At 45.6% G+C, this 507,153-nt stretch overlaps 23 protein-coding genes and 1 pseudogene across 62 annotated transcripts; 9 read left to right on the plus strand and 15 right to left on the minus strand.

Annotated features, from left to right (window-relative positions):
- Positions 1-399: 399 nt before the first annotated feature.
- Positions 400-25,903, minus strand: TATDN2 (TatD DNase domain containing 2). Of its 2 annotated transcripts, XR_013968315.1 has the most exons (9): positions 25,766-25,903; positions 25,244-25,651; positions 17,236-17,730; positions 6,968-7,852; positions 4,725-4,852; positions 3,056-3,239; positions 2,764-2,861; positions 2,472-2,640; positions 406-2,294 (listed from the first exon to the last, which is right to left on the minus strand). XR_013968315.1 is itself a non-coding variant. In XM_080828618.1 (8 exons), the coding sequence occupies exons 2-7, from the start codon at positions 25,643-25,645 to the stop codon at positions 2,500-2,502; spliced, it is 2,235 nt and encodes a 744-aa protein (XP_080684744.1). In that variant the 5' UTR covers positions 25,646-25,651; positions 25,766-25,894; the 3' UTR covers positions 400-2,294; positions 2,472-2,499. The 2 variants fall into 2 exon arrangements, 1 of the variants encoding a protein (XP_080684744.1); XM_080828618.1 differs by lacking the exon at positions 2,764-2,861 and having other exon boundaries at positions 400-2,294; positions 25,766-25,894.
- Positions 25,904-29,310: 3,407 nt separating this feature from the next.
- IRAK2 (interleukin 1 receptor associated kinase 2) lies at positions 29,311-88,204 on the minus strand. Its single transcript, XM_080818787.1, has 13 exons — positions 88,039-88,204; positions 79,711-79,893; positions 60,988-61,098; positions 56,259-56,383; positions 53,936-54,130; positions 53,790-53,854; positions 50,935-51,049; positions 49,061-49,170; positions 46,957-47,152; positions 43,580-43,642; positions 35,758-35,958; positions 31,589-31,880; positions 29,311-30,455 (listed from the first exon to the last, which is right to left on the minus strand). The coding sequence occupies exons 1-13, from the start codon at positions 88,130-88,132 to the stop codon at positions 30,343-30,345; spliced, it is 1,863 nt and encodes a 620-aa protein (XP_080674913.1). The 5' UTR covers positions 88,133-88,204; the 3' UTR covers positions 29,311-30,342.
- Positions 88,205-94,720: 6,516 nt separating this feature from the next.
- On the minus strand, positions 94,721-102,032 carry VHL (von Hippel-Lindau tumor suppressor). Of its 2 annotated transcripts, XM_080826472.1 has the most exons (4): positions 101,684-102,032; positions 99,374-99,496; positions 96,816-96,931; positions 94,721-95,725 (listed from the first exon to the last, which is right to left on the minus strand). In XM_080826472.1, exons 1-4 carry the CDS (start codon positions 102,021-102,023, stop codon positions 95,624-95,626), a joined length of 681 nt encoding a protein of 226 aa, XP_080682598.1. In that variant the 5' UTR covers positions 102,024-102,032; the 3' UTR covers positions 94,721-95,623. The 2 variants fall into 2 exon arrangements, with proteins under 2 accessions (XP_080682598.1, XP_080682599.1); XM_080826473.1 differs by having other exon boundaries at positions 94,721-96,931.
- A 12,260-nt stretch (positions 102,033-114,292) lies between these two features.
- On the minus strand, positions 114,293-125,113 carry BRK1 (BRICK1 subunit of SCAR/WAVE actin nucleating complex). Its single transcript, XM_080804525.1, has 3 exons — positions 124,883-125,113; positions 115,391-115,473; positions 114,293-114,952 (listed from the first exon to the last, which is right to left on the minus strand). Exons 1-3 carry the CDS (start codon positions 124,998-125,000, stop codon positions 114,926-114,928), a joined length of 228 nt encoding a protein of 75 aa, XP_080660651.1. The 5' UTR covers positions 125,001-125,113; the 3' UTR covers positions 114,293-114,925.
- Positions 125,114-130,079: 4,966 nt separating this feature from the next.
- On the plus strand, positions 130,080-132,876 carry FANCD2OS (FANCD2 opposite strand; the record flags this gene model as incomplete). 2 transcript variants are annotated; one of them, XM_080804531.1, is made up of 2 exons in its annotated part: positions 130,080-130,137; positions 132,332-132,876. In XM_080804531.1, 2 exons carry the CDS (start codon positions 130,080-130,082, stop codon positions 132,874-132,876), a joined length of 603 nt encoding a protein of 200 aa, XP_080660657.1. The 2 variants fall into 2 exon arrangements, with proteins under 2 accessions (XP_080660657.1, XP_080660658.1); XM_080804532.1 differs by lacking the exon at positions 130,080-130,137 and adding an exon at positions 130,419-130,452.
- A 714-nt stretch (positions 132,877-133,590) lies between these two features.
- FANCD2 (FA complementation group D2) lies at positions 133,591-194,205 on the minus strand. Of its 2 annotated transcripts, XM_080804549.1 has the most exons (44): positions 194,027-194,205; positions 192,192-192,289; positions 190,264-190,404; positions 189,176-189,243; positions 188,910-189,013; positions 187,611-187,671; positions 186,625-186,677; positions 183,819-183,897; positions 182,272-182,396; positions 180,646-180,733; positions 179,443-179,547; positions 178,511-178,611; positions 178,014-178,122; positions 177,544-177,579; positions 173,359-173,502; positions 171,129-171,263; positions 169,070-169,201; positions 167,795-167,905; positions 163,672-163,781; positions 162,547-162,607; positions 161,323-161,442; positions 160,403-160,476; positions 159,975-160,121; positions 159,145-159,245; positions 158,603-158,718; positions 157,249-157,357; positions 156,368-156,478; positions 155,942-156,051; positions 154,373-154,516; positions 153,077-153,193; positions 152,194-152,322; positions 151,711-151,829; positions 147,363-147,473; positions 145,915-146,045; positions 144,759-144,852; positions 143,410-143,532; positions 142,522-142,615; positions 141,796-141,867; positions 140,838-140,876; positions 139,332-139,406; positions 138,071-138,145; positions 136,741-136,887; positions 135,491-135,571; positions 133,591-134,299 (listed from the first exon to the last, which is right to left on the minus strand). In XM_080804549.1, the coding sequence occupies exons 2-44, from the start codon at positions 192,253-192,255 to the stop codon at positions 134,225-134,227; spliced, it is 4,341 nt and encodes a 1,446-aa protein (XP_080660675.1). In that variant the 5' UTR covers positions 192,256-192,289; positions 194,027-194,205; the 3' UTR covers positions 133,591-134,224. The 2 variants fall into 2 exon arrangements, with proteins under 2 accessions (XP_080660675.1, XP_080660676.1); XM_080804550.1 differs by lacking the exon at positions 171,129-171,263.
- A 77-nt stretch (positions 194,206-194,282) lies between these two features.
- Positions 194,283-213,115, plus strand: EMC3 (ER membrane protein complex subunit 3). Its single transcript, XM_080804569.1, has 8 exons — positions 194,283-194,624; positions 202,544-202,601; positions 202,940-203,033; positions 204,929-205,033; positions 206,183-206,264; positions 206,533-206,612; positions 207,532-207,614; positions 211,164-213,115. The coding sequence occupies exons 1-8, from the start codon at positions 194,470-194,472 to the stop codon at positions 211,290-211,292; spliced, it is 786 nt and encodes a 261-aa protein (XP_080660695.1). The 5' UTR covers positions 194,283-194,469; the 3' UTR covers positions 211,293-213,115.
- A 10,162-nt stretch (positions 213,116-223,277) lies between these two features.
- On the plus strand, positions 223,278-230,133 carry PRRT3 (proline rich transmembrane protein 3; the record flags this gene model as incomplete). The annotated part of the gene is made up of 4 exons (XM_080810464.1): positions 223,278-223,346; positions 226,340-227,420; positions 227,633-227,788; positions 228,374-230,133. The coding sequence occupies exons 2-4, from the start codon at positions 226,397-226,399 to the stop codon at positions 230,131-230,133; spliced, it is 2,940 nt and encodes a 979-aa protein (XP_080666590.1). The 5' UTR covers positions 223,278-223,346; positions 226,340-226,396.
- Positions 230,134-230,265: 132 nt separating this feature from the next.
- On the minus strand, positions 230,266-239,331 carry CRELD1 (cysteine rich with EGF like domains 1). 4 transcript variants are annotated; one of them, XM_080828686.1, is made up of 11 exons: positions 239,237-239,331; positions 238,507-238,699; positions 238,192-238,274; positions 235,558-235,668; positions 235,140-235,231; positions 234,255-234,431; positions 234,075-234,170; positions 233,093-233,176; positions 232,842-232,937; positions 232,487-232,621; positions 230,266-231,678 (listed from the first exon to the last, which is right to left on the minus strand). In XM_080828686.1, the coding sequence occupies exons 2-11, from the start codon at positions 238,678-238,680 to the stop codon at positions 231,464-231,466; spliced, it is 1,263 nt and encodes a 420-aa protein (XP_080684812.1). In that variant the 5' UTR covers positions 238,681-238,699; positions 239,237-239,331; the 3' UTR covers positions 230,266-231,463. The 4 variants fall into 4 exon arrangements, with proteins under 4 accessions (XP_080684812.1, XP_080684815.1, XP_080684813.1 ...); XM_080828689.1 differs by having other exon boundaries at positions 230,311-231,678; positions 235,558-236,551; positions 239,237-239,328; XM_080828687.1 differs by lacking the exon at positions 239,237-239,331 and adding an exon at positions 238,902-238,942 and having other exon boundaries at positions 230,311-231,678.
- A 160-nt stretch (positions 239,332-239,491) lies between these two features.
- Positions 239,492-252,300, minus strand: IL17RC (interleukin 17 receptor C). 7 transcript variants are annotated; one of them, XM_080817928.1, is made up of 19 exons: positions 251,977-252,300; positions 251,671-251,692; positions 251,323-251,475; positions 250,965-251,039; positions 250,764-250,873; positions 249,711-249,822; positions 249,332-249,376; positions 247,277-247,416; positions 246,994-247,053; positions 244,601-244,655; positions 244,333-244,514; positions 244,188-244,238; positions 243,292-243,337; positions 243,006-243,127; positions 242,677-242,736; positions 242,101-242,149; positions 240,400-240,495; positions 240,256-240,294; positions 239,492-240,160 (listed from the first exon to the last, which is right to left on the minus strand). In XM_080817928.1, the coding sequence occupies exons 1-19, from the start codon at positions 252,079-252,081 to the stop codon at positions 239,541-239,543; spliced, it is 2,142 nt and encodes a 713-aa protein (XP_080674054.1). In that variant the 5' UTR covers positions 252,082-252,300; the 3' UTR covers positions 239,492-239,540. The 7 variants fall into 7 exon arrangements, with proteins under 7 accessions (XP_080674054.1, XP_080674053.1, XP_080674058.1 ...); XM_080817927.1 differs by having other exon boundaries at positions 243,292-243,340; positions 251,977-252,223; XM_080817932.1 differs by lacking the exon at positions 249,332-249,376 and having other exon boundaries at positions 251,977-252,284.
- A 1,527-nt stretch (positions 252,301-253,827) lies between these two features.
- Positions 253,828-265,362, minus strand: IL17RE (interleukin 17 receptor E; the record flags this gene model as incomplete). Its single annotated transcript, XM_080826775.1, is given in 18 exon segments — positions 253,828-254,423; positions 254,934-255,032; positions 255,117-255,168; positions 255,634-255,702; positions 258,324-258,521; position 258,631; positions 258,633-258,688; positions 258,771-258,818; positions 258,908-259,083; positions 260,065-260,131; positions 261,010-261,078; positions 261,961-262,100; positions 262,190-262,349; positions 262,603-262,700; positions 263,303-263,422; positions 264,022-264,037; positions 264,388-264,591; positions 265,300-265,362. Coding segments are annotated over 18 exon segments (2,232 nt in total).
- Positions 265,363-270,271: 4,909 nt separating this feature from the next.
- Positions 270,272-273,167, minus strand: JAGN1 (jagunal homolog 1). Its single transcript, XM_080810294.1, has 2 exons — positions 272,959-273,167; positions 270,272-271,209 (listed from the first exon to the last, which is right to left on the minus strand). Exons 1-2 carry the CDS (start codon positions 273,045-273,047, stop codon positions 270,747-270,749), a joined length of 552 nt encoding a protein of 183 aa, XP_080666420.1. The 5' UTR covers positions 273,048-273,167; the 3' UTR covers positions 270,272-270,746.
- Positions 273,168-276,821: 3,654 nt separating this feature from the next.
- Positions 276,822-277,219, plus strand: LOC308352317 (intraflagellar transport protein 20 homolog; annotated as a pseudogene). Its single transcript has one exon. The product of its transcript is annotated as an intraflagellar transport protein 20 homolog (transcript).
- Positions 277,220-284,864: 7,645 nt separating this feature from the next.
- Positions 284,865-300,118, plus strand: CIDEC (cell death inducing DFFA like effector c). Its single transcript, XM_080804639.1, has 6 exons — positions 284,865-284,920; positions 285,173-285,250; positions 286,403-286,556; positions 295,457-295,615; positions 295,706-295,893; positions 299,574-300,118. The coding sequence occupies exons 1-6, from the start codon at positions 284,916-284,918 to the stop codon at positions 299,734-299,736; spliced, it is 747 nt and encodes a 248-aa protein (XP_080660765.1). The 5' UTR covers positions 284,865-284,915; the 3' UTR covers positions 299,737-300,118.
- Positions 288,316-290,049, plus strand: LOC308339627 (elongation factor 1-alpha 1). Its single transcript, XM_080798473.1, has one exon. It carries the CDS (start codon positions 288,371-288,373, stop codon positions 289,757-289,759), a length of 1,389 nt encoding a protein of 462 aa, XP_080654599.1. The 5' UTR covers positions 288,316-288,370; the 3' UTR covers positions 289,760-290,049.
- A 3,980-nt stretch (positions 300,119-304,098) lies between the features above and the next one.
- Positions 304,099-316,163, plus strand: RPUSD3 (RNA pseudouridine synthase D3). 3 transcript variants are annotated; one of them, XR_013966885.1, is made up of 9 exons: positions 304,099-304,241; positions 304,547-304,686; positions 305,540-305,584; positions 305,727-305,826; positions 306,490-306,597; positions 306,680-306,764; positions 306,985-307,108; positions 308,924-309,422; positions 310,238-310,728. XR_013966885.1 is itself a non-coding variant. In XM_080804691.1 (9 exons), the coding sequence occupies exons 1-9, from the start codon at positions 304,117-304,119 to the stop codon at positions 310,427-310,429; spliced, it is 1,059 nt and encodes a 352-aa protein (XP_080660817.1). In that variant the 5' UTR covers positions 304,099-304,116; the 3' UTR covers positions 310,430-311,322. The 3 variants fall into 3 exon arrangements, 2 of the variants coding, with proteins under 2 accessions (XP_080660817.1, XP_080660818.1); XM_080804691.1 differs by having other exon boundaries at positions 309,283-309,422; positions 310,238-311,322; XM_080804692.1 differs by lacking the exons at positions 308,924-309,422; positions 310,238-310,728 and adding an exon at positions 315,857-316,163.
- Positions 313,408-339,139, minus strand: TTLL3 (tubulin tyrosine ligase like 3; the record flags this gene model as incomplete). Of its 4 annotated transcripts, none has more annotated exons than XM_080804658.1 (12): positions 313,408-313,652; positions 314,365-314,800; positions 321,496-321,931; positions 323,301-323,376; positions 327,923-328,071; positions 331,299-331,494; positions 332,763-332,861; positions 333,612-333,726; positions 334,460-334,588; positions 336,061-336,158; positions 336,300-336,468; positions 339,092-339,139. In XM_080804658.1, the coding sequence occupies 12 exons, from the start codon at positions 339,137-339,139 to the stop codon at positions 313,408-313,410; spliced, it is 2,196 nt and encodes a 731-aa protein (XP_080660784.1). The 4 variants fall into 4 exon arrangements, with proteins under 4 accessions (XP_080660784.1, XP_080660783.1, XP_080660785.1 ...); XM_080804657.1 differs by having other exon boundaries at positions 314,518-314,800; positions 323,133-323,376; XM_080804659.1 differs by lacking the exon at positions 334,460-334,588 and adding an exon at positions 313,843-313,919 and having other exon boundaries at positions 313,512-313,652; positions 314,518-314,800; positions 323,133-323,376.
- A 3,324-nt stretch (positions 339,140-342,463) lies between these two features.
- ARPC4 (actin related protein 2/3 complex subunit 4) lies at positions 342,464-353,336 on the minus strand. The gene is made up of 6 exons (XM_080804716.1): positions 353,249-353,336; positions 349,557-349,675; positions 348,241-348,352; positions 346,987-347,082; positions 345,874-346,044; positions 342,464-343,410 (listed from the first exon to the last, which is right to left on the minus strand). The coding sequence occupies exons 1-6, from the start codon at positions 353,249-353,251 to the stop codon at positions 343,405-343,407; spliced, it is 507 nt and encodes a 168-aa protein (XP_080660842.1). The 5' UTR covers positions 353,252-353,336; the 3' UTR covers positions 342,464-343,404.
- A 286-nt stretch (positions 353,337-353,622) lies between these two features.
- On the plus strand, positions 353,623-364,958 carry TADA3 (transcriptional adaptor 3). 4 transcript variants are annotated; one of them, XM_080797110.1, is made up of 9 exons: positions 353,623-354,165; positions 354,888-355,120; positions 356,477-356,727; positions 356,845-356,950; positions 358,424-358,565; positions 358,660-358,763; positions 359,978-360,087; positions 362,378-362,563; positions 364,422-364,958. In XM_080797110.1, the coding sequence occupies exons 2-9, from the start codon at positions 354,914-354,916 to the stop codon at positions 364,612-364,614; spliced, it is 1,299 nt and encodes a 432-aa protein (XP_080653236.1). In that variant the 5' UTR covers positions 353,623-354,165; positions 354,888-354,913; the 3' UTR covers positions 364,615-364,958. The 4 variants fall into 4 exon arrangements, with proteins under 4 accessions (XP_080653236.1, XP_080653237.1, XP_080653239.1 ...); XM_080797111.1 differs by having other exon boundaries at positions 353,643-353,757; XM_080797113.1 differs by having other exon boundaries at positions 353,899-353,991.
- A 15,304-nt stretch (positions 364,959-380,262) lies between these two features.
- On the plus strand, positions 380,263-391,079 carry CAMK1 (calcium/calmodulin dependent protein kinase I). 2 transcript variants are annotated; one of them, XM_080801085.1, is made up of 12 exons: positions 380,263-380,643; positions 382,710-382,824; positions 384,800-384,931; positions 386,130-386,204; positions 386,287-386,425; positions 387,250-387,376; positions 387,471-387,546; positions 388,228-388,340; positions 388,936-389,014; positions 389,110-389,197; positions 390,545-390,662; positions 390,767-391,079. In XM_080801085.1, the coding sequence occupies exons 2-12, from the start codon at positions 382,742-382,744 to the stop codon at positions 390,847-390,849; spliced, it is 1,113 nt and encodes a 370-aa protein (XP_080657211.1). In that variant the 5' UTR covers positions 380,263-380,643; positions 382,710-382,741; the 3' UTR covers positions 390,850-391,079. The 2 variants fall into 2 exon arrangements, with proteins under 2 accessions (XP_080657211.1, XP_080657212.1); XM_080801086.1 differs by having other exon boundaries at positions 386,287-386,368; positions 390,767-391,045.
- OGG1 (8-oxoguanine DNA glycosylase) lies at positions 390,986-396,055 on the minus strand. 2 transcript variants are annotated; one of them, XM_080801104.1, is made up of 8 exons: positions 395,970-396,055; positions 395,561-395,668; positions 394,874-395,121; positions 394,177-394,356; positions 392,765-392,946; positions 391,778-391,928; positions 391,592-391,641; positions 390,986-391,306 (listed from the first exon to the last, which is right to left on the minus strand). In XM_080801104.1, exons 2-8 carry the CDS (start codon positions 395,665-395,667, stop codon positions 391,220-391,222), a joined length of 1,005 nt encoding a protein of 334 aa, XP_080657230.1. In that variant the 5' UTR covers position 395,668; positions 395,970-396,055; the 3' UTR covers positions 390,986-391,219. The 2 variants fall into 2 exon arrangements, with proteins under 2 accessions (XP_080657230.1, XP_080657229.1); XM_080801103.1 differs by having other exon boundaries at positions 395,936-396,055.
- A 1,690-nt stretch (positions 396,056-397,745) lies between these two features.
- On the minus strand, positions 397,746-413,397 carry BRPF1 (bromodomain and PHD finger containing 1). Of its 8 annotated transcripts, none has more exons than XM_080798256.1 (14): positions 413,280-413,397; positions 410,754-411,362; positions 406,217-407,176; positions 405,222-405,384; positions 404,676-404,807; positions 404,154-404,282; positions 403,042-403,351; positions 402,392-402,712; positions 401,788-402,072; positions 401,137-401,284; positions 400,425-400,561; positions 400,204-400,322; positions 399,725-399,879; positions 397,746-398,612 (listed from the first exon to the last, which is right to left on the minus strand). In XM_080798256.1, exons 2-14 carry the CDS (start codon positions 411,350-411,352, stop codon positions 398,429-398,431), a joined length of 3,642 nt encoding a protein of 1,213 aa, XP_080654382.1. In that variant the 5' UTR covers positions 411,353-411,362; positions 413,280-413,397; the 3' UTR covers positions 397,746-398,428. The 8 variants fall into 8 exon arrangements, with proteins under 8 accessions (XP_080654382.1, XP_080654381.1, XP_080654380.1 ...); XM_080798255.1 differs by having other exon boundaries at positions 397,747-398,612; positions 402,392-402,715; XM_080798254.1 differs by having other exon boundaries at positions 397,747-398,612; positions 402,392-402,715; positions 404,136-404,282.
- Positions 413,398-415,822: 2,425 nt separating this feature from the next.
- CPNE9 (copine family member 9) lies at positions 415,823-434,025 on the minus strand. The gene is made up of 20 exons (XM_080812828.1): positions 433,943-434,025; positions 433,368-433,408; positions 433,207-433,253; positions 433,004-433,107; positions 432,467-432,503; positions 431,882-431,958; positions 427,949-428,012; positions 427,730-427,833; positions 427,377-427,481; positions 425,964-426,005; positions 425,569-425,644; positions 425,407-425,460; positions 424,933-424,994; positions 424,172-424,218; positions 423,146-423,327; positions 422,774-422,901; positions 418,910-419,012; positions 418,281-418,338; positions 417,865-417,938; positions 415,823-416,222 (listed from the first exon to the last, which is right to left on the minus strand). Exons 1-20 carry the CDS (start codon positions 434,008-434,010, stop codon positions 416,037-416,039), a joined length of 1,659 nt encoding a protein of 552 aa, XP_080668954.1. The 5' UTR covers positions 434,011-434,025; the 3' UTR covers positions 415,823-416,036.
- A 1,357-nt stretch (positions 434,026-435,382) lies between these two features.
- On the minus strand, positions 435,383-481,339 carry MTMR14 (myotubularin related protein 14). Of its 9 annotated transcripts, none has more exons than XM_080804738.1 (19): positions 481,042-481,339; positions 479,139-479,287; positions 474,071-474,179; positions 467,367-467,442; positions 467,004-467,064; positions 465,393-465,515; positions 464,034-464,107; positions 459,485-459,555; positions 458,792-458,866; positions 453,226-453,292; positions 451,636-451,721; positions 451,292-451,368; positions 450,992-451,028; positions 448,632-448,702; positions 447,802-447,860; positions 447,490-447,628; positions 446,592-446,768; positions 439,076-439,231; positions 435,383-435,995 (listed from the first exon to the last, which is right to left on the minus strand). In XM_080804738.1, the coding sequence occupies exons 1-19, from the start codon at positions 481,195-481,197 to the stop codon at positions 435,812-435,814; spliced, it is 1,947 nt and encodes a 648-aa protein (XP_080660864.1). In that variant the 5' UTR covers positions 481,198-481,339; the 3' UTR covers positions 435,383-435,811. The 9 variants fall into 9 exon arrangements, with proteins under 9 accessions (XP_080660864.1, XP_080660866.1, XP_080660867.1 ...); XM_080804743.1 differs by having other exon boundaries at positions 435,397-435,995; positions 439,076-439,190; positions 481,042-481,333; XM_080804739.1 differs by having other exon boundaries at positions 435,397-435,995; positions 465,393-465,512; positions 481,042-481,323.
- Positions 481,340-507,153: the final 25,814 nt, after the last annotated feature.

Raw genomic sequence — 507,153 nt, forward strand, 5'->3', positions numbered from 1 at the left:
AACTCGTAAGAAGGTACCAATGTATTCTTACTACCACTTTATTTATTTTTTTAGTATTTTATTTATTCACTTGACAGAGAGAGGGAGAGAGCATAGGCAGGGGGAGGGGCAGGCAGAGGGAGAGGGAGAGAGAGAAGTAGGCTCCCCGCCAAGCAGAGAGCCCGATGTGGGGCTCAATCCCAGGACCCTGGGATCATGACCTGTGCTGAAGGCAGACGCTCAACCCAGTCACCAGGTGCCCCAATTCTTACTACCACTTTAATTTTGCAGAGACACACATGTACACTCGAAAATTTCTCCAGACCTTTGGATTTTCGGGTTACAAGGATTCTCAGGTTACAACAACTTAACTGTTGTCGTCACTCTGAGAAATCTGACCAAACAAGGAGAGCACAGGATCTGGCTGAAGACCAATCACTTTATTTACAGAAAGAGATGGCCAAAAGGGGCAGGGGGTGGGGGGAGATACAGATGCATTCCGGCAGCACAGCAAACACAATCACGTCAGCCAGCCAAAAATCGAATCAAAAACAGTGCCCACTGGCTTTTGCACCCACACCAGTCGTGTTTCACTGGTGACACTCAGAAATGACCATCTTAAATCCTAGAGGTGAAAGTATATAGCACCTTGCGCTTTACCTTGGCAGGGAGGCCACACAGGCTTGGGGACATCCACTCCGTCCTCCCCTGGAACCCTCCAGAGCAGGGCCCGTCCACTGCCAGCATGGGCAGTACTGAGATGTACGGGGCTTGTGGTGAAGGGGCTGGACAGGCTGCAGTTCATTGGGGCGACAGTAAAGCACTCTGAAATACTCAGTCCTCTGATTCCTCCAAGCAGGAGGACAAGTCCCCACTGGCAAACAAGAGGCCCAGACAACCCATGGCTGACCTGTGGAAGGTTAGCCGTGAATCAAGGCCTACCTCCCAGGCCAGTGACAGGCGTACCAGGCCAGAAAGAAACACCAGATAGGAAATGTTGAGTCCGTTCCCTTTTTGCTTGCGAGGCTCAGATGCACCTTCTGAAAACACCTAGAGAAATCCAGCATTAAGGGATGGGTTTTATGATTTAAGTCTCTCGCCTCCAAGAAACAGAGAAGGAACTCAGGGTGTCCTGTCTCATGGTGGGAGATCAGAGTAAAGGATCCTTTTAGACAAAGTGCAGAGCGTCCTCACACGTAACCCCTGACCAATACAACCTTCCAGGGCCTGTAACAGATATACCAGCAGGGAACAGAACAGAGCTGAAAACTTGATGACCAGACTGCTCCAAAGTCAAAGGAGAGGCTCTCACTTCCAACACGGAGAAAGGACTCAGACGAGGCAAAGGCAAGGGAGAACCCCGGGAGGGGAGTGGAAGGCAGACACAGGCCTGCTTGTTCTGCACAGGCTGAAGACCAGGGCTGAGCAGCCCCCGCAGAGTTTTGAATTAAATTGGTTTACCTCTCAACCTGGGTGGGGCACACAGGGGGCTGTCCCATGGGTGAAACAGAAGTATTCTTGGTCCAGTGTTCCAGGAGAATGGGGCAAAAATTGAGCAACGGGCAGCAGGGGCCCCTGACAGCAGAACGGGAGGTCGCATCCACCGCAAACTGGACCCCTCTCAGTAAACACAAGCGAGCTGCGGCCCCGGGGGCTCCAGCAAACAGAAACCCCTTCTCTGGGGTGCTCTCCCATAAGAAGACCTCTTCCTTGAGTCCCCCAGCCCCTCCCAATCCCTGTCGGCCAGGACGTCCCCAGATACTGAGCGTCCCCCAACCCCTCTACTCTGCCGGCAGCGGAGCTGGTGAGGCCAACAGCCGAGGTCTTCTGCCCACGCCGACACGGAGCAGACCGGCGATGGGACAGCCAAACTGAAGACTCGTCCTGGGAAGGGATGGGGAGGACTTCGTGGTGGCGGGACTGTAAACCTCTGAGACGTTGCTCCAGCCAACATGCTCCAGAGGAGGTTTCCTACTTGGGAGTTCATATTCAGAACCGAGAACCACCAGGAGCCGAGTCACACACCCACACATGCTCAGACCAGGAGGAGGGCATCTGCGAAGATCACTCAGAACCACAGGTCACAGAGCACAGGGATCAGGATTGGCAGATACGCCACGCCCTCCTTTCGGCCTCTTCCTTCTCCACTGACCACCCTGGGGGTCACCCCTCACTGGCATCCCGCTCCGCTGCACGCCCGCCCCAGCCCCAAGTGGAGCCTTATGAACATCCTGTCCTGCTTTTCTCCGTTCCAGTAGGCTCTCCAGACACCTCCTTGACCTGGGACCCATCTTCTGCCAGGCCACTGGGTCATCCTGGAGGGGTGGGAAGAGAAAAGGAAGAAGGTCCCAAACCAGGTTCACTGGAGACAGATCAGGCTTAATGTTCGCTATGTTCACATTCTCTACATTAAGAAAATGCAGAGAAACCTATTTTTGTCCTGATTTTTTAAAAACCTATAATGTGATCTTTATGACCTTTTCTAGTCTGACCTTTCTCTCCTGACCGCACTCTCTCTGCTTAAAGATTGTAGAGGCGGCTGGTGTTCTCACGCAGGGTGGCCAAGGTGTGGGAGAGCGGCTGATCCTTGACCCTCGCAATCTCTCGAACTGTATGCAAGGCCAGGCCGGGGTGGGCATACTGGCAGAGGCTCTTGGGAACCTGGAAGACATCAAGCATTCAGAACATCACTGTGCCTTCTTCGCACAGCCATGACACAGATCCCCCTCCCTGCCCTTCCCCAGCAAGGACCTCTTTGGGGCTGCCCTGTAGAGACCCCTTTACCTGCAGGTGCAGGGAGAGTCCTAGTCATGGGGGGCTCTGGGTGAGCAGGGTCCCACGCTTCCTTGGACTACCCTCTACAGGGTAGGGCTTTGCACTGCCTGGAAGAGAGTGGTTACCCTTCAGCTTCTCAGCCCCCTAGACTTTTGGTTCTGCAGAGCCACAACAAGGAGACATCTACACAGCCAAGGGTGAGACCTGGAAGTCACTGGGGCTCTGGCCCTGCCAACCTTGCAAAGGTGACCGGCCCCCTCCCACCCACCCTCACCTCAGCTCAGCCTGATCACACCCCTACCTGTCGGGGCAGGAAGTAGGGAGCGTCCGTTTCCACAATGATTCTCTCCAGCGGGATCTGCTTCAGAGCGTCCCGGGCCTCCCAGGCCGAGGAGTAAGTCAGGACGGCAGTGAAGCCCACAGACATGTTAGGGAAGTGCTTCAGCAAGGGCTCGATGACCGGGTAGCTGCCGGTGAAGCAGTGCCTGGTGAGGGGAGGGGAGGGTTTCCAAGTCAGGGTCCCTCTCACAGCGCCCTCCGCAACAGCCCCCAACTCCCCTCTCAGTCTCTTCTGGGGACAGAGTCCCAGAAAAGCAAAGACTGCATCCAAGGGAAGGACTCCACAGTAGCCAGACAAGAGCTGGTTCCAACAAGTAAGACCCAAGGAGACTCTTGGTGACCGAAGCTCTCAGCAATCACACCATCAGAGCGCCCACTCCTCTACAGCCACTTCAAGTGACCCCCACAGGGAAGAGGGAACGATACAGGGACAGGGTATGCTTACAGCACAAGGAGAGAAGCAGAATTAAAGCCTATGGCCCTGCCAAGATCACAATGACAATAAAATTATGTTTCTGCAGTCAAATGGACTGGAAGGAAACAAAAAAGGGAAGATATTAGGGAATGGCACTACAGGGCAATCTTCTCTGAATTTGTTAACTATTCATGTTCTTAGTACACAAAATACTGTTAACCAATATGAAAATTCACGGTTTCCTCCAGCCACAACACTTCCATTGAGCCATCTTAGCCCTGGTTTACCTGCCCTGCCGTGAGACTTCCTTCAAAGCCATCCCAAAACAAAGCCATGAGAAACCAACCCACCCACCCAGGAGAGCAAGGGATTGTACCTCATCTCTGGCCTGTGCTACCACAGTCAAGAGAGGTTGTGCTCTCTGCTTGGACACCTGAAAGGCAGCAGTCTGGCCTGATAGCCCACCACCTTCCGCTGCCTGTCAACACCTGGTTTGGGTTCTAGACTCTGCTTTTTCACCCATCTTAAAAGAGCCAGCCCAGGCATCACCTCCTAGCCGCTCCCCAGCAAAGCTAAGCTAATGGCCCTTCTTCTGCCTCCCACAGCACCTTATGCCCCCCTCAGCTCTGGGATCCGCAAAAGTCACCAGATGACTTGTTTGCCTCCCACGGCTGCTCCCAGGAGCCGTGAGCCAACACCTGCAAGAGGCACACGGTAGATCAAGTTTACCACACCAAACTTAAGAGCCCCTACATACAATTAAGATTAAATACATACTGACTTTAATGCGGGGAAAATGAACTTTCAAATTCAAAAAAGCAAAGAATTTCTTTTGGGGCACCCTGGAATGTTCTCTGTGTGCTAAGTCACTGGACAACACAGTGGCCTCTCCCCAGATCAAGAGACCTCCTTTCTGAGTGCACAGACTCCATTTGTGCCTGCCACCAGGGATATGAGAGTCATGAAAGTTCCCTTCTTGCTCACCAGTGATTGTGGCTATTAGCTCAAACCCTATGAAATTGCCATTTTGTAAGTAAAAAATGGTCAAAATCAGAAATTTCATATGGTTCAATCTAATACTTAAACTTTAGAGAAGATACTACATCACAAAGACTTAATACTATCATCTTCTCCTGAGTTTTCCTTTTTCCAACTCATGTCCTACAGAGAAAGAAGTGTTCATTCCATCTGCGCACTGAAGCTCCAGCCTTCTAACCTATGGATCTTGTAGTCTGAGGGCACAAATTTTTTCATGATGTTCAGCAGATCTTCATCAGCTTCTCGGCAGTGGATCACCAAGGGCTTCTTCAGAGATACGGCCAGCTGCAGCTGCCTCTCAAACACCTGGGAGAAGGCAAAGGGACACCCGTCAGAGCCATGTCAGGAGTCTGTTACATCCCCACAACACCCAGGCCAATGGGCAACCTCCCCCCTAGTTTCCAACTCTGTATACTACGGAATTATAAGAACAGCCCATACTTATGGGGTGCTTACTATAGGAGGTGCTCAGAGCATTTCAGGTGTATTATTAACGTAACCCTCACAAGCACCCCAAGGTAAATGACTGCTGTTAGCCCACCATGCAGTCAAGAAAAGGAGGCTCCAAGAGAGGTCAAGTCATCTGTCACAGGTAAGCTGGAGCCCCACAATTCAAACATGAACCCAGGCGCTCCACATGGCAACCACTATGCCAAGCTTACGTGGGGCTGCAGGGCAGGGCTCAGGAACAGCAAGTTCAAATTATGTGTTCTTCCTCTCACTGTCCCCACCTCTACCCCCACTCTCAAGAAGTAATCACCTTCCACACATTTTCTAAAGAGTTGTACACACACACACACACACACACATCTGCACAATACCTCATTTCAGAAGGTGCTCAAATACTTGAAAGAATGGAAATTACATATTTTCTCCAACTTACTTTCTTTACTCAACCAAAATCAGATATCCTAGGTGAATATGTACTAATTACTACCTTCATTTTTTTAACTTTCTTTTCCTATTTCTTTCTTTATTTCTTCTTAATTTTACTTTTGGGACCCCTGAGAGGCTCAGTCCGTTAAACATGTGCCTTCACCTCAGGTCATGATCTCAGGGTCCTGGAATTGAGCCCTGCATCAGATTCCCTGCTCAGCGGGCAGCTTGCTTCTCCCTTTCTCTCTAACCCACCCTGCTCGTGCTCTCTCTCTTTCTCAAATAAAAATAAAATCATTTTAAAAATAAATAAATGAGATCCTTCTGACGTATTTGAACACCTGAAATTGTTTCATATGTAAATTAACTGTAAAGTCTTGCATGCCTATTGCCAATCTATTCAAATTGGAATCTCTGTCTCCCAAAGGTGTATAAAGATCTGGAGTCTTCTGCTTTGTCAGAAGAGTACCACACCTTCTCTGAATTTTCTCTTTGGTCAAGGGAAAATCAAGAAACCTTTGCCTCAGGGCGCCTGGGTGGCTCAGTGGGTTAAAGCCTCTGCCTTCGGCTCAGGTCATGATCTCAGGGTCCTGGGATCGAGCCCCACATCGGGCTCTCTGCTCAGTGGGGAGCCCGCTTCCTCCTCCCTCTCTCTGCCTCTCTGCCTGCTTGTGATCTCTGTCTGTCAAATAAATAAATAAAGTCTTTAAAAAAAAAAAAAAGAAACCTTTGCCTCTAGAAGTTCCCCTCTCTTCATTCACAATTAACCACAGATGCCAGTAGCAGTGGGCAGGCACAGCATTAGTGTACAGCAGAGGCTGGCCCAGCCAGGCTGGAGACAGTGCCAAAGGGAAAGCCAGCTTGCTAGATTGTGCCCAGGCTGGCATTCACGCACCCGCTCACCAGGGCCTGGAGCACAATGGGCATGCAGACCCAGCCTATCATGCAGCAGCAGGAAAACTGCACACAATAAATTCTACAACAAAGGCAACCTGGCAGTCTGAGAAGTGACAAGGTGGGAGGGTCTTTCTCCTTCTCCTGCTCTTTCCCAACTCAGAAATGTATACTGAAGTGCTGGAACCACCCTTCCCCTGCCAAATGCCCGTGCTCAAAAAATACATAGTAAGATGGCAGTAGCTGCCATCTCTGGTGGGATGGGAAATTCTCTTCCTTTCACAGTTTTGTATTTTCCAAATATCTTCTAGGGACACACTTAACTTTAAAACCAGAATAAAAATACAGTTTAATTAAACAAACGTAAAACTGATTGTTTCCCAAGAAGAAAGGCAAACAAACGTCTTGCCATATATATCATTAGCCATTAAGATGTCACAGAGTAACTATCCCCCTCTCCTACCTAATGAAGAGTAAAGCAAGAGTTGGTGAAGCATTTGGCAAGTGACATCTTGATGGTCTGGACAAGAGCAATTTTATTTCTAAGGGTTCTAAATTCTCTCGATCCCAAAGCACAGAAACTTTTATTGTTAGGCTCAGCAACTGAGCGAGGAATTGAAACCATGTGCAAACCAAGGAGGGCCTCATTACCTTGTGCTGTTCTGGGACAGGCGTGGTGCACTTATACGAGTAATCCAAGCCCATTTCCCCAAATGCCACAGCCTTGGGGTGCCTCAGCGCTTGCAAAAGATTTCTCTCTTGACTCTCACTGTAGTAACGTGCAAAATGAGGATGACAGCCAAAGGCTCCCCAAACCAGATCCTCTTTCAACAGCTCCTCCCACAGGCAATCTGTCAGTGTCCGAGGATCACAGAAGTCAGAGATGCAGCCCTGAAATTCCTTAGGGAAGGAGCTGCTATAAATTTTTCTGAACTTGGTAAAGGACCCTTTGAAAGACAACTTGGAATACAGCATGTCCAGGTGACAGTGGGTATCAATGAAACCCCCCTCTAGGCCTGACTCCCGATGGTTCCTTGGCAGGGAGCTAGACGCATGTCCTCCACAGGGACGAGGGGGTGCCTCCTCCTGGAGTGCTCTTTTCTCCTTCACCTCTTCTTCTGAGCTTCTGGAGAAACGAAATGAACGAGAGTTCTGGGATCTGCCCTCCTCGGTCAGCTCCTGGTCTCTGGAGGTGTTCTGGGAGCTCACTGTGGAGCGAGGGGAATAATCACTCAGGAGGCCCCGGCTGCTCCTCCCGACCTGCAGTGGGTCGCCGCCGCCGCTGCTGCCCACGGACAGGTAACCAGAAGGCTTGGGGCTGCTGGTCCAATAGCTGGCATAGTCACACCACGGACTACTGTACAGATGAGGCGGGTACATGACATAGTCCGTGGGGAAGGCAGAAGGCTCCGGAACTGTGGAGAGTTTCAGCGAGCTGGGCTCCTCCTGAGAGAATCTGACTGTGGAGACCTCATCCACATCAGACCAGTCACTTCCTGAAGAGGTGTGCTCTATCACCACCTCCCTTTCTTTAGGCTGCAGAAAACAAAACCAATGGGTGAGCCTTCCTGTGTGAAGATGGCCTTTCATACACGGTCATCAGCAGAACATAAACTCTGCCTTGTTTTTCTGGCCATGGTGAAGGCTTTGCATTAGCTCCTTATCTTACTCTGTTGCCTGATTTCCTTGTAATTTCTACAATGTGAGCCAGATTATAGCTAAACTTGCAACCAAAGTCTTAGAATACCATCCTTAGGGGTACTTGGGTGGCTCAGTCAGTCGAGCACCCAACTCTTGGTTTCGGCTCAGGTCATGATCTCAGGGTCATGGGATCAAGCCCTGTGTGGGGCTCTGCGCTCAGCAGGGAGTCTGCTGGAGAGTCTCTCTCCCTCTGCCTCTGCCCCTCCCCACCGCACACATGCCCTCTTCTCACTCTAAGATAAATTAATAAATCTTAAAAAAAAAAAAAAAAAGTATCATCCTCAAAGGGGATGCTAAACCTGTACTCCCTTTCTGAATGATCCCTTTGGAGAAAAACTGTTCTCTAGAACACAATATGTACTGGGGATTTTAGAGAACAGCAATGTCCAACACATCTCATCTCTAACATGTCTCTACTCTAACACTTCAAATGCAAAACCACACAGTCATGGTGGGTTTAAGATATGTCTGCAAATTCTCTTTACATTACTCCACACTGAGAGGTAGGGTTTGTGAGCCCTCCCCTCCCCTTGAACCTGGGCCAATCCAGTGACTCGCCTGTAGCCAGCAGAACACAGCAGCAGTCAGACCGGCCAAGGGGCTTCCTCCTGGTTCTGTCAGCTTGCTCCTCACAGGAAGCCAACCACCAGGAAGACACCAGACCCCCTGACACCCACCATATTCTAGAGAGGTCACCTGTAGGTTCCAGCTTCAACTGCCGGCCACGTAAGTGAGCATCTTGCCTGTGCAGCCCTGCCAGGCTTTTGGAGTGTCAGAAGCACCTGGGAGAATACCACCTTGACCCTCGAGCAAGACCTGCCCTTTCTAGACCTTTCTGAATTCCTCACTCCCAAAATTGAGAGCAAAATAAAACATTTAGTTTAAGCCACTGCTGGCAATGATAAATGGATCAACCAGCTATACATTACATTAAATCAATTTAGCCCTGCTAGAACAGAAGTTTTCAAGGTCAGGAATTTTCATTTTCTTCACTCATGTCTCCCAGACACCTACAACAGTGCCCAGCATACTGTGGTCACAAATATTTGATGACTTAATTTGTAGAATAAATGGGGCAACGGCTCCTGAATTTAGTTTCACATCAGAACCAACTGGGGGCTTTTGAAGGCTACCCCACCCTCTTCTGTGATACTGTGATTCAACAGGTCCCCAAGGACTCTGTATTTAAGTTTCCATGTTGCTTAGATACAAATCAAGTCTGAGAAATACAGTAACAACATGGATCTCAACTCATGCAAGGAAGACCGTTTAAGGGCCCTCGTTTCTTTTGGTTAACAAAACGATCTATGCCCACAAGGACCAGATGGCTAGAGCAACAACTTACAAAGCTCTTTTCCTAAAAATATTTGTATATGCAAATACAATTCACATAACAAAAAATTCACTACAAAGAAGCATGATGGATAAACTGATTACCTCTTTAAAATGGGAACGAAATTTTTTGTTTCTACTGTCTGTATTAACCTTCCACACCACTACCTACACTCCAAAAGGAAACAAATACTGGTAACAAAAATGTTAATGAATTATAAACCTCCCATATGATACTTTCCTATTTTAGATTTTCTTCCTGCTACCCCTTTCCTAAACAACAAAAATATCCAAACAAGAATCTTTCCCACGATGCAACGTAACTTAAACTGCAGCACATTTAAAACTTAATCTGAACTCCTGAAGCTGGGTGACGGGCACCTGGGGGATTTTTTAACACTAGTCTGTTTACTTTGAGTATGTTTGAAATTTCCCATAAAAAGTTTTTAGGGGTGCTTGGTTGCAACTCTTGATTTCCAGGTTGCAAGTTTAAACCTCATGTTGGACAGAGAGCTTACTTTAAACAAAAAAAAGTTTTGGGGAGCCTGGATCGCTCAGTCAGTTAAGCAACCAATTCAATGTCAACTCAGGTTATGATCTCAGGGTTCTGGGATGGAGCCCTGCATCAGGCTCAACACTCAGTGGGGTGTCTACTTCTCTCCCTCTTCTACCACCCCCTCCCACCCCACACGTGCATGCACTCTCTAAAATAAATAAATCTTTTGAAAAGAGTTTTTTTAAAGTTAATCTCTAAGGGAGAATAATCCTTCAAAAACTATCTTAATTATGGTGGAAATTTATACCAAAACAGACAATAAAAAAATGCAGTACTGCCAGGACTTAACAAGTTTTTTTCCCTTTTTCCAGTAAGACATACTAGAATCATTACTTTTGTATATGTACACCTCAAAGCTGAAACGATTATCACATACAGTAACATGCAACTACCATTTTTGCAATCCAGCTCTTGAAAATTCTACCATTTTTTAAAATAACAAGTTGATCTGATTAAAATTACAAAAGGTACCCAAACGGAAAGTAAGGTTTTGTCCCCAAAAATAATCCCTCAGAAAGGAGGCATTTTTTTTTTTTTTAAGATTTATTAATTCTAGACAGAGAGAAAGTTGGAGCAGGGGAAAGAGGCAAAGGGAGAGGGGGAGAGAATATCAAGCAGACTCCCTGCTGAGCACAGAAACTGTGGCTTGATCCCAGGACCTGGAGATCAAGACCTGAGCCAAAAACTGAGAGTCCGATGCTCAACCAACTGAGCCAACCAGGTGCCCAGGAGGCATCATTTTATATTCCAATTCTTACAATGTCTCCTGTATTAGATGATATAGGTTCTTTTATATGAGGACAAATGACCCCAAACAGAATTCAACCAAGCTAATGCTGGATGCTTACAGGAAGATTTCCTACTTCCCTTTTCCCCTTTTTCATTTTTTAAAAAAGAAGGGACAGGGTTAGGCAAAGAGATGTACCGGATATACATCTGGGGGTAAGACCTCAGAGTTCCACTGGACAAACCTTTTAAGATTTTAATGATTTGTGAGAGACACAGCTAGAGAGGGAACACAAACAGGGCGAGTGGAAGAGGGAGAAGGAGGCTTCCCGCTGAGGAGGAAGCCCGATGTGGGGCTCGATCCCAGGACCCCGGGATCATGACCTGAGCTGAAGGCAGATGCTTAACCGAATGAGCCACCCAGGCACCCCATTTTTAACAAATCTTTTAAAGATCACTTTTTGTTTTTTAAATTTCACTTTTAAAAAGCAACACGGGGTGCTCAGGCAGTAAGGTGTCTGCCCTCAGCTTGGGTCCTCATCTCAGGATCCTGGGATCGAGCCCCCAGTCCTGCTCCCTACTCAGTGGGATCTGCTTCTGCCTCTCCCCCTTGACTCCTGCTCGGTGCTTGTGCTCTCTCTTAAATAAATAAAACTTTAAAATATAAATAAAAATTTAAAAATAAAAATAAAAAGCAATACAGTGGGGGCACCTGGGTGGCTCAGTCAGTTTATGTGTCTACCTTTAGCTCAGGTCATTATTTTGGGGTTCTGGGATCACTGAGCCCTGCATCGGACTCCCAGCTCAGGGGAGTCTGCTTCTCCTTCTCCCTCTGCCCTTCCCCACTCCATTTGTGATTTCTCTCTCAAATAAAATCTTAAAAATAAAAAAAAGTTAAAATGAAGCAATATGGCTAAGTGGTTATGCATAAGGAGACAGTGAGAAAATACTTGAGAAACTGAAAACTGGTATCTAAGTGGAGGAAAAAGGCACCAGGCTGGAAAGCTACTTTTCACTAAATAACTTTTATTTTTTATTTTTGAACGACAAAAGTATTATTTATTCAGAAAGTAACCTGAAAAATAGTTGGAAGTTGCTCCATGGTAGCAATCCCAAAATACACTTCCAGAAAAAATGAACCACAAACTGCCTGAGTGTAACAGGAACAGCTATTGGCAACTGGGGATAAACTTCCAGGGACAGAATTAAACACGGATTTAAAAAGTGCTATATCTCATCAGCACAATCTTGGCTACAGAAAACTACAAGACAAATGTCCTATTTTTTATGATAAAAAATTATATCACAATGGGAGGAGACAGAATCTACAGGGACTAAGGGACTTAGGATATTCAGAAATTGCCACATATGGCTCTTATTTGGATACTGTTTTAAACAAATTAAAAATATCATGAAACCAACAGGATTATTTAATCAATGACTGGACCGCTGATGTTATTACGGATTCTGTGTGTGTGTGTATGATCTAATAAAATTGTAACTGTGTTTGTTTTTTTCTTTTCTTAAGATTTTTTTTATTTATTTGACAGAGAGAGAGATCACAAGTAGGCAGAGAGGCAGGCAGAGAGAGAGGAGGAAGCAGGCTCCCCACAGAGCAGAGAGCCCGATGCAGGGTTCGACCCCAGGACCCTAGGAACACGACCCGAGCCGAAGGCAGAGGCTTCAACCCACTGAGCCATCCAGGCGCCCCTGTTTGTTTTTTTCTAAAGATCACTATATCTTAGAGATTCACAATGAAATATTTATGGATAAAATGATAGAGTAATTGGGACTTGCTTCAAAATAATCTGTGGAGAGGGGAACCTGGCTGGCTCAGTCATAGAACATGTGACTCATCATCTCAGGGTGGTGAGTTCAAGCCCCAGGTTGGGTATGGAGCCTATTACAAAAAAAAAAAAAAAAAAAAAAAAAAGTCGTAGAGAAAAAAAGATTAGCAGTGAATTCATTGCTGAAGATGAGTGACGGGTATATAGATAATTTTCTTTTTTTTTTTTTTTTTAAGACTTTATTTATTTGACAGAGAGACACAGCAAGAGAGGGAACACAGCAGGGGAAGTGGGAGAGGGAGAAGCAGGCTTCCCACTGAGCAGGGAGCCCGATGTAGGGCTCAATCCCAGGACCCTGGGATCATGAACTGAGCCAAAGGCAGACACTTAACGACTAAGCCACCCAGGCACCCCTAGATAATTTTCGTAAGTGTTTTAAATTTTCCATAATAAAAAGTTAAAATAAAAATAAGTTAAAATTCCAAATCAGAAGCAAGGGTAAATGACATCTTCTAGTTGCTTCCCAAACTTCTCTATCTTCCAGGGGTATTTGTTTAAAAACACCAATTCCCCCATCTCACTCAGACCTGGGTCAGATTCTCTCATTCTTATGATCAGGGAAGTTCAATAAATCACACTACATGACTCGAAAAGGAACTCCAGGGACAACAAAGACCACGTCAAAGACATGTGAAGTTTCCACAAAATTATTTAATGATATGTGAGAGTGGGAAAAATGGCAGAGTGGCGAAAAAATATGAAATTAAAAAATGCACATGTAACTAGAAATACATACCATAAACAGACTTATAATTATGTCATCTAAGTCCTTGAAAGGCTTATATGGTCAAGTTGGCCAAGAAAAGGTTTTTGGATTTTCTTTTTTCTTATCTTTTTTTTTTTTAAGATTTTATTTATTTATTTGCCAGAGAGAGAGAGAGTGTGTGCACAAGTGCACAAGTGGGGGTAAATGGCAGGCAGAGGGAGAAGCAGACTTCCTGCTGAGCAAAGAGCCCAATGTGGGACTCAATCCCAGGACCCTGGGATTACAACCTGAGCCAAAGCCAGATGCTTAACCGACTGAGACACTCATGGGTCCCTTGGATTTTCTTTTTGAGAAAATAGGACATTACCTATGTTCATGACTGCCTTACACTCTCAGCAACATGGTAAAATTTAAAGTTACATTTACTGAGGTCTTACTATACACTTAGGAACTGAGCAAAGCATTTCCATGTATCAGTTCAGGGTTCAGCAAACTGGCCCACAGGCCAAATCCAATGAACTGTCTACTGGTGTAAACCAAGTCTCACCGGAACACAGTCAGGGCCGTTCACTGAAATGCTGTCCCTGGCTGTTTCACACTACTACAGCAGAGCTGAATAGTTACAACAGAGGCCATACAGCCCACAAAGCCAAAAATATTATCTGACCCTTTACAGAATAAGTTTGCAGACCTCTCTGTTTAACCATAGTAAGATTTCAAGAACTGTGACTTTTTACACAGAAGAAACTAGGGCTCAAAGAGGTTAAGTGGCTTTCTCATGATCACAGTGCAGGTGGCCAGGATTTCAACCCAAACTATCTGATCCCAACACCGAGTGCTTACCTACCATATCGTGCTACCTCCCAACATATACTTAACAAAGACATTCTAAATGTCCAGCCTGACAAACGAGTTCAGGTGTGTAAATTTGGAAGGTTCATCCATACAAGGGGAATTCTAGGCAGCCCAACAAGATCATGATCAACATCAGACAGGAAACGCACCCGTCACAGAGTTAGCAGAAAAAGGAGGTTACAAAACCTATTGTTCTTGGGATTTCCAGTTAAATATAACCCATGTAGTTTCTGTCCTTCCTGTCAAAAACAAAAAACAAAAACAAAAAAAAACAACCCTTTGAAAATTATAGGAAATGGGGCAGCTCAGTTAAGCACTCAACTCTTAATTTCAGCTCAGGTCACAATCTCAGGGTCATGACACTGAGCCCCACACCAGGCACGACTTAAGATTCTCTCTCTCCCTCTGCCCTGTCCCTTCACCTGCTGTGTGCATGGTCTCAAAAAAATGTGTGTGTGTGTGTGTGTGTGTGTGTGCGTGTGTGTGTGTGTATGAACCAACTTGAAAAGGCAAAAGGCATAAACCTACAAAGAGAAAGCATAAAGAAAAAAACAGAAAAGCGAATTAAATAAAAATCAGCTGCTAGAGTTAGAGAGTAGACAGATGAACGGTTATTGGATAAGCAGATCACAGATGGCCAAAAGCTAAGCCTGCAGTGAGAAAAACCCAGAAACATGTTGAGTCACAGTACAAGATCCCCCCAAAAGGCTCAGGAATTGGAGGTAGCAGACCTCTGAAAAGAAGGTGAAACTGGAGATGAAAACAGGAGAATGAGCTGGAAACCTGTAAAGTTAGGTCCCAAGATCCCTGCTCCCATCCTCTGCAGATGGGTCTGCCTTTTCCCCATCCAACAAAAGACTACGGTTCACACTTGATAAAGCTGAGCCAAGGAACTTATGGAATAATCAGGAACAATGGACATATAATCAAGGTTGAGGGACCATCGCATGTTGGACAGTGAGAACCCAGGTACTTCTCTCAACCTGACTCTCAGAACAGCACAAGCCAGATGTGTGCCTTCTAGGTGGGGGAGTTGAGCATTCTGCCCAGGGACACTGAGCAGCCTCTGACAATGAAGCCACAGATCCAGTCGGGGCCCCCACAAAACTACCCAGTGTCATCACCCTCTGTTGAAGCCAGCAGTTGATAAGCCCATCCACACACTTAGAACTTCCAATCATCTTTTGAAAGTTCCATCTTTAAATATGAATGGACAGCCAACACATCCCAGGAAAGCCCTACCATAAGACAGAAACCAAAATACTTAGTAAAAAAAAAAAAGGACAAAAATCAGAAGGAAACTCAGAGAAAAAGTAGTGCAGAAAGTAGAAGAAAACTTCAAAACAAACCAGTAATATTCTCGAAGAGACCAGAGAAGGCACAATAACCTCAAAACAAGAACAGGATACTCTAAAAAAGGAATACTCAAAACAACAGTGTTCTTAGAAATTAAGTATGTCAAAAATGATTAAAAAAAAAAGGGGGGGGGCGCCTGGGTGTCTCAGTCATTAAGCATCTGCCTTTGGCTGGGGTCATGATCCCAGTGTCATGATCCCAGTGTGGGATCAAGCCCCACAGCTGGCTCCCTGCTCGGTGGGAGGCCTGCTTCTCCCTCTCCCACTCCCCCAGCTTGTGTTCCCTGTCTCGCTGTGTTTCTCTCTGTCAAAAAAAAAATAAAATATTTTTAAAAAGAAAAAAATAGTATGTATTATTATATACACTCACCTTAATTACTCACAAACCAAAAATGAAAGGAAACAGGAAACATGGGAATACTAAGGAAACAATTAAGAGAAGTACACCTCCAAGAAGAAAAATGGGACTACTTATTTTGACAACGTTGAGGAGAATTTTATGGCACCAGCAGTTTGGGGATGAATCAGTGATAGGTACAGAGAAAACTAAAGGAAAAAACATGGCAATGATGATCTCCAAGGAAGATAAACTTTGTACGAGAGGAAATGTGCTCAGAGTATACTAGGTGATTCTGCTATGAACGTGGGGATAATAAACCTTTAACAGATTTAGCCGGAAACTACAGGACAACAACATGGAGAGCTGCTAGAAACAGAGGTGACAGTTTCATGGGTATGGTGCTGCCAAAGTTAGTGTGGAGAACTAAATTCTCCTCTTCTAAATAGGCAGTCCACAGAGGTCTACAACTAGAAAATCAATACACAGTGCAAGATTATTTAGAAATATGGAGGAAAGTGCTGGAAGAAAGAGCTAATGAGATTCAAGGAGCTGCCACAAAGGAGCTGTAAATAAAGATAAACAGAGATGGGTACAACAGCCTTTTTGCCCAGGCATAAACTATGTTTAAAATTGTTAGTTTCCCTCCAATACCATTCTTTCCTTCAAGAGCAATAAAAGTGACTTGGGGATAAGTCTCCCACATGAAAGTTAATGTTCCAGACTCCCCTGCAGCTAGGTGTTGGCCAGGTTTCTAGATTCCCATCAGTAGCTAAAAGCGTTAAATGATGTGGACTTCTGAGTCAAGCTCTTAAATGGGAGGGAGCATACTTTCCTCTTCTCTTTTCCCCTTTCTACTGCTTGGAATGTCAAGGTTATGTCCTCAGGGTCCTATCAGAGCAGCCACTCAGACCACAGACAGAGACGGGTTGACGTGGCAGAGCAGCAAGACAAATGGCACCAGGGTCCCTCCTCCTTAAGCCAAACTTCTATTGTCCTTAAGTCACTGTTATTTTGGCCTTTGTTAGGGCAGGCAAATGCATATCCTAACAACATATAAATTCTAAGTTTAAAAAAAGGAAAAAAAAAAAAGAGAGAGCACTGACTTGAGATTTTTTAGTAAGTCTGAAAGGTATTTTAGAAAAGAAGCATCAGGGCATCTGGGTGGCTCAGTTGGTTAAGTGACAGCCTTTGGCTCAGATCATGATCCTGGAGTCCCAGGACTGAGTCCCACATCAGGCTCCCTGCTCAGTGGGGCGTGTGCTTCTCCCTCTGACCCTTCCCCCTCTCGTGCTCGCTCTCCCTCTCATTCTCTCTCTCAAATAAATAAAATCTTTACGGAAAAAAAGAGAAAGAAGAATAGAACCATCAGTTTGTCCTGGAGTCCTTGGTAAGTAAAGTGCTGCTTTTAATGAGTAACACTCAGGATCAAACGAGAAAGACAACAAATACATATCATCAACAGAACTAAAAACCCCCCATGCTTGGTATAAGCTCAGCTTACCTTCTGGTTTTCTAAATGAGAGTCGGAGTCATCCAAAAACTCTAGGGCTGGAGAGTGCTTGTCAAGGACTGTCCTTCGGGCACCAGCTGTCTCCTCGCTGGGTTTCTCCTGAGGGTCTATCACCACTCTCCTGTTGCAGAAGCTGCTCCTCTCCAGCTCAGCCTTTTCGTCCTCTGCTCTCACCTCCAGGGCTGACTCTTTCCCTTTCGGAGGAGGAGACACAGTGACACTCCTGACTGGCTCTTCTCCAAGGCTGGGACGCTCTCCTTTGCTCGGCACCGGCCTCGTGGCAGCCTCTCCCTTCCTTTTTGGCATTGACTTTCCCAGGATGCCCTGGATAGCCTTCAGGTAGATCACTGTAGAGCCCTGGTCTCGAAATCGATCCCTCTTCCTTTTCTGCACCTTGTTTGGTTCCTCATTTGTATCATTCTGACCCTCCGCTTCAGCTGCAAATTCAGAGTTCGTGGAGTTACGAGAACTATCTTTTGAATCAACCTGGAAGGGGGAAAAAAAAAATCACAGTTCGTGAAATGGTTACCCACAGGGTGATTATGTATAGGAATCAATCAGTGGTGGCTGTACCAATCACAGGGAAGGTGACAGTGGCTAAAATTAAGATTCTCTCCCAGAGGTTTCCATCCCACCCCACTGAGAAGTGTCACTGTAAAAGGGCCTGAACTGCTGCCATTTCCTGTTATTCACTTTCTCATGCTCACCAGGTACTACCCTCGCACTGCAGCAGGCAGGAATGAGCGCAGATGAGCAGTCTCATAACACCAGACTCTAAGCTCCCTGAGGCCAAGGACTACCACATACTTGAGAACACACACAGGCAAAAGAGCAGCTCAAAATTTGAGCACCAGAAGAGTCTCTAGAAACCAGCTAACCCAACGCCACATCTAAGAGTCGAGGAGACCCAAGGGCCAAGGAAGGAGTGGACTCCAGTCTCCCAAGTCCTGAGGGCAGAGTGCAGGCCTTACTGAAGTTCCCTTCGAACTCCTTCCCCCAAATAAAAACCTCGGTGACGGAAGGTGTCTGGTCTCCCAGAGAATGCACCAGGGTCAGTCCAGAGACTGAAACTATGCCCCAACTCTTACTCATTTCCTCAGAAACACAGGTGAAGTCTCAGCCCCTACCTCCCTTCCCCTGAGCACTTACTCATTCCAGGAGCTAGACTATTTATTTTCAATGTTAATTTACTATGAAACTCAGGTCCAATCCAATGCCAACCTGGGGTAAGAACACTCCACAGATCTATCCCTAGAACCATTTCAAAAGCAGTGAAGTCCAAACCTCCCCAGCTATGACCTAGATTGACCATTATCCCAAGGCCTTCTACAGTCCCTGCAACTCGCACTGCTAATTCATTTGTATTAAATCCCTCCCAAATATACAGAGAAATAACTCCACACTAAGCTTGCTGATCTTTTTTCTCTACTGAGTTAGTCTACGCCAAGAGATGTCCAGCAATAAGGGAGTGGTTACACAAAGAAGCTTATGCTCTTATTTTATAGACTTCTCGTATTATTTAATTTTTTCCAAGAAATACATATTATCTTTGTTTTTTTACAAAAGCCTTTTGACATATGTAAATCTAGACAGTAGTGTGACACAGTATTTTTTTTACTAGAAGTACTCAAATTGTTGGCAGCTACTCACTTTGATGAGATGGACAGGAAAGGTGCCTTTGACCTTCATTTTGAAACACTGAGTCTCAATTTTTTTTTTTAAGATTTTATTTTTGTTTATTTATTTGAGAGAGAGAGAGAGAGCACAAGCAGGGGGAGCAAAGGGGAAGTGAGAAGCAGACTCCCTGCTAAGCAGGGAGTCCGATGCGGGACCGGATCCCAGGACCCTGGGATCATGACCTGAGCCAAAGGCAGATGCTTAACCATCTCAGCCACCGAGGTGCCCGAGTCTCAATTTTCTAACGTGGTGGACATTTTTTAAAAACGTCTATAGGGATTATCTGGGAAAGATGATAAGCCTTTTTTTATACCTTTCCATATGACGAAAATCTAATAAACATTAAAAACAAGCTTGAAGGCTCCATGGGCATGCCCTACAGGATACAGTCACAACTTCCCAGCCTGCTTCTCTCACTACTGCCAACCACCTGCCATCCTCGGGCATGGCCATTGTACTGTCACAGGCAAACCTAACTCCCTTTGCTTGTGACACCCTCGCCTCAGTCTCATTTTACACTTGATAAAACTCCTATTCATCCTTGAAGGCCCCAAATCCCTTCTTTGACATCTCCACCTCTGCCTGTGCAACCAGTTACCCCTGTCCTTGCCCTCCCACCCCCACCCCAGGCCGGGCAGAGGACCACATGGGAAGACAAAGTCGACAACAAACGGAGGAGCCCTTGCGCCTTCTGCAGGGTCACAGTTCCTCACTTCAAACCAACTGCTGCCGTTTGCAAGTACAGACCCAGAGTCATGGATTCCAGTTTTCCATATAAAACACGAGATCTCAAATTGAATTGTTTTCCATCTTGACAGTTTTTGTGGCGCACTTGCTAAGCATCCATGTGAGCTTAGCATCCAATGAAACATACAAAAATACCTGCTTACTGGACCTTCTACTCTAGGTGACGAGGGAAAGGAAAACCAGAAGAAAGGCAATATATGTATGTTAGAGAGTGAGAAGTGCCAGAGAGGGAAAGAACACAGAAAAAGGAGTAAAAGTGCAGAAGCGGAAGTGGGTCACTCGAGTCTCCGGTTCAAGGTAGAGGTGTGGGCTGGAGGCATATATTTTTAATGTGAAATCTCCAAAATACTGGATACTTTTGAAGACCTAGTAGGCCACATTCAGCCTATGGACCATCAGTTTGCCAACCCTGGTAGTGAAGGCCAGGACTGTAACTGTGGGAGAGAAAAGGGTTAGAATTAGAATAACATCCCTTGTGTTTTCCTTTTTTTTTTTTTTTAGGATTTTATTTATTTGACAGAGAGAAAGAGAGAGAGAGAGAGAGAGGAAGGGAGGGAAAAGCAGACTCCCCACTGAGCAGGAACCCTGATGCAGCACTCCATCCCAGGATCCTGGGATCATGACCTTAGCCAAAGGCAGGCACTTAACCAACTGAGTCACCCTGGCGTCCCCATACCTTATGTTTTCATGTGGCCTTACAATTCCCAGAGATGCCATGGCTGTCATCCCTCCCATACAGAGAGGGAAGCTGCCACATGGCGCGTTAAGTGGCAGAAACAGGGCCAGCTCAAGCTCCCCCTAATATACTGGAAACCAAGGGAGATTAGCAAAAATACGAAAATTGAGCAACAGTAGCAAAGGCTGTGATGTCAAAGACCACAAGGACCTGAAATGGATCCAGGTCACTCAAGATTTTCAGAAGTGGAGAGGAGGCTATAAAGGCAAAGATGAGGACTTCAGTTCAAGAGCAGAGACGAACCACCTGGCTTCAAACAGGAGATATTTCATTCCTGGCACTATTGCTTAGTGAATTATGCATCTCTGAAGGCAGGAGGGAAAGATTCAGTGGAGATGCTGTTCCTGCCCTCACCACCAACAGCCTACATGATTTCAACAGTTCGTACCCAGCAACCTGCCTACTCCTTCCATCCTTTCTCCACAGTGTGCGAGAGGAGTTCTAAGATCTGCCAACATCACACCTCTGCTTAAAACCCTTCAGTGCTGGGGCACCTGGGTAGATCAGTGGATTAAGCCTCCGCCTCCAGCTTGGGCCATGATCCCAGGGTCCTGGGATTGAGCCTGCATCGGGCTCTCTGCTCACCGAGGAGCCTGCTTCCCTCTCTCTCTCTCTCTGCCTGCCTCTCTGCCTACTTGTGATTTCTCTGTCAAATAAATAAATAAGTAAATCTCACAAATTTAAAAAATAAATAAATAAATAAAAACCCTTCAGTGCTTCTCCATTTGCCCACAGGAAACATCCCCAACTCCTGAGCCTGACATCAGAAGCCGTTCACAGGCTGGACCCCAAGCTTCTTCTCCAGCATCATCTCCCACCTTTATCCATATACCCAGGTGCCCGGGAATGAAAAAGGATGCTGGAGAAAAGGGAAGTGAGGACCTTTAGGAACCAGTCGTATCCCAACGCTTCAGACCAGCATTTCCTGACATATTTTGGACACACATTATTCTGTTGCCTGAAATGTCCTCTCCTCCTCCTCGTCTGTCAGGAGAATTGTAATGGCACCTCTTCTGTGAGGACTTTCTCAACATTAGTCACTCATTCCTCCGACCCTTGGTCCTTCAAATGCCCCTGTTACAACAGTGCACACAGTGCTCCATGATGAAGGACTATTCAGTGCCTCAACCACTGCCTTCCTCTTCACAACTCCAACCCCTAGCACGGACTTCCACCCAAGCACCGGACATCTGCTGGGTGAAGACGCAGGAACTAGGATCACAGAGGAAAGCTGTCATTCGAGAGCCAAGATACACAATGGCTTCTTGTGTCTGGGCCGTGCCACCCTGCAGAGAGCTCCTCAAGGGAAGGATCTTGCCCTCTTCGTCTCTCCATTGCTTAGCTAACACTGGGCTAGGACAGAGAAGGGGCTCAGAGAGCCGCAGAGGTAAGAATGCAGGCTTTGAAGTCCCATCGACCTAGGATAGCACAGCTTGGCCACATACCAGCTGGATGGCCTTGGTTAAGTTACTTAACATTTCTGAGTGTCCTTTCCCTGCGCCTACATATACTAGGTGCTCGAGTATTTGTTAACCTATATGTAAATATTTGTTAACTGACATGTAAAGATAATACTGCCTATTTCACAAGACTCTCGGGATTACGGGAGAGCTTATGGGTCAAACATTAAGAATCCTATCTGATCAAAGTCTATCACATCATAAATGCTCCAGTTTTCCCTTCCAGTCTTTGTTCCCTGAAGTGAAGCAGAAATGAAGGTCATACTAAAGACTGATAATGTAAGGTAGGTGAAGGTGCTCACAACAGACAAATTTAATCTTTCTCTACAGAAGAAACGAAGATCATCAGCTACCATGAGAACCTAAGAAAACCTTTCAAACAATTGTCTTAGAGGAAATAAGGAACAAACAATAAGGCTGGTCAGCAGCCATCTCTAGGGAATCCAAATTGCTCAGTCTAGCTATGGTCTGAATGGGTTCCCTCAAAGTTCGTATGTTGAAATCTAACCCCAAGAGGATGGTACTAGGCCCTTTGAGAAGTGATTAGGTCATGATCGTGAAGCACTCATGAACATGATTAGTGCTCTTATCTAAAAGTCCCCAAGAGAGCTCCCCTGCCCCCCTCTGCCATGTGAGGACAGAAAGAGAAATCTACAAACCAGAAAAGAGCCCTCACTTGACCATGCTGGCCCACTGATCCCAGACTTCCACCCTTCAAAACTATAAGAAATACATTTCAACTATTTATAAGCTACCCAGACTGTGGTGTTGTTACCAAAGCCAGAACATTCCCCTCTGAATATTCTGCGACCTAGCCGAGACCTCTGCACTAAAGCTGGGGAGCAGAAAGATGATGGGGGACCCACAAACAAAGCCAAGTGTTTACCCTTCGAAATTTACAGAGCAAATGCTGAAGAACAGGTAGATAGGCGGGTAAAAAGTAGGAATGAGGGGACCTTAAAAGGACCGAGGGGGAGAACATGCTGTTTTTGTGAGTGCCACTGGGCTGTGCTTGCTGACAAGACTTAGGACTTACTAGAAAAACAAGTTGGACATAACTCAGAGTATGAGGGAAAGATGTACAGATTGAGAGAAAGATAAGAAAGGCATTTTGTAATTCATCAAGATGAGCCAAGTACTGTACCTTGTTTTCTAACTAACAAACATCATAGGCAGAGCCCTTCGCAGTGCTAGAGAGGGACAGTTACGATTAATAATATCAACATCCCCATATTCTACTCAACATGTATGATCTTTCAAAAATGCACACCTGCCTTCCCTGTGTATAGAACTCTACATAACTCTCTAATGGTTTAGAATAAAATCCAAATTCCCTTGGCTACTGAAGCCTTGTTGCAATCAGCCCCCTACCTAGCTCTCTGGTCGCCATTCTGGGCTCTCATGCTCTACACAGCACATCATGAGGCCGTCTTGGGACTTCTCAAGCCCTCCCACCAGGATGTGTGCTCCTTAAAAGCCATCTCACAGCTCCACAACCCAACAGAATCCTTGGCACCCAGCAATCCTCTAGAGCTTGCTAACTACAAGGTACTAACCCCACAACTTCTGAGGCAGGACCGGACTACTCAACTGCTCCATGCTTAACCATTAAATTGATTTTGTCAAAAAACACCCCTCGGGCCTAATAAATAAGATAAAGATGGGTCCATGACAGAATTAGACCCACCTGGATTAAAGGCTATACCTTCAAATCTTGGTTCCTGGTCTGCAGGTCAGCCTGAGCCTGGGATGCAGCACACCTGAAAGGCTAGGCAGATTCCTGCCCTTCCCAAAAGGCTTCATTCTATTTGTCACTGAAGTCAACTGTAATCAATTGAGATTATTTCATGCTTTGCCCTAAATCAAGTGAAAAACTGTATCAAGGATTAACTATAAGATTAAATTATATGGCAAAGTCCCCTATTTACTTGATTTATCTTTGAGTCATATTCGAGACGTATTTTTATGCTAAAGACAAGGATTTTGAAATCACTGTATAAAAAAAATCCAGAGGTGCCTGGGTGGCTCAGTGGGTTAAGCTCATGCCTTAGCTCAGGTCATGAACCCGGGGTCCAGGGATCCCACGCTGAGCTCCCTGCTCAGCAGGGAGTCTGCTTCTCCCTCTGCCCCTCCCCATGCTCGTACACACTCTCTCTCTCAAGTATATAAAATCTTAAAAAAAAAAAAAAAATCCATGTGCCATACCAAGAGTTCTGTGAGGTCCACAGTGAAAACACCTGGAGCACTTCATCTACGAGTTCCCCAGGATAAACAGCCAACAACAGCCTAGTTTCTCAGCTGCACATAATCTAACCACTCAGTAGAAGTTTCGAGACACTTTCCTTAGGGCCTTTTTTCACTGCTTTTGTAAGATCACTTTATCTGAAGGCAGCCCATCTCACCCAACTAAGGCTTTTCCTCCACTCTTCCACATACAGAACTCCTCACCTCTTAAGGCCCAGAGCTCCAAATCCAGAATACAAGCTAATTAGGCCATGATCTCTGTTTTGTTACCGGAGAATCCCACGCAACTAGGACACTCGGGGGATGATGTAGGCCCTCAATGAATATTTGCTCAAAACCTGACTGAAAGAGTGGATGAAGCTCACACGTGCGCCAGCAACGTTAGCTAGTACTCACACTCTCACCAGAGAAACAGCCGACTGAGAGATGAATTGCATTTGCTTCTATTTCTCACAGACTCATGTTCAAGCTTCCCTCACTGGAAAAATGTCATCCTTTAAGTTCATATAAAATGAAACAGTGGACGTAATGCACCTGCTCTGAGAAACCCTCCTGCATGTTCCCAATGGGGAACTAAATGTTTGAGCTCCAAAACACACTCTACCCTACCCACCAAGCAAAACTCCAAGGTGCCAGAAACCGTTAACTTTGGGAAAAATCTGCACCAAGAACCAAATTCTCATTCTCAATTTTGTGACTCAGAGAAGTTCAAAGTACAAGGGCACAATGCCTTAAATTTACAACTGAAACAAACAGGTCTGTGTCTCCTGAGAAGGACCTGCATCTTCTACTGCAGTGAACCTCCAACCGGGCTGCACCTTATTCTACGGGAGGATTTACAAATCCGGAGACCCAGACCATTCCCCAACCCCATTAAATTGACATGAGAAGCAGGCACAAGCATTTTAAAGCCTTCCAAATAGTTTTCAAGTGCTGCCAACTATGAAAATTACCTGTTCATGGCACTGTAGGCCACCCCCCTGACCAAGCCCTTGGTTTCCGGGGTTTGCATAAGCAGACCTGTGGGAAGACCCCAAAGATCTTGAAGGACATGACCCTTTTTAGTCTCCTTCCCCCAACAGCTCAAGCCACGTGGAAGGAGCTTCACTGATTCTAAAGCGTTGCAGCCACCTACCTTAAGGCTGCAGGCCTCCTCCTCTAGAGAAGCCATTTCTTCTGGAGAGGGGTTGACAGGGCGAAGAGGGGATCCCCCTGACGAAAGGAATCCCCGTGTGCTCGGAATCAGGCAGCCTTTGGCGGCAGCCCCGCCCACACCTGGGTCAGAGGAATGAGTGGAGGAGGTATCTCTGCGGCAGGATGAGCCCCAGGGCAACCTCGGCGTGCAGGCCACATCGTCCCCCTTCTGGACTTTCAGGCGCTTGGGGCTGCTGGTCCCTCCTGAACGCGACGCAGAGGTAGGAGCAGGCCGGCTGGAGGGGGCCACATCACTGGGCTCCCGGAGGCAGCTGCGCTTGCGGGGACACCCTTCCGAAGTGCTGCTCCAGTGGTACTTGACCTTGCGCCGCTCCGACGCCATGGGCACCTGCAAGGCAAAGAGGGGGCCTGGATTCCAATACCAGCCCTCTTCAGACTCCCGCCACCCTGGGTCCCCTGGGGGAGGGCAAGCCAGAAGGTCAGAGTCAGGGGCCTCACTGACCTTTCCCCCTTCTTTCCACTGCCCATCACAGTTCTCAGGGTTTCGGAGATGCCAACGCGCTTCGCCTTAGTCAAAACGATCCGAGATTTACTAAGGGCGTCGGTTTGGTTTCCAAACCCAAAACGTGCTTCCGCGATCACCAAGCGCTACAGTTTGCACAGCGCTACTAGAGAGATGTCAAAGCGCTTCCGGGATTACAAAGCGCTTCGATTTAGTTTGCAGTACGGAGCCCTTTGGGGATGTCAAAGCGCTTCAAAAGATTACAAGGCGCTTTAGAGTCCACACAGGGCGACCGAACCCGCAGCCTTTGGCGGGCGCTTGGCCCAGAGGCCCGGAATGCCGAGGGCGGGCCGCAGGGCAGGGCCGGACCCGGCGCGCAGCCCGCCCTGCTCCCGCGGCCCGCGGACCAGCCCGGGGCCCGAGGGGCCGAGGCGCCCCTCAGGAGCCGGCGGTGCCGCGCTCGGCCGCCACGGGACACCCTCCGGCTCGCCCGGCCGCCCCTTCCGTCCCCGCCGCCGCAGCCCAGACGTCGACCCCGCCGCCCCCACGGCCCGAACGTCCAGCCTCGGCAGCCTCCTAGCCTCCCGCCCCACTCCTGCAGCCCCAGCTCGGCCACCGCCCGAGCTCCAGCCACACCGGCCTCGGCTGCGCCCACCTCCCGGAACGAGCCCTGCGGCCCGCAGCCGGGCGTGCGGCGGGGGCGGGCCTTGCGCAGAACGGAGGGCGCCCATTGCTCGAATAGGCAGGAGGCGGGACCCCGAGCAAGACGGAGCTCGCCTGTTGGCCAGGAGGCTTGGAGGCATTGGTCGGAAGCAAGGCGGGGCGGAGCCACTCACGTGGGCCCGAAGAGCGCGAAGCTAGGCAGGGCCGCGGTCCCCCCCCCCGCCAGCCTTCCGTGGGGTTCGGGGCTTCCCGGACCCCTGTCCCTCAGTGCCGTTCCCCGCTGTTCAGCGCTTTGCCGCTTAGCCGGACGGTTCAGGTCCCGATCCCCTCCTCGAACCCGCACCAACATCGTGACCCCATTTGCAGAGCAGGAAACTGTGGCTCAGAGAGACCAAGTGACACACCCAGAAAGTGGCCGAGTCGGAAGTTAGGAGCCATAGGCAAAAAAAGGCTACACAAAAATGTAAAATTTTTGCCGGGCAAAAAATATCAAAGTTAAAAGACAAGGTACAAACTTAATAAAATATTCGCAACACATGACAAAGGGCTGATATCCTTACTTTGTAAAAACTTTTTAAAATATTAATTTAACAGAGAGAGCGAGGGCACGCGCGCGCGCGCGCGCACACACACACACACACACACACACAAGCGGGTTGGTGGCGGGGGGCGCAAAAAAGGGAAAGGGCGAAGGAGAGTCCCCGTTGAGGAGGAAGCCTTATGCGGGACTTGATCCCAGCATCCGGGATCATGACCTAAGCCAAAAGCACACTCAACCTGCTGAGCTACCGAGGCACCTGATGGAAGTTTCTTTTCTTTTTTTTTTTTAAAGATTTTATTCATTTACAGAGATCACAAGTAGACAGAGAGGCAGGCAGAGAGAGAGGAAGGGAAGCAGGCTCCCCGCTGAGCAGAGAGCCCAATGCGGTGCTCGATCCCAGCACCCTGGGATCATGACCTGAGCCGAAGGCAGAGGCTTTAACCCACTGAGCCACCCAGGCGCCCCCTGATGGAAGTTTCTTAATGAGATGCTTAAGTATTAAAACGTAAACATGTTTACTGGAATTAAAATAAAAACTTGAAAAAATAAAATGGAAACAGGAATGAACCAAGGAACAGACAAAAATTATGAAAGCTCTTTAGTATGTGGAAAAAAATGTCTCCACCTCTGTCACTTAAAAATACAAGTAAAATTATAAATTTGCACCTATTTGTCAGTGATCAAAAAGCATTTAATATTCTTTGTAGCTGAGGATGTGGGGAAATGCATTCTCATACCTGATTCAATGTAAATTGGTAGAACCTCTTTGAAAGGCAGCACATTTTGAAGTTACAAGAATGAAAAACCACCTCAAAATCCAGCATTGGGAGCTAGTCCTACAAATTATGAAATATCCTTAGAAAGGAATACCAGGCAAAAAGACTGAAGTAATCCAAAAGTATTATTGAGGAAGAATGGCCAAAACAAGATGTGAACAAACATACCCACACTGAGGCCAGAAATTCCAGCTGTCTTCAGCTCAATCTAACTCACAGTTTTGATTTTCCAACGAAAATCTAATGATTGATTAGTTAAGCAAAAAGATAAATTTTCATCACCTTTGGAAGAATAGCCCAAACTAGGAGCAATGGTTGCCTGTGGGCAGAAGAAAGACACTAAAATCCCAGTGGGGAAAAGGCTTTCTTTCCACCATGTAATTGTTCGTACTACTGGATTTTTTTGGTCATATGCATTTTTTACTTTTTTATTTTTTTGGTCATATGCTTTTTTTTTTTTTAAGATTTTATTTATTTATTTGTCAGAGAGAGAGAGAGAGTGAGCACTGGCAGATGGAGGCAGAGGAAGAAGCAGGCTCCTTTCCGAGCAAGGAGCCCAATGTGGGACTCGATCCCACGATGCTGGGATCATGACCTGAGCCGAAGGCAGTGGCTTAACCCACTGAGCCACCCAGGCGTCCCGGTCATATGCATTTTTTAAAAACAAAAAAGGATGGGGAGAGGGGGAACGCCTGGGTCCCTGGCCCTGGGATCCCAGGGTCCTGGGATCGAGTCCCACATTGGGCTCCTTGCTCGGCAGGGAGCCCGCTTCTTTCTCTGCCTCTGTCTGCCACTCTGCCCGCTTGTGAGCTTGCTCTCTCTCTGACAAATAAGTAAATAAATAAAAACTTTAAAAAAACAGTCAGGCCTTCCCTCTAAGGATTCATAGAAAGGCATCACAGTGCCCATGGGCCCCTGGAATTGATATACAGAAATGTATGTATATGTACGTATTCACAGCTTGCTGAGGGGAAAAGGTCTTTAGATTGTCATAAGTGGCTCATTGACCTTTCTGCAAATGTATGAAGCTGTGATCTGGAAATGCAGGTATGTCTAGATGACCAGTACCATATTGGCACTAGCCCTCTATTGCTCAAACAAACGAAACCACCCTACTCATAACTGTAAGGCCCTTACCACATGCCAGGTCCTGTTGGGGCATGTAACACATTCTAGTTGAATCCTCACAGCCACCAGAGCTTAAAATAGGGGTGTCAGTACAGATCACGGTCTGCCGGGACTGGAGCCCACCCAACTTTGTTACATATCAGTACAAAGCTGACCCGGTTCCAGGACTATGGAATGTTTTCATGAAGCAAGATCTTCCCCTTGCCCTGACAAACCCATGAGACAGGTCCTTTTTTTTTTTTTTTTAATCCCCATAGTATAGATGAAGAACCAGAGGCTCAGAGTAACTCTCTAACTTGACCCAAGATCACACAGCTACTAACACCAACATTTATACCCAGCACCCAGCTCTTGGCGCTCCCTAATACTCCCTTATCATGGGTCCAGAGCCCCTTCTCCAAAAAATTCATCTGGACACAAAACTAATTGCAAGAGATCTGTTGACTTTACGGATGTATTTTTATTTTACAAAAAAAAGTCACTATAGTAGGATTATTTAAAATAGGACGCACTGAATTTAAAATAACATTTGTTTCACAAAAAGATTTACAACATGACTTTTCAGACGCATACCCAGTACATAAACCTTAGGTACGTGGCAGAAATATATGTTTAATGTCTTTTTATTTATTTTATAAAAAAGGACAAGTGCATTTTCAAAGTACTTCTGTAACTGTGTCTCACCTGTTCCTCCCAACAAGCCACGGAAGGAAAATGTACCTGTGTTACTTACAAGGAAACCAAGGTTCCAGAAATTAAATAATTGATTTAAATAGCAACAGAACTGGACATGAAACTAGCTCTCTTGATTCTTCATTCACCCATAAATAATACATACACTCAAAACAAAAGCTCCACTAAAAATAGCATTAGTGGGATGGGAGGATAAAGGTGCTGAGTGGGCATTAAATAAACTGTGGTTACAAGATTTCTGAGGGAGAACATGGAAAACCTACGGAGAGCCCTTTGCCAGGTGTCTGACATTTGTAAACTCCAGACCTTGGGCTGTGAATTAAGAACTGCATTGAGACACAAGCTGAGAATCTTTCAGGCCATGGAAGTTTGCAGGTGGTTGTCGGCAAATATGACACAGAGATGTAACTTTGGAAAGTACAACTGACAGTCCTCCCTCAGTTCTCGAGGGCCGTGAGCCGGGTAATAGTATTGCCACACACACCCCAAAACCACATAATCGCCCACATCCTGGGACCGTGGACCAGGGTTTCCACTTCGGTCCCCTGATCCCCAGCTCTGATTGACAAATCCCAGAAAGAACAATGACTTCATGGATTTTTGTGTATTGAAAAGCTGAGGTCCTTTCTTTCCTAACTCTGGCAAGATGGAAGCTTCTCTCCCTGGTCCAGGAAAGCTGATGTTTGGTGTTTCCTGGGAGATTATGATTCTGCCTCAGATCTTTTTCTTGATTTGGTGTTCGTCTTTCCAATTGAGGACAAGCCATGCTCTAGGCATCAGGGGCCAAAAAGCTCAATGCTGTCCAGTTTCCCTTCTTTGTAGAACACGATATTCTCCATCAGTTTCTTTTTGGCCTCATTGATCTCGATTTTCCATGAAGTCTCTGTAGCTGATGTTCAACAAAAAGTTTATTTTTTTAAAAGATTTTATTTATTTATTTAACAAAGCAAGAGAGAGAGAGAGATCACAAGTAGGTAGAGAGGCAGGCAGAGAGAGGGGGGGAAGCAGGATCCCCACTGAGCAGAGAGCCTGACATGGGGCTCAATCCCAGGACCCTGAGATCATGAACTGAGCCAAAGGCAGAGGTTTAACCCACTGAGCTACCCACGCGCCCCTCAACAAGAAATTTAAAGAAGGAATTTCAACAAAAGGCATTTGGAAGTAGTTACTATTATTATAATTCTTAGAAAGCCAGACTTGTTCAGTTTCTCACTTAAGTCAGATTTCTGAATCAGGCCCTGAGTATAATGAGCATTTTCATTGTTTCTGCCTTTGCAGTGAAGTCCTACCACCTGCCCCCACTTTTCTGAAAGGAGGGGGCTTCCATGTTCCTTCCATGGATGGGAGAGGTTGGGATGAATATTTATACCCCCTCTCTGTTTTCCCTCCTCTCTCCTCCCACTGGGAGGAGGAACGATAGGAGTGGTAGAACCTGGGACATTCATTAAGCCATGTTTACTAGGGGAGGGGGACACTGCATTGAAAAGGCCTCCCAAATTTTTATTGCAGAAGGAAGACTGGGATATTTGGAAAGGAGAGACAGAGAAAGTAAGAGTTTTGACTTGGTCCCTAAGTACGATGGGGACCCACACAAGGTCTTTAAACAAGAGGTGGCATGAGTTGTTTTGAAAAACGACTCTGAAAATAAAAAATTAAAATAAAATAACAAAATAAAATAAAATATTAAAACAAGGAAGAGAGGACACAGGAAGTATGTGTGGTCATCCAGCAAGAGGACAGTAGCTTAGCCAAAGGGGGAATGGGAAGCAGTGCAGAGAATCAGATGGAACTGAGAGATATTTAGGCCAATGAACAGACTAGGTGATGGACCGGACATAAGGGGCCAGAGACAGAGGGAGGTATCAAGGATGACCCCTATCCAAGGTTTCTTTTTGAGCAGTCTGCTCGTAGCTGAATGGCTGAATAATCAAGGAAGGCATGAATGAAAGCGACAGAAGGAATGGGCCGAGTTAGAGACACATGAATGCGCTTGCATATGCACTCAGATCTCCACACACTTACCATCCTGGGGAGGCTCCGGACTGGCACAGGCCGCTGAGGAGGAGTCTGCCTGTGCTCCCCCACAGACCTGCAGCCTGCCTTCTCCATCCTCTGTTGAAGGGAGTGAGGCGGCAGCCCCAGCCCCGGGTGCTACCCTCATGGAGTAGGAGGCATCAAGGCTGGAATTGTCCACGTCATCTGTTTCTTCTGGGGTGTTGGAGGAAGAGCCTGTGTCCTCAGAAAGCCCACTCCAAGGGAGCAGCGTCTCTTGACCTCTGAGCCACTCATCCACAGTGGCCACATAGCCACACACCTTGGGCAGAGGACAGAAAAGAATTCTTTCTGAAACTGGGGTACCTGGATGGCTCAGTCAGTTAAGCATTGGACATCTGATCTCAGCTCAGGTCTTGATCTCAGGGTTGTGAGTTCAAGCCCCATGTCGGGCTCCATGCTGGGCATGGAGGCCTACTTCAAAAAACAAAAACAAAAACAAAAACAAAAACAAAAAAAGGGGGAAAAATAAAACAAGATGGGATCGGGAGGTAGACAAACCGTAAGAGACTCTTAATCTCAGGAAACAAACTGAGGGTTGCTGGTGGGGGGAGAGATAGGGTGGCTGGGTTATGAACCCTGGGGAGCATATGTGCTCTGGTGAGTGCTGTGAAATGTGTAAGGCTGATGATTCACAGACCTGTACCCCTGGGGCAAATAATACATTATATGTTAATTAAAAAAAAAAAAGAATAAAACAAAACAAAAACTCTTTCTGAAATCAAAAATCTTACAGGTATCACAGGCCTCAGGAGAGACAATGAAGAATCAAATGCTGATTCTTGTTGCTTTGTCTGGAATAACAGTGAAAACCCTTTGAACAGAGCTGAACTTGCCCCCATCCACCCTAGCCATAGATGAGAGCACATGACCAAGATGGACCAATCACTGTATCCTATTCCTCTGACCCGGTAATGATCCAGGTTTGGGCAAGTGACCCAAGCTGGCCAACTGGAACCCTTCTTTGGGATTTTTCTACCTAAAGCTTACTGAGGAAGGATTCTCAATTCCTTTCTAGTGGTTGACCCAGACTCTCCACCCACAAAGAAAACCAATTCACAGCAGGGAAAAATGAAGACCCCTGCAAAGAAAAAAGCAGAAGCAAGAGATGGAGAAGTGGGGCAGAGGCACAGAGACACAGATAAATGCACCTTTGCTGGTGGAGACCCTGGGTCTAGCTGGCCTAGCAATGCCTGCCCTGTCTGCTGTTTGGCTACATGACCCAATAAATTCATTCATTCATTTATTCTTTCACTCATTTATATACTCCCTCCCAAACTCCCTTGCTGTGTATGTATGTGAGACTAAGAGTTTGACCTGAGTTCTATCACTTTGAACTGGAAATGCCCTAAGTAATATAGATATTACTTGCCTTTGAAGGTGTTTGTAATTAGGGAGGTTAGGAAATCAGAAGGAGGCAGGAAGAAATATTTCTTCTTTACATACACGTACACACACACAAAGGGCATATAAGCATACCCTTAATAAGAATGATACATCTCACTTGCTCAACACCTTTGCAATTTACAAAGCACATTTGAAATATGATAACAATAAGTTTTTATATGTAAAAAATTAAAAGATCAGAGAAGTTAAGCTCCTTGCCCAAGGCTACTTAGCCAGTAGGTAGCAGAGCTGACCACTGACCAAGGCTTACTTGTCTTCAAGTCCATGACCCAGATGACCTCTCATCTTCCTAGTCTGTTCACAACTTCCTAGTGAAATACTGAAGGCAAGGACCATTTCTCATTACTCTTTGTATATCTCAAATGCCCTATCCCCTTTATTCCACACAGAAAATACCTCCTCATCCTTCAAGGTCCACTTCAAATATCACCTCTTGAGACAAATCTTCACAGTATATGCCCAATAAATATTTGTCAAGCTAAGAGGTACATTCCCTTGTAGCTATGTGTGGCCATGTCACTAGATTATGGCCTGTGGAGTGTGAGAAAAAGTGATGTGTACATTTCTAGGTCACACATTTAAAAGGCAGGGAATGGGGACATCTAGGTGGCTCAGTTGATTAACTGTCTGTCTTCAGCTCAGGTCATGATCCCAGGGTCCTTGCTCAACGGGAGACTGCTTCTCCCTCTGTCTACCACTTCCCCTGCTTGTGCTCTCTGACAAATAAATAAACGAAATCTTAAAAAAAAAAAAAAAAAAAAAGGTAGGGAGTGTGTTCTCCTCTTAACCCCCTTTCAGTAGCTGGAATGCAGATATGATGGCCTGAGCTAGAGCAGCCATCCAGGACTCTGAATTGGAATCCACATAGTAAGGGTAGCAGAGCAACAATACAAAGGGAGCCTGGCGTCCCCAATAAAGTGGCACTGTCACATCAACTCTAAACTGCCTACAGTCAAGTGTTTAAGCTAAAGAGGATAAACTATCTCATTTAAAATACTGGATTCTGGTCTCCTCAATTATAGCAGCTTCTTCTAGTGATACAATGAAGAGAAGAATAAAATAAATGAAGAGATGAAAGCCTGAAAAAAGAAATAAGTGGTTCAGGGAGAGAGATCTTTTCAAACCTGGTTCAAACCCCTAGTGTTTTCGTCAAAATCCGACCTAAGCCTGCAAAGCCCTGAACTACTGGTCTCCTCCTTCCTCAGCAGCTCCACCATAACCCACTCTTCCCCAAGTACTATTTGTTCTAGCCACTCTGACCCTTCAGACCCTTGACCAAACCAGGCATTCTCTCTCCTTAAGTCATTTGCATGAGTTGTTCCATCTGCTTGGATTGCCCTTTGTCTGCTCACACATCACTTCCTCGGGGAAAGTCCCCCTGGGTGGGGCCCCATCACACACTATCCCAATGCTCCCCACCATGATGATTCCTGTGCATTGTCTGAGAGCTCCAGGAAAGTAGAACTGGGCCTGCCTTCTTCACCGATTTATCCCCCAGGGCCCCGCACACAAGTGCTGACTGACTGAAGACTGTTACCACTCAGGCACTTGGGGAAGAGCCCAGGTGAAGAACAATGACTAGGGTCTTGAGTCGTGGGTCTCTAGCTCCTGCCACATCATGGTGCAAGACGGTGAACAAGGGAATGAATCAGGAGTCCAGAGAGCTCTGACAGAAGTTCACTCTGTAGCCTCATCTTCTCCTCTCCAGATCTTTACTTCCTATAAAATGGCAGGCTTGGGCTACAGCAGTGGTGTTTGAAGACTTTTTTTTTTTTTCAGCTGCTAAAACCTTCCCTCAGATAAAATACTTAGAATTCAATATGATTCTGTGAAGTGAAAGGGGGTGTCTGGTGGTAGTCATGGGTGGGGCCTGCAGCTCTCCATGCCCTCTCGCTGCCGAAAGCAATTCCTGAGGTAACTTCAAGGAGCTCCTCTCTGCCAAACACCACTTGAAAATCACTCAGCTAGATGGTCTCAAAGAGTACTCTCAGGCAGCTATTTGGTCCTTAGAAATATCTAGCAGTGGTCCCCAAATTTATACCTGTTACCATGGAAACCACCACTATATATCACATCCATAGGAAAATATTTTGCTCCTAATGTGGTTGATTTCTGGGATATCTGCCTAAGCCCAGCGGCTAAAGATGCTCCTTTCTTCTGGGACTCAGCCTTTTTCACCTTTCTGGGGTGGGCCCCCTGACCACCAGGTTTATAAACCGGACCCCATTCCCCTCACCTTACTGGATTGGCCAACAGGTACACTTCTGACTGTAGGGAAGCCAAACAGGCTCTCACTGAGAGACTGGAATTGGGACCTGGAGACTTGATCTCTCAGTGGCGTAGAACTATAACATATAAACAAGACAGAGAGCCATATCCCCTGGCCAAGAGGATAGAGGCAAGGAAAAGGGAGTCTATAGACAAGAGAGGAGGAATCAAGGAGATTCAGAGAAAGCAGTGTTCTGTTAACATCTGAGCTTGGGATCCTGCACCACCCCCCCAGCACATCACTCTCAGGCTCCTGAGCTACCTTTATCCATTCGATTCTCTCCTTTGCTTCTATGAGCTCCAATATGATCTTTGCAACCAAATACAGCACTGGTTTATGAAATGACATCTAAGTAAAGGCCTCAATCCTGAGCCATGCCCCAGTTCCTGGCAAAGCAGAACCGTGAGGCCCCCCAGGTCAGGGGCCCATGGCCACAGGGGAAAAGGCTGAGAGTGAGGCTCACCTCAGCCAAGCTGGCATTCCGCCTCCTCAGGCAGAGGCAGGTGGCCATGGCCAAGGCCTCAGCGCAGTCCTCTGGCAGCCTCCCAGCTCTCTTCTCCAGGTACTTCTGGCAGATCTCCATAGCCATCACCTTTTCCACGTCCGTCTTTCTGCAGCACATTGAGGTGGTGCTGCTTGGGATTTCACTGAGGAGTAAATCCTTCTGTGGGAAGAACAAGATAAACACCCCCGTGTGAGCTGCAGGGATGTGGGATTCCACCGCATGGGCCCCAGCCGCCCCTGCAACTGCACCAGACCTGCAAAACTTCAAAGAAAACAGGATTTTAAAAAACAAATGCAAGGATCCAACAAACAAGTAAAAAAGCCAGAACTGGAGAATTGCTAAATTCCCTACACATACCGGGCATTCCATAGTACACTCCATAAAGGCAGGGGCTTATCCTAGGCCTCAGTTGCTTCATCAGGAAAATGGGGATAATAAGACTAACACAAAGATTAAAAGATATAATGCACCTAGAGGCACCCAGGTGGCTCAGTCAGTTAAGTGTCTGCCTTTGGGCTCAGGTCATGATCTCAGGGTCTTGGGATCCAGCCCCAGGTAGGGCTCTGTGTTCAGCAGGGAGTCTGCTTCTCCCTCTCCCTCTGCCCCTCCTCCCCCGAGAACCCCACAGCTGGTGTTCACCGGCTCTCTCTCTGAAATAAAGTTTTTTTTAAAAAGATACTATACATCTGAAGCATAAAGTATGATACTCAACACAGAATAAAGATTCAATAGTGTCTTAATGATAAAAATTAATAATAATAATTAATAGCCACCATTTCTACACTACTACATGTTGGGTACTTTACCTATATTAATAACTTAATCTTAGTAGCAATTATAGGTGAGCTCTTTTATGATATGAAATACACATTTTAGGATGCAGGTTCTGACCCATACATATTTATTTATTAAAGTTTGAGAAGCATCATTTTCTTAAAAGTTTTATTTATTTAAGTAATTTCTATACAAGGTGGGTCTGGAACTCACGACACTGAAATCAAGAGTTGCATGCTCTTCCAAATGAGGCAGCCGGACACCCCTAGCCCCTGTTTATTTAATAGGAGGTCTACTATATAAACATTATATACATCTATATATTTTATAAATTTTGTATTTACATATAAGTTTTGTAACATTTTATACTATATAAAAAGCAAGAATTTGAACTATGCATATAACAGAAGATATGCTATATATTTTTGCAAAAATATATAGCACATTTATATAGTATAAATTGATTATAATATTTCATAAGTATATATTTAAATATTTGCAAATATATAAATGTTACAAATATATTAAATACATTGATTAAATATAAGAAAATACGTAATTATATATAATATTGATTGGTATAATATATAGTGCATTAATCTATTATATTTACATTAACATGAAACATTTACATTTATGTATATTTGTGATATATTTATTGTATAAATAATAAAATATCTCTATATAAATTTTCCATGTATATTCTATGTGTTATATATAAGTTTTGTTTTTTGTCTTGGTTTTTTTTTTTTTTTTTGAGAGTGAGAGAGCATAAGTGAAAGCACTAGTGAGAGTGCACAAGCAAGGGGAGAGGCAGAAGGAGAGGGAGAATCAGACCCCCCACTGAGCTTGGAGCCTGATGTGGGGCTCGATCCCAGGACTCCAGGATTGTGACCTGAGCTGAAAACAGACACCCAACCAAGTCACCCAGGTGCCCAAGGTCCTGTACTTACTAAATGTTCTAACAAGCCTCTCTTGCATTTATAATTAGAAATATTAAAATTAAGAGTTTTTGTTTGTGTCATTTTTAATGTCAAGAGTTTCCACTTTCCCATCAGAAACCCCAGATTTTGTGACAGTCTGGCACCTGCTGTCCTTTCCCATCTTGTCTTCTCCCCCTGTGACTCACTGCACTCAGTCACTCTGGCTTCTAGCTATTTTGGGAAGCACCTAAACTCATCCTGCCCCAGGGCCTTTGCATTGCTGCTCCCTCTGCCTAGAATGCTCCTCCTCTAAGTCTCACCATGTCCTAGTACCTCACGTCCTAGTACATTTCTGCTCAGATGCCACCTTCTCCAAGCCTTCCCTGACCTAAAATATCCCTTTCCCTGCCCCTTCACTCTATCCCCTAACCTTATTTCACATTTCTTTTTTATTTCTTTTTAGGATTTTATTTATTTATTTTTGAGAGAGAGAGAGCACAATGCAGGAGCCCGACGTGGGACTTGATCCCAGGACTCCAGGACCATGACGAGAGCTAAAGGCAGACACCCAACCGACTGAGCCACCCAGGCACCTTTTATTTCACATTTCCTAATAGCACATATCACTGGCCTGGAATTACATATATTTTCATTTACTTGAATATGGTGTGCTCTCCCCCACTAGAATGAAAGTTCCAGGAGGGAACTCCTGCTCACCTTTGTATCCTCAACCCCAAGAACAGTGTCTGGCACATAGTAAGTACCTCACAAATGTTTTCACAAGTTGTACATACTAACTTATTTTTTGGCTAAGTTTCTTCTCTTCTTCTTTATGTAATTTTATTATTTTTAACAGAAGTCACTCATTAAATGTAAAACTAAATTTATTTTTATTACTTTATGCAGATTTTCATAAAAATACATTTACAACTCTGGGGAAGAAAAGATTAACAGAGATTATCAGGCATGGGCTGTGATATTTGTTTCAAAAACAAAAGAAGACAGTCCCCACTATGCCTCAGTTTCCCCAGCCAGAAAATGGGTCATCTGAGGATTCAGCAATACCTACTTGGCTGACACCGTGAGGACTTCACTACCTGGAAACTAAAAACCTTCAGCTGACAAGGGCTGCCTTTATGAATGCCCTTTTGCACAATTCTCTTATGTGAGCTCTGCCTTTTAAATATGCTTTTCTAAAAGGCATCATGGTGTTTAAAGTCCCAAACAGAGTCTGCACTGAATATGGACCCCAACATGGGGCAAAATCCCGACCTGAGCTGAAACCAAGAGTCATATGCTTAACTTACTCTGCCACCAGGCACCCCTCTTTCATTTTTAAAAAATATTTATTATAAATATAATTAATGGTAACATGTGGACTTTGTGTTAGTTTCAAACAAACCAAATTTAAAAAGCAATTTTTGAGACAACTTGGGAAATTTAAACATGGAATAGGCCTTAAATGATATTAAGGAATTAAGAAAATTATTTTATGGGTAGAATAACATAATATCTGGCACATGCTTTAAAATACACACACACACACACACACAGGTTTTTTGGTTCCAAAAGAAATAAGAATAATGTTGATAACTATTGGGATGCATGTATGGAGATTCCTTATAATCTTCTCTTTACTTTTGTGCATATTTGAAATTGTCCATAACAAAAACGGTTTTCAAAAACTGGCTATGCCTGAGGCCAGGGAAGGGGAGGAGAGAGCATGGTATCTCTACCCTGTGTGGGTGGGTTTTCTGAACCAAGTACACTGATTATCTCCTTATTTTCACTCACCAAAGGTAATACCTGCTAATGGTTCGGATTATGTTACCCAAGACCTTCTGCAAAGAAGTCTATAGCTGTAATCACTTTGGTTACATATTTACTTATATATATAATAATTATTACAGTAGCAAGCAACTGCTTAAGGGATATTAAAATAACAGTAATAGGGGCACCTGGGTGACTCAGTTGGTTAAGCATCTGCCTTTGGCTCAGGTCATGATCCCAGGGTCCTGGAATCAAGTCCATCAGGCTCCTTGCTCAGCAGGGAGCCTGCTTCTTCCTCTGCCGGCCGCTCCCCCTGCTTGTGCTCTCTCTCTGACAAATAAATAAATAAAACCTTAAAAAAAAACAACAGTGCTCGCTTTGGCAGCACTAAAACTGGAAGGATACAGAGAAGATTAGCATGGCCCCTGCACAAGGATGGCACGCAAATTTGTGAAGAGTTCCATATTTTTATCTCACAAAACAAACTGAGGGTTGCTGGGGGGTGGGGAGGTAGGGATAGGGTGGCTGGGTTATGGACATTGGGGAGGGTATGTGCTATGGTGAGTGCTGTGAATTGTGTAAGATTGATGATTCACAGACCTGTACCCCTAAGGCAAATAATACACTATATGTTAATAAACTACAGAAATTTATATCCCAAAAAACAAACAAATAACAGTAATAATAGTAATAGCTAACACATATAGTTCTTACTATGTTCTGGTCACTGTTTTTGGTCCTGTTTTGTTTTGTTTTGTTTTTAGTTTGTTTGTTTTTTTGTTTTTTTGTTTTTTTTTTTTGACAGACAGAGATCACAAGTAGGCAGAGAGGCAGAGAGAGGAGGAAGCAGGCTCCCTGCTGAGCAGAGAGCCTTATGCGGGGCTCTATCCCGGGACCCTGAGATCATGACCTGAGCCGAAGGCTGAGGCTTTAATCCATTGAGCCACCCAGGCGCCCCTGGTCCTGTTTTAGGTACATACTCCTTAACGTTCACTAAACCCTCTTAGGTACTCTTAGGCTATCATCTCCAATTTATAAACAAGAAAATATAGGACACAACTTTTTTAATTTGTCCATCTATTTATTACCAAAGATGGGATTAAACTATATACTGTTCTGAACTTGCTTTTTTCACTTAGAAATAGTTCCCTGTGAGAACATACATGTTTTTCTCCTTTTTTAAATAAGAACATTAATGTTAGCTTTATTCAGAAAGACCAAAACCTGGAAGCATCCCAAATGTCCAACAACTGATGGATAAACAAATGGTCATACATCCACACAATGAAATACTCAACAATAAAAGGAATGATGACTAGAATGCACAGTAACAAGGATGAATCTCAAAACACAACACAAAGTGAAGGAAGCCTGAAACAAACAGGTATATACTCTATGATTCCATCTACCTGATACTCCAAAAAAGAACTATATGGACAGAAATTAGATCAGGAGGAGAGCCTGGGTGGCTCAGTCAATTAAGCATCTGCCTTCAGCTCCAGTCATGATCCCGGGGCCCTAGGATGGACCCCCACATCAGGCTTCCCTGCTCAGCGGGGAACCTACTTCTCCCTCTCCCTCTGCCTGCCACTCTCTCTGCTTGTATGCACTCACTCTCTGTCAGATAAATAAATAAATAAATAAATTTAAAAAATTAAAAAAGAAATTAGATCAGGAAGCAGGGAGAAGGGAGTGACTATAAATTTGTCCAAGGGAATTTTCTGGAATGATGAAAAATACTCTGTATCTTGATTATAATGGTCTTGGTTACATAACTGTCCACACTTTCCAAACTCTGTACCATTCTGTACACCTCACAAGTGTGACTTACACCTCTACAGAAATGAATGCACATGTCCATAGTGAGACCCACACAGAAAAGTACCTAGCAGCTATAGGGGTATACTGGAGACACACCAAATGTCCATCAACAGGTGAGTGGACACACAGTGGCACAACCCTGCCTTGGAAAATTACTCAGCAAAAAGAAATGAACTATGGACTCACGCAAAGAGCATGGGCTGTATCTCAGAATAACCATGCTGAGTGGAAAAATCTGGACACCAAAAGAGCCAACTCTCTCTGATTTCATTTATTATGAAAGTCCAGAGAGTGGAACTTTGTGCAGTGACAGAAAGCAGATCAGTGGTGGCGGGGGACGGTGGGGTATGGGAGGGGTTGGAGGGGAGGATTACCAAGGAGAAGAGGTAACTTCCAGGGTAGGAGGCAGGTCATGAACATGACCTGGTGACGATTTCACAGATACATACATGTGTCAAAATTAATCACATTATACACTTCATTCTTATTACTTATAAACATCATAAACTTACTTAGAAATAACTTCATGGAATTACCATGGTATGTAATTATACTGTAATTTCCTTCACCACCTCCCAACTGACAGATATTTTACTTGTTTGCAGTTATTTACTAACATAAATAACACTATAATAAGAAGGCCGTGTCCATCTGTCTTTTCTCCCTTGTATGTATGTGTCCCATTGTACAAGTGAAATTACTGCATCAGAAGGTGCACCCATGTCGAATTTTGATGGAAACCCCCCAATGACCTTTGGAAAACACTGTGGCCACAAACACTCCCCCGAGGGTGGAAGAGAGACCTACTTCCTCCTACCATGGACCACACTAGGTGCTAGCAGGTTTCACCTCTGATTTGAATCTTAAAAGCATGCTCAATCTTAATTTTTTTTAATTAAGATTTTTTAAAATTTTTTTTTTTTTAATTTATTTATTTGTTAGAGAGAGAGCGAGGGAGCACAGGCAGACAGAGCGGCAGGCAGAGGCAGAGGGAGAAGCAGGCTCCCCGCCGAGCAAGGAGTCCGATGCGGGACTCGATCCCAGGACGCTGGGATCATGACCCGAGCCGAAGGCAGCCGCCCAACCAACTGAGCCACCCAGGCGTCCCTAATTAAGATTTTTTAAAAAAATTATATTCTCCACATTTTTTTAAAGTAAACTCTACGCCCAACATGGGGCTTGAACTCACGACCCCAGAATCAAGAGTCGCATGCTCCACTGACTGAGCCAGCCAGGTGTCCCTTCCTCCACATTTTTAGAAAACATTAACAAAAACGTCTTCTGGAAAATTTCACATAAGTATCTCAAAAGACTTCTTCTCCTGCGACATTCATCCAGGGAGACCCAGAGAACTGTTAGGAAATTCACCTCAAGAAAACTGTCAGAATATGAGAAACCACCTCAAACCACATCTGAGGTGCTGAAACCCACCTCTTGGTAATATCTGGGGCCTCAGTCTCCAAAAGTGGAATGGCTTTCTGTGGGTAGGAAGGCCTTCATCTCCCCACCCCACCCAAGGGATGTTTTGGGGGCCCAGTCACCAAAAAAAGCCAGCTGTTCTAATGGCCTCAACATCAAGTCAGGAAAGGTGCTTCTTCTCAAACCGAGGAAGAGGAGTTGAGCTTTCACAGGATTTGGAACTCTGCAGAAGACATGGGTTCAAAACCCAGTTCACCACTTATCTCACTGTGGAACATAAGTGTCTTTATCTAGGCCTTAGTTTTCTCATCTGCAAAATGGGGGTGATGATAATCCTGAATTCATATGGTTGGACTGTCATGAGAATTAAACAGTCAGCAGAGTGTCAGGGTTAAGAACTCAGGATCTGCAGTCCAGAAGACCTGATGTAGAAGTCCGTCTCTGACACTGAGTAAAGCCGAAATCTCGGGGGAACCTCAGAGACTACTTTTCTCAAGGGCAGGTGAACGTCATGACCCTATCAATCTCAGTGGGATTTTGTGATGACTGAGAAAGATAATATATGTAAAGTGCCAAACAGAGTCTGTCTCCACTGTTACATTTTTGAAACGACCCTGTATGTGTACATATGTGAATGATAAACCTTTGAACCTACAAAATGAAAACTATTGCTTTTATTACAGGAACCTGCTTAAGAGGACTGACTTTTACCAACTTGAAGACAAATCCTACATCACTGCCAGATGCATAGAGAGAAGAAAACTATTGCTTTTATTACAGGAACCTGTTTAAGAGGACTGACTTTTACCAAATTCAAGACAAATCCTATGTCATTGCCAGATGCGTAGAGAGAAGAAACGGGTTTCCCCTAAACATTCTAAGTTCTCTTATCATGAAAAAGTAACCATGGGCTGGTTGGTAAGGGAGAGGAGAGGTTAAGGTTACTTTGCAAATCAAGCTGCAGACTGAGACCTCATAACCGTCTATAAAATGGTTACTGTGGAGGTCCTTGCCCTCCTGAGCCCCCCCACAACCCCCAGCAGCTGTGAGCCAGAAGTGACTCGTTCCCTTACCAGGTAAACGGGGCTTCGGTTGTTATCCATTGCAGGGATGCCGGTGAGGACCTCAGCTAGCACCTGGAGAGAATATGCAGTTAGCATGGTTCAGACACTCAAGCAAAAGTTTAGGCTAGAGATAGAGGCCAAGAGCAATGAGTCTTCTTAGTAACAAAGGCGGGGAGCTCCAGGCCCGACTCTGCCATTTGCCAGTACAAACACTTGCCCAAAATCAGGAACATGGGAATATTACTAAATACCTCCTCCAACTAAACATACCACCCAGCTGCTAATAGAAGCTTTGAATGAACAGCAAGTCAGGGAGGATGGAAACCAAACATATGCATATTACTATCAGTTTTATATGTATATGTGTAGCCATATAAATACATAATATATATGTTTATATATGCATACTATATATTTATATTAAAATATGTATGTATATATAAATAATGCATGTGTAAATATGCATATTTACATACATATACTATATACTTATATATAAATGTGTATTATACACACACATTTTTGTATATATACATGTATCTACATGCACACTATATTTTAAAGACCATTTCATTTAAAAACCCATCAGAAACGGTAAACAAGCATTGCTACATCAGTTGCAGGAAAGGAGGAATCCATGTACATAAGTCTATTCTACACAGAAAGTCTCAGTGACATCTAAAGCATGTTTCATCCTAGGCCTTTATTAACATGATCTGTTCATTAATTCACCCACTCACGCAAGGAGCAGAGCTCTACACCAGTGTGAGACACCACAACACTGACAAACCATAATATGCGTCTTCATAAAGGGGAAACCTGCTTTGAACAGAAATTCTCAGCGGACCACAGTGGTTAAGGGCTCTCTACAGTCAGGCCTTCCTGGGCTCAAATTCTGACTCTCCTCCCTAATCGCTAAAGGCCTAAAATCTGAACCTGCATCCCTACCTGGTAAATGGTGATCTGCTGGTTGTGAATATAAGGAAGTGAGTACCCGACCTTGAGTTTCAAATCTCTCTCCCACAACCTCCCTCCAAGCAAGTCGGAATAGTCACATTTACTGCCAAGAAATCCTCCATCCGCAGAGGAAGGACCTGATGGGTTAGTCAGACCGGCAGTGGCCAGCAGGGGGCAGCAGAGGGCACCCTGCGGCGCGTGGACGGGAGCAAACTGAAAAGGGATTCCCCAACCAGCTCCTGCCGGGAAGGGAGGGAAGGAGGAGGAGTAATGAATACACAGACATTCACTTCTGCCTCTTCCACAGGCAGGCTCTGTGCTGAACCTTTTAGAGAGGCCATTTAGTGCTCACAAAACAACAACAACAACAACACTGAGAAATGCAGTGTTCCCAACAGGAAGGATCAGAGTTCAGAATCATACTGTCAGTTAGTGGCAGAGCTGAGAAAAAAAGAGGTGAAGGGAGCCAGTGGGCACAGAATGCATAAACTAATTTTAAAAATTGTTGCATCAACAGCTGAATTAAAAAGTCGAGGGTTGGGGCGCCTGGATGGCTCAGTTGGTTGAGCGTCCGACTCTTGATTTCAGCTCGGGTCATGATTTCAGGGGCGTGTAATGGAGCCCACATTGGGCTCAGGGCTCAGCACTCAGCACAGAATCTGCTTGGGGTTCTCTCTCTCCTCTCCCTCTGCCCATTCACACTCTCTCTCTTAAAAAAAAAAAAAAGGTGAGGGGTAAACAAAAATCAGAAGTGAGGGTGTGAAGGTAGGAATACCAACTACCACCACAATAATCCTCTTGATAAGTGTAGGGTACCTGCTAACTATTTGCATTATCGTATTAGTCTCCATATTAGTCACTAACCCCTTTCACAAAACAGGACAAAACAGGCCCAGAGTTACAGGTCAGGTACCCAGGGTCACACAGCTGAAAGTAACTAAGTAACTAAGCTGGGACTCAAACCCACACTCTCACACTCTACCTTGGATTGCCTGGCAGCTTCAGGGTTCAGTCCTGCTGGTTTTTAGAGGAGCAAGAGCCTTGGCTGGCCCCACTGAGCTTCACTGAGCCACTCACAGTGGAGTTGATGGGGGCAAGGAAACTAGAAGAGCCCACGGGAGATAGAAGGAAGAAGAATCTGGCATCTAGAGGTCAGGATCAGAGCAGAAGGTGGCTCAGGGTGGGCACGAGTGGGAGAGGTGGACGGACAAGAGATGGGGCAGAGAGAGAGGATGCACAGAGTTCGAGGCTAGAGAGGAGAGAGAAGTCACAGTTTGAGAGGCAGCTGTTTGCTCCTGACAAAGGCCAACAACCAGAGACTATCACTTTCCTCAGCCAGCATTTCCCAGACTTGGTTCCACGGGACACTGGTATGGAGAGAGACTGAGGAAACAAGGTTCCACAGTCAAATGATTTTGGGAAATGCTGCATACCATTTGCCCAGCTATGGTGAATTCACAACTAAATTAGATTAAAGGCTCATTACCATATTAAAGTCTCTGATTAATTTTATGGTAAAGAAATCTGCTTGACTCTGCTTAACCCAGCATTGGTCATACCTCTTTTGCCACAAAACCCTTTAAATACATCAAACCTACAGAGACCTCAAGGGTGTTCCACAGAAATATACTTTGGAGACTGCTATACTCAGACCACCGGCTCCTGAGGGAAGGACTGTGTTTGAGTTACGTTTTTATTCCCAGTGCCTGGCACACAGTGATGACAGGACGGCGGTGTGAGGAGGGAGGAAGGATGCAAAGGTGGATACTAAATGGATGGGTGGCTGTTGAATGGATGGATATTGGAGGAACTGTTGAATGGATGACTGGACAGATGGATGGACAATGTGAGTCAACGGGATAGACCGTTAGATGGCTGGCTGGCTGGGAAAGAGAGAAGGAAAGAGCCTCACAGAAGCTGGACACTCATGAGTAACTATACTTCAAGGGCTGGCAAATTTTTTCTCTAACAGGGCTAGACAGTAAGTATTTTAGGCTTTGTGGGCCACAAACCAAATTTCTGTCATATACTCTTTTTTTTTTTAAGATTTCATTTATTTATTTGAGAGAGAGCACAAGCAGGGGGCAGGGGCAGAAGGAGAGGGAGAAGCAGACTCCCCAATGAGCAGGGAGCCCCACATGGGGCTCAATCCCAGGACCCCAAGATCATGACCTGAGCTGATGTCAGACACTTAACCGACTGAGCCACCCAGTTGCCCCACATATTCTTCTTTTATTAGCATCTTTTATAAATGTACTATTCTTAGCTACAGGCTGCACAAAATACGCCCCAGGCCATAGTTTGCCAACCCTTACTTTACTTCAATGGAATATATCTAGGGGGCTCTATTACATCTTCTGCTTACAAAGGAGCTGTGGGAAGGACAAATGAGGACAGGCCCAAGGCCAGGCCAAGAAGGGAGCTCTTACGATTCCACAGCTGAAGATGTCTACTCGTTTTGTCAGCTGCCCCACCCTGATGAAATCTTCCGGCAGATATGCAGCTGAGGCCTGGAAAAGATGAGTCTTCATCATGGTGTATCTTGACCTTTTGTTGTCAGGACACAGGTGAGCCATTGGATGAGCCAGCTTGGGGGTGAAGGTTTGGTCTAGCAAAACATTGGAGCTGTGGAAAAGAAAGCAGAGAGAACTTTCTCACTTGGAGCTGGACAGGAAGAGGCTGCCATGGAGATCCTTTCAGAGAACAACTTCACAATAAGCAGCAGTGGCCCTGGCAAGTTAAGGGTCACTTTAAACCCTCTGCCTGGATTTTCTGAGCCGGTTCTGGTGAGGGAAGGGGGTGGAAACGCACTCCCACCAGCAAAGGAGGACGGAGCTGAGATTAGTTGTGCTGTCCCAGGAATGGCCTCTGGAATGGTCAGCAAGGTGCGGCCCCCCTGACCCCCACAGATGTCAAATCTTCATCAACCTCAGCTTGCCTAGACCGTGGGCTATGCAGGCTTGAGCCCCTCTGACACTGTTCTGAGCCCTGGCTCTGGCCTGACTGACTCGAGTCTAAATGCCACGATCCCTTGTGACTGGTCCTACCCAGATCGTGGGACTATGAAGAACAATAAAAACATTCTTGGACCTGGGCATCTGACCTGTAGGAGTCAACACTCTCAGAAGCTACTTCAAAGGGAAAAACAAACAAACAAGAAAACAAATTACATGGATAAAAATAATCAAACTAACCCTAAATAGTTGTTTAAGAAAAAGACATAAGGGGCACCTGGGTGGCACAGTCGGTTAAGCGTCCGACTCTTGGTTTCAGCTCAGGTTATGATCTCAGGGTCGTGGGATCGAGCCCCCCACTGGGCTCCACGCTCTTGGGATTCTCTCTCCCTCTCCCTCTCCCCCACCCACAAAATAAATAAATCTTAAAAAAAAAAAAAAACCCAGGGGGCGCCTGGGTGGCTCAGTGGGTTAAGCCGCTGCCTTCGGCTCAGGTCATGATCTCAGGGTCCTGGGATCGAGTCCCATATCGGGCTCTCTGCTCAGCAGGAAGCCTGCTTCCCTCCCTCTCTCTCTTTGCCTGCCTCTCTGCTTACTTGTGATCTCTCTCTGTCAAATAAATAAAATAAATCTTTAAAAAAAAAAAAAAAAAAAAAAAAACCCAGACATCAATTCCAATATCCATTATTAAGGGTAGTTAAGTAAATTATGGGCCATTCCCTTCAACAGAAAACTAAGAAATCACTAAAAATGATGGCATGGCACATGAGGAAAGATTTTCCTTGTTTAAATAAAGGGGTAAGAAAGAAAATATGAATTGGTAAGCAGACACAGTGCCCCCTTAGGGTTAGGACTTCTGTGTGGGCAGCGGTTGAAGAAGTCAGGGCACAGGGCCAGAATGACCTCTCACCCTCTCATCCTTTCATTTCCTTTCTTGCTATTATAATTGTCTGTGTAATCAAGCAAGAATCAGGGAGGGAAAAAGAGGACAAGGCTTCCACTTGCCAAATGGAAAACTTTGAGGAAGTATGAGTTCTACGGTTTCAAGGTCAGTTATGTCAGATTTTCTGGTATTTTCTGGAGTCTCTCCATGCTGCCAGTCCCCAGACAGGACTCTTGTTCTTGGAAGCATGGTGCTAAGATACTGGGTTGCACACCTACCCTGCAGGAAGCTTCCCTGATATGAGTTGCTTTTACCAAAAGATACATAAGCAGGGTGTGGGTGTCCAGGAAGATGCTGAGTGAGGAGCTCAAAATCCTAGGGGCCTTGGCCCAAAGCTCCAGGATCAGGTCCAGACCAGCTGCTGGGTTGGAAGTAAAAGGCATCTGGGGTGTGGGGTATGCGCTGGGAAAACACCAGCTCAAAAAAAGACAAGCACGGTGATAGGGAGGCAGTGTGTAGGGACACCAGAAACTCTGAGTTTTGAGGGAATAACAAAGAAAGAGAGAAGAGACCCAGGTGAGGTGGGGTGGGAGGAGTGATCCAAGGGCAAGAGAGACTGAGGGGCGCAGGAATGTGTGGGGCTGGGACCCCGCAGTGCAGGCCCTCAGCAGGGTCCTGAGAGACACCCTCCCCCACCTCTTGACATTGCCATGGATGATCTCCAAGCTGTGCAGGTGCCCCACAGCACAAAGCAGCCCAGAGCAGATGCTGGCGCGCTGGGGCCAGAGGAGGGCGTCCGTGCCTCCCTAAGTTAAAGAAAAAGAGGGAGAGAATCAGTCACACCTCTGCCTTTTCCAAGTTCCAACGAGCTCCCAGCTCCCATCTCTCCTCCAGACCATCACATCCTCTCTGAGAGGGGGTTCAACCAGCATGGTGTACTGGCAGGGTACCATTCTGACATCAGGAGACCTAGATGTAAATCCCAGCTCAGACACGCACTGGCTGTGTGACTCTGGGAAAGACACTCGATGTCCCTGAGCCTTGATTTCTGCTTTAGCTATAAAATGAAAGTGTTAACCCCATGCCTCTCTAGGGTTGCTCTAAGGACGCAGAGGACAATATGGTAGGGGGTATATGGTATATGAGTATACAGTACACCCCTAGCATGGTGCCCGCCACACAGTGGGTGCTCAGTAACCTGCAGCTGTTTTTATCACGACTATACAGTGGCAGGTCTGGAATTTTCCTCTAGGAGGGGGCGCCTGGGAGAGGGGATGAGGAGCTTGTGTTAGCACACGAAGCACATGGGCCTAATGGCAATTATATGTGTATTTGGGGAGACTTCATGGGGGCTGATGGGGATTGCAGGGTGAGCTAAAACCCCCGCCATCCCCCAGGCACTGTTGTTCTAGTACTGAAACTCCAGGCTCAATCACTACTTATTTTTCAAGCCCCATCATAGGTCCCACATCCTCTAAGAGCTGGCCTTGCTCACAGATTCCTCCTCAAAAACTCTGAAATTTAGAGCCACATGAACCCTGTTTAAATTCCAGCCCTGACACCTGTCAGCTGTGTTCCTTTGGGCAGGTTGCTTTGCCTCTCTGCGCCAGAAACTCCTTTTTTGGAAAACGGGGGATACCTCTTGAGTTGTAGCTAGGCCTGAAGGGGACAAGTATAAAAACTTTATCGTGTTTGCACACAGCAAGAGCGTAGCAAACCTAAAAATCATTATTATACCATGAATAACCGTTTTGTCTGGTCTCTGTTAAGGGAAGCAGTAATTCTCTTGTGGAATAAATCTTCCTCCTATTTGAGGATTTTATGGGAGGGAGATTTGTTTTTAAAATTGTAGTTTTAGGGGCACCTGGGTGGCTCAGTGGGTTAAAGCCTCTGCCTTCGGCTCAGGTCATGATCTCAGGGTCCTGGGATCGAGTCCCGCATTGGGCTCTCTGCTCGTCAGGGAGCCTGCTTCCCCCCCGCCACACCCCACACCCTGCCTCCTTGTGATCTCTCTGTCAAATAAATAAATAAAATCTTTTTAAAATTTGTAGTTTTAGTTGGTATTATGCTCACATGCTGTAACATGCGAAAGGTACTAAAGGGCATATAGTAAAAATTCCTCTCCTTTCCCACATCCTAGCTACCTAGCTCACTTCCTCAGAGGCAGCCAAGGTACCAGTTTTTTGTATCTTTCCAGAGATAGCCCATAAGGACACAAGCAAATAGCTATATAATAGAATAGCATTTTTAGCAAATAAAAATTTGCTTCTACTTCTCCATACTCTGTCTCTTAATTATTTTTCTTGTCTTGTTGCCTTGACTAGCACCCCCAGAACAATGTTAAATAAAATTACTACTATGGGATACCTTTGTCTTGCTCTTGTTAAATAATTTTTTCATAGGTTTTTACCTGAAGATGTTTAGCCAGATCTTATCTATCCCAGCCTAACTTCTCTCTAGATGTCCCCTCTCCCCTCCGCAAGTCCTTAAACCTTGACAAGTCCTTAAACCTTGAGTCCCTAACTGGATGCTATCTGGTCCTGTTCTCTGACCATGACCCAGCCCCTTACCTGACCCTGGAGTCTGTCCTGTAAAGAACCATTTGCCATGTATGGGTAGATCAGGCTGCAAAGCTGATTTCCAGTGCAGAAGCCCAGCAAAGGTAAGACGTTGGGGTGGCAGCATCTGAAATCACATATTAGTGTAGAGGTGAGAAGTCAGACAGAAAGAATAAACAAAGACTGCTCTATTTCCTCACCTCCCACCCCTCTTCAGCCCCCTCTACCCATGAGGTCACCAGTGACTTCCCAGATACCAAATGCTCTGATCCCTGAAGACCCAGTACCAGGGTAGAGAGATGAAAACTGCCTGCCTTCAACAAGTGTGAAGTCAAGGAGCTCAGACTTACCCTACCTCACTGCTCTGCTGCACAGAACACCCTAACTAGCCCATCTTCTAGAAACAGAGGCTTAGAGGTTAAGGAACTTGCTCACGGTCATGACCAGCATTCAGGGAAGGCAGGATCAGATCGCAGGGCTGTTGGGACTCACTGGGTTCTTCCCTGAAATCCTCTTCTCCTAGGTTCTGAGTCACTGTTCCCTCCTGACTCTCTTCCTCCCTCTCTGACTGCTTTCCCCTGGCTTTTTTCACCAAGACTCTCCTCCTTTGCCTTCCTCTGAAATCTCAGTACCCCTGGCTCAGCTCATCATCTTGTTTGATCATCTATGTCTCCAGGTATTTCCCACCTCTATGGGGAATGCCCCACCAAATCTCTCATGGCAGCCCCTTCCTAAGCTCTAGAACTGAATGTCTGTTTGCATTCTGATACTCAGGTGAAAAGCTTCGACTCAACAGGTCCCAAACCCACTCTGTGCCCAGTTATTATCCCAAAAAGGCACCTATGAAGTTTCCATGCAGTTTCCTGGAAACCTCCTTACCTCCCCATCTAACTGGTCAGCATTCATGGTCATAAACAGTTTTCCAACTGCCCCCTTCATTCACCCCTCCTCTACCCTGAGTCAGACCCTGATGGATGCTCCACAGGACTATTGTAATGGACTCCTGGCCAATCCCTCCTGTCCTCCTCCACTCCCTGCAGGCCATAATACTGCACTTTTCATACTCAAGAGGGTCATTTACACTCAATCCCTTCTGGACCATAAATATCCCAAGGCAGGGGCTGTGTATCTTCCCTAGGACCAAAAAAGGCCTTGGCAACCCACAGCTGCCCAGTCAATGAATGGGATGTCTGTCAACTCGGGGAAGTACTTTGCAAAAATGGAAAGGGGAATTATACTTTCATTTTTTGATTAAATGTGTGTGTGCTTATTCATACACATGTACAAATAGAGAAAAGATTAAAGAAAATATATCAAAATACTAACACAGAAGTAGTCATTTATAGGTGCTACGGAAAACAGGTGACTCTTATTTTATTTATTATTTTCTTTATCTCTTAAGACACTCCACACTAATCACACATTCCTCGCCCAAGGCTGCATGTTGGCAGAGGAAACCCAGAGAGCAACTTGCCAAGGTTGAATGACAGCGGGCGTCCAGTGCCTGACAGGTGCCCGACAGGCCTTTGTTAAATTCATCAGTGTCAGTGACGGCAGAGCCAGAACAAGTCTCCCCACGTCCTTCCCGTTCTTTTTGCCAGTCCCCTGCCAGCTCTGGGACAGGCAGGCTCACTTCCCTTCTCAGCCTCAGTTTCCCCATCTGTAAAATGAGCAGGTTTGAGGAGGGCTTTTGAAGATCTTTATTGCTCAAGACTTTATGGCTCAAAATTTCTCTGTCGGGGCGCCTGGGTGGCACAGTCAGTTGAACATCAGACTCTAATTTCCCCTTCAGTAGTGATCTCGCTCCACGCAGAGTCTGCTGGAGACTCTCTCTCCCTCTCTCTCTTCCCCTCCCTGCTCTCTCTCAAAATAAAGAAATAAATCTTTAAAAAAAAAAGTCTCTGCCAAAGGCTAGACAGTAAATATCTTAGACTTTGTCGGCCAATATGGTCTCTGCGGCAACTACTCGACAGTGCACTATCCCACACAAACAGCCAGAGAGAAGAGAGAGATAAGTAAGTGTGGCTGTGTTCCAATAAAACTTTATCACGGACACGGAAATCTGAATTCCATATACTTTTCACGTATCATGAAATCTTCTTCTTATAATTATAATGGAGAACCCATTCTTAGCAATCAGACTACACACACACAGGCATGGCCTGATCTGGCCCCCCAGGCATCATTTGCTAAGTCCTACTCTGGGGCAATACTGTTTTGAGATGGATTTGCCATTGGAGTTGGAAACAGTAAATCTCTGACCATCTCAGAAAAATGGGCTAGAAACAGATTTCTTCCACCATGGAAGGAAAGAGCTGCGCCAAACGAGCCAAGAGAATTTGATAATTCTAATCTATGCATATAGGTGCTTCATAGAAAAAGCATGGACTGGGGCACCTGGGTGGCTCAGTGGATTAAGCTGCTGCCTTTGGCTCAGGTCATGATCTCAGGGTCCTGGGATCGAGTCCCACATCGGGCTCTCTGCTCAGCAGGGAGCCTGCTTCCCTCTCTCGCTCTGCCCGCCTCTCTGTCTACCTGTGATCTCTCTCTGTCAAATAAATAAATAAAATCTTAAAAAAAAAAAAAAAAGAAAAAGCATGGACTATGAAGCTAGACCAACCTAGGTTCAAATTCTAGCTCTGCTACTTACTAGCTGTGCGATCTTGGACAAGACACTTAACCTCTCTGGGCCTCAATTTGCACATGTACAAAACAATGCTGATAGGAGCAGCAATGTTACAAGGTTCTTATGAGGATTCAGTGAATTTTTACATATGGAATTTTAAGGCATGCCTGGCACACAGGAAGCACTATATCAAGGTTAGCCGTCATCAATAAGTAAAGTATTTTCCAAAGGGGAGGCTTACCTGCGACAAATTTGTACCTCTGCCTGGAAGAATTTTTCGACTGATCCTGGACCTGAGTAGGCCACCTGTGGGAAAAGAATGAAACATGAAAATCCAGGCTTGCCAGTAGAGCTTCCACCCCTTACTTGAAACCAAGAAGTACTCACCTCTCTGAGCTTCTTGAAGACAAATGGCATGCCATGCCTTTGCCCTTTGTAGATGTCAGCAAAGGTCCCCTCACTGATTTTGTGGTTTTGGTTGAAGTTATCAGTTGCCTGGACCACATCTGCCTCGCTCCAGAAAAGGCTGTCTTCAGCTCGGCTCACAAGTGTTTCCTGCTTAGGAATGGAGGTACTAAAGCCCTGGGAATGCAGACAGAAGAGATGGAGATTAGTATGGGATTAATATGGAAACTATTTGTTCCCTACTACCTCAGGGAGTCTTAGCTCATCAAAGCTGAAGAGGTGGGGGAGTTCATCTTGTCCAGTGAGGAGAAACGGTCCTTTATAGGACATGGATAGGGCCCGCTCAAATCCCAGCTCTGCTTCTAACTGGCTCTCTGACCTTGGGGAAGCAGCTTAACCTCTCTGAACCTTAGTTTCCAGAGCAGCAAAAATGAAGATAACCACAGGACTCTGGAGGGTAATCCTGCAGATCAATTAAAATGTGAATATTCCTGGCACGTGGCTGGGGTTTTTGCTTTGTCTTTTTCCCCTGTTTACAAAAGTGAGAACCAAGGAGGTCAGAGAGCTAAGGTGAGGCCACAGCTGGTCAGCAGCTGAACTGGTGCTCCGGGTCCTACACATGGTATACATGCTGGGAAGCAGGATCTAGGTTCACACAACCAAATGCAATTCTGTGTGAGTCTCTGAAAAGCAGCTCTCCTTTAGTCACGTACCTTCTTAAAAATAGGTGAACAGAGGTTTAACTTTTTTTAAAGTTATCTATGCTCTTACAGATAGTTTTTGAAAATTAGAGGGGGAAAACCATCCACGATCCCATTATCCACTTAACTGCTATGAGAGTTTAAAGTATTTCTTATAAATTAGATACACAGGATTTTTTTTTAAGATTTTATTTATTTATTTGACAGAGAGAGAGAGAGATCACAAGCAGGCAGAGAGGCAGACAGAGACAGAAAGGGAAGCAGGCTCCCTGCTAAGCAGAGAGCCCAATGCGGGGCTCGATCCCAGGACTCCGAGACCATGACCTGAGCCAAAAGGCAGAGGCTTAACCCACTGAGCCACCCAGGTGCCCTAGGATTTCTCTTTAAAATCAGGATCATGCCATACATAGTTTTGAATTCTGGTGATTTCACTTAACACTATACCATGATCATTCTGCCAATTAGTAAATTGTCTTTGAAGATTAGTAATTATATATTAAAAAAGAAAACATGCTTAAGTGCTTGTCTCCTTTATGGAAGAGTCTCATTAACCAGACCCATGTAGCATTGGCTTTTCCGCTAGGCACCCTGCCCAGGATACTTTTAGAGGCCCACAAAAATGTTTTTATTTCTTTTAAAGCCAGAAGAATAAGAATGAACTTTTAGAGTCAAAGAAATTGTTTTAATTTTTTAATACAACTTGGATTAGGTTCATCTTTGTGTCAATGCAATTGTAAAATATAATCCTTTTTTTTTTTCATGAAGGAAAGAAAAGGCCCATGAAGGCAAATGTGTCTAAGACCCTAAAGGTCACATGCGGTCCTGGACCCAGGTACTGCAAATTTGGGATAATTCAGACATGTATTGGGTGGGAAAGGGTTAGAAGAGAGGTGGTTTGTAAGCAAATGACTTAGTATACATGTAACCAATATATATATATATTTTTTTGTAACCAATATATTTTATGGGGAGAAAGATGCCATGTATCAGCTCCCATAAAACACAAAGAATGGAAAAGCACATTTAAAAATATGTATTCGTGGGGCGAAAACACGTATTATGTATTTATGAATACATAAAAACATGTATTCAGTGGGTTGAGGCCTCTGCCTTCAGCTCGGGTCATTGTCTCAGGGTCCTGGGATAGAGTCCCATATCGGGCTCTCTGCTCAGCAGGGAGCCTGCTTCCCCCTCTCTCTCTCTGCCTGTCTCTCTGCCTGCTTGTGATCTCTGTCAAATAAATAAATAAATAAATAAAATAAATCTAAAAAAACCCCACATGTATTCGTGTAAAGTGCACCCACAATCCCAGGGCCCCAGGCCCTAGCTGCATTGACAGCCTGCATTTAGTCTTGGAAGCTTGGAGTAATTCCTTTCTCCCTATCCCCTTAACCCCTAGCCCCCATTTTGGTCTTTTTTTTTTTTTTTCCATTTTATTCATTTATGTCATCTTTATACCCAACATAGGGCTCAAACTCACGACCCCAAGATCAAGAGCTATAAGCTCTCCTGACTGAGCCAGCCAGGAGCCCCAACACATTGCATTTTTGAGTGGGAGCCACAAGCTGGGGGTGGGGGGAGGGAGGCGGTATTCCCAGATTTACCTTTGAATCAGATGAAACAGGAAAGTCAGTTTTTAAGGAATGAGGGGCATCTGCAGAAGGAGGCGGGAGGTTGGCTCTGGCTGGAGCAGGCCCTGAAGAGGAGGGACCATGGGTCTGGCCGTGCCCTAGAAAGGAGGAAAACAGGAGGGGTTGGCAACCAGTTCCCACACCAATTTCTCCTTCATTCCACAAACACTTTTGGTCACTAATGACACCTGCTATTTCCTGACACCCCCAGGGGCCAGCCTACACACTCCTCATGAACTGCCTCAGTGAAGCTCTGTGACAGCCCCATAGGTTGGTTCCATATATGATTCCCACTGGGCCAGGGGAGAAGTAGAGGCACTGGAGGTGGCTACTGGCTACTCAGCCAGTAAGTGGCAGAGCCAGGCTTCAGATGGACATCCATGTGACTTCCAAGCCCTACTCCGGCCCACCTCCCACACAAGGAGCAATGAAGGACACGGAGGTGATTAGCTGTGGAGCCCACCTTCCAGAAAACTGCATTGCAGCAGCAATGGCAATAACCAGCCTCCAAGGGCAGAGGCAGCAGAGAGGCCACCCAAGTAGGTTGGGAAGCCAAGGAGGGTTTCACAGAGGATTTCAAAAAAGTGGATAAAGTGGGCACTGAAGGAGTGGGACTGGCTGTGGGGAGGTATGAGAGCAGGCAAACCCAGGCATGCAGAAATTACTCAGGCATGCTTAGCTAGCAAACACCACTGTCACACAAGGCCCTGCTCTAAATGAGTCAGTGTGTTAAGTCTCTTAACCATGACAACAATCCTAGGAGACAGGTACTATTACCATGCTCTCTTTACAGATGGTGAAACTGAGGCAGAGAGAGGTGAAGAAAGCTTTCTAAGGGCACACAGTCAGTGGCTCTAGAGTCCATGGTTTGTTGTTGTTGTTGTTGTTGTTGTTGTTGTTGTTGTTGTTGTTTTAGGCAGGCTCCATGCAGGGCACCCAATGCAGGGCATGGAGCCCAAGGCAGGGCTTGAACTCACAGCCCCGAGATCAAGACCTGAGCTCAAATCAAGAGTTGGCAGCTCAACTGACTGAGTCAACCCGGCATCCCTGGAATCCGTGCTCTTAATCCCTTAGAGAATGAGGAAGATTCAGGAGAGAGAGGGCTTGAAGAGTAGTTTGAGGTCACGTAAAAGCCAGGTTAAAGAGGTGATATTTCTTTGAGGGGCACCAGAAAAGGATTAACCTGAACACTAACAAGGCAGTCTGGAGTCTGATGAATTAGAGTGGGTACAAGCCAGGGTCAAGATGGCATGAGGGACAAGCTGTGGTGGCTGATCCACACAGGAGCAGGCCTTGGCCAGAGCCAGAAGCTTCAGATGTCATCATCTGGAAACTCCCAGCTGGCCCCATGACTGGGATGGCCTCTGAGTAACTGGGCACCAGCCCTCCAAGGGAACCTGGCCTTGACCCCAGGGTTGCTGGCCCAAGCCACCTGTTTCAGGTATTTCTGGTTTATAACATCAGGAAATGAGGGATTAATCTGGAACTTTGGCTATAAAAAAGAAAATTAATTCAGAAGACTGAAAATAGCACCCTGATGAAGCTAGAATCAGGCTTACTAAACTATCAACCGAGACAACTGATAAAACAAAGCTCACCTAACGCCAGCTAAGCCTCTTTCATCCTCACAGAGCCCAAGAGGAGGGGCGGCCTAAGCCTCTCTCCGAGTCCATGGTTCTAGACCTCCAGACAGCTGAGAGCCCCGCCACACTCTCAAATCCATGCCCACATCCACCCAAGCTTCCCAGGGGCTGCTCCCCTGTGACTAAAGTGTGGAGGGGACAAGAAGGGGAGACCCAGGGCCCTGCTCTCCCTAAAGACACCAGCCTTAGACACTCCCACCCAACCTGCCCACCTTTTCTCCTTCACCCAGACCCCTAGCCTCCTCCAGCTTCACCCAGCTCCTTCCCTATTTTCTCTAAGGCCTTTGTCCTGTGAAAATCCTCCTGCTTCTCAGGTGACCTCGTCCAATACAGGCCTCTGCTAGGGACCTCTGCTGACAGGCCACTGCTGCCTCTAGCCACACCCTGCCTTCTCTCAGCCTCGGCTCAGTACCCTTGGCTTGGGTCCCCAAACTGTGGTCATGTTCATCCCTCTCCTAATTGTTAGCTGTGTCTCTGTGCCACCTCACTGTGAGTGACTTGATGTTTTTCTTTCAATCCGCTTTAATTCACACATGATGTATCTAGCCTTGAAATCCCCAGAGTTTTTTGCGCATGAGATATACATCTTTTCTAACATCAGAGCTCTCTTGAACCACGGGGAGCCAGGCTCCACGCCCTGGGGACCGCTGATCTAGGCTGCTCCATTTCCCTCTCGCTTCCCCACTCAAGTTCTGTCCTATGCTGGCCCCACCCAGCGCTGGCCTCAGGACAGGGTTCTCACTGTGCGGATGGTCCCTCTCCCTTTGCCCACTGACTCGCAGGCCAGCACTGGCTTCACATAAATCATGACTTTCTGGGCTGGCTTGATGCCTGGGATTCTCCTGAGGTTGGGAGTGTGTCACCGAGATCTGCTCTTGTGACATATGAGGGCTACTAGTTGAAGGAGGGGCTCTTTATCTCTGTGGTTTTGGGGAGAAAGTGAATGGGATTGGAGCCAATGCCGCAAAGCTGACAAATCAGATAAGAACTAGACTTGCTTTGCAAATGTTTGGTGGAAGCCCTGGGTCAGGGAAGACACTCAGCCTCACACATGTCCTTTCCAAAGCACTCACCCTCCATGTGCCAAAACTTTTACTAAGAAAAACATTTCCTACAGAAGTCTTTCTGAAATGTCGGCTTTGCCAAGCAGAATACACCGACTCTTGTTCTGCTGGGCTGGGTCACACTACAGGCATGAGTCAAGAGCACTGGGGAGGGAGGTTGCTGCATCCTGCCCTGGAGCTCCCCACCCCCTTTGTCCATATCAGTGCAAAGTCCTCTCCAGATGAGGCTGGTTTCTGCAGTAGCCCTAGATAAGGAACACCAGACTTGGTAACCCCTATCCCTTCCTCCATCTGGGCCAGCATTCCCCTAGAATTTCCCTGCTTTACTGTAATTCTTCCCTTTGGCCATCGACCAGTATCACCTTTGCTTGAGGACCACTTTCCCTTATCTTTAACTGCTGATCATAGTTCTGCCCTGGTTTTTGTTTTTTATCTTTAGCTACAGTTAACAGGTCAGATTCCCTGGCCTAGAATTATTTTCCCAGCTTCAGCCTATCTGGGGTGTCCAGAACACTCCTAATATTAACTAACATTTGATGGGCACCTAATGGTAGCAACACTGACATGTTGCCATAGCAACTATGACATGTTGACATAGGCTTTCGTTACTGTGCCTGCTTTTTTTAAGATTTTACTTATTCATTTAGAGAGAGACAGCACCTGTGAGTGGGGAGAGGGGCACAGGCGGAGGGAGAGAGACAATCTCAAACAGACTCTGCACTGAGCGCAGAGCCCAATGTGGGACTCAATCTCACAACCCCAAGATCATGACCCCCCGAAATCAAGAGTCAGTCGCCCAACCAACTGAGCTACCCAGGCACCCCTTTATCTTTTTAGATAAAGAAACCAAGGTAGAGAGAAGCTAAGTAATTCTCCTGCCAGAAACTGAGAGGTAGGATTCAAATACAGGTTTGGCTAATGCACACATCCAGGTGCGCTCCTCTAGGCAGATGCTGACCCTGGCTTCAGGAACAGCATCAATGAACTGAGATTTCTTGGATTTGGGAGCTTCAGCTCACCACTCGGAGCCTACAGCAGAGCAGAAGGGAGGCCAGGCCCCCGGGGAGAGGTGGTGAGAAGGGACACGTGGGTGCAAATAGTGTGAATAATGGTACCCCTTCCCCGAGCCCCCTGACACTGCCCCAGGGAAGCCATCCTCGGGCTGAGTCCTTCCATCATTTGACAAACTGTCCCCGAACCCTTCCCTGGGCACAAGGCGGTGGAGCCCAATCTGAAGTGGTCTGAAAGGCTCTGGGACGGCAGTGATGTTGGTGTTAAGGACAGAGGCATTTAAACCGCACTACTCAGATGCGACTTCCTACTTCCGTGAGCAAATCACCTCAGGTGCCGTGGAACAAAGCAGCAGATGTGTGAGGGGCAGAGGAGAGGAAGGTGGGGGAGGTGGGCAGGCAGCATCGGTCAGCGCCCCACACACACAGCTGCCATGGGCAGCACAGAGCGGAGAGGTCATCAAGCTCTCAGCTGGAACCAGCAGCAGGACCCACCTGTACTCGGGACTCAGGAAACCACAGGGAAAATACCTGGGTCCCAGAGCATGTGACCTTAGCGGGCTGTGTAACTTCTCTATGCCTCAGTTTCCTCATCTGTAAAATGGGGATAATCACCGTACCTAACTTGTACAGCTAACTGAGGATTACGTAGGCCTCTCTGATGTGCTTAGAACGGTGTCTGGCACAGAGAGAGCCCTCAATTTCAGAGCTTTTTTCTTCCTATAAAAACGGTAATAAGCAGTTTATATTCTGTTGGTATCTGACTTTTTTTTTACTTTTTAAATTCAATATATTGTGAGCATGTCTCCATGTATGTATACACATCCACAACATTTTTAACAGTATTGTATTGTTTTAATTTTACCATCCTCCTTGTTATTTTCAATTTTTTGCTATTATATGCTGAGCTGAATATCCTGATAGATAAAACATTTCCTTAAATACATTTCCTTTAAATTAAAAATTTTAATTTAATTTAAAATACCTGGGCCTGGAAAGGTGACTGGCCCCACAGACGGCCCCTTTTCTTGTTCTTCTTCAGTGTTTCTTACAGAAGCTGCCAACGGCCCTCCTGGCTTCGCAGCGTCTGGGAAGTCTAGGAAAGAAGACTTGATTTCAGGAACTGGTTTCCATGAAACAAGGTTGAAAGACAAAAAGCAACTATTACTCAATGAAGTGGGAAAGCCATCAAGAGTGGGGTCTACAAGTCAGAGACCCGGGCTCTGTTCCTGGCTCCATCTTGAATTCACTGTGGCCGGATAAGTTCTTCCCCTCCTGGCCTCGGCCTCCCCATGTATGTACTGGGGGGACATGACAATTTCCTGTGATGGGTCCGGCTCTGACATGGAGTCACCCAAAACTGGCTTCCAATCCTACCAGCGGTGTGACCTTAGACAAGACCCTCTCCTCTGAGCCTGTTTCCTCAGCTATAAAGTAGAGAGGGTTGGGATGCCTGTGTAGGTCAGTGGGTTAAGCATCTGCCTTCGGCTCAGGTCATGATCCCAGAGTCCTGGGATTGAGCCTCGCATCAGGCTCCCTGTTCAGCGGGGTGTCTGCTTCTCCCTCTACCCCTTCCCCCCACCATGCTCTCTCTCACTCACTCACTTGCTCACTTGCTCTAGCTCTATCTCAAATAAATAAGTAAATAATCTGGAGAGGGTACCTGTCTAAAAGGGCTATTAAGAGGAAGGTAATGGGAACATAGACGTGGAAGGGCTTTTCATAGACTACACTAATTTCCCCGAACATGGGAGGAAGTTACAAATCTTCACCCCACCAAGTCCCTAGGGGAGCCCCTACATATGAAAGCCTGGTGGTCCTACAGCTCCCCCTTCCACAAGCATGGAATCACGTCTTATAGATGGGGATCCTGCAGAGAGCCCCTCTGTCAACAGAGCACTAAACATGCCACACCCAGCTGTGCAGCCTTCAAATCCTCACAAGCTGTTTGCTTTTCATCCCCACCAGAAATGAGGAAACTGAGGCCTGAGCAGGTTAAGTGGCTAGCCAAAGATCACAGGGCCTGGACAGGCAGGACTGGCCAAAGAAGTCTGGCTGGAGGTTCCCTGGTTCTTGAGAAGAATCCCTTCCCCTTTGCACCAAGGTGAGAAACCCCAAAGATGGTGTGAGGGTGTATCTACACCGGCTCCTGACCAGCTCCTCAGAGCCCGCATGTAGTCTGTGACACAACTTCCTCTCACCTCCCTCAGTACTTTCCTGGCATCGTCTCCACCGGCCAGCAACCGCCTCCATCTGGGGCAGCCTCCAGACCACTGCCCAGGCCACATCTTGCTAAAATACAACTCTTGTCTCTTCACTTCCCTGTTTAAAGCCTTTATGAACTCCCACAGTCCAGATGAAGCGCACACTCTTCTCCCAGATCCTTGTATCTCCCCATTAACTTCCAGACCAAACCCAAAGTCCAGAGCCCTGCATTCAAGGCCTTTCACCATTGGGTGGTCCGGGGCGGACCCATATTTGAGAACCACAGAAACAGGGGCACTGGAATTCTAGGGACAGCCTCCATCTTGCTCGCACATGCATCAGGTGGGGCTAGGACGAAACATCTCCAGCCTTTGAGTTTCCCTCCGGTAGCAATTCCTCTAACAGGTAAACCGTGTCTCTCTCAAAACAAAACCCATTGTTACCAAGAGGCCAAGCTTTTCAAACCCAAGATTTAGGACTAGAACTATAATGCCGGGCACTTGGGTGGTTCAGTGGGTTAAGCCTTTGCCTTCGGCTCAGATCATGATCTCGGGGTCCTGGGATCGAGCCCCGCATCGGGCTCTCTGCTCAGTGGGGAACCTGCTTCCCCCTCTTTCTCTGCCTGCCTGTCTGCTGCTTGTGATCTCTCTCTCTCTCTCTGTCAAATAAATAAATAAAATATTTTTTAAAACAAGAACAATAATGCCTAAGAATACATGGCACTACGCTTATAAGGAACCACAGAGACTGATTTTCAAGATAATCTCTGGTGGCTGACAGAATTGTCTGCATTTTATTTTTAAGTACATTGAGGTTCAGATGGGTGAGATGATTTGCCTCCAATCAAACAACTGGTAAGATTCAAAGCTAGGGCTGGTTTCACCACCCCCGCTGGACTGGCTCAGCAGAAGTACTGGGACACCAGTGTTGTGCCCCCTCACAACCCCCCAAGGCCCCTCTGCAGGTGGCACCAACCCGGAGGCTACCTGCACAAGTAGGAGAAGAGGGTGGAAACATGGGAAGAAAGGCTACAGGGAATGCACTAAAGTAGTGAGGAGGCCGAGTGGTGGATGATGGGTGACTTTCTCCTTTCCTGACAATGACTTACGATGATCTCTTAAATGACTGCTGGGTGGCTCAGTGGGTTAAGCCTCTGCCTTCAGCTCAAATCATGATCTCAGGGTAGGGATTGAGCCCCATGTGGGGCTCTCTGCTCAGTAGGGAGCCTGTTTCCCCCTCTCCCTCTGCCTGCCTCTCTACTTGTGCTCTCTCTCTCTCTGTGTGTGTCAAATAAATAAATAAAATCTTTTAAATAAATATAAAAATAAAATTATCTTATGAATGAAGTAGCAGGGCCATCTGACTGGCTCAGCTAGTGGAGCGTGGACCTCTTGATCTTGGGGTGAGTCTGAGACCCAAGGTGGGTATAGAGCTTCCTTAAAAATAAAATCTTTTTTTTTTTTTTAAGATCTTATTCATTTATTTGAGAGAAAGAGTAAGCGAGAAAGAGCGAATGCACAAGTTGGGGTGGGGAGCTTGCAGAGGGAGAAGCAGGCTCCCTACTGAGCCCCAGAAGTGGGGCTCAATCCCGGGTCTCCAGGATTATGACCAGAGCCAAGGGCAGACACCCAACTGACTGAGCTACCCAGGTGCCCTAAAAATAAAATATTAAAAAAAGAAGTAGCGGGGCACCTGGGTGGCTCAGTGGGTTAAGCCTCTGCCTTCAGCTTGAGTCATGGTCTCGGGGTCCTGGGATGGAGCCCTGCATCAGGCTCTCTGCTCAGTGGGGAGCCTGCTTCCCCCTCTCTCTCTGCCTGTCTCACTGCCTACTTGTGATCTCTCTCTGTCAAATAAATAAATAAAATCTTAAAAAAAAAAAGTAGCAGAGCTGAGCTGTTTAGATTTCAGGTTCTGGAATGGAAACCAGCTCTGTCGATCTCATACCCCTTTCCCAAGGATTAAGTGACACAGTGTGTATGACCTGCTCAGCTCCAACATGGGAACTTCATGGTTGTTGCTATTATATTTTTAAAGTATCAGTTATCTCTTCAACAGCCCACATATTGAGTGTAAGGAGGGTAGGACAGGAGTATTTCAGTTTTCATTTAACACAACTTTGAATCATTCACACTGTTTTTAAATAATTTATTTTATATATATGTTTTATTGTGGTAAAATACGCATGACACAAAATTTACCACTTAAATGCCATTTTTTTTAAGATTTTATTTATTTGACAGACAGAGATCACAAGTAGGCAGAGAGGCAGGCAGAGAGGCAGGCAGAGAGAGGGGGAAGCAGGCTCCCTGATAAGCAGAGATCCTGATGTGGGGCTCGATTCCAGCATCCTGAGATCATGACCTGAGCCGAAGGCAGAGGCTTAACCCACTGAGCCACCCAGGTGCCCCCCACCGATGCCATTTTTAAGCCCACAGTTCAGCGACATTACGTCCATTCAGACTATTGTACAACCATCACTGCCACCCACCTCCAGAACCTTTCCGCTTTCCCAAACTGAACTCTGTCCCCATTAAAAACCAACTTCCCGGGATGTCTGGGTGGCTCAGTCAGTTCAGCATCTGCGTTCAGCTCAGGTAATGATCCCAGGGTTCTGGATCGAGTCTCACATCAGGCTCCCTGCTCAGGGGAGAGCCTGCTTCTCCCTCTGCCTCTTTCTGTGTTCCCCCTGCTTGTGCTCACTCACGTGCTCTCTTTCTGACATATAAATAAATAAAATCTTTAAAAAAAAATGAAAAGAAAACTTCCCATCCCTTCCCCCACAACGCCTGGCACCCACCATTCTACTTTCTGTCTCTAGAAATGTGACTGCTCCGTTTAAGTTTTTTAACTTGTGTAGGTGGGGTTTTTTTTGTTTTTCACTTTAACAGCAACTAAAAAAATATCAGTGTCTACCGTACCCATTGACATGGAAAGGTATTACTACACCATTGAGTGACAACAGAACTTAGAGACTACGTAACCAGTGTTCGGTAAAATATGTGTAACAGTATAGAAGACATCTGTGTATGAAGAGAAAAAGAAGCTGAAGAACATATACAAAATGTGAGCAGTGATTATTTCTGGGTAACGTGATTATCAGTGATTTTACACTACAGGGTGGGTTGGTGGGTGGGTTGGCTTTCTGTTTATTCACACGGTAGAATTTTTCAACAATGACCATGCATTGGTTGCAAAGTAAAATAGGTTTCCTAAGGACAAAAAAATCAGGAAGCAAGCTAGCTCGCTACAGTAATGACCAGCACTGGGTCTTCCGAGCTAGAGTGAGTAGCTGTTTGCGCTGGGGAATCCATCTGACCTAGATTAGCAAGCAGGCGATCTCTACGTTCAGATCTGACTCACTTCTGTTTCTTGCCACCCACTGTTTACAATGTGTTCTTGATATTTTCACTACAAGTATTCTCACCACAACCCTGGAAGTAGCAAGGAAGGGACCCGCCCGAGGAAGAAGGTAGAAGAAAGGAGCACTGAGGCAGGAAGGTGGGGGAGGCCAGGGCTGTGGGCAGGACTCCACCCACAGAGGGGACCCCCAGGAGAACACATGCTTTATTCCTTCCCATCTGGGGTCCCCAGGCCCTCAGAAGGTTGTCCATGGGCCAAGCTGCCCCCATCCCACCCCCCAGGCCAAGGCCCTTTTGGCCAAAACTGAGAGCCTATGTGGGAGTCCTCCCCAGCAGCAGCCATGCAGGAGGGACCCATGGAGTCACACACCTTTGCCTTTTGTGGTATCATTCCATTTGTTTCACAGGCCCTTGTGCAAAATGACATGGTAAGTGAGCACCGGCTGTGAAGGCAAATTGGTGAGCAGAGTGGGGACAGAGCCACCTACTCCCAGGTGGTATGACACGAACACTGTGCCCCTGCCCCCAAGAAGAAGGGACCACCCCATGCCACTTGGAGTCTCCTCTCTCTGGCCTGGGGCCTCTCCCAATACCCTCTATCCACAAACCACCCCGGGGTGAGGGGACAATCCTGTTTTCCTCAAAGGGCCACCTCAGTGGTGTCCCAAGATATCTGTGTGTGGAGCAGAAGAGCCAAGGAGGCTCCTCCATGCAAGGCCAGTGACAGCCTGGCCCCAGCTCCCACTGGGTGGGCCAGGCCTGCTGCTGAAGGGGACCTCAGATTACAACTTCCCACAGAGGCCAGGCCCCAACTGAAGGAATGCTCCCAGCTGCACCGTTTCCTGGAGGTCCCACCTGCACCGTGACCTGTGTGTGAGCCCACAAGCACCAGCCCCTTCCCCTGTCTGAGGCCTGGCTGAGCCCTGGTTTCCTCATTGAGGGGACAGAGGGGGATGGAGGGTGAACATCCTGGCCTGACCTCACCACAGCAGAGACCTACTACTGCTGGGGACTTTTTAAACTTCTCTTTCTGCGCAAATCTTCGCCTGTCAGGATGTATGTGGCAGGAACACTGAGGCCACCAGCCCAGCTGTGGCTGACCTCTAGGGCCTCCACCCATGTGGGACATAAAAGACCTCATTATGTTTTCATCCTAAGGAAGAGTTCGGCTTTTCTCTTTGCTTTTCTTGTTCTTTCGCAGTGACACACAGTGGCCTACAGCTGGCACGGTGGGTCATGTGCCAGCACTCGAGGGTGGGGGATCCCACATGGGAAGGGGAGAACTGTCCTGTGGCCTCAGCAGGAGCTACCGCCAGCACATTCCAGGCTGACACCTACCCTCCCACCTAGTCAACCTCTCAGGGTCACATGTGCCACAGAGGTCAGCTGACAGAGCCCCACGTCAGGCCCACGGTGACAATCCAATGACAAATTTCAGTTTCCTGTGAAACCCCTGTCTCAGCATACTGGGACCTTTCAGATGTATTTGAGGTATTGACAATAAATAAGAGGTATAGGGACACCTGGGGGGGCTCAGTCAGTTGAGTGTCTGCCTTCAGCTCAGGTTATGATCCCAGGTTCCTGGGATAAAGCCCCCTATGGTGGGCTCCCTGCTCAGCAGAAAGCCTGCTTCTCCTTCTGTCCCTCCCCCTTCTAGTGCTCTCTGGTTTGCTCACTATCTCAGATAAATAGATAAAAGTCTCTAATAAATAAATAAATAAGAGGCAAAACATCTCCACTTCTCTTCTTGCATTGCTGGTGCCTCATCCGAGTCAGAAGGTGGGCAGTGGGCCTGGGTGGGCCTCCCTTCCCACCATCAAAACCCAGAGAGGGAGACAACGTGGCTTCTCTACCTTTCATGCCTGGCAAACTGATCTCTCATGGCTGGCCGGATACAACACCCACTCTTCAGGCTGCCACACCCGCGTGCTTATTGTAGTAAAAATAGAATATCGATGACAGGATGGGGCAAAACGTTAGTGAGAAAGGGCTGTCACAAACATTAAATCTCCCTGCAGGTTTCCCGTCTGCCAAGGGGAGGCTGGCACCATGCTGGGTGATGTTACTCCTACGACCGAGCTCTAAGTGTAGCTTTGTGCTTTTTTCCCCTGAGATAATATTCTCGAAAAGTGATTCTACACACGTCACGTTGATTCCACAGCATCATGAGATCCAAAAATAAAAATTGTAATCATAGAGTAGAACTGAGCATAAGGGTGGGGAAGCTCCCCTTGGTTTCCAGGTCCAGCCACTACTGCTCCCACCTTGTGCCGAGGGCTAGTTTCTCAACCCTGAGGATTATTTGCATCTATCTGTGGAGTCCTGTCCCAGGACTGCCTCCGGACTCAGTGGGATAAGATAGGTAAAGCCGCCAGCCCGAGGACGGGGACAGGGCACAGACTGTGCAAACGGCCATCCTCTGTCCTCTGTCCCTGCCCAAAACATGCAGAGAAAGAACCTCTGACTCCTAACTTAGGGGCCATGAAGGAAGCATTTGGAGTGAATGGATATGGTCAGCATTTTTTTTTAAAGATTTTATTTATTTATTTGGCAGACAGAGATCACAAGTAGGCAGAGAGGCAGGCAGAGAGAGAGGGGGAAGCAGGCTCCCTGCTGAGCAGAGAGCTCAATGCGGGGCTCGATCCCAGAACCCTGGGATCATGACCTGAGCCGAAGGCAGAGGCTTTAACCCACTGAGCCACCCAGGTGCCCTGGTCAGCATTTTAAACGCTTGAATAGAAACTGTGACTGTCAGCAGGCAGTGGCACGGTCTCGGAAGGCACCGTGGCTGTGGGGCAAAGTAATAGGGGAACCCAGCAGGAAGAGAGGTGTAACCTGCTTCTGCCTGCCTGTGCCATCAGCACCCAACCTTGCCACACACGGGAGGACAGGTAGCTTGGGGTTCCCTCTGCCAAGACTCCCAGGAATGGGGAGGGGATGCCAGGGTCTGAAGGAAGAGTTTCAGTGGCTGTGAGCAGTGAAGGGTGGACATATAGGTTCTCAGAAAAATTAAATCACAGTCTGGATGTTTTCAAAAGTTCCCTGGGGGAACTTTCCAGAGGGATGAGAGTTGGGTTTCAGGCTCAAGTGTTTGGTTTCTGGCTTTGTCACAGCATTTCACATCAGTTGGGGTTGGGCTCCCTGGCCAGGTAACCATTCTGTCTCATGTGACAAGTGAGATGAGGACCCATACCCCAACTCCCACAGAGCAGCCGTGAGGATGAAATGAGCAAGCACAAGACAGTGAAAAGTTATTATTCTTATTTCCTGTGGCTGTCATCACCATCCGCAACCACAGGTCAGGCTCTGTCCTAAGTGCTTTCTCATATGCATGACTTGTTTTTTTCTAAAGATGTTATTTTCAAGTAATCTCTGCACGTAACATAAGGCTCAAATTTATAACCCTGAGATCAAGAGTCACATGTACTAAGGACTGAGCCAGCCAGGCACTCCTATGCAAGGCATATTTAATTCAGGAAACACTTGAGCAAAGGGGACTCTAACTGTCAATGAGCTCTTTCCTCAGTGAGCACAACCTGGAAATCCCTCCCTCCCTTCACAGCCCTCAAGATAAATAGTGATGTAATAATTATATGTGCATTCTTACTCTTCAGCTGACTCACGAGGCTGAAATGGATCCTTCTAGAACAAATAAAAGTGACTCAGCCATAACTAAAGAACCCTGGTGCCAGCTGGCATATCAGTGACAAACATAGCTTTCTGGGCCCTCTTTTTTCCTTCCCCTTTTAATCTCTGGGCTGGACCCTCCTGGATATCCAAAGTCCAACACCGATACACACACACACACACACACACACACACACACAGAGCACTCAAAACTCCCAACTCAAGCTAGATAAAAATTAAGTAACTCTGAGGGAATAACCTCCTAATGGACCTTCCTAATTGCTCTATCTCTGGTTCTCCATTGGACCTGTACTCTACCAGCTGCTAAAATGATTTACCCTTCCTCATTCATTCATTTATTCATTCAGTCATTGTATTAGGCACTGAGGATGCCATCCATTAACAAAACTGACATGATCCCAACATTAAACTAGTTAAATAAGAGATTTCTAATTATCAACTGGGAGAAGTTCTCTGGTGAAAACTAACATGCACACAGGGAGGGATACCCGACAGACTGACTTATACGGCTTAGCCACGGAAGGCTTCTGTGGGCAGATACCATTTCAGCAGAGACTCAAATGATGGGAAGAATTAGCCATGGGAAGATACAAGGGAGTCAGGGAGGAATGAGCCTTCTTTTTTTTTTTTTTTTTTTAAGATTTTATTTATTTATTTGACAGACAGAGATCACAAGTAGGCAGAGAGGCAGGCAGAGAGAGAGGGGGAAGCAGGCTCCCTGCCGAGCAGAGAGCCCGATGCGGGGCTCGATCCCAGGACCCCGGGATCATGACCCGAGCCGAAGGCAGAGGCTTTAACCCACTGAGCCACCCAGGCGCCCCGAGGAATGAGCCTTCTAAGGAGAACATATGCAAAGGTCCTGAGGCAGAAAACAGCTTGGTGTATCTCCTCAGATGAAGAATAACTCTAGTGGCTGAGCTGAATGAATGAAAGGGAAAGTGGCACAGATGAGATGAAAGTGCTGGGCAAGGGCTAGACTATGTGAGACCCCGCAGGCCATGATTAGGTAGAACCTCATCATCAACTCCCATGAACTGAAGTAACCTATAGGCAAGACATTGCTTACCGAACAGTCTTTTTCTCCCTCTCATACCCAGCCTCCCTTGCAAGTAAGCTGGGGCCACATTTCTGGTTCTGGCCAATGGGTTGTTTTTTTTTTTTTAAAGATTTTATTTATTTATTTATTTTTAAAGATTTTATTTCTCAATAAAGCTCAATGCGGGGCTCGATCCCAGGACCCTGGGATCATGACCTGAGCTGAAGGCAGAGGCTTTAACCCACTGAGCCACCCAAGTGCCCCCTGGCCAATGGGTTTTAAGCGGAAATGCTACCATCACTTTCTGGAGGAAACAATGAAGAGCCAGTGAATCTCCTTTCAGGCCTCTCTTCCCCAGTCACACTGACCCTGGAAGCCGTGTGTTCAAGAAACAAAGCCAGCTCCAAGAATGCAGGAGGCAGCACTGGACTTTCAGAAATTAGTCTGTGTTGTGTTGAATAACGGAGATTTCAGGCTTTATCTGTGACTGCAACATAACCTAGCCTATCCTGGTTAATGGATGATCTCAATGTGTGTTCAAAACTTGCAACCCACAGGAGCCTAATTACACTAGCTTAGCACCGAGCAGGGGTTCAGCCAAAGGGCAGCTCCTTTCATTCCAGCTCTCACCTTCCCTCTCTAAAAAATTGGGGACTGATTTAGATGCATTGCACATATGCTCTGTTCATTCTCACACAACCTCCCAAAATCCCCACAGTGATTAAAGCCTCGCTGTGTTCCAGTGGAGTAACTAATGTGTGGAAGGCAAGTCAGGTGACCTGTCCTGAGCCACTCAGCACTAACTTTTTTTTAAAGATTTTATTTATTTATTTGACAGAGAGAGCACAAGTAGGCAGAGTGGCAGGCAAAGGGAGAGGGAGAAGCTCAGCTCCCCACTGAGCAGAGCCCAACATGGGGCTTGATCCCAGAATCCTGGGATCATGACCTGAGCCAAAGGCAGCCACTTAACTGACTGAGCCACCTGGGTGCCCCATCAGCACTAACTTTTTTTTTTTTTCCCAGCACTGACTTTTTAAAACCCTCACAACCTCTTTTGCAGCTTCCCAGTTTATGAGAATAGACAGGGCAATATGTGTACCTATTTTACAGAGGGGAAAAGTGAGACCTGATGCCATCCAGTGACCTACCCCAGTAGGGTTTCAGGTCAAGTAGACCTATGTCCCCACCCCAGCCCATTACTTACTAACAAGGAGGCTTTCAGCATGTTAGTTAATCTCTGAGCCTCAGTTTCCACATCTATAAAAGGGGAATAATAAGATTTATGAGGTAAGATGTCTACCTGGCACATATTTAGCACATATTAGGTGCTAAATACAAGTTATAACTAGAACCAAATAGACAGACTCCTGGGGGGTCTTGGCCAAACATACTGCCACCTCCGGGGCAATTCTCCAGTGGCCCTGAATTCTAGCCATGCATTGTCATTCCCTAGCTTGAAAAGGGACAGATATTGGGAAGCCTTCCAAGAGAGCAAAAGCACCAGCCCCATCTGGCCCTTGCAACAGCATGGGCTCTTTGGGAAAGAGAAAAATTATCTTGTTTCCCTTTAGGCGACAGCCAAAAATTCCCCATTCAGTGACAGCCCAGCTCCAGGAAGGAAATGACTCTGGCTGAGACACCAAACCAAACGTTAGAAAACATCAAGGTTGCACAACCAAATGAGACTGTGTAAAAACTGCAAAAGTCAAAAGAAAACTCCCAGGAAGATGGTAGCAGCAGGAGGAAAGATAAAACCCTGGTCACCTCCCAATCCCTTCAGATTCCAGAAGCTTCTTGTGCTCCTACTCAGAACCTCACAGGCCCCTATTTCACACAGTGGCCAGAACAATGGGCATACTCCAGGCACAAGCCCTCCAAGATCTTCCCTTTCCTCCCTGAGAAAGCAGCCCCTTGACTGCGGCCTGCGAGGCCTCTGGTGGCCTGACTCTGCACCCCGTCTTCTCCCCAGGCTCAGCCTGCCACACCGTCCTCCTGCTGACGCCCCCATGGCCTCCATCTGGGTCCTCAAACATCACCCCTTCCCACCTCTGGGCCTTTGCATGTGCTGTGCCCTCTGCCTAGAAATGATCAGTGGTCCCTCACTCACTAGTATCAGTTGTCCTTCCACCAGAGGCTCAGGTTTTTTTCCTCAGGAAAACTTCCCCCAATAAGATCAAATCCTGCCCTCTTCCAGCTCTCACCACAGCCCTCATCCAGCCCTGTGGGTGGTTACAGTCTCCATGTCACCCTCCTGTCAGGATGTGTCTCCCACACTAGACTGCAGGCTCCCTGAGGTCCAGGAGCGCGTCTGTATTTTCACTGCCGTGTCCCTAGTACCTAGCAAGTAGTTACTTGAAAAATATGTCTTTAGTTCATCATTGACTCTCTGGCCCAGCTCCCATGCATCAAACACGCTGTAGAGAGGAAGGAAGCAGAGTTTTATCTCATAGGTTAGGCACAGCTGGTTCCCAGTCTTCCACAGCTAAAGCCATCTGATCCTCACCATTAGCAGGCTCAGTTCCTAGGCCTGCCTTTGGTGTCATTTCACGAGCTCTACAGCTCAGCAGTGACGATAGCTGACCTGCCTCTGGGTGGGAGCCACAGTTCTGAGACTATGGCCTCTGTCTTGATTCCTGCTCCTGCACATACAAGATCCTAAAACTTAGGCTCTGGAGCCTGGCACATAGTCCCCTCCTAAGCCAGGTAGTCTGGAAAAGTCCCTTTCAGAAGTAGGACCTTCATGTTTTAAGGGTGATGGTTAGTCCTGGTCCCCTACGTTAGACTCATCTGATGCTGAATGCTGGCCTGACCCTAAAAATCTGTCCCTGATCCCCCAATCTCTCCATCACAAAGCTCTCTTGAAATGCCCAGCAATGTCACCATGATCACCATTTCACTAGAGCAGTGATTCCCACAGTGTGTTGGTTGGTTCTGTGGGACTATTTACAAGCATCAAATGAAAAGGGGTTCCACAATCAAATATAAATGGAAAACACTGGCCCAAATAGATCTCTTTGCTGCAGGACTTATCAGAGCCTTAATACAATGGTTTGCATTATGAATCTCCAAGGGTAGGGGGCACTGATAGAGCATACAGGATCTCCCAAGTTTAGTTATTCATGAACTCTTTGTTTGCAGGGCGCATATCTTGCTGGAGCACTCTTCTGAGGCACATGGTTTGGGAAATGCTCCTATAGACTATGATTCGCCCTGCAGATGCCTTAAACACACATTACTTTCCCCATCGCAAGACATTTGTCAACCAGGACACAGAGACAGCATTCCCCTTTCGTCCTGATCCAGAGATTAGGGTTTCATCCAAGACCCAGTTCTTCCCTGTGGGTTTAGCATAGCCTAGAGCTGTGACAACATTCACGGAGGACTACTTTACACCTGGTCTTCGCCCAAAGCTGGAGGATAAAAGTAGAGAGAATGGGGTAAGAAAGGGCCAGAGAAAGGACAATATCATCTTACAAAGGGGAGAATCAACAGGCATTGCCTAGAGCTTAATGGAAAAAGAATCAGAAATGTAAGGATGTTAGTTCAATATTGCAAAAGCAATCTACAGAGGAACTAAAAATTGTGATACAAATGTACTAGAAAGGGAAAGGAACTGTGTATAAGCCGAGTTCTCTTCTTCTAGGAAATTAGTGGATAATATTCAAATTAATAAATATGAAAAGGACAGTATAAGCACCTTATTTAGAGGTAGTACTAGTATGGCAGAAAATATCCATTGCCCCCATCTTCCCACATTCTAGAAGTTTTAGCTAGATATATGGCTGCCTAACTAAAGAACTATATTTTCCAGACCAGCAGGAAGCGGACTGTGAAAACCCAGACGCCCTCTGTAAGGACAGCCTCTCTTCAGTTCCCACTTCAGATGAGGCCACAGAGAATAATGAACAGGGAAGCTCCCCCTGCCTCATAGCCTGCCCCCACCCCTCACCCCACGTGTTAAAACACAGACCTAGGACCCCACCGTCCCTGGAGTTTCTGAATCAGCAGATGAGGCGAGACCCAAGAATTTGCATCTCTAATGAGTTCAGGATGATGCTGATGCTTAGAAGTCTGGGGACCACGCTTTGAGAATCCTTGATCTACTGAGAACAAGGGGGTGCAGATGGATGGAGCAAATAGCTTACTCCCCTGGCCAGGAGGGACCTTGACAACTGCTGCCCAGCCAGATCTGTCAACTGTCAACATGAGTGACTACAGCGTGTTTCTCATTTCAGATGGGAGAGTTCTGATTGCAGCTTCCTGTTCAGATACCAGCACGAGGATCTGGGTGTGCTGGGGGAAGGGTAACAGATAACTTCTCTTTGGTGGAGAGATACTGGACCATAGGGGGCTGATCCCGAAGACAACATGTTACCCCCCAGATCCTGGGCCTTTACCTAAAGGAAGAAACTGATTAGGACCTCTGGCCTGCCTCCCTTGGGGAAAGGGTGAGAATGTTTTAGGTGTGAGAAGACAGGTATATGTGGATATTTGGGTGGCCCAAAGAGAGAATTATAAGGAGACTATTGTCCCTCCAATATTTATTCCCTCCTCCTCTAGTATAATAGAAGCTTTTGTTGTGTACATAAAACCCCAGCTACAGATTACATTTCCCAGCCTCCCCTGCAACTAGATACTATCATGTGACTAGGTCCTGGCCAATGGCTTGGAAGGCAAGTTAGGCATGCAACTTGCCTTCCAAGCCTTCTGTGCCAGCTGGAGATGCACGTGAGGCTCAGAGTAGTCCTGTCAGGTGGGAGGGGCAGCCAGGGGTCCAAGACAGCTGAGCATTACAAAAAAACAAAACAAAACCAAAAAAACCTGATCCTAGATACCATGAACCTGCCCATTCAGCCTTGGGCAGTTTGGACTGTCAGGAGAGGGAAATAAAAGTCTGTCTTATCTAAAATGTCGCTGCCATCTTCCCTTAGTAACAGTAGTGAAACAAAAATGTTAATATAGACAAGTGCCAAGAAATGGCTCAAAGAATAAAAAGGGGTTGACCCTGGCACACAGATGTGCCGGAGGAATGGGTGTTTGGGTAGTAAGCCTTCTGTGCTAATTTATTCTAATTCCTGTAACATTTCATGCTAGGAGTGTGACAAACAGAGTAACAGTGGTCTTGGCAATGAGGGCCAAGAAAATAGGAACAGACAGCCACAGACCCGACTCTTTACACAACCACGCCAGCAGCCAGCCACAGGACTTGATTTCAAGAGACCATATGCAGTGTGGCCCCCAGAGGATCCCACACCCCACCTTTCAGCTCAGGCACTGTCTTCAGATGGCCTCTGCCAAATGCAAATATATTACCTGGAGATGCAAGTCTCCGAGGAAGCCAGTTTATACCTAGGACCTCTGGTGTGTGTGGTTTTCAAGTATGATTCTATCCAGTCTCTTCTTTTTTTTTTTTAATAATTTAAAGCCAATTAATTAACATCTATTGTATTATCAGCTTCAGAGGTAGAGTTCAGTGAGTCATCAATTGTATATAATACCCAGTGCTCATTCCATCCCGTGCCCTCCTTAATGCCCATCACCCTGGTATCCCTTCTGCCCACCCTCCTTCTCTATCAAATATATCCTTAAAGCTCTTTAAGAAGTGGTAGGCAGGAGTGCCTGGGTGGCTCAGTCAGTTGGGCATCTGCCTTCGGCTCACACCAGAATCCCAGGGTCCTGGGATCAAGCTCCAAGTCGGGCCCCCTGCTCAGCGGGAAGCTTGCTTCTCCCTCTCCCACTCCCCCAGCCTGTGTTCCCTCTCTCACTATCTCTCTGTCAAATAAATAGAATCTTTTTAAAAAAAGAAGAAGAAGAAGAGGAAGAAGAAGAAGCAGTAGGCAGAAGTCGGGTTCTCAAACTGCCGGAAGCAGCTGAGCAAGTTCACAAACGATCTTCTACAAGTTAATGAAAAATAAGGTTTAAGTAATGTTACAATGAAGGAAGGGGAAACGGCTTTGAGTGGTTGGACTACAGAGACTGAAAATGCTTCCACAAAGGGGCAGAGATTTATGGTATTTTTTTTTTTAAACTAAGGAAAACAACAAGCTACAGAAAGGGGAAGTGTCCTGCATGGGGACAGAAAGCAATAGTAAGAACACAACCAGGCTCTCAGAAGAACAGCCAGGGGATTTGTGGATGTGGGAATAAGCCTCAGTCTCTCTTCCTCAGGCAAATTTAATCAGTGGGGGGGGGGGGCGGGTAGAGAGGCTTGGGGAACAAAGGTAGACTCGCATAGGCCTGACAGGTTGGAGGCTGCTGGACCAGGACAGCAGAGATCTAAAAAGAGAGGCTGACAGAAAAACTATCACTGTTGTCTGGAAGCCCAAAGAGGTTTCTGTGAGAAAGGCTACGAACGAGGGTGCTGGATCCAGACACGCCTGGAAGCACCCTCCATCTCTACACGTGGCCAGACTTGCACCCTTGGGGGAGTCATGGAGCCATCCTCGGCCTCCATCTCCTCCTTAAAGCGCCCACCTCGAGGCGCTGCTGGGAGAAGACTGGCACATTGAAAGTGCTCAGTCACTGCGAGCTTAAAACCAAGCGTCACGCTACCATGAGTGTGTCTCTTTGAAGTTGGCACTATACTGTTTATTGACCTCAAATCGTTAAGAACATGTTCCGTATTAGTCAACTGCCAGGTTTTGACGTCAACGGCAAGTTGCTATGTCCAACCAGAGGCCTTTCCCAACCCCTGGTACTTGTCTGCTTTTGGGGCTTGGGACATCCCTTCAGCATCCCATCCCAGCCACCCAGGAAGAGACCAAACCAGGGTGTGCTATAGGCCCTGACCCACCTGCCCAGTCCCCCAAACAGATCAGGCTGGAAACCTGGGCCCCTGGATCCTACTGCACTTGTTCCCGTGGCATTACGCCTCCCGCCTCCCCCTCCAGCAGCCCCCTCCCTCCTTGCCTCTTTTCTGGACCATTAGGAGTCTATCATTAATTCTCAAAATGTGAAAAATATTTGGGGTTCGATGCTAATCGTCTCTCCCCATCTTCCAGTGCCAGGCTCTGGGGAGGCAGAGACACCAGGGGTCTGCACACGGCTAAACAGGGCGGCTGCCGGTCATACCAGCTGACAAGGTACAAGGGATGATGGGGGGCCACAGCACCATGAGTGTCCAGAGGGGGCTCTGACGTCACCCCGCCCGCCTCCAGTGGACAAGGAGCGGAGACGGAAGTCCAGGGAAAGGGAGGGACCTTCCAGGTAACAGCAGAGGGCTGAGCCGTGCCACCTCACCACGTTCCGGAAAAACCGCAGACACCCCCAGCTGCCCTGGGCACCCCCCGCTGACCAGGATGAGGACCTGGCCTCAGGGGGAGATGTGACAGAAGGGTTGCTGTCTGACAGGACTGAAGGGAACCCTCTCGGGACAGAAGGGCTGGTGGGGTAGAGAGGGGTTTCAGGAAGTTCCAGCGTGGTGGGGGCGCCGGGGGCTGAGCAGATCATCCCTCCCCTGTCTGAGAATACAGTGAGCTTAGGGAGGCAGCCAGGCAGGAACAGAGGCTGCAGAAGTTCAGGGGTGGTCTTTTCTGGAGATGTGCCCACTCTTGACTTAGAGATTACACTGCTGGGGTTGCAGGGGTCAGCCCAGTCTCACACCAGTGCGTCACTCCCCTCCATGTGAACAGGATCCTCCTTCCCTACAACCTGCCCCCAGACACGGATTCTTGCCACCAGAGGAACTGTCCTTCATCTAATGAGATGGGGGCGGGGGTGGGGAGGGAAGCCTGGCATCCCCGGATACCCTAAATCCCGGACAGTAGCTAAGTGGCTAAGGGCAAGAGGCAGTCCTGCTGCTGCATTGGCCTTCTATGCCCAATGTGATCTACCCTATGATGCCCCTGAAAGCCTGGTTTGGGTTTCATCTCTAGATCCCCCCACCTGCAGAGCCACCCCAATGGCCCCTGTTCTCCTGACATCTCTGAGAGGGGAGCCCTCTAAGCCCCCATCTCTCAGTTCCTTGCTTTAGATCCTACCACCCCTCCTCCTGGAAGCCCTCCATGATTCCAAAAGGCCTGAGGTACAATCAGGAAAGTGCTGAACCTGGGTCTATTGATTCAGCCACGTTATTTCCAGCCCAGGAATCCCAGACAAAACAACACCAGGGCCCACACTGGATCTTCTTCAGGTCTCCGAGGCTCAGAATGTACTGCTCTCTACCTCCCACACTAGCTCTATGCTGATTCCATCAAAGCCCCAAGCTTCCCTGGGCTCTCTTACGTCAACTCTTCACATGGCTGTCTTCTTTCCATTCCTCCAATTTCACCTCCTCAAACTGCCCTTCTGTAACTAACATGTTCTAGGAGGCTCTACTACATGGTTCCTCCAACCCATTATTTTTATTTATTTTCTGGTCTATTGACGATACCTTCATAAGACTATCTCCCCCATGAAGGCAAAGGACGTTTTGCTTTACCCATCACTGTATTCTAGAAACAAGGACAGCACCAGACACTGGGCAAGTGTTCAGAAAGTACCTAAGAAGAGACACACTTGCAGCCCCCCCCCCCACTGAAGGGGTCTCTTTGCGGGAAGGGAGGCCTAGGTGGGAGTAACCCTAAACCACCCTACCTTCTGCTGAGCACTGGCTGAACACCAAGCACTTGATGTAACTCTACTTCTGCAGCTTTACAGCCTCTCCTCATGGTAGGGAGCAATTACTACCTGCTAGATATGTTCCCACCATTGTCGTAAAAGTGGATAGGAACGTAACTTAGTAATACTGATACTGATATTAGTCAAAACTACAAATACACAAACTTTCAACCCAGCCATTCCAATGCTAAAAAAAAAAAAATTACCGTCCAGCTAGACTTACATCGTGCAGAGAAGGTGCATACGTCTAAGGGTACAACACTGTGTACACGAACAAACTAAGAAGCAAGCTAAACACCTACCAGCAGCGCTGAGGTAAATAAATCAGGGCATGTCTGTCAAAGGAACACAATGCGGTTGTTAAAGAATGCTCTAATGAGGCACCAGTTAAGTGTCCAACTCTTGGGTTTCAGCTCAGGTCATGATCTCAGGGTCCTGAGATGGAGCCCCACAACAAGCTACACACTGAGCATGTAGCCTGCTTATGATTCTCTCTCTCTCTCTGTCCCTCTGCCCTTCCCCCTCTCTAAACAATAAATAAATAATAAATCATTTTTATCATAGACTTTTTGGGATTTTTTATGTAGAGCTTTTTTTTCATCATTATTTCTTTATTTTTGGAAGAGAGAAGCAGAATTGAAAAGGTACGAGAGAACTCAGAGTCAAATCTGTTACCAACAGCTTGATCCATGGCCACGCAGCCCCTCTCCCACAGGGAACTACCGTTACAGATTTCTTAGTTAGATGGTAAATTCTTTCATTCAAATTTTTTTCTAAGATGAAGATAACTTTTGAGGAGCCAGAAGAGCTCAGGCTGAAACCGGCTCTTGGGCAGCTGCCCGGGGCCGCCGTGGTTACTCACAGTTCAGAACGATCTGGGCGGCGCGGTAGAGCTGCAGGCGGCACAGGAGGTCCACCAGCTGCTGGACAGTGGCCTGCCGCATGCCCCACCACCACAGCAGCTCCCTCGTGATGCTCACGCCCTGCACCCGCTCCATTGACTTGATCTTCCGCAGCTGCGTCAGGTCTGTGATCACGTAGGAGGCTGGAAGGCAATTCAGAGGCTCTGCTTAACATCAGAAAGGCAGTGTCTCCACCAGAGGGTCCCCAGGCTGGCTGGCTTCCTCGGCAGTACCTTCTCGATCACCCCCTCATCACACCTAAAATTCCACCTTTAACAGCCCAAGGTAGGGTGCTGATTTCACCTGATACCGTGGGACTGGCACATCAGCTACACTTACTTCACGGCCACACGAAACAGGAGAAAGCCCACTGGACCACAGGGTCAGGACCTAGCAGCTTTAGCTGCTTATTTGCTATGGGCAAGGCATTTCACCTGTGGGAGCCTCCAGTTTCCTTGACTAGGTGGGGGGAGAATGGAATTTCTCTTCCCTCCCCTCTGAGACTAGAAGCTCCATGTGGACAGGGAGTTTTATCTGTCTGTCCACTGGTAGGTCCCCAGAACAGAGATCAGCACCTGGAACAGAGTTGGGGCAAGGCCAGGCCCAGGGTGAAGTAAAGGAGGCACTCGGGAGGCAAAATTTAAGGAGATTCTCACTCTCAGGGCTGATCCTGCACTCTCAGAAGCTGGAGAGTAGGTGCCTCCTTAAATTCTGCCCTGGGCATCTCATTCTCCCCACCCCTAGATCCTAGCCCTTGCTGGGGGAAATGAATGAATGAATGAATGAATGAACGAATGAACGAACGTAGGAACCCACAGCCCAGCATCCTCACAGAACTGCTACAGGGATCAAGAGAGCCCATGAGTGGGAGGTTGGGGGAGCCAGGTGGTAGGTATTAGGGAGGGCACGTATTGCATGGAGCACTGGGTGTGGTACAAAAACAATGAATACTGTTATGCTGAAAAGAAATTTAAAAAAGAGAGAGAGAGAGAGAGAGAGAGAGAGAGCCCATGTATCTAAAAGCATTTTGCCAAATCTGAAACACTACGAGATTTGCAGGGGGCTCCCGCTGGCAATACTAAATACAATACATTCGTCCTTTGCATTTTTCATTATAAAATGAATGGTTGTTCACTAAAGAAAACTTGGAAAAATGAAGGGGAGAAAACCTCAGTAAAGCAAGTTACACAGCATCCCACCAGGGTACTTTCCCTTGCCCAAACTCTCCTCTCCCCTCCGCAGAGCTTCGGTTCTGGGTGCAGCTGTTGCCACCCGTGAGCTTCTGCAGCCTGCTCTCATTTATTAACATTACACCAGAAGCATTCCCGAGTTGTTACTGCTCTTCCTAAATGGCATTTTGAATGGTCACGTGTGTTCCACTGAATTTACTGAAGTGAAGGAGACTTTTTTTTTCCTTAACTAGGAATAAAAGAATCACACTTCAGATCCAGAATTTCAGAAATCATGAAACAGGAATCCATGTGAACATCAAGTCATTCATTCATTCAGCAGAATAGTTACTAGCACTTCTGTGCTGGAGCCTGTCACAAGCCCTAGAGGTACTGCGGCAGGTAAGCCAGAAACCCATGGAGATTTCTGTTTGAAAAATACAAATGTGGGGCGCCTGGGTGGCTCAGTGGGTTAAAGCCTCTGCCTTTGGCTCGGGTCATGATCCTAGGGTCCTGGGATCAAGTCCCGCATCGGGCTCTCTGCTCGGCAGGGAGTCTGCTCCCCCCGCCCCCGCCAATCTCTGCCTGCCTCCCTGTCTACTTGAAATCTCTGACTGTCAAATAAATAAATAAAATCTAAAAAAAAAAAAAGAAGAAGAAAAATACAAACGTAAGTTAACAGAGTGGGGAAGAGAAGGCAAGTGATCAAGCCTAGGACCATATCACAAAGGGCCTCAAAGGCCAGCTATAGCCTTTGGACTTGCTCCTAAGGGCCATAGATACTACGGAAGAGCTCAGAGCCAGGGAGTGACAGGATCCCATTGTCCAAGCCCCTCCCTCTGGAGAAATGGGGACGATTGGGACAGCCTCCTGAATAGAGAAAGCCTGTTAGGAATGGAAAGTTCTCAGTTGCAACTTTAGTCACTGGAAACCCCAGGCCAGATTCCTGGTCAGTGGGAAGTGATGTCAGCAGGGTCAGGGGCTGCTTCCAGCAGCTTAGAGAAAAGAGTGGAGGGAAGAGGAAGGAACACCTCCCCCGCACCCTCTCCTTACACCCCTTCTCTGCACGCCAGGCTGTTCACTGGCACACCTCCCACACTTCAGAGGCAGAGTGAGGTAATGGGAAAAACAGAAGCCCCGGTGTGATGTTCCACCCACAGCGCTGTGGGAACGGGCTCTCCTTACAGGCGACAGGACAGGAGAGAAGTAGGAACTATGCCCTGAGGTGCCTCGTGGTTCATGCACTCCCATGACAGTGATGGAGCTTAAGGCAGTAACCTACCAACATTTAACCAGACCCTTAAAACAGGGTCAAGACAAGACAGAGATCTGGAAGGAATGAGTCACTGCCACGGACACTGCGAAGTTCCTAGTTCTTTTCTCAACACACACAAGAAATACCTGATGATTACAGAAGATCTGTCTAACAGGACTAAAATCAAAGTCCCCATGATCATCCCACTTGGAGGAACCCAAGACAAGCACTGGTCATACTTTTTCTTCTATTCTTTCAGGCTTTTCTACAGTTGTAAAAATACATACTTATGGGATGCCTGGGTGGGTCAGTTGGTTAAGCGTCTGCCTTTGGCTCAGGTCACGATCCCAGGGTCCTGGAATCAAGTCCCACATTGAGCTCCTTTCTCAGTGGGGAGCCTGCTTCTCACTCTAACCTGCTTTGCCTGCTGCTCCCCATGCTTGTGCTCTCTCTCTCTGACAAATAAATAAAATCTTAAAAAAAAAATCCTTCTATCAGCAGGACAGCATAATGGTGGTTCGTGACCCAGATTTTAGACTCTGAGGCTGGGTTCAAATCCTATTCTGCTACTTACTTGCTGCGTACTTGGGGAGGGCCCTTCACCATTCCCTATGCCTCATTGTCCTTATCTGCCAATGAGGATAACAACTGAACCTCAGAAGTTGTTGTGAGGATCCGACTGGTTACATATACAAGTGTACTTGGAATAGTGCTTCGTACATAGAAAGTGTCACATAATCGTTAGCTATAATTATTAAGCCAGCTTCACTCTATGAAAACACTGTTTTTGTCCTTTGTGGTTGCCATGACGTGGGACCATCCCTCCAGGTCTGAGTCCCTGAATCCTGCATGAGCTCACCTGAGAGTAGAAAATCTTGCCCATGTTCAAAGCCTTCTGGAACAGACACAGCCTCCTGAAATGACCCACCCTACAGCCAAATGACCCTTGTCAGGACTAATGGGTCCCCTCCCTGGCTAAGAGAAAGAGAAAACACTAAGGAACTTCCACACATCATGTCCCCTAAGCCTCTCGGCAACTCACCCCTGTTTTATAGATGAGGACATGAAAGGCTCAGAGAGAGGCAGTCACTTGCCCAAAATCACACAGCCCGACAGGGACAAAGCAGGGCTGTGCACAAAGGCTAGCACAACAAAGGAACCCCTACCTCTTCGTCCCCTGGAATACACCTGGGTGGCAGAAGCTGTAGGGAGCCCATTTTCCCCCAGGGGCAAAACGGATGCAGCCGTGATCAGACGGAAATGAATGGGAAGCAGCCATAGTATCTGCCAACAGCTGTCAGATCCAAAGAGCACATGTATGTGTAGCCATGTGATTTTCTAAATCACTTGAAGAAGGATCTTCCCACCCCAAAAATAACTCACAGAAGCAGCGATTCTTTAGACGGACAATGGCAATCACCAGTTCTGATGAAGAGGAAGCCAGACAGTGCTGTGGCTTGGCAAGGAGCAGCTGAATGGGGTCATGGCTGACTCCCAGCCCAGCGAGCCCCAACCCAGCATGGAGAGCTGACTGACCATGGGCTCAAAGCCATCTCGATGGGGGAGAAGGGCACATGCCTCAAGCCCTTACCACTCCTATAGCCTTCAGCTTACCATTTATTCAAGCACTTACTGAGGGTCTGCACACTGGCCAGGTGCTGTGCTAGACTCTGGGAACACAGGCACAAACTAGATGGTGGTCCCTGCCCTCATGGTGCTTACATTCTCCAGGGAGAGAGACATAAATAAATAAGGAACAAGGTAATATCAAAATTTGTTAGGTGGAACAGCGGAAATAAAACAGTGGTAGTACAGACAGAAATGGGGGGATAGGGGAGGCCTCTAGAATAGGGGAAGTATGAACCGATACCTAAAGAACTATGGACCTCCAAAGATGTCAGTGTCCCCAAAACCCAAAAACCCATGACTATGGGAACTTACATGACAAAAAGGACCTTGGAGATGGGCTTACATGAAGGGTCCTGAGATATGATTATCCTGAATTACCTGAGTGGGCCTATGTAATTCCAAGGGTCCTTATAAGAGGGAGGCAGCAGTATCAGATTCAAAGTTATTATAACAGGGGGCACCTGGGTGGCTCAGTGGGTTAAAGCCTCTGCCTTCAGCTCAGGTCATGATCCCAGGGTCTTGGGATCGAGCCCCGCATCAGGCTCTCTGCTCAGCGGGGAGCCTGCTTCCTCCTCTCTCTGCCTGCCTCTCTACCTCCTTGTGATCTCTCTCTGTCAAATGAATAAATAAAATCTAAAAAAAAAACCAAAAACAAAAAACAAAGTTATTATAACAGAAGCAGAGGTCAGAGAGATATTTGAAGATCTTATGCGTTTGGCTTTGACGGTGGAGGGAGGGGCCGTGAGCCAAGGGATGCAGGCAGCCTCTAGAAGCTGAAAAATTTAGGCAAGAAAATGGACTCTACCCTAGAGCATACAGAAGGAATGCAACCCTGCTGACACCCTGATTTTAGGACTTCTGACATCCAGAATTGTAACATGATAAGTGTGTGCTGTTTTTAAGCCATTAAATTTGTGGTAATTTGTTATAGCAGCAAGAGGCATCTAATGCAGACTAGAAAGCCAGCTATGGTGAGCACTGGGAGAAGAATGTCCCAGGCAAGTGGGATAGCAAGAAGGCCAGTGTGGCTGGAGCAGGGTGAGCAAGAGTGGGTGTGGAAGAAGAGGTCAGAAGTCAGTGAGGTGAGATTGTGACAGACTGGGAAGGCCTGGTGGAGTGGATTATATCCTAAATAACCTCTGGAAGTCTTTGAAGAGTTTGAGAAATTGTGGTGTCTCCAGGGCTTAAAAAGTCAGAGGTATTCCCCCCAAAGAGGATGTACATGGTGCCAATAAGCACATAAAAAGATACTCAACACCATGAGTCATTAGGAAAATGAAAATCAAAATTACAGAGAGATACCACTTCACACATGCTCAGATGGCTAGAATTGAAAAGGCAGACAATAACGAGGGTCGGGGAGGATGTAGAGAAATTGGAACCCTCATGTACTGCTGGAGGGAATGTAAAGAAGTACAACCAACATGAAGAACAATCTGGCACTTCCTCAAAATGTTAACTATAGCGTGACCATATGACTCAGTAATTCCACTCCTAGGTGTCTACACAAGGGAAATGAAAACTTGCATCTGCATAAAAACTTAGACACAAATGTGCATAGAAGCATTATTCATAATAGCTAAAAATGGAAAGAACTCAAATGTTCATCAACTGTTAAGTGCATACATAAAATGTGGCCCACCCATAGAGTGCAATATTATTTGGTAATAAAGAGAAATTAAGCACTGATACATGGTACCACATGGGTGAAACCTGAAAACTAAGGAAAGAAGGAAAGAAGCCAATCACAAAGGACTCCACATGATAGGATTCCATTTATAGGAAATGTCCAGAATAGGCAATGCCTAAAGATGAGGAAAATGGGAGGCATGCGTTGGAATGTTGGGAGTGACAGTGAAGGGGTACAGGTTTCTTCTGGGGGGGTGAGGAATGTGTTCCAAGTTTGACTGTGGAGATACTCTGCATATACTAAAAGCCATTGAATTGTACACTTTAAATGGATGAATTATATGGTATGGAGATTATCTCTTAATAAAGCTGCTTTTACAAAGTCACAGGTGTGCCTTCTAAATATGTTAGGAACAGAAGTTGCTCTAGTGTTTACAGTCAAGGCCAACTTAAAAAAAAAAAAAAAAAAACCTAGAGGGAGTCTCTTACACAAAATTTGTCCACTGCTCAGGAAACATTCAAAGTAGAGAAGTCACAGGTCATCGGAACAAAGGAACACAGTGCAGTGTGGAAATCCAGGTGGTAACAGACATTTTCAGAGATGCCCTGACATCTTACCAGTGACTGCCTCTGGGGAGAGGACCAGGGAGGCTAAAGACCAGGAAGAGGAAAGACATTTACCTTCCTCTCTAGCCTCTGGGGAGAGGACCAGGGAGGCTAAAGACCAGGAAGAGGAAAGACATTTACCTTCCTCTCTACCCCTGGTATACTATTTACATTTGTAAATGCATGTGTTGCTTTTCTCCATTAAAAATCATTAACAAAAATACACAGTAAAAATAAAAACCTAGATCCATGTTGCTAAAGAACACTGTCTGGCAAGGAGAAAAAATTGTGAAAATTTTAACTGAAAAAAAAGCAAGCTATTAGAATGTACTGATGTGATTTTTGAAAAATGCTTGCACATAAATGTTTATTATTATGTACTAGAAGGTATAAACTACAGAGCTGTCTGCTAGCACGTAGTAAGGAGACAGTAACTGTTAGCTGCTGTTGCTGTTTTTCATTATTATTACTGGCATCCAAATAAGAATGGTTATCCCTGGGGGTGCCTGGGTGGCTCAGTGGGTTAAGCCTCTGCCTTCAGCTCAGGTCATGGTCTCAGGGTCCTGGGATCAAGCCCGGCACTGGGCTCTCTGCTCAGCAGGGAGCCTGCTTCCCCCTCTCTCACTGCCTTCCTCTCCGCCTACTTGTGATCTCTCTCTCTGTCAAATAAATAAATAAAATTTAAAAAAAAGTAATTTTTATCCATGTGTAGTGGAATTTGAGCTAGTCTTTGTTTCCCATAGCGTTTTGCAATAAGCATGTATTATTTTGTTACTGGTCTAAAACAGGATTTCTGAATCTGAGCACTACTGACACTTTGGACCAGATAATTCTATGTGGAGGGGGCTGTCCTGTGCATCTTTGGGCATTTAGGGGCATCTCTAGCTTTTACTTTAGTCTCTGCATGCTCCAAGTTGTGACAACCAAAAATGTCTCCAGACATTTGCTCCCTAGGGGGCAAAATCGCCCCTGGTTGAGAATCACTAGGTTAAAATGTGTATTATTTGCTCAAACTGGATGGATAACCCATACATGTTCATTTTATTTTTTCAACTGTACATATATACCACATACTATACATATATATCATATACTCCTGTGTATACAGGAGTACATATATATGCGTATCATAATCTAAATTCTCAAGAACCTATAGAGGTTATTTTTTAAATAAAGTGGCACCAGCTACACTGACCTCGAACATAAAAATAATAATTGTTACTATTCCCTTATTACTTACTAGAACCTGACAGTCACGTGTTAGGTGCCTCTTATACAACCCTCATTACTCGCAAGAACCTCCAGTTCACAGATTAAGCTGAGGCTCAGAGAGGTTAAGCAACCCGTCCAAAGTCACCAGCTGGGAGGAGATCTGGAATGCACACCTCTGCTTGGGAACCCTAGGACCACAGGCGAAGCGGCCCCCAGATGCCGGGCCTTCACAGCAGATGGTCAGGCACGAACAAACAAAACACACCACGGATTTACGACGTCCCGTTGGAGTCAGACACCAAGTTCAAATCCCACTCTGCCACTTGGCAATGCCATGCCCTCAGGCAAGTTACTCTACGTCTCCCAGTCCGTTTCCCATCTGTACAACGGGGGAAGAGAAACACGCACTTCACAGGCCCTTGTGGGAACGCGGGAGATAATCCGTGTCAAGTGCCTCCATCAGGGCCCGAAGCACAGTAACAGCTCAGCAGCTGCTGAGAGTTTATTATGATGAGCTTTCGTGTAAACAGCAAAGTTGAAAGTCGAACCTCTCACTACCTAGGGACAGACTAACATAACAGAATCTTCAAAGATCACCTAACACCTTCCAGACCATCCCCCTGGAGGGGGCAGGAGGGCTCCAAACGGGGGGTCGGTTGCCGCCCTGAGGACACACGGCGAACCCGCGGTCCGGAATGGCAGCACAAAGAGCACCTCGGTTCGGGACCCACTTAAACAGAAGTGGGCCGGGGGCTTAGCGGCGGGGTCGCCGAGGGGGCACCGCTCACCAAACTGCATCCAGTCCCACTCGCTGAGCGTGTCCATGTTGCGGCACAGGTCGTCCAGCACCCAGGCGGGCAGCTGGTAGATGTAGCAGGACATGGCTGGGCTCCGGGGGCCGGCGGGCAGGGGCGCGGACAACTGGGGCAGCTGCGCGGGGGACAGGCTCCTGTACTCCGTGAGCGGGCGGGTCCCACCCGGCCACCGCCTCCGGGGGAAGTGGGCGGGGCGGGACGCTGGACGACACCGCCCCCCAGCGGCCACGCGTGGCGAGAGCAGTGTCCGAGCCGGGAGGGGAAACTGAGACCTGGCGTACGGAGAGAACGCGTTTAGGGACACTCGAAAGAGTTCAGTGCCAGTCCCAGGTCTTCTGACTCCACACCCAGCGCTTTTGACGCTCCGCCACATAAAATTCATTCAACAAATATTCCATTAACCACCTACTATATGCCAGGCAAAGTGTTCAAGTTGTTGGAGATAAATGAGTGGAAAAAACCTACAAACCTCCTTGCTTTCATGGGATTTACAATCTAGATGGTGGAGGGAGAAAACTCATTATAAGTAATAAAAGTACTCAATAAAAGGGGCGCCTGGGTGGCTCAGTCGTTAAGCGACTGCCTTTGGCTCAGGTCATGATCCCAGAGTCCTAGGCTCAAGCCACACATTGGGCTCCCTGCTCAGTGGGGAGTCTGCTTCTCCCTCTCCTGCTCCCTTTGCTTCTGTTCCCTCTCTCACTGTGTCTCTCTCTGTCAAATAAATAAATATTTTTAAAAGTACTTAATAAATAAGTTAGGTGGTGTGTTAAAAGGTGGTCAATGTTATTGCACAAAAGAAAAAGGAAAGGTGATTAAGGGGAATTAGGAATTCAGAGCAAGCAACGGGGAGGGGGGATCTTAAATAGAGGAATGGAGATACTTTATCATAATAATGGCTAACATTTATTGAGCAGCTACTTCGTGCCAGGCACTATTCTAAATGCTCCAAATATCTCTGAGGAAAAAAAGACAAAATCCATACCCTGCAGGGAGACAGACAATAAGCAGTAAATAACTTAGCACTACAGAAGATGATAGGTAACATTCCAGAATAAAAGTGGAGTGTGAGGGGGGTGCCTGGGTGGCACAGGTGGTGAAGCTTCCAACTCTTGCTTTCGGATACAGTAGTGATTTCACTGTTATGAGATGGAGCCCCAATTCCGGCTCCCACTCAGTGCTGGGTCAGCCTCAGATTTTTTCTCTCCCTCTCCCTCTGTCCCTCCTGCTCATGCGGGAAAATAAAAAATAATATAAAAATAAAAATAAATAAGTCTTTAAAAAAAAAAGCAGACCGTATTAGGTAGGTCTGTCCCAATCTACAGATGAGGAAACCAAAGCACAGAGAGTTTGAGTAATTTGCCTAACATCATACAGGTACAAGTGAGAGAGCTGGGATTTGAACCCAAACAGTCTGACCACTGGCTACAAACTGCCACTTTATTATAATAACTGGGATTTACCTATACCTACAATGTGCTTTGCATAAATTATTTGCTGTAATTCTCATAAGCCTAAGCTATAGATAGTATTATCTCTTTTTTTATATATTAATAGAGGAGTTCCAAGAAATTAGGCATCGTCACTGAGGGTAGATGAACTGCAGTTCCACTTTGTGGCCATAAACAGCTAAGGAGTATGGCTGCAGAAGAAGGAAATGGAAATTAAAGTGGGAAGTCCTGGGGGCAAGTCCTGGTTCTGCCACCAACAGGCTTTGTGACCCTGGACAACCCATTTCACTTCTCAAACCTTGCTTTCCACATCTGTAAAATGACACTAATTATTTCTATTGCCTAGAGTCAAGAGCTAGGGAAGTGGATTAAATCAATTTATACAGCCCATATAAAATGCCTACTACAGGGTCTTTCTTGTACAGAGAAGAGGCTTAAAGAATGGTAGCTGCCGGGGCGCCTGGGTGGTTCAGTGGGTTAAAGCCTCTGCCTTCGGCTCAGGTCATGATCCCAGGGTGCTGGGATCGAGCCCCGCATTGGGCTCTCTGCTCAGCGGGGAGCCTGCTTCCTCCCCTCTCTCTCTCTGCCTGCCTCTCTGCCTACTTGTGATCTATGTCTGTCAAATAAAGAAATAAAATCTTAAAAAAAAAAAAAAAAAAGAATGGTAGCTGCCGTACTGAAAAAAGCTCCAGGCAGAGTGCTCCCCTAATCCTTCAAAGGACAGGGGCGCCTGGGTGGCTCAGTGGTTAAAGCCTCTGCCTTCAGCCCAGGGTCCTGGGATCGAGCCCCGCGTCGGGCTCTCTGCTCAGCAGGCAGCCGTTTCCCTTCCTCTCTCTCTGCCTGCCTCTCTGCCTACTTGTGATCTCTGTCTGTCAAATAAATAAATTTAAAAAAAATTTTTTTTAATCCTTCAAAGGACAAAGGATCAAAGGACATCAAAATCATTTTTTAAAGAAAAGAAAAGAGAGGCGCCCGGGTGGCTCAGTCATTGGGTTGTCTGCCTTTGGCTCAGGTCATGATCCCAGGGTTCTGGAATCAAGTCCTGCATCGGGCTCCTTTCTCAGCAGGGAGCCTGCTTCTCCTTCTGCCTGTTGCTCCCCCAGCTTGTGTGGTTTCTCTCTCTCTCTGACAAGTAAATAAGCAAAATCTTTTTAAAAAATAATAAATTAAAAATTTTAAAATATCTTCATTTTTTTGAGTACATGATCATTGTAAAAAAAAAAAAAGAGTAGTTAACCTTAAAAATAAAACTGTCAGTTATTTTACCACCAAAAATTGGTTTATTCAGGAATATCATAGCATGACGAATCAAGACACGAGATACTACAAAACCATAGGCAAGTCACAGAACAAAAAACAGGAAGGCTCTTTTACAGAGTAAAGAGCGGAGTTGGGAGTGCTGTCAAAAACAAAGTCCATTAGAACAAACTGGGAGTTCAAAGTATGGTAGCTTTTCATTGGCTGAGTTGTCTCATTGGCTAGGCTGTTGCTGGGAGAAGAGGAAAACCTTTTTTCCTCCCACTGGGATAGCAGTGTCCACCTACAATGTCCCTCTCTTCCTGTTGGGGTCTACAACTGATAAGGAGTGGTAGGCCGTGAGAGCTCCCCCTGCTGGCCTCCTGACTCCAGTGAGTTTTCCTTTCGCTAATTTTCACAGAATTAAGAATTCTGTGAAAATTAATTCTAAATTTCTTAATTCTGTGAATTAAGAAAAAACTCAGTCCTAGTCTTTCCTCCTTCTGTGTAGGAAAAAATCCAGTTCTGCCTTCTCCTGTATTTTTCTCCTTGACCCTACACAGAACACTTAACTTTTGACAGTTCTGGTCACCAGATGTTGGGGGGGGAGCAATTCCCCACAACAAGCAATTCTCTGCAACACCAGTTGGTGTCCTACAGCTTCACTTACTTCTAACACTGGCTATCTGGAAAATAGTGTCAGATTTCACAGATCCCATCTCCCAGAGAAAATTCTATCTCCCAGTCCCAATCTATGGTGAGGGGAAGCCCCAGGGAAATGTTTCGTTGGGGCAGGGAGTTCAGGTGTGCCAACAAAAAAGGGAAATACTGAAGGGGTATCAGGCAGCCCAGTGACTGGCATACAGTAGGAGTGAGGTGGTAAGAATGGGATACAGAAACCTCATGTGAAATTATCTGAAAGTTCACACTGGTGCTCACATGTCAAGAGTACAAAACACTGACACCTATTTCATACCCTCAGTGTGTTGATTTCTGGGACAGTGCCTGTCCTTTTATCACCTTCTCAGTATATAAGTGCTGATAAAATGGAAACAACTTACCTTCTTTGGTTCCTTTTTTTTTTTTTTAATAGACTTTAAGATCACAGCATAAGTGAGAGGAAGGTACAGGTATTTCCCATATACCTCCTGCCCCCACACATGCAAATCTTCCCCCATGATCAACATCCCCACTCAAATGGTACATTTGTTACAACTGATGAACCTTCACTGACACACCATTATCACCCCAAGACAATGGTTTACTTTAGGGTTCATTCTTGGTGTTGTATATTTTATGTTTTACAAACTCACATATCTACCATTATAGTATCATACAGAAGAGTTTCATTGCCCTAAAATAATCCCATGCTCTGCCTATTCATCCCACCCTCCCTTCCATATCCTGGCAACCATTATCTTTTTACTCCCTAGTTTGGCCTTTTCCAGAAATATCATACAGCTGAAATCATACACTATGTGACCTTTGTAGATTGGCTTCTTTCACTTAATAATACGCATTAAAGTTTCCTCCATGTCTTTTCATGGTTGACAGCTCATTTCTGCTTAGTGCTGAATAGTATTCTGTGGTCTGGAACTGTTTATTTATCCATTCACCTACTAAAGGACACCTTGATTCCTTCTACGTTTTGCCAATTATAAATGAGGCTGCTACAAATATCCAAGTTTTTAACTCCTTTGGGTAAACACCAAGGAGCATGATTACTGAAATATATGGTAAGAGAATGTTTACTTTGTAAGAAACTGCCAAATTGGGGGCACCTGGGTGGCTCAGTGGGTTAAGCCTTGCCTTCAGCTCAGGTCATGATCTCTGGGTCCTGGGACCGAGCCCTGCATTGGGCTCTCTGCTCAGCCAGGAGCCTGCTTCCCCCTCCCTCTCTGCCTGCCTTCTTACTTGTGATCTCTCTCTCTGTCAAATAAATTTAAAAAAAAATCTTAAAAAAAAAAAAAAAGAAAAGAAACTGCCAAACTGTAAGTGGCTGTACCATTCTGCATTCCCACGAGCAGTGAGAATTCCTATTGCTGGTATCCTTGCCAGCATTTGTTGGCCTCCTCCAGATTTTGGCCACTCTAACAGGCGTGCACTGGTATCTCGTTATTTTTAAGTAGACTCTATGCCCAGTGTGGAGCCTAATACGGGTGGGTGCTTGATATCATGACCCTGAGATCAAGACCTGAGCTGAGATCAAGAGTCAGATGTTTAACTGACTGAGCCACCCAGGTGCCCCTCTCCTTCTTGTTTTAATGTGCATTTCCCTGGTGATACATGATGTGGCACATCTTTTCATATGCTTACTTGCCAACTGTGTATTTTCTTCAGTAAGGTGTCTGTTAAGGTTGGTTCTGTTTATGTGGGAAAAAAACCCAACTCCTCATTGTGAGTACTTTTCTTAATGCTTTTATGTAGTGCTTAATTTTTTTCACAGTGGTATTTCATTTTTACATGAAAAATGAAGCTAAAAGAAACAACGCTCTAAAAAAAAAAACCAAACGAACCATGGGGCGCCTGGGTGGCACAGTGGGTTAAGCCTCTGCCTTCGGCTCATGTCATGATCTCAGGGTCCTGGGATCAAGACCTGCATCAGGCTCTCTGCTCAGCAGGGAGACTGCTTCCCCCTCTCTCTCTGCCTGCCTCTCTGCCTACTTGTGATCTCTCTCTGTGAAATAAACAAAATCTTAAAAAAAAAAAACAAAGGGGCGCCTGGGTGGCTCAGTGGGTTAAAGCCTCTGCCTTCAGCTCAGGTCATGATCCCAGCATCCTGGGATCGAGTCCCGCATCGGGCTCTCTGCTCAGCAGCGAGCCTGCTTCCCTCCCTGTCTCTCTGCCTGCCTCTCTGCCTACCTCTCTGCCTACCTATGATCTCTGTCTGTCAAATTAAATAAAATCTTTTTAAGATTTTATTTATTTATTTGACAGAGAGATCACAAGTAGGCAGAGAGGCAGGCAGAGAGAGAGAGGAGGAAGCAGGCTCCCTGCTGAGCAGAGAGCCCAACTCGGGGCTCGATCCCAGGACCCTGAGATCACGACCTGAGCCGAAGGCAGAGGCCTTAACCCACTGAGCCACCCAGGCGCCCCAAATTAAATAAAATCTTAAAAACAAAACAAAACAAAACAGGATGAGGAGGGGCACTTGAGTGGCTCAGTTGGTTAAATGTCCCACGCTTGGGGTGTCTAGGTGGCTCAGTTGGTTAAGCAACTGCCTTCAGCTCCGGTCATAATCCCGGAGTCTCTGGATCAAGTCTTGCATCGGGCTCTCTGCTCAGCAGGGAGTCTGCTTCTCCCTCTGACCTTCTCCCCTCTCATGCTCTCCCTTACTTGCTTACTCAAATAAATAAATAAAACCTTTAAAAAAAAAGTGTCCCAAGCTTGGTTTTAGCTCAGGTCCTTTCTCAGGGTCATGTGACAGAGCCCTGCACTGGGCTCCAGGGCTCAGCACAGTCTGCTTGAGATTCTCTCTCCCTTTATCCCTCCCCTCACTTGTGTTCTCTCTAAATAAATAAATAAATAAATAAATAAATAAAATCTTAAAAAAAAAAACAAAACACAAGGTGAAAAAGAAAAAAAAAATTTAAATAAATACATACATACATATATACATACAAAAAATCAGGGTGGGGTGCCTGGCTGGCTCAGTAGAGCACACAACTCTTGATCTTGGGGTTGTGAGTTTGCACCCCATGTTAGGTATAGAGATTACTTAAGGAAATAAAAAAATAAAAAACAAAAAATAAAAGAAACCCAGGGTTGGAAAGAAAAGGGCCTGAGCATGAAGACAGTTGCTTGAGTCTGCAATGCCCCTTCCCACTTAAGCCTTTACAGAAACACAGGTGTCTCACAACAGAGTCACACAGAGACATACCAAACCTATTTCCTTAGCTCAGCACCATTTAACGTATTCAAGAACAGCTTTTTGGTTTTTTTTAACTCAAAATAGGAAATATCACAGTCTCTCAGGAGGAATACATTTAATACAGTCATAAGATCTCAAATGAAAAACATATTATTCATGCTACAGGTTTTCAATACTCCTTGAACAACACAAAAAAACACAGTACTCAAACTGCAGTTTTCACAGGATGAACACGAATCTCATTTGGACACAAAGACAGGTTAAAAAAAAATTTAAACCAATGTTGAACAAATCCAGCAACAGCAGACTTCCTGACATCCCCCATCCCATCCCACCCTCGAATACATATTGCTGCCTGCTCCCCAGCATTTCTTCCTTCCCACCTAGCAGCTCAGTAACACATCAGACACAGAGATGTGTGTCACTGATTACTACAGCATGCCTAAAAAACAAAGGCCAATTTATTAACTGAATGTTGAAAGAGGGGATTAAGACAAGGTGAAACAAAATCTAGGGAAAAATGTGGGGCACTGTCTTACTTCACGCTGATTTCAGAGCACAGGAATTGTGCTCAAAGGTTAATATAGGAACTAAAGATACCAAGAAATATCCCATTGTTCATAAAAGGAAGACTGCACTGTCTACAAAGAGCTTATAATACCATGGGAAGATATTTAAATTATAAAATTATAACTAAGAAGGTAGAATACAAAACTGTATATTCAGTACGATCACAACTATGTAAAACCAAACCAACCACAACATGCCCTAAAAAGGCCAAAAGTTCAAAATGTTTTGGGACTCTATTCAAGTAGTGTAGCTACAGTGATCTTTTTTCCTTTTATTTTGTCTTTACCAAAATTTTCTTTACTGGGCGGATTTTTTTTTTTTTAACTATCAGTTACCAAAAAAGAAAGCCTGATAGAAGTATTGAATTTGAGTTAATCAATTTAAGTCCAGCCTATAAGAAAGGATTTGTACATTTATAAAATTATAAAACATTTCAGGCTACTCCCTGAATCCACTGTGTGTTATGAGTAACTTCCAAGAGGTGCAGGGCTTCTGCCTCTTCTCCAGCCAGGTGCAAAGTGTCACCAGATCCTGCCTGATGAGAAATGCTGAAATAGGACCCTTGTAAATCCAGATGAGCCGCAAGTGACTCCCCTTAGTGGTCCCCACTGCCCCAACACCACTAGCCCATGGTTAAAACACCAGCAGCATTTAAAAAAAAAAAAAATGCTAAGCCAAACAGAAATGTAGTGGATTTACCAAAAAGTAACAGAAATACCCACACTTACAGTACAGTAGCAGCTCCTTAATACTAGAACTAAACAAGAGGGTAGCTATTCTCACCTATCTTCTGTGCAGATGTCAAGTTTCAGAAAGCAATCATCATAATAACTGTAGAAAGCTACTCCTGGTTTAGAAACAAATAAAATAGAACTACAACAACAGCGGACAGAGAAAAGCACAAAATTTAGAAAGTTATAAAAAGTTCTTTCTATAAAAGTGATTCCCTTTAAAACATTTGTTTACTGTATATAATGTAAGGTCCCCACCTCCCCACTCCCCCCCCAAAAAAGGGCAAAACCTCCAAACACTTTCTACCAAAGTGTCTACTGGTTTGTTCATTCAACAAACAGTGACTGAAGGCTCATAATGTGTGAGGCACTGGGGTCTCAAAGAGGAGACAGACTTATCCCTGCCTCAAGGACATCTCTGTCTTCTCAAAGTGGGAGGTGGACACATCACCAACCACAACACAACAATTAAAAGCAGATGCCACTGCTTTCTTACAATTAAAGAATATGCTGCAATCCTTATTGAATTACTTACACAAAAGTCCTTATATAGAAACTTTCCTGACTTACTAGGAGGCAAAAATGCAACGACTTGATGAATACTTCTAGAAGGGGCAGGCATTAAATTACATTTTGTGATATTTGCCCCTAAACATCACAGTGCCTACTGAAGTCAGTTAACTTTCCTATAAGCAATGGAGGATTTTTTACTCTGAGAATGAGACACCTTGAATCTGAGAATAAGTGACCAGTCCTAAATGTAGATCAAGACTAGTCAGTACCATCAAAGACTAAAACTCAGGAGTGCAAATTTCATTCAAAATCCTCAGTCTCCCCTTCCAGCCGTTGATTTTCAATATGCTCCTGTGTCAGCCGCTCCAGGTCTTTCCTTACATTCGGGTGGTCCTCCAGATCTTCATAGAGTGATCTCACGATGTCCAGTCTCCTGTAATTCTCGGGCTTGACTAGGCTTCGGACAACCTGGAGGCACCGCTCTTTCAGTGTATACACTGTAAATGCAGAAAACCAAATCTCAGCAGCAGACTCAAGCCTTGGGACAAGGGAGGAGCAAGAGGCTTTGCCAACCACAGCAATTCCACTTACTATATACAGACCTCACTTTGGGCAAAAAAGTGAGGGCCTGTGTGTGGCAGAGTGTAACATGATGGCCCTAATGCACATCTCCATGGTATGCAGGACTTCGTGTAGTAACTTCCCCTTACAAGTGTGTTGTTTATGATGTGCTTTAACTAAATGAATGTGGGTGACATAACAGACACTGTGCCAATTCTGAACCTAACCTTTAAGAAGCCCTGGCAACTTCCACTTTACACTCTCAGGAGCCCTGAGCTACCCTGCACAAGAGACTACACAAGAGGAACAAGCCCTGAGAATGCATAGGAGAGAGGCCCAGCCACCAGCCAACCTGCCAGCAGTCAGCCACACCAACGACCACCAATGAGCAGAATAACCACCTACCTGAGCTCAGCCTAGACTGCAGAATTATGAATAAGAAAGAAGTTGTTAGTTTGGGGGTAGCTGTCACAAAGCAATAGACAACCAAAACAGTTTGTAACTGGATTTTGAGCAACTCCAGTTCTATTTTAAACTCACTGGGGAATTTACTCTTTAAGGGCATCCTATAAGCCAAAATTACACTTATCAATTTAACTTATCAACTCATCAATTTTTGTACACCTACTTCCTTAAAACAGGATCCACATATATGTATCAGTTTGAACCTTATGAAGCTACAGGCATTTGGGTTTGTTTTGTTTTTTTTTTTAAGATTTTATTTTTAAGTAATTTCTATACCCAGCTTGGGGCTCAAACTTACAACCCTGAGATCAATAGGGCATGCTCCCAGGTACCCTTGTATTTGGGGTTTTTTAATCACAAGAACATCAGTTTCTTTAGGTTCAACCTAATAAAATCAACTGAGTTTTAAACAAATGGTAAACTATGATGTTAATGTTCAATTTGGTGATTTTTTTTTAACCTGTTTGGCACTGAGCTTGAGTGGGTTAAATAACATTAAAAGATGCAACACTAGGGGCACCTGGGTGGCTCAGTCGGTTAAGCATCTGCTTTCAGCTCAGGTCATGGTTCCAGGGTCCTGGGATCTCTGCTCAGCAAGGAGACTGCTTCTCCCTCTCCCTCAACCTGCTATTCTGCTTGCTTGTTCTCTCTCTCTCTCTGTCAAATAAATAAGTAAATAAATATTTATTTATTATTTTTTTAAAGATTTTATTTATTTATTTGACAGACAGAGATCACAAGTATGCAGAGAGTCAGGCAGAGAGAGGAGGAAGCAGGCCCCCTGCTGCGCAGAGAGCCCAATGTGGGGCTCGATCCCAGGACCCTGAGACCATGACCTGAGCCGAAGGCAGAGGCCTTAATCCACTGAGCCACCCAGGCACCCCAATAAATAAATCTTAAAAAAAAAAAAAAAGAAAAGAAAGAAAAGAAGATACAACACTAGAAGCTGTGGTATCTCATCCTTTATACCTTATTCTTCTCCTAAGACTCCAGGGCATAATTCTGTTCTAAGGTCTGGTAAACAAAATGTATTCATAATTCTACAATCAAGTATTTTATTTACTTATTTATTTTTTAAAAATTTTAAGTAACCTCTACCCCCAATGTGGGACTCAAACTCACAACCTTGAGATCAAGAGTTGCATATTCTACCAATTGAGCCAGCCAGGGACCCCTACAATCGGATATTTAATTTACCCCTACAATCGGATATTTAATTTACCCCATCTCTGACAGCCCAAGAGCTTCTGAGACACCACAACATCTTTGTTCAATATACAGCATACAAACAGGGTACCTGGGTGGCTCAGTGGGTTAAAGCCTCTGCCTTTAGCTCTGGTCATGATCCCAGAGTCCTGGGATCGAGCCCCACATTGGGCTCTCTGCTCAACAGGGAGCCTGCTTCCTCCTCTCTCTCTCTCTCTCTCTTTCTCTCTGCCTGCCTCTCTGCCTGCTTGTGATCTCTGTCAAATAAATAAATAAAATCTTAATAAAAAAATAAAGCATACAAATAAATTTGTTTCATTTTATTTGTGGTGGAGAACAGGACACAGAAAGGTTGGATAACTCGGCTAGCATCCAGTAAAAACCAGTAAAGGTTTGGCTCCTTCAAATGGCTTATTCTCTACTTACTACAACAGCCTTATCTTTTTATTTATTCTTTTTACTTATTTATTTTAATTTTTAAGTAATCTCTATACCCAACATGGGGCTTGAACCCATGACCCTGAGATCAAGAGTCACATGTTCTACTGACTGCCTTTGGCTTGGGTCATGATCCCAGGGTCCTAGGAGCCTGCTCCTTGCTCAGCAGGGAGCCCGCTTCTCCCTCTGCCACTCCCCCTGCCTGTGCTCTTTCTCTCTGACAAATAAATAAAATCTTTTAAAAAAAAAGTAAGATGGAACATCAGTACCTGGCAGTGTGATGTTGGCAAAAATAGGCTGTCCATCAACATTGAGAGATGGCACAAAGAGCTCAGTCTGGTTAACCAGAAGCCCATCATATGTCCCTGCATCTCTGAAGAGCCAAAGGTGACCTGTTAAAACAAGCAGAGGCTGTTATGTAGCCACACACCCACTTCCTTCATCTTCCTGGATTGACACTGAAGTACTTGACTCTCATTCTGCTTAAATATCAGACAAAGCCCTTCCAATAATATTATCTTACTCAATCCTCACAAAAAAAGGCCAAGCAACTTGCTCAAGGGAACAGCGACAGTAAAGAAAAAAGAGCATGTACTTGAGGCTTCAAATACCATGCCTTTTCTGCTACCGTGGTCAAAAAGCAAAGTTCATGAATTGCAAATCACACCAAACACGGCAAACTAAAAGAAAGAACTTCACCAACTCCTTACAACTGTGCTTCTCAAGAACAAGAAGGTGCAAAAACATCATGTTGACAAAAAGAAACCAGACAGAAAAGGGTACATTCTGTAGGAAAAGACGCAGCTAATCCATGGTGTGAAAAACCAAAAGAATGGTTGCCTCTGGAAGAGAGGGATTGAGTGGAAAGGGGCAGGAGGGAACTTTCTAAAGTGATGGAAATGTTCTAATCTAGAATTCGATCTAGGTGTTGCTATATTTGTCAAAAACACATCAAACTCGGGACGCCTGGGTGGCTCAGTTGGTTGAGCGGCTGCCTTCGGCTCAGGTCATGATCCTGGCCGTCCTGGGATGAGTCCCGCATCGGGCTCCTTGCTCGGCGGGGAGCCTGCTTCTCCCTCTGCCTCTGCCTGCCACTCTGTCTGCCTGTGCTCGCTCGCGCTCTCTCTCTAACAAATAGATAAATTAAAAAAAAAAAATGTAAAACACATCAAACTCTAAGATCTGTGCATTTTACTGCATGTGTATTATACCTGAATTTAAGAAACAAATACATCATATTGGGGGGGGGAAAAAAAGAGGGCGGGGAAGAAGGGAACCCCCCATAACTTTCTATTAAGGCAGGTAGAGACTGTTTGAATAAACACATCATTAAAAATGAATTAATTAGCTAATTAATTAAATAATCATGTGTTCCTGGGGCACAAACTTACTTGATTTGCCGGGAAAACTTAAGAAATGTAAACTGGTAAATAATTTTTTTTACTATGGTAAAACATACAGTTTTACAGTTTACATACAGTTCAGTGACATTAAGTAGATTCACAGAGTAATTTTTTAAAAAATTTTATATTAAACCAGGCACAGATAAATTTTGGAGAATACAAAATTCACAATTTCTTGGATAAAACAGGACACTGCAGAAATGTTAGCCCCCAGAAGAATTGTGTTCTCCCTCTTTTAATATCAAGGGAAGTCTGGTGTAAAAATTTGAGGATTTCTGAGTAGGTTCCTCTCAAGGCAAAAGGATCCACTGGGATCTTGCCAGGATGGCTGTGAAAATTAACCAAGTACAATTTCTCTTTTTTGAAAGCTATGGGAAGATTACTGCCTCCTTAGGTAAAAGGCCCCGGTGTCCCCCATTATTACAACAGCCTCCTAACTGGCTCCTCAGCAGCAGTCTTCCCTCTCCAAACCACTGTGCAACTCGGGGGAGCTTTTCGGTATTAAAATCTGTCACTGTCATTTCCCTGCTTAAAAATTCCATGGCCCCTCTCTCCCCAGGGGGAAAACCGTCTTTCAGGCTTCCCCGCCCGAGACTGCAGGTGTTGTTAGCCCCCGCGGTTCCGTCTGGCTACAACTCTCAACTCCTCTGTCTTGAGTCGGTCAGCCCCTCTGCACCCGGCGGGCCTCCCTTTCTTCTGCTCTGGGGTGCTCGAAGTGAAACGACACACCCCGTCCCTTCACCGGGCAGGAGCCTGCTCCAAGCCCCCACCTTCCGCCGTGCTCCGTCCCTCTAGCAGCAGCTGGGACACTGGATAGTTTGTGTGTGCACTCGCCCGTCCCCGCCCCCGGACTGTGTTCTCCCTGAAGGCAGGGACCCTACGCGGAACTGGCTCACTGGGGACATTAGAGAACCTGAGACTCTCCCATTCACGGACTGAACTAATGGGCATTAGATAGGGAGCATTTTTAGTGGTAAATACGCGTGTAAGGGGGAAAAGTCACCTCAGGAAAATTACTCAGTCCTATAGAGAATGAGGTGCCACTCACTAGCAGCGTCAACCTGGATCTGTCACAGCCTGTCAGGGGCACGAGCAAGCGCTCGCTGCGCCCTGGGACAAAGCGGGAGGCGCGGTCCGGCTGGGCCCGCCCGGCCAGGGCGACCCCAGTCCGCCTACCTCGGTAGCTGTGGATGCGGCGGCCCGTGCCCGGCGGCAGCGTCGGATAGGGCTGAGGCTCGCCGTCGAAGTTGAGCCACACCGGCAGCACGACGCGCGGGCTGCGGTTGCAGAAGATGACCTGCGACGGCTCGCAGGAGTTCACTGAGCGCAGCACCGGACGCGGCTGCACGGCCTCCATCTCCTCCTCGGCTCCCGGCTCCTCCCGATCAGACTCTTCCGGCCCGGACTCCTCCGCGCCCGACTCCTCCCCACCGTCCTCCTCAGGACCCACCTCCTCGGCGCCCACCTCCTCCGCACCAGCCTCGGCCTCTTCCACGTTCCCTGCCTTCCGGGGCATTACCTCCCGGAGCTTAGACTACCCCAGCCTCGCCGACTCGGGATTTGCGGGCCTCACGGGGCGGAGCTGGGCGTGCGTGCGTGCGTGCGTGCGCGTCCCCGGATGCGTGCGTGCGCGTCCCCGCAAGAGCGCGAGCTGTTTTCGCGCGCTCTCGGTCAGGGACGGGATACTGTGGCAGAAATGGGGGGCTTAAGATCTTGCACCAGCGAGGGTGGGCTCTCCAGCCTTTGGAACCAAGCATCCAGGAGGCGGAGGCTGGTGTCAGGCCATTTCATTGGCGCGTTTCCTCTATAAAGAGATTTGTTTCCCCTCCCCCCGCACTAATAAGATTTTTTTTTTAAAGTTTATTTATTTATTTGACAGAGAGATAACAAGTAAGCAGAGAGGCAGGCGGAGAGAGAGGGGGAAGCAGGCTCCCCGCTAAGCAGAGAGCCCCATGTGGGGCTCGATTCCCAGGACCCTGAGACCATGACCCCAACGGAAGGCAGAGGCTCAACCCACTGAGCCAACCAGGCGCCCCACTAGTAAGTTTTTGACGCAGCATTTCCTTAACTTCATTCGGTCTCTTGATACCTTCATTGTTTTTGCCGTATTCTCCCTACCATACGCGCTATTATTTATTTAATAATTTTCTCATTCATTTTTGTCGCCATTTGGGGGTCACAAAACTCGAATTTTGTATAGAAGAGTATAATAAAGTCAGAATTTCCCTCTCGTCCTAGTTTCCCCCAGCCACCCAGGAAAAGTCCACAGAAGCAAGTACTACCACCAATTTTTTGTACTTCCTTTTTTTTTTTTTTTTTCTTTTTTAAAGATTTTATTTGTTAGAGAGAGAGAGCAGGAGAGGAGAGAGGTCAGCAGGAGAAGTAGACTCCCTGCTGAGCAGGGAGCCCGATGTGGGACTTGATCCTGAGACTCCAGGATCATGACCTGAGGCAAAGGCAGTCGCTTAACCAACTGAGCCACGCAGGCGCCCTGTACTTCCTTTTAAAGGTATTCTGTACACACACGAAACAGTTAAACAAGTTTAAGAAATTTTATATTACTATCATCAGTGGAAATGCGCTTTCATTTGTCACAGAAGCATACAGTGGAACTTTCAAAGGAAACAAAACAACAGTTACTAAATTTTATCTATAGTCTATTAAAAGCCCTGAGACTGCACTTCTTTGGTTCCACCGGTTTAGCCAAGTGTTAGATATTAAATGCCAAGTATTAGTTGTCACACCAAGTTTTTCTGGACATAGAAGGATTAAAGGAAATTGAAACGGGACTAACACATGACACTGTAGTGGGGGTGCCCTCTGAAATTCACACCCACCTGGGTTCTCATTCTGCTCGTAGCTTCAGATATGTGATACTGGGAAAAATTCTTTAAATTCTCTGAGACATTGCTCATTTTTAGGAATTAGGTGACAAAACTGTGGACGAGTGTTAAGTGGAAAGTGGTAAGTGATTAGCGCATAGTAAGCACTCAACAAATAGCAGCGGTTAATATTATAAAGATAAACACACTGTCTCTGTCCTGAAAACTCTCACAGGCTACTGGGAAAGCATACAAGACATATTGTTAGAGTATGATATTGGTTGTAAAAGAGAAAGGTGTAAAGTGGTTTGTTGGGCTAGGATTCCCAGAAGAGTTATATCTGGTATGGACTATGAAGAATGGATCTAAGAGTTTTCCTTTCCCATGTCCCATCAGACAAATAAATATCCACGTTGGATGTCAAATAAGGGCTCATAGACAGATTTCCCAATCCAGTTTGTTTTTCATTGACTTTATAACCACTGCCTCCAAGCCCATGACTCCTCCAGGCCTACCACTTCCTGAAAATCCACCTGGAGGCCCAAGCCAAAGAGGGACATAGATTTAAGCTCAGAGCCCAGCACTATGGCCCCAACATTTAAAAGAAATGGCAGAGGGAGAAGGGACAAGTAAACTTTTTTGTTTCGTGTTTGGCTATACTCCTGGGGTAGCTGTTCTCAATCAAATCTGCAAAAACAGAAGAGGTTTAGATTTATGATTTTAGATGTACAGTGACCCATCTGAGCAACCTCATTTCGGTTTCTTTGACTGCCTGACCCAAAAGACTGATGCAAACTGCTTCACAAAACATGTTGGAAAATGCCAACTCCATTAAAGTGAGGAAAAGCTTATTTAGAATACAGAAATGAATAAAAATATAGGGGGGGAACCTATCAAATTGTATGTGTAGTGTGATAACCTTTATGCAAAATACGTATAATTACTTCCCCACCTCCATCTTCTAGATGTAGTTTTATTACCTTTGTAATGAAAACAACTAAATCAGTTCCTCTTTGCCCCCAGGCTTATTGAGATATAATTTACCTAGGTCAATTCTCTTTTTAAAATATTTTTAAGTTTATTTATTTATTTTGAAGATTTTATTTGACAGAGAGAGTGCGACTGAGCTTGTGCACAAGCAGAATTACATTTTAATCTACATTTACTAAATCATTCTATTTTCTTTTTTTAAAACCATAATGTTTAATCCTTATAACAAAACTAAGGTGTTGATAGGTTACTTATTTGGACTCAAACTGTAAGAAGACTGAGTTTCAGAGGGATTAAATATGCCCAGATTTGTTAAATTCAGATTGTTCTCAGTCATCTCGTCATAATAAAAAATTAGATGGAGTTCATTTTCTTCTTCTGAGGTTAGACATAGGGAAGCTATCCACTGGTGCCTCTCTTCCTTTCTGACGACCAAGAAAGAATTCTTTTTTTTTTTTTTAAAGATTTTATTTATTTATTTGACAGACAGAGATCACAAGTAGGCAGAGAGGCAGGCAGAGAGAGAAAGGAGGAAGCAGGCTCCCCGCTGAGCAGAGAGCCCGATGTGGGGCTCGATCCCAGGACCCTGGGACCATGACCTGAGCCGAAGGCAGAGGCTTTAACCCACTGAGCCACCCAGGCACCCCCAAGAAAGAATTCTTGAGAAGTCTTTGGTGCAAAATGGTGGTTTATTAAACATGGGGACAGGACCCATGGGCAGGAAGAGCTACTGCCCCGGGGTCTTGACAAGTGGCTGATTATATACACAGGAGTTAGGGAGGTGAGGACAAAAGGGGTGTCCAGAAGGACTACCATATGCTAACGAAGACTCTCAGGATATTGGAGGCCTGGTTATTGTCAAGCCAAGGCTGTTTATCCCTCTAATGAGAAACTAACATGAAGACAGTTGGGAGTTTCCTGGAGGAATGTTACATTCCTCCTATCCCACATCCTTGTCAATGGACTGCATGTTCAAAAGATACTCAATTTTATTTACATTTCCTTCTGCCTCAGCCTCCCTCAATGCTATGGAGGGGAAGGAGATGTTAGGGCTTCAGGAAACTGAGTTATGAGTGTCTGGAAGTTAGGCTATTGATAAGCAAACTTCCTTGTAAATCATAGCACATTTGTAAACTTAGGAAGACTCAGGTCTTGCAGGATTGTGATCTCTACAAGTTAACTATTTGTTTTTCTTTTAGGGCACCCAGGAGTGCCTGAGAAGTGTCACATATATTCCATGGGGGGGGTGGGGTTGCAAGGTGTCAGCTTCTGCTTTGTCCTCAGTTTGCCTTCTGTTTCCTCATCATTAAGATTTCTGAAGAAGGATAATTCTGAAGGACTTTCGTATTTTCTAATGTGAGTGGGAAATACGACAAATCTTCTCTCAGCCAGTCATAAGAACCTTCAAGAGAATCTCTTTATTATACTTGGAAATATTTTCTACCCTGTAATTTGGTTTAATTTGCATATTTATTTAAAAAAACTAAAAAGTAACAGGTTTGAGCCCGTGAGCTATTCGGCATAAATGGATTACAAACCTCTTGATAATAAAGCAGTTTTCAATCTCTTGAAAAACTAAACTTGACCTAGATTTCAGAAGCAGGAAGAAACGGGGAACTGATATCTTTAGCATTAGAGATGTACCAACTTCTGTTGTTGCTCTTGTTACCCAGTACTTTTAATTTTCTACTTTTATTTCATGAACCTGAAGCCATGTTTGTAAGGAGTATTTGCTACTATAGACCACGCTGAGTGGAACAGAAGGCGTCTTTTCATCTCCTGGCTCCTTTCTAGCATTTGCATTCAGTTTCATACTGTTGCATACAAGAAAACATTTGCCCACTCTCTCAGGTCCCTCTTCCAAGATGACCAAGAAAAGAAGGAATAATGGTGGTGCCAAAAAGAGCCATGGCCATGGGCAGGCTATTTGCTACACCAACCGCGCCCTTTGTGTACCCAAGGACAAGGCCATTAAGAAGTTTGTTATTCGGAACATAGTGGAGACCGCCTCGGTCAGGGACATTTCTAAAGCGAGTGTCTTTGACGCCTATGTGCTTCCCAAGCTGTATGTGAAACTACATTATTGCATGAGTTGTGCCATTCACAGCAAGGTAGTCAGGAATCGCTCTCATGAAGCACCAAAGAATCCAGCCTAAGTCAGGGTGCCACCCCGATTTAGACCCATGGCTGCTGCCCCACAACTTCTACCAAAGCCCATGTAAGGAGCTAAGTCCTTAAGAACTAAAGAAAAGCTGTTCTCCAGGGGGGGGAAATGGCGATTGTACTTCATACAGCAAAAAAAGAAAACATTTGTTGATACTTGGCTTTGGAGAATGCGAGTTGGGACTTAAGTTGGCAGTTTGCAGACAGCTGGTACCATCAGTAACTGTACAAAAATACAGCTGCTTTCTAAAGGCAGGTGTGGGTGTCAACTAGATCATACAACAAGAAAATCAGATTGATTTAGGGCTCTCAGGTTTATTTTCTGAAGAAAAGCTAACCTGTATACCAAGTTGTCCAAAGATTAGGGCTAACTAGAAATAAGACAACTTTAAGATGAGAAAGAATTTTAGGCAATAATCTAGTCTACTGTTGCTGTTTTAGAAATGAATAAACAAGCCTGGATAGGTTGTGTGACATTCCCACCCTCTTAGCTGGTGGCCAAGCCAAAATGAAAACCTGGGTCTCCTTAGTCCCAATCAACGCAGAGCTATTCAAGGACTCCAACATCAGTTTTCTGTTTTCTGTGCAACGCTGGTCCTTTATCAGCCTCTCCTTGGATCTCATTGACAACCTGACAGAGCAAAAGGGCAACTGTCACATTTAGCTAAGTGTTACCCATTGGCATCAATGTTTGCATTGAAAAACTCTGGATCAGGGTTTCCTTTGGTTCTTTTGGCGCCTTTGGGTTTGTTGAGACTATCAAGTATGAGGCTGGTTTTGTGCCATAATCTGCATCCCCATCTGTAACATATTTGAAAAATAATTTCATTGTGAAACAAGTTTTCAGGTTTGTAGAAATATTTTAAGAATAGTACCAAGAGGGGCGCCTGGGTGGCTCAGTGGGTTAAAGCCTCTGCCTTCGGCTCGGGTCATGGTCCCAGGGTCCTGGGATCGAGCCCCGCGTCGGGCTCTCTGCTCGGCGGGGAGCCTGCTTCCTCCCCTCTCTCTCTCTGCCTGCCTCTCTGCCTACTTGTGATCTATGTCTGTCAAATAAAGAAATAAAATCTAAAAAAAAAAAAAAAAAAAAAAAAGAATAGTACCAAGAATGTATATATATTCATATAACATAATTTTGAATTGAGATTATTTTATCCCCCAATTTGAATTCATTTAATATGATCATGACTTTAAGGGTACACATGGACATGGATGCCTGGTTGGCTCAGTCAGTGGAGCATGCGACTCTTAGATCTCAGGGTTATGAGTTTGAGTCCCATGTTGGGTATAGAGATTACTTAGAAATAAAATCTTAAAAAAGTACACACGGACAATAAATGCATTATAAGGGGAAACATTCATATGCCTTTTTAAAAGTAAGATGTCAAATTCAATAAATAATTCATTTTGACATTGACAAACATTTTGCCTCAGAAGGCAAATCATTAGCATTAAGTACATTATATGTCTACTGTACAGGAGGCAGTGGAGATAAAGTGGTGAGAAACAGACACATAACTTCTACTCTGAAGCATATAACATAGTCATTATTCACTGTATCTTCCCATGCAACCCAAAGGACACCAAAATAACATTCGCATGAAAACTTCAGGGAAAAAAGAACATAAAGGAACAATGAAGTATCAACTTATTAAATAGGAAATATATCATATGCCAAAATTTTATTTTATTTAAAGATTTTATTTATTTGACAGGGAGAGAGAGAGCGGCCATGAGCCAGGCAGAAAGGCAGAGGGAGAGGGAGAAGCAGAGAGCCCAACATGGAGCTTGATCCAGGAACCCTGTAATCACAACCTGAGCCAAAGGCAGACACCTAACCAACTGAGCCACCCAAGTGCCCCTCATAGGCCAAAATTTTTATTGTTTGGGGGAATCAAGTTCTTTTGTTTTTTAGTTATTTTAAAAAAATTTTAACCATTGTACAAGTAATATGATACCATATATAGATTACAGGTACACACAAGTATATGAGAAACACTAAAAATTGGCCTAGATAAAAGAACTATCAAAATTCAACAATAAGAAAGCCTAATAAATCAACAAAGGCCTCAAAGAGGATGGCAAACAAGCCCAAGAAAAGGTACTCTACATCGTTGTCACTGGGGAAATACAAATCAAAACCTTAGTGAGTTACCACTGTCTAATCTATTAGAATAGCTAAAACTTTTTTTTTAAAGATTTTATTTATTTATTTGACAGAGAGAGATCACAAGTAGACAGAGAGGCAGGCAGAGAGAGAGAGAGGGGGAAGCAGGCTCCCTGCTGAGCAGAGAGCCTGATGCGGGACTCGATTTCAGGACCCTGAGATCATGACCTGAGCCGAAGGCAGCGGCTTAACCCACTGAGCCACCCAGGTGCCCCAGAATAGCTAAAACTTTTTAAAAGAACAAAAAACCTACTAAGTGCAGGCAGGGATATGGAGGAACTGGAGCTCTCTTGCATTGCTGGTGAGAATGGAAAATGTTAATGGCCACCACGGTAAAGCAGTTCAGCAATGTCTCATGAAGCTGAACATACACTTACCATATGACCCAACAATCTCACTCCTAGATGATTCTCACTTAGGAGAAATGAAAACTTATGTTCACATAAGTTTTCACATTTTCACATAATGAAAACTTATGTTCACACACATATACAACCTACATGCAAATGTTTATAGCAGCTTTAGTGATGATTGCTAAAAACTGGAAATAACTGCAATGTCCTTCAGTTGGTGAGTGGATAGTGGAATACCATTTCGCAATGACAAGGAATAAGCTCTTGATACATACAACAACATGGATGGGTCACAAACTGATTACGCTAAGTGAAAAGCCAGACTCAAAAAGGCTATGCACTGTATGATTCCGTTACATGACATTCCGGAATAGGCAAAACCAGGCACAGAAAACAGATCGGTGGTTGCTGAGGCTTAATTAAGCCTGAAGGTAGGGTCTGGTCACAGTGTCTTTTGGGGTTGATGGGATATTCTGTAACTTAATAGTGGTGATGGTTACATGCCTGTTTTGTCAACACTCAGATCTATACATCAAAATGTGAATTCCATATGTAAATTTAAAATAAATTTAGAGGAAAAAATTGAATGGCTAGAGATACACCTCCAACCCGTGATAGTCATTGCCCCTGGGGATGAAGGAGAGAAATGGGACCAGAGTGGAAGTTAAAGGGGATTTTAGACTCATCCTGTATTTTCTTTAAAAAAAGGGAAAAAAAAGTAGGGGTGCCTGGGTGGCTCAATGGGTTAAAGCCTCTGCCTTTGGCTCAGGTCATGATCCCAGGGTCCTGGGATAGAGCCCCGCATCTCATCGGGTTCTCTGCTCAGCAGGGAGCCTGCTTCCCCCTCTCTCTCTGCCTGCCTCTCTGCCTACTTGTGATCTCTCTCCATCAAATAAATAAATAAAATCTTTTAAAAAAACCTTTAAAAAAAGTAAGCATGACAGCATAATACTATATTCATATGATAAAATTATCAATGTTTGGGGTGCCTGGGTTAAGGCCTATGCCTCCAGCTCAGGTCACGATTCCAGGGTCCTGGGATTGAGCCTCGCATCGGGCTCTCTGCTCAGCAGGGAGCCTGCTTCCCTCTCTCTCTCTGCCTACTTGTGATTTCTGTCAGATAAATAAATAAAATCTTAAAAAAAAATTATCAATGTTTGCTTTATTATACTTCTTTGTATTTTTAATTGATCAAAATATAAACAAGGCAAAATAGATCCACCTAAAGGAAAATTTAGGAAACACATGAAAGTATAAGGGGAAAGAAATCACCAGTTGTATTGAAACATTTGGGTGCATTCTCTTCTCTCCATGTTTGTTTTTGCATAGTGGAAAGTGTAGCGTAAGAACAATACAGCCTGTAGTTTTCCTTTTACTTGGTATATCCTAAATGTTTTCCTTCCTCTTAAATGATCTTGGTGAATACTATCTGCGATGATGTAATACCCACCTTAAGGCCTGCATTTAAACAGCTGCTCTTACTTTACAGATGTAGGCATTTTTCTAACACTAAACTGGTTTCACCTCACTAAACTGGAAGCACATATGTATGTCTGCATGTGTCCTGTAAATTATGGTGTTTCTGAGTCATTATAATTTAACAGGAAGTCCTGTCTTTCCTTGGGGTTTTCCTCAAATGTTTCCATGTTTTTGATGTTCAATACAGCAAGGGGTCCGTATCCCTGCTGGTCCCTATCCTGCTGGAGGCCATCACGATCACCATCTCTTTGTATAATGTACTTTCAAGGAGAACCCATGGCAAAATCACCCAGGTTCTGGTGTTCCTTTGTAGACGTCTGACTCAGATTAACTCATGCCATCATTTTTGCCAAGGCAGGAAATGATGAACCTCTCTAATCCAGCACTCCCCTCTGACTACCCTTTTCACTATGCTTCAGTTTCTTTAATTTCAAAATGAAGATAATGACATAGCTTTAATGCATGCGGAATGCTTAGTGCAGTGCCTGGTACTTAAGAGATTTGATAGATTATTTTTCCTTCTTCCTGAAGTTCATCTTTGACTAAAGAGAAACCCTCCGAACGCTGTTATTTCTGCACTGCTTCCGCCTTTAGAACTTACTCCACAAGACTGAATGGCCTAGTTAGGCAGAATTGCAGACCATCTTCCTTGATCACCAGATCTCCAGCCTTCCACAGCACCATGTGTAATTTTTTTGTGTGCGTGATTATCGTATGACCCTCACGCAAGTGCTGTGAAGGCGAGATCATGACTTCTCTACAATATTCTCAATGCTCAGCACAGTATCTGGCACACAGTAATCCCTTAATAAGTATTTATGGAATGAATGAATGTTTATACTTTATAGTTTTAATCTCCCAGAAATAAACCTCTCATTTCCCATATTTTCACCTTAGTGCTTTTCATACAATAGGTATGATGATTTTTCTATTTTCAACAGGCATCCTTGGCTTTTAAGAATTGACTTCCAGGGGCGCCTGGGTGGCTCAGTGGGTTAAAGCCTCTGCCTTCAGCTCAGGTCATGATCCCAGGGCCCCAGGATGGAGCCCTGCATCAGGCTCTCTGCTCAGCGGGGAGCCTGCCTCTCTGCCTACTTATGATCTGTCTGGCAAATAAATAAATAAAAATCTTTAAAATAAAAAAAATTAAAAAAATAAAGACTAAAGTCTAACATTAAAAAAAAAAAAAAAAAGAATTGACTTCCATCAAGGGCATCTGACTATCTCAGTTGGAAGAGCATGCCCTCTTGATCTTAGGGTCATGAGTTCAAGCCCCACGTTGGATGTAGAGATTGCTTAAAAATAAATGAGTAAGAGTACCTGGGTGGCTCAGTTGGTTAAGTGTCTCCCTTTGGTTCAGGTCGTATCCCGGAACCCTGGGATCAAGTTCCACATTGGGCTTCCTGCTCAGCAGGGAGTCTGTTTCTCCCTCTGCTACTCTCCCTGCTCATGTTCTCTCAAACAAATAAATGAAATCTTTAAAAAAAATTGTATTAAAAAATAAAATATAAAATGTAACTTTATCATCCTCAATAAGGACAAAGTGTATTTCAGAACTATTACTCCATAAGGTGAAGAAATGACACCTGGGACAAAATAAAAGGTTGTTTAGCCTAACACTATGGACCGCAATGACCTGTGAGCAAAGATGTGTATGACTTAAGAGTAAAATTCCAGTTTCTGGAGCCCGGCCAGGTAAGGCCTTTCAGAAAGGGAATGTAGCTGCTTTCTTTGGCTCAACTCAAAGATAGCTAGAGGAAGTACTAGAGTGGATTAAATTCCTTAGGCAAGGCTTCCAGAAAATACAGCATAAAATTAAACCTTCAGACAAAGGAAGCTGTTAGAAGTGAAACTAGACAACATACACATGAACGCAAACAGCATTTGTCAGACACAGCAAGAACAACCTATGAAGCCTTCTTCACAAAAGGAAGGGTGGAAACATGTAAGACTAACAGAGCTGTGTAATTGCTTAAAGTGTCTCAGGTGAGGACAGTGAAAAGGCACTGTACTAGGAATGAAATAAATTTTAGATCTCGCTCTACCACGTTCAGAATAGAACGGTTAGAACCACCTGAGTCGTGTAAGTCTAAGTTCAAATTCCTCACCTTCACTTACATCCTAGGACTTTGGACAAGTTTTAGCCTACACTAGTTCCTCACCTATTATAAGGAGATAAGAATGCCTGCTCCCTAGAGTCTGAGGATTAAATGAAATAAAGCAACTAGGACATCTACCACATGGTAACACTCAATAAAGTACAGACAATACCAGCTACATATCCTTGTGCAAACCAGGGCCTCATTCTGTAAAGGGTGTGATAACACAGAAAAACACTGACACTTTAAAGTGCCAGGTGTAATGAAGGGGTTACTACCAGCAGGCGGCTGGGTCCACTTGTGGCTTACATCCAATGTTACCAGTAGTTTTCTTTACAACCATCAGGTTACTATTAGCAACACAGTATTAGTTAGGAGACTTTTTTTTAGAAATGTTATTTTGGTATCAGTAAATTAACTGACATCTATGCAACCACAAGGAATTTACTGAACATTTCCATGTGACTTCATTAAAGGCAGGCTTTTTCCTGCTTATATTAGTTACCATCACTTTTGCCCCCATCACAATCTCATGGTATAGTCCTTGCATGTAGCAGGAACTCAATAAATGTGCTAAACTGACTGCAGAGGGCCAGAAGATCTAAAACTTGAACTTCAGAAGTACTTACTTTATCCTGGAAAGGACTGAGCTGTTATGAATGATGAACTCAAGTGTTTGAGTATATGAATAATGAACTCAAGAGACTGTTAGAAGCACTCTACCACTGACAAGCTCGATAATATTAAAAAACAACACTTCCCAAAGGAAAGGACGTCAGGTTTGTCTCCACCGTAATATCCATTTTTAAATGGAGGTACTATTTAAAATGGTCTTCCAAAGGTTTAAGCAAAGATTTTAAAAAGATCTGACAATGGGAAGGAGCTTGGGCTCTAAGGTCAGTTGAATTGGTGTTTACTGACCACCTGCCTTCTGTAAGACACCCAGCTGGGCATTGCAGGAAAAGATGCTCATGTATATATACTATATACTGTACTATACCATGTGGTACCAGGTACTACATCAGAGAACGGCTCGTAACAAGATCCAGTCCAGAGCTGAAGTGTAGGGTCGGCATGGCAGGATGGGAGGGACTGAGAAAAGGAAAAGGGTAGTACTGAATGAAAAAGTCGAGTCCAGGGGATGTTTCTGGAAGAGGCCTGACTTGGGCTAGCCTTGAAATAGCAAATACGATTTGAATAGGGGGAAATTTGTTTGCATGGAGTGTGACGACTTCTACATGACTACAACAGAGATTCTATGTAAGAAATAAGCCTTTAACAGTAGGGTGGCATAAGTTTATAGGAAGCTTTCGATGCTAGAATGCAAAGTTTTAGACTTCCATTTAAACTCTTTGCTTTTCAAAAGAAAGACAGTTAGCTTTTACTGGATAAAACTCAGTCTGCCCTGGGTTGCAGTTAAACTGTGTGGATGCTGGATTTCAACAGACTGTAAACATCATGCCTGATTCAATGCTTATCTTTTATTGGAGCATAATGCGCCTACATAGTAAGTACTAGATAAATGTCTGCTGAATGACCAAATGATTCCCAGGATGAATTAGCTCGAAGTCCAAACATGGGGGTAGGAGGTCCCTCCAGCTGGTAAGCCACCTAGGCTTTGATCAAAGAGATACATCTGAAAGTTTTATGTTAGAATAATAATCACACATGTCCAATTTCTAGCTCTTCTCCCCATCACAATCACAGCAGTCAGATAAAGTTGAGGAGTTTATTAGGGAAATATGAGAGGCAAAGATACCCCAAGTGACAGAAAGAAAATTCTGAAAATGTCCCTTCAAGCCAAGTGGGGGCCTGGCCTTTACCTCCCCAAAAGGACAAGAAACTGGTGGGTTAGCAACATTCTCTGGCGGCCACCTTGCCAGGGCATAAGTGTTTCGGCCAGGACTGCCTCCCAACCCCCACCAAAGGTGAAAAGGAGACAAAGACTATTTCTAGAATCAATGCAGAGGCAATGAGAGCTGTAAGGAAAGTCTGAGAGAAAGAGAGGTGGGGAGGACCTTAACAAAGAGTCCCAGGCATCTGGCTCTGAGTGCCTCATACACTGACGGATAGTTCTACAAAATGTTACTTAAAAGATAAAATGCCTAATGTTGGTTCCAAGAGCTTCCCTGGACATCTTCCCACATGCCACATCACACACTGATGTACATGGCAGAACCCAAAGGCCACGCTTTAAAAAAAAAAAAAAAACAAACAAACAAAAACCAAAAACAAGAATAAGCCCTGTTGCTCTTTAAGGAGAGAGGAAGGAGCTAAAGCTGCTGGGGCCTTTCCCACGTTGGCCTGTGTTCCATGAAGCAACTTCCCAGCAGCAGCATGGCGTAGCTCTAGGTGAGGGTCTCACCTTTTGTCACCTGTCAAAGGAAACTGACAATTAGATAAATTCAAAAGTATTTAAAAAAAAATCTTTTTAAAGATTCTAGATAGGGGCACCTGGGTGGCTCAGTGGGTTAAGGCCCAGGGTCCTGGCATGGAGCCCTGCATCAGGCTCTCTGCTCAGCAGAGAGCCTGCTTCCTCCTCTCTCTCTGCCTGCCTCTCTGCCTACTTGTGATCTCTGTCAAATAAATAAATAAAATCTTTAAAAAAAAAAAAAAGATCCTAGATAGTAGGGAGTGGTAGAAAAGACAACAGCTTTGGAGCCCCAGAAACCTGGTTCAAATCCAGGGAAGTTCATTAACTTCTAAGCCTGTTACTGCTTCCAGGTTTGTTCCAGCAACAAGTGGAAATGTGCATTCTCTCTGCACAGCCCTTGCCTAGCCTCACAAGCAAATACCTTCTCTAACATACTCACCCGCGCTTCAATGTACTCTATTCTCCGTTCGAGGGCTGTCAATTTCTCGTTTAGTGTTGCAAGTCTTGAACGACAAGACATATCTGGTAAAAGGAGACTGATGTTCAGGATTAATGTCATTCCAAATACAGACACAGACACATACACACACAGCCCCTAGCTGAAGAAGGAGGATGATACATCAGGGAGAGCACGAACGGAAGCAGGTGAGCAAAGCAAGGGAATGGAAAAGAAGTGAGTATTAGGAGCACAGCTGCTTAGAATGGATTTGCTCAACTTCCTACCAGGGTGGCAAGCAGAGAGTAATGGCGGCCAAAGATGTCCATACCCTAATCCCCGATCCTGTAGGTATTTACCCTACATGACAAAAGGGACTTTGCAGATGTGATTAAGGTTAAGGATCTTGAGATCCTGAGTTATCCAGATCAACATGCTCTAATAACAAATACATAAATACAGGAAGAGAAAGACTGAGGAAAGGTGTAGGAAAAAGAAGAGATTCAAAGTGTGTGAGGGGGACTCAACCTGCTATTGCTGGCTTTGAAGGTGGAGGAAGGAGGCCATGAGCCAAAGGACACCAGAGACATTAAGAAGCTGGAAACGGACCTTAGCTGACAGCCAACAAGGAAACAGAGATTTCAGTCCTACAGCCACAAGAAACTGAATTCTACCACCAATCCAATGAGCAAAAAAATATCCTCTCCTAGAGTCTCCAGAAAGGGAGGCAGCCCTGCCAACACCTTGACTTTAGCCCAGTGATGTTGGACTTCCAAACTATACAACTATAATATAAGAAACTATGTGACAAAAGCGGCTACATTTATAGTAATTTGTTATGGCAGCAATAGAAAACTAACACACTGAAACTCTACGGGCGGATATTTAGTAACAGACAAACCAAGAGTTTAAAAAGAGAGGAAGTGACAAGAGGAAGAAAACAATCTCAAGAAGGAAGAAAAACAGAGGCCACGAAAGCAGCAGACACTATGGAGAGGAGGGAAGGCAATCGCATTTCTGAGCTCATGGAAACCTCATCATTGTTTTTGCTGCAGGAAGGCACTTAATGTGTCATCAGTATCTGCGCAGGAATGTCAGCATGAGAGAAAACTTGGGAGAACATCAAATACCCTGTGGAGCCCACATCCCATCTGTGGAAAACAGCAAAATTTCTTTTTTTCCTTTCCCTTTTCCAATCTTCTTTCACCATCTCACCCAAAATGAAACCTAGATTTCCCCAAAATACCTTTTCCTCTGGAAACTTCTCTAAGAAACTTCTCTCTAAGAGAACCACTTGCCTACGCTTTCCCTAACCATTCTCAACAGGAGAAAAAGGTTTCTGGGCATGCTCATGATTTCCTATTACGTCCTCCAACACCACTGTTTGGTCACTCTCAGTAACCTTCACTTTTTATGTCTAAAATATCCTTTCTCCGAGACACTCTCCCACTCACAATGATTTAACACTTAGCTCACAACTTCCTTTTCATCTCTACCCTGTTATGCAAAAGGATGTCCACATCCATTTTGACAAATCCTCCTACACCAGGCTCTTGCCTCCACTTTCACTTCTCCACATCTGCATCTTGCTTATCTTGCCTGTCTAGCCATTCTCCTTCAAGGCTCCATTCAAATTGGACCTCTGAGAGGTCTCTGCCAGAGGCATATAATTCTCCTTCTGCTGTATGTTTAACGTTGAATTTCTGGTTTATAAATTACTTATGAGCTTGGTCTTAGGTTTTTAGATACAGATTTAACAAACAAGAATGTTCACCACTATTACTTAGGAATGGTTTCATGAAGTATGGTGTATTTATGTAAAACTATTAAAATGGCCATTTAAAATTACAAGTTTGCGGGGCGCCTGGGTGGCTCAGTGGGTTAAGGCCTTGCCTTCGGCTCAGATCATGATCCCAGGGTCCTGGGATCGAGCCCCGAGTCGGGGGTCTCTGCTCAGCAGGGAGCCTGCTTCAGCCTCTCTCTCTCTCTGCCTGCCTCTCTGCCTACTTGTGATCTCTGTCTGTCAAATAAATAAATAAAATCTTAAAAAAAATAAAATAAAATAAAATTACAAGTTTGTATCTTTTTAACAAGTCACTAAAAAACAAACAAAAATAAAGTATCTTTTTAACAACTCATCAAAAAAACCAAATTATGAGTTTGAATATTTAACACAGGAAATGTTCCTGCTATCTAGACAAATTATATTTATGTACTTCTAATTTATCATTTTTTTTACATTTGTTACCTCACTAGAATGAATTAATTAAAGCCCACTTCACTGGGCTAAAGTCAATTAATCAAATACTGCCTCTTATTAATTTTTATAACAAGTATCTCGCCTGGCAAAGAGAGGTTTTTGAGAAAAAAATTATGAACTCTGGTATGTTAATGAAACAAAAGTTTGGCTCTGGTGTGACTCCAATATTTCTACAAGTGGGAAAACCAAGGCTCATCTTGGATAACTGATTGGACAAAACAACAGCACAGCCGAGCCCGGAGCCCAGTTCCCTTACTGCCCAGGACAGTACTCTTCCACCACAACGTTCCACCACACAACCCCGCTACCAACCTCTCGAACACAACCTACGAACCTCTCGGGTTATAATTTATTCCCCATATCTCTTAAAATCTGCTTATAGCTCAACTCTTCCACTTTCTGGTTCCTTTTTTTCCTTTTGTCATACTAGATTCTTTCCTACCCATCTTCACTGCTACTCTTCATTATTTTGTAAAAATCGCTTTATTGATATAACAATTTATATGCCGTGAAGTTCACTTAATTGAAGTATACAATTCTATGGTTTTTAGAATATAGTTGTGCAACCATCACCATAATCTAATTTTAGAACATCCCCAAAACCCCTACATGAAACCTTGTACCAATTAGCAGTCATTTCCCATTCAGCCTTGTCCCAACCCCTGGCAACCATTAACCTCCTCTATGGATCTACCTATTCTGGACATTCTTCGTTTCTTCTTCTTCTTTTTATTTTTTTTTTTTAAGATTTTGTTTATTTATGTGACAAAGAGAGACATAGGGAGAAAGGGAACACAAGCAGGGGGAGTGGGAGAGGGAGAAGCAGGTTTCCCGCGCATCAGGGAGCCAGATGCGGGGCTCCATCCCAGGACCCTGAGATCATGACCTGAGCTGAAGGCAGACACTTAAGGACTGAGCCGCCCAGGCGCCCCCCACCTGCCTTTTTTAAAAAAGATTTTATTTATTTATTTGACAGAGAGAGAGAGAGATCTCAAGTAGGCAGAGAAGCAGGCAGAGAGAGAGGGAAGAAGCAGGCTCCCTGCTGAGCAGACAGCCTGATGCAGGGCTCCATGCCAGGACCCTGGGCCTTAACCCACTGAGCCACCCAGGTGCCCCTATCTAGAATCTTTAAAAAGCCACCCAGGCACCCCTCATTTTTCTTTTAAATCATGTTGTTTATCTGCTAGTGCTGCTGCTTCTAATTCCTAGATCTAGCTTAAGTAGAAGGTACTCAGCCCCCTCCTTTTCCTAGATACACTTCCACCACCAGGACTGCCCAATAAGACCATGTCTCTTTCCATCTGGTTTTTAGAAGCTCAAAGGCACATCACGTATGCTATTCAGTAAGAGCATGAATGTTATCACTAACAACCTGTCATTTCCCATAGAAAGAGACATGCCAAAATTATCTGCAGGGGTGGGGTGGTGAGAGGGAGGGTTCCTTCCCGGATGGCTGTTCTGTTCTATCTCTGTCAATCTGGTAGTGAATCAGAATCCAAGAACAACAGTACACCACTGGCCTAAATGGTAAGTACTGTTGAGAATATAAAATGTTGAACTCCAGAAACTTTGATCATTATTTCAGATCCCAAGAAAAACACTGATTCAAGCAAAACACTGGATAAGCATTCAGCAGCTAAATAAATCTGAAATCAGAGTGCATTTAAGAGTATATTATCACCAGGGCGCCTGGGTGGCTCAGTTGGTTGAGCGGCTGCCTTCGGCTCAGGTCATGATCCCAGGGTCCTGGGATCATGCCCCACATCGGGCTCCCTGCTCAGCAGAGAGCCTGATTCTCCCTCTCCCTCTGCCTCCTGCTCTGCCTACTTGTGGTCTCTCTCCATCTTTCTAATAAATAATAAAATCTTAAAAAAAAAAAAGAAAAAAGAGTATATTATCACCAGACTTCTTTTTAAATATTCTTATTTATTTATTTATTTGAGAGAAAGAGAGAGTGCATGCAAGCATGAGCAGGGGCCGGGGAGAGGGAGAAGCAGGCTTCCCACTGAACAGGGAGCCTAATACAGGGTTCCATCCCAGAATCCTGGGGTCATGACCAGAGCCGAAGACAGATGCTTAACCAACTGAGCCACCCAGACACCCCTATCACCAGACTCTACGATACTAACCATCCTTGTCAGGGTGCTTGATGGTGTGTACCCATTACCACTGCTGACAAATGCCAGTTATCAGCTCCTCTGAACTCTTAATGCACATAACCTTAGCCTAAAAATCAACACTCATTCTCTTGAATCGTTGCCATTAAGGCTTACTTCTCTACAGAACTCTGAATTTCTCAGGAGTGGCTACCATGTCCATTTATTCTTATTTATTCCTTCCTCAGAGGATGTGATAGCTGGGATCACAACAGACATGCTATACTTGTTGACTAAGTATAAAAACTGACATTTAAAAATAACCACCACGAGGAACGCCTGGGTGGCTCAGTTGGTTAAGCAGCTGCCTTCGGCTCAGGTCATGATCCCAGCATCCTGGGATCGAGTCCCACATCGGGCTCCTTGCTCGGCAGGGAGCCTGCTTCTCCCTCTGCCTCTGCCTGCCACTCTGTCTACTTGTGCTCACTCTCGCTCCTCTCTCTCTCTGACAAATAAATAAAAAAATAAAAAATAAAATAAATTAAAAATAACCACCACGGGGCACCTGGGTGGCTCAGTGGGTTAAAGCCTCTGCCTTCAGCTCAGGTCATGATCCCAGGGTCCTGGGATCGAGCCCCACATCGGGCTCTCTGCTCGGCGGGAAGCCTGCTTCCCTTCCTCTCTCTCTGGCTGCCTCTCTGCCTACTTGTGATCTCTGTCTGTCAAATAAATAAATAAATAAAATCTTAAAATAAAAAATAACCACCACATTTATTATTTTTGTTATACTTCTCTGCACATATTAGCTTTAGAATCAGATAAAATGGTATAAAAATTAAAAGCTACCATCTGTGACAATCTATTTTTAGAAACTTCACCAATTCAAGGTACAGAACAGGCCAGTATTAGGATGTTATCACTGCCTTATGGTTTGTGGGGCCTCAGGTTCAGGTGGCCCATGAATATCATCACTCTCACTAGCTGGAAGGAATCAGAGGGTAAAAGCTCTTCAGAAAGTCACTATCTATCTTGGAAAGCCAGTTCCCTCTCCAAAGCACATGGCCTACCCACACTCTGTGGTCAGGGTAAGGACTCTAGGATTGTTGCCGTTTTCAAAGAGCTCCCAGGGGCACCTGGGTGGCTTAGTTGTTAAGCATCCACCTTCGGTCAGGTCATGATCTTGGGGTTCCAGGATCAAGTCCCGCTTCGGGCTCCTTATTCAGCAGGGAGCCTGCCTCTCCCTCTGCCTGTCCCCCTGCTCATGTTTCTCTCTCCCTCTCTTAAATAAATAAATAAATAAATAAATAAATAAATAAATAAAATCTTAAGAAAAAAAAAGGAGAGCAAGCGAGTGATTCAGCCCTGGCTACCTTCTCAAAGTAAATTCTTATTAAATCTCTGTACCACCAAATCATATTATCATACACTCAATATAAGCCGTACACATACATATCAGAATTGAGAAGTCACACTAAGGGCTTAGAGTGGGAAAATGTATCCCCCACATGCTCATCCTGAGTCATCCAATGCCAAGACAATGTCTCAAATGTTTTATGATTGATCTAGTTTCTCAGCCTGTTGGTCTTTGCCTAAACTCACAGCAGCGATATTGTCAATCTTCAAGAACTGCTAAGCTTTTAAGTTTGCTTCATAATTCCATTCTTAATTGTAATTACTGTCCTTCTCTTTAAAAGGACTAAATTAACTTCTTCAGAAACCATCTAGTAATTACTCCAAACATTAGGCCATTAGCATCACATTAAGGGAGAACGGTGGCCTAAGCTAAGGAAAGCCCTTTCTTCTGGCTTCCTAAGATTGGAATTCTGTATGCCTATTTTCTCAGTCTAGGGCATGTTGGAAACCTCCCAAAGAAAAATCTTTATTCTCTATTTGTTCATAAAATGTGACTTACACATTTGATAAAATTTCAGTGCTGGTACTTCCTTGTTTACAGAGCAAGAAAAGAGACACTTCTCCTCTGCAAATCCTAAGCTCAAACTCTTCAATTTTTGGTCAGTTCCAAGACTCAACTGCCATAAATCTAGTGACTATAACATGCCAAGATTTATGTCAAAGATAAATGTATGTGAATTAAAAGTTTACTAATACTGGGGCACCTGGGTTGTGCAAATCCTGATTTAGGCTCAGGTCATGATCTCAGGGTCGTCAGACAGAGCCCCACATCAGGCTCTGGGCTCAGCAGAGTCTGCTTAAGGCTCTCTCTCCCTCTCTCTCTGCCCCACCCCTTCTCAATCTTGCTTGCTCTCGCACACGTGCGCACTCTCTCTCTCAGATAAATCTTTTTTAAAAAAAGTTTATTAATACAATTCAGTGCTCAGAAATGAAGTTATTACATTACCTAGATCCAAATGTGGGGGGTGGAGATGCTAGGTCACTTTTTTTTTTTTTAAGATTTTATTTATTTATTTGAAAGAGAGAGACACAGCAAGAGAGAGAACATACAAGCAGGGGGAGTGGGAGAGGGAGAAGCAGGCTTCTGGACAAGCAAGGAGCCTGATGTGGGGCTCGATTCCAGGACCCTGGGATCATAACCTGAGCTGAAGGCAGACACTTAACGACTGAGCCATCCAGGGCCCCCACTAGATCATTTTTAAATTTTGAAAAACAGCCTCGGCTTAACTTGTTATTTTATTTTTGAAAGATTTATTTGTTTACTTGAGGGAGAGACAGAGCAGGCAGGAATGGGACTGGCAGAGGATACAAGAATCTCAAGTGGATTCCACACTGAGTGGGAGCCCAAATCAGGGCTCCATCTCACAACACTGAGTTCACTACCGGAGATGGAGCCAAAACCAAGACTCAGAAGCTTAATCGAACGACCCACCCAGGTGCCCCCTGACTTGTTATTTTAGATGGCTTACTGATTTAACTGGTGTTCTTAATATTGTACTTGGATAGTCTGTGTATTTCAGATCCTACCAGAAAATGAAGTCTTTCAATTCTGCTTTTTAAGGTTAAAACTCTCCATGTTGGTGATTTTTCCAACTACTTTCCACTACCTCTCCTGACTAAGCCAAATCTCAAAGCTGTGATCTTCTCATCATTACATCCTTCCCCTAGTATGCAATATTTTGGTTTCTCTTCTCTGACCCTTCCTCTGAAGGAATGTTCCAAGCAAAGAATGCTGTGAACAACCTTACAGTAACAGTTCAGCTGTCCAGGAAAGTAGGAGAAACATTATGAGAACTAACATCAAAAGAGTTTGCACAGAAGTTAGGAAAAGAGGGGCACCTGGGTGGCTCAGTGGGTTAAGCCTCTGCCTTCAGCTCAGGTCATGATCTCAGGGTCCTGGGATCGAGCCCCGCATCGGACTCTCTGCTCAGCAGGGAGCCTGCTTTCCTCTCTCTCTCTGCCTGCCTCTCTGCCTACTTGTGATCCCTCTCTGTCAAATAAATAAATAAAATCTTTTTAAAAAAATTTTTAAAAATATTAAAAAAAAAAGGGGGGGGGGCGCCTGGGTGGCTCAGTGGGTTAAAGCCTCTGCCTTTGGCTCGGGTCGTGATCCCAGAGTCCTGGGATCGGGCCCCACATCGGGCCCTCTGCTCAGCGGAGAGCCTGCTTCCTTCTCTCTCTCTCTTTGCCTGCCGCTCTGCCTCCTTGTGATCTCTCTCTGTCAGATAAAAAATAAAATCTTTAAAAAAAAAAAAAAAAAGAAGTTGTTAGGAAAAGAAAAACCCTCTGAGGAAACCCAGACTATCTGAATAGCAGGGTAAATAGGTTCAGTATTTCTTAATGTTTTCAGTTCACTGAAATCAATTAATCTAGTCTCTGAACTTCAGACTCCTGTCTCTAAATCCATCTATCTTTTTCACTAAACCATACTCCTTCACTCATAGTCCTTAAACTATTTCAGGATACTATGAGATCTATGTTGACTACCATTCACTATTACAACCTCTAAAACAAATTATGTGTGTGAATACATATCAATGACATAAATATTTATACTATTCTCTCATTGATACTACCCTCACCCTCATTCCCTGGTGAGAATATCCATCATAGTAAGATTACAGTCTTATGCACTTTATAAGAAAACAGATTAATACAACCTGATATTCTGAAACTGTCATTATTTCAAGGCAGAAATTCTTTGAAAGCAGGAAATGAATCTTATTTTGTGTTCTCCAGAGTGCCTGAGAGAGCCCTGTACTGAGATCTGGTCTCTCTTGCTGATGCTTTTTGAGAAAATTTACGTTCTGTTACCTTACTTCTTGGGATGCATCAGTCCTTCGGCTGGAAAATAATTCATTTTAAATCTTTTTTTAATACATCAGTTTCCCCTACTTAATCTTAATTGCTTGTTGCTGAATTAGTGGAACAGAGCCACACTAGTTGGAAAAAGATCACTAGATGTCATCCTTACACCTTGTGATTACTTAAGTAAGTCTACCTGTGCCCAGTTGTTAAAGAAACACTTGGAGAAGATGGGATGAAAGTCTTTGTTACAGGCTTGCTTTCCAGAGGGATACAGAACAAAGCAGAAAGAACTGAAGACTATCACAAGCAGGCCATGCCTAGGCAAGACTTTGCTAGAAGCGGAAATAACACCTACTGTCGGCTATATACCAGCAACACAGGAGTCTCCAATCTGGACCTTACCTCTGACCTCCTCTCCTACCACTCTCATGGCAGCAAAAACGGGAGACAGAAATGCTCGACTAAAAGGTACGGCGCTAAAAGATTCTGAAAATGAAGAGAACCGTCAAGAAACTTACACAAGGGCAGTGACACAGCTGTGGCTGCATGAAAGGCGCACTCTGAGTGCAAAGTGGAAACTGGAATGGAGGCGGGTCACAAAGGAAGCAGGGAGGCTACCGCAGAGCAGAAAAGACGCGGATGGAGGTGCCCGAAGAGTCTGGAAAAAGGAAGGACCTGTTAATGGATCTGGGGTGATGGCAACGAAGCCGATGAACTCACAACGGCACAAGAGAACCGCACAGGGACTGCCCAGTGGAGCCTGAGGGTCAGGGAAAGAGGGGGAAGGCGGGCTCCGGGGGACGCTAAAACCAGTAGGGGCCAAGGGCTCCCGGAGAAAGACCCTTCAAAGCTTTTCAGCACCCTCGCCAACTGAGTGGCCTCCCACCCACCCACACCGCCCCCTGCTCGCCCGCTGACCGAACGAGTTGAGAAAGTCCGCGATTTTCTTGATGCTGCTGGTGATGACCTCAATGTATTCTCGGTTCGCCCAGTCCTGGTGAATCTCCCGCTGCACCGGATCCTCTTGACCCGCCATGGCTGCTGCCTGAAGACGAACCACTGCGCAGGCGCCCCGACCCTCCAGACGGCCAGTGCGCCTGCGCCGCGAAGCCCACACCCATGCCTTAGCACCCACGAATCCACGGGCATTGTGATGCGCCTGCGCGATGTCAAGTCCTCCCCTTAGTTTTTGCTCTGCTCCCACGCCCCTAAAAAAATCGCAGAAACCCCAACGGGGAAAATGGAGTGCGCACGCGCCGAGGCACCCTACCCACTACATACCCCATTGCCGGCGTTTTTGGTCGTTAGGGGGCGCTTGACCACGAAATGCTCGCTGTGTCAGCTGCTCCAAACTAACGTTGTGGTCTGTGTCAGTAATTAGTTGGGCGTAGCCAATTAAGCCACATTAAATATAATTCATTTTGAAAACGGCTTTCAACAACACAACATGATTCCCCACCTTGCACTAATCAAACAAAACGGTATTATTATTATTATTATTATTTGGTATTATTATTTTTTAACAATAATACCCAGTGATGGAGAGGCTCGGGAAATTGATAGGCCCCTAAATAGCTGGTCACCCTGTAAACTGGCAAGTCCAAATTTCCTTAAGGAAATTTGCAAATTGGGGCGCCTGGCTCAGTCGGTTAAACATCTCCCTTCCAGTCAGGCCATGATCCCGGAGTCCTAGAATGGAGCCCTACATCGGGCTCCCTGCTCAACAGGGAGTTGACTTCTCTCTCTCCCTCTGCCTGCCGTTCTGACTGCTGTGCTCTATCGCTGTCAAATACACAAAATCGTAAAAAAAAAAAAAAGTTTCAAACTGTAGAATCGTAGATATAAATTTTTTTTTAAGATTTATTTATTTATTTATTTGACAGATAGAGATCACAAGTAGGCAGAGAGACAGGCAGAGAGAGAGGGGGGAAGCAGGTTCCCTGCTGAGCAGAGAGCCCAATGCGGGGCTTGATCCCAGGACCCTGAGATCATGACCTGAGCCGAAGGCAGAGGCTTTAACCCACTGAGCCACCCAGGCGCCCCGATATAAATTTTTTTTAATTTGTAAATTGCCTGAAAGAACTGTTAATCAATTCAAACTTTTTTGACCTAATCATTTCATTGAGAAAGTCGCTGAAAAAGGGGAGGGGGTGGAGACACTTTAAACACAAAGGCGCTTTTTGTAACATTATCTATTTAAAAACCAAAACGGGGCGCCTGGGTGGCTCAGTGGGTTAAAGCCTCTGCCTTCGGCTCAGGTCATGATCCCAAGTCCTGGGGTCAAGCCCCGCATCTGGCTCTCTGCTTGGCCGGAGGCCTGCTTCCTCTTCTCTCTCTGCCTGCCTGCCTGCCTGCTTGTGATCTCTGTCTGTCAAATAAATAAATAAAATCTAAAAAAAAACAACAAACCAAAACAACTATATCTCCACAGTTGGGGATGGCTAAACAATGGTATAGCCACCTACTGCAATATCATGCAGTCATTTAAATAGTTATTATGAAAATGTGGCAACATACATAATAAACTGAAGGGGAAAGCAAAATACAAAATTTTCTGTAATTGCAACTATATGAAAATTATGTCTGCTTGAGGACAAGGATATATGAAAGATGCCAATGTCTGGTTTGTTAAGGTAGTGGAATTATGGACATTTTATTTTTGTTTAAGGGAATTTTTTCAATCTGCTTTGTGCAATACATGCCTGTCATTAAAAAAAAATGTTCAGCGGTGCCTGGGTGGCTCAGTGGGTTGAAGCCTCTCCCTTCGGCTCAGGTCATGATCTCAGGGTCCTGGGATCGAGCCCCGCATCGGGCTCTCTGCTCAGCAGGGAGCCTGCTTCCCTTCCTCTCTCTCTGCCTCCCTCTCTGCCTACTTGTGATCTCTGTCTGTCAAATAAATAAATAAAATCTTAAAAAAAATGTTCAACAGATAGGTTCTAGCAGTGGCTGGGAAGAAATATTTACTAACAGTCTTTTACTCAGGTAGGAGATTTTACAAGCAATAAAGAAAGCACTGGACCCTTACAAACCCTGTGGAAAGGAAATCAGGAAGATGCTTTTCATTTTACAGATGAGAAAACTGAAGTTCAAGGTCACACAGTCAATTAAATGATGGACCTTTACCAGTTGACTGCAGACTCCCATATCTTTTCACTGTACCAGTCTGAAAACAGATTAAGGCCTCTGAACTCTCCTACGTATTGATAGAAATGGCCACTAAAATAATAAATATCAACCCTAAATATATCAAGCCCCAGGTATCCAGAGGACTAACTGCCATTCAAGCCCCTGCTTCCTAAGTGGTGCTGTTGTAGTATCTTGCTCACACGTCACAGAGAAGTCGGATAAATCTTCTTTTCCTTTAAAGGCAGGGCATCTGAGTTTCAAATCACAAATCTACCAGAAAGGAGTCACTTCACTCCTCTGAGCTTTTTTTCTTCATGTGTAATACAGGGACAACAACATGGATGGATTAGGATTGTTGGGGGAATTCTGTAAGAAAGAATAGATAAATAAAAGATAGATAAAACACTAAGCACAGTGCCGGACTCTTCACAAAGCAGACACTCATGATCAGTTTACATTTTATTTCTATGCAGAAAGCAGAAAATTAAGTACACATATCTATCCAACATTTTTTTTTCTTTTTTTTTTTTAAGCCAGAGATATCACAGAGAGGGAGAAGCCAACTCGCCGCTGAGCGGAGAGCCTGATGTGGGGCTCGATCCCAGGACCCTGAGATCATGACCTGAGCCGAAGGCAGAGGCTTGACCCACTGAGCTACCCAGGCGCCCCAACATTTTGTTTTTTATGATTAATGGTCTTCCACGAGATAAGTCAGGCTCAGCTCTTCTCCTTTTGCTGGACTTCTCATACCTCTGTTCTAGGATCTCCTCTACCATTCCAAACAACTCAAGGATATGGCGCTGTCCCAGAATGAAGACTATTCCTCTGGACTTCTGGCAGTTTCTCCTACATGCTTCAGGGAGCTTGCTGTCAGACAGACCTTCAGTATGGGTTTGCCAGCATGGTAGTTCTTCACTGCAGAAATTGTTTATGATGGGTACAGAAGCAAGCCCTTTGGGAATGTTGCTTGTGAGACAAAGAGTGCTTCTGGGTGGCAGATTGCTTCAGCATAAGAAAACAAGATCCCTGACTTCAGATCTACCATGTGCGTCACAGAACTGGGAGAATCTTGTCAATGGCTCCCCATGTAATAATCAGTTTGGGATCAAATTCTTGAAGAAATATGTCAATTGCATTAAGAATGGTCACGTGAGGGGTGCCTGGGTGGCTCAGTGGATTAAGCCGCTGCCTTCGGCTCAGGTCATGATCTCAGGGGTCCTGGGATCGAGCCCTGCGTCAGGCTCTCCGCTCGGCGGGGAGCCTGCTTCCTCCTCTCTCTCTGCCTACTTGTGATCTCTCTTTCTCTGTCAAATAAATAAATAAAATCTTAAAAAAAAAAAAAAGAAAAGAAAAGAAAAAAATACTTAAAAAAAAAGAATGGTCATGTGAATCTTTTTTGCAATCATGTGCACATGCACCATCATTTATACAGCTAAGGATATAGCATGTGCACCATGACAATGTTGCTAGCTGCTTTGAAAGAACTGAATCACCTTTTGGCAGAGCAAACATGGCTACTGTCATGGCAATCCCTGAGGAAAGAGCACACAGAATGTTGAGCACTGCATGATACAGACAAAGTTTATGTTGTAGGTCATCAGTAACAGGTAGTATGGGAGATTCTGGTTTTTCATATCTGTGTGGTAGCCATGGAACTGGAGTATCAGAGCCAGAGGTAATAGCAAATGGTATCTCCAAAAATAGATCCCTTAAAGCTGGCAGACGGCACAAAGGACTGTGGTACAGATTGTCATAGCAGCACTAAGCCCTCTCTATCCAACCACTTTTAATTATACAACTTTGCTGTTGGGACTTTCATTAAAAAAACACAACTGTGCAATAAAAACTGTTTGTTTGCTTTTAAAATAACAGTGTCTCTTTTACTTGAGATGAAAATAAAAATAAACTCACTGGAAAACAAAGTTTTGCAATTCAAATCATTTCAGCATCTTCCAAGACTCATCACTTTGCCCCTTTCCATTTTCTGACTTCGCTTCCAAACTCTTCCCTTCTCCTTCCATAAGGTGCAACACACACAAACACACACACACGCACACACGCACACAGCATCTGACAATTCTCCACAAGTGCCTCAAGACCATCTGGTCTTCCAAATCGGAATCTTTAGCCTGACTCCACCCCCGCGGCCCCAATCTCTCCTGTTCAGCTTCTCCCAAGTAGCCAGACAAAAGGTGACAGCTCTTATTTGTGCTGTGCTGGCAAAGTGCAAGGACAATTTCTGGGTGTACAAGGTAAGGGCAGGTGAGGCCATTAGTTAATCCTTGCCACAAATACTTCACACTGCCAGGCTCTGGGATAGCCAAGCACAGGGGACATACAGGTCGGTTGGGTAGAGACTCCTCCCTCAGCCTTCCAAGGAAATTGTTTGCAGTGTCGCTTACGAAGTTCTCAAATCACTCACTATGGTGAAACGGCCAGGTTTTCAGCTTTGTGAGAAGAGGACAGCATTGTCTTTTTTGAGGTTTAATAGGAGGCAGAAAAAGATTTTTGGTCAGTTAGTCAAGGGAAGACATGTGCTTTTCTTCTTGCTCTTGAGAAGCGAGCATTTATAAATTGTCTCCTTGCGCTGGGATCATTCCAATGCAGCAATGAAAGCTTTGAGCCTGAATAACCCCCTGAGCATTGTTTAGAGTCAAAACTAACTAAAAGTCCGGGGACTTTCAAGTAGGTCCCTGACCACACCCTTTGAAGTGGGCGTGCCCCCCAACCCCCCACCCTGCGCAGGGACCGCTCAAAAGCACACAGGTGTAGCGGGGTAGGGAGGAGGCCGCGGAACCAAGAGGAAGGGATTTGAATCCGCACGCCTGAAAGTGTAGGCCTGGACCCGACGTTCCAAGGAGGTGGGGGTGGGGAATCCGGCCCTGAAGCCTGTCAGCGGGGCGCATCGAGCCCCCACCCTCGCGGCGGCCGGGGATCCCCGCGCGGACCTGGGTCACAAAGGCGGTTGCCAGGCGCCGGTGGAGAAAAGATGCGGCCAGGAAACAGCGGGCGCCACTCTGGAGCGTGCGGCCCACGGAGTTCAGCAGGTGAGCCCCTGGCCCGGATGGTGGGACCGGGCCTGGGCTCCCACCGCCACCTCTGCCTCGGCCAGAGCCGTCTGGCCCCCACCCCCGGTTAGGGACACCCGGGGGACAAGCCCCTTCTTCCCACTGGGAGGGGGAGCCTCCCCACTCCAGGCAGCTCTAGCCTCTCTGGATCAGGATTGCAGTTCACAATTCACGAGGACCTCAGCTGCATTTGGACGCTTACGTCCCCTTTCCCAGGTGGGGAAATCGAGGGACTCGGTTTCTTGGAACGGGAGGACCGTATGAAAGGGAAGACTTTTTGGCCAGGAGTACAAGGTGTTCCCTATCTGGGAACTATTAAAGCAGCCTGAAGACTTCCAAGGTTCAAACCCTCTTGGAGTAGAGGACAGTGATTTCCGGGTAGTGGGAGAGGAGGGGTGAATCGTCTTGATTTAAACTTTGGGTGGAAGTGGCTTAAAGGTCTGAGGTCAGAAGCCCTCTCTCATCCCCAGGTTGGTTCTGTCCAGCAGTTAAGGCGGGACCTTTGATAAAAAGCCTTTTACCTCCGGCCCTATTTTCTCTTAGGAGGGGAGTCAGGAAAAGGATCCTGGGATTAAATAATCTTTTTGGTCATATACTGAGGAATGAACACCTTTCACACGCCTGGCTGAGGTGCTGTACCAGAGGAGCCCTGATCTTGGATGTATTCTCAGGGTGATGATATCAAGCATCAGAAGACTTTCATAGTTTGCTTGTAATAGATAACCATCCCCTCAGTGTCAGTTTCTCATCCTACAGCAGTCCAGATATTTGAACACAGTAAGTGAAGGAGTGTAGAGATAAGGAGAGACATAACAGTTGAAAGGAAACAATAAATCTCCTTTATACTAACCACTGTCAGGGACAAGTCTTCTGGTTTGAAATGTCATCAACTCTTTTTTAAAAATGAACTTTACTGTTTTACTGTGGTGGCGGAGTCAACTTTTCACAGCATTTCCTGGGCAATTACTGGATGGGATGGGATCAGATCTGCTGCTGTTACCTTTTGTGGGAGAAGAGAGAAGGGGCAGAGAAATATACTTGGCTGGAAAGAAAAGCGAACTGCTATGCCCCTTAACATAATAGGTAGGTGCTCAAAAAATGTTAGCTTCTTCTGAATTCAGTAAAACCTTTTATCTATTGGCAATTTTAAAGTAGAATGATGGAAAATCCAAATTCTACTTAAATAAATTTTTAGTTAGAAACATCTTCCCAGCCTTTTGCTTTTTCTTCAAAGGGGGTGAGAACCAAGATCTTAACCACTAGGTCTCCCATAACAAACCAAAAACAAGACAAAACACACCTAGGAGAATTAGGAAAATCTTTAAAAAATTTTTAAGACTGTCCTTTGGAAACTTTTCTTCCACTAGTCTGGTGTAATTCCTCTGAGGTAATACATAAGTAGTTCAGGGTCCTGAGAGAGCTGTTCCCCCTGTGTCAGAAAACGGGTTTTTAGGGCCAAGAGGAGACTGTCTCCATAATTAATAACAAAAACCCAAGTTCCTTAAAAGGAATGGCATAAGTTCTCAAACTCTGAGTGCATCAGAATCCCCTGGAGGGTTTGCTTAAATGCAGATTGCAAGCCCTACCCCCAGTTTCTGATTCTGTAGGTCTGAGGTAGGGCCCAAGAACATGCATTTCTACATTTCCAGATGACACTGAAGCTGCTAGTGCCAGGATCACATTTTGAGAACCACTGGTATAAATAAAGTACCGGGAATTAGAGTCACAAATATTTGGCAAGACATGGCTTTTTTGAGCTTCTAGCCACAAATAATGTCTCATCATGAAGTGCCAGCAGCCTCTGCCACCTCAGAGGTGTAGATTCTGTCTTTAGCAGTTATCAACACAGCATATGTCCTATTAGTGAACTGGGATATTCCGATTGGGACAAATTCATTTCCTCACCTATAAAATAGGTTAAAATCTACCTTCAGAGGCTTGTGATTAGATTCAATAAAGTTTCAGTACACATAGCAGTTGCCAGATTCAATACTTGTTACCAACCACTAATGCCCTTTATAGAATTACTAGTACCCTTAACATCTATTGGAATCGGTTAATGAGAACTACAAAGTAAGTTAAAGTCAATAATGAAACAAATGTGAATTTAAATAGCTGTGCCCTCACCAAAACCATGCTAGGGAAATTCCATGTTCTGATTCCTCTTCTTTAGGACTGTCAATGGCAGGATACCAGCTCTGGTCACCATGGACCCCACTGGACGAGAGCTTCCAATGGCTGCGGCACACAACACCTACACCTTCTTCAAAGCATCCCTTTAGGGCTTCCCCCTGCTTCCCACATACCCCTTCTGACCTTGAAGTGCAGTTGTGCTTTCAAGAGGTCACTCTAGTCCTAGACAGCCCATTTCTGGAGCCTGGGGTGAGTCCCAAGTTACCCTGCCACACATCAGAGCTCCGAACCATGAACAACAAGAAAGGGCTGGTCAGGAAGCCCCAGCCTGTCCGTCTCAGTGGAGTGGATTCCGTGTTCGGCAGGGTCATCACAGCTCAGCCACCAAAATGGACTGGGACCTTCAGAGTTTCAGACAAATCAGCCTTTTGCAAAATCATCAGCCGGGAGAACCAGTGGCCCACTGGACTTAAGGAACCTCAGATTCAGATGACAGTGACCATGTGCAAACAGATGCTACGCTCTATCCTCTTACTGTATGCAACATACAAGAAGTGCACCTTTGCCTTGCAACACTCCAAGTAAAGTGTTCCCATCTGATTCCTGTTCCTCATTATCATGTCCTATGCTATGTGCCTGAAGCTTACAGAAACCTGTCCATGTAAAGGAAACTGACATCACCTGAGCCATCTTGCTTTTCTGTCAAGCACTGACAATTCAGGAACTCCTATGCCACCCCCCCCACCCCCCGCCCAAAGGCCAGTGACAGCAAAGGAGAACATTTCCATTGTAAAGCTGAACAACATTTAAAAGAGAGTCAAACTAATGTTGACATGTACATGTGAGAAAGAACCATTAAACCATATAAACCAATGAGCCTAGTGTGAACTCACGTAAACATCGAAGACCACAATGAGATGGGGAAACAAAGGGTGTCAAGGAAGGAGATTATGGCTTTCCATGAACACGAGGATGAAGGGGTCAAAAATACACAGACGGGTCAAGGATTAAAAAAAAAAACAAAAAAACAAAGCATATGATCTCCCCCACCAAATCAACAACAAAACCCCCTAACCAACCACATCCCAATACCATTGGAGTACAAAAGTGGGTAGTAATATTAGTAAATATTAAAGAATATTTATAGCCTGGTAAGAAAGAACTTGGAAACAGCAATGAAACTGGGCTTTCTGGCAGAACACAAGAGAGCTCCCCATTTTAGCACTGTTCTAACAAATCTAGAGGTATAACTCAGAATAATGTGGAAATAAACATATATATAAAGTCAACACAAGTTTGATGGTGACTTTTCCCTTTTTATCTTACATCTACATGACAAAAAAAATTTTTTAAAGCAGAATTATCCTTTTGGACTTTCTTTGGGCATTGACCAGAAATTTGTCATTCCTCCAAGAATATCACAAAGATCTTATCTCAAATTAAGATGATCTTTAGAACAGGAAACATGATTTTAATTGGTAGAACTGATGTGTTGGCACCAGTTCCCATTACTTCTCTGCACAAATCCTAACTGAATTCCATGTAATTCCTGATTGATGAAGAAAATTCAGAAAGAGGAATGAGGTAATTGAAGTAGAACTTAAAACAGAATTTATTTGTAAAACTGTACAATCCTAAATTCTAAGTTTCAAAACTAGCTCCCAAAGCCAAGAATCCTGAGTATTCCACAGCAAAGCACCACCACATTTGCCCAGACTGGTAAGTAATGCTACAGTGGAATCCGGAGTCAGGGTCTCTGATGATGTTAGATGACCTATGAAATTCACAATTAAGGTGATTCAGTAAAGCCCACTCTCGTAATGACAGAACAGGATGCTTCTAGTAAGGAAGATAGACAGCAGATTTCAAACCCTGAACACAAAATGGGAAAAGAGTAGCAGAGATGGAGAAGAGGCATCCAACTCTCTGTGGTCTAATCGGAGTCATCATCACTCTCATCACTATCTTGCTCCTTTTCTCCATCACTTACTTCATCTTCTTCACCATCCTAAGGGGCAAAGGATAATTAGATATTTTAGGTCATCTAGATGTCCCCATAAATTACAATACTGCTCCCACAGGATTGATAACTGTACTGTATCATTGTTAAAACCAATGATAGCTGTTAAGCCAATCATTTTTTCTAAAAAAGGAATTGAAACACGCCTATTTTTCTTGTATCATAACCATGGAGGGAGGTCACTGTGATACTGACCTATGATATTCTGCAACTGAACCAAATTCACATGATTTTTAAATAAGCCATTGTCTTCCACTCAATACAGAATGAAATGTTTGCTAAATTAAGAATTCTGGTATATCTCAATAAGGAATTCAGCATAAAATCCTTTGGTTTGCAACTCTAACCTGGGAGGTTTGCTTACCAAACTAATAATAATAATAATAATCTGCTTCAAAATTTTTTAATGAGAACAAGGTAGAGGCATACTATACAAATAATAAAAGTATTTTTCATGCTAAATGATCTTTCTGCATTAGCCTCAAATTGCATTATAGAGAGGTTCACAGCAGGGGTTCTTAAATCTGAGCTTCTTGGTGTCCAAAACCCATGTGAATTTAAAGAGAATTTTATAAACATAATACATTTTCCTACAGCTTTCTTCAAAGTCTTGAAAGTGGCCCAGAAAAGAATAAGGACCCTTACTCTTAATATAGTCCCCAGTGAATGCAGCTTTTGATTCTGTGCTTTCACCAAATGCATTTATATTTCTATTTTATATATTCAAACCACATATTTAAATGTTTTAACTTATTCTCAGCACTCAGAGAACACAGAACACTCGACCTTTTCTCCCCTCTAAAATTATTTCAGATATGAATTTAATATGAATAATGAAAGGGAATTTTTAATTCTGTAACATATGCCACAACTTGAGATACTCTTCTGGCCCCCAAAGAATTCATATAAAAACAGAAGTTTTTCTGGAGAGAATGGAGATAAGCAGAGAAGTCTTTGATTATAAACATAAGCAGGGAGGGGTGCCTGGCTGGCTCAGTTGGAAGGACAGGTAACTTTTGATCTCAGTTCAAGCCCCAGGTACAGTGTAGAGATAACTAAAATAAATAAGTAAACTTAAATTAAAAATTAGCAGTAAAAGTTCTATACTTTCTACTGACTCAGAATAAGTAACAAAATGCAACAAGCCACTGCACACTCTGGGGCCTTATGCAGAGATACCTCCGTTGCTTTGCTCTTGGAGACCTGGGATGCTGTATCATCCTCACTCTCCTCAGAGTTCTGGGACATAATCTCTTCACCCTAAATGTGAATGGGCCAAGACAAATGGTGGGTTATAATTATCATATTTGGGGTCTCAAGAGAAGAAAGGCTTAGTTTACAGGCAATGGGAAAGAGTAGATTCTAACATGGTCAAACACAGACATCAACCTGTGATCTGCACCTAGAGAAGTGATAATCAACCCAAGGTTTCTGAGATATGTGTGGGACTAATGTAATATATAGTTTTGCAACTAGTCCACTGCTGTATTCTAATATCATACTAGATTTTACAAGGCCGTGTATTGGTGACTCTTTCAGTAAATGTTGAATACTGTTGAGATTTCCCAAAGACCTTAAAGTACATGACCACCAACACACCAACTACAAATGGCCATGTCGAGGCTGAAAGACAGTATAAAAAGTGGTTTAAGAACATTAGCTTTGTATAATTTCTGTTTGGACTCAAACACTGGCACTTCTCACTTATTGCTGAATGACTTTAGGTAAGTTACTTAACACTTCTAAGGTTTATTTTTCTCACGGAAACAACAGTATTGTTTTATTACAGTACTTTGTTTAATAGTATTATGGAAATAATATCTCATAAAGCAAATGTGAAGAAAGGAAACTAAGTCTCCAGGGTGCTATTCTTTTCATATATAAGATTATAAGTCCCTCAGCTATTGTAAACATGAATGAGAAGGGCTTGGATTCTATATGAAAATTGCTAAAACTCCAAAGCAGTACTATAAGCCATATAAGATTTCAGCCAGACAGTTCAAGGGCCTTAGAAATGTTTATTTGTTAAAATTAGGCAGAGAATAATTTCAGAAATAAGACAAGAGTGTTTCAGAGAAAGACCCAAAATAATTTTTTAAAAAGTCTGTCCACATAAACAAATGTTATTATGAATCTACCCTCAGTAGTACTTACAGCAGGAGCCCACTCTGGCCGAGGAGAGAGGTTTTACTGATCTGCCTCTTCTATCTCTGAGGCCTTGTTGTTATAGTGGTATGGCTAGGAGGAGGTGTATAACCCATGACTAAGACCAGAAGCAATGTGTCCTAATTTTAAGAGCTAAATGGCCACAGCCTTAAGAGAAAGGCAGTGTTTTAGAGAGAACAAGGCTTAGCTGACCTCCTTCACATACTTCTGATGCTCTCACAAAGAGTGGGAGTAGATTATCTTGGGCTGGGCCCTAGGCTTACCTGCAAGTCCCGATTTTTGAGGTTGCCCAGCCAGAAAGCCTCCCTGCAATTGTTGAAGATAAGCATGGCTTTCACTCTGCAAACTAAAAGCTCCAGGGTCTTTTTGAGTAAGGGCACATGTTTGGTGAGTTTTGTGTCCTGGTGAATCTAAATGGAAACAAATGCACCAACTCACCTGGATTTATCATCATGCTTTCACATTCCTATATAGAAACTTCCGAGTTCCTGACATCTTGAACACTGAATAAGAGCATAAGTCCTCCCAGTAGAGGCCTGAGACATGTTCCATTAAACAGTAGTTTGGCAGAATACTCTGAAGAGAATGGAAGCTCTCCTTCAAGCTAAAAGAGTCTAGAAGACATACTACCAACACCTTAGGTTCTTCTTCATAACCTCTTAATGACCAATTACCAATGAATTTACCTAAAATATTCTTGAACATGTATTATACTGATATTAAACAACAGAGTATCCCTATTAGCTAGGAGTCCTTAAAACTCCTCTGTTCAGCAACTTCTAAAGTTAGAACCGGGGAGGAAGTGAGCAATAGAAACTGGACTGAGAAAGAATTTGGTTTGCCCATGACTACAGAGCTCTATGGTTCCGTGTTTCTTCAGACAAAAAGTGACAATGGTTCAACTGTAGGCTTTAAGTGGAAAAATCCTCTAATGGTAAAATGTTCTCACAAGAGACAGATGTGTTCCTTGACAAGTAAATAGTATAGCTGAAAAGCTCTGAATATGGCTGGTTTTAGAACCACCTCTTGTCTCTAGCAGAGAATCATCACTTACATAATATTCCTCCCACCCAGAGTACTTTATAGAAGCAACACGTCCACCAACATTCTACATCTCTCACCAAAGAGAAGCTTCTAGAGGAAACAGTGGTATGGAGTTTGAGTCAAACTTTAGACGCAGAGGGGCGCCTGGCTGGCTCAGTGGGTTAAAGCCTCTGCCTTCAGTTCAGGTCATGATCCCAGGGTGCTGGGATCAAGCCCCGCATCGAGCTCTCTGCTCAGCAGGGAGTCTGCTTCTCCCTCTCTCTCTGCCTGCCTCTCTGCCTATTTGTGATCTGTCTTTCAAATAAATAAAATAAAATATTAAAAAAAAAAAACTTTAGATGCAGAAACTGCCCTCTCCATGACTGCCCAATTTCAACTAGCAACTAAGGATCTGACCACTCTGAATTAAACTGCCTTTGGACAGACGGTCTCAAAAATAAAGACTAAAGAAGAGTTAAAAAAGAAGGAACTGGAGCCTGTGGATCTCCTAATCACACTGCAGATTAAGCCAACAGGTGGGCTGGTGCCATGACCTACTTTCCTTCTTACCTTGGAATGCCCACACAGGTGATGAAGCAGCCTCGTATCCAGCTGGAAGGTTTCCAGTAAGCTCAGAACATCCTCCTACAACCAACCAAATCACAAATGCCATATTAAATGCTCTCATTTCATTTTAGATGCAACCAAGGGCTCCAAAGAGGATAAACTCCACAGGTTCCAACTGTGTGTTAGCAATCATCTCAATTTGGTCCTCGAAGCTAGGGATAACTAGTTTCCCCCCCCTTTCTCTTTCTAGATTATGAGGAACCAACACCAACAAATACTGTGAGACTGTTTTGCAAACTTGCTAAATATGTGTAAGAAATCATCACCTTTGTTACTATCCTTATTTTACTACTATAACCCTGGATCTCACTTGGCCAAAAAAAACCTCTCTAGACTACCTATTACAGGAGCGCCTGGGTGGCTCAGTCAGTTAAGCATCTGACTTTGGCTCAGGTCATGATCTCAGAGTCCTGGGATCAAGCCCTGCATCAGGCTCCCTGCTCAGTGGGGAGTCTGCTTCTCCCTCTCCAGCTCTCCCTGCCACTCCCCCTGCCCGTGCTCTCTCTAATGAATAAGTAAAATCTTTAGGGGCACCTGGGTGGCTCGTTGGGTTAAGCCTCTGCCTTCGGCTCAGGTCATGATCTCAGGGTCCTGGGATCAAGCCCTGCATCAGGCTTTCTGCTCAGCAGGGAGCCTGCTTCCCCCTCTCTCTCTGCCTGCCTCTCTGCCTATTTGTGATCTCTCTGTCAAATAAATAAAATCTTTTTTTTTTCAAATAAATAAAATCTTTAAAAAAAAACAAAATCTTAAAAAAAAATCTGCATGTTAAAAAAGACTACCCATTAAAATAGCAAAGAGTTTATGACACAAATGAGATGATTATTATTGTTGTTGTTGTTATTCCTGAGGGTAGACCTAGACAAGTGCAAAGGAATAAGCAAATGACATGCTGATATGTGAGGTCCTGGGAGTGCAACAAGACAACAAAATCCAGCTAAAAGAAGCGACAACCCTCAGATCCCATATAGAAGTAGAAGGGTGGGTTTAATCAGAGTGGATCTGAAGTTCATCCTACTTTGGAATATTCAGTCCACTACGGGCATCTCTGGTGATAGCTGAAGGTGGACCAAAGGAGCCAGAGTAGAACTGTGGCCCAGAAGCTGGGCAAGGGAACTGTACACACTCCCAGCCTACGAGCCACCATGGATAGATCTTCTAAGTAACTGTACAGAGCACATCTTTCTTCTATGCTCTCAGTTCTTACCCGGTGTTTTCTAAAACTGAAGTCGAGGAGCGGCATACACTGCTTCAGAAATGCTTCCACAAAGAGGCGTCCGTACTGAAGAAGAGGAGAGACAACTGGTGATGACCTCTACTGAGGTCTTTCACACGAAGGGCCCCTACCTCAGGAAGCATAGCATCACCCAGCCCAGGAGTTTTATTTTATTTTCTTATTTATAAATATAAGAAATAAACTGGGAAGGGTCCAAAAGGTTAATTTGGAGAACGTAAGCTTAATGCAAAAACTAAATGGGCCTGTTAACTAAGCCTCAGAGTTAGGCAGACTTTTCTACACTAGACACAGCCAATGGGCAGAGGCCTTGCTCAATGTAAGAAAGGGGGCATAGGAAACAGGTGGACCAGCTGTCTGAGAACTACTTACTTCCCAAAGGAAAAACTGTGTAGAGCTGAGGAAGCATATAACCAACTGCCAAATTTACCAATCAGATAAATCACTGCCCCCACTCACTCATCTTCTGTACTGGCTCCAGGGTGGAGTAAAGAGAGGAGCCAGGGGTAACAAGAATGGGGAGCTATCTACTTGAAGGAACCATAAGGAGAGGGAAAGACACATTCTCCTCCTAACATATCCTAGCTCCTAACCCAATATCAAATCTAGGCCTAATCTGGACTCTCTCTTTGGGAGAGAAGTTGGGAGATTATCAGGATACCAGCCTCCACCTTCATGAGGCCAGCCATGGGCTTTAAAAAGAGGAATCGGGGGTGTCCGGGTGGCACAGTCAGTTAAGCGTCCAACTCTTGATTTCAGCTCAGGTCATGATCTCAGGGTCATGAGCTCGAACCCTGCATCAGTCCCCACACTCAGAGTGGGGTCTAGTTAAAACTCTCTCCCTTTGCCTCTGCCCTTCTGCCCTGCGTGTGTGTGTGCTTTCTCACTCTCAAATAAATAAATCTTTAAAAATAAAAAAAATAGGGGCGCCTGGGTGGCTCAGTGGGTTAAGCCTCTGCCTTCAGCTCGGGTCATGATCTCGGGGTCCTGGGATCGAGCCCCGCACTGGGCTCTCTGCTCGGCGGGGAGCCTGCTTCCCACCCCCCCCCCCCCACTGCCTGCCTCTCTTCCTACTTGTGATCTCTGTCCAATAAATAAATCTTAAAAAAAAGAAAAATATATACATTTAAAAAAAATAAAAATAAATAAAATAAAGTACCACTCCTTCCTCCCTCTTGTCTGGGAAGGAATGGCAATGAGTGACTACTGCTCCTGAAGTCAGCTGTCCCAAAGCTACTTCCCATAGTTCTCAGACTCAGACCAAAAGTTTTCAAACTCAAAGGAAAAGTTTTCCCACTAGTCATCCCACTAGTGTGGGAAAACATATCCACTGTCTTTTTTAAACGACCACCTGTTAGCACAGATTCTGAAAACTCTGGCTTGTAGGGCAAAGTATTAAGCAACTCCTTTCAGCTGAGGCCATTTCTAGAAAGATCCACAGAAGAATAAATACTAAAGAGGACCAGGTCAACCTCTCACCTTCAAACATACATGTAGAACAGGACGGCTATCAAATACCTGGAGACACAAAAGATAAGAAACCAAAGCTGAGGTCTGCTCTTTCAGCACCCCCAGCCTCTTCCCCATTGTGCACAGTACAGCTCTGGGTGTCATAGAGAATTCTAAAATGAAGAAGGCATATCAACAATTAAATTAATTATGAAACAGAATAAAGTAATCACCATCACTGAGGTTCAAAAAAAGGAATTAGGGAAGCAAAGAAGAGTAAGAAATTGATTCTAACAAGATATTAAGAAGATGGCATTATAGGGCGCCTGGGTGGCTCAGTTGGTTAAGTGACTGCCTTCGGCTCAGGTCATGATCCCGGGGTCCTGGGATCGGGTCCCACGTAGGGCTCCCAGCTCAGCAAGGAGTCTGCTTCTCTCAGTGACCTTCTCCCCCTCATGCTCTCTCTCACTCTCTCAAATAAATAAATAAATAAAACCTTAAAAAAAAAAAAAAGAAGATGGCATTATAGATAAGTCCAAACCTTGATGGAAGTCCAAACCTTAAGGAAGATGGATGAGAGGTGGAAAGGAAAGAGAATGATATTCTGAGCTGGGAGAATAGCCTAGCAAAATCATGGAGTGGGTTAGAGTACAGTGTGTGTCTGAGGGATAAAGAAGGCATTCAGGGTTGGAAGAAAGAGTGGGAATGTGTTCGGGTCACAGAGGACCCAAGACAAGGTGAGAGCCATTAAATAGTATTGTGGCACAGACACGGATGGAGAATGGAAGAGAAGGAAAAAGACACCACCTAGGGATAGAAGGGGTTATCCAGGATGGGCAGAGGGTCAAGGAAAGAAGACAGGTGAGAACAGGTCCCCCAAGGAAGGGAGGGGAAACGAGCAGGGAGAGTCCATTTTGGAAGACAGGACCCTTCTTGGTTTCTGTATTTAGCTGGCGAGGTAGGTCAAGGAGCCTACACACTCACTCACCTTTATTAGGTTGATGAGGATACTGAAGTCTCGAACAGCCATATTCCAGTAGAGGAGCTTCTCCTCATGAATCTGGGGGCAACCAAATATACAGGTACTTCTGAACCAGCCAAGTACTTCTCTTACTGTATTTCCACTAATATATGGGTCCTAGATTACATAGCTATTCAAAGATTAATTTAAGCCAATTATTCTCTCAATGAGATGTTTACCAGTGTAACCCACAAGATGGTTCTAAGGCCTGCACAGGGTGCCTTATAGAGAGTTTCTAAAGAGGACTCCTCGTCAGTAACTGACAAGTAGGAAAAAGCCTCTGCAACATACCTGCAGGTGATTGGATTCCTGTGGCTTCTCTGATCCCTATGCTCTCAGCAGTCCAGCTCAGTCCTGGTTAGCAGGCATTAGCACAGCATCTTAAACAAGCCTGCTCCCCTCATGCCAGCTCACAAGCAGCAAACTCCTGGGCATGGGAGGCTGCGACCAAAGACATTTCTTCCAGAGCTAAGGCTTATGGAGCAGTCTGAGCCTTCCCCTGGGCAGTAGCCAGGAAATAAAGAGCCCAATCCTCCCTCAAACTGGAACAAAAAGAAATTAAACCAGGAACTTTTTGAAAAAGAATTCTGGATCTCTCTAACTCAAAGGAAGTAGCTTAGAAGAAACTTTGACCCAAGAAATAAAATATGCAGCAGCTTCCTAGTAACCAAGTCTACCTCTTGTGGGACCCACCTGTTGTGAGTCTGCTGCGGTGCCAGCCTGAAGACCCTTTACTGTCTTTTCTAGTTCAGCCATCATCACACGGAAGAAAATGACAAAGGTGTGCCTAGAAGACATACACATTTATACAACGATGACTGGTTAGAAAGAACTTCCAAGAAAGTCAAGGAACTAAAAGTCATTTCCTTCTCCGCCTCTCGGAATTTCCTTTCACTAGGGTCCACTGTTAAAGGGTCGGGGAGTGGAAAGGATTCATAAAGGAGCCCAAGAAGATGACCTGTCAAACAATGGAATTAACTTTATGAAGGGAGACCATGTAGTGGCATGGGAGAGCGGTGAGGTGGTAGTAAGAAGATCCAAGTTCAAATTCCTAATTCCATACTTACTGCCTGTGTAAGTCTGAGTAAGTTCCTCTCTAATGATCATTTTCCTCATCAGTACAACAGAGATAACAACACCTACCTCACAGAATCACTGATAGGGTTCAGTAACATGGGGAATGTTGAAGGTGCTTTATAGACTTTGTACGAGACAAAACCCACTGAGATGTACGTGACCAGATACAACCATCACTTTATCCCAAGATGGTTACGATATTAGATAGTCTCACTTTGAAAGGATGAAAATACTAACATGAAATGTTTGGTGACTAAATCTTCTTTGTCTTTGAAGACTACTGAAAATTCAAGCCTCACTAAGGTCCTGTCACATTGGGCTGGCTGAGAGCCCCTTGAAAAGAATGCACAGAAGACCTTCTATGAGTTGAATGAATGACTGTCTCTACCATCTGTATCAGAATGCGATGAAGGGTGAGGTAGTTATTTGGAAACTACATATATTGGACAATGTGATTCTATTCTAATTAGGGGAAAAACTGGAGGAGAGAACTCCCTTCCTTACCTGTTCAGGGTAGGGAATGTGGAAGAAGATGCATCTTTAGGAGAATTGATCAGTTCTGGGACACCAACTCCAGCAATCTCCTCTATGGCCTTCAGAACACTGTCTGTATGCTCCAGGTAAATGCTGCATTGAGAGCCACAGGAATATAAATACATGTTACAGAATTCCTAAATCAAGAATTCTTTCTTGACATATTACCAAGTACTTTGCTTTATCTATCTATCCATTTATTATTTTAAAGACTTTATTTATTTAGAGAGAGCATGTGTAGGTGTGCCCATGCAAGCAGGGGGAGCAGCAGGAGAGAGAGAAGAGAATCCCAAGCAGACTCTGCACTGAGCATGGAGCCTGACATGGGGCTCAATCTCATTACCCTGAGATGATGACCTGAGCCGAAATCATGAGTTGGTCGCTTAACCACCCGAGCCACCCAGTTGCCTTAGCCAGTCGTTTTAGCTTTAAAAAAACACTAGCGTTTATTTTTTAAAAAGTTTTAAAAGATTTTATATATTTGAGAGAGAAAGAGAGAGAGCATGAACAGGGGAAGGGGCAGAGGGAGAGGAGAAGGAGACTGCCAGCTGAGCAGGGAGCCCCATGAGGGGCTCGACCCCAGGACCCTGGGATCATGATCTGAGCCTAAGGCAGACGCTTGACTGACTGAGCCACCCAGGCGCCCCTACTGTAATTTATTTTTAAAAAAATGAAAATTCCAGGTAATTATTAGGAGGTAAAGGAAACGATGTTTTGATTGGATATATAGTTTGACACTTTGGAAGTGATGGATGAGTCTTGGATATATAGTAGATAACAAATAATTACCTAACTCTAACAAGGCAAAACACAACAGCAGACTCCTCCACTTCCTCCAGTGAGTCAGGAACTAACTGACAGTATAAAATAGAACCAGTGGGGCGCCTGGGTGGCTCAGTTGGTCAAGCGCCTGCCTTCGGCTCCAGTCATAATCCTGGGGTTCTGGGATCGAGCCCCACATCGGGCTGCCTGCTCAGTGGGGAGTCTGCTTATCCCTCTCCCTCTGTTGTTCTCTCTCTGTCAAATAAGTAAAATTTTAAAAAGTAAATAAAATAGAACCAGAGGATCTTATGATCCACATATTCAAAATTCTGTTAATTTATTAATTTATTCCATTTTTCTATTCAAGTATAATGAACATACCACATTATATTAGTTTCAGGTGTATAGCATGATATAACTTTTGTTTATTTCAAACCTACTTCTTCGTTTCTAAGTTCCCCTTAACCATGGCAATTTCTCAGTCTTTGACTATATGAGAGATCCCAACAGTGGCAAAATGGACTATTTGGTTCATGGAAAGAAACTGAGCCTCTCACCTGAGCAAAGTATGGAGCTGTTCAGCAGGGATGCTATTCTTCTCTTTCTCCCCACTTGGCCACACCCGACAGAGGAACTGTTTGGCCAATGAAGCTGTTGAGAAATAAGACAAATACCTCTCATGCATGGAAAATTGACTATACTCTTGTTTTTCAGGTTCTTGTGGGATGATTAATGAGCAAAAGGATTTTTTTTATTATATTTACTCTGAAGTTCCTAGTCTGACAATTTGAAAAAAACCTATCATGGGTTCCTGCTCCACTGGTCCCTCTACCAGAAATAAACCCATTTGTCTAGGACACAATGCATCCTACAATCTCACCCTGCCCTAACAAACACACAAACATGAACTGAACAGACACACACTGCTGGGCATTAGGAAAACCAATCTTGTTCCTCCTGGGCAGATCAATAAGCCATGCTCATCTTAAAGAGTCATACCAAACCTTCCCCTTGAAATCAACAGGAAATAATAAAAAGTTTGTTTTGCATTTTTCTTCTTGCTTTCTGTGTGTGCTGTCAATTAGGATACATAATTAGTCAATTGCATTCAAAGAGCTATGACAAAAGGTAGTTAAAAAGATCAGAAGGGGCGCCTAGGTGGCTCAGTCGGTTAAGCATCTGCCTTCAGCTCAGGCCATGATCCCAGGGTCCCGGGATTGAGTCCTGCATTGGGCTCTCCTTCTCCTCCCAGTTCACACTCTCTCCCCCATCTCTGTCCCTCTCTCAAATAAATAAAATCCTTTAAGAAAAGAAAAAAGAAAAAGATCAGGAACTGGGCCCAGCCTTTCTTTACACTTAATCAAATCTTGATTTCTCCTTTCTCCTATTTTACTAACCTAGCAGTGTGTGTCTCTTTTTGTCAAATGTCTCAGATAATTTACGAAAAAGGACATGAATTAACAGAAGCCAAACAGAAAATTAGCTAGACAACTGAACTAACCAAACTCAGACTAAGCAGTATCAGCAGAGATTAGTCATAGCTCCTTCTGGGAAAATGTCCTTCTTGATATGGCAAAAGGGCACATCCATGGTTATGGGGGGTTTTACATATAAAATATACAAAGTCCTAGGAAGCCATAAGTTTATAAGCTTGAGTTAGTTATTAATCCTACTCATGAAGAAAAAATAAAAAAGAGGATCTGGGCCCATCACCAATTTTTGCTTTGTTCTGAGCAGGAGCTGTAGATTTCTCCAAAATGACCATCAGAAGTCTGATGAGATAAAGAGCACACTGGAAACTCGGAATGCTGTGAGAGAAATTCTGCAAGTAATTGAAGCTCTGTCTATAAAGGAGACAAGAAAGGAGAAAAAAAAAAGATATGACAAGTATTACAGATATGTCTAAATACATGAGTTGTCTAAGTTCACTATTGGTCTAACCAGAATTCTCCTCATTTTCAGGTGTTTTTGTGGCCACCTTCTATCAAGACCATGATAGAACACTGTAGCCTTGTATGATGAAAGCCAGGGCAGAACAGAGCCCAGGGTCTGGAATTCTGGCCTGAAAGGGGTCATGTACACCAAGATACCCAAAGAACAGTTTACACCATGCTTACATGAGCAACCCTGGACAAATTATTTGCTCTTAAAGCCTTAGGCAACACAATGAGAATAAAGTTTAAATTCCAGATTTATAGGGACAAGTGAAACGAAACTATAAGATAGAGAAAGCAAAGCTTTTAATAAGTGTACCATATATGGTCAGCTTTCAATGCACTGAAATAATGGGAGATAGGGAGTCAAAATTAATCCAGAACTGTAGCTAAAATAAAACTAGAGTGTACTCCCCTGATTGACTGTGGGAAGGAGGTCAAAACAAATTTAAAAGCACTTTATTTAAAATGAAGTACGGTCTTGCCCTATAGGCAGGGATGATAAGCATTGACTGCAGACCCAGAAATAGTGTAGAGAAGGAGAGATAAAGATGAAATTACTCGGGGCGCCTGGGTGGCTCGGAGGGTTAGGCCTCTGCCTTCGGCTCAGGTCATGGCCTCAGGGTCCTGGGATGGAGCCCCGCATTGGGCTCTCTGCTCAGCAGGGAGCCTGCTTCCCCTTCTCTACCTACCTGTGATCTCTCTCTCTGTGTCAAATAAATAAATAAGAATCTTTAAAAAAAAAAAAGATGAAATTACTCTGGTTGAAGCTGGGACTGGAGGCTGGAAGCCATGCCTCTTAGATTTCCTTCTCACCTCCCTCTTCCACTGCCTTGCCCTCAGCCTAGGCTCCTCTTCTTTTAAGACCGGGAGGAAATCAGTGGTAACTACTGCTACCTAATTACCTGATTCTGTTGAGAGACAGTAGGTTTCCAGATAATCAGGAGTCAACTACAGGTCCCTAGTGTTTTTGACATCATTACCTGAAAAGGCCAACTTTTCAGGAGGCAGAATGCCAAAGATTTAGTAGGATTTATTCAGCAGTTTCTAATGTCTCAGGATTTATTGGGATACATAGATGAAAAAAGCTCATATGATTGAGGAAAGGAGCTGAAAACATCAGTTTCCCTCGCTACTACTGAGAGACACCCAAGTGATTTCCAAGAAATCTTGCTAATCTTGTTTCAGTTTTTTGGGACAACACTCTGGAATATGTGTCTGACCTACCTGAGCAATTCCTCCAAGGACTGGTCAGGCTCTCCTTGCTTCAATCGGTTTGTAAGGACCTCAAGAGCTGAGTACAGTAAATTAGGATTTTCAGGCTGAAAAAATCCACTCCTAAGGGAAAGTCAAGGTAAAATGGTTGAGCTTAGTTTTAGAAAGATTACTTAGACAGCATGTGAGGATCCCTGCCTCCAGGCTATAACATCAATAAGTCAATGGAGGCAAAAGGAGAACTACAGCACTGGAAGTACCCAGGTAACCAATTCAGTCACACACTGCAAGGTGAAGGACACCTGAAACAGTCTTTCCTTAAGGGCCTAACAGTCCTCCCTAGGTTTATTTTCAGGGAATAAAAACTCTTCTTCATTTGCTATATTTTAGAGACATCTCAGCCTTCCTCCCCAGAAAAAACAGAAATAACCATCAATTGTTAAATCAGTATTGATTCCGTAGAAGGTGCTCAATAAGAATCTTACTCCTTCTTCCCTAAGTCTTGGCAATTCTATCTTCAGATCTCTTTCCCACTGTCCCTTCCTTCCCAAGCTCAGGCAGTCACTCTAACCCAGGCCCTTAGCATCATCACACATATATGGATCACTGAGACACCTTCTGACTGGTCTTTCTGCAACCCTTTCCAATCTGTCCAGCACACTGCTGCCAAAAGGATTTTCCTAAAACACTGATTTCATTAAACCTTGCCTCTGATCATAAAACTCCAGAATTGCTTTTCTGTACAACATTCAAACTCTTTGAGCCCCTAGATTTTCTACTCCTGTAGAAACATCTCCACATCACCAGTGGTAGTCCTTCTGCCTTTCAACAAATGTATTCTGAGGGTCTATGATAGGTCAGGATTTTGGGGGGTGGGGTGGGGGGGGGACAGCTTTATTTGTTTTTTTAAAGATTTTATTTAGGGGCGCCTGGGTGGCTCAGTGGGTTGGGGCCTCTGCCTTCGGCTCAGGTCATGATCCCGGGGTCCTGGGATCAAGCCCCGAGTTGGGCTCTCTGCTCAGTGGGGAGCCTGCTTCCTTCTCTCTCTGCCTGTTTGTGATCTCTGTCTGTCAAATAAATAAATAAAATCTTTAAAAAAAAAAAAGATTTTATTTATTTATTTGACAGAGATTGAGATCACAAGTAGGCAGAGAGGCAGGTAGAGAGAGATGGGGAAGCAGGCTCCCTGCCAAGCAGAGCCCGACCTGGTGCTTGATCCCAGGACCCTGAGATCATCTCCAGAGCTGAAGGCAGAGGCCCTAACCCACTGAGCCACCCAGGTGCCCCAGGGAACAGCTTTATTGAGATAGAATTGACATACAATGAACTGCATGTATTAAAAAGTTGATCAGTTTGGGGCGCCTGGGTGGCTCAGTGGATTAAGCCACTGCCTTCGGCTCAGGTCATGATCTCAGGGTCCTGGGATCGAGCCCCTCATCGGGCTCTCTGCTCAGCGGGGAGCCTGCTTCCCCTTCTCTCTGCCTGCCTCTCTGCCTACTTGTGATCTATCTGTCAAATAAATAAATCTTAAAAAAAAAAAGTTGATCAGTTTGATCAGGTTACATACACAAACCCACGAAATCATCACTGCAAAGAAAATAATGAACATACCCATTACCCCCAGGAATTTCCTTATACTCCTTTGAAATCCATCCTTCATTCCAACCTCCTACTCAATGAGAGGCAATCACTGATCTGTTTTCGTCGTCAGTAATAGATTATATGCTTTTTCCTAGGATTCTATATAAATGGAATCAAATGCTACGTACTCTTAGGGTTTTGCTTTCTATTCAGTATAATTCTTTTCTTCATCTATGTTGTTGTGTGTAGTATTCCCCCATATGAAAATTTGTTTATCCATTTACTAGTTGATGGACATTTGTTTCTAGTTTGGGGCTATTACAAATAAAGCTTTTATTAACATTTGTGCACAAGATTTTGTAGACATATGCTTTCATTTCTCTTGAGTAAATACCTAGGAGTAGAATGGCTGTGTTGTATGTTAGGTGTATGTCTAACTTTTTAAGGAACTGCTAAACTGTTTCTAAAGTAGGTGTACCATTTTACATTTCCATCAGCAGCACGTAACAGTTCCAGGTGTTCCATGTTCTCACCGATATGGTAAGGTAAGTCTTCATAATTTAGCCATGTTGTAATTTTAACTTGGAATTCCTTAATAACTAACACTACTGAACATCTTTGCATGCCATCCATATATCTCCTTGATGAGGCATCTGATCAAATCTTTTGTCAGGCACTGTTTTTAAGTCCTGGGGATAGAATAATGATTGGTTTCAGCTCCCATGGAGCTCGTGGCCTAGCAAGGAAGTTAGATGAACAAATAATTACAATAAAATATGGTAAAGGCTTATAAGAGGATACCAGAGTATTAGGAGAAAACTGGGAATTAGAGAGGTAGGAAGGAGGCTTATTACCCGCCTTAGGGGTCAAAGATGCCCCTGAGGAGCCAAAGTTTAAGCCAGATTTCAGAGATGAGTTAGAAAAGACTGGTGATCAAGGAGGGTGGGGATCCAGGTAGAAGAATGAGTATGTGTGAAATCTTCCAGATGAAAGCAATATAGGGTATTGAAATTAATTCAGTATAGCTGGAGGGCAGAACATAAGATAAGTGAAAGAGCAGGAGCCAGATAATAAAAAGGTGTTAGAAGCTAGGGTAAAGAGTCTGAACTCAAGAAAATCCTAAGGACAACAAGGACCAAAGTTGGTATAGGATTTGCATCGGGAAGACCACTGACTACTATGTGAAGAAAGGACTGAGGGACGGCAACCGGAGGCAGAGAACCAATTGTGAAATCTCTCACCTTGTCCAGGTGAGAGATGATGGGAGTCTCAAAGCAGTGCAGTAGGAGAGCAACAGATGGCTATTTAGATGTTATTTAAAAGATAAAATTAACAGGATTTGGTGATCCGATGTGGGAGAGAGAAAAGATAGTGGGTAGAGAAAGGGACAAAGAACAACTGCTGGTTGCTGGCTCAGACATTGGTGGTACCATTTATGTAGCCCGGCAAAGCTGAAGGAGCTGTGGTAAGGATGATACATTCCATTTTGGATGTGATGTGTCTGAGGTGTCAATGACACATCTACAATGTGTTGAGTAGGCAGCTGGATATAAATGTCTTTAACCAGAAGATAAATTTCAGCACAAATTTAAGCTTGGGTGAGACTGCCCAGAAAGCCTGTACAGAATAGAAGAGCCAGGGCCTACCCTTGAGGAACAAAAGCATTTAAGGGACACAACTCCCTCATTTCTACTTTCACCCATGCCATGCCTTCCCAACCATTCCTTTACCGCCCAAAAGGTCATCTATACTTCAGGACCCCATGAAATTCCATTTCTTCCACAAAGTATTTCTAAACACCCCAGTTCAAAATGTATTCATCTCTTTAACATATAATCTGGAATTTGTCTACAAGTTGTTAACGACATTTTTTTTAAAGATTTTATTTTTTTTTTAAAAAGATTTTATTTATTTATTTGACAGACAGATCACAAGTAGGCAGAGGCAGACAGAGAGAGAAGGGAGGAAGCAGGCTCCCCGCTAAGCAGAGAGCCCGATGCAGGGCTCGATTCCAGGATGCCAGGATCACAACCCGAGCCGAAGGCAGTGGCCTTAACCCACTGAGCCACCCAGGCACCCCAAAAGATTTTATTTTTAAGTAATCTCTACATCCAGTGTGGGGCTCCAACTCTCAACCCTGAGATCAGTAGTCTCATGGTCCACTGACTGAGCCAGGCAGGTGCCCCAGTAACAATTTCTTAAGTAACACTCTCTCCAGTGTTATTATGGAAAGAAAGGCTGCCACAGCAAACCTGGCTAAGAATCAGATGGCCCAGTCTGTTACAGGTTAGCCAGTATCAAGTCACCTAATTTTCAAATGAGTTAATAACCGGGGCGCCTGGGTGGCTCAGTGGGTTAAAGCCTCTGCCTTCAGCTCAGGTCATGATCCTGGGGTCCTGGGATCGAGCCCCGCATCGGGCTCTCTGCTCAGCGGGGGGCCTGCTTCCTCCTCTCTCCTCTCTGCCTGCCTCTCTGCCTACTTGTGATCTGTCAAATAAATAAATAAAATCTTTAAAAAAAAAAATGAGTTAATAACCGTGGCCATATAAGACACAGAGGGTACAAGATCAAATGAAATGATGTAGACAAAGCAGACAAGCACATGTTTACATAAGAATGAATCAAATGAAATCAAATGAAATGATGCAGATAAGCACATGTTTACATAAGAGTTTGTGAGCCTTTTTTCTTTTCTCTACCTCAGTACCTTGAGGCCTGTCAGATAAAAGCAAGTGCATACTTGATTATTTCTACCTACCACATCTTCCAAAATACTCACCAAGCAAAAAGCCCATGAAAAATCTGCAGTAGCCTCTGATAGCATGAAGACATTACATGGTACTCCTGAACTTTCATTCTTGGGCTGTCAACCACACCTTGGTTCTCAGCAGCTAAGCACTAAAAAGGAAAAATGCTTTTAGGACCATTGCTTTGGCAATTGCCCTAATTTTTCCTTCAATATTTCTCAGCCAAAAATGAAATCTCTCATTAACTTAGTAATTTCTAAATTTCTTTCTTTTTTTTTTAAGATTTATTTACCCATTTGAGAGAGAGCACATGTACGTATATGAGTTGGGGGAAGGCAGAGGGAGAGAATCTTCAAGCATATTCCCTACCAAGCACAGAACCCTACGCAGGCCAATCCCAGGACCCATGAGAGTATGACCTGAGCTGAAACCAAGAGTCAGACACTCAACCAACTGAGCCACCTAGGCATCCCAGTAATTTCTAAATTTCTATAATGTTAAGATAGGCTGCTGACCTGAAAATAGTTGTGAATGTTCTCTAGATGGTTACACATTGGAGCCAGCAGTTGAATAGTATTATGAGCAACTTCTTGAGCAGATCTTTGATGGAGATGTGAGAATCCAATATTCCGGTTTCCTTTACTCTATAATAAATTCAGAATTACTGGGGAAGAAAGTGCTGGATAGCTTCTCTGAAAGAGTTTGTTAAGGAGCTTTGTCAGACCTAGGTCACAAGGCAGAAGTGGACAGAAGAAATGGGTTGCTTGCCTAAAACTCTATTATGAGAGAGGGATCTTGCTCATCTTCAAATTACCAAGAGGTTGCCTTTTATAAAGTATTTGACTGAGAAGTACAGACCCATAATTACTAATTAAATAAAGCTCACACAAAAATAGAAATCATTTAGGCTGATAAAAACATCGAGCAAGTAGTGAATACAAAAAAAATCAAATTAACTGGATATATTAATGTTTAAATGTTTACACCTAAAACTTTCGTATTCTGTTGTCAGCATCATCCCACTGCTTCAAAAGATGCTACATGCACATTTGTACGTTTACACACATATGAGATTCTGGCCTTCTCTAGATAGGCAACTACTACTATACTGAGGCTTGGGTACAGGCTCAGTTTGGGAGGGTTTTAAAAGCAAAACCCCAGTAGAGAACAGGATTCAGGAATGCTCAGGAAACTTGGAAATATATATCCTGTTTGAGGTGGTTTTGATTTCTCTGTTTCAGAGTTTCTTTCTAAAGCAAGGTGAATGGGTTCTGGAAACGAGGCTGGCACCATCATTGTGATCAAACATGATGCCAGAGAAAGTGACAAACTTGTTCATTAGACCTCCTTGTTTCCAAATTCATTAAGGCCAGGACTTGTGCTTCTGCCTATACTAACCTTGAGGAAGGGGATTCTCCTGGCAACAGAGGGTGTCAGCATATTCTCCAGTTTTTGGGAGAGATCTTCCAGCAAGAAAAGCAGCTCAGGGGGCTGAAGTTGCACAATTTCTGTAGCCTGTCACAAGGAGGAAAGAAAGGATAATTCCAAGCATATCCTCACCATCTTTTTGAAGGAACACATTTCAGGTTTACTCTTCCCAATGGGTGAAGAATCTAACCACCCCCCCAAAAGGGGGAAATTTCCCCACCTCATATAAATGGCTGTTGTGCTCTGTCAACAAATCAAAAAGTCAAGCACTCCCAAAGTACAAAAAATTTTATTCAAATAGGAATCCAAGTGAGTATAGTTTTAGAAAACATACTTTCTTTTTTTAAGATTTTTTATTTATTTATTTGACAGAGAGAGAGAGAGAGAGAGATCACAAGTAGGCAGAGAGGCAGGCAGAGAGAGAGAGGGAGAAGCAGGCTCCCCCCGAGCAGAGACCCCGATGCGGGGCTTGATCCCCGGACCCTGAAATCATGACCTGAGCCAAAGGCAGACGCTTAACCAACTGAGCCACCCAGGTGCCCCAAATACACTTTTTTTTTTTTTTTTTAAAGATTTTATTTCTCAGAGAGAGAGAGAGCACAAGCAGGAGCGGGGGCAGAGGGAGAAGCAGGCCTCCTGCTAAGCAAAGAGCCCGAAGCTGGACTCAATCACAGGACCCTGGGATCATGACCTGAGCCGAAGGCAGCTGCTTAACTGACTGAGCCACCCAGGTGTCCCAAGTATGTGACTCTTGATCTCAAGGTCACGAGTTCAAGCCAGCCCCATGCTGGGCCTACAGCTTACTTTAAAAATAAATAAATGAATTAAAAAAAAATGTTGTTTACCTTAAAAGAAAAAAAAGATGATGAGGATGATTATTCATCATTACTGTCACTATTTTTGAAAGCTCTGGAAGCCAGAGTCCACCTTCTCTCAATGCTTTGGTGCTCCTTTTACAATAAGAATAGAGCTGAGAAATTTTTTTTTAAAGATTTACTTATTTATTTGAGAACAAGAGCAAGAGTGCGCATGCATGAGAGAGCAAGCAAGCGTGCAAGCATGAGTAGGAGGGGAGCAAGAGGGAGAGCAAATCCCAAGCAGACTCTGTGCTGAGCCAGACTCAGGGCTGGATATTATGACCCTGAGATTGCAACCCAAGCTGAAATCAAGAGTCAGATACTTAACTAACTGCACCACCCAGGCATCCTGGGCTGAGAAATTTTCTGAAACAAGATTAAATTCTAGGATCTCAGCTCTGTGACTTACTGCAGTGTGCATTTCAGTATCTAAGATGAACTTGGTCACAAGCCCACAATGCAGAATAGAGAAGACCTCAATGTCCAGTTCTCGGAAAAAAGCATGGTAACTTTGTAGTGACACTGATGTCTTTTCTTCTTTCCCTTTGAACTCCTGGGAAGAAAGCAGCAGCAACCAACAGAATAAACAAGGATTCTATAATAACCTGATTTTTCAGAAAGACCTTAAAGTACAATTATGCCTTCATTTTATGAAGAAATTCCTTTTTTAGCAAATCACCAACTTCCTTTCACCAAAGTCTCTAAATATTCCTGAAACAAAAGCACCTAATTTAAAATTGAGATATGGGTCACATATCAAACCCTTGGTTGATTTCCTCTTAAGTATGAACTACTAGACAAACCAAGGTGTTATGGCATGGTAGAGAAAACAATGAGTTGTGGCACCAGACCAGTCTGGCTTCAAACCTTGCTCAAGCCTTATTAATTGTGTGACTGTGGGCAAGTCACTTACCATTTCCGGGTCTTAGTTTCCTTACCTGTTAAACATAGATATTACTATCAATCTTGAGTTTTTAGGAGATTACAGGAACTATACAAATACATGATAAAAAGTAGCCAAAAAAACAGAAATAATTGGGATCCACGTGGTTTAGGCAATTTTTTTTTAAGATTTTATTTATTTATTTGACAGACAGAGATCACAAGTAGGCGGAGAGGCAGGCAGAGACAGAGGAGGAAGCAAGCTCCCTGCTGAGCAGAGAGCCCGATGCGGGGCTCGATCCCAAGATCCTGACATCATGACCTGAGCTGAAGGCAGAGGCTTTAACCCACTGAGCCACCCAGGCACCCCGGTTTAGGCAATTTCACAAACATATAACTTACTCTGTGATAGGTAGACCTACAGGAAAAAAGAACTACTGTTTATTGATTATCAGAAACTGTCCTAAGCATTTCATGTTATCCCAATTGAATGAGAAGCTGATAATCTGGCATTAGAGGGGGAAAGAGGCTAAAAGCAGTATATCTAAAACTAGGTCTTAAAACAAAATTTGATAAATGTTACGAGAAAGAATTCAAAGTACTGCTGGGGTATAAAAAAGGAGTGACACATTTAAGAAATGACTAGCAAAATCAGTGTGTTGTAGTGATAAGGACTAAGAATCTAACCCTAACTCTGCTACCGGGAGAATTGCCCCAAAGCTGAGGAGAGTTCGTCTGCCTCTCTTTTCTCTAATTTCTCCCTGTAAAATGCAGAGTATGATGCTGGTCCCTGTTAATCTTTTTTTTTTTTTTTTTAAGATTGTCTTTATTAAAAAAAAATTTTTTTTCTTTATTTATTTGACAGAGAGAGAACAGCAAGAGAGGGAACACAAGCAGGGGGAGTGGGAAAGAGAAGCAGGCTCCCAACTGAGCAGGGAGCTCGACAAGGGGCTTGATCCCAGGACCCTGGGATCACGACCCGAGCAGAAGGCAGACGCTTAATGACTGAGCCATCTAGGTGCCATCTAGCTGCCCCTCCCCTGTTAATCTTACTGTATTGTCACACAACCTTCATGGAAACCCATCATTTCAGTACCTTTTCCAGCTGGCTTCTATTAGATGGCGTAGGGTCACATTCTGAACTGTCCTCCTTTGAAAGTGTGTCAGGAGAGGATGTTTTGCTGCCATCTGCTTTCCGTTTTCCTCCTTTTGTTTCAAAAACAGAAAAGTGACTCCAGTAATCAATTATCATGTTTGTTAACTATCACTGCCTTCAGGAAACAACCTGCTAAAGAGTACCTAGGGTAGAGGAGGTAATTTTATAATGCTGCATTATAGTTCATTTTATAACCGTGCCAAAGAAAGAGTTCAATGACATTATCTCTCCAGTTACTGAAGCCTTGGTGCATATGACCTCTTATGTTTTAACCCACTGAGCCACCCAGGCGCCCCTTTATGACCTCTTATGTTAATTCAGTGACCTGACCCTCCTATGGAGACACAGAAGAAGAAGAGAACATACCTATCTTTCCTTGTTTTCTGATTTTTGCTGAAATAGCAGCAGCAGTAGGAGGTGTTACATCTAAAGTTTCCAAGTCAAAGTTTGCAAGGGGAGGAACATAGTCTGAGGTGACTGGAAAAGAGAGGAGACAGAAGCTCAATGTATATCTACCACATTATCACTGTTAGAATATCACCTGATTGGCTAAAAATTAATTTTCAGAACTACCAAGTATGGCTGAATGCCTGCAAGATACATTCAAGTTACCTGACATTAATTGTTTTGGCATAGCAAAATGATCAGAGATGACTTACAAGAATATCATATTAAATGATTATGACTAATTAAGATAAAATCATTCTAAATAATAATATAAAAAATATCCAAGGAAGTAAGGACTAAAAATAAACTAATCCTTATTACAAATCTAAAGATATTAATATTTGGTCACACAGAAGTTTATTTTACATACAATTACATAGATGAGGGCCTGGGAGGGGGGGTTCCTACGTTTTCCCCAGAAAATCTACCTAGCACTTTAAAACAACAAGTTTATTTAATAGTCAGAGGTATTAAGAGACCTGTCAACTTTACTCCTGGTTCATAACTATGTTGAGGAAAGCAAAGGGCACTGAAAGTTTGACTTCTACAGACAAAAAGTTACTTTACAAAAGCCCAACCAATGCTTTTCATTTTTTATTTTCTTAAGCAGCAAGATTTCTTGAAGGTAACAATGGGACGAAAATGGATGTATTCTTCCTTGTTATAGTTGTTGTTGAGCAAATATTTTCTTGTCCCAGATGACTGGGGGATGGCTATCAGTGAGCTTGGCTTAAAAGTAAAGTTCTCTATCTCCTCACTGCCTTCCTAGCAAAGGTATTATAATAGGACACTTTCCTTACCTGCCAAGTACTTTTCCAGGATTCTCTGAAGCTCCACAATATGTTTTAACCGGGTGAGCACCTTCCCCTTCATCTCAGGTGATGTTTGCTGGCAGAAGGCATTTACAACCTGGAAAAGTACAAATTATATTCTCATACTTTGAATGGTTCCAATTTTGACCTTGTTTACATTATTCATCCAGAGCTTAAAAAAAGCCATTCAGTGGCCAGATCTGTGAGTTTAGTCTGTAACTTAAAGGTGTTCTCAGCAAGGTGCTATAGAGGAAAAAAAACCCTGGGCCAATACAGGAGATCTGACTTTTAATCCTAGTTTAATCCGAGTTCTACTGATTTCTAGTTAAGTAACAAGTAGAATAGCACAGTGACTTGAGAGCACACACTTTGATTAAACAAATCCTATTCTGCTACTTACTAGCTGTGTGACCCTGGCCAAGTCATTATTAGCCTTTCTGAGTTTTTACTTCTTCAACTACAAAATGAGACAGCTGTAAAGCAAGAACACAGTTGTTATATGGATTAAATATTATAAATAAAGAAATAAGCCCAGCATCTGGCACAATGTAAGTGCTTGATTATTTTTTTAAAAATTTTATTTATTTAAGAGAGAGGGAGAAAGAGCAGGAGAGCATGAGCAGGGTGAGGCAGAGAGAAGCAGGCTCCCCGATGAGCAGGGAGACTGATATGGGACTTGATCCCAGGGCTCCGGGATCATGATCCGAGCTGAAGGCAGACGCTCAACCTACTGAGCCACCCAGGTGCCCCTATTCTTAGCTGACTTGGTACTCTATGTATCTGCAACTGCATAGGTGTAAAACAAGGATAATACCTGTCCTATCTACATTAGAATATAATTGTGAAGATAAGATCATTTAAGTGAACAGTCTCAGAAATAATATGCATGATAAAGGAAGTGAGACATAAATGTAAGATGGTACTGTCATTTTCATCATATTTCATTATTGTGCATTTCATTGAGCACAATATATTCCAAAGGAAGGGGAAAACCATCATTGACTTGATCTCACCAAATCAAAACATTAAGTGGATACCTTTGCAAGGGTGAACAGTATTTTCACAGTGGAGAAGGTAGCTTATTCCAGGCAAAAGGAAGAATACAACAAAAAGGCTTAAAGTAGTAAAGCATGAACAACATTAAGTGAATTCTAAGTGTTTTGATTTGGTTACATCAAAGGGTACATAAAACTGGGGAGAAATAGGACATAACAGCTGGAGAAGCTCACAGTGGTTAGTGCTTAGCGGAGACTTTTTAGAGAGTACCATGAGTACCAGGAAAGAGTTTCCTTCCAACAAGAACTATAGACAACAGGTAAAATGTCCTAATAACTCTGCTTACCTCTCGGAACCAGTTAAGAGTAAGAAATATGAGTGAACACATGAATGAATGCTCTTTAACAGACATGGATTCCAACCTGTCTCCAGGATCCAAGTCAGTAAGGAATATAGGACAATCTGAAAGAGAAGAACAAACATTTCTAACTCCCCTTATTTCAGGTCAACAGAACCTGGGTGTTACCCTTAGAGTCACCTATCTCTCCTAACTTACTTTCCCTTTAATTTGTGTTTGAAGGTCAAGCTTTGATTAGTCTCAAAATTACCACCATATCATGTAGCAATAATTACATATAATTAAGAAGTCTTTGCAAAACTAGAGGTGAGGACCAGAAAGCAACTAGAAACTACGATGATGACTGATTTGTCAACATGACAGAAATCTGTATGTATTATTTTGTCTTTGGAATTCTATAATTACTGCTATTCTACTCTGTGAAATTAGAAAATTTCTTCCCACACACATGGGGTACTGGTTTGTTCCTTCCCTAAGTTTATCAAAGAAAGGTTACAAAGAAGAAAGGATCTGGTAACTTCATCCTATACCTAATAAACCATCAATCTCCTCCAAGTTTCCATTATGTTGTTTCTCCACACAAAGTCTCAGTAACCGGAAATAGGGAGCCAGGCACAATGGAGACACCAATCTAGGAAGAAAAAATCCATTTCTAAACAGTACTTTATAGGCATATTAGTCCATGTTTATAAGGAACCCAACCTTATAATTAAAGAGTTTTGCCCAAAACCAATGTCTACTTTTAAGAATACAAGACAAGGAACTTAATGGATGCTCAGCAAATAAACAATGAACTAACCTGGAGGAAGGCAGAGACTGAGTAGAAAGAATATCCATGAGTTAGGAGAAGCAGAGGTAAGATGGAAGGAAGGAGGGAGAGTGGCAGAGGCAGACAAGTATGCTCATGCGAGGGAGAAAGGAACAGAAACGAAAACAGCCTCACAGAGTACTTGTTGGCTGTCCTTAAGCAATGTAAACTCCAACCACAGGGTCCAAGAAAAAAACAAGAAATCTGACCCATTCTAGCTAACCTCTCCAAATACCATGTGTCTTAGGAGAAAACCACCCCCCCTTTAAAAAAGATATTATTTATTTACTTGAGAGAGAAAGAATGAGCTGGGGGAGGGACAAAGGGAGAAGGAGAAGCAGGCACCCCAACAAGTAGTAAGCCCAATGCAGGACTTAATCCCAGGACCCTGGGATCATGACCTGAGTCAAGGCAGATGGTTAACCAAATGAACCACCCAGGCGCCCCAGAAACCTTATCCATCAAGCTCTCAAGAGACTGCAAAAAGTGTGGAATACCCCATGAACACTCAAAACAGCAAAAGAAGTTTTAGAAAAGAGGAAGTACACTGACTTTTGGTCTGATTCTTTTGAAGTCATTCTATCCCCATCTTTTGCAAAGTCTTGAGAGAACAACAGTGGCAGGAGGTTGATGACAATCCCATCATGACTACTGTATTCTTCTAGTCCATAGAGAGCTTTCACAGGAAATGGATAGTCGCTGTGGAGAGAACCCAGAATTTCATGTTCCGAGGGCATATGCATCTACTTGGGAAACCGCTAGAACAAACCAATCTTTCTTCTTATGAGAAGAAATGAGAAAGAGAAAGAATAAGTTGAAGCTTTTATGAATTCTGGAACTGGGGTGTTAGGGTGTTGGGAGGAAAGAAACTGTGGGACTGGGCCAGATTTAGCCAAGGTCACGAGCATTCTGATATCTATACCAACTACTGACATAATTTCTTCACCAATAAAATCAAGTCAGTGGTATCCAGTACTTACCCTACTGGAAAAACACAGAAATCCACCACAAAGGCATCTTGGAAATCATTGAAGATGGTCTGCCCAACCCATTCCTTCAGGAAGCAAGCAAACAAACAAGGCTGCATAGGTAAGGGTGTACTGGCTGTATTGTCCTAAACAAACTATTATGCCCTTTCTAAGTCTTAGTTTCCTCATTTTTTTTTTTTTTTAAGATTTTACTTATTTACTTAAGAGAGAACATGAGCAGGGAGAGGAGCAAAGGGAGATGGAGAAGCAAACGCCCCCCTGAGCAGAATCATGACCTGAGCTGAAGGCAGCCACTTAACTAAGACACCCAGGTGCCCCAGTTTCCTCAATTCTATGTTTGTTTGTTTTTTTTAAAGATTTTATTTATTTGTGTGAGAGAGAGCATGCATACACATGCACACAAGCAGGGGGGCAGCAGGCAGAGGGAGAAGTAGGCTCCACGCTGAGCAAAGAGCCTGATGTGGGACTTGATCCCAGAACCCTGGGACCATGACCTGAGCCAAAGACAGACGCTTAACAGACCGAGTCACCCAGGCAGCCACCCCCAGTTTCCTCATTTCTAAGAAGAGAATAACAATATTATGAATATTATGTGCCCCATTATTATGAAGTGGAAAACACATAATACATGAAAAATGCTTAACACAGTGTCTGGCACAGAATACGTAGTGGCTCTCAACATCAACAATAGTATCATCATGCTCATCATTACTATTATTGTTATTATGTGAAGGAGGCCCCAGAGGTGAGGCCTGGTGTAGGGCAAGTCAGAACAGCCTTCCCAACTAGAAGATGGGAGAGCTCATAGAGTGATCTATTTTTGCACTGCAACAGACAGAAGGGCTTGAAGAATATGGAATAAAAAGCAGTTCTCATGCTTTGCTGCTTTAAGAAAAGATAGTGGGCCTTACCAGGGCTTTTGGAGCCAGCTTTCCTCCTTGGATCAGATTAGCAAATTCATCATAATAAAGTGCAGAAGCCTGGGGAGACTGCTCACTGCAGGAATGAACCAACTGCAGCAAGGAGGTGACCTGGAACAACCGAAGAGAAAGAGTGGTTCAGCCACTGGGCTGCCAATGTTTCCTAAACACCGCTCACTCCATTCAGTAGTAAATTTTTCTTCCAATTTCACTGGCAAAGCTCTTATTATCACTCACCTATTTTCTTGAGCTTCCTGACAAGCCCATCTCTAATATCTCTTCTCCAATCCATCACACACACACAACTGGATTAAAAAAAATTTTTTTTTTTTTTTTACAAACATGCCCTTTCTTTTCACAAATACTTGTATTTTATTTTATTTTGAGAGAAGGAGAGAGAAGGAGCGCACATGAGTAGGGGGAGTAGCAGAGGGAGGAGAAAGAGAAAGCGAGTCTTAAACAGGCTCCATACCAAGCGCGGAGGCCAATGCGGGGCTTGATCTCACAACACTGAGATAATGACCTGAGCCAAAATCAAGAGTCATGTACTTAATCAACTGAGCCAATCAGGCGACCTCTATTAATTTTTCTAAAGCGAAGCTTTGATTTTGTCGTATCTATGCTAAGAAACCCTTGAAGACTACCGCGATGTAAAAAATTAAATTGAAATGTCTTGATTCACATTCAAGGCCCTCCCTTTTCTACCTCTGAACTAGCTTTATCTCCAACTCTCCAATTATATGCTAACTTGTGCCTATTCTCCAGTCAACTTCCTATTCTACAAACATGGCTCACTTTTCTTGCTCTCTAGTAATTCACAATTTAATATTTGTTTTTTTGTTTTTTTTTAAGATTTTATTTATTTATTTGACAGACAGAGATCACAAGTAGGCAGAGAGGCAGGCAGAGCGAAAGGAGGAAGCAGGCTCCCGCTGAGCAGAGAGCCTGATGTGGGGCTCGATCCCAAGACCCTGGGATCATGACCTGAGGCGAAGGCAGAGGCTTTAACCCACCAAGCCACCCAGGCGCCCCTAGTAATTCACAATTTAATTAAAGAGATTAGACAAATACAGAAATAAATGTAACTCAGGCCAGCCAGGAAAACATACATTGAAAAAAAAAAAACCCAAAACACTTTTTCTGGTAAACCGACAGTAACCAGAAGCAATTCCTCAGTTATTCATAAACATATCCAACTACATTACAAGAACTCACCTGTGTGCACTGTTCGTTGCTCAAGTCTGTTCTCCCTTGGGTCAAATTTGAAGATCTACTTCTAAAAACAAAGAATTTTAGCTTCATTTTTATATTTTGTAAGAACTAGCAATAAGTGTATGAATCCTGCCATCCCTGGGATGTGGGTAGAGATAAAAGTACATAAAGGCACAGAGGACTATTTCAAAATGTGGATTAGAGCAAACAATGGCTATCTTTGATTTTTTTTGAAGGGCACACTAAATTAGTAATAATCGTAAGAGCAAGCACTGGGCATTGTTCTAAGCATTTAATGTCCTCAAGTGGAATAGCTCCAAAGAATGAACTCTTAACCAGTGGATTATGTAGCCTGCATGAATTATTAATGCCGATTCTAAGAATGTCTCCTGAGGTTCCAGGAATTCTTTTTTTTTTTTTAAAGATTTTATTTTTATTTATTTTACAGACAGAGATCACAAGTATACAGGGAGGCAGGCAGTGAGAGAGAGGAGGGAAGCAGGCTCCACACCGAGCAGAGAGCCCGACGCGGGGCTCGATCCCAGGACCCTGGGATCGTGACCTGAGCCGAAGGCAGAGGCTTTAACCCACTGAGCCACCCAGGCGCCCCGGTTCCAGGAATTCTTAACAAATTATCTCTTAAGGAGCATAAACTGAACACCAGTGTCATTTTGCAATGGGAACATCTTAACAAGACCCAACTCTGATCCTCCTGTCACCGGGTGGCTTATTTTTATCAAACATCATGTCCCAGACAATACCACAGCAATGGAGAAATCTGTAATGTCTAGTGCCTGGGAGAGGCGCAAATGTAGAAAAATACATCCAGGATGTTCAGGGTTCCTCTTTTGTGGAAACATTTCTGTTACTTTATTTATTAGCAATCCCTAGTTTTTAACCATCAGACTGTAATGATTACGATCACATTCTGTAAAAATCATACGTGCTATATACAGTCAAGATTAGAAGGGAAAATGGAAAAGTCATAACAAACATTTGTTTACTTCTCTTATTATGGGCTTAATGTTTACCATTATAACACAGTCTACACAATGTAACACTTCATTTGTAAGGTGGCAACTTGATTAACTGATCTTGAGCCACAGAAGTCAGAATTTCCATACATACCTGTCAGCTGCCATGATGCCAGCCATGGTAACAGCACCAATAATACCAATGAGTTTGTATTTGAATATGGTGCTAGAGAGCTGCTTTCGTATCACCAGGTGCATGTCATCCTGCAAGGAAGACATGGTAGAAAAAGCTGAAGATGCTGGAATAGTCAACAAAAGAGCGTGTAGATACTGGAGCCAAAACACATACAATACCAAGGGTTCTATCATTTACTATGTGGCTTTTGGCAAATCATTTCATCTCTGAGTCTCAATTTTTTTCATCTATAAAATGGGGAAGGCTTTTGTAAGGATGAGAGACAAATTAAAAAATGTCCTAGAACAGTGTCAAACATAATGTTCAAAATAAAAGATGTTTATTCAAAAATGTTAAAAAATAAAAGCTACTATTGTTATTGTTGTGATACTTGCTTGATAAAGATATGTGAATTATTGTAATGTTGTTGGATACTCAACAAAATAATGAAACAGAAAAAAATACCTAGGTAAATTAACCAAGGAGGCAAAAGACTTGTACATTAAAACTATAAAGCAATGCTGAAAAATATTAAAGAAGACCTAAATAAATGGGAAGATATCCCATGTTCATGAATTGGAAGGCTTAATATTGTTAAGATAATGATAATTCTCAAAGTGACAGGCACATTTTTTGTAATTCTTACTAAAATCACAACAGAATTTTTTATAGATGGAGAAAAACTCATGCTAAAATTCATATGGAATTTCAAGGGACCCCAAATAGCCAAAACAACCTTGCAAAAGAATAAATATGTTCCTCCAAATTTTAATTTTTAAATTATTATACTCTTTCAATTTAAAAATTACTACAAAAGCTACAGTAATTAAAATAGTGTGCCACCTGCATAAGAAGCATATACACACCAAGTCCATAAATAAACCCTCACATACATGGTCAAGTGATCATAGATGCTAAGATAATTCAAAGCGGAAAGTACCGTCTTTTCAATAAAAGTGCTGAAAAAAATTGGATACCCACACATACATGAAATGAAATTGAACCCTTACCTTTAGCAGTATACAAAAATTAACTCAAAGTCAATCAACAACCTAAATTTAAGAGCTAAAACTATGAGACTCTTAGAAGAAAACAAAGGGAAAAATCTTCATGACTTTGAATTGGAGGAAGGTTTTACCTAAGTATGACACCTAAAGAGCAGGTAAAAACAAAACAAAACAAAATAAAACAAAAACAGATAAACTGGGGCTTCATCAAAATTCCAGGAGTAAAAAGACAATGCATAGAATGGGAGAAAATATTTGCCCATCATGTGTCTGATAAGGGATAATACCCAGGAAGTATAAAGGTTCCCTATATATCAACAACAAAAAAAGCAACTGATTTAAAAAAAAAGAAAAAAGGACATGAATAGACATTTTCCCAGATAAGATATTCAAATGACTAATGAGCAAACAGTAAGATGTTCAACATCAGGGGCGCCTGGGTGGCTCAGTGCGTTAAAGCCTCTGCTTTCGGCTCAGGTCATGATCCCAGGGTCCTGGGATCGAGCCCCGCGTCAGGCTCTCTGCTCCGCAGGGAGCCTGCTTCCTCCTCTCTCTGCCTGCCTCTCTGCCTACTTGTGATCTTTGTCTGTCGAATAAATAAATAAAATCTTAAAAAAAAAGATGTTCAACATCATTAGTCTTTAGGGAAATGCAAATCAAAACCACAGTGAGACAGCACTTCACACCCAGTAGGATGGTTACAGCTAAGAAATGGAAAATATGTGTTAGAGAGGTTGTAAAACTGTGGAGCCCTCAATTGTTTGCGGACCCACAAAATGGTGCAGCTGCTGCAGAAAATGGTTTGGTGGTTCCTCAAGATATTAAACAGAGAATCAACATATGACTTAGCAATTCCACTCCTAGACATAGACCCCAAAGAATTGAAAATAGGGACTCAAACAGATACTTGCATACCAGTGGTCATAGTAGCACGATTCACAATAGCCAAAAGGTGAAAAAAGGCCACTGTCCATCAATAAATGAATGTACAAATTAAATGTGGCATATACATGCAATGGAATGCTAGTTAGGTTTTATAAAAAGGAATGAAGTTTGGGGCGCCTGGGTGGCTCAGTGGGTTAAAGGCTCTGCCTTCGGCTCAGGTCATGATCCCAGGGTCCTGGGATCAAGCCCCACATCGGGCTCTCTGCTCAGCAGGGAGCCTGCTTCCTCCTCTCTCTGCCTGCCTCTCTGCCTACTTGTGATCTCTGTCTGTCAAATAAATAAATAAAATCTTTAAAAAAAAAAAAAAAAGGAATGAAGTTTGATATATCTTACACCATGGATGAACCCTGAACAGATAATGCTAAGTGACATAAACCAAACAAAAAAGGATAAATACAGTATGACTATTTTTTTAAGTTTGTTTTTTTTTAAGATTTTATTTATTTATTTGACAGACAGAGATCACAAGTAGGCAGGCAGGCAGAGAGAGAGAGGGGGAAGCAGGCTCCCTACTGAGCAGAGAGTCCGATGCAGGGCTCGATCCCAGGACCCTGAGATCATGATCTGAGCCGAAGGCAGAGGCTTAACCCACTGAGCCACCCAGCCACCCTTTGTATGACTATTTTTGAAATTTAAATTCTATTATTATTATATTTTTTTAGAGAGGGAGAGAGAGAATTTTAAGCAGGTTCCATGCCCAGCAGGGAGCCCAATGCAGTGCTCAATCTTATAACCCTGAGATCATGATCTGAGCTGAAATCACAGGGAGGATGCTTAACTGACTGAACCACCCAGGCGCCCCTCATATGACTATTTAAATGAGGTACCCAGACAGGCAAATTCAGAGACAGGAAATAGATTGGAGGTAACCAGTGGCTGGAGGAAGGAAAATGGGGAGTTATTGCTAAATGGGTAGAGTTTCTGTTTGGGATGACAAAAAGTTCTGGATATAAACAGTGGTAAGAGTTGCACAACATTCTTAATGAACTTAATGCCACATAAAAATGGTTAACGTAGTAAAATCTGTTATGCATATTTTATAATAATTAAAAAATAAAATAATGATGTAGCTCTGTATTACTGATACGAAGCCATCTCCAAAATATACTGCTAAATGAAAGATAGATGCAGAACAAAAGGGAAAGGAGTGGAATATAGGTAAATACAAATTTGCTAAATGCTCAGAACATCTCAGAAAGCTATAAGGTAGAAAGCAGAAAGGTATAAACAAATTCGTAAATGCTCAGGACATCTCAGGAGGATAGAAATGTCTCAGGACAAACTCAGAAAGTGATTGCCTTTAGAGAACCAGATGCCTGGAAGACTGAGAAGGGGAAGACTTATTTTTCACCACGTCTTATACCTTTTGAATTCTGTGCTGTGTATGTATATTACCTAGCCCCCTCCTGTTTTATTTTTTAATTAACAAAAGGTGTTGGTTGTTCAAAGTTACAGTCCAGTATGGATTACTGCCACAGGGTGGCACTAAAGATACAAAAGAACAAGAAGTTCTGACTGCAATGCAATCTCTTGTTTTAGTCCCTTTGCCTGACTTTCTCAGGAAATGGTGACCACCAATGAAAGCAAGCCCAGATAAGTTCACACTAGATGTAGACGTTCCCTAGAAAACAAGGCAACACTCTGTGTCCCCACAGCACTCAGTATAGAACCTGAATAGCTTCTTTTTTTTTTTTTTAAGATTTTTATTTATTTATTCGATACAGAGAGACACAGTGAGAGAGGGAACATAAGCAGGGGGAGTGGGAGAGGAGATGTAGGCTTCCTGCTGAGCAGGGAGCCTGATGTGGGGCTTGATCCCAGGACCCTGGGATCATGACCTGAGCTGAAGGCAGATGCTTAACTATCTGAGCCACCAAGGGGCCCCCTGAACAGCTTTTCTTACTCAGTTCCCTAGTCAGCTGATTACAGACCCATTTCTACCCTAATAGACTAAGCTATTTGAGGGTAGAAGGTCATCTCATCTCAATGTTTGATACACAACAGACACTTAATGTCTGAACATAATTACTCTAGCCTGTGTACTAATAGAAATCAAGTACACAGCCATGGTCTGAGCTGTAATTATGTTCAGTGAATTTCAATTAAAGAAGTTTAAAGTTTTAAAGGTTTCTCAACACACTGCCTGTTACCTGGATGTGACTGCTGGCTTCATGCTGTTTGCTAAATGCCAGTGTGCTGAGAATATAGAAGAGTTTTCGTATCTGCTGAGGGGACATATTATCCAGATAATCTAAAATGCCCTATGGGAAAAAAAAATGCCAACAATAAGGTTAGCCACTGATATTTTTCCTCCATCAAATAAAAAAATTAAAATCTTTGTAAGAGGCATAAGAAGCATCCAGATAGCCACAAAAGCTCAAGTTCTCTCAAGTTGTGCCCAGAGCCCAAAGGGTTAGTCATCCTAACAAACCTCCTAGTTCTCCCTATTCTTCTTCATCCTTCCCTTCTTAGTGAAAACAGTACTCTGTCAAAAGTTACATCTCTGACCTTAACTGCTTATCATAACATCCCTTTCAGTTTCCATGCCATGAATTACTTATTCTTTTTCTACAGATGTGGAAGCAGTCACAAGGGAAAAACTTACTTTTTAACGTTGGGAAAACCTCAGCTTTCTCATTCCTAATATGGGGATAACATGACCTACAATTACCTTTCAAAGCCCAGACCTGATTCTGTCAACCCCCTGTGAAAAGTCTGTGATAGCTCTCTACAGTCTATAAAATCAAGTAGAAACTCTTGAGCATGGTATTTGAGACCCTTCGTAATCTGACATTGTCCTATGTCTTTCCAGCCTCACCTCTCACCACTTCTCACCATATGTCCCATTTGCCAACCATGCTAGTCTACTTGTTATCCTTCAGGTATACCATGGACCCGGATGCCAATTTGCTTCTATTTAAACTGTCCTCTGCCTAGATGCACTTCCTGTATTTTCTCTTATTGAACCATGCCCAAACTTCAAGAATTACTCAAATCTACTCTTTGAAGAAGTAGTAGTACTTGAAGAAGTACCCAGTTTCCTAGGCCAAATTATTCTTGCTCTGGTGCATCTATAGCACTTAATCTTCCTAGGGATTTCTCATGTTGTATCTACAGTGACTTGTTTATGTGTTTTACTATCACCAAAGGCAGGAACTAAGTCTTATATACAGAGCACCCAGAATAGAGCCTGCATATAGGTACAAAGAAGTATTTGCTGAATGCATTAATACATACATAAATGAGTTATCTTTTTTCTATCATTTGCCCACTACCCCACCTCCTTCCCACCCCCTCCTACCAACTGTAGTGCTCAATATCTAGAACACAAATTAAATTGCTGCTAATTAACAGACGCCAGATATCTCTCAAATACATGCAAGAAAGAAAAATGACTCAAAATATGTCACCGGAGGGACACATACCTTCACAAACACAGCATTCAGCCTCATAGCAGAAAGGTTTAGAACTACCAACTCCAGGAGGACATCCAATGCAGTATCAACTTCAGCTTCATTCCCGCTGCAGATATGAGTCACTAGGGCACCAACTACTTCCTACACGGTAAAGAGTCAACAGGATAGTGTGAATGAAAATATGACATGGCCATCTTGAAAGGGTTAATGCTTGAGACCATTCTAATCTCAACCTATCCTATCCTATTGTCTAATTCTATTATCTACTTTTCATTAATGTTGTTTTCAGGAGGTTGAGGATCAATCTAATTATACAACCATCCACTCCTGACTTACTTCCTAATATTTATCAGTGAGCACTATGTAAGCCCTCCTGGTTTTGCTCCCTGGCATAGTCTCTTTCTTTTTTCATATGGGTAAAATACTACCCTTTAAGCTATGGTTGTACTTAATCTGTTAAAATTTACTAAAAAGATGGAACTCAGGGAGCCTGGCTGGCTCAGTTGCAGCATGTGACTCTTGATCTCTCAGTTGTGGGTTTGAGCCCCATGTTGGGTGCAGAGATACTTAAAAATAAAATCCTTTTTTTCCCCCAAAGATTGTATTTATTTATTTGACAGAGAAAGACACAGTGAGAGAGGGAACACAGGCAGGGGGAGCAGGAGAGGGAGAAGAAGCAGGATTCCTGCTGAGCAGGGAGCCTGATGTGGGGCTCGATCCCAGGACCCTGAGATCATGACCTGAGCCGAAGGTAGACGCTTAACAACTGAGCCAGCCAGGTGCCCCTTAAAAATAAAATTAAGGGGCGCATGGGTGGCTCAGTGGGTTAAAGCCTCTGCCTTCGGCTCAGGTCATGATCCCAGGGTCCTGGGATCGAGCCCCGCATCAGACTCTCTGCTCAGCAGGGAGCCTGCTTCCACACCCCTCTCTGCCTTCCTCTCTGCCTGCTTGTCATCTCTGTGTGTCAAATAAATAAATAAAAATCTTTAAAAAAAAATAAAAAATTAAAAAATTAAAAAAAAAAAGATGGAACTCAAGAAGCTCAAGGTTTTAAAGGCTTTTACAGGTTAAACTTGTATGTTTCAAGCAAACATGAGCCATGATACTATCTCTAGGACATTAAGATGGTTCCAGAAAATGTCTTGTATGCCATTCTCCCTTTCCTTTATACTGCTGCTCCATACTGAATCATATTGTTTTCTCAACTGCAGCAGCTAGCTCATGCCAGCTGAATCTACTGCTCTGCTTTAAATTTTTAAAATTTTGTCTTTATTTTTACAAGTTCCATTAAAATGTTTTGAGATTGTTAATACTGTGTTTAGCATGTACAAAAAATACAAAGTAAGACACTCTGTTGATTTCATAATCACTTTCCACAAACAGAGCCTCCCCTCTCTGGATATGTGCTATTAAATTTTATGTCTCATGTTCATGGGAATAGGGTTATGCCCTCAGGCATTTCTCCTTCGTTTGATTTTCTCCACAATTTTTTCTAGAGAACAACTCCAGGATCAACTGGCAGCTGATCATTTGCAGCTAAATTTTAAAATTGCTCTTTCTGTATACTATGAAAGCTGCCCGATAACCCCAGCCCTTTTAATCATGGTTTATTTAAAACAGACTGGATGTGGGGGCGCCTGGGTGGCTCAGTGGGTTAAGCCTCTGCCTTCAGCTCAGGTCATGATCTCAAGGTCCTGGGATCGAGCACTGCATCGGGCTCTCTGCACAGCAGGGAGCCTGCTTCCCCCTCTCTCTGCTGGCTTCTGCTTACTTGTGATCTCTCTGTCAAATAAATAAATAAAATCTTTAAAAAAATAGACTGGATGTGGACCTTCATTTTCAAGTCAGAGAATTTTAGACCTCAAAATGCAAAGTTAGATCCTCAAGTCCAGTCTCCCTTATTTTATTAAGACTAGGACTAGAACTAAGTTTTCCCAACTCCCAGTTCAGAGTTCTTTTTCCTTAATGTCTTCCAGCCAACAAGAAATAAACATCATATTACATGCAAGTCACTTGGAATTGTATTTCTTCCTGTTCCCTCCTTTCCAAAATAAATATTTCGACATACCTGCTGACAGTAAGTGTCAAAAAACTTAAATGTATATTTGTATAGAAGACTGCCAAACAAAATGATACTCTGGTCGAGGGAGTGCAACAAACACTGTGCCAATGACAGAATAGATGGGCAAATATCCTTAAGGACCTTGAGGGGGTGAAGAGGAGACAAAAAAAAGAAGCTGTGGGAAAAATTCAGTTATTATAGAACCAAGACTTTCTGGCCCTTATAGGAATATCTTTGTTTTACTCAAAATTATCTTTCATCATTCTGAGTTTTTGCTTAGGATCAATGGGATTCAATGTATGAATAAGAAGTGACCTGGAAGCTGAAGAAGTTAAATTAGAACCCTAATAGCATTGTTCCTATCTGCCCAATTTGGGACTAGAATCCAGATCTTCTTTTTTTTTTTTTTTTTAATTTTTTGAGAGAGAGAGTGAGGGATAGAGCACAAGTGGGGGAGGAGTATAGAGAGAGGGAGAAGCAGATCCCCTGCTGAGTAGGGAGCCTGAGGCAGGGCTCAATCCCAGAACTCCAGGATCACAACCCAAGCCAAAGGCAGATGCTTAACCAACTGAGCCACCCAGGTACCCCTTAAATCCAGATCTTCTAAATCCCAATATTCTCACTCAATCATACTACCTCCCTGGGGATATACTGGGTCTGCTCTACCTTGGTTATGATTTGAAATCAATCTATAAAGTTCAGGGGCGCCTGGGTGGCTCAGTGGGTTGAGCCGCTGCCTTCGGCTCGGGTCGTGATCTCAGGTTCCTGGGATCGAGTCCCGCATCGGGCTCTCTGCTCAGCGGGGAGCCTGCTTCCCTCTCTCTCTCTCTTTGTCTGCCTATCTGCCTACTTGTGATCTCTCTCTCTGTCTCTGTCAAATAAATAAATAAATAAATCTTTAAAAAAAAAATCTATAAGGTTCAATACCAATTAAATCAATTTCTTCTGAGATCAAAAAGAAAACTGATCATGTCTTAGCAACTGGGCAGAAGACGGACATTAATGGACCCAAAGTAAATAACCAGTTTAAGTCCAGGTTCTTTATTGATACCATCACAATAGATAAAAAATCTTAAATTAAGCCCTGAATTGGGTATTAATGCTTTGCTGAGGAAAATGCAATAAAAAATTATATATGGGGCACCTGGGAGGCACAGTTGGTTAGGTGTCCAACTCTTGGTTTTGGCTCTGGTCATGATCTCAGGGTCGTGAGACTGAGCCCTACATTGGGCCCCACATTTAGAACAGAGTCTGCTTGGGCATCTCCCTCTTCCTCTGCCACCACTCTCTAAGATAAATAAATAAATCTTTAAAAAAATTATATATGATTTCTGCCTTCTGGAAAATTATAGCCCCAAACACATACTATTGCCAGAAATAAGCACAGAAAGGACTGTAAGATAAAATAATAGAAACATTAAATGCATTTCTAAATATAAAATCTTAAGACCCAACCGTATATTCTCATTAGCACCTGAGTCAAGCCCCAAACTACTGGTTATCCAGCTTTTTAAGAAGGTATACGCTATTAATATCCTGAAAATTCACCAGGAAATACTGTTCTTAACTTATAAAATTCTAATCAAAAGGTTTATATTTCAACAGAAAAAAATCACCCAAGAGTCACAGCACTGAATGGCCAAATAGGGATGGTTCAAAAGATGCATAATTATGTCTCTATCAGCATTCTTCTGGTCCTGTTTTGTTCAGGGTTTTTAAAAACTGTTTAGAACAGGATATAGAAGCAAGTTTGTCAAAGCTTTGGACCACAAAGGGCTAGGTAATTAAAATGATTAATGCAAAGTTAAGATTTGAAAGTCTCAATGCGCTTGAACAATGGGTTGAAACTAACATGAAGAAACTTTTATATGGGAGCTACAAAGCCTTCCATTTTAAGTTAAAAATCGAGTTATACAAGAATGTAAAATTAGAAGACCTGAACTAAAACATTTCCTGTAAAAAAAAAACTGGGGGCTTGAGTTTAATCAGTTCAACATAAATCAATTTTGTCATCTTTTTTCTAAAAAGATGAGACACCAGTATTGGATTGGTTTTATTAACAGTATAACGTCTCGATCAAGGTAAGAATCCTACTATATTTTGAAAACATACTGAGCTGTCAAAAATCAACATCCAGCAAAGACGGTATTGTCAAGATTTCCACATTGAATAAGAAAGGTTAAAAATGACTTCTCTGTAACTTTCAGACTAATGTTGCTAATTCTCTGCCACTTACCAAGTCATGAATATAGAATGTACTCTGCAGCAGCTGTTCTTGAAAGCAGCCTGATCGAATCTTATTTCTTAGCACCCTCTCAATGTACTTCTTTGTCTGAGTGTTGGTGCTATAGATGATGAGAAGCATTGCCAAGTCTAAAGTCTATTGTCAACAAAAATGACAACAGAGAAAGAATTTAATAAATCAGTACATTTATTGCCGTGAAATAGCAGCTCACAACTTCTTCCCATGAAAACACAGAAGGGGTGATACTTACTTGCTCAACACACTCCCATGGGAGTATCTACATTTTTTTGTCACAAAACCCACAAATTTTTTCAGAGAAATAAAGTGCTATAACTATTAACCACTACTATCTTTAATGAAAACACTTGAATATAAGCTGAAGTAATATCATTACAGAAAAAACTCTGAAGATCTATATATTTATTAAAGAAAAATCACTTGCCAACCTCAGTATATATTTCATTATTATTAGGAAAACTACTTTCTGAAAAGTTGGAAAGACTGTAAATGCCTGTCAATATGAAAAAAAAAATTCTGACAGTCATTTTTGGAATATTATACAGCCATTAAAATGAATGAGCTAGGGGTGCCTGCGTGGCTCAGTGGGTTAAGCCTCTGCCTTAGGCTTGGGTCATGATCTCAGGGTCCTGAGATAGAGCCCCACATCAGGCTCTCTGCTCAGCAGGGAGCCTGCTTCCCCCTTCTCTCTCTCTGCCTGCCTCTCTGCCTACTTGTGATCTCTCTGTCAAATAAATAAATAAAATCTTTAAAATGAATGAGCTAGACTACATTTTTTAAAAAATATTTTATTTGACAGACAGAAATCACAACTAGGCAGAGAGGCAGGCAGAGAGAGAGGAGGAAGCAGACTCCCTGTAGAGTAGAGAGCCCGATGCGGGGCTCGATCCCAGGTCACTGGGATCACGACCTGAGCTGAAGGCAGAGGCTTTAACCCACTGAGCCACCCAGGCGCCCTAGACTACATTTTTTGACAGACACTCACAACATTGTGAAGTTTAAAAAAAAAAAAGCAACCTACAAGACAATAATAATAGTTAAGATTTATTTTTGTAAAAACAATATACATAAATATGTTTAAATATAAGAGAAAAAAAATGTAAGAGTAAGAATGCCTGCACTCACATACACATATAGCTTGTATACGAACAGGAAAAAAGTCTGGAAGAATTATCCATGAAGAATGGAACAGAGAGTGAAGAGAACCTTTTTAACATTTTTAACATTTTTTTTTTAAGATTTTATTTATTTATTTGACAGATCACAAGTAGGCAGAGAGGCAGGCAGAGAGAGAGAGGGGGAAGCAGGCTCCCCGCTGAGCAGAGAGCCCGATGCGGGGCTCGATCCCAGGACCCTGAGATCATGATCTGGGCCGAAGGCAGCGGTTCAACCCACTGAGCCACCTAGGCGCCCCTACATTTTTAACATTTTAACATTTTTTAGATTCCTTGTGGGGTTTTATCTTCACAATTAGCTTGTATTAAGTATGTTTAAAAAAGAAAAAGGTTATAGAGCAACATCATCTGTCACAATAACTCAGTATTTATTCACTGTAATTAGTTGATTGTATATGTTTGTTTATATTTATAAATTTGTTTCTTCCATGTATTATCAGCATAAAGAATTTCTACCTAGTTTAAAAAAAAAGGTTAAAAAAAAGTCAAGCAGCACAAAAAATAAAAACAACTATTCAGAATTCATACAACTCAACAGCAAAACACTAAAGAATCCAATTTAAAAGATGGATCGAGGATTTTTTTTTTTTTATAGATTTTTATTTATTTGAGAGAGAGAGAGGGTGCATGTACAAGCAGGGGAGCAGCAAGCAGAGGGAGAAGCAGGCTCGCCACAGAGCAGGGAGCCTGACACGGGACTCGATCCCAAGACCCTGGGATCATGACCTGAGCTGAAGGCAGATGCTTAACCGACTGAGCCACCAAGGTGTCCCACCAAGGATTTTTTAATGTTTCTTTTTATTTTTCATTTTTAAAGACTTTAATTTTATTTGTTTGACAAAGAGAGAGGGAACACAAGCAGGGGGAGTGGGAGAGGGAGAAGCGGGCTCCCTGCAGAATCCTGATGGAGGATCTGAGCCCAGGACCCCGGGATCATGACCTGAGCCGAAGGCAGATGCCTAACGACTGAGCCACCCAGGCGCCCCTGCCCACCAAGGATCTTTTTAAAATTTTTTTATTTTAGAGAGAGCAAGCACGAATGGTAGGTTGGCAGAAGGGTGGAGGGAGAGAGAGCCTGACATGGGCCTCCATCTCTGAGATCATGCGTGAGATGAAATCAAGAGTCGGACACTTAAGCACTGAGTTAAGCTCAGACTGAGCCACCCAGGTACCCCTGGGCCTAGATCTGAACAGACATTTTCTCAAAGACATGCAAATGGCCGAGAGACACATGAAAAGATGTTCAACATCACTAATCATCAGGAATGTAAATCACAATGAGATATCACCTCATACATGTCAAAATGGCTATCATTAAAAAAAGACAACAAGTGATGTTGAAGATGTAGAGAAAGGGAACCCTTGTGCATTGCTGGTGGAATGTAAATTGGTGTAGCCCCTATGGAAAACAGTATGGAGGTTCCTCAAAAAATTAAAAATAGAAATATCATGTGATCCAGAAATTCTACTTCTGGGTATTTTTTCAAAATAACTAAAAATTAATTCGACAAAATATCTGCACTCCTATGATCCCTGTACATTATTTACAATAGCAAAGACATGTAAGCAATCTAAACGAAAAGTAAATGTGGTAAGTACACAGAGACACACAAACACACATCTACCTAGACACACACAGACACACACTGGAATATTATTCAGCCATAAAAAGAATGAAATCTTGCCATTTGTAACAATATGGACAGATCTTGAGGGTATTATGCTAAGTGAACTAAGTCAGACAAAGACAAATACCTTATGATCTTGCTTATACATGGAACTTAAAAAATAAAGAAACAACAAAACAAAACACACAAAAAACTGAATTCATTGACACAAGAGATTAGTAGTTGCCAGAGGCAGGGGGCTTTAGTCAGTAAAGCATACAACTCTTGATCTTGGTTGTAATTTCAAGCCCCACATTGGGTATAGGGATTATTTAAAAATAAAATCTTTTTTTTAAAAAAAGGGTTTTCCTGTTATAAAATAAATAATGGGGCACCTGGGTAGCTTAGTCAGTTAAGTGTCTGCTGATTTCGGCTCAGGTCATGATCTCAGGAATGTGAGTTCAAGCCCCTCACTGGGTTCCACTCTAGGCGTAGAGAGTATTTAAAAAATATACATATATACAAAGACATTGTAGAAGCATATAAAATGTTTATGATATAATGTCAAGAGGAAAAAAATCAGAATGCAAAAATTACATAATAATTAGAAATCTGTAAAAACAGGTAAAACAGGTATACAGGTGGCCAATAGTTATGCAAAAATGAAAAAAGAAAGAGTTGTATTAGGGTATTTTGATCCTTCCCAAAAAACTGAGTTTTTCATTGTTTAATTCACTATCATAAAAGCTTTTAAAATAGCCACACAACAATTGGATAATCTGACAGAACCCCACAAAACAAAACAGATTCCAACTAATGAAAAATCCTTAATGGGAACCAAGTAGTACATAAGAAACACAATCATCTGGCTTCTCACAGAAGAAAAAATTTCCATGATTAAGACAGATTCAGTACTACTGCCTTGACAGTGAATGGATGGACTATTTGACTCACTCTGGTCAGGTTGACATGGGCAAAGGTAAGTAAAACATGGAATGCCATTATCTTGACAATTACATTTGCCAGAAGGAAGGGTAATCAGATAGACACAGGGACCCGACCCATGCCCCAAGTGACTCCTGTCTTCACTTCATCTGTGGGGACTTGGTTCTTTGGGACTGTAACTCACTGTGCTTGTTTGGAATGTTAATATTTCCCCTTATGGATAGCCTGGGTTTATTTCATTGCCAAAATGAGTAGAAAACACTATCTAGCAAGTCATCCCCTCAGATTATCTTCTCCAGACAGCTAATGTTTATTATGCAGCTACAGAAGGCACAGAAGGGATGACTGGAGAGAGCGACAGAAAAGGAAAACTAGCCATATAATTAATTTTAAGTCCACAGTACTTAAAATTCATAGTATTATGAGTTTACCTTGTGTTCAGACACTGAGGCAGTGTTTTCAATTGCCTAGAAAAAAAAGGGTCACGAAAGTATTATAACACATAAGTAGAACATGTTTCACCTTTTTTTTTTTTTTTAAAGATTTTGTTTTATTTATTTGACAGAGAGAGAGATCACAAGTAGGCAGAGAGAGAGAGGAGGAAGCAGGCTCCCTTCCGAGCAGAGAGCCTGATGCAGGACTCGATCCCAGCACCCTGAGATCATGACCTGAGCCAAAGGCAGAGGCTTAACCCACTGAGCCACCCAGGCGCCCCACATTTCACCTTATTGAGCATGCCCCATTCTCCTAAGAAGCAATCTGTACATCTGGTAACCATCATCAATCACTTCTACTTGACTGATTTTCAACACTTTTATTTCCACCTACCTTTACTTACATATCTATCACTGATTACCACCTACTCCCTCCTTATGTTCAAAGTCATGAAGATCTCACTCACCTTAATCCAGGCTTCTGAAATGATCTTCTCATATCTAACAGCTGACTTTATTACATCAAAGAGGAGAATAACACAGTCCTGACTGTTGTTTTCTTGATTTCCTGAAGAACTACAAGCAGCAGAGGGGAAAAAAAATAATTCTTCCACTTACCAGAGAGGAACCTATAAAACCTGGGTTCCTGTTACTAGCCAAATGCCTGTTCCAAGGCCAGCTTCATGTGTAAAATGGCTAATAAACTTGTACTGTAGTCTATCTAAGACTGATCTGAACTGCCAGGAGAATACACCCCACCCGCCCACGTACACATGTACACATACATTACATGTACCACATACATATGATTTGAAGCACTGTATAGTGATACATGCAAACAATATTATTACCATTATTTGTAGTTGCAAGTATTAAGATCTACTGTCCTGGCTTCAGAATAAATGTCAGAAAACTTGACTTGCCTATGTGAGAAAAAGGGTAGTAATTGTCAATGACATTATACCTTTGTCGTCCTTTATTTTTCAACTTGCTCTGGGAAGCCTGCAACCGTGATGGCAAAATACAATGCTGCAGATCCAACTTCTCCCGGAGCTCAGTAATTACCTGTGGAAAATAAATATTAAGTTATGTGTTCTGCTCACTCATAGTGGATAGGCACACTTCATTCTTTCAACAGAACCATAACAATCCCCTGAAGACTGAGTAAGAAGAATCACTAAATGTTAAACAAAGCTTTTCATTTTTTAAGATTTTATTTTATTTTTTTTTAAGATTTTTATTTATTTATTTGACAGACAGAGATCACAAGTAGGCAAAGAGGCAGGCAGAGAGGGAGAGGGAAGCAGGCTCCCTGCCGAGCAGAGAGCCCGATGTGGGGCTCGATCCCAGGACCCTGGGATCATGACCTGAGCCGAAGGCAGAGGCTTCAACCCACTGAGCCACCCAGGCGCCCCTTAAGATTTTATTTTAAAGTAATCTCTATATACAACATGGGGCTCAAACTCAAAACTCCAAGATCAAGGGTCACATGCTCTACTGACTGACCTATGGAGTGCCCCTAGACAAGGCATTTTAAAAAGGAGAGTTGATGAAAATAGTTAATGCGAGGATAGTATGTCATGCCCTTCAAAATTCCAGAATTCCTTGAGGTATTACAATGAAATAGCAAATAAAACTGTGTAATGGCTTATATGCAACAATAAATCTGGCTAGTTCCATTCCATTGCCTGAATACTATCTGGATTAAGCAGCATTATCAGTAGGTTTGGGAACAGGGAAGAATTAGAAGCTATAGTTTTAATAATGTATCTTGATGTATCTTCATCTAGGTATGTCTCTTTTCCAATACTGACTTTCACAAGGGCACCACTGCTATACTCTATACTCCCAGAGATGTAGCATGTGATTGGTGTTTGTTGGGAAATAACACGGTACCTCAAGTGCATCTGCAGCTGTTACAGAATGAAGAATGAACTTGATTATCACAGGTAAATCGTCCAGTTTGACAGATAACAGCTTACCCATCACCAACTGGCGGACCTAAACATAAAAAGCACAAAAACCTTAAATATTTTTATGTTAATACCTCAACCTAGTACTGACCTGTTAGGTAAAATCAGAAAATCTACTTTTCTCATTCAGTTTTCTCACTTATCATTTAGGAGGAAAAACACCTCATTTTATTTTCAATTGTATTCCAACTTACAAGATTTTTTTTTTTTAAGATTTTATTTATTTATTTTAGAGAGAGAGAAAGAGAGATCACAAGTAGGCAGAGAGGCAGAAGCAGGCTCCTCGCTGAGCAAAGAGCCCAATGTGGGGTTCGATCCCAGGACCCTGAGATCATGACCTGAGCTGAAGGCAGAGGCTTTAACCCACTGAGCCACCCGGGCGCCCCCAACTTACAAGCTTTTAATTGTTAATGTCACAGTTTCTTCAAAAACAGACAGGTCATGATCCCAAGTTCATGGGATAGAGGCCCATGATGGGCTCCCTGCTCAGTGGAGAGCCTGCTTCTTCTCTCCTTCTGCCTGCCACTCTGCCTACTTGTGTCCTCTCTCTCTCTGTGTCAAATTAATAAGTAACATCTTAAAAAAAACAGTCAGATGATAAATGTAAAAGTGTTATTATCTTATAATTTAGAGCCTGAAATTTCCACTAGCTGAAGGAAGACACATACAATTGTTATTACTATGAGGAGCAGTGTGTAAATATTATCCAAGATAGAGATTTCCGCTAAAACTTACTGCTTTGAAACAGAGTAGCTAATCCATCATACTATGGCATATGAAGTTCATCAAGAAGAAAGAGATGAAATGTCATTCAATATCATTTCAAAAAATTTTTTAAAGATTTATTTATTTGAGAGAGAGAGAACATGAGCAAAGGGGAGGGGCAGAGGGAAAGGGAGAAGCAGACTCCCTGCTCAGCAGGAATCCGACATGCAGCTTGAACCTGGGACTTTGGGATCATGACCTGAGCCAAAGGCAGATGCTTAACCGACTGAGCCACCCAGATGCCCCTACATCGTTTCAAAATTAAACTTTCATATGCAACTGCTTCAAAGCAGTAAGTGACTGACATTGGTTCTGGGAGGTAACAAAGCTGGCTGTTTCTGGAGAGTGGAGTCCTTCCTACCTGAGACAGGAGCTTCAGGTCAAGTCGGAGGCTGGAAAGGACATCCAGGATAGGAACAGTGAGTAGAGTATTCTCCATTAAAAGGTCACTGTGAATGGTGCAAAAAGAGAAAAACTGTGTAACTTTTAACAGAGCTGGGCAGATAATTACTCAGAAAAACCACTCAGAATATGGGAAGAGAGGACACACTCAGTTTTCACTAAACTTGTTAATAATGTATTTCATTAAAAAAATTTTTTTTTAAGATTTTATCTATTTACTTGAAGAGAGAGAGCGAGAACATAGGCAAGTGGGGGGAGGGAGAGGCACAGGGATAAGCAGACCCCACTGAGCAGGGAGCCCAACGCAGGGCTGGATCCCAGGATCCCAGGACTCTGGGATCATAACCTAAGCCAAAGGCAGGACGCTTAACTGACTGAGCTTCCCAGGCATCCCTAAAAATTATTTTGATCTAAAAAAAAAAAATACATGCCTAGGCCATCTGGGTGGCTCAGTTGGTTAAGCATCTGACTTTGGCTCAGGTCATGACCTCAGGGTCCTGACAGCGAGCCCCACATCGGGTTCCCTGCTCAGCAAGGAGCATGCTTTTCCCTCTCTTTGCCCTCCCCTCACTCATGCTTGCTCTCTCAAATAAAATCTTAGAAAAAAATGTTCATTACAGAAAATTCAAACAGAATAGAAATGAGAAGCCCTTTCCTCACCATCTCCACTACCCACAGGCAACCACTATTGAGTTGGGCACATATCCTTCCTGAGAAAAGGAAAAAGAACAACTACAACAATTACAGGGAAGTATGAGAAGTATGACTCACGTACATGCAAGGCATTACAGGAGAACAGAATAGAGAACAGTGATGGATTCTAAGAAAAGGCTATGTAAAAGGACAAGCTGGAATTAAGCAGGCAAAGTGGGTGGTATACTGCTACACCCAGAGGGAGCAACCTACCCAAAAGCACAAAGGGAAGAAATCAATGGACATTTCTGGAGGTAGTTTTGCAGACAACTAAAGAAAAGGAAGTATTACAAACTGAATTTTTAAAAACTATTTTGAGGATAAGCAGGAAATTGCATTAAAACAGAAATCCTACTACAGAGGGATATTGTTCTCCCTTCTTTAATTAACTGCCCTACCAAGTACTATTTTTCATATAAATCATAGTAAGCAATGCTCTTAGCAATGGGTCCGACGTGATGTACACCAGAATGAATCGTTTAGGGACCAAAGAATGCAGATGTTTGGTAAGATCCACAAATGATTTGGATATGGAGTCACAACTGAGGACTCCCTGGGTGGAATACATGCTAACGAAACAGATGGATCATGTCTAGGTCTCCAAAGACCAAATTTATATACCTAATCCTAAGGCAGACTTCATATTCACAACCACTATACTATTTTTAAAAAAGTAGATGGGTTACCCAAATATATATTCATTATTACAAAAAACAAGTCAAATCCCACACCTACTCATGGAAGGCAGATACTATCCTCTTTTATATAAATAGGAACACATTACTACTACTGTTTTTAGACAAGATCAGGCGTGTTCAGGGTGGTATGGTCGTAGACCTACTATTGCTTTCATTCTGCAGAGTTAAGGCTCCTACAGTGGGAACTTACCCACCTGAGTTCTTTCCCCACATCAGCATGCTGGGAATCCCCTAGGATCTCAGGAAGGCTGGTGACAAAGTCATGCTGCAGGTACAGCGGAGCAATACTGATCAGCTGCATGAGCTTGGTGGTGAGATCCTGCAGTGGAGGACACTGTTAGAATTACTGCACACTAACCAGAACAGAAAAAGATGTCCTCCTCATGAAACGTAGAGATAGAATTATTTTTGTACAATATGGCACCTATACATACATTCAAACTCAAAGCCTAAATACAGAGGTCAATGACCCAGAAATTTTCACACATGGTATGGTACATCATCTAGTGGGTCTGTTGTATACTTTACTTCATTTAAGATTTTATTTATTTATTTGAGAGAAAGGGAGTAGAGGAGGGAGAAAGAGAGAGAGGGCATGAGCAGGTGGAGGGAGAAGCAGACTCCCCACTGAGCAGGGAGCAGGACATGGGGCTATATCCCAGGAAACTGGGATCATACCTAAGCAGAAGGCAGATGCTTAATCGACTGAGCCACCTAGTCACTCCTACTTTATTTCATTTAATCTTCACAACTCTATGGAGTCTGTGTGACAATTCCTTTTTTTTTTTTAACTTTTTGGGTTTTTTTGAAGATTTTATTTAACAGAGAGATTGAGAGAGAGCACAAGTAGACAGAGCAGCAGGCAGAGGAAGAGAGAGAGGGAGAAGCACACTCCCTCATGAGCAGGGAGTGCAATGCGGGGACAAATCCCGGGACCCTGGGATCATGACCTGAGCTGAAGGCAGCCGCTTAACCAACTAAGCCATCCAGGCACCCCTATTCTTTTTCTTTTTAAGCAGACTTCACACCCAACGTGGGGCTTAAACTCACAACCCAGAGATCAAGAGTCACATGCTCCACTAATTGAGTCAGTGAAGCGCCCCGACAATTCCCATTTTTAAAAGGTGAGGATATGCATTGCCCAAAAACACACAGTAAGTACAAAACAATACACAATAATACAGAATTTCAGTTCACATGGAATTCCAAAACTCATGTTCTCCCAAATAAAGATTTAGCCTTGGAATGCCTGACAAAAATTAATAGAATGACTTAAAGAACTCTGGAAAGAAACAGGCCTTAACACTAGGCTCAAAACAGATTCAATTTTACCACAGTGCTTAATAACAAATCACGTAATTGTAAAAACTTACTAATACTTTCCTCATATGTAACCAAATTAAACATTTGCAGCACGGTAGGTTGGTCTGGGATCTCACTGATTTTGAGAAATAAAACATAGTCATCTGTGTACTTTGAAAGCTACTTAATTTCTTCCTAAATATTTATTTAATAGATATCTAGTCATCATAATTAGAAAAACTTTTTTTCTGGAGAAATTTAAAGGGTGAAACATCCATGATTCTCAAATTATGAAAGATGAAAAAAGCTAATAAATAGAAAAATGTGAATTTTCAGTTTAGGAAAGAAAAAAAAAACCCTCTGCAAATTCCAAAAGTTTGATTAAGCGTGGAAAACAAACTCTCTAAATCCAAGAGACAGAACAAGCCCCAAAGCCTACCTTGCCATCCACAATTCTGTCAAGCCATTTCAGTTGACTGATGATGAGTCTAGGCATGTTAAGTCCATCACTGTTCACACTGAAATGTTAGGATAGGAAGACAGAAACTTAGCTTTTCTGATTTACACAACAGCAAACATTAATAGTGCACAAACCATTTCAGACATTCAATTAATACTTACTGAATGTTTACATATCGCAACCTGCATTAGACACACAGGTGACACAGGAAAAGCATGACATATACATGTTAAGATAGAAGAAGACACGCTAAACTGGGGAGGGTTTAGTAAGGTTAAAGAAGGCCTGGAGAGTATTTTTTAATAACAATGTAAACAAAAAAATAAAGGCAATAAACGTGAACAAACGAAACAAGAAAAATTTTAAAAGGTAGAAAAGTGTTAAGTACTGAAAAAAGCAAGCATATACTACTTTGGAAACATAGAAGGTCGAATTAGACTATGTCTGTGAAAGTACTGAAAACCATTTATAGATGAAGAAATGCTGGGGGCACCTGGATGTCTCAGTTGTTTGAGCACTCGACTCTTGGTTTTGGCTCCTGTCATGATCTCATGGGTCGTGACATCAAGCCCCATAAGGAGCTCCATGCTCAATGGGGAGTCAGCTTGAAGATTCTCTCGCCCTTTGCCCCTCCCTCCATTCATGTGCATGCTCACATGTGTGCAAGTGTGCCCTCTCTAATAAATAAATAAATCTTAAAAAAAAAAAAAGGAATGTTGGCTTAGTTATTATTTCCCCCCAAATGAGAGCATCTGCCTTCCTCCTCCTATGTCTGAAGTTTTGGACTACCTCCAGTTTTTTTTCTTGACAGCATTCTTAGTCTTTGTTTCGTGCAATCAAATTTAACTACTGAAAAAGACAAAAAACATCTACATGAGCAATTCAGGCAGAGCATCTGTGAAGATCTATCTTCAAGTGTATTATTACTATATACAAAACCTAGAGGGGTGCCTGGGTGGCTCAGTGGGTTAAGCCTCTGCCTTCAGCTCAGGTCATGATCTCAGGGTCCTGGGATCGAGCCCCACACTGTACTCTCTGCTCCGCAGGGAGCCTGCTTCTCCCTCTCTCTGCCTGCTTCTCTGCCTAGTTGTGATATTTGTCTGTCAAATAAATAAAATCTTTAAAAAAAAAACCTAGAAAAAACACGTATTAAAAATGAGAAAGTAAAAATGACCTATAATCCTGTCCTCCAGAGATGTCTGTTATTAATATGCATATGTATATGTATCTATAGTATAGTATATGTTTTTTTTTAAGATTTTATTTATTTATTTGACAGATAGAGATCACAAGTAGGCAGAGAGGCAGGAAGAAAGAGAGGAGGAAGCAGGCTCCCCGCTGAGCGGAGAGCCTAATGTGGGGCTCGATCCCAGGACCCTGGGATCATGACTTGAGGTGAAGGCAGAGGCTTTAACCCACTGAGCCACCCAGCCATCCTTAGTATATGTATTTTTAAAAAGATTTTATTTATTTAAGAGAGAGAAAGAGAAGACACATGCGCAGTGGGGAAGAGTAATTGGGAGGAAGGATCAGAGGAAGAGGGAGAGAGAAAATCCCAAGTGGACTCCAAGTTGAGCATGGAGCCCAATGCAGGGTTAGATCTCACGACCCTGAGATCATGACTCAAGTTGAAACCAAGAGTCTGATGCTTAACTGACTGAGCCACCCAACAGACCCTGTATTTTTTTTTAAATAACATATTGGGCTAAACTATAAATACTGATTTGTAACCTTACCTTTCTTTCCAATTAATGCAAGGCATTAAATAGTCCTCTGTATAATTTTTAATGTCCACATAATATTCTATTATAGGCATGTACCTCACTTACTTAACCAATCCCCTAGAGTTGAACATCTCAATTGTTTACAATTTTTTGTTAAACAGTAATCTTATTCATTACTGTTTTCACTCAGTTACTACCTTAGGATAAATTAGAAGACATGGCTGAGCATTAAAGAGTATACAAAAATCTCAGGTTTTGAAACACACAACCTACTGCCCTTCAGAATGACTTGAACCAACTGATTATGTTTATCAGCAATGTATAAGCATGCCTGTTCATTACACTCAATAAGGGAGATCCTTTGAGAGTAGAAAAAAATGTATGTATTGTTTTAAATTTGTATCTTCTGGGGCACAGTGGGTTAAGCCTCTGCCTTCGGCTCAGGTCATGATCTCAGAGTCCTGGGATCGAGCCCCACTTCAGGCTCTCTGCTCAGCAGGGAGCCTGCTTCCCCCTCTCTCTCTGCCTGGCTCTCTGCCTACTTGTGATATTTGTCTGTCAAATAAATAAATAAAATCTTTAAAAAAAATTCATATCTTCGATTATTCATGAGCATTTAGAAAAAAATGTTTGATGCTCTTGTTATTTCTTTGTGAATTGTCTGTTAGTGACCTTTTTCTACTTTTCTATTAGGTTATTCATTTTTTCCCAATTTAGTTATTTTTTAAAGCAAATTCTAAAAAGTTTTGTATGCATACCCTACAAAATTGAAAGGATAAAGAACAGTATTCATAGAACATCTGATTCCAGTCATTGGCTTCTCTCCTTTGAGACAACCACTATTCATAGTTTATTGTGTATCCTTCTAGGAATATGCAGTCATATAAACAGATGAAATTTCAAAAAAAAAGACCCCACCGGAATTTTAGCAGTCAATTAAGAATCTGGTGTCACGATCAATATGACTTTCAGAGAAACTGATGATGTTTCAGAGTAATCTTTTCAGAGAGAAACTTGAGCACACAAAGGCAATTTAAGCATTCCAGAATAATTCCACTTACTTTTCAAAAAGAAATTCTGGCAACTTTTCAAATAAAGTTTTGATAATGGCAGGCTAAAAAAGAAGACATAAGGAGTTAGGAGATGGTCTTTAAATATACAACAGAAATACATAATTAACCACAATTTGCTCCAACAAGAGCTCTTAGAGGAAAACTGCTATAACTGAAATCTTATTTTAAGAATGGCCACTTGAATGCTGCCTACATTTTGAACATAAGCTGTTGGGACACAGAGACTTGTCAATGATGTGTCACCTAAAAAATTACCAAATGATTATGAAAGTAGCATTAAAATAATCAGATCATCAAAAATATTACTAAACATGACAACAGTTAACCTATGAAATGCAGACTTAAGATTATCAAATAGTTTGCAAGAAAAGAAGATTTCTCTCCAGAGGAGTCAGAGGGGTCTTAAATGTAAGCTAACTAAATTATATTGAAGATTTCCAAAGAAAAGGAAGGGACAGGAGTATAGGAAGATTCACAGTGAAGATTCACAGAAGAAAAGAGAAAAAATGGAGGACAGGGTAAGGCAAGACTTTACATTGTACGTTTTTATAATCTGAAACATTTAAAACATGTTAAAGCATTGTCTATTCAATGTATTAAAAGAGAGAGGAGGAGGAAAAGGGCAAAATCAAGTTAATCAGCAAGTAAAAATTGAAATGGGAGATGACACAGATGTGAATATAGCAGAGATATATAAGGTACTCAGAGCACAAGGGAGGAAAGTTTTACAAATCAGGAAGGAGAGGCTGACGGAATAAGTGAGAGTCCAAAGAAATGTAGTGGGCCAATCAACTCAGTCCAAAGCCACAGTAATTGCCGTACCAGATGCAGGTCAGCAATGAGGCTATGGTAAACTACTGCAAACCCAAATTCCCTGTTAACTCTACTAGACCCTGGGCTCAGGCATTTATACTTGGGCATACACCACAAATCAAGTCCATCAAATGTACAAAGAAAAAGTGACACAGTCTCACCTGTAATATGTCAATTCCCAGAAGCAATTTAATGAGGCTCTTAGAGTAAGATGTGCCTATGCTGTAAAAAAAAAAAAAAGAAAGAAAAAAAGATTTGCTTTTTGTTTTCCTTGTCTTAATGTTTTTATCGTTTCTTCATAAAATTGGTTAAATAAAAAATTTTCAATTTTTTTGAAGATTTAAAAAAATTTTTAATTTATTTGTCAGAGAGAAAAAGCACGCACGAGAGCCCACAAGTAGGGGGAGCAGCAGACAGAAAGAGAAGCAGGCTCTGCACTGAGCAAGGAGCTTGATGTGGGACTCGATCCCAGGACCCTAGGACCATGACCTGAGCCGAAGGCAGAAGCTTAATTGACTGAGCCACCAGGCGTCCCAAATACACAATATTTAAAAAGAAACTATCCTGTTATAGCAGAAATACAGAACATGAAAAAATTGCTTTTTTTTTTAAAAAGATTTTATTTATTCATTTGACAGACAGATCACAAGTAGGCAGAGAGGCAGGCAGAGAGAGAGGAGGAAGCAGGCTCCCTGCCGAGCAGAGAGCCCGATGCGGGGCTCGATTCCAGGACCCTGGGATCATGACCTGAGCCAAAGGCAGAGGCTTTAACCCACTGAGCCACCCAGATGCCCCGCTTTTTTTTTCTTTTTTTTAAAGATTTTATTTATTTGAGAGAGAAAGAGGGAGAGCAAATGTGTGCACAAGCAGGGGGAGTGAGAGAAGGAGAAGCAGGCTGCCCACTGAGCAGGGAGCCTGGTGTGGGGCTTGATCCCAGAACTCTGGGATTATGACCTGAGCCAAAGGCAGACACTTAACTGTGCCATCCAGGCATCCCTGCTCTTTTTTTTTTTTTTTTAAGATTTTATTTATTATGGGGGTGGGGCACAGAAAAAGCGAGCATGAGCTGGGGGAGAAGTAGAGGCGGAGGAAGAGAGAGCTGAGCACAGAACCTGACGCAGGGCTCAATCTCACAACTCTGAGATCATGACCTGAGCCAAAAATAGAAGTCGGACGCTCAACCGACTGAGTCACCCAGGTGCCAAGAGAAGATGATTCTTACACAGGGAGAAGTAGAGAGTTAAAATTCTATCAACACAGATGAGACACACTCCAGAAAACATTCTGGTTCTTAGTCTCATTAACTATAAATTAATAATTTAGAGGTTAAAACTGAAGATAAAACAGTTATAAATAAAAAATGAAATTCAAAAAATTGCATTCTCCCCCCATCGCCATCCCCCAATCCAGTTAGTATAACAGATTAAATGTCAGCAAGATTCCAAGCCTCCAGTCCATACCTGGCTTCCTCATCCTGCAGACGTTCACACGACAAAAGGCAGCTCCTGAAACTGTCTTGGTCCTCAATGTAAGATTCTAGGCCACTAACAAATTCTTCTATTATCTTAATGATATTGAAAAAACAAAGAGTAAGATTTTCAGTTTAACATTTGCTGTAGGTTAGCTAAAAATCATTCTAGTCCATTCAACTTTATGCCAGCGTCTTAATATTCCCAATTCCAGAGTAGTGCTGGCAAAAGCAAAAGTACCAGGAAGAAACACATACTTTGGGATAAGAAGGATGTTTCCTCAGAGTTTGAAAGAGCTTCTTTTGGAAAACAACTTGATCCACAGCTAAGAGGAAAAAACAGTTGATCAGCAGAGTCTTTAATACCTCCCACCATAGTTTTACTTTCCTAAATATAAGTTTCGTATCTTGTGAAACCAATAAGGATATTTTTAACCTAATTTCAGAGCCAAATTTTCTAAACCCATGGGAAAACAGATTTAGCTTTGACAGAGGATAGCTGCTAAGTATTCTAAAAAAGATATGGAATAATGGAGTAACCGATGCCCTAAAAGCAGGGCTTTAAATGGCTTTATAAATTTTCTTCTGAAATTACTCTGACACAGATCTAATTATTCTCTTGAGTATTAATTTATTTTTCCACAAGAAAACACAAAGTATTATTGGTATATGACATTTTTTTCTTAAAAAATTTTTAAAAAATTATAAAAAATAAAAATTAGAATTACTTAACATGCATTAATCAGTACTAGAGACTATAAAAATACTCTCTAAAAAGCAGTATCGGGGGGCGCCTGGGTGGCTCAGTAGGTTAAAGCCTCTGCCTTCGGCTCAGGTCATGATCCCAGGGTCCTGGGATCAAGCCTCACATCGGGCTCTCTGCTCGGCGGGGAGCCTGCTTCCTCCTCTCTCTCTCTCTGCCTGCTTCTCTGCCTACTCGTGATCTGTCTGTGAAATAAATAAATAAAATCTTTAAAAAAAAAAAAAAAAGCAGTATCGGGGCACCTGGGTGGCTCAGTGGGTTAGAGCCTCTCCCTTTGGCTCAGGTCATGATCCCAGGGTCCTGGGATCAAGCCCCGCGTCGGGCTCTCTGCTCAGTGGGGAGCCTGCTTCCTCCTCTCTCTCTGCTTGCCTCTCTGCCTACATGTGATCTCTGTCTGTCAAATAAATAAAATCTTTAAAAAATAAAAAAATAAAAAAATAAAAAGCGGTATCATTGTCATCTTTGTCTCGAGATGGCTGGTGCTCCCATTTTTAATCTTCACTGCCTCTCTATTTCAGAAGTCCATGATTCAATTCTGAGCCCTGCACTAAACCCAGAGAAAAGATTTAAATTAAAATATTACTTAGTTGATTCTGACTCTCTCCTGTTTTAAGAATAACTCCTGATGTTTTAAGAAGCTTTACAAAAACACTGTCATTTTCTTCAACTTCATTGTGAACATGAGATTTCTTTGTCTTCTTGGAAAGTGGCTGCTTCCTGGCTTCTGAAAACAGACAAAATTTTCAAGAATGTGACAAATAGTAAAGATTAAAACTGTAAACCTACAATAACCGTAAGAGGAAAATTGATGAGTTCTTGAAGAACTGTATTGGAATTGATGCTGTAGTAAAATTTTATCTCTAACAATGGTCAGCAACAGTGGCTTACAAACAAACAAATCAACAAACAATTATTTCTGCCTATTGCATTTTTAAAAAAGATTTTATTTATTTATTTGACAGAGATAGACACAGCGAGAGAGGGAACACAAGCAGGGGGAGTGGGAGAGGGAGAAGCAGGCTTCCTGCCGAGCAGAGAGCCTGATGCGGGGCTTGATCCCAGGACCCCGGGATCATGACCTGAGCAGAAGGCAGACGCTTAACAACTGAGCCACCAGGTCCCCTCTATTGCATTTTCATTTGAAGAATTCAAAACATGCCACTTCTAACAAAAATAACCATGGAAATGTTTTCCACCCAAATTCTAAAGCAGTTAGTGTGCCTCAAGCTGTTGTCTACAAACCAATGCAATCAAATCACTGAGAAGCTTATTAAAAGCACATTCTTAGGGGCCCCTAAGTGGCTCAGTCGGTTAAGTGTCTGCCTTTGGCTCAGGTCATGATTTCAGGGTCCTGGAATTGAACCCCACATCAGGCTCATTGTTCAGTGCAGAGCCTGCTTCTCCCTCGGGCTCCCTGCTCAGTGGGGAGTTGCTTCTCTCTCCCTCTGCTCCTCCCCATCCCTGTCTTGTGTTCTCTCTCTCTCTCAAATAAATAAAATCTTTAAAAAATAAATTAAAATAAAAGCACATTCTTAGATCACATCTCATAATTACTCAATTAAAATCTTGAGGATGGGGACCAGGCATTCGAATTTTTAAAAAGCTTTCCAGGTAATAATCTTGATGTACACCAAAGTGTGAGAACCAACGATCTTGATGCAGGAGTAAAAAGAATCAGGCAGGTTCTCTGGCATCAAGTCTTTGAGTACAAAGCCCAGATTGGTTTTATCCCAAGGCTTTCAATGCAAGAGAAGTAATAAAACATAATAAACAAACGAAAACAAACAGTACTTGAAATTAAGTGGGATTATTTCCTCTTCTCCCTTAATGATGTAACAAGTTAGAACTCCCTTAACAAAGCAGATAAATATAATAAATGGGAAAAAAACCTATCAACTGCTTTCCATCAGAAGTAAGTAGGGGCCTCTGTCAACCACATTCTCAAATGGACAGTCCATACTGTTTCTTCACCCCTGGCATGGTTGCTCTGATATAATGCCTTTCTTTTATGCATCCCTATCACAGTTTTATCTGGATTATAATTTTTTTAAAGAATTTCAGTTTTAAGCAATCTCTACACGCAACATGGGCCTCGAATTCACAACCCTGAGATCAAGAGTCACAAGCTCCACTGACTGAACCAGGCACCCCCATACTATAATTCTTTTTAAGGGAGGAAAGAGGACCATAAACCTTTTTTAAAGGACAGACGACTATGTTGCACCTTCTGTCTCAGCACCTAGATGATGTAAGTGGATAAGCTCTATAATACTATTTTCTATAATACTAATTTCTCTTATGGATGTGGAGACTAAGACTGTGGCCAAGCCCAAAGTCATACATGGAATTAGAAGCAGAAACTCAATCCCAAATCTCCTGATACTAGATTCTGTGTGCTCTAACCATTAAGACTTGATGACTCCCAGGACTTAAAAGGAGGAACTTTATCTCTCTTTAAGTGCCTCACACATTTGCTACCGGAAATAAAACAACAAATGACTAGATACTTACTGGAGACATCTTCTATCAGGCTCTCTTTATCCTCTGATTTTGACAGCCTTCTCTTGGAAACCATTTTGACTGGAAGTCTTCTGCAATTAAATTACTTTCTAGAGCAAAATCAGAGAATAGAAGTTACCCTCTAGAAGCTAGATAAGTTTTGAGAAGTTAAAGTTATCGCTCAAAGAAAACTACCCTACCCAAAAAACTAAAGTGGTTCTAGTTTTTACACTAAAGTTGTCTAACTCCAGGCATTGAAAGAATATCAACTCCTATATCTGGTCAATACTCCCTTCCTTTCTAAACTTGCTTACCTAGTTGCCTCTTTAGCAAGGCCACCTTCCTCTTGCTAAAGGATGAGATCCAGTTCTCTTTCTGATATCCCAGATCCTTCATCATCTGGCTCCAATCTACCGCTCCTTTAACTCATTAATCCAATATTGTATGTTAGAAACTGTGCTAGGTGCTGGGGTTATAAGTATGAACCAGATATGATCACTGTCCTCAGGGAGTTTACAGTATAGTAATGAGTAGTCTTTTTTTTTTTTTTTAAAGATTTTATTTATTTATTTGACAGAGCGATAGAGAGAGCACAAGTAAGCAGAGCGGCAGGCAGAAGGAGAGAGAGAGAGAAGCAGGCTCTCTGCGGAGCAGGGAGCCCGATGCAGGGCTTGATCTCTGGACCCTAGAATCATGACCTGAGATGAAGGCAGCCGCTTAACCAACTGAGCCACCCAGGCACCCCTAGTAATGAGTAGTCTTGAGGTAGTTATTTAGGTACAGTTGTATAAGTGCTATAAGAGAGAAGCACAGGGTGCTATGAGAGCTTACAAGGAAATTTAATCTATTTGGGGGTAGAGGAGATTAAGAAAAGCAGGGACAATTTCTCAGGGATAATTTCTGTAAGAAAAAAGTATTAAAGCAGGGACTTGAAGGCTGAAACAGGAGTTAGCCCATAGAAGATGTATGAGAAGAGTAGTCTGGGCAGGAAAATAGTCAACACAGAACCGGTAAGGAGCCTGCAGAATTAGAAATGAACCTGAACACTAAGGCCTCCTACTCTATCTGGTAAACCAAAACATTCTTGGTCTCAGTGCTTTTGCATAAGGTGTTTTCACCTGAAATGCTTTTATCTGCCTGGAAACTACTACTCATCCTTAAAGACACAGTCAAATGTCATATTCCTTGAAAAATATTCCTCCTATCCCCAAAGGAGCTTTCTACTCCAGCCTCCCTGTTCCATAGAGTATATCTAGGATCCCTACCACATCACACCAGACTGTGGGGCTCATTGAGAACAGGAGCTCAGTCTCACTTATCTCTGTATCCCTAGTGCCCAGCACGGTACCTGGCATAAAATTTCTGAGCATATTCCCTACATGAGAACGGCTGGCAGGCAGGTAAATTCTAATAACTAACAAGAACGATTATAAATCCTTCATAATTACTCACAAGCCTTTTTGAGGTAAGTCTCCTTATTATTCTCATTCAGTGGTGGAGTTGGGTTTCTAAGTCAGGTAGTCTGACTCCAGAATCTGCACTACCTACCAACTATACTTTTGATTATAGTGATGGTTTCCAACAATAGTTAACATTTACTATGTACCACGCACCATGCTAAGGATTTTCTTTATCCACTGCCTCGTTAAATACTTATAACCGTTATCAGCCATTTTACGGACAAAAATTAAGTTAGGGTCGTCTGACTTCAGGGCACAAGCCCACAACACGGCTTCTTTCCAAAGAAGCCTTAAAGCCTGGTGGGTGGGGCCGACTGTCTGGACCAGGTCGTTCGGAAAGAAGTTGGGGGTAAAAGCCTTCGTCATTTTAACGACGCAGAAAGGTACCTGGGGGGGAGGGGATTATCCCACGATCCGGCAGAGGAGAAGGCCGAGGTTCGGGGCGCGGAGCCCCAGAAGGAAAAGCCGAACTCGGCCGGGGCCCAGCGAGCAGGCCACAGTGACGCTGGGCCTCGAGAGACCGCGACCGCTGCTCCACTCACCCGCCGAGAAGCCGTCTCCGCCCCTTCTTTTCGACTTTGGCGCCCGGCGAGACGCCACGCTGACGCCACGGAGGCGCGCCTCGCCTTGACGCTAAACTTCCGCGCCGGAAGTGGGCGGCCGGACGGCAGGGCTGTGGGCAGTCCGCGAGGGTCAAAGCTGGAGTAGGGCTCCGGGCCCGGAAGGCTGAGAGGCGTGACAAGGCCCACAGGCGAAATCAAAGAGGGGCCTTTGCGCCCCGCGGGGAGAGAAACCCAGTTACACCGGGTGGGAGCCGGCCCTCTGTGAAGATGGCGGGGCCGGAGCTGCTGCTCGACTCCAACATCCGCCTTTGGGTGGTCCTACCCATCGTTATCATCACCTTCTTTGTGGGCATGATCCGCCACTACGTGTCCATCCTGCTGCAGAGCGACAAGAAGCTCACCCAGGAACAAGTCTCCGACAGGTCAGCGCCTTCCCTCTCCGGCGGCCTCACTCCCCTGTGACCTTGGGCAAGAAAGTACAGGGGTTTTGTCAGTTTGTTCGGGTTGACATCGCGCCCCAAAGGCTGGGTCACCTTGCCTGTATTACCTCTGTGTTTCACTTTAGTCATTTGTAAAATGAGGATAACAGGAGATGCCTCATAGAGCAGGCGTGGGGATTAATTTTAAATGAAGCCTACAAAGCCTTTAGCACAGGGCTTGGGACCCATTAAGTACTCAAAAAAATTGTTGCTGTTAATTGTTAGGCCAATCGCCAACTCTCTTATCTATGAACTGTGTATAAGGTGGGTGTGTTTACACTATTCTTTTTACCAAACTACTGTGGTGGTCAGCTGAGATACTAAGTAACCAAGTGCTGTGCAAATGTAGAATTGCCATAGAGATGTGGGGGATTGTAATTATCATTTCTCCTTCAGGAGTGGAAGCAACTTCTTTCTCATGTGCTTCATTACAGTATTTATCTGTGGAGAGAGGTAATTTGAGATGATTTTAGTTATCTAGATTTGTGCCCCCACCATATTAAAATTTTTTAAAAATTCCAGTGAATCATTGTGATTATTTTCAGAGATCATCTTAGGGAAATGTCGCTATCACTTACTTATCTCCCATTTTAAGAAATAGCAAGCCTCGGGCTCAGAACTGTCAACAAGCAACAGTATCTTACCAAGATTTAATTATATTTTGTTTTTATTGTGTTTATGTTAAGTGTGGCAACTAATACTGGTTTTCCATTGGCTGGCAACTTAAAGATTTATGTTAAAACTTACATAAGTAGAAAAAGTTGATGTGTAAAAAATACTAAGCTTTTGGGACACCTGGATGGCTCAGTCGGTTAAGTGTCTGCCTTTGGCTCAGGTCATGATCCCAGTGCTGGGATCAAGTTACGCATTGTGCTCCTGGCTCAGCAGGGAGCCTGCTTCTTCCTCTGCCTGATACTCCCATTTCTTGTGCTTTCTCTGATAAATAAATAAAATCTTTTAAAAAATACTAAGTTTTTAATAGTACAAGTGCTAGTGAATAAAACAAAAATCATAACCATGGAATGGGAATGACTGAAGTTTAGGAAGCACTGCTTTATCATTTTTGGTTATGCTTCCCAGTTAGGCTGAGAATAATAATAATAATAATAAACCAATATTTATTAAGCACTTACTCTATGCCAGGCACTAAGCTAAGCACTTACATTCATTAACTTATTTAAAATTCAAAGCAAGTCTTATGAGATAGATGTTGCTGTCCCATTTTATAGAAACTGACGCTTAAGAGGTTTCATGGTCACACATGATGACATTCTCGACTTGAGGCCAGATTTTCTGGTTCCTAAGTCGGGAGTTCTTTCCATCACACCATAGCGGCCACTTCAATTATTTTTCAGTGGCATCAGTTCCAGAACTGTTGAGAACCAACCTCCTGAGATAACCTGAAGTCAGTTCTCCACAGAAAGGAAGGCTATAAAAAGATGCAATGTGAAGAGAGCTCACATATTTAGCATTTATTTATTAACACCAATAAATTGTTCTCATTTTATCCTCGCAATCACACCAAGTTAGATAATCCTGAACCCATTTTTACAGTTGAAGAAAAGAAAGCCAGAGAAATTAAGTAGCCTACCCCAAATAGCCAAAATTGTAAAATACTGTGCCTGTACTTAAACTCAGATCAGTTAAATTAAATTCAAGTTAAATTCTCTTGACCACAATTACTGTTGTCATAGATTCTCTGCCACAGTTTTCTGCTCTTGGTTGACTATGTGATTTCAGAGTGATGTTTCTGAATGATATCACACCCATAGCTCCTTTTTTGGGGGGTGGATTTTATTTATTTATTTGTCAGAGAAAGAGAGCAAGAACAGGCAGGGGGAGCGGCAGGCAGAGGGAGAAGCAGACTCCCCACTGAGCAATGAGCCTGATGTGGGACTCTGTCCCAGGGTCCTGGCATCGTGACCTAAGCCAAAGGCAGACGCTTAACTGACGGAGCCACCCAGGCATCCCCACAGCTCCTTTTTCTAACCCAAGATGAAATTCACAGTTCCTGCACTCTATAAATAAAAATAATACTTAACAAACAAACAAACAACATGATGTTTGCAACAACATGGATGGGCCTAGAGGCTACTATATGCTAAATGAAATAATAAGACAGAGAAAGGCAATTACCATATGATTTCACTTATATGTGGAATCTAAACAAACAAACAAACAAACAAACAAAAGCAGAAACAGACCCATAAATACAGAGAACAAATTGATGGTTGCCAGAGGGGAGGGAGATAGGGGGATGGGTAAATGCGTGAAGGGGAGTGGGAGGTACAGGCTTCCAGTTACAGAATGAATCATGTGGATGAAAGGTACAGCATAGTCAATGAGATTGTAGTAGCGTTGTATGGTGGCATATGGTAGCTACATATATGAGCACACCATAATGTATAGAGTTGTCAAATCACTATTTTGTATACCTGAAACTAATGTGACATTGTGTGTCAACTATACTTCAATAAAAACGACAATGTAATGCCCTAGTTGTGACAAAGGAGAAATAAAAGAAAAATAATTTAATTTCTATTTCTTAAGTACTTGTTCACAGTGGTCCTCAAAAGTGTAATGCACAAGTCAAAGCATGTACCTCACTATAAAATCACCTTTGTTGGGACAGGTTCAACTGTAGGCTGATACAGTATTCACTATTTAGATATCACAGAAGGCAGTGCTGTTTTGGATGTGATTTTACTAAATGAGGAACTACTCTTGATAAAGTTCTGAACAAAACAAAGTGCAGTTTTCCTTATACATACTTGGTGGTTGCATACCTGGAAGTTGAATATATATAAAAATCACTTCTTCCTTCCCTGTGGAAAAAAAGATGGAATTAGGTTTGAGGCTCAGATAATTAAAAGCAATTCAGTGAGATATTCAAAAGTAGTATGAAACATGAAATGGTTCTTTGAATTGCACAACTGTCTCCAGCACTGAGGAATACTTAGCATCTCTGACCCCTAACAAATGACAGTTAATTTCTTTACCCCATTATTTTGACAATCAAAAAAGTTCCACAGATTTCCAGAAGTCCTCCTAGAGGGCAGTACCACCTCCATGGAGAACTACTGCCTTAGAGAAAACTCAAACCTCCCTGGTCATTATTGTTCCTTTATGTGAGATGTCTGGATCATGCCAGTTTCTACATGGTGTGATAGTACCCCACCAGGTCATCCTTTCAACTTGGATAGAATGCTGAGCACGTGGTTCTGAACCTGCCAAAACCAAGGCAAAACATGTTTTCTGGTTGTAAAACATTCTTCTAAATATAGTATAAGTTTCCATTAGCCTAAATAAAAATGGAACCTTTGGTTTCATAAGTTATTAAGCTTTTGGTGCCTCTAAACTTACTAAAATTTTTCTAAAATATATAAAACCAAAACTGAAAGATAAATAAATAAAATATAGTAAATCACAGTTGGGGATAGAATGTCTGGAAAAAATGGTACTCAAGCTCAAAGAATATACTGACTTTTAGGAAAGGAAAAAAACAAACCCAGGTCTTTAATACATGATTAAACTCCAATTTGAGAAATACCAGCTTTAAAAACTAAAGCTTTCAGGGTGTATGGGTGACTAGGTTGGTTAAGTGTCTGACTCTTGATCTCAGCTTAGGTCTTGATCTTAGGGTGAACATGGAGCCTACCTAAATTAAAAAAAACAACAACAAAGTTTTAAGAAAACGTCTTTCAATTGCAAATTATCAATGCAGAAGAGCTTTGTCTTTATAAGCAGTATAAGGACTTATTTTTCAAGAGTAACAGAAATGGAAATGCAAAATTAAAAATTTCTTGTAGTATTCGCAGACCTCAGAGAAACTGAGTGTTTAGAATATACAGGACATTGCAGAGGGTATGTGCTATGGTGAGTGCTGTGAATTGTGTAAGACTGATGAATCACAGACCTGTACCCCTGAAACAAATAATATATTATATGTTAATAAAAATTAATTAATTTAAAAAACTATTGATTAACTATGGTAGATGTCAATGGAAAAAATGATATGAAATTTTTATCATATAGAGAAGAGATCAAAGAGCACTCAAGAAACATAGGGAAAAAAGAAGTGTGTCAGTTAATAAGAATATTGTTATTTATCTGAAAAAAATATATAGGATAATTTAAGCTTGCCTTGATTTAGGGTTGAAATGCCTCAAGGTCATGGTTCTCAACCCCAGTTCTACAAAATTCCTCAGCAGTGAAAATACAGGAGATGTAGCTGAATTTCTGTTGATTACAGTGCCTGAAGAAGGCCTGAATTATCTATAGTGACCAGGTTTTTATTGATGATCTGCCATGTGCCCTGGTCTGTACCATATGCTATAGGATACAAGATATGACAAGGCCAAGACCCTACCCTCAGGGAGTTTGAGTCCAAGTGACAAAACATGCAAAAGAAAAATGATATATGCCACATACAGTGGTAATCATTAAATGAAATTATATATATGAAGAGCTCAGCTTAAAATCCTCAGTATTAAAAAATAAAAAAATATCTTAAAAAACCCTCAGTATTTCCCTTTTGCTCCTTTTTTTTTTTTTTTTTAAAGTACTCTCCACACCCAACATGGGGTTCAAACTCACAACCCTGAGGTCAAGAGTCACATGTTCCACCAATGAAGCCAGCCAGGCACCCCACTTTTTCTTAAACTATTTTTAAGTGTACAATTCAGTGGCATTAAGTACATTCTCACTGTTGTGCAAACATCCCCATCATCCACTTCCGCAGTATTTTCATCATCCCAAACAAACTCTGAACATATTAAGTAATAACTCCCCATCTCTTTTCCACTCAGTTCCTGCAACCAGCATTCTACTTTTTGTTTCTATGAATTTGACTACTCTAGGTACCTTAATGTAATTGGAATCCTATAATATTTGTCCCTCTGTGCCTGTCTTATTTTACTTAGCATAATGTTTTCAAGGTTCATCCATGTTGTAGCATGTGTCACATTTCAATACATTTTGTAACTAAATGAAATGTACAATGTGATGATTTGACATACATATACTTTTCTGAATTGATTATCACAATCCAGTTAATTAACATATACATCACCTCATACTTACCTTTTTTTAAAAAAAAATCAGTGTTAAAGAATGCTTAAGGTCTACTCTTTCAGTAAATTTCAAGTGCATTACACAGTTTTATTGACTATAGTCACTATACTATATGTTAAACCCCCAGAATTTATTCATCTTATAACTACCTTTTGGCCGGCATCTCCCCATCTCCTTCATCCCCCAGTAACCACCATTTTAATTTCTGTTTCTATGAGTTTGACATTTTTTTTTAAGATTCCAAATATAAATGAGATCATACAGTGTTTGTCTTTCTCTGGGCTAATTTTACTTAGCATAATGCCCTCAAGTTTCAACCATGTTGTTCCAGACGGCAGGATCTCCTTTCTGGTGGCTAATATTTCATTGTGTTTGTATATGTATATATGCTACTGAATTGTGTGTTTAAATAGGATTACAGTGGTAAATTTTGTTACGTATTTTTTACCACAGTTTAAAAAAATATACTGGGATGCATGTGGCCTTATATAGTATGTCTCTTGCACGTCTCTCAAGTCTCATTTTCACCATGTTTTCTGTAGTTCTCTTTCTTCTAGCCATGTGGCCTTTTCTCAGGTCCTCAGAGACATAGTCTTTATGCCTGCTGCAGGGCTTTTGCCCATGCTGTTCCCTCCAGCACTTTGCCAAGGTAATCTCTAGTTGTCCTAAGATTCCAGTGCAGTCATGCATCATCATCAAAGCTTTTTCCCAGACCTTAACTTCCTAGACTTGGTCAAATCTCCATATTATATACTCCCACCATACCATCCATCTATCCTTCCTAGGACATAACAGGTGAATTTAACATTTATTCCTATTGTTATTTAATCAATGCCTTTATCTCCCACTAGACGTTAACTTTCATAAGATATTTGCCCCCCCCCCACCTTTTTGGTAAAATTTATTTATTTAAAGGGCGCCTGGGTGGCTCAATTGTTAGTTGTCTGCCTTTGGCTCAGATCATGATCCCAGGGTCCTGGGATTGAGCCCCTCATCAGGTTCCCTGCTCAGCAGAAAGCCTGCTTTTCCTCTCCCACTCCCCCTGCTTCTGTTCCCTCTTACACTCTCTCTCTCTCTCTCTCTCTCTCTCTGTCAAATAAATAAGTAAAATCTTAAAAAAGATTATTTGAGAGAGAGAGCAGAGGGAGAAGGAGAGAGAGACTCCTCAAGTAGACTGCCCTCAAATGCGGAGCACGACAAAGGACCTGATCCCAGAATCCTGAGATTGTGACCTAAGCCGAAATCAGGAGTTGGCTGCTTAACCGACTGAGCCACCCAAGCGCCCTGAGATACTTGCCTTTTGATCACTGTTGTTCATGTCACCTAATAGTACATGGCATTCAGAAGTTCAAGAAGTATTTGCCCAATGAGAATAAATCTGTTATTGTGCATAATATGAAAGGAGGCATGGGAAATTTAAATGACTTACCCACAATCACATAGCTAAGTGGCAGAGCCAGGATTTGAACCCATCTGTTCAGCTCTAGAGCTTAAATTTTTATCCGTTACTCTAGACCCAATGCTGCCTAAACCATCAGTGATGAAGGACCATTTTTTTGTTTTCTTGATTTCCAATCTATCATAGACTGATGCTTTTGTAAACTATTTTAGTACATATTTATTTGGATATTGTGGAAATACCAAATTATTATAAATGTTCCTAAACACTTACTTTGAATGTCTGCACTTAACCTTGTCACAGGCCAGCACTGGTACACAGGCCACACCTGGAGTAGCTTTAGACTAGCTCCTGGGGACAGAACATATTACATGTCACCTCTGTAAGTCTGTGTTGAGAGCAGTCAACTGTACAGTACAACAAGGTCAAGAGGAGGAAGACCAGAGAGAATTCCATGAGGGCACCAGGCAGAGTTTCTTGGAGAGGGTGGGGCTTGAAGAAGGTATTATGATATGATGGGGTAGAACTCATGAAGAAGTGGGGTACTAGAGCATCCCCAGCACATGGAGAGTCTAGAATATGCGTAAGGTGACAAGGAGACCCTGATTAGAGCAGGTGGTTTATACTGAGGAGTAGAGACAAAACCAAGCACAATTTACATGTTGTTTATTTCTGTCTGTCTGTCTTTTTTTTTTTTTTCCACTTTCCAAGAAGGATTTCCATTAACTTAAGGGGGTTTTCCCCCCATTAAAACAACTTTTGAAAACCTAGCAAACATTACTATTTCGATCTCTGTCCTGTTTGGCATCTGTGTCTTTGCACCACCCACTTGTATCACACTGTTTAATAATCAGTTATAGTCAGATATCACCAAGTAATTTAATTCAGTAAATGTTTATTGAGAGTTTACTAATGGTCTGAATCCTGCTGGAATTTCTATTTGTTGTCTGTCGGGGATCAATCCTGTCAAATCCTGTACTCATTTCTCTGTGGGATTTTAAAAGTTCTTTCTTTTGTCCTCACCCTCCCTCCCCCCGCCCCCAGATCTCCTGAGGAGTATCCAGTTCTTACTCTTTTCACTCAGAGAAAATTCCTTCTTAGCTTCTTATACAATAAGAAAAAGCTGAGTGTGATGTTCCAGATGTGCCTTCCTCGGAAATCTTTTGTTCATAAACACAGTGACTTCTGAAAAATGCTTTTTTGAAGACCTGATTGTTGGGTTAAATATATTATATTGGTTTTAAGGACACTTGTATTTTGAAAAGTGTCCCCATAGGACTGTTGCCAAATAGGCTCTCTCTTGTGTTTAAATAGGTCTTCTACTCTTATTCTTCATTTTCTTCTAGTGTTTCGCTTTTAAAAATCTCATTGTCTTGGTTGTATTTTTCAGTCAGGTCCTAATTCGGAGCAGAGTCCTCAGGGAAAATGGAAAATACATTCCCAAACAGGTACTCATTTCTCTTTTTTTTTAAAGTTCCACGATTCACTGTTGAGGGCAGAAGATGTCTGAATGTTTAATAAGGGGACTCTTTGGGGAAAGCTGAAGTTTGGCAAATCTGTAATTAAGCTGTGGCCTAGTGGTGTCTGCTGTCATTGTGACCTCGCCCTTCTTAGGAAATTGTTTTTAAATGTGACTCAGCTAAAGTGTCAGGTTGGCTGCCAAGTAGGCAGCCAGATCTGAGTGTAACAGCCTATTCCAAGGGCCTTCTGACTAAACCTCTGGGGAATAATTTGACAATTTGCTATGTCACAGTTTTAAGACTTAAAAAGCTCTCTTTTCTACTAGTCTTTCTTGACACGAAAATATTACTTCAACAACCCAGAGGATGGATTTTTCAAAAAAACTAAAAGGAAGGTAGTGCCTCCTTCTCCTATGACTGGTATGTTTACTCCCTTCTGTCATCTTTAAGGAAGATTTTTAACATGAGTTGGGGGAGGGCAGGAAGAGGATGTGATTTATTTAAATGTTAAATTGTATAAGATAGAAATCTAAGGGGCTTAGAGATCATCTAATACAAGGATCTACACAAGTGGAGCTCTTTTTTTTTTTTCCCCAAATAAATCATCTGGGAATGCCAATGTACAAAGTGGATTTTAAAAAAAAGAGCCACTGGCTGGGGGATGAGAAAACTAGAGCCATTATCCCTGAGTCTCTTCCCTTTGCTGTTCCTCAGAACGCAGGGCTCTGCGGAGCACAGTTGGTAAAGAATCCTAGTCCCATCTCCCAGCCAGTGTCTGGATCCCCTTGCTGACAGATGGCCACCCAGCTTCTGTCTGAAAGAGGAGGAGCTCTTAACCACTTCCCAGCCCAGCCATTTCTTTGTCAGACATGATTGCTTGGCCCACCATACAATTTTTGCTCTAACGGATTTCTTACTTCTGCTAGTAAGAAGTAAGAAGTAAGTCATGTGAAAAAACATAGCACTTTCAAAGTAAAACAAAATAATCTATTATTTTGTGTTGGCCGTCCTCTCATTTTAATACCGATTTCTCTAAGTAAGAAACCCAGACAGAAGGTATTACAATTGATTTTAATAAGTCTTTTAGAAAGCCCACAAGAAACAAAAGACCAATTTATGTATAAAGAGATACTTGACTTCACTAAATCCACAAAATGCAAATTAGAACAAGATGTCCTTTTTAGTTTTTCTAAAGATTTATTTATTTATTTGAGAGAGATGTGTGTGCACCCAGTGGGGGTTGGGGGGTAGAAGCAGAGGGAGCCAGAGAGAGAGAATCTCAAGCTGACTTCCCGCAGAGCACAGAGCCTGTAGGGCTCGAATACACGATGTGATCATGACCTGAGCCAAAATCTAGAGTCAGATGCTTAGACAACTGAGCCACCCAGGCGCCCCCAAGATGTCCTTTTTAGACCATTAAACTGACGAAGATTGAAAGCTTCACAAAGCTACTACTCTCAATGTCATGGGAAGTTAGGCCCTCCTGCTACTGTTGAAGGACAATCTGATGGTATTTGTTCATTTTATTTATTTATTTTTAAAATATTTTATTTATTTATTTGACAGAGAGAGAGAATCACAAGTAGGCAGAGAGGCAAGCAGAGAGAGAGGGGGAAGCAGGCTCCCCGTTGAGTAGAGAACACGATGCGGGGCTCGATCCCAGGACTGTGAGATCATGACCCGAACTGAAGGCTGAGGCTTAAACCACTGAGCCACCCAGGTGCCCCATGTTCATTTTAAATGTTCAAACCCCTTGACCTAGAAATTCTTCTAAGAATTCTTCTAAGAATTTCTCTTACAGAAACACATCACATGCAGATTATATACTAGGTAGTTGTTGGCAACAGTGTTTATTGGCCAAAAAAAAAAAAAAAATAGAAACAATCTGTAGGTCCATCCAGAAGTAGTAAGTGTGACCACATAGTAGACTCTTATGCACACACTGAAAATAGTGAGAGAGAGATATTAAACCCAATGTGAAAATACCATCTACAATATATTTACTTTAAAATTAAGAAGCAGATTAGTAAGTATAATATCTGTTTATTGTATACATATGGAAACTTGTGTGTGTAAATACATGGGCATATCTATACATTTATGTATTAAGATGGAAGGATATGCAACAAAGAATTAAAAGTATTCAGAGAGTAGGCTCAGAGAAGCTCTCTAATCCTATGTTTCCATGTCGTTTGTATTTTTTACAGTGAACTTGTATTAGTTTAATTATCATATAAATTAAAAATTTACAGAAAATCAGGGGGAAGTCCCTGCCAACAGTGGTAAAATGCTGTCGTCTCTTGTTTTTGTCATAGATCCCACTATGCTCACAGACATGATGAAAGGCAATGTAACAAATGTGCTCCCTATGATTCTTATTGGTGGATGGATCAACATGACGTTCTCAGGCTTTGTCACAAGTGAGTTACAGACCCAGAAGACTTCAGGTTCATTTAGCTATGATCCTTTCCCATGTCCCTGTTCAGAGAAATCCAAGTGCTGCTGAGACACTAATATAATGGGTCCCATATTCTCTATTGGAAATTAACCATATTCTTTCTTTTTTTTTTTTAAGTTTTTATTTATTTGAGCGAGGGAGAGCATGAGAAAGCAAGCATGAGCAGGGGGAAGGTCAGAGGGAGAGGGAGAAAGAGAAGCAGACTCACCACTGAGCAGGAAGACCAACATGGGGCTCGATCCCAGGACCCTGAGATCTTGACCTGAGCCAAAGGCAGACGCTTAACTGACTGAGCCACCCAGGTGCTCTGGAAACTAATCACATTCTTTGAAAAAAAATTTCATATGCCGTGACTTTATGGCTCTTATCCCAAAATCATCATTAGTTCATGATGTGGATGTTTTTTTACAAATAGAAACTTAAGTGAATGGCTTGCTCATTCGTATCCGAAATTAATTCTCGTTAAGTAGGATGAAGGGAAGCATGTTTCTGTTTTGACTTCATTTCCTAAGTATTGGAGTGAGTTGTTTGTCTATTTATAATTTGTTTTGAATCAATTTCATTTCTCAGGAATGTAGTTCTCTATGTGTATATATTCCATTTTGGGTTTTACAGATCAGTGTAACTTTCTTTTCTAATTTTAGGTCACAACTCAGAGTCCCTGCTTCTTCTTCTTCTTTTTTTTTTTAAAAGATTTTATTTATTTATTTGTCAGAGAGAGAGAGAAAGAGAGCACAAGCAGGCAGAGTGGCAGGCAGAGGCAGAGAGAGAAGCAGGCTCCCTGCTGAGCAAGGAGCCCGATGTGGGACTCAGTCCCAGGACCCTGGGATCATGACCTGAGCTGAAGGCAGGGGCTTAACTGACTGAGCCACCCAGGCATCCCCAGAGTCCCTGCTTCTTAAGCAATAGAGAAGCTTGTGTTGAAGGAACTATAATAGAGTGACATTTGCCTTATTTTTTTCAGAAATTGACAAAAATTTCTTGGTAGAAATCATTTCAAACTGTGTATGGTACAGAGTTTCCACCTCATGGAAGGATTACGTATATTCATGCTTAAACTGTTCTAAAAACAGCAAGAAAAGATTGTGAACTTTCTCTCTCTTTTCTGTAGCCAAGGTCCCATTTCCACTGACTCTCCGTTTTAAGCCTATGCTGCAACAGGGAATTGAACTACTCACATTAGATGCATCCTGGTAAGAACTTTCTTTCCTTTATAAAAGCACAAATCAAAAGCTAAAACCGATGTCCCTTAAAGAACAGAATTTCAGATTTGCATTCTTCACTGGAATAGATTTTTTAATTTTTCTCATTGAAACTCCACTCAAAATGCCATGGGTGGATTATGACAACTTTTAGTCTTACCCCAAGTGATTCTTTTATATACTCTTTGGGTGATAGGAAATTGTGAACTCTGTTAATTCTAAAATAACTACCTATGTTGTTTCACTTTTGCTTTCCTAGGGTGAGTTCTGCATCCTGGTACTTCCTCAATGTCTTTGGGCTTCGGAGCATTTACTCTCTGATTCTGGGCCAAGATAATGGTAAGAAGCATGTTGGGTTTAATAAGCAAATACTTTGATAGACAGTCATCCATGCCAGGGCCAGAAAACTCATGTAGTCTGTTCTGTTTGTTAGCATAGTCAAATACAATGCTTCACTCCTTAAACTTCGTAAATTTCTGAGGTATTCTGCAAGAGTCTTACAGATTCCAGGGTTAGAGCATATGACTGGTTCCGTCGATGGAGCATGCAACCCTTGATCTCAGGGTTGTAAGTTCAAGCCCCACACTGGGTGTGGAGATTACTTACAATCTTAAAAAAAAAAATTCCAGGATCAACTGAAGATCTGAATTCTCCCTGGAAATCACGGGGACAATATTTAGTTCCCCAAGGTATGAAAGCCTCCTGTGAGGAATCCAGTACCAGTAATGTAAGCCTGTAAACTGAAGCTGAAAGAAGGCCTGGTTTGACCAGTTAGTTCATTGACTAGAGTTCTTGCCAGGACCAATCCTGGCTCTCTCATTTAATGGTTGGGACCTCGGACAAGTGACTTAACCATTTTCATCGTATGCTCATTTGTAAAATAGAGACCTTAATAATTAACTTCAGAGTTTGTTATAAGGAGTGAATGAGGCAGAATACATAAAGCACTTCGTAAAATGCCTGGCATAAAATAGTTGCTCCATAACCGGTGGCTGTAGTGATTGTTTACACTTGAAATCAAGTTTAGCACTTCCTTCAGTTACTTTCTGTTATTATCAGGCCCATTTTTCAGGCGAGGTAAAGCGACTTTCCCTAGGTCACATAGCCAGTGTGTGGGAGGGCCAGTCAGTGAATCTGTCCTACGGGGCTCTCATCCCTTCCTGAGCACCTGTCAGTGTTGTGTGAGGACCGTCCTTCCCAGAGGGCGCTGGGTGCTTGCTGAGCCCTGGCACTCACATCGGTGTGCCTTACACTACAGCCGCCGACCAGTCACGGATGATGCAGGAGCAGATGACGGGAGCAGCCATGGCTATGCCCGCAGACACCAACAAAGCTTTCAAGGTACGCTCACATCTTCCGTAGCTTCGCGAATGCTCTGAAAAACATTAGTGGATAGTTACTTCAACGTTGGGTTCCCTGAAGTGAGTGTCGTATGGATGGTTCCATCATTTAAATTTAGCACAAATGAATTTGTGTTTACATATTTTTTTCTTATTCCTGAGACAGAGTCAGCTGTAAATAAATTGGAGATTCTTGGTACTTTTACTAGCTTTTAAATGCTCACTCAAATTTAAGCCACACTGTAAATGAAGCTATAAATAGAGTCCATTCAGAGACACCAAGTAAACATTTAGAATATTCTGAACTATTTAGGACCCTGTGGACATCAGATAAAAATTTCATTTTTAAAAAATATCAATACTTAAAGCCTTTTCATGAAATGATCCTGCACTATGTAAAATCCAGTATAATTTTTGTACAGCAAAATCTCACTAAATTTTCATGATAAAAATTAGAAACAGAAGGGAATTTGCTCATCTTGGTGGAAGGCATCTATGATAAACCCACAGCTAACATCATACTCAGTGGTGGAACACTAACAGCTTTTCCCCTAAGATTAGGAACAAGACAAGAATGTCCACCCTTGCCACTTCTTTTGAACCTTGTGCTGGATGATTAGCCAGGGCCATTAGGCAAGAAGAAATAAAAGGCATCTACATTAGAAAGGAAGAAGGAAATGATCTCTGCAAATGACATGGTCTTGTATACAGAATATTGTAAGCAACCCACAAGGAAAACTTTTAGAGCTAACAAACAAGTCCAGCAAGGACTTGTTTTTAGAACATCTTTTAGAAGATGAACGGTAAAGATGCAAAAATCAGTTGTGTTTCTACACACTGGCAATAAAGAATCAGAAAATGAAATTAAGAAAAAAATTCCATTTAAAGTAGTATCAGGGGGCGCCTGGGTGGCTCAGTGGGTTAAAGCCTCTGCCTTCGGCTCAGGTCATGATCCCAGGGTTCTGGGATCGAGCCCCACATCGGGCTCTCTGCTCAGTGGGGAGCCTGCTTCCCTTCCCCTCTCTCTGCCTGCCTCTCTGCCTACTTGTGATCTCTGTCTGTCAAATAAATAAATAAATAAAATCTTTAAAAAAAAATGTACAAGCAACAAAAGGAAAAACAGATAAATGGAACTTTGTAAAAATGAAAACTTTTGGGGTGCCTGAGTGGCTCAGTCATTAGGCATCTGCCTTCGGCTCAGGTCATGATCCTGGGGTCTTGGGATTGAGCCCCACGTCAGGCTCCCTACTCAGCAGGAGGCCTACTTCTCCCTCTCCCACTCTCCTTGCTTGTATTCCCTCTCTCTCTCTCTCTCTCTCTCTGTGTGTCAAATAAATAAATAAATAAAATCTTAAAAAAAAAGAAAACTTTTGTACTTCAAAGGACACCATCAAGAAAATGAAAAGACAGTATTAAAGAACATGTTTGCAAACTGTATCTCTAATAAGGGTCTAGTATTCAGAATAAAGAACTCTCAGAACTCAGCCACAGTAAGACATTCCAGTTAAAAGTGGGCAAAAGTTTTGAGTAAACATTTCTCCACAGAAGATATACAAATACCCAGTAAGTTCATGAAAGCATGCTCAGCATTGTTAGCCATGGGAGAAATGCAAATCAAAACCACAGTGACTCACTTGATGACTATAATAAAAAAGATGAACACTAACAGTTGTAAACAAGGTTGTGAAGAAATTGGAATTATCCTATTGCTGGTCATGGTGGAGCCACTTAGGAAAGCAGTTTTTACCCTATCCTGAAAAAGTTAAACGTAATTACCATATGACCACCAATCCGCACTTGGGTAAATAGCCAAGGGAATTGGAAACCTATGTCCACACAAAAACTTACACAAGAATGTTCAGAGGGGCACCTGGGTGGCTCAGTCGGTTAAGCATCTGCCTTTGGCTCAGGTCATGATCCCACCTGGGATCGAGCCCCACATCAGGCTCCCCACTCCACTGGGAGCCTGCTTTATCCTCTCCCTCTGCCTGCCACTCCTCCTGCTTGTGCAGGCTCTCTCTCTCTCTCTCTCTCTGTCAAGTAAATAAATCTTTAAAAAGAAAGAAAGAAAGAATGTTCAGAGCACTATTCATAATAGTCCAAGAGTAGAAACAATCCAAATGTCCATTTTATGAACGGATGAGCAAAATGAAACCTTCTGGAATATACATACAGTGTATGGACAATAAAAGTGTTCATTGGAATATTTAGCAAAAAGGAACAATGTACCAACACATGCTACAACAAGGAGAAACCCTGAAAGCATCCTAAGTGAAAGAAACCAGTAAGAAAAAGCCACATGTTATATCCAGAATAGATGAATCCAAAGATACAGAAAGTAAAGTAGCAGTTGCCAGAGGTTGGGAGAGGGGCTTAATGGGGGGCATCTGCTATTTGAAATAGAGTTTCTTTTTGTAGTGATGAAAGTGTTCTGAAATTAGGTAGTGGTGATGGTTGCATTTCTTTGTGAACCCACACTAAAAACCACTACATTGTACATATTCCAAGGGTGAAGTTTATGGCATGTCAGTTGTATTTTTTTTTAAATGGAGGGGCGCCTGTGTGGCTCAGTTGGTTAAGTGACTGCCTTTGGCTCAGGTCATGATCCCAGGGTCCTGGAACTGAGCCCCATACAGGCTCCTTGCTCAATTGGGAGTCTGATTCTTGCTCTTCCTTTTCCTCTGCCCTCCTCCCCCTGCTCCTGTTCTCTCTCTGTCTCAAATAAATAAATAAAATCTTAAAAAAAAAAAAAAAAAGAAGATGAACGGATAAAGATGTGTGTGTACCACACACTGGAATATTACTCAGCCATCAAATAATGAAATCTTGCCATTTGCAACGATGTGGATGGAGCTAGAATGTATCATGCTAAGTGAAGTCCGTCAGAGAAAGATACCATATGATTGCATATGGTATCATGTAGAATTTAAGAAACAAAAGAGATGAACATATGTGGGGTAAGAGAGAGAGGGACACAAACCATGAGAGACTCTTAATGATAGAGAACAAACAGGGTTGATGGAGGGAGGTGAGTGGGGGAATGGGCTAGATGGGTAATGGTATTAAGGGGGGCATGTGTCGTGGTGAGCACTGGATATTGTATGTAAGTGATAAATCACTGACTTCTACTCCTAAAACCAATATTGTACTGTATGTTAACTAACTAGAATTTAAATAAAAATCTTTTTTAAAAAAAAACTATGAGCTAACATTTGTATTGCGTATTATATTTCCTAAAGCATTTTTTTAAACCTGCAAATTAAAGGCAAAAGTAGTCAGCATTTATAGACTGTTTGAGAAATGTGATTAGTTACTAGCTTTAGTGACCTCAGACAGATTATTTTACCTTTTTTAACCTTAATGTCTTTGCCTACAGATTGAGTATGGGGGTGCACAGGGCAGCTGGCATAGGATGAACCTCATAGGATGAAATGAGTTTATACATGTAAATAGCTTAATCCAGCTGCTGGCTAGAATTAATGCTCCCACAACAGCACTGCTCTTAGTAACAGCCCTCCTCTCCCTTCCCTGGTGTCCTCTTCCTTTGCAGACAGAGTGGGAAGCTTTGGAGCTGACGGATCACCAGTGGGCACTAGATGATGTCGAAGAGGAGCTCATGGCCAAAGACCTCCACTTCGAAGGCATGTTTAAGAAGGAATTACAGACCTCGATTTTTTGAAGACCACACAGGGATTTGCTGTGTCAGGAACTCAGAGCAGTGGTTAACTTTGTAACTTTGATTTGAGCTGGACCCTCTCAGAATAAAAAGAAGGATGCATGAGCTGGCAGGTGTTCAGCAAGAATTGTTCTTATCTGAGCCAGGTTCCCTTGTATGTCTGAAACTAGAGGAGATCTGGGGAGTGTGTGCTAGATGACTTACCCAGAAGCAGCTATTTTTAAAATGTTTTACATTGTCCTTCTGGTGACTCTGATAATGAAAGTCAAAGAAAGGGGGAATACTCAAGCTAGTTATAATATATAAAACTTAGCAAAAATTCAGTCTTTGGAAAAAGCATTGTCAATTATACCTAATTATTAAGTGCAGTCAGCCTGACTTCTAACCACAGTGAACACCTGTTTTCTTGGGATCCAAATACTTTGTGTTTTACCTTTAATTTTTTGTTAGTATTTGTACAACTTTCTTTACACAAATAATACATTTTCCTTACTGAAGATTTAGCAGTTACGGATGAGCAAAGTGAAAGCTCCCTGTGTTGTTCATTTTGAGCCTACAAAGTGACATAAAGAGCAAATGGGTCAAAATCTGATTCAAATAAGCTCTTTTCAGAGTGAATACCCAGGGCTAGGACAGACTTAGCCAGCCTTCTATCTCTTAACACTGTCCGGTGAAAATCGGCAACACTGAGACACTGCCGGATTCTCAAGTGCCTTTGGGATCATCAGAGATAGGTTACATAATCTGAGGTCTTGAGCTGGAGTTCAGGATGTATCAAATCCATTGACATCAATAGTGCTGTACCAAATATGGCTACTTTGTTGAATGAAGGACCTCATTTCCCAATTTTTCTGGATAAGAGAGTTTGCATATTGCTGTAAGAAGGAAGAAAGTGCGATTGCTGGCCGACATGTAGTTAAGGTTGGCCCAGGAATCATTCTGTCTGGATTGACTGTCGCAGGGAAGTGTCAGGGTGCCAGTTCTGTACCAAAAGGTGAATGTAATTTGCATGTTGAACACTGTAATCAAGAACAAACAACTCTTGACTCTACCAATTAAAACATCCTGTTTTCTCTGCCTATAAAATGTTGCCTCTGTGGGTCACTAACAGCCTTGTGCCACAGTTATGAGTGTCTTATGGATCAGTGCTCAAGAGTCAAAGATGAAAAAGATGTGGGGTGCCCAGGAGGCTCAGTTGGTTAAGCGTCTGCCTTGGGCTCAGGTCATGGTCCCAGGGTCCTTGGATGAAGTCCTGCATCAGGCTCCCTGCTCATTGGGAAGTCTGCTTCTCCCTCCCTCTCTGCCCCTCCCCCCGGTTCACGTGTGCACGCTCTTTCTCTCTCATAAATAAAATCTTAAAAAAAAAAAGTCACCCTTGCCTTCAAGGAACTCATTAAAGAGACATAAGAAATTATGACATCACTAGATGTCATTAGAAATTGGTGGTTCTGAACCCTTTTTTCGGTCACGGAACCTCCTTGGGAATCCAGTGGAAGCTCTGACCTTTCCCTCTAGAGTACTGCACATGGAAATAGACACAGAAAGTTCCCACGTGACACAGGGTTGTTGATAGAACTCCAAAGCCTAGTCATAGTGACCTACAGACCCACACTAAGAAAGCCTGACCTTTAAATATTTAGGGGCGCCTGGGTGGCTCAGTTGTTAGGAGTCTGCCTTCAGCTCAGGTCATGATCCCAGGATCCTGGGATCGAGCCCCGCATCAGGCTCCCTGCTCTGCGGGAGGCCTGTTTCTCCCTCTCCCATTCCCTCTGCTTGTGTTCCCTTTCTTGCTGTGACTCTCTCTGTAAAAAAAATAAAATCTTTTTAAAAAATAAAGATATTTAAAATAGCTGCTTAAACAAAATATTAAAGGAGCAAGGGTTCACAGGGGAGCTAACCTTTGACCTGGGTCTCCGAAGAGTAATGCAGTGTAGAAGGGCATTCTAAGCAGACAGACAGAACCAGCAAAGACCTGCAGATTAAAATGTCCACAATTTGCTGGACCCTGACTTAAGTGGGGAGTGGTATGGTATATACCAAAAAATATTGGTTGGATGGGCATACAAGCAGTAATTGATGACTGAGTGACGTCACCCTCCTTCCCATGAGGCATCTCAGAGCATTTCATTTTGCCTCTTCACCCACACAGTTTGTCTTTTTCCCTGTAGCAAAGTTGGGTGGATAAAACATGTGAGCTTTTTCTCAGCCATCATGTTGATGGTAAATGCACATGTCCTTGGCAGCAGCCAATCAAAGGGAAAATCCAAGTTTGTTTTATCAGGATCTTCCCAGAATCAGTGCACAAGTTCAGCATATAGCGCTTACCGTGTGTGTTTCCTGGAGTTCAACTTGGGCTAGGCATCCTTAAGACAACCTGAAATGTCCATTTACTGTTCATGGTATGGAAGGTGCCATGCATGGAAGTCTAAATATTGACAGTCAGATGTACGACACATCTCTGAAAAATAATGAAGACTTAGATTTGAGAATAGTAGGTAAACTTGCACTTGGGGCAAAGTCTATGTGGTTCTTTGATTCTTTTTTTTATTTTTTATTTATTTGACAGAGAGAGATCACAAGTAGGCAGAGAGGGAGAGAGGAGGAAGCAGGCTCCCTGCCAAACACAGAGCCTAATGCGGGACTCGATCCCAGGATCCTGAGATCATGACCTGAGCCAAAGGCAGACTTACCCCACTGAGCCACCCAGGCATCCTATGTCATTCTTTTATTTGGTTGAAAGGACCAAATAAGACAGGCAGATGTATAAGTGACCGACATGGAAGATTACAAACTGTAAGAAATACTGCAGTTGCAAATGACAGAAACTGAACCTGGCTTAAGCAGTATTTTTAAGAGGAATGTAAATGGCTGAATAACCAAAATGGTCAGTTGGCTTCAAGTTTAGCTGGGTCCAGGTCCTCAATGATGTCATCAGGACTCAGTTGCTTTCTCAATTCCTTTTTTTCCCCCTTAAGATCCATTTTAGAGAGAGAGCATGAGTGAGCAGGGGGAGGGACAAAGGAGAGGCAGACAGTAGCCTCCCCTCTTAGCACAGAGCCCAATGCAGGGCTCAATACTGGGACCCCAAAATCACGACCTGAGTCAGAATCAAGAGTCGGCTGCCTGAACTGAACCACCCAGGTGCCCCTCAACTCTCCTATTCTCAGGCAGTCTGTCTTCCCAAGGAGACACTGGCTAGTGAAAAGAAAATACTCCTTTCTGAAACTTTCCAGTAAGTCAGGTAATAGACCTGATTTAGGTCACATGCAAATTCTATGAAGTGGTTAGCCCCGCTTAAACTGTAAGGACCGAAGGTGGGATGGAGGCATTTCCTTTGAGGCAAACCCAGCTTTTGCTGCCAGAACAAAGTGGCAGGGGTACCGGTCAAGAAAACAATAATTTTTACCCATTAATCACCCAAACTGGAATGTTACCAAAGGGAGGTATTGCCCCTGTCCTAGTAGGCAATAAAGTCTGCAAACATTTACTGGATTTCTACAATATGCTTGGTGTCGTTTTAGATATTTTCAGATCTTTCTATTCATTCATTTACTGACCATCTGCCAGATACTGCAATCCCAGGCCTTAAGACCTCAGACTGCTGTGTCACATGCCATGACAGGGTGACCTGGGGGAGGCTGTGGGAATGTCCTGCGGGTCATCTGACCAGCCTGGGTGGTCAGGGAAGGCTTCCCAGCAGGAGTATCATCTCAAGATATGAAGGATCACAAGGACAGATATACAGAACCAAGGAAATATATGAGGAAAGATTAACCCAGGCAGAGAGGACTGTGTGCAAGGGCCCCAAATCAAAGGTGATGGCATTTTCACAAAATCCGAACAAGGCCTACATGGCCCTGAGGGTAGAGAACAAAAAAGATGTGATGAGCAAGGGGCTCCTGGGCGGCTCAGTCATTAAGCATCTGCCTTCGTCTCAGGTGATGATCCCAGGGTCCTGGGATTGAGCCTTGTGTTGGGCTCCCTGCTCAGTGGGAAGCCTGCTTCTCCTACCTGCTCCCTGCTTGTGTTCCCTCTCTCACTGTGTCTCTCTCTGTCAGATCAATAAATAAAATCTTTTTTAAAAAATGTGACGAATGTTGGGTTAGACATTTTGAATGGGAGACTGGTCTGGTATGTGAACTAGATTTCAATAGAGTTGCTTAAAAAAACATGAGATGAGGCAGCATCAGGGCCAGATGGCAACTTGTAAGTCATCCCTCAGAGGTGAACTTGATCCTGACATGGTAGCAGGGAGCTTTTGGGAGGGACTGGCGTGAAGGGATTTGCTGCTGGTGGGCAAGGAAGGGAGAAAGTAAAGTGGGTGGGGGTGCAGCAGGGTGAGAGTGGGGTGGGACTGTGGCCATTTACATGCTTGGCTCCTGCTCTCTTGCACTAACTCAGGGTTGTGTATAGCTTTTCATGGGATACTTGCTTTCTCTGGGTCTTAGTCTCCCCATCTGTCAAAGGACTCATAGTGGTTTAGCCCCTTGGGATAGGCAGTTCCTTAAACGTTTAAACATAAGGATTCCATATGACTCGGGAATTCTACTCCTAAATACACCCAAGAGAAATGGGAACACACATCCACATGAAAATTCATACCTGGGGGTGCCTGGGTGGCTCAGTCGTTAAGTGTCTGCCCTCAGTTCAGGTCATGATCCCAGGGTCCTTGGAGCCTACTTCTCCCTCTCCCTCTGCCTGCTGCTTCCCCTACTTGTGCTCACTCACTCCCTGTCAAATAAATAAATAAAATCTTTAAAAAAAAAAAAAAAGAAAACTCACACATGAATGTTCATAGCCACATTATTCATAATAGCTATAAAGTGGAAATGACCCAAATGTCCAAAATAAATAGATCAATCAATCAATCAATCAATACAATATAGTACGAACACACAGTGGACTGTTTTACAGCAATAAAAAAGAATGAAGTACAGATACAGCCTACAACAGGGGTGACCCCTGAAACACATGAAATGAAGGAAGGCAATCCCCAAAACCACATTTATGTTCCTGTGTTTTATGAAATGTCCAGAATAGGCAAACCCACAGAGACAAAACACAGATTAGTGGTTGCCAGGGCCTGGGGGGAGGGAATGGGGAGTGACTGCTAATTGATACAGGTTTCTTTTTGCCTGATGAAAATGTTCTAAGATTGGAAGTGGTTAGTTGTACAACTTTGTACATATTCTAAAAACCACTAAAATAGTACCCTTTAAATAGGTAAATTTTGTGTATGTGAATTCTATCCCATTAAAGCTGGGGGGATCATAAGCCCTCGGTCATAATCCTATCCTATTAAAGCTGGTTGGTGGGGATCATAAGCCCTTGATCACAATTCTATCCCATTAAAGCTGGGTAGTAGGAGTCATAAGCCCTTGGAAACAGACATCAAGATTTCTCATGATCGTGGCTATGAGAGGCTCCTGGAGGCTATTGTGATTGCAGATGGAGTCTGGCTGCAAAGGGCAGAGGTCAACCAACGTGCTCTTACGTGCTTTCCCCCCCCAGGTCCTGATACCCCTCCTGCTGCCCCTGCTCTCCCCCTGGTCCCACCCGCCCACCTTCCTTCCAGGTCTCTTAGCTCAACCTCCCTGGAAACATCCTGGGAAGACAGGCAGGGTTCAGAAGCCTGGGTTCTGTATCCATGTTCCTCCAAGATGGGCTAGTACCCCGTAAGTAAAATATTTCATTTTTGTAATCAGCTCACAAAATGCACAGCCAGCCCTGTGCGACCTTCTCCTTTCTCCCATTTCTTTGTGAGTTTTTTTCATTTTTTATTATGGAAAATTCTGAACTTATCCAAGAGTGGAAAGAATAATATAATGGTGTACCCACCACACTGCTTTAATAATTATTAATATTTTGCCAATCGTTCTGTGTATCTCTCAAACCCACTTTTTTTTGAATGTTTTAAAAGTAAATCCCAGAAACACTATTATTATTCCACACATAAATATTTTAGTAAATTGGAGCACCTGGGTGGCTTAGTCAGCTAAGCGTCTGACTCTTGATTTTGATTCAGGTCATGATCTCAGGGTCGTTAGATTGAGTCCCGCAACCAGTTCTGTGCTTGGTGGGGAGTCTGCTTCTCTCCCTCTCCTTGTGCCCCTCCTCTACTCGAATCTGTGCCTCCCTCTCAAATAAAACAATATTTAAAAGATACTTTAGGGGCACCTGCGTGGCTCAGTTGGTTGATCATCTACCTTCAGCTCAGGTCATAATCTCGGGGTCCTGGGATCGAGGCCCACATCGGGCTCTCTGCTCACTGGGAAGTCTGCTTGTCCCTCTCCCTCTGCCCTTGCATGTGCTCTCTCTCTCTCTCTGTCTCTCTCAAATACATCAGTAAATTTTTTAAAAATAAATAATTAAATAAATATTAGTACGTGTGTCTGACAAATAAGGAATTTTTATTTTTCTTAAAGATTTTATTTATTTATTTGACAGAGAGAGATCACAAGTAGGTGCAGAGAGAGAGAGAGAGGAGGAAGCAGGCTCCCCGCCGAGCAGAGAGCCCAATGCAGGACTCGATCCCAGGACCCTGAGATCACAACCTGAGCCGAAGGCAGAGGCTTAACCCACTAAGCCACCCAGGCGCCCTTTTTTTTTTTTTTTTAAGATTTTATTTATTTATTTGACAGGGAAAGAGAGATCACAAGTAGGCAGAGAGGCAGGCAGAGAGAGAGGGGGAGGCAGGCTTCCCGCTGAGCAGAGAGCCCGATGCGGGACTCGATCCCAGGACCCTGAAATCATGACCTGAGCCCAAGGCAGAGTCTTAACCCCCTGAGCCACCCAGGCACCCCAAATAAGGAATTTTTAAAACATAACCCATAATGTCATCATCCTACTTAATCAGACATTCTTCAGTATGTTCTAAGGCCCAATCATGTTCAAATTTCCTATTATCTTAAAATGTCTCTGGTTGGCTTGTTTGAATGAGGATCCCCAAAAGACACTGACACGACATTTGATTGCTACATCTCTTAAATCTCTTTTAAACAGGTTCCCTGCACTACCACCCATTTTTCAAGCCACTTATTCTCTGTGGAATTCTGTGAGTCTTTTTGAAAGTATTTTTATCTTGATGGGAAATCAAATCCTTAGATTGTTTTTCATTTCAAGAAAAGATTAAGGAGACTGAATTAGTGACAGATGCACAGAAAATTAAATGAATAAAAACCCAAGGATTACCCCAGGAGAAAACAGAACCTCTAGCAAACAAATTGTAATCACAGTACACATCTTGAGTCAGGCTGACTCACCGTTTCACAGTTCTAGTGTTGTAAATGCAGATTAATGATATACACCAAAGCAGTACAGAAAAATGTGGAAATGCAGAAACTACATCTTCATATTCCTCGGTGGTGATCAATATGTAAAAATCTAAAACTGAAAAAAAAAATAACATGAGCCGTACAAGTCTGGCACTTAGATAATAGATATAAAAACCAGAAGAAATAATCAGAAGTACCAGAAAGAGTTAAAAGGAATTGGAAGTGAGAGGGAAGTTGGTTTTAGAGTATGTACTAGATTATCAGATTTATTAACACAAAAAATATCTTTTTAAAAGGTTCATTTAGGGGCATCTGAGTGGCTCAGTTGGTGAAACGTCTGCCTTTAGCTCAGGTCATGATCCCAGGGTCCTGGGATTGAGCCCTGCATCAAGCCTGCTTCTCCCTCTCCCTCTGCCTGCTGCTCCCCCTGTGCTCTGTCTCTGTCAAATAATAAAACAAAATCTTAAAAAATTAATTAATTAATTAATTAAATAAAAAATAAATAAAAGGTTCATTTAGCCGATATCCATGCAGGTTAACCTCTGAGAAAAAATATGTTAAAATTCCAGGAACCTGGGGCGCCTCGGTGGCTCAGTGGATTAAGCCTCTGCCTTAGGCTCAGGTCATGATCTCAGGGTCCTGGAATCGAGCCCTGCGTTAGGCTCTCTGCTCAGCGGGGACCCTGCTTCCCCTCTCTCTCTGCCTACTGCTCTGCCTGCTTGTGACTTCTCTCTCTGTCAAATAAATAAGTAAAATCTTTAAAAAAAAATTCCAGGAACCCTTGAGGCTTAATATGGCAAGTTTAGTGAAAATGTCTAATGCTCTACCCACCCCATCCCGGTACAGGACAGCAGGCACAGAACAGCGGAGGTTCGCCAGGCTGCACCCTCTCCCACCTGTTCTGTCTTTTGTTTCTTTGCTCTTGCCTGCCAGGGACCAGCCAGAATGAAAATGCCAGCCAGCCGTCCTGGGCATTGTCTAGACAGGAGGCTTCATCATTGCCAGCCACAGCGCCTTTGTCTTTTCCTTCTCTCTCCCCTTCCTTGGGACCTCCCAACGTACTTTTGGGTGGGAGCTCTCAACGACTCCCAAGCCCTGTTGAAGTCCCTTCAAAACAGAATCCAAGTTGGAGGCCTATTTTCATAGACTCAAACTCCTAACGCAGTCTAGCTTTGTTCACCTCCCCGTCTCCCCTCTCTGAGGTACTTCCTCAGGGGGGGATGGTGCCATCAGTATTAAGGGTGCTGGTTCTAAATTCAGACTTAGAGCTTGGCCTCTTATTTGCTGTGTGACCTTGAAGAAATTACTTAAGCTCTCTGAGCTTCAGTTTGCCAGCTGTAAAGTGGACAGCATAATAACACATAGTTGTTGTGAGGATTTAAAAAGAATAATGCATGTACTAAGGTATGTAGCACAGCCCCTAACCAACTAAGTGCTTCGTAGATGGAGCCATTGACCATCGCCCTTGTGCTTAAATCATCCCCCACCCATCACTGGCCTCCCAGAGTCTCCAGGATGATGCTGGCAGTCCTATTGGAGCGCCCCACCTATACCTGGCACTCCATGTTCCCCACTTATATTCACCTCCACCCCCAGCCAGTCTCCTCTTTCCAGAGGATCAGCTTTCATCTTGGCCTCTGGCCAAAGGGATCATAATCTCTCTTGCCTTTGTTTGAAATCTCAAAACCCCTACCAATCCGTGGTTGGGAAACACAATGGGATTGGGGCTCCTGCCTCTAAAGACAGCAAGCCGGGAGCAGCCGGATGATCCTCTGGACTGGGGGGTTGGGCACTGTCGGGTCAGTAAGACTTTGCAGGGATGGATGGGTAGTCCTCCGTGGGGGAAACTGAGGAAGGGAAGCTCTGAGCCTGCTGAGGGAATCTCAGCATCTCCAAAGAAGTCTCACCAGAGAGTTCACAGGAGGCAATGAGAGGAGAGATCTGGACCCCTCAGCTTTGGTAGCGGACCCCTAGAGCTACCCTCCCTACAAGACTACCCATGAGGGAGAAGACATCAGTTCCTCAAAGGAAATTAGGATGCTACCAGGAAGAGAAATGGACCTTGAACAATGCTAAAAAAAAAAAAAATGCCAGTTATCTATTATATATAGAACCAGCATCCAGATGACGTCCCACAAGATCAGAACAACTGACTAGATCTAACAAGAGAAAAAATCAAGAAACAAATGTTGAGCCCTACACTGAGGGTCAAGAAACCAAATGCATACAAAGAGGTGGGGAAGACATAATAGATGGATACTGGGCAACACAGGGATTCAGCTGCCAGAATCATTAATGCAGTGTGAGGCCATATTAATGGAGGAGAATCTAAGAAGGGGAGGTGAAAGTCCAGCTTTGATCCCAACTGGGTTCAGTTCCAAGAGTTACACTTTATCTTTTTAAATATCTACTTATTTATTTTAGAGAAAGAGAACATGAACAGGAGGGACAGAGTGAGAGGTAGAGAGAGAGAGAGAGAGAGAGAGAGTCAGCCTCCATGCTGAGCCCGGGGGCCCAACATAGGGCTGAATCTCACCGCCTTGAGATCACGACCACAGCTGAAACCAAAAGTCAGACACCTAATGGACTGAGCCACCCAGGTCCCCCTTCAAGAGTTATGCTTTAAAGAAGACATTGTTGACCAGGTAAGAGGCCAACAGAGAAGAGATGTCACAATGGTGAGAGCCCAGAATCCTGTCCTTTGAGGAAAGGTTGAAAGAACCAGGAGGGTTTGGCCTGAAGGGAGAAGATTCTAGAGAAATGAGAGGTGCCTTTACAATTCTGAAGGGGTTCCCACAAAGAAAACAGCAGAGCTGGTCAGATGATTAGGTGAACTGGGAAAAACCCTGTCCTTCTAGAGTCAGAAAAGCTGGATTCAGGCTCTGAACACATTTCACACTGCAGCATGTCAGACACAGCTGAGGGCTGAGGGTTGCTCTTCTGTGAGACCCAGAGGTAGAGAGGGAGAGAAATCTCCACTCAACCCTAGGAAGAATTTTCTTTCTTTCTTTTTAAAATGATATTTATCACTCCTGTCTCTGATCCTAAAAGAAATACATAGTTGTGTAGAATATTGGTAAACAGAAACGCAAAATTAGATAAAAATCACATCAACCACTATTTACCTTTTAATAATTAGGAACAGGATGGATAGGTAGGAAGGTATATAGATGACAGGTAGATAGATAGATAGATAGATAGATAGATATTAACAAAAATGTGATCATACGAATAATTATCTGAGAGACTTTAGAGAATCACCATGTAAAGACGTATGTATAGGTATGTAAGGATGTTTATTGCAGTATTGTTTCTAGTAGGAATAAAAATAGCTGTCAGCCAGCTATACCCCCTTCAGTAGGAGAATCTGGGAACATGAGTAAATGACAGTGCATCCACACCACGCGGCACTGTGCGGCTAGCTGGAGGAAAAGGCTGGAGCTTATATGTATGTATTGCCTTCAGAATGTTTCCAACATACATTGCTTAAGGCCAAAAAAAAAAGGGGGGGGTTATAGAACAATATGCACAGTATGGTCCCATTTTTGTGAAAAGAAAGACATGCATATGTACGTTTTTAAATAAAAGAAACAATATGATGCTAATGGTGTGCACACCTGGGGAGGCTGACTTGAAGAGGCCAAGAGTAAGAGAGTGAATGTGTTCTTTGAACATTTCTGTGTTCCTTAACTTCGGACAATCAGCATACATCATTTTTATATCAAATGACTGAAATTTAAATAAATAAGCAACAATCAACCCTGGAAATTTCTCCATGGCATTAAAGATTTTACATCATATTAAGCGACCACATGTATTCCTTCTGAAGATTTCTCTTAATGTTTATTGAACCCAATGCTGGACATGGAGTATATCACAAGCTGTCCAAAGAGGGACCAGGGACATTAGAGTGTCTTTCTGACCTGAAAATGTGCAGACTCATAGGTCTAACCATACCTTAGGTAGGAAATTATCTGATAGGTACACTAGTGCTTGTGCATGAAGAGGTCTATGCAAGAATGGTCCTTGCTTTATTATTCCTGCTAACAAGAGGCTAGAAACAATCTACATGTTCAACCTCAGGACTGGATCAATAAAAAATTATAGGCTGACTATATGCTTCAGTTCTCAACAGCAGATATAAGAAATGAGATGGATCTGTAGAACTTTACATGGAAAATGTGCCAGGATATATTTCACAGTGAAGAGAAAAAAGGCAAGTTTCAGAACAGTATGTGCAGTGTGATCTCATTTCTATTTAAAATGTATATGTGACTGTGCATTGAAAAAGACCTGAAGCTACCTCTGAAGCTAACAAAAAAATAAAAAAAAAAAGAAAAAGAAAAAAGAAAAAGATCCAAAGGATAAATAGCAAACTGTAGGAAGGATTTACCCATAGGTATGTAAGTATGTATGTATCCCTGTAAGAATATAGGTATATAGGTATAAAGGAAGTGAGCTCCACGTCCCATGGGGTGTGCAAACCAGGATTGGCTGTCCCTTATTCAGGGAGGCTGCGGAAGGGATTTCCAAATTGCTCGGAGGTACCTCGGTTCTCCTCTTAGCCCTGAGAATCTCTGAGAGAGGGGAGGTCAGGACTGGGACAAGAATCCACCCCTAAGGGGAAAGGGTTAAGTGGGGATGGCGTTCCTGTGGGCGGGCTCCGCGATCGGCAGCGCCGGGCTCTGTTAGCCAAGTCTGAGCATCTCGGAGGATGCGGCGCGGCGAGCGGCTGCAGGGACGCGCGCAAGGTGAACGCGGGGGCTGCCGGCACGGCGCCCAGGTGAGGAGCTGGCCCAGGGAGGGGGCGATGGCAGGGCCCCGGCAGGGAGCGTGGCCTGCAGCCCCCTTTCTGGGCACGAGCGGCAGAGCCTGCACCATCGCCCACCCCCACCCCGGGACACTGCGGGAAGGCGCGGAGCCAGGGGAGAGGAGCCGGAGGAGGAGAGGTAACCCGAGCTGGACCAGCTCCCGAGGCTGCCCTGCGGCGGCCCTCGCCCTGCCCCCAGGCCGGCCTCTTCCCAGTGCCTAGGGCAGGGAGATACCCCCTATCCCTCACCCAACAAAAATCTCAAAAAATGTCTCCTGTAGCAGGAACCTAGGTCTGGGCAGCCCCCTCCTTGTCCACAGATGCCTAAATCTCGTTTGAATTGCGGCTGGTGAGCAGATAGCATATGCTTATCATTGAAGGCCTAACTCAAGTGCCTCTTCTGAAAAGCTTTTGGACCCCCATGTTCAAAATGAGCAGTTGCGGGTTTCACAACCCCTGGTGTGGTCATTCGCTGGCTGTGTGACCTTGGGCGATTTGCTAAACCCCTCTGAACCTCCCTTTCTTCCCCTCTGAAATGGTTATACCCACACCTGCTTGTGTTGGGAGGGTTGGACGAGATGGAGGACATGCAGCTAATCTTAGCACAGGAGCCTCAGTGGGTGAGTGCTCAACACAGGAGCACTGTTCTTAACCGGGACATGTGTTAGTGGCCCTTCAGGCCTTCCTCCTCCACTGGCCCCAACTCCTGACACCAACTGGGGCTTCTCTGTGGGTCCTCAGCACCTAGTTTGGGCTAGGAGTAGGGCATGGGGTTCAGCCAATGTTTGAGAAATGAAACTAACAAGACTTCAAGGCAGAATCTAAACTCAGTTTGGGGGATGGGTTTAAGGGATCTTTGAACCCCCTGAAATTGTCCACAACCTTGGATGAACCTGGACATTTCCGGGAGAGAGCCCCCAGAGTTTTCATTGGATTCTCAAGGTGTAGGTGAGGCACTAAGGATGAGAAGCCAGGGAACTCTGGGCACACCTGCTTCCCAGAGAGGAAGGGAGCAGGGCCTCTGCCCCTAAACTCACCCAGGCCTCTCCTCTCTCACAGTTGATGTGCTCCTGTCCCCGTCTCCTGGCCATCGGGTCCCTTCCTGCCTCCCCGGCTTAACTAGGGGCTCTCAGGAAGAGGAGCCTTTAGGGGATATCTACGCAGGGCCAGGCATATGCAGGGGGCTGAAGACAAGAAATAAATATGCTGCTGCAGCCCCTGAGATGCCCCAGGCCTGGGGAGGAGAGAGGAGATTACATTCTGTGAACAGGATGATGGGAAAGGGTAGAGGGGGTGTCAGGGAAAGAAATGTCTATGCTGTAAAGAGCCACCATCATATCTTACCTGGATTTTCTCTCCCCCTTTTACCAATTTTATTTATTTATTTTATTTGGAGGTGAGAGCGCGTGTGCGCCAGTGGGGCAGAGGGAGAGGGAAAGAATCTCAAGCAGGTTCTAGTGTCAGGACGGGTCCCTACGTGGGGCTTGATCTCATGCCCCGTGATCATGACCTGAGCCAAAGCCAAGAGTCAGATGTGCTTAACCAGCTAAGTCACCCAGACACCCCTCTCCCCTTTTAAAACACCGGGCTTGTTGCTTGTATTGGCTTCCTGTGATACTTAGGATAAAATCCAGGTGCCTCACTCTGGTTTACAAGGCCCCTTGTGATCTAGCCCTACCTTTCTGAACGTGTCTCCCTCTGCTACATTCTCCTTCCTTTGCTATACTCCAGCCACACTAGCCTTTTCGTTTCTTGAGTTCACTTGTTCATTCTGCATCAGGGCCTTAGCACTTTCTGTTCCCTTTGCCAAATACTTTCCCCCCATATCTTCAAATGGCTGGCACCTTCTTCTCATTCAGCATCTAGCTTAAATGTGACCCCAGAGGCCTCCTGCTACCCACTGTGTAAAGTAGCCCCCCATCCGCCTATCTCTTAACCCTGTTTTATTTTCTTCACAGCTCACCTTATTTAAAACTATTCATTGTCTGTCTCTTACCCCAAAATGCCAGCTCCGTGAGGGCAGGTATCTTGTCAATCTGTTCACTGCTTTTAATCCCCCAGGCCTACCACATACTATGTGTTCAAATTATTTGTTGATGTAGTTAAGGGGGCTGGTGGGGAAAAAAAGCTTTTGGACAAAGGGAAAAGTAAAAGGACATTAATGCTTATTAAACTCCTCTTATGGGCCTGGCCTATAATGTGTTTCGTTAGGTGAGTCTTGTAAGAGCTCCCTTGACTTAGGTTCCCATTTTACTGACAGAAAAACCACGATTTGGAGAGGTGAAGTAAGTCACCCAGGAAATGGCAAAGCTGGGATTCAAACCCAGATCCCTCTGTCCCTCTCCCTTTCCACCTCTCTGATATTTGAGCCAGGCCTTCGAGAATAGGATTTCATAGGGCGTCTGGGTGGTTCAGTCGGTTAAGCGTCTGCCTTCAGCTCAGGTCATGATCCCAGGGTCCTGGGATCAAACCCCACATCATGGTTCCTGCTCAGCGGGGAGTCTGCTTCTCCCTCTCCCTCTGCTCCACCCCCTGCCTAGTTTCTCTTGCACACACTCTCTTTCTGTCAAATAAATAATAAAATAAAATCTTTGAAAGGAATAGGATTTCAGCAAGTGAAGGAGGAGAGGGCATTCCAGGCTTAAATAGCAGGAGCAAAGGACTGGGGCACTGAAGAGTCCAGTGGGATAGGTAAGCAGCCTGCTGTGGCCTTGGAAGGCTAGGAGAGGAACTTATATTCTTTCCTGAGGGTAGTGGGGAGCCACTGAAGGTTTTGAAGTAGGGCAAGTGGCATGACCAAAGATGCAGTTTTAAAAGGTCACTCTGGGCAGCATGAAGAGGTTGAATAGGAAGGGGCTGGGGAAGGGAGAGCTTCTCCTTGTCTCTCTTCTTTCTTTCCCACCATCCTTCTTGGGGCAGCTATGGGCATTCCCAGTGTTCACATGTCATCCCCCCTCTTTTTTTAGGCTCATCCAGGGAGGACTGGAAGTTGAGTGTTCTAGGCCCAGGCATCAGAGTGGACCATGGCTCCCAGCCAACGGGGCCGTGGATGTGGCCCCCTGCTGCTGTTGCTGCTGCTGTCCCTGGGGGCTGGCCCTGCCCTGGGCCGGGGCCTTCCCAAGCCACTTGAGGACTCGGAACCACATCTGATCCCAGGAAACCACCCCCAGGGCCCTACAGGCACAGAGCCCCAGGCCCTCGACTTCCTCTGGGAAAAGTCCAGAGATGAGGGCCCCTGGAACTCCAATGTTCCCCATGCCCCTGCTGAGGAAGTACCTGAGAAGCCAGCAGACTCTCCCCTTGGCCCAGTCTTGCATGGACCTAAAGCATCCCACAGGGCTCAGAGAGAAGGACTGCCAGTAACTGATGACCTCCAGATGGCTCAAGGGTCAAGTTCTCATGGCTGGACAGGACTGCCTGACTCACAGGAGCCTATAGAGCAAGAAGCACCAGCTCCCCATCCAGTAGGCCTCCCCCATCTCACTTTCATCCCCATAACTCCCAGACTCCAACTTGGGATAGCCACAGTTCGTCCCTCCCCAGAACCAGAGGAGCCTGGAGGCCAAGTGGAACAACGACCACCTAGAGATGAGGGTCTGGTGGACAAAGCCAAGATCAGCATCTCAGAAATGTCCCCCTTAGACCACCAGGGCCCTCCGCACACTCTTGCTCCCCACTTGGACACTACCAGGAGGCCAGTGCTAGAAGAACAGGGAGGAGGTGAGGACTTCCAGGAGGCAGCTCGAGGGCCCCTCTTCACCCAACAGGATCCTGAACTCCCTCATGTTGGCTTTGTATCCCCAGCTGAGGTGGTGTCCTCTCAGGAGCCTGGGTCCCAGCCAGACCTGGTCTTGGCCAAAAGCCTTCCTCCTGCTGAGGGGCTGCCAGTGGAGCTCCCCAAGAAGACTGGAGGTGAAGAGACCTGGGAAGTCAGTTTTTCAAGTCCCTCGCCCAAACAGGCTGATCTTCCTGATGTTAGGGGCTCACCAAGACCCCAGCCCTCAGGTCCCCCTACCACAGAGACTCCTGATGGGCAGCCTAAGCCAGGTGGGTATCAAACTGAGGGTGCTGAGCAGTGCTGGGAGGGGGCAGTGTTCCAGGGTAGCTGGATGGCCCAGTTTCTGTGTGACCTCTAGTCCTTCTGGGTACCATTTTCCTCATTCTGCCAAATGAGGGTGATTGTGCCTCCCTTTTGTGGGCTCAGACTTCGGGGACCGCTGGAAGGTCAGACAAAGTGATGACTGCTTTTGTTATTTCAGAAATAGCGGCAATGAATGGAGCAGACCCCATCTCCCCCCAGCGGGTGAGAGGAGCATTGGAGACCCCAGGTACCCCCAAGTCCCTCATTCCTGGCCCCTTGGACCCCGGCCCAGCTACAAATCGAACAGAGAGCCCTGTGGGGGCCCTGCAGCCAGGTGAGGGCATGGCTAGGGCTCTGGGAGGGAGTGGGTACTCTGTCTAATAACTAAAAACCTGTGTGAGGTATCTGGGAGGAGTGAATGGGCACGAACACCGGCTTAAAGGAACTGACCAGGACCTCCTTCAAAAAACTCAGGATAATAAACTAATGCTCATTGGGTACTCTGGGACAAGTCATTTGTCCTTTGGGGGCTAGAATATTCTTAAATGTGACTTGGATATATTTAGTGCAGTTTCTCCAACTCCTGCAAATCAGTGGAAATTTTTAAAAATTCCAATACCCAGGCCCCATCTCAAGGAAATCTGATTCACTTGGTCTCCAGGTGATTCTAATGGGCAGCCAATGCTGAGAACTGCTGGTATTTTATTAGTAAAAGCAATAGGTCACATCATTTAACATTATTGGGTGTTGGGCACTATACTAAGCCCTTAATCCTGCCCACACCCCAATGAGGTAGGTGCTATTACCATCCCCATTTTATAGATGTGCTTAGAAAAGTTAAATAACTTGCCCACCACACTAGAGAATGTAGAAAATCAAAAGCACTTTTCAAAGGGCTATTTTAATATTGTTATTGCAGATGAAGCCGAGGAGTGGCCGGGGCGCCCCCAAAGCCATCCCCCAGCACCCCCAGTCCAGGCCCCCTCAACGTCACGCCGGGGCCTCATTCGGGTCACCACGCAGCGCGCCCTGGGCCAGCCACCCCCTCCGGAGCCCTCAGCCAGCTCCGTACCAACAGCCCCAGCCACCAGCCCCCCTGCCAATGCCACCGCACCTCCTCTGCGCTGGGGTCCGCTCCGGCGGGTGCTGAGCTTTTCCTGGGAGCTGCACGTCTATGGGGTGGGGGTGCTCTTCCTGTTGCCTGCATTGTTGGCACTGGCCTCCCTGGCAGCCGCCCCTGCGGGGCCCCGGCTGGCTCTGGTGGCGGCGGTGCTGGTGCTGGTAGCATCCGGGCTTCGATCCGCCTACATGCTCGCCGACCCTTACGGCTCTCAGGCACGGCTGGGCTTACGCGCCGGCCTGGTACTCTACAACCTGCCCTTCCCCTTGCTGCTCACTGCACTGGCGGCCCTGACCCTTCTCGGTCTAGGCGTGGGGCTGCCCCAGCAGCTGCAGAGCCCGCTCCTGCTGGGAGCGCTGGCGTTGGTGCACGGCGTGGGGTTGCTGACTACTGACTTGCTGTCGGTGCGGCCTGTGCTCAACCTCCTGGCTCAGGGCTTGTCGTGCGCCTGGGGCGCGACCGTGTCTCTGGGCACGCTCTGCCTTTGCCGTCGCCGCCTGCTGGACGGGCCTCGGGGCTGGGATGCCAGCCCGGGCCCGCGGCTGCTGGCCGTGGCCGGCGCGCTGGGACTGCTGGCCAGTGGCTTGCAGCTGGCGGCCGCGCTCTGGCTATACCCGGGCCCAGGCCGGGTGGGTCGCTTTTCGTGGGCCTGGTGGGGTGTCCACTTCTGGCTGCGCCTGCTGGAGCTGACCTGGGCCCTGGCCCTGGCGCTGGCTGCTGTCGCCGCCGCACGGCCCCGGCCGCCCACGGAGCACGCTTGCTGGGCTAAGTTGCTACGCCTGGCGTGCCCCACGCCCTCAGGCAAGAGCGAGGTGCCTGAGCGACCCAACAACTGCTATGCAGGGCCCAGTGGCGTCGGCGCAGGCAGCTTGGACATCAGCAAGAGTCTCATCCGCAACCCGGCGGAGGGCGGGCCGCCAGCCACGCCCAGTTCAGGCGCCTGGGGCTCAGCTGCGTCTTTGGGCCGCGGCCCCCAGGGTGGCCCGGGACTGTCCCGCAACAGCGTGGGGCCGGCGCCGTCGATGAGCGAGCTGGATCTGCGGCCGCCATCACCCATCAACCTTAGCCGCAGCATCGACGCCGCGCTCTTTCGAGAGCACCTGGTGCGAGACAGCGTCTTCCGGCGCTGTGGCCTGCGAGGCCTGGCCTCCTCGCCGCCTGGGGGCGCGCTGCGGCCGCGGCGGGGCAGCCACCCCGACGCCGAGCTCGACGGCGCCGGCTCTACTCTTATGCGGGGCCGCTGCCGGTCTCTCAGCGACGTGCGCGTGCGCGGCCCGGTCCCACCGCACGTCGCGGATGACCCTGACGGGGCGCCCTCTCGCAGCTCCATGGACAGCTTTTCCCGGGGCTCGCTCAAGATCAGCTGGAACCCGTGGCGTCACGGGCTGTCTTCGGTGGACAGTCTGCCCCTGGATGAGCTGCCCAGCACCGTGCAGCTACTGCCTGCCCCAGCCCCAGCCCCACCCCCCGCCCGGCTCGGGGAACCTCAGAGTGAGGTCCAGCCTCGAAGCAAGCCTGGGGACTCCCGCAGCGCCTCCAGTGACACCATTGAGCTCTGAGGGGTCGAGGAATGCAGGACCAGGGCCCCACCCTCGATGGCTGTAGGGCATGGCCCATTGGGACAGCTGAACATTTGAAAAACTGGCATTCCCGGGCTTCCACCTGACAGTCACTTGAAAACAGCCGGGCATGAACCTACCCCCGTTTTTTTGGTTTGTTTTTTAATATTTTTTTTTCCAGCGGGTATTTTGCACAGAGGCTGTGACTTACGCGGAATACAGGGTGGACATGCATGGATTTGGGTGTGGGATATGGGGTCCAGTTACCCCCAGACACCCCTCCAGACTCCCCAGTGTGGAGAGATGAGGCTTGCTTGTCCAGACTGACTGTCCTCTTTGTGCCAAAGAAATAAACCCTTGGCTTATGCCTCCCTCTGGCCATGCCAGAATCCTGTTCAGAGAAGAGGTAGCAGTCCCAAGTCCTGTGTATGTTGGGGAGGGGAGGACTTAAAAAGGAAAGGGCACTTGATTCTTGCGACAGAGGCTTTAGGAGTAATGGCTACCAATAATTTGTAGCACCTCTTGTCTGTTGTGCACTGTCTTCAGTTCTTCATATCCATCATCTTAGTTCTCATATTAAGCCTGAGTGGAAAGCACTATCATGCCCATTTTACAGATGGGAAGAGTGAAGTTCGGAGAAAAAGTCATTTGTCCAGGGTCTTTTGGCAAATGATAGCTGGCACTGAACCCAGGAAATTCCACTCCAAAGCCTGGTTCCTCCACCCCTCCAACTCCTAACACTACTTGGGGCGAAGCCTCTTGATCCTCCCTCTACTGTTCCTCCATCAGGGTAACCCTCAATTTCCTAGGGTTTTAGAATATTTCCCCAAGGGCTGGGGGCTCTCAGTAGCTCAGGCCAACCCATGGGGAGTAGGAGGCAGGTGATGAGACTGAAGCTTCTCTACTTTCCAAGACCTTTATTTCCTGAGATGAATAAATAATCGGTGGCTGAGGGGCAGGGGCATGAGTACGGAACAGGAGCTGGCAGCATGCAGCTGGCAGGAGGGGGCTGTGATGGGCCCACCCCTGCAGAGAACCCCCCCTCATCTGGAGTGGGGGCCGAAGCCCATTAGCAGTCACCACAAGGAGATACTTTTTAAAAATTCACACACGTTGTGAAGCCTGCCCAGCTCCCCCAGGCCAAGATCTCATGGCATCCATATTCAGAGCTACTTTTTCACCCCAAGGGCCTCACCTGCCCAGGCCTGGTGGATAGAGGGTGCTTACCCCACTCAAAAATAAAGCAAGCTGCCTCAAGTGTCCAGGCAGGAGAGAGGCTGACCTCTGGGGACAGCCTGGATGGGAAGAGATCCTACAGGTGTGGCAGAGATTATCTGCCCTTGATGAAGCCTTCTAGCACACGGTCACTGCGCTCTGACAACCAGTAGCCGGTCATGGCTGCCACGGCCCCGATGAAGATGGCGGTGAAGACCAAGTCGCCCTTGGCGGCCAGTGTAGCCAGCGCACAGATGATGACCCCGAAGAACATCTGCTGTAGCACCACCAGCTCGTCCTCTGTCATCTCTGAGAAGAAGCCTGCTGACTCTGAAGAACAAGAGATGCACCTGTTACTCCTCCTCTGTTCCTGGAGCTCCACACACACCTCATCATTGCTGCCGCATGCCTGCCTGCCTGCCTGGCAAACGATGTCATTTGCCACTGAGAACAACTCCGATGGGGCAGTTGTTGTCCCTATCTCACTGAATGGGAAACTAAGGCTCAGAGAGGTAAAGAGGTTTGCCCAAGGCCATGTGGTGGACACATCGGGACACGGCGTGTGTACTAGCCCAGCTCCAGAGCCGGATGGCCTGGCTTTGACTCCTATCTCTGTGACCTGTTTGTCACGTGGCCCTGGGTAAGTTATTTCATCTCTCTGCATCCTAGTTTCCACTGTGTAAGATGGGGATGAGAGTAATACCAACAGCACTGGATTTGTTTTAGAAGCAAAAGAAATAAACACATGCCACATGCTCGGGACAGCATCTGACACATGGCCAGAGCTGGCAAGTGGTCCCTATTGTCATCAGTGTGACTGTCCTTCATCTCATCACACCTACAGCCTGCAACAGCTCTCAGCAGCCCCAGGCAAGAATTGGTCCCATTGGACAGATGAGAATGGAGGCAGAGTGATTTGACACCAAGTGTGATTTTCTTTCTACCCTGGGAGGTGTAGAGTGGCTAGAAGTCAGCCTGGAGATAAGATGTAGGGTTTGAGTCTCAGTGCAGCCTCATGCGGGCAGTGCCCAGGGGCATGGGGCAGGGCCTGTGGGTGCCTGGAGAAGGGTCTTGCCTGTCCTCCCCCTGGATGAGCACCTCCCCTCCTCAGGTTTCTGGGGGCCACTAGGAGGCTCACCTGGGATCTGCTCCTTCACACAAATGCCCTCGATCTGTTTGTAGCCCTCGGCACAGACACAGCGATAGCTTCCCTCAGTGTTCTCGCACTGCTGGTTCTCTCCTGGACACACCTCTGTCTCACATTCGTCCACATCTTAAGGGAGGGTGAGCCGGGGTCAGGCCCCCACTGCCAGAGTTCCACATACAGCAGCCCTGACTCCCATCTCACTCACATCCAGACACTCCCCTCTGCCCTTGCCCAAACAACATTCCACCCTTCCTTCTCCTGCCCTGTCCATATCCCCCCAGCCATTCTCAATCCGTGGTGGACAAAGCACTCCATGGCGTCTATGCCCCAGTAGCAGGAGACTCACCGAGACACTTGGAGCCCACCTGCTGGTAGCCAGGGCTACACTTCTTACAGCGGCCCGGGCCCGCCCCCATGCAGCCCAGGCAGGCCTTGGCACAGTCTGGAGAAATGAGAGGACAGATGAGTGAGAGCTGCCCTTAGGCCCAGGGTGGGTTATGGAGGGGGAAGCCCCACTCCAGAAGAAACTGGGGGGAAAGGCATGGAGCAGCTCCTCCTACCTTCCCCACCACCCTCCGCTCTGGGACTGGCACTTACCTCGGCACTCATAGGAGCCCTCCGTGTTCACACAGAACTGGTTGGCTCCACAGCTGGCTCGCTCTGTGCCACACTCGTCAATGTCTGCAGAGAGGCCGGCAGGGCAGGAATTTCAGTCCCTACTGCACTAGCAGGGAAGCTGAGGCCAGGGTTGTTGGGGAACAGACCTGTCCCCACTCAGACGGTGTGCCAGAGGCACAGGTGCAGCGGGACTCAGGGCGGCCCAGCCAGAGACTGTGTTTTCCAATCTGCCTCGAAGCTAAGTGTGGCCTGAAACTGAGTTCTGGCCAACAGGATGTAAACAGGAGTGATATGCCCCACTTTTAGCTTGGCCTTAAAATGACAGAATTGGACTCCTCCATGCACTTTCTTCCCATTCTCACTTCCTGAGTGTCAGGTCGTGGAACACGGAGGTACCTGTCACCCAACCTCGAACAACAGAACCGTCCCAAGGGGATGACCACACAGTAAGACAGGCAGTACTAGGTCCCAGAATGATTGTGACAAGCAGAACTTCCCTGCCCGGCCTGGACCACTTGTTCTGAGACTGTGATAGAGATAAAAATAAAACTCTATATTCTTTAAGCCACAGTCTTTGGTGATCTTTCTGTTATAGCAGCTTAGCCTTTACCCTCGTCTATATAAATAGCAGGACAGAGACCAAACCAAGTCTTGAACCCAGGCTTCCTGACCCCAAGTTAAGTATTTCATTTCCCTGGCTAATCCTTTCTCAATTGTCAAGACTTGGCCTAAGTGGTACCTCCTCCAAGAAGCCTTTTCTGATTGCCCCCCCACCACAGAGCTGGCTCAGGGACATCTCTAACAGCACAGAGATCCGTCTATACTCTAACTGCCTGGTTACTCTTTTGCCTTTCCAACCAGGATGAGATCTCCATGAAGACGGGGACTGTGTTGGTCTAGTCCAGAGATGTGCGTGTTGATGGGGACCACCTTCCCACACCGAGGGCAGGGCCTCACTCACCTACACACTTAAGGTGATGCAGGGCCCAGCCCTTCTTGCACTGGAGGCAGTTTGATTCCTCAGGGCCTGAGCAGCGGGCACAGGGGCCAAAACAAGCTGGGGGAAACGGAGAAAGTGTGAGGATGGGCAGGCAGGCACCCCATTGGTTCCTGCCCAGCCCCATGCCTCTTGGCTACCTACCCGAACATACCAGATGGCTGGCGTTGCGCTCTGCCTCAAAGTAGCCGAGGCCACACTGGCCACAGGCCTCGCCCCCGTAGCCGGCTTGGCAGTCACAGTGCCCGCTGCCCCCTCGAGTCCCTTCCCCTTCACACTGCCCGTAGCCACCGCAGGGCTTCTCTGTGCCCCCAGGACAGGCTGTGGGCAGACACCAAACCAGGTAACATCACAAATACAATTGTGAACACAGAGAATATTCCCCCATATCATTAAACATTTTTGGGGAAGAAACTTAATTTTCAGGGCCACATAATACCTCATGGGACATGTACTTAACCAATACCCTCCTGTAGAACAGACTACTTACAAATCTTTCCTTTTATAAAGACTGAATTAATCATCTTTGTCACTAACTCCCCTTTTTGTTTGTTTTCAATTTATTTACTTTTTATTCTTCGGGTCACTAAGTCTTTATCTGAAGCTTCCAGAGAGATTTTTCTAAAAGGGGCTGGTAGTAGGTACAGATCCTCCCTCAGGACTGTGTGTAGAAAAAGGTGAAAACAGGGGCTTCAGTGCAGCACCTGCCTGTCCCTAGGTCACCTTAGTTCAGGGGATGGGTCTGATCTGATCCAGGCATAGGAAATGGGGGTGTGAGTGAGGGCACTTCTCATGCACATGAGAAAAACCACAGCCCCATCTGACTGTCTAGCCCTATTACCTTTTTCTCACAGCCATTCCCCACTGATCTGCTCATCTCAATAGCCCTGTGAAGCAGAGGAGAACTAAGGTCCAGAGGAATTATCTGAGCAACCTGAGCTCACACAGAGAGCTATGGGACAGAACCAGGACTGGATCCCTGGCTTTGGCAATGCCCGCTCATCCCCCAAGAAGAGCTTGAAAACTCACGAAGGCAGGAGGGCCCGAAGGTGCCTGATGGGCAGCAGAGCTTCAGGGAATCTGAGCAGAGCCACTGGAAGAGGTCTGGGGCTTCCTGCTGCCTGAAGGGGTTGGGGTGGGGATGACAGTAAGGGGGGCTGAGACAGTGCCAGAGGTGCTGCCCACCCCCCAGCCTCCCCAAAAATCTGTGCTACTACCCACCTTGCATATAAGACCCACAAGGCTACCTGACCAACACCCTCTCCCTATTTGGCAGAGGAATAAACTGAAGCTCAGAGTGAGAACCTAGGTCCCCCCAACCAAGTCCTTAGCAGATCTAGGTTTGGAAGAAAGCCAAACCAGGACACAGACCCAAGCATGCAACCCCCTCCTCTACCACCAGGCCCTGCCTGTGGCCCCCTCCCTGGGAAGGCCCCCAACAACTCACTTGTGAAACCACCAGCTCTCCACCAGTTCCTCACTCAGCTCCAGTAGGCGGTGGCACTCAAAGTCCGACTTGCTGCACACGCTCTCGAGCACCTCTACCAGGCGGGTCTCACTGCCCGGACAGGGTGGGGGTGGCAGGACTACGTTCCACCCCATCAACCACCCTCCTTAAGGTCTCCTCTCCCACCCAGCTTGTGCCCATGACACCAAAGGAAAGGCCAGAGGGTGTAACAGAAAGGGTACTCATTTGGGGAGTCAGATAGACCTGGGTTTGAATCTAGTTGAGTGACCTTGGGCAAGTCACTTAACCTCTCCCAAACCTCTGTTTTCTCATCTATAAAATGGAGACAATAACCCATCCTGCAGATGTGTTGTAAGATGCCTCAGTTCCTGCATTTGCGCAATGAAATGTAATACCCTTGCTGGGTATATGTGATTAAAAATACATCACATAACAAGTGTTGGCAAGGCTGTGGAGAAATTGGAAGCCTCCTACGTTGAAAGTGGAAAAGAAAAATGGTGCAATCACTGTGGAAAACAGTTTGGCAGTTCAGTTAAACATGGAATTACCCCAAGAATCAGTAATTCCACTCCTGGCTACATGCCCCAAAGAATGGAAAATAGGTGTTCAGACAAAAACCTGCACACAAACATCTGTAGCAATTCTATATACAATAGCCAAAAGGTAGAAACAATCCAGATGTTCATCAACTGAAGAATGGGTAAGCAAAATGGGGTAAAGCCATACAATGAAATATTATTAAGCTTTAAAAAGGAATGAACTACTGACATATGCTAATATGTTAATGTTATATTATGAACAAACCTTGAAAACAATACACTAACTGAAAGAAGCCAGACACATACAGATTCCAGTAAAACCAGCAAATCCACACAGATAGCAGAGTAATGGTTGCCAGGGGCAGGGGGAAGGGGAGAATGGGGAGTGACTGCTTCATAGGTATGGAGTTCCATTGTGGGTTGATAAAAATGCTCTGGAACGAGACAGTGGTAAAGGTTGCAAAACACTGTAAATGTACTAAATGTCTCTAGTGGCAAATTTTACATTATATATATATTTATATATGTTATTATATAATATATAATATATAAGAATATATAGTTATATATTATATTATTTACTTATATATATTTTTATATATGTATATAAATATATTTTTTACCACAATAAATTTTTTAAAAAAATATATACACACACACACATATATTCTGTATTTAAAGGGTCTGGCATGTGCCTGGCATATAGGAGGAGAGGACTTAAAAAACAAAAACTAAACAAACAAAAAACAGGAGCCAGTATACAGCTAGAAGTGTCCTTCAGGTTATCTTGGCCAATCCCCTCACTCCTAAATGAGGAAACTGAGGCCCATTAAGGGAAAGGAAAATGACCTATGTTACATAATAACAAAATCTTTTGTTTCTAGTGGGCATCACAGTTTAATCCTTACCATGATCCTATGAAATAGGCAAAGCAAGTATCAATATCCCCATTTTACTGATGAAGAAACTGAGGTTCAGAGGGGTTAAGTGACCTTCCCAAGGGTACACAGGGTCAGAACTGACAACCAGATCTGTCTAACTCCAAGTCTTGCTAATTCCTTCTTAACTTGACTTTGAAGAGTGGGAGGGCCTAGCACTCAGGCCTTTCGTCTCATGGTCTCATGTCATCCCATGGCTTTATAATACTGACTATATGCTGATGACCCCCTAATTCAGGTTTCCAGCTCCTACTTTTCCCCTGAACCTCAGATGCCTCAATCTAACTCTATTTGGCTGTTTAAGGGACATCCCAGCCCAATATGTTCAAGGACACCTAATCCCACCTCTTCCCTCTATCCTCTCTTGCTTCACATTTACCCATACCAGAAAACAGCCCCACTATTCACCCAGTTGCTCAGGCCCCAAACCTATAAGTACTTTTTATTCTTTTTCTCTCCTACCCCATAATGATTCCATCATCAAGCCCTATCAGTCCATCTGCAAAATATACCCAGAACTGGACCACACCAGCTCATGCTGCTGTCATACTTAGACTAGCCTCCCAAATGGTCTCCTTGCTTCCTCCACTCCAGTCCCTACAGTCGTTTTGCTACATCGCAGTGATCTTTTAAAGGTAAAAACAAGACATCACCTCTCAGCCCCAAACTTTCCAATGACTTCCCATTACACGCAGAACAAAATCTAAACACCATTCTGTGACCTTCAGGGCACTCTGGCTTCATGTTTGATCACTCTCATCTGCTCACTCCCATCCAGGCTCTTCTCAAATACACCAAGCTCAGTCCCACTCTGTCCAAATCTCTTCCCTGTCACATAGCTTGCTTCTTCGCTTCAGGTTTCGGTTCAAATGTCACACTTTGAACTCCATGCCTCCCACCCTTCCGTAGTCTATCCTGCTTTCCTGTTCTTCATTTGATATGACATTATTTACTTACTTATTCACTGTCTCTTCAACTGGAATTTAAGCACCTTGCAGATGGGATTTTGCTTGCCTTATTTACTGCTGTACTAGAGATGGTCAGTGATATTTGAGTCTCAAGAGTTTCAAGGCCCCCCACCAGTAGAGCCAAGATTGGGAGGTGGGGTATATAAACCCACCTCTCCAGCCCCTTACCTGTCTTTGTATTTGGACAATTTCTCTTCCTCCCAGGCAGTATTTCCACCTCCAAAGTTGTCCCGGATTGTTCTCTCCAGGCCCTGGAAACAGAGAACATTAGTAATAGCTAAGTACAGTGCCTGGCACATTCTAGCACGTCTGTGTTTCACTGCCCAGGGCACTGAGGCACAGAGAGGCAACCTGCCCAAGGTCATACAACTAGTAAGCAACCAAGCTGGTACTTGACTCATGCAGACTTGCATCCCAGAACTCTTCTTAACCCCTGTGCTATCATGGTTAGGCCATCTCCCACAAGGCTGCTCGGGCACCCACCTTGTTGAAGCTGTCGACCAGTCCCCGGCAGGTATGACATGGATGGAGCTCAGTTGGGGGAGAAGACTGGGGAGGTGGAGAGGGCTGGAGCCAGACGGGACCTGGGAGGCTAAGGAAGAGACTCAGGCCCCAGAGTAGAGGTGGGACCAGGCCCCTCCGGGGCAGTGAGGCCATCTTTTCCCAGGCTGGGAACCTGTAGGTAAGAGGGAATGGGAATGACTCACTGGAGGAGTCAAGTGAGAAAAAAAGGGTTGGTTCGGAGGTGCCGCGGGTCTGGGAGCCCGGATCTGTGTTATTAATAGGAGGCTAGACTAGGGGGACGACCGGGGGAAGGGAAGTGGTGAGAAAGGAGCCTGTTCTGCAGTTCCAAGACGGGAGTAAGTTATCCTCGTCACCGTGGGAGAGGTGGCCTGAATCCTTAGCAAGAGAGAAGTCAACTCATTGTTTCAAGGTCTGAATATGGATTGTTATTAGGGCCAGGATCAGCGGAATTTGGGAGAATGGGTCAGAGTCCAAGTATTAGGGTAGTAGAGGCCGGATGGGCGGTCTCGGGGGGGTGGGGGGGGAGGAGTCCGAAACGGAACCCAGGTCTAAGGGGGTGGAGCCCATATCCGGATATGAAGAGAAGGGGGTCTGGTTTGCAGGCCCGCAGGCTGCAAAAGCGCGGCCTCGAGCAGGCAGGGGAGGATCCAGACCCGCGTAGGCTGCGTGGGAGGAAGAGACGACCCACCCAGCCCGCTGGCGCCGACCGCTCAGTCTCCCCAACGCCGCAGCAGCCGCGGCCGGCGTAAGACGTGCGGCCTCCGCAGGCTCCGCAGCCTGGGGGGCGGAGCAGGGCCCACCCTTAGCCAATGGTGGCAGTCCATGTGCCATTGCGTCACCTCACGTCAGCCCCGCAGGCGGTGCCAGGCTGCACCTGTCCGGGTGTTAAAGGGCCGCGGGCGTCGTGCTAGGCCACCAGGCGGTCACGGACACAGGCGGGAGACACCGGTAGAAAAACAGCGTCTGCCTTTATTCGAGCCGTCGCCCCTGCCTCACGTGCCAACCCGCGTGCCGTCCTCGGGATCCCCGGGATCCCCGGGAGACTGAAGCAGCTGGTCCAGGGCGGGCTGCAGGGCCCGGGACACTCGCTTCGCCTTCTCCCCGAGCCGCCCGGGACGGGGGGTGCCAGGCCCCTGCAGGGTCCCCAGGAAGTCGGGCAACTGGGAGGGCAGGGAGAAGACGGGTACGCTGCGGAAAAGGGCGGGCACGGCCTCCGAGTGGAGCAGTCCGTCGAAGTAGGCCCCTACGTAGCGGCCGGGCGCCCGGCCCTGCAGGAAGTCGGGCAGCACGCAGCTGAGCGAGGCTGCAAAGGCGTCGTGCGGGCCGTGCGGGGCGGACGCTGACGCCCCGTCCTGCAGCCACTCGTGGCATAGCGCCACGGCCCCCGGCGAGAAGAGCAGGACCACCACGCCCCCTTCCTGAAGGGTCTGGCGCCGCTGCGCGTGGAACCAGGCCAGGGGGCCCTGCGCACTCAGTTCACGACGGCTCCAGAGGTCCACGGCCACCCGCAGGGGCAGCTGGCACAGCGCTGAGGCCAGGGCGCCCACCAGGCGCTCGAAACCAGAGTCCTCCGCCGAGTAGAGGAGCAGAGCCGCGCGGCCCCTGGCTACAGCTGCGGGAGAGAATAGAGGGAAAAGGAAGACGTGAGAAGGCCCGAGGCCCGGCCCCCTGGGGGCGGCCCCCCGCCCGGCACTTGCTCACACTCACCCCCCGCGCGGAGGTCCTCCTTCAAGAGCCTCAGCCACCCTGTTAGGGGAGAGGGGCGGGGGCAGCCCATGAGCTCAGCCGCCACCCTCTCGAGGGGAACTCCCAGCCCTGCCCTTGGGGAGTGGGGGGTCGGGAAGTGCTCACCTTTCACTTGGTTCTTTTTGACAAGGAAGACAAGGAAAAGTGCAGAGGCCAAGAGTAGGCAGGCCAGCCACACCAGGGCCCAGCGCTGATGAACGTCTAGGAGACCCAGGGAGAGGACAGGCTAGTTAGATACCTAACACTTTCACCCTACTTCACGAAGGAGAAAAACTCTTTTATTTATTTATTTATTTTTAAAAATATTTTATTTATTTATTTGACAGACAGAGATCACAAGCAGGCAGAGAGGCAGGCAGAGAGAGAGGAGGAAGGAGAACCCCCGCTGAGCAGAGGCGGGGCTCGATCCCAGGACCCTGAGACCATGACCTGAGCCTGAGCCGAAGGCAGAGGCTTTAACCCACTGAGCCACCCAGGTGCCCCAAGAAAAACTCTTTTAAAAGATCTCTGGGGCTGCCATGTGGTGACTGAACTGGCTCAGGGGAATGGAAAGATCTGCCGCAAATCCACCTCATATAGTGTCAGAGTCAACATATGGACATAGATCCATCTACTTGAGTGACCTCAAATAAGTCACTTAATCTTTTCCCTCAGTTTTCACCTCTGTAAAACTGGGTTCATAACAAGTACCTACTTACTAGGGTTGTTTGAAGACTACAAATATTAATACACACAAAGCACTTATGCTGGGCTTAGCAAGTGCTCAAATGTCAGCTAATATTGTCTCCTAAGCATAGGGTTGCTGGGCCCTTGACCTCACTCTCTTGATGACTCCAAAAGCCTTCTAACTGGTGTCCCTAAACCTCTTTTTTGCTTCCAAGTCCTTCACTACATGGCAGCCCCAGAGTTCTTTTTAAAATACAAATTTGATTATAGCTTTTCAGGAAGCTCCCATTGCTCTTAACATAAAATCCAATTTCCTAGGGGGCACCTGGGTGGCTCGGTGGGTTGAGGGTTTTGGTTAACCTGGTTGGTTAAGGGTTTTATTACTCTTGGTTTTGGCTCAGGTCATGATCTCAGGGTTGTGAGATCAAGGTGTGGAGTCTGCTTAAGATTCTCTCTTCACAGGGGCGCCTGGGTGGCTCGGTGGGTTGAGGTCTCTGCCTTCGGCTCAGGTCATGATCCCGGGGTCCTGGGATCGAGCCCCGCATCGGGCTCTCTGCTCAGCAGGGAGCCTGCTTCTCCTCTCCCTCTGCCTGCCTCTGCCTACTTGTGATCTGTTAAATAAATAAATAAAATCTTTACAAAAAAATCTAATTCCTTCCATCAAGGCCCTAGATGATCCTTGCATCCTTGTGATAGAGGTCTGCCTTCCGAGACCCTCCAGCCACACTGGCTACCTTGGAGCTCCTTAAAAAAAGCACCTCTCACCCCTTTAACTAGCTCAGCCTTCAGAACAGCCAGAACCTTTTCCTGCCCTCACCCCACCTAAGTCAGTTTCCCAATATATGTATTTATGGATCTGGACACTTTATAAGTGAATGCTTCAATAGCTCACATTTACTAAATGAAAGCAATTATTTAGCTAAGGTCTTTCTAGCCTTTTATGGCTGTGGTGGGGGCAGGGATTGTGTCTTTTTGGTGATGCTTGAATCCCTGTAAGCCCTCTTCTTGGTTTTTGAATGAAGGAAGGAATGTCCGTCTGATTGATCTGAGCCAGGAAAGGACAGGCCATTGCATGAGCTCCCTAAAAATGTCTAGATTCCAGCCCTTGGTGGAGGGGAGGGCAGATTTTGTAATACTCACACTTGTCCATGGGGCAGGCCCATAGTGCTCTCAGGTCATCTTCCCAGAGCTGCAAGACACAAACAAAACCAAGGCCACAGCCCAGAACACCCACCAAGTTCTGACCAGCCTGATCTCCAAATTCCCAGCCTCAACTATGCATACTTCACACACGCGCGCACACACACACACACAGTAGGTCCCCGCAAGCTGCTCTGCCTTTGTTCATGCTGTGCCTACTCCATGCCGGAACTGGCCCACGTGAAATCACCCTTCCTTGACGTTCTCCCTGGAACCCAATGCTTAGTGCACATAAATTTGGTTATCTGTGTACTGTTTTCTAGCCGGCAGTGAGTAACTTGGGAACAGCAGCTATACTTCTTCAATTCTTGGCTTCCCCTGGGCTGGACACAAAATAAGTAGAAATAGATGGTGAGTGGGTACTAGAGGGACAGTGAGGAGGCCCCTGTCTAGGAGGAGTGAGAATTTCCCTGGTACCCTCTGCTAGGCACAGGAAGAGATGGAAGAAGTTAAATACAGAGTTTTAGACCTATTGGCCCTGGGCACTGGGGCAGGGCCCTCCTGCCACCCACTCACCTGCAGACACTGGCCTGACTGCAGGTCCTGTAGTAACTGCTCTCCGAGGCGAGCTGCCTTCTGCCAAGCCAAAGGGAGGTTGTCACCTAGGGGCATCATACTTAGGAGACCACCAAGCTGCAGCTTGCAGAACAGTTGGGGGAAGGGGAGCGGCTGGAGACTTCTAAGAGGTCACTAAGAACAGGGCCTAGGTCTGAGTCACCCCCACATTTCCAGAGAGCAGTGTAGGGTCTGGCACAGAGGAGGAGAAATTGAATGCAGTGAAAATCTGAGGCCAGGCTTGAGATGGAACTGGAAAGGTACATGGAGGAGGGCACCCTCGTCCTCACCGTGGAGGCCCGGCTGAGTAGTGGGGTGCAGCCACTGGGTTCCAAGGCACAGAGTGATCTGTTGTCCTGGGGGCCTCGTGTCTCTAGCAGCAGCATATCATCCTTGAGGGCCCCGAGGGAATCTGGAAGGGGTGAGAGCCCACTGTGAGCAAGACCCAAGCATGCTGGAGGCTGCCACTTGCCCCCACCCCTTCCCGTACCTGATCTTCACCCCCATGAGGTGGCACTTCCAGAGTTCACCTCTATTGCAATGGCCCTGCCCCAGCCTTTCCCAGGCTCCACTCACCAGCCCACAAGCACTCCTGTAGCTGCAGCTTCTCCCAGCCGCTCACCTGCTTAGAAGGGGCCAAGGTTAGGGCCCCAGGGAAAAGCAAGAGGCAAGTCCGCAAAGAACAGAAGAGAAGGACAGTAAGGGGAGATCTGTTTGGTTGGAGTCGGGGATCTGCATCCTGGACCTAATGTTAAGCAGATCAGGATTCAAGGCTGGGTGATTAAGAGATACTTTATTTTTCTCAGCCATAGCCTTGCGAGGGCATCTGTGCCAAAGAGCCTTATGACCCTAAATTACTTCTTTTCATGTCTGACAAAGCACTTTCTACGTTCCCTTCTCATCTAACCACCTTCACCAAGAGGCCTCATCTGACCACTCCACTTGTATACTGTATTATTCATTCAGTCTATGTCTTCCTCCATTATTTTTTTTTAAGATTTTATTTATTTGTCAGAGAGAGAGAGCAAGCACAAGCAGGGGGAGCAGCAGGCAGAGGGAGAGGCAGGCTCCCCGCTGAGCAAGGCGCCTGATGCAGGACTCATCCCAGAACCCTGGGATCATGACCTGAGCTGAAGGCAGACGCTCAACCAACTAAGCCACCCCTGCATCCCTCTCTTTCTCCGTTAGAAAATAAGTTCTATAGGGTGGGAACATTGACTGGTTTTATTCACTACTGTGAAGTAGTTATTATCATCCCCACTAAACAGATTAGGAGACTGATGTTTAGAGTGGTGAAGTGACTTGCTCAGAGTCCCATAGTACTGCTAAATAAATAGTACAACTCCCGGAGGTAGCCCAAAACAACTTTGCTCCCATGACCCAAGGATAAAGTGGGTCCAGAAGACAGTGAATTATCTGGTGGGGTCCACTTGGGGTCCTCCCCTAGCCCAGAGCTCTCGTGCCCTTCTTACCTGAACACAGAGGTTGGGGTGGGCATTCATCAATGGCAACTCAAGTGTCTTCTGTGGGAAAAGGGTAATGGGTGAGGTCAGGAAATGGGCCCCCTGAGCTCCCCGTCATTTCTTGATCCCAGGAGCCTCCCACGACTTCACTTACATTTACAGTGACATTTTCTCGGGACAGCGGCGGGACCAGCGACAGGCAGGGACCCCCGCCTGGTGCCTGCCAACACAGAGTGGCCTCAGCAACCAGCAAGCAGGGTGCATTTAGCTGCCAGCCCCGGGGGGACAGTAGCCGCAGCCGGGCTGCACGCCAGAGGTTCCGGTGTGCCCGGGGGTCTGCAAGGAGAGGGCTGCGTCACTGGGCACCCAGCATGCGTCCACCTGCACCCTTCCCACCCTGGCCCCAGCCCTGGTCTTCTCACCCTCCCTAAAGGGGCAGAGGCTCGTCCTGACAGAATCGGGCTCTAGAGGCCACACCTGGAAAAGAAACAGGGTTCTATTAGTCCACTCAACCCAGCTGCCTTACAAGAGTATGTGCCAGGCCCTCTGCCAAGCACTGGGATGCATTCATTCAACTAATATTTCATCAACACCTGCCCAGTCTTTTTGCCCTCTGTAAAGCCCTAGAGTTGCATGCATTGATTCTTCCAGCAGACCCTATACCAGTATCTGGCAACACCTTCATTCAACAGATTTTTAATGAATACTTACTCTGTGTCTTAGAACCATGGTTGGCACTAGGGACGTTGATAATGAAATCCAATCACTGTGTGTGAACCTACTCTATGCCAGGTACTGTGCTAAGTGTTAACATATATTAATATATATAAATTTATTTGTCCTGTGTTATATATATTATATATATTATACATAATATATATAGTACATTACACATATATTTTATATTATATAACAATGTATGTTAATATTATATATTGTCTTATATAGTATTGACAGTATATATTTATATATCATTAAATATCATATATGATCATTATAATATATAATTATATATTATATATGATACGAATATATTATATTCTATTATATATTCACATAATATACAATATAAATATACGAATATATAGATATATATCCACGTATTTATATTCTATAATATATAATATATTTCTAAACATTATATAATTATATATTATATAATATATAAAATATATAATATGTACTATATATAACAAATGTATGTATATTTTTAAAGATTTTTTTAAGGATTTTATTTATTTATTTGACAGAGATCACAAGCAGGCAGAGAGGCAGGCAGAGAGAGAGGAAGGGAAACAGGCTCCCCGCTGAGCACAGAGCCCGACGTGGGGCTCGATTCCAGGACCCTGGGATCATGACCCGAGCCGAAGGCAGAGGCTTCAACCCACTGAGCCACCCAGGTGCCCCTATGTATATTGTTTTAAGTAAACTCTACGCAGTGTTGGGCTCAAACTCATGACTCTGAGATCAAGAGTCACATGTTCTCTCAACTGAACCCGCCAGGCACTCCATTTCTTTCAAAAAGCTTTTAAAGCACATCGATTCTGTGCTTAGCCCTATGGTAAGCAGTAGAGATAGTACATTAATTTATTCAGCAAACTTTTAATTAAGACCACCTACTACGTGGCAGGTATTGTGCTTGGCAGTAAAGATGTTTATATCACAGCAAACATTTCATGAACATCTGTTATGTGTCCTATCACGGTGCTAGTTAGTAGAGTTTCATTCATTCATTCATTCATTCCTTTAACAGACTTAATTAGCACCCATTACATGCCAGGCATTACACAAGGCTCTGGGGGAGTTACTAAATTTGAATTAGGTATTATTTCCTTGCCTTCAGGAAATTACAAAGTCACAGTTTTAGTAAAGATAAAACATGTGTATAAATTAACAAACTGATGACTCATTTATTGAGCATCTGTTGTGTGCAAGAAAAAAGGAGACAGGTGCCCAAATAAGAAAGGAAGTGATAAATGAACAAGAAAAGACAGAAGTGTAAGAAGTTTGGAAGGCAGGAGAGGCCAGACAGTTGAGGAAAAGCTTTGGGAAAGAAGTAATACCTGAGCTGGAACGATATGGCTGTATAGAAAAGAAATGAGGACATTTCAGGCAGTGGAAATGACAGGCATTGATGTCAGAGATAAAAATAGATGGGACCTGATCACCATTTAAATGTGCAATCAGAAGAGGAAAGAGGGGTGTCTGGCTGGCTCAGTTGGTAGAACATGAGACTCTTGACCTCAAGGTTGTTAACTTTGAGCCCCACATTGGTTGTAGAGATTACTTAAAAATAAAATATTAAAAAAAAAAAGAAGAGGAAAGAGCCAACATATAGAAGCTTGGATACTACCTTTTATAACAGTTCTATGAGGCTGGTATTGTTACTCCCATTTTACAGATAAGAAACAGGCTCAGAGAGGTGAAGTGACTTGTACAAGGTCACATAGCTAGCAAATGGCAAGAGTCAGTATTCAAACTGTCTGAGTTCACAGCACATACTCTACTTTCCAGAGGAGTACAAAGAGGCAATTGGAGGAGTAGGGAAAGGCTTCAAGGAGGAGGGGACATTTGAATGGGGCCATGAAGAATGAGTAGGAGTCCTGTGGACAGAGGATCAGGAAGAGCATTCAGAGCCTGCAACAGGCAGAAGACAGGACAGCAAACGTCAGGAAAGGGCTAGTCACTTTAGGGAGCAACAGTACCCACCCCAAAGAGGAATACAGAGGATGGCAAGACAAGAAAGGTAAGGGCCACCCCCCTTCTCAATTCCTCAATCCCCTTCCCCTGGCGGCTAGCTAGACTCTTCTCTTACCTGAATACAAAGGCAGGGAAACAGGTCTGTGTGGTTCAAGGTAATGTTCCGTGGCCCAGTCTGTGGACAAGCAGAAGACGAGAAGTTGGAGAAGATGAGGAGGAGGAAGACTGGAAGGCAAAGCTGAGGAAACCAGGCGGGCAGCAGTTACCCCACCAATGTTCCCTGCTTGGGGCATGGGTCGCTATATCCTCCTCAAGGGTCTCCTTTGATAATGCGCTCGCATCCTTAGCCTGGGCATCAGCCCAGAGTGGGAATGGTCTTGGGGAAGGGGCAGCCTCACCAGGTTGCTGTGCCACCATGGTTTTGTAGGGCCCTGGACCTGGTTCCAGTACAGGGAGAGGCCAAAGTGCTGCTCCTCAGAGACGTCCAGCACGAGGTGCACATCATCGCCATCGGCAGACACACTGAGCCAGGGTAGGGCTGCGGGCAGGGTGAAGAGAGAGAGAGACTTCCTTCATCTCTTCTGCATACCCACCCGTGGCCATACCCCTCCAACTGATCCTTTAGTTTCCTTCATATCCCTGAGACTGGAAGGCCCCTGGACGGCAGAGCCCATGTCCTCATCTCTGACCAGACTTTGTCCCTAGCAGCCAGCCCAGTATCCTGACCCAACTCTTCTCCCTCTGTAGCCAGAAGGATCCTATAACCACTGTAAGATAAACCATCTTCCTCTGCTCAGAACCTTCTGATGACCCCTCCCCGGTTACTCTCAGAGTAAAAGGCAGAGTCCTTATGACAGCTTGCAAGACCCTACCCACTCTATCCTCATTTCCTAGCACTCTTGCCCTTAATTGTTACGGACACACTGCCCTCTTTGCTAATACTTAAACACACCAGACACACTCCTGCCTCAGGCCCTTTGCACTGGCTGTTCCCTCTGCATATGGAACACTTTTCCCTCAGATACCCACAGGGCTCCTCCCATACCTCCTTCAGGTGTTTGCTCACCAGAGTGAAGCCATCCCTGACTTCTGCAAACTCCCAAATTCCTTCTCCTCCTTCCCCTTCCCCCAATTTTTTTCATAGCACTAACCATATCTTATTGCATAGTTCACATCTCCATGTGTTTATTGTGTCCTCCATCACCCCTATGCTGACCCTGACTCCCATCTAGAATATCAGCTCTGGAAGGCAAGGGTTTTTGTCAGTTCTGTTTGTTGACTAATCTCAAGTGCCTAGGACTATTTCTTGGGCAGAGTAGTTACTCAATAAATATCTGTTGAAGAAGTGGAACAGTGTCTACTGAATGAATGAAGACATGAAATGCATGATGTGTATCTGTGTCCTCAAAGCTCCCGTGCTGAGTAGTCTCTAATGAATTACCAAAGAGGCAGGCCAAACTTAAGGAACCGAAAAGGAAATCAAATTGAAAAAATTTAAGAGTTCAGGGCACTTGGGTGGCTCAGTTGGCTCGGGCTCTGCCTTGGGCTGAGGTCATGATCCTAGGGTCATGGGATCAAGTCCCAGGTCAGGCTCCCTGCTCAGCCTACTTCTCCCTCTGCCTGCGGCTCTCCCTGCTTGAGTTCTTTCTCTCTCTGACAAATAAATAAAATCTTAAAAAAAAAAAAAAAGAAAAAAGAAAAAATTCAAGGGTTCAAAAATATCACTGCTTATATCTTTTTTTAAAAAGATTTTATTTATTTATTTGATAGAGATTACAAGTAGGCAGAGAGGCAGGCAGAGAGAGAGGAGGAAGCAGGCTTCCTGCTGAGCAGAGAGCCTGATGTGGGGCTCGATCCTAGGACCCTGGGATCATGACCTGAGCCGAAGGCAGAGGCTTAACCCAGGCACCCAGGCACCCCATATCACTGCTTATATCTTGATCTGGGTGGTAGTTATGCAAGTGTATACATATGTAAAAATTAACTGAACTGGACCTTAAAATTAGTGCACTTTACACACTTTTCTATATGTGTGTTATACCACAGTAAAAAAAAAAAACAATATGAAAAAATGAACAAAGTGAAAATAAAATTCAAACATTGCCTGGGAAAATCACCAGAACCTTGACTTTCCTAGCCCTTATTTTATGGATTAATATTATTTGTATTTTGGTATATGGTGGTAGTGGGGTGTACCAATATCTTGACAATGCTTTGGGCCTCTAGATGTCCCTGGTACTAATAAATGAATTTGTTATAAAGAGTGAGAGATTCACCTTCATATTCCCAATGCCTGGCACAGAGTAGGGGCTACTGCAGTTCATGTGTGATGAATGAATGAGCTATGAGCATCTGGATTGTGGCAAACCCAGACCTGAAGCCACCTCCAAGGGTCCCTCATACTCCAGACCCTGCCCCTCCCTCCTTCCAGCCCTGCTGGCCATAGCCCGTACCCCAGCAGCTCTGGATGCTGTCCCGGACTTCAAGCCCCTTGCAGTCTGGGGAGAGATCACAGAAAAGCCTCCAGTGGGGCTGGGGGCCAAAGAAAGAAGGGGGGCAATCCAACCCATGGGGAGCACTGGGAAGGGCTCCTTGTCCCTTAAATACCATCCCATCTATCCAGTGCCCAAAGCACCCTTCTCAGGCACTGGGAAGCAATATCACCTGGGGAGAGGAGACAAGAGGGACAGACTCTGGGGCAGATGGGAGCTCAGACCCCTGCCTGTGAGTGGATGGGACTAGGAAGGGAGTGAAAGCAGAATGGTAGTAGCCGGAGGGGAAAGAGACCAGGGGGACAGGACTTGGGGCCCTTGAGGCTCTGGGGTCACTTACCAGGCAACTGCTGGGTGAGGTTGAGTTCCTTCTGGTACCTGGGCTGAGTGTAGGACCAGAGTCGCACCTCAGCCCCCAGAGCAGCCTCGAAGCAGTCAAACACTACAGAGCCCTGTGAGGAGAGGGGTGGTGGAAGGCTGGTGGTATAGGGCTCAGAATATAGGCCAAGGGCTCTGAGCTCCTCTGGGGACCACTCCACTTGCCTCCTCCCCCAGCCAATGACTCTATACTGTAGGGCCCGAAATTCTCCCATTAGTGTTTCCTTTAAAGGCCCCCAGTTCTAAAGCACACACCCTCAGTAAAGGTGTCAGCAGGGCAGGGATAAGGGCTCTAGCTATTTGAGTCCCTGCTCCCACCCTTGCTGTCCCACATCCCATGGCTAAAGCTAAGGTGATCAGATACGCCAACGCAAATATGAGACACCCCTTCCCACACCCAATGCCTCAATGGTCCTCACAACTACCCATTGAGGTAGGCCAGCAGATTCTCTCCCATTCTACAATTTTCCAGGCAAGAGGATATTGGCTGGGAGCTGCAGGCAGGAGGGGAAGTCAAAGGGTTTGAGTGATTTGGCCCAAGTGGAGCTACATCTTCCAAACACATGTGGACCCCTGAAGTGGAGAAGCCCCAACACCCTGCACCACGGTCTACACACAGGGCAGACATGGTATAGAAAGCCCAGAGAAGTAGATCCAGAGCACAGACTTCCCCTCTCCAACCTCAGTTTCTCTCTCTGGAAAATGAGGGTAATAATAATGCCTAGTTCATGTGTACTTCTGAGGATTACGGAAGAAAGGGAGAATTAATTCTCCTGAGATCCTTCAGTGCTGGGCATTACACGAGGTGTTTTACACATACCAACTCATCTTTTTCTCACAACAGCCGCCTGAGGTAGGACTATTCTTATTCCCATTTTACAGACAGGAAAACAGAGGCATAAAGGGCTGGAAGGTCTTGTGCACAGCCCTGCCAGAGTCAGCGCACAGAGATAACACACACACGAGAGCACTTCAGAGACGCCATATTGAGAAGACGGATTAGGATTTTGCATACCACAGACTGACCAGGCTGCACGAGGGCAGCAGGCACTTGCACTTCCAGCAGGACGCAGCGGGCGGTGGGGTAGGCCTGGAAGGAGAGCACCACCTGGGCCTGGAGAAAGGCTGTGAGCAATGGGATGGGGCACTGGTCAGGCTCCAGAGTCTCCGGCCAGGCCCTGGCTAGGGGCAGTTGGGCCAGCCAGGTTCCCCTCACCGTTCCTAGGCTCCTCAAGCTCCAGGTCAGCGGCTCTTCCAGACCTGTCCTCATCTTTAGGTTCTTCCCAGTGCCCTAGAACCACCCAAGAACAAGGCCCAGGTCAGGCCCAGACTCTGGGCTGGCTTTGGGCTTGGCTTCCCTCCTGAAGGCCCAGTGCTGAGAAGCAGGGGCCAGGCCTGGGGCCAGGGGTGGGGTGGGGGAGACAGGGAGACCAGGCTGACCTGGGGGTCCTTTGGCCGGTGTTCTCCAGGTGAACACTGAGGATGCACAGGACTGCCTGGCAGACTCCCCAAGCCTTGTGCCCATCCCAGACATGCTGACATGTGCACATACAGCTAGGGGATGAAATGCTCACCATGAACAGCCAGGTAGATGGCCACACGCACACAGAGGTCACAGTCAGTCTCCTGGTGGCACCTCAGCACCAGCTCTGTCTGCAGGCGTGTGGGCACCAGCACAGGGCCTGAGGCAGACACGATGCTCCCAGGCAGGCAGAGCACGTCACCATCTGTGCATCAAGGGTGGGGGGAGCTAAAGCTGTTCGTAATTCAGAGGTTAGTTGCACCTGACACCCCCAGAGGGCTAAGGAGCTTTGGGCTCTTCGTGGGCTAGGGGTGGGTGGTCAGGGCAGGGAATTGGAACATCTCCCCTCCCTTCTGCCACCCTGAGCAGTTCTTTTCTTTCTAAAAGTATGGCTACTCACCCCAGAGGTGGCAGGAAAGGCCCTGGGAAGGAGGGAAAGATAAATCAGAGTTTATGCCACCGAACCCAGCCATTTCCCCCTGCCTGATAACCCTGGCCAACCTTCTGGGGCTCCCCATTCAAGCCTCTCCCAGGAGAAGACAAACCCAGCTCTTGCCCCCTCCCCATTCTTCTCTTATCCCATCAGCACCAGACAGACCAGCCAGGGCAGTTCTGGTGACAGCGACAGGAGCCAGGATAGGGCCTCCGATAGGCGGCAGACCCAACCCTGAGTTTTCCCCCAACCCTCCCATTATCCCAGACTTACCGGAGAGCAGCGGGCAGTGTCCTGAGGCCCCATAAGCTTCTCTAAAGAGAGGACCATGGGGCTTCGGCCCAGTGCCAAGGACAACAGGAACCAAGGCACAGGCATCTTCCATGTACCAGGAGGCACCAAGGCCCAAGGCCCTGCCCTGCCCCCCCAAAGGGGGGGCAGACACCGTACCTCCGTTCCTATTCAGCCCCAAGCCTGTGGGCACGAGGGGCCAGAATCCCTCCTCAGCCTGGGGTCCCAGTGCTGGCTTGAGCACTCCCTCTCCTGGGAGCCCTGAATCCTGTCCCAGTCCAGCCGGGAGTGCTTTCCTTTCGGTTTGGCTCCCGGCAGGCAGCTGACTGTTCCCGCCCCGCCCTGTCCCTCCCACCAACACCAGGCCTGGGAGCCAGCAGCCTTGGACTGGGGTGGTGGCCTCCTCTCCTCTCCCTCTAGTCCTCCTCCTTCTCTGCTGACACCTGGCTGGGAGGGGCCCCTGAAGAGGGTGGCGGCATCACAGCTGAGTAAGGGAGCTCTTACTCACCCTGGGAGTCCCTAAGGAAGAGGGCCTGGGCAATGCTGGGGCATCTCCACTTCCCATGTGAAAATGGGATTTTGCTGCCCATTAGGTCCCCTCATACAGGGCACCCCAGGTCCCTTCACACATCTGCCTTGGGACTCAGTGACCCTTTGTGGGGCAGGAGCTCTAAAGGGAGGGACAAAGTGCATCAGAAAGTGGGCTTTTCACCCCTTCCTGGCCTCTGCTCAAGGGTGGGAAGGAACTCAGGACTCAGAGCCAGGCAGACAGGGGCCCCATTTGTGCTGTTGCCATGTTGCATGATAGATGGACCTTTCTGAACCTGTTCACAGTGAGGATTAAAATTTCTAGGTCCTGGGGCACCTGGGTGGCTCAGTCATTAAGCATCTGGCTTCAGCTCAGGTCATGTTCCTAGGGTCCTGGGATCGAGGGCCACATCTGGCTCCCTGCTCAGTAGGAAGCCTGCTCCTCCCTCTCCCACTTCCCCTGCTTTAGTTCCCTCTCTCACTGTGTGTGTGTGTCTCTCTCTGTCAAATAAATAAAATAAATAAAATTAAAACAAACAAACAAAGATTTCCAGGTCCTCTTTTGGCTGTTCAGAGGCTTTGCTTGTGAGAATGTGAAGGATGTGGTTGTGGGTGTGGACATGGAAGACCACATGGATTGTGGACATGGCCCACAAATGATGCATAACAACCCCCAGGCAGGGCTGTGCTGACCCCTCCTCCAACTCAGGATCCTGGGCACCCTAGAGAAGCGCACAGTGACTTAGCTTATCCATTATGTTTGCCTTTATTAATTTTCTTTTGATCTTGGTTTCTACTGTCCCACCTTTGCCCTGGACACCCAAGGCCAAAACCTCTTTCCCTGGGTCAGGCGCCCTCCCTCCCTCCCTCCATCCTCTGGGCAGGGCTCCCTTCTGGGAAAGCAGTATCCCTGCCTCAGAAAGGGTTTTTCTCCACTCCCCCATTCCCGCAATAGAGTTACCCCTCACTCAGAATTGGCACGGCTCCTGCCTCCTCTACCTCTGTCCCACACCTCTCCAGCCTGGACTGGAGCATGTGCAGACTGCTCTTTCTGCAATTTTGAAGAAAAGAAGTGTGAGGAGTTCCCCACCCCCAAAAGAACTGGGGTCACTGGAGCCGTCATTAAACAGCGATTCTCCCTGCTGGTTCCTAAAGGGTAAACACGAGGAAGAGGCCAGACGCTTAAGGAAGGGGCTGGGACAGAGAGGGAGGTGCTCTACTCCCAGGCCAGCAAACAGAGCAGTAGGAATTTTTGGCCAGTAGTCCTGAGGAAGCACCCCAAGGATTCTAGGGTAGAAGGCTCATTCAGGGGTTCCAGCCAGTACTCCTACGCCTGTCTCTGCTCAGCCTCGGTGGGCCAAATTTGGCGGCCTCGCGTTCCAGCCGGTGGCACAGCTCCAGGCGACCCCGCAGGCACCGCCGATACCTGAGGCGGCCTCCGCCGGCGGCTTCGGTGGAAGGCTGCGCGTCTAGCGCCCGCAGCAGGCGTGGCAGGTCTCGCAGGAGGCGGTAGCGTGGCAGGTCGCGCAGGGGCGGGGGAATGTCACCCTTGGCACAGAGGCGACTGAAGTAAGCAAGCAGCAGCAGCGGGCGCGGGGCGGCGCGGAGCAGGGCGCGGAGGGGTGCGGAGTGTGGATCCCGGCCTTGGGCTGGACTGGGGCCCGCACTGCTCCACAGAAGCAGTACGGTGCCCCGGTCCTGCGCAACGCGCGCCTGTGCCGCCCACAGCCACGGCAGCGGGCCCACGCGCGCTACGCGCGTCCCCTCCCACAGGTCCACGATCACGTCGCGCCTGCCGCCCAGCGACGCCCGCAGCAGTTCAGCCAGCGCTCCCACCAGGCGCCGCTGTGCCTCCGAGTCGGCCACGTGCAGAAGCAACACCGGCCGCGCTCGGCCAGGGCCTGCGGGAGGGAGTAGCGGATGAGAGGGTGGGCCTCTAGGGAGAGCCCAGCACTTCCCCTCCCCTACTCCACCCTGACTCTCCTTTTCCCTGCCTTGGGGCTAACTCATCGAGTGCCCCACCTGGTTCCTTATCTGCACTGGGGGTAAGTACCTAAGGCAACTTTAGCCTATAGGGTGTCATTGGGCTAATTAGATAAAAGCACCCGGAAGGGGTCAGGTCTAGGGCGCCAGGTTTGGCAGGTGCAGCGCGGGCTGGATTTCCGCCCCACTGGTCTCTTCCCAGAGACCACTAACAGTGAACCATCTGCACAGAGGGACCTTTGCTCTGCCTTAACCATTCCTGACCACTAGGGGGCCTGAGGCTCACCACTTTGGGTAGCAGAGAACTCCGCGCACCAGCAGGGCCTTGGCTCTTCTGGAAGGGAGCCTAGGCAGGGGAAGGGTGGGGGGGCAACTAGCTTGGGCTCTGTGCAGATCTGAATCCTCAGGTTACCCCAGAGTGAGCTTACCTGACAGTGGACGCCGGCGGGTGAAGACCAGAACAATGCCCAATAGAGTGGTGAGGGCCAGCAGTGCCAGTATCAAGAGCCCCAGGTGTCTATGAGAGACTGAGTCAAGCAGGGTGAGGCCAAGCCAGGCTCCTCAGTGCCCAACCTCCTTCTAACCCCACCCCTTCTCTCCCAAGAACTCACCATCTGGACACAAGAGGTGCTTCCAGGAAAACTGAACATCTGACCTCCACACCTGAGGGCAGAGAGCCCCCACCCCTGTGAGCCAGGGTAGCCCCTTCTCCCAGGGGAAGCTGAGTAGAGCAAGAGAAGGGTATAGGAAATTTCTGCAGCACAGGGTTTGTGTTTGGTCCAACTGTGGTTGGGCACGCAACAGGTCAAGAGTGGCAACCCAAAAAATAAACTTGAAGCTGGCCAGGGCATCCAGGAGGACCAGGAGTGCAGAGGCCCTGAATGAAATAATCAGATGCCAGGGAGCCCAAGCCCATTGTCACCATGCCTGAATGATTCTTCCCAGGAGAAGCCAGAAATCAGCTTTTTAAAATATGACCTCTCTAGTATTTAAATGGTAGCAACTCATTCCAATTTCAAATACCAGGCTGGCCAAACCAAACATTTTTGCAGACTGCATTTGCCCCATGAGCTCCCTGTAGAGTAGATGCTAGGGGAGTATGTATAGAGTGAGGACAGGACTCCTTACCAAGACACAGCTCCCTGGCTTCAGGAAGGGAATGATGAGATCTAGTGTCACTGGGCTTGAGCCCTGAGTCTGTGGGAACAAAGAGCAGAATGTCTCCATAGTGTCAAATCTGGCTCTGTCCAGTCTGAGTCTTTGCCCACACTCTTCTTCCTTTCTACCCTCCCACCCCCACAGAAATCCTACCCAGGATTAAGGCCAAGTGCCACTGCTGACAAGAAAGAAGTCTCCTGGGATGCCTGGGTGGCTCATTTGGTTAAACGTCTGCCTTTGGCTCAGGTCATGATCCCAAAGTCCTGGAATCGAGTCCCGCATCAGGCTCCTTGCTCAGAGGGGAGTCTGTTTCTCTCTCTGCCTGCTGCTCCCCCTGCTTGTGCTCTCTCTCTCTCTCTCTCTGACAAATACATTTTTAAAATCTTAAAAAAAAAAAGAAGTTTTCCTCCTGCTTCATTCTTAAGCATCCCACTGATAATTCCCAGAGCGGAACTGTTGCACAGATACACATTAATCAGGCGATCAGGAGTTCATCAACAAACATGCTCTGGGTGTCTACTTTATGTCAAGCTCTGAGGAAAGAAGACACAAATGTTGTCTCTGTCCTCCAGTAGCTCATAAACTAAAGAACTTAACTACATAACCTGCCTCCCTTCTCTGTCCCACACATCTGAAGGGATGCCTTGTCCACTGGAAAGAACCTAAGTTGTGAAGTGACCACAGCTAAAACCAGGCTTAACTATTGCCTTTGTGGTTCCTAGCTGTGTGATCTTTGCATGGAGATAGGTTACCTCCCTCCCTGACCCTCAGTTTCTTCATTTGTACACGAGGACTAATAATCTTTATTTTATTGGGTTATTGAGAGCATCTCATGGGAATACGCATGTTAACACCCCCTACAATACATGGTGCCGGGTGAATTCCTTCAGTAGTAGTAGTTATTATTACACTGTGGACTCCTTAGGGGCAGACACTGTGTTATATACTTTTCTTGTATCTCCCAGGTCCCAGTACAGGGTAGGCGCGGAGTAGGGATTCAATAAATGCATGCTAAATTGGACAGAACTGATTGTCATCTGTATACAGGCAGGATATGGCTCCACCCTATGTTCTGGGTGTTGGTTAGGGAGTTGACCAGCATCTTCATCCTTCCGGAACTCCCTCTATCTCCAACGCCCATACCACCCCGGTCCCAGATCCCATTCTTCAGCCAGCTGTCAGCAGCTGCTGACACAGTGATGCTCAAATCATGGCTGAACTCAGTGAAGGCGGTCTTCCCCCAGCTCACAGAAACAAATGAGTCCATGGATTTAGCTATTAATTTTAGGTTATCCCATGGGACTTGGTCTTAAATCTTAAGCATGGCTCGGTATTAAATTTTAAACATTTTCTTTTAAAGTGTAATGTTCCTCCAGGAAGCTCCCAGCTATCTTTTTTTTTTCTTTTAAGGTTTTATTTATTATTTATTTATTTTTTTAAAAGATTTTATTTATTTATCTGACAGACAGAGATCACAAGTAGGCAGAGAGGCAGGCAGAGAGAGGAGGAAGCAGGCTCCCTGCTAAGCAGAGAGCCTGATGCGGGGCTCAATCCCAGGACCCTGGGATCACGACCTGAGCCGAAAGCAGAGGCCTTAACCCACTGAGCCACCCAGGTGCCCCATATTATTTATTTTTTTTTAAAGATTTTATTTATTTATTTGTCAGAGAGAGAGAGAGCGAGCGAGCGAGCACGGGCAGACAGAGTGGCAGGCAGAGGCAGAGGGAGAAGCAGGCTCCCTGCCGAGCAAGGAGCCCGATGTGGGACTCGATCCCAGGACGCTGGGACCATGACCTGAGCCGAAGGCAGCCGCTTAACCCACTGAGCCACCCAGGCGTCCCATGGTTTTATTTATTATTTGACAGAGAGAGAGGAAACACAAGCAGGGGGTGGGAGAGGGAGCAGCAGGCTTCCCCCAGAGCAGGGAGCCTGATGTGGGGCTCGATCCCAGGACCCTGGGATCATGACCTGAGCCGAAGGCAGACACCCAACGACTGAGCCACCCAGGCGCCCCAAATTTTAAACATTTGCTACCACCTATTTGCTTGCGAGCCCTCATAGAATGCAAGACAAATAAGCAAGCTACAAGTGAGTGTTTAAGAATTGGAAGGAGCTCGTCATGCTTAGTCAGATTGGTGCTATGGTTTGATGGACATATATGATTGTGGTTTTTATATCAGATACACAGAAGAGAGTCTGCTAGTCAGACTGTTCCTAGTTCACATAATAAAGTTAAATCTGTCAGTAGTTCACAATATTCTGTGAAGAGCTCCTCAACTTCTAGGGGCTCTGCCTCCTAAGATAGGGAACGTCTGCCAAGTGCCTTGTGGAGACAAGTAGGAACACAGGGGTAGAGGACAGCTGGGTCCAAGAGAGGCCTTGGTATAAAAGGTGGCAGCAGACTGAGTGGTCAGAGGACAGCTGGATGTGGGAACTCTGGTCTCTTGCCACTTTATCTGGGGTAAGTTCAGAAACTAAAAGGATTAGAAACTGCTCCATGAACCCTCCACTGACTGAAGAACCAGCTGAACAAAGACTGGTCAAGTAAATAAATAGCCAGATGATATAAGTTAGAGATTTGTTTGCCTCCACTTGCTGTGCTCTGAGCAACAAGATGGTGGGGGTGGGGGGAGAGGGTTGGGGCCCTGGCTGGGCCATACCTGGCTGATGCTGTACACAGGGGGCACCAAGCTGTCCTGCCCCAAGCTTGGGTGGCTCCAGGCAGCACTGAAGGTGGCATGTATCCTTGAGGAGAAGTGAAGGACCAGCTGCTGGGCCTGGGTATCCATGCTCACGTTCCAGGATGGGGCTGCCAGGGTGGGAAAGGGCATCATGGGAGACATTCTGTTTGCAAGAGGCTACAGGAGTTGGGTTGTGGTTGCCAGAGAAGTCAGAACAGGGCTTGAGCTGGTTTGGTCCCAGTTGGGTAAGGGTTCAATGGTGGAAGGGCGTCCCAGCCAGGGTCACTTATCAGCTCACCCGTCTGGTGGGGGCATTCAACATGGCTGCTATTTCCAAATGAGAACTGAGAAATCCAAGAGTGGCAAGTCAGCAAGCTCCAGGCACCATCCATACCCCTCCCCATCCACTGTCACCCACGCTTGTACCTTGAAGCAAAGCTGGGGATGCAGATCTATTCCCTCCAAGACATACCACTGTGGTAGGAGAAGAGAGTTAGTCAGGGAGCAGGGCCCTGGGCCCCAGCCCTGCCCACTCGAGTCCCAGTGGGGGGTGGCTGGCTCACCCCCTCTGACTCTCGAGCCGTGGCATTGGGGACGTCTTCACAGAGGGTGTTCCAGCCCCACTTCTGGCAGAGGGAGGCCTCCAGCTTCAATGGGCAGCGGAGGGTCAGGGCCATGACCATCTGACTGTGCTGGCTGTAGTCGGTAAAGTGCACTGACTTCCAGAAGTCCGAGGCATCTGGGCATGCGGCAGGCAGGGGCAGAGAGTGAGGCCCGCCGAGGCCTGGGCCCTGCTTTGGCCTCAGCTTCGATTTGTATCCCATCCCTGGGGGCACCAGGGGATGACTTTGTGAAGATGCCCAGCACGGTTGCTGGTGTGTCTAGGTTATCCAATAAATAAGGATGCCTTCTCCAGACCTTTTATGACCTTTTCTACTTCGCTGTCTCATCTCCTGCCTGTGCCTCCATTCTGGCCAGTTCTCTGCTGCTCCCCAAACTAAAAATCTGCAGATCTTTGCTTAGGTTCCTCTCAGAACCAGGGATGTTCCCCTCGCTACTCTCCTTTTGAAATACTGCCCCTTTTCTCAGCCCAGCTCAGGTGTCACCTCCTGTAAGAGACCCTATGATCTGACAGACTTTATGGGCTTCTCCCTTTCCTCAGTTCATGGCCTATAGCCTAGTCCACAGTTCTAAAGGTGCCCTGGACTTTGGGGTGCTTTGCACTATTCATTTGCTGTGTTTCAGGGTCCTGTCTCTTTAATTTGGGGATGACAACATGCATACAGCATTTCAGACATCACCAGCCACTTTCACATATAATATTGAGTGCAAGTCTCATCCGCAGTTGGAAAGGAAGGCTGGGCAAGTATCACTACTTTGCTGATGAAGAAATTAAGGTTCAGAGAAGAATAAGTGAGATGTGACCTCAGGACTTCAGGCCTATCCTCTTAGGATACTACCTCCTGGGTCTCCCGCTTCTGAACCTCTCACAGTGCCTAGTACAATGTTCAATACTCTGATTTGTTGGGAGGTGAATGGTAGATACACTAACCCTTTCCCCCTACCAACTCCAGGGAAAGTGCCTGCATGCCTTCTGGGGGCTTTCTCCACAACATAGGTGTGAAATGTGTGTGTGTGTGTGTGGTGTGTGTGTGTGTGTGTGTGTGTGTGTGTGTGTGTAAGACACTGAGGGCTATGAATGCACATATGCGGCACTCACAGGCTTCAGGCCAGTTCTGGAAGGGACATTTTTTGCGCCTCACGGTGTCCTCTTGCAGGTAGGATACCTGGGGGGGGACAATGGAACAGTCAGGGAGGGTCATAGGAACGGCTTCTCCTCTATCACTCAGACATGGAACTCCTGGCTTGACCTTGTTCTGATGCCATCTGCCCGAGCCGGCGGGGCATGGAGGAGGGGAAGCAGTGAAGGGTATGGGCAAGGGTCGGTGGGGCATGACCAGAGTCTAGGAGCAAGATCACAACCTGGGAGGCTGAGTCCTCTTCTCCCTGGAGAGGAGAACCTATGCTCCCCCCAGAAAAAGGGGAAGTTCACATTCCTCCACTTTTAGCTTTCCTGGCTTCCCAAGGAATGACCTGTACGGACCCCTCCCTCTGGACCACCCAAACAGGGATTGTCCACCCCGGCAGCTGCTCCCTGTCCCACGTGTCCTTCTGTACCTCCCCCTTTGCCTCCTCCTGGTTGGCAAGGTCCCCTGCATTTTCTGTCTAGTCCAAAGAAGTCTTAATGCTAGGCACCTCAGCTTTGTATGGAGCAGAGAACTGCCAGGGCAGGCTCATGGTGACAAGACTTTCGAAGCCATATGGAACCTACCAGTGGCCCCATGTGCCCCCATCATGACTCCTCAGAACACACAATAGAAGTAACTGTATATGCCGTCTCTGTGGGTTAAGGACAGTCTGAACCTGGGAAAGCTGGGTTTAGTTGGACTGAGATTGGAATCACCCACCCAAAATACTCGGAAGGACACTTCCGTCTCTGACCCAGCGCGTGGCTCACAGTCAAGCTGGCAGCCATCTTCCCAAGCGTCTTGTCAACACCCAGTCTTTTTACGACCTGACTCACTAAAGATACGCTTGACCAACGGTGCCTCTGGGAGGCCTAGAAGTGGAGCCAGGGACAACCCAGACCTTTTCCTCTGCTCACCTCTATGCACAGACAGGGCAGAAAGAATTCATAAGGCAGGTCTACAGTGTGGCCTCCAGACACAATTTTCTGTTGACAAAGCAGCAAAAGGAGAGAAGAAATGCCTGAGAAAGAGCTTAGGCACCCTGGACAAGGGCAGTAGGAAGCTGAAACCTTGGCCAACACACCCTGTTTCTCCTCTTATCTGAGACTTACTTCTTCCACTGAGAAATTTCCTTTTTGGGGTGGTGGGTTGTCCCTGCTCCATAGTCTATTTGCTCTAGGTATCTCAATATATGAGGTGGGGACAGGGAGGAAATAAGGAGAGGATTAAACATTTTTGGAGCCTCTACTGTATGCCAGGGAGGGTGCTAGGTGCTAGAAGCATTAACTCAATGAATTGAACACTAGCATCACAGTGATCTTCATTTGAGAAATAAAGAGAGCTGAGGGCCTCAGAGGTACAGCTTCAGTCCCACAAATGGTACCAACCGCATACCAGGGAATCTACAGCAACTGGAGTTTGAAGGGGGATATGAGGCCCGGGCTGAGGAAATGGGGAACATCTCATTCTCTGAGGGGCAGCAGCAAAAGAAGGGAGATGGAAGGTCACCAAGAAAGATGTAACCACTTCTTGGAGGGAACTGAAAAGCCTTCTTGATGCAACCTGAATCTCGCTGAGGGTCTTCTTGCTGGGGATACATGCTGTATTCATTTCTCTGCTGGGCATTCATGGTTGCTCCACGTCTCTATTTGCCCTTTGCCTTCCTCTCCTCCCAGCTGACAGAGATCCCTGCACTTTCTGTCTAATCCAAAGAAGGCTTAAATGTTAGGTACTCCAGACTTGTAGGGAGGTCCTAGACAATGACTATCCCTCTCTGGGCCTCAGTCTCCCCATGTATACAATGGGGAGATCTTTTTTGCTCCAGAACTGTGTGATCTGGCTTTTTGAAGGGAGACAATATTCCATACCTGCATGTCGAAGGGACTGCTCAGCTCCTCACATTCTAGTATCCACTGGTGACAAAGACGCACGCTGACCTCAGGTCCCGGAGGAATGGTCACTTGAATAGCCCGTGCCTCGGGCATCAAATCAAAGGAGAACTCAGGCCCTGGGGAGAAGGGGGACCCCTTGTCTCTTGGCTTGGGCACATGCACCAATACTTGGCTGCACCCATCTCTGGTCACACCCCACGTTTACCTTCATGCCTTTGTGAGCTGGGTCTGGGGAGACCTTCCAATGCCTTCGGATCTGAAGGTTGGGTCCTTTTAGTGCGCAACCCCTTGTGAGAGATGTCTGGGGAGGGCTCAGCGATGTGATGACCCTTCCCAAACAGGCAACAGCCACTCAGCAGCTTCCTCTGTAGGCAGAGAACATGGTTGGCCTTGGGCCAGGAATCAGGCTTTTATTGTTGCTTCTGGAACCTGGGGCCCCACAGGCAAGTCATTCAATCTTTAGGCCTTGGTTTCCCTAAGTGTGTATTGGACAGAACAGTCCACTTCATCACCACGCTTTCTATCTTTCCATCACCACGTGAGTAGAGTACAAAGGAGAGGCTAGGAACAAAAGCGCTGTGGGGCATAGGGCAGAGCTGGAACTGGCAGGGGGAGTACCTGAGCAGATGCTGGCATCTTGTGTCTCCTACAGAACCGGAACTTACATGACTTTTTGTATTTCTGCACCAGAAGGTGGAACCAGCCCCCCTGGAGGCCTGTGCAGGAAAGGACATATTTACTATCCAGGCCTTCACTGCCCTTCTGCTGCCTGGAAATGTGGCCTGATTTTAGATAGTAAGTCATTTCAAATCATGGAGGGTAATTGTATCAAGCTTCTTTAGTCCTGTAAGTTATGATATAGTCAAAAAGGATTAATTTCTTAAGTAGATAAAAAGTCATATATATATATGCAAAAATATTCATTGTAGCATTATTTAAAACAGTGAAAAATTAGAAACTGTGAATTCTTAAGCGGTGTTTGGGCATTTAGTAAGTGCCGGGCACTGAACTAGGCAATGAAAATGCAGAGAATAAGAAAGATCTTACTTTGCAAATAGAAGGTAATACTAGTAAACTTGCAGAACTAAAACAATTTAATCTCAAGCATTGGTACCAGTGGAAAGGAGAAACACCTTCACAAAATGATACAACTGACCCACAAATATCAGTTGTGGTATGCTATTTTAGGATGACCCGTCTCTATTGAGGTCGACAATAGGAGAGACATGATAAGTCCCACTTTCCTCAGCCTGGGCACCCCCCAAACATCCTAATTCACATCTCCACTGAGAACAGCCCAAAGGGCTGTTTCTCATACCTGGAGGATCTGACACCAGATGCAGGCACAAACAGCGGCAGAGCCAGAGCTGAGCACACTGAGGCCTTGCGGACACAGCAAGGGCCAGCTGGGTATGGCAAGGAATACGGGCAGACCTTCCTGGGAAAGATGAAAAGTAAATCAAATGGTAGGGTCCCAGGAAGCCCCTCCTGCCTCAGACAAGGTGGACTGGAGGCTGAGATGTGTGGCTTTGGGCAAGTTATGGACTTCTCTAAGCCTCAGCTTCCTCGTTCATAAAGTAGGACTGTTGTCAAGATCAGGTAAGATATCGTGTGGGAAAATGATCCGTAAACCAGATACTATTAGATATCAAAGATCGTTGTTGTAGCACTGACAGGATTGAGGGAATATTTAAGGGGAGTGCCTAGAGGTTATCCTGTGTCTCTCCTTTATTCCTCCCACAGCTCAGGGGCAGCGGCTTTCATCCTACAATCATTTCTACCACCCTGCTCTACCCCTCAGAAACTGCCCCTCAGAAACAGAGAGTCAGAGGGGCTAAGGGCACTGCCTGCAGCCACATGTGGAGTATGTGGTGGAATTGCAATGCAAATCCAGGCTTGCCCTGATTCTAAACCCTGTGTTTTCTCCTTGATATGCTAACTTCCCAAGTTGGGAGACAAAAATTTGAATGGGAAGCTCCCTTGGGATCTGGAACAAAAGGGACACAGAAGAGAAGCAGGGCAGGGAATGAGACTCACCAGTGAGAGTGTCTTCCTGAAGACACAGTGCCCAGCAGGGGCAAGAAAGAAGAAAAGAATTATTAGTAGGGATTCCTATGGTGGGGCAGGGGGGCATTCTCCCTGGGGTCTTTGCCTCAAATCACCCAATTCCAAAGCCCATATCCCAATAGCCCATCCACTCTGGCTCTTGTCTTCCCAGCTCAACCCTGCCCAGGCCCTCAGCACTCCAGAACCTTGGCTACCCCTACAAGACCATACAGAGGACACACTGAGCCTGCAAGCAGGGCCCAGGGACTTGGGAGACATGAGAGCACAGGCAGAAAAGTGGGGAGCTTTAGCAGCCTGTGGCAGGGAGAGGTCCCTACTGGGCAGCCGCAGCATTACCTTACCATGTGGGAGGCCAGCAGACAGTGTGTGCTCCAGCGGGGCAGGTAGGGGCAGCCAATCCTGGCAGAGGCAGAGAGGCCAATGAACAGCAGGAGGAGAAGCAGGAGTGGAGCTGCCAATCTGGGGCTCCCCATGGGCTTCCGTGGGATCAGAGCACCCAGACCATGGCTGCACAGTCTGAAGGTGGGCAGCAGCCCGGTGCTGTGCAGCCCCAGGGAGTGCAGGGAGCCAGAGTCTTCGCCTCTGCCAGCCCCTGCCCCGCCCTGCCCCAAAGCTCCTCCTCGATCCTAGATCCTAACCAGCCAGCCAGGCCACATTCCTTCTCCTAGCGGAGGGACAGAAGGACGGTTGTCGCAACCCCCCTGCCCTCCGCCCCCAGAAAACCCTACTGCTCCCCTGGAGGGCAAGGGGCTCCTGCTCTAGCAGAGAAATAACAGGAAAGAGGCCAGCACAGGGTTAGGGGGATGGAGGGCTGTCCCCACTTCTTAACCCCTCCTACTCCTGCAACACCCTGCAGATTTGACCCGCCCACTAATACTCTTGGACTTGGAGTTTCCTTGGAGATGTGCTTTATCCCCTCACTTAGAGAAATAACAGAACTATTAAGCACTATTCTGCAATGGGGTCTGGAGACAGAGGTGACTGAGGCACCATTTAGAGTTGAACAGAACAACAAAAAGTCACTGCACGTAAACCTCACATGCCCCCATACACATCCTACTCCCCCCCAGCTGACCCTCAACACTATATAGCCCAGTTTTCTCTCCCCACCCAGCTCTTCTGGACAAAGGGCTCCATGCCAAAGGGGTCTCCAGCGTCAAGGCTCCTCTAATCAGTACAGTCTGCTCAGGAAGCCCCAGAGCGCATAGCTGAGCCCTGGAGCCGAGGGAGCAGGCCCCACGCACTGACCTGGTTTCCTGTGGTTTCCGATGCTGACGAGGCTCCAGGCTTTGTGGGGACCCTCCCCATCATCCCACAGCTTCCTCCTGCTCATGGAGCATTTGAGCTGCTTCAGTCCTTACCTTGGTGACACACATAGAAAGCAAGCTTGGGGCACACCGAAGGGATTAAGTCATCTCGATATTGTTATTGTCCCTCTGCACCTTTCAGCAGCCTGACCCTAGCCTCCTTGCAGCCAATTCTAGGTCCACTGTCTGAAGACCCATCTGACCCATAATCCTAAAAATACTCTCTGGCTTTTGAGTTTTGCCTATACTTTACGTTCTCCAATGCCTAGCCATGGATGTTAAGAAATAGGTGGTTTTGTAACTGAATAACTGTAAATATTGATACATTTAATTTAAGCAGCAGTTTACCTGCTTCACATTTTACAAGCACTTCCGTTTTTGATCTACATAATCATCTTATGAGACAGGTAAGTGAGAATTATTTTCATTTCATAAAGAGAGAAATAGGGAAGGAGAAAGAAGAGGGATTCCATCAAAGGTCTCTAGACCAGGGAGCTCCAATTTGCCACTTCTCATAATTCATTCCTCTTTCTACCAGCCTATGGTTTCTCTTCCCACTGCCTCATCTCCTTCTACTCCTGGGAACCCAAAAGGGTTTGCCTGGCACAGTCCTGGGTTTTGGCCTGGGAGCCCATCACTGTGAAAACAGATCAGTAAGATACGAAGGAAGCAAAGGGTGGGCTGGCCATATTAAGGATAGGTTAGGGAGTCTTTCCCCTCAATTTTTACCTAGCTTACAGTGGTTTAGATCTATATAAATAATGCATTTTCCAATGCTGAGGGCATGAAGCAAGAAGCTTGGTTCCATTCTAAAATATTTCTTTCTTTTTTCTTTTTTTTTTTTTTTTAAGATTTCATACATCTATTTGAGAGAGAGAGAGAGAGAGGTGGGTGGAGAGAGCACAAGCAGGGGTGAAGGGGCAGAGGGAGAGGGACCAGGCTCCATACTGAGCAGGGAGCCAGGCATGGGGCTCAATCCCAGGACCCTGGGATCATGACCCAGGCCAAAGGCAGATGCTTAACCAACTGAGCCACCCAGGCATCCCTAGAATACTTCTCTTTCTTGACCTCTTGTATTTTCTGATCTATCACAGTGAAAATATTACCTTAATTACTCCCTGACCCTGAGGCTAAGGTATGGGAGGAGGAGCAGAAAAGAAATAAAAGAATCCACATTGACAAGTACAAAAGAAAAAAAAAATAGAAAGGGAAGAAACTGACAGCATAGAAAAGGAAAAGGAATTAAGGTGGGGAAGAAAGGGGGGAAAGAACAGAGAAAAGAAGGTTTGTGTTTTATTTATTGTCTTGCTGGTTTGCCTATTGATTGTGGAGCCTAAAAAAAGATTTAGGGTAGCGAGCACTGCAGGCAAACTCAGGCACATCTAGTAAAGAGTAGGGAATCAGTTCAAGATTTGCTAAATTCTTACTATCAGACTCGAGGCCATATGCTTTGCCTACATTATCTCATTTTATTAGCACTACAACCCTTGAAATCTTTTTAAACCATTCTATAGACTTGAATGCACTAGGAAGATTAAGTAACTTGTCCAAACACAAAAATGGAGATCTGGGACTCACCATCATGTCTTTCTGCCAGAACATACTGCTTGGGAAGATCTGTGAGAAGTTAAAGGGTTTGTGGGCTCTGGGATCCACAGAATTACTAGATTAAGCAGTGCAATGTAGTTGGTAGGGTTAACAGTATGAAGGAAGAATTTGGAATAGTTGGAAAGAACAAAGGGAAAGTAGGTCTTATGATAGTGAGTTAGTGGTTCAGACTTCCAGACTAGTAGGGATTGTTTGGCAAGAGTCAACAGGGGAGGAATAACTGTGGCTGGAATTCGAGGTAGCCAACTGGAGTAAAAGCCAACTGCAGCACAGAGGCCCTGTCTTCTTAGAAGATGGCTGAAGCCTGTCTTACCTGTGGTTTGTGTCTAAATGAGCTAACCCAGACTTCATGCTCTAATAACCTTTACTTGGGGACCAACCCAGGAGCCAGGAAATTGTGGCAGGCCCCTGCACATACTCAGATAGAGAGCACACTGTGGGGGCCTTGGACAGCTGTTTTTCTTGAGCCTTACCCTTACATGGACTCTGGTCAGACCACGCAACAGCATCTCCAGGCTCTTACTATAATGGCTGATTCCGAAAGTCTCTTGGGGCAACTGGGCCTACTGTCAGGGCACCTTGGGCAGGAAGGACCAACACATTAGACCAGTGTAAACCAAGAATGGATGGGTGTTCCTTCCTTACTTCTGCTCTTCCAGAAGGGATCAACCTCCAGAATTCCAAGGCAAGAGATTATGCTTAAGAGATAGGGACTCCCAGGGGTGCCTGGGTGGCTCAGTGGGTTGAAGCCTCTGCCTTCAGCTCAGGTCATGATCCCGGGGTCCTGGGATCGAGCCCCGAATCTGGCTCTCTTCTCAGTGGGGAGCCTTCTTCCCTTCCTCTCTCTCTCTGTCTGCCTCTGTCTACTTGTAATCTCTGTCAAATAAATAAATAAAATCTTTAAAAAAAAAAAAAAAGAGATAGGGACTCCCAGTCTGAAAGGGGAAAGTTAACAATGCTCATCAATGGAGGAGATTTTGGTATTTACTGAGCACCTGCTATGCACTCGACTATTTATACACATTGTTTTATTTACTCCTCACAATCTCGGGAGCTACTATGATCCCCATGTGTCAGATCAAAAATCAGAGATCTTGCTCAAGGCAAAAGGCAGAATTCCAACGTAAGTCAGTCTAGTATAAGAAGCTGTATTCATTCCACTATGCCATACTGCCTTTCTCATAGACTAGATGCTCTCTTAAGGGTCCCTCCAATGCCTATAGTCTAGATCTGCAAACATGAGGAAATAGCCATTCCTCACATTTATATAGTGTTACGTAATTCAGAAAGCACCTTCGTAATACTTCACCTTATTTGATCTTCAAAACAGTCCTGTGAAATAGGCAGGGTTGATTTTAGCCATATGATTAGGTGTGCTGGTACTTGATCCCATCTTCCACCAACCAAATACAGTGCTCTTCCCACTAAATCAAGACTTCTTTCAAAGGAGATCTTGTTTGCTACAACCATGAGGCAGGAGGAAAATGATTGGAAAAGCAGAACCCCAATAACCCAAGTAGAAAACGAAAATAAACCAAATGGCTTTTTTTTTTTTTTTTTGCATTGACAGTAATTTCCATAATGGGTCTTCAAAAGCATTCTAAGACTGTGAAGTATCATTCCAATTATCAAAGAAAAGTTTAAATTAAAAAATTTTTTTAAATTTGCATCCCAATTCTTTAAAAATTAGCAATCTGTGCCTGGTGCACATAATTCCATTATTCACATATTTCCGTCTCCTTTCCTTTGCTCTCCAAATTCTATGCCTGCCTCAGTCTAATTCTTTCCTCTGTGCAATATATCCTGTCTTCAGTCTACAGTAGCACAAGCTATTTCATTCAGTAGAGCACGCACTATGTTTAGGTATGGAGCGAGGGGTGAGGAAAAGACATGTAAACAAATAATTCTGTCCATAAGAGGTAAAATAAAAATGCCACGCAGATTGAAAGAAAGAACACTTTTTTTAAAAAAAAAAGATTTTATTTATTTGACAGACAGAGATCACAAGTAGGCAGGGAGGCAGGCAGAGAGGAAGGGAAGCGGGCTCCCTGCTTCACAGAGAGCCCTGGGCTCTGTCCCAGGACCCCGGGATCATGACCTGAGCCGAAGCCAGAGGCTTTAACCCACTGAGCCACCCAGGCACCCCCAAAGGAAGAACTCTTATTCTTTAAAGCAACCAGAAGGCTCCTGAATTACCATATAAACTGAATACTGAAGGGTAAGTAATAAAGGCATATAAAGGTCTAAAACGGGAATTTTTCAACAAACTGGGAAAATATGAAAGCGATATGGGGATTCATGAGGTTCTACTGAGTCTGAGAGTATTGGGAGATAATGTAAGACTGGTGCACTGAAGTCACACCTCGAAAACACCTGAGAGAAAGGTATTTTGGCAGTTCAAAAAACAATAGCATATAGTAGTAACTTGTGCTATTTGCATCCCAATTCTATTTGTATCCCACAGATCTAGAACTGTGCTTTTGGTATACTCACTTGCAAACAGGGATACAGGAAGAGGTATGGGTAGGAGGTAGAAGACAAGGAGTTAAGTTTGGGACACATGGAGCTTGAGAGGAGTCAGGACATGTAGAGGAAGCGGTTTGGCAGTGTTAAATACTGCCAGTATCTAAGAATGACTGAGTATATACTTTATGTTTATAGAATAAAAGGACTAAAAAAAAAAAAAAGAAAAAGACTAGAACTCTGGAGAGAGCAGAGGTCTGCAATTAGAGATCTGGACAGCATCCAGAGACAATAAAGTCAAGCGGACAAGACTAAAGGGTCATGCATCTTTCCTGCAGTAAATATTTACTATGTCAGACTTTTAGGTATGAAAACGGCCTTTAGTTCACAGATTTCTTTCCACTTCCATTTTTAACTCATCTGCTCCACACTATTAGATACTGAGTTTATTAGCTGTTTCACATGTATACCATCTTTCACCCAGATTACAGGTAGGGATACCTTAAAATTATTTTGGATACCATATTACTAGACACATAAAGGAAAATCTGTTAACCCTGAATGATAAACATGAATATCCTACCAAAAGAAGAGGCCATAACCCAAGCAGGATGAGTGAGAATGGGCCATTTTACAAGTGGAGAGATTAAATGTTTAGCCCATGGTAGTTTCTGTCAATCAGATGCAGGGCTCCCACTATGACTTTGTTTCCCTATGGCCAGTTCACTTTTCTACTGCTACTTCCAGTTTTTGTGGGACACTTCTAGCCACCTCCTTGTGTCTACAGCCACTCAAGCAACATACCTGTCACAGTTTATCAAATTCCAACACAAGGCACAGCGTGGACAAGACAGTTTTAACTTTATTGAAGTTCTTTTTAATTAAAATGCTTTGCAGTAGAGACCACAGCCTGCAGGGGGAGCCTCCCAAATGTTTCCTGCCCCACCACCTACAGACTGAAGTAGAATTTGATTTATTCCCTCTTTCAGTCTTGATGGCTAAGGGGTAATGGATGCAAGCGGAGAGAATGACAAAGAGGAGGCAAGGATGAGGCTTTGTCTTGAAAAATCCTGAAGGGCCTCAACTTCAACCAGTTGAAGTCGGCTTTATAGTCATTGATCATCCAGTTCCAGCCAACCAGGAATAAATTAAATATAGTTTCGTCACCTCAGCTGATAGCAACAGGAGGGGCTTTCCAGAAGGTGGGCCTAGTTTGCACCAGCTGCCAAAATCACCAACAATTTCAGAACAGCTCCTCTACCTTCTCACTTGGCTCAATGGGAGGCCCAGGCTTCACCCCACAGGGACAGGCAGGCTTCATTTACGCTTCTTCTCCTGTGTGCTGGTGAACCAAGAGTCTAGGAGCTTCTTGCTGTAGTACAACTGCCAGGCATGTACTTGAACCGCCAGCACCAACACCAGATACATGACAGAGACAGCAGAAAAACCAAAGAGAAAGCGGTAAGCCTTTCCATGGCGGTAGAGTTGCTGTGCAGCGGGGAACATCTCCATGCTGCCATAAATGAGAGGAGCTATGGAAAAGAGCCCCATGCTGATCATGGAGAGCACCAGGTAGCTAATGTTGTTGCGAGGGAAGGAGAGGAGGCCCAAAAGAGAGGGCACAATGCTCAACAAATAGGGGTATTCCCACTGATAAGGCATGGCCACCTGATCATGTGACAATAGCCTAAGGTGTCCCACACTCATCTTGGCAACCAGCAGCAGCCATATGACCAGATGCACGTAGATCAGCTTCTTGATTTCATACTTGAGGGTCACACTGTGGGGCAGAGCAGAGGAAGAAGTACCTTTCATTCAAATTTTCTGACCAACTATATGCCAAGCAATTATACTGGACACTGGGATACAAACGTGAGTAAGATATAGTCCCTGCCTGGATTCTTGGGGACAGGGAACAAAAGAAAAAAATAAAAGGTGTCTGAGTGGCTTAGTCAGTTAAACATCTGACTCTTGATCTCAGCTCAGGTCTTGATCTCAGGGTTGTGAGCTTAAGCCCCACGCTGGGCTCCACGCTAGGTGTGGTGTCCACTTAAAAAAATAAAAAGAAAAAATAATTAGAAAATGAACTGGAAGAACTCTAGTAAATATATGTTGCCAGATATATGAGATCACAGGAAGGAGTAATCAGTTCAGCTTAGGATGGGATGTCTGAGGTTATCTAGAGGACAGTGATATTTGAGATAGGCTCTGAAGGGTGGCTGCAGCAGGGATTCCCATCAGAGGTAATAGCATGCAGTCAAAAAGACATAAGCATTGTGTTCCAAGAAAGCAGGTAGTGTGGCAGGAATACTTTGCAGTGGGAAAGGGAAGAGCAGGATATGAAGCTGCAAGACATGAGTTAGATTAAAGGCAAAAGAGTAACTCAGAGTTGTGTTTTAGAGAGATGACTTTGATTGCACCATAAGAATATAGCCTAGAGGAAGGAGATACTGGCAGCAAGAAAATCAACTCAGGCTGCCCATATTTCCCCAGCAGGAATAGATGTTACAGTCAAAGCAAGCACATATATTTCTCTTATTATTCTAATTCTCTCAGGTCCTAAATGTATTCTCCTCACACCTGAAAGCAGTTTCTGCTCTGGACAGTTATCAAAACACTTTCTTGGACTGTCATGTCCTCTTAGTCTGGGGTCTAAGGATAAGAATGAGAAGAAGGTCCAAAGAGCTTGTCATTCTTCAAAACTCTGGAAAGATGTGGAAAATATTCTGGGAGAGTTGATGGCTTTAAGGAAAGAAAATCTTTTTTTCCAAAAATTTTATTTTAAAAATATTCATTATAGAAAACGTAGAAAGGTAAGGGGGGAAAAGTCAAGTCACCTGTAGACTTAATGATCCCTGAAGGCAGGGACCAGCTTTTGTCTTTTTTAAAGAAACTTTTTTTTTTTTTTTAAAGGTGTAACATGCATACAAAGACCAGGTCTGTTTCGCTTACTATTATATCCTCAGTGCCTAGCACAACGCCCGATGGGTAGAAACTCAATAAATATTTGTCGGACGAATAAACGAAGGTGGAAATAACCCTTACATGGGAGTGTTCCTAAAATTCCCTGTAGGCGAGGAAAGGATGGGCTTTATCGTCCACATTCTCCAAAATGACCCGAAATACAACAGCTACCATGTATTGGGCAGGCTCTTTACACGAATTACTGCCTCACTAATTCTTCACCAAAACCTAAATAATGGATTGTTTTTCCCTTCACAGATGAGGAAAGTGGGTTTTAATTAAAAACTGGGTTTCCGAGGTCACAGCGAGGCCAGCATCACTCCGGACTCCGGAGCCTAGGAGGCAGGGACTGGACCCTTCCAAGAACAGGGCGGATCACCGGGTGGTGCTTATGGGAGCGAAGGGGCTTCCCGAAATTGGGGACAGACCCTGGGCCGTCACGGGAGGAGGTGCGCGAGGGCCGGCTGGGGTGGGTAAGGCTCTGAGGACCGGCCGGTGTCGCTTTCCAGGCCCTCCGGGCTCTGGCTGGGGAGAAGGCCTCCGTGCTCCTCGCCTCACTTCATACCTCATCTGGTAGTGCATGGCGACGCGCTCCCGGTGCTGAAAGTCGCTGCCGTCGGTACCGGCCGCTCGCGGGCCTGCCCGAGATGCCATTATCCCTGCCCAGAACCCCAAGTCCCCGCACGCCGACCCACCACCGGGACTACCGGGCTAGTTGCCCGCACACCCAGTTAGCGCCGCCTCAGCTTGCTACCCTAACAGTCGCGCGGTTCTGAGGACGACTTCCGGCCTCTCTGTCTCGGGAGGACCGACTCTGTGGTCACGCCCTCGCGCACGCGCACGTGCACGCTCTCGCGGCCCCGCCACGGCCCTCCTTTGCTGCTTTGGACTGCCCAAGAAATTAGTCATCGTGGATGGCATCTTTTTGCCCTCTGCTTGGACAGTATCACTTAGACTGTTGAGCACTTTAACCTTCTTAAACTCTAATATGAGTTTAAGACACCGCTGTCCCCACTTCACAGATAGGGAAGTAATAAAAAGGGTTCTGTAACTCCCAATAGGACACCTGATTGACACAGTCTCAAAATATCTCCCCATGGATTACTTACTTAATCACTGCAAAGAGAAAATAGTAACTTTACAGTGAAGAAACCTGGGGAACACCCCTTTAACGAAGTAATCAAGGTTAACTTGATCAGTAATGAGACAAACTGACATCTCCCGTCTTCTGTTACACTGAGGACACAGCATCACTTCTGTGAAATTTCTGCCAAAAACACTCAACCTGAATCTAATCATGAAGCCATGATAGATAAATTAAAGGACATTCTATAAGATAACTAGACTGCGTTTTTTAATGTGTCAAGGCTGTGGGGGTGCCTGGGTGGCTCAGTTAGCAGAGTGTCTTGACTCTTCTTAGCCACTCAGATATTGGTCTCAGGGTAGCGAGTTCAAGCCCGGTGGTGGCCTCCAGGCTTGGTGTAGAGCCTATTTAAAAAATAAAAATGTCAAAGCTATGAAAGGAAAAAAAAATTATGGGGCACCTGGGTGGCTCAATCAGTTAAGCGTCAGCCTTTGGCTCTGGTTATGATACCAGAGTACAGGGCTTGAGTCCTAATCATAGGGGAGTCTGCTTGTCCCTCTCCCGCCCCTCCCCCCACTTATAAACAGGCTCTCACTCTCTCTCAAATAAATAAAATCTTTTTTAAAAAGAAAAGAAAGTTGTATTTCTTTTTTTTTTAGATTTATTTATTTATTTGACAGACTGAGAGCACAAGTAGGCAGAGAGGCAGGCAGAGAGAGAGGGGGAAGCAGGCTCCCTGCTGAGCAGAGAACCTGATGTGGGGCTCAATCCCAGGACCCCGAGACCATGACCTGAGAGGAAGGCAGAGGCTTTAACCCACTGAGCCACCCAGGTGCCCCGGAAGTTTTATTTCTTAAATAATAAGACTTGAAAGTCGAAATGACCACTTGATCCAAGAGTTGCAGAATGAATGTTGTGTTAGTAGGAATGAAAACAACCTTAGTGTCATTATACATCTCCAAGAGAGCTCTTGGGTGACCAGGTACATTGTCAATGAGCAGTAACTTTTTTTTTTTTTTTTGAACAGTAACATTTTGAAAGGAATCTTTTTTTCTTTAAGCAGTACTTCTCAACAGTGGGCTTAAAATATTCAGTAAACCACATTATAAACAGACATGCTATCATCCAGGATTTACTGTTCCATGTATAGAGCATAGTCAGAGTAGATTTAGTATAACTTTTAAGGGCCCTGGGACTTTCAGAATGGCAAAAAAGCACTGGCTTCAACTTCAAGTCACCAGCTGCACTCATCTTTAACAAGAGAGTCAGTCTGTCCTTTGGAGCTTTGAAGTCAGGCACTGACTTCTCTCTAGCTCTGAAAGTCCTAGATGGTATCTTCTTCCAGTAGAAGGCTGTTAAATCTACACTGAAAAACTGTTGTTTAGTGTAGCCACCTTCATTAATGATCTTAGCTAGATCTGGGTAACTTGCTGCAGCTTCTACTTGCTGCTTTGTCTTGCACTTTGATGTTATAGATTCCTTAAGCCTCACGAACCACCTCTGCCAGCTTCACACTTTTCTTCTGCAGCTTGCTCACCTCGTTCAGCCTTCACAGAACTGAAAAGAGTTAGGGCCTTGCTCTCAATTAGTCTTTGGCTTAGGGGAATGTTGTGGCTGGTCTGATATTTTATCCAGACTACTAGAACTTTCCCTTTATCAGCAATAAGACTGTTTCACTTTCTTACCATTTGTGTATTCACTGAGGTAGCACTCTTACTTTCCTTTGCACCATTTTCTTTGCACCCAAAATTTGGCTGTTTGGTGCAAGAGGCCTAGCTTTCAGCCTGTCTCAACTTTCAACACACCTTCCTCACTAAGCTGAACCATTTTTAGCTTTTGATTTAAAGTGGAAGACTTGTGGTTCTTCCTTTCACTTGAACACTTAGAGGCCATTGTAGGATTATTAATTGGCCTAATTTCAATATTATTGTGTCTTAGGAAATATGGAGACCTGAGGAGAAGGAGGGAGATGGGGAGAGAAATGGCCAAGTGGTGGGCAGTCACAACACACACATTTGTCAATGAAGTTTTCTGTCTTATATAGGCATAGCTCATGGTGGCGCCAAGTAATTTCAATAGTAATGTCAAAGATCACTGATCACAGATCACCACAATAAGTAAAATAATAATGAAAAAATTTGAAATCACAAGAATTACCAAAACGTGACACAGAGACATGAAGCAAACAAATGCTGTTGGAAAAATGGCACGGATAGACTTGCTCAATGTAGGGTTGCCACAAGCCTTCAATTTATGAAAAATGCACTGTCTGTGGAGCTCAATAAAGTGAAGCACCATAAAGCGAAACACAGTGAAGTAAAATAAGCCTGTGTCTGTCTCCTCCCACTACACTCTCCAGAACGTCTTTTCTTGCCCTCTGCAAACTCTGCTGACTCTTTCGAATCCATCTTTACTACTCCAGCAAAAATCACCTCTCCGACATCAGCTCCTACAGCTCTTGCTCAGTGAGTTGCAGTGTTTGTTTGTCTTTAAGATTTTACTTATTTGGGGCACCTGGGTGGCTCAGTGGGTTAAGCCGCTGCCTTCGGCTCAGGTCATGATCTCCGGTCCTGGGATGGAGCCCCGCATGGGCTCTTTGCTCAGCAGGGAGTCTGTTTCTCTCCCTCTCTCTCTCTCTCTCTCTCCCTCTCTCTGCCTGCCTCTCTGCCTACTTGTGATCTTTCTCTATCAAATAAATAAAATAAAATATTTTTTTAAAAAGATTTTACTTATTTATTTGACAGACAGAGATCACAAGTAGGCAGAGAGGCAGGCAGAGGGAGAGGGGGGAAGCAGGCTCCCCGCTGAGCAGAGAGCCTGATGCGGGGCTCAATCCCAGGAATGTGAGATCATGACCTGAGCTGAAGGCAGAGGCTTAACCCACTGAGCCACCCAGGCACCCCGCAGTGTTTGTTAAGCCTGGTTTAAAACCATCTGTGCTAGAAGCACCTGGGTGGCTCAGTCATTAAACATCTGCTTTTGGCTCAGGTCAGGATCCCAGTGTCCTGGGATTGAGTACCACATCAGGGTCCCTGCTCAGTTGTGGGGGGGTGGTGTCTGCTTCTCCCTCTCCCACTCCCCCTGCTTATGTTCCCTCTCTTGCTGTCTCTCTCTCTCTCTCTCTGTCAAATAAATAAATAAATAAATAAATAAATTTTTAAAAGACCATTTGTGATAGAATCACCCAGGATTTTTTTTTAATCACCCAGAATTCTTATTACAAGCAAGTATTTCAGTGGCAGCAGCTGAGGACAGCGGGCAAGGTAAGATGCAGCTGACCCAGGAAAGAAGCTGCTGCCAGAATCAGCTTCTTCTGAAGCTTCCCCCCTACGGGGCTGGCAGCTATGGCCAAGGAGATCCTAGGTGAAGTAGGCTGCACTTTGATGAGCTGGACAAGCTGCACGTGTGGGACCCTGAGGTTACCCAGCAGACCACAGAGCTCAAGGAAGAGTACAAGGACTCTGTGGACAAAATTGGCCAGTTTCAGAAAATAGTTGGTGATTTACTTGAGCTTGTTGACCAACTTGCAAAAGAAGCATAAAATAAGAAGATGAAGGCCATCGGTGCTCGGAACTTGTTTAAATCTATAGCAAACCCGAGAGAAACCCAACAGCAGCCACTGCAAGCACTGACAGCAGAACAGAAAGTGCAGCTTGGAAGGTATCGGGTTGAATAGGAAGCTTTGTGTAAAAGAGAAGCAGAACAAAATGAATTTATTGACCAATTTATTTTTCAGAAATGAACTGAAAATTTCATTTTATAGCTGGAGGGCCAAAAAACAAAACCAAACCCCCAAACCCTCTGTTCCATCCTGGTGACTTGACTAGTGACCCACGTAGGTCCTGAGAGATGGTGGGTAAGGGACACAGCATCTCTAAGGGCAGAAAACTAATCTGGGGGGGCTTGTTGCAGAAATCTGTGCACATCTGCTGGTAAACACCCAATGGCCATGGTAGTCCAGGCTCTCACCTCTCGGCATTCTTAGCCTGAACTGAGCAGTCTGAAAACTCTTATCCTTTTTTTTTTCTTTATAAATTCACAAAGCTTTGGAAAGAAAGAGCAATAAATTATTGTTTAAAAAATTAGTAAAAATAAAAGCATATATTTCTGGGGCACCTAGGTGATTCAGTCTGTTAAGCGGCCGGCTCTTGATTTTGGCTCAGGTCATGATCTCAGAGTCCTGGGATCAAGCTCCTCTGGGGCCCCACAATCAGTTGGGAGTCTGCTTGAGGATTCTGTTTCCCTCTCCCTCCAGCACTCCCTCATTTGTGCATGCTCTTTCTCTCTCTCAAATAAATAAATCTTAAAAAAAAAAACACATGGGGCACCTGGGTGGCTCAGTCAGTTGAGCATTTTGCTTTTCACTCACGGCTCAGGTTGTGATCCGAGGGTCCTGGGATAGAGCCCTGTGTCAGGTTCCCTGCTCCGCAGAAAGTCTGCTTTTCCCTTTCCCTCTGCTTGTTGCTCCTCCTGCTTGTGATCTCTCTCTGTCAAATAAATAAAGAAAAAATCTTAAAAAAAAATAAAAACCCCATATATTTCTGGGTCTTATCAATAATAAACAAATAAATCATTCTTCCAAACTGGGCCTGAGACCTTTATTTTTAATCTAAAATGCTGGCTAGGCAATGCATTTATGTGGTTTAGAAATCAAACAATATAATAAATTTATGCACAATGAGTACATGAAAAGATGTTCAGCACCATTAGTCATTAGGGAAATGCATTTCAAAATCTCTACAACATACCACTTCACACCCAGTAGGATGGCTAAAATAAAAAAGGCAGACCATAACAAGTGTTGCCATGGTTATAGAGGAAATGGAACCCTCAAATATTGCTGGTAGGAATGTAAAATGGTACAGCTACTTTGGAAAAATAGTTCGGCAGTACCTAAAAAAATGAGAGTTACTAATATGGCCCAGCAATTCCATTCCTAGATATATACCCAACGGAAGTGACAATATATATCCACACAGGGATATATGTCTTGTACACAGGGACGTCTGGGTGGCTCAGTCAGTTAAGTCTCTGCCTTCAGCTCAGGTCATGATCCTAGGGTCCTGGGATCAACCCTTGCATTGGGCTCCCTACTTAGTGGGGGAGCCTGGTTCTCCTTCTGCCTGCCACTCCCCCACTTGTGCTCTCTCCCACTCTGATAAATAAATGAATAAAATCTTTAAAAAAATTGTACACAATCATTCATAGCAACGTTACTTATAATAGTTAAGAAGTAGAAACAACCCTATCTTCATCAGCTGATGAGTGGATAAAAAAAAATGTGGCATCTCCATAAATGGAATATTATTTGGCAATGAAGAAGGATACATACTACTGCATGGGTGATACTATGCCAAGTGAAAAGCTAGTATAAAAGGACCCCATATTGTATAATTCTATTTATATGAAGTATTCAGAATAGACCAAGCCATAAAGACCAAAAGTAGAGTAGTGGTTGACAGGAGGAAATACGGAGTAATTGTAATAGGTATGCAGTTTCTTTTTGAGGGCAATAAAAATATTCTATAGTTACATAGTAATGATTGTTGGACAATTTTGTGAATATACTATAAACCACTGAATTGTACATCTTAAAAGGGTGAATTTAATCATATGGGCATTATATCTCAATAAAGCTGTTATTTTATTTTTAAAAATATTTTACTTATTCATTTGAGAAAGAGAGAGAGAGAAAGCATGAGCTGGATGAGGCGCAGAGGGAGAAGCAGGCTCTCCACTGAGCAGGGAACCTGACTGGGGCCTCAATCCCGTAACTCCGGGATCATGACCTGAACCAAAGGCAGATGCCTAACAACTGAGCCACCCTAGTGGCCCAAAGCTGTTATTTTAAAATGCAAATTGTCATGAGGGAAGGGCAATAATGGAAAAGTGTGATCACTTACAGCAGTGATTTGTTTTTGTTTGTTTTGTTTTGTTTTTTAAGTAGTCTCCGTGCCCAACATGGGGCTTGAACTCACAACCCCAAGATCAAGAGTTGCACACTATACTGACTGAGCCAGCCAGGCCCCCCATAGAGCAGTGATTTGTAACTGCTTTTGTGCTATGGACATCTTTGGCAGCCTGGGGAACCCTTCTCAGAATGAAGTTTTTGGATGTATGAAATAAATTATATAAGATTACAGGGAAAGCAAATTGTATCAAAATAAAGTTCTCCAATTTAAAAAAATATATGCAGTGAAAACTCCACCTCTCAACTCTGCTCCCCATCCTCCCAGGTCTCAATCCAGTCTACCCGACTCCATCCAACCAAGGAAACATTTTGTGGTGGGTTTTTAAAATGTAATTGTATGTATTTCCAGAGTTTCTTTAAGAACATACAAACAAATGTAAAGTTACATTCTGGGGCACCTGGGTGGCTCAGTCAATTAAGTGGCTGCCTTCGGCTCAGGTCATGATCCCAGGGTCCTGGGATCAAGCCCCGCATTAGGCTCCCTGCTCAGCGGGAAGCTTGCTTCTCCCTCTCCCACTCCCCTGCTTGTGTTCCCTCTCTCTCTGTCAGATAAATAAATAAAATCTTTAAAAAATAAAGTTATATTCTTATTTTACCCTTTCTTAAATACAGAGGGTACTGTATTATACACACTAGTAAAGACCTTGCTTTTTGTTTCCACGTAACAATATATCTTGGAGATTTTCCCTAGATCAGTACATAAGGAATATCCTCATTTTTTTTTTTTGCTTCTTAGGGTTATTCCATTGTATGAATATAAGATAATTTACTTAACCTGTCTCTCCTGTAGTACATTTGGATCATTTCCAATATTTTGCTATTACAAGCATAGCTTCATTTCATTCATGGGCAAGTAGATCTATATTCTGGAATCCCAGAAGTGATATTGCTGGGTCAAAGAATATACAGTGTCTGTAATTTTGATAGATCTGGACACATTGCCTTCCACAGAGGTTAGATCAATTACATTCTCACCAACAATGTGTGAGTGTGTCTGACTCTTTGCTATCCCACAGCTTTGCCAACATTTGCTAGTCTGATGGGTGAAGAATCACATCTCTGCATAGTTTTGTGTTTTATTTCTATTTCTTTTATTAATTTATATAAGTGGGATTAAATGTCTTTTCATATACTTAAGGATTATTTGTATTTCATTTACCTGAACTATGTTCATATTCTTTGCCTAATTTTCTACCATTTTGTTGGTCTTAGTTTATACAAAGAGGAGGGAGAAGAGAATGAGAAAGAGGGAGAGAGAGATGCAGAGAGAGAGAGGAGGAAAGAAGGAGAGAGGTGGGGAAAGAGAGAGAGGAAATAAGCATCTTGCCTATTTTAGTTCCAATATAGCTTTCTTTCTGTATGTCATTTGACTCTGTTCAGGTATGACAAGCTGAATATACAGAACACTTTTTTTTTCAAACTAGGCTCCATGCCCAATGTGGAACCCAATGCAGGGCTTGAACTCACAACCCTGAGATCAAGACCTGAGCTTAGATCAAGAATGAGATGCTTAACCAACTGAGCCACCCAGGTGCCCCCCAGGATACTTTTAAAATATAGCTGAATACATAATCTTTTCTTTTATGGTTTCTCAATTTTGAGTCACAGGTAGAGTCCTTCTCCACTCCAAATTATCTCAAATGATTTCTAGGCACATCAGAGTTTGAGAACCATGCTCAGACATCTGCCTCTCCCACTAGAATATAAGGTCCCCAGACTGGGACAAGAACTAAGGCATCTATGTCCCCAGCAGTCCATAGTGCCTGGCATAGCGTAAATGCACAAGAAAATGCTTGTTCTAAGTAAATCTCAGCTGGTTCAACACCATCCTCTCCTAAGGACTGTGAAGAATCCTCAGGCTCATGGAGCCATCCTCCATCCCAAGGCAGATAGATGATCTTTGGCTTTAGCTTGCAGTTACTTTTTTTTTCTTCTTCCTCTTCTTCTTTTTTTAATGTGTCTGCTTCCCATGGTGCCCTGGAAGTTCGTCATCAGGGACAGACTGCTTCTGAGTCATCCACTGATGAACAATCTTGTGTTAGATGTTCAATAAATGTTTGAGGCATGAATGTCCAAGGGAGGGGCCCAACCTGTTCCCCAGAACTTCTTCTCTGAAGTACTTGTTTGTACTTCTCTTCTGGCTCTTGGACTGCCTTCAAGTTTAATGACTTGTGTTCCTGTCTCCTCACCCTGCTCATTCCTATCCCAGATCCTTTGCACTGATATTTCCTTTGCCTTGAATGTTCCCCCAGGACTTCAAAAGATTGGCTTCTCAGCAGTAGGATTTAGCTTGAAGCTCACCGCCTTTGAGGCCTTGCCCGAACCTACAAGCCAGTATAGCTCTTCAGCCATTTGTTATCATACCACTTTGTGTTTTTTTTTCCCCTAGAACGTCATTATCTGAAATCCTTTTGTTTATTTGCATATTTGCACAAGACCTGAGTTCCCCTCTGCCCTAGGAATGTCAGCTCCTTGAAGCGTGGGACAAGGCTGTCTTCTTTCCCGCTGTATTCTCAGCCCCTCTGAGGGCTGGCACATAGTAAGTGCCTAATAAATATTTGTTGAATGAATGAATGAATGAGTGAATAAATGATGGCTGTCTGGGAGCTCTGCCAGGGAGGGATTTAGATATTAATAATAGGGGCACCTGGGTGGCTTGGTTGGGTGTCTGACTCTTGACTCTGCTTCAGGTCGTGATCTCTGGTTCCTGGGATCAGGCTCCGCACTCAGCGGGGAGTCTGCTTCTCTCCCTCTCCCTTTGCCTTTCCCCTCGCTCACTCGCTTGCGCACACGAGTGCTCGCTCTCTCAAATTAATTAATTAATTAATCTTTAAAATAATAATAATAGCAATAGTGATTTATTGAGCCCCAAGGATGCACGAAATTCTGCAGCAGGCATTTCATGATTATCTCATTCAACCTTCATGACAACCCAATGGGGTAGGAGCTATTTTTAATCCCTATTTGTCAGATCCAACTGAGGCTTAGAAGAGTTACGTCACACAGCCAGTGCTAGACCTCTAGCCCTCAGAGTGGGGTTCCTGAGCAGTCACACCTTCAGGATCACCTAGGAAACTCTTAGAAATGGTTTCTTAGAATCCACCCCAGTCAGACTGAGTCAGAAACTCTGGAATGGGGCCCAGCAATCTGAATTTTAACAAGCTTTCCATGTGATGATACACAGTGTGAAACACCTTGAGCTGAAACAAGATGACCTTGAACTCTCTTTTTTTTAAAACAGCTTTATGAATCACTTGTAAAAGTAGAAAAAAACAAGTAACAGTCAATGGCTTTTAGCATATTTTCAGTGTTGTTCAACCATAGCCAAAATGGACTGTGATTAGAATAATTGATTAGAACATTTTTGTCTCTCCTAAAAGAAACCCCACCACTCCCCATTAGAATCATTCCCCATTTCTTCTCCCTCCCCAGCTCTAAGCAACCACTAATTTATTTTTTGTTTTTATAGTTTTGCCTGTTCTGGACATTTCATACAAATATGTATGTGATCTTTTGTGACTGGCTTCTTTCACTTTGCATGTTTTCAAAGTTTATCCATGTAGTAGCATGTAATCCTTTTTAATTGACAAATAATATTCCATTTATGGATATGCCACATTTAAAGAATCCATTCATCAATTGATGAACATTCATTTCTGTCTTTTACCTATGGTGAACAACACTATGAAAACCATGGACATATGTTTTCCTTTCTCTTGGATAATATATACAGGAGTAGGATTGCGGGGTCAAGGGTAAGACCTTACGCTATTAACCACTACACATTTCAGCTAGTCTTAGTCTCTACTATTATTAAATAATTATATTATAACACCCATATTCACTTCCATCTATGAGCTGTCTTTGTTGCAAAGTCCTTTACTTTCATTATCACAAATCCTCACCTCAATCCCCTAACACAGGAATTATTATTGCCATTATACGGGTGAGAGAAACGGGGGCTCACAGAAGTGAGACAGCTTGTCTACTCTCAAGTGAACTTGAGTGGGGCTGGGACCACAACCTACATGTGCCTATTTTCTGTGCCCTCTGTGCCTGATATCACGTCCTGAGCCATACGCTGTCCCAAAGTTTTCGAAACTTGCCTCTTCCCCTCCTTTTGGGCCTTTTCTGAAAGTTAGGCTGGCCTGAAGTCCCAAGGGTGAGAGCTACACACTCACTCCCCATGCTCTTTTCCCCAGCTGGGGCTGAAGGCCAGGGGAGGGGCTTCCCTGAGAGCTGGAGATAAAATGGAGGGAGGGCTGTGCTGTGCTGTGCTGAGCAGTTAGTTATCTTACTGGAGTTATCTTACTAGAGGCTGTAAGGGGGAGGTAAGTGTTTTCTTTTGGGATTTTGCGGGGGGAAGGGCTCCTGGAGAGCAGGTGAGGTGGGCTCAGCATGGGGAGTGAGGAGTAGGGCTGAGACAGGTGGACTTGGGTAGTCCTAAGTGGGGGAGTTCACAGATAGGCTAGCCTAGGAAGTCCCCCTAATTGTTTAAAGGAAAGAGATACCCAACTGGGGAGGGGGTTCCTTGTTCCATGACCACCCCCTGAGCCCCCAGGCTTGTGCCTCTGCACTGGGAATAGAGAGAAAATCTGAGGGCGAGGCACCCAAGGATTGGTGGGGCTAAGGCAGACACAGACACTGAGGCACACTTGGCTTGGAAGTAGGAAGGGCAAGATAAAGGGGGAACTGTGTGAACCATCTAAAAAGGCTTTCCAGAGCCTCTGTTTCCCCCATTTATAATGTTCTTGTCCAGTCTGTGTTGTCCATATAAAACTTTTCTCATCAGTAAATAAATAAATAAAATAAAATAAATAAAAAGGCTTTCCAAAGAGTGAAAAATAGTGAAGTTGGGGCTTTCAAGGCTGCATATGGTTAGCCCTGGGCTGGTGGAGGACACTGCAGGTGATGGGACCTGTCAATGCAAAGGCTTGGAGCATGCAAGACCCAAGGCAGACAGGTTTAAGAAGAGAAAGTGGCAGGTGAGCCCAGGGCTATCAGCTAGATCTTTGGGTTCAGGATGGTTACCAGTAGCCATAAGCCATAGTGGCTATTTCAATTCAAATTAGTTAACATTAAACAAAATTAAAAATCCAACTCCTCTGTTGTACTAGCCACATTTCAAGTGCTTGGTAGCCACACGAAAGGATATAGAACATCTCCAACATCCGTCATCACAGAAAGTCCTTTTGGCCAGTGGGAAGCCTCAGAAGGGGTCTGGATTGTTCAAGGGTGCAGGAGAGAGCCTTTGTGGACTGGGCTGCCCGGCCTGTGTGAGCCTGGCCTGGGAGGTGTCTGGGCTATAGGTGAGGAAAGAGTCTCTAGAAGAGCGGGGTGGTGTGACTCACCTCCTGCCAGCATGAAATGGACTCTGACCCCAGGCACAGGACCCAACCAGGCAGGGCCTCTTCAGCCCCAGCTGGGGATCCCTGATCAGTGTGATCAGAGCCAGAGTCAGAGAAACATGGAGTGAGTAGTCCTGGGGAGGGAGGGGCAGCTGCTGAGTGGGGTTGAGCTTGGGCCCTGAGGGGGTTTCCAGCTTGGTCCCAGTTGGCATGTGTGGGATGGGACAGGAGAAGGGCTGGAAAAGTGTGTGTGGGAATTGCGAGGAGAGACCAGAGTGGAGGTTAGCTGGATGGGGGTGGGGTTGCACTGTGTCAAATGATGAGTGAGAGGGAGCCTTGTATTCCTACCCTAACTAGCTTTCTGCTTCCTTCCCAGGTCCAACACTATTCAGGTGACAAGGATGGAATATGCCATGAAGTCCCTCAGCCTTCTCTACCCCAAGTCCTTGTCCAGGTGAGGAGAGCCAAGGGTGGAAGCAAAGGGGAGCCACTTGGGAGGGGTAAGGCAGACCTTTTCAAACTTCAAAGCACTTAAAAGTTCCCTGGGCATCTTGTTAAATGCAGATGTCGATTTAGTAGGTCTGGAGTGGGACCCAAGATTTTGCACTTCTTTTTTCTTAATTAGAGAGAGAGACTGGAGCTCTTGAGTAGGGGTGGGGGGGCACAAGAGGAAGAGAGAATCTTTTTTTTTTAATTATTTTTTTTAAAAAGATTTTATTTATTTATTTGACAGACAGATCACAAGTAGGCAGAGAGGCAGGCAGAGAGAGAAGGGAGGAAGCAGGCTCCCCACTGAGCAGAGAGCCCTACGTGGGGCTCAATCCCAGGACGCTGGGATCATGACCCGAGCCGAAGGCAGTGGCTTTAACCCACTGAGCCACCCAGGCACCTCAAGAAGAGAGAATCTTAAGCAGGCTCCATACTCAGTGCAGAGCCCAAAGCAGGGCTCAGTCTCAGGACCCTGAGATCATGAGCAGAGCTGAAATCAAGAGTTGGACATTTAACCAACCGAGCCACCAGGCGCCCCCATTCTGGATCTCATTTAAACCTGATCACAACTTTTGGAAGTGGGGATTATGACACAAAATTAATATATGGGGGCACTGAGGCACAGATTGGGTGCTCTCAGTCACCTAGCCAATAGGTAGTGGAGCCAGGATTCAGGCTTGGGTCTGACTCAAAAACCCAGGCCCCTTCACCACTTCATTTCACTTTACAGATGGGAAGAGAGAGGCCAAGAGAGGAAAGTGGAACTGGGGGGATGTGGGATGGGTCCCCTATCACCTTGCTACTCATCATGGTCAGCACCAATGAACAGCATCAATGCCACTTGGAAGTTTATTAGACATTTGGAATCCCAGACTCCACCCAGACCTAATGAATCAGATTGAGATCCCCAGAGGAAATATATGTTCATTAATGTTTGAGATGTACTGATCTAACAAGGCCTTTGAGCAACACTAGTAAGACTTAGAGCAGGGCTGGTGGTGGTGGAGGAGAAAAAGTATGAGATCAACCTACAGGGGAAGGGAAGAGAGTGTCTTGCAGTGGGGTAAGGGCTGGGAGGCAGCAGACAACTCATTCTGATGCCCTAAATTGTCCCCAGGCATGTGGCCATGAGCACCTCGGTGGTGACCCAGCAGCTCTTGTCTGAGTCCAGCCGGGAGGCCCCCAAGGCCCGGCCCTGCAGAGTAAGCACTGCTGACCGGAGCGTACGGAAGGGGATCATGGCGCACAGTCTCAAGGACCTCCTGCACAAGGTGAGGGACAGGACTGCCCTCAGCACAGCCCAACCTCTGGGACTGTGGCTGAGAGCTGACCGTGCCAGCTGCCTCTGTCCTCCAGGTCATGAGCTGGGAGTTCAGCCAGGATGGACTTCATGAGTTAGATGGTGAAATATTTCCTTCCTGATGTCAGCTCTAATGAGTTGGTAGGGCCTGCCTGGAGTACTGTCCACTGGATTAGTGACCGGGGGGGGGGAAGGCAGAATCCATCCTATACTAACACTAGGCCAGTGGTATTTTCAGAGTCTATTTTTCTTGTTAGAAGGACCCTTAGGGGGCGCCTGGGTGGCTCAGTGGGTTAAAGCCTCTGCCTTTGGCTCAGGTCATGATCTCAGGGTCCTGGGATCGAGCCCTGCATCGGGCTCTCTGCTCAGCGGGGAGCCTGCTTCCCTTCCTCTCTCTCTCTCTGCCTGCTTGTGATCTCTGTCAAATAAATAAAATCTTTTAAAAAAAATCTTTAAAGAAGGACCCTTAGATTCCCTTTTCCATTGTACACACACCTGGAAGTAGGGGAAATAGGCAAGATTTTAGAGTCTCTTCCCCATCTCCTCCCTTCAGCCAGGGCAGGTCTTCAATCCATCTCCTACGCTGGCTTTCCAAGGAAGGCTTTGTTAATCGCTGTGGAAGACGTTAAACTATTGATCAGGTAAGCATCCAGAGCAGGAGACCAAAGACACATGGCTCTTGTGGATAGCAGTTAACAGCAGGCAAGAATGACACCCTTCCCCATTTCCATGCTTCTTCTTTCCCACTGCCTCTCCTACAGCCTCATCTAATCTGGCTGCATATTAATCTTGTGCTTCACTGCTCCATTAGCTTATCAGCTGAAGGTGACAGGACCCCTGCTGCTATCCAAGCCCAGTTGCCTGGCACAGATCATACATTTGGATTAGGCTTCTGATTGCTACAGTCTACAGTTTAACATAGAGAAATCATAGCTGACCTAAGCCTCTATTCCAGAGTCCTTCCCCTGTTTCTGTGAATTAGGTCTGTTCTTCTTCATGGGAGCCCATTTCCCCTCTTTTGTGAGGCTTGTGGCTGGGACACACCATTTCTTATCACCTGAATCAAAAGGTCTCTTTTACACTTGAGTCTAGACTTGCTAATGTTTTCCACCTGAGGTCTGGGGACCACCTCCTGTACCAAAATGGATTTGTTGCACATGACTTCCTAGACTGCAGTCCCTGGGTTACGAGGGAGGCTCAGGGGTTGTCCTTTTTAGCAGGTTCTTCAGGACATTCTTATCCACTGAGTTTGGGGACCCCAAGTTAGAGTCCTAACTCCAAAGGATGCAGGGAGGTACAATAGTGAGAGTCCATCTTTTCGGCATGGAACAAAGGTTAAAAGTGAATCTTACTGATCAAGTGGAGGGGGACATTAACCTATGTAGACTGCTTTTCCAAGTTTGGCAATGTGAAGAAAGGAGCAAGAGAGTGAGGGAAAAAGAGCAAGGTGATACAGTTGGCAGTGACTAGATTATTAGTCCCTATTGGCCATGGCAAAGAACAGAGGGGTTTCATTTTAAAAGACCACAGTAAGCCTCTGGAGGACTTTTTAAAAAATTAATTTTGAAAGAATCTCAAACTAACAAAAGTTGCAAGAACAATACTAGACTTCCTAAATCACTTGAGAGGAGGTTGCCAACCTGATGCTTCTTATTCTTGGATACTTCAGTGTATCTTTTCTACAAACAAGAATATTCTCCTATATAATTGAAATATAGCTTTTTCGCAACGGGTTTGCCGCCAGAACACAGGTGTCGTGAAAACCACCGCTTAACCTAAACCAGAATGGGGAAGGAAAAGACTCATATCAACATTGTTGTCATCGGACACGTAGATTCGGGCAAGTCTACCACTACTGGTCATCTGATCTACAAATGTGGTGGCATCGACAAAAGAACTATCGAAAAATTCGAGAAGGAGGCTGCTGAGATGGGAAAAGGCTCCTTCAAGTATGCCTGGGTCTTGGATAAACTGAAAGCTGAACGTGAACGTGGTATCACCATTGATATCTCCCTGTGGAAATTCGAGACCAGCAAGTATTATGTGACCATCATTGATGCTCCAGGACACAGAGACTTTATCAAAAACATGATTACAGGCACATCTCAGGCTGACTGTGCTGTCCTGATTGTTGCTGCTGGTGTTGGTGAATTTGAAGCAGGTATCTCCAAGAACGGGCAGACCCGTGAGCATGCCCTTCTGGCTTACACACTGGGTGTAAAACAACTAATTGTTGGTGTTAACAAAATGGATTCCACTGAGCCACCCTACAGCCAGAAGAGGTACGAGGAAATCGTTAAGGAAGTCAGCACCTACATCAAGAAAATTGGCTACAACCCCGACACAGTAGCATTTGTGCCAATTTCTGGTTGGAATGGTGACAACATGCTGGAGCCAAGTGCTAACATGCCTTGGTTCAAGGGATGGAAAGTCACCCGTAAAGACGGGAATGCCAGTGGAACCACACTGCTTGAAGCTCTGGATTGCATTCTGCCGCCAACTCGTCCAACTGACAAGCCCTTACGTCTGCCTCTCCAGGACGTCTACAAAATTGGTGGTATTGGTACTGTCCCTGTGGGCCGAGTGGAGACTGGTGTTCTTAAACCTGGCATGGTGGTCACCTTTGCTCCTGTCAATGTTACAACTGAAGTCAAATCTGTTGAAATGCACCATGAAGCTTTGAGTGAGGCTCTTCCTGGGGACAATGTGGGCTTCAACGTCAAGAACGTATCTGTCAAAGATGTTCGTCGTGGCAATGTGGCTGGTGACAGCAAAAATGACCCACCAATGGAAGCAGCTGGCTTCACAGCTCAGGTTATTATCCTGAACCATCCAGGCCAAATTAGTGCTGGATATGCACCTGTGCTGGATTGTCACACAGCTCACATTGCTTGCAAGTTTGCTGAGCTGAAGGAGAAGATAGATCGTCGTTCTGGAAAAAAGCTGGAAGATGGTCCCAAGTTCTTGAAATCTGGTGATGCTGCCATTGTTGATATGGTTCCTGGCAAGCCTATGTGTGTTGAGAGCTTCTCTGACTATCCTCCCCTGGGCCGTTTTGCTGTTCGTGACATGAGACAGACGGTTGCTGTGGGTGTCATCAAAGCAGTGGACAAGAAGGCAGCTGGAGCTGGCAAGGTCACCAAGTCTGCCCAGAAAGCTCAGAAGGCTAAATGAATATTATCCCCAATACCTGCCACCCCAGTCTTAATCAGTGGTGGAAGAACGGTCTCAGAACTGTTTGTGTCAATTGGCCATTTAAGTTTAATAGTAAAAGACTGGTTAATGATAACAATGCATCGTAAAACCTTCAGAAGGAAAGGAGAATGTTTTGTGGACCATTTGTTTTTTTTGTGTGTGTGTGGCAGTTTTAAGTTATTAGTTTTTAAAATCAGTACTTTTTAATGGAAACAACTTGACCAAAAATCTGTCACAGAATTTTGAGACCCATTAAAACAAAAGTTTAATGAGAAAAAAAAAAAAAAAAAAAAAAAGAAATATACTGGGATTTAAACCCAGGCTGTCTTGTCATACACTTTTGCATTTAACCATTGTGAGGACTCTAAGACTGTACTTGCCTCAACTATTTGGATGATGAAATGAGTTCAGATAAATGAGATAACTTTCCTATATTCAGAATAATGTAAGGGAGCTAGAATTCAGACACAGGTCTCTTTAACTCTAGAGCTACACTATCCAATGCAGTAGTTACTAGTTACATGTGTTACTGAACTCTTGAAATGAGGCTAGTTGAAACTGAGATGAGCTTAAGTATAAGTAACACACAAGATTTTGAAGACTTAATATGAAAAAAATGTGAAATCCTAAATTTTTATCCCAATTTTATGTTGAAATCATATTTTAGATGGAATTAAATATATTACAAGTATCATGCAACTATTAGAAAATTTAAAATTACATATGTGTGATACAGAGCATCTATGAAAAACTCACAGCTAACAACATGCTTAATGGGAAATTCTGAAAACTTTCCCCTTAAGATCAAGATTGAGATAAGGGTATCTGTTCTTGCCACTTCTACACAACATGGTACTGGAGGTTCTATCCAGGTTAATCAGCAAGAAAATAAAATAAAAGGCACCCTGATTGGAAGGGAAGGGGTAAAACTATGCCTATTTGCAGATATAAAACCCTACAGAACACACACACACACACACACACACACAGAGCTAATAAATGGATTCAGCAAGGTTGCATGATATAGCGTTGCAAGATATAAGATCAATATATAAAAATCAATTGTATTTCTATACACTGTCAACAAATAATCTAAAAATAAAATTAAGAAAATGAGGGGGGGAAAAATGAGGGGGCACCTGAGTGGCTCAGTTGGTTAAGCATCCAACTCTTGATCTCAGCTCAGGTCTTGATCTCAGGGTCGTGAGTTCAGGTCCTGTGTTGAACTCCATGCTGGGTGTGGAGCCTATCTAAAAAAAAAAAAAGAGTTTAATCATAATAGCATCAATAAGAATAGAATGTTTAAGAATAACTTTAACGGGGGCGCCTGGGTGGCTCAGTGGGTTAAAGCCTCTGCCTTCAGCTCGGGTCATGATCTCAGGGCCCTGGGATCGAGCCTCGCATCAGTCTCTCTGCTCAACAGGGAGTCTGCTTCCTTCTCTCACTCTGCCTGCCTCTCTGCCTACTTGCGATCTCTGTCTGACAAATAAATAAATAAAAATCTTTAAAAAAAAAGAATAACTTTAACAAAAGTATACGACTTATAAACTGAAAATTAACACTGGTGAAATAAATTAGGTTGAAGACTTTAAAAAGACGTAAATAACAGACAGACAAATGTGCTCAAGGATTGGAAAACTTAGTGTTATTAAATGGCAATACTCCCCAACTTGATCTGTAGATTCAGTGCAATCCCCATCAAAATTCCAACTACTCTTTTTGTAGATATTGACAAGCTGGTGCTAAAATTTACATGGAAATACAATGGGCCAAAAGTAGCTAAAACAATCTTGGAAAAAGAGGAAGTTGGAAGACATACTTCCTAATTCCAAAACTTAATACAAAGCTACAGTAATCAGCTCTGTGGTACTGACATAAAGAAAGACACATTCTATTAGTTTATTAGGGCTTCCATAACAAAGTAACACAGACTGATACTTAAACAAAAGAAATTTATGTTCTCTCAAATCAGGACAATGGAAGTCTAAAACCAAGGTACTGTCAGGGTTGGTTTCTTCCGAGACTTCTCTCCTTGACTTGTAGATGGCTGTCTTCATGTGTACATGGCCTTCCGTCTAGGCATGTTTCTTGGCCCCTCATCACCCCTTCTTTTTTTTTTTAAGATTTTATTTATTTATTTGACAGAGAGAGAGATACCACAAGTAGGAAGAGAGGCAGGCAGAGAGAGAAGGGGAAGCAGGCTTCCTGCTGAAAAGAGAGCCCGATATGGGGCTTGATCCCAGGACTCTGAGATCATGACCAGAGCTGAAGGCAGAGGCTTAACCCACTGAGCCACCCAGGCGCCCCTAATGTCCCCTTCTTATAAGGACACCAGTAATATTGGATTAGGGCCCATCTTAATGACATCATTTTAATTTAATTACCTCTTTAAAGATCCTAACTCCAAATATAGTCAGATTCTGAGATCCTGGGGCTTAGGACTTTAATATGTCCCAAATTTAATAATTTGGGAGGTATACAATTAAACCCATAATACATACAAATCAATAGAATAGAATTGAAAGTCCAGAAGTAAGTACTATGGTCAACTGATTTTTGACAGGAGAAAGAATAGTCTTTTTGATAATTCGTGCTGGGACAATGGAATATCCATATGCAAAATAACGAAGTTGCATCCCTACCTCACATCGTGAAAAAAAATTAAGTTAAAATGGATCAAAGAGCTAAATGTAAAGCTAAAACTACAAAACTCTTAGAAGTAAACATAGATATCTTCATGACTTTGGTCTTTGATATGGCATCAAGTCATAAGCAATCAGAGGGGAAAAAATCAGACTTCATCAACATTACACACTTCTGTGTATGTTATCAAAAAATTAAATGACATCCTACAGAATGGGAGAAAATATTTGCAAATCTCATATATGATAAGGGTCTAGTATCAAGAAAATATACAGAACTCCTATAACTCAACAATAGAAAGACAACCCAATTAAAAATGGATAAAGAGAGACGCCTGGGTGGCTCAATCAGTTGGGCATCTGCTTTCAGCTCAGGTTGTGATCCCAGGGTCCTGGGATCGAGTCCCACATCAGAAGGGGCCTTGCATGGAGCCTGCTTCTGCCTGTCCCTCTCCCTGCTTGTGCACTCTCTCTCTGATAAAGAAATAAATAAAATCTTCTTAAAAATAGGTGAGAAATTAGGGGCACCTGGGTGGCTCAGTGGGTTAAGCCTCTGCCTTCGGCTCAGGTCATGATCTCAGGGTCCTGGGATCGAGCCCCGCATCAGGCTCTCTGCTCAGCAGGGAGCCTGCTTCCTCCTCTCTACCTGCCTCTCTGCCTACTTGTGATCTCTCTCTCTGTCAAAAAAAAAAAAAAAAATCTAAAAAAAAAAAAGGTGAGAAATTGGAATAGACATTTCTCTAAAGAAAACATATAAATGGCCAATAATATATGAAAAGGTGTTCAACATCATTAGTCATTAGGGAAATTCAAATCAAAGCTACTTCATACCCACTAGAATGGCTAAAATAAAAGGCAGACAATAACAAGTGTTGATGAGGATGTGAAGAAATTGGAATGTTCACCCATTGCTAATGGGAATATAAAATGATGCAGCTGCTTTGGAAAACAGTTTTGTAGTTCCTCAAAAAGTTAAACATACAGTTAATTGTGTGACTCAGTATTTTCACTCCTAGGTATATACCCAGGAAAACTGAAAACATATGTTCATTCACAAACTTGTACATGAATACTCCTAACATCAGTATTCACAATACTAAAAAAATGGGAACAACCCAAATGTCTATGCCAACTGATGAATAGATTTAAAAAGTGATATATTGGGGTGCCTGGGTGGCTCAGTGGGTTAAAGTCTCTGCCTTCGGGGACGCCTGGGTGGCTCAGTTGGTTAGGCAGCTGCCTTGGGCTCAGGTCATGATCCCAGCGTCCTGGGATCGAGTCCCACATCGGGCTCCTTGCTCGCTGGGGAGCCTGCTTCTCCCTCTGCCTCTGCCTACCACTCTGTCTGCCTGTGCTTGCTCTCTCTCTCTCTCTAACAAATAAATAAATTTTAAAAAAAAAAGCCTCTGCCTTCGGCTTGGATCATGATCCCAGGGTTCTGGGATCGAGCCCCGAGTCGGGATATCTGCTTGGCAGGGAGCCTGCTTCCTCCTCTCTCTCTGCCTGCTTCTCTGCCTGCTTGTGATCTCTGTCTGTCAAATAACAAAATCTTTTAAAAAATAAAAATAAAGGGGTGCCTGGGTGGCTCAGTGGGTTAAAGCCTCTGCCTTCGGCTCAGGTCATGATCCCAGTGACTTGGGATCGAGCCCCGCATCAGGCTCTCTGCTCTGTGGAGAGCCTGCTTTCTCCTCTCTCTCTGCCTGCCTCTCTGCCTACTTGTGATCTCTGTCAAATAAATAAATAAAATCTTTTTAAAATAAATAAATAAAAATTAAAAAATAAAAAGTGATATATTGAGGCACCTGGGTGGCTCAGTCAGTTCAGTGTCTTCCTTCTGGGGCGCCTGGGTGACTCAGTGGGTTAAGCCTCCGCCTTTGGCTCAGGTTATGATCTCAGGGTCCTGGGATCGAGCCCCACATCGGGCTCTCTGCTCAGCAGGAAGCCTGCTACCCCCCCCACCCCTCTTTGCCTGCCTCTCTGCCTACTTGTGATCTCTCTTTGTCAAATAAATAAATGAAATCTTTTTTAAAAAAGTGTATTCCTTCTGCTCAGGTCATGATCCCAAAGTCCTGGGATCAAGTCCCACGTTGGGCTCCCAGCTCAGCGGGGAGCCTGCTTCTCCTTCTGCCTGCCACTCCCCCTGCTTGTGCTCTTTCACTCTCTCTCAAATAAATAAATAAAATCTTTTTAAAAATGTGAATATTATTCAGCCATAAAAAGAAATGAGTCATATTACAACATAGACGAACAATGAAAACATACCGAGGGAAAGAAGTCAATCTAAAAAGACCACATAAAGGGGTGCCTGGATGGCTCAGTGCATTAAAGCCTCTGCCTTCGGCTCAGGTCATGGTCTCAGGGTCCTGGGATCAAGCCCCGCATCGGGCTCTCTGCTCAGCAGATAGCCTGCTTCCAACTCTCTCCCTGCCTGCCTCTCTGCCTACTTGTAATCTCTGTCTTTCAAATAAATAAATAAAATCTTTAAAAAAATAAAATAAAATAAAAAATAAAAAGACCACATATGATTCCGTTTATATGAAATGTCCAGAATGGGCAAATCCAAAAGGAGACAAACAGCAAAGGTTGCCATGGGTTGGGGCATGGGAAATGAGGGCTAATGGATAATGGATTTCTTTTGGGATGATGAAAATGTTCTGAAATTGGATAGTTGTGATGGTTGTACAACTTTGTGAATGTACTAAAAAACACTGAATTGTATATTTTAAAAGGATGAATTTTATGGCATGTGAATTATATCTTAATAAAAAGTTACGTATGTGACTCCCACTATATTTTTACTGAACAGCACTGTTCTAGAACATAACCGTGAATCCAGGTACCAAGAAAGACCATAATATAGAATCTTTGGGTGGTGATCCCATAGCAAGAGCCTGGGTTCCAGTCCCATTTCCCATAGATCCTTATCCACTTGTTCTTTCCCTGGCAGCTGAGATGATGCAATATGGGTCTTCCTCATGCTCTGTGGCTGCATGGGGCTGCATGGGGATGGCAGAAGCTTCACTTTATTTTCCAGGTCCGGGACACCCTGATGCTGGCAGACAAGCCCTTCCTTCTGGTGCTGGAGGAAGATGGTACAACTGTAGAGACAGAAGAGTATTTCCAAGCCCTGGCAGATGATACAGTGTTCATGGTTCTCCAGAAGGGGCAGAAATGGCAGCCCCCATCTGGACAGGTGAGTTTCCACGTGTGTAGCGGGGAGAACATGGGGGAGTCTGGAAGAAGTCCTTGGGAGGGTGCCAACCACAGCCTTGTCTTGATACAGGGTACTAGGCACCAACTTTCCCTCTCCCGTAAGCCTGCCAAGAAGATTGATGTGGCGCGCGTAACCTTTGACCTATATAAGATGAACCCACAGGACTTCATTGGTTGCCTGAATGTGAAGGCCACTCTGTATGGCACATACTCCCTTTCCTATAACCTGCACTGCTACCGGGCCAAGCACATCATGAAGTGAGTGAATTGGGATTTGCTGGGGATAGGGTGGGTATTCAGCAATGAGGGAACTCCGCTCTGCTCACATGAGCCTGGGACTAGTGTTGACAAGACATGAGAGTTAGCATTTGTCTAGAATGTTATGGTTGAATTAGTGCTTTACAGTATGCCAAAGGGATACACATACTCCTCCAGGTGGAACTGGGATATATTATTTTCCTAATTACCTTCCACTATAACAACTACTTTTTTTCCACCTAAAATAGTACGTTTTCCTAAGTAGTTTTCTAATCAATTTTTTAAAAGTGAACATGTGTCAAAGATTTTACTGAACTCATTAATTAAGGAGAGAACCAGCAAGAAGTTACAATCAGTTCAGAGGATTAAAAAAAACCACCAATACATACAGGTCCATCAGGAATGCTGAGATAACTGGGTGCCTGGGTGGCTCAGTCAGTTGAGTTGCCAACTCTTGGTTTCAGCTCAGGTCATGATCTCAGGGTGATGGGATCGAGCCCCATGTCGGGCTCTGCCCTATACCTGGAGAGTCTGCTTGGGATTTTCTCTCTCCCTCTGCTTCTGCCCCTCCCCTCTCCTTCATAAATAAATAAATCTTAAAAGAAAAAAGAATGAGGGACGCCTGGGTGGCTCAGTTGGTTAAGCGGCTGCCTTCGGCTCAGGTCATGATCCCAGCGTCCTGGGATCGAGTCCCACATCGGGCTCCTTGCTCAGCAGGGAGCCTGCTTCTCCCTCTGCCTCTGCCTGCCTCTCTGTCTGCCTGTGCTCACTCTCTCTGACAAATAAATAAATAAAATCTTTAAAAAAAAAAAAGAAAAAAGAAAAAAGAATGAGATAATACATTTCGTAGATAAAAAATTGGATTTCTCCCACCCAGAGATAACTTCATAGATACAAAATTGGATTTCTCCCTGTGGGTGGGAGGGATAAAATAAATGTCCTTCCATAGATGGAAATAATTGGCATGTCTATGGACAATAGTCACTTGTATTATCTAATGAACTTCTTTTCAACATTTTACTTTACTTTTCAAAGTTTAATCAAGTAACACAGGAAGCATGAGAATATGTTGAATCGTAAGACAAGTACCATTATGGTGATGTCTCCCAATTTCAGCTGTTCCACTGGCATTCAAGTGAATTCTTACCCTATCATGTGGAGGCAGCCACTGAGGCAGAGACATCCAACTCTTCCAAAGCCACAAAGCTAGGGAGTAGCAGAGCATGGCCTCTCGCCAGTTTCTTCTAACACATGTTCTACTCCTCTCCAGTTGCTTCACTTACTGTCTACTGGGCACCCACTGGGTGCCTGGCCCTATGATGTAAGCTAAAGATCCAGAGATAAACAAGATGTCAGAACAAGTTCCATGATGGCAAGACTTTGTATTGCCTCCAGTACCTTGGTGAATGCTGACACATAGCAGTAATTCAGATCATTGCAGAATGAATGAAGATGCATCTGATCCTTGTTCTTAGAGGCCTTCTGAGAAGTCCTGCTCAGGGTCCCCAGAGTTCTGCCAGAACATAGCTAGAGTAGACCAAACCTTCTTGGCTTTTTTTAAAAAAATCAGTTGTGTGTGTGTGTGTGTGTGTGTGTGTGTGTGTGTGTGTGTGTGTGTGTTTAAGATTTTATTTGTGTATTTGAGAGAGAGAGAGTGAGAGCACAAGCAGGAGGAGCTGCAGGCAGAGCAGGCAGAGGGAGAAGCAGGCTCCCCACTAAGCAAGGAGCCCAATGCGGTACCAACCCCAGGACCCTGGGATCATGACCTGAGCTGAAGGCAGATGCTTAACCCACTGAGCCACCCAGGCACCCCCTTCTTGGCTTTCTGAGCTTCTTCTGTGCATAGCCAGTCTGGAGATGAGGGACCTGAGGTGTATGGTTCTGCTTGCCAGAGATGACACCCAATGTCAGGCTTGCACCTAGTTCTGTGGCTAAAAGTCCCATATTCTTCCTATACTATATCATGCCCCATGTTGATCTGGGCTTGCTGCTGATAGTTTGCAAATTTCAAAATCTAGAGCAAGAAGATTCAGCCTTTAAACTCAGTGCATTTAGGGGAAGTATGACTCTCAGACCTAAAAACAGTAGACATGTTGGTATCAAAAAAACAGCAAGCTGGAGTGGGTGTGGTGACTTAGTGGTGTCAGCTAGTTTTATTATTACTGTTGTAGTAAAACATACATAAAATTTACCACTTTAACCATTTTAAAATGTACAATTCAGTGGCGTTAAGTACATTCACAATGTTGTACAACAGTTACCACTATCAATTTCCAGAACTTTTTCATCATCTTAAACTGAAACTCTGTCCCCATTAAACACTAACTTTCCACTCCCTCTTCTTCCAGCCCCTGGTAACCTGTGTGTTACTTTCTTTCTCTGTTAATTTGCCTACTCTAGATCTCTTACACAGTGCTTGTTCTTTTGTGACTGGTTTATGTCACTGAGCATAATGTTATCAAGGTTCATCCATGTTATAACAAATTGTCAGAACTTCATTCCTATTTATGGCTGGACAGCTGGTTTTAAGCTTCTGTTCTGTAATTTGAGGTACAGCCTTTAAAATTTTAAAGAAGGGGTGCTTGGGTGGCTCAATCGGTTGAGCATCCAACTCTTGGATTCAGCTCAGGTCATTATCTCAGGGTCATGAGATCAAGCCCCTTATTGGTGTGTGTGTGGGGGGGGGTCTGTGCCAGGGCAGGGAGTCTGCTGGAGATTTTCTCCTCCTTCTGTCCTCTCTCCCATTCATTCTCTCTCACTCTCCCCCTGCCTCTTTCTCCTTTAAATAAAGAAATAAATCTTAAAAAAAAAATAAAAATTTAGAGAATTTTCATGTGTAGATGTTTATAGTTCTAATTATCTTTTTGCCTCCCCATACCTCAACCATAAGTTCATTTATCAAATAAAGGTTAATAGTTTGAAAGTTTTAATACCAGCCAGAAAGTCTTTATTTTCCTTTTTTCCCCCTCCCTAACTACCCCCACCCAGGACTAGTAATCTTTTTAAAACAGATCTGGATAAGAACTTGGTTAACGTGGTCAAACATTCTACCAGTTACTCTTGTTTTGCCCTACTCATCTACATGTTAGGCTCCCAATCAAGTTATCTCATATTGTTTCAACCTCATAACCTTGTGAGGCATCAAAATGGTATGATCCTATCTGATGGATGGGAAAGCAGAAGCTCAGAACTCTAGTGGCTGGCCATGCTTCACATAGCTGAGAAGACCGGATTAGAATGCTGGCCTATCTGACTTGAGACCTGTTCTCAGTACATTGCAACACTAGGCATAGGGGATCTTCATGTCCAGTACCCTGAAAATGAGCTAGACCACACATGACTTGGAAATCTAGAACAGAGGTCATGAAGGACAGCGCCACGGTATGGAGATTCATGTGGCTGGCCCAAAGTAGTATTACAAAAAATAAAGGTCTTATTAAATGAGCTTGAACTTTGCATGAGAAAATAGCGAGGTTTTGGACATCTCAAGGAAAGTATGATGCCAGGCAATGCCTGTAGACCATCTCCCATTTTCTGAGGGAGGATAGCATCCACTCCTGTTGACACACCGTTCTATGGTTTATGAAACTGTGGAGGTAGCATGGAGGGGGAGACAATTAGAGGATGCAGAGAGAGGTTTTCTTTGTGGTTTGACTGTAGTGCCTTTTTCTTCCACCCAGGGAAGTTCTTCGTTGGGCCCTCCTCAGCATGCAGACCACAGGCCACGTGCTGCTCGGCACCTCCTGTTATATGCAGCAGCTCCTGGATGCCACAGAGGGAGGGCAACCTTCTGAGAGCAAGGCCCAATCTCTCATCCCAGCCTGTCTGAAGACACTGCAGTGACACCTCCAGTCCCTGGAGGCACTCCCCAAAGACCAGACTGTGGTCCCCATGCTCAGCTAGTAGCCACCACAGGCTGGCAGCTAGACACGTCCTACCTCACCACATCCTCCTCACCCACGCAGGACCATGAAGGAAGCAGCCTTCCCTGGGGGAAAGGCTGGAAACCTGAGGGTTCTTCACCTGGCCCAGCTCCTTCCTGTCCAGGGTAGCTTAGCTGACCGAGAAAGGTCACCAGCAGGCTAGGCACAAAGTCTGCCCCTCACTTACTGTCTTCACACGCTCCCCCAGCTCCTGGCCTCCCAGCCCTAATACTCCTGAGTGAACCACCAAGTCTACTAGTGTATGATATTAGAGAGCTCACATTATATTATTTATGCTGATACATCTTTGCTTGTGTTCTTTGGGGCTGAGGGTGGGGCTCTATCTGGAAGGTTGGAAAGGTCTGAGGGAAGAGAGGGATCTACTGTGAAACCATTTTTCAAAATGTGGGGTTACAGGAAATGGGATTTCTTCTACCAACAAAAAAACATTTGATTCTGGAACTAATGTCTGCTTAATCAGAGATTTGAGCAGACCAGGTAATCAATATGATAAAGGACAATTTCCAAAATAAATCTGTACACCAGAAGGGCTTTGAATGGCAGGGTGGGACGAAGGCACTCTTCTAATTTCTCAGTGTTGCATTTTATTACAACCTTTTAAGCGTTTAGTTGAGAAAGCACTCATCACGGTGTAACACAACCCTCCGTCAATGCAGTGCTCTCCCTGGCTTGCCAGAAGCTTATCTTTCATGTTCAGCACTATCAACTTCAGGATTTCAAAATGAGCTGTTACTTAGCCACAGAGAATATTAGTTTCTCATCAGTGACAGCTGGGATTTTTTGACCTAGAGCAACTCAAACAAGATAAGCACGAAAGGCCAAGTTTGTAGGTGACTGGGCTTTAGTGTGTGGCTCTCAGATTAAAAAATATGTCATTTCTGCTCCTGAATATAAAGCCTTTTTGGGTTTTAGATCCTGCCTTACGAAACCTAGAGTCTGCAAAGTTTTTGCTGGCAGCTGATCCAAACCTGCAGCCATGTGTGGGAGGAGCTGCAGAGCTAGCAAAAACATACCTACTATTCTGGGCTTTCTCCTGCTCCTACATTTAAGGCCAGAGGCCTGGCTCAGTGTTATCCTGGCTGCATGGGGTAGGCCTTTCCCATGGAGGCATGATGTTTACATCAACACAGAAGATATTCCTGGTCAACACTTGCGGAGGCTGCAGCCTACCTGCTGCCCCCCTTTTTTACATTTAAGTTTTTTTTTTTTTTAAAGTAAATGCTACACCCAGTGCTCAGTGTGGGGCTCGCACTCACAACCCCAAGATCAAGAGTCACATGCTCTACCAATTGAGCCAAAAGCCCTTTTATTTAAAAAAAATTCCTTTTTAAAATTTTTTTAAAGATTTTATTTATTTATTTTAGAGAGAGAGAGAATGTATGAGAAGGAGGAGTGGCAGACAGAGACAGAAGCAGTTTCCCTGCTGAGCAGGGAGCCTGATACAGGACTCGATCCCAGGACCGCAGGATCATGACCTGAGCCAAAGGCAGACATTTAACCAACTGAGCCACCCAGGGGTCCCTTCAAAAATTTTTTTAAGTAAGCTATCTGCCCCTCTTGTGAAGTTACTCATAAGCTGAGTTGGGCTGGGGGTCCAGCAGTCTGGAATTTGTCCAAATGTCCCTCCTCCTACGGTTGAGAGTGTCACAACTCAGTCTTGAGTGACTGACCATGATCTCTTGGCAGCGAACCCTCTCAGCGTAGGGAAAATTAGTTTTTTTTTTCTTCCAGGAACTTGGAGACTGACCAGCTGTCAGCAGTGAACGGGAGAGGGCAGGCTTTAGTGAGGCTGGGATATATGAAAGGAAAATTCCAGAGAGCATAGGACCTCAGGAGAGCCAGAGACCAGTCCAAGTGGGGGGATGGCCCCCCTTGTGGCCAAGTGCCATAGTGGAGGAAAGGTCTTTTGCAGTTAGGGCACACTGTGTTCCTGCCCCTGGGCCTTAGTCTTTCCGCTTTTGCTCAAGCTGGTACTTACGAAAGCACAGGAGACCTTTCAGAAGAGGGGTTCTAAAATGCCATGGGGCATTATGACAAAGCACAGTACTGTCTGAGCCCAAAACAGGATAAAAAACACTTGTGTTCTTGCCAAAAGTCTTGCCAGTTCTGTCTCTATTTGTGTACATCTACTTAAAAATTGATTGTTTAAATCTTTGAATTAAAAAAATAAGTTCCTTGAGGTATAACTTACATACAATAAAATTTTCTCTTTTAAGGTATATATAATTAAGTTTGGGCAATGTTTTTTGTTTTTGTTTTTGTTTTTTAGTTTTTGGCAATTTTTAAAAAGGATTTTATTTATTTATTTAGAGAGACAGAGAGCACACACGTGCACATGCACACACACATGCACATGCTTGGGGAGAGGAGTAGAAGGAGAGGGAGAGAGAATCTCAAGCAGACGCTGCACTAAGCACAAGCCCGAATCATGATCCCGAGATCATGATCTGAGCCAAAATCAAGAGTCAGACCCCCAACCAACTGCCACACAGGCGCCCAAGTTTTGGCAAATTTATAAAGTTATTTAACCACCATTCCTAGCATGCGGAGAAGTTCCCTTATGGCCTTTCTAATCCCCATCACCACCCACCCCAAGCCCCAGCAACCTCTGACTCTTTTCTGCCAATATAGTTTGCCTTTTCTAAAATGTCATGTAAGTAGAATCATAATTTTTTAAAAAAATATTTCTACTTATTTTTATATAAAATTTTTATTATTGAAAACATTTGATGAATCATACAGTCTTTCATATTTGCCTTCAACTTTTAAACCAGATTTGCATGTTTGTATGTAGATGAAATATAGCAATGAAATTTTAAAAAAAAGCAAGTTACACAATTCCAAAGGGTGAAAATCACTATTCATCTTCTCACGTCTGATTCTTTCTCCAGAAGCAAACACATCTCATTTTTGTGTGTCCTTTAAGAAATGCAGAGACCCAGTGGGTTAAGCTGCTGCCTTCGGCTCAGGTCATGATCTCAGGGTCCTGGGATCAAGACCCGCACCAGGCCCTCTGCTCTGCTTCCCCCTCTTCCTCTGCCTGCCTCTCTGCCTACTTGTGATCTTTCTCTGTCAAATAAATAAATAAAATCTTTAAAAAAAAAGATTAAAAAAAAGAAATGCAGAGACCTAAAATGCAATAAATACATGTAAATCACACACACACACGCATCTTCAAGTCACACAGTCCTTTTCTTTCCTTTTTTGCTTTAATATCTATTTGGAGACTGATTCATATTAGCACATACAGACAAACACATTCCATAATTAATGGCTGGATGGTATGGATATGTTACAGTTGGCTTAGCCACTCCTTTGTTGATGAATTTAGGTTAATTTGCAGTCTTTTCCTAATGCAAACAGTGAATTGAAAGTTACAGTGCTCTTAGTTAATAAATAAAGTAATATACAGGTTGCACGGTAACTTTTCTATAGTTGTGATTATAGAATAGAACCCATTTTGTTCCTTGCTATTTTTTTCACACAACACCTCATTTCTTCTGTTGGTCCCTGCCTCTGCCTCCCTTCCTCCCAATACCTTTCGCTCCTGGTGAATTTCTATTCGTTTTTCACAACCCTTCCATCACAACGCATGCTAGGATTAGCTCCTCTCCCTTCACCCTCTCAATATCTGCACAGGGTTTAAGCAAGGTGGGCTGTGATAATGTGACCTGTGTGCACTCGGTGATCTTCTTGTGGGCAGGGCCTCAGTCTTGTTGATCTGTATTTCTAGCTCAAAAATGCCGGGGTCTGGCATAGAGTTAACATTTTAAAAATGTTGAATCGGTGATGTATTAGATTTATTTCCCCTATAGTGCTAACCCGGGACGACAGTTCGTTTCCAGTTTTGAGATTTGTTTTGGTTTTGTTTTGATACATAATGCTATAGTGAATGTCATTCTCCCTCGGGCCTTCTCCTTTTGGACTGATTATGCACCTGTATTGGGTGTTTTTGTTATTTCTTCTCAATTTGCCTTACAAAATTGGGCACAGTGGTGGTTTTTTGAAGTCAGAGGCTCCTACGAATTGGAATGGTTATCAGAGTACTTTTCGTTCCTGTTTTGTCTTAGAAGAGGTCCTATGACCCCGAGTAAATTCCTTCTCAGCTCCGTGCCTCAATTTTCCCAAAAGAACGGAAGTGAAGCGAAGCATTTTTCTCCAGGGCGAAGGCAAAGCTCCGCCTTTTCAGGGCTCTGAGTCTGCCTGCTCGCTATTCCGATTGACAGGCAATCTGACCAATCAGCGCACTGTAGCTGAGTCTGTCGGCCTTTCTGGACACATGCGCACTGTCTCCGCTGGGGAGATGGCTAGCTGTCGGGTTTTGGGCCAAGTCTGGTGTGGCTGCCGGCGGGGGACAGGGGTCCGCCCAGGGCCCAAGGCTTCAAGCTTTAGCACCGAAGCCGGGTGATTAGGCCTCCCTCTGCCCCTTTGTGTGGGTGGGACGTTGGGGCCGGGGTAAGGTGTGTGTGGGATCTGGATTTAGGTGGGCATGGGTTCTAATTCCGCTACTACTGTGTGACCCTGAACTACTCATTTGGTTTCTCTGAGCTTCACGTCCCTCCTGCAAAATGGGCGCCGTTGTTTATGAATTTTCGGGAGGCTCATCCAGGCATTTTCAGGCATTTGTAGGAGGTGGCAGGATTTTTAAGGTGTGTGAAGATAAGAATGGACACACCTCAGGAAACAGTTGTTTACCCCACCTTTTCCAGACATCAGCTGCGCCGAGGAGGATCCAGCAAGCGGTCGGGGCCCCTGGGGGACCAGCCATTCGCGGGGCTGCTGCAGCTAGAGAATCTCACCCGGAACGGGCTGGTTGATGTGCTGAGGGCAGCCATAGTGGACCAGAGAGGTGAGGGCTGGGAGGGGCAGCTGCACAGAGATCTGGGAGGGGAGCCTGCGGCTCAGAGCCTTCTGCAGGGTGACTGGGCTCCCTAACAAAATCTTTGGGGGTCATATCCGGGTTCTGCCTCCCACTAGTGGTATGACCTGGAACCAGCCACGTAATCTGCCTGAGCCTCAGCATCATGGGAATAGGGGTGTGAGGGTACAAATAACTAGAGAGCCTTGAACATGGTAGGCGCTTGGTAATAAGAATTGTCATAATAAATTATTTGTGGACAAAACGTAGGATCTGAAGTCAGATCTAAGCTCTGTAATCAGTTACTGTGTGACTTTAGGAAAATAATTTCTGTGGACCCAAGTCTCCAGTGGTTTAATTTTCTCAGCTATTTACTGAGCATAGGTTCTATTCCAGACACTGTTCCAGACACAGTTATACAGTGCTCAACAAGATGAATATGGTTCCTACTCTCAGGGAGCCAATATTTGAGTGGGAGAAATGGGTTAACCAGAAATAAATGGACAAGGTACTTACTACTGATCAGTGCGATGAATAAAACAGGGTGTTATAACTGTGTGGCCGACATTAGATGGAGATTCAGGCCTCTCTGTGGTAGTGACATTTGAGCCAAGATGATGTGAAAGAGCCAGACAGGTAAAAATCAGGGACTGAGGAAACAGCAAGTATAAAAGCCTAAAGTGGCAACAAGCTTAGCATATGCCAAGGACTGAAAGAATTTCTGTTTAGGGTGTGGTTGATAACTCATATCTGAGAGTTGTAGTGGGGGCACAAGAGAAGTTGAATTGAGAAAGTACCTTATAAACTCTAACTGCTGCTTTTGCTCACATACTGTATGTTCTAGGACCTCTTGTGACGCTGAATAAGCCACCAGGTCTACCAGTGACAGGTATAGTCAGGGGTAGGGGAGGTACTGGAATAGGGTTTGATGGCTCTGAGGGATTGGATAATGAAAAGAAGGAGATGGTGGCATGAAGCCAAAGGCCTCTGAGAGCAACTTGTACTTTTCCTTCTTTTTTTTTTTCCCCCAGGAAAACCAGGGGAGCTGACGTTGTTCTCAGTGCTGCCAGAGCTGAGCCAGTCCCTGGGGCTTAGGGATCGGGAGCTCCAGGTTGTCCAGGCATCTGGGAAGTAAGTGGTGGGCGGTGATGGGAGGATAGCAGGACAGGCCTCCATCTTGGGTGAGGGAGCAGTTGCTTGGGAATAGGCTGAGACATGTTCCATAGGCTGGTTTGGGATCACAGAGAAAGGATGCAAGGAAAAGGAGGGAGCAGACAGATCTGGGTTCCAATCCGTGTGCACAAACTGTGATCTTAGGCAAAGCATGAAACCTCACTGAGCCTCAGTTCCCTTAATCATAAAGTAGAGCAGTGCTTTGTGTGCAGTCACTTCCCCAATCCCATAATCATGGCAGGCATTGCTGGTTGATCCACAGTATTCTTTCCTCTAACTGCCATCAATTAGAGCTGGTACTTGAGATGAAATATGCTTTTGGGGAATTAAATTATTTACAAGCCAATATATACACAATTCCTACTACAGTGCCCAGCACATTGTAGGCATTCAGCAATGGATGGTAATCGTTACATTTGGCTGTGAGCTCCTTGGGGACCAGGGGAGAATGAGAAACTCATTAAATTATGTAGTCTTATTATCAAACATGAGGAAGTCAGGGTTATAGCTTTGGTGTGACCTCTTGGCCTTAAGCAGGCCTGTGTTCCTTCCAAGGGGTCTCCTTTTTTTGTGGGTGAAACCAAGGGACTTTAACTTCTGTGATTTATCCTCTTTCTCCAGAGAGACCTCTGGGCTTGTACTCCTCTCCAGCTGTCCTCAGACAGCAAGCCGCCTGCAGAAATTCTTCATCCACTCACGGAGAGCCCAGAGACCCACAGCCACCTACTGGTGAGAGGGGATGGGAGGCTTCCCCGGGCAGTAGGGAGGTCCTGGCAAGCCGTCCTGTGACCTCTTCCTGCCTCTTTCTCAGTGCTGTCACTGATGGGATTCCAGCTACTTCTGAGGGGGATATCCAGGCAGCTCTGAAACTGGAACACATTGATGGCGTTGATCTAGTAAGTCAGGTCTGAGAGGGAACAGGAGGGGACTCTCCAAATATATTATCCCTAAAGAGGAGTCAAGGGTATAGAGTTGGGGTGGCTGGCTCTCTTGTCCCCTAAAACAGGCAAGTGACTACTGCTTATACTCTGGCTCCATCTGTTGGGAGCAGAGAGGGTCTGGGTGAGCTGCCAGTTGTATGTGAAGCTTGTTCATTCTTGGGGGCTGACACCACAGGTAATTCCAGTGAAGTCCCCATCCCGAAAAGACTTCCAAGAAGGTGTCAAGAGGACCTTCAGCCACTTCCATGTGATGGCCATGGGCTCTGGCTGTGCCCTGGTCCAGCTGCAGCCACTGACAGGTGGGTCTGGAACCTTGCCAGCCTTCACAACTGTATTTGGCTGGGGGGCGGGGAGGGGGAGTGGGAAGAAGATGGTGGTGGTGTTAATGGCAGCTTGGGGAGCATTTGATGGTCTCTAAGAGGGGAGTAGTCAGACCCAGCTGGTGGAGACAGCGCTTCTGCTGCCAATCTGATGGTCATTCCTTTGTAGCCCATCTATTTTTTTTTTTTTCTCTTAGTTTTTGGTCTCAGGATCTTCTCTTTGTCTTTGGTGTTCTGTGGTTTCACTGTGCTTAATCTAGGTGTGTGGGCTCAGTTTTATTTATCTTGCTTGGAATTCACTTTGCTTCCTCAATCTGAAAATGAATATATGTCATCAATCCCAGAAAGTTCTTTCTCTTCAAATGTTGCACCTCTTGTGTTTCCTCTGTTCTCTTCCTTCTGAATGCCTGAGAGAGGTGTCTGACCTTCTCATTCTACTTACTAGGTCTCTTTTCTTTCATATTTTTCATTTCTTCATCCCTACTGCATTCTGGGTAATTTCTTTAGATCTATTTTCCAGGTGAATAATTTTCTTTTCAGTTAGATCTGCCAATTCAGCCCATCCATTGACTGTATTTTTCTTTCACTTCTAGGAGTCCTATTTGGTTGTTTTACAAATAAAAATGGCCTTGAAAAATATAGAGCATCTTTTTTTCTCATATTATTTGTTCAAGTTAAACATACTGATATTTCTATATTCCTATTCTATATATATTTCTGTATTTTCATTGTCTGAAGTTCTGGAGGGCCTAATCCTATGGTGTTTCATGCTGACTCTCATACTTGGTAGATTGTTTCATTGCTCTGTGATTCAGACTGTGGATTCACATTCAGCTGGGCCTTTATCTGTGGAAATCTTTTGTTGCCTCACTGTAGGTAGGGCTCTCGGGAGAGGTTCTGCCATTGGTTCTGCCAAATGCCCCAGAGCTATCACTGTTTCAAGTTCTCTTTCAATATTAATGTCTTGGTTGGAAGTTCACAGATCGCGCTGGTATAAAGTCCCAAACCTGTGTGAGAGTGGGCTCATGCTTGTGAATTCTCAGGGGAGAACTTCACTCCCTTCGCCCATACCTAAGGTGATGACCTGTCTTCATCGGTGGCTAGCTTTTTCTCCTGGTTCACCCCTTTACTGAAGATGTAGCTCCTCTAGGATTTCATTTGGGTACCAAGGCCTCAGCCCTGGCCCCTAGGTAGCTACTTAAACCCAAGACCCCTGGATACCAAGATTTGCAGCATCCCTGGAATAGATGAAACGTTGGCACTTGTGTACTGTGGATTTGTTTTCCACTGGCTTTGGTCTTGGGGACTTAATTTCCTCTGCCCAGCTCTGTATTTAAAAGGATGGTTCTTATATTTTTCTGGTATTTCTAGGTGGTTTAGAGCAAGGGAGTTTTTAGATTATCCAGTCCACCATATTGCTAGACATGGAAGCATAGTGGTAGCTCCTGGGTTTGAATCCCAGCTAATGGTAGTGTGCAAGTCACTTCTTTTTGAGCTTCAGTTTTCCTGTGTGAATATGGGAATGATGATAGGACCCCCTTCTCAGGCTGTCATGAGGATTAAATAAATTTACATATGTGAAGCACTTTGTACCATGCCTAGCACATAGCTCCCCATTTCTTTGTCAGGTTTCCCCAAAACCTGTTCAAATTGGGTAAGCTAAAAACAGGGAAGGTATTGGCTCCCATAACTTAAGTTTAGGCATGGCTAGATCTAGAGGCTCAGAGGATGTCCTCGGGACGTTCTTTCTCCATTTCTTTTTGCCTCCTGCATATTGGCTTCTCCCTCCCACAGGCTCTCCTCTGGGCACGGTAGAGATGGCCAGCGGCTCTGGCAGCTCCAGGCCTGCACCAGTCTAGTACCCTAGCAGGAAAAGGCATTCCTTGTTTCCAGTAGCTTCAGCAGTAAATTCAAGGTTGTATCTCTTCATGAGCGAATCCTACAGGCTGGGTAGATTGATGGTTATGACTGTGCTGACCTGCTCTTGCACCCTCCTCTGGAGTCGGGCGGTAGCATTGACCTCACTGAAACCACATGATCTGTAAATGGGAGTAGAGTGGTGGTGTTTCCCCAGAGGAGAGGAGGGATGATGATCCTGGGTGGGACAGAAAGAGCAGCTGCCCACCATCTTTCCTCTGTCTCCTGTCCCCCAGTGTTCCCCAGTCAGCTCCAGGTACACATGGTACTGCAGCTCTGCCCTGTGCTTGGGGATCACACATACTCTGCCCGTGTGGGCACTGTCCTGGGCCAGCGCTTTCTACTGCCAGCTGAGAGCACCAAGCCCCAAAGACAGGTACCCACACCCACCTACCTACTGTTTCGGGGGGTGGGCTGTGGGGTGAGAGTGGGCAGCACCTTCAGACATTAGCTATGAAATCTGGGACTGAGTGGCAGCCCTCTTAGCTTCCAGAGCTATCTATAGCCCTGTCTTACTGTGTGCCTTGAGCAAATAACATTCCCTCTCTTAGGCCTCATTCTGCCCATCTGTTCAATAAGGGACTTGAACCAGCTGATTTCTCAAGGCCCTTTTAAGTCCATTGTTCTTTAGGTCCCTGGTGTAAGGACTAAACATAATTGTGTGTGGGTTAGGGTTACTCTATGTGCTCTTAACAGAGTTACCCCAAAGTCCCAGAGTTTAACACAACAGTTTCCCTCCCATTAAATCTAATGAATGGGGGTGGGGTAGGGGTGGGCTTTACTCCAAGGTCACTCAGGGACCCAGGCATTGCCATGCAGCCAGCAGATGAAGGGAAACAGTACAGTGCAGGTCCGTGTGGGAGGTTTTCATGAGTCAGGTCTGGCAGCGGCTTATACTTGCACTCCTGTTCCATTGGCTAAAACTATCACGTGGCATGCAGTTAATAATCTGCAAGAGGGACTCGGAAATGTTTAGCTGTGTGCCAGGTGGGAACCGATTTGGTGAACCCTAGCCAGTCTCTGCCATAGTGTGATGGTATATGTGAGTGTGTGTTTGTGTAGAGAAGATATGAATAAGAAACTATGGACAGGGAGGGAGCAGGGGAGGGATGACCTGCCTTACTTCCATTTTTGGTTAGAGCTGGTTGGAACTCAACCTGGCTGAATGCTGACATGCCTCTCCCACCCCAGGTCCTGGCCGAAGCCCTCCTCAGACGCCTCTGCCTGACCCCGGCCCAGGCTGCCCAACTGCCCTTGCATCTCCACCTGCGCTGTCTCCATCTTCCAGGCATGAGGCCCATGGAGGCCCCCATGAAGCTTCTGGCACCCCTACCCCCTTATTTCTCCAGGACCCTACAGTGCCTGGGGCTCCGCCAACAATAGTCCTCCTTCTGTTCCTTCTGTTTCCACTGGCAAACAGTGGGGATGGAGGTGAGGGGAGAGGAGGATGAACCTACGATCAGGCCTGAGGAGAATGAGGTCAGTGCTCAACGTGCACTAAGGCCATGCTTTAAGATCCTGGGCTCTACATTTGGACAAACCTAAGATCAGAGCCTGGCTAGGCCACTTGCTGTATGGTATTAGGCAGATGACTTCACCTCTCTGCTGAGTTAATAAAAGTACCTACCTCATAGTATGGTTTTGAGGATTTGCTGAGAAAGTAAACGTTTATCATGAAGCATACTTTCTGCTGAGTTCAGTATGCGATTTTATTTGGCTGTTTCTGTCCCAGTTCTAGCTGAGAGGAAATATCTAACTTTTTTGTCATTTAGTTGTGCTAAAAAAAACATAACAAAATTTACCATCTTAACCATTTTTTTAAACATTTTTTAAAATATTATTTATTTATTTATTTGACAAACAGATCACAAGTAGGCAGAGAGGCAGGCAGAGAGAGAGGGGGAAGCAGGCTTCCTGCTGAGCAGAGAGCCTGATGTGGGGCTCGATCCCAGGACCCTGGGATCATGACCTGAGCCGAAGGCAGAGGCTTAACCCACTGAGCCACCCAGGTGCCCTAACCGTCTTAACCATTTTTAAGTGAGCAGTTCAGTGGCATTAAGTATGTTCACATTGTAGCGCAACCGTCACATCCCATCAGCCTGCAGAACTGAAACTCTGCCCCACTAAACACTGACACCCCATCCCATCCTCCCACCTCCCAGTAGCCCCATTCTCCTCTGTGTCTATGAATCTGATTACTCCAGGGACTTCATATAAGTCAAAATCTTAGACCTTTTACTTGAAAAAATTGTGAAATATATCAAACATATGAAGAGTACATAAATAGCTCTGTGATTTAAAGAATAAGTACAAGGCGATTCCCATATAAGCACCACTTGGCACGAAATAGAAACATACCTCTCCTTCCCTGTTAGGGTAGTAGTTCTCAACCCTGGCCCCACATTAGAACCCCCTCAGTGAAACTTTTAAAAAGCCCCTTCCTTCCCTGGGATTCTGCACACTAAAGATACCAATTTAATCAGTCTGGGCTGGAGATCCTGGCATTAATCTTTTTTGAAGCTCCCGAAGGGGTTCTACTGTTCAGTCTAGGTTGGAAGCCCCTCCCCTGACATGGGAGCTTTCCTTGTTTAAGTTTTTCCACCAAATATACATCCCTAAACAACATATTTTGTTTAGCCCAATTCTAAAGTTTCTGTAAATGGAGTCATGCTATATATGTATATACTCTTCAGCGACTTGTTCTTGTTCCACACTGTGAAATGCATCTGCATTGTGTGCTGTGGGTTTGAATTCCAGTGCATGACTCTCCCAGTTGATTCATTCTATTGTTAACATCATCATTCAACTCTTAGCACAACACTGGTGTGAAGCTGCTCATGTGCATTTCCTGGTTCAGTTACGTCAGAGATGCTGGCAGAGTATATGTATCTTCACTTGACTAGCGTATTAGTTTCCTAGGACTGCTGCAACAAAATTACCACAACCTGAGTGGCTTAAGATAGCAGAAACTGATTTTATCAGAGATCTGTCTGGAGGCCAGAAGTCTGAGATGAAGGTGTCAACAGGGCTGTGCTCTCTGAAGTCTCTAGGGATGAATCCTTGCCTCTTCCAGTTCCTGGCGGCTGCAAGCCTTGACTTATGGCCGCATCACATCAGTCTGCCCTCATCTTCACATGGTCTTCTCATGTCTGCGTCTTCTAAGGACACTTGTCATTGCATTTAGGGCTCACCTGGATAATCCAGAGTACTCTCATCTCAAGATCTTTAACTTAATCACATCTATGAAGACCATTTTTCCAAATTAACTTATTCACAGGTTCCAGGCAGATATATCTTTTGGGGGAAGGGAGACTAACATTCAACTCACTACAACTAAGAAATACCAAAGTTTTTCAGATGGGTGTGGCTGGTCGGATATTTCCTTTCTAGGAGACCATGGGCCCTTGCTGAGGAAGGGACAGACCAACTCGCTCCAGAGAAGGGCTGGTGTTTAGACGAGGTCCATCCTTCCCCCATCTCATGGTGTAAATCTGACACCTGTTAGATGTCATTCTGCTGCTGGGCCAGGTTCTCCCCTGGACTTGGGGCTTGGGGATCTCCCAGTGGTGAGCAGTCTGGCAATACGTCCTAGCCTTCTCACTGCCACATGATCTTGGGCAAGCCATGTCTCCTCGTTCAGACTCCGTTTCTTCATCTACAAAGTGAGGCTTATCCCCCAATCCAAGATCAGAGATGCCACAGAGACACTGCATAGGAAACCCCATGTCTGTCGCTATGGGGTGGAATTCTGGCCCTTTGCTTTGTGGAAGGATGTCTGACAGCCTCTAGCTCTCACTCTGGATGTTGGGGCACAGGGCCCCAGCCTACTCTCTCTTCACCATCCAACAGAAACGGAGCCAAGCCCAGGAAACTTCACTTGCTCCTTTTTATTTGGCGCTGCATCCAGGACAGGGGCACTGAGGACCAAAGCAAGGGCTTCTCTGGCCTCACATCCCCCATGCCCCCTAGCTCCTGGTATGCTTTGATAAAGGGCAGGGGTCCTGGAAGGCTCAGTGTCTTCATGAGGCATGCCTCAGCCTTGGGTTTGTCACACAGTCTGGTCTTGAACTTGCCTTTGGCTTTGATCTTCCTGTGGCTGCTAGGAAGATTTCCAGCTTCGAAAGGTAGAGGCCACAAGGCACTTCCAGGATGGGGACCACGAAGGCGCTGGGAAGCAACAGCCTCGGTGTGAAAGGGGGGAAGAGGTGGAAGAGATGATCAAGAAATCTGTTCAGGAAGGGGGTTCTGAGGAAACAAAGCCCTTCCCTTCTGGCTCCAGCCAGCCTGGGACCTGCCCTTGCCTATGCCCTCCAGCCCTGACCCTAGAGCCCTGTATTCAGCACTGCCCACCAGGGTGCAAGTCACAGCTCAAGGCCCACCTTTCTTGGTTTCAGGACGCTGGATGCCAACTTGAGCTCAGAGTTGGGTGGGAAGGAAATCAAAACCTTGGCAGTAGGTAAAGTCATCAAGGCCTTGCCTGTGGTTGACAGGGCCTTAGAGCCCACCAGCTTGCTGTGTTGCAGTCTGAGGACCCGCCCCTGGGATCGGAGCACATGGGGAGAAGGCAGCCGGGCCTTGGTGTGGACGCTGGGGAAGTGGGAAGGGGCTGTGGGAGCAAAATGGGGCCATGAGGGCCTGGGGAAGGTCCAAGGCCGACAAGCTGCCCCTCAAGGAGAGCATGAAGGGTGGGAAGGTGGGGGAAGAGGAAGGCTTGGGGTTTGAGATGACAGATGGAGCCCTCCCAGTTCCTCCTCCAGAGGCCGTGGGAAGAACACAGTATTTGGAGTCCAACAGACCTGGGTCTGCATCCCAGCTCTGCCCCTTCTGAGATGTGCAACCTCGGGCAACTTCCTTAAACTTCCTGATACCTCGGCTGGAAAATGGGGATAATAGCACCTACCTTGCTAGGTTGTGAGGACTAAAGGAGCTGGTTAGGTAGCAGCACAGTGCAAACTGTTAAATGCTGTACAGTTATTAGCCCCTTTCCCCCAGAGGCAACTCTGCATGGAGGCAAAGGCAGAATACTGCAGCAGGCAAAGCTTGGGCTCTGGAGAGAGATGGACCCGGGATTGAGTCCTGGCATTTGAAATAAGTCCAGCTGCCTTGCAGGGTGGCTACTTTGGGAGAGAACAATACTCATTTGGTCGAGCATTTAAAAAAAAAAAAAAACTTTGGAAGTGGTGGCTTTTCCTTTCTACTAGTGTCTTCTTGGTGGGGCAATGGTGGGGTTGCAAATCCAGGTGGTTAGGAGGAGGGGGCGTGAAGAGCAGGAAGAAATTGCCTTGGGACCCCAGGGTGTTTTGTGGGAATGATCTTACCCAGGGCCTGGGGGTTCTTCGGACTCAATGGCAATCTGTTCAAGGGGTGGGGTTCCCTGTCCCCACTAGCAAAGGTCATGGTGAAAATGCAGCCCATCCTGGTGCTGGGGGGCTCCCACTTCCGGAGGTTGGGATAGACCAGGGCTGTGGCACTTTTCGCCTTGCCTTTCTTCCCCTTTCCGGGGGCCGAGGTGGTGGCAGTGAAGGTTGGCTTCTCAGTGTGCCCCAGGCTCCTGGCCCCAGCAACTTTCCTAGGAGCTGACCTGTGGGTTAGGGTCCCTGAGTCCTTGCTTTCCCCAGAGCCTCTCTGGGTCAGCAGGTGAGGGAGTGCTGGGTGGACCCCCATCCGCCGGTGATACATTGCCAGGGGCTTCTTGATGGTGGAGCCCTCTACTAGGAGCCGGATACCCACATACTGGGGTACCTCCACGGCAGGCTGTGGAAAAGAAGAGGAGATGAGGCCTGTTCAGACAGTGATGCTGGAATCCTAGGCCCAGAAGGAATCAGGACACAGATGGATGGAATTAATCTCTGGGCTAAGAAATAGGAAGCCCACCTCTGTCCTCTAAGGAGTCTGGCTCCAGAGGCCTGAATCAATACCTAGAAAGTCACAGAGTCCCTGGGATTAGTAACCCAGTGGAGTCAGAGAGCCTTAGCCATGCTACCACCAGCACCCCCTACCCTTTACCCTCCCCTAAGTTCTCCCAGCCCCTGCTGAAATGTGTATGGCTCTGCTCCACAAGCCACTGCTGACAGACAGCTTCCTGAGTTAAGCCAGAGTCTCTGCAGACAGAATTTGAGTTATGTCACCCAGACAGATAAGAGGCTTGGAGCCTGTCTGGAGGCCTGCATGAACCCAATACGGGGAAGCAGAAATTAAGAGCTTTAATGAAGGCATTCTACTAAGAGACTGAAGTAGCAAATTTGCAGAAGGAGGCAGAGAAAAAGGTCTAAGAGAGGAGCTCCTGTACAATTTTCAGTTCCTATTAAGCCAGCTGTACATCCTGTAGCTAGGCTCCAGGAAAGCCCCCTGTGTCTTGCTAATGACCCCCCTTTAACCTTGAGCTACTCTCTGAGGTATTTTCTGTGTCAGTAGAGGAACCTGATTAGAATCTAAACATCAGAATCACTTGGATATTGTTAAAAATAACCAAGTCCACAAAGCCCAACTGATCAAAGAGGCAAGAATCAAAATTGGGTATCAAAGCAAGTTGGTGAAAAGGATGACAGGAAAATGTGTCATGTGCACACACAGCCTCAGCATCACTTTACAGAGTAAGTGATCATTGCCAGAGGGAGGAGCCAAGTGACAATGGAGAGATCTGGTAGCTACTGCCCTAACCCCGTGGTCAGACTTAGCATCACTAATCAGGAGACAGTCCAACAGTGTGTGCCTTGTGGTACCATATAAGGCACTCAGCATCACCTCTCAAGTGTTCTTGCCAAAAATGTTTAACCTGAACCTCACCAAGCTGTTTGGCCTAACTTCTAGTTTACAGGACATTGAGATAACAGAAGAACAAGCTAAACAGCACCATGAAGAAACAATCAGATAAATCCAGAATGTGGGACAGTTCTACAAAACACCCAGCCTGGTCCCTTCAAAAGTTCCAAACAAACTATGGGGGAAGAAAAAGCAGTGCCGCTGCTCTAGATTAAAAGAAATTAAAGATCACCCAAAGGAATAAAACCTGTGACAAATGGAATCAAGGAAGTGAAAGACCTGTACATTGGAAACTAAGATACCAATGAAAAAAACTGAAGACACAAATAAATGTAAAGATATTCTGTGCTCATGGATTGGAAGAATTAATGTTACTAAAATGTCCACATGACCCAAAGCAATCTACAGATTCAATGCAATCTCTATCAAAATTCCAATGGCATTTTTCACAAAAATAGAAAAAAATAATCCTAAATCCTATAAGGAACCACAAAAGACCCTGCACAGTCCAAACAATCTTTTTTTAAAAAGATTTTTAAGTCATCTTTACACCCAACATGGGGCTCAAAATCATGACCCTGAGATTAAGAGTCACATACTCCACCAACTGAGCCAGCCAGGAGCCCCCAAAACAATTTTGAGAAAGGAGAACAAAGCTGGAAGCATCACACTTACTGACTTCAAACTGTATTACAAAGCTGTAGCAATCAAACAGTGTGGTACTGGCATAAAAGCAGACACCTAGATCAAATGAACAGAACATAGAACTGCCCAGAAATAAAGTCACACATACCAGGTGAATTAATGTATGACAAAGGAGATACAAGAAGTATCTCCTTCAGTCTCTTCAATAAATGGTACTGGTAAACTAGAAGCCACATGCAAAAGAATGAACCCAGACCACAATTTACCACACACATAAAAACCAACTCAAAATAGATTAAAGTGAATTTAAGACCCAAAACCATAAAACCCTTAGAAGAAAACACTGGCAGTACTAAGCTCCTCGCCATCAATCTTGGCAATGATTTTTTTGGATTTGATACCAAAAGTAAAGGCAACAAAAGCAAAAATAAAAACATGGGACTACATCTAACTAAAAAAGCTTCTGCACAACAAAGGAAACCATCAACAAAGTGAAAAGGCAACTCACCAAATGGGAGAAAGTATGTGCAAATCATATATCTGATAAGGGGCTAATATCTAAAATATATAAAGAACTCCTACAAGTTAATGGCAAAAACACAAGTAATCTGATTTAAAAATGGGCAGAGGATCTGAACAGACATTTTTCCAAAGATGATAGACAGATGGCCAACAGGCACATGAAAAGGTGCTCAACATCACACTAATCTTGGGGGAACTCCATGTCAAAACCATATGGGATATCACCTCACATGTGTAAAATGGCTATTTTCAAAAAGGTAAGAAACAAGTGTTGATAAGGATGTGAAGAAAAGGGAACCCTTGTGAACTGTTAGTAAGAACTGGTGCAGCCACTGTGGAAAATAGGATGGAGCTTCCTCAAAAAATTAAAAATAGAATTATCATATGATCCAGCAATTTCACTTCTGAGTATTTATCTGAAGGAAAAAAAAGTATTCCTGTCTTGAATATCTGTACCCCCATGTGCATGGCAGCATTATTAACAACAGCCAAGACAAGGAAGCAACATAAGCATCCATCAATGGATGAATGAATAAAGAAAATGTGACTATCTGTCTGTTTAGCTAGCTAGCTAACTAGCTATCATGGAATATTATTTAGACATAAAAAAGAAGGGAATCTTGCCATTTGTGATAAAATGGTTGGGCTTTGGGAGCATCACACTAAGTGAAATAAGTCAGAAAGACAAATATTTCATGATGTAAATTATATGTGAAATCTAAAATAAAAATAAAAACAAAAACAAAACCTAAAACTCTTAACTCATAGAGAGCCGATTAGCAGTTGCCAGAGGCAGTGGTGAAATGGATGAAGGGGGTCAAAAGGTACAAACATCCAGTTATAAAATAAGCAAATCATGGGGGCAGCTGGGTAGCTCAGTCAGTTAAGTGGCCAACTCTTGATTTCAGCTCAGGTCATAAACCCAGGGTTGTGAGATCAAGACCCTTCTCAGGCTATGGAACCTGCTTTAGATTCTGTCTCTCCCTCTCCCTCTAGCCCTCCCCACCCTGCTCTCTCCCCCTTTCTTAAAAAAGAAAAAAAGTAAATCATGGATGTCATGTACAGCATGGTAACTACAGTTGATACTGTATTGCATATTTGAAAGTTGCTAAGAAAGTAGATCTTAAAAGCTTTCATCAGAAGAAAATAAAATTATAACTATGTGTGGTAATGGATGTTAACTAGACTTATCATGGTGATCATTTCACAACATATTTAAATATCAAATATAGGGGCGCCTGGGTGGCTCAGTGGGTTAAAGCCTCTGCCTTCAGCTCAGGTCATGATCTCAGGGTCCTGGGATCTGCTTCCTCCTCTCTCTCTGCCTGCCTCTCTGCCTACTTGTGATTTCTGTCTGTCAAATAAATAAATAAAATCTTAAATAAATAATAAAAAATAAATATCAAATATATACATATACAAATATTGTATACTTTAAGTAAATATAATACTTACATGTCACTTATGTCTCACTAAGAGAGATCTAAGACTGATCTAAGTCCTTCAAAGCAGCTACAGATCTTTTAAGCATCCCGAGGTATAACCCATAGGTCTTATGTTTAAATCTTCAAGACATTTTAAGTTAACAGAAAGGGTTATAGGCACTCTCTGTTAACAGCAGGGCTTCGTAACTGTGAGGACTATTGTCCTACAGCAGGGTCACAGAGAGAAGAGTTCTAAGGTTTGTGAATATGGTTATTGTGTAACAGAACAGATTATAAATCAATACATAAGAAACCCACAATGTTTTTTTAAAAATATCCACTTGGGCTAAAAGGGACAGATACAATATGAAATGAAAGAGGCTTCTGTACCCCCAAATTTCTATGAGCATGTAACAGACTAAGAACTATTGTGGATGTTCATGGAAAAGGAAGGATGACTCAGGGCTGAACTGAGATCCCAATGAATGGAACCAAGAGCCACAGAGAACTCCTAGGAAGTAACAATGGCTCCTAATCACTAAACTGGAAATATGTGCGAGGCTAGATCTCAGAGTTGCTATGGCCCAATGCTTTCTGTGTACCTCCTACCCTGCCTCTCCTTTTTGAGCAGGGTTATCTATAAAGGTAAAAAAAAAGTAAGACAAATTAAGACAAAAACAACCAATGCCAAGTGTGTATCTTGATTACATGTTAGTTTAAAAAACAAAAACAGGGGTGCCTGGGGGGTGGTCTGTCTGTTGAGTGTCTGACTCTTGATTTGGGCTTGGGCTGTGGTCTTGGAGTCATGGGATTGAGCTCTGCATCGGCTCCACACTCAGTGCAGGGTCTGCTTGAGAATCTCTCTCTCTTTCTCCTTCTGCTCTTCCCCCTGCTCATGTTCTCTTTAAAATAATTAAATAAAATCTTAAAAGGATAATAAAAAACAAAAAGAAACAAGCAATAAAAGATTTTTGGGACAACTAGGACATCTGAAAAATGCAGATGTGTAGTCCCTAAACCAAACATTTCAGATCAATCTCTGGGGGCGTGGCTTCCTGACACCTGGATCTTTGGAAAGCTAGCCAGGTGATTCTGGCCTGTGAACCAGCATTTGGGAACCACTGTGCTAGAACATTCCCTTCCCCTTGGTTTTGTCTTACTTTCCAGCCCTTATATTTCTTCACTTATTTTTTTTTTATAGATTTACTTGACAGAGAAGAGAGAGAAAGAGCAAGTGCGCACAGAAGCAGACAAAGCAGCAGGCAGGGAGAGAGGGAGAAGCAGGCTCCCTGCTGAGCAGAGAGCCCTGTGTGGGCCTCGATCCCAGGATCCTGAGATCCTGACCTGAGCTGAAGGCAGGTGCTTAATTGAGTGAGCCACCCAGGAGCGCCAAGTTTTTTTGCTTTTTAAGATTTTATTTATTTATTTGTCAGAGAGAGAGTGAGAGCACGCATAAGCAGGGGGAGCAGCAGGTAGAGGGAGAAGCAGGCTCCCCACTGAGGAGGGAGCCCGATGTGGAACTCTACCCGAGGACCCTGGGATCATGACCTGAGCCTAAGGCAGATGCTTAACAACCGAGCCACCCAGGCATCCCTTCACTTATGTTTTTTGAAACCAAAGTGCCAGTATTAATTTATGATCAGCAACAGTGACAAGACTAGGACACTTGGGTCATGTGATCAGCATGTTCTCTACCTGTAGCCAAACTTTGGTAGAAGCTGAATCCCAGTCAGAATGATACCTAGGATTACGATATTTAATTTAACTGGCAAGAGACTACTTGCAGAGTTCAGAAACCCTTGAAATTGGTTTTCTGACTTTTTAAAAATCTTATTCTATTCCAATAAGTAGACTCAATTCTCTTTCTGGAACAAGAGGAGTAAAATTATTACAAAGGAGTAAAATAATAATAATATTAACAGCAGCAGCAGCAGCAGCAGCTCCCACGTCCAGACCTTATATGTGATGCCATTGTGAAACACCCGCCAATCTTATTAGGTAGTAACAGTAGCTAAAATCTGTAGCACTGACTATGTTCCAGCATTGTTCTAAAGAGCTTTACTTATGTCAACTCATTTAATTATCACAACCTTATGAAGTAGGGACTATTTGCAGTCTTACTTTACAGATGAGGAGACTGAGTGCCGCAGGGGTCAGGAAATTGTCCAAAGCCAAACAGCTCATAGTTACTGAGTAGGAATTTGAACCCAGGGAAGTTTTGCTTTTAACACTTTGCTATATGCCGCTCCAGAAATATGATTCACGTGTATATTTTTGTTGTTGTTAGTGTTACAATTAATTTTCTTAAATTCCAGCATAGTTAACATACCATGTTACATCAGTTTCAGGTATTCGATATAGCAATATAGCGATTCAGTGCTTCCATGCATCACCCCAAGCTCATCACAACACATGCCCTCCTTAATCCCCATCACCTGTTTCACCCATCCACCACCTGCCTCCCCTCCGTAACCATCAGTTTGTTCTCCATAGTTAAGCATCTGGTTTTGGGTTTTTTTTTTCTTCCCTTTGTTTTTGTTTTGTTTCTTAAATTCCACATGTGAGTGAAATCATATGGTATTTGCCTTTCTCTTACAGGCTTATTTTACTTAGCATTATACTCTCTAGCTCCATCCATGTTGTTGCAAATGGCAAGAATTCATTTTTATGGCTGAATAATATTTCACTGTATATACCACACTTTCTTTATCAATCGATGGACACTTAGGCTATGTCCATAATTTGGCCATTGTAAATAATGCTGCAGTGAACAGAGGGTGCATATATATCCCTTCAAATTAGTGTTTTCATATTCTTTGGGTAAATACCCAGTAGTGCAATGACTGGATCGTAGGGATGATCTGCACATATTAACTCATCTTCATCCTCCCAAACCCTATGAGAAAGATGGTAATGGCATCTCCATTTTACAGATGAGGAAACGGAGGCTCAAGGGTAGAAGTGGTGGTACTGAGACAGCGTAGCAGGACCAGAACTTGAACCAGTTCCGTCCAACTGCAATGCCCTGTGTTTCACCCTAGGGACGCCTGGAAAGGGGGGCAGACTCCCCAGGGTCTTGTCTGGGCTCTACCTCACCTGCTTGTAGATGAGCTCAAAGGCTCCTGTGTCACAGTTGCGGTCTAGCCGCCGGTCGATGACCACGCGCAGGGTGTCAGCTTGCACACCTGCACACAGCCGGGCGGTGACAGCAGTGGAGGGGGCCATGGTGGGGCTGGCATTGATCTCAATCAGCCAGGGCTGGAAGTCCTCACCAAACACAAAGTCAGCACCGTAGAGCTCGAAGCTGGCCTTTCGACATTGCACGGTGTCCTGGGAGGTCTGCAGGGCATGGATCACAGCAGCCTTCATGCCGGGCACGATGACGGTGGACCAAGCGTCTGGGGCCCCCATCTCCTTCAGGTGGGCCTGGAACTTCTGGCTCGACCACATGTTGTCCGAGGGCAGGAGTGGGTGCCGATGGCATGAATTCTCCAGGTGCTTCTGAATGGAGTTGTTGCACAGGTGCACTGAGCTGGGGCAGAGAGCAGAAAGCTGGGTTCTGGCTCCCTGAGCCTCTCCCACCCAAATGTGGGGAGGGCAGGCAGACCCTGGAACCACCCCTGGGCCACCCCAGACCATATACCTTGAGATGGGACTCTGTGAGGAAGGGCAAGAAGGACAAAGGCCTGGGCCCTGTTATATTCTTGCAAGGCCAGAACCAGTCTCAACCCTCTGAGGGCACTCCCTATGGGGCCACAGAACTATGGGCTTTAGTCTCAGTTAGCCCTCCCAGCGCCTGGAAGGTATGAAGGTGGGTAGGAGTGTGGGCCCTGTAGTCAACAAGACTGCTCGACACAAAAACAAAAACAAAAAAACAAGACTGCTCAAGGCCTACCTTCACCACTGACTAGTTGTGAGATCTTTTCACCCAAGTGCTCCTTCACATCTGTAAGATGGGGGTCGCACTAGAACCCACTTCACCCGTATTTCATGAATGAGTGAGACAAAATGCATGAAGTGCTTAGCACCTGTCACATACGAAGAATTCAGTAACCGATAGCTATGAGTTTCATAATACTGCCTCCATTCTTCAGATGTGAAAAGTGGAGCCTCAATAGGTTTCACGTGACCAAAGTCACCCAGCTTAGCAGCTACAGCAATGGAATTTGAACCCAAGACTCAACAAGGCTTTTTTCTCATCCCCCGAGTTAACACTGCAACTTGCCTCTCTCTTTTTGCATGTCTCCTGAACCCTCTTACCCTGCTCTATGTTCCGTTTTTTTTAATAACATGTACCATCTTTAAACCTATTAGATAATTTTACTTATTACGTTCATTGCTTATCTATGAGAAACAGCATTAAAATGACGCCTTATAAGCACAAGGCATTTAACTTCACTCATTATAAAAGAGATAAAATTAAAATAAGATAACCATTTTTGGCTTAGAATGGCAAAAATAATGAACATTGTTGGGTAGGATGCGGGCAGACCATTTTATATATGCCCAGTTTATGTGCGGGAATTGTGAACTCTTGAGAACTGGGCTCTTATTTTGGTCATTGCTGTATCCCAAGTGCTTAGAACACCCTTGGTAAGTAGCTGTTGGATGGATGGAGGACCTGACTGCCTGCAGTCTGTGTTTGGAGCCCAGCGTGGCATGGGGGATCCACCTGTTCCTTGCCAGCTCCCCAGCTAGACCAGGAGCTCAGAGAAGGTAAGGGAGAGGCTCACTTGTCCAGGTTCTTCAAAGAGAAGGGCTGTGTGGAGAAGCGGATATAGCTGTCACGATAGAACCACACGGTAAGTGGGTTCCAGTCGGTCACCAGGAACCACTGTCTCAGGTCAAATTTGGTGCCAAAGATGAGCAGAGGCCGTTCAATATACTTCTGTACCACCCACTTGCCATCCTTCATCATCATGGGATTGCCATCTACCAGCTTCAGCATCTCCTCCAGGTGGTCCATACACATGATGCCTACAGGGGGGAAACAGAGTGGTCAGAGATCAGGTCAGGCTTGGGTGAGGAGAAGGACCAGGGGACCACGAACAGCTCATCTTAAGCCCTCATTCCCATAGAACTGATAGGGCCAAGTAGGTAAGGGTGCTTCCCTCGGAACCCTGTTCCCTTTGAGAAAGCTGAGAATCTGCTGAAGATTAAAACATTTTTTTAAATTAACCACTTCTGTTTGATTGAAAAGTAATATATGCACAGAAAAAAATTCAAACCATATTGGGCCTTTTATTTTATTTTTTAAAAAAGATTTTAGGGGCACCTGGGTGGCTCAGTGGGTTAAAGCCTCTGCCTTCAGCTCAGGTCATGATCCCAGAGTCCTGGGATCGAGCCCCGCATCGGGCTCTCTGCTCAGCGGGAAGCCTGCTTGCCTTCCTCTCTCTCTCTCTGCCTGCCTCTCTGCCTACTTGTGATCTCTGTCTGTCAAATAGATAAATAAAAATCTTTAAAAAAATAAAATAAAAAAGATTTTATTTATGTATTTGACACAGAGAGAGAGAGATCACAAGTAGGCAGAGCAGCAGGCAGAGAGGGGGGGAAAGCAGGCTCCCGGCTGAGCAGGGAGCCCGATGTGGGGCTTGATCCTGGCACCCTGAGATCATGACCTGAGTCGAAGGCAGAAGCTTAACCCACTGAGCCACCCAGGCGCCCCCATATTGGGCTTTTTAAAAAACCATGTGCATTTATGACTTTGATTAGTTTTTTCCCAATAATTAACAGAATATAAAATAACAAAAACAAAAAGCAGGCAGCCAACTGCTGCTTCTGGGTCCGATGTATGTCCTTCCAAGTTATGGGAGAGTCTATGTGCCTCTGTTTGTTAGGATTCTATATCTAAACATGTTAAAGATTTAAAATAGTTCTTGGCCCATAGTGAGCATTCAGTAAATGTTAATTCCTACCATTATTATTAGTTATCTGTAGAATAAATATCTAGCTATAGATTTCTTGGCTCCAGGGATACGTACATGCTTTCATTCTATACTACCAATGTTCTACCAATTTGCACTCCCAGTAAAAGTGTATGAGATTATATATCTGCCCACATCCTACCCAACACTATTGATTATTTTGGCTATTCTTCTAAGTAGAAAATGGTTATCTTATTTTATCTCTTTTATAACAATTGACATTAAGTATCTTATATTTATAAAGCATCATTTTTTTAAAAAGATTTTATTTATTTATTTGTCAGACAGAGATCACAAATAGGCAGAGAGGCAGGCAGAGAGAGAGGAGGAAGCAGACTCCCCGCTGAGCAGAGAGCCCGATGTGGGACTCGATCCCAGGACCCTGGGATCATGACTCGAGCCGAAAGCAGAGGCCTTAACCCACTGAGCCACCCAGGTTCCCTATGAAGCATCATTTTAATACTGATAATGATCAGAGTCATGTTGCAAACATACATATTCACAAATCAATCTCATTCCTTCATTCTTTGGTCCCCAAAGCAGCCCAATCACCTGCTAATGGCACAGAATAACCCGTGCCTTGTTCCCAAGCCAGATCCTTTCTCAAACGGCCAGAGTGATCACCAAGATTCCCAAGAATATGATGCCCTGCATAACAAAAATTAAGGTTGTTCATATCCTTAGACACAGCAATTTTGTTTTTAGAAATATATCCTAAGGAAATGAAAGGCCACAAAGATATCTGCATAGGATGCTGATGATAGTTTTGCTTGTAACAGCAATTAGTCAGTAAACAAACAAATAGGGGAAAAAACTGGCTGCCATCTAAATATCCATCAGAAATGAATTAGGTAAATCCATGACAGTATATCTAAATAAGAGTAGAGTATGCAGTTGTAGAACAGAATGAGATAAGACAGCACATACTGTTCTTTAATATAATATCCCAAACTAAACAACACTAATCTACTATATTATAAATTAGAATAGGGGTTACCATTGTGGGGGGACATAGAGATGGGAAGGGGCTTGGAAGGGTCCCTCTAGGGTGTAGGTAATATTTTATTTCATGATCATCGGTCCTATTTTCACAAGTGTGTTCACTCTGTGATAATTTGTTGAGTTGTATATTTACACATGTATATACCCTTTTCAATGGAGTATCATATACACATTTCAGCTTTTCTTAAGAACCAGAGATAGAATGTTGAAATTTGGTGCAAGATACACTGTGTTACTCTCTCTAGTTTTGTGTATTTTGAAAATGTCCATAGGACACCTGTGTGGCTCAGTTGGTTGAGCATCTGACTCTTGGTTTCAGCTCAGGTCATGATCTCAAGTGTTGTGCGATAGAGTCCTGTGTTGGCTCCACACTAAGCAGAGAGTCAGCCTGAAGATTCTCTCCCTCTGCCCTACGACTCCACTCGCAAGTGCACGGCTCTCTCTCTCTCTCTCAAATAAATCTTTTTTTTTTTAAAGAGTTATTTATTTATTTGACAGAGAGAGAGACAGGGAGAGAGGGAACACAAGTGGGGGAGTGTGAGAGGGAGAAGCAGGCTTCCCGTTGAGCAGGGAGCCCGATGCGGGGCTCGATCCCAGGACCCTGGGATCATGACCTGAGCTGAAGGCAGACACTTAATGGCTGAGCCACCCAGGTGCCCCTCAAATCAATAATCTTTAAAAAAAAAAAAAAAAGGAAGAGTACCCATAACAATAAGTTAAAAACAGGAAAAAAAAAAAGAAAAAGACAGATCTAGATGTACTGAAATGAACTGATCTGTAAGATCTATCGTTAAGAAAAAGAAAAGTGCAAAAAGAAATGAGTAATACTAACTGATATGGAAAGATATAATAAGTAAGAAAAGGCTACAGAATAATATATGTTGTTTAAAATAAAACACACGGGGGGTGCTTGGGTGGCTCAGTTGGTTAAGCATCTGCCTTTAGCTCGGGTCCTGATCTCGGGGTCCTGGGATCAAGCCCGATGTCGGGTTCCCCACTTGGCAGGGAGTCTGCTTCTCCCACTCCCCCTGCTTGTATTCTCTCTCATGCACCCTCTCTCAAATAAATAAAAATCTTAAAAATAAAATAAAACCCACACACACACATACACACAACCCTTTCCATCTCTCTCCTCAAATGCATAGAAGAAAGTAAAACACACTCAACAGTTAACAGTAGTTATCTCAGTAAAACCAAGAGTGGCTTTTGCTTTTTTCTTTCTACTTTCCTGTATTTTCTGGTCTTTTTTTTCTTTTCTTTTCTTTTCTTTTGGAGAACGAGTGAGTCCTCGCATGTACATGCCAGAGGCCAGGGTAGGATGGGGAGATGGAGGTAGGGTAGAGGGAGAGGGAGATAGAGGATCTCAAGCATGCTCCCTGCTAAGCACAGAGCCCAGTGCCGGGCCTGATCTTATGACTGAGCCACTCAGGTGTCCCCAGTCTTTCTTATTTTTTATTTTTTATTTTTTTAAAGATTTTATTTATTTATTTGACAGAGAGAGATCACAAGTAGGCAGAGAGGCAGGCAGAGAGAGAGGGGGGAAAGCAGGCTCCCCACTGAGCAGAAAGCCCGATGCGGGGCTCGATCCCAGGACCCTGGGATCATGACCTGAGCCGAAGGCAGAGGCTTAACCCATTGAGCCACCCAGGCGCCCCCTTTCTTTTTTTAAAATAATAAATTTTCATAATTGGAAGAAAACCACACAAATATTTTCAAGATAGGAAAAGAAAAGACCAACATGATGATTTTGAAGTGACATCCTCAAATGTCCCAGTGTCTGGACCTTTCACTTGGACATGAACCAATTCATCCAAAAACAGTATTTGGAAGAATCTGGAACTCTGTTTTCCACATCTTGTGAGTCCTTAACCAGATTTTTCAGGCTAGGCTAGTGCAGCACCCCAGCTTGCTGGCTCTCCTGTTATAACTCCTCCCACTGGGCTGAGCAGCCAGAATAATAGCTAAAAATAATAGCACTGACATAGCAATTACTATGGAAAAGCACATATTATACTTACTTAAAACTAGGTAATACTAGTTAAATTTACTAAATGATGAAATAAGGTAGAGAAGAGGTTAACTATCCTGCCCAAAGTCTTACAGATAGTAGGAGGCAAAGTCTGGGCTTGACCTGATGTAGTCTGGCTCTCAGCATCCATATCCTTAATACTATGCTACTTCACAAGGATGCACTGGTCAAATCAGAGAGCCCTTAGATGATGGGCTACAAGTATCATCAGACCCACTTAAAGCATTAACCCAACTCTGACAGCAGGAGAGGAGACGGCAATGTCATCACAGCAGCCAACATTTATGGGGTGATTACTCTGTGTCAGGGACCATGCTGAGCTTTAGACACACCATCTCACTTAATCCTCACCTCACAGGAGGTTTTGATCATCCCTCACAGGTGAAGGAACTGAGATTCAGAGAGGTGATATAACTTGCTCAAGGTCACACAGCATGTTAGTAGCAAAGCTGGGATTCAAACCCATGCAGTTTGGCCTCAATACAGTCTGCACTATTAACTTCCACAGCCTCTAGCTAGATAGGCAGGCTGTAGGGCATTGGTGTAGGAAGCAGGGGCTTACTCCCACCTCGTCCTCGGGACTTGGCTCCCGGCTTCACGATCCAGATGTTGCGATCTCCTTCCATGTCCATCTGGGGCACCACAGCCCGCAGCTGTTGCAGGATGTCCTCACAGCGCTGGACCTGAGCATCAAGGTGCCTGAGTTCTGCCCCCTCGCTGTGGGGAGATGATGGGACATGGGCAGGGCTGAGTCTGGGGGCAGTCTGGTGGACAAGGCAAGAGGAGACAAGAGCCCAACCCCCAGCCATGATCCAAGCCAGGGTCACACCTTTCCCTAACAGATGCAGATAGGTCTCCTCCAAACCTCCATCCCACCCTCAAGCTGTCCTGAAAATTCTAACCAGCCCAGGGAGCCATCTGAGAGTGCCGGAATAGGAGAAAAGGGGAACATTCCACATTTCACATGCTGTCCCACTCTAACACTCCACCATCTGTCACCTCCCTTCTATTACCATAAAACTGCCTTTGGCAGAATTTAATCACACCAGCATCTGATCATGAGGCACCACTACGTGCCAGGCACAGTGCTAGGGGTTTCACATACATCATCACTAACCCTCCCTATGGCCCTGCCAAGGAGGCATTACTGGTCCCGTTTTGGAGAAGTGTCAACTGAAGCTGGGAGAGTTCAGAGATTCGTCCAAGGCCACATACTGAGTTCAGTGGCTGAGCCAGGATGCAAACTCTGTCCTGCCAGATCCTTCCACCCACATGTACTTTTGGGGGTTCATTTCCCCTCCAAACCTGGACCGACAACTGGTTGATAGGTGGATCCCTTCCTGGTCTAATTCTTTCCAAGCACATGTGTGTCACACAGCCCCTTGCCTTGTCTGTCTTCTCATCACTTACCACCCACACCTATGCTTATTTGGCTGCTGTCTGTCTCCCTTCACTGGAGTCTAAGCTCCAGAAGAGCAGGAACATTGGTTAGCGTTTCCCTTCCCCCAGCAGTATACTGTTATGTGCTCCTGATGAAGTCTCTTGGCTGAATGAATGGTTGCCTGCCTCAGCACTGGGCTGTCAGATAAGGGTTCATGGACAAAGAGGGACTCTGTTTCCTACAGGACACAAATGTGCTGGCCTAAACCAAGTCATGGAATACCCTAGATGGCAGCCTCATCCGCACCCTCCCATTCCTCTCTCTCTGAATGAATAGGCAGGAAGCTTCCACTAGATGCTAATCCCCCTTCACATCTTAGCCTTAAGAATGTTCCAGCACAAAGAACTTCCAGTTCTTATACTAAGGAGGCAGCAGCACCCAGTGGGGCAGCAGCAGGAGCAGTGACAGCAGCCAGATGGAGGGGGACTTGTCAAGGCCTCTTAGGAAAACTCGTACCTAAGCCCTGACCCTTCGATTTCCAGAGGGTTTGCTGAAACCTTTCTGTGGGCCATGACATAGAGAATCTACTCAGTAAACCTGTGATTTGGCCCAGGAGAGTGTCATATGAGGATGGCAGAGGTATGTGCAATTTGAAAAAATACATAAGATATGACAATGTGATTTTTGTATTTAACAACAATGAAAAAAAGCAATCAGTATGTTTGTGGGAAGTCAATCTTGATAAAAACCTGACTGGTGAGTCATGGATTTGTTTCAAAAGTGAAAACACAGCAGTAAATATTGACTGAACTAACAAAAACTAATCATCTATAACTTCTGTGAGTGAATCACTTAACACTATACATGTCATATGATGTAATTTAAAAAAAATTTTAAAGATTTTATTTACTTATTTGACAGAGAGAGACAGAGAGAGCACAAGCAGGAAGAGCAGCAGAGGCAGAGGGGAAAGCAGACTCCCAGCTGAGCAAGGAGCCCAATGTGGGACTCGATCCCAGGACCCTAGGATCATGACCCAAGCTGAAGGCAGATGCTTAACCAACTGAGCCACCCAGGTGCCCCTAAAAGCTATGTTTGACAAATGTTCCCAAAGCAAATTTTTTTTTTCAAGTAAACTCTGTGCTCACCGTGGGGCTTGAACTCACAATCCCAAGACCAAGAGTCACGTGCTCTAGCAACTGAGCCAGCCAGGCATCCTTATAAGATGTAGTATTTTATGTATCCCAACTTTTGAGAAGTGCCTATGGCCCTCTAGAACTTGCCCCCCCCCCATCTAGAACTACAAAGGACTCATGTTCTTTACACCTAATGTTCTAACTCAGTCTTGTAATTCTTAGTTTAAGAAGGGTAGCTTTTCTGGTATTTTTCTGATAGTTAAGAGGAAAGTATAGGGTCATCTAGTTTTTAATTTCTAACATTTAAAAAGATACAATTGAATTATTTATCAATGATGCAGGTTTGCTCAGCATGTCATTCATTCAAAGTTCACTTATCAGTTCTTTAGTCTCCCCTATCAAAATCAGCAAGTCTGCCCATTCCTTCCTATTACCACCGTGGCTGAGGCCCTTAGCACTCCCACCTGGCTTGCTGCAAGCCTCCCCACTTGAGCTGTTTGCCCCTTGAGGGCAGGGACTACACTTCATTTCTGGAGCCTGGCACCATGCTGGGCACATAGGAAGTGCTCAATCCTATGCTCAATGGATGTTCTCTTGCCTTCTGAGCACTTCTTCCCTTCTCTCTCCTGCACACCTCTGCTAAATGGAATCCCAGTCTCAACTCCCTTCCTCTGATCAAGAACCTTTTCCCAGAGTGTCTTCCGAAAATATAGTCCCTCAGAATGCCTGTGGGGGGTGGAGGGGGCCACATAATAACAGGATATATACTGTACCTGTATCTCTCTTGGAGGTTAACACCACCCACAGGTTCTGATAAGTCCTGCATCAAGGAATTAATTAACTTTGCTTAACCCAATGTTTTCCAAATGCAATTGACCACAAAAGCCTTTCTTTCATAAAATTGATTTCTGTCCTGCAGAACTAAGTATCCCATGCAACACACTTTGGGAAACACTGGCCTCCAGAATAAAACCTAAACAACTTAATAGATTCTCATTTTGTGAGTAAATACTGAGTCTGTGCAGAGCACATAACACAGATTATCCTGTCTAATCCTACCTTTGAGTCAGACATTATTTTAAAATCTATTTTGCATGTGCAAAGTAAAGCTCAGAAAGATTAGTGATGTTGCCAAGGTCAAAGAGCTTGGAAGCTGCAAAGTCAGGACTGATAGGGCTGGCCATGATCTTAGTCATTATGCTAAACTGAGATTCAGGAAGAATCTCAGAAGACTCTTAGAAGAATCTACCATGAACGCAGTGGGAGTCCCTGAGAGTTCTTGAGCAGAAGCAGCAGGGCAAACAAAAGGGGTAGGTCTGGGGAAGAGAGAGGGGCTACACTACACATGCATCAGCTCAGAACGCAGAAGCCCTGAGAGCAAGGGGAACCTGCCCGCAGCCCACGGTCCTAGCAGCAGAGGTACTCACTGGACCACTTGGTAGTAGCGCTGGAGGAAGATGGACCAACCCTCAGGGCTGAGGTACAGTGGCGCCCCCAGGTCCTTGTCGATGTCCATGTGAGCCAGGTTGCTAAGGTGCTCTTCACAGGCACACAGAGCCTCGTCCACAAACTCTGGGGACACCATCACTGGCTTTTTCTCCTGTTTCTTGGGCTGCTTGTCTCCTGAAGATAGGAAGGGACCTGTCACTAACCGACAGGCAAGGCATAGAACATGACACATGCCGCCCCCACTGCTCCAAGGCCTGTCATTTACACGAGGCCTTACCTTGCATACACCTGAGGCTCAGCACACACCTGTATCTCCTACTGTACTGGGACCTGTCACTTACCTGAGGGTTTGTTCTAAATTCCCCTGTGACCCTAGTACTCACCCTTGACCCTCACTGTCCCAGGGCCTGTCATCCACTTGAGGTTCCACCCTAAATATCCGAGGACTTCTCAGCCCCTGTAGCCCCAGCACACACCTGCAGCCTCTCTGTTCCTGGGACCTCTGACACACCTGAGGCCCTTGTGTCCCTGATCCTGGCACACAGTCTTCTTTGTACCTGACACACCCAGGAGATAGCAATGGAGAGGTCTCCCTCTGGAAGAGGCAGGATTTTCCTCCATCCAGTAGAGCTGTCCCTTATTTCCCCTGACACCATGGCCCTTGGATTATACGGTGGGAACCCTGAGGTAGGAGCTAAGTTCAGAGACAGAAAGGGAGAGCAAGCAATGGGTTGGGACAACATGCAGTAGGGGATGCTCTGTGTCCCCCTCCACAAGGCACAAGGGGTCCTCAGGCCACGTGAAACTACATGGTTCCACTACTTCCTCATCAGAGATGTGAGCTCCCTGCAGGCAGGGATGGACCATGTCTTCTTAGTCTGTCCTCTCCATAGTGCTCGGCCACATGCCAGGCCCATGGAGGGCTGAATGATGCAATGGATTGATTAACAAATGAATCAGAAGACAGGTGGGACAGTGGCTGGGAGAACAGATGAATGGGTGGGCTGGAAGATACATGGGCGGTGGATAGGAGAATCCCTAAAAGCAGGGGGATAGATGGGTAGGTAGATTTGTTGGAGGGTAGGTAGAAAGGTGGAGGAGTGGACAGATTCATGAGGAATGTGGCGTGTGGAGCTGAGAGAAGGTATGTGAATGAGATGATCAATAGTAGGGGGATAGGCGGGGTGATGGGTGACTGGATGGATGGATGGCGGGGGGGTGAATGCAAGCCGAGTGGGTAGGAATAGGTGAGTAGGAAGTTAGATGGATGAGTAGATGGATGGATGGACAAGTGGGAAGGGTAGATGTAGGGATGGGTGGGTGGGAAGGGGTGATGGAGGAGATGAATGTGGCTAATACATAGATAGATGTATACATAAACAGATGGATGGGTGAGAAGATAAAAATAATAGGTGGGGAGTGAGGGTAATCAGAGTACTTGCCTGAGGCCTCTTCCTCTTCTGCCTGGATAGAGTATGACTTCCATTCGGACTTTACCACCAGCTTGAGAACGTTGCGGGCAGCTGTCAGCCAGAAGTCCTCTGCTCCCAGGGCAGGGGATACCCTGCTCAGCCCCTAGGCTCGAAGCCTGTTCTGGTTCCGGAACCTGATCATAACCTGCCCCATTTTGGATCCGGAACCTAACTACCTTCTGACTCTACACTCTGGGGTTAGAACCTGGCTCCTGTTCAGTTGTAGAACCAGGCCTAGAATCTGACATGGCTCATACTCTGCCTTCAGAATCTTGCCTAAACCCGTTGTCTCATTTCCCCCTTCTGTTCCTGATCCACTTTTGATAACTTATTCTAGCCTGAGAACCAGATCTGAGCATAAAAACTATGTCAGGTTTGGAGATGAATTTAGGCCTAACATCTAAACTGTACACAAATTCTGACCTGAATTTTAGAACATGTTCTGAAGTTGGAAACTCTCCCGCCTTTAGGAGCCCAAAGTTTAGACCCTTTTCTAGATTTGGAACCCAGTCTAGCCAGTGGAATTTGACATAGGCCTGGAACATACTGTGGGCTCCAAACTCAATCCATTGACCAACTTTTAGAACCTGCTTTAGGATGCAGTCTAAGTTATCTAAGCTCTTCTGGAGGTCTGGATTGACCAAGCTAGATAGTTCATTAAGGGAGGCACATTAGGGAAGGGTAGGGTAGGGGACAGAGGAGGAAATCTGCTGGGTTGGATGAGGGCATAAAGAGAGGCTCTCTGCTCTCTAACGTGAACATGTTTTAGCCCTCATGCTTCGGCCTGGGAGTACAGGCATGGGGCTAGCTTCTCCTTACCTATGAAGGCCTTTTTGTCATCCTCAGCCCCCAGACGGTAGCAGCGTGGAAAGAAGGAGTCAGCATCAGCCTCATCAAACCATGGCAAATTCCGGAGATTGAGACATAGACCCACCTATGGAGTTAGCTGCTGAGGGGGCATAGTGGGACTTGCCCAGACACCTCCAAGGGACTCCCCACAATCAGTACACACCCAGACAGCTCAGGGAGACCCTGCTTGAGTGTCCTCAGAGCCTCTGCCACACTTGCTAGGCCTGACTCACTCATATCCGTCTCATGTGTATGGCCACACAGTTTGCCCTGCCAAGAATGCCCCACACCCCTCCTATCCACCCTTTCACAATCTTAAAGACCTGTCTCCTCTGGGAAGCCTCCCCAGCCCATACCAATAACATAATAGCATATTCCAATAATAAAGCCCTTCATTCTTGCCACAACCCTATAAGGTAGGTCCTACTGGTGTTCTCATTTAAAGACAAGGAAACTGAGGTCAGAAGTGAAGTCACTTGTTAATAAACCCAGATGGGACAGAATGGATCCAGCAGCCGGATATCCCTTGATTAGCTGGTAAGGGCTCTATTGTTTACGGTCTTTAGACTTGGTGTTTTTCTGGCTCCAGATCCTATTTGGATCCTGGAGTCTATTTCAATCATTATGTCTACATGTGCCAGACATGCTGCAAGGGCTGGATTCGAACTCAGGCTGCCTGACTCCAAATCCCACTGAATCATATACCTCTCTGCCTCCTGAGAACTCTCTTTTCCTGACAAGGAAAGCAGGCAGTGGAGTTGTCAGCCCAAGGTCTAATGGGTTAGAAGCTGCCATGCCCACTCCCCTGGGGAACCCACCTTTGTGGTAAAGGAGCCAGCCCGGGCATAGTGGTTTATCATTTGATCCTTGGAGAGGAAGCGACAGTCCAGCACATCCCGCCGAGTGGTCCAGATGAAATAGGGAACCTCATTCCGAACCATGCGGGACTAGGGAGAGCCGAGGAGACAGGGAAGGCTGGGGTGGGCAGCCCAAGGCCTGAGGAAACTTCTCCCCAGCCTGTTGAGCAGGGTGGGAGTATGGAAGGAGAAGATACTTCCGAGCTGGCCTCTAGCCCACACCCCATCTTTATGTGTGTTAAGAAAAGACATCTCGGGGCACCTGGGTGGCTCAGTGGGTTAAGGCCTCTGCCTTCGGCTCAGGTCATGATCTCAGGGTCCTGGGATCGAGCCCTGCATCGGGCTCTCTGCTCAGCGGGGAGCCTGCTTCCCTTCCTCTCTCTCTGCCTGGCTCTCTGCCTACTTGTGATCTCTGTCAAATAAATAAAATCTTTAAAAAAAAAAAAGAAAGAAAGAAAAGACATCTCTTCTTACAGAGCACACATTTGTGAGCAGAAAAGCAGCTGACTTACAGAACTCCTTTTGGCCAGGTGCCCCTACACAGTGACTAAGCCACACAACTGAATGCCACCCCTTTGTTTTGACCCATGGCTATCAGTGACTTGCTCAGTGGCAGGACAGTGACTCCAGGCTGATGGGCACATGTGACAAAGGTTCTCTCAGGGTTCTTCCACCCCTATCATTCCCACAGCTCTGGGAGGTAGGGTTACTCGCAGGCAATGACATCACATGCCAGGCCCTGTTCTAAGTGCTTTTCATTTTTCTTCCTTTCTTTCTTTTTAAGTGCTTTTAAAAAAAAAAAAAAAGATTTTATTTATTTATTTGACAGACAGAGATCACAAGTAGGCAGAGAGGCAGGCAGAGAGAGAGGGGGAGGCAGGCTCCCTGCTGAGCAGAGAGCCCGATGCAGGGCTCGATCCCAGGACCCTGGGATCATGACCTGAGCCGAAGGCAGAGGCTTTAACCCACTGAGCCACCCAGGCACCCCTCCTTTTAAGTGCTTTTGACATCAATTCACTTAATCCTCAGCACGAAGTAGGTGCTACTATTATCCCCTTTCACTGGGAGGGCAGGTGACTTGTCCAAGAGCCCACACAGTTGAGCCATATGAAATTGCCAATGTTCAGTCTTTTCTGACATACAAAAATGGCAATTTGGTATGTTCAGCTTAGTAAGTGGTGGTGCCAAGATCCAAAGCCAAGTGTCCTCACTTTGATACAGAGGTGTCCTCACCTCCACATCATCACATTAGCCCTTTCAGAGCTTTTTAAGCACTTCCTTCCAGCCGTCACTTGCCAAGGGCAGAGGAAGGATGTGAAATATAAGGTTTTATTTAGAAGGGGGAATTACCAGGTGTGGAGGTTATGCTAGCTTCTGGTATAACCTAGCAGGATTCTGATCCCAGGCCAGCCTTGTCTGAGCCCCACTGTGCCCCTCACCACTCTGCTGGCCCATCCAGGCTTTATAGAAGCAATCCGTTTTTAGTGCGGATAGGGAAAATGAGGCCCAGAGAAGTCCTCACCCTCTCAGCCCCTCCCTACCAGCCCCCCAGGGACCCTCACCATCAGAGCATGTGTCCCATCTAGGTCATCAAATTCCAGGAAATCATCAAAGTCAAACAGCTGCGGTGGCCGAAATGCCTCGTCCTCTTCTTCATCCTCTGTGGATGTAGAGCCCCGGCCTGGTGAGGCTCCTGTCCCTGCCCCATACACCCATACCAAAGTCTCAACCCTGGGAGAGCAAGAACCAAAGGAAAGGGACTCAGGAGAGGCATCCTGTAGAAAGGGAGGGAACTGCTTACCATCCTCAGTGGTGTCACTGTCACCGATTACCGAGCTATCCAGATCCTTCTGGGGTGGTGGCAGGTTGGTGCCCGAGTGATGGACCATCTTCTTCTCCACCCAGCCTCTCCGGCGCAAGAGGCACCGTATCACTGGGTAGCGGCCTTGGATCATAAAGATCTTTTTCTGCTGTAAGGTGAGAGAAGGACACTTGGTCAGTATCATCCAAGCTCCAGACCACGGGATATAATGGTGAACAAGACAGTTCTGGTTTCTGCCTTCAGGAAATATTTATGTTCCAGCAGGGAAGACAGATTATAACCAAACAGGGAAAATAAACATGAATAGTTAATAGTTATAATGGTAAGAGCTAACAATTATTGTGTACCTACTGTACACTGCTTAGTTTATATATACTAACAATGATGTGTATTTTTTATTATTTTTTAAAAGATTTTATTTATTTATTTGACAGCAAGAGAAGGAACACAAGAAGGGGAAGTGGGATAGGGAGAATCAGGCTTCTCACTGAGCAAGGAACCTGATGTGGGGCTCAATCCCACGACCCTGGGATCATGACCTGAGCCGAAGGCAGACGCTTAACGACTAAGCCACCCAGGCACTTCAATAATATGTATTTTTTTTTAAGATTTATTTATTTGAGGGGCTCCTGGGTGGCTCAGTGGGTTAAAGCCTCTGCCTTCAGCTCAGGTCATGATCCCAGAGTCCTGGGATCGAGCCCCACGTTGGGCTTTCTGCTCAGCAGGGAGCCTGCTTCCTTCTGTCTCTCTGCCTGCCTCTCTGCCTACCTGTGATCTCTCTGTCTCTGTCAAATAAATAAATAAAATCTTTTTAAAAAATTTACTTATTTGAGAGAGACAGAGACAGAGACAGAGAAAGCATGAGCAGGGGGTGCAGAGGGAAAGGGAGAAAATCTCAAGCAGACTCTGCAGTGAGTGTAAAGCCCAATGTGGGGCTCAGTCTCACGACACTGAGATCATGACCTGAGCTGAAACCAAGAGTTGGACACTTAACTGAATGCACCACCCAGGTGCCCCAATAATATGTATTTTTTAAAAAGATTTTATTTATTTATTTGACAGACAGATCACAAGTGGGCAGAGAGGCAGGCAGAGAGAGAGGGGGAAGCAGGCTCCCTGCTGAGCAGAGAGCCTGATGCGGGGCTCGATCCCAGGACCCTGAGATCATGACCTGAGCTGAAGGCAGAGGCTTTAACCCACTGAGCCACCCAGGCGCCCCTAATATGTATTTTTAATAGGTGCTATTTCCCCATTTAACTTATTATGAAACAGAGGCATAGAGAGGTTGAGTAGTTTGGCTACACAGTGATTAAGTGAAAGAGCAAGGACTAAAATCCAGATTTGGTTGCTCCCACAACTGGATACTTAATGGGGACTCACAATAAAAGTACATATATGGGAAGGGTAAAAAGTAACCATGAGTATACAGAGTTGGGCAAATGGCAGTTCAGGCAGAGGGAAAAGCATGTGCAAAGGTCTTGCGGCTTTGAGGTCAGAAGAAATTGGAAGGAAGCCAGTGAGAATGGGGTATGAAAAAGAAGGGGACGGCTGAGAAAGCTGGTAGCAGCTAGACTATGGAAGGCCCTGCAGGCCTTGAACAGACTGGGATTTTATATTAAGAACAGCATGAAGCAATGAAGGCAAAGTGAGGGCATGATAGGATTGGAGGGTTTACAAGTTTGGCTTGTTTCTATACAGAGAACAGATGAAGGGGCCGGGGAGGGAAGCAGGGAGTAGGGTTAGAAAGCTGTTACAAAAATAAATAAAATAAAAGGCTGTTGTGATTCGTGCAGGAGAAAAACCACAATAGCTAAAATGAGGGTGAAAATGTGGAGAATGTGAGAGTAGAGACCTGTTTTGGAAATAGAGGTGACTGGTTTTGCTGATGGAATTAGATGTGTAGAAGGTGAACAGAGCGCCTGGCTGGCTCAGTCAATATAGTATGTGACTCTCGATCTCGGGATTGTGAGTTCAAGACCCGTGTTGGGCATAGAGGTTACTTAAAAAAAAAAATCATGACTGTCTAAATGTGTGGGTGAATGAATAGAAAGATCATATTTCTGGCTTGAGCAACTGGTTGATGAGGAAAGTGGGAGATTAGGGAGAACGACAGATTTAGGCAGGAAAATCAAAAGTATGGTTTGAGGCATAGGTTTGGAATGGTTCTAAGTTCTCTCTGGGTGGAGATATCAAGTAGGGGGATAGATCTAAGGAATGTGGAGTTAATGGAGAGGCTGGGCTAGAAGGGGCACCTAGAGGGCACAGCACATTTACTGGACTCACAGTCAAGGAGACAGGTGTGGGGAGGGATCCAGGGAACCAGGAAAGCTCCAAGGAGCCTTCAAAGGCAACTGTAAAGCATCAGCCAGGGAGGGAGAAAGGAAAACCAGGTGTATGCAGACAGCCAAGGGGTAAGGGTATGTAGGGCAATAGTGTAGAATGACACGCGGTACCAGACCGAGATTAGGACAGAAAAGGGGCTGCTGGATTTGCCTCCTTGGCGGTCATGAGTGACCTTGACTGGAGTGCTTCCCCATGGTAATGGGAAAGGCTAGGAACCAGAGTGGTAAGAGCTGAAGGGGTGAATGCCAGGTAAAGAAGTTACACAATTCCACCAGAAAGGGTACTGAAAACTTTGGAATATTTTAAGATGGGTGTGGGATCAAGATTTTTGGTTTTGTCTGTTTTTAAAGGATGTAAGAAGACAGTTCAGGGAGGCAGGCTAAGCCGCTCTGCAGGCCCTTTTAAGACACCCCCCAGCCCCCTCCAACCTTGACAGCTCTCTCCACGTGGATTCTGGCGTTTCTGAGCCGGCCCATGTGGTGAGATAGCTTGGAGAATCCTCGCCAGAGTACAAGGGAACCTGCAGAAAGATGCAGAGTAGGGATGCGGCAGGCTGGAGGCTCAGCCTGACTCTCTCCCGGCCTCCGATGACCGCACTTCTTTCTCCGCTCTTCATCAGGAGCCCACACTCTCCCGACCTCTTATTCCCTCCAACCCAAGTCTTCTTGTTCTTGCAACCACCTCCGGCCACGATGGGCGGGCGGCAACAGGCCTCACCGTCCGGCGACTGGCCATAATCTGCAGCCGGGGTGTGCAGGGACCCGAGGGGGCAGAGATCCGCAGCGCTCTGGGCGTGGGTGCCTTGGGCCTGAGACTCGAAGGCGTGGCCTAGGCAGCGCGTAGAGGCTAGGCTGCGGGCCCGGGCCCGGCGTTTACCTCCTGCCCGAACCCCCTCGGGACAGGCGGAGGCCGGCCCTGGCCAAGGCAGCGGGTCTGCAGGCGGGAACTCGGAGTGGCACGCCCAGGGCCATGGGGCGGGGGAACTGGTGAGGCGGCCCTCTTGGCAGTACCAGGCGGCGGCACCCTGGTGTGCGACCCGCAGCTCCCCCGAGCTCAGGAGCAGCGCCGCGCCGGGGCCCTGCATGCGCCCCTCGCTGCGCGCGCCCTCCCAGCGCGTGAGAGCCCGCCTCCCCCTCTGTGCGCCGCCTCCTCTCAGGGGAGCAGGGCCCTCGGTTCCGAGGCCCCGCCTCCTGTTTGCTGTTGCCCAGGAAACCATTCCCTTGGCACAATCAGGGAGCGGGTTCAGGTATTCCCTCCTGCGGGCTTAAATCCGGACCGCTAAGCAGGGGTACCTAAGGTGGAAGCTGGAGCACGGTGCGGCTAGTTAATTTCAGCATCATGGTTCCTGTGGCTTGAGTCACCGCATTTATGGAGAGCAACCGTGCTAGGCAGTGGAGACTGCCTAGGGGCTGGAGACTAGAAGCTAGAAAGGATCCCTGACCTCATGGAGCTTACAGCCCAGTGGAGGGGAGACAAAAAAGCAAGCAAGGAATAAAAGAACTGTAGGTATGGTAAGGGCAATGAACAAGCAGCAAACAAACCAGGAAGGGGACATACTTAAGAAAAAGATGCCCTTTCTGAAGAGGTGACATTTAGGCAGAAGCCTATGCAAAGGAGCTCAGAAGTAGGCTAGTGAAGAGGGGTAGGAATAGCAATCCAGACAGGAAAGTCTCAGCAACACACCTGAGAAGGTTAAGAACCCTTCCCTGAAACTAAGAGGTAGGCAGTGTGGCTGGAGCCTGGTGAGGATGCGCTAGATCTGCAGGGCCTGGCGGATGGGCCTAGGGTAAGGTTCCTTGGGGCTGATCTGAAAACCAGGGCAGTGTATGGGGGAAACAATGAGAAAGTAGAGTGCAGCACACTTCCCCTAACCTCCATAACTAAAAATAGAAAAACAGATCGCTTGAGTCAACTGCAGAAAAAATATAATGGAACAGTTAGGTGCAGCCCTCAAGACTGCAAAGACTTTAAGTAAACTTTTTGGAGGCAGCAGCAAAGTATGATCTTCCAAAGTCGTAAGTAACATAAAGCTCCAAAATGTTAATTCACCTAAAATCACACAGCAGAGCCAGCACTGGAATTCAGTTCTGACCGCAAAATCCCACTCTTCAACATAAACATTATTTAATGTAACTATATATTACCACTCAGGTAATGGGTCATAAAAGCAACCAAGAAACAATTTGAGGTGCAAAGTCCAGCAGTGCTCATTCAAGCAGAGTGCACGTAAGAGTACTCTGGTCTGAGAACCCAGCTTTGTTATCGGGTAGATCTGCCAGTAGAGTGAGGGTGGGTCCTCAACCTCATTGTCCAGCCAATCTCAACCTGAGATCGCTCTTCTCAACCCCTGACCACACCTTGTTGGAGACTGGGCTTCCCAAAAGACGTGCCCCCAGAAGAGGGTAGGCTGATTGGCAACCATCCAGTCTGTTCTTTTTCATCAGCCTGCAAATCTGGTTGTTATGGGCTCTGGATCCTGGGAGATGGATCTGTGACAAACGGCTGGCTCACCCAGGCAATGCCGTCCTGTGAGGGTTGAGTGAGCAGCTGCCATACTCTTTTGAACCACCAGCTTCACCATGAGCACCTTTAACACTCACTGCAAAGTTAAAACATACCCAATGTCCCCAGAGGACACACCTAATTCTGTTAGGCGGGAGGAGGTCATCACAGGTAATGTCATAAAGGGGTTGATATCTGTCCAAGTTGCCCCCACCCCCAACCCCTCCTCCCTTTAACATTACCTGTCCTCCACCTCGAGAGACTTCTTTGGTGATCTGGAAAAACCTTTTGAAAAGCTCAGCTCAAAGGCTGAAACTTTTCCTGTCACCCACTTCCATAAACATACCACCTCCCCTCCTGGGTAGACTACCACAGAACCAGTTTGCAAATATAAAACACTTCAGTGCACCTATTTACACATTCAGCTTTCACTATCCACCCCGCAACTCTCTCCAAGACAGGGATAAGGTCACTCCACCAACCCCCAAGCCTAGTGTAATGGAAATTCTGTTTGGATACTGGGCTGGTGGAAAAATCAGCTGTTGTTTATTTAGTACCTATAACACAGTACCATGTCAGCCTGTTCACAGTATCTCCACTTCATAGAATAAGAAACAAGCGCACAGAATATTAGGAACTCACGCAAATTCAGCCTCGAGAGTCAGGACTTGAGCACCGTGTTTGTTTTCTTTCTTTTTTTTTTTTTTTAACTTCAAGGAGTCACCAAGGTCTGTCCAAGAGAACTTTCTCCAGTGATAGTAATGTTCTATGTACTCTCTGACATGGTAGGAATTAGTCATTTGTACTTATTGAGCACCTGAAACACCTCTGGTGGGAATGAGGAAGTGAATTTTAAGTTTTTAACTTTAATACTAATTTAAATAGCCACATGTGGCTAGGGATTATAGACAGAGCCAGAAGCCTTAGATTTGAAGCCTACTCTCTTGGTCACTAGCTGGGAGTTTTGGAGCAAGCTGCTACATCTCAAGGAACCACCGTTTCCTTAGCCATGATAAGGAATCATCATTTCTCTTAGGTTACCTTTTAGCCCAAATGAGCTCTTTATGTGAAAAGGACCAAAGCTCCGTACAGGCACAGAGCAGTTTCAGAAATGAATGGTGCTTGGACTGTAATGGGGGTCTCTGGGTCGGGGCCCTTGGCACAGAAAACATCAGAAACCAATCAGGAAGACAACTACTGATGGGGCCCCCCAGGTCCCCCAAGTACCAACTACATTGTCTTGGGAAGAAAAAAACCCCACCGCACCCCCCACCTTTCATATACACAGTGCACAGACCTCATGCAGCCCCAAAGGGGCAAGGAGAGACTTTAATCAGGAGAGGAGGCAGGATCCACCAATATAAGAAAAGGTACAGCGAGCATGGGAGCAGAGGAGCCAGAGCAGGCAAAAGAGACCCAGCTCAGGAAGCTCTGGAAGACTCACCCCTCCAACTCTAGCACAGGCACTGCACTGATAGACAAGGCAAATCAGTGGCCCCTCTCAGCTGGGAGGGCACAAAGAGGCCCCTGTGGCCAGAGGCACCTGGCTTTCAGTGCCCAGCTTCGAGGCATGGCTGGTGGCCACCAATTCAGCCCTTGTTTCCAACGAGTGCCGGGTGGCTTATCTTCAGGCAGAGCTCAGGAAGCTGGCAGAGAGTCCGAACAACTTCCACTGGGCCCAAGGAGGCTCAGGAGTAAGAGGGCAAAGGAAAGGAACTGGAGTCTGAAACCTTCCTCCTTCCCTCCCTCTCCCCCAACCTGGGGCTTCCTGGAGGTGGGGGGGACACACACAATAGTCGCCTTCTGGCTCCAGGCCCGCCCAGACCCACAGCGACCAATATGGTACAATCACTGGGACCAGTCACAGCCACTGGAGGTGGAGGTTGTTTCGTGTAAAAAAAAAAAAAAAAAAAAGACAAAAAGGTTACAGTCTCCTACAAGCACAGAATTTAAGTTTCAAGACGTTAAAAAAAATCTGTCCCAGCCCAGGGGACTGAACATCAGAAGCCAGCCTGACCAGGCACGTGTGGCCTTGGGGCAGGTCCACTGCTGCTTTGTTGCCCAGCTAGCAAGCATACCACCCACCTCCCGCATCTAATGCCCACCCCGACCCAGCTCCCCCGCTCTGCCGCTGCTGTTGCTGCCGCCGCCGCTGCCGCTCTGGGGAGTTACTCCAGGATGCCTTCGCAGAGACACAGGGGAGTCTGAGGGGGAAGGCCTTGAGATCCAGCCAGATGGTTTAAAACTGTCAAAAGAACCAAGAGGCAGTGAATGGCGGTTATTAGTGTATCCTGGCAGGCCTGCTCTGGGGAGGTAGGCTGATCTGAGAGCTGCTACTGTGCTCAGATTTCTGAGGGATAGGTTGGGTCCCAGCACACCTTGTAGGCACCCTCTTTCTAATTCAGCCTGCATTCAGCAGCGACCTTCAGGGCACTAGTGTAAAACCTAGCACTAGACAAAAGACAGAAAAATTAAGGGTGAGGCAGGCTCTTCCAAAGCTCCCCTTAACCATGTCATAGTGACTGCTATGCAGCTGTCAGTGCCTTGCCTGAACTGAGATGGGAGCTTACGTGCAAGGGCATGGGGATTAGGGGGCCAAGAGCAGCAGGACCCACGACCTGGTACTTTCTGTCAAGCTCTGGGTGGTTCTCCAGCCATTAATACACCCTTGGAAATATCTTCTGCCTTCAAGTATCCCCCATGGTGCCCAGAGCAGCCGCACACATCTTATAGATCAGCGACTGTGGCCCAGTGGCCCACAGACAGGACCCAGCCCAATAATAAACACTGTCTGGTCCACGAAGTCTTTAAAAAAATATGAATTCATTGCCAACCTTGAAAATATAAGAGATGTTGCATACAAATCCAGATTTGGGGATTCTTTTGAAAAGCTGAACAATGAAACCGTAATGGGCGGGAGCTCTGTGGTAGTCACCCTCTTCAGACGAGCCATGTGCTTACCATATCCCCAATGGCCCACTTCACTCCCATGCATTACCTGCCTAAGCCCCTCATGCACCTGAGTATGTGACCCCTGCCGGTGCCATCTTGATCTTTGAATCTGAAAACCAAGCTCTAAGTCCCAGTTCCTCCTCTTGCAGGCTGAGGGTCCTTAGGCAGGTGACTTGACTTTCGGAGCCCAGTTTACTCACCCATAAAATAGGGATAACCCATGACTCAAAGATTGTTTCAGGGATTGAATAAGATAGATAAATGTTCTTAGCTGTGTAATTATAGAAATATAGTTAGCATCTGAAACTAATAGTATACTGTATGTTGGCTAACTGAATTTAAATTAAGAAAAAGAAAGAAATGCAGTTACTGTAATTAAGTGGTGAATGAACCAAATATTAAATTAGGACAAGAACTATATTCCTTTGCAGGGGTGCCTGGGTGGCTCAGTGGGTTAAGCCTCTGCCTTCAGCTCAGGTCATGATCTCAGGGTCCTGGGACTGAGCCCTGCATTGGACTCCCTGCTCAGCAGGGAGCCTGCTTCCCCTCTCTCTCTCTCTCTCTGCCTACTTGTGATCTCTCTCTGTCAAATAAATACATACAAATTGTTAAAAAAAAAAAAAAAAAAGAGAACCGTTTTCCTTTGCAGTTGAATGTGAGGCCCTGTATTTTATGGCCCTTGGCCATAAAACTTTGGTGCTACAATACCTGGAAAGCTTACTATGTACCAAATGATCTGCTCTGTATACCTCTCCTCATTTAATGCTCAACCATACTAGAACGTACATATTAATGAATAGTCTCATTTTACGGCTGAGGAAACTGAGGCTTCATCAAGAGATTCAATAACATGCCCAAGTGGGCAGCGAAGCTGGATGCACACAAAGGCAGTATGACCCCACAGCCTGTGTGATCTGAACAAGTATGCTACTCTGCGTGCACAGTACACTGTGCACTGACTTTTGTACACTGACTGTCCTCAGTATAATTAAAGCCCAGGGGAAAAAGGGGTAATTTCTATTTTTAGGAATCTGAGCTCCTCCTGGGCTGGATCTGTATGCACTGGTAGGAGTAAACACTAAATCTACCATCTAGGGATTATAGTTAACTCAAAGCAGAACATGTCAACAAATCAAAAACTGTTTGGAAGAAGAAGAGAAAAAAAAAGGCCATGTCCTGAATATCTAAATAAGAACAACTGTGTCATCAACTCATCAGTGTAAATAATTTTTCCTCTTCAGAAGGTTGCAGTCCCTTCAGTTGGGAACACAAACAACTGAAGAGGGATCTGGAGGGACTGAAGCCATGAAAGTAATGGGAAACAGGTCGAAAACATCATGACTATAAGCCTGAGAAAGAGACGCTGAAAACATTCAAATCTGTTTGAGAAGTAGAATTACACTGATTAACTGTCCTACATTCTTGGAATATTCCCATGTAGATTTAACTTGCCTTACCTGAGGTTTGAGCTAGATATAGGGAAGGACTGAGTACATTTTGAGATGTAGAAAGGAGCATCTAAGTCCCCATGAGAAACTAAGGGAGGTCCTTGAGTTACAGAAAATGCACTGCAGGTCCCAAAGATGACCCCTGGGCCCCCAGCCCCAAGGCACCTAGCTGACATGCCACCCACCAGCAGGTCCTATAGGCCTCAGGAAATATCCACACTGCTGGCACCACTTTACCACCAGATGCTAAGTTCTCAACCCACAGCTCATCCTACCTCTGGAGGGACACCAAGAAGGCCGCCACTTACATTCTTGAGGAACTCCTCAGCCACGATGCGCGCACGAGCGTTAACCGACAGCTTCATCTCACTGATCTCCTTGTCAATCTCCTCCATGAAGTGGATCACAAAGTCCACCAACTTGTGTTTGTACATCTGTTCTGTGTGGAAGTTGGTGATCAGAAAACTGATGTCATATCCCTGGGGAGGGAAGACAGTAGAAAAGAGAAAAAGAAGAAACAGGAGAGAATTAGCATCCCAGGACACTTAGTAGGCCATGTCCTCTATGGTCCCTCAGCTACATGCTTCCTACTGGCCGTGATCTTCTCCCATGTCTCATGACCTTCAGGCAGCAGCTGCCTGCTCTGCTAGGGTGTCTACGCTGGGTCCAAGTAACTGACCCAGGTGAGAATTTTGTGTCTGTCAGGCATCTCTGGAAAACTACCTGTGATACACAGCTGCATTCAGAATGAGTCATGGGGAGAGTAAAGGAAATTGAAATCTTGTCACAGAAGAATCTAATGAAACAGGGAGAAGAGATGCTTCGGGAGAAGGATGGGACTGGGCTGTGCATGTGTGGAAGAGTAATCTTATGTGTTTTGGGTGGCCCCAGAGGCTAGATCTAGGACCAGGAAGAATGATTTTAGCTCAGGATGAGGATGAGCTTGGCCAACACATCTGATGGTGCATGCTGCTCTGCACAGTACTTGCTTAGTCACTGGGATTATTTTAAGTTGATATGGCAGGGAGTCTATGGAGAGGACTCAAGTACAAAATCAGACAACCACCGAGCCAATGTCAACTGTGGCCCTGAGAGACAATGATTTAGTTGGTGACACAGCTTAGAAAGGATTTCTGATTCATTATACCCTTTGTGCCATTAGACTGTAGGCTCTGGGAAGATAAGAAACACATCTCATATTTTCTGCCTTTTCCATAGCTGAGGCAGACCCAACTTTTCCCAAACTTCCGATCCCCCTTATTCTCACTCCAGCTGAAATGAAGGCCAACTCTCAACTCAGGCAGTGGGGGTCCTATGGCTGGAGGAGCAGCAATCCTGTTCTTCAAACAAAACCAGACCAGTGACAGTAGAATTGGTGAAGAATCTTGAATATTATGAACACGTGGATCACATAGTCTCACCTCCACCGGTTTCCTTCGAAGAATAAAAAAGTTCTCTGCTCGCATCATCATGAAGCGCATGAACTTGTGGCATAAAATCTTCTCAATTTCATCAGCCTAGTAAGAGTGAAAGATAAACAGGACTCCCTAAATCTGACATCACAGGCCAACAGAAACCTGTACCCTGGTCTTCTGACCTCAGTTTCCCCCAGACTCACTGTAGGTAGTGGGGTTTCGCATCATGGGCACTGCCTGAATCATGGCGCATCTGGTTGCCAACTGAATGTCTACTACATTAGAGCCTCTTCAACTCAGTAAGACATTATTATGATCTCATTTTCACCCATTCCAGAGAGATAATTCTGGTAAACCAACGTCTTTTATCTGCTCCTTCCAGAATCCATACCTACATTCAAAGCTGTCTCTTTCCTTTCCATTTCACTAGTGCTGTATTTCCCAAAATCTATGATATATATACCACCTGGAATTATCAGAGATAAACCTAGGTGGTCTCTGCTTTAGTAACTATGAACATTAAATAGTCCCCAAACTTTAACCATGCTGAATTCTCATTATTTCTAATGAAAGAATTTTGCAGCCAGGTGCTGGTATATATGCCCTTAACACCTTCTAACACTTGTTAATCTCCCTTTTTAACAGAGCAGGGACCAAGGACAGAGCTTTCTGTAGGCAACAGGGCCTACACTAAATAACAGTTTTGTTTTCTTTCACTGCAGTCACTTCTTTAGCGTTCCCCCTATCTGACAAGTGATATTGTTTTCCACTATCGCATAAAGTTTCTGTTTCAAACAAATTTAAGTAAAAGAAAATAAGCCAAGTTAAGGAAATCCATTTAACAAATAACTGCCTAGGTGGTACATAAATATGGCAAAAATTGTAAGAGTGATGGGAATATGAATGTCACCTAAGAAAACATAAGAAATTACACTTTTTTTACCCTAAATCTTTTTCAAGGTTTATGGTTGTCAGATTGGTATTGGTACTATTTATTTCTATGAACTGGCCTTATTCTCCCTTCCTTATAAATGATTCTTTGACCTGACACCAAAATGGCCATGGCCTTGGCTGCTACTTTTCCCAACTTCTAACCTAGAGCAAGGCTTACAAAACAGGGTTGCTCTCTTTACTCTGCTGACCTGACAAATCATTCCTTGGGTACAGCTGGGTTTCCTTGCACCTTGAATCTGGCACGACGATCTCTTGGATGGGGATCCCTGGCCTCCTGAGGAGGCAGGGGCTCAGTGGTGAGCTCACCTGTTTCACAGCAATGCTGACCCGGACAGAGTTGATGGAGCCCTCAATCAGAACCTTTTCCTTCTCATTCCTGCTGATGGTCACAGGTTGTAACAGGAGCTCTTTGCTACTCCTGAAAACACAATGTCACAGAGGCCTCTGTACTATAGAGGAACAGAATGCTCAGGGAGACCCCACAGCGGCCCTGGAATCTCTGAGACCAGAGTCCAAGGAATAGGAGACTCACAAGTAGGGGCGCTCCAAGATGGGGGCCAGCAAATGTGTTCTCCAACAGAAGGAGCAAGCTCTGGAGTCAGGGTGATAAGGTTTTGAAATCCAGCCTCCTCTGTTACTTTCCTTGGACAAGTTACCCTGTTGGAATCTCAATTTCCTCATCTGTAAAATGACTGATTCCTATTTCACTGGCAAGGATTGAGAGAGATCAAAAAGGGTCAATTGTCTAATAGAGTGCCTGGCACATGGCAGGAGCTTTACAAACGACAGCTCTTATTTTAATAACTACAGGCAAACCCATATACCACTTAGGGAATGAGAAGAGAGAGGCTGCCTTAAGAATAAGGACAAGCTAAAATCAAACAGAGTTTGGCCTCCTTTAATTATCAATCCAGAATGATTCACTTATTCAGCATTAAGACTCCTCTCAGGTCAGCTCCCATTTTGATGCCTCTGAATCTCTAGGTATTTGTAATGGTAATTAAAATGCCCAGCGGAAATCATGTATGTTAAGTACAGCAACACGAAACATGCTAACATTTTGTCAGTATTTTTAAATTCGAATCATTCCAACACGGTGTGGTAACACTGTTTATCTCAGTTATAGGTGTCTCAGATTAAACTTTAGAGGAGAACAGAAAAATTTAACAAAACATAAACTAGATAAGAGAAAATAACCCAAAGCATGGAAAATTTGGAGTAAGGAATGAGAATACAAGTTGGTGGGGAAAAGAACATTCTTTGATCTTTAAATTACAAGAGGGCGGAGATGGCATCTAACAAAATTCTCCACTCTCTCCTTAAACTGGGTTCAACAATGACACAGGAGATACTTACTGAACAGCCCTACTCTGAGATGTCACACCTTGTGTCAAGCAATCTTGGCTCCAGAGTTTAGCTTCTCCCCTGGGTTTTGTCCTGCCAACCCACTGACCCTATTTTTGGAACTGCAAATTGAGAACCATTGCTCATCGAGCAGTAAGACAAAATATGTGAACTACAGTTGTCTTGATAACTCCAGGACAGAAATTCGTGACAGCCTCCAGACAACTGCCATCTCTGGGGCTGAACCCATCACCCACCCTGATCTTTCTCTTCCCTACCTGACTTCTACTTCCGGCTTGTTGTGTCGTTCTACAACCTGGGAGGAGAAATTCTCCAGACAGAGGGCAGCCTGCAGTGTGGCCCGCACGGCACTCAGGTAGGGACGGAGAGTGGCAGTCTGTAGGAAAAAACCCAAGGGAAAATCAGAATCTGTCTTAGCAAACCCACCAGCCCTCTACTCCAGCTACATGGGAGCCAGGCGGTACTGAGAATATCTGGCTCTCACATACCACAGTGAACAAAACAGACTATGCCTTCAAGGTGCCTTTCATTCTAAGTCTAGAGCAGTAGTTCTCAAAAGAAGACCATTCTTCCTGCCAGGAGACATTCAGCAATGTAGGGACATTTTTCATTGACAGGACTTGGAGTGGGGTGGGAGTGCTACTGGCACGGAGTAGAGGTCTGGCATGCTGCTAAACATCCTACAACTCACAAAAATGAATTATTCAGGGGCATGTGGGTGGCTCAGTCAGGTTTCTTGATTTTGGATTGGGTCATCATCTCAGAGTTGTGAGATCTAGCCCTGCAAAGTGCTGCATGCTCAGTGCTGAGTCTGATTCTCTCCCTCTTCCTCTGCCCCTCCCCCTATTTGTGTGTGTTCTCCCTCTAAATAAATAGATAAAAAAGAAAAAAGAAAAAAAAAACCCAAATAGTGCTGATGTTGAAAAATTCTGGTCTAAAGGCATACAGGTGACAATGACTATTCTCAAATCTGTCTTTTGAGCCAAGAATGGGTAACAATATGTGTTAGACAATGATCTAAATGCTAAGATTTTAAAGACAATCTCTACCTTTAAATAGCTCAAATGGTTACAGAAGACAAAAAACAACTATGATATTCTAAAGAAGAATGAAATGGGATAGAATTTGATTCACAAGTTATATTTCCAGAAGAAACTGGTTTGGAGGTAAAGATGAAAATAGATTTTATAATTCAGAAAAAGTAAACTAAGGACATTCCCATTAGAGGGATCAGCTTCTACTTACACTGGCTTATCTTCAGTTGTATTAACTAAGTCTTTCTTACCTCACGGCTTTACACATGCTGATCCATCTATCTACAGGCTTTTCTTCCCTCTCTTGACCCAAGTCATCCCTCAGACCCTGACTTATTCAGGGAAGGCCCCTTCCTTCCTCAGAGAGACCATTCCTGACTTCCCCCTTCATAGCATTTATTTTAAGTCACAATGACACAACCTTCATATTTCTTTAGTACAGTGATTTCTTCTTCACTAGACTGTAAGCTTCACAGTCAATAGACCATGTCTCTTTATTCAAATCTATATACCCTTCTCCTCACTCGGTACTTAACATATGCAACGTCTTACTCCTTTTCTATACAACGTTATGTATAATACCACTACCAAGATTAGAACAACACCAAAAAGGGACGCCTGGGTGGCTCAGTAGGTTAAGCCTCTGCCTTCGGTTCAGGTCATGATCTCAAGGTCCTGGGATGAGCCCCACATCCATTTCTCTGCTCAGGAGGGAGCCTGCTTCTCCCTCTCTCTCTCTTTGCCTGCCTCTCTGCCTACTTGTGATCGCTGTCAAATAAATAAAATCTTAAAAAAAAAAAAACCAAAAACAATGCAAAAAGGCATTTAAGAGTTCCAGAAGTAGTGATGAGTACAGGGTTGCTGTATACAGAAAGCATTCTAGATTCAGTAGATGATGCTGCAATGGTAGTCTAAAGATTCACAGATAATCTCAAATTCCAGGCTGTTAACTTTAGCTTTTCTTTTAAGGTAGTAAGGAACTGCTGGGACTTTCTGAGGAGGAAGTTATATGACTTCATGAGTTGCGTGGTGGCTCTGCAGAGAATGGACTGGAGAGGGAAGTGAGACAAAAGGCAGATAGGGTTATTCAAGGAACACTGATGAGAGCCTGGGGCAGTGGAGAGGACAAGCAGAGGGAGGGTATCACAACAGTCAGACTGTAACATAAGATGTAGAGAATATGGAATCAAAAAACACCTCCCAACAAACTGTGGTTCACCCATACGATGAAATACTACTCAACAATAAAAAGGAGTAACTAGTGATACATGCAACATAGATGAATCTCAAATGCATTATGGTTAAAAAGCCACATTGGGACGACTGGCTAGTCCAGTCTGAAAAGCCCGTGACTCGTGATCTCAGAGTCGTCAGTTCAAGCCCCAAGATGAATGTAGAAAATACAAAAACAAATAAGTAAATAAAGTTGTTTTTTGTGTTTTTTTTTTAAGACTTTACTTATTCATCTGACAAAGATCACAAGTATGCAGAGAGGCAGGCAGAGAGAGAGGAAGGGAAACAGGCTCCCTGCTGAGCAGAGAGTCCGACATGGGGCTCCATACCAGGACTCTGAGATCATGACCTGAGCCAAAGGCAGAGGCTTTAACCCACTGAGCCACCCAGGCGCCCCTAAAGTTAAGTTTTTAAAAAGCCACATCCAAAGGCCTACATCCTGAAGAATTCTGTTTGTATAACAACACTGAAAAGGCAAAACTATAGGAGAAAAAAAAATCTGGTTGCCTGGAATGGGGAGAAGACAGGGCTGATAACAGAGGGATTTGAGGGCACTTTTTGAGGAAACATTCTGTTATCTTGGTTGTAGTAGTGATTACATTATTGTGTTTGTCAAAATCCATAGATGATAAACCTAAAAACGGTGATTTTTAGGTGACAAGCCCCATGACACCCGACTTTTCACAAATAAAGTGCATTCTCATGTAATACCTCAATAAAGTTGACTTTTTAAAAAATACAGGTGATATAGCCTCAATTAGAAGAAAGAAAATCCAGGCTTCTACCTGAGGTAAGAAGACACAGAGCCAGGACAAGTAACATAAAAAAAAAAAAAAAAAAAAGCAAGTTTAGAAGAGAAAATGATTTTTGACCTGGAGGTCTAATTTGAAGGTGTCTTCAAGATTTCCAGGCAAACCTTAAAAGAGAACTAGGAAGACAGATTCAAGAACCACCAGAACACACAAGGTCATCAAAGCCAGGACTTGACAGGTGCCACTAGGAAAAATGCAAAGAGGAAGGTGGTGAGCCCAAGCCTCAACTCCCAGGAACACCCACATCTATCAAATGGGAGTACTGCCAGGAAGGGAGGGATCAGTAGTAGCAGAGCTCACGGTTAACACGGCTGAATTCTGACCAGGAAGAGGTCTGGGTGGTGGCAGCATAAAAGCGATCCTTCTGTGGGGTAGAAGCAAGGCAGGGAGTAAAGAGAAGAGTGGGATAAGGAAGTGTAGACGCTTCCTCTGGGAAACCGGGGTCAAGCGGGCAGGAGAGGAGACAGTGTACTTAGGAAGTTCTCACTCAAGTTCTCCTCCGGGTGAGAAGACCTTACTATGTGCCTCAGCGGCCCTACTACGGGCAATGAGGCCTACTAAGTGTCTTCATGGCGCTTCCACCAGCCGAGGAGGTCCCACTTCTGGCGTCCTCTACCCTCACAATTCCCCACCTGGACCGAAAGCCAAACCTTGAAGCTGCAAGGCCTGCTTCGTAAGAGGGCGTCCCCCGCTCGCCCCTTCCTCACTTCGGCTCCAGCCCCGCCCTCTCTCCTCCAGTCTCCTCGTGTCCCAACACCCCGCAGTATCCCTCAGCCCCGGGCCTCTCCGCTGCAAAGCCGCATCTCCCCCAGACCCAAAGCTTTGAGGCAAAACCGCGGGGGTCCCTGGCCCGGGGCCCGGCTCTCTCACCATCGCGGGCGCTGGCTGGGCCGGAAAGCGGAAGTGCGGAAGTGGCCAGCCCCGCGACGCCTGCCTTTTCGCGAGAAGCGCAGCCTCAATCTCCGCCCGAACTTCCGGACGGTACCATCTATGATCCGAACGGAGAAGGGGGAGCCCAGGAACACTTGGTCCTTTGAAAGTTTCCTCGCTAGGGCTTTCTTGACATTTTTAAGCTCCTTAAGTTTCAAATAGATACTCAAGCTTATCCCGTTATCCATGCAGCTCTCCCTTGTGACTTTGGCCTTCTTGTCTTTGTCATAGTCTTTCCCCATTATCAGGCAATGGTGCAGCCCGGCCTCAGGTTGGGCACCATATTAGGACAAGGCGAGGCGGAGGAGTCCTTCGTTCCTTCCGGTTCTGCGCCCCTACCCTTTCTCTGGGCCCCTCCTACTTGCAGCCCCTGGGGCTCAGCGGGACTAACCGCCGGGCTGAGAACTCGGCTGTCGAGCCCCGCCCCCAGCCTCGGGCTGTTCCCCAGAGTAAGCCTGAGGCATACCCCTCCCCACCGCCCACCTGCAGTGGGCTCGCTCGCGGCCTGTACAACCTTCCCCGCAAGCCATATTGGGCTCTCCCTCGCGTCTCCCACCCCCGCGTCCTCTGCAGGGAGCCCGCCCCTAGCCAGTTCCGGGGCGGTTGCTCCCACCAACCGGAACTCCCCGCCCCCTCCCGTGGCCTGGGGGCCGTAGGAGGCAGCAGGAGGCTGCAGTGAGGAGGTAGAGGGGATGGGGGCCGCGTTAGGGGGTCCCTAGAGGACGGGGACCCTGAAGGCAAGTCACTGGGGCGACCCGCGGGAGGGGCCAGCCATTACACAGGCGCACTTCTGTGCCAGGCACTGAACTGGGCTCTTGACGAGCATCCTCTCTTAATCCTCAGAACATCCCGGGGAGGTAGGTAATATTGTAATCCCCATTTTACAGATTCAGACTTCTTATGGGGAAACAGACTCAAGATTCGTTTTGTCCCCATTTTGTAGATGGAAAAATCGAGACTCAGGAAGGTTAAATAGTATGTTCAGAGCTACATAAATAGAGAATGGTAAAGGCTGGGCTTGAACCCAGGTATGTCTAGCCTACCAGCCCACATTTTTAACCACTGTCAGGGGCAAAGAGGTGGGACAAAGATGGGAGGGGGGTCAGACAAGGAGAAGCAGGGAAGCACGGAGAACATTAACATTGTAAGAATGGAATGTTTGGAGCTCAGGGGATTTGCAGAACTCGGGAGGAGTAGAATAGAAAAGCATCAGGAAGGTAGGGCATAGCATATCACAGAAATTAGTGGCACAGACTCACAACTACCTGGATTCAGATCCCATCTTAGTAATCTTGGGCAGGTACCCACCTTTACAGAGTCTGAGTTTCCTTGTCTGTAAAGTGTAGATCACCATTGTCCCTTCTTATGGGGTTGGGTGAGGAATTCAGTGAGAAGCCAGTAAAATATCTGTACTTAGCTTAATGTACAGTAAGTGCTCTATGAGTAGGGGCAGCGCCATCAACATTGTCAACAAGGTACTGAAGCTGGGCTTTCTCCTTGATTCTGTCCCTGGATGAATGGAGCTCTTGGGCTTTTGTTGTGCCAGTTTATCTCTTATCAGTGGCTCTCTCCTCTCCAGTTCCACAGGGTCCCGTATCCTGGGCCATGAGTGAACTGAAGGACTGCCCCTTGCAGTTCCATGACTTCAAGTCTGTGGACCACCTGAAGGTCTGTCCACGCTACACGGCCGTGCTAGCCCGCTCTGAGGATGATGGCATCGGCATCGAGGAGCTGGACACTCTGCAGCTGGAGCTTGAGACTCTGCTTTCCTCTGCCAGCCGGCGTCTGCGGGTTCTCGAGGCTGAAACCCAGGTGATACCCTACAGAGAGGATATCACCAGGGGTGGACTCTGATGAGTTATGGGATGGGTCATTGAGTTAGCCCCACCTGCTGAGGCGTGGGGTACAGGAGCTTAGCGGGGTAAGGAGAGTCCCAAGCTGGGCTCATGTAACACATAGAATATATAAGAATGTGCATGATCCTCATAAATGGCAAGATTTCCAATTTACTGAACATTTATTGACCCCAACCCCTATTATGTTCTGGGTCCTGTGCTAGGCGTTAGAGAGAGGTAATTAGGATACTTCTGGCCTTCAGGGAGTTTGCCAACTAAAGGGAGGGGGAGGTCAGACAAATACCAGGTGATGTTGTATTATGGTTAGAAGTACAAGGGAACTGAATTGAGAAGGCCTGGATTTGAATCCTGGCCTAAGTACTTGCTTAGTGTTGCTGTTTCCTATCTATGTGACTTTGGGAAAGTTGCCTCCTGTCATTAAGCATCAGTTCCCTATATGCAAACTGGGATGAATAATAGGAGCTACCTTTGAGCTTTTGTGAGATAAAAGAGAGGTTTTTTGTTTTGTTTTGTGTTTTGCAAAGCCTCAGCCCAATATCTAACACTAAGTATTTCAGATATTAATTATTGGTACTACTCTTGATTATTTCTGTTCACTATGTAAACATCCCCTGAGCAGTGTGTGTCAGATGCTATGCCAAATCCTGGGGAACAGATAGTTAAGATGAATTTCCTGATCTCCAATAGCTTATAGTCTAGTTGAAAAGACAAGTATACTATTCATTCTGGGATGATCAAACAACACATTTAGGCCTGCGATGGAGGTACAAAGTGTCAGAGACCCAGAAAGGACCAAGATACCATTTTAAGAGGGTGAATAGTTAACCTGTGGTCCCTGTGCACTGAACCTTTTTGAGCAGGGCTGTGGCATATTCAGTTTTATTTTAGCATGTAAGAAGCTGGGTAACTGATGTGGAAAAGGCTTCCCAGTTGTGGTGACATTTGAAGTGAAGGTTTGCTGGGAAGTTTGTTTGCATTCACCAAAAAGTTACCAGCAGCATATTCCAGTGTTAATACGCACTGGGCATGAGCATTTGTTTGACCTAAATACTGTGTGACTGGGTTGAGTGATACAGAGGTGAATCAGTACAAACAAATGGAACGATGAGAAGCATATGAATAAAATTCTGTGAGGTAGGAACAGAAAAGGAACTGAGTTTTGAAGGATGAGTAAGAGTTTACTAAATAAAAAGGGAATGGATAAATAGACTTTGGAGCCTTCTCAAGTTCTAGATCCTAATTCTTCACTAGGAGAAAAACTTGTCCTATGACTTCCCTTCTCCCCCTCAGTGATAGTCTCTATAAATTTCAGATCCTCACTGACTGGCAGGATAAGAAAGGTGATCGACGATTCCTGAAGCTGGGTCGAGACCATGAGCTTGGAGCTCCCCCAAAACATGGAAAGCCGAAGAAACAGAAACTGGAAGGGAAGGCGGGACATGGGCCAGGCCCTGGGCCTGGCCGGCCCAAATCCAAAAACCTTCAGCCCAAGATCCAGGAATATGAATTCACTGATGACCCAATTGACGTGCCACGGATCCCCAAGAATGATGCCCCCAACAGGTTCTGGGCCAGAGAGTATAGAGGGGCCTTGGGATTCAGGCAGTAGAGGCTGGAGGGGCCTGGAGCTGAGGATGGTGGGATAGGAGGTGCCCATTCAGGATCTGCTTCTCTCTGCAGGTTCTGGGCTTCCGTAGAGCCCTACTGTGCTGATATCACCAGTGAGGAAGTACGCACACTAGAGGAACTACTGAAACCGCCAGAAGACGAGGCTGAACATTATAAGGTAGAAACTCTGGGCCTTGGTAGATAGGGTGGTGAACAAGAGGGCTCAGAGGTGCCTCTGAAACAAAGATCCCAAAGTCATGTATCATCTTCCTTCCCCTACTCTGCCCCTACTCTACCCATCCAGATACACAGGCTTTAATTCTCAGCTCTCTTCTTGCATTGTCTCCTCTCTACCTCATCCAAATGATCACATACATCCTAAGGCGTCTACTTCAGTGACACTGTCCTTTGTCCCAAAATCTCCATCACCTCTGCTTTGATTCAGGCCTTCATTAGATTTCACCCAAATGGTCTATTAATACTTCCTTGCTTCCAGATGGACTTTCTGTTTTCCTTTTTTTTTTTTTTTAAGATTTTATTTATTTATTTGATACACAGAGAAAGATCACAAGTAGGCAGAGAGGCAGGCAGAGAGAGAGGAGGAAGCAGGCTCCCTGCTGAGCAGAGAGCCCGATGCAGGACTGATCCCAGGACCCTGAGATCATGACCTGAGCCGAAGGCAGAGGCCCTAACCCACTGAGCCACCCAGGCGCCCTGTTTTCCTTTTTTTTTTTAAATGTATAGAACTTTACTTATGATGTAAATAAAACTGATTCCATTAAAGAAGATGTAGAAAATACAGAATAGTGTTGGGGAGCACTCTCCTCTAGGTCCGCTGTTGTGATTGGAAGTGACAAAGCTCTGTTCCTAGGCCTCCCCTGACTCCTGCACAAGATGGAGTCCAAGCATCGTGGTCCTTGGTGACACAGCCCTACTGCCCCTCTCCAGTTTCCTCAGCCATGCCCCCTCGTCACTCTGCATTTACCAGCCCTGCCAAGCAGCTTACCCTCACCCCAGGCCCACCTAGACTCTTTGCTGGTCTCTGGGCCTCTGCACATGCTCTTTTTCCCTTAGCAAACTAACTTGTCCTTCAAAGCACTGATGCCTTGTTATCTCCACCAGAATGCCTTTGCACACTCCCCACAGTAAGTTTCTTTTTCATATACCACAGCACCTAGACTTACCTCTAACACTTCAGTTCTTCGAATTTTTAAAAAAATTTATTGGGAAAAAAATTATTTGAAGAGTTAATCCATATAGGCAGTAGTAAATTCAGGTAATACAAATGAGAATTTCCTCTCCTAGATCTCTTTAGGGACCACACCTATGACCTGAGATGGCCCAGGTACATACATCTTTCTGCACCTCTATCTTGGAAATTGTTTCATACTGGCTCCCATGTGTGTCTTAGTTGGTTATACACTTGTCTCCCTTACTAGACTGTGAGCATAGAGATTTTTATCTCCTTTATTTCTTCCTTCTTATGCACAGCACGGGCCTTAGCCCTGGGGTAGGTACTTGGGAGACACATAAGTGGAGGAATGAATGATGAGCCTATTGGCAGTGTCCATGTACACAGAGAGCCCCGACTCACCCCAGGCACGGCTTGCCAGTGTTTACCCCCTTTGGGCCGGGTGGCATCTCCCCACAGATCCCACCCTTGGGGAAGCACTACTCCCAGCGATGGGCACAGGAGGACCTGCTGGAGGAACAGAAGGACGGGGCCCGGGCAGCAGCCGTGGCTGACAAGAAGAAAGGTCTCATGGGGCCACTGACTGAACTGGACACTAAAGGTATGGTAGGCCCTTGCCTCCTTGCCCACCACAGGCCAGAACTTGAGTTCCCAGCTCTCAGCCCACCTGTCTACCATTTCTCTGCCCACTTTAGATGTGGATGCCCTGCTGAAGAAGTCTGAGGCCCAGCATGAACAGCCAGAAGATGGGTGCCCCTTTGGTGCTCTGACGCAGCGCCTCCTACAGGCCCTGGTGGAGGTGAGCACCCTAACTCAACCGGAAATATGCTTACTTTCTGTTTTAATATTTTATTTTGTGTTGAGATATGTCATACATTTAGAAAGTTATACAGATCTTAAATGTATAGATTGATAAATTTTCACATCTGAGCACACTTGTATATTTGACCTTATGATCACAAAACAAAGTGTTGCCAGTGTCTTAAAGCCTCTCATGCCCCTCCCAGATTCTAACCTCCCCCCAAAGTAGCCACTACACCACACTTAATTTTGTTGAGTATTAGCTAAGGGCTGAGCTCTGTGCAAGGGCTTTCCACACATCCTCTTGTTGGAGGCAAGGGCAGTGGTTAGCCCCGTGTTGCATACTAGAAAATTGAAGCTCAGAAAAGAGAACTGTTTGCTTGAGGTTGTATAGCTAATAAATAGAAGCAGGACACAAACCCTAAGTACAGAGTCCCTTTTTTTTAATACCTATTGTCTGGCCTTAGGCACATCCCTTCACTTCCCTGAGTCTTAGTTTTCTCCCTGACCCAAATACAGTAGTGTTTTTCTCTCATGTAATAGTCTGGGGACGCATGTTCCGGGTTGGCTGAGGTGGGAGTGAGGGGAGATCTCAGCCCCACAACCATCAAACAAGTACCCCCAGCTGTGGTGGCTTTGCCACCCTAAACATGTACTCTGCACAGGGTCGTTCTGGGTATGACTGCTACTCCAAGCCCACAGAGAAAGAGCAAGGGAAAATGTGTGAAGGAAGGTTTATGGGCAGTGACTGCCTGTGGCTCTTATCTCTTCTGACCACTTTTCACTGGAGAGAATTTGTCATATGACCACATCTAACTACAAGGGAAGCTGGGAAGTATAGAATAGCTGGGCAGCCATAAAGCCAGCTACAGAAAGGTGAGAATGGCTTTTGGACAGCCAGCTGCCCTTGCCACAACATGCTTAGCACAGTGCCCGTTACAATGCAAACGCTTAGCTCTTCTCTTTACTGTTGTTGAGTATTATCATTGCTCTTCTGTGCTCCCTTCCTTTGGTATCAGTACAAAAAAGGATTTCTAAAATGATCAGAGTTTTCTGGAATCAGTTTGGGAAGACTTCCCAGAGGGATGGGAACAATAAAAGAGTATTTCTGGTCTGCGAAGACTGAAGATTCTGACTGAAGGTTAGAGAGGAGCAAGAAAATGGAAATACTATTGCTCTTACTCCTTCCATCCCATTCCTGTGGTTTTCTAGGAAAATATTATTTCCCCTATGGAGGACTCTCCCATTCCTGACATGTCTGGGAAAGAATCAGGGGCCGATGGGGCAAGCACCTCTCCCCGCAACCAGAACAAGCCCTTCAGGTAAGTGACAACTCTGTCCATATCCTACTATCTGGCCCCTGCCTCTGTTGACTTCTTTCCATCCCAACATGGGGAGGTCTTCATTAAAAGAGAGATTGAGGACATTCTGATGAAGCCCAGTGAAAGTTTCAACCATGCATGCTCGCCCAGCATTTTTACATGCACAGATTCAAGTACAAGGTTGTTCATCATAGCACTGTTCTTACTGTAAATGATCTAAATGTGCAGCCGAAGAGGATTGGTTGGCTAAATGGTTGTAATTCCACATGATGAAATAACTTGTAACTATTAATCATCTTAGGGAAACCTAGTTAATTGACATGAAAAGATGTAAACAGTAGAGTGTTAAATGGAGAAAATGTCAAGTTGAGCACAATACAAACAATCCTGTTTTTACTCAGTATATATTTAAATTTGTGAATGTAGGGGAAAAAAACAAAATAATGTGTAATAAAAGATTGAAAATAACGTAACAAAATCTGTAACATATATAGCATATAAGTAATGTAAAATATTTATGTTTTTGTATGTGTAATGTCACTAACAGCAAAATAACAGTTATATATATATATATATATATTTTTTTTTTTTTAAGATTTTATTTATTTACCTGACAGACAGAGATCACAAGTAGGCAGGGAGGCAGGCAGAGAGAGAGGAAGGGAAGCAAGTTCCCTGCTGAGCAGAGAGCCTGATGTGGGGCTCGATCCCAGGACCCTGGGATCATGACCTGAGCTGAAGGCAGAGGCTTTAACCCACTGAGCCACCCAGGCGCCCCAACAGTTATATTTTTAATAGTAACAGAAAATAATCGTGGTTCTCTCTGAGTTGTTGGCATTACAGGTTTTTCTATATTTTTTGACAGTGGATATGTGTTGGCTTGTGTTTGAAATAAGACCAGATGTGTCTGTCTCTATATTATTTCCCAGCATATTGAGCAATAATTGACATATATTCCCGTATGAGTTTAAGGTGTATGTGTACAAAACATGTATGTGGTCTGACTTATGTATGTTGTGAAATGATTACCACAATAGGTTCAGCTAACATCCATCTTCTCACATAGATACAATTAAAAAAAAGGAAAAATATTTCTCCTTGTGATGAAAACTCCTAGGATTTACACTCTGTATCATACAGTGTTAGCTAAGGTCATTGTGTTGTATAGAACATCCTGGGACTTATCTTGTAAGTGTAAGTCTACCTTTTGATCACCTTCCTCCAGTTCTCCCCCCACCCCCCCATCCTTGACTCTGGTAATGGAAAGTCTGATCTCTTTTTCTAAGAATTTGTGGGTTTTTTAGATTCCACATATAAGTGAGATTATGTGGTATTTGTTTTCCTCTCTCTGACTTATGTCACTTAGCATAATGCATTCAAAGTCCATCCATGTTGTCACAAATGGTAGGATTTCCTTGGTTTTTTAAGGCTGAATAATAATCCGTTGTATATATACCACAATTCCTTTATTCCTTCATCCATCCATGGACACCAAGGTTGCTTCCATATCTTGATCATTGTAAATAATGCTGCTGTGAACATGGGGTTACAGATGTGTTCTCAAGTTAGTATTTACATTTCCTTTGTACATACTCCCAGAATTGGAGTAGCTGGATCATATGGTAGCTCTGTTTTTAATTCCTTGAGGATCCTCTACACTTTGTTCCACAGTGGCTGCACCAACTTATGTTCCCAGCAACAGTGCAAGAGGGTTCCCTTTTCTCCAGATCCTCGCCAACATTTGTTATCTCGTCTTTGTGATGATAGCGATTCTAACAGGCCAGAGGTGATAACTCCTCGTGGCTTTAATTTGCATTTCTGTAATAACTAGGGATGTTGAGCATCTTTTCATGTTCCTGTTGGCCTTTTATATATCTTCTTTGGAGAAATGTCTATTCAGGAACTTTGCCCTTTTTTTTAATTGGGTGGGTTTATTGCTTTTGAGTTATATGAGTTCTTTATATATGATGGATATTAACTTCTCATCAGATAAATCATTTGCAGATATTTTTCCCATTCCATAAGTTATCGTTTCACTTTGTTGACGATTTCTTTTGCTGTGCAGAAGTAATTTTTTGATGTTGTCCTGCTTGTTTAGTTTTTATTTTGTTGCTTGTGCTTTAGGTGTCACAGCCAAAAAGTCTTTGCCAAGACCCATGTCAAGGAACTTAGCATTTAACATTTTCTTTATATTTTTATACCTGGATAGATAGGGGGTGCCCAAAGAGAAAAGAATGTGTTCACTAGCCTCTAAGCTGGCCCTTGAGCTAAGGACTCCCTTCCTCTGTAGTGTGCCACATACCAAGTCCCTGGAGAGCCGCATCAAGGAGGAGCTGATTGCCCAGGGCCTGCTGGAGTCAGAGGACCGCCCTGCAGAGGACTCAGAGGATGAGGTCCTCGCAGAGCTGCGCAAACGGCAGGCCGAGCTGAAGGCGCTCAGTGCCCACAACCGCACCAAGAAGCACGACCTGCTGAGGTGAGTGTGGACAGGTGATATGGGTCAGGCGGTGGCTGAGAAGGTCTAGGCCGCTGCTGGTTGCCTTCCGGGGGCTTTATAACAGTGTTCCCAAACCCAGTAGGGCCTCTAAATCACCTGGAGAGCCTTGGAAAAATTACCATTGCCAGACACCACAGACTCTAGGGCTCAGGCACCTATGATTGATTTATTTACTTATTTGGAATTACGGTGAAAAAAACATATAATATAAAATTGATTCTTTCAGTCATTTTTAAGTATACAGTTCAGTGGTATTAACTATATTCACATTGTTGTGTGATTTATTTTTTAAAATGTTCATACTTATTTTCGTTTTCCAATATGTTTTTACAACAAATTTCATAAACATGGAGTGTCTGAAAGAGTAGTATGATAAACACCAATATACTATCTACCTGGATTTATCAACTGTTAACAGTTTGGACATCTGTGATTATTACTGGCCCTTCTCTGGAAATTGCCCCGCATTTTAGTATCAGTTCTTCAACAAACTGGTCACAAGATCTTTCCTTTTATATTGACTCCCAACCATCTTACCCTGAGTTGGTCATGACAAAAGTATAGGTGACATCTGGAGGGAGATTATGTTATTGGCGTCTTCAGGGGGAAAGTAGGGAAGCAGGAAGGAAAGTAGGAAGCCTCACTGACAGGTGTGTCTTCCCCTCACAGAGCCCCACAGGGCTGGGTGTACTCATTCATTTGGCCAGCTCTGCCTGTCTCTTACACGTTGTACTGGGGGCTAGCAAGAGAGGCAGAGCAAAAGGCTTGTGGTCTATAGGTGGGTGATTGGTGCACCATTAAAAGGAGAAGAAATTGCTGACAAGCTGCTAAGGGGGTGCTTAAGGATAAGGGTACATTGAGTGCCTACAGTGTACCAGGGGCTTTGTATATACTCTGCTGTTTAATCTTGACTACATCCCAGGGCATAGTTGGTATTTTCCCTGTTTCCTAGATGAGGAAGTAAAGGGCCAGTGAAGTGAGTGCTCTCCTGAAGGTCATACAGCCAGTAAACAGTCGAGGTGCAACTTGAGCCCAAGGCTAAATGCAAAGCATCTTTCTAGTTCCATTTCATGCAAGAGCAAAAAGAGGAAAATAAAAGATGAAAGAGGCACTGAGTGAGTAGGGGAGAGGGGAGAGAGTGAGAGGGAAAAGCAAGGATATGCAGATACAGAGGTAGTGGACAGTGAACAAACTAGCTTGGGTTGTCAGGAGACCAGAATCCAGCCTTCAGTCCTGCTGTGGACCAGCTGCCAGGCCTTAAGTAAGGTATCTCCTGCCCTGAGCAGCAGCTTTCCCTTCTGGAAAATTAACAGGTTGGACTAGGTCAGATCTCTGAACCACCTTCCAGCTCCACCAACAGTGGAATTTATAGATCGGATTCCATTTACAGGGGTTGGTTCCACCTCTGTGCGCTTCATGTAGACCTCAGGCTGCCTAGACCCTTAGGTTGCTTTGGAATTTGGATGTGGAAATAAGGAGGTCTGCTGACACTAGAACACCATTTAAAGGAGATTGTTTGGAGCCAACCTGCCTTAATTCAGGTCTCCTACTCAGTAGTTGTGGGATCTTGGGGTGTTTTTTACTCTTCTTGACTTCCATTTCATCACTGGTAACATCGCTGTTATGAGGCTTAATTCTGCTGACATGTTTGAAGAGCTTGAGATTGTAACTAGTGTATAGTATCATACAAATGTGGTTCAATAACTTTGCTTTTTTGGTATGAAACATCCACAGGAGTGCCAGCCTAGGGTGGTGTGTGGGTTCAGTCTGTAAGAGGGAGGGGGGCCCCACTGTGGAGGTGGGCTTCCCAGGGCACCTGGCTGGCTGGTCCCCACAGGCTGGCAAAGGAGGAGGTTAGCCGGCAAGAGCTGAGGCAGCGGGTCCGCATGGCAGACAATGAGGTCATGGATGCCTTCCGGAAGATTATGGCTGCCCGGCAGAAGAAGCGGACCCCCACCAAGAAGGAGAAGGACCAGGCCTGGAAGACTCTGAAGGAGCGTGAAAGCATCCTAAAGCTGCTGGATGGGTAGCCCTCACTCCTGCCTCAAGCTGCCTTCCCCTGGCCTGGGGGAAGGAGGGGTGGGAAGCCCACTTCCTTCTTTGGGCTACCCAAACCATAGGCCTGTGGCTGCCTGTAAAATGTCAAGTCGTGACAGTCTCTAGAGGACTGTGGCCTTTCCCTGAGTTCTTTTGGCCTAGCTCTGTAGAGCCAGGATATGGGAGGTTCTGCTGGGCTGGCCTGGGGCCCAGTCTGTGCTTTCCCCTCTTTACTATCCCTCACTCCCACTCCTCTCTCCCTCAAGGACTTCTCTCTTGTGGTTTTGTAAAGTGCAAACCTAAAAGTAAAGTGACTGCTGTGGTTTTTTAAAAAGTATCCAGAATCTTTGAATGTCTGTTATTGTGGGGTAGAAAAGAACTGGTGTGGGTGGCAAAGGAGGGCATGCTTGGGGGCTCTCAGCCTTTGGCCATTCACCCATGTCATTCATTCAGGAAGAACTCCCTGAGGATACTTGCGGATTCATAACAAGGAAATGTGTTGATTGGGGTCTTGGTGGTCCTGGGGCAGGGTGGCCTCCAGGGTTGGCCAAGCCAGCAACTCAACAGGGCCATCAAGGGTCCAGCTGCCTCTGTACTGCACTCTACCATGTCAGCTTTCCCCTAAAATAGGTTTTCCTCCAGCTGTGCAGCCAGTAGCAGCGGACAGAGGCCAAATTGACGTCTAGCACAGGAGAGAGCAGGAAGGAGCCAGCTGGCATTCCTGGCCCACCCACAAGAGCACAAAGCCTTTCCCAAATACCATTATGTCTCACCTGGCCCAAACTAAGGCCTGCATGTCCATTCCTGAACCAGTCACTGTGACAAGGGATGCCTCTACTGTCATTTAACTAGTGAGAGTAGAGTCTGCTCCACCAAGCACAAGGCAGTGGGGAGAAATGGGGGAACCCAACAAAAATTTGAGTAGGAAGGGGAAGTGGATGCTGGATAGGCCACCAGTAATAGCCCTTCCACAACCCGAGCAAGAAACTAGGCCTAGGCGATACAGATGAGCAAATGTGCTCTCGTCCTTACCTCAAGTTGTTCCCACACTAGTCAGGGGGTCGGAAAATAATCTGCAATTTACTGTGGGAAGGTTGAAGTCCACACGGGAGAAGGGAAGAGAAGGTTCCCTGAGGAAGTGACCTGTGAACTGAGCCATAAAGATGACAAGTACAAAATGTGTAAACCTAGCGATTCACAGACCTGTACCCCTGGGGATAAAAATACATTATATGTTTATTAAAATAAAAAAATTATTAAAAAAAAAAGATGACAAGTACAGCCAACATTCTTAAATGTGCAGCACTTCTGTTAAGAGAACCGCCCCTTCCCCATTCCATGTAGCTCTTAGTGGGGCTGTCAAACTAGGATGGATACATGACCCCAGCTTGTCCAGTCACAGTACCCTATTTTTTAGCCATGATAATTGGTCCAAAAAATGGACATGTGACTTAGGCTGGGTCAGAGGCCTTCCATAAGCTTACTGTAGTGATGCTGAGAGAGGAGGGTTTCTCTTTTGGATCAAAAGCCTGGGAATGTAATCCTAATTAGACTGCCTCCTGACCTACTCTCTTGCCATGTGGAAGAACCTGCCTCAGAACAAAGCCAACTCAGAAAAGCAGAGCCAGAAGATGGAAAAGGAGGCAAAGTCCTTGTGATGTAGCTGGAGCCTCATATCCTCCACTGGACCTTCCAGTTATATCAGCCCACAAGTGTTGCTTTTGGCTTAATCTAATTCCCTTTGGAGTTTCATCATTTGTCAACTAAAAAAAGGCTGACTGATGAACATGGACTTCGGCCAAAAGAAGGCTGGAGTGGAGTTGTGAGAGAGGACAGCAGAGGCCCTGCCTCCCACTGGGTGCAGAACCTAGCCATTGCAGTTCTCCAGTAACTCACCTTCTCAGAAAAGACACCTACACCTAATTTCATTAATGAATTTGATTAATGAATTAATGAAATTAAGTGCTTAGTAAGTGTTAGCTCTTTACCAGGTGCTGTTCTAAACTCCTCAGTTTAACAAATCTCAGCTACCCTGTGTGGTAGATACTAATAACATCCCATTCATAGATGAGGAACTGACTCTTAGGTGATTACACACCTTGCTTGGTCAAACAATTGATAAGTGAGCCAAGATTCCAACTTAGTCTATTTCCCTTGCAGACAGAGCCCCTTCATTATGCAATTCATTGGGGGCCCACTCCCTTACAGTCTATATGAAGGGTACTCCTAGGTTTGGGCACTGTACAACCTGTGCAGCCATACATAGCTGCTCTGTTTGCAGACCCCTTGTTTTTGACTAACCATTCACTTCCATTTTCATTATTAAGCCAGACCACAAGTAAGGTAGGCATCATCGGTAGCAAGTTCCAGGAGCAGAGACAGTTCTGTGGAGGAGGTAGGATGAGAGTTGAGATCCCCAAAGTAGGTAGAATTATGAGAGGGGAAGGCAGGTATTATAAACAGAAGGAAGAACCCTACAGGCACCTGGGTGTCTGTCAGTTAAGTGTCTGACTCTTGATCTCAGCTCAGTTCTTGATCACAGGGTTGTAAGTTCCAGCCCCATGTTGGGCTCCACGCTGGGGGCAGAGCCTACTTTAAAAAAGGTGGGGTGGGGGGGGTTGGGGGGGGAGGAGCAAGATGACAGGGGAGTAGGAGACCTAAATATCATCGGGTCCCAGGAGTTCAGCTTGATAGTCATCAAACCATTCTGAACACCTACAAACTCAACAGGAGATCGAAGAGAAGAAGAGCAGCAATTCTAGGAACAGAAAAGCGACCACCTTCTGGAAGGTAGGATGTGCAGAGAAGCGAATCTGAGAAGATATACAGGAAGACCTGGGGGAGAGGCCAGCTCCCAGCAAGCGGTAGAGCAGCGGAGCGAAGTCTGCTCCACTGAGGGACGTCACTCCAGAGACTAAGCAGGGGGTGGAGACCTCGTGGGGACAGTGTGATCTCAGGACCCACGGGGTCACAGAAAGACCCAGAGTGCGTAAGTGTGGCAGAATCCCCAGGTATCTGAATGGGGAAGCTGGCTGCAGAGATGGAGCTGAGGAGGGGGTTCTCAGGTCGGGGTTACCTTAAACCATGATCCGAGGCACAGTCGGGCCACTGCTCTTGGAGCAGCGACCCCACAAGTGGCAGATCTGGGGAGACTCACCTTCCTCCTCCAGGAGGAGCAGCGCGGGAGTGCACTGCAGGAATCTGCTGAGTCTAGAGACTCAAACGGGGCGGTGCGCCAGAGATAGAAACGTTTGGTCACAGGCTGGGTGAGCTTGGAGCACGGCGGGAGGCCAGGGAGACGGGAGGGATTGACTGCTTTTTTCTGAGGGTGCACTGAGGAGTGGGGCCCCAAGCTCTCGGCTCCTATGGGCCAGAGATTGGGAGGCCGCCATCTTCATTCCCATCCTCCAAAGCTGTACGGAAAGCATCCAGGGAACAAAAGCTCTGAGAGCAAACCTGAGCAGATTACTTAGCCTGCCGCCCTGGCAAGGGCAGTGCAATCCACCTTGTGCAAAGACATTTGAAAATCACGGGCAACAGTCTCCTCCCCCAGAAGATCAGCAAGAACATCCAGCCAAGTCCAAGTTCACTGATCAATGAGAACTGCAAAACTTCAGAGCTACAGGAATACAGCACATAGAATTGATGGCTTTTTTCCCGAGATTCTTTAGTCTTTCAAAGTTAAATTTTTTAAATTTTATTTTTTTCTTATTCTATTTTTAAAATTTTTCCTCTTTCCTATTTTAATGTTTTTGAACATTTTATCAATACCTTTTTAAAAAATCTTTTTAAGATTTTCATTGTTATAGTCATTCTATCCCTTCATTGTATTTAATCTTATTTTTTGTACACATACAGGTTTTTCTTTCTTTAAAATTTTGGGATACAGTTTCTTCTAACAGATCAAAATATACTCTAAATCTAGTGCACAGTTTTTTTCTAGACTCCAGCCTGATCACATTCTTTCCTCTTTTTTTTTTTTTCCTTTTTCAACCAACTTCTTATCAATTCCTTTTTTAGAATTTTTTAATTTTCAACTTTATAGTCATATTCCATCCCTTCATCGTGTTTACCCTTATTTTTGTGTGTGTGTATGTATATATGTATATGTGTATATATATATATATATTTCTCTTTCTTTAAAATTTTTGGAGGCAGTTTCTTCTAGCAGACCAAAATACACCAAAAATCAAGAGTGTGCTTTGTTCTATTCACCAGTCATTCATATATATATATATATATATATATATATATATATATATACCCCCCTCTTTCTTCTCCCCAGTTTTGGGTCTCTTCTGATTTGATTAGTGCATGTTTTTCTGGGGCTGTTGCTACCCTTTCAGTATTTTGTTCTCTCATTCATTTATTCTTATCTGGACAAAATGACAAGGCAGAAAAACTCACCTCACCTCAAAAAAAAAGAACAAGAGGCAGTATCAGCGGCTAGGGACCTAATCAATACAGACATTAGTCATATGTCTGGACTAGAGTTCAGAATAATTATTATCAAGGTGCTAGGTGGGCACAAAAAAAGCATGGAAGATACTAGAGAATCCCTTTCTGGATAAATAAAATCCCTTTCTGGAGAAATAAAACAACTAAAATCTAACCAAGTTGAAATAAAAATGCTATTAATGAGGTGCAATAAAAAATGGAGGCTCTTACTGCTAGAATAAAGGAGGCAGAAGAGAGAATTAGTGATCTAGAAGACCAAATGGTGGAGAATAAAGAAGCTGAGCAAAAGAGAGACAACTACTGGACCACAAGGGGAGAATTTGAGAGATAAGTGATAACATAAGATGGAACAATATTAGAATACTTGGGATCCCAGATGAAGAAAGAGAGAGGGGGGCAGAAAGTATATTGGAGCAAATTATAGCAGAGAATGTCCCTAATTTGGCGAAGGGAACAAGCATCAAAATCCAGGAGGTACAGGGAACCCCCTTCAAAATAAATAAAAATAAGTCCACACCACATCATCTAATAGTAAAACTTAACAGTTCTCAGTGACAAAGAGAAAATCCTAAAAGCAGCTCAGGACAAGAGGTCTGTAACATGCAACAGTAGAAAAATTAGATTGGCAGCAAACCTATCCACAGAAGGGCCAGAAGGGACTGGCATGATATATTCAGAGCACTAAATGAGAAAAATATGCAGCCAAGAATACTATATCCAGCTAGGCTGTCATTGAAAATAGAAGGAGCCATAAAAAGCTTCCAGGAAAAACAAAAACTAAAAGAATTTGCAAACACCAAACCAGCCCTACAGGAAATATTGAAAGGGGTCCTCTGAGCAAAGAGAGAGCTTAAAAGTAGTAGACTAGAAAAGAACAGAGACAATATACAGGAAGAGTCACCTTACAGGAAATACAATGGCACTAAATTAATATCTTTCAGTAGTTACCCTGAATGTAAATGGGCTAAATGCTCCAATCAAAAGATACAGGGTGTCAGAATGGATCAAAAAACAAGACACATTGATATGCTGTCTGCACGAAACTCATTTTAGACCCAAAGACACCTCCAGATTTAAAGTGAGGGGAAGGAAATTAATGTACCACACTAATGGACATCAAAAGAAAGCTGGGGTGGCAATCCTTATATCAGATCAATTAGATTTTAAGCCAAAGACTATAATAAGGGATGAGGAAGGACACTATATCATATTTAAAGAGTCTGTCCAATAAGAAGATCTAACAATTTTAAATATCTATGCCCCTAACATGGGAGCAGCCAATTATATAAACCAATTAATAACAAAATCAAAGAAACACATCAACAATAATATAATAATAGTAGAGGACTTTAACACCCCCCTCACTGAAATGGACAGATCTTCTAAGCAAAAGAGCAACAAGAAAATAAAGGCTTTAAGTGACACACTGGACCAGATGGACATCACAGATATTCCATCCCAAAGCAACAGAATACACATTCTTCTCTACTGCACATGGAACATTCTCCAGAATAGATCACATCCTGGGTCACAAATCAGGTCTCAACTGGTACCAAAAGACTGGGTATGCAGGTTCCTCAAAAGGTTGAAAATAGAGCTACCCTACGACCCAGCATTCGCTATGTAGCATTCGACACTATAGCATTCAGATGTAGTAATCTGAAGGGGCACATGCACCCGAACGTTTATAGCAGCAATGTCCACAATAGCCAAACTATGGAAAGAGCCTAGATGTCTATCAAGGATGAATGGATAAAGAAGATGTGGTATATATATACTATGGAATACTATGCAGCCATCAAGAAAAATGAAATCCTGCCATTTGCAAAGACGTGGATGGAACTAGAGGATATTTTGCTAAGTGAAATAAGTCAATCAGAGAAAGATAATTATCATATGATCTCTCTGATATGAGGAATTTGAGAAGCAGGGTGAGGGGTTGTAGGGGGTAGGGAAGGAAAAAATGAAGCAAGATGGGACCGGGGAGGGAGACAAACCATAAGAAACTCTTAATCTCATGAAACAAACTGAGGGTTGCTGGGGGGTGGAGGGGAAGGGATAGGGTGGCTTGGTTATGGACATTGGGGAGGGTATGTGCTATGGTGAGTGCTGTGAATTGTGTAAGACTGATGATTCACAGACCTGTCCTCCTGAAGCAAATAATACATTATATATTAATTTCTTTAAAAAGGTTTTTAAAAAAGGGTGGGGGAAGAACCCTAGAAGTCTGCATGGGCCTGATTCATTAGGGGAAAGACTTTCAAGGATCAGTTGTTGAGAACACTAGTTACTCTCTGTTGCACACCTGCTTATCTGCCTAGTACTGTGCTGGACTCTCTACTCCCATGTTTTATTTGATGCTCACCACACACCTCTGAGGTGAATAGGAATATTCTTACCCTGCAGAACAGGACATGAAGCTCAGAAGTGCAATGGCTTCTGAGACTCTACAAAGTTGGTGCAGGAACAGCTGAGACAGCACCATGGCTGAGTCTTTTCTTACGGCCACATCTGTGTCTGCTGGAGCCAGAGGAAGCCTCTTTTATGTGGTTCCCTATGAGGAGGGGGATGGTAGTTTCAGTACCTCAAGCTTAAAATTTTAATTTGAAACAATCCTCACACCTTATCACTAGTTGGGTGAAAAAGCCTTTTGTGTCTTGGCCCTGAGGAGCATCCACCATCCTTATTTCTCCAGTCTCCCAAATGTCTTACAACTGACTTTCAGAAACACCAAGGTGCATGAGAACAGGGAGAATTGAGTGGAGATTAAGCCCTAATGTCAGGAATGTGATCCAGTATAGGTCCCCAGCCCCTCTCATCTCCGAGCATTCCAGGGGTGGGGGGTTGGGGGGGTTTACTTGTTGGATGCTGGGTCCCAGTTAACTCCTGCTAAGAAGGAAATTATGACTGGAACTTTGTGGCAATGTGGTCAGAGAATAAATTCCCTTCCTGCTATGGAGCTCAAGACTTAATGGAGTGAACCAAACACAAAGGGACCATATAACTCACTTGTTCACATACTAACTGACTGACCATTTCTTCTCTTCACTCACCTCCTTTGTTTTTTTTATTCCATCTACTTGTCTCCCTTCCTCATTCATACTTTTGTTTTCTCATTCAGTGATTCTGTTGCCATGGCTGAGAGCTCTGTACATGACTAAGTCTCCAGAGACAGGGAGACAGCTGGAAAGACAAAACTCAAGGCGCTAACAGCAATAAGAGAAGAATGTACATAGTCTGCAGGGACCTGGGGCACAGAATGATTTAACAACAGTTTATAGGGTCAGAAGAGCTTCAGGGAGGTTGTGGAAAGGAAGTTGCCAGGCAGAAGACATTGCAGACAAAAGGAACAGTGAGGTACAGAAGTGTGAACAGCTGGCCTGCTTAGAGAGAGGTGAGAACATCACTGTGACTGGAGCCCTAGGTGTGTGGAGGGGGAGGGGAAGGATAAGAGATGAAGCTGGAAAGTAGGTTGAGACCAGGCTGGCTGTGAATGGCAGGTTAAGGAGCATGGACTCTATTCTCAAGGTCAGTGGTTCTCCAAGTGTGGTCCTTGGAGGGTGGGGGGCACCTGGCTGGCTCAGATGGTAGACCATTTGACTCTCGATCTCAAGGTGGTGAGTTTGAGCCTGACATTGGATGTAGAGATTACTTATAAATAAAATCTTAAAAAAAAAAAAGTGTGGTCCTTGGGCCAGTAGCAACAGCATCACCTAGCACCTTACTAAAGATGCAAATTCTCAGGTCCTAGACCTACTGAATCAGGAACTCTGCTGCGGGCTCCAGCCATCTCTGTGTTAACATGCTCTCCAGATGATTCCTAATGCATATTAAAATTTGAGAATCACTTTTCTACATAGTAGAGATTCTGGGGTAGAGTGCAAGCAGAGGAGTGCCATAATAGCACTCTGAATTAAAAAGCACTCTGATAGCAACATGGAAACCAGATTGATTCGAGAGGGTGAGAATGAAACAGGGCAGACTGGACTCATGTACAAAGAAATACATCTGAGACGGCGGATGCTGCAGAAACTGGTAGATGTCCTCCAAAATCCGTTCTCCCTGGATAGTTAATAGAACCCCTGGTTTTTATTGGGACATACGCCTCAAAGACTAAATATCCCACCTTCTCCTGCACTTAGGTGTGGTCATGTGATGAAGTTTTGGCCAGTAGGAAGTGAGTGGAGGAAATGTGTGTAACTATGAGGTCATGAGTCTCAAAGTGTATGCCTTCTGTGTTCCCATTTCCCTGGCTGGGATGAAACATGGTGGCAAGCCATCCTGAAACATTGTGGTCAGAGATAACCCCATGGGAACAATGAGCAACAAGGTAAGAAGCAGCCAAGATACCTCCTATCTTGTAGTCATCATGCCAGCCTCAGACTACTTATGATGGCTAGATTGGTATACACTTCCATTTTTTTAAAATCACAACTATTTTGAGTGTCTATTAGGGAAACCAAACGTATATTTTAGCTCTTTTCAAAGTACTCTTTTCAAAGTATACCTGATTCCTTCCCTTCTTTCCTCCCTCCCTTTTTCTCTCTCCTTTCTTCTTTCCTTCTTTCCTTTCTTCCTTCCTTCTTTCCATCCCCCCCTCCTTTCTCTCTCTTCTCTTCCTTTCTTCTTTCCTTCCTTCCTTCCTTTCCTTTTTTCCTTCCTCCCTCCCTCTTCCTTCCTCAAAAGAATTTGAGAAAGCTTGTAATTGAGGATGTGTACAATGAGTTTCACGAAATACAAATATAAAATTAAGCCCATCAGGTTTAATGGAGCTGTTGTCATTAAGCATGAGATGTAGCTCTAACTTCCTAGAAGCCAAGACAAAAATGGAGATAAGATGAATCGGTCTCAGAACATTTGATATCAGACTGAGGGTTGCTGGGGGGAGGGGGGATGGGAGAAGGTGGTGGGGATATGGACATTGGGGAAGGTATGTGCTATGATGAGTGCTTTGAAATGTGTAAACATGGCGATTCACAGACCTGTACCCCTGGGGATAAAAATACATTGTATGTTTATTTAAAATTTTTAAAATAAAAAAAAAGACAGATTTTTTAAAAAAAAGAACATTTGATATCAAAGAAAAGGGCATTTTCCAGTTTTCCTGACAAAAATTCCAGTAATTTCTCATGCTGGAAAAATTTAGCCACTAAAGTCATATATTGATAATATTCTCCACACATTTGACAACAAGTAGAAATTGAGTTTCATATGGTGATTTCTTTTCTTTTTTTTTTTTCCTTAAGATTTTATGTATTATTTGACAGAGAGAGGGACAGCAAGAGAGGGAACACAAGCAGGGCGAGCGGGAGAGGGAAAAGCAGTCTTCCCACTGAGTAGGGATCCTGATCCGGGGCTGTATCTCGGGACCCTGGGATCATGACCTGAGCTGAAGGCAGACTGAGCCACCCAGGCCCCCCTCACATGGTGATTTCTTATCACAACTTTTGATGAAAGCTCAGGTTACATTGCTACAGCACAACTCTGGGAAGGTATTTCTGCAAGGGACCAAGCTAGGGTGGCACCAAGCATTTTACATGAATTCTCACATTTGTTCCTTTCAACAGCTCTGTATCAGAGCAGGCAAGGCCGTTACCTTGTTTTACAGACGAGGAAACTAGCATACAGAAAGGGGAAGAGCCAAATCAGATAGCTGGTGGGGAGCCAGTTTTGTAAGCCAGTTTTGTAGACTCTAGAGGCCCTATTCTAAGTGTCCCCCTCTGGGCCTGCCAGCACTACCACATACAAAATTATGGGTTGATTATCAGAGAAAAGCACAAGAATCATTGCCCCAGAATATGTCTGTTAGCCAAGAGAAATCAGTGAGATCTGGTAATTATTGGAGGGACCTCTGAGTCTCCTGGGATGGGCTCCTCCTGATTGAATGAGAACTAGTGGTAGGCACCGTAAGGGCAGAAAGGAAACTCCAAATTTGGAGCTTGACTAGAACATGTGGGGCTTCAAGAATGGAAGGAAAAATAACATTAAAAGCAGCTGTCCCAGGGCAGCTGATGTCTATAAAAGAAGAAGAAACCTCCTCTCTTCTGTCTCATTTCCTACTGAGCGTCTACTATGAACCAGATACATTCTGGAAACCCATGTATGGCTGAAAGTCACTTTCTGTCTCATTCTCAAAATAACCCTACAAAGTAGGTATGCTTATCGGTATGATTATGCCATGTTATAGATGAAGAAACTGAGGCTCAGAATAGTGAAATAGCTGGTAAGGGTTAGAGACAGAGTTTGAACTCCGGTCTGTGTGACTCCAAAACTTCTTTTAATGCACCATCGCGGTTTCAGTAGTGAGAGAGAAAAGAGTTGATGGGTATTACATTTAAGTCCATTCTATTTCTTTACTGTTATTTTTTTAAACTTTTTTTTTTAAGATTTTTATTTATTTTTTTGACAGACAGAGATCACAAGCAGGCAGAGAGGCAGGCAGAGAGAGAAGGAGGGGAAGCAGGCTCTCTGCTGAGCAGAGAGCCGGATGCGGGGCTCAATCCCAGGACCCTGGAATCATGACCAGAGCTGAAGGCAGAGGCTTTAACCCACTGAGCCACCCAGGCGCCCCGTGTTATTTTTTAAATAAAAATTTAAAAATTGAACACTAAGCTGGTACAAGCCCACCATCGTTTGGCATAATTTTTTTTTAAAGATTTTATTTATTTGACAGAGAGAGATCACAAGTAAGCAGAGAGAGAGAAGCAGGCTCCCTGCTGAGCAGAGAGCCAGATGGGGGACTCGATCCCAGAACCCTGAGATCATGACCTGAGCCGAAGGCAGCGGCTTAACCCACTGAGCCACCCAGGCGCCCGTGGCATAATTTTTTTAAGAAGTTTTTTTTTTTTAAGATTTTATTTATTTATTTGACAGACAGAGATCACAAGCAGGCAGAGAAGCAGGCAGAGAGAGAAGAGGAAGCAGGCTCCCTGCTGAGCAGAGAGCCAGATGCGGGGCTTGATCCCAGGACCCTGAGATCATGACCTGAGCCGAAGGCAGATGCTTTAACCCACTGGGCCACCCAGGCGCCCCATTGGCATAATTTTTTTTTTTTTTTTTTTGGACAGACAGAGATCACAAGTAGGCAGAGAAGCAGGCAGAGAGAGAGGAGGAAGCAGGCTCCCCACCGAGCAGAGAGCCTGATGTGGGGCTCGATCCCAGGACCCTGGGATCATGACCTGAGCCGAAGGCAGAGGCTTTAACCCACTGAGCCACCCAGGTGCCCCTCTTTATCCTTTTATTAAGTTGCATTGTCATCAGTTTATGAACTGTGAAGTATTACATCTCATAGGCGTACCTTGTTTTTAAACTGTTCCCTTTGTGATTCCTTCTAAATTTTGCTGTTAGAAAAATATTTTTCTTTTTTTTTTTAAAGATTATTTATTTATTTATTTATTTGACAGAGAGATCACAAGCAGGCAGAGAGGCAGGCAGAGAGAGAGAGAGGAGGAAGCAGGCTCCCCACTGAGCAGAGAGCCCGATGCGGGGCTCAATCCCAGGACCCTGAGATCATGACCTGAGCCGAAGGCAGAGGCCCCAACCCACTGAGCCACCCAGGTGCCCCAGAAAAATATTTCTTCAAATATCTTGGAGCATATATCTTTGTCTTAATTTAGGACTATTTCCCTAATGTTAGTTCCCAGAAGAGGAATGTCTGGGTCAAAAGGCCTGGACATTCAGCTAAGCATCTGCCTTTAGCTCAGGTCATGATCCTAGGGTCCTGGGATCGAGTCCCACATCAGGCTTCCTGCTTAGTGGGGAGTCTGCTTCTCCCTCTACCCCTCCACTCTTGCTCGTGATCTCTCTCTCTCTCAAATAAATAAATAAAATCTTTAAAAAAAAAAGTTCTGGGCATTATTTAAGTCTTTGGTGCATATTGCCAAATGGCTTTCCAAAAGATTTCAGCAAGTCGTTTTTCCACCAGAAATGTAAAAGTATCTGTTGCTCACATGGACAACAGTCTTATGTCACCAGTTTTTTAAACTTCAAAATCGAAAAGCTATAAATGGCCTTTTTATTTTATCATTCTTTTTTTTTTTTTAGAAAGGCAGACTGCCATGTGCAGCGCCTCATTTTGGATGTGTCTGGAGTCTTGGAAGCTTGACTACCCGATGTTCTCCTACAAATGGACCTTGAGAGCTTGTTTGGAGGTTATAGCAGGGGAGCGCAGCTACTCGTATACCCTTGACCGAAGAACGGTCCTCTCCTCTATCGGGGAAGGTCGTCCTCTTCAACCGAGTGTGCAGCTTCGGGAGGGACGCACATGGAGCGGTGAGGGAGGAAGGGGACACCTGCCTAGCCAGCCAGATCAGCCGAATCAACTCTGGCAATCAATGGGGTGACAGATGTCGCAGCGAGATCACCCTCACAACCTATAAATGGCCTTTTAGTTTGCACTGCTTTGATTACTCCTGTGAGGTGGAAAATATCCTGTGTTTATTGTGTTTTATCTCTCTCCACTGACTAGTTATTGGGTCCTTAGTCTGTTATCAAAGTTAGGCATTCTTCACATAATAGAAGTATTAACCCATTGTCTGTAAGACATTTTCCTAGTCTGAAGTTTGCCTTTTAATGCTGGGTATGATTTTGGAGTAGGATAGGTTTTTTTGGGTTTGTTTCTAACAATAGAAGTTAAAGAATGTATTTGTTTTGTAAATAACCCTGTCCATCTTTTCCATAAGAATTTTTCCATTTTTGGGTGCCTGGGTAGCTCAGTGGGTTAAGCAGCTGCCTTCAGCTCAGGTTGTGATCCCAGGGTCCTGCGATTGAGCCCCCTAACCCCCACCCCCACATCGGTCTCCCCACTCAACAGGGAGTGTGCTTGTCTCTCTCCCTCTCCCTCTGCCCCTCCCCCTGCTCCTGGTCACCCTCTCAAATAAATAAAAATCTTAAAAAAAAAAAAAAAGAATAAGAATTCTTCCATTTTCTCTAATCTTAGAAAACCATTCACAGAAAACCTCCAGTGTCAGGTTCGAGAACTGATGGAGATGTCTGAGCTGTTTGTCATCTTTTTATTAACAAAGGGGAGAAGAGAATTATTTCTTTTTTCCTTCATACATTTAACTTTCCTTGACTTTTTGTTTTAGTACCTTAAAATATGCTCATTGGGAGTAGGTACTCCAGCAGGAAATATGAATATGTATATGTGTCCCAAAAAGTCTAGAGAAATATGTACCCAAAATACTAATACTGGTTATTTCCAGTTGACGGGAGCAGGGCTGGGATGGATTTGTTATTCAAAGGGTGCCCGGCACCCTTATTTCCTTTTGGCAAGATATCTTTCTTCATCCCACAGCGTGGCTGCCCATGGCAGTACATTTGCCTGATATAGTATCTCATTTCCTTGGCAATAGTTTATTTGGGGCCAAGCGGTAGGCATGTTACTCTATCACAACTCATCAGAGTCCTTCCCTGAGACTGATACATGAAACTGGGTATAGCTCTCCTGCTGGGTTCATTTGGAAAGCTGGGTCTGGGTCTGTCTCACACCATGTTTTCTGCCAGGCAGAGTGATCACCCTGCAGTGGAAGGGAAGCCAACGTGCAGAGAAATCGAGACAAGGAGAGATGCAAGAAAGCAAATCCTATGCCAAGATCCTGATCCATGGTGTTCTCCCTTCAGTCTTGCAATCAGCTGTTGGAGTCACAGTTACATCTTCGATGAAGCTGGCTTTGGTTGGGATTCTGTTACCTGGCAAGTGAAAGAATCTGATTAGTGGCAAGGATGGTCTTTGTGTGTTTTTAGTATCGGATGTAATTATTGGTTTAGTAGAAATATTCTTTTAAAGAGACAGAGAATTTATTTGTTTAAAAAAGAAAGTATAAGTGCCCTTGGACATGATCAAAAGCAGGCAAAATGTAAAACAGAGCATGACAGTTGTACGAGTCCTCAGGACAGAGGCCACTTTATCACCTCAGGAATGTTGTCAATGAGATAGGAATTTGTGGTGAAACAATTCTAGCTCAATGGGTTGGTACTGGGGAGAATAGGGGCTCAGCCCTGGGCAGGAAATATGATTTTCCATGAACTAGGAAGTCTGAGATACTGAGATTCAGGGGAGGGAAATTGCCTCTTAGTCCCTTGCCTCTAGACAAATCAGGTCCCTTCTCACAGACTCAGTTTACACTAAGTCTAGCTCTCATATTTGAACCCCTACAATATTCCAGACACTTCATATTCATTATCTCATAGAATTCTCAGGAGAATTCTGAGTTGGTCATCAATATTCCCATATTCCAGATGAAAAAACTGAGTCTCAGAGAGGTGAAGTGTGACTCAGATAAGTCAGTCTTTAAAGCTTTTCTAGGAACCTCAGCCATCATCTTCTCTCTGTAAAATGGGCATAACCACCACCCCTTGGGATCTAGTCCCAAGGATAAAAGAGGTAAAAAGCCAATGGAAATTGAGTTAGGGTAAGCACTGTTCTTTTCCCATGTTCCTCTGAAAAACGCAGAAATTTGAGCAGTGGGAAGTGATGGAGGTGGAGTGGGGGTCACAGCAATGTGCCTCCTCTGACTGGCCACAGTCCAGCCCAACTGCACTTCCTTTGAGTTGCTCCCCCCTTCCCCTGCGCCAAATTTCTTCCCAAGCAAAGGCTTGCGCAAGAGGTCCTCGGTCAGGTCCCTTGGCCCTCTGCCTGCACCCCAGGAGCAGTTTGTTCTCCCCCCTCACCCAAACCTGGCCCCTTGCCATCAGCCCCTGGCACCGGCCCAGTCACGTGGCACTTTGGTCTTCTTTGGCCTGCTTCCTTCCGGATCCTGATTTAACTCCCACTCCTCCCTTCCCCTCCCCGTCCCAGTCCCTCAGGGCACCACACCTATTTTGAAGGGCAGGTGCAGGGGACACCGGGTGTTTTCCTGCCTGTCAACTGGGGCCACCTCCGTATAACTGCCTCCATTATCTTCAATATCTACACTTGCTTTGCCCTTTCTCTATCCCTTCATCCCCGCAGCCCCCCTCCCCACCCCCATCAGTCTCCTGAGCCCTTTTGAGGGCCTAATTCCCTTCTGGGCAGTGAGGGAAAGGGGGGGGCGGTGAGTGGGAATAGGGAGAAAGAGCCCAAGATTCCCAAGGGAGCTCCCAGAACTGGTCTGAAACTCCCAAAGATGACTGGGTGGAACCCGCCAGACTCTGACATCACACAAACCTGGACTCGAATTCAATTTGGCCTCTGACCACTTGCTGATTTTGAATCCTTCATCTCTCAGGGCTTCAGTTGCCCCTCTGTGAAATGGGGGCCCCAGGAGAGAGGAGGGGAGGGAAGAGTCCAGAAGAGGACCTGACCTGAACTACGGGGTTCCTCCTCAACTACCGCGCCCCTTCCCCAGCCCGGGAGCGCCGCGGAGCCTCCCAGTCCCTTGTCTGTCCGCTGCAGGCTCCTCCTCCACTGACATCAGAGCCGCAGGCGGGCGGAGGGGGCCAGCAGAGCCGGAGCCGAACCCCAGGGAGAGAGCGGGCGAGCTGGCGAGTCAGGAGCGGCGCGGCGGCGGTCGGCAACCGGCAGCCAGAGCTCGGCGCCAGACACCTCGGGCCTCCCAGCCAGCCCCGCGGCGGGGCAGCCGCAGGTACAGCCCAGGGGCCCCCCAACGGTGCTCCCGGGCGCCGGGGAGGGGTGGCTAGATCCCCTCAGTCGCTGGATACCTTCCCCCAAGGATGCCAGTGGGTGCCCGGACCGGCTGGACTCTGCGTGGGCAGGGCAGGAGAGGGCCTTTCTCTCCAGCCTTGACCGGAGGCCCAGCAGGTGCCAGGCGACTGTGGGGAACCCAGAGGGTACTAGAGGAAGGTGGGAAGGGTGTGTGTGTGTGTGTGTCCGCGCGCACGCGCGCGCGAGCGCACACACACACCCACACCCACGCCTGTGCTCGGCTGGGCCTGAATATGGACGGACTTGGCGTTTGGAGCTAGAGATGTGTGGGGGCTGTGTTGGGTTGTGCTAATGTCTTAGCACAGGCATGCGGACCAGATGTGGAGTTGCAGTGTAAGGGCATCTTTATGGGTGGGGGTGTCTGGGAGTCAGTGTTTTGTTGTAAATGTGTGTCCAGGTGTTGGGCATGCTGGCATGTGGCTCAAGGGTAGTAAGAGTTGAGGCTATATGATTGTGTATTGAGGGTGTCCGAAGTTAGGTGTGTAAGGAGTTGGGGTGCGGTTTGGAGCATAGGAGTTTCTAGGGTATACAGAAACAGGATGAAGGGTATGAGTGAATCTGGGATGTCCGTACATAGGTGAGGAATGTGTGTGTGCGTGCAGATGTGTGTTTTGGAGGGGTGTGAGAGGGAACTGTGGGAGGGATGTTTGGCTGTGAGGCTGTCTGGGGGAGCGTGTGTGTGGACATGTATGCTGATGTCTGGGTGTACATGTATGATCGGGTGTTGGGGTATCTGGGTATGGAATATACCGAATCTGGGGGCAGGTATTTTGGTTCAGAGGTAGGGTGGAGATTGGTGTGTCTGGGTGTGTCTGTGGACCTGCGAGGGCTTTATTTGCCAAGCCTCCAGGTGGGGTTTAAAACTCTGCCTCTAGAACTTACCATCATGTCTCCTTTCCTAGAAGTTTCTGACTCTGGGATGGGTGGTCAGGCCCCTCCTGGGAACCAGGTCCAATCCAAGGAGTGGGATCTCACACCAGGGACTCTAGTCAGGACACCATCTTTCATCCTTCCTCAGAAGAAACAGAAAGGGAAAGTGCCTTCTTTGAGGTCACACAGCATGGTGAGCTCTGAATGGGCCCCAGTCTGACTGCCTGTTGGAGAGACAAGCTGAGAGGGGACTCATCAAAATCCTTTGCCTTCAGCTAGCTTAGCTGGACCCCATACAATCATCATTTGGGCAGAGATGGACCCAGTCCTATCCATCGCCAACCTCAGTCTCTCCATTGTCCATCTGATAAATGGGGAGAGAAAGCCCACCCTCCTGCTGACAGAGGTCTCAGTGGAGAAAGGTACAGGCCAGATCGGGGTGAGAAAAAGCCAGGAGGGGTCAGGCTGGATGGTGCAATTTCTCAGGCTTCTGGGACCCAAACAGGAGCCAGGAGGGAGAGGGGGTAATAGGAGGCCTGGGGAGCTCCAGCTGTGGCTGCTGTTGCCGTGGTAACAGTGCAGAACGAGCTATTTAAAAACGTGGCTGAGATATTGCTGGAAGCCCAGGCTGCCGGAAACCTGATTTCCGAGAGGCTGGGTGGGAGAAGAAAGAGGAAGGAGAGGAGACACCCCAGCAATTCCCAAGGTGGGGCTGAGACATTGCTGGTTCTGGGGATAGGGGGACCCTCCAGGACCATGTGCTTCTACAGTCTGCTCTGGGGTCTTCTCTGCGGTCCTCCTGGGAGTCAGTGTCAGCCTGAGTGTTTGAATTTGGAGAGGGAGAAACTGGGAGGCAGGCTGAATAAATGAATGAATGAATGACTTTGTTGAAAAAAGACTTCTGCTGCCACCTTGAAGGATTTTCCTCTAGGCATGAGGACTTTGGGAGGAACAAATGACTGGTGAATGAATGAATTTGCTGAATAACTTTGTCAAATGAATGAACCAAGGAATGAATAAATGCAGGCTGAATGACCAAATGGGGCCTCAGTTCCCCAAGTTCCAACATGGAAGGCTGGGCCTTACTGAGTCTTCTCCCTCCATTCCCCTTCTTAGGAGCCCTGGCTGTGGCCAGGGGGCAGTGGGCCATGCCGGGGGCAGTGGACAGCCCCAGCTGGAAGCAGGTGGAGGACATTAGGGACATTTACGACTTCCGTGATGTTCTGGGAACGTGAGTCTCTGGGCACATGGTGGGGCAGAGGGTGGATGGGGAGGCTGTCCCTGAGCTGGGGTGTGGGTTGGGAAGGTCCTTACTCTTGGGACTGGCTGGCTGGGGAAGCTGAATCCAGGGTGGTACTTCCTCTGGTCAGTTGATCACTGCTTCCTGTTTCCTAGAGTTCCCACCCCATGGCAGACTTGCCATGGCCCAGTCTGACCCATCTTTTCACTTCTGGCCAACAGTGGGTGGAACAGACGCTGCTCTTGGTGGCAGCTCTGGGTTCCTGTGAAGAGAACAAAGTAGGGGAGAATGAAGGGGCTCTTTTGGCCAAGAGCTGGGGGTTTTGGCCTAGGTTTAGGAACTGACACTGGGCATGGCTCTCTTCTCAGTGGTGGGAACAAAGAAATAACTCAAACCTGATCTCTGCCCCTCAAGTTGATCCTAAACATGTGAGGGAAACACACCCAGGGAAAATGACAGCAGGGTGGAGGGTGCACTTCCATTAGAGTCAGGAATGAGGACTTTGTAGAGCCCAGAATGCTGGCTTCTGCCTGGGGAAACCTTTCTGGAGAAGTGGGTATTCGAGTAAGGGACTGAAGGATAAGCAGAAATGCACTTGTCAGAGAGGGAGAAGAGCATTCCAGGCAGAAGGAAGAGCATAGGCAAAGGCTGAGAAGCAGGCTATGTGCAGAAAGAGGTTAAGAATGATACAGCTTATAATCAGATGCTGGGGGAAAAGTGGAAGAAGAGGCTGAGAAGAGAGCACAGGTCATGCAAGGCCTTGAAAGCCAAGCTATGGAGGCTCAACTTTATCTCATGAGCCATAGGAAGACATTTAAGACATTTTCACAGGCTTGCAATTCGGGATGGTTACTCTGGCCAAAGCATGGAGGATAAATTGGAGAAGGACAAGACTGGAAACCAGCAATAAAGCTACCACAGTCACTAGGTTGTTGTTGTTTTTTTTTAAGATTTTATTTATTTATTTGAGAGAGAGAGCACAAACTGGGGGAGAGGCGGAGGGAGAAGTAGGCTCCCCATGGAGCAGGGAGCCTGACATGGGGCTCGACCCCAGGAAACCGAGACCACAACCCGAGCCAAAGGTGATGCCCAGCCAACTGAACCACACAGGCACCCCCACAGTCACTAGTTATTCTGACTATTGAGATTTCACCACGAGAGATTCTTTCGACCTATGACTTCCTCTTATCCTAGAGAAAGCACAAAGTCCTAGAAAAAATACTCCAATAAATCCTCCTTATCAGTGCTCTAATGCAAATGAGTTTGTTCTTTTCTAAGAGCTTGTCGTAAAATATTGCTTCTCAAATTTCAGTGATCGTACAGATTATCTGAAGATCTTGTTAAAATGCAGATTCTGATTTAGTGGGTCTGGGGTTGAGGGCTGAGATTCTGCACTTCTAAAAAGTTCCCAAGTGATGCTGATGGTTCTTCAAGGTTATAAAAGGTGTTAAGAAACCATGACTCAAGTTGACTGTAGCAGAAAAAGAAATGAATCAATTATGTATAAATCAAAAAGCCGAGGGCATAAATGTCAGGCATGGCTGGATCCAGAGACTCACATGATGTTATCAGGAAATTGTCATCAGGAATTTCTTAGCTCTAATTTCTTTTGTGTTACCTTCATTCTCAAGCAGGCTCTTCTCAAGCAGTGGCAAAGATAACCACCATTAGCTCTAGGCTTGCATCTTACCAGCTTGGCAGGAAAGAGCAGCTCATTCTCAAAGTGCCAGGCACCTGGCTTGCATCACATGACCCAGTTACCGTGACCAGGGATAGACTACACTGATTGGCCAGACCTGGGTCATGTGACCACCGCACAGACCAGGGGGTGGAAGAGTGAAGGAGCGAGGTTTATCCCACATCCTTCTGTTCACAGGTGGTCACCTAACCCATAGGGGTATGGAGGAGGGGCTGAAGGGAACTTAAGGTTCCAGTTCCCCAGTTCATGAATACCCTCTCTCTGCAGGGGGGCCTTCTCAGAGGTAATCCTGGCAGAAGATAAGAGGACACACAAGCTGGTGGCCATCAAATGCATCGCCAAGAAGGCTCTGGAGGGCAAGGAGGGCAGCATGGAGAATGAGATCGCTGTCCTGCACAAGTGCGTGGGCCACAGGGTTTCTGCCTAGGTTGACCCTGCCTTGACTCCTCTCATTCTCTTCCTACCTCTGCTTTGGGCAAATCGTCTAACCTGTGAGCCTCAAATTGCTCACTTATAAAATGGGGTAATCTCCACTTTGTAGGACCGTTGGGAACATTAGAGATTCCTTTATTTCATGTGTCTGGTGCAGTGGCTAACGTGACAAATGTGACTGAAATGCCAGAGCTTATTTAGAGTGGTTTAATCTGTTCAGTCAGATCTAAAAGCCAATCCTTGAATGTGGCTCAAAACATATCTCAACTGATGCTATCATAGACCTACCTCCAGTTCCCCCCATATATTAAAGCCACTCCAGAAGTTTAAAAATGCCTGTCTCACGACCCCCTGACTAAATAACCAACTGGTCTATGATTTGCTCACCCTGATGTGAAACCTGCTGCCCTCACTGGAAAGCTTATAGAGAATCTTCACTTCCATCCTCTCCCCTGAGCTTTCCAACCACGGTGGGCAGGGATGAAATGATGAGTTCCACTACTGGGTGGGGGAGGGGGACTGAGGCCCAGAGAGGGTAAGGGATTTGCCCAAGGTCACACAGCAACTTTGTGGCAGAGCCATGGCTTCTGTCAAGCTCAGTCACCATCATTGGTTCATTTACCAAGCATTCACCGTGTACCAGGCATTGTGCCAAGATTCTTTCTTATATTTTTTCATGTGATTCTTAGCCCAACTCTTTGAGATCATTGGCTTCATATTAGAGATGAGGAACCTGAGGCTTAATATTCAGTGAATAAGTGAGCACTTACTCTACACCAGGTGTGGCAGGAACAATGGTAAGATAAAGCCCCTGGTTTCCCAGGTGTTCTGGTGGCAGAGGCTGACAGACTTATAAACACAAAAACATTTTAAAATTGTGTATTGAACAGTGCTGAGAGGTAAAAATATTTGTCCCCAAACAGCATACACTAGAGGCAGGTCAGACCCAGCCTGATGGGTCCAAGGTCAGGACCCAGTGTTTGTTTATCTCTGTGCTCGCCTACCTTCCATTCTATCATAATAAATTGTGGTAAATCGGCTTTTCCTTTTGGGACCCAGAACTCTGGTTTGTCCTGCCCAGGTCTGCAGTGGTGGTCCTTCAAGGTGAGGGGAGGAAAGTAGCTGAGCTGTCCTCAGCTCTGAACTATCTCATTTCTCCTTTCAGGATCAAGCACCCCAACATTGTAGCCCTGAATGACATCTATGAGAGTGGGGGTCACCTCTACCTCATCATGCAGCTGTGAGTGGCTTCACCCCTTGCTCACACCTCTCCCTGATGCCCCTAGCCTCTGTGGCCAGACTGCCCTGTCTCCCGGCTGCAGGGTGTCCGGCGGGGAGCTGTTTGACCGCATTGTGGAGAAAGGCTTCTACACAGAGCGGGACGCCAGCCGCCTCATCTTCCAGGTGCTGGATGCCGTCAAGTACCTACATGATCTGGGCATTGTACACCGAGACCTCAAGGTGGGCTGGGAGGGTGTGTGGTGAGCTGCGGTGCCAGGTGGGGCCTCCACAAACCCCTCACTGTACAGCCTGGGGCAACTCTTAGCCCTTCCCCGAGCTCTGGCCTCCCATCTGCAAAATATACCCAGTAAACCCTAAACTGCCTCCTCCCCTTCCCCTTCCAGTCTGGACACTCAAATGGATACAGAGGTGAATGGTGCTGGTATTTAATCCATAAACATCTAGGTCTTTTTCTCATAATAAAAGCCCCCTTGCTCTTTGTGGAAAACTTAGAGGGGACAGCAAAACATGAAGAAGGAAGCCAGAAACCCCTGAAATCCTACACCTCAGAGACTATAATGGATTCACATTTTGTACTACAACTCCTTCGGTCTAGAAAAGCACTGGGGTGAGACAGATCTGGGCTTGAATTCTGTCCCTAGGTTCTCAGGCAAGTCACTTTGCCTCTCAAGCCATCAGTTTTCTCATCTATAAAGTGGGATTTTTCAGACTGGCCTGACAGGCATGTGGTAAGGATAAAATGAAATCAAGCATTAGCACAGGATCTGGCACACTGTAGGTGCTCAAAAATTCTTTAGGGCTTCACAATATAAACGTGAGTTTATAGAAAATTCCCTCTCACATTCCCAAGGCCCTTGTCCTTTCTGGTACTTTTAACCTCCTTAAGAACTTCCGTGAGTTTCATGTGCCTTCAACCAAGATGGCAGCCGTGAGGCCCAGGGGCTTTCGTGAGGCTCAGTTTCTGAGAGGTGGTGCTTGGGGAGGCAGAAGGTTCTGCCAGCCTCTGGCTATCTCTGCCTCTTCCTTTCCCTCCCCCTTCCAAGCCAGAGAATCTGTTGTACTACAGCCTGGATGAAGACTCCAAGATCATGATCTCCGATTTTGGTCTCTCCAAGATGGAGGACCCTGGCAGTGTGCTCTCCACAGCCTGTGGAACCCCAGGATATGTGGGTATGGAGCATCCTGGGCTGGGGCCATGGGTAGGGGAGGAATTGACAGCTGCGGGGCAGAGATTTGTCACCACCATGTCCCTTTCCCTCCATAGCCCCTGAGGTCCTGGCCCAGAAGCCCTACAGCAAGGCCGTGGATTGCTGGTCCATTGGGGTCATCGCCTACATTCTGTGAGTGGGGGCTTGGCCCTTGGGGCATGTGGCTCCAGCGTTCTCCTCTCCCCTACTTTGCTCTCTTCCTCCTCCCTCCTATTTCTTCCTTCCTGCCATCCATGTTAATATCTACCAACTAATGAGTAAGATTACTTCATTCAATATGTGCCATGTTTCTGGCACTATGCTAAGCACTGGGGATTTAGCAGAGAACAACACAAAATGCCTGCCCTGAGGGAGCAAAAACTCTAGTAGGGGAGACAGATAATAAACAAGTAAATAAATCCATAAAATAATGTCGGGTAGTAAACAACTATGAAGAAAAATCATGCAGGGTAGGGAGAAGGGGATGGATGCCATTTTAGATAAGGAGGTCAGGAAAGTCCTTTCTTAGGTGACATTTGAATAGCCTTCTAAATGAAGTGAGGGAGCCAGACATTTGAGGTGTGGGGGAAGAATGGTTTAGGCAGAAGGAACAGCAAGTGTAAAGGCCCTGAGGAAGGAAAGATGGTAGCAAATTAAGAAACAGAAAGGCTGGACAGGAATGAAAAAAATCAGAGAGGGGCAAATTTCCCCTCTTTGTAAAAGGGGGAACTCCTTCCTGTGGGTGCTGCCTGACCCGAGACTGCCCCAAAGCTCCATCCTGGAGCCAATGGGTGCACTGAAAGTGGATATGAGGATGAGTTTCTCCCTGCCCAGGCTCTGCGGTTATCCCCCCTTCTATGACGAGAATGATGCCAAACTCTTTGAACAGATTTTGAAGGCCGAGTACGAGTTTGACTCTCCTTACTGGGACGACATCTCTGACTCTGGTATTTGAGGCTTTGCCTTCTTCCCCTGGGCCCTACCTCTGGTGCCTTTCACATCTGCTTTGGGGTCTCTTCACTGCCTGCCTGTGGTCAGATTTCCCAGCCCCAAACTAAGAGCTGTCTTTAAGATCAGACACCCCACCCCAGGTGCTTCCCTCTGCCTGGTCCCTGGTCTGAGAAGCTTGGAGGCATGCGTTCATTCAGCCTTCAAAAATAGCATTTTTGAAAATACCTCATCCATTGAGTTCCTATCACCTAAAACACCATCATAAAGGTTTTCATCTGTCCTTTTGTGCCTCCTATTAGGAGGCAAACCTGTGAAGCCATGATCAGTCACTTCTACATCAGTGTGAATACACTGAGTAGAATCTTCTTTAAGAACAAGTTTTTCATAAGGGAAAAAGGAGAGAGCTGGAAGGCTGCGGTGGGCGGGGGGCTTAGAGAAAGAGTACAGGTGGGGTTGGGTGGTGCATGGACAGATCTGGTCTCTTGTCTTGCTGAAATGCCAAGCCAGACCTGAGGGGGTGGGCTTTGTCTTGGGGGTGTCCACAGGCACCACCATGCTGTTTTTGTCTTTGCTCTTGTCTTGGGGGCTCAGCCAAAGATTTCATCCGACACTTGATGGAGAAAGATCCAGAAAAGAGGTTCACCTGTGAACAAGCCTTGCAGCACCCGTGGTGAGAGCTCCCACAAGCTGCAAGCTGGGGTGGGGTCTGGGGGTCTCAAGCCTGCCTCTGCCTTCACAGACAACCCTCCACACACCCCATCCTAGGATTGCAGGAGATACGGCTCTAGATAAGAATATTCACCAGTCGGTGAGTGAGCAGATCAAGAAGAACTTTGCCAAGAGCAAATGGAAGGTGAGCGCACATTCCTAATCCTGGATCCCAGCCTCCCCAGGCCTCCTCCCCAGGCCTCCTCCCCACCCTACTCCAGACCTCAGATCCCATAGCACCTAGCATCAAGTCAAGCACACAGTAACTGCTCAGGGATGCTTACTAAAGAAACTCATTCATTCGTTCACTCATTCATTCAATGCTCCCTGACACCTACTCTATCCCAGTGAGAGGCCCTGACCTCCAGGTCTAGAGGGAGAACAGTGTAACTCTTAGGGACACCTGCTCCAATCTATGGGGTTCTAGAAGGGGCGCAGGGGTGCTGATGGCCTGACAGACCTATCAGACTCAACAGCTGAGTAGGAATTAGCCAGGTACAGCAGAATCATGTCTGAGGCAGAGGGAACTGGCATACTGAGGGCCACGGGCAAGAGAGAGAATGTGGCCATTCAGGGAAGTGCAAGTGTTCAGTAAGCCCGGATGGACTCCAGGGGCTGTGGGAGCAGGAGCCCAGGTTGGAAATGCCACACTAGAGAACAGACTCAGCCCTGGATACTGGGGAAGCCCCAGAAGGATTTTCAGCAGTAACGTGCCTTCCAGAAAGGGCTCTTAGGGTGCGGAGAGGGGTATGGACTCACGGCTGGGAGGCCGCAGCAGAGATGTGGGCAGGAGATGGTGAGGGCTTGGACCAGAGAACAGGGGATGGCTCAGGAGTCCTTTAGGAGGTAGAACTGACAAGAAGTGATGGTAGAAGAGATGTCAGCAGAGAGAGATGTTAAGGGCTGGCCCAATATTTCGGTTGGGGAAATGGTGAATGGTGGTACTATCACTGAGATGGGGATCCCAAGCATATACACTTGTCTTGGTGGGGGATGATTTTGGTTTTGGACATGGTGATATGAGGGATGTGCAGAACACCTTTGTGGGAGAATGATACACACACATGTGGGCAAGTTATTCAACCTCCTTCTGCCTCAGTTTTCTCCTGTAGTAATGGTGACACTAACAGTGCTCACCTCAAAGACCTTTGTGAAGATTAAATGAATTGCTAAATAAAGTGCTTAGAACAGTGCCTGACACATAATGCTATATTAAGTGTTTGCAATGATGTGAATAGAAATTAATTATACATACAGTGTTATATATACTTGTTCACATATACACATTTGATATATATGCACGTATGTCTGCATAAATATATAATATGGCTGGGTGTCATTTAATCAAGTCCTGTAGAGGTTTCAGGGGCTTTAGGCGATCAACCAGTAACAACTGAATGAAAATAACAAAACCACTGCAAGAATCCCACCACTAGACCCTGTCACATGATATCCCACTCTCAGAAGTCCCTTCTCCTCCTTCTCCCCACAGCAAGCGTTCAATGCCACGGCCGTGGTGCGGCACATGAGGAAGCTCCAGCTGGGCACCAGCCAGGAGGGGCAGGGACCAACAGCGAGCCACGGGGAGCTGCTGACACCGGCAGCTGGGGGTGAGGACCTGTCCTCTGTGGAAGGGCGTGAGTGGTCCATGAAGAGGCAGCCAGGCTGGAGTAATGGTCTGCTATGGCCAACTCGGTTCTCTCTCCCCACGTAGGGCCTGCGGCTGGCTGCTGCTGTCGAGACGGCTGTGTGGAGCCAGGCCCGGAACTGTCCCCTACATTGCCCCCACAGCTCTAGGGCCCCAAATCCGGGGTCCAAACCCCTTGTGTGGGAGGCATTGGGGCAGCCTGCTCCCCTTCCCTCCCTGAATTGGAGAGTTACCCTGCCCTGCCACCTCCCCACCCCTTCCCCTATCACTCCTCCACTGCATTTTCCATACAAATGTTTCTATTTTATTGTTCTTTCTTGTAATAAAGGGAAGAGATAAAAACGTAGGTAGCTCTGTCTCTCCAGATAATCCCCACCCCACATTGTTGTGCAAATTACTGAATCTCAGAGTACCTGGCCCCTGAGGTAGTTGCAGGAAGCCCCCTTCCCAATGCAAGACTGGATGGGAGACAGTAGTGGGGAAAACTACTTGGGAACCCCCTTGTCCAGTGCCCCCCACCTAGACTTCTGGGTCTGTAGATCTCCTGCGCTTTGCTGGTGGCTCCTGGGCTCGGTGGGGTTGGCGCAGGTCAGCACTGAACAGTACCTGGGGGCAGCGGGAAGGTCACTCTGGGGGGTCAGGGTACATGGAGTCAGGGCTGGTGGGGCTGGTGGCAGTGTGGAGAGGTATAAGAGTTCACGGGGAGCAGGGTCAGGGCAAGGGGCACCCACTGGAATCAGGGCTGGGCTGGGTGAAGAGTCCTGTAGGATCACCTGGAATGGCGGTGGTGGTGGAGGAATCCACTGGGTCAGGACTTGGGTGAGGGTCGGGGAGAGTCCTAAGGGGTCTGGGCCAGAGGAGAAGGAGGAGGGGAAGCTACAGTACACTTACTGCTTGGGCCCAGCCAGCATAAGGTCCCCACAGGTTCCGGAAAAAGTTTCCTATGCCAGAAGTGATAAGGTGAAATTAACTGGCCCTCCTATTCCCTGTCCACAGGAGAGGGATTTTATGGAGAGGTGGGAAAAGTTTCTACCACCTCAGCCCACTACCGGCTCCAGCATCCCCCTCTCTCCTTACCCAGTTCTTTGTTAGCCTGGGGGCTTGGACCCTTGGCCTGAGATGTGGTGGGGTGCCAGCTATAGTCACGCTGGGCGATCTGCCACATGTGGACATCTACAGGCACAGCCTGGGGCTTGTCTAGAGCCATCAAGCAGATGCAGTCAGCCACCTTTGAAAGAAAAAGAGTGAGCCACAGAGGAGGAAGGGCAGGATCCAGCCAGTAGTCTGCTTCTGGTCCCAAAGCTGGCTATTTTCTTCTCCACTCTGAGGTTACTATTATTTTCTATTCTCCATCAATATACACCTTCTTGTAATAACTTTAAAAATAGCTATGATGAGATTTCTACTGCATGAACATCTATGTGGGCCAGCTTCTCATCATAACCTGGGAAGAAGGGAGTACTCTATCCATTCTGTAAACAAGAGAACTGAGGTTCAGAAAGGTAAAATGACTTGGCCAAGATTACACGGCTAGGTAGAGGCAGAGCCAAGATTTACTGTTAGGCTGAAGTTCAGAGCCCATTAAAAAAAGAGTTTTAAACAAAAATCCATTTTTTTTTAAACTACAGAGAAGTATAAAGAAGAAAACAATAAATGCTCAATCCCCAATCATTTACTGCTAGCAAACCTTGTTGATATTAAACAAAAACTTTTATGAGTACATATAATTTCAAGATAAGAACAACATGAAAAGGAGAAGCATCCTTCCATTTGTCTTCCCAAAGATAATCACTATTAAGTTTCCCGTGGTTCCTTCTGGAAATTTTTGCATACATAGAGCAGTGTTTATGGGCACCTGAACAGATAGCCTTTTGGAAAAAAAGCACTCAAGGGACCACATCCTTTATACCTCTTCTGCACTTTGCATTTTCCCTAATAAAACATCTGCATGTACCCTTTCTCCTCTTGCTGTGCATGCACCCAGCTCTGAGGCCTGCCTTGTCTCCTTCCCTGCTACTCTATGCATGGGTGGTGAGGGTAGCTCCTATTCCCCTGGGACCTCACCTTGGTGCCCACCCCGGGCAAGGTGCAGAGGGCCTTGTGGGTCTCCTCGTAGGGGGCCTTGCGCAGCTGCTGCAGCCAGGGCAGCCCGCCCTGTTCTTCTAGGATGGCTCGGGCACTGGCACTCACGTAGCGGGCACGGTACCCCAGGCCCAGCTTCCTGAGCTGCACCTCTACCTCTGGCCCTGTTGGGGGTTGGGGAGAGTAGGGGTCAGGCATCTTCAAATACTTCCTGTCTTCAACCTAGTGTGTGAGCTCTCTGCCCCAGAGGAATGCTTTCCCTAAGCACCCCTCTCCCACCTCATCGCCCTTTGGGAGACCCCAGGGCACTTGCTTATACAAAGGTAAGGGTAAAAGCCTGGGTTCTGCCCCTCTACAAATGTTTTCTGAGCACCTACTACCCAGTATTGGGCACTGGAGCAGGGACTGAGAAGGACTTGCTGCTGTGGAGGAACTCCCCAGGTGAGTTCTTTAACCTTTCCAAAGTGCACTCACACCTATGATCTCAAATAATAACCATAATAACAATAGCTTCTATTATCAAGTGCTGGGCATCAGGTGCAGGCAAAGTGCTTTAGGTACTTTACCATGCTTTTCTCAAGGACCCTGATGACAGTACTCTTATTTAGATAATAACTGGCTCAAGAAAGGACATGCTGGAAATGGGATCTTGCACCCAGGTCTGGGAAATCAAATCCTGTGCTCTTAGACCATTAGATCACCCTGCCTCATGAATGCTTTATTCACTACTCAAACCCTTCTAGATAGAAACTCTTATTCCCATCCTACAAACAAGAGAAGCTTGGATAGGTAAATGAATGCTTTTGGTCTTATGACTACTAAACTGGAAACTGAGAACTGAGACAAAATTGCTGGGTTTGCTGTAGAGATGGGAACTTAGATTTTTTGCACAATTCTTGTATGTCAAACAACTGACCTAGGTGCAGTATGTGTATTTCTCTACTCACTCTTGTGGCAACTCTGATAGGTAGGTGCCTATCCTGTTCTACAGATGAAAACACTGACATAGAAAGACTGAATAACGCACTCGAGGTCATATAGCTAGACATCAAGTGCCAAAGGCAGAATTCAGACCTAGGCAGTCTGTCTCCACAATGAGTGCTCTTAACGCCAAAGTACTGTATACTATATATAGTTGTGGGGTTTTGTTTTTTGGGTTTTTTTGATGAAGCGTTGAACCCCTGGGGTACAAAGCAAAGACTAGTGAGGTGTTGATATTTCAGGGACAGACGGGAAGGATTTGATGGAGTGGATCAGACTAGGCAAGGTGGTTCTGGAAGAGGACAGTGTTTGAGAAGGCAGAAAGCTTTGAGATGGAAGATGGCGACCACGGGAGAACTGAAGAGACTCTGAAAGCTATTGGAGGATCTGAGGGCAGGGACCCATCTACTCACCAGCCAGGGCCTGCAGGCTAGGGAAGCCATGGTAGGTGACATCATCAAGCTGGATGAGCCGAGGTCCAAAGGCCTCGCAGAGTCGTTCTACCATGCCAGTTATGCGAGCAATGTTGTTGTTGGAGGAACAGATGAAGGAGAAAAGGCACTCGATGGGGTCCTGTTGCAGGAGTCGCACACCTGAGGAAAGGGAGGGAATAGGATACAGACCTGCTGTCAGGAGTGGCCTCTTCCCACCCTTAGATCCTAGGCACCGAAGATCTAGAAGGATCCCAGGGGAATGAGGGACAGCATTGTTAGAGCAACACCAGAGCTCTCATTCCTCACATCATCTGTGAGGTCTGGACTAACATTACATTCCACAGATGGGGATTTGCGTCTGTTTTGTTCACTGCTATATCCCCAGTCACATAGCAGATGCTATGTAAATATTTACAGAATGAATGATGTCACCTGCCCCAAGTCACACAGCCAGGATTTGGCTCAATATCCTTGTCACTACACTGTGGTAAGCAGCAGAACAATAATAGTAATAATAATTACTATGTGTCAGGCACTACTGTAAGCAAAGCTTTACACATACATACTAGCTCCTTTAATCCTTGTAAAATTCTATGAGGTGGATATAACCCCCATTTTATAGATGGTGAAACTGTGTAATTTAACCAAATTACAAGAACTCCAACACTGAACTCACCTTGGAATTTCTGAGCCACCTCTTGAAAGTGGGGGTCCACGGAACTCCAATGGTGATAAAGTTGAGCCAGGCTGACATCCAGCTGGAAGTACTCGTACACAGTCTTTAGCTCTTCTGGTGTGGGCCTGCCAACCCATCCCTTGTTGCCTCGGTACACAGTACAGTAGAGCTGCTCCTCAGTCTGAGTCAGTGTCCATACCTGGTTCGCCAGCACGCCAGTCCAATGCGCCGGGTTTTGTTCCCTCCACCTGAGTCCCCAGGCACACAGCAGCCCCGGTACTCAATTTTCCTTCTTGCACCCTTTGGGGCCCTCCTATTCTACAACAGCTTCATACACAAAACTGACTTAGGAAATGCAGTCATTTGATCGTCACAACACTGCACTGGCTTTTCCTTTTTTTTTTTTTAATTAGGCTCCATATCCAGCGTGGAGCCCAGCGCGGGGTTTGAACTCACGATCCTGAGCTCAAGACCTGAGCAGAGATCAAGAGTCGGATACTCAACCGACGCGGCCACCCAGGTGCCCCTGCACTCGTTTTTTACCTCCACTTTAGAAAGGAGGTAAACAGGCTCACCACCCGTGCCTCAGTTTCCTCTTTTGTACCCTGAGGTTTCTTCCATCACCCCCAACATTCCTTTACACTCCAGACCTGCAGTGTCGAGGGTTCAGGAGTCAGGGTCACTCACCGGAAAGACTGTCCGGAAGCCAGAACCAGGTCCAGGCGCAGCTCCGAGCGTGGACAGGGGATGGAGGCCCACAGTGCCGGGGAAGAAGCTAGTGTTCGATGTCCCATGCTGCGTAGCATAAGTGAGCGAACTCACAATTCCACGCCGGTCTCCTCCTCACAATGGCCCCGCCCACTCGGTACCAGCTCTCCCGCGACCAAAAGACCGCGCCCACACCCGCTACACGCTCCTTAAGACCTCGCCCACCAAGCCCATGCTCCCAAGTTTACTTAGGGCCCTCCCAGTTTCTTTTAATTCCTCCACTCCCCGTAGGTCCCGCCCCTTACGGTCCGCCAGGGACCCCCCCCCCCCCAACCCTCCGCCCTTCCTCCTTACGTATCCTCCCCGGCCCCCGCCTCCTGGCGCGCACCAAGGTCCTCCAGGCAGCCGCGACACATTGGGAAGCGCGCGCAAACGCACTCTTCCGGCTTCTCAAGAGGCCGACCTCACTCTCCCCGGAAGTAGGACTCAGGCCTGGCTTATTGGATCTGGAGGTAGCCAATCCGCGGAGAAGTAAGAGGTGCCAATGAGAACAGGGTGTGGTGGTGGGTGGGCGGGCCGAGGCGCCGCAGCGGTTGGCGCGCGCTGGGCTCGCTGCCCGCTCTTGGCCTTCGCTCTGGGGGTGTCTGCGCTCGGCACGCCAGGGTGTCCAATCCCCGCGCCCCGCGGACCGGTCGCACAATGCGCCCTCGGGCCCCATCCTCACGGCCAGATCTCCTCAGAGCCCCGTGGTTTCTCAGGCTTGCCCGCCCGCAGAGCCAAATCCTGTCCCTCACCGTCCTCAGAAAGCCTTTCTCCACCGAGCTTCTCCAGTCAGATATTCGCTCTCTTGACCGAGAATCGGACCCGAACACAGCTCGGGCCTCTGCGAGGCCCCGTGAGGCGTCTCCACAGCGTCTGTCGCCTGCGGATTCTGTCTTCCCACTCGCCGTCTGGGCCGCTCCCCTCCAAAAGGCCTCACGGAGCCTCGACTCCGCAGGCCTCCCCACAGACTTCACTCCGTCCGAGGCCGGGCTCCTCTGACTGCTGCGCCTCCCAGCTGCTCCCTTCAGTCTCGGAGCATTCCTTCAGCAGCACGCCATCATCTCACACCCGTGCCCAGTGGGGCCTGTGGCCCTCAGGTGGCGTGTCTGCCTCGCCCAGTTTCCAGGGCTGGCTGCCTGGGCCGAGGAAAAATGTTTTAAGTCATTTCTTCCCTTGCAGAGGAAGACCTGACTGAGCAAGGAGCTAGGAGGAACTTTTATCTGGGCCACTTGTTCACCTTTTAGCGCAGTGATTGGGAGTTACTTTGAGTGAATAGACTGCAGATTCCTCAAGGGCAAGACTTGCAGCTGACTTCTGTGTGTCCCACCCACAGTACCTAATAGGGAGCACCTGAAGCGCGGTTATCATCAAATGGTATTTTTGTCTGCTCCACTCCTCAACAGCTGCAGCGCCCTTGGGCAACTACCGCCTGTGCCTGTCTCCTCTCTAGGCAGTCCAGCCCACAGGTGCCTAGCACTTGGAAGGCATTCCTTCAATAACTGAATCTGTAAAGGGGGTGCCAAGGTTGAGAATGAGTGAAGAACAATCCTCTACAGGCCTGCTCTGGGTGAGGGTCACAGCTGAAGTGACTCTGAAACACTTGGGACTATTGTACTGACAAAAGACTTGAAGTATCTGAAGTACTCTGAAACACTTGGGACTATTGTACTGACAAAAGACTTGAAGTATCTGAAGTTCATGAAGGGATGGGCAGTACAGACTCTTCCTCCAACAGTTCATACTGGTTAAAGAGCCAGCTTGGCAGACAAATAACCTGAGTTCAAATTCTAGCTCTGCGACCTCCTAGTTGTGGAAATTTAGGCAAGTTATTTAATTTTTCTTAACCTTAGTGTCTTTGTGGAGATAAACACCCTATTATTAACTTGCCTCAGAGTTACTGCAAAGATTACATGAAAGTATGTATCTAAAAATGCTTAGAACAAGGCCTGCCACTCAGTTAAGTGCCTCGGAAATGGGAGCTGTTATACTCTCTCTGTTGTTGTCTTACAAATGCAGCAGGCACAGCAACCAGCAACCTCTTGAGCCCAATTATTTACCATCCCTGGGGGACGGAGCTTCTCTTTTTATCCCTCTCCCTGGCAGGAGGTAAGAACCCAAGAATTCCAAACAGACCATTTATTTTCTAAGAATCAATATATTTTCTTCCTTTGAAATAAATACAAACCAGTTTGAAAGGTGGGGGAATCTATGGGAAAAAGGGAGTGGGGACAGGCCCCAGTCTTTTTTAGTACCAAATGACTCTGGCGCGACCCGGAAACGCAGTTACAAATGAGAATAATTTAAATTCTCCGCTAATTACAGTATTTACAACAGCAGGGGAGGGGGTCACCTAGTGCCCCTCTTCCGGGCTGGACAGACATCAATCCCACTGCTAGGCTGGGCAGATGCCCGCTCACCTCACCACCTGCAGGGGGCCTCAGGCCACTAGGCAGTTACAGATTCTCCTGGAATAAGCAGAGCAGGCAGAGGTGGTGGGATGGCCTGTTTTATGCAGTGTCCTAACCTTGGCCCACCATCCTGCACTACAATGCTGTGAGGTCTCTGGAGCTTTCTGGCCAGTGGGACCTCCCCTCTCCTTGCACAGAGCCACCACGGGCCCTTGGAGTGTTCTGTACAGTCCAGCTGCACTCAGGGCGGGAGGGACCTCCCCCACCCAGCTTCCCCTGAGACTGGCCCCAAGACCAGGAATGAGTCAGTGCAGAGGCCGGTGCCACTCCAGGACAGTGAGCAAAGGGGGAGGAGAGAGGTGGCAGGGCACTGTAGGTTGGGCTGTGCTGGGCATTATCAGTCACTATCACTGGTCTCACTGCTCTGCTCGCCCTGCACCTTGCTGCGGTGCTGCAGAGCCCTGTGGTAGGCAATCTGCACTGACTTGCGGATGTTGGATTTGCGGCCCTCCAGCATCTTTTCCTTGTCGAGGTCTTGGTTCACGCCCAGAGGAACCAGCTTAGTTCTTGGCAGCCACTGCCTGTAGGACAAGGTGAGGGTCACATAAGTCATCTCTGGGAAAGCAACAAGCAGCAGCCTTCATCACACACTCATTCAAAAACACCTCTTGAGGGGCGCCTGGGTGGCTCAGTGGGTTAAAGCCTCTGCCTTCGGCTCAGGTCGTGATCCCAGGGTCCTGGGATCGAGCCCCACATTGGGCTCTCTGCTCTGTGGGGAGCCTGCTTCCTCCTCTCTCTCTCTGCCTGTCTCTCTGCCTACTTGTGATCTCTGTCTGTCAAATAAATAAATAAAATCTTTAAAAAAAAAAAAAGCCTCTGCCTTCGGCTCAGGTCATGATCTCAGGGGCCTAAGATCGAGCCCCACATCAGGCTCTCTGCTCAGTGGGGAGCCTGCTTCCCTTCCTCTCTCTCTGCCTGCCTCTCTGCCTACTTGTGATCTCTAACTGTCAAATAAGTAAATAAAATCTTTAAAAAAAAAAAAACAAAAAAACCCCACCTCTTGAGTGCCCACTCTGAGCCAGGCTCTGGTGGGCAATGGGGTTACTGAGACTAAGAGAAATAATCCCTGCCCTCAAGGAATGGCTCATAATCTCATAATCTAGTGATGAAAAGAGTCCAGTCAAAAGACCTACTACAGGGTAACCACAGGGTATTTCTGAGTGCAAAACAGGCAGAGCCATAACCTAACCTGAAATAGGTACCCTGTCCCATAGGCTCCTGGCAGACTTGACTGACATTAAATATCCTCTGCAGACAATGCACAAAAACATATTACCCACATGTGACAGAACAGAGACTCAGGCGTGAACATTCATGCCTGTTTTATCTCCATCTTGTCACCATGAAGGCAGAGGTGGGAAAACGAAGTCTAGAAGCCACCTAAATCTGGGTGGGGAGCACACTTGTCACAGTCACTAATGGCCCTTTGATGTCTAGCTACAGCTGACTGTCAGCCTCTGCCCACTCAGACTCATGGTCAACACAACCCTTCTGCTCAAAGATCTAAGTCCCTCCCCCTCTGATTTGTGATAGCCCAGTCTGTCTGTTGCTGGAATTTCCTGGCAGCCTGCCCCTATACCCAGGGTTGCATCTGTGGCTGTGAGTCACACCAGATGCTTCCCTCCTCCCTTACCAGGTTCGCTTGTTGTCAAAGAAGAGGACGAGGTAGAGATGCTCTCGGGCTTCCTGGGTCATCTGCTCCCCAAGTTTCAGCACCTCCAGTGGGGGCACAGGGATGGGAACCCCATGGTGGAACATACCTTCCCGGGGCATCTTTGGATCAATTATCTGAGGGTGTAATAAGACCTTTGTTTGGTTCAGTCCCCTTCTTCTGCACAGCTTACACTACCTAAGAATTGGGAGCTATCTCTAAAGTGGGGACAGAGAAAGGTTATTATGCCACAAGGCTGCAATGCTGACCCTTGGCTGCTTCTAATGATGAACTATTTGAGACCCCAGGGTGCAATGGGAAGGAAAAAGGAGACATGGAACAACTAACCAGGAACCTCTTAAGTGTCTATCTGCCAAAGACCCTTGTTCTCTGCAGTACAAACTGTGTCTGCCAGCTGGTATTGGGAGACAAGGGGTATGATAAGAAAAGGGGAAGCCTACCAGAGCTGGGTATGATGGATACCCTCGGCATTTGGCCCACACCAGGTCCAGAGCATCCAGGGGTGAGTCCTCATCCTCTGACAGCCAGCCAGCTCCCCGTCCCAGACTCTTCCTTACCACTTCACAGGAATGGGAGAGAGGAGGCGGATCAGCAGCCAGGGGGCTGGCAAGGCCCTGACACTGGGCCCCCGGCATCCCTGGCCTTGGGTGAGGGTACTTACTGCTGTGGCCCACGCCGCGGCCAGTGCCCACGGAGTAGGCCTCATTCTCGGTGCCTGAGGTATCTTCACTGCTATCTTCTGGGAATGTGCCCCGAGAGAAGGAGGGCTTGCCCCGGCCTTGTTTTGAGGGTGTTGTGCTATGGATAAGACAGTAAGAACTCAGTTTAAAGGAGGGGAAGAATGGATAATGGCATGGTAGACGTCCTCTCTTTAAACTGGGCCCCAGGGTCTAAGAATTATTGAAAGCTGAGGTCACTTGAAAAATTTCAAACCCAAATGCCTTCAGGGGGTTGGCAGTGACATAACGGACGTGGGCTGGATTTAGCAGTGGTAGTGATGAATACACCCCATCTAAAGGCAGCACTGGCTAGATTTACCAGATCTGATTTTTAAAAAGGATACAGACACTAGGAATTTTACGTGGTAGTACTAGATTCATTTTTTTAAAAAACACCACGCTGGTCAAACAAAATATGTACACAGGCCAAATCCAGGCCCCGAGGCATCAGTTTATACTCTGCTCTATGTCAGCTTAACCCAGGATGGTTCCCACTATTCCATTATGGTGACATTCTTATATATGCCATTTATTTTGCAGAGAACCTTGGGTCTGAGCCATCTTAATCTAAGCTGAGGTGGCTGCCACCCCACTTCCCATAGGGAAACCTGGAAGGAGATCCTGGAGACAGGCCTTGATCTGGAGGGCTGGTACCTGGTTCGGTCGGAGGCAGCGCTGCTGCTGCTACTGCTGCTGGACTCAGAGTCAGAGCTGCTCCGGGGAAGGCTGCAGTCATTACGATATACCAAGAAACTCTTCTTCACTGGCTGATTTCCACCGCTGAAGCCATTGGCTGGTAAGTCTTAGTGGGCGGGAGGGGGAGGAGGGAAGGAATCAGTCAGGAAGATGTAGATCAGAGATGGCATGGGGGGTAAGGGGGACTAGGAGCTTAGCTTTCCCTTCTGTGCTGGAATATTCCTTCAACTATGGTCAACAGAGCCAGCTCTGGGCAGTGTCTGCCACAGTTGGCCATAGTCCTGCCCCACCCCTTGTACTTCCCTTGGCAGTTACTGGCCTTAAGACACAAATGGCTTAAAGGGCAGGAAATCCCCAAGGAGGGTAAGAAGAGAAAAGGTGAAGTGATATAATGGAGGGGATCCTGGATAGGAATCTAGCTGGGTCAGTGTTTCTGGACTTCAGTTTCCCCATCTGTAAAATGAGGGGACTGAATTAAAGGATCCCTAAGGGCCCTTCCAGCTCTGATATATTTTGGGCAAATGAAGGGATAGGTGAGAGTTATGTTGGGGACAATGGCAGCTTAGCTCACTCTCTTGGGGCGGGGGGCTGGGTGATGGTGAGGCTCACCCATTGGGGGGTCTTCTGTGGATTTATCACTGTCGCTGTCTGAGCTCGAACTGGGCCGGGGGCTCCTACCCCGCTTGCGCTGACGTAAGGAGCCCATGATGGGGAGCTGGGGGGGCCCCACAGGACTGCCTCCGTGGCTGGGGGTCATCTGGCTCTCCCGGTTTTTGGGGGGCCGGCCCGGCCTCTTGGGCGGTCCAGCTGTCTTCGGGTTCTTTTTGGAGAACAGAACTGAGGTTCTCCTGCCCACCTCATGTGCGGGGGTTGAGGACATGTTGGGACCCAGGCCTGGAGCAGAGAAAGAGAGAAGGAGAGTTGGTGAGGGGCCTGATGTGGGAAGGGTAGATGCCCAGGGTATGCCCTGGGTCTGTAGGACCATTACTCCAGCTAGAGTTGGGAGATGATCTAGCGGGTATGGAATTGGGAACATCGTCTCTTATACAAATAGCCAGAGAGGCAGCTGAGAGGCCCCTGAATGGGGAATGAGGGAGAAAGTACAGCTAGCTGTGTAGGAGAAACCTCTGCCTGGGGAATGGCAGGGGCTGAGTGTGTGCTGCAGAGTCAAGTCTGGCTTGCTTTGGAGTCCACCTTGCTAGGGGGTTCAGACCTTTGCTTGTCTCCTGGCTGCTGCTCTCCTCAGCGGCACTGTCTGTCTGCCCATCCTTGTCACAGGCTGCCGGGTGAGGTGTCAGGCTGCCCCGGCTCGTGGGGCCGTGCCGCTCAGGCCCATCCCTTCCAGTTTCCCGCTGGTGGGCAAGCTTTCGCCGCAGTGCTGTCATCTCTTTCTTGATCATCTTTGCACGCCGTGAACGGCCCACACTCTGCTTGCTGGCATTCACCTCATCCAGCCGCTCCAGCAACAGCTTTAGCTGCTCTTCTACTGGCAGGTGCTTCTGGTTCTCCAGCAGGACCAGCCGCTCTTCCTCTGCTGCTAGGAATGGACATGGGGGTTGGGGAAAGGTCAGACTCAGTGCAACCCTCTGGGCCCCCTGAACCTGGGAGGCAGCAAGAAACCACTCTTTTCCCCTTGGCTTCTCACCAGGAACAGCTGTATAACAGCAGCACCAAGATGTGGGATGGCAGGCACTGCTATCCATTCACCCAGTCTGGCTTCTTGGGGAGCATTCCTGGGGATAGCTTGCCACTGCTCAGCCTAGCTACTTCCTGCCTACACTGCCTGTTCCCGGTAGGGGACTTCTGGAAAGCTGTTCACCCCTGGCATTGGCCTCTATGTGTGTAGCATGACTTATCACCCACCATCTTCAGTGTGTTGTGAGGCTTCATCTCCAGCCAGGTTGTGGGGGATATGCATGCCCGTCTCAAAGTCAATGCCCATTTTTTCTGCCTGGCGCCGGGCCTGGCGGAGCACAGCGCCACCCTGTTCGCGGAGCCGCACTGCTGCCCGGTAGAAGATGGTATCCTTGGCGTTATACTTGAGGCAGTTGCTGACGATAAGGTTGAAGTCCTCCTCAAAATCATCAAAGTTCAGGTAGCGGTAAGCCTCCAAGTTCTGCTTCATGGTGAAAAAGTCCATGGGCTTTTTGATGTGATCTAGGTAGTCAGGTACCTGGGAGAGTAGGGTAGGTGCGGCTAAGTGGAAATATGCTCCTCATTCCCCCTGAACCCTTGCTCCTAACACCCCCACCCCCTGAAATGCATCCAGCAATCTCCTCCCACCACAGTTAGAGGCAGGCATATAACACAGGGGAAAAGAAAGCTGGATTCTAGTCTTGACTTTACCAGTCACAAGCTGTGTGACCATGGCAAGTCTCTTAACCTCTGTGGGCCTTCTCTTCCTCGCCTGGAAAATGGTGATGAAATTACAGTCAAATTTACTTCCTACAGCCATCTGAGGCTTCAGTAAGAAAATGGCTATGGCAATCCTCTGGAAATAACACCATCTTGCATTCCTATAGTTCTTTTTACCTATCATTAAGACTTATAAGGAGGCTACTGCCTCAGGCCTCTCATTTTATACCTTTTAGAGAGAAGAGTCTGCCAGTCAGGACCTAGGGCTTCAGAGCTGGTTCTTTAGGTGCTGAGCCTTCTAAAGTCTCTGTTCTAGGGTTCAGCATCCCGAAAGTGTCTTCCTGCCCTGGGATTATTCATTTGGCAGACTCAGTCCCTGCCTCTGGGGAAGGAGCGCAGATTGCACTCCTTCTGGGCCCTTGGGGTATGACAGGGACAAGACAGAGTCCAGGTGATGCATGTGGCTCCAGTTCATCCTGGAGCCCCAGAGCCACCAGCCCCTCTCTTCATGGTCCCCTCCTAGTCCCTGGCCCAGACCTGCAGCAGGGGTCCAACTGGGAGAGGAACAGAAAGAAGGTGGAGTGAGGGGAAGGGATTCTTACTTCGTCCAATTCGGTTACCTCAGACAGAGGGACCGGCTCGCTGAAGATGTTGCCTGTGTCCTTTTCTTGGAGCTGCTCCAAAGTTTTGCGAAGAAGGATGAGGAAAGGGGTCAGCTGCATCTCCATGGCGATCTGCTGGACCTTGATCTGACACACATAAAGGCCCAATCAGCCAGGCCCGTGCCAGTCCCTTGGCAGAGGTCTGAGGGGATGGTAGCAGCTGGTTTGGGACATTGCCTTCCTTCTCCAGCCGACAGCGGGGTGTACTCACTCAAGTCAGCTTATAAAAAGGCCCATCTATTCTGGCTGGCCTTTCCTTTCCTTGAACTTCCAGTGCCAGCTACCTATATCACACAATCTAGGGTCCCTTTCATACTCTTCTGTGACATTCTGTTTGTAGTGAGCTAGAGAACATACTGGGAGCCAGGAAACCTGACTCCAGCATCAGCCCTGTTACTTCCTGGCCAGGGGATACATGCTCTTCCTCGTCCCAGGACTGTTTTCTCTTATGTAAGATAGAGTTGGCCCAGGAGCACTCACCGTCTCCCTTTTGAGTTTCTCCCGCTTGCGGATAAGCTCCACCAACAACCGAGCTCGCTCCAGGTCATGCCGGAGTCGCTGCCAAGACTTGAGCTGTTCTTTGAGGGCCCAGTTCTTATCCTCAGAATCTCTCTGTAGAGGCAAAAAGGGGATCAGGAGATGATGAGGGAGCCAGAAGAAAGGCCAAAAGAGGAGAGCCCAGGAAGCCTGGGTCAAGGGTAGTCAAAGCTTAAAGAGGGAGCACAGTCATTTATTGGCAGGCTTGCTAGCTAAAGTGGGAGTTCCTCAACATATGTGCCCCCAGGCCTGGCACAGAATCAATGCTTGGTATATGCTTGTTGAGTGAATGGATGAATGAACACACAGGAACAGTGCCCTTCTTGTGAGCAGATAATCTATAAGGATTTCATCCTGAGCCTGGTTTGAGGGCTAGCTTAAAGGAGGAAATAGCCTAAGTCCTCGGACACTGAAAGCAATAGTCACAAATCTCAGTCCTTGTGTTCCTGGCCCATGTTCCCAGAGCCCACAGGGAATCTGATACAGTACCCCGACTTGGTCACAATTCCTCTGAGACTGCAGGTGTGTCTGTAGACGACGTAGCAGTGGGACTCCATTTCGGGACTGCCGTTTCAGCGTCCAGTAGCTGTGTAACCTCTGCATAAACTGGCTCTTCCTTTGGATGGTCAGGCGGTTGGTGATTTTACTGAGCCTGGAAAGCGGGGAATAAAGGGAAAAACCCACTGAGCCATGCTTTTCTTAAGCAGAACAGGGGTCTCTGGCTAGTGAAAATTCCTGAATGGGGCTGAATGGGAAGTAAGTCTATCGTCAAAAAGGCCTGTGACACTTGGCTTAATGCAAAAAGAGCAAATGGTACCAGACAGGAAGCCAAGCTCCCAGCATGAAGCCAGATCCCAGCTCTGTTCATGAAATTGGGTGGGGGAGGGATATCAGGAAGCTTGGCCCCTACGACTGCTCTTGTCACGGCAGCCTGGAGTATTATTTGACCCTGGAGAACCTGCTCAGATTGAGCCTTGGAAGGTTTTAGGACAAAGTACAATTGTAAAGCAGTAAACTATAGAAAATCAACTAGATAGCACAAGAGAGTTAAAAATAACTAATGATGGTAGCCCTCATCTGGAGTCATTAGGGGCAGCGACCACTTTGCAACTTCTTAAGCATTTCCTTCCCCATTTTTCGTTCCTTTTCTCCCTTCCGGGTCAGACCATTTCTGCTACTATGGCTGGTTGCTACTCCATCTTCTTTCTTCCTAACTTAAACCAAATCATCAAAATGAAGGGCAGCTGAAAACACTTACTGGATCTACCAGATGAAAGTTGACATTTCTGGCTCCTAATGTAAAAGTCAGGTGACGTGCTAGCGCTAACTTCTTTTGGAATCTGGTGTGATTTTTGTTTTTTGTTTTTTTAACATCTTTATAGCTCCTGTTAAGATAACCGAACCCTGTCACTCCACTCAGGACTATCCACCTTTATGTGGGCTTCTTCTTCCCCTACCAGCCTATCCATCCACTCCCCACATACCTGTGTGGTGGGATGCAAGGCACTGACACCACAGGTGCTGCTGCCCGCTTCTCTGCCAGGATCTTCCGTGCCTTCTTCATCTTGATCCGTGACTTGGCCTTGGCCTTCTTGACCTTCTCTGAGCTCCAACTCTTTCCCTCATCCTCCTCCTCATCCTCATCCTCCTCACCCTCACTGTGGGACAGGGCAGGCAGGCGGCGTGCTGAACCCGGGGGTGTGTGGATGTCACAGTAGGCTGTCTTGCGGACGCTGAAAGAGGTGCCGTTGGCACCCGTCTCACGCACAGGCTCCATCTTCATGTAAAGGCCAGCCTGCTGGGCACATGTCACGTGGAAGGCTGTGTAGCAGTTGGCCTTATGGCACTGGATGCAGGCCCCTGAGCCCCGCTGTTTACAAATATAACAGGTCAGCTTCCAGCGAGCTGGCGGGATGTGCTCAATGCTGTCGATAGGCTCCAGGAAGACTGTGTTGGCGAAGCAGACTTCAGGGATCCACAGGGCACACACCACATGGGCCCAGCGCCCGTCATCTGTCTGCTTGAAGGCACCACCCTTGTTGGGGCACAGGGCACAGTCCACAGCACGGGAGGGTGACTGGAGGCAACGGCGGCATAGCCACTGGCCCTCAGGGATGTAGGGCACACCATAGCACTCTTGGTGCACAGCCAGGTTGCACATGTCACAGAACAGGATGACATTGCTGTTCTGGCACTCACCATCATTGCAGATACAGCACACGGCATCCTCATCCACTAGTGCATTGGGGTCACCTTTATTGTGGCTTTCAAAGTAGGACTCCTTCTCCAGCCGATCCATTAAGTACTCAAAGATTTCCTGTGGGATGGGACTCACACCCTCTGTCTTCCGCCGCTCGTTCATGATATCCAACCAGATGTAGTCCTCCTCATCCATGTCATACTCTACTTCCTCATCCAGCTCCTCTGCCGACTTCTCAATGTACCTGCAGTGCACATAGGCAGCTCAGCATTATATGCTTGAGCTTTCATTCCTTTGAAGACAATGGGCTACAATTGCTGGATACTTACTCAATGCCAGGCATGTGCCTTTACTTATTACTGCCTCATTCCACTGTCATCTTAACCCCAGGTTTTATAATTATTCTGGTTTTGCATAAAAGGAAACCTAAGGTTTAGGGAGTTAGGAAGCTTGTGTACTAGCTACTACACCACCTCCTCTGATGTGCACAAGCTCAATCAAACTCCTGAAGGGAGGAGTGTGGGGCAGCTAGGACCTATTGGATTGGTCTGGATGATGGTGCAAAGAACCTGAAGGAAGGTCCTCGTGTGTCACTTGCAAATTATATATCATTTTTAGCACCAGCTGGCAGTGTCCTGAATCAAGCTGCCATGGGCCTTCTGTCAGCTGGTGCAGCTCAGGACTCCCTCAGACTCTAGGTACTATGTTTGTTCTCTGGATAGCCTTGGAAGATAACAGAACTACTAAGATTTACTGAGCATTTACTGTTACACATATATTCTCACCACAGCCATAGTATTAATGTTCTTATTGGCCTTATTTTGTGGATGAGGAAAACAAAGCTTTGAGAAGTTAATTAACTGCCCAACACAAATAGGTCATACAACCAGAAGTGGAAAAGCTACAATTCACACTCTACCCTACAGCACTCATTGGACCGGCAGGACTGGAGCCGAGGGCTGCTCCAGGTTCCTGGCACACAGAGCAGGCTCCCCATGCCCCCTGCTGTGCTTTAGGTTGCCTGGACTCTGGTATTACAAAGCTACAGGGAGCTACAATGGAAAGAATGGGGCTTTAACTTCTGACAAACATGGATCTAAAGCCTGGCTCTACCACTTTGTGATCTTCAAGTCATTACTGCTCTTTCCTGAACTTTAGTATTATTGATGATAAGATGAGGATGCTACCATTTTCTCCCAAAGACACTTATCAGGATTAAATGGAATTTAAAAAATGAATGGGCTAAATGAAGTCGCACAACACAGCAGGCCCTAAATCAATGTTAGTTTCTATCCCTCTCCTCCCCTCTCCCAAAGGGAAGTGGGGTTCTGGATGCTAAGAGCAGGCCAGGTGAGCACAGGCTCTGGAGTCATGCTCTGTACGCCAGTAGGTAAATAAGGTGACCTCCCTGGGTCTCTGTTTCCTCATCTGAAAAGTGGTGATGCTAACTTGAACCCATTTCACACAGCTGTTGTGAGCATTAAATGAGTTAATACAGGTAAAGAACTTAGAACAGTACCTGCCATGATGCAAGTACTCAATAAACATTAGCTTTAGTATTAGCTTTTGTACAGCCCTGACCTATCTTGCTTTGTATTCTAACTATTTATGTGTCTAACTCCTCCACTCTAGGCTAGAGGCAAGGACCATGTCTGATTCACTACACAGAAATAGGCACAGTGTTGTTCATTTCAAAGGCATTTTGGGGGTGGAATGGAGGAGAGAAACTAAAATACTGTGTCTACAGGAAGCAGTTTCCTCCTTAGCCCTTTACTCCTTCCCCAAAGTGACCACAATGTCCTCATCCTTGAAAAAGGGTGTGGCTCATCCAGCCACTTCCAGGCCTTTGCACCTGTTCTCAACCTTTTCTCTGCCACAACACATGTGACATTACGCGATGGTGCATAACACACTCCCACAGTGTACCCAGATTACAGGCTGTGGCACAGATAGATAATGTAGGCTGCATGTCATGTACAATTCCTGGCACACCAGCCTACACTCCACCCGCTTTCCCCCTCAAGAAAGCATATCAGATGCAAGAAAGAGAAAATGGGTGTTTTCAGAGAGATGACCTCAAATCTTCTCAAATTTATATATAAAAAAATATCATTTACAGGGGCACCTGGGTCGCTCAGTGGGTTAAGCCTCTGCCTTCAGCTCAGGTCATGATCTCAGGGTCCTGGGATCAAGCCCTGCTTCGGGCTCTCTGCTCAGCAGGGAGCCTGCTTCCTCCTCTCTCTCTGCCTGCCTCTCTGCTTACTTGTGATCTCTCTCTCTGTCAAATAAATAAATAAAATCTTTAAAAAAAAAATATATATATATATATAATGTACAAAACTTGGACAGTTCTGCTAACAGTAGTAATAAATGACATGGAACATACTCCCCAGATGATGCAGTGTACCTAGCTAAGAACTGCTCCCCTGGAGAACAAATTTGAATGCCAGGAAGAAAGAGTGAAAAAGCAGAGGGAGGAAGAAATGGGGTGGGATGAACTGGTCTGGACTGCCTATCAGAGCAGAGAGTGCTGAAGAGCCCAGGCAGGGGTCTGTGTTTTGGGGGGCGGGCATAGCAGTGAGTGTTAACATAAAAGAGAAGCAGTAGAAAGCCAGAAGGGGGTGGAGCTGGGCTGGACAGTTAAAATAAAAGAAGAGAGGAAGAGGAGACTGACTAACATGTGAACAGGGGTGAGAGCAAAGTGTCTCACTAGGCCAAATCACTTGAGTTCCCACAGGCTTAATTTTTTTTTTTTTTAGATATATATTTTTTCCCCCCACAGACTTGATTTTAAAGAACCGAGTATACCATCACATGATTGCATTTTTTGTAAAAACTACCTTTTATATAAAAACATTTATAAGTCCTTTTCAGAGATCAGGCCTTCTGATTAGCAGACACTGAACATTGTTCCTTAATTTTTCCAAATGCTCTCTTTACCTTGAATGCCAAGACTCAGAAGTTTTACATTTTGTTTTTGTACCATCCTTCAGCTAAGGTTTCTGTGTAGCTTCACCACCACACTGCCCCCATCCCTTCATTTTTTACCTTGTGTTAAAGGAATTTAGCTTTATGCCTGTGACTTTGTTAGGAGCCACCGTGACTAATTTTAGAAGGACATGAGATGCCAAGAAACAACTAAATGAAATAAATAAAAGGGCCAACAGAAGAGTACAAAACATAGGTGATGAAAATATTGCTTATACATGCCAAAGGATGGGTGACAGTAACAGAATAATGGGAAAATTACCTCTGCAGATTTACCAATTGCTTTCAGGACCTTATAAAATCTGTGTGCCTAGTCTTCTTCCTCTAGGCTGACAAAGGAATATAATACATGCTCTGCAGATCAGGTCATTAGAACGCCAGAAGCTTTTCTCAAGGCTACACAGTGATGGAAGGGAGGCTCAGCAACCAGACACATGATGTTTTGATACAGTGCAAACAGTATAGCTTTGGAGTCAGAGTAACCTGGATTTGAATCCCAGTTCAAATCCACTAAGATGTGACTTTGGGTCCCCTTTCTGGACTGTGGGCTCCTCATCTGCGAAATGAGAACAATACCTGCCCGAGAGAATTGTGAGAATAAAATGGAAGGGACTGGCTGTAAAGTACCCAGTGCAGGGCCTGGCATGTGGCAGTATATAGTAAGTGCCACCATCATTAGCTGGGGGCACTGTTCTTCTTACTGCCTGGGCAGGACCAGTGTACTTCTGCTACACTTTATCTCTGCCACTCTCCTCTCTGGTGCCTATTACCTCTCCAGCTCCTGAGCCCTGCTTGAGCAGTTTTCCAGAATGGGCAGGTAGAGGTGGCCTTACCGGTAATAGGAAGTTGGCCGGGGCGGGGCATCCGGGGTGTCCTGCTCCAACTCCCGGTATACCACCTCTGGCAGCTTGGGAGTGGTGCTCACAGAAGCATTATGGTGATGGTGATGGTTGGAGTCCTTGCGCTTCTCCTTGTTCTTATGCTTGCCTGACTTGGGAGTAGCAGCTGGTGTCTCGGTGTTCTCCTTGTTGCTGCCATTCTCAGGAGCCTCCTCAGGGGCCTCCTCATCCTCTGACACCACATCCAGGTTGTCAAAAATGCTAATGCGGTGGACACGGCCATGCAGGTCCACCTCCACCATGCGCTGGGCCTGTGCGTAGCTCATCACCTCACGGCCCGGTGACTGGGATACCTCTGAGGGGCTGGGTGACTGCTTGTTGGCTGGGCGCGATTGGCGCCCCTTCTTCTTGTGCTTGCGGAGTGGAGTCTGCTGCGGGGGCGGTGGGTTGTCGTGGTCATAGTGATATAGGTGGTACTCGATACCACTGTAACTCTTATAGACCTTGCGGCAGGTCTCCACGGGGCACTCATACGGTGGCTTAGTTGCCCGCAAGTTGTGGCAGAAAGTCTTCACATCAAAGTCCACCCCCATGCTGTCACATCTAGAATGTACAGATCAGTTAGCATAGGCCTGAGGACAAGCTCCTGGCCATCCACTCTATTCTCTCCAGCCCTCCTTCTCCTCAAGGGGCCTGGCCAGCTCACCTCTACAGTGACTTCAAATACCATCACCTCTACACCATGGCCACAGTCTGGGCCTCATCACCTCCTGCCTGATTATCCTGCTCTATATTGCGACTCTTCTAGCCTAATCTCACATCATGTGGCCAGAGTAGGAACAATCACATCTGTCTTTTGCTTAAAAAGTTCCTGATGCGCCCCACTTATTTCAGGATAATATCCAAATTCCCTATGATGACATTCAAGGTACTCCTTTCATTTTCTGGCCCTAGTCCTCCTTTCCAGACTCTTCTCACTAGTTACAGCTGTGCTTCTGTATACCCAGGGCAACTTGCCATTCCCTGAATGTTACAACCTCTCATTCCTGCAAGGTGATCTCTATCTGAAATGGCTTCCATCCTGACTGGTGAGCTCCTACTCATTCTTCAAAACCCAACTCAAATACCACTTCTTGTTATGATCTGTCTTTCCCATGGGGAGCTATATTTCTACAGCATTCCATTCTCATCATTCCATCATAGTGGCATGGCACTTACCACACTGGAAGTTCTTTGTTTCCTCCCACTAGACTGGGTGCTATGCGGTACAGACATCAGAGCTGCCCACCTCTAAATATCCCCAGTACCTGGCATGTAGTGGACACTCAGTTTTTGGCATATGAATGAAGAACTTGTTGAATAAATAGCTAAATGAGGGGATCATCAGATTTGGAGCTGACAGATGGATGAAGGCTAGTGTTAACTCATATAGAAGCTTGCTTGAATGGGCAGCCCACAATTTAATCCTGGGCACCAGCAGAAATCATTGCATTACAGAAACAAGTAGTTCATTTCTGAGGTCTTTAAGGGAAGGCTATGCCCTGGCCCTGGCTCTGGGAGAGGTACCAGACCCTGACCCTGGGAATGATACCAGGTACTAAGGGTACAAATAGGAACATGACAATCCAGGAACACTCAGCTCCATGATGGTCCTCAGGGCCTTCCCTTCCTCCTCTCCAGTGTTCCCGGGTGAGTAGTGACAGCAGATGGCACCAGCCCCCAGGAAGCCCAGCTTGGTCAGAGACTGCCCCAGTTTCTCCAGGCCCAGTCGAGTTCAACAATTCAGCTAGGGTATTGGCACCATTCCAGGCAAAGCCACCCTGAGCTACCAGACAAACAGTGACCCCTCTTGGCCTCTCTCTGGCTACTTAGCCAAGCCAAAGTGGGCTGCTCCAGCCTCAGTCAAAGCCCCTGACTTCTGCACTGGTAAAACTACTCCAACTTTTACTTCCTTTACCTACAGCTGTGTCTTTAAACACAAACCAATCAGAGGAACAGGCAAGCTCTTCCTTTTCAATGATGGGTCCCTGGTGTATGCCGCTGCTCTGTCGCCCTGGCTCGCAAAGTAGCACAGAGCCCCGCGCAGATGTCCCGCTGGGACTGAGCGCCAGAGACACACGGGTGGAGACAAGAACTTAGACTGGAAGCCCGTGAGGAAGCCCCAGGGCCCACAGGGGTATGGCGGCAGAGCTCAGGGGGCTGGAGGAAGTAGAGGGCGGGGGCTGGAGCGATCAGGCCCGGCCCAGGCGGTGCCCGCAGCCCTCTCCCGGATGCGGCGACGTTTCCCTTTTGTCGAAGTGTAACATGTTAAACAAGGCTCCCCTCCTGCTATTGGCCCAGGCAACCGTGGAGGATACTCTGTTGCCCTGGGACGCGGGCTGGGAGCTAATGCACTGTCAGTTCTCCCGGCTGGAGTAGCCCAAGGGGCAGCCGGGCCAGGCAGCTCAGTGCACGCCCCACGAAAGTAGTCTAGTCCTCTCTCGCTGGCCACTCCCGCCCTGGTCCCAGGCCCGCACTTACCGGCCACCTCGAGTCCGGGCTCATCGCCGGGGGCGCCCGCCGGGGCTCCGACCCCGCTTGGGGAGGCCGGCGGGGAAAGACGGGCCGGGGAGAGAGAGCCCCAACTCCGGAGCCCGCAGAACTCGCCACCCTGGCCCCCTGCCGCCCCACGCTCTGGCCCCGGCTCCCCGGGATTCCCGCGCTGACCCCCGCCGCTCCCGGTGCCGCCGGCGCCCTGGTGTCTCAACTCTGTCGGCCGCCGCCCGTTTCGAAGGCCACTAGGTTGTCCAGCCTCGGGACCCGACACCGCCGAAACAATGGAGCCTCCCGGAGGCAGCGCGGGGACGGCGGCGGCGGAGACCGTGGCGGCAAAGGCAGTGGCAGCGGCGGCGGCGGCAGCGGCGGCGACGGCGTCTGCGCAGGGTAAACTTGGCGCCTCGGCGCTGTCAAGCTGCACTTTCGCCACGGATCCCCGCCCGTCTGCTGAGTCTCGAGAGGCCATTCTCTGAGACTCAGAAGAGGCCCTGGACACCCCACATGGCTTCTCTAGCACCTCCATCTTAGAGTTGAGTTTCGGTAGACGGAAGACGCGATATTCGGGATCCGGAGTTGTCGGGCCGTTTGTGGCGAATCTGCGGACACGGACGGTGAGCGCGGGGCTGGGCTTGAGGAGCCCGCCCTTCTCCCTTCCCCCTCTGCCTCCTCCCTCCCTCCTGCTGGCGCCGCGGCTGCAGTAGGGACCTGGCCTTGGTCTCCGAGAAAGGCGGCGAGGCGGGGCTGGAGCCACGGGGCGGGGCCGGGGGCAGGGCCGGGAGCAAGAGGGACGCAGGCTAGAGCCTGAGGAAGGGCTTGGAGTTATGGGTAGGGGTGGGGCGGGTCTAGCCGAGAATAAACCAGTCCATGGGGCGGAGTTTGCGGGGGAATGGGCGGGGACATTTGTAAAGCGGGCCCGAGTAAGGAGAAGAGAGGATGAACAGGGGTGAAAGGGTGGGCCTAAACAGAAGAGTGGGCCTCAGGAAAGAAAAGGAGGGGCTTTAGTTGGGCCTGGAAGGCATTGGGCTGGGGAGAAAGGACAGAGCAGGGAAAAACGACGCGAGACTGAAGTGAAAGGGCGGGGCGTGGAAAAGGTAAAGGGGCGGGGCTGAAAGGAAAGGGTGGGACCAGGTTAAGTATAACGGGAGTGGCTGAAAGAAAGGGTAGGAGCTTGGGAAAGGCAAAGGAGCAGACTGAAGGAAAGGTATGGATCTGAAGGAAGGGACCGAATTTGGGGAGGTGTAAAAGGCTGATGAAAACACCTGTGCACGGTAAAATGGGATTCAGATGCTGGGAACCCTGTAGGGTTGGCGGGGAAATGCTCATGGCTGTGGGTGGAAAGTTGGAAGACTCAATATAGATTATTGGTTTTAATGTGACTGGGCCACTTGGTAGCTATGTGAACAAGTAGCAAGTTGTAAGATTCTTCCTACGTTAAATTCCATGTTTATAAAAGAGAGCTCAAAAACTATTGTCAATTCTTGGGGGTTTTGGTGAACTTGTGTCCTGGGAAGAGTCCACTTGTTAAGCAATGCTTGTTGTTGAGCCTCTTCAGTTTTGCCATCCAAAGAAGAGCGTGAAAGCGTCTTCCAGGGTTCTGGGGCAAAGCTCAAAGTAAGTGGAAGCTTCTACTATATCTTAATGCAAACCTTGCATTCGACCTACTATAATGTATGAATTTGCATAAATAATGTTTTTTGAAAAACATCCTAATCGAAGCAACACTCCAGGAAGATGTTTGCTGGTTAAGATCTTGGGATCTGGAGTGAAACTGATGAGTTCTTTTCAAAAAGTGATTTAACCTCTCTGAGCCTCAGTTTCCTGATGTATAAAGTGGAGATAAAATATTAGTGCTTACCTCACAGGATTGTTGTGAGGATTAAATAGGAGTATGCTTGTAAATCACCTCCATATGTACTGAATACTCAAGTATTTAGCTGTTTTTATTATCCTCATGAAAATATTCAGAATGGGGTGCCTGTGTGGCTCAGTTGGTTAAGCAACTCCCTTCCGCTCTGGTCATGATCCGGGAGTCCTGGGATTGAGTCCCGCATTGGGCTTCCTGCTCAGCCGGGAGCTTGCTTCTCCCTCTCCCTCTGTCTGCTGCTCCTCCTGCTTGTGTGCTAGCTATCTCTCTCTCTCTTTCTCTCTCTGTGTCAAATAAATAAATAAATAAATAAAAATCTAAAAACAAAACGAAATATTCAGAATACATGGATCAGAGCAGAGTTAGAGTCATTGTAAAGCTGACCCCTTTTGAAGTCAAGAACCCCTTTGAGAATCTGACGAAAGCTATGGGTCTCTCTTCAGAAAAAAACAAGTGCACAAAGTTTCATTTATCATTTCTTAAGGTGCTTGAAGAATGTCTGAAGAAGTGATTGCATGAGAAAAAAAAAAAAGAAGTGATTGGATGGATGGGTGATAGGATGGGGATGAACCTTAACTGAAGCAGTTTTTGCTCACTTCTCTTGGTATGGCCCCAGACCCCCAGTTCCCCCAGTCTCCTTCCCCAAGAACCATGAGACAGAAGTGGAGTAAAGATCAACTTTATTATCGGCACAAAGGCAGGGAAGTGGTGACAGTGCCAGGCCCTTCTGTGGGTGAGGGGACAGAAGGCTCAACTAGCTAGCACTGATCCTTCAAGCTGGACTCAGTAAGGTCCAGGGCTCCAGGTGCCTCTGGCTTTCATCAGAAGCAGTGGGTGGGCAGGCAGGCAGACTGCTAGTTACTGAATAGGTAGGCTCCTCAGGACTGTTCTGGAGCTGGGGTTGGGCTGGAGTTGGCAGGAGGTGGGGGGCGAGGTTGGATATCCCTGGTGCGCATGTAGGACAGCAGCTGCTCTGGGATCTCAGCCAGCACGTCCTTGGCTAGTCGGGCCATACTCAGCACCTGGTTTCCTGACCGGTCAACATAATCTCGGAATGGGACGAACTGGGACAGGCACAGACAATCAGATGTGGGTAATGGCCAGGGAAGAGAGGAATGGGAAGGGGAGCACTAAGGAGGTTTCCTCTTTGACTCCTAACATCTCTTTCCAAATATAACACTATCTCTTCCCACCCCTATCTTGGACAGTTTTCTACATTTGCTTTCTCCCCACCCCTTTTCTATTCACCTTCTATACACCTTCAACCCATTCCTGTTTGGCTTCACGCAGTACTGACACTGCTCTTGCCAATGTAATGGGCCTTATGTTACCAAATCAGTCCAGTGGGCAATAATTGTCAGTCTTCATCTTGCTTGACTCCTCTTTAGCTTTTCATTACATTTGACCGTAATCTTCCTAGACACATCCCACTCTTGACATACCACACTCTTCTGGACTTTTTTCGTTCCTTTCTGGATGCTCCTCCTCCTCCCCCCCATTCCTCTGGGTCTACCTGATCCTAAACCTGGTCACATCTCTCATTTCTCTCCTGGGTGATTTCATATACTTCCATGACTTTAAAAACTGTACTCTGATGACTCCCAAATTTATACTCCCATCCCTGGCCTTTTTTTTTAAGGTCTAGAGCCACATATTTAGTTGCCCATATCACATTTCCATTCACTTGTCTTAGATATCTCAAACCCAATGTGTTCGCAACTGAATTCTGGCCCTTTTTTCCAAATCTGTTCCTCCCCCTTCCCAAGGGAAGGCTTTCCTTTCCCGTTAAGTGGGACTATCACTCAGTCAGTTGCTCAAGCTAGAAAACAGAGTCATCCTTGAAGTCTCCTTCCCTCCCCATAACCATTTAATCAAAGCATCAACTCTTTTAAAATTTTCTTAAACAATCTGTTGAACCCGCTTCTTCTCTCCATCCTCACTGCTTCCATTCCTGTCCAGATCCCTGTCATCTCTCCTCTACTATTTCAAAGGTTTCCTCACTGACAGGTCTGTCTACTTTCTTTCTCTCTCAACCTGCTGCTGTTGACCCTCCATGCAGCAGAGCTCTTGAAATGCAAGTCTGACCATCTCAGTCCCCTAGGTAAAATCCTTCAAGAGGTTTCTAATTCTTTAGTACAAAACTACAAATCTTCATCATAACCAGCAAGGCCTTGGCCCCCTCTTCTTCACATTTCCTGGGATCCTGCCACCCTGGCCTATTGCCTTTTCCATGTTTGGGCTAATTCTTCTGAGCCTCAGGGCCTTTGCATGTGCTCCTTTTCTACCTGCAATGTTTAGGTAGAGCAACCCTCCTTTAGGTTTTAGCTCAAATGTCATTTCCTTATAGAAGCTTTCCCTGATTACCCTGCTAAGTCAGGTCCTTGTTATAGGCTCTCATATTGGCATTTGCTGCTCCTCTGGAGCACTTAATCACAATCTATTAAGATATTTAGCTGTGTGATTATTAGTTATCTCCACTAGAGGGCGGGGGCTTTGAGGATCTCCTATACTATGGATCCAGAATGGCTGCAGCAACCTGCCTGTTCCTCAAAAATAATTTGTTCAATGAATGCAGAACAGCTGAAAGAGTAATGGGGAGAAAGGTAGATGACTAAGAAGACAGTATGGGAGAGTGGCTGCCAGCTTAGCCTGTCTTTCCCACTGTGCCTTTTGGCTCCATGACTTCCTCTCCCTGGTTAGATCTACCTGAACGATGTCCCGTTCTGCATAGCGTCCCCTGGAGGACACGCGCACATCATCGCCATCCAGCTCTTCCATTGCTGCAGAGAAGACACCCTTTAGCTGATTTCCCTCTCCCATACCTGCCCATGCTACCCCGTTCCTTGTTAGCTCCACTTTGGGTCATCATGGAATAGTTTCTGGGTTTTTTTGAGTGCTAACAAATTTTAGGCATTGTTATGGAGTTGTTATTATGCCTTACTATGCATTCCATCCACCAAGGAACCCCAAGAAGGAAGTATTCATATCAACAGCCTTGGTTATAATAAGGAAATAGGTTCAGAGAAGGTCTTTGACTTGGCCAAGGTCCAACACAGGCATCCATTTTCTCCTTTATGTGATTTGGACCTGGGTCATTCATGGACACCCTTGATCCTACTCACCTTCAAACATGGCTGGTCCCACACCAACAATAATGATAGACATGGGCAGTGAGGAGGCCTGTGAGGGAAAGAGGTTGAATGGTTGGGGTGAACAGTCATAAAAATGGAGGTGCCTGCTGGGGACAATTCTCTGTGCATGTATCATGTTTCTGCACATCTTGCAAGCAGAGGCACTGATTCCCTTTTTTCCAAACTATCTTTTCAAGGATGTCTGCATATCAAACAGCCTTGAAAGATATAGTGTTTTCCTTTGGAGGAAAGGGCAGGTTTTTTTCTTACACTAGAACAAAGGCAGGCATGCTTACTGCCCATTATAAAAGATTCAGATACCCTAAGCTAGGATTTCTGACCTATAATGCATCCCACTGTGGGTCCAGGTGTTACTCAACCCTCTTCACATCATTTTGTGGGAACTGGGACTTAGAATCAAAGCAAATACTGATAATTGAGCTACTACTATGGCTGAGAATAACAAAGTTCTTTGTCTCTGATCCAGGAGTCTTATGTCTTCTGCTAGCATCCATGAAACTAAAGGGCTAATTTGTTAGCTTGCAAGTGGAGTAAAATCTCAAACTGTTCACAGTTATTAACAGTGCCCCTCTTTGCCAAGCCCTCCTCCTTAGACTCACACTGACAATGGCCTCCTTGGTCTGCGTCATGTCAGAGATGACCCCATCAGTGATGATGAGTAGAACGTAGTACTGGGAACCATCAGAGATCTTGGCTGCAGCCCTGGTTGAGAGTCCACGATCAGAATCCAGCTGAAAGCCCAGACAGGCCAAGGGAACACCCTACTCCTAAAGCTTCCACCACCAGTGTATAAGCAGTAAGCAAGGACTGGGGTTTCTGAAGCTCATGCTCCTTCCCCAGACGTGGATGCCTGCCCCTGTCTGATATCCTTCCAGTAACATTTATGGAGAACTTACTATGGTATTTACTGTGTTATAGTAGGCACCAAAGGTACACAATGAGAAAAAACAAATTCATCCCAGCCATCTCGAGGGAGGACATGAATCCCAGAATCACAGAAATAGCTGTAATTACTCTTGTGACGAGTACTGTAATGGAAAGGAACACTGCTGTAACAGTGTCTAGTAGGGGGTCCTGACATTGTCCAGCAGGTCAATGAAGGCGTCTTTAAGGAAATAATGTCTAAGGATGAAGGAGAGGCTAAGCAAAGGGGAAGAACAAAGGGAACAGCACAGACAAAGGCCTTGTGATGGGACTGAAGGAAGCCCACTGTGTCTGGAGCCTAGAAAGCAAAGTGGACCATGTGGCTGAGATGGGGTAGGGGCCAGATCACACAGGGCTTTGACAGATCCTAGAAAGATTTGGTTTTTATACAAGGGCGAGACCAAAGGCTAAAGGCTGCCTTTCTTCCCTTTCTCACCCATTTCCTCTTTCTTCCTTCTCCCCTCTGCTGGCCACCTCCTATTGCCTATGCTGCTGGGTCCTTAGCCAGACTAACAGCTGCTCCCAAGCTCCTTTTTCCTTCTCTCACCATTAATCTTTGAATCCAAGATTTTTCTATCTGAAAAGGATTCAGAAGTTATTGAGTTCAGTCCCTTATTTTAAATATAAGAAAAATGAGACTTTCAGAGAGCACAAAGGTCATGTTACATTCTGGTCTCTTGACTTGCAGTCTTAGGCCCTTAGGTTGGAAAGGACAGAGTTGCACTATCCAGTAAGGCAGACCCTGGCCATATGGGACTATTGAAATTTAAATTACATTAAATGAAGTAAATAGGGGCACCTGGGTGGCTCAGTGGGTTAAGCCTCTGCCTTCAGCCTAGGTCATGATCTCAGGTCCTGGGATCGAGCCCTGCATTGGGCTCTCTGCTCAGTAGAGCCTGCTTCCCCCTCTCTCTGCCTGCCTCTCTGCCTACTTGTGATCTCTGTCAAATAAATAAATAAAATCTTAAAAAAAATAGAAGTAAATATTTGGTTTCTTGCTGACCCAAGCTACATTTCAAGTGCTCAGTAAAAGAACCCAACTAAGCCTAAAGCCTGAGCTCTTGATTCCTTCACTCTCTGTTCCTGGCCTTTTCTTTGGATACGCTCCATAGACATTGTACATTCTGGTCATAATATATTGTTTACTGTTTCCTGAGCTTGCCCTTTTGTAACTCTGTGTTTTTCATATGCTATTCCTTCTGCCAGGCCTACTCTGCATCTCTTTCTCTGATAAAGTCCAACTTGCCCTCTAGACCCATTCCCCTCTGAAAGTTAGGCTCCTTGGGTCTTTCAGACTAGGTTATACCCAACCCTCTTCTCCCTCTGCCTTCTAGGATACCACCCACCAAGATAGGCTGTCAGCCCTTCCACATGGGTTTTCACACCCATGAGGGTACCAGCATGTGTGCCCAGGGAGACCCAAGTTCACAGGATAACTGGAGCATCCATTCTGCTGTATGATCTGGTGGATAAAGCTAGATGACTCTACATATACTTAAAACACCTTTTTTCCCCCTCTAAATTAAAGCACACATGGACACAAAATGAGGAGAATGTAAAATTTGCATGATTTTTGAGATAAATATGGTGGCTTCAAAGACATTTTCAGCCTGGTTGCTTTCAGCTGTGCCCCTAAGAGTCCCCTGAGGGAAGCGATCGCTTGCCTTTGCCAACAGGCAACTTGCTGGAAAAGTCTGGGAAGCTCTAGCCTATGGAAAGTAATGATTTATTTATATTTCTGTCTCCTGCACCAAGGCAGGAGCTCCCAAGGGCAGAGACTAGATGTGATTCATCTGTGAGTCTCCAGTGCCCCAGCAGAGAACTGAGCATACAGCAGATGCCCTTTGAATAGTAATAATGATAATAATAGTAACAGTAACAGCTAACACTTATAGCAGTTATGATGTGTCGGGCACTAAGTGCTTGACATATATTAACTTAGTTAACCCTCACAACAGCCCTATGATATTGCTATTATTATTGTCATTTTACAATTGAGGAAACAAGCATAGAGAGGTTCAGGGTCTTGCTCAAATTCACACAGCTAGGGAGTGGTAGAGTGGGTATATTGACTTAGCTAACCTGGCTCCACAGCCCGCGTTCATGCTACATTGCCTCTTTATTGAATGTTTATTCAATGAATGAATGAATGAACTAAGATAAAATTAAGAAATCTGTTTAATAATAACAAAAAATATGCTCAATCTCCAATATTAAGTGAAAAAATCAGTAGTGAACTATTACATGTATTTTTTTAATTAATTAACTTTTTTAGTAATCTCTACACCCAGTGTGGGTCTTGAACTCACAACCCAGAGGCCAAGAGTCGCATGTTCTTCTGACTGAGCCAGCCAGGAGCCCCTGCATGTAATTTGACTGCAATTGTGGATTCATAAGGAAAAATACTGTCAAGAACTGTATATACATCCATATTCCCATGGGCTGTATTCTGGGTGATTTCTTATTTCATTTCTCCATCCTTGAAATTTTTTTACAGCAATGTTATGTTACTTTCATAATTGAAAGAAACTATTATCCTTGTTATGAATTACATAAACAATCTTTATTAGGGAAAAGGGAAGTCTGTAGGCATATAAATCTCCCCAAAATCCTTCCATTTGTATTCTCTTTTTTTGTTTAATCTTTTTACTTTCAAGCTTTCTGAAGTACTTTGTTGTAGCTGGGTCTCTTTTATTCAGCATTTTGTAGGGGTTACTTATTATTTCATTGTTTTTATTCAATCAGAGAATCTTTTTCTTTTAATATGTGAACTTACCCAATTTATATTTAATGACATATGTTTGGTTTTAGTTCTGTCATTTTATTTGCATTTTAAAAAGTAACTTGATATATGATCTTATTTTTTTTCTTCTAAAAATTTGGAGTTTTTTTAAAAGTTTTTATTTATTTATTCATTTAAATAATCTCTACACCTAACGTGGAGCTCAAACTCACAACCCTAAGATCAAGAGTCACACACTTCTGACTGAGCCATCCAGGCACCCTGGAGTTACTCTTCTATTTTTAGAAGTTACTTTTCTATTTTTTTAAATCTACCATTTATTGAGCACTTAGTATGGCCCATGACACTGTGCTAATAATTCTTACTTTGTTATCTAATTTTAACCTCCCAATAATCCTATGAAGAAGTGCTATTGTTTTCCATTATTATACCCATTTATAGGGATAAAATGGGGACTTAGGCTGAGTTGCTTAAGGTCACATGGTTAGTGAAGGGTGGAGCCAGGTCTGATGCCAAAGCTTGTGCCTTAACCATTGTGCTATAGGACCATCTTTCTTTGCCCCAGACTTGAGGCCTCAATTGTTGATCCCAGAGAGTGGGGTTGGTGTAGTTTGTTGACACCTCACTACCCCAGAATAAGGCATTTATCTCTTTATATCAGAGCCTGGACAACACTGAAAATTTTACTCTTTCCCCAAAGCCCAGGTTCACCCAAGAGTGGTCTTAACTGTCCTTGGAAAATCAGTCTCCTGCCTGGGTCCCCTCATTCCTTCCAGCCCCCACCCAGTTTCCTTACCTGGCCACCTGGTTGATGACAGGAGCAAAGTAGGTGGGCCCATAGAGCTGCACTGTGCGCAGGCTCTGAAAGTAGCTCTCCAACACACCTTCAATCCCTGCACAGTTGGGATCCTCATCGTTGTTGTTCTGTCGGGGAAGATGCTTTGTTGGGCTGAGCCATGCAGGATATACCCAGGAGTACTCTGATCCCAGCTCACTCCTTCTTTTTTCCATCTTTCTCTCTCATGCTCCCCTCCAAACTCCAGTCCTGCTCCCCTCCCTTCTCATAGTTTCCTGGTCCTCTGCAGGCACTTGATCCTGAGAAGAAATTCACCAATTTGAGTGGACCAGATGCCAAGGCATGGAGTGTAGGCTCTGGCCTATACTATACCAGGGGAAACTGGTGGGAGATCCGTCCCTCTGGAGGCACTTTGGCCCCAAAGCCATAAGCTGGGAAGAGCTTGTCACTGTCATAGTCCTGGATGATTTCTCCTACTGCCTTGAGGGCCATGGCGTAGGCGCTGAGTTGGTAGGGACTCATGTAGTGCAGGGAGGTGGGCTGCAGAGGATTCCCTGTAGGGACAGAGGACCCCCAGCCTCATGGTCACCTTGATAATTTATCTATTTACCTGTCCATGTATATATCCAACCACCTATCCATTCACTCACTCTTTACCCATGTACTCCCTCATTATTTTTCCCAGTCATCCATATGTTCATTTTCCCCTCCATCCCCCATCCACCAACACTGAGCATAAATTCATCTTTCAGTCTACCGACCTATCTCTGTCCATCTTCCTCTCCATTCTCATATCCAGTATCTATCCAACTACCACCCACCCATCATTCCTATTCATTTCAATTCATTCTGTCTTCACATGGATTCATCCACCTACCCACTCATTCATTATCCTATCTATTTACCTGTTATTTCTCCAATTTAATCATCGGTTCATTTGTCCACCTGCATACCTATTCATTGATCCACTTGTTCAACCTACTGTACTCACTTACTAACCCATCTACCTACTTGTTTTATTCATCTATTTACCTACCCAGTCATTACTCATTTACTGCTTCATTTCTCTTTATACCTCTATTATCTCCCATCCATTCATTTACTCATCCACTTCCTAAGGTATTTCTCCTTTCAACTTTTTGAAGTTGAAACCCTATTTTCTTTTACCTTCCATCCCCTATTATACCCAATAATCTCCCCCTGAAACTCCTGTCCCAGTACCAGCCTGGCTGGGCTTTGCCTCAAGCCTGGGCTCACTGGGTAGGCGAACTCTTGACCGACTGAGTCACCCAGATGCCACTGGGTAGGTGAACTCTTATCCCCAGGTCAGAATCCAGGCCAATCCCTAATGAATTCCTTAGGATTCCTCCATACGCCATCCCCCCATCCATGCCTCACCATTAGACGCTGTGAAGTCAATGGCTACAGTGAAGTTCAGCTGTGTCCTGTTGGGGAAATAGATGGATTGAGAAGTGAGGGGCAAATACGTATTATATCAGGATTTCTCAAACACTAGTGTGCACATGAATCACCTGGAGATAGTGTTAAAATGCAGATTCTGATGTGGATGGTCTGTGTGGAGCCCGAAATTCTACATTTCTAACAAACTCCCAGATGATGCAGATCCTACTGGTCCATGAAGCACACACTGGATAGCAGAACCTACTGTGTGACAAGTGTCTGTAATTTATGTGATTTAACTTAATCCTTACTACAGCCCTGAAGTAGTACTTAACATCTCCATTTTGCATAGGAGAAAAGTGAGCTTCAGAGAAGCAAAGTACTTTTCCCAGGCCTGCCTACCACTGCTGAGCCAAATGGAATGTCCCCTTTGGTCTGCTCGGGTTTTCCCTCTCTCTTGGACTCTTCCTGTTGCCTGGCCATGATTTTTATCTGCACTGAAATCAGGTTCCTGGGGCCATCTGCCTCGCATCTTCCCATGGGAGGGAAGAGGACTGGAAGCTAGGTATGATAGTCAGCCTCATGAAGAAAACCAAGGGGGGGAACATTATTCATTTTACAGAGCACTTTATAGTTTGCCAAATGTTTAAAAGTTTATCTCCATGGACCCTAACCGTTCGTAAATAAGAACACTGAGGCTTGGAACTGGAAGTAACTCAATGCTGATCTTTCAGCCCATAACTTGGCCTGTGACTCACCCTCCCTTGATGTAGTCAACAAAAGTGAATTCAGAGTCCACAGAGAAGGAGAGCAGTGTCACCTGAAACAAAGAGAGAGACCTGCTATTTTGGAAAGGGCAGTTGGGTGGCAGAAGGCAGAGAGGCACATGATTCCACCCCCTACCCCACACTCCCCAACCCTATCTAATTTCTGAAAGGGCAAAAAAGAGGAAGCTGTCAGAAGCAGATTTTGATTTCCAAAAGTGTATTAAATTAGGAAATACAACTTAAGGTTTTTTTTTTTAATTCTGCAAAACAGTAATAAGCAAACAGTTTTCCTCAGGTGAGAAATCAAAAGAAAAAAGAAACTTAAATGAAGTCACCTTGGACCAAACATTACTATATCCAAGTAATCCGTGCTCACAGCCTTCCCCCAACATTTGTCATATATTATGTCAATGGGAATAGAAACAGAAGGATCTAGGGAGGGCCAGAGCTCCAGGGAGCACTCACAGTTCCTGAATTGACATATTTCTTCTTCTTACATTTCTTCCGAGGGTTAAGTACCTAGGTAAAGAAGAGAACAGTGAAGGTGGGAAACAGAGGAAGGGAACTGCAGACTGAGCATATCGGGATGGAGGGCCTGGGCAACCTGGACAGGGCTGGAGTTCTCACCTCATACACTGTGAACTGGTTCTGGGCCTTGCTCAGCTCCCGGTAGCTGGTGGTGAACTCACCGATGAAGTCATGGCTGCCGTGAGGTCAGGGGTGGGTGAGCAGTAGCTACTGTTGACTTGGAGCCAGCCCTGAAACTAGTCTTTTGTTCCCACTATCCCCTGCCTCTACTTGGGCTGCAGGGCACTGGGGTTGGGGCCAGAAGAGAGGCCAAGTTAAGGGGGAAAGAAGGAAGATGTAACTGAGAGGGTCAGTTGTACTCAAGGTCCTGGCATCTATTATCACCCTTCTTGACTCCCAAGGCCACTTTGGGTTCCTAGTGAATGTACTATGTATTAGAGAAAACAGTTTGAATTAACTACAAGAGAAGACAGTACTATGTGGGGAAGTTCTACCTTCCATCCCGGTCCCAGTCGTACACATCAATCTTCACTGTTCTGCAATGCAGGAGATAAACATAGGCTAGCGTGTATGATAAATCCTAGAGACACCCTCACCTACTTAAACACACACAAATCATTCTTCCATACACCCACCCGTTTTTCCTTTAACCTTCCTCCCACCAGTCCATCCATCCTATTTATTCATTCATCAGTCCATGCACATACCCAACTATATTGCTGCTGCCATTATTTCTTCTATTGCTCTTTTACCACTATTACTATTCTTTACTACTTGTATACTACTTATATTCTAGGCATTGTTACCAGCACTTGTCTAGATTGACTCATTTGATTTAAGAACCATCCTATAAAGTAAGTACTTACTATAAAGTAAGTACTATTATTCTTATTTTTGGATAAGGAAACTGGGGCACTAAAAACCAGTAACTTGACTAAGGACCGTAACTAGTAAATGATTGAGCTGAGATTTAAACTCAGATATCCTGGTTCCAAAGACTTTGTTCTAAAGTACTATGCCTAAGTCCTCCTATATATCTGTGTTGCAGTTACAACTCTCTATCCATGTAGCCACCCACTGACCCATACATTTACCAATCTAAAAACCTTTTAATCCCATCTAACTATATGTCCAGGCATTCACTGACTTACTGATGTATGCAAGCATCCATCTCTGTGTCCATTCAGCTCTCTAACCAAACACCCATCTATCACATTTGTCCATATGATCATCCATTCATCTACAATAACCATCCATGTGTGTGCCCATCCATCCTTCCACCTACTCACCTGTCTTCATACTGTCCATTTATTAGTTCATATGGTCAGCCTATCCATCTACTTCACTCTCATTAATCAACTAATTAATCTACTGATCCTTCCATCCATCTACCATCCATTCACAATTCCACCTTTTGCTCTACCTATTTATCCTCCTGCTTTTTCAGTCATCCCTCTGCCTCCCCAACCATCTAACAATCTCTGTTTGTTCATCCACTAATCCATCCATCATTTGTCCATGTACTGATCTGCCCATGAGTTCACTTATCCACTTATCTGTTATCCATTCATCCATCTCCCCTTCTACCCATCCACCAGTCCTTGTACACATCCCTCCATATACCTATCCATCCATTCACCAGCTTATCCAACCATCTGACTCTCCATCCATGTATCTGTGTATTCCTTTGTTCATTTGCCCTTTCATCTACCCATCAACCCATCCATCCTATCCATCTATGTGGCCATCCATTTGCTTCCCCATCTACCTATCTCTATGCCCAAAACTCTGTCTCACCAAGCAGGATCCTCCAAAACTATTGTGACGCTTCCGCCAGCATATTGGGCCTCAGGAATCCCATTCTCATGCCCTTGTTCCCTTACTCCCTAGTTTACACTGAAGCAGACCTGTCATAGTCTCCATTGCACAGTGCCCGCACAGGGATGCTGAAGGGTTGCCACACAGGATTCAGTGTGTTTTTCACAACCTCTGTCTTGTGGCAGATGGTGAACCTGGAGAGGAACAAGAGGACTGGAACCTGCCTTGAGGGCAGGACTAAGCCCAGAGATAGGACCTCATTCTCTTGGAGATTCCTGGGATTTCCCCACTTGTTGAGCACATATTGTGTGCTGCCTTGAGTAAATTCTGAACTCAGGTCCTAGTAGAGTCTAAGATGCCCCACCTCCAGCCTGAGAGCCATAATTGGCCCATGGTCACAGTAGGGCAGGGGTGGGTGCCACTGGAGAAGACATCGACTCACGTGCCATCTTCATTGCTCCTATAGAACACAAGGAAAGGGTCTGACTTCCCAAAGAAATCCTTCTTGTCCAGCTTGTTTGCACACAGTTGCATGGTGGCAATGTCCTAGGGATGAAATTTGGCTGTTGATACCCAAATTGTTCATAGCCTCAAACAGTCCACTAAAGGGAGTTTAGGAGAGAAGGAAGCCTTGTGGGTCTAGCATATGGCCCTTACTGACCCGACAATTGCTAAGCTCCTCTGCAGTCAGCAATATGGTCCCACACTTCTTGCCTGGTACACCCCTGGAAGCAGAAAAAGCCTCTTTGTGAGGGGAGGGAGAGTAGTCAATGAAGAATGGGGTAGCCAATCTGGGATTAGGTGGGACAGGGGATTCACTATGCTGTTTCCTAACAGTCTCCTAAATGTATCTGTTTCTGCCCTGTGTGGTTCCTTGTGGGGAAGGGCCTGACTTTGATAGGGAAGGGGTCTGTAGTCTGAAAGAAAGGGGCTAATCTGGCCTAAGTGGATATGTTATAATGGTAGTGTGGGGAAGACATAGGATTTAAAGTCCTGAGTAATTTATTTCCTCTTTTGGGGTCCTAGTTTCCTCTACTATGAAATGGGAATCACGCCAACTTCTTGAGGTTGTGAAAAGATCTGAATGAGCGCATGGAAGGACAACCAATTGGGAAGTGTTATTGATATGAAGGTGATTAAATTTCTCAAAGCAGACCTTGGTATCTACTATATGTCAGGCACTGTGCTAGGTATGAACTTGCCAGTTGGCGCTCTCTCTAGTTCTGCTAGACTGTTCCCTCAGGGAGCTTCCAGAGGGAGGTGGGATGTCAAAGGCAATAGGCAAGTAGAATATGATGTAGCAGTGCTGAATGAGGGAGAAGAATTTCTAAACAGACCCAGGGCAAAAGGCTGTTTTGTTAGATCAAAGATGATGTGCTATCTGAAGAGTGAAATAAAATGTGAAGAGTGAAATAAAAAAGACAAGGGAAGCCTTATCCTCCCCTGACCCAAGAAGGGACACTTCCATGTATTTGAAAGGTACATATTAGGACACTCATCCCCAACTTGCCTTGCCTTGGATCTCCAACTGGTCAGGGACCTTGCTGGTATGAGCCTGTGAATCCTGACTCCAAAGGGTCCCAAGTGTGGCAGAGAGAAAGCTAGGTCAGGAGTGTTCTGGGTTCAAGTCCTGGCTCCAACTTACTAAGCGATTTTTCCCATATTTGACATGAATGTGTAACTATTTCTCTCACTACTTTAATTTTTTACTCCTTGTGCTTTAAAAAGAGTGTGAGGAGTATAGGGACTCTTCACCTGCACACCCAGGACCAAGTCTTACTGCTTTCTCTCTGTTGTCTCCTTAATGTTTTCCCTCACCTCCTTACCCAGTGTGAGTTCCAGTCAATAATTACAATAATTGCTTCTTTGCAACCTACCCTTTATCTACTGCCTTTCTGTCATTTCAGTATACTTATTGGCAGAACCACAGCCCTAGTTAAATCCAGTTCTCTGCCTAACCTGTACTGCACCTGTGCAACTGAATAAGGCCAGAGGAAAACACACAATCTTGTTAACAGGTCTCTTTTTTTTTTTTTTTAACTTCTTATTTATTTAAGTTATCTCTACACCCAGCATGGGGCTCGAACTCATGACCCTGAGATCAAGAATCACATGCTCTACTGACTGAGCCAGCCAGGCGCCCCTAACTGGTCTCATTTTAAATGCATGACCGAAAACCTCAAGAGGGTCCTTAATCTTACTTCACTCTAGTTCTGCTAGAGGGCAGTTTCACTCCTCCTCTCTCCTCAAACCCGGAAAGCCTCCTCCCCCATCCTCACTTAGCCAATGACCTTGTTTCCTACTTCACTGACAAAACTGAAGCAGCCAGAAGAGAATGTCCACAGACCTACCACCACACCTACCTTGCCTCCAGTATCTTCACCCACGCAACTGTTGCTATAAATGACTATCCGTGTGCCTATTTATCCCTCCACTGTGTGCTACATTCTACACCCTCTTGCCTGTACATGGACATCATTCCAGCAATTCTCTCCTTTTTTTTATTATGTCAATTTTTTCAGTTTATACTGGGTCATTCCCCTTAACATACAAATGTGGTATAATTTTTCTCATGTTAAAAAATGCAAACCTAGGGGCGCCTGGGTGGCTCAGTGGGTTAAAGCCTCTGCCTTCGGCTCAGGTCATGATCCCAGGGTCCTGGGATCAAGCCCCACATCGGGCTCTCTGCTCAGCGGGGAGCCTGCTTCTCCCTCTCTCTCTCTCTCTCTGCCTGCCTCTCTGCCTACTTGTGATCTGTCTGTCAAACAAATAAATAAAATCATTAAAAAAAAAGAATGCAAACCTATTCTGACCTCACTTCCTTCCCTAACCACACCTCTTTTTCTCTTTTCGTTGCAGCAAAACCCCTTGAAAGATTTCTTGACTTTCATTCCTCTCTTCCATTCTCTTCTAAACCTCTCCAACCAGGCTATCACCCCCACCTCTTCCTTCAGAACTTCAGACCTGCAGCAGCATTTGACATGGCTGGTCACTCTCCTCAATATACAACCTTCACTTTGCCTCCAAGACAACACCTCTTCTTTTGGTCCTCCTCCTACTTCATAAATGCTCCTTTTCAGTCTCCTTTTCTAGTTCCATTTCATGGAGTCTTGGTGTTTGGTCCTTTCTTTCTCTGCTCACTTCCTTGGTGATTTCATCTAGTCTCCTGACTAGATGCTCCTGAAAGAGCATCTACAACTCATGTATCTTACTGCCTATTTGACATATCTGACAGGATGTCTAAAAAAATTATCAAATTCAACAGGAGTCAGACTGAACTCCTGATTAAATCCCCCCAAAATATACATCTCCCTCCTTTTTTTTTAACCATCTCATTTATGGCAACTCCATCCTTCCAGGTGTTCAGGCCAAAGGGTTTGGTGTCATCCTTGACTCCTCTTCTCCTCTCACATCCATATTCAACCTGTCAGGAATCAGTTGGCTACACTTTCAAGTTATATCCAGATCTGACCATTTCTCTCCTTTACTGCTGCCACCCTGGATTACTGTAATAGCTTTCCAGTGGGATACATGCTACTCTCTTCATCTGCCCAAGGTTTATTCTCAATCCAGCAGCCAGCATCATTCTTTGAAAACAAAGTCAGATCATGTCACTCCTTTCTTCAGAGCCTTCCAGTGACTCCCAACTCAGAGTAAAAGCTAAAATCCTTACAGTGGCCACAAGGCCCTAAACTGTTAACTCTCCAATCTCATCTCTTCCTTCCTCCTCCTCACTTGGGTATAGCCTCTGTGATGCTCTCTGAACATATCAGGCTTTTGCCCTGGCAGCTTCCTCTGCTTGGAATATCCCATATCCAGGTATCTGCATGGCTTACTTCCTTACTTCATCCAGGTATTTGCTCGAAAGTTACCGCTCCATAAAACCTACTCAGCCACTCTGCAGAATATTGCAAGTCCCACCACTCAGCATTTACGATCTTCCTAATTCTGCTCTACTTTGCCTTTTTTCCATAGCACTTGATGTCTTCCAATATATTATATAATTTACTTACTTGTTGTGTCGATTTTGTACAGTTTCTCCCCCACCTTCTATAGTATAAGTTCCCCGAGGGCAGGAACCTTTGTTATGTTTGTCATTATAACCCAAGTCCCTTGAACAGTGGCTGACATAGAGTATATGCCCAGTAGTATTTATGGAATGGATGAGTCCCTGGTGCCTAGCACAGGGTATGGCATACAAAACATGTTGATAAATATTTAGTGAGTAAATGTAATGGAAATTCCAGGGGTCTTGATTAAGTGAGGGGAAGCTTCCCAGAGGAAAAAAGCTTAGAAGTGGACCTTAAGGGTAGATTTAGACTTAGAAAAAGACTGAAGTGAGAGAGACAGAGACAGAGACAGACAGATAAAGACAGAGACAGAGAGAGAGAGGACAAGACAAGACATATCAGTCCTGAGACTGACTTGAATGGAGCCCTGGACATTGGTCTCTCCCAGGAGGGTGATGGGAGCCACTGAAGGCTCCTGACCAGGGGGAGTCTCAGCCTTCACTGCTATTGGGTCAGCAGCGTCTTTGGGAGGAAAATTTGGAGGCACCCACCCTTTCCCCAGCACCCCTTCTTGTTCAGCTTACGTGAGGGTTCGCTCTACACGGCTGCCCTGGCCTCCGATCACCTCTCCCAGGGCCAGGAATGCTTGTCCCAGGAAATCCTGCACCAGGACATGGAGTCAAGAAGGCCAGGAGGGGCTGGGGATGCAGAGTCCCAGCCTAGCCCTGGTGATACTGCTGCATCAACCAGTGTTTCCAGGATGCAGAAAGCTAGAAACATCACCCTGCCTGTGCTTTAAAGAAGAGGGAAGGGGGAAGGGGGTCCCCACGCCAATTCTGCTTCTTGGTTCTGCTGTCAGTTTAAGTTGCTTTCCACAATGCCATCCCACACCTCACCTTCCATTCCACACCCCACCCTCCCAAAGCCAGCCCCGTTCAGCCTCACCTTCTGTGTGTTCCAAAGGTGGCCAAGAGGGAAGAGGAACAATGAATAAAAGGCATGTGTGGGAAACCAAGAGGCAAGAGCAGGAGAGGAGGGGCAGGAGGCTGGGTTTGCGGCCCAAGAAGTTAGAGTTGGGGTTGAGGTGTAGGAGGGTTCTAAGGAAGGTCATTTAACACACTGAGCGCCTCCTGTGTGCCTGGCCAGCCCGCAAGGGGATGCTCGCTCACCGGTTTGGAGATGTTGGTTTTGGAGTCAACGTTGTATCTGGGAAGAGAGTAGAACCAGCATAAGCCGGGGCTGGTGAGAGACAGTCTAGAAAAGTGGTTGGGTTTTGAATCCTGTTTAAAATTGTGAGGGGCAGCCTTGGATCCAAATTCAGTCAGGATCTCCTTTAGGGCAGGAGTCAGGGTCACAGAGAGTCAGGGACAAGGCTAAGTCTGAGGCCTGCTGGGGGTGGAGTTATACCAGGGCCTCTTGATGGAGCCTGAGCTAAATTAGGGTGCAAAGCTTTGGGCCCAGCCAGGTCTGGGAAGTGAACTGGATTGGATCTGACCTAAGGACAGGGCCAACCTAGAGTTGGGGACAGAGCTAAGACTAGAGTGAAGGCCTTCAGAGTGGGACTAAAGGCCTGGTAGAGGAGCCAGGCTGGGAAGCACAGTTGGGGAGGAGCCTGCCAGAATCTTGTGTGGATCCAGGTTGGGGGAAGCGGGGGGGGGGGGGGCGGGGGGGGCGGAATCCAACCCAGGATTCTGGGCGGGGCTCACACATCAAAGCGCAGGTTTTGCTTTTCCTCAAAGAAGTAGTCGAGGACGAATTTGCGCACAAAGTCTGGGTTCAGCGTGTTGTCGATCACCTCTGTCCGGCCAAACTGGATAGGGGGTGGAGAGTAAGCACGGGGCCAACCAGCGGGCAAGTGATGGGGTGGGTGGGGGGCAGCTCTTGGCTAAGAGAGGGCTCTTGGACTCACCTCTCGCCACTCCTGGCTGGCCCGGCTCTGCGTGTAAAGCACCACCACTGCAGGCGAGAGTGGAGGCGGGGAAGGAAGGATGTCAGGTTGGCCTGAACCTCTCCCCACCCCTCAGTCGCGACCGGACCCTAGTTCCCCCTCCCTTCCCTGGCGCCTCCTACTGGGGTCAGACTTGGAGAAGGTGTCGAGGTCCAGCAGGTTCCTAGAGAAAGCAACAGACAGACGGACAGAGGATGGGTCATTCTGGAGCCCAGTGCTTGGACTCCGACCTGAGTTGGGCACCCGAGGGAGACATGGGGCTCAAATCGCATCTCCTTCCCCCATTACTACACCCAGTGGAGAGTTGTTGGGGGTGGGGTGGGGAGGTGGTCCGCATTGTTAGCACCCTGGACAGCACCAAAAATATCGGCTCAAGACTTATGATCTATGCTTCCACACGGTCTTCAAGGGTCCAGGAAAGAGGATTAGCCCCAGAACTTTGTCCTCCTGGAACCCAGATCCTATTGGATCCCCGCGACCCGTTCCTTGAACCCGCAGGCTGAGCTTTTATTTGCGGGTGGAGCTGTTCAAAGAAACCCCCTCCCTGAACCCGCCAGAGTCTCCCCTAAGTCTGAATCTGAGATTTTCTGGCCCTGGATGCTTCTTTCCCCCTGGGGTCTGGCCCTTGCCCGCTCTAAGCCCCAGAGCCGGTTGGGGCAGGGGCAGTGCCTACGCCCTCCCCAGCGTGGCGGCTCACCGGCAGGACACGGTAATTTCAATCTTGGTGGCCGGGACGCTGCGCTCAGAGGCTCCGCTGAGAGACATGGCTGGTCGAGTGGCCGGAGCTGCTGGAGGCTGAGAGACAGGGGCTGCCAGGGCTAGGGGCGGCGGCAGCGGTGGGGTTGGTTCAGGTGCCGCCGCAGTAGCGGCGGCGGTGGCGGCGGCGGCGGCGGCGTCTGCACTCCCTCCAGCCCTGCTTGCACTCCCGCGGATTGCGCCTTGACTGTGGCCGCCGGGCGGCAGCGACTCCAGATGGTAACCTAGCCCCGCCCGGCCCTGCGGGCGGCCCCCGCCCCATTGGAGCAGCCTCCAGCCGGCCGCCGGGAACCTTACCCCAACCCTAAATCCAGCCCATACCTTGGGAGAGTCCTCCCAGCGCGCGTTTCACCCTGGCGAAAACAAACAAACAAACAAACACCCCTGAGAACTGTCCACGGTGCTGAAGGGTTTGGGGCGTCTGGTGGGCGTTGGGGACACTTCCTCTTCCTGAGCTGCTCCCTGAACAATCTGCTTCTTCCTCTTCCCACTTCTGCCCTACCTAGGTCTCCAAATAGAAAGAGTTTTTCATTTATTCTTATTAGCTGTGTGACCTTGGGCAAGTTACTCAACATCTCTGTGGCTCAGTCTCATCAGTGAAAGGCCAGAATAGCACCTACTTGGGGTGTCGTAAAATTTTGAGATAATCCACATAAAGGGCTTAGCTCAGGGAGATTGTACGCAGTAAGTACTAAAGAAATGTTCACCAGTATTATTTCCTTCCTCTGGGCAGTCACATCGATGACCTCTTTTGCGTTGAGCCAGAACTCACTAAATGGCAGCTGTGACAGCACTCTGAAAAGCCCTTTGCCCATGTCTTTGAACTCTGACTTATGGTGATAGAGATGCAGACATACTGTGAGGATGCAATCTGTCCTATCTAGGTCACATTGCAGATGAGGGTGGTAGTCAGCCAGATCCATTCTCCCCACACCAATTACTGCCTCCAAAGCCCCAGAAGCCAGTCCCTCCACCAAAGTCAGGGCTCCATAGCTAAGGGCTGCGAGTCACCTGTACCAGAACTGTGCTACCTGCAGAACTTGTTAAAAATGAAGTATCCCCCACCACCTCTGCCCATTCCTAGCTAAATGAAGATCTCAGCAACCTGAGGTCTAAATTTCAGGCAGCCCTGGGAATCCATGTGAATAAGTAGGTTCCTAGGTGACTAGGGCCATTGACACAGGAGGACAACTGCTCCCACCTTAACAACCTCTGACTAGTTGTCGCCGTCTCACTGAGACTGTCATGGCTCAAGAGTTAAGAGGCACAACCCAGTCTTCAGTTGTCTTTCTGCTTTATCTGACCCCCATCCCAACCCCTTACAGCACAAGGAAGAATAGTAAGAACCTTCCAAATAACTCCACAAAGACAGCAACCAAATGAGGATGCAAGACAGCAGTTGTTCAAAAAGATTTTATTCTGTGATCTGTGTCAAACTGCCTCATTCTCAGTGCAGGTGATCCCTCCTCTCCAGGAAATAAGAATGGAAGAGGGGAGTCTTTCGTGAGGTCTCAGCCTCCACAAGGCCCTAGGGAAACCCCACACAGTTCTGAGAGTTGATGGGAATCCCAACAAAGACTAGGGTGGGTGAAAGGCAGTGACAAGAGGGGTGGTGGTCACTAGTCAGGAAGCTGGGGGTTGGAGAACCCTGTCCTTAGACCTGCTCTGCTTTGGGGCTGGCCATGTGCATGATGGAAAGGAGAAGTGAGGAGATTTCTCTTCTATCTTGAAGCACCCTTGTCTGGGCATGGCTTTAATTCTGCTCAGGGCTCAGGTGAGAGGAACAGGAAATTTTTGTGGGCTGGCTACTTCATAAGGTGCTGCTGCTGGTGCTCCGGAGTCCAACACCACGGACAAACTGCTCCAGCAGGCCTCCGATGGCACCAGAGGGACTGGGGGCTGCTGCTCGAAGCCCCACTGTGCTGCTGTATGTGGCCAAGAAAGCTGAGCGTACTTCCTGCAGCCGAGTCTCCCGCTCACTCAGGGCTGCAAGCCTATGGGGAGGAAGGGAAGGAGGGAGAATGGAATGAATGCATTACCCTGGGGCAGGATCCAATATCCTTATCCTCACCATACTACCTATCCTTCTGCCTTTGCTAGCATATGCCAGCACATGTCCTATGGCCATACTACCCGTAGTTCACGTCCTAAACATTTGGCATTGTTCCCCTCAAAAAACCATTCCTCTCAGCTCTCAGGCTACTGTTCCTACCTAGAACCAGCACGTTTTAATGGCACACTGGGGAGGGGGGAGAAGGTGAGCAGGAAGGAGTTTGCCAACTGTTGGCTTCCATTCCTCAGTGAGAATAATGTGAGGCGCAAATCTGAGACTTAAGGAGAGACCGCAAGATGAGGCATCAAGCCTTGGCTGACCAAAGACCTCAATCTTCTTGAGGCCAGGACCTGGAGCACTCTGGGAGAAAGTTCTTGGCAGTGTCCTGAAGAGGCCAGGGTCCTCAACTGGAAACCCCTGAGGGTCCAGCTACATCTTTAGTCAACTGTCGTCCCTAGGGAACAGCTAGCAGGGTGCTGACTTTTCTAGGAGGATTCCTGTTCTGATTCTATTTGCTTTTCCCTCCCTGGCCTCTACAGAAACTGATCACAGAAGACAAGAAGTCCCTCTTCTCTCCTTGGCTTGGAAATACAAGTAGAGAAGGGGAACAAGTAAAACAAACAAACAAACAAAAAACCTCAAAGTGACAAGTGAATGAAAACTCAGGCTTATCAAAGAATGAATTCCATGAGGCTATTTGACACTTTGAAAGGTCTTTAACAGAAGAGGAGAAGAGACCTGAGATACCAGCCACACCCAACCTATAGCTAAAAGGTACACAGTTTGGGGGTGAGAGGGACATGGAATCAGAGGACAGGTCAGGAACTCACATGGTATTCATCCTAACTGTCCCCTGGAGGGCTTTCTCCAGGGATCACAAACCTATATGACTCAAGCCCTCAGGTCCCCACCCACCCAAAAATTAAGACTAGCTCTGACCACTAACTTACACCAAAACTTCCCCCAACAGACCAATCCCTGTGTAATCCCTCCTGGGAATTTGTCAAAGTAGCAGCAATGTCTCCAATTTCCAAGTGCAAATGACTTGTACTGCAGGGCCTGGGAGAAACAGATGGAGATATGAGGATAAATGACAGTCCTAGGGTAGGTATGGGGAGAACAGACTGAAGGAAAGTAGACTGGTGGGAGTGGTGGGTATGAGTGGGTGACTAAGTGTGGAAGAGAGAGAGAAGCAGCAGGTACTAGGGTGAGCAGCTCTCACAGCAGCACTAAGAAAACGGAGCTGATACTGGAGTCCTGCAATACCATGAAGAACTCCAAAGTCTCTCTTGCCATTTGGGGGAGACACGTGGCCCTAGATCTTCATTACTCTCTAACTGGATTTCACATAGGCTGGAGGCCATGTGTTCTTCTGCTTTTCCATAGAACATATAATGAGAAATTCAGATTAGTAGTTTGTATTCACAGGGAATATCCAAAGGTCCATATGTGTGTGTTCTCACTGCCCCTTATTTCTGGGAGGCAGAAGGAGGGATCAGCCTATTTAGAGGTAAGAAAACTGGAGCCCAGAGAGGATAAGTGATCCACCTGAGGATACACAGCACGTAAGGAGTAGGAAGTCAGAGATACTCTAGTGCCATTCCCTCTCAAAGAGATGAGTTAGCAGGCTCAGAGAAGTCAGGGCTGACACCACAAGACAAAGCTGGTAAGGCAGAGCAGCCAAGAGTTTGACTAAATTTCTCTAATAACAAAGCCCAAGCACTAAATCCACATACTGTATGACTTCAGCAGGAATCAACTCTGACCCCATCCCTACACTGCAATTCTGGAGGCCTTGAGATCAGAGAACCTAGCTTTCCTCTGGCAACCTGCCAGATCCTGAGGGTTGGCTAGGAGCTCAGAGAGCTACCCATTTCAGTGGTTAATGCCAGTTAAGTGAGGGGTGCTATCAAGCAGGGGCAGAGATGTTTGCGTCCTCCAGAGATGGCTCTTAGGCCTATTCCATCCTGTAATCCCAAGGTCTGGCTTCTGTCTGCCCTCAACAGGGATCCTTCTTCTTCTTTTTAAAATTTTATTTATTTGATAGAGAGAGCACAAGCAGGCGGAGTAGCAGGCAAAGGGAGAGGGAGAAGCAGGCACCCTGCTGAGTAAGGAGCTTGACATGGCTCGATCCCAGGAGCCTGGGATCATGACCTGAGCCAAAGGCATTTGCTTAACCAACTGAGCCACCCAGGTGCGCCAGCGGGATCTTTCCTAACTCCCCAGGGCAACTCACCTCTGACCAGTCAGCTCTGGTGGCTATAAGCCAGATTCTGGTGATGACAATGAACCCCCAGCACCTGAAGTTCATTCAGCCCATCGTGGGGAGGAGCAAGCCCTGCTCCCCAGGCCACTAGAGGCTCTACCCTGCCTGACATCCACGAAGCAGTAAAGCAGGCAGGGGGGCAGGGTGCTGCCACAGAGGCAGCCACTCAAGCAGATACATATAAGAGGTGGAAGCCCAGTACTGGAGACTTAAAGCAAGAGGATTTTACAGGCTTGGGATTTGGCATCCCCATCCAATTTTCTTTCCTGAGTAGAGGCAAAAGCAGAAGATGAAGAAGGAGATGGCAAGGAACCCTTGGTTCTGCTCAGAGGAGCACGTCCCTTGAGCTGACCTAGCTCCATTCTGGCTGTGGTCTCCACCATACACCTACCTTCACTACCCCACTGTTCTGACTTCAAAGGATTCTCATATCAGGCAAAGCCTTGGACAGAAATAGAACCTTCTATAGTTACAGTCCAGACAGCTTTCCCTCAGGGTGTGCCCCAAGGCACCTGTGGATGAGTTTTGGAGGCTCAAGAGAGTGAACACACACTGCAGCACACATCCTGAACAGCCCATGAAGCCTCTTCCATACCTCAGGAGTCCAGGAGCAGTGAGGTATACTTAGCTGAGACTGGGGAGGGGCAGGAATCCCGGGCCAGCTGCTGCCTCACTCCTTAACCAACACTCTTGATTGCTCACCAGCTTCTGATATGGGCAGGGGAGCATCCTGCCTTCTCAAGCAAGACACTTACAGACAACTGTTAGGGAGCTCATCCGGGAAGCTGAAAGGGAGAGAGGAGTCTGTGTGCAGGACAGCCCGTTCCTGAATACTGCCACAGCCTGTTACCATCTGCCAGCTGCCAAAGTCTGTGGAGAGAGAGGATCCGGGCAGGGGATGGTCCACTGATCTGGGGCAGAGAGGAGAGAGAGGGGAGATGATGCACAGTCAGTCATATGCCTGACAGGGGAGGCCCTTTGGAGGGGTGGGGGTGGGGCTGTGGTGGTCCTGGGCCATAGCCGCAAGCTTCTGTTGGTGGAGCTTCTGTAAAGTCAACCACTTTCTTCAAAGTACAAAAACAGCTGGATAGGTTGTGACTGAGAAAAAAGAGTATAGACCATAAGGCAGGCTCAGCTGTGAGGACAATGCTTTATGCAAAGACTTACAGAAGCAAAAGAACAAGAGCAAGGCAGAATGAGAAGAGGTGAGCCATCAACCAAAGCCTCAGGTCAGGGCAAGCCTACCCTGGTGGCTGACAGAGCAAGTACAATCTCAGCAGCACCAAAAGGAGGAACAAGGCTGGATGCCCCAGGAATCAGGGAGGCAGGATCACCTCGTACCCCCACCCCCCCGGCATGCAGATTGGCTGGGTGGGCAAGGCAGAACCCCGGGGCCACTGAACTCTTATCAGAGCAATGGGAGAATAAGCTTCTTGGGGACGGTGGAGGGTGGTGACCTAGACTGGAAAGTGAGGTGATGGGAGCCCTGAGGCACCTCCCACCCCACACCATATGCTTTCTCTGCAGCACCTTCCAGGAGCCATAGTTTGTATTCACAAGCATCAACCCAGCGACCTTACTGGTTATGCCCTAAAGGGAAGGGATTAATCAGGCAGGCAACCTGACAGCTTTATTAGGCCTTTTTCAGATGGAGGTTTGGGCAGTGCAGGGAGAGGAAAGTTGTATTGGCAGTCTACTGCTGCCGTCACCTTCTCGTTGATAGCTAACCTCTCTCTACTGTCTCAGGGCAGTAGCCCAGTCACTGGGGGTGGAGGAGGAAGGGAGGAGATAGTAAGACATCAAACAAAGCCCTTTGATTGGCTACTCCAGGTCTCCATCCCCAGGGGTAAAGCATCTTTGATGTTTGACCCTTTATTCTTTAATTCAAGAATAGCAGAAAGTACTTCTATAGGAACCCAGGAACAGAGAAGTATGAGTGGTACAGGGGGTCAGAAACAGAGAAAGACATTCATTGACCTTGGCCCACCCAGTTAGCTGGCATCAATGTCTCCAAGTTTGAGGCAACAGCCCTCATGAGTAGCCATCCCAGCCTCATCCTCAAGTAGCTGCCACCTGAGTGGTGCTCTGACCAAGTACTACATCTCTGGTAATCTTTAACCACCCTTATCTTAGAGACAGAGAAAAGTGACAGTCCAGACAGGTGAAGACACTTACTCAAGGTCCCGTAGCTACTGAGTGCAAGAAGAGATTTTTAAAGCCAAGTTTGATTACAGATTTGTCCTACAACAGAACCACCTTGAGACCAGGAAAACAGATGGTTTTCTATGTTAAAGCTGCCATGAATAGGAACCCCATGCAACACAGAGACTTCCACATTCATCATTCCTGCTAAACTCTGGAAGGTGTGTGACAGCAGCATTAGGAATGAGAATAGGACATGGTCTGCTACCTGGTGGAAGCCCCCTCATGCCCCACAAAGGGTTTTCTTGTTTCTAAACTTGGCTTCAGTTTAAGGACTTAAGCAGTCTGTAAATCAAAGAGACAGCTGCCCAGGAGAGGGCAAATCACATCCACAGCCTGGTAGTTTCCCTGTGCTTCCTCCAGGTTTTGCTGGGCCTTCAGTCCCCATAACTCGACTCAGGTCACCCTGGCTCCCCAAATCTCATCTACTGTTCAAACTTTAAGGGCAGATTTCCTCTTCCAGTTTTAGCAGTCTGTAGGAAAACAATGGCTAAACACCAGAGTACTGAGGGAATGGAAGGGATGCTGAGTAGGATGGGGCACTCCCGGGGCTGGGAACATAGAGGTTTCTTATATTCTCCAGCCACCCCCGCCCAGGCTATTAGAGACTCAAGCTACCAAAGGAAGAAGGACAGAAAGATGGAATATGAGGATTCCTGGTCCCCTTAGGCAAGTCACTTTCCTAGCATCCAGAAGTTAGCACCACCAGGCAAGAAATACATCTGGGGGAGCCAGGGGATAGCTGTGGAATGAAGTAGGCAGTACTGATAGCAACAGGGTGTGTGATCCCAGGGGACATAAAGCCATCTCAGCAAGCAACTGGCTGCAGACAAATCTTCCTGTTTGAGGCTTTTGTCAAAGAAAGGGTTGCAAAGCAATTGTTCAGCTCCTGGGTTTGACAGCAAGGGACTATGCTAAGCAGAGAGGTACTCCTAAGTGCCAGTCTGGATTAGCTGGCTGGATGGGACACCTAAAGATGAAAGCAAACAGTCACCAGAAGTAGTACCTGCACCTGCCAAATGAAAGAAGGAATACTTTCAAGATATTCTCAGTACAGGGCGCCTGGGTGGCTCAGTGGGTTAAGCCTCTGCCTTCAGCTCAGGTTATGTTCTCAGGGTCCTGGGATCAAATCCTGCATTGGGCTCTCTGCTCTGCGGGGAGCCTGCTTCCTCCTCTCTCTCTCTCTGCCTGCCTCTCTGCCTACTTGTGATCTCTGTCTGTCAAATAAATTAAAAAAAAAAAAAGATATTCTCAGTACACAGGTAACTTTATCAGCTTTTTTAAGACCCCACACTCTACTGCCCTGTGTCTTTACTCAAGTACAAAAAAAGGCAGGAAAAAGAAAAGGGAGAGAGAGAGGTCTGAGTTCTAGCTCCTAAATCTATCTACAGAGCCAGAGGGAACATGGGGCCAAGCTACCCTCAAACTGGAGAACTGTGGAGCTGATGGTGCTTCCAAGGTCATCTGTCCACATCCCCAGGGCTTGGAGGGCTCACACTTCTGCCTAGGAGACTGGATTTTTGGCAACATTTCACTCCCTTATCTGGATACTGCTTAGGCCCCTCTTTATAGCACCAAAAGAGCTGCAACTCCCACTCCCCTCCCCCCAACCAAAACCATGTCCTGCCAGACACCCAGTGTGGGCAGGACTCAGGCAGGTTATCTTTTAGTTAGTCCTTTTTGGAAAGAGATACAAGAATACCCACACAAGCAGAGCTGTCCCAACCCACAGAGCTGAGGCATGAATAAACAGGTCTGTCCTGCGGTGCCTGGCCTGGCCTTCTACCCAGATGCCTAGTGCCCTGAAATGGCCCTCAGACATGTGAATAAGGACAGGTCCTTCACCACAACTACGGTTTACTGAGCATTTGTGGAAAGGATGAGTATTTACTATGTGCCAGATAATTAGTTCTATTAACTCATTTACACCCAAATTTATGGAAGCCAGGATCATCAATCACATGATCATTAAAGGTGGAATGAAAAAACTGAGCTCAGGAGGGAAGTGATTTTTCCAAGTCACACATAGCTAGGAGTGGCAAAGCTAGGACTAAAACTTGGCCCAAATTAGCCCCATCGTATACTGATCTTCTTTCCTGATAAGGGGTGGTAGGGGCTCCAGGGATTGGTTCAGGGATGGGCACATAATTTTCAACTGGCATAAAGCACAGAGCTTGTGATTCGTGGTTGGAAGGGAGGTCCTCATGTGATTCCTGGATGTGAGAAAGGAATCAGGGTGCCCAGGAGTGGCTGTTCACCATTAGGGAAGCTGGCCAGATGACAGAGCTAGCATGTGGAAGGAGGCAAGGGAAAAGAACCACAGGAAAATGGAGTTGAAACCTTGACCAGACTACACCTGAAGGTCATATTTTCCACTGGACTTTTCCATAAGAACCAACAGTGTTCCCTTACTACTTAAACCTGTTGAGATGGGGTTTTTGTTAATTGCATCTGGAAGCACCTGAGCTGACACAGAAGGCTTGAAGGTACACAACTAGGAAGAACCTGGAAGTTGCCTGTTTAAACCTCTGATTACATAGATGAGAAAACAAAAATTCAAAGCCATCAAGTGACATGTCTGAAGTCATGTAAGGAATGAATGTTTGATCCAAGACCTAAAATCCCAAACTTTGAGGGGGCCTGGATGTCACCTCTAATCTACACTTATACCTGCCAATCCCCAAGCCTTTAGATGATGGTCCCGTAACTTCTGCCTAAGTGAATGCTTCCAGGAATGGGGCTTTAGGGAAGATTCCTTCAATTCAACAAGTTCCTGAACTCACAGAGCAACTGACTTCAGAAATGGCTAGGACAGGATTTCTTATCACATTTGGGGAAAAAAAAAAAAAAGGAAAAAATGTCAGTTTTCCCCAGCCCAGACTTTAAACCTTTAAACACTGGGGTGTGTGTGTGTGTGTGTCTGTGTGTGTGTGAGAGAGAGAGAAGAGAGGGGGAGAGAGAGGAGGAAAGAGGTAGGGAATATCTGCATTCCCAGAGCAGCTCAAGAAATATTTTAGGATTCTAAGTGTCCTTTTCTGGGTCTTAAGCTGGCAATGCCTTTAGGCTTCTTACACTCATCCTTGGTTTGAAGCTATGATGCTATGCAAGACAATGTCAAACATGGAACAGGAACCCTATGTGTTGCAGAAAGCAATCTGGTTTCTCTTCCTCATTAAACACAGTCTAGGACAGAGCTCACTGCTTATAATGAGCAGTTGATATGTGGTAGAAGATGGGGAAAGAAGCTAGCTGGGCAACAGGAGTTGGTTCCTGTGTTTCTACTTAGCTATTCAACCAGACTGCTAGGTGTCCCTTAGCCAAGTTGATCTGCTCTTTAGGCAGCTTAGCTTCAAGCTGGGCTCAGTGGTGGCACCATCCCTCCTCAGGCAAGAATAGTGCTGTGCTAGCAACTTTCCACCCCTAAAGATGTCTGACTCTGGAGTAGAGACTAAGGCCACATGGGGTTGAGCCACTTACTAACCAGGACCTTGGGAGGCATGTGAGCTCAGAGCGTTGGCCCTGCCTCTTCTCAGCCCCCAGCCCTGCAGCTGATTAGAGATTTAAAATGGTCCAGAGAAAAAAAAAAAAAAGAGAAAAAAAAAAAAAAAGAAAAAAAAAAAATAAAATGGTCCAGAAATGCAGCTCAATGAGAAGCTGTCGCAGTGGCAGCTAATAAAGCAAAAAGCCACCAGCCTTCTCAGAGAGGAGGATGAGCTTGGGACTGGATAAGAATTAGCACCCCACAGAACTTTTTTCCCAGCCCAACACCTACTTCTTAACTTCAAATAAAGCTTTACTGGCTCCTTTCCTAGGGAAGTCCTGCTTTAAGAGAGATACGCTTATAGAATTTGGAGCATTCAAAACCCCAAGAATTCACATAATGAGGGGAATTTCAGCTGTCACAGATAGCTTTACTAAAAGGTTTCTTTCCATAACAGTTCCCCCTACTGCATTAAAAAGCTGATTGGCTGTTGTTACCTAAGAGAGGCAGGGAAGCTAATGACAGGATCCCTCAGGCACTTTAAGATAAAAGAGACTAAATTAATTTTAATGTTAATGGAAATACATAATTAGAATGCTCCAAATCTGAATAATCTTGTCTTTCAGAAGCTCTGGCAAACAGGCAGCCAGTCCAGAACCTTGTTGCCTGGCCAGACCAGCCAGGCTCCAAGCGGGCATTCCCAGAATAGACTGGCAGAGCCAAACACTTCAAAGCAGCCCAGCCCACGCCTCTTCAAGGCCTTGTGCCCCACTTTGGACCAGCTATCCCAGCCTCAACTAGGCTAAGCACACAGGGCTGAAAGGCCAGAGGACACCCCCAACTCTCCTCTGTCTGTCTCCTTAGGCAGGGGCCTATGTAGCTCTCCTGGGCCAGCCCTAGGAGTCTGAGCCACCCAGTGCAGGCAGAGAACCACTGGTGAGACTGAAGGAAATGATCACAAGAGTGGGAAGTAGGATCTCTTGGCAGGAAGAAGGGAATAATAAAAAGCTGGGGTGTGCGAAGAGGTGAGTACAGCCTCAGCGGGAAGCCCCAGCAGTTGGACAGTTAAGGCTATAGCAGGACCCGAGAGGATAGGAGGACTCTCTGGACTCCTTCCCCACTGTTCAGCAATGTTGCTCAGGCAGGAAAGGAGGTGGGGACATTGAACAAGAGTTCCAGCCCAGAACTGCGAGGGTTAGGTCATGATGCCCCAGCCCCAGGGTACCCCTGAGGAAAGCCAGGCGTGCAGACAAGGGTGGCATGGCAGTCGGCACACACAGAGGACAGGACTGAGCACAGGCATGTGGCCTTGTTAACCTGGCACCATATCTGCCCAGCTGTCTTCATCAAACCTCCTGTGGGGTCAGAGGGGTCGTGGTCTTAGTTTAGTATCTAGTAGACTCAGCTACACCACTGGCAGACACAGCAGCACTCCAGGTTGAAGGGCTCACTTTCAGAGGTGAGCACACAGGACTCCCCTGGTCAGTGCACTCAGTCGGACTCCTACTGGCCTAGAGTTGATCTGCTTTGCTGGCATGGGGAGGGTGCTCTTCCTCCACTGCCTGCTTTTACCATGGAGAAAAGCCAGAAGGTAGGGATAGGGAGAGGGTTCCAGAAATTTCAGGTCTTTTCTTATAATAGGCCTGTGACTTTGGGGCTCAGTTTCCTCACCGTTAACAGGACTGCTACGAGGAAAAGACCTGAAACTTTTGGAACAGTCCATTTCAGAGCTGGGTTCAAACTGAGGTAGACTCCAAGGCTCATACTCTTTATGCTAAATGCTTCTTTCTCCTTGGAATTTATCAAGGACCTCATAAGTCACAGACTGCTTTGTTCTCTCCAGAAGGGGCAGACATTCTCAAGACTTGAGAAAACAAAGAAATTCACAGGATTCTTTCCTTGTGGGTATCACATAGAAAAAGTGGTACGGGGTCAGCCAGGAAATGCTTTTCCCAAGTGCCAGACCATCCCTCAACCCTAAGGCCCTGCCCAGTACTCAGCTTTACTCTCTTTTAGGGAACACTATTCCTGCAGCACACTCCAGCCACACCTGTCCATCTGACTGAGCACTTCTCAGGTGTACAGAGTCTCCCAAGGTTTGCCTGAGCCACACATATCTAGCCTAACTCCGTCTTTTCTTCTCACTGCCTCGCCAATCCAGACATGGAATGCGAGAACCAAGGACTTTGAGGATTTGGATCCATCTTGTTAAGCAGAATGTGAGGGCCATGAAGGCTGAGACCCACCAAAGGCAATAGGGGGAGGCAGTCCTGACCCTCTGCCCATCACACTGCCATCAGTACACCTTCTAGATTCCTCATCTGCTAGGGCTCTGGGAAGGAGTCTCAAATCATTCTACAAACCAGCTCTTATTCAAACATTAATGCATCCTCCAGACAGGGGTAGGCCTGCAAGCTTATCAAACCCCTCTGCCTCCTGGGTATACTCCCCACCAGGCTGCATGCCAAGGAACTCTGTCCCAAGACACCATCTTAGACACCAGCTAATGGGCTGGAACCCCACTCTCCAGGCTTATTAAGAGGGAAAGGATAACCACTTCCACCATTAGAGGTTTTGGAGCTCCTCACCTGGGTTTGGGGACCTCCAGGGGACTGCTACCCATCCTGAAAAAGTCAGAATGGTTCGAGGATGAGGAGCTGGAAGACTTGGCTTCCCCCAGCCCCTGGTGGGAAGGCAGGCGGTCCTCCAAGAGCTGTGGCCGATTCCAGAGCACACTCTGTGGAGAGGATGAGTGGCTCTTCCTCCTGCAGGAGAAAGAGTAGGGCTGTTGGCCAAGGCGCAACCCCAGGCAAGCCCCCTGCCCACTTTAACCAAATGTCAGGGCCCAGTCCTTACTTCCACTGGGAAAATGCCATATGGATATGGGTACACATTAGCATTCCCTCAGGCTCAGCCATGAGCAGCAAGGATTGGGTCTTCATAAGAGGGAATGTCACATCCAAATAACGCTATACTACTGGCCTCAGAGTACACACTAGATTCCTAAGAGCTCAGTAACTGCCTCTCCTTGTAATACAAAAGTGAGCCATCTGTCTAGAGACAGAGTCATCAGATTCTCAGAGGACTTCACCCTCAAACAGGTTCCCAATTCATAATCATCATATTGAACTCACTGTTTTCTTCTTTTTTCTAACTGGCCTCCCACCCCCAAGCAAATGATACAAGGGAGCTCCCCCAGGGAATCTCTTTTAACACCAGCCTCCCCTCACCCCACCCTGTCTGCCCAGCCTTGAGGCTTCTTTCTTCATCCCACAGGGAGCCCCAGCCCTTTATGTTCCTGGGCCACCGCAGACAGTGCCCCTCACCAACCAGATGGCTGGCCTCTGAGGTCTAGGAGAGACAGCAGGGCATGGAGCTGTGCTCTCAGCCCTACTGTCAGGGGCCCCCTTTGTACTTGGGGCTCCCTGGAGCTCGTGGCCCTGGGCCACAGCTGTGAGAAAGCTTAGTTCCAGCCTGGCCCCTCACCAAGATGCCTGAGTCTGTGCTCCTGCAGGGAGCAGCTCCACGGCCTCATAGGTGAAACTCCCGGCAGCTCCTGGGGAGCTCTCCATGACCAGAGAGAAGTCACTGCCAAGGCTGGTAGTGCTGCCACGGTCCTTTCGTCCTGAAAGAAGCAAGTGTCATCAGTCAGCACATTATCTTCTCAAACTACTGGTCCCCTAGCTCTTCCACACCATACAGCTGGAAAGAGAAGTTTCTAGAACAAACAGTTCCTACATGGTCTATACTCAGAAAGATACACAGATGCAAGGAAATCTGTTGGGGCCTATAACTCACTCAGCATACAGATATCTTCCAGAGTGAAGCCTGCATCACGGGCTGGCAAACTCTTCCTCCTGTAAACAGAAACCAGAATAGTGAATTACATTCTGGGCTGGGGTCTTCTTTGTCGTCTCCATGCCCAGCATGCTGCGTGCCTGGGAAAGAAGCTCCAAATCGCTGGCAAATCAAGTCCTACCTAAAGTGTTGCAAAATGTCAGGCCACTACTGAAAGGCCAGCAAAGCCTGACTCCTTCCTTTCACCTTGGCCCCTCGATGTTCAATCTGGCCCAACACACCTAGGAGCTTGGATTTGGAAGGCAAGTCAACTCAAAAACACCAACTCTCAGAGTTTGTAAGGGAACTGCCAGGCAAGACTCCTGTGTTTCCCAGGCTGGAGGCAGACTCTGTTCCATGGTGGTAGGCTACAAAGAGATGCAGACACATCTGTGCAGGACCAGCAGAAGGACAGGCAGAAGGATCTGCTGTCTCAGCCAGAGCTGGGGTACTGGGAGTCCTCCTGTCCTAGGCTGGCTTTTCACTGCAGCAATGTGCCCTGCTCTCCTAGTCACCAGAGACCACTCCTTTGTCCCAAAGCCTTTCTGTTTGTATGAGTGCAGGCTGACCCCAGCCCTGCCTCACAGGCAGGAGAGCCTCTTTCCCCACTGGCTGTCACCAGGAATCCCTACCCTGGCCTCAGAGGTAAGGCAGGGATGAGATGCTAACTTGCCAAGCATGCAGGGAAGCCAGGCAGGGAATCAGACGGTGAGTGAGACCCTGCCTACTCTTCCCATAGTGGCCCTTCCCAGAGTACCCTGCCCACTGGGAGAGAACAGGTGTCTCCTCACCTCTGTGTCTTCAAAGCAGAGAACTCCTCAGAGATGATATGCTTCAAAAAATTGAAGCAGAAGAAGAAAATCTGAAGAAACCAAAAAGCAGCACACATGAGAGGATAGCTTTCTCCAAGGAGAGAAATCTAGATGACTGAGCTCCCGGGAGAGGGGAGCCAGCCACCTGGTCAGCCCCTGATGGACAACAGCCCTGCCTCAAGGACCCTGATGGATATTCTGCTCTATAAATGGTATAAATGGGTGGGAGAGGGTTTGGCAGGCAGGGTAATATGCCTGGGTTAAGGCAAGGAGGGAAGGAAAAATGTATAAGGGTAAGCCAGTGAGTTTTCAAACCATCTTCAAATTCAACATGCATGTTCTCAAGCCACTGAAAAGGATAAAGAGAAGACAGCTTTCCCTGCTCAGCCTTTCCTAAGAATCCCAAGGAGAGAGGCTAACTGGGAAGAACAGCTGGGAGAGAGATTATTTTGGGGCGAGGAGATTAATGGGCACTGAACATGATGGAAAGGAAAGGGATCAGATTTTGTAGGAGGAACACCCAGAAATAGTAGTTCAGAAGAACCAGGGGTGAGGGGCAGCCAAGGTCTGGCTCAGAGTCTGAGGTGGGCAGGGGCAAGAGGGGGCTCCTGACCTCTAGCTGCAGTCCCACCACCTCTCTCCTCCCTTCCAGCCAGTGCCCTAGTCAAATGGGCCCCCATGAAGTGCACACAAATCAGTCTCTGCAGTTTTTAAACAAACTTCCCAGTGATTCTGAAAGGTGTGGTCCATCAAACCCTCACTTGGATAAACACAAACATGGTATCCCAGAGCCCCGTATGATTTCCTCAAACAAACACCGTCCCCCCCACCAAAAGGGAGGGAGGGTACCCCAGGTTAGGTCAGTATGAAAATGTTGGGTTACATAAAATTAAATAGGTGTCTTCACCACAGACTCTTTAATCTTTAATATGCTAGCATGCCGTGAACCTCAAGGGCTGGGGAGGAGGACAGAGTGCCGTTTAACTGTTTTGTTTGTTTGTTTGTTTTAAAGCATCAGCGTCTAGAGCGTCTGGTAGAGGTAAGAGAAAGCCCACACCCTGAAAACCAACCCTTCCAGCTGAGAAGACCCTCCTGTTGATGCTGAGAGATGGCCAGGGTCTGAATCCAGAGCCCAATGGACTTGGCCTCAACCTCTGTCCAGTTTCTGAAGGCAGATCTGGCGGGCTCTGAGGGCAGGGGAGATGGTATTGGAGGGCAGAATGTTCTGGAGCGCCAGTCAGTCTCCAAATGAGAGGCTGCAAAGGGGCTTTACGTGCTGATTTCAATGCCAAAGTCACTGCCTCTGACAGAGTTCATGGAGGCCTCTGAGGAACAGGCTTATGAGCTCTGCAGCCCTGGCAGATGTGATAAGCACTCAGAAGAAGAGATTTAGAAGGGGAGAGGAGCTGCTGAGAGGGAGGAACAAAAGGAGGAGGCACAAGATAAGATGCTTGGAAAGAAGGCAGCCTCAGGAGGGTGAGAAAGATGCTTCAGGAAAACGGGGGGGGGGGGTGTTGGGGGGTGGTGGTCAGGGGGCAGAAGAGAAAGCGCTAATGCTATGTGACAGCTCCCACCCTGGGCACCTAGACTTATTCTCTTTGTGAGGAAGCATGATCGACACCAGGAGACTCAAGGTGAATCACATTACTCAAGGTCACCAGGTAATAGGTGGGACAAGCAGGGTTCAAACTCAGGTCTGAGTCCAGGTCTGCATGCAGGGAAAACAGGCTGAAAAATAAGCATACCAAAGAGGCAAAGACTGCAAAAAGTAGAAAAGGATGGGGTATAGAGAAGGCAGAGAGAGGAAGAGGGGACAGTGCCCAGAGAGTAAGGAGATCCTGGAGGCCAGCTGGCTGTGCCTGGTCTGGGTCTGTGCCTGGTGTGGATCTGCTCCCTGGGCGGATGGGGAGCAGCTGGGCAGGACCCTGCTTGCTTGGCTGGCCCTGGGGCTTAAAAGTTGCTGAACAGTGTGAATAGGAAAGAGAGACTGGGAAGAGCCTCTGGGCTGTAGCTGTAGGGCTGAGGAGCCCAGGAAAGGCTTGTAATTTCATTCCATAACTGAGTGCAGAAAACAAGATCATCCATATGAGAAAGATGGCAGCAAAAGCAAGAAGAGGACGGACAGCCGGAGGTCATGACAGCCATGTGGGAAAGCATTATTCTCTACTGCACAGGAGAGGAACAGAGGCTCAGAATGGGGGCTATTGTGCTGGTGCTTTTGTGGCCATGCTGCCTGATCCCTGCACGCACTGGGCAAGGAACTGCCCACTATGTGTGGACGCCAAGCAGGACGTCGTGCTGTTGCTCTCAGAGCCCTGGCATTTGCTCATGGTACCCACCTCCTCTCCTTTGCTGAGCCGATCTACCAACATGTGCCTGCAACAAGAATGCAAGGAGGTCAAAGCGAACAGCGCCCCAAGACAGGAGGGCAAAAGGGGACTTGGAGTTATGGGGACAGACCATGGCTTTGGCACCACAATCTCAGGTGGGGCCTGACAAGCACCTTGTCTTTCCCAAGGAGGTAGAATTGTCTTTACTTCTAATCCTGTCACAGGAGCCACCACACCCACATACACACAGAAACACTGTTCCCAAGGCATTATGCCCACCCAACAACTTAACATTCCCCCAAGGCTTACCCAAAGAGGAACCAGTCATAGGCCACAGTTAGGTAGAGGATCTCAGCAGGCTTCAGGGATGTGTGGATAAGCCCATCCTGGAAGAGACCAGAGAGACATGCTAAGATTAGAAAAATGACTCCCCACGACAAAGCCCTCTCCTAGTCCCAGGAGGTGAACTGCAACCACAGACCCAGTGACAACTGGGCTGCCCAACAGTCCCCAAAATAGTGTTAAACCTAACACTTGCTCTGAACACCTGGGGTTCCTCACTCCAAATCTCTAACTTCTGGAGATAGTCCTACTGCTCCCAGAGTAGATCTTGGTAGATCCTTGACCCCACAGCCGAGCCCATCCATACTCACAGCCCACAAGGAAAGGCGTAGGAGAGAGATGAAGAGGGGGGTCCGATCCCAGCCTGAGATACAGTGTACCAGCAGCCCGCTGTCATCTATTCAGGAGCCACGCAACAGGAAACCCAGAGGAAAAGCAAATATGGATGCATGAGAAGAGGGCATGCCACCACCTTAGTCTGGTATCAGCCATACCAACCCCAGTCTCCCTCCTCCTGGTGGGCCTCCCCAAGATTCTTCTCCCACCTACTCCCAGAAAGGGGTAGGTGGAAGGCACTTGTCTCTCTGCACATCATTTCTTCTTCTTTCTGGCTACTTTCTAGAAAAGCAGTACTGTTTGGATAGTACTGCCCAAGTCATTTAGGTGGGGCTGACATCCATATCCCCACCCAGCATTTCTCAGGGGTCCCTACAGATATTTTGGAGGAAGACAATTCTTCAGTGTGCAGGGCTGTCCTAGGAACTGCAGGACATTTGGGATTCTTGGCTAACATGAGCCAAATGTTAGCAGACTTCCTCCAGTTCCTACAACACCCATTTTTCCAGAAGCCCCCTTCCTCCAGTTCCTACAACACCCAGTTCCCCAGAAGCAGTACTGCCCCAGGTAGAGAACCATTGCCTAACTCCAGAGGTAGGCATGTGCCCTTTTTGTACTTGGTCACAGCAACTGCTTCAAGGATGGGCACTTGACCTAATCTGGGTCAATGAGCATGAGCTCTGGGAGAGGCTCTATCTCTCTTCTGGGGGAGGTCAGATGGCAGGAAACAAATCTAGAATGGTTACAAAGCTAATGAGACAGTGGGTATGAGAAACAAGGAGATTCTTTGTGACATTTCTTAGGCACCTGGCTCTGCTTTGGGGCTTTCTTGGTTATGTAAGCTTTATACATTTCCACTTCTTTAAGCAAGAGCAACCCCACAGAAGTCTTGACTGGTATCGATGAGTTAGTCAGTCCACCCTAGAGACCCTGAGCATGATGGACCCATCCAATCAAAACACCCAAAACAGCTGGGCCAGAGATCAGGCCCTCTAGGGACTTTTGTATATGCCCATTAAGAAACCAGAACTGAGGGCGCCTGGGTGGCTCAGTGGGTTAAAGCCTCTGCCTTCGGCTCAGGTCATGATCCCAGGGTCCTGGGATCGAGCCCCACGTCGGGCTCTCTGCTCCATGGAGAGCCTGCTTTCTCCTCTCTCTCTGCCTGCCTCTTTGCCTACTTGTAATCTCTGTCTGTCAAATAAATAAATGGAATCTTAAGAAAAAAGAAAAAAAAAAAAAGAAAAAGAAACCAGAACTGATTCTTCTTTCATCTTCCTGAATTAGGAGAGGCAATTCTGGCCCCACACACAACACTGATGATCAAAGGTCAGCTCACCTAGCATAGAAACACTGTGTATAGTTCAGATGGTAACGAGCTCACAATTTTGTTTTATTAGGTTTTGAGGACGTGGAATAAAGCTGCCAATGGACAAGGGAATCCTTAAATCCTTCTCCCATAAAGCAAAAGGTAGGTGTGTGACCCCCAACAAACATATTCACGGTATCACGACCTGGGAATACCCAGAAGGTCTAATACTTGAGGCCTCAGGCAGAGGCAGACTCACCATCGCTGTTAATTATGGAAAGCAGCAGTTTCAGGTAGTTTTGTGTTTGTTGCACCAGGTCCCAACTCTGTTAAAGAATAATAAAAGGTGTCTAGGAATCAATATGTAACTCAGACTGAGAACTTAAGGTATTTAAAAAATAAAATCCAAGGGTTATTCTTGGGCAGTAAGTACCCCAGCATCTTGGTCACAAGCCATAGGCCCCAAATCCCAGATAATCTGAGATTTCACTCCCACTCCAAGAGCTCCTCCTTCCTCTCTCTGCACCTTCACCCTGTGGGCCACTCTTACCCTGCATTCTAACATGATGTGATGGTGGAGTAGGAAGCCATGTAGGGGCCTGGGCAACTCAGAGCCCCACACCCAGCAGCAGTAGACACACATGAGCCTCATCTAAGCCCTGGGCTCCCAGCTGTCTAGGGAGTTGATAGAGGCAAAAAGAGAGTCTTGAGCCTGTGACCACTGGTGCCAAATGGAAAGAGTCATTCTTTTACCTGCTACCACATCACAGAAAATATCAACCTTCAACCTCCTCACCAACCACGTTTCATTCACTTTTTACTGTTATTCACTACATACTCTTTTTTTTTTTTTTAAAGATTTATTTATTTTAGACAGAGAGAGCAGAGCATGAGTGGGAGGGGGAGAGGAAGAGAGAATCCCAAGCATGGAGCCCCATGCAGGGCTTGATCTCATGACCAAGATTACCACCTGAGCTGAAACCAAGAACAGGACCCTCAATCAACTGCGCCACCTGGGCGCCCCTGTGTACTTGTCTTTTGATGAATAATAATTGCAATCTGATTGGCAGACAAAATCTTTTAAAACAGGAGGCCCATGAGTGGCGGGGGGCGGGGAATGGAAAATAAGAAAAACTGCAAAAAAAGTATAGTATAGTAGTTTGTTCTAGCCCAAACAAAAAGTCTAAACCAGATGCTCTGAAAAAGTCTACCAGAATTTGGAATTCCATGGAAGGGCCTGACCCAGTTCTGAGGCTTCTTTACCCCCATCTGGGGACAGCCTTCCAACATAACTGCTTATAAGTGTCCTGGGGCTTTGTGGAGAGGCTAGCGGGTACCAGTGAGAGCACACTTCCTGGGGGAAGGTAAACACGGCACCTGTAATTGGAATGGTTTTCCCAGGAATTTAAAACAGGCTCATTTACCTGACCCTCCCACAGCCCCTGGAGAGTTATGACCTACTTTCAGCAGCTCTAGAGACGGCCGCTGCAGCACTGCACTAATAAAGTCATTACCCATAGTAGCACAGGGGTCTTGTCACTCATCTGGCTCAACCTGTCATACACACCATTGCCAACAAATTTCCTCTGAGCTGTGATTCTGGCAGGTGTGGAAAAGCAGGAGGGGGGGAAGGGAGGAGGCAGGAACCGTGCAGCAGCACAAAGCCCAGGGAGGTCAGGTAAGCCAGGGGAAAGGCTGCAGCAGCCAGGAGAGGGCAGAAAGTGACCAAAGCTGTGGCCTGCAGAGCTCCAATAACAATGGTGGCTACTGGAAGGGGACATCAAGGACCAAGGAGAGGCAGCAGATACACTGTGCCCAGTGTTGGGGTAGGAACCGCAGGCTCCCAAAGTCATATAGCTAATCTGACCTGGGGCAGAACCCAGCCCTGCCAGACTGTGAGATTCACATTTATGGTCACATGCTATACTGAAGGGACTTCTCTGACAGCAGAGTATGAAACTAAAGTTTGAGGGGACTGCAGAAAGTAAGGAAGACCTGAGAAATGCACTAAAATCTAGACTCAGCACTAATTCTTCCTAAGTGCTCCATGAACAAGTCTCTGGGGACAGAACTCAGCACCACACCACTGCTTACGTGTCTGTGCTTGGAGTACTCTTCCCTGTGGTTGGCAAACTCCTACTCATCCTTCAAAGGCCCAGCCCTATTATCTTCCACCGAGACTTCAGAAGCCACTGGTCAATACATCTACTGCCCAGGTGATGGTTATGCTGTTGCCTTTTTTCCTAAACTGAGCCCAGTGAGGGCGGAGGCTGTTTCAGAATCTCTGCGTCTACAAGGCCTAGAGCTTCAGGACTAGAAGGCATGTGTAGGATGTTACTACTCTGACTGTTCATGGTCAGGGGCCAGCTTGAGGAGAAGCAGACACTGGAATCGGGTCTTATGGCACCGAAAGAATGAGACCTCTAAGAAATTCACGCCGGTTACATGGAGGGCAGCAACACCCATACAAGTACTGCCAGAAGTGTTCCTGCACTTGTGAACATCACTGAGGGCCTGCCCCTGAGAAACAGCAGTGTCCACGACGGCCCCAGCCCCCTAACGGGGCCATAGGAGAGGGAAGACAAAGTGAACTTCTGCAGGTGTGCTGACTAAAAGGAGACCTGTAGGATCATGTAACCAGCAAGCTAAGCCTATTATGAACCACAGGGACCAGTAGGGAAGCTTCCTGAAGGTAGTGGCATCCATATAAGAGAGGAGAGAAAGGAGAAAAGCTTTTTCTGGCAGAGAGAACAAACAGCACATGCAAACCTGGAGGGCATTCTTCCCTAAGGGGCTGAAAGGAGGTCAGTGTGGCCGGAGAAGAGGGAAAGGACGGCTAGTCACAAGCACAAGGCTGGACTGTGTGGAGCTGAGTGGCTCACTAAGGGTCACTTGGCTGTACTCTGAGGAAAACAGGAAAGTCAGTGGTGCAGTCTCAGGAAGGGGTGACAATGATGACCTTGTTTCATCACTTGAATATTACTATCTGCCAGGGCCTGTTCAAATGCTTTACGTTCACAGTTTCCAGCTCCCCCTCAATGTGGTGCCCGTTCAGACATGAGATGCACCCAGATGACAGTAGCCCAGACTAGGCTAGTGGTACAGGAGATGGAGGCAAGAAGGTCTGAAGAGTTTCACCAGGGGCAGAGATTTAGAGAACTGATGGGACCTGGCAATGGATGTGGGAGGAAAAAAACTCAAGTTTTGACTTTGAGCATCCAGGTAAATGGTTGAGGGCCTGTGATGCTGTGGGTTGTGGCCAGTTCCATTTCAGACAGCTTGAGTTTAAAGTGGATGAATGAAGGGACACTGGTAAGAGGTGATGTAGATGTGGATCCCCAAGAAAGGCTTGGCCCAGAATCCTGGGTCAGCTGATAGCAGTGGGCTGACGGAGTGGACAATAGATGAGGTCACCTGGGGGAGATGAGGAGGAGTAACAGGGAGTCCTGGACACTCATGCTGAAGGGGCTGACAAGGCAGAGCAACACACACCTGGCTGAGGAAGAGGATGGTAGGAGGCCCAGTGAGACTAAGTGGCTGAGCAATGCCCTGCCTTCCTACTTTTGTGCCTAGAAATTTATTAGTAGTTCACGCCCTTGAGTTAACAGGCTAGCAGCCCACTTCTGAATTATCATCATTAAAACTGATCTGGCATTTCAGTTAAGAACCACTTTCATACCATGATCATACTTGAACCTTGCCACAACTCCGAAATACGTGTTGTCAACTCTACTTTTAGAGGAAAGTGAGACCACTTGCTCAAAACCACAAAGCCTGGAGAGAAGGGCCAAGCAAGCTGGGGCCTAGATCCAGAGCCTTGAGATACTAAGCAGAACTACTCCTCATATGCACAGGACTCCTTCCTAAAGAGACATACATCCTAAGCAGTGTCAACACATTAAACCCCTATTTGCACCTTTAGTGAAGTAGTTCATCAGGCCCAGTTTATGCATCAGAAGAATGGTGCCAGGGGGGCTCCTGGGTGGCTTGGCCAGGATGAGCATCCAACTCTTCGTTTCAGCTCAGGTCATGATCTCAGGGTCATGAGCTTGAACCCTTTGTCATGCTCCGTGCTCAGTGGGGAGTGCCTGAGATTCTCCTCTCCCTCTTCCTCCGTCCCTCTGTCCCCTGTGTGCACATGTATATGCTTGCGCACTCTCTAAAATAAATAAATCTTAAAAAAAAAACATGGGGCGCCTGGGTGGCTCAGTCATTAACCATCTCCCTCCGGCTCAGGTCATGATCCCAGGGTCCTGGAATGGAGCCCCACATCAGGCTCCCTGCTCGGAGGGGAAGTCTGCTTCTCCCTCTCCCACTCCCCCTGTTTGTATTCCCTCTCTCACTGTGTCTATGTCAAATAAATAAATAAAATCTTAAAACAACAACAACAACAAAAAACCAGAATGGTGCCAGAAAGAAGAGTAAGGGTGGCCAGGGGTAGGGCCCACTTGACACCTCTGCATACAACAAATTAAGAAGGAAACCTGCAAGTTCCTTTGGCCTCTCAATCTGTCTAGGTACTACCTAGGACTTGAGACCAGGGGATAGGGTCCCCTAAACCATTTCTTCTCTAGGCTTCCGGGGCACAACAAAAAACTGGCTTGTTCTTCTTCCTAAGTTTCCTATTGCAGAAATACCTACATAAAAAAAAAAAAAAGAAAGAAAGAAATACCTGCATAGAGAACATCTGATACTACTCTAACTCAATCGAATAGTTATGCAGTATCAACTTTGTAATCAAGGGCTGGTGTAAAAGATAAGCACAGCCTCTGCCTTTACAGACCACTTACAGACCAAGACATAAAGCTCAAGGTGATATGGGAGCACACAGCTGCCTAATTGGTGTTCCTGGCCTCTCTGCCAGAGGGAGACCTCAAGGCTGGATGGGAACTGCCCAGACCCAGGGGCAAAAAAAGGGAGGGAAACAGGACGTTTCCTAGGTAGGCGCTGGCTTAGCCTGTCTGGCTCTAGGCTCCATGCCAGTTTCTGTGCTGAGGATGCCCAAGCCATGGTTCCCCATCCTCTGGGAGCTCAGTCTACCAGTGATGGAAAAGCAGATCTCTACATCAGTGACTACAAATCAGTGGAAAATTCCATGACAGATATGCCCAAGGTCAATGGGAATGCAGATATAGGCAACCAACCCTCTGGAGAGAGGGGAAAGGAGGTACACTGGAGAAGTCTTCCTGGAGTGTACACTGGAGCCGAATCCTAAAGGCAGTGTGGCAGCCAGACAAGATGAGACAAGATGAGGTGAGAAGTGGCAATTAGGCAGAAGGAACAGACATGGAGAAGGCAGTGCGGAGAGCAAGGCTACTAGTCCTGACTGAGGCAAGTGACAAGGAAACTGCTGATGGCCTTTAGGTTTCTACACTGGGCTAAACATGCTTAAGACTGGGGCCCCTTCCATGGGGAGAGGAGAGAGGAGCACAACAGAAATAATTTTAAAGTTTCTACAATCAAACGAGGTCAGACAGCTCTGCACTTCCTCCGGCAGAACATGCATTTAAAAGGAAAAATGAAAAAAGTCACTAAAGCCCAGAGCTGGAAAAACAGACTCCATGAGGTCCTCTGGAAACAGAAGCTGCTGGTGGACGTAAATCTTTGAGTGAGTCATGATCAGAAAGCTTTGATTTTCTGGGCCAAGAGCAAATCAGGAGAGAGCTAAATGGATAAGCAGCTCCTTCTTTCCTAGGCTGTGTGAGAGAGGTCAGAGGGCACAAGCTGGACCTTCTGGTATCTGCATGAAGGACTTCTGGGGCAGGCATCGGGGATCCCCTCCATCCCCCTCCCTTATCCTGCCCTGCTCCAGTCAGGCCCCTCACCTGATATTGGCTCCAGTCAATGTTCAGAGAGGAAGTCAGGAAATCAGGGATGCTCAGTGGGGCATCGACATAGTCCTGGGGGTAGAAAGACACTTGTGAGATGCAAGAGGCCACCAGGAGAAGCCATGGTGACAGGCAGGTCATAACCCTGAAGCTGTGGCTACCAAAGGCAGGCACGACATCCCTCCACAGTGCTTGCCTTCTCTGGGCCAGAAACATACGCTGCCCTAGGAGGGACAGTTTTAAAATTAAAGGGACTAGACACTGCTTCCAAGTGGAGTTTTCCAGTGGCCATTCTAGTGTTTGCTGCCAAAACAGACATGACGAATCTATAGTCAGCATCCAGCAGGCTCCCGTGGCCAGCTTCTGCCGACTGGGAAAGGAACAGAATGCTGGTCCCACTTTTTACGCAGATGGTAAAGCAGAGAGGAAGGATATTTCCTATCCTGTCCCTGAAAAAATAAAAAACCTTTGAAGATAGGGATAAATTAAAAGGGGAGAGGAAAGCATATATAAGAACTTCAACATGTACATACAAAGACAAGAGGGAGGGAAAATAATGATACTCATCCATGGCAGAGAAGAGAAAGGAAAAGGTAGTTGTTTTCCCCAAAAAGACTGCAAGCTGTTCTCCATGCCCTCCCTTTGCAAAGAAACGTTAAGACCCAAGTTGATGATTGTTACTGCTCATACCTGCTTCCAGTTAAAAATGAGCCCTTCAGCCATGTAATCCCGATCCTTATATTCCTTGAAAAATTCACAGCCTGGAAAAAAAGGGCAGAGTTAAGACATCACCTTTGCTAGCCCAGTTTCCTGAGATGCCTCTGAGTGCTAAAGGACCAAGGCAGCTACCAGGTCGTAAGCTTTTCCATACTGGTGGGCCCCATATGTGACCACAGCTGACACGGGGTGGGGTGGGGGGCGGCACGGACAGGCAAGAGCTAGTGCTCCTTCGGTTTCCAGTTACAAGCCTTCCTGATAAGGTACTATCAGCCTGCAGACCTCTTTGTATCTTTCTCCATCTGGGCTCAGTGGATACTGGTCACTTCTCCCTGATTTCAGGTCCTTTGTCCTACTTGTCCCTGAAGTGCTAACGGCCAGCAAACAAAGCACGGTTTACAATCCGAGTGTCAACAGCATTTTTCTCAGCCACCTCCCTAGTAACCGAGGATCATTCTCCCTCCTACCACCAACCTCACAGGCCTCTGGCGACATAGTGGAAAAGACCACAGACAATGCCTGAAACATGACAGGTGCTCAAGAGACATGCCCATCTCCAAAAGACCTCGCTGAGAGGTGCTTTCCTATCTCATTCTCTAGAAAAACTGTAAGAAACTCTGCCAGAGTAGGCCCTTAGGAATACAGAGAGAACTGTGGAGAGAAAGGGCTTTAGCAACATTCTCGGCTTCAAATCTCAGCCTTTCACTTAGCTCTGTGACTGCAAGCAGGTGGTGTAACTTCCCTAAGCCTTGATTTTCTCATTTATGAAATGGTTAAAAATGAAACAATACATATAAAACACTAGCAAGCACAGATACAAATGGCTTTCAAATGATAGCCATTAGTGTTATAAATAATGGTGGTGTTGATTACCATGCTGCTGCTGCTGCTGCTGCAGGAAAGGCCCACACGGCCAGCCCTGCTGCTTATAGTCAACTGCGTGGCTCACAGACAATGAGGCTCGCTCATCTACCATAGCACGGGGAGCATCCTGGGGCTGCTATGACCTTAAGAGTGGGAGAAGGCACTTCGACGTAGCTTCTTGAAGTTATTCTCACTTCCTCAACCAGAACCAATACAAATTTTGGAGGCCACATGCCTTTGGCCACAGGTCCAAGTCTGGTGAGGTCCCCACCCAATGGCAATAAATGGCTATTGGAATTCTGGGGAGGGGGCCACAGGCCAAAAAATTTCACATGAAACTCCCCCAGCTACTCCTGGGCCAACCTCCCCTCCTGTGTGAGGCCACCCCAGTTCCTTTGAGAAGGAGGTCTGGAAACGCAGCCCATGTCCTATATCCTGGCCTTCCATTCCACACACACTTCTGCACTCTAATCCCTCAAGGCCTCATTGCTGACTGAGAAGTCAAGAAACCATCCTCAGCTCTAACACTCCAGTCTATTCTAGGGTGCCCCCCTAGCAGAAAGAAGAAATACAAATATCAGACAGAGGCCCTGGGCTTATGACCCCAGATTTAGAAAAGCCACCAATTATTGATCAGAGCTCCTTTGAAGGACTGTTTTTTTTCCCAAACTCGACGTGCTCAAATCAACACTGCAGGCTTGGGGCTGAGCTCTGGCCAGCCCGTGATGCAGAGGCAATTTCTTGGGAGAAATGGACAGACTTAAAATAGATTCAGTACCCAGGGAAATGCCTGACATTCATTACCTGAACAGGCTCCTGAACCCACTGAGAGACAAGAGGGATAGGACCAAAAGTGGGGGTGAAAACAGCCACTGGCTCAAGGAAAAAACCAATCAGACTTGTGCAGCTGAGTCTTCGGCTATTTTGGTGTGCTGAAGGAAGTGCTCCCAGAACACTTCTGCGGGTCAAGGGCCAGTCCAAATCCAAGTTCATCTGACAGAGTTAGAACTGAGAACATCAGAGCGCCTGGCTGGCCTCATGGTCTTCAGAGGACTCAGCTGAGATGCCATGAACAGCTACAAAGCACAGCTCATGACTGGGGTTTCAGTAATGCGAACTGTTTCTTTTCCTTGAGAATAAGTAATACAGACTTATAAAGAAATTCAAGAACATAAGCGTAGAAGGTAAAAAGTGCTTCTCCCATCCCCTTACCTGGATGTGTGATGGCATCTCCCGCACCTCTGGCTTTACGGTTTCTATTGATTTGGATCCTACTGATTTCCCTCCCACCAACACACACACACACACACAACTATCAGATGTAGTACATAGAAATCTTGGGAAGAACAGGGAAAAAAATTCACAGATTGTAGCATCTTACCATTTTGGCTATTTCCTACTGGCCCTTTTGTGAAAGCATTTTTTCCCTTACATTGTTGACATTGATATTGTACTATACAATTCTGTGTCCTGCTTCACATCTTAAGCATCTTTCTATATCAAAAAGTCTAAGCATTTTTCTATGACTATGTAATCACCATTCTGACTAATGAGAATGCTTCTTCTCATGTTCTGCTAGTATGAACAGACATCATGATGAACATCTTCAGCCCCACATTGGCTGCATTAATCATTGATCATGGGGTCAACAGGTGTTAAGATTTGGGGAGTCTTCTGGCAAGTTGCCACACTGCAGCAGAAAGGATACAGTGCTACAGTTCTGGAGCAGTGGTATGCAAACTTCTAGCAAAACTATTTTTTCTAAACCAAGCTCTACTTAAAACCTAAATATAAACAAAGAAAGCGATGAGTGGTTCCTCACACAGCACTGATTCTTCTTGTTCAGCAGAGTACTTCGGCCTGCAGACCCCCAAAACATCTCCTGGGAGTTGGGAGCTGGGTCTGAAAATCAGTTTTAGAGCTATCTAACTGCTCCAGCACAGACACTCTGCGGGGAGGAGGGGGGTTGGGGGCGTCGGGGTGGGGGGACATTTCTGTCACAATGTGGCTCTGAGACTGTCAAGCCCACAGCAGCATCATCATGGTTTGCCTCTGCCCCAGCAGCTTTCAGAGAAGAGGAACTTCCCTGAGCCTTTCCTCCCTGGGTACCCATCATTTAGCCTAGTGTTTACTGAGCATGTGTTAGGGATAAATCTGGGACTTTACCTTGAAATAAGCACCATTATCTTCATTTTTTTGGAGGATGAAGCCAGTGCGAGATGGGGTTAAGGTGCTTGTTCAAAGACACACAGAACTATAAGGCTGAGACTCGTGCCCTGCTCTATATGGCACTAACCACTAAGCTGGCAGAGAAGAGTGAAGAGAGACTCCAGGAGAGGCCACTACGGTAAGAGTGCCGGGCTATCAACGGTCGTGGTTTGAATACCACCAGCTCACAATGGGGAGGATACCCTCTCCTGCCAAGCACTGATAACCCTGTAGTTCTAATGAGAAGACCAGCTGTACAACAACCTGTTGTCACTGGCCAGCTTTTGCTATGAGCTCCGTGGCCCCAATATGAGAAGACAAGGTCCAGCACAGGATGGAAGCCAGATGCTGATGCTGAGAAGCAAAAGAGAGATGTCAAGGAGAGAGAGAACACTTCCTGCTGTCTGCTGACAAAGTCTTGTGCTGACATTAGGGCTCTTCTGGCCTCCCTTGCTGAACAAGCAGGTATTGTCAGAAAGCTTCAATGTTACCAACTGGACTAATGTACTATCCAGTACATTCAGTACTGCCCTGGCCACAGGTCTCACACATATCAGGGCACCAGAGACAAATGCAGCTAGCTCTGTGTACACCAAAGTGTTTACAACATGGTGAGGTCACCAACAGTGTACAACTGGGGACACAGCAATTATGTTCTTCATCACCTAGGGCCTCACCTAGGGCAATTTCCATAAATAACTTGATCACCCCAAGACAGACATTCAAAGGTTCACAACCACAAAGGCCAGCGCAACATCATTAGTTGCTGACACAGAGTAGCCAGTAATGTTTTATGCTGAAATAGTATTTTACCTGCACAGAGTACTTTCACAAACATGATCCCATCTAAGCTTCACAACAAAACCTTGAGTTTAAGCCTTTCCAAGTTCCAAATGACACCTGAGAAAAGCTGAGGCTTGGAGAGGTGAAGTAACTTGCTCAGGGTTGTAGTAGTAGTAGTACCTGAGCCAGGAGTTAATCGCTGGACCCCAAATGGAAAGTGCCTTCAAGGACAGCGTCCAACCCTAAGTGTGAAAGCTTAAAACTGAGAGCCATGGTGTCCTATGCTGATCAGGGTAGGATCCTCCGGAAGGGGAGGGGGTGGGGGCGCTGGGGGAGAGGGCAGATGGTGGCGCAGTGTGGTGCCGGGGTCTCAGTTGGTTAAGTGTCTGACTCCCGGTTTCAGCTCGGGTCTGGATCTCAGGGTCATGAGATTGAGACCCATGTTGGGCTCAGTGCTCAGCAAGGAGTCTGCTTAGTTTCCCTCTCTCTCCCTCTCTCTCTCTCAAAGAAATAAATCTTTAAAACAAGACAACACAAAACATAAGATCCTCCAGGAAAGCTCTAGGACACCTATGTACCTAAGTATAGAAGCCTGCGGATGGCCTCTTGAGAGCCCCCAGTCCTAGGAAACCTGTCACTAGACTAGACCCTGAAAAAAGCTCCCTACCTGGATACGGGATGGAGAGAAGAGTGAAGTCGGCATAGCGCTGGGCTTTGTCCACCTTCTCGGAGGAGGTTACACTACAAGACAGGACACAATGTGTTATGGCATCACAACACATATGCACCATTCCCCCAATGAGTATTACAACATAAAATGAACTTCTTGCTAAAGAAACTAGTCTTCAGAACTAGGAATGATTCCCTTCAGTAGTGCTAACATTGAACAATTAAGAAATGTAACTTCTCGGGGGCACCTGGGTGGCTCAGTGGGTTAAGCCTCTGCCTTCGGCTCAGGTCATGATCTCAGGGTCCTGGGATCAAGCCCCGCATCGGGCTCTCTGCTCCACAGGGAGCCTGCTTTCTCCTCTCTCTCTCTGCCTGCCTCTCTGCCTACATGTGATCTCTCTCTGTCAAGTGAATAAATAAAATCTTAAAAGAAAAGAAAAGAAATGTAACTTCTCTGCCCCCTACTCTAAGTTATCAAGCAAGAGAGGTTACCCTCCAATTCTGCAGCACCCACAACGACAACAAATGAAGGCAGCACAACCACCCCAACCCAGAGGGTGGAACGACACGATAGCAAGTAACTGAGACACTGTCCAAAGGGGGCTCCAGGGGGACTGTCGCCTCTACCGTCTTCTCCAATATTCACTGAGGACACTCCTAAACAGGGTGGACAAATGGCATCTGAAAGGGAAAGACTTAGGACATTCTGATAGATGAAGGGAAGAAGAGAGAAGGGAATATTCAGGTACCTACACACAGCTGAGCTGTAAGGTCACAGTATGCCATATTTTCTAAGACAACCTCAGCATAAATAAAATCAATATTATGAAAAAATAAAAAAATTTTTTGGGGGGGGACTTCTACAATCTCATCCCCTCAACCCAGCTTCCATTATTTTCAAATTTTGCCTTATCAAATATCAAGATCTGGTCCATATGTGAAGTAAAAATTGGGTATATATATACTGATTTCTGTTTTTGTTGTTCTACTTGAAGGAGACTCTAATCTACCAGAGATGGTACAGAACCTGGAGCCAAGGGATGAATCTTCAAGAACATCTAAGAGAAGGAGGCAGCAGAGCACAGCTTAGAGACTCATGGCCCCTCAGTTACTTATCTCCATGACTTTGAGCAAGTTACTTAATTTCTCTGTGCTTTAGTTTCTCATTTGCAAGAGGGGCACAGTAGAACCTGCCTTGCAAGAATGTTTGAAGATACAGCTAGAAGATGTACAGAAAGCCCTCAGCATGAGGCCTAGCATGTGGCAAGCCCTTGGTAACTGTTATATACCATCACTGACCTAAAGAGCAGTGAACGTATCACCTCTGCCTATTTCACAGTAGGTGGCCTGTACTTACTTCATGCCAAACTTCACCTTCTTGTTCTCCACCATCAGGTCACAGATGTATTTGACGGACAGGTACCGAAGCAGCTTGATGTCATAGCCTCTGACCTTATCAAAAAGATGTGTGTCGGAACTTCTGAAACAAAGAGCCGAAGGGAGAAGCTATACTGCACATTCATTCAGAGAAGTTTGAGGGGGTAGGGAACGTGTTCAAGGAAGTATAGATGTCATTGGCAAGAACTTCTGTTTCCCTTCTCCATAAGGTAGAGGGAGGGCCGAGACAGGACAGCTGGCTTCAGGGAAGGTGACTTTCTAGAGATTACCCTGCTCTCTGGGACATATTTCAAAGAGGAGCAATTTGCAGCCGGGAACTGGGAAAGAGCTTTTTGGCACTGCTTGACATTAAGCCTGAAGACTAGATAATCTGAGTTCTAAAAAGCAGCAAGCTGGTGGCTGATAGAGTCTCTGAGCTTCCATTAGTTTATCTCCCTCCACCCCACTTTTTCCCATTTCTGACCATTTTTAGCCACATGATTTGCTCATAATGTAACAGAGTGAAATGCTTGTTTGGAGATGGACTTTTTAGAGCTGTTTTAGCAACTGATCATGAAATACTAGCAAGTGAATTCCCTCTACTTAGCAGGTCTAAGAAGCAAGGAGATAAAATTTTTCCAAATCCCCCCAGGCTGTCTTTTGATCAGTCATACAGATAAAGGCAAAAGCAGAACGAATACACAGTCACCATTAATTTTTCAATGCCCACAGCTTTGCTGTCCACAGCAGTCTCCTTGCCAAGAACAGTGCATGCTATGGAACACGGCCTGGCTGAGGCAGAGGTTGTCTGATCTCAGGGGAAGAGCCAAACATTCTTGAGCACAAGCCAGGGCTACAGCTCTTGGAACTAACAGACAGAACTGGGCATAGTGAGATGCCTTTTCATGCACCAAACCATGATTTTGGGCAACTGATCTTACTAGGGTGCTTGTGTGCATTTCAGAGATGCCTGACACCAGTTAAAGACTTTCCACCATACAAACCATCCAAAGGAGCTTTTCCAAAATATCCTTGGGGGTCATTTTCTAAAAAACGTTAGGAAAGGAGGTAGAAGAGTGTTAACCAACCCATTTCCTCCCTTTAAGGGGGCCTAAAACACTTCTCTGTATCAAGTTCTATTATGGCATCAATGACAACTTGATGAATTGTGTAACATCTATAGTCTCTGGGTCTCCCCATGGGGACTACAGCCCTTGCCTTGTGCCTTGGTACCAGGTGTGCTGTGTGACACCCAGCAGGCTGGCTGTCAGCATCCTGGTCACACCCTGTAACCAACAGGGCTTGAACACACAAACAGATGTCTGAGCCCTGTCTCAGACCTGCTGACCCTGGGGCTGAGAAATTGCCCAGGAGGGAGAGAGACTGCTTAGCCAGCCATTAAAATCAGCTCTGGTGAGAAGTTATGGGATGGACCTTAATGACCCTATTTCCAGGACATGGAGTTAACAGTGGAAGGAAAGGAGCCAAAGCACTCACCTGGACCACTGACGAACATAGTATGAAAATGCCCATCACTGGTCAGATACCCCACCCCCATACAAGCCCAGATCCATAACAATCTGGCACTGACCGAAGAGCGCAGTCCTCCTCGGTGATGTCCTCTGAATCTGCCCAGGCATCATCTGCACCCCCTGCCAGAGAAACCTGTCAGCACCAAGGCTGTTGCACAGGGCTCCACCCCCAGGGCTTCCTGACCAGGCTCCCCCCACCCCACTCTGATACCACCCCCAAGGACAGCCCTCCTCTCTTTGGCATCAGATGTCCCATGTGCCTGGCAGTCTTCTTTACCCCAGCATCTCCTTGAGTGATGAAGAGAAGGTCCTGGTCTCCCCCCAGATTGCTCATACTCTCTACCTATGCCACTGTAGCATGGGTGGCTATTCTCTCTATCTGGGCTCTTGTTCTTAGTCAGAGGACGTAGCTCAATATTCACCTGAGAAAATATAGTTGTAGCCAGTGCGTCCATACAGCTCCCCCCATCCAGCCAGGGTAGCCGACCTGCAAATGTGCTGGAAGAGAAACGGCATTTTCAGATGCTTTTCTGGGGTTTTTTGTGTTCTTGTTTTTCCCAGCTTTAGTGAGATATAACTGACATACAAACATCTAAGTTTAAGGTTTACAAAATGCTGATTTGATACACTTATAGATTGTAAAATCATTACCACCATTGTGTTAGCTAACAGCTCTGTCATGTCACACAATTATCATTCCTTTCATGTGGTAAAAACATTTAAGATCATCTCTCTTTGCAACTTTCAAGCACAGAATACAATATTAATAACTATAATCACTCTGCTGTACAGGAGATCCTCAAGTTTGTACCCTCTGGCCAATGGCCAAGATGATTTTCTTAAGTGCACACAGTTGAAGAAACGCCCAGGACTCTGCAGATGAATCTACACCCTGTCAAGGGAGCATCTCTCCCAAACAAGAGGCACCAGAATGCTACTAAGAGTACCAGTCAGACTGAGGGGCTGACACATGTGTATGTGTGTAGGATTCGATGTTACTATGTGTGTGTTCTGGGCATGGCACTGAAACATTTACACTACCTTCTCAGTGAATTCTCAGTGAGCCCATGAGGTAGATGTGGCAGGTGGCATGCACCGCTGCCACTTCACAGAAGGCATAGGGAGTTGACGTGATATGTAAGGTCATACAAGGAGGGGTAAGCTGGGATTTGATCTAGACCCATCTACCTCCAAAGCCTGTGTTAATCATCATTTGGAACTGTTCAGCACTGGGATGAGCAACCTCGGAAGCAGGAGAGTCAATTAAGGGAGAAATGTTTGGGTTTGGTTTGGTTTTGTTTTGAAGAAATTACATCTCTCTCCTCAACAAGGAAATGCTGTAGTTGTAACTGAGCTTTTTTTTTTTTCACTCTTTGCCTCATTACTTAAAGATCACTTTGAGAGCTAGAATCCTAGAAACCAGGCAACCAGACTGAACTTCAAAATCTAATTTTAAGACTGTATCTTTAGGGGCGCCTGGGTGGCTCAGTGGGTTGAGCCTTTGCCTTCAGCTCAGGTCACGATCTCGGGATCCTGGGATTGAGCCCGGCATCGGGCTCTCTGCTCGGAGGGGAGCCTGCTTCCCCCTCTCTCTCTGCCTGCCTCTCTGCCTATTCGTTCTCTCTCTCTCTCTCTCTGTCAAATAAATAAATAAATAATCTTAAAAAAAAAAAAAAAGACTGTATCTTTAAACTGTGATGAGATTCAGTAGGGTTGGGGGCATGGGAGGAGATAGGTGGTAATGGGTAGGCCAACTAACCCAGAGTTTAGCTAAAGGCTAGGGATGGCAGTGAGGTGGCTGTGAGTTTATATTAAAGAGAAGGGCAGCTGCATGACAGAGAGGGGTGAAGTTCATTTCTGAATGGGTCACATAGACCGGCAATGTAAAGCAGGTCCCTGAAAGAGTGCAAAATACTGCCTGAGGCCTCCTTTTTCTTCTCTGTTAGATAATAAGAGAAACAAGGTTTTGTTGCTACAGGAGAGGGATGTGAGTGGGCATCACCAGGTCACCTTCCAGCTCTCCTGAAGTAATGACAGCCTGGGGGAGGGGGGCGGATAATAGAAAATGAACCTCCATACAACCTAAGGCAGGGTGTGATATTTTTTCAGGGCTGGGGACAAGAAGAGATTCGTGGGAAGGTTGTCCCAGCACTGTGTGATGTAGGATGTGGGCTGGGATTCTTGCTGACCTGAGAAGGATGCACTCTGGTGGGAGCTGCTTAATTTTTTCTGGGTCCAAAAGCATTTTGAAAATCTGATGAAAATGATCAACTATCTCCAGAAAAAAAATGTATGTGCCACAGTTAACTTACATTTTAGAGGTTCCTGGACTCTCCCAAGTCCATCCATGGACCCACCTCAAGCCCCTGTTAAGAGCTGCTCTAAGGGAACCATCCCAGGAATGGGGAGCAGGGAAGTGGAAAACTGTAGCAGGGAAGTGTCAATCCCCAGGGTTAGAACCTGAGAAACTCTCAAGTTAAGTGGGGAAGTCTGATTTCTGACAGCAAGACAATAGGGGTGCATCAGCTTGTTTTGAGGTCCCCCAACCCCTGAAATAAACACTCAATTTTATTGGGACCAGACCAGAGGTCCGTGGGTCTTGAAGACTTCTATGCATTTGTCAATTTTCTTCTTCAGGTTCTTTTCAGCCGGTTTCCGTAGCCTCAGGAGTGGCTTTTTCTTCGAGTAATGGATCTTGGCCTTCTCCTTCCTCTTGTCCTCCAGGGTGGCTGCTACTGTCCGGTACTTCCAACCAAGCAAACTTTAGTGTAGGCTTCCGATACAACCTTGGAAGCAGGGAAAAACCACCACCTGCTTTTTCTTGTCATAGGGTGGCAGGATCCCTTGAGGCGGTCCAGGACAGCCTGGCCTTACTGGGTCTTAAGGGGGCAGGAGGCCTCGCGCTGTCCACCAAAAGATGCGGCAGGGCACTCAGAAGTGGTAGGTGCCACAGAATGGGCTGATGTGCACCCGCTTGAAGAGAAAAGGCCAGCTACTTCAACTTGTTTCTGCAGAAACTGCCAGATATGTTGATGCCCTCACAGCACATGACTTCAAGCCTAGCCATACTTAGTTGGCCACGATGGCTGCCCAGCAGCCCGGAAGATAGCCTCTGTCATTGAGCAAGGGACCTGCCCCTCCGCCATCTTCAGCAGCCATGTGGGAAAGCTTGTTTGAGTTTGACTGGCGTGTGTTATCATGCCCACCCATCCCCATCATCTAAGTTGCTAACACCAAATCTCACTCTTTGCTTTTATTTACTTATTTATTTATTTTGTTAAATCTTTTCAGAGCAGAGACAAACACTATCTTTGGCTCCTGAGTTTGGAGACTGTTTCTTGAACTCTTTCCTAGGTTCAGATACTTCTTTCTGTCCCAGTCCTCCCATATTCCTTAGATCTGTCCTTGCCTTTTTGGTAAGTCAGGCAGCAAGACATGGGCCCAGAGGACTCATGAGACTGAAAAGGGCAAGCTGGCTAATTCCCCAAGTAAGGCACTAGCCTCCTCTGAAGGAAGGTCCTCAGGCAGTACCTGGAAGAAGCTCTACTGTACTACAGACTTGAACTCCTGAGACCTGCTCCTTAGCCTCATGGCTCTAAACCAGAACCCCATCATTTCTTTCTTTAAGCTTAGCTCTTGACTGAGAAAGCAGGATGCACTGTGAATGCTCTCCATTTATCTAATTGTGAGTGGCCTCTACTTCTGCATGAGAACTACTGCTCTGTAGGATTTGCCTATCTAGTAACCAACTTGGACACACCAATAAAAGTGGCAGACCTTTACTCCCCATCTCTTAAGGGAGGAAAAAAAGAAAGATGACCTGTCCCAATTTTAATCATCTGAAAGCTAAATACAAGTGTTGGGGGAGAAAATGGCAGAGGAGAACACCTTACCCTTAAATGCTTGAACTGAGTTTTTAAAGAATTTTGATAATATATTTTATTTAATCCGATTATATCCCAAATATTATGCCAACATATAATCACTTTAAAAATCATTAATATTTTACTTTTTTTGTAGTAAATCTTTAAAATTCGATCTATATTTTACACTTTTAGCACATCATCTCAACTAGAATGGTTTACTTTTAGCCTTTTTTTTTTTTTTTACTTATTAAAAAAGATTTTTAAAATTAAGTAATCTCTATGTCCAACGTGGGGCTCGAACTCATGACCCTGAAGTCAAGAACCACATGTTATACTGACTGAGCCAGCCAGGTGCCCTTTTACTTCTAGCATTTAAAGGGGAAAAAAAGTAGCCCTGTGTTTAACAAAAAAATTCCACATTGTTTCAGCTATAATTAACTGCAATAACATCAAACATTTAGTTCCTCGGTTGCACTAGCCATACTGAACTGAGTTTTGAAGGAAGCAAGCATTTTCTAGCACACCTGCCTTCCCCAACCTAGCAGAGGTATTGCCTCTGAAGTATTGGTAATTCACACTGCTATCACCGCACTAGTTACCAACTGCCTGCCGTGTGCCACACAACTAAGGATGAGATCCCCATTTCAAAACACAACATGTTCTCCCACCTTTTCTAATCTCCCTCTCTGTTGCCTGTTCACTTGTCTGCCACTCACTGAGCTCCATGAGGACAAGGACCACCTTATTCATCTCTGTCACCCCAAACACTAGCACAGGGCCCACTACTGCTTTATCCAAAAGCAGGAACTGAGTTTCCACTTCTAAGCCGGGTGGGTACTTTGCTAGGTGTTGGCAGGACAACAGTCAGACAAGGCCCCTGTCCTCAAAAGGATTAGGATTAGGGCAGATAGGAAATGGCAGACATCAAACACACAATTAGAACGAAGCACATGTAGGGAGGTAAAAAGTGAGTGAACACTGATTGTGTCAGGGGAAGCCAAAAGGTATGAAATGGTATCATGCTGCCTGGACAAGAAGGTGTAAAAGGGGAAGAAAGCAGGATTAATGGGAAAGCCCTCATAAACATTTATGAATGCCAAGGACTCCTCAGAATAATTCTAACTCACTGGTCTTCCTTGGACATCAAGTGGCTTAGGGCTCTTTTCTCACAGGCCTGCCTAGTCTGTAAGTGCACAATCTGCCATTAAGCAACCCCACTTGTTCAGCTCTTCAGTGTGGCCCTTCTCAAACACATTCAGGAAAGTTCCCTACTCATAGTGTACAGACAAAGGAGAAACAGCGGACCTGACAAAGCTACACAGGTGTCTCTGCTCTAAGATGTTCCAGAGCCTTTGTTAGATCAATGTACATGTACCAATGGACTTTATGAAAGTGGTGCCTGTGGTCAGGCCAACTCAGGTACGCAGAATTTCTCATTCATGGAAAGGGAATGCTTTACACAAGTGTATCCTTAAAACTACTGTTCTATGGAACACACTTGGGCAAATACTGATTTGAGTATTACCTATATAATTTCTAGTGACAAGCACTATGCTCCACAGAGCAGTGGTCTTTAAACCGGAGTTCCAATAACTTGCAGGAACACGAAAACTTTCCAAAGTGGGAGGGGAAAAGAAAAGTTGTAAGATGATCAGCTACAGGAAATTCCATATAAGCTCTTCCCTACAATCAACCTCTCCAAGGAAGCCTTCATTCAAGTCTCCTCTCCTAACTCCCCTTTCACATTTGCCCTTCTCCCTTATAGAAAGAAAGGCAAAAGGGGGCAAGCCTCATCTCTCTCCTCTTTACTGCCCGGACACTCGACCACCCACACTGGGGAACCACAGCTGGATTCTGCATGTTACTGGGGCTGCAGCACACGTGCTCATGTACCTGCCAACCAAAGAGAGAGACCGCATCTGCTCCCCTCCCATTCTCCAGGCTCTCCCTACTTTCATCTGCTCCTCACAGACTAAACCTCCTGAAAAAGCTACTTTCCTCCTGTATTTCCCTGCTCAAAAATCACACTGCTCTACTGGCAAATGCAAGCACCTTGGTCAGCATTCGGCTTCCTATCATCAATCCCTTCCATTCTCTGGCCGGGCACACACCTTCCACACCAGCCAGGGAGGTGTCCTGGCCCCTCTGGTTCCTGTCTCCATGACTTTTCCCATGCTGCACCACCTACTAGGAACACCCTCCCCCGTCTGCCAGTGAGCGTTCTGTTTTTCCTCCAGTGCTCTCAAGCCATGGCCTGCTCACTTAATTAGGCTACTGGTGAGTCACTCCACAGTGTTGTCCAAGCTCCTCTTACACCATACCGGAGGACCCTATCTTTCAGTGTAGTAGCCTGAGGGAACTCCAGGTTCAGTTCAAATCCCAGCTCTTTTGGTAAACTTGGAAAGTTACTTACTTTGTTTCATCTGTAAAATGGGAACATCAGTTACATCAAAGGATTATTAAAAGATAGGTAAATGAGACCACGCTGGGGAGCCAAATTAACAAATGTCACTAGAATATCAACTCCATGAAGGTAAGGATTTTTGTCTACACACTGATGTAGTAGGCCTACTTAAGGCCTGAAACATAATACACATTTAGTAAACACTTAGTAAATTATAAGACTGAAAGAATGAACAAACAATAATGTATTAAATTACTTGATCTAATCTAGTTCATAAACCTTTGATGTAGGCATGATTATTATTCCCATTTTATAGAGAAGGACACTGAGGCCTTGTATAGGCAGGAAGTAACAGGGCCAGGATCTGAACGTAGGCAGACTGGCTCCAGAACACAGGGCTGGGTGGGATCCGAGTGGCTCAGTTTAAGCATCTGCCTTCAGCTCAGGTCATAATGCCAGGGTCCTGGAATGGAGCCCTGCATCGGAATCCTTGCTCAGTGGGGAGCTTGCCTCTCCCTCTGCCTGCCAGTCCCCCTGCTTGTGCTCGCTTGCTCTCTGTCTCTGACAAATAAATAAATAATCTTAAAACACACACACACACACACACACACACACACACACACACACACAGGGTAAGGTACTCGGGTGTGACTATCCCCTGCAAGGGAAGAGACTCCCCTGAAAGGTGGTATAAGAATTGGTCTGTTTCTCTGGCCTGCTTTGCACAGCAACAGGCACCCGGTAATCACCCAACACTTGGCTGGCAAATGCCAAAAACAAGATGACCACACACTTTGCATTAAGTCAGTTACCCCAGAAGAGGGTCTCAGGGCGTGAGGCTATGGTATATTCTTACCTTTCCCTTGAACAGGATCACTGGACAGACAAACCGTCCTCTGCACCTGGCCGTCTTGCTACGGTTGACGAGGTCTTGCAGCTTGCTCACCTGCACAGTGCTCTGAAACCTAAGGCACAGACAAGAGGCAGGTCAGGCTGGCTTCTAAGTGGGCATTTTGTACAAATGTGGGTGCGTGTGTTCACAAAGACCCCATGAGAGGTCTACAGATGTGTGCATGAATACTCATTTGAAATTGAGGAAATGCTTTAATCCCTAAATTCTAGATCATGGATATGTTAAGCTTTTCAGGAAAAGAAAAAAAAATGCTCTATTATAGGTAATAAAATTTAAGTCATCCTGATTTTAGAATCCTTAAAATGAAAAAGTAAGTGAGCTACTTTGAAGACATGGTATGTAAAATACAAAAATATACATAGCAAACTGGATGCTGACTATGTCTGGAGTGTACATTTTTTTACTCCTGGAGTAAGACGATAGGTGCCCTGGGGACCCTATGGAAATCACAGGGCCATTTTTGTGATCTTGCGGAGCAGGCTAAGAAGAAAGTGATAAGCTTCTGATATTTCATCAACATTCCAACTATCTTTAACAGTCCAAACAGCAAACAGGGCAGGGAATGCTGGAGCAAAGGAGGTAAAAAAAAAGCAGCTATTCGTGGCATGGAGAAATATAGTAGTTACTGCACTGGGTTTGGTAAGGGAGCTTCCAGAACATGAAAGAGTCAGGTTTAGAGCTGAGCTCCAGCAAGTCAAAGCCATAATCAAATCAGTGGACCCTAAATACATGGGCTTTTCTTATAGACTCACCTACCAGTCCTGAGCAAAATGCCCAAATCAGCCAGGCAGAGGTTCTGGTTACATGAGAAAGGAGAGGCAGGAAAGTTAAAAGGGTGGGAAACTATATAGATTAAATGAGCAGAAGAGAGGGAAGATGTTCATGTTCCCTCCTTATAAGGTTGAGCTTCCAGGTCAAGTCTTACAGGGCATTTAATTTCTTCTACATCTTAATCCTTCTAGGCATCCATGTGTTCTTGCACAGGAAATGCATATAAATAATTGTTTCTAAATGAGTAAGTTCAGCAACTCCTACACATCTGTGGTAACTTTTTAAGTCTACCTGGATGCTGTTGGGATTAATAAAGTCTTTGAAAAATACTGATTTCTTAGTAGTCTTCACAGATACATTCATAAGCCACAGTTACTAAAAATGTAATTACTATCAAGTGGGGAGCTGAAACTGAAGTTAAAAAGAGATTTTCAAATAAAAACCTGGGCCAACAGTTTGCTAATTCTGGAAAGAGAACAAGGGGATAAAAAACAGAACTTACACTTTCCACGGTATATTTTTCTGTAAGGTCTGATTTAAGATGTTACTTTTGTAGTCAATTTTTTTTTCTTTTTTTTAAGACAGGAAGAATGGCAAACTTGAAGAGGCTGGAGTGCCTCTTCAAGGTGCCTAAAGGGTGGCACTGGCCACCCAGCCATGCCCTAGAAAGTACATGGCTCACTGAACACCAAGTTCTGTCATTTCCCCTCACTCAGTTTTTCCATGAAATAACGACACCTCAGTACAAAATAATCTCCTAATTCAACTGAGATGCCAGGAGAATAAAAACAGAGAGTACACACAATACTGCCCACAGTACTCTTCCTCTCCCCTTTTGGTGGCCCCAGGCCATTTTCACAGATCTGGTCAGCACCATCTATTGCAACAGGATCTCACTTAGTCACACCAGCAGCTCCCTCTGAGTTCTAAATGCCCTGAAACTGTGTTTGATTCTCCCAGGCTGAGAGCTTCCATTCGGCAAACTCCATAAAACCAAGATGGAAAACATGCCAGTATTTCTCTCTTAGGGGCTCTGGGCAGTCTTTTAATGTGGCAGCAGGCATACTTCTGGTTGGGCTAGTTGGTGGTTTATTTTGCTAGTTCCCCTACTCAGAGAACCAATTCAGCTTCCACTCTTAGTAGTTCCTGTTTTTATTTTTATTATCTCTTGGCCTTGGGCTCTTTTTCTTATAGTGCTAAGCACTGAGCTATGTCTGACACATGATACTCAGATCTGAATGAATAAACGTAGGCTTGTGTATTTATGTTTGTCTTATGGGACTGAGCTGTTAATCTGTGGAATCTGATGCTATCTCTGGGTAGACAGTGTCAGAATCGAGCTGAATCGTAGGACACCCAGCTGGTGGCCGAGAATTGGTGATGTGAGGGAACCCCTCAACCCCTCCTATGCTGGAATTGGGTGCAGAACTTAACCATTATCCCCCAGTGCCTCGTCTGTACTTCCCCTAATTCTGGTTCTTGTTACACGCTCATTGCTTATTTACTGGTCTGTGTTACCCAAAAGACCTAAGGGTAGGGACTTCATCTATGTGGTAGGGCTTCCACCTGGATCCACGGGGACTGCCACATGGCAGCAGCTCAATGGATGCTTGTAAACAAACACATGTCTTGGCTGTTCAGAGACCCCATCCAGACTTCTATTCCCAGATGATGGGCTAAACTGGGGTTGGGGGGTGGATTAACAGAACTAAACCACTTCCTGAATCCACTTCTATCCTGTGTAATGTGGTCTAATTAGTGTCCTATTAACACCAAAGCCAGGCATGTAAAGAAGCAAAAAGTTCTGTTTCTTCCCACATGCATATACTACTTTCACTTCAACTGAAAGGCACTGCCCACTCAGAATTACTTCAAGGCCTAACAAGAAGTAAAAAGTAAAAAAAAAAAAAAAGTTCAATAACTCCTCTAGGGTGACGAATATGCCACTGTGGCCCTGGCCTAGAAGCTGTGATCCTGCTCGTGGAAGAACTGTGGTGGTGACAGAAAGAAAAGACAAAGAGGTGCACAGAGCAGAGTGAGGAAGATTCGGATTTTACACCCACCCTGCTTACTACTTCTGTGATCTTCAGGAAAGGCAAGTTATTTCCCTGGGTTTTCACTTTCTCTTTGGTACAATAGGAGTGATACCACCTACTTCACCGGCTAGTTGCAGGACTTGAGGGAGCTACTGTGTGAAACCCTAACACCCGACAAACGGTAGGCCCTTGGCAAACATTCCTTTCCCCTTCTTTAAGGGCTCGACTGCATCAGCACTGAGCTGGTTTCCTTCCAGGAAAAGCTTCTGTGGGGCAACCAAGACTGAGTTCGTTAATGTACTTCTACTACAGGGTTGGGGTGGCAGCACCAGGGAGCTTGTGAGAAAATGCTGAAGCTACTGAGTTTTTGTTTTGTCACTAAAACACAGGTGATTCACTCATAGTCTAGCTGAAGCAGCACCATCTTAACTACAACTGAGCTTAGTATCAGAATGCCATCAGGGCACCAACGTAAAACCATCAGCCAGCACTGAAGAGGGTGGAGAGGAGGGCAAGGGCAAGGAAAAAGAGATCTTTTTCAGAAACTTTACTTAAGGGCTTACAGATGTTGAGTCTACCTAACTGTGGAAGAAGTCAGGAAGAGCTAGAAACCATATATAACGGAGGTATAACAAAGTCCAAATCTTTAGGGTTAGAGATCCCAGGAGTTCTCAAGTTATATGATTGAGGATATGATATAATTTCTATGATCCACATACAATTTGTTTTTCTAATTCCTTCCTTTTTCTCAGTGAACCCCACCACAACCTCATGAGATGGCACACTTCCAGAAATTACATTTTACAGATAAGGTATCCACGGCTTAGTCCTTACACTCCTCTCATCTGGTTATTCCTCTGCTTCAAAGCCTTCTCTGGCTCCCTGTGGCCTACAGCAGTAGTCCTCAGGCTATAATGTAGGTTAAGACTCATCTAGAGAGCTCTCTAAGAATGTAGATTCTGGAAATTCTGCTTCAGCGGTCCTAAGATCTGTGATTTTAATGAATGCTCAGGGGATACTAGCACAATAAAACCACTGACACCCACAAGTCCACACTTCTTGGCCTAACGATCAAGACCATATACAAACTGGTCTTTTAGGACATGTCAGGACTGCTACTCATCCTTCCAGTTCCAGCTGAAGAGGACCTCTACCACGGGCTCTTCCTGAACACACAAACTCCAAGCAGAATTAACCATTCTCCCTGGTTTGTCTGTAGCAGCGCTTCTTAAACCTTAATGTACGTATGAATCACTAGGGCATCGTGTTAGGCTGTGATTTTGATTCAGTGGCTCTGGAGCCAGAGATTCAGAATCTCTAGCTGATTCCTGATGGGCACACTTCAATAGTGAGGGCCTGCTACGCTCATCATAATATCACATCTACAGGACTGTGCTTTCACAGATACTGTGGACAACAGCTCCTGGATTCTCTTAAAATCACCAGCAAGCATGGAGACTAAGGGAACAAACTTTGAAATCAACATAAAGCATCTCCTGGAGCCTCCATGCTGTGATGATTTATTAGTGTCAAACAACTGCCACCATTTACTGACTACCTTTGGGTTGTATCCGTATATATTCTCATATATGACCTGTTGTTACCCAGAGAAAGTACCTGGGCCTTAGTAGGGCCTCAATAAATGGTAGCTCTTACTTCTATCTTACAGTACCCACGCCAGGCTTGTAATAGCCCCACTTATCATCTGGAATTACACTAGCCACTTTTCTAAACAGACACAGAGACTGACCAATGAGAAAACCAAAAGACAAAGAGATTACATAATTTGCCCAAGTTACTCAAAGCAGTCTGACTCCAGACATCAGGCTCTTTAGCCCTATAAATGGTTAGCTGATCTTAAGATGTCAACAACACAGCAAAGATCCCATCCCACTCTCTTAAAAAAGGGCACTAAGGTTCAGAATGGTGAGGTGTAAAGTAAGCTGTCTTAGGTCAGTAAGCCCTAGGGTGGGGGAGAAACAGAAGTCCAGGAGAGTGACTTCCAACAGCTCATTCTATGCCGTGCTACTTTGTCAATCTAACTTATCAAACCCTGAATGAAACAAAAAGTCTGATAAGGTTTCACACCTGGGGAAAATGAGTCTACCCCACCCAGTTCCCCACCCAGTTGCAGACTTCCTGACTCTGGGGATGAGCTGTCAGAGCCTCCCCAGACAGGCACACTCTAGTTACAAGATGCTCACGTGTCTTTCTCCTTCTCAGAACTTTCATACTCCAGGAACACGATGTGCTGGGGGTAGTGGCCACAGATATCCCCATTCACATTTTGGATCACACTGTAACAGTAGTCTCGGCCAAACAGCTCCAGACATCTCTTCTCAATGCGCTCAACCTGCACAGAGGAGGAGACCTGAGCATAAAGAAGATTCTGGGATTCTGAGTATGAGAATTAGGCAGTTCGTGACCTGCAGAGGTCACTGGCAATGACATGGGCCTCTGTGATTATTATGCAATGCTAGGAAGAGACATGTTGCTGGGACACAGGCCCTAGATGTGTACTTCATTAATCTATATGCAGTATGTTTTGGGAGGTCTCTGAACCCCTCAGTGTTGCAGTGAAACTGTTAAGCACTTGAAGGAAAGGGCTACAAGTTTCATTAGATTTTCAAGGCAGTCCACAATCCATAAAATATTAGGAACTCTTGCTCTAGGTTACTTTAACTAACATTAATCCATTATCTTCCCCTGGCTCCAGATTACTCCCCATTCTCTAGTCACAGACAAATACCCAGACACTCTAGTTAGTGTAATGAGTAAAAGATGCAGACAAGACTGTCTCCCCACACTCCATTTATTTATCAAATAAAAGGATGAACTCCCCTTAAAATTGCTCTTATTTAGTTCACAATTCAGGGAAAGGTCCACTAGAAAAAAGGCACAAGACGTGTAATATCTTGAGAAATCTACAAGAGATCAGGAAGCCTGGAAAGGCGTTAAAGCTGGCTACAGTGAAAGTCAGCTATAACTTAAGACAACCCTAATCTTCAGGGGTGTAAGATGGAAGAGGGGCTCAGCAAACCCTTCACAGCCACTCAAAAGACCAATGGAGAGGAAAAAACTCATAGTGGCTTAAACTAGGAATTCTCAAATTTTAAGATGCATGAATATCATTAAGCCTATTAAAAAATGTAAATTTCAGGTTCCCACCCTCAGAAATTTTGACTCAGTAGAACTGGATGGGATCAAGGAACCTTTATTTTTAACAAGCATCCCAGACAATGCTGAAACAGGTGGTCCTCAGGCTAAGATCTGAAAATCACTTGGCTGTTTGGAGAGTGGGGAAATCCCATCATTACTGAAGTCTTCCCTAGGTTACTCCAGAGAGTAGCAGGATGCCAACTGCAGTTATGTTCCAGCAAGTATCCCCTGGAGCCAAACCAGAGTTTCATGGCCCAGAACGGAAAAGAATCCCACTGGAAAGCCTAATGCTAAACCTGCCAAAAGCACATGGGGAGTAAGAGACAGGAGGATCCTCAAGATTCCCATTTGACTGCCAAACAGTGCCTAGGGAATGGCCTTACCAGGCTGGATGCCTTCCAAGTGTGGCAATAACGAGACTGACGGGAACTAAGACGTGCTTTTGATAAAGGAATAGAGGGAGTGTGGGCTCTTTTCCTAATCTGTAGGGGAAGAAAAGAGATGGGCCTAGTCTAAAGTCACACTCGGGCTGTAGAAGGAAGCAACACACACACTCAGTCCATGTCTTGGTTCCATTCTGACTTCTGACCTAGAGCAATCCTCTAGACTTTTTTTTTTTTTTAATCATCTCAACCTGGGGGGTTTTGTACCCACAACCTGATGCACGGGAATAACTCTTCTCAGCTTCCCCTCTCTACTGTCTGCACATGGACTCTCAGCTCTGATCCTTGACCTCCAAACGCCTTGTCTCAAACCAAAGGACGTCCTTCCTTGGCTCATTCGGACCTTAGTTCTTCCTTTTTCGGTTCTTGAACCCGACGCTTACTCTTTGGGTCCAGACCCTGGCAACTTCCCTCTCTCCTTCCTCTGACCTTTGATCTCCGCCTTTCTTCCGTAACTTTTCAAACCAAGGAGTTCTCTTTGTGCTCATTTCAACTCCAAACTCACCTTAGAGCCGCCCGTCCCGCTGCAGTCCTTGGCCCGGTACTGAGTCCGGGAGAACTCCTCTAGCAGCTCCCCGAGCCCCGGCTCCTGCGGCGGCGGGTTGCCCGAAGAAGCCGACGGCCCCGCCGTCGCGGCGGCGGCGGCCCTAGCACCCGCCATGGCCCAACCCCACGTCCCCTTCAGCACCCGAAGTCTCCCTCAGCGCGCTCCAGCCCTGCCCATGGCACCTGGAGTACCGACTCCAAGTCCGGAACCTCCGGAACAGCCTCAGCCACCGCCTTCCCTTTCCACTTCCGGCCCCGCCCCACCCTACCGGATGTTTACTTCGGCCCTGACCAATCGGAGCACGGGACTCGCGCCCTGCCCCGTGATTACCGGCCCACCCCCAAATGTGGAGCGATCCAAATGGTCCGGGGAGAGGGAGCCGGAGCCACTCGCCGATAACTCTTGCTCCGCCCCTCGGGGTTTCCCCTGGGGAAGCCGGGCTAAACCATTGGGGCTGAGGGAGGGGTGTTAGTCCGGGAACTAGGAGGAAGAAACTATGGGAAATAATCGGAGGAAGAGTGGAATAAACCATTAGGGGAGAGAAGAAGGGAACGCTTGGAGGCAACTAATTAGTGTCGGCAATCATAGTAATAATAGTAAGTAAAAATAAAACAGCATTTCATAAGGCACTTTTTTTTACACTGCTCCTCACAACATCCCTATGATTATAGTACTCCTATAGTAAACCTGTGTTATCAAAGAAGGAAACGGGAGTCATGACTCTAGAAATTCTGTGATTGAAAAGCACCATATTTTTCTTTTTTTGTTATTGGAACATTTCAAAAATTCACAAAAGTGGAGGGAATAGTATAATGACCCCCCTCATGCATCCATTAGTAAATTCAACAATAATCAACATATGCCAATCTATCTTCATCAGTCTTTACCTCAGCCAGTAGAATAATTTTAAAGCAAATCTCATTATTTCATCTGTGAATATTTCAGTATTTATCTCTAAAAGATTAGTAGTGTTACGAAAAAATTTTTTAAAGTCCGTTTGGGTGTGTTAAGGAAAATTCAAGTAAATTTGACTTTAATCAACTGTTCATGAACCCAGCAGCATCCCAGGTAGCAAATAGAAAGGAGCTCTGGAAAACTGTACAAAATGGAAGGATTTTATGGTGGGAAGGTGAGACAAGGCAGTTAGAAGACTGGATGGATCATTCATTAGTTTACCTTTCCATAGGGGAAACGGATTTTTATTGAAGTGGAGATTACCTCACTAGTGCTCATCAGGAAATTCCTAAATAATGGGTTTAAATTAACACTCCTGGGAGAGGCTGAAACTGCAACTAGGTTAGGTTTTAAGTCTTGATGGTGCTTAGCAAAAGTGACCCCATTTGGGGCCTATTGTTTCTTTTTAACAGGTGATAAAAACAAACTCTGCTTAATACCTCCTGAAGGTTCAAAGAACTGCAAAATGGGGCGGGAGACAGGACACTTTTATAGGAAGAGAGAAAAATCGAAAATGAATAAGGAACAGGGAAATAAGTATAGAGCCCGGAGTTGGCTTGAGCCAGGGCATAGGGATACCAGAGCGCCAGACTCTGGGGTTCCCAAACAGACTAGGGTCAGCCACTCACTGCTGACAAAATCCAAAGGCAGAGAAACAGTGGTAGCGAAACTGGAGAGGAATTCATTTCAGCGAGGCCAACACAGGGAAGACAGCCAACTAGCATCTCAAAGACTCTCCAAAATGCCCCCCAAAATACTTCTAGGTTTATATAAGGGAAATGTAGGACAAAGGTCAGTGGGTACCTAAGACAATAAAGGTGTGGTCAATCACTGTCATGGATGGGGTCTGGCTGGCTAGGGCAGTCATCATGGCTTGAGGAGATAGTTTCAGTTCCCACCATCTGATACTTTGTCCTCAAGATCTTTTGCTTGAAAGTTAAGAAATAAGCTAGAAAGAACTTAGGGGCACCTAGGTGGCTCAGTGGGTTAAAGCCTCTGCCTTCGGCTCAGGTCATGAACCCAGGGTCCTGGGATCGAGCCCCGTGGTGGGCTCTCTGCTCAGCGGGGAGCCTGCTTTCTCCTCTCTCTCTGCCTGCTTCTCTGCCTACTTGTGATCTCTGTCTGTCAAATGAATAAATAGAATCTTAAAAAAAAAAAAAAGAAAAGAAAGAAAGAAGAACTTAATCAATTTGAAAGTTTGAGGTCACAATGGAGAGAGTTGAAGTCCTCTTTCAGGGTTGGTGTTTGGGGATTGGCTGACTAAAGCTTCTGTGTAAATGCTCAGGCAGAGCATTTACAAGTTATCTGAGTTTCAGTTTGTTATCTGGTAGTCAGGAATGGCTCTATCTTGGGGCTAAAAATTTATTCACCTGTTCCCCTTTTTGATCCCCTCTTGAATTAAAAAAAAAAATTAGGGGCGCCTCGGTGGCTCAGTGGGTTAAGCCTCTGCCTTTGGCTCAGGTCATGATCTCAGGGTCCTGGGATCCAGCCGGCATCGGGCTCTGCTCAGTGGGGAGTCTGCTTCCCCCTTTCTCTCTGCCTGCTGCTCTACCTACTTGCGATCTCTCTCTCTCTGTCAAATAAATAAATAAAATCTTTTAACCCCCCCAAAAAACAATATCAATGATCCAAACCAACTAGAATACTAAAAATACTTCTTTAAGCTAGTTGACTTGTTTATGTATTTTGTTGTATTTCTTGTAACTATGTCTCCACTTCCCAGGAAGTGTTTATCCAGCAAGCTTGTTCCAGAGAAACTGAAGCACTGGAAATCAGAAAGAAATAAGTCACAAGCAGAAAGAACTGTAGGACTAGCAGCAGCATAGCAAATCCAGCAACTGATTTACCCTCCTTTGTAATGGCCTGAGGTATGTGCACAATGGCATTACCTTTACAGGTCAGAGGAAGGGAAAAGATGGAGAAAAGAATCATAAAATGTAGAGGCCACTTTTAGGCAAATAGACTTCAGCAATGGAATGTAGAAAGGGACCACAGGGACCCCCTGACAGAATACGGACAGGTCCATCAGAGGACACACCTCAAAATATCCATGTGCCCCAACTAACCAGTGGGCTACTTAAAACCACACACAGTTACCAAAAAAGGGAAAATTTCATATGCTGCCACACTTCCTTACCTTCCCCCTTTAAAAACAGCTCCCAGGGTGAGTGGGTGGCTCAGTTGTTTAAGCAGGGAGGAGGGGCAGAGAGAGAGGGAGAAGCAGACTCCCTGCTGAGCCAGGAGCCTGATAAGGGGGATGGGGATACATCCAGTATTCTGAGATCATGACCTGAGCTGAAGGCAGATGCTTAATGGACTGAGCCACCCAGGTGCACCTACACCTGAAATTTTAACTGATAACATTAAGCCAGGGCTTATCAGATTTTTAGGAACTTTATACAAGCTCCAAAACACTTATGTTAGTAACATACCCATACAAATATAAACTAAGCAGATTAAACATCACTTCCTATTTGGCATGCTTCCTTTGTAATTTAATAAATCAAATAAACCTAGTTTAACATTTTCCCTTTTTATAGGAAGAGTGAACAAATCTTTTGAGATGTTCTAGGGAACTCTGAAATTCTCAAAGGTAGTTCAAGGTTAAAAAAAAAACTTCCTTTAGAATTTGATTTGGGAGAAGTTTGTAAAAAATATCCTTTTAGGGGTGCTTGGCTGACTCAGTCAGAGGAGCATGTGACTCTTGATCTCTGGGTCATGAGTTTGAGCCCACTTTTGTTGTAGAGATTACTTAAATAAGTAAAACTTTATTTTTTAAAAAAGATTTATTTATTTATTTATTTATTTATTTGAGAGAGAGTGAGCATATGCTAGCATGCAAGTGAGAGAGGGGGAGGGGCAGAGGGAGAGAATCTTCAAGAAGACTTCCACTGAACGTGGAGCCCCACAGGGGACTCCATCTCAGGACCCAGGAGATCATGATCTGAGCAAAAATCAAGAGTCCAATGCTCAACCGACTGAGCTACTCAGGTACTCCAAGTAAAGCTTTATTTTGAGAAAAATCCATTTAATCAATGTGGCGATTAAAGACTTTGAAGGCAAATACAGAAAGTTACATAGTTGTTTAAAAAAAAAACACCCTTAGCTCTTTTAATATTGAGAAAACTAGGTTTTCTTCAGTAATCAAAGACCTGTAGAGATGACATGAAGCACAGTAAATTATTTTGGTAAGACACAAAATCTTTGCTTCCCAGGTAGATTTATTTAAAAGGTAAGGAAAAACCTCTGTGATTTCTTACTAAAGACCAATAATCTAACAAAACTTTATTCTTCTAATAGAGAGAATACCAAATACTTATTTTGTACCAGATACTTATTTTATATTAAATTTTTAAAATGTTTAAAATTTTAATTCCAGTATAGTTAATATACAGTGTTAAATTAGTTTCAGGTATACAATATAGTGATTCAACAATTTCATACATTGCTCACTGCTCATCGTAAATATACTCTTAATCCTATTTACCTATCTCACTCATCCCCCCACCAACCTCCCCTCTGGTAACCATCAGTTTGTTCTATACTTAAAATTAAGAGTCTGTTTCTTGGTTTGCCACCCCCCTTACTTTTTAATTTCCTTTGTTTATTTTGTTTCTTAAATTCCACAGTATGAGTGAAATCATACAGTGTTTGTCTTTCTGACTGACCTGTTTTGCTTAGCGTTATATACTGTGTAGTTCCATCCATGTTGCAAATGGCAGCATTTCAATTTTTTTTTTAAAGAGAGAGAGTGTACACCTGTGAGTGGGGATCAGGGAGAGAGGCAGAGAGAGGATCTTAAATGGGGCTTGATCTCAGGACCCTGAGATCACGACTGGAGTTGAAATCAAGAGTTGGCTGCTTAACCAACTGAGCCACCCAGGTGCCCCAGTTATCTTTCTTGCTGACAAGTTCTGTAACAGAGATAACACGAGCTTATTTGATTTTGGTAAGCCTACGTGGAATAAAAATTGTACGTCTATATTATTTTTAACGCTCATAACTCTAAAGGCGATACCTTTTAATTAAACCAACAAACTTATTTTTTTTAAAGATTGTATTTACTTATTTAACAGAGAGGTCACATGTAGACAGAGAGGCAGGCAGAGAGAAAAGGGGAAGAAGGCTCCCTGCTGAGCAGAGAGCCCAATGCAGGGCTCGATCCCAGGACCCTGAGACTGTGACGATCCCAGGACCATAACCTGAGCCAAAGGGAGAGGCTTAACCCACTGAGCCATCCAGTCGCCCCTAAACCAAAAATTTAAACTAGCTTAGCCTCCCCAAAGTTATCTAGATCATGTCAACTTGAAAAACATTTGGGTTAGGGGCACTGGTGGCTCAGTCGGTTAGCCATCTGACTTTGACTTGAGTCATGATCTCAGGGTCCTGGGATCCCTCTCCCTCTGCCCCTCCACCCTGCTTGTGCTTTCTTTCTCTCTCAAATAAATAAATAAAATATTTAAAGAAAGAAATATTTGGGTTAGTTTTCTATATTTCTGAGATTTCTGATTTTTATAAATGTTTGATTTTAAGTCAATTAAATAGAACTGTCTACAAATCAATTTTGTCAATACCATCCAGAGGTAGATAAATCACACTATCTATATCTATCTATAACATACTTATCTATATCTATATCTATATATCTATCTATAGCATATCTATATCTATAACATACTTATCTATATAAGTATATATCTATAACATACTTATATAGACTATCTATATCATACTTATCTATCTACCTATAACATACTTACATAGACATGCATAACCATGTATATGCAAACAGATCTTTCAGCTTTTGTTTTTAAAATTTTAGTCATGAGACAGGTATGATAATGCAAAACTCACATTATAAAGAAAAGTTGAAACCAAATTGGTTTCTGACAGATGGAATGAGTTAAGGTTACCTGTTCAGATGACTTGAAGTTTTTAGTAATATTTCTGAAGAAAGCTTTTAAGATTTTTTTCACTACTGGATATTTACCCCAAAGATACAGACGTAGTGAAAAGAAGGGCCATACACATGCCAATGTTCAGAGCAACAACGTCCACAATAGCCAAACTGTGGAAAGAGCCGAGATGCCCTCCAACAGATGAATGGATAAAGAAGATGTGGTCTATATACACAATGGAATATTACTCAGCCATCAGAAAGGATGAATAACCAACATTTGCATCAACATGGATGGAACTGGAGGAGATTGTGCTGAGTGAAATAAGTCAGGCAGAGAAAGTCAATTATCATATGGTTTCACTTAGTTGTGGAACACAAGGAATAGCACGGAGGACAGGAGAACGAAGGGAAAAATGAAAGGGGTGGGAAATGAGAGGGGGAGACGAACCATAAGAGACTATGGACTCCGGGAAACAAGCTGAGGGTTTTAGAAGGAAGGGGGCTGGGAACATGGGTTGGACACCCAGATTTGTACTTCTAAATTTCCAGTGATGCTGCTGCTGCTGATCGAGGAGCCCCACTTTGAAAACTGCTGCTATAGCATAGCCATGAGGCAGATGTCTGGCTCCATCAATATGTGACTGTGGACAAATTACTTCCCCTGAGGCTGTTTCCTCATTGGTGAATAGGTATAGTAATCTCTGCCTTATAAGGGTTAGGAAGACTATATGTGGCAATGTATGTGAAGCATTTAGCAGGGTGCCAGAAACATAAGTGGTGTCCAATATGTGGTGCCTGCTGAAGCGACCAAAAGACTACTAATCATGATATTAATAATTTATACTTGCATCTAGAATGTATTTATGTACTTATGTGTCATGTCAGGCACTCTTTGTAATGTTTTCATAGGGTAACTCGTTTGCTTCTCCTTAATTGACTCCATTTTGCATTCAAGGAAACCAAGGCATGAAAAGTATGAAGTAAGGGTACACAGCTAAGGTAGTGGAACTCTGAATCCAAGGAGGCTAGACCTGGGCCCATGCTCTTTCTCTGGGCACTATCTTGCCTTGGTGCCAACCCTGTGGTGTTAGGGCTAACTGAGCAGAGACCACAGCTCATTTATTCATCAAACATTCTTCAAGAGTTCTGTTCTATGACAAGTCTTGTGCTGAGGCTGGGATACAGGGATCAATAAGACCTTCTCCTTCCTCTCGATGAGATTACATTGGAACAACCTTGTGCCTCATAGGTTCTTACTGCCTGATTGGTATGTGAAAGCAATTTTCTCTGAAACATGATGCTTGTATTAAACTGATTGGAGAGTTTGTTTAAATTGCAGATAGCCAGACATGCCTGGGTGGCTCAATTGGTTAAGCGTCCAACTCTTGGTATCAGCCCAGGTCTTGATCTCAGGGTCGTGAGTTCAAGCTCTGTGTCAAAAAAAAATTTCAGACTCCTGGACCCCACACCTGGCCAATCAAACAGAGCCCAGGATTGGGGCCCAAGAGCCTGCACTTTACTAGGCTCCCAGGGTGTCCCTGACGTACACTGCCATTAAACAGTGTCCAGTTAACATCCCCACTGGAGATTGCCTGGCTCATTCAGAATTTAGTGGGCTGAAAATAGCGCTATTGTAGTAAAAAGAACAAGTTGGGGTTCTAGGCACAGGACTATGCCAAACATACCCAGAATCCTGAATCTAAATTATTTTAGTTCAAATAGGGATGAGCTTTCTCCTGACAGGTGCGAGTCCCATTCACTTTTTCTAGGCCATTGTCTCTCTTGATTACTGTTCACTCAACCCATCCCTACAAATTCATTCTGTATTCCTGCCTCACAATACAACCTTCTGTAATTTTTCTCATCTAAAAACCCCCAAACTTCATAAAGTTGGTTACGCCACCAACTACCCCTGAAAAAGGTATTTAGGGCAGTGATGGCCAACTTTTATAGAGGCAACTATTGATGGAAAACAAAGTTCATCACAATGATCAACAAAACAAGTGCCAAATGTATTTATTTGCCAGGCAGGGAAGATAGTCCCTGAGTGCTCCCAGAAGGGGTGAACTCAGGAAGCTTATGCGCTAGAAAGGGAGGGGAGTTGTCATAGTTATGCTCATGAAGGGGTTGATGTGTTCTCTGGGTCCCATGGAATGAGTGGGATAGACTTTAGGATGTTGAATTCTAAATCATGGGAGAGTGCCTTCTTACCTATAATTTCTTCCCTATATATTTTTTAAAGATTTTATTCATTTATTTGAGGAGAGTACAAGCAGGGAGAGAGGCAGAGGGAGAAGAAGAAGCAGATTCCCTGCTGAGCAGGAAGCCCACTGCAGGACTCGATCCCTAAGACCATGACCTGAGCTGAAGGCAGACACATAACCTACTGAGCCACCCAGATGCCTCTCTTTCCTATATTAATAGTCATCTTTTCCTGGTTTAGAAACCTCAAGGTCCATTCCCAGACATGTTCTCTCAGTTCCTGATGGTATATATTAGCCAGGATCTATAGCTCTTTTGTGTATAACCCTTTTTCCTCCCAAAGCACAGGCAGTACTTCCCTGTTCAGGCCATGCTGAGACTTGACCACTGTGGTTACTGGTTGAGAAGCAGTGATGAGAGAAACAGTGAGGGGGCCATCTGGGAGGAGGACAAGTTTCATCTTAGGAGGGTCTGCCTCAGATGAGGTCTTTTCATGGTCTCCAGGCAATGGAAGCTTCTCTCCAGGATAAGCAGGGGTTGGGGGGAACACCACTGACTTAGAAATTCTTTCTAGAGAGTTTGAAATTCAAGATTCTCTAGTGTACTGTCTTAGTCTATTTGGGCTGCTATAGCAAATCTACCATAGACTGGGTAGCTTATAAACAAAAGAAATTTATTTTTCACATTTTTGGAGGCTAGGAAGCCCAGGATCAAGGCACTGGAATATTCAGTACCTGGTGAGAAACTGCTCCCTGGCTCATAGATGACTGTCTTTTTGCTGTGTCCTCACATGGTGAAAGGGGCAGAGGAGCTCTCTGGGTGTCTTATAAGGGCACTAGTCCTGTTCATGAGGGTTCTGCTCTCAAGACCTAACTACTTCCCAAAGGCTCCTAATACCAGCATATCGTGGGTTAGAATTTCAACATATAAATTTTGTTTTTGTTTTTGTTTTTTCTTTAAAGATTTTATTTATTTATTTGACGGACAGAGATCACAAGTAGGCAGGGAGGCAGGCAAAGAGAGAGGAAGCAGGCTCCCCGCTGAGCAGAGAGCCCGATGCAGGCTCCATCCCAGGACCCTGAGATTGTGACCTGAGCTGAAGGCAGAGGCTTTAACCCACTGAGCCACCCAGGCGCCCCTCAACATATAAATTTTGGAGGGACACAGATCATAGCATGAATCTATGTAAATGTCTACATCTTAATGTCTACCCTTTTCCTATAAGGTTCCTGACTTCAGTGAAGGTGATTTTTCAGATAGGAATTTAGCTTCCTTTTACCTCTTTCACCCTAACCAAATCATGGGTCTGGTTTTCAACACAGTCTGGCCTCTCACTATAGAAAATGAAGATCCTTTTAGGTACTACCAAGAAGGCTCTCTGGCTTTTGCACGTATCAAAGCTTATCTGGCTTGAGCTCATTATTTTCTTTCTTCAGAGCTTCTACAGAAATGAATAATAGCCAAATAATATCTTGGTCCTTATTATTACAACTGCCTTTGTATCTTCCAAATACTGAAGCTATTGTCTAGGCTAGTGCACTACCTTCCACTAGAATTCCATCTCAATTCATTACAGACAAGTATAAGCATGGTGCTACCGCATGACAAAGCATCCTTTCACATCAACAATGGGGTATTCGTTGACATACAATCTGTTAACACTATCCTGAAGATCTGTTTCCCGGGCCTGTTTCCAGGACCAAGTGCCATAGTTTTGGTTCTCTCAGAAGCAGTCCATGAAACAAAGGTTTGAGTGCAAGGAGTTCAATGAGAAAGTGATCCCTAAAAAGAGCCTATAGAGAAACAGAGAAGTGAAATAAAAGAAGAATGCCATTTCAGAATGCATTAATGAGCAAGTGGTTGCTGTGGGAAACAGGTTCAATTCTTCCAGGGACCTCTGGAAGACCATGTCAAAATTGGATGAAGGGTGCTTCTCGAGTACTAACTCCCTGGCACATCAACCTTCTGAACAGACATAGGCATGCTTCTGTGCCCAGAGGAAGCCCATGGGCTTTCAGTAGGAAGCTGTTGGCATTAACAGGAACAATGAGTACCTAGAGATATGGCGTTGCGCTGACAGTAGCTGCTACAGCAACATTTCTAAACTGTTATTTTGAAGTTCTGGTTCATCTGTGATGGAGTAGCTGGTGTTAGTCTTAGCTTCTCACCATTTGTAACTGTAAAAACTAGGCAATGTTAACTGCAGCACTGGATAGTAGCTAATGCAAGCAATGATTTTTTTTTCCCCCTAGAAAGTAAGAGAGAGAGAGAGAGAGAGAGCGTGCACGAGCAAGCATGAGGTGGGGGAGGGGAAGAGGGAGAGGAAGAAGCAGACTCCCCACTGAGCAGGGAGCCCACCATGGGACTCCATCCCAGGACCCTGGGATCATGACCTGAGGCAAAGGCAGATACTTAATTGACTGAGCCACCCAGGGGCCCCGCAAGCAATGATTCTTGAGGAGAGAAGCCTACAATGTGAGTCTCACATTCACAGTGGTTCTCTCCCTGAGGACACTTCAAATTGTGAGGCATGGTATAGAACCCAAGCATAGAATGGGCAGAGAAAATAAAGACTGGAGTTTGAAGCTAGCAAGTGGGTGGGATTTTGGGGGCAGAGTACCAGGGAGAAGAAAGTCTTGTTGAAAGAGCCCCAAGAAAGACTGCCGACACTGGAAACAACAAACATCGTGCTGAGAAATTAAGAAAGTCTCAAATTAAAGGAGAGAGATTTTATGTTTCTGGATTGGAAGGTGCCCTTCTCCTTCCATTCTGTTTCCATAGTGGTTGAGCCAATTTACACTCCCACCAACAGTGCATGAGGGTTCCCTTTTCTCTGCATCTTCACCAACACTTGTTATTTCCTGTTTTTTTGTTTTTGTTTTTGTTTTTGGAACTCGCTGTTCTCACTGGTGTGAAGTGATATCTCATTGTGGTTTTGATGGGCACTTCTGTGATGATTAGTCATATTGAACACCTTTATGGACCGTTTGGTAATTGGTATGTCTTCTTTGAAAAAAGAGGTCCATTCAGATTTTCTGCCCACTTTTTAATGGTTTGCATAGTTTTTTGCTCTCAAGTTATATGAATGCTGCATATATTTTGTGTATTAACCCATTGTCAGATATGACTTGCAAATATTTTATCCCATTCCGTAGGTTGCCTTTTCACTTTGTTGATGGTTTCCTTTGCTGTGCAGAAGATTTTAGTTTGATATAGTCCCACTTGTTTACTTTTGCTTTTGTTGCCTTTGCTTTTGGTGTCAAATCCAAAAAACATCCTTGCCAAGACAAATGCCAAGGAGTTTATTGCCTATGTTTTCTTCTAGAAGTTTTATGGTTTCAGTGACCTCATGATTTTAACTTGATTACTTCTGTAAAAATCTTATTTCCAAATAAGGTCATATTCTGAGGTACTGGGGGATTAGGACTTCAACATATCTTTTGCAGGGGTACAATTCAACACTTTAAAGGATGTTTAGACAGAAAAATTCTTCCTCACTATACTCTGAACTGCACCAGCTTCCTGCTTCTTCCCTTTGAAGTGGCTGCTTCCTTTTATATCCCAAGATGAGTGACAGAGGTGACATTCAGGTAGCACTTTCCTTTCTCCTTTGGGGCACCGAAGGGCAAGTTTCCTCTATCCTGTAACAGAAATATTATAAAAGCGCAATCAAACAAAAATTTTAGTGACATAGAGAAAAAGGTAAATACTGAAACCATGGCCCCTTGTCACCAGTATTAGTCAGGGTCCCAGTAGAAACTGGATAGAACATCAAATTTGGGTAAATTGAGAAAAGCCTAATGAAAGAACTAGTTACAAAGGTATGGGCATGGTGTAAGGAAAATACAGGGACTGAGTAGTCCCTGAGACTAGTGATAGGAAACTCTTACCATTTCCCTAGCCAAGAGGTTGAGCAAAACAGAGAATTACTTAGAGAGGCCTTGGCAGGATCTCTGTTAAGGGGCCCGACCAGCCCTGGGTGACCTCATGAAATTGAACTGGAGCAATAAATACCCCAACCTCATTCTCATTTATCCCTCTGCCATTGGCTGAACACCACCAGAAGGTAGACGGTACAGGAACTTTAATGTGGTCTATGTAGGTCAATCTCTGAGGGCTATAGAGAGCAAGAAGGAGCACAGATCCAGAGAGGCAAATAGAAGACATTTATTCCATCATCTCTCTCTTGAAGACTACAAACTCCTCTGGTCTTTGTAACTTCATGCCTGACTCCCATTCCCCAAGCCGTTCTCTATTCAGGCACCAGAAAAACACAGATCTGGTTAAATCAATTCTTCCTTATTTTTTTTAATCATTTTAAAGTTTTAATTTTAATTCCAGTTAGTTAACATACAGTGTACTATTAGCTTCAGGTGTACAATACAGTGATTTAACACTTTCATACAACACCAGGTGCTTATCACAATAAGTACATCCCTTAATCCCTATCACCTGTTTAACCCATTCATGTTTGTTCTCTATAATTAAGTCTGTTTGTTGGTTTGTCTTTCTCTTATTTTTCCCTTTGCTTGTTTGTTTTATTTCTAAAATTCCACATATGAGTGAAATCATATGGTATTTGTCTTCCTCTGACTTATTTCACTTAGCATAATACCCTCTAGCTCTATCCATGTCATTGCAAATGGCAAGACTTCTTTCTCTTTTGTGGCTGAGTAATATTGCTACACACACACACACACACACACACACACACACACATATATATACACCCCACATTTTCTTTTTTAAAATTTTTAATTTCCATTTATTTATTTATTAAAATTCTTTTTTATTAACATATAATGTATTATTTGTCCCAGGGGTACAGGTCTGTGAATCATCAGGCTTACACACTTCACAGCACCCACCATAGCACATACCCTCCCCAATGTCCATAACCCAGATATACCACATTTTCTTTATCCATTCATCAATTGATGGACATTTGGATTGCTTCCACATCTTGGCTATTGTAAATGATAAAATCAATTCCTCTTTAAAAATTTACTGGAGGGGCACCTGTGTGGCTCAGTCAGTTAAGGATCTACTTTCGGCTCAAGTCATGATCTTCTCCCTCTGCCCCCAACCCCTAGCTTGCGCTTGTTCACTCTCTCTTGTGCTCTCATTCTCTCTCTCTCTCTCAAATAAATAAATAAATAAATGATTTTATTTATTTATTTATTTATTTGAGAGAGAGAGAGAGAGAGAGAGTGAATTAGAGAAGGAGAGAAGGAGCAGGAGGAGGGGCAGAGGGAGGAAGCCCAAAGATGTGGGACTCGATCCCGGGAGTCCAGGATCATGACCTGAGCTGACGGCAAATACTTAACTGACGGAGCCACCCAGGTGCCCCTAAATGAAATCTTTTTTAGAAAAGTAGGAAAGGGTGCCTGGGTGGCTCAGTCGTTAAGCGTCTGCTTTCCGCTCAGGTCATGATCCCCCGCATCAGGCTCCTTGCTTGGTGGGAAACCTGCTTCTCCATCTCCCACTCCTGCTTGTGTTCCCTCTTGCTGTGTGTCTCTCTATCAAATAAATAAAGAAAATCTTAAAAAATAATTAAAAGATTTTATTTATCCATTTGAGAGAGAATGAAAGAGAGTATGAGTGGGGTGAGAGGGGAGGGGCAGAGGGAGAGGAACGCAGAATGGATGCTGTGTTCATAGGCCTGAAAACAATATTAATCGCATATATTTTCATCAGTGGTCTTGCCGACCAGATGCATTATCAACGAGCAGGAATATTTTGAAAGAAGTCTTTCTTTTCTGAGCAGTAGGTCTCAACAGTGGGCTTAAAACATTCAGTAGACCATGTTATAAACAGATGTGTTGTCATCCAGGCTTTGTTGTTCCATTTATAAAGCACAGGCAGAGTAGATTTAGCATAATTCTTAAGCACCTAGGATTTTCATAATGGTAAATGAGCACTGGCTTCAACTTTAGGTCACAATCTGTATTAGCTCCTAACAAGAGAGTCAGTCTGTGCTTTGAAGCTTTGAAGCCAGGCATTGACTTCTCTCTAGCTATGAAAGTCCTGGATGGCCTCTTCTTCCACGAGAAGTCTGTTTCATCTGCATTGGAAATTTGTTAGGTGCAGCCGCCTTCATTCATGATCTCAGCAAGATCTCCTGGAGCACTTGCTGCAGCTTCTGTATCAGCACTTCCGTCACCTTGTACTTTTATGTTAAGGAGACGGCTTCTTCCCTTAAGCCTTACAAACCACCTCTGCCAGCTTCACACTTCTCTTCTGCAGCTTCTGCACCTCTCTCAGCCTTCACAGAACTGAAGAGAGTGGGGTCTTGTTCTGGATTAGGCTTTGGTTTAAAAAATGTTGTGACTGGTTTGGTCTTCTACCCAGACCACTCAAGCTTTCTTCATCTCAACAATAAGGCTGTTTCACTTTCTTATCATTCATGTGTTCACTGGAGTAGGACTTTCCTTCAAAAACTTTTCCTTTGCATCTACAAGTGTTTGGTATAAAATGCCTAGCTTTTTGGCCTGCCTTGACTTTTGACATGCCTTCCTCACTAACTGAATCATTTCTAGCTTTTGATTTAAAGTGAGATGTGTGACTCTTCCTTTCATTTTAAACACTTGAAAGTCATTGTACAGTTATTAATTGGCCTAATTTCAATATTGTTGTGTCTCAGGGAACAAGGAGGCCTGAGTAGAGGGAGAGGGATGGGGAACAGCCAGTTGGTGAAGCAATCAAAACACATACATTTATTGATTAGGTTCATTGTCTTAAAGGTTCTTAGTTCATGGGTGCTAAAACAGTTACAGTTGTAACACCAAAGATCACTGATTACAGGTCACTGTAACAAATATAATAATGAAAGAGTTTGAAATATTGTGAGCATTAGCAAACTGTGACATAGACACATGAAGCAAGCAAATGCTGGTGGAAAAATGGTGCCAACAGAGTTGTTCAAAGCAGGGTTGCCACAAATTTTCAGCTTGTAAAAAATGCATTATCTACAAGGTGCCAGTAAGCAAAGTACAATAAAACAAGGCATGCCTGTACTTAATATCCAAATCCTACTAGTAACATTTTATTCTCTATTGGCTTTTACATGTAACTATCCAACCCTCTCTGTCTTTCTGTCCATGGATTAACGCATCTTATTTTTTATGCATTCCAAAGTAATTTGCAGTCAGTTTCCTTTCCCTTAAAGACTTTATTAACTGAAGTTGACTAACTAGGTCCAAGTTTTTCTTTTGAAATAAATTTTGCAGGCAATAAAATGCACAAATCTTCAGTGTACATTTGCTGAGTTTTGACAAATGCATACACCTGTGTAACCAAAATTCCCAGCAAGATATAGAATGTTCCCATCACTCCATAAAGTTCTTTCATTTCCTTTCACAATCAGTCATAATGGGAGATTTTAATATACTTCTCAGACAAAAAAAAAAAGTAATGATCTATAAAATGTGAACAAGACAATTAACAGGCTATAGCTAAAAAATATAGAGAATTTTCTTCCATTAATTGAGAATGCACATTCTTTGCAAGCACACAGAGAATATTTATGAAAATAGACCATATACAAGGCTACAAAGGGATTTTTCACGAATTTCAAAACATGAGTATTCCACAGATCCTATTATATATATAATAGATATTATATCTATTACATATAATAGATAACTGTGATAAATAAATAAAAATCTTAATATATATATAATAGATATCTGTGATATCACAGATATCTATTATATATATATTAAGATTTTTATTTATTTATTTATTTGACAGAGAGAGAGATTTTATTTATTTATTTTAGAGAGATAGAAAGAGAGAGTGCAAACAGGGGTAGGGGGAGAGGGAGAGAATCTTAAGCAGACTCTGCACTAAGTGCAGAGCCCAACACAGGACTCAGTCTCACCACCCTGAGATTATGACCTGAGCCAAAATCAAGAGTCAGAAGCTTAACCAACTGAGACACCCAGGTGCCCCAAGATATGTTTTTTATGAGGATTATTGCAGGAGGGAACATTGGAGAGAAGGCGAATTCAAACCATTGTAAACAAAAAAGCAGTTGGGGGCGGGATTTGGGGCACTCGGGTGGCTCAGAAGGTGAAGCCTCTGCCTTCGGTTCAGGTCATGATCCCAGAGTCCTGGAATTGAGCCCTCTATCAGGGTCCCTTCTCAGAAATAAATAAAATCTTAAAAAAAAAAAAAAGATGCTGCCTTTAGGTTGTAGATGGTCACATTCACCATCCCACTGGGGAGCCTGAGAAAAGTAAGGCCAGGGACACCTGGGAGGCTCAGTTGGTTAAAACTAATGATGTACTGTATGGTGACTAACATAACACAATAAAAATAAAAGAGAGAAAAAAAAGTAATTTGCAAATTAAAAAATATTTTAAGGGTGCCTGGGTGGCTTAGTGGGTTAAAGCCTCTGCCTTCAGCTTGGGTCAAGATCCTGGGGTCCTGGGATCGAGCCCCGCATCGGGCTCTCTGCTCGGCAGGGAGCCTGCTTCCCCCTCTCTCTCTTCCTGCCTCTCTGCCTACTTGTGATCTCTGTCTGTCAAATAAATAAATAAATAAAATCTTAAAAAAATTTTTATTTATCTGAGAGAGAGAATGAAAGAGAGAAAGCATGGGGGGGGGAGGGTCAGAGGGAGAAGCAGACTCCCTGCTGAGCAGGGAGCCCAATGTGGGACTTGATCCTGGAACTCCAGGATCATGACCTGAGCCAAAGGTAGTCACTTAACCAACTGAGCCACCCAGGCACCCAAAAGGTAGCATCTTTACAGCCTATGATCCAAGGAATGGAGAACCAAACATCTCTTTTTCTGTCTCTCTGCCCACCCCCCAACTCTATTTCCCCAGGGAATACCTTTGACCAGGATAGGCTCAGTTGCCCATCCTGAGGCAAAATCATTAAAGCTTGTTGGGTGGGGCAGTATTATAGACTTTATGTTTGCTTCCCCCTCCAAATTCATATATTGAGACCCTAACCTCCAAAAGTGGGGACTTTAGGAGGCAATTACATTTAGATGAGGTCATGAGGGTAGAGCCCTTGTGATAGGATTAGTGTCCTTCTAAAAAGAGACTACCCCTCACTCTTTCTCTCTCTGCCACATGTGGAAACAGAAAGAAGGTGGCTATTTGTAATTCAGGAAGAGAATCCTCACCAGAACCCAACCATGTGAGCACCCTGATCTTCAGCCTCCAAAACTGAGAAAGAAATATTTCATGTTTAAGCCACAGAATCTATGGTATCTTGTAATACCAGTCTGAGCTGACTAAAACAGACAGTATAATTGGCTGGCCTGGGACCCATATCTACTTCTGCCCAGAGAGGGGAGGAGAGGTAGTTTCTTAAAAGAAGCTGAATAATGGGGTGCCTGGATGGCTCAGTCAGTTAAGCATCTGCCTTTGGCTCAGATCATGATCCCAGGGTCCTGGGATCAAGTCCCACACCGGGCTCCCTGATCGGCTGGGAGCCTGCTTCTCCCTCTCCCTCTGCCTGCCACTCCCCCTGCTTGTGCTCCCTCTCAATCTCTGTCTAATAAATAAATAAATAAATCTCTAAAAGAAGAAGAAGAAGAAGAAGAAGAAGAAGAAGAAGAAGAAGAAGAAGCTGAGTACTTTTAACAGAAAAAAGAAAAAGGGAATGCTGGACAGACAGAAAAACCCCACAGAGGGGCACCTGGGTGGCTCAGTGGGTTAAAGCCTCTGCCTTCAGCTCAGGTCATGATCTCAGGGTCCTGGGATTGAGCCCTGCGTCAGGCTCCCTGCTCAGCAGGGAGCCTGCTTCCTCCTCTCTCTCTGCCTGCCTCTCTGCCTACTTGTGACCTCTCTTGTCGAATAAATAAATAAAATCTTAAAAAAAAAAAAGAAAAAGAAAAACCCCACAGATTTTCCATTTTAGCTTTTCTTTTTCTTTCTTTCTTTTTTAAAGTGAGCTCTACACCCAACATGGGGCTTGAGTTCATGTCCCCGATGTCAAGAGTCACATGCCGTCCTGACTGAGCCAACCAGGCACCCCTGGCTCCATTAAGCTTTATATACACATTTAAGGATTGACTGCTGAAGAGCTGACTATTTATTTTATTCCTCACAAGCATAAATTAACCTATTTTGTGTGGTAATGCTCTAGAGACTTTATTGATAAGTGAAGAGTAAATTCTACAAGTAAATATGAATTCTTTGCAATTTTCCACATATCCCTCATTTTTAAAGGATTAGTAAGATTTTTTTTTAAGATTTTATTTATTTATTTGACAGACAAAGATCACAAGTAGGCAGAGAGGAGGGCAGAGAGAGAGGAGGAAGCAGGCTCCCTGCGGAGCAGAGAGCCCGATGTGGGGCTCAATCCCAGGACTCTGGGATCATGACCTGAGCTGAAGGCAGAGGCTTTAACCCACTGAGCCACTCAGGCACCCCTAAAGGATTAGTAAGATTTTATTTTATTTTATTTTCTTAAAATTTATGTTTTTTTAAGTATTTTTTCATTTTTTATTCTTTAAGATTTTATTTATTTATTTGACAGGGAGACAGATCACAAGTAGGCAGAGAGGTGTGGGGGGGGGAAGCAGGCTCCCCACTGAGCAGAGAGCTTGATGTGCCCCTATTTTTTTTAAAGATTTTATTTATTTATTTGACAGACAGAGATCACAAGTAGGCAGAGAGGCAGGCAGAGAGAGAAGGAAGAAGCAGGCTTTCTGAGGAGAAGAGAGCCCGATGCGGGGCTCGATCCCAGGACCCTGGGATCATGACTTGAGCCAAACGCAGAGGCCTTAACCCACTGAGCCACCCAGGCACCCCGGATTAGTAAGATTTTAAAGGCAGAAAGGTCTGAATATCTTCACATCTGAAAATGGACTTTACTTTTTCCTTTTCTTTAGTCTATCTCAGTTTGTTTGTTTTTTTTAAGATTCATTTATTGGGGCGCCTGGGTGGCTCAGTGGGTTAAGCCTCTGCCTTCAGCTCAGGTCATGATCCCAGGGTCCTGGGATCGAGCCCTGCATCGGGCTCTCTGCTCAGCGGGGAGCCTGCTTCCTCCTCTCCCTCTCTCTGCCTGCCTCTCCACCTCCTTGTGATCTCTCTGTCAAAAAAAAATTAAATCTTAAAAAAAAAAAACTTTAAAGATTTATTTATTTGTTTAACAGAGAGAGAGAGATCACAAGTAGGCAGAGAGTCAGGCAGAGAGAGAGAGTGGGAAGGAGGCTCCCCGCTGAGCAGAGAGCCCAATACAGGGCTCGATCCCAGGACCCCGAGATCATGACCTGAGCTGAAAGCAGAGACCTAACCCACTGAGCCACCCAGGCGCCCCTCTCTCTCAGTTTTTTGAAACTTTAGTGCCTAAGAACTATAGGATGGGGTGGTATACGTGAAAACTTGCTTATAGTACTTCATTGACAATTAAGGGATTTTTATACGTGCTGCCGAAGCGAGCACAATTAAGGGATTTTTAAAGGGTAATTTACACCATATTTCTCCCCAACTGCATTTTTTTCTAAAGGGTTTATTTTACTTATTTGAAGATTTTATTTATTTGACACAGAGAGGGAAAGAGAGAGAGAGCATAGGCAGGGGGAGGAGCAGAGGGAGAGGGGGACGCAGACTCTCCACCGAGCAGGGAGCCTGATCATGACCTGAACTGAAGGGAGACACTTAACCAACTGAGCCATGCAGGCGCCTCTCTAAAGATTTTATTTTTAAGTAATCTCTACACGCAACATGGGGCTTGAGCTCCCAACCCTGAAATCAAGAGTTGTACGCTCTTCCTACTGAGCCAGCCAGGGGCCATCACCCGACCACCACCACCAAACTGCATTTGTTTTAGAATCTAATCTCCTACAAAAGATGAAATCATCTCTACTAATGTTTATGAGCATCTAGTATGAGACCGACACCTTACATATTTTACTTCAGTTAAAACATGTGAGGCTAAGGGGCGCCTGGGTGGCTCAGTGGGTTAAGCTTCTTCCTTTAGCTCAGGTCATGATCCCAGAGTTCTGGGATTGAGCCCCGCATCGGGCTCTCTGCTCAGCAGGGAGCCTGCTTCCCGTCCTCTCTTTCTGCCTGCTGCTCTGCCTATTTGTGATCTCTGTCTGTCAAATAAATAAATAAAATCTTTCTTAAAAAATGTGAGGCTAAGGAGTTGTTCAGTTTTATAGACTAGTAAAATGAGGTTCAAGGAATTTACATAACATACTACTCAAACCCACACAGCTGTTGGGTATCAGGGTTAGAGTACAACTACCCCTTGTCTGACTCCATAGTTCTGGTGCCTCTCTGCAAGGGTTCAGGAACTTTGAACAGTTCAATGCAAGTGTTAAATGCATGAGTATTGACCAAGGTAGTCCCAGGTTTGAATCCTGGAACTCCCACTTTTTTGCTATGCAGTAATAATGACAAATCGCTTTTGAATGTTCTGCAAGTGATCAGCACTTTTTGTGCACAATATCTCATTCAACATTCCTGAAAACTCTCAGAAGGAAAATCTACTATTATCATCATCCCCATTTTACAGATGAGGAAACTGATTAAGAATCTGGGCTCTGGAACAGGACTTCTGAGGCAAAATCTCAACTCTCTTAATTGTTAGAGGTGTGACTTTGGGCAAATTGCTCAACTTCAGTGTCCCCCTCTGTAAAATGGGCATATAATAGTACCTACCTGTATTAGTTTGCCAGGGCTGCCATAACAAAATACTACAGACTGAGTGCCTTAAACAAACAGATTAATTTTCTCACCATTCTGGTGGCTAGAAGTCCAAGATCAAGATGTCAGAAAGTTTGGTTTCTTCTGAGGCCACTCTCTTTGGCTTGTATATGGCCACTTTCTTGTTGTGTCCTCCATGGTCATCCTGTGGTCTCTGTGTTGTCTGTGTCCCAATATCCTCTTATAAGGACACCAGTGATACTGGATTATGGTCCGCCCGTATGATCTAATTTTACCTTCATCGCCTCTTCAAAGTTTGTTTTTTTTTTAATTCTTAAGTAATCTCTATACCCAGTGTGGGGCTCGAACTCATAACCCCAAGGTCAAGAATTGCATGCTCCTCCAACAGACTGAGCCAACCAGGTGCCCCTCCTTCATCACCACTTTAAAGTCGCTGTCTCAGGATGCCTGAGTGGCTCAATAAGTTAAGCATCTGCCTTTGGCTTAGGTCATGATCCTCGTGTCCTGGGATCAAGCCCATGTCAGGCTCCCTGCTCAGTGGGGAGTCTGCTTCTGCTTCCCCCACCATCACTCTCGCTGTTGCTTGGCCTCTCTCTCTCAAATAAAAAAATCCTAGGGTGCCTGGGTGGCTCAGTGGGTTAAAGCCTCTGCCTTCAGCTCGGGTCATGGTCTCAGGGTCCTGGGATCGAGCCCTGCATTGGGCTCTCTGCTCGGCAGGGAGCCTGCTTCCTCCCTCTCTCTCTGCCTGCCTCTCTGCCTACTTGTGATCTCTGTCAAATAAGTAAGTAAAATCTTAAAAAAAAAGAATAAAAAAAAAATAAAGTCTCCTGTCTCCAAAAAAAAAAAAAAAGATTCTCTGTCTCCCTTTGTTTCTCCCCTCCTCCCCTCACATACATGTTTGCTCTCTCTTTCTCTCTAAAAAAGAAATAAAATAATAATAATGACAGTTATAAAAATATCTAAAAAAATAAAGTCTCTGTCTCCAAATACAGCCACAATCTTAGGTACTGGAGGTTAGGACTTCAACATATGAATTTTGGGGGGAGAAGGGTATATAGTTCAGGTCAGGTCAAAACACTATGTCACAGGGCTATTGTGAAGATCAAATGAAACAATACATGTCAAGAAAGATCAGGAGACTGAGAATGTTGTAAGAGCTTATCAAACATTTGATGTAATTGAACACTTAATTTGGGCATAAGTGTATCCAGTAAGTTATCTTTTCTCACTAGGATATTGGCTGGAAGTGCCCTGGGGTCTTCTCTTCTCATCCAGGTGCTCAGTCCAGCATCACCCTTGCCTTATGATCTATAGTCCTCATTTCATTCCCCCAGCTGTTCCATTCTGATCTGGCCCCTCCCTGGGGTCAAAGAGAGGTTCTTTCTGTAGAGCGTTCTCAATCTTTCTTTCTGTAACTGCTCCAAGGTTAGTTTTTAAAACAAGGAGACATTCTGTGCCACCTACTCACAGCTCAGCAAGTGCTTTTCCAATACTGCTGCTATTTCTAATCCTTGGGCAAGCCACTTATTAAAATTTAATGACAATCACTTACATTTATAAAGCAATGTTCAGTTTACAAAGCTCCTTTCCATCCATTACCTCTTTTAATTCTCAATACATCTGTAGGTAGGAAGTATGTTATTCTCCATTTTACAAAGGAAGAAAATAAGACTCTGAGGAGTAGCATCATTGTCCAGCAGCAGAGATGGGCCTCAAATTCTGGCTTTTTATTCCATTATGTCAGGAGTAGCTCCCCTATTTAGGCATTCTTCTACAATATAAGCAATCCATTAAACCAGCTCTGCTCTCTTTTGGGAGATGTAGTTAAGTTATTTAGGACTATTTTGATTGGAAGGGACAAAACCCCAACTCAAACTGGCTTAAGCAAAACCTGAATGTATTGGCTCACCAAACAGAACAACCCAGAAGGAGGTCTTCAGGCATGGATGGATCCAGGTGTTCAAACTGTGTCATCAGAACTATCTCTCTCCATTTCTTACCTTCCTATTTGTTCACATTATTCTTAGACAAATTCTCTGCTTAGGGTGTCAAAGACAGCCCCCAGTAGCTGAAGCTTACCATTCTTTCAGCTTAACAAATTCGACAGAGAGACAACACCTCTTTCTTGCAAATTTAACAAATGACCAGATATTAATCTCAACTATTTGGGTTGGCTTCTGGGCCCACCTCTGAGCCAATCACTGTGTTTAGAACAATGGAGTATTCTCATTGTCCAGGCCTGATCTTTTGCCCCTCTCTGGGGAAGAGTATAATGGTGGTGGTGGGGTGAATCTCACCAAACATAGGGACTGAGTGAGGGGAAAAGGAGTACCAATGTCAGAGGTGGTATGGATGGTGGACAGATCTCTACAGGGTGGCTTTGCTTTGCAGAGCTGGAATAGAGCAACCAGTGAGGAACTAAGGGCCCAACTCTGCAAGAATCCCAGTTCTTCCCTTAAGAGAGTGGTAAGTGGGCTTCTGTGTAGTTTTTTTTCCCCCCCAGACTGCCTGGTTTCACAGAGCAGGATAGGAAAAAAAGGTGATAATTCATGGCAGAGTAAGGAGAAAAGATGGAGCTTCTGGCTCCAGTAACTTACGCTGAGAATAGTACCCAAACCAGGAGTATCCACAGAAGGAGACTTTTAGGATGACCCCTTCCCTGGTCCCTCTTCCTAGCACCTTCTATCTCCCCCAGAAGTTGTGAGCTCCAGGAGGGGAGGGACCACATCTGTTTTACCTACCATCTCCTCCCAGGGCTAGCAGTGTTGAGCTGGTACATTACAGGAGACATTTCCTTACTTACTGCATGATGTACAAATGAATTAGGCTGATCAGTCTACTTGGCAGAATCAACACATCTTTGTTCAAGTCAGTCCCCTCTTTGGCTTCTGTTCTCCAGCTGCCAAGATGGGGTGGAGTGGGGGGAAGGTGTAGAATGAGACTCTCTCCACGGCCCCTTGATTCCAGGATCTTAGGATTCTCAGGAAACAGCCAGGATGCCCTCTGCAAGGAGCCAGTGGAAGGGGAAACCAAATTTATTGAGAACTCTGTGCTCAGATGAGACGACTTCACATGGATCTGAGTTGCCCAAACTGTGGAGCCCATTTCATGAACCTCATAAGCTTGTTTTAAAATTTGAGAAGGCGAGATGGCAGTTTAGCAGGAGGAACCTAGGCTACCTTATCCTTCAAACAAAACTAGATAACTATCAAATCAGTCTGAGTACCCAAGAAGTCAACCTGAGGACTGACAGAACAAACCTCCACAACTAGAAGGAGAGAAGAGGCCACATCAAGGAAGGGAATTTATAGGGAAATATTGCTTTATGGAATAAACCCAAACTAAAATACATTTTATTTTAAATAAAAATGGACTTTAATCTCATAGCTAAATTACTGATTATATATTTGCTGAGCTGACTTAAGGGTTCAGAAAATTGTTATCAAGAGTTTTATGTTTTTACTTCAAAGCCTTCTTTTACTTATTTATTTATTTGACAGAAAGAAAGAGAGAGAGAGAGAGAGATCACAATTAGGCAGGCAGAGAGAGAGGGGGAAGCAGGCTCCCCGCTGAGCAGAGAGCCCGATGTGGGGCTCAATCCTAGGACCCTGAGATCATGATCTGAGCCGAAGGTAGAGGCTTAACCCACTGAGCCACCTAGGTGCCCCACTTCAAAGCCTTCTTAATAAAGTCTTTTTACTAAAAAATAAAAATTTGGGATGGAAATAACTCTGCTTATGTTTTATTGTGCCAAAATGAGGACGTTAAAAAAAACACCCTATCATCAAACAAACTTAACTAAAGAAAAAATTAACTACCATCAACACTTCGTTAAAAAGTTATTTTTACACAGAAAGCAGGAAGTACACAGTATCAGGGGAGAAAAAGAACAGTGTCTCTCCCCCTGGAAAAGACATTTGGCAAACTTACATGGTTATTTTTTTCGGAAGATACATCCACATTTCATCAGACTGGCCCCTGTGCAAGGTTCGGTATTTGAAACCTACTAACAGATTATTTTTCAACCCCACCCGTTGCACCCACGTGCCTGTGAAATGGGGCTTAATCTGCCCACTTTGCAGATGGGGAAACAAAGGTTCAGAGAGCCCTCTGTTTACTACAGAGGTAGTAAACAGGAGTCAGAGTTTGTCTGGACGCCAACCCTCGTCGTCTTGGCAGATCCTAAGCCAAAAGTTATTCCCCTTCAGGGAAAGAAATGACCCACACTGGCTCCCTTGGAGTGCCCCCAGGGTGTTCTTGGCCTGACCTTGGGCCTGGACTTGGACGCTTTGTTCTATAACACATCTTAATCATGTGCTCACTTCATGCCAGGCACTCCCGAAAGTCCAGGGAGGGAAACCAGCATGATGTTCCCAGCCTCCTTCCCTCTTGTCCCGCATACTCACCCTGGGTCTTGTTCTCCAGGCCCAGCTCCTTCCACTAGTGGCCAACGAATCCCTATCGCGGGCGTGGGATGCTAACAGTTTAGGGGGTTCCCTCTCCCAGGGGTGTTGGCAGTTTCCAAGGAGACTCTGGGAACCTTCAACGCCTCCAAGACCCAAAGGGCTGAAAGCGTAATGGTGTAACCTGAGGCACTGTGTTAGGTTGTAGGAAAGGTAACATGGGAGCAAGGGATCAGTTCAAACCCTATCAAAATAATACTCGGTTCGGTCCCTCCCCCATTCTTATGGGCTCTGCGGGGGCCCACAAGCCCCTCAGCTCAGGCTGGAAGAGGGGGGGGTCCCCCAAGCCAAAGGGCCTACTGTGTAAGGGGCTTATTGCTCCCGCTGGGAGACACCTGGGACCGTGCCCACCCCTTCCCCTGAATGCCAGAACCTGGAGCGCCCCTCCCCCGTTTCGCCCCGCCCCGCACGCCCGAGGCGGGAGCGCGCCTCCGACAAGCCGAGCCGGTGCACGAGAGCGCGCGCCTCGGCGCGGGAGCGCGCCCCGGGGAGAACCCGAGCAAGATGGAGGCCGCGCCGAGGCCGCCTCCTGGGCCGAGGCAGCAGCTGCTGGGAGCGCCGAGCCGGGGCGCCTAGGCCGTGCCAGTCCCGGACCCACTGCTCCGGACCGGGCCCAGGTTGGTCTCCCCGCACCCCGTCCCCGCGGCCGCAAGCTGCGCGCGCGTCCGGCCTGGGCGCGGGGCAGCCGCCCCCCACCCCCACCCTCGGCCCTACCCCGGCCGGGCCGCTCCCCAGCACTCGCGGGATAACCCCTGCCCACAGTCCGCCCCTCGAGGCCCGGGCTGCCTGCCGGCCTCAGTCCCTCGTACCCTTGGCCTGGAAAACCTCTCTCCTCAGCCCTGGCCCGCCAATCCTAGGCTTCCCCTAGCTTACATCCAGTCCTGTCTTCTGTGGGACCCCCCCAGACCCCCGCCC

This window comes from Martes martes (genome assembly GCF_963455335.1).
Source record: "Martes martes genome assembly, chromosome: 1".
NCBI classification, from domain to species: Eukaryota; Metazoa; Chordata; class Mammalia; order Carnivora; family Mustelidae; genus Martes; species Martes martes.

Coding starts and splice junctions, on each gene's coding strand:
- TATDN2 (XM_080828618.1), bottom strand. CDS start 25,645: ATGGCGTCGGAGCGGCGCAAGGTCAAGTACCACTGGAGCAGCACTTCG. Junction 4,853..6,967: donor CTGTCCCAGAACAGCACAAG/GTAATGAGGCCC, acceptor GCCTTCTCCCAG/GTGTTTGAGAGGCAGCTGCA. Junction 2,641..3,055: donor CCTACTTCCTGCCCCGACAG/GTAGGGGTGTGA, acceptor GATGTCTTCCAG/GTTCCCAAGAGCCTCTGCCA.
- IRAK2 (XM_080818787.1), bottom strand. CDS start 88,132: ATGTCCTGCTACATCTACCAGCTGCCCGCCTGGGTGCTGGACGACCTG. Junction 51,050..53,789: donor GAGGTACAAATTTGTCGCAG/GTAAGCCTCCCC, acceptor ATGTGATTTCAG/ATGCTGCCACCCCAACGTCT. Junction 30,456..31,588: donor TCCGGAGCCTCCCCAGGATG/GTAAGTGTGTGG, acceptor GTTGAACATCAG/CTACAGAGACTTCATGGAAA.
- VHL (XM_080826472.1), bottom strand. CDS start 102,023: ATGCCCCGGAAGGCAGGGAACGTGGAAGAGGCCGAGGCTGGTGCGGAG. Junction 96,932..99,373: donor TGCCAACATCACACTGCCAG/GTACTGATGTTC, acceptor CTGCATTTACAG/TGTATACACTGAAAGAGCGG. Junction 95,726..96,815: donor ATCTGGAGGACCACCCGAAT/GTAAGGAAAGAC, acceptor ATTTCTCATCAG/GCAGGATCTGGTGACACTTT.
- BRK1 (XM_080804525.1), bottom strand. CDS start 125,000: ATGGCGGGTCAAGAGGATCCGGTGCAGCGGGAGATTCACCAGGACTGG. Junction 115,474..124,882: donor GGACTTTCTCAACTCGTTCG/GTCAGCGGGCGA, acceptor TCCTTTTACCAG/ATATGTCTTGTCGTTCAAGA. Junction 114,953..115,390: donor TAGAGTACATTGAAGCGCGG/GTGAGTATGTTA, acceptor TTCCTTTGACAG/GTGACAAAAGGTGAGACCCT.
- FANCD2 (XM_080804549.1), bottom strand. CDS start 192,255: ATGGTTTCCAAGAGAAGGCTGTCAAAATCAGAGGATAAAGAGAGCCTG. Junction 179,548..180,645: donor ACCTGAAGCTCCTGTCTCAG/GTAGGAAGGACT, acceptor TTTTATGTTTAG/GTCCGCCAGTTGGTGATGGG. Junction 159,246..159,974: donor TCAAAAGAATCAGACCAAAA/GTCAGTGTACTT, acceptor TTTTCTTCCTAG/ATTGGTGTCTCCATTGTGCC.
- EMC3 (XM_080804569.1), top strand. CDS start 194,470: ATGGCGGGGCCGGAGCTGCTGCTCGACTCCAACATCCGCCTTTGGGTG. Junction 194,625..202,543: donor CAGGAACAAGTCTCCGACAG/GTCAGCGCCTTC, acceptor TGTATTTTTCAG/TCAGGTCCTAATTCGGAGCA. Junction 205,034..206,182: donor GTTCTCAGGCTTTGTCACAA/GTGAGTTACAGA, acceptor TCTTTTCTGTAG/CCAAGGTCCCATTTCCACTG.
- CRELD1 (XM_080828686.1), bottom strand. CDS start 238,680: ATGGCCTCACTGCCCCGGAGGGGCCTGGTCCCACCTCTACTCTGGGGC. Junction 235,232..235,557: donor GAGAGCTGGTGGTTTCACAA/GTGAGTTGTTGG, acceptor CAACCCCTTCAG/GCAGCAGGAAGCCCCAGACC. Junction 234,171..234,254: donor CAGCCATCTGGTATGTTCGG/GTAGGTAGCCAA, acceptor CGTTTCCCCCAG/CTTGTTTTGGCCCCTGTGCC.
- IL17RC (XM_080817927.1), bottom strand. CDS start 252,081: ATGCCTGTGCCTTGGTTCCTGTTGTCCTTGGCACTGGGCCGAAGCCCC. Junction 251,693..251,976: donor ACACTGCCCGCTGCTCTCCG/GTAAGTCTGGGA, acceptor CCTCCTTCCCAG/GGCCTTTCCTGCCACCTCTG. Junction 240,161..240,255: donor GGAGGACCTCCGCGCGGGGG/GTGAGTGTGAGC, acceptor TCTCTCCCGCAG/CTGTAGCCAGGGGCCGCGCG.
- JAGN1 (XM_080810294.1), bottom strand. CDS start 273,047: ATGGCATCTCGGGCAGGCCCGCGAGCGGCCGGTACCGACGGCAGCGAC. Junction 271,210..272,958: donor GCCATGCACTACCAGATGAG/GTATGAAGTGAG, acceptor TCTGCCCCACAG/TGTGACCCTCAAGTATGAAA.
- CIDEC (XM_080804639.1), top strand. Junction 286,557..295,456: donor TCAAGGACCTCCTGCACAAG/GTGAGGGACAGG, acceptor TTTATTTTCCAG/GTCCGGGACACCCTGATGCT. Junction 295,894..299,573: donor CGGGCCAAGCACATCATGAA/GTGAGTGAATTG, acceptor TCTTCCACCCAG/GGAAGTTCTTCGTTGGGCCC.
- LOC308339627 (XM_080798473.1), top strand. CDS start 288,371: ATGGGGAAGGAAAAGACTCATATCAACATTGTTGTCATCGGACACGTA.
- RPUSD3 (XM_080804691.1), top strand. CDS start 304,117: ATGCGCACTGTCTCCGCTGGGGAGATGGCTAGCTGTCGGGTTTTGGGC. Junction 304,242..304,546: donor AGCTTTAGCACCGAAGCCGG/GTGATTAGGCCT, acceptor CACCTTTTCCAG/ACATCAGCTGCGCCGAGGAG. Junction 306,598..306,679: donor AGACCCACAGCCACCTACTG/GTGAGAGGGGAT, acceptor CCTCTTTCTCAG/TGCTGTCACTGATGGGATTC.
- ARPC4 (XM_080804716.1), bottom strand. Junction 348,353..349,556: donor AAGCCGGAAGTAGAAGTCAG/GTAGGGAAGAGA, acceptor TTGTGTTTTCAG/GAGTAGCAAAGAGCTCCTGT. Junction 347,083..348,240: donor TCAGCATTGCTGTGAAACAG/GTGAGCTCACCA, acceptor CACTCTTACTAG/GCTGATGAAATTGAGAAGAT.
- TADA3 (XM_080797110.1), top strand. CDS start 354,914: ATGAGTGAACTGAAGGACTGCCCCTTGCAGTTCCATGACTTCAAGTCT. Junction 355,121..356,476: donor TTCTCGAGGCTGAAACCCAG/GTGATACCCTAC, acceptor TATAAATTTCAG/ATCCTCACTGACTGGCAGGA. Junction 356,951..358,423: donor ACGAGGCTGAACATTATAAG/GTAGAAACTCTG, acceptor ATCTCCCCACAG/ATCCCACCCTTGGGGAAGCA.
- CAMK1 (XM_080801085.1), top strand. CDS start 382,742: ATGCCGGGGGCAGTGGACAGCCCCAGCTGGAAGCAGGTGGAGGACATT. Junction 384,932..386,129: donor GAGATCGCTGTCCTGCACAA/GTGCGTGGGCCA, acceptor TTCTCCTTTCAG/GATCAAGCACCCCAACATTG. Junction 386,205..386,286: donor CTCTACCTCATCATGCAGCT/GTGAGTGGCTTC, acceptor TCCCGGCTGCAG/GGTGTCCGGCGGGGAGCTGT.
- OGG1 (XM_080801103.1), bottom strand. CDS start 395,997: ATGTGTCGCGGCTGCCTGGAGGACCTTGGTGCGCGCCAGGAGGCGGGG. Junction 395,669..395,935: donor GCGGGGGCCGGGGAGGATAC/GTAAGGAGGAAG, acceptor TATGCTACGCAG/CATGGGACATCGAACACTAG. Junction 391,929..392,764: donor TGCCCGGGGTGGGCACCAAG/GTGAGGTCCCAG, acceptor TTTCTTTCAAAG/GTGGCTGACTGCATCTGCTT.
- BRPF1 (XM_080798252.1), bottom strand. CDS start 411,352: ATGGGGGTGGACTTTGATGTGAAGACTTTCTGCCACAACTTGCGGGCA. Junction 403,352..404,153: donor AGCCGGTCCCTCTGTCTGAG/GTAACCGAATTG, acceptor CTACTCTCCCAG/GTACCTGACTACCTAGATCA. Junction 399,880..400,203: donor ATCCATCATACCCAGCTCTG/GTAGGCTTCCCC, acceptor TTACACCCTCAG/ATAATTGATCCAAAGATGCC.
- CPNE9 (XM_080812828.1), bottom strand. CDS start 434,010: ATGTCTCTCAGCGGAGCCTCTGAGCGCAGCGTCCCGGCCACCAAGATT. Junction 432,504..433,003: donor CAAAACCTGCGCTTTGATGT/GTGAGCCCCGCC, acceptor CTCTCTTCCCAG/ATACAACGTTGACTCCAAAA. Junction 423,328..424,171: donor TGACTTCACAGCGTCTAATG/GTGAGGCATGGA, acceptor CTGTCCCTACAG/GGAATCCTCTGCAGCCCACC.
- MTMR14 (XM_080804738.1), bottom strand. CDS start 481,197: ATGGCGGGTGCTAGGGCCGCCGCCGCCGCGACGGCGGGGCCGTCGGCT. Junction 446,769..447,489: donor GCACAGACTCAGGCATCTTG/GTGAGGGGCCAG, acceptor TTTCTCCTGCAG/GAGGAAGAGCCACTCATCCT. Junction 435,996..439,075: donor GAGCTCCCTAACAGTTGTCT/GTAAGTGTCTTG, acceptor TCCTCCCCATAG/GCTTGCAGCCCTGAGTGAGC.